General features: G+C 43.7%; 1 protein-coding gene across 2 annotated transcripts; it reads right to left on the minus strand.

Moving 5' to 3' along the window:
• Window positions 1–49,559: 49,559 nt before the first annotated feature.
• On the minus strand, window positions 49,560–449,478 carry AGXT2 (alanine--glyoxylate aminotransferase 2). 2 transcript variants are annotated; one of them, XM_078674933.1, is made up of 14 exons: window positions 449,311–449,473; window positions 382,501–382,586; window positions 357,876–358,060; window positions 341,856–341,979; window positions 288,530–288,624; window positions 272,916–273,009; window positions 271,606–271,703; window positions 258,642–258,738; window positions 210,398–210,490; window positions 196,774–196,906; window positions 174,691–174,779; window positions 153,408–153,557; window positions 130,413–130,511; window positions 49,560–50,023 (listed from the first exon to the last, which is right to left on the minus strand). In XM_078674933.1, exons 1-14 carry the CDS (start codon window positions 449,414–449,416, stop codon window positions 49,907–49,909), a joined length of 1,566 nt encoding a protein of 521 aa, XP_078531059.1. In that variant the 5' UTR covers window positions 449,417–449,473; the 3' UTR covers window positions 49,560–49,906. The 2 variants fall into 2 exon arrangements, with proteins under 2 accessions (XP_078531059.1, XP_078531060.1); XM_078674934.1 differs by having other exon boundaries at window positions 49,787–50,023; window positions 258,642–258,742; window positions 271,610–271,703; window positions 449,311–449,478.
• Window positions 449,479–576,716: the final 127,238 nt, after the last annotated feature.

The raw sequence follows: 576,716 nt of genomic DNA on the forward strand, positions 1-576,716 counted from the left end.
AACGAAAATATGCCTCCCTGCTATTATGGGCTCAGCACTTTAACTCCTTTGTCCTTGCTCCATCAGGGTAAAGCAGTTTGACATTATCATTACCTACCCACACAGTTATTTACTCAGATGTTATAAATTAGATTCTTAAACTATGAGAGAGAGCAACCAGCCTTGATGTGAGCTGTCTTTGAGCTTCTACAAGGTAGATTCTGAAACCTAAAAAGGAATGTGCTTTCTGTGTGGTATCTAGTTCATTATTAGTACCTTGGCTCAAGCAACAACATTTCCTTTAAAGAATGCATGTGGTACAGGTTCAACAGCTAACCAAAACGACAGTAGAGTTGGGTATAAACATATCCAAAGCAAAGGAAAAAGTCAACACATAAATGATACAAACTGAAAGTAGTACAATGCAGGGCTTGTAAACGTAAATTGACATACTTTTGGTAAAAACTCATTGGAGGGCAGCAGTACTTTCATTTTTGTCCCTGAACAGAAGCAATACCCCCCAAAGAGGGTAGTAAGTAAAAGCTTTTTGATATAAAGCACTTAAATTAAAATTGTGTTCATATCCTGAAGAACAGTTCCTCATATACCAGCCAGTGGTTCAAGGTTCAGAAGAACTCTTCACACCTCATAGTCGGGTCCACAACATAACTTTTGTTCCCCAACTGTTGGATTTCTCTGCTGCTGTGCCACTACTCATTGTCCACACCACCTTTTGTACTGTGCAAGCAGTGGGAGAAGATTGACAGGATTAGGCCAATTACATCTCCAGTTCTAACTATTCCACTAGTTTTTTTTTTTACACGCAGCCCATAGTTGGATCTGCTGTAGGACCACCTTTATTCTTCAAACACAAGGGAGAAGTTCCACAGAACCAAGCAGGCTCTACTGGTATCCCATTGACCCATGTACCATTGGGGGTCAATGAGATATACCACCAGCACCCAGTGCAGCTTTTTGGTCACCCTTTGATTCAAGACGGACTGGAGGCAACATCTCTACAGTCCTTTGTTAGGAATGTGAGTTTAAAAAAAAAAAAAAATTACATACACAAAGGAAGACTTCTTGCCCTCCTCTGTCCCCGTTAGCTCAACACTGGGAGTGGGTCAGACAAGGCATTTTAAAGTGTAAAACCAGTCATTATTTGGTGATTACCTCTAAGCGAATGGTACTGAAATTCCACAACTTTGTACCATGTTTTGCAGCAGTGAGCCCAATTCTGGTTCTAGGGATATTTTCTCAGGCAAACTCTTACCCATAAAGGACCACAGATTCCTAAAATATTTTTTTTTTCATAAGGTGGTCTCTCCATCTCAGGGTTGCCTAGTTACTCCTATTAAGCATCCAAGGGAATCTTCCCTTTCAAACCCCAATTTGCATCGGCCCCTATGTGGCATTTGGCTCTTATATTCTTGGGCTTGATTACGTGTTCAGAGAAAGAGTATGCTAGAAGGGTTATTCATGAGCTGATTTGGGCTTTGTGTTAACGTTAATGGCCATCTGCACATGTGAATATTATGTTTGAATTCCAAGAAATGTGCCAGGAATGTGATTTCCCTTTTGTTCAGAATGACAGCTGATCTTTAATGTTTTAAAAGGGGTTATAGCACCGTAGTGAGTTGGATTCTGGCCAGCCTAATAGTGTTTAATCATTCAAGAGACCTTTTCAAAAGTTACCAAATATGAATTTTGTATCCAGTTACTTTAGAAAGGGTTTCTGTAACATTGCTGAACAAACCTTGCACGTTATAATGTAGGTGTCACCCATTATCTGCACTTTGCACAGTAATGCAAAACTTTTCCAGCTATACAGTGACAAGCATGACAGCTCTCTCCTACAGTTGAAGCCGTGAACAGAGCATAACACAACACAACACTGTGCAACTATGTTGTCTCATTCCAAAACATAATTCATCCTAATAGCTGTTCAGTTCTTTAAGAATCCTTCCAGCCACAAACAAATCAGCATTGTATTCACATCAATGAAACTTCAAATCCGTCCAATTCCTACATAATCAACAAAAACAGTAACCTAAAAAGCCCCACTTTAGATATGATTGAACAAAGCTTCAACCAATTCTCCAGTATTGGATCTTTCAGAGGTTCACATGCTTGAATCATTTCCCGTTGTCTAAGAGGGAATTCCACGTTACCATAGTAAAACAGTATGTATCAGTATCATAGGCTATAATGGCAATGCAAAGTCAGTTGAATAGCTTATCTGTCATTTTGAAAAAAGGACCAATTTTTAAATATAACCATAACACTCCCAACAGACACTGAATCCTTCAGATTTTCTACTGCACGTCGTGGAAGGGAATCTCCCTGAACTCTGCTCAGTTTTTCCTTTTCATTGGAATATTTATCTACAACTGCTCAGTTTTTCCTTTACATTGAAAGATTTTTCTACAACTACGATATCTGAGACTTCTAAGAAGAGCCTCTTTAGATCCTGCAAGACCTGAGGGAAGAAAAGGCTACACACGGACTGTTTTTACTGCCTCTATCCTCAACACCAGGTAAATGAGTGCAAAATATGTTGCACTTTCTCTTCCAAAACCTTAAAGGATAGGGAGGGAAGGCTACTTTTGTGGCTACAGAAGTCTAAATCTCAGAAATCCACCACGTCTGAGGAGGACAGTGATACATCTGCGAGAACCTACGAAAGTTCTTCAGATCAAGGGGCTTCTGAGGAGAATAGAAAGGCCTTAAAACGCATCATAAAGACCTGAGAAAGGAGAAGCTAAAACTCAACAGAGGCAGCCTCCTCACAACCTTCTGCTCCATCTATGAAGAGACAGGAACATAAGCGTTCTACTTCATCTAAACTGTCGACATCAAGAAATCCTCTAAAAAGCCTGTCGATGACAACATCACCATTGACGACGACAGCCATCAAGACAGTCAATGGCGGGATTACTCCTGACGGCAGCACAGTCGACGGCAGCAACATCGACGAAGACACCATCAACAGAGACACCGTCGACAATGGCATCAATGACGAAGTTCCTACCGTAGACGCGTAAGTTTACATTCACATCGTCGATGACATCGTTGACTGGAGGGTTGACAATGATAACAAGCATTAGAAATGCAATCGGGCTCGGATTTATTTGAGTTTGAGCTAATGGCATTGTAAATGCCAATGTATTGTTGCTATGTGTTATGGAGTGTGTTCATGTGGTGTGTACTGCCAGTGATCTCCTTGTGAGTGTGAGAATATTGCACCGTTACTGCCTGTGATGTCCTTCTTGTGAGTGTGAGAAGCTTGCACCTCTGCTGCCTGTCGTCTCCTTGTGAGTGTAAGAAGATTGCACTGCTGCTGCCTGTGATGTCGTTCTTGTGAGTGGGAGAAGATTGCACCTCAGCTGCCTGTGGTCTCCTTGTGAGTGTAAGAAGCTTGCACAGCTGCTGCCTGTGATGTCCTACTCACTACTCTACTCTACTCACTACTCTAATCACTACTCTGCACTCACTACTCTACTCACTACTCTAATCACTACTCTGCACTCACTACTCTACTCACTACTCTACTCACTACTCTACACTCACTACTCTGCACTCACTACTCACTACTCTACTCACTACTCTGCACTCACTACTCTACTCACTACTCACTACTCTACTCACTACTCTACTCACTACTCACTACTCTACTCACTACTCACTACTCGGCACTCACTATTCACTACTCTGCACTCACTATGCACTCACTACTCTACTCACTACTCTCCACTCACTACTCTACTCACTACTCACTACTCTACTTTCTACTCACTACTCTACTCACTACTCTACTCACTACTCTACTCACTACTCACTACTCTACTCACTACTCACTTCTCTACTCTGCACTCACTACTTTACTCACTACTCTACTCTACTCACCTCACTACTCTACTCACTACTCACTACTCTGCACTCACTACTCACTACTCTGCACTCACTACTCACTACTCTGCACTCACTACTCCGCACTCACTACTCCGCACTCACTACTCCGCACTCACTACTCCGCACTCACTACTCTGCACTCACTACTCTCTACTCTGCACTCACTACTCACTACTCTGCACTCACTACTCACTACTCTGCTTGTCAAGGTAGTCTAGAGATGAACCCTGTATACAATTGTCAATGATTCTTAGCAGGTCCTGTTTCTAGCCGAGAGCCACCAAGCTTCATGGGCAAAGGAGTGGTGGTTATGTGACTTGGCAGGTTAAATAGGTTCTGCTGGCAAAGCTGAGATCTGTGTCCAGTGGGCTGAAGGATTATGGAAGGATACCCACGGCCAAATTGCAGAAATCCTATATTTTAAAAAGCGTGAGTTAATGAATAGGTTCATTGGCATGTGAAATTGGAGACAAGTTAGTACCTGCTAGTGGGCTGCTTGACTAGAAATAAAGCGAACAATGTGAGAGAGTGAAGTTTCAGTTAAGTGAAGGGCCTGGAAGCCGGGGTGGAAGGGCTTGGGAAAGTTGCTATAAGAATAGCATATCCTAAGTCAGTTGAAAACTAGGTGAATAATAATACCATGGGCTCATATTAGAGGGAGCCATAGATAGCAGCGCCTGTCTCCCGCTTTTCCTTTTTTACCCTGGCACTTCTCCTGCTGCTCCTGGTCTAGGTTCATAAAGGGTGTGACAGGAACAGAAAGTAAACAGAACGCATTCTTACTTTTGATATATCCACTCCTAGCTTTTCTCATACCCCCCAGGGGCTAATAGAAGGCTATTGAGGGGATAAATGTGAGAAAAGGGATTACATCTATTATGGTATTAGGAGTCAAGGGGTGTATATTGTCACTTATGCAAACCCTCATATTTTGGGTAATCCATGTCTATAAAGGGTAGTGTAGTAGCAGAAAAGACAACGTTCTCTTGAAAAGTGTCCTTTTGTGGCAAGTAGATTATGACTGTCATACGTTGGAAATTACTTCTATACATATTCCCTTTTTATTTATGACATTTTAATTGCGCATCCATACAGCTGAGGCATAAGCCCTCTCTTCACAAAAAACTATTTGTGGAGATGCTTAATGCTATGCATTCTCATATATGGCTTGATAGACACATCCTTTATTTTCATAGGTTAAGATGACCCACCCTTATACTACGGAATGCCACTTTATGGCTTAATGTGCATCGAGTCATTCCTTAACGAAGTAATCATTGGCAACATGAATGGAATCTGGTCACCTCCAATGGATAGGTTTGATTAGATGGCTATGCTACAGTGCTTAATTTGAGCCAGTAGTTTCTGGTGTTCGACACTGGCACTTAAGTGTCAGCACCGGTGCTTGTGGCAGTCTGCCACAAGGTGGCACTATCTGGGTAATTTAGAGATGACCGCAACAACAGGTAATTATTAATTCAATATACATTAAAAATGATTATTACCTGCTGCCCGAATCAGTTTTATAGCTTTGGAGGCCTGAAATAGTCAGAATTGTCACACTTGTTGGAGTGTGATAGTTAGTAGTTGTGTTGTTACTATCATTGGCAGCATAGCAGAGGTAATGTGTGGTACAAGATGCAGTGGCCTCCTTACGAGAGCCCTGGCACTTATGTTTTTTACAAATTAAGCACAGCTATGCTCTAATAATAATAATACCCATAATGAAATATGATTTAACTCTTAGAAAAAGGCGTAGTCAAAGCGTTAGAAAGAAACATTCAATTCTAGCATTACTGTAGTGAAAACCATGTCTGAGTGCATCATTCCAGATTGTGTTCTGTATGCAGTAAATTATCATCCCAGTGTAAAGAAGCAGATGAGAAATCTTTAACTAACAAACATTGGATAAGGCACTAGCTTTAGCGTACAATTTAGGTCCTGACTAAAACATTTTAAAAACAGCTACAGCGAAAAAAACAAAACTAATAAAAATACTAGTAAAAGTGAAACAAAAACAAAGAAATTATAGTTTTCTGTGTGCAATAGGTCTATGACATAAAGAATGTAATTTGTAATGACTAGGTACTTTTGAGATGAAATAAAGAAGATAATGTATGATGACTCTACTTTTGAGATGTAAAATAGTCCCTTGTGCATTGAAATGCAAATACTCCATATGAGAGGGAATGATACACCAAACAGTCAATGGCTTGAGGTGAAAGAGAGATACTCCCAAGTGGAGCAAAAGTCCACCCAATGTATATTTTAAAGAATTGGGAACAATGTGTCTTGCAGGCAGCTGTGCTGTCGGGCTAGACATGAACACTCTTTAATGAATTTGAGGTCATGCTTGAGAAATTGTAGATTTCCTGTTTAGCTTCTTCCTATAGCAATAGCTCCAGTAGTAGCGTTTTGCTTGGTATTCAGCTCCTGCATTTTCCTATGGCAGGCCCTTATTGAAGTTTGGTCTAATGTATTGTTGCAGGAATGGTTTATTTTTTAAGTTTGGTCTAAAGTATTGTTGCAGGAACTGTTTCTTTATGCTGTGGCAATAAGCTGTGATTTAAAATCGCACTGGGCCTTGAAGCTTACTTCAGTCCTTGCATTGTTTTGTGCTTTTAAATGGAATAAACAAACGAACAAGGAAGTGCTGAGCTTTCCCGACAGACTATTGACTCTGAAAGGTTATTAATTAGGAAATATTCAGTCAAGCATAAAGCGAACTTTTCTGCAATGAAGTTGAGATGTTTCCTGACAGGCCAGTGAGACTATGGGTGGGAGGCCTGCAGAAGAGTAAGTCACGTCCCCCTAGACCAGCATGCATGGAAAAGGGGAGCTTTCTTGACTGGCTAGTTATGGTGAAAATGTTGAGGCCTGTGTCTGATATGATAGTGACTCGGTCCCAGGCCAACTGCCCTTTTAGAGGCACCGGTGAGCGGAGAAATCCTTCTGTTTTCCTGCAGGTTTGCCAGTCTTTGATAACACTGTTTTTTTTGGGGTTGGAGGAAAAGGAAAAAAATAAGCGCATAGTTTAACAATGCAAGCAGACATACTGTTTTTATTGATTGCCTGGCTCAGACGAAGGCTTGAAACACAATTTGTAACACACCATCAAGACATCTGATATGGAGAAAATCTGAAGTTAGGAATTCCGGCAAGAAATGTCAAATATTTGATCTGTGTTTTCTTCCTGCCTTGGACCTTTGGTTCTCACCGCAAGTGTACGGGTGGTACAGGTTTTAAAACTGATATATGGATGTTGAATTTTTATTGTCACAGTGTTTGTTCGTATTCCTTTCAAACCCTCCGTTTATTTGTTTCTGAACCCTGGCTCTCTCCTATAAGTGTCACCATCCTGGTTGAACATTAAGCACCGTCCTTTTTCGCCCTTGGCTGTCGAGTAAATTCAGACCAGGTGCGCCCCTCATAATGGCGCCCCTTGATGTATGCTGATAATGAGCGGGAAAGCGGAAGCTGTCCGCTTTCAGTCGGCCGGTCGGAGAAATAGCAATTAGAGACATGTTAGCCACCCGGTACCAAAGTCAATCAAAGTCGCTTGGTCACAGAAAGCCTGGGGTCTTTCGGCCGTGCTTCTGCGCTGGTAGGCTCCGTGTTTCTTTTGGATGAAGTAACTAAATGGGATTTTCGCTCCGATTATATCTATAATATTATACATCGAGGGACCATACTGAGCTGTCAAATGGCCCTATTTTATCAGCAGCACTTTTATACGGTCCTGGAGGGGCAATTACTGAGTTGTCGCGGGGCTCCGGTGTACACTTGTGCTCAGCCTCACTTGATGAGCCGAGCAAAGACACCGTCTCCAGCGCGTGCGCGAGATGGCCATGCACTGCAACAATTGCATTATCTCCGCCGTGAACGTGGCACTCTGACAGCTCCTAATTAAAATGAACGGACTGCCGTGCGCGAAAGGTAAATGTTAAACGCGCGCATGATACATGCAATGCAATGGTGAACGCGCTCGCACCATCTGGATTGCATTACACGGGCACTCTGACAGCTCCTAATTAAGATTAATACGTCTGCCGTGCGCGAAACCGCCGAAAATATGCCAAATCGGGCACGCGTAAATTACATATAGCCTATCACGTCAACGCTACTAAATAGACAGCACAGCGAAGATGAATCACTAGGCAGATGCCATAAAAAACTAAGGAATGTGCCAGCTGGACCCCTTTCTGAATTCTTTTTTTTTTTTTGAACGCATAAGAGCTCGGAAGCTCTGCCCCCCACTTCGTGGTGGCGTAGGCCCGAGCCCTAAAAACCACCAAAATAACAAAAACAGTTTTAAAACCTCAATTGACATCCCCCATCAAGGTTTCACCTTTGCCACCAATTCACTTGTTGGAGTAGCGGCAGTGCACAGCCCATCAGTGCTGCAGGTAAAATTCCAGAAGGAAGATGATGATGAAGAAGAGAATTACTATCCTCCATATTGTGCCCCTCTGAAGCAGCATTATGAACATTACCAATACCATCCTCAGCCCAGGTATGATAACGTGCAAATGGCCATATTGCTACTCAGGATCTGTAGGCCATGCTGCAGAATTATAGAAGATTTCCTGACCCTCTATCCGGAGGCATTGGAATCTATTATCGAACAAAGATTTCTTGATGCCACCGCCTAGATTTGCGTTCAAACGTTCAGGCAATTTAAAGGACAGGCCTGTCCATACACGTGACCGAGCTCCCCGGGGAAATGAACCACCTACTACCATCCCGAATGGGCATTATCCCTGCGGGATGTGCTCGGTGTGTTCACTAACTAAGAAATGTAGTAGTGTCACTTTGGCAGCAGGAAGAGAATGGTTTCTGAATCATTTTAGCAACTGCAACACCACGAACGTGGTGTACAGATTGTTATGTAGCTGTGGTCTACAATACATTGGACTCACCACGAGGAAAATAAAAATACGTGTACAGGAACACCTTAGTACAATAAAAGCTGGAAAACTAACCACCAAACTGGTACAGCACTGTCGCCACGAGAAACATAATTTCACATGGACTGTCCTGGAGACAGTGAAGGGCAATCCGAATAACATCGAGGCGGTGCTACTGAGTAAGGAAGCAAGATGGATATTCAGAGAAAGGAGTGACACACAAGGCCTTAACGAGATCATTGAGTGGAACAGAGTTAAATAATAATCATCTACAGTGACCATTCTATTTAGATTTGCCCGAGTAGAGTATCTGATAAGTGGTGGTTACACTGGATAGGTGCCCTTAGTGTACATTTGGAGTAATAGGTTATACCCTGTTTTCCTCTATAATATATATATATATATATATATATATATATATATATATATATATATATATATATATATATATATATATATATATATATATATATATATATATATAGCTATATCCCGTAAAGGTGGGTGGGCCTGGTATCTGGTGGATGGTGGATACAAGCTGCAGGGGATACCACTCAATAAATAAGAGAAATTCCACGCCTCCAGAGTACAATCTTAATGATACCATGGAAATAATTAAGAGAATATCCTTGCGGCCACAGCACAATCTGAATAATACCACTGCCTTGCAATTTGCCTATTTGATAGGGAGCCTTGGTAGATGTTGGCGGCATAACAGTGGCCGTGTGCGTGATAACTGTACTTGACACAAAAATACTAAAAATACTATGTACATAACGATGAACACTTAATCACGCTCGTAGATAAAATTCTGTAATTTTCGGTAAAGGCATACGATGGAGTAATTTAGTTGAGAGCCGTGATGTTAACGAGTTCTGGGTTTTGTACGAGCACAAAATTGGGTAAATATAAAGCCACAACAAACATAGTAATGTATTTAAACATTCACCGTTCAAAGATGGCGCCCGAGAATCCCAGTAATCTGGAAGGTGTCCTTGGACCACGCCTACCGCGATCACGTGATCGGAACATGTAGGGGACCGGGAAAGCAGGAGCGCTTTAAAAGTCGGCTGCAAGGTTGCCGCGGCGTTCCTGGGATGATTTATGGTCCTGTTCCGTTATTTGTACGGTGAGGAGTGGGGGGCAGTCTGATTGTCTGGTCTCCGACGTGGCACTCGATAATGTTTGTAATTGTTTGCCTGGTGTACGAAAAGTTGCCTTACGAGCCTGCGCAGGGTGACGACGACATTTCTAAGTACAGAGATCGGGTCCATGTTGTGGGGTGAATCAGGGCAATTTGGATGGCGCATGGTTCGCTGGCTGCTCGGGATCGGGCTCATTTTGTGCTTTATGCTTACGCAATGCGATTGCTCCCTATGAGCTGTTTTTGCAGAGTGAGGCTGACGCTTTTCTCTGTGAGAGTGTGTGGAGATTGATGGTGACGCTATACAGACGTAGACATCAGGTACACTATGTGGGGCTAATGGGGCCAGTGAATACGCATGGCTATTAACATAGGTAATGAGAGGTCATAAGGAAAGTGAAAGGGGACTTCTCTATTACTGGATAAACATCGTTATCTGCCAGGCCACTTTACCAGCATGAGCTCGATGCTGAACAGGGTTCTGTTTACTTACAGATTGATACTACAATAGACATTAGACCTCCTGGCCAGCTGGTATGAGAGGAGTCGGCTGGTTATGGGTAATGGCACATACAGTTACATTTATTTTACAGCTGTTGAAAATAGATGATGAGTGTGGGGAGTATGGTGACGGGAGTGTTTGTGATGAGTTTTTAATTAGTGCTTCAACTTTTCAGAAAAAAGATGTCCAACACTGGTGCGGTGACCGATTGGTGAAACCCTGATGAAACTGCCATAAAGTCTACTCGGCAGTGAAACATGTCGGTTACAGGTAGTGGTATGCGATATTAAGCTACCAGCCTTTTTACTCCAACAGCTCACACCTGGTCTAGTAATAAAGGTGCACAATTGGTGTGGTTGTTGATTTTAATTACCTCTTTGTTTATCACATCAAGGAATATTTATTTCTTGTCTTGCACCCATTTTGTTTTACTTGTTTTGGACGCTTTTGTTCTTTTCTGAAAAAGGAAGTGCAACCGATGATGAGAAAGGGGCATAGTATTGGTAACATCTGCCAAGTTCCCCGAGGGTTGTTCGCCCGTGAGGTGCCTTCCTTTTCACCACACATTTTTTCAGTTTGGTTTATGGGTTAAATGTGTATGGATGTACTGTTTCAGTGAACAGACACCCCTGAAAGTGTCGAGTTGAACACTGCTTGGTATCTCCCCTTTGCAGTACACGACGAGTGTGTTATGGACAGATAGGCATTAGAGAAAATACACCCGACGTTAAATATAGAGGGGGTGAGTTTGGATTGAAACAGTTGTTCTTCCTACTATCAGTCTCATGCCCGTTTATAGAATATTCATCTATGTCCAGGGTACAGGGATGTTTTGGTATTGACTTCAATTGAGTGGAGGGCTATCCCTTTGGTACCCGTACTTCCCTCTCTGCTCCTTTTTGTATTACCTCTACAGGAGCAGCCAGTAACACCACCCCAGCCTTCCTTTCCTGCCAAGGCATATCCCTCCGCCTATAACGCCCCAAATTACACCTGCCTCCAACATAGGAGCACCACCTAGAGACGATCAAACGTCTTCAGAAGATGAAAGGGAGGAAGGCAAAATCCCTAACCCCCAAAATCCATGGAATGAGTGGGATGGGGTACCTTGTCCCTACTTTGTCACCACTACCACACTCTTCCGACTCTCGCCCTGGGGACATCAGGGCCTTTCATAACCTGATGAACCGGACTGCAACAAAATATCATCTCCCTCCCCCTGTTAAGTAGTCCGACTGTATTCTTTGATTTGAAGGAGCAAGCAAGGATATCTGTTAGGGCCATCTCCATCATGGACTATATGTGGGCGGGATTAAGATAATGAAGAACCCGGCAACAGTAGCAACAATACCATTTCGTCAGACAAGAAGTACAAGGCTTCAGAGGATTCCCCCGCTTGCCTCACGGGTCATCTCAAACCGGACTCTGTGATCTCATAAACGGTATAATGATGTTCCAAAAACCCTTCTCCACTCCACCAGACAGACGGTAGGTACTTGGGAAACATAGGGAAGAGATTCTCTCTCATGTCTGCATTCACAGTTCAGGTGGGCAACTCTCTAGCGATTCTGGGTTGCTATGACTGACAAATGTGGTCTAATGTCAACAGATGAGTCTACTTCGTGCCTGAAGACAAAAAAGGCTGAGCAGAAAAGATGCTCTGGAAGGGTGACCGTACCTTCTAAGAGATTATAGATTGTGCGATGGACCTCTTCTCCCCAGGTTTCCACCAATTAGCCAGAGCAGCAGTCTTGAGACACCAGGGATGGTTAAAGCTACATCCTTTAGGCTGAATGTCCAAAGATCTTGGACATGGCCTACGACAGCGAAACTTTGTTCAGAAAACATTGATGACACATTACTGGCGATAAAGGCTGACACTGACACTGCTAGAGGGAGTTACCAATGATTTCAACAATCCCAAACTAGGCCCGTGCCGGAAGCAACACGCCCCCGCCTGCCCCGCCCTGCAGGTCGTAAACAGTGACCTAGACCAGCTGGAACCAACTCGCTCTCTGCACCCCCCCCCCCCCCGCAGGGTTCAAATGCAGGTTGTAAACAGTGACCTAGACCAGTAACCGGCTACATCCACTCCTTCCCTTGCAAATATTTCCAACTACCTCCCTCAATGGTAAGAGATCAAGTCGGACAAATAAGTATTAGATTTAGTAAACTAGGGACATATCCTGGAGTTTGTGCAGAGATCACCAAACAACCACCCAAAAAGGGTGCACCCACCTAGTCTCAACTTATTGAGAAAAGAAACCCTAATAATGCTGGCCATGTGTGCAATAGAAAAGGTCCCTTGTTCTCGGAAAGGCATAGGATTCGACTCCCATTTTTTCCTTGTATGAAAGAAAACCGGAGAATGAAGACCCGTCCTAGACCTCAGGAAACTAAACAAATTCCTACTCAAAAAATCCTTTAAGTATGATTACTCTCTGACATCCTGCGCCTGTTAAACAACGGAGATTTCATGACCTCTTTAGGTTTGCAAGATGCGTATTTCCATATTCCCATACATCCCAAGCATTGCAAATATATCTGCTTCACCGTAGCCGGGCCCCATTAACAGTTCAGAGTCCCTATATTCGGCCTCAAGTCAGCTCCTGGGATATTCACCAAATGTCTCGCCCCTGTAGCAGCCTCATTCAGAAACCAAGGTTATCAGGTATTCCCCCTACCTAGATGACTGGCTGCTAAACACCTCAACACCACAGAAAGCTGCCGAAGCTCCCCAGGCTTGCCTCTCACTGTTTCACAGACTGGGCCTTATGTTTGAACTATCCAAAATCCTCGACTATCCCAAGAAGAACCATAATGTTTTTGAGAGCCAACCTGGATACTATAAAAACCAAAGCCTATCTATCGCAAGACAGGCAGCGAAGTTTGAGAAATTTAGCTCTAAAGATTTGCAAAAGAAAGTCCATTTCAGGGCGGCTGTACAAGTTGCTACTAGGCAGGATCTTTTCCGCAAAAAACCTGGTCCCTCTAGCACGGCTTAAGATGAGGCCACTGCAAGAGGTGCACCAAATGCAATGGATCTAATCAGCAGGTGTTAGACTTGGCATCCTTTGGCGTGTTTCCCCTGAGTTTATGCTTTCTGCTCTCCCGGTTTTGACTGTTATTGCTGGCGTAGTGTTTCTGCACACTTTTCTCACTACTGATCAGTGGTAAAGTGCAAGTGCTCTTGTGGTAAATTGTGTTATGGATTGGTGTTTCCAGGATTGGGTATTTGATTTACTTGTTAGTCCCTGGTAAAGTGCACTGAGTGTGCCAGTGCCTGTAAATCAAATGCTACTAGTGCGCCTGCAGTACTGATTGTGCCACCCATGTGAGTAGACCTAAAAAGGTAACACAGACCTGCCATTGCAGAGTCTGCGTGCAGTTTGTAACTGCCATGTCAACTTGGCGAGTGCACCCACTTGCCAGGTCCTAAACCTGCCCTTGTCTACATGTCAGTCACCCCTAAGGTAGGCCCAAGGTACCTCTGTGGGCAGGGTGCAGTGTATGTGAAAGGTAGGACATGCCCTGGTGTTTGTGGCATGTCCTGATCGTGAATTACAGCCCATTTCGTTTTTCACTATTGCAAGGCTACCTGTTCCCCATAGGACTGAATGGGAAGTTTGTTTATAACATCTTATAAACATAACTGGCCCTGGGAACTAGATGGGAAAACAGTTTAGTATGCCTGAACTCAGAATCCAATGATACATCTTTTAGTGAAGGGGATTTTAACATTCTGTGTTTGAAAATACCACTTTTAGAAAGTAGGTATTTTCTTGTGCAGTCATCCTGTGTGACTCTGCTGAAATGTGGATTGCCTGTCTGGGTTTTGGATGACAGAAGGCTGGAAAGCAGGAGTGGCCCCCACATAGTCTAGGTAGGGTCAGGAAATGGCTGAATAGACCTGGGAAGCAAAGGGGGAGGGGGAGGATTTCCTTGCACCTCAAAGGGCCTGGTCTGCCTCTGACAATGCCGTCTCCGCCTCCTGCCAGGAAATCACACCAGAGAAGGCAGCATTGGTTCTGGCTGGGCACAGACACTCTCTGCCTAAGAGATCAAAGGATTTTGGGATATAAATATTGGGGCCCAGGGCCCTAAACTTTAGAACTCTTTTGGATCAAGAAGACTGCCAAGAAGAAGAGCTGGAGAAGCTGTGAGAGGGACTACCACTTTGCTGTGTGCTTTGCTGTGTTGGCCTGCAGTGGCTGCTTCTGTCTTGGACAGTGAAAGGACTGGACTTAACTTTCTGCAATCTACTTTTGTGAGTTTCTCCAAGGGCTTGAGGTAGAGCTTGCACCCTGCTCAAGAAGTCTCAGGAACAGCAAAGACTTCACGCTTTCCTGCCCTCAGCACTGGGGACTGTGTGTTTTGTGCTGCTACAGAAGAAAAGCAACGCGATGACGTTGACAACGCCGCTGCCGACTGTGTCCTGAAGGCACCGGAGAGGGCATTGTGGCAACTCCGCACCACGACCCTGGTCTCACCGTCGCCGCCTGCTGATGCCGCACCCGAGCTGCAGCTCACACCACGACCTGTACTCTCCGCACTCTGCACTGCTTCGCTTCATGATGACGTCTTGGCACCGCTGCATGCGACCCTGGTCTCACTGCCGCCGCCGCCACTGCGCCGTTGCTCGCACCGCGACCTGTGGGCACCACACTCCGCACCGCCTTGCTTCACGGCGACGCCCAGGTATCCCTGACGACTCTGCTTCACGTCAAAATCGACACCTCTGCTAGCACCGTTGTTTGAGGGCACCTCTCGTACAGTTACACCATGCATCACCCTCATCCCACACCGCAGCCTTGACCTACCAACACCACCGCCATCGACTCCAGTTCGTCAGCCGACGACAACGCTTCAGCAATGACAATGCTGGTGCTTGCACCATGACCTGCCAGCACCATGACGAGCACCGCCTTCATCCCGCACCGCGACCCTGGTCTCACCTACCGCGCCATCTGACGCCGACACTGAGCCGCTGCTCACATTGCGATCTAAGGGCAACGCACGCCGCATCGCTGCACTTCGCACCTCAGCACACAACGCCTGCCGACGCCAGCGTTCCTGACTCCATCAGAGAGGAGATCGACCTGCAATGCGTGCGACTTCGAGGGACCCGACAACTCCTGCACGGACCACTGGAACTGACGCCTGTGGACGTCATGTTTTCAGAAGCTGAACAAGAGGTCATCGAAGCCCTGCATTTTGAAAAGGTACTGTTTGCGGATCTTCCCAACACCGTAGCGGTCAGCCAGAACTGTTTGGATTTGTTTGCTCACAACTCCGTGATAGCCCCGGACGGAGCTATCGACATCAAGGAACTCATTTTAAAGCATAATTGGATAAGTGAAGATTTTGAAGTACTGTATTGTGGATTTGTATCGTTCTTGGTCTTGTCTTAAGTATATAAAAATATTGGATATTTTTCTTAAGTGGTGTGGTGTCCTTTTGTAGTGCTTACACTGTATTACTGTTGGTTATGTGCAAATGCTTTACACACTGCCTCTAAGATAAGTTTGATTCCTCGTGTCAAGCTACCAAGGGAGTAAGCAGAGGTTAGGTTAGGAGTGTAACAGCCTTATCCTGACTAGGAAGAAGGGTCCCTATTTGGACAAAGATGCAAACCCTTGCCATATAGAGAATCCCATTTCTAACAGAAGGCTTCTTCGAAGACTTGATCAGCATTACCCCAAGAATGCTAGAAATGTTAGCATGGCAGGCTCAAATATCTCATCTGTCACAAGGCCCCACATTCTTGATTCTGTACCAGTTTTTGTCATCGCAGCCATTGCCTCCTTGGAGTGCTGAGACGGCCACTTGCAGGACCTTCAAATCCAAGGGAAGTGGCCAATACTTACAATGTGCTTCAATTGCCTGGTACTGAAAGTGGTATCCTCCAGTCTACAAGCTTTTCTGCTACAATAGCAGGAGCCTCTGTCCTGGTTCCTTACAGACAATATGACCAGCATTCATTACATTAACAAGCAAGGGGGTACAAAGTTGTCAGCTCTATCCAAGACCTGTGAAACGGGCTCACACCCCACAAAATATCTCTGAAAACCGAACAAGTGTCAGGAGTGAACAACACTTAGCGGACACTCTCAGCAGAACCAGAGACCGTTGCAATGAGTGGGAACTGGATCAGTTAGAGCTGGACAAAATATGTTCACGGTTGGGCAAGCCAGCATTGGATATCTGTGAAAGACCATGCCGAATGCAATTTCTACGCCAGTCGATACTTGCTCCCAGGGTCGTGGGGGAATGTCCTTTCAATGAGATAGTCCGGGATTTATGCATATGCCTTTTACCCCCTTCCTCTCATACCAATGTTTCTCAACAAGATGAAAATTGAGCAATGTTCTCATTCTAATAGCTTCCAAATGGCCCAGGCAATCTTGGTTTATTGAGATCCTGCAGCTGTCTGATTCCAATCTCATCTGGCTCCCAAAGATTAAAATTCTCTTGTAGAGGAACAGCAGCCAGATCCAACACGCAGAACCAGCCTCTCTCCAATTGCACACATGGTTCCTGAATTCAACGATTTCCGATAATTAGACATCTTTTAGGATTGTAGGGAGATTTTATCCAAAGCAAGAGTGCAAGCTACCAACAAGACGTATAAATTAAAATGGGAAGCGATTCTGTTCATGCTGTCAACAATCTAACCTGCATCCATTGGAAGCATCACTTGAACACATTCTACCCTACCTACTGTCGCTAGCAAGATCAGGATTGATACACATGTCTGTAAAGGGGTTCACTTATTTGCAATTTCAAGGTACAGACGCTTCGTTCTCTCCCTCTCTCCATCTTTCACTCTCACTACCTCTCTCTACCACTCCCTCTCAGCAGATCCATGAAGGGGTTGTTCAGAGCCTTTCCCCCAGTATGAGCTCATCCCCCAAAATGGCATCTCAATGTGGTGGTTCTCTCGCAGCTTATGAAGCCTCCATTCAAGCCCATTCACAGGAGATATCTGTATTTTCTCATGTGGAAGGTCGCTTTACTGTTGGCTCTCACTTGAACTAGAAGAGTCAGTGAAATTCAGACTTTCACAACACAGGAACCGTTCTTTCATTTCTCTGACGATTATGTGCTTCTCAGAACAAACCCAAGGTTCCATCGCAATGTCATCTCAATGAGCCTATCATACTTAGCACGTTTTTCCCAAATCCTCCACACCTTGGACATAAAATGTCTTAAATTCTAATTCTTTCGTACTAAACTATTCCAAACAACTGATGGTTTGTTAGTCTCTTACGGACACTCTTGTCCAGGTACAACAGTCACGAAAGCAACCATCGCAAGATGGATTTCTGCCACCATACAGTTTTGCCACTCCAAGGCTGGCAAGCCACTCTCAACAAGGGCAAAGGCACACTCAACAAGGGCAGTGTATACCTCGCTCTGTTCCGCTGGAAAAGATAGGTCGTGCTGTGATGTGGAAGAACACCCACACGTTCAAGCAGCACTACTGCCAAGAATAGGTGCAGAAAAGTGATACAGCCGTAGGACAGGCGGCTATATGGCATCTTTTTTAAGGTGAGCCTCTGTAACTGTAGGTGATGTTAATGTCTTTACTAAGCTACATGATAGCGTTGTATACGTTATAATATTAGTCTTTTCTTATATGGACTATTTACGGAAAATTATGCATACATGTACGTATTTATAAATATGCCTTAGGCTGTTACCTATCATCCTCAAGGGTGCTTCTATCTATCTATCTATATATATGCCTGGGGTGTTTTGGCGTGACTGCCAAACCAGGTTCTGAAGTTCTGTCATGTGTGTATATATGTGTGTGAATATATATATATATATATATATATATATATATATATATATATATATATATCCCTACAAAAACTGCTTGCTATTCTTATTCCAGCATTTAGAATACTGGAGAAGAAAAGAAGTAACTTACCTGTAACTGCAGTTCTCCAGTATTTGGTATCTTTCATAGATTCACATTTGACCCACCCTCCTCCCCTTTGAGGCTCCCCTCATAGATCAGGATTATTTATTCCCACTTGTGGTTGAAAACCTGAGGGATTCAGTCTGTGTTGGGAGTGTGCTGTCACCTGATTGGTTATAGTTAATTTGGTCTTTTTTTTTTAGGACATAGGTAGGCTATTAATCTGACTTTGCATTCCATTATAGCCTATGATACTAATACATACAGCTTTAATATGGCACCATGGGACTCCCACTTCGACGACGGCGAATGATTCAAGCATGTTAATCTATGAAAGATACCAATACTGGGGAACTGCAGTTACATGTAAGTAACTTATTTTCTTTTGCTCCATGCCCTGCCTGGACACAACTGCAGCACCCAATGTTAATGATACTTAATAGCTAACAGAACTTGCCAAACAATTCTATTCCTTTTGTTGTTTGGTAGTACGTCACCGATGCACATCGCCTAGGTCCTTCATACCCTGAAAACCTTCACAGCTACCACAGTCTATTCAAATCACCTTCTTCACTTTCCCATTCGTCTTCAGAAATGAACCCCCAAATAGAAAATGCCCCTGGACAACATCTATTTTCACAGATCAGGAGAGACAATTGGCTACCACATTCTTTGCACGTATCCCACAGAAAAATGATGTTTTTATATTGCTGTTCATCTAAGAATGCACAGAGTATCATGGGCAGATCTCATTCTTGATAGGCAGAAGGATCAGGGTCAACCTGAGTGTAAAATTCAATCCCACAAAATGCCATGTAGCCAAGCCACGCAACACACTACAGCCTCTAGCATGATCACAGAATAGCCTGCTTCAGCATACTCTAAAGCTCGAGTCAGTTCAATACTATTTTGAGGCAGGGTAATTATTACACAGTGTTGACATTCCTTGATGTTGTGCCACCTGATTTAGCTTCTCATAGGGCAAGGGAAAAATTATGGACAAGAGCCCCTGAAGGGTATCATGTTGCTGTACCCGAAGCTTGTGCATCATGTCATTCATGTTTAGTGCCCTTGTCAAGGTATAGAACATTTTACAAACAGTTAGAGCACAAGTATTAAAGCATCGGAAATCCTCATCTGATGCTACTATATTACAGTGAGTGTCAGATGTTACTTTGTATGCTGTTACATCAGGAATCATTATATCTTAGTAAGTACATCTAGAGTACCTTTATTTTAGGAGTTTTTACATCAGGAGTCCTTCGCATCATTGACTAAGTGTATTTTAAATATGTTTTTACATTTTATGTGTTGGTATTTCACATGTAATATTATAATCAATGCATATTTTCTTAATTATTTTAACAACTTAAATACGTATTATCAATAATTACATTAGTTTTCATTAAATGTTTTGGTAAATATTTTTTGTATCACTGCCAGAAATTTCGAAGCACTGAGCCCTTCATATTTTTACAGTACACTTTCCCAAAGCTGTGCATCAAGGGAGGTCACACACAACATTCTAATTTGATAAAAGTACATTTGCCATCTAGGAGCTTCCACCGACTAGTTCTCGATTGCAGCACTGTGTTTCATGATACAACTTTTAAGTGAATTAGAAAAAGGCACTGAAGGGCATATTTACAAGGGCTTTATCTCTGCTTCCTTGGCTTACAAAGCCAATAAAGCAGAGATAAAACCAGCGCCCTATTTACAAGAGGGTGCGAACATGCATAATGGCATGTTAGCACCCTTTTTGCCCAACACCTCCCTTTGCATCTCTAATGAGATGCAAAGTGGGCGTCACTTGGCGTACCCCAGATGGACTACTTTGTAAATATCGCTGATGTGTACATCACAATATTTACAAGGCAGCCCACATGATTTTAGCACACATTAGATTTTCGTTTTCGCCAAAATCTAATGTCTGCTAAAATCCTGACTTAGCCATCCCTAACATAGGGGTGGATTATGCTGATATGACCCTGTCGGTCGTATCAGCAAGGTTATCACCCTTTTGCAGGGAACATTGCTGGAAAACCAGCGATGTTCCCTGCAAAACAGTGATAACCTCGTTATCTCTGGAATTTTTATCGTCCTGGAGTAACGCATTGTTATTAACGTGCTACCAGGGCGATAAATGCCAGAGATAGCCTGCGATAATATAATTATCGCTAAGCACGACCAGCGATGATGATCGCTGGCCGTTGTTAATATGCTCCTAGGTTCCCGTCAGCCAACTTTGTCACTGGAAAACAAGTTTCATTTTCATTGGTCTCCCACGTGATACTAGGAACATGCCTTCGTGGCAAATTCATCTGGAGCATCCTGAGTTTAGAAACACTCACCAACTGTAAATATTGTTTTCAAGCTGGTAATTGCAATTTGTAACCCTAATTTTCTCTCATGGGTGGTAACCTGGGACCACGGCGCCATGCACAATTAACTGTTTGGGCTCTCTCCTGTCACTCTGCTTTTCCCAGGTCCCACCCGGCTACCCATAATCATGCAGGCCTCGCACATAAGCTATTTTTCCTCGGGACTCGCATTCGACATCTCTGCGATTCTTGCTCCTGGATTCTTCCTCCCACAAACTGCGTGCCAGTCTAAAGAAGCGGAAGCTTTTGCTTATCCTGGCCTGGAAAGCGAGTTACTGCCATATCAAGTACCAGAATAGGGCTGGAGACGAGCTACTCCTCTATCCTGTCATCTGACAGGATATCCGGATGAAGAGCGACAACCCCCTGAAGACTCATTAGCAGACATGCTGCACTTTATTTTGAAAACTGACAATCGTTTTCCTGCAAAGTGTAACATCATAACACCAAGTAATTTGAGACAAGGCAGGCCTGGGCCAGTTATTAGCGGGTCGATGCCCCTGCGCCCCCGATGGGCAAACCGCCACTGTTGACTAAAGAGAAACAGGGAAGACGTTTACAATTTTACTGGAAAGGAGATCGGCTTGAACAAGGGTGCTAACCCCCTTAAGATTACGCTTTGACAAAATGCTGTTTTCCCTTTGATTCACCTATATAAAAGGACCCCAGAAGCCACTAATGAAATCACCCACTTATTGAGAATATGTTAGAGCAAAGAATCTTGAAGGAAGTAATTGGAAGTCCATACAATTCACCAATATTGGCCTTACAAAAATCGAACAACAATTGGCTCTCTATGCCAGCATAAACAAGTCCCTACTCCGAAAACTCCAGATAATACAGAACACCGCCGCCAGACTCGTCCTCTGCATCCCCCGGCATGAACACATCAGCCAACACCTACGAAGACTCCACTGGCTCCCCGTGGAGAAAAAGGGTCACCTTCAAACAAAACCAGCACTTATCATTGTATAAAGTGCGGTTCACAAAATATATACTTTCTTAATGGTCGTCTTTATGAAGTATAGGAAACCTTGTACATATGTCACTATTTTTTTAGGTTATGTTTTTTAACTGGGACACCACCATCTAAAAACTAAATGTTTAATGTATTACCATGTATGCATGTTTGTTTCAAAGACTATATAAATAATTGTGTATGAAATACAAACTAAAGGTGTATTTGATTCCTTCTCTTTCTGACATCACCATAACCCATTGCATTGCCAATGTGCATTTATACATTGTGATTGTTTCACCAATTCTCCACAGGAGCCATTGCTTATTGATAACATTCTAGAACACAGCACATGGTAAATATCCACCTAACCCGCTATGAAATAATTATTTCGACAGTGGACATGTTTCCATCCAGAGTACACACTAAAATCAGCTTCTTTGTTGCTTATTCTGGAGGGAGAGTATGATCATGACTATGTTAATGTAACTGAATTATGCACAAAACCAAGACCAGATATACTGGATGTTCCTCTTACAAATCTTGACCATAATTCCTAGTATTGATGGTTCATGTCTAAGAGATCGGCGTTGTGAGAAAGTGGCTCTATATATACTGTACTAGAATGAAGTACAGCGTGTACAGAGTCCACCAACCCCAGAGGTATAACAGAGGTAAAAGTCAGAACTGACCTTACTCTCCAAAGTGGTAGAGCAGTAAGGCAGTACCAGAGGATAGTGTAAAGCATTTGTTGTACACAGTCAGCACAAGGTTTCACACACTCAAGGACTGAACTCCAGGCCAATTGTTTTTATATCCACAGATATAGTGGTTTCATTTTTAGAACCAACAGTTATAAAAATATACTTTTCTGGTTATGAGTACTCTCATGTAATTACTTTGCAAAGGAGCAATAAAGTTTGTGCACACAATTAATACAGTATTGACAGTAAGCAACACAGTCCTAAAACACACGATAGCAATGAGCGCAATGAGATTTCCACATGTAAGTACAGTTGATTACTATACAGATTACTTTAGTAGTCCCAGGACCAGATCCTAGATTCAGTCCTTGGGTCTAAGCTGAAACCAGATTAGCAAAAACTTTTAGTTACTGTAGTGAATTTTCATGAATATAAAGCTGTTTTAAAAGTTCACACTTAAAAACTTTTCAATGTAAATCTGACAATGTTATTCAATGGGAGAAAATTCAGGTTGCAGGTAAAGTACGATCGCATTACTTTTGTAATCCAGCACTGGTCTCCAGTGGCCAGCACTGGGGTCTTAACTTAAAACAGGTAGGTAATTGCGTTTCAGTATTTCGTATGATTTTTAAAGAATATTTCAAGTTTTCAAAAGTAGACACTTCGAAGAAATTTCATAGAAAAGCAGACAATGGGCTCCTATCGAGAAAATACAGATTACTAGTAAACCCAGTACGGATTACTTTTACGGTTCAGTATTGGGCTGAAAGATACATTACTGACTTCTCCCTGATCACGGATGAGTGTTTCGGAATTTGGCTGATTTTATATGAATATTTTCAGTTTTCAAAACTTCACACTTAGAAGAAATTTCATAGAAAAACAGTCAATCGTTTCCTATGGCAGAAATTTAGATTACTAGCAGACACGGTTGTGATTACTTTTGTGGTTCAGTACTGGGCTACAATGTACAGTACTAGCTTCTCTCCTGATTACAGGTGAGTACTTCGGATTTCGATATTCGACTGATTTTAGGTGAATATTTTACCATTTAAAAACTTCACACTTAGAAGAAATTTCACAGAAAAGCAGACAATGGTTTCCTATGGCAGAAATTTATATTACTAGCAAACACAGTTGTGATTACTTTTGCAGTCCAGTACTGGGCTACAAGGTACAGTACTGGCTTCTCTCCTGATCACAGGTGAGTAATTCGAAATTCGTTATTCGGCTGATTTTAGATGAATATTTTAAAGTTTTAAAGTTTCAAAACTTCACACTTAGAAGATTTTTCGGGTCAAACCCGTCAATGTTATCCAATGGCAGGAAAGTGAGTCATCGGTTTTCAGGTGAGTACTCGACTGGTGAAGTTAAGGTTCTGGGCTTAGACTCAGGGGTCCCCCAGGGTCAGGTAGGTACAGTTAGTACACCCTCAGCGGCACAGGGGCGGCCGGGTGCAGAGGTAGTTAGGCCCAATGTTATCCAATGAGAGGCAGGGGGCCTTCGGTTGGTGGCTTCTGGCTAGCAGGCCACGCGGCTGGGGGAGCTGGACTCCTGGTCACTTGCTCAGGGCAAATGGGGAAGTAGAATAGGGTACAGGTTGTACTGCCAGGGGCACTCGGGCAGCTGGGTGCAGGGTGCTTTTGAGCCGTCAGGCGCTCAATGTTATCCAATGAGGATCCTGAAAAGGGAACAAAGGCTGCAGGCTCTGGGACGGTGGATCTTCAGGAGCGACCAACACTTCGAGGGGTAAGTTGGGATCTTGGAGGATAGGTAGGCACCCAGGGGTTGGGCACAGGGGGCTGTGGGGCGCCGGGTGCAGGGGTGTCTTTTGAGGTCAGGAAATCTTACCCCCTGCTGGTCGCGGTCGTCGGGGTCCTTTGTCTTGAGGCTGCAGGCGTTGTCGAGGAGGGTCCTTGGGCACTGGATTCCGAGTCAGAATCGCCGGGGGGATGTCCTCAGGGTCTTGGTGCACTCCAGCACAGGCCAGGCTTGGCGGGTGCAGAGTGTGCAGGGTTCGCGGTTCCGGGCTGATGCCAGGGCTTGTTACTTGCTTTGAGCAGTACCACTGCTCGTGGGAGACCCAGGTAGTTAGAGTCACAAGGCAGTCAGGTCCTCTGGGGTTTTTGATGTTGCTGACCACTGGAGACGCCGTGGTTTAGCAGGAGCAGGTTCGAGGGTCGACCGGCCGGTAGGGCTGGGGCCAAATCAGTTGGTGTCTTCTTAGCAGCTGCACGGCAGGTCTTCTTGTTTCGGTATCTGGATCTGAGGAAGGAAGGTTCAGGGAGCCCCTAAATACTAAATTTAGGGGCGTTACAGGTAGGGCAAGGGCAGGGACCAATAGTTCCCTGTCCTGGTGTGAGTACACCCCCTAGCCTGCTCCTCTCCTGTGGGAGAGGGGCAGGAGCCTAGCTGGGATTGGGCAGGGCTCCCCATCTACAAGATGGCCGGAGCCCGGGGTCGTGCTTCACCTCACCTCCTCCACCTGAGGGATGGAGTTGGCAAGGGTTGGCACCCCCCCCCTTCCTGACGTAGTTTTTCCCGCCAGTCTTCCCACCAGAGTGGGGGTAGAACGGGTGAGGGCCAGTTGCTGGGTACAGCAAATAGTCTGGAGAAGCTCTCAGAGGCGGCATGCCTTTGAAGCTTCCCCCTGTAAATGTAAATGTAAATGTATAGGCATTTATATAGCGCACTACTTACCCGTAGGGTCCCAAGGCGCTTCGACCGCTGCGAAACCCTTCCTGGCTTCCCTGAGAGATGGTCCCTTAATGGGTATCTCCAGGGTGAGACCAGGCATCCCCGGCGGTCTGGTGGGGCCGTTGGTGAAGATGAGGCAAGCTAATGCCCAGAGTTGCCGAGTGTGAACGCTGATCAGAGTGGGCACCGAGGCGAGAGAATTATCGAGTCCGCTGACCCTGGTCCAGAAACCTGTCCATCCTGGGGGAGAAGACATAGCACCTCGTCCAGGATTTGCGTTGTTGCAGGCCCTGGAGAGGGGGGGGGCTCTCCACCCAGGGGTCCAGCAACATGTCTGCTGTGTGGTAGCCTCTACAGCCGCTCAGCCCAGATGCGGATTGTAGGTTAGGTTTTAGGGGGCATCCCTAAGATGCCCTCTGTAGTGCATTTTACATTAAATCCCACACTGGCATCAGTGTGGGTTTAATGTGCTGAGAAGTTTGATATCAAACTTGTCAGTGTTCAGTGTAGCCATTATGGTGCTGTGGAGTTCGTAATGACAACCTCCCAGCACCATATACTCTTAATGGCATCACTGTACTTACAATGCCCCGGAATGGCCCTGGGTACTGTAGGGGCACAGGGCTCATGCACCCATGCCCACACCATTGGCATAGGGCACCCAGCTAGAGGGGTGGCTGATGTATGCCAGGGCAGTGGGGTTGTGGGCATGGCACACAGGGATGTGTGCCATGTCGACTCTTTGTTTAGTTCTGCACCTAGACACTCAGCCTGCAAAAGCAGTGTGTGGGTGTCAAGGTACAGGGCCCCTAAGGGTGGTACAATAATGCTGCAGGCCTTAGGGGGTCTTCTCTGGTCACAATGCCCTGGGTACATTTACTAAGGGCTGATATGTGGCCAGAGATGCCAATTGGGTTTAGGCTTTAGTATAGTTTTTGGGAAAGAAGCACAGGCCCTCGGTACCTGATTGGCAGGGACCCAGGGCACACCTAGGAAAAGTGCATCCGGTATCAGGCAAAAAGTGGGGGGTATTGCAACAGGAACTCACTTGCATATGCCATATGTTTGTTGAGCGGAGTAGTAGAAGCTTCCTACTTGGGTCAAGTAACTTCTGACAAGTGGCGGAATTAATTGCCCAAACCAGAGCCTGCTGTACCTCAGAAGGTTCACGAGTCATCATTTACACTGACAGCCAGTTTGGATTTGTGCATGATTTTGGTCAGTTATTGTTACAAAGAGGATCTTCAACTTCTGTTGTCAGTCCTATCAAAAATGCACCGTATTTTTCAAACTTACTTAATGCTCAACAAATGCTAAAGGAATTTGCTGCTGTGAAATGTGCCGCCCACGAGCAGAAATGGTTTTGTCACAAGTGGCCTCCGATATGCAGATGAAGTTGCCCAATACGGCGCTCAAGTCCAGTACCTTTCATTCAGATGAACCATGTAATATAGGAGAATTTGTGACATATTTTAATGAATACTGTACACATTTTTAATAAATTGAAGGAACTTCAACACGCTGCCCCCGACATAAAAAAAGTCGAATGGGAAAGAACAGCATGCATAAAAGATGCTAGATATTTGGGTGCATAATGACGGAAAGCCTTAGTTACCAAATTCTCTTTTAGCAGCTATGGTGCAACATATGCATGGTCAGACTCATGTAGGGAGAGAGAATGATATTTATCTTTCAATTACACTGGTATGATCCTCAGTTCAGAATGATGGCAGAAGATTATTGTAGGAGGTGTATTTTCTGTCAAAAACAAAATATAGGCAAGAGAGTAGCAATAACAATGGGTCACATTGAAAAATCTGATGGTCCATTTAATTGCCTCCAAATAGATTTCCTGGAGATGCCTTGATGTGATAAGCTGAGGTATATCCTGGTCCTTGACTTTTTTCAAAATGAGTTGATACTTATCCCACCCGAAGATGTGAAAGTCTAACAATTGCCAAATTACTGTTGCTTGAGTTGATACTACGTTTCAGCCTACCAGCTCATCTTCAATCTGATCAAGGGATACACTTAAAAAACAAGATTATGCAGTTGATATGTTCAGCTTTATGGCTTGACCAAAGATTCCACTGTAGCTATAGACTGGAAGCATCTGGAGTGGTAGAACGACAGATTTGGGGGTATATTCACAAGAACGTGTGCTAAACCTCACCAACAAATGCTAACACACCTTTACACATTGCAGCTGATCGTGGGAAAATAACCCCGTGTTAACGTGGAATTCACAACAAGGTGGTAGCCTGCAATAGTCTGCCGAAACCACGGCCAATGTCCACGATCCAACCACCTCGACAGAGGTAAAAACAAACCACAACACACAAAAACGTGCGAAGAGCCCATTTGTGATGAGGAAAGCAGGGATAAGCACCGCCAGGCCTGCAACACACACGGCAGGTGGGAATAAGCACAACAAAAGCCTGAAAAAAAGTGACAATCCAATCAGAAAACAACAGCCAAGCACAATGGAGGCAACCTGAGCCAGTATACAACCCCGCAAGCCCCATTGGCAACAAAATATTGTGCATGTGAGGCCATTTTGGACAAGGTGAATGCAGCCTGAGAGCAGAAAAGGACAATGGAAGAAAACCAGAACATCCGGAATGATGCGAAACGCACAAACAATCAGAAGCACGCTGATAAGAAAAAGGCGGTATCAAAACAACAGTGGTCCTAGACCTATTAATTATACAGGTTAACTTAAATCAATAATTTCAACAATTTTTGGTAGAGCAACCACAGTCCATCTGCTCTATCGTACTAGAAAAAACTTTTTTTGTACCACACAAAAAAACTTAAACCACCAATCAGAGATTACTTTTAATTTATTAACTCATTCATCATATTTCTGAATATTTTTTGAGTTTTTTCAGTTCATATTATACACAATTACTTCATTTCATTTAAAAAATTGATAAAAACACATAGAGGTTGCCCGAGAAAAAGGTTAGTGCGAAAGAGGTGCTCAAGAGTGTGGACGCAAGTGAACGGAAAAGAAAACAAAATTAAAGAGTGTAGAAACAACTATTCACATTATTTACAAAGCAATAACAAACTTTCTGCTCAGTCATATTTGAACCCTGGCCAACTGGTTTGAAGTTTTTTTAGAGGTTTTTTTTTAAATTAGACGTATGTCTGAAAATTATTTGGCACTATATACAATTCTTAAGTTGGTCCAAGGGTAATGAGGGGTAATGTCGACGTTTCGACTCGTCTTATGCCCAACCGGTGATTTGAACCTTGGGATTGCGAGTCTTCATCAGGACTGGAGAATGTACGTGGGCAACCAAGGGATAATAGTGACCCTAAGGGAGATAAAATCGGGAATTACTAACTTAGGTGGATAGGTTTTTAAAGCTTATCATGGCCATAGCCAAAGTGAGGTATGTTCTTACCCTTCAATAGGATGAAAGACAAAGGACGTGGTCCTGAATTCCAACTTTCCTATCAATACTTCTTATTATGTGGATTCCATTGTTACCACATCTCGATGAGGTTTCAAAGTTTCATGCAGGCACCATGGTAAAAATTACCTGCAATTAATTATACCTGTGTAAGTATACTGAATTACAATAAGATCCATCAGTAACCAGGATTTTAATCCAAGAACAATTTACCTTAGAAAATTGGAGTAATTCGCACTTTCTAGAAAGCTCCAGTCGTTAAGTCAGGTAGCTTAAAAAAGAGACAAAGAATGGTCTCACTAATCATATTCATCATTGGAACAAAACATAATTTGACAAAAAATCGGGTGTCAAACCCCTTTACCTTATCAGCGCATAGGCGTGCCTATTCCTCGGTTCGAGATTCTACAATAGGGGAAGGGAGAGGCGCAGAGTTAGATATATCCCTAAACATTGTGGACAACCTGGGGGTTCAGGGGCTAAACAGACGTAGTCACAGCGACAACGTCTTACCTGTCTGCCAGTGATTGCAGCCGGTCAAACCTCGCCTGCTCCGTGGACGCCGTTACTGTCCCGGCGCATGCGTGTGTGATTAAGCCTCGCGCCTCTGCCAGTGCTGGACATAAAGAGCGGACTTAATGTTTAGAAACGTGTTACACGCTTAGCGTGCTGTCAGCGGTCATCCAATTGAACTAAAAATTAAATGTGCGCATAAAGCAAGTCACTGCCGAAATTAACAATTCAATAAATTGCTGGCAAATTTTTTTTTAAAAAACGACATTTTTTAGATTATAAATGCATCATATTCAAGAAATTATCAAGCTCCAAATGAATAAATTGAGTATTGTGGAATATTGTCCTAGGACGCCATGCTGTACAGGTCAGTTTTCAGTAAAGAGACAAACAAGGGACAAACCGCACATCATAGTCATTTCAGTAGACAGTGTACTGTGTCCAGTGCCAGTAATCAGATTAACAATGCCTAAAATCGATTGGTTAGGAAAAATCGTCTGGTGACACACATTATGGCTGGATTATCATAGTTATGCATACAATGAAACACATTTTTAAATGATTAACAACATGACTAGATACAGTCCGGCATGTTTCTCAAGGAGCAAGTGCATAGGTGCATATAGCTCAGGAAAGAATCGTCTGATGACACACAGTATGGCTAAATTATCATAGTTATGCATATAGTAAAACACACTTTTAAATGATTAACAACATGACTAGATCCATATACAGTCCGGCATGTTTCTCAAGGAACAAGTGCGTAGGTGCATATAGTGTACCTTGGGGAATAATGTATACATAGACACACTCCTAAACACATTGGTACTCATATCTCAAGCAGGGATACTTGTCTATTCATTTCCTCAAGTTCGTTGAGTCCCTTGTTGACAGTATTAAGCGAGTATATCCACTTACATTCCCTTCTGTTCAGGGTATTTTGTAGGTTGCCACCTCGTGGGTTTTGAGTTATTTTTTCTATGACCCACCACCTCAAGCTGTTTTCTGAATGTTCAAATCTGCTGAAGTGGTCTACCAGAGGGGCACCCTGAGTTTTACAACGTATTCGGCTCATGTGTTGCAAAATCCTGCATTTTATTTTTTGTGTTGTCTGACCAACGTACAGAAACCCACATGGGCACATAATTGCATAAATGAGCCATGAGGTGTTACAGTTAGTATGTTGTAGCAATTTATATGTGCGATCATTGTGGGTAAAACTCTTACCTTCTATTGTGAGGGGGCAGGCTTTGCAAGAGCCACACTTCCTGTGACCAGTTACCGTTTGTCCATCCCATAGTGTGGATTGGCTCATGATCTGTTTATTAGGTAACATGGACTGCACAAGGTGGTCACGGATGTTCATACCCTTGCGGAATGCGTGTAATGGTGGTGGAATTCCCCCTAGTTCAGCACTAATTAAATGCCAGTGACGGTTTACACATTTTTTAATCGCATTACTTTTTGTGTTAAACGTCGTCACACAAACCAGACGTTCCTCTTTGGGTTTAGGTTTCGTGCAGAGTAAGTGTTCCCGGTGGTTATGCCACGCCCTCTTTCTGGCTTTTTTGAGCAATCTAGTAGGGTAGCCACGTTCACTTAGTCTTGACATCAGAGTGGCTGATTCCTCAAAATAATCATCTTTCTTAAAACAGTTACGACGCAACCTTAGGAATTGCCCAAAGGGCAAGTTATCCCTCAGGTTGCGTGGATGGTGACTGGTATATCTAAGGAGGGTATTCCTTTCACTGGTCTTTCTGTGTAAGGTGGTGTACAATCTACCCTCCTCTGTCTTAATTTTAAGATCCAAGAAATTGATAGTCGACGCATTAGAGTCCAAGGTGAACTGTATCGCATCTGAACAATTATTCACCCAACTGTGGAATTCTGTGAGTTCTGACTGTTGTCCCTCCCAAATCAAAAGAACGTCATCAATATACCGTACCCACAATAAGATCTTACTGCGGTACGGATTATATTGATTGAGGATGTACTTACTTTCGTACTCACTCATATAGATGATGGCAAGATTCGGGGCAAAGCTAGCCCCCATTGCCACCCCATTAGTTTGAATGTAATAGTCATTTTGGAATACGAAGAAATTCTTCTTCATAGCAATTTCAAGAAGTTGGATAATGAATTCCGCTTCCCTACAAACGGTAACTGGTCACAGGAAGTGTGGCTCTTGCAAAGCCTGCCCCCTCACAATAGAAGGTAAGAGTTTTACCCACAATGATCGCACATATAAATTGCTACAACATACTAACTGTAACACCTCATGGCTCATTTATGCAATTATGTGCCCATGTGGGTTTCTGTACGTTGGTCAGACAACACAAAAAATAAAATGCAGGATTTTGCAACACATGAGCCGAATACGTTGTAAAACTCAGGGTGCCCCTCTGGTAGACCACTTCAGCAGATTTGAACATTCAGAAAACAGCTTGAGGTGGTGGGTCATAGAAAAAATAACTCAAAACCCACGAGGTGGCAACCTACAAAATACCCTGAACAGAAGGGAATGTAAGTGGATATACTCGCTTAATACTGTCAACAAGGGACTCAACGAACTTGAGGAAATGAATAGACAAGTATCCCTGCTTGAGATATGAGTACCAATGTGTTTAGGAGTGTGTCTATGTATACATTATTCCCCAAGGTACACTATATGCACCTACGCACTTGTTCCTTGAGAAACATGCCGGACTGTATATGGATCTAGTCATGTTGTTAATCATTTAAAAGTGTGTTTTACTATATGCATAACTATGATAATTTAGCCATACTGTGTGTCATCAGACGATTCTTTCCTGAGCTATATGCACCTATGCACTTGCTCCTTGAGAAACATGCCGGACTGTATCTAGTCATGTTGTTAATCATTTAAAAATGTGTTTCATTGTATGCATAACTATGATAATCCAGCCATAATGTGTGTCACCAGACGATTTTTCCTAACCAATCGATTTTAGGCATTGTTAATCTGATTACTGGCACTGGACACAGTACACTGTCTACTGAAATGACTATGATGTGCGGTTTGTCCCTTGTTTGTCTCTTTACTGAAAACTGACCTGTACAGCATGGCGTCCTAGGACAATATTCCACAATACTCAATTTATTCATTTGGAGCTTGATAATTTCTTGAATATGATGCATTTATAATCTAAAAAATGTCGTTTTTTTAAAAAAAATTTGCCAGCAATTTATTGAATTGTTAATTTCGGCAGTGACTTGCTTTATGCGCACATTTAATTTTTAGTTCAATTGGATGACCGCTGACAGCACGCTAAGCGTGTAACACGTTTCTAAACATTAAGTCCGCTCTTTATGTCCAGCACTGGCAGAGGCGCGAGGCTTAATCACACACGCATGCGCCGGGACAGTAACGGCGTCCACGGAGCAGGCGAGGTTTGACCGGCTGCAATCACTGGCAGACAGGTAAGACGTTGTCGCTGTGACTACGTCTGTTTAGCCCCTGAACCCCCAGGTTGTCCACAATGTTTAGGGAGATATCTAACTCTGCGCCTCTCCCTTCCCCTATTGTAGAATCTCGAACCGAGGAATAGGCACGCCTATGCACTGATAAGGTAAAGGGGTTTGACACCCGATTTTTTGTCAAATTATGTTTTGTTCCAATGATGAATATGATTAGTGAGACCATTCTTTGTCTCTTTTTTAAGCTACCTGACTTAACGACTGGAGCTTTCTAGAAAGTGCGAATTACTCCAATTTTCTAAGGTAAATTGTTCTTGGATTAAAATCCTGGTTACTGATGGATCTTATTGTAATTCAGTATACTTACACAGGTATAATTAATTGCAGGTAATTTTTACCATGGTGCCTGCATGAAACTTTGAAACCTCATCGAGATGTGGTAACAATGGAATCCACATAATAAGAAGTATTGATAGGAAAGTTGGAATTCAGGACCACGTCCTTTGTCTTTCATCCTATTGAAGGGTAAGAACATACCTCACTTTGGCTATGGCCATGATAAGCTTTAAAAACCTATCCACCTAAGTTAGTAATTCCCGATTTTATCTCCCTTAGGGTCACTATTATCCCTTGGTTGCCCACGTACATTCTCCAGTCCTGATGAAGACTCGCAATCCCAAGGTTCAAATCACCGGTTGGGCATAAGACGAGTCGAAACGTCGACATTACCCCTCATTACCCTTGGACCAACTTAAGAATTGTATATAGTGCCAAATAATTTTCAGACATACGTCTAATTTAAAAAAAACCCTCTAAAAAAACTTCAAACCAGTTGGCCAGGGTTCAAATATGACTGAGCAGAAAGTTTGTTATTGCTTTGTAAATAATGTGAATAGTTGTTTCTACACTCTTTAATTTTGTTTTCTTTTCCGTTCACTTGCGTCCACACTCTTGAGCACCTCTTTCGCACTAACCTTTTTCTCGGGCAACCTCTATGTGTTTTTATCAATTTTTGAAATGAAATGAAGTAATTGTGTATAATATGAACTGAAAAAACTCAAAAAATATTCAGAAATATGATGAATGAGTTAATAAATTAAAAGTAATCTCTGATTGGTGGTTTAGGTTTTTTTGTGTGGTACAAAAAAAGTTTTTTCTAGTACGATAGAGCAGATGGACTGTGGTTGCTCTACCAAAAATTGTTGAAATTATTGATTTAAGTTAACCTGTATAATTAATAGGTCTAGGACCACTGTTGTTTTGATACCGGTAAATGCCCAGGTCCATACCTTATGGGTTACCCCATTTTCTTAATGGATAAGAAAAAGGCAGCAATGCACACTGGATGTGGGAGTCCAACGCCACACCAGGAGCTGGATGACATGGTGGAAATGGTGTCCACCACATCAGTCTGGAGACAGTGGCAGGACTCGGGGACCAGAAACTGCCCAAAACAACAGACACAACAGCAACAGGGGGAGGAACCTGCAGGGACGGGGGAAGATGGGCACAATGGCACGCATGCACAATTAAGCACAGCACAACTGCAGACAAACCATGCCCAAGAGTAACAACACCAACCAAGAGCACAAGTCACACAACCCGGCAACAGCACACCACTGAACAAGCACAGAAGTTAAAACCACACTGTCTGAAAGGGAGAAGGGTGAGCCAAATCAGAGCTAAAGGGACATCTCACACACAAAGCAGCACACACACACCAACATTTCCACAACAGGACACCAGTGCACCCGCCTGGTGCCGGTAAACGCCCCTATGCTTCTGGCTAAGCACGAAAAAGGGACATGACAATGCACAAGTACAAACCAACAGTCCTGATGGGGTAGCAATGCACGTATTGCGGGGAGCCAGAGAGTCCGTGACACACACAATGGCATACAAATCAAGACACAACACAGTTGGAGACAAGTGAAAGAGCAGAAACTTTCTCAACAAGTGCGTGTCAGTACGGCCAAAAGAAGTGCCATGATATGCAGACCAATGCAGCAGCATGTCTGAATGAGCAACGTTGGGAAGCGCCCATTTCCACCTCAGGGGAGTCCATCACCAACACAAATCAATGCCAACCCGCGTCGATTGTCCGTGCATGGATCATGAGTCCAGGCCAATGCAACCATGTCCACTGTCGACTTGGGACATGTGACCAGATACACAACGTGCAACCAGGGGTCAGGACACGTGCAATGGGTAACATCCAGTTGTGGCTGCAGGTACCTTGTCACTCGTCCATGAACGCGAGTGCAGCTGCATAGGCCAACATCTCCAATGAGCGATCGTCGTCCACCACATCTGACATGTCGATGTAATCCATCAGCTGACCCTGACAGATGTGCTGCCTCCAACCACTGGCCCCAATGTGCACCTAAGCCCAATCGGATACTGGCCCAATGTGCTCACTGCACACGAGGACTCGTGCAATCTCCCAGGTCCAGTTTCCAGCCTGCATGCCAAACATCCATGCATGCCATAAACGGGCATCACGGTGACACTCCAGGTTGTGGGCCAACAGGGGGAGCACATACAACTGGTAAACCAGGTCAGCTACCGTAACGTTGGAGAGGCATCCATGAACCACTCGAATATGCAAGAGCGACAATGCAACATAGGCTGAACACAGGTGACGTCCGCAACGCGGAAGGTCAGCCGGTAACTGATCCGCAAGACGGCCAACGGCAGTGCCCCCAGTACATGCAGCAGACTTGCACGGTACAGGTCCAGGTGACTAGATTCAAGCATGTGTCCGGGATGGTCTGCCATTGCTTCAGTGGCTCTGTTAGAAGCAGCACTGGCTTGCCCTGTGCCAGTCCTGTGGATGAAATGGCACAGCTTGGTGAAATGAGCAGTGTCTGTGTGCAACGGCTGCATGCCTAGGTGGGAGTATGTGTGAAGGCCATTTCACCTATGCCAACTACGACCAAGGACTTCTGCATGTGGGATGTGTACACATTGATCTCACTTTGGGCAGTGTGTAGTGTGGGAGTCGCAAGCAAATGCTATTGTTTCTGTTAGGGAGTGCTGGCCATATGCCAGTTCCTGCTCGGAGCTGCAGATGTGCTACTGCCTGATAGTTCACACAAAGGACCTTTCATCCCTACAGTAACTTCACCATCTGCATTCATACATGAGATGTACAGAGGTCTCGTGTAGTGGGATGTCTGTGACCCTGGGAACACCGTGACGCTGGCCTTTGAAGGCGTGTGGCCACGTGAGTGTATGCCAATGGACCAGACGGGGGGGGGACACAGATGTACAACCCATGGCTGGCTGTGATTGCGCTGCAAATGAGGCCAGGCAACTTGCTCATGCATCCGCAGAGCTGGTACACATAACACTTGACATGCATGTGCCAAGACCCCGAGCGGTTTTGCGCTCCTACATGGCCCAGTACATGCGGGCCCGCCCTCCTGGTGCATGCTACATTGCAACATCCACTACTGTGGCCCTGGTGGAGACTACACCCCCACACAGAGACACTTACCGCACTTCCTGTCCAAGGCCCTGCTCCCCCTGCCGAATCAGCACACCCCTGCGCTGACCTGACGTACACCGGACCAACATATGCCGCTTGTGCATGCAGGGGGGTGCGTGCAAAGCTACATGTCCAGAGTCACTGCCAATGCTGAGGTGACATGGTAACGTCCTCTGAAGACTGCACATTGTGATGTTGCAGGGCCCGTACCCATCCTTCTGACACAATGACCACGCACACACACTTGTTCAGATGGTGTGAATGGCTATGGGCACATGCGCATGGCCACCTTTATTAGCAGGCACACATACCGAGTGATACCTGTGTTGGATGTGTGTGGGGTGTGTGCACACCAGCCGGCAAGGGCTGCCTGGTGCAGTCAGAAATCGACAACAGTGTACATCGCAAAGGACACAACCATAAAGGCCTCATGACTTGTGCTGCACAGAGTTAGTGGCCCCGGATGCACAATGCCCTGCACCGGCCTACCGCCACGGGACGCTGACTTGCAGGGCACTGGGACAGGGTCACGAGTGCAGAGCAGGTTTCCATGGATGTAGAAGGAGCTTGTCGCGGAGTGTCTTGTTGAACAGTGGAAGGTGCCTTCCCCCCCCTGGCATGATGCAGAGGGCAGGACAACGCTTAAACAGTCACTATGGTGGAGATGAATGGAACAGACACATGTCGGACACCAAGTCCAGTATAGCCAGATGAAGATGCAGGAAACCACCAGGCCAGGGACTCAGGCGCCACCAAGGTCCAACCAGATAGTGCCCATGACTCTGTGCACAGAGTTAGTGGCACAAGTGCTGTTAGGGGATACCGCCTTAGATGAGGCGTGTCCAATGGCGTGGACTCCTCCACATCTTACCCAAGACACAGTTCCACATGTGTGACCTACTGGACCGCAGTGGAGGCCTGAGGCAGTGGTCAGCACGGGCCATTTACAGAGTGTTGCCAGCTTAGGTTGGATGGCCCCACTGGCCTGCGTAGTTCAGGTTCATTGGCACCACGGACGCGGACTTGCGGTGAACAGGGTTGATGGCACCAGGTCAGTTGTTGATCGTGTTTGATCACCTCCGTGTCTCTGACCCGGCTTTCGTCCAGAGTGAGCCGTCTCTTTCTCCTACTCCTCTCCGTGCGTTCACTAGTGTGGACACTGCCATTCATGATTCGTGACTACTTGATGGATGTGGGACCTACTGGTCCGCAGGGTAGGCCTGAGCCTTCATCAACGTGTCCCTGGCTTGAGCTGAACAGGGTTAGTGGCACCACGTGTGGCCGGCTTGCGTTGAACAGGGTTAGTGGCACCACGTGTGGCCGGCTGGCATTGAACAGGGTTAGTTGCACCACGTGTCACAGGCTTGCCTTATGGAATTATGCCTCACTGATCGAAGGGAGTCTGGTGCTGTGGCCGCTGCCACAGACTGGGGGTCACTGCCATTCAGGACTCAGGACACAGTTCCACATGTGGGACCTACTGGGCCAAAGCAGAGGTCGCGGGACTGGTGCTTGGAGTTTACACCAGCATGTGGTGGGCCCTCTTTGACACACGCTCTGTAGGCAGGTGAGCGGAGACTCGTGACTACTTGATGGATGTAGGACCTACTGGTCCGCAGGGTAGGCCTGAGCCCTCATCCACGTGTCCCCGGCTTGCGCTGAACAGGGTTAGTGGCACCACGTGTGGCAGGCTTGCGTTGAACAGTGTTAGTGGCACCACGTGTGGCTGGCTGGCATTGAACAAGGTTAGTTGCATCATGTGTCACAGGCTTTCCTTATGGAATTATGCCTCACTGATCGAAGGGAGTCTGGTGCTGTGGCCGCTGCCACAGACTTGGGGTCACTGCCTTTTAGCACTCAGGACACAGTTCCACATGTGGGACCTACTGGGCCAAAGCAGAGGTCGCGGGACTGGTGCTTGGAGTTTGCACCAGCACGTGGTGGGCCCTCTTTGGCACACGCCGTGTAGGCAGGTGAGCGGGGCCTCATTGGTGCGCTGGGGCAGGCATGACAGGTCTGGGGACCAGTGGCCCAGGGTGCAGCAGGTGCTCAGGGACTCAGGCCTCGCCGCGCTCAGCCGGGCGGGCTGAGATGCGCTGCCCTGACAGACGCATGGTCCATTCCGAATGGGAACCACAACCAGTTCAATGGGCTTTTTGTTCATACCGCTACGCAGGCCTGGCGTGCGCAGGCCCAACCAACTCCGCATGCAGGGACGGACGTAACGTGCAACATTTTCACGTTCTGCCCCACAGCCTGTGGGGACATGGTAGTGTCCACTGGCCACTACACTCCATGCACCAGCAGTTGATCTCCACATGGCCATTTCTGTGGTTTGCACTCTGTGGTCTGTCCGGCACCTCCATGCCACACCTGGCATTGGGTAGGTTCACATTCCTTAGTCACTTGCCTCTCTTGCACATGCCTGCTCCATACCTCTCCTCACATACTGCTATTCTGTGTCTGTGGTGCCATGCCGTAGCTGGGCTGTGGGCATGGCAAGGCTGGATTCATAATGGAATTGTGTTGTCGGGTCTGGTCAGATGTTATGTTGTGTGTCATGTTGTATGTAGTTGTGCTGCATACCCATTGGCAGTGTCGTCAGTTGCATGACTGTGGGCGGCAGGTGCGTTTCAGATGGGTCCACTGTTTTTGTGTATGCTGCCTCTGTGGTGTTCCCGGGGGGGAGGGGGCAGCACGGGTCCAGGGGGTTGTGCCTGGCCTGGGGTGGTTGAGGTGGGTGTTGTGGCCCTCATGGATATCCACGGTGCATGATCATTGTCTCCATGGCATCAGTGGGTCTTCAGGTGTGGCTCTAGGCTGGGCTCCCTTTTATGCTGCAGGTAGTCGCCCTGCTTAACACCAGCAAAAGGCAGGTGTTAATTCCCTCCTGCTACTGCAGCTTATCGCCTGTTTTTGTTTCGCATCGCAGATCTGGCAGTTCATTGTGAAAGTGGTGTTGTGGTTGTTTCGTGTGTTTTTGCACGAGAACGCCTACTCTGCATCTCATTAGGGTTAGTTGGTGATGTCCACCATGGAGATAAATTCTGGGGCAGTTATCGCGGGAATAAAGGCAATGTCTGCAGCTTGCACCAGCTTGTGAATGGGGTGTTAAATCTATTTCCACTTTTGATGTGTTAAGGTGGGGAGAAATCGGAGTTAAGTCCTTGTGAATATCCCCCTTGGACTTTTAAAGCTAAGTTAGCAAAGGCTTGTTCTGCTACATCAAACTAATAGCCTGACGTTCACCCTTTAGTGCTCATGAGTAACCAAAATACTCCATGCAAAAGAACTGGATTACCTCTGCATGAAATACTGATGGGAAGAACTATACATATACCCTCTTTAGCAGTAAAGATCCTGTTGAATATCACAGATGATGTTCTCGAGTACTGCAAAGGATTGTCTGATGTGGTGCTATCTCCCTCCCATCTGGTTGACCTTGCAACACCAGCTGTACATGAGCCTCCAGAGAATGATTTGTACCCTGGCGATTGGATCCACATCAAGAAACATGTCCGGAAATCTTGCCTGAAAGAAAGGTGGCATGGACTCTACCAGATTCTGTCTGGTTATCAACACTGCTGTCAAGTGAACTGGTCTTCCGAGTTGGATACACGCCTCCCATACCAAGAGGGCAAGGTACGAAGGGGAAAAAGTAAAAGTCAACATCTGCCAATTCTCCTAGTGGTTTGAGCTGTCTGAGGCTGCAGAATAGGAGGAGGAAGACCACACTGGAAACTCACCCCCACCCTCAAATTAACAACCTGCTGAATCGGAGACTGATGTGGAAGTTGCAAACCCAGCTGTTTCTGTGATTTCAAACTCTGGACTGAGAATTCGCAAAGGCAATGAGAATATGAGGAAAGCTGAAGCTAATCTGCCACAACAAACTGCCTGAGAGACAGAGTCTGAAATTAACAAAAAGACTCCATTGAAAAGTGAGCAAGTTGAATCTGAATAAATCTCTAGCACTTTGAAAGTTGACCAAAAACAACAACTCTTAGAAAGAGACAATTGAGGCATAAGACCTGATCAGAGACATTTAGGATAGACAGTGAGTTAGAAGAACAAGCAGACATTCATGATTTTGTACCAATTGATATGAAAAGACCAAAAAAAGAGAAATGTGAACAGAAAGTGTGCTGGTCATGACTGGGCATATTATGCAAAAATCAAATTTGATTCTGATGACTGTATGACAGGTTGAAAAGAATCTCCTTGAAATAAATCAAATGAATACTAAAGGCTGTGAAGATTTGAAAACAGTCAACTGACAAATGTTAAACTATTAGAGAGAAAGGGTAACAGTTTCAGGATGGAAGCCCCATAAGGCATCCAGCTGATGCAGAATAAAATATCCTAATAGTTTTCAAGATAAGGTTGAAACATCATGTTAACTATTAGTGGACTAATTCTTGTTTAAATTAGAGTTTCCTTGATTAGCCCTAATCATGCTGCATAATTATAGTTGTAATGTATGGCAGTTGTTATTTTAGTTGCTATGTTTGGATGGCTGTTGGATGTTTATTTGCTGGGGGAGATAATATTTCCAATCAACATAATATCACTGTAACTTCTGGGACAAGCCCTCCATCTCATGAAAGAAAACTTTCACACCTCCCACTGCATGAGAATGTGTGTGTGAGCACATAAATCACATACAATGTTATAAGTGGCTCCACTTCAGATTTACTAAACTAACTTCCAATTTCAATGCCTCTTCGAGTCGATGTACCTTGCCACATATTAGAATGTAGCACAACCCAAACACATCTCTAAAATAAAAATTGTCTTCAACATTAGATGTTCAGTCAATAGCGAGAGTTTCATGACATTTTAAGTTTGTTTTTGATTTAAGAGATTAGTCAGTATTTTTGTCTTTTTATTCAGATTGGTCAAATAAATTAATTTACAGAAATGTAGAGAAAATTTGGTGTGAACAAGCACATAAAACAACAGCATGTACCAAAAGGAGTTAGTCCTTATCCTATTCTAAAGGACATGACCTACCCTAACAAGAACCCATAAAAAGTTCCTTTTGGAAAAGAGATAGTAAATGTTTATACCAAAAGTTTAATAGCCAAGAAAAAGGTCAAATTCCCCATAAAGAGTAGTTCTGGAAACTCAGTTGAGTTCCCTAACAGCTGCAGTAGCAAATGTTAGAACAGGCAAAGGAATTAATCACAGCAGTAGCTATGATCGGCATGAGATAGAATGTCTCCTCACAAATCATAAGGAAAACAAAGGAATCACCAGTAGCAGCAGCTTATGGCAATTCAGGTTAGCACAATAAAATGCTAAGGGACATGGCAGGATAGGGGTGAACAGAATGCCTTAACTCTCTAGCTAGGAACACTGACTATATAGAAAGCACACAATATTTTCAAAAACAGGTAATGTGATCTGCAGTCATTGAGGAAGGATCTTCCCATGGTCCCTTGTCCTCTGCTTTGATTCCCATGGGAAACGTCCATATCGATATCCAGGTATTTGAATGTGGCTACAACGTATTACAAAAAGATACAACTAGGAAGGTTCTCTTGAGAACCTTTTGCAAGCCTACTCTGTTAGCTGTTAAGTGTCCTATTGTGTAACATTGGTCTATTCTATGAAATGAAACATTCCTATCTAGCACATCCTAGTTAGCTCATGGAATTTAAACCTACAAAAAGCATTTTCATTAATATACTTGTTCAATATAAGCGTATGGCAGAGGAAACAATATAAATATAATGTAGTCATATGGTGGAAGGAATGAAATATATTTTGCAGCAAAACAGCACATTTCATGAAGATGCCAAGTTTTTCAGTTCAGTTAAAACGCATTCATTTTCTTAAAAGGACAGTAAAAAATCAAGAGCAATTGGGACCTAGTAGTGAAAGATCAAAATAAATGAGTTTTCTGCAGAAATAAGCAGCATTTTCATTCTTTGCACTTTTAATAAAAGCACATTTTCAAGCCATTATTTTAATAGGCATTTTCTATGGTACTGTTAAGGCACATTTCTACATTATCATAAGGTTATATTTCCGCAAGAAAACTTCAACTTCCATAATCCCCCGCCTGATGATTTTATTAATCATCACGTATCTATATTTCTCATGTGAGTGGTTCAGCATGTACTTTCGTCAGTTGAATCTCGTCTTTTTGTTTTCAAATCCCAAAATTTCAATGAGTTCATGTAGTCATTATTCATTGTACCCATCAAACCTAAATCCTCTCACACCATTTCGTTTCCAACCTTTCCTTTCTGTAGCAAAATATGTATCTACAGCCCAAGAATAGTGCATAAAGAAATATTAGACAAAGCCCCACTATTACTATTGGCATTAGACTAGCTTCAATATACCTTTTCTTGCTGTTGAAAACGAATTTCCAATTGTGACAATTCCTTTTCCAAAATTTGCAAACAAACTTGGTGTTTCCAATTCACAAAATTCAGGTTCTAAACCTGAGATGTTCTATGCAAAGTCCTCTATTTTCCTACTCTCACCAGGTATGTATGTACAGCAATTAGTTAATTTAAGCATCCGGCAGACTCCGCCTTTTTCTGCAAGTAAGATGTCTAAGGCAAGTCGTCCGGTAAAACCATTGACTGTATTACAATTAGTTCTGTATTAATTGTAACCAAGGGTCCAGATGTGCTAGTTGCCGTTTTTATGACAACTTTCTAATCTTTATGCCATTTAAGATGACGTCTACAGGTGGACTGACAGCTCCAAAAATATCTCCTACTAGTCCTGTACCTGTTTTAATATTGCATTTCTGTCTGTGTACGGATTTCAATGTTATTGTATCCAAGCACTTCACATGTACATTTTTGGAATTAGTAGGCCTAAATAATAGATTCCCTCCTAGTCAGCTGGCTATAGGTAGTACGCGTCTGTCCACAAATGTAATAACCCCTGGAATAGCGTCTGTCTTTGTACATTTCCTCCAGCATTGTCAGGCTTATATTGACATTTCCTCTTCTAATGTCCAACTCTATGAAAGATGTGACAAGCTGTAATCTTTTTCATAGCAGCAATATCTGATCTAGATCCTGTACCTACAGGAATACTGCTACCTCTTTCCTGTGACATATTCATCCCTCCTTGACTTCCCTGAAATACAGTTTGTGGCACATCAGCTCCCTGCATACTTCATTGATGCCCTAAAAAAGAAGGGTTCTGAAAACATTTCTGGGTTAGCTTCGTTTATGCTAACATGCAAATTACTGTAGCAACAAGTTATACGTGAAGCAGTAAAAGGATAAAATAAAAATTAATGTCTCAGGATTTCGTCAAGTGACTTATTTTGCCAACAGATCATCCTTTGGGTTATCCGTGAACAGATCTCTGGCTTCAGCCCTAAAACAAACTGGGATACAAAAATCCCAATATTCTTCTCATCAGGATTTTCATGTGCACCTTGCTGCTGAAACACCTGCAACAATCTCTCATAATGCACATGTACAGCCTCCTTCAGCTCCTAGATATTTTGTTTAATTTTAAGTCAATCCATATCTTTCGGAGGTACTCTGCCTTTCAAAAAGGTAATAACTGTCTCATACTTTTCCATCACCTTAGGAGACGGTGCATTTGTCCCAGCCACTCACAAGTGGCGTCTGGTAGGGAACAATGTCCGGAGTGGGTGTGGGGGGATGTTGTGGGGTAGAAAATGAAGAAAACGTACCTGTTGGTCAAGATGCCCCGGGCTCCTGGCCTCCCAAAGCCAATGACAACGCTGCAATGCAGCGTAATGATTGTTTTCCCTAAGTTCCCCATAGCCAATCACAATGCTGCACTGGTGGGGAACATGCAAAGTCAGCTTGAATGTTTAGCCGGCCCAAGACGACCGGTCAAAAATACAGGTGCACTTTGAGTGTGCTCACCACTCCTTCCCTGGCCCATGCTCAGGCCCAGGCCCAGGCCCAGGCCCAGGCCAGCCCCACCCATCACCGCACCTAAGTTCGGAAAAATAAAATGATAAAAATGTTTCGTTATTATCATTTTATTTTTCCTCTGCCTTGCTCTTAAAGCAGTGGAGCGACGCTCCTCTGCCTTTGCGGAGGAGCCACCCCTGCCAATTTTGCTAGTTCCTCACTAGGCCACTGTACCACAGTGTTACATTCAGCCCACAAATCAGCAGGTACTACAATGTCAAAAAACATATCTACAATACCTTTGAAATATTTATGCACCTTTCCACTTGTGCATACCACTGCACCAGCTTGTGTCTTTTAATTTGGGAAAATTGTTTGTGAATGTTGCCAGATTACCACAACTCCTAGGAACATGTACATACGTTCCTTCTGTGATTTCTCCAAGTGGGTAAACTGCCAATTCTCCCTCACTTCCTTCATCTAGCTTTCTTGTAATAGCTGCTTCTTTCTTTGTCTTCTCAAGTTTATTAGTCCATTTGGTTTCTAATTTTTCAGTTTCACTCCCTCTGCAAATGCACTTGACCAATTCTATAATGTGCAAACGCAGTCCTGTAATCCTCATATTCTCGAAAGCCAGGTCTTCCCTATAGCTTCTATGCAGATGCACATTTTGTGGAAGACCTTTTTCAGATTTTTGAGCCAGTTCAGGTAATTTGTCATGAACTAAGGCTGCCCTTCTCATAACCTCTTTGCACAGGGACATTATTTCTTTCTTTTGATACCGTTCTATGTGCTCAAATTCCAAACACCCCCTTATTGTTTTATGGAGTTTAACCTTCAATTTAAGGGCTTTTCTTTTTCAACCTCTTATCTCTCACATGTTCATGCATTCTCCGTCTTACTAGATTCTGCTGTTTCATCAAACCGGGTTGGTATACATCTCTCCTCAGCCCCCACCGATTCCTTCTGATGATTTTGGAGCTGCGAGTACTAACATACCTCCATCGATTAATGCTTCTGTTAGCGGTGGCATAAAGGCAACTAGCTGTGAGTACCGGGAAGTCGGGAAAATCCCGAAGTGGGTAACCCTCCGATAACTAGTTGAGTCTCAGTTCTTGTCTCTACAAGTGGAGGAGCACTTGCTATTACCATTAGTTACAGTTTAAGCATTAACAACAGGTCCTCGTGCTATAATTTGATTTGATTTAAAAATGTATAAAACGCAACAAATGCCCGGGAGCGTCTTGGCGCTGACACTAAAAAAATTGACGTCAGAGCAAATGCATGTGCGTTAAATATCTGTTTGAAAAAAACAGGTTTTTAAAGATTTTCTGAACATAATGAGGTTCGGACTACTTTTGATCGTGATGGGTAGGCTGTTCCAGAATTTGGTCACTCTTACCAAGAAACATCTGCCACCCCACCAAACTTGTTTGAATCTGGGTGCTTGCAGCAACTTGTGACTGACAGATCTAAGATTCCTAGCAGGAGCATAGTATTTTATTCTGGAGGTCCAATAGAGTGGACCTCTACCGTGAAGTGACACAAAAGGGGATGATGGACGGAGCGTTTGAGCAAATCAAACACTCACCCCCAGTCAACTGATCTGGATTTAATCCATCACCATTCTTTACCTCACTCGGCCACCCCAGTTCAGACATGGCTATATGCAATTCAGTCTGACCCTGTGCCTCATGGGAACAGTCCAGCCCGAACTGCCAAGCCATGTCTTCCCTGGACCGGAAACAAGCATCCGAGGACCGGTTTCGGATTCATAATCCTCATCAGCCAGGCTATCTTGAATCCAGTGGCCAAGTGAGCAAGGGACTCACGTCTGAGCATACCCTGCCACACTTAGGGTGAACAAAGCGACACAAAAGTGAAGTGCATTAAATGTGATGCATAATGCCTTGAAAGCTATTCTTTTCCGAACAGGCAGCTAGTGGAGTGCCACCAGTCGCTGAGCCACTGGTTCATGCCTGGGAATATTTAAGATTAGTCTGGCTGCCGCATTCTGCAGACGTTGAAGCTTGCTTAGATATTGCTTTTGGATTTCAAGATACAGTGCATTGCCATAGTCCAATTTGGATATTGCAAGGGCAATTACCACTGTTTTCAATGACTCTGGGGGAATAAAAGCTTGGCTCTTTCTGATCAACTTAAGAGTGGCCCAGAACCTGGCTGTAAGAGCATTGATCTGACTATTAAATGTTAGCCCGTCAAAAATCACCCCAAGATTTCTAACTTTGGAGACTGGTTGGGGACATTCATCCAGCTCAGAGGGCCACCATGTAGGCGACCCACCCAGAGGATTAGTTCCCAAAAGTAAGACCTCTGCCTTGCTACCATTTAATTTCAGACAGTTGGCTTGCATCCAGCTATTCACCTTTGACATACAAGTGTTAAAACGGGCTGCCACCTCGTTTTCGTTGTCGGTGATTGACACCACAATTTGTGTGTCGTCGGCATAGCGGATTACTTAAAAACCATACTGTCTGATTAAGGCCACTAGAGGGGCCACATATACATTGAAGAGCGTAGGGCTCAAGGAAGATCCCTGAGGCACTCCACAATGTAAATTAAACATTTGTGAGCTGGTACCTCCTACTTCTACTCTGAACGATCGTTCAGTCAAATAGGATAGAAGTAGCTCTAGTGACAAGATGTGCACACCCAGCTCAGACAGTCTAGAGATGAGGATATTGTGATTAACCGTATCGAAGGCCGCCGATAGGTCTATCAATATCAAGGCGGCCTTCCCACCTCCATCCAAAGACTGCCTGAGCTCCTCACTAGCAGTCACCAGGGACGATTCAGTCCCGTACCCTTCTCTGAATCCATTCTGAGAATGGTCCAGCAGATTGTTTGAGGAGATGAAGGTGGAAAGTTGGATATTAATTATTTTCTCCAGGATCTTTGCACAGAATGGAATTTTAGAGATTGGACGATAGTTGTTAGCATCGTCAGTGCTCAAGTGAGGTTTTTTTAACAGAGGAAGCACCGATGCTCCTTTCCATGCCATTGGAAACTTTACGAGCTGTATAATTCCCCTAAATATATCTTTTAGATGAGTACTAAGCTCTTCGGCACACAGTTGATAGATCTTGGGGGGACAAGGATCAGAGGGAGCTCCTGATTTAATTTCTTTAATGGTTTGAAAGATTTGGTCCCTACTGGGTGGGGTGAAAGAGAAATTCTGAGTTTCCATTATGGGGGAGGTGTTAGCATTGAGCTCAAAAGGAGTGTTGCAGAAAGTGTCATAAATTACTTGCACTTTATCAACAAAAGCTTGGCCTAAAATATTACAGAAATCAGCATTATTACTCGGAATCCCTTTCTCGGGGATTCTAGCAAATTTTTTGACCGTCTTAAAGAGTTCTTTACTCGAGTTGTTGGCTACTGCGATCTTGTCCGAGTAGTATCTACTTTTTTCCTCCTTAATTAATTTTTTATAAGAAGACAAAGACTGTGCATATTTCTTTTTTGATTCTATACTATAGTTCGATCTCCATTGTTTTTCTGTCCTTCAACACAGTTGTTTTTGGAGCCTTAGAGTCTCTGAAAACCAAGGTTCAGATGGTATTTTCCTTTTTGTCGAAGAGGTGAGAAGAGGTGCAGATTTGTTAGCCGCCTGGGTAATCCAATCGCCAAGTTTGTTGACCGCTAGGTCAATGTCTAGCCCCGGATTAGGTGCATTCTTTTGGAGGGCGGTGTAGAAGAGGTCCTGATCCATTTTATCCCAGTTCCGATAAGAAAAAGATGGAGACAACACAGATTCACTATGTGATTGGGCAGAGGTTTTAATTGAAAATATGATTTCTCTGTGGTCAGACCATACCACCGGAAGAATTTTGTCGATACTAATCATAGGATTGGACGTGAAAATACCATCCAAGATGTGTCCCGCATCGTGGGTACATTCTTTAACCAACTATTCCAAGCTCAACCCAGCCAGTGCCTCAACAAAGTCACCACTACTAGTACATAGGGAGCTCTCGAGATGGTAATTAAAATCCCCCAAAATAGTATAACTGGCATCATTTATGCTGGATTCTAAAAAAGGGGTGAGGATGTCAAGCAGCGGGCGCTGAGCTTTAGGAGGGCGATAGATTAGGAGGCCATTGAGGGAATCATTATGGTTCAATAGCACCTGAAACTCAAGCAATTCTCAATCCGATGAGGTACCCAGTGAGGAAGCTTTCACTGAGATATCATTTTTTGCAATATAATGGTAACTGCAGTTGTAGTAGTCACCATTGGAGCGGCAACTAAGGGTCTAGCTATTGCTGGTGAGGCAATCTGCAATATTTGTGGGGGTAGTTCAATCGGGGTTGCACCTTGCTGTGCAGCAGAAGTTGGTACTATCAAACTAGTACTAGTGCCTGAAACACTGCTTTGCAGAGGCTTCATGTGGTGGGGGTATCAAAGTCAACATCTGTTCCAATATTTCATCTCCTATTAGCTTTTCTCCATCTACACAATTTTCATTTCAAATGATCAAGAATCCTAGAGTTAAATTTCCCATATCTAGGAAAACTCAAAGCACCCTCCTCAGTGATCCTACTCCATTGGCAAAGCCAAAGACATGCTTTAACCATGCTCAGTAGCCGTAATGTATGCAGGCATACCCTCAGGAGGCACCTCTTCCCCTTTGTATACTGGAATAGTAACATCATCTCTTATTAAATTCTTAAAATCTTTAAAAAAATGTATAATGACAGGTAAATTTGAAACAACATGATTAAACTAAATGTTATGATTCTGTTCCATATATTCAATTCCCTGTCCAACCAATAGAATTCCATTGAGTTGAGCTGTGTACTCTGTACTGTCCAAGTACTGTTAGTGAACACTCTACAAATTTCCGATGTGGAGTTCGTTTGTTAGTTACGACCTGGTGAATGAAGGGTAGGCGGAGGTGCAGTGTCGGAGCCCCGAACTGCAGTGTGCCACCAGCCTATTCCATGCGGAGTTTCAGGGCAGGGTCGGTCCACCGATCCACTGCCGGGGTCCCAGACTCGGATACCGGGCGTGACTGCAACAAACTTACGAGACCTCACAGCCTCCCGACGGCCCCTGGATTTATTCGGCGGGGCTTTCAACTCTTTAATTAGGTACCTCTTCCGGGACGCCGGCAGTGGATTGGTGGACCCACTCTGCCCCCCAACTCCGCATGGAATATGCTGCTCCCAAATGTCTTCTCACCCTCTCTGCACCCCAAGTCCAGCATTGCTGTTGCCCTTAGTGACACATCCTCAGATTGATTTCTTGTTAGAATGTTCTGTATTTCTCTCCCACTCATCTCAATATCAAAGTGGCCTCAACCCAGTGTGTCTGACTTGAACATATCTTGCAGTCCGCTTTGTCACCTTTCACAACATACGTTAAAAATCCATATACCCTTTGGTGAAACATAACACATACAAGAACTTCCCGGAAGATTGTAAGGACTCGAGAGGTTCATGATTTTCAGCAACTTTGAAGATTTCATAGAGTTTTGATACTGGTAGCTCAAGAGGCCTGCCCATTTAGAGGTCGTAATGAGGTTTGCTATTGAAAGAAGTATGCACACCGTTCATGATGCATAGCATCATATCTGATCACGCGTTAATAAAATGTAAGATGTATCAAGATGCAACAGTTACGTAAGCCTGGGCAAGTTTCTCATAGCTATCTTCTGAAATTACAAGATAACGTGCATATCGAAATTAACACAATTTTGTTTTATGTATTCTTTATATTAATTAAATGATTACTGTAAACATATATTTTGTACCAAGCAAGCCATACTCAATACTGTGTAAGGGACCGTAAATTGACATAGATGCTTGAATTGTTCTCATCGGATAAACCATGTAACAGCCGACAATCAATCCAGGCATTAGGTTCACATATACAGATTGGAGTAAACTCAAACTTAGGATAATAAGGATCAGACTAAGGGTACTTTGCATGAATGCCATCTATTTTCTTTAGATGCTGGCTAATATATATTTTTTATCTTTAGGGAGTACAGGATTTGTTGACGAGAAGGTATATAAGACCCATAAGGCGTGTTTGTGCACTATCTCGAACTTGTTTTCCTCCTCTCCATGTGCCAGGCAAAGGCTTCTCGAAGCACTGCCACACCGAAGTCCACATCTTCAGTCGTGATACACATTGGTGGTTTGATGCGGAATACCTGAAAATGAGGATTGAGGGAAAATGGTCAAAGCACAGTGTAAGTATGCAGGGCTGATGCATAAAGGTGTGGAAGAGCACATGAAAGAGTATTCTGCTAGTTTTCTTTTACGTACTCTTACATTCCTTCAGAAGTGGGCCCAAAACATTGAAAATTGGAATACAATGGGAATATTCTGGTCATTTCCATATACAATTAGTACAAACAGAAAGGACTGTGCGCTCTTTTAACTTTTACTTGTAGGGAATTGGCTATTTCGTAAGAGTATATAAAACAGTAGTCCTGTAGTACTACTTCCTCTACTCATAAATGGGTTTGAAGATGGAAGCCTGTTATATAAATACTGGATCATAACATTAAATGTAGAATCTGAGCCCACGCCAATGTCATCTTTCTCTTGATACAGCACATTAGCCACATTAGGACCCCTCAAACGCTACAACACCAGAATCCACTATGACGCCAGCACCCTCCACGCACTGAACGCCGGCCGAAACCACACCTGCTTCCAGGCCTCCCCGAAACGGACCCACGGACCCTTCTCCTGCCACACCTGCAGCTTCACCTGCGACAGAACCACCAAACCTCCAAGGACTGAACCCAACCACCTCCGCTGCATACACCTCAACACCTGCTCCGCATGCAAACACACCGTCGAGCTCTGGGATCTGCTCGACACCTCCGCCCCAGACGTGGCCTTCCTGACCGAGACCTGGTGGAACACATCCTCGGCGCCCGACATCGCCATAGCCATCCCGGACGGCTACAAGATCACCAGCAGTGATCGCGCCAACGGAATCGGAGGAGGAATAGCCATCGTCCACAAGTCCACCCTCAAGGTCGCCACCCACGCAGACGACACCCTTAACACCGCCGAACACCTGCACTTCCGGATCCACACCAACCCCAACACCATCCTCAGAGGAACATTCATCTACAGACCCCCTGGACCCCAGGCTCAGTTCAGCGAGTCCATCGCCGACCTCGCCAGCACCCACGCACTCGCCTCCACGGACTACATTCTCCTCGGGGACCTAAACTTCCACCTCGAGAACAACAACGACACCAACTCCGCCAACCTCGGCCTCAGACAACTCGTCACCGCACCCACCCACGCCGCTGGCCACACGCTGGACCCCGTCTTCTCCACAGGCCCCCACATCGCCTTCGACCACACCACCGAACCGACCACTGCTGCATCCATTTTACCTTCTAGAAACCAACCACGCACCACCGCACCCAACAGGTGCCCCGCCGCTGCTGGAGCAAAGTCACCGAAGACCAGCTGATCACCTCCCTCGCCAAGAACCCACCCACCGACCCCACCAACCCAGATGCCGCAGCCTGCAACCTCAGACAGCGGATCGACGACTGCGCCAACACCCTCGCCCCGCTCAGGAAACCCTCCAACAGCCATGCCAACAAGAGAACCTCCTGGTTCACCAACGAGCTCCAGACCTCCAAACGCGCATGCCAGAAATTGGAGAAGACATGGCTCCATGAACGCACACCAGACAACCACGCAGCCCACAAGACATCACCACCTCATCAGATTAGCCAAGAGATCCTCTTTCAAAGACCGCTTGGATAACAATGCACACAACAGCGAAGAACTCTTCAGCATCGTAAAGAAAGGAACTCTCCAACCCCAGCGCCAATGACATAATAATAATAGTAAAATTTCAAAAGCACTTGGTTATGCCATCTCGGCGTGTCCCCGCTCTAGGTGAGTGGAAGAAGACAGGGGCGCCAGCAAGCTGACTATCGCTATACCACAAACAGGTGGGTTTTTAGCAGCTTTCTGAACTTGGTTTCCGAGCATTCTAGCCTCAACTGGAGTGGCAGTTTATTCCAGCTCTGAGCAGCTAGAAACCGGAAGGAACGACCACCCATTCTGGCCTTTTTTATCTTGGGGATTACCAGCTGACCCCTCCCGCTGGATCTGAGAGATCTGCTGGGAACATACTTGGTGACTAGGTCTCTTAGGTATGCCGGTCCCTTGCCATTGACAATACGGTGGCAGATAACAAACAGTACTCTTTGTTTAACAGGGAGCCAGTACAATGTGTCAAGCGCCTTTTTTGAAGCCGCCCTCCTAGGCTGCATAAGCGCCAGCCGAGCGGCAGCATTCTGTAGAACCTGTTGTCTACCAAGGCCATTCGCAGTGGCTCCCAAATAGAGCACGTTCCCATAGACAAGACGAGACGTGATTAGGGTGTGTATCAACGTCTTCCTAGCCTCTAATGGGAGAAGGTCCAGCGTTTTTTGTAGTTTTGTAAGTATGCCAAAACATTTACCCACAACTTGATGAATGTGACCATCGTACGATAGAGTGGGATTCACCCAAATCCCCAGGTTTTTTGCCTCAGGGCTCGGGTGGGGGGTCGGGCCCAGACTTGGAGGCCACCACTCCGAAGTCCAGCTAGAGTTGTTGCCTCCCACCACCACCACCTCCGTCTTGCTACCATTCAATTTCAGGCAGTTCGTATTCATCCAGGAGGCAAGCTCCTGCATGCAAGCTCTGAAATTGGAGGCAGCAAGACTAGGCACCTGGGATAGGGAAATCAATAGCTGGGTGTCATCAGCATACGATACCACCTCTACTCCGAAGCCCTGTACAATCTCTGCCAGAGGGGACATGTACAAGTTGAACAGGGAGGGGCTGAGGGCAGATCCCTGAGGAACTCCATGTTCCAACTTGGTATCCTCGGAGTAGTGTACACCCTGCCTAACCTGGAAACTACGACCAATTAGAAAAGATTTAAGCCATTTCAGCGCCGCACCTGTGACTCCACCCTTGTTTAGACACTGTAGCATCGTGTAGTGTGCCACAGTGTCAAATGCGGCACTTAGATCTAGCATAATCAATGCCATAGTGTGTCCCGCATCAGCCCCTTGTCTCAGGGTTTCCGTAGCACGAAGTAGTGCTGTTTCTGTCGAATGTCCCGCCCGGAACCCAGATTGGGACGGGTGGAGGAGAGAGGCAGCGTCCACATGGGCCATAAGTTGTATATTAACCACCTTCTCCACCACTTTGGCCAAATAGGGCAAGAGGGAAATGGGACGCAAATTTTCCAATATGTCCAGGCTAACGTTCGTTTTTCCCCCGATAGGGAGGACAATAGCTCGTTTGCAGCAGTCCGGCAGCGTATGCTGTGTAAACGAGGTTTCTAGCACGTGCCTGATGTACGGTTCAAGAGCATCCAAACTATCGCTCATCACTTTAGGCGGAGCAGGGTCTTTGGGGGAGCCAGATTTTACACTCAGACAGATGCTTTTTAAGGACTCAGGGGGAGGGACTACGAATACAGTCAATCTCAGCCCTCCTGGACTCTTATCCTGCATCAACGACATCCCGCCCTCACAAGAACTGTGCGACTCACTAGCCATCTTCTTCCACTGCTAAATCGCTGACATCCACGACAGCTTCAACACCATGACTGCCTGACCCAGACTACGCCAGACTTCACCTCCCCTGTGAACACCACTAGCACCAACCGCCTGACCTGCTGGTCCAATGTCAACGACGACGAGACACGCAAGGTCATGAACTCCATCCACTCAGGATCTCAGTCAGACCCGTGCCCTCACCACGTATTCAGCAAAGCAGACCCAGCCATCGCACCCCAACTATGGAAGGTCATCAACATATCCTTCGAAACAGCAACATTCCCGGAAAGCTGGAAGCATGCCGAAATCAACGCCCTCCTCAAGAAGCCCAAAGTGGACCCAAAGGACCGCAAGAACTTCCGGCCCATCTCCCTGCTCCCGTTCCTGGCAAAGATCATCAAGAAAATAGTCAACATACAACTGGCCCGCCACCTGGAAGACAACAACATCTTGGACCCGTCCCAGTCCGGATTCAGACGAAACCACAGCACAGAGACAGCCCTCATCGCCGCCACAGACTACATCAGGCGCCAACTAGACAACGGCGAAACATCAGCCCTCATCCTCCTGGACCTGTCAGCCGCCTTCGACACGGTCTGCCATTGCACCCTAAAGACACGCCTCCTACAAGCCGGAATCCAAGAGAAGGCCCTTGACTGGACCACGTCCTTCCTCTCCGGCAGAACACAGAGCATCCGCCTCCCACCCTTCCGATCCGAAGACACCAACATCATCTGTGGCGTCCCCCAGTTCTCATCCCTTAGCCAGACGCTGTTTAACGTCTACATGGCCCCCCTCGCACAAGTGGCCCGCCATCACGACCTCAACTTCATATCCTACGCCGACGACACCCAGCTCATCCTCTCCCTCACCAAGGACCCACACATCGCCAAAACCAACCTCCACGAGGGAATGAAGGCCGTCGCCGACTGGATGAGGAGCAGCCGTCTGAAGCTGAACTCGGACAAGACGGAGGTCCTCATCCTCGGACCCACCCCCTCAGCCTGGGACGACTCCTGGTGGCCGACCACACTGGGAACAGCACCAACACCCACCGACCATGCACGCAATCTAGGATTCATCCTCGACTCCTTCTTCTCCATGTCTAAACAGGTCAATGCCGTCTCCTCCTCCTGCTACAAAACCCTCCGCATGCTCTGCAGGATCTACAAGTTGATCCCGACCGAAACAAGAAGAAAGGTGACACAGGCCCTCGTCAGCAGCAGACTAGACTACGGCAACGCACTCTACGCAGGAATCCCAGGCAAACACCTACAACGACCACAACGCATCCAAAACGCCTCCACCCGACTGATCGTCAACGTCCCCCGTCGCAGCAACATCACCCCCCCACCTGAGAGACCTACTCTGGCTCCCCATCGACAAGAGGATCAACTTCAAGCTCCTCACCCACGCACACAAAGCACTCCACAACGCTGGACCAGCCTACCTGAACAGCAGACTCAGCTTCCACACCCCCACCCGCCAGCTCCGCCAGCCTCGCCCTCGCCGCTGTCCCCCGCATCCAACAAACAACCTCTGGCGGCAGATCTTTCTACTACCTCGCCGCCAAGACCTGGAACACCCTCCCTACCCACATACGGCAGACCCAAGACCGACTCGCCTTCAGAAGACTCCTCAAGACCTGGCTCTTCGAGCAATAGCAGCACCCCCCCCTCCCCTCAGCGCCTTGGGACCCTCACGGGTAAGTAGTGTGCTTTACAAGTACTCTGATTGACCACTCCCCCTTCTTGCTGAATTAACTTTTTTGACCACTTCTTTGGCAACCCGGAGCCCGGAGTGATAAAGATAAATATATCAATATGTAAATTATGCATTTAACCTTGATTTGGGAATTTGTCTTTCATTCCCTAACGATGGATCCACTCACTGCCAATATTTGTAATAAGGGCTGGACAAAGCTGCTGATCCTTACGTTTCTTGAAAAAAGGGGCGGCCCTTCGCCACACTATCTTTCCTCATAATGTGACAGGCTACAGGCGAATATCCCATAGATATGAGTGCATTTAGCACCTAAAAGAAATGGTCACACAAAACAGTTTCAAGTCTCATTTGTCGAATCAAAAATTATAGCCAGATCCTAAGGTTTACCAGGCATCAGAATTTAGTTGAAGTTAGCAAAACAGTCACTGCCAGAAGTGGGCTTCAATGACAGGAACTTTGAAACACTGGCAAAGCAGGATGGGGGTTTACAGAAAAAAGACTAAAGAGTGAATCAGAATCAGAAAAAAGTTTTATTTCGATTGTAACAGGAAAATTATAAAAAGCACAGATAAAAAACATTAATAGAATCAATGTAAAGTGCATCACATGTTCTTAAAAAACATATTAAAAGTCAATTAAAAAGAAGCATACATCCTGATTCTAGATAACAATACTCTCTGGTTAAAAATTATTTTAAAAAACATGGCTAGCCTCCAAGCAACGTGTTCATTGTCCAGGAGCTGAAGTTTCATAAAAGCAGGAAGACATTGTCTCAGCCCCCATTTCCATAGATTTAGTTAGATCCAGACCTTTCTAGTCTCCCCGTATAATTTGCAAAATAGAACAATGTGTATCGATGATTGGGGCGACCGGTTGTCACAAGGGCAGGGTTGTAACTTGTTAGCCCAATCATTCAATGTGGGAAAGGAGACAAGCCTATGTTTTGTACCTAGTCTGAATCTTGTTAATAGGAACCTGTCATAAATCCCCGACACAAAAGCTAAGTATGCCTGCAAGCTAAAAGTTGTGAGAACCAACTGATGCTGCATCACACTGGGTTTAGATATTTCCCTTGATAGTCTTTGGGTCTCCAGTTCTGAGAGTATTTTTTTTAAATTTATTTTAGAAGTTTTCTATAGCGCTGTCAAGACCCAAAGGTATCAGAGCGCTTTACAGTAGGAGCATAGTATATAATCAACAGAAACATGACAAGTGAGCGAGCCCAATCCCAGCATTGTTATATGCAGACGATGCTGTGATCTTGTCACATACTCAGAATGGCCTGCAGAAGACTTCACATAATTTAATGTTTTTGAGATAATTCTGAGGTCAAGATCCTTCATAAAATTATGGAAATTATTTAAAGTCTTCTGCAGGTCATTCTGAGTACGTGACAAGATCACAGCATCGTCCGTATATAACAATGCTGGGATTGGGCGAATGCCTATCTGTGGAAAATCATTGGCATCTTAAAGGAGAGCCTGTCCTAACCCGTTAATATAAAGATTAAAAAGGAAGGGGGCTAGGACACAGCCTTGCCTACCCCCCCTACCTATTGGGAAAGCAGCAGTACGTTCACCTCCCAATCCGAATCGCATGCTTGATTTGGCTCCATTATAAAGGAGACGTATAAAGTTAATATTTCTATCAATCCCCAGCTGTGACATGATCTCCCAGAGATTTGAGTGCCTCACACAGTCAAAAGCTGCTAAGAGATCTAAATGGCCAAATGTAGATTACCCTTTTTAGCCCTTGTATACTTTCCCATACATATCACTAGATTTAGGCTCTGTTCCCCGGTCCCTAGGCCTTCTTGGAAACCGTATTGAAGATCTGATAAATTTCGGTTTTCCTCTGCCCAGAGCTGCAGGCGCTCTAAGATGATGCGTCCCACGACCTTAGCCATCGAGTCCAATAAAGAAATGGGCCTATAACAGAGTGGATCCTGTCGATCCCCCTTTGCTAAATATGGGGACAATAATGGATTCCACCCAAGTTGGTGGAAAAGCGGCCTTACAACAGGCGTTGATTATTTAAGTAATTATTGGAACCCATAGAGTGACATTGGACTGGTACAGGTCCACAGGAATCCCATCTAGCCCAGTGGCCTTCCCACCTGTACTTGCGGAGAGAGCCCTACTCACTTCGTCAATATTAAAGTCTAGCTTGGAAAACTGATTAATCGGTCCTGAATTTTCTCTAACTTGACCAATACCAGTACTTGTCCAGTTGTATATTTTGGAAAAATGATCAATCCATTGACCCTCTGAGATAGAAACTTCGATAGTTGGGCCTCCAACCGGGGTCAACAACGGTGTTTTAACCGCTTTCCAGAATGCGGCACTATCTTTTAAGTGTGCAGCTTGGGATAGTTTCTCCCCTGCCTCTTTTCTAAGAGCACTCTTCCTTTCTTGGAGAGCCAGACTATAGTTCTTCCTCGCCTGTCTAATATTAATGATGTTCCTTGGTACATTGTGCAGTTCTTGTTTCAGATGGGAATGTGCGCGAGAGCAATTTAAATCAAACTATCACTGGATGGCAGGCTTTTACCCCCACGTTTGAACGTTATGTCCCGGACCACAGTTGCCAAGTTTTTAAATGAGGACAGTATGTTCTCGGGGGATGCTAATTCATTCAGACAGATGTCAATGTCCTTACTACACCTTGTGATTATTGTTTTATTAACTACCTCGGGGTCCATCATGTTCCAACGGAGTGTATAACCATTTGTTTTATCTAGTTTTTAGTGTACCATGGCATCATCTATCTCCTGGTTATTTCTTCCCTGGCCAGTCGCAACATGAGTCAACGTGATACATAGAGGGAAAAGATCACTCAGGGAAATGGTATCAACTTTAAAGGTAAGTAATCTAGGGGCAAAACAGTTCGACAACAAAATATAGTCTATTGTGGAACAGTGGCCTCCACCATTGTAGGTCTGTGGCATTGGGACAGATCTTATACATAGATCATTGGCAAAGCCTAAGTCTAGGTTGAAAACTAGTTCATTAAAAAGATCACCTCTACCATGATGGCAAAAGTGTGTATTATGTGTGCCTTCTAACTCATTAAGACCACATATCCTTTCGTCCTCAAAGGGGCACAGGGCACAGTTAAAGTACCCACATACAATGAGCATATTTTCAAGGCCCTTTGCATTACACATAGTATTTAACTCTTTACAGAGTGTGTGAACCACCTTGGGGGTACTATCAGGTAAAATATTATTATAAAAGTTGACCAGAGTTATTGAGTTGGAAGCAGATACGTACAAGGTTAAAAATTGGTAATAGGGGGACGCCAATTGAGAGTCTAAAGAGTGTAAAAGAGCAGGCCGAAGAGTTGTAAAGCAACGAGCCACTACCTGAGGTCTGCTTATATTAAAATGGATGCACTGGTCTACATACAAAGTGAAAATGGAATATAAGCTATGATACACCTGGTGGGGAGGCATCATCTATTGGGACTAACTACTTCTGCCCAGTGGCACATGGCATCCAACGACCCTGGGTGAAGCCCTACACCTACATCAATCCCACAATGTCAGTAGTCCACACATTACAAATGTTCTTACTGGGGACACAGGTGCTCAGTGTAGTGCTAAGATAAAACACATATTAAGATATAAAAACTGTCTCTCTGTCAAGCCATTTCTCCAAAGAATTAGGGCAATTCAAGTGACATGCACAGTATCGCCCGGTCCTTGGATACACAGTAACAAGATATTACTGCAAGCCAATTGAATTGCCTACTCTTTAGCCTTTGACTTTCAAAGAATAGTCCGGTCAAACAATTAGGCTTACTCTAACATGTTGATGGTGGTGAGAAGACCCATTTATTAATAAATATAGGCCCAGATTTATAAACACTTTGTGTCAGGTTTGAGTTATTATTTTAATGCAAACTCAACGCAAAGTGTTGTGGTGATATTTACAATCAATCGCGATTGCATTGTAACCAAAAGTAACACAAAATTCCTATCTACAAACAATTGTAGAGAGGGATTTGTGTCAAAATCCTGCACTTCCTCGAGATAGACATAACGAGGAGAAAAGCTTCCATTTCTCCTCGTTTTTCCCTGCAATCTACAGGCAAAGTAGGCAACGCCTTAAAGGAGCCCTTCTTCTTCAAAAACTATGCTTACCATAATGCAGACACCCTGTACTATGGCACAAGAGTGTCTGCGTTGAGGCATGTGCTGCCTTGCATTACTTTGCATGCATCAAGGGGGCGCTCCATGGGTAGTGCATGGGAGTTTCCATGCAACCACCTATGGGTTTTGACATGGGTCTCCAGCGTAATAACATACTAAATCAGTATGAAATGAGGAACAGGTTGTCACATGGATGCAATGCCAGAACTTCAGACCCTAAAGCCAAGATGAGTGCTAATTCAATACACCAAACTTTTCACAACATCAGTCTCTAAAATCTTCATCTTGCTGCTATAAGAGGGGTACAAGAAAATTAAATTGAGAAGGGCATTCATGTAATATTTAATTAAAACAATTAAAATATCCTCAACACATTTGAAGTAGGACATATAGGGCCTGGGCAGGACTCTCCTTAGTCAGCAAAGACTGTTCAAACCTTTGTAAAATACTGAAACACAACCAAACCAGCTTCCTTTTCTGTGATAGGACGAAGACGACCCTGTTTGATATCTATGACAACCTACAGGGAGTCATAGACAAAGGGCATTTTGCACTGCTAATTTTGTTTCATCTCTTGATGGCCTTTCACATCATGAACCAAACTCCTTTTGGTCCACCTACTCAGAGATAGTGCATGATCTTCAGCAGCCATGTTGGATGGTTTGCCTCATTCGGGTCAAAACAAATCCAACAAGTTAGACTGTCTTCCTTTACCTCTGGACCTTCAGAGTTGACATATCTGGCCCTTCAGGGATCTTCCCTCTCTCTGAGTTTTTTAACGAGTACATGAATTATCTTCAGGAGGGTTACACCTTAAAATGTCATTTTGCCATCCTATGCAGATAACATCCAGACCGTATTGAAAATCACAGGGCCTCCTTTCTCTGTATAGCCCTCTGATGTATGATTGGATGGTATTACAAGCCTTTTTGAGATCGACCTGACTACAGATGAATGGATACAGTTGTTTTCAAGATATTTGCTCCACAAAACGTTGTTGGTGTTCTTTATGCCTAGCATTACCATTAATTCACCAATCCATATACGAGGAAAATCCAGGGGTACATTGCTTAAAAAAAGTATAAATAACAGCAGCTATGGGGGGAAAACAAAGATCTTTATTGAATCCGTAAATCCAGGTGATCCTATTGGCTGACTGATTTAAAAATGTGTTTTGCAGCTGCCATTTTGCAATGCAAGGGAAGTGTAACGATCAATGACCCCATACCATAGAAGTGTTTAGGAAGAGATATAAAGTAAAGGAGAGACATACCCTGACACACAAGAAGAATAGATGGTGCCTAAGAAGACAGCTACGTCCCTCAGAAATAGCAAAAAATGGTTTTGTCCGTGAATCTGTTTGAAGGATACATGGCTAACATCTTCTTAAACACCCCATTTACATCTGTGTACCTGATGAAACACAAAACATGATGAGCAAGGTTCTGCCCCTTGAACCTGCAATGTGTTACTGACTGCTGTGCAGACTGTAGGCATGTGGGTAGGGAGCGCCTCCAATCGGTGCACACAGACAATCAACCGGTTTAGCCCAGATGTAATCTGCGCCCTGTTCAGTAGCTCCTTGCTGTAATTCCTGGGTACAATTACGTCCATAATGGGGAAAAGGCATTTATCATTTTGGCTTCTCTGCTGTGGAATCACCTCCCTGACGCTCTTTCAAGCCATTCCAGGTCATTCTCTTTCCCCCCAAAACATTACATTTATCTTATCTATTTGACTTGATAGATTTCGGATTTCTCCATACTTTTCTCTTAGGTTTCTTTCGTCTGCCCAAACTTCAGTAGTAGGCGAATGCTGCACTCAACAAATTCTCCTTTCATTCATTTATTCATTCATTCATTCACCAAGACAAACAAAGAATGCAGGAGTTCCTTGAATGTGCAAGTGACTACCACCTCACATCACCCACGCACACAAAGCACTTTACAACACCGGACCAGCCTACCTGAACAACAGACTCAACTTCTACACCCCCGCCCGCCAACTCCGCTCCGCTAGCCTCGCCCTTGCCGCCGTCCCACGCATCCAACGAACCACCTCCGGCGGTAGATCCTTCTCCTTCTTAGCCGCCAAGACGTGGAACATCCTCCCCACCCAACTGCGGCAGACCCAGGACCTGCTCACCTTCAGGAAGCTAATCGAACAACTGAATTGCAAGCTTATTTAGTGACGTTCTAGGCTTCTCTCTCGTTACAACAATGAGTTCATCTGCTTCTTTCTCCCACTTAATTGGCATGTCGTGCACTTTCTCTACGTTCTTCATCATTCTCTTGCCATTTGAGGAGTATGTGGCTCTGATCCCTCTGCTCCGTTGCAGCACTTTGGGAGGCCCCATGCACAGACGATTGTGTGGGCTGTGAGGTTGCTGTGATAATGCTGGTATTCAAGGGTGATTGTTCCTGGGGCATAGCAAATTCGAAGAGCTAGTCCTCAAGTCTACTAGTTATCCATTAGGGTTATTTACGCCACTTGAAAACCATGCTATCCATGAACTTTGTCTTAACAGCAAAGTACATGAAATTCCTATTCCACATGGGGCATGCCAAAAAGGGGCGAATACTCCACTCACTCTGGCAGCACACAGCTGTTTTTCACAGCACCAAGAATAAAAATATTGTGATACCAAAATATTGTTGGGAAAATACCAATTAAACAAAACAACATTGTAAAACCCCTATGCAACAAAAATAATATTGATATACACATTATCAACATACAAAATATTACTGTTAGATCTTGCATCCTTGCCGTGGTTTACCACCTAACTTTTTGCCTTCAACCTTCCTGTTTGCTGACTTCATTTTTGCTGGCTTAGGACTCTGCACACTTTACATTACTAAAGCAGTGCTTAAGTGTTTGTGCTCTCTCTTTAAAAACATAGTATAATTGGCTTATACCCAATTTCCATAATACATTTATTTGTAAATCCCTAGTAAAGTGGCACTACTTGTGCCCAGGGCTTGTACATTAAATGCAACTAGTGGGCCTGCCGCAATGATTGTGGCACCCATTTAAGTAGCACTTTATACATGAGTGCAGTTTTACAACTTTCAGTTCAGCCTGGCAAAATAAACCTTTTGCCAGGCCCAAACCCTCCTTTTTAGTACATATAAGTCACCCCTAAAGTTGGCCCTGGACAGCCCAGAGGGCAAGGTGCAATGTATTTAAAAAGAAGGGCATTTGCTATTAAGTTTTACATGTCCTGGTAGTTAACTTATTATATTTTAAAAGTTTAATTTCCAAATTAAAACAGGTAATCAGTTCAAGTTTGGTCTCTTTGGAATTGTAATGAAAAATCCTAAATTATGTTGAAGTCGGATGTTGAATTACAATTTTGAAAATGCCACTTTTAGATAGTTGGCAATTCCCTGCCTTAGCCATTTGATGGCTATCTCTGGGTCACATGACTGGGTGAAGTTTGCAGTCGGGCTTTGTGTATTCCTCTTAGACCACCACACACAATGGTGACCTACTTACACTTGAATATGCTGATTCCTGCCTCCGCACAAAGGCCTGCATAACCACTGTAGTTAGTCTGGAGCCAGGGCAGAGAAGGCAGGGTATCTATGCTCTGCACAGGTATGCCTCTAGAAACTTCTCCCCACTTCAAAGGCACAACTGGGTATAAATACTGGACCTCAAACACCAACTCTTCATTACACTCTAGGACCTGTGTACTCTGCCAGAAAGAGGAACATCTGTGCTACAGCAAGGGCTGCTACTCTTCTGCCCTGCTACTTTGCTGAACTTCTGCCCTAGCACCCTTCTTTCCTCTTACCTGGGAGAGCAGAACTGGACTTGCAACTTCATCTTGAATGCAGGGCTAGCAGAGTGACTCCAAGAACTAGTCTGCTGGCCTCCTGATTTGCACCTCAGAGACATAAAAGGCTCCCCAATAACCTGCACCAGCACTTGGACAGGCCTGACGTGAGTTCCTGACCCTCAAGTGGTGCTCTTCAGGTTCTGGATCTTGGTGTGGCTCACAGAGGTGTACTTAAGTTTTTGGGCTCTCCCTGACTGCGAACGGGCCCGTTCACACCAAGACCTTGCCACTCGCACCGCGATCCACCACAAAGCTCATCAGCTGCCTCTTCATGCTTCAACACTGACTTCTCACGGGGATACCATGCGAAGCTCCAGCAATACCCGTCCGTGATGCCTGGCCTACTCTTGGTGCTACACCGACACCCTCCTGCAATGCTGTTCCTGCTCCTCGCTGGCCCCTCCACTGCGAATGGGACTCTTGGCATGGATTTGAGAAGGTAAACTTTCAGTGGGACTAAGCTGCTGACTGTAGCCGATATGCACTCCATTGCAACTTTGTCCTGGTCCAGTGCGACCATATCTCCACAGTTGGTGCTTTGTGGTATTTGGAGCTGCTTACACTAAAACCTTTAAAAATTAGTGACTGCTTTTTCAAGGCAAAATCAAATGTTCAGTCAGGACAGTTTCATATTTCAAAAGAAGGCCGTGATTAGAGTCTCTGCGGCTCCCGGACCGCAGAGACTCTAATCACGGCCTTATTTTGAAATATGAAACTGTCCTGACTGAACATTTGATTTTGCCTTGAAAAAGCCCACGGCCTAAATAGGCCCTATGGGCGAAACACGTGTCGGCTGTCCTTCCATACAGAGGAAACATTAAATAAAACTTTAGCACGTTAAACTTTCAAAGAACGCCCGATTTTTCATATGTATTTCTGTTGACAATTGTGAGGGCACAATCTTCTACCTTTCTTTGCCCTTATTAACATATATAAGATGTACATATACACAGAAAAGCACAATAAACGAAAGCACCCATTGGAAATGTACAAAATACTACTCTATTAGGTGTTATGGTCATGCCACAATGGCAGAGGACAATATGGAAATTATTAAAGAGCACAACAACTCACGTTCAACGGCTGAAATTGAAATTAGGAATATAGTGTTAGCCTTGAGAGTCATTCACAATTTCCTTTACAACTACTGAGACAATAATTAAAGTCTATTACTCAAACATGGCACCACAGGTTGTAGGACAGATGAGTTCCATCCCAGAATTAAAGAGAACAATCAGCAGGAAACAGGAGCTGAGAGACAAGCTACACCTGCACCTAATGCATTGATATTACAAATCCCACCCTATCTGAGAGAAACAGACACACAATAATGGCAGAAGATTAATTATTTCCACATAATTAACAGCATAATTACCTTGACACAATGTACATTAAGCTAATGGATGGTACATTTAAGTCATGCCCACCATCCTTTATCTAAATATATACAATCCATAGTCCGAACCAAAATATATGGCCTCCTCCCTAGTAAACAAACTAACATTCATTTATATCTACAATACATACAATAGACAATTAAGCCTCTACAAAAACAGTACTATTGTAAAATCTTACACTGAATCCCAAATCCAAGGGTGTTACTTTCATTTCAACCAGGTACCAGGGCAAAAACCTTCAATAATTCACTCTAAACACAGACTATGGTAAACATTGCCAAATTGATTTTGAAATTGAAACAAATATTAATTATAGTCCTATGGTTTGTATCTCCTAATGAGGTAGATAGAAACTATGACATCCTATTTGACTCCCAATTTTACATAAATAATAAAGAAAAACTAAGCAACTTTCTGGACTATTTTGAAGACCCCTGGGTTTGGTGCATGCACTGGTCAGGGGACATGCATACCTCCAGTTCCACATACCATGGGGGAATGTCTTTGAAAGCACACTCCACCAAGAGGGAACATTAAAAATGTAGTAGAAGAATGGCATAGTAGGAGAGTGGCATTCTTCCTTCCAACATTGACTTGATTGGCACCAGCCTACCCCTTTACTAATTTATGGATTTTCTTAAAGGGAACATAAATACCAATATTTACCAGTAAATCAGTCTCCTGCTCTAAAGTTGCAGTCTGAAACCACAAAGCAAACCAAATACATGCATGAAATTACATTTCAGTTCAACTATTCCAAAACTTCCATTAATTTGATTACTTGGAATTAATAGCCTACTCCTTAATCTAACATACACTACAAGCCACAACAAAAACCAGCAACCTTACAAAACCAAACCTAGAAAGTCAAAATTGAGTTATGTAAATTAATGTAATTTCTTTCATTTCTTTCTGGGATTTGTTATATTGAAGTAAATGTTAGCTAAATGGTCATTTTCTAGATTGTTTTAGAACCACAGAGTTCTAAGCTGCTGGCACTAAGGACTCAATCAATGTGCCATCAGGAGACAGAATATATATTGGACCTGACAACTCCACAACCCATTGAGCATATTTGAGTGATGTGTTTCTGGTAATTATCAATCGCTGGGGAAATTTCAAGGATAGCTAATGGAACCCCAAACCATCTTTCATTAATTAATAAAAACATACATAAGAACACTGGAAAAGGAGGAAAATATTTTAAAGATTTATTTTAAAATTAAAAACCTAGAGTAGTGCACACAATATGAATTACAACCACAGACAAGTAAATGGCAGCAGCAACATTTACCAATAGTGTGAACAAGAGGCAATTCTCCAACATGATTGCTATTATACGTTTATACCAAATCTACACCATTCAGCTACTTCTAAACTGAGAACTAATTCTAGCAGAGCAAAAAAATAAAACTTTTTTCACGTGTCCGAGATGGTTCATACCAGCACACCTATATGAACAACCAGACTTGTGTTCAAAATAATGGCAAGGCATGCTATTCTTTTCATGCAAGGCCAGCAAAGAGACGAAGGCTAAGTGTGTCCCCATTAGGCTTCAATTAGAATCAGTAATAGGAGTCCGCATGACCTGAGCTGCTGTTGCCTGGCATGAAGGTCTCCTCTCTACTCCTCTCACTTTGTACTTGGCTTTCGTAACATTATTTGTTTTTTATATAAACTCTCAGAATAAGCTAATAGCAGAGAGTGGCATGATTCCCTTTCACTTATTTTCATTTTGCCAGTCTGTGGTCTTTTGAGCGACAACAGTGAACTAGACATATAGATATCAACCTTTTAGAAGCCGGTCAGAAATCATTAAACAATGCAAGACAGAACAGTCAGCACTTAGATTACATTGTGCAAATATATTCAAGCAATACTAGATTGCCACCTTGCAGAACATAATAACACAAGCTGAGTGTGCTTTCCATAAATCAAATACATTCAATTTGACATACTGAGACATGCAACTGACGCAGGATAATACCCAGGAGATATCCAGCATGCCACATTATATTCACTGGCACTTGTAATATATAGTAACCCGCCCTCTGAACTTTGAATCAGGCACATAATATTCATGACATCAGCATGAAATGAAATAAAATATTACATAAAAATTACCACATAATTAAATATAAAATATCATTACCACCAACACTTCAAACACATCATAAAAACAAACACATTTCCCTATACTTTCATTTAAATATTAAAATAAAATATTTAATCACAGGAGCATTCGAAATTAAATAAAATAACCAATACATAACATTTTAAAATATTTAAAATAAACTTACATCCTACAATAATAGCACATACACATTTAATATAAAATACTATTCCCCATTACCAATATAATTAACCAAAAGTATATAGATGAACCAACCCAATATCAATAACAACATGTACCCACAATTTTTAATGACAATCCCTAGAAATAATCTGTATCCAGTGAGGCCAGTGCAAAACAAATCCATCTGTAAAATGTCATGATAGATTCTCCAAAAATAAAAGTCATTAAAAGTAAAAAAATACCTTATCAATACAAAATATGAACTCTTGACTTTCACTCATAAACTTCAATTTACAATACATTGTTAGAAATGAGGATACAGGAAAAATTACTAAATAAAGGGATATTGGAAGTGGAATAATAAGAGGAAAGCAGTACATAAGAAATGTTCAACTGACCTTTTCTTCAGCAGTTTTGCTTAAGGAATGAGAGGCATCATGAAAGAATTATCAAGAGGTGTTTGTAGCAATGATTTCTTCAGAGCGTTGCTCTTGAGTTTTATCATACGACGCAAGTGTTTGGGCCTGTAAGTTTATTTTTGGTTCTTTTTCTCTTCTGTCAGGCACCGGCCCATAATTATTTTTATTATCTTGGGTATGTTACTGAGCAGGTAGAAAAAGATCTCTTCATCAGCCTCTAATCTTTACTTGGTTGCAATGTGCTTGATCTGATTTCGTCTGATTACTGCTTATTGAGAGCAAGTCAGCAGGATGTGGATAAAGCATTGAAGGAACTTGTCTCCATGCATAGTAGATCCAAATATGGCTCAGCCTGGGAGAACGAAGTCAGACATCTTGGGCTCATCCTTTTACGGGAAAATCCAAGCATGGCCATAATCACCAACAAAGGGATTAACCAAATTATATCTAAAACTCTCCTTAAACTCCATCTGGAGGACAGGAGCAAAGCACTGGAGAACTTCAAAGAGCCAGCCTCTCTGGCCTAATAATCACATCATCCCCCAACCATACTTGAAGACATTGACCAACTCAGGGAGAGGAGAGAATTCACCTTGGCAAGAAGTGGCACCCTCACAGTCTCTAACAAATGTATCTGTGGCTACACTTAAAAAGGAAACATACACTAACAAACCCTTAATAATCGATCAAATTACCTGCTGTGCAACCCCCTAAACTAACTGAAAAAGTGCACCCTCCTGACCCAACAGTACTTCAAATATATTAAGCAAAAGTTTCCTGCAATGGAGACTCAGCTACTCGCAACCACCAACCTTAAAGGCCGCTGCACAGAGCGACGAGCAGGGTCCGTCGGAGCTTTTTCAGCTGTTTCCAGGAGCCCCATCTTCCGGGAGAGATGTCTCTGCCTGCATAAACACGCTGGGTGTATTTTACGGTCTTTCTCCGTCCCTGACAGCTGGTGGAAGGATGTTTTTTTCCAGCTGGGTGCAATGCTCGGTATTTCCTAAGAGTGGCAGCCATCTTGCATTCCTGTGACGGAGATCGGAATTTCTCCTCCGCTGACAGCGCGCTTGTCATACAATTGACAGGAATACGTCGGAACAGATTCTGGTTGGTTATTTATGACTCTTTTCGTTCTTTTTACGATGTTTTTTCATCTGGCAATGACTTTTTACCTTTTCAATATTAAAGTGTGACAGCGCTTTATTTTACTACGCAGTGGCTTCTTTTGGAGGAGTTTTGCTATATCTTATTTTTTCCTCGCATATGTTTGGCAATATTTTTTGCTCGGCCCTGTTGGTTGTGAAGGCGTTTTACTATTATTTTTGACTGACAATTTATTCGCGTGTTGTGGGCTTCCTCCCATTCTCCTCACTCTCTGGCTGTTCTTGAACACCTGCAGTGTGTGTTGCTTTGTCGCTTTTTGGGACGTTACCTTTATGGCTGAGAGTATGGGTTTGCCCTCAAATGCCAAGGATACTAAGGCCTCTTTAAAGAGATTGAAACAACCATCTCCCACGCCTGAGTCTTCTCAGAAGGACACTGTGTCCACGCTAGAGACTATTCTGACGCGTTTGAATGATGTTCATGACATTGCTCAGTCAACCAAAACAAACATGGATATGCTGCAAGTTGAGGTGTCTGCCATCAGGAATGAATTTAAGGCTCTTTCCCTGCGTGTCTCCGCCACAGAGACACGTATTAGCGGTGCAGAAGATGTTGTGCAGAAACAATCTAGATCTATGGGCCAACTAGAGCGTTCAATGGCGGCATTGAGGAGAGACCTCACTGAGCAAGAGGATCGTAATCGTAGATCCAATCTACGCATTTTTGGCATTCCTGAGGAAGTTGAGAAAGAGGCTCTCTCTATGATTGATTTTATATCCAATTGGCTTCCTGCTACATTGCAAATTTCTTTCCTAAGAGACTTTGAGATAGAGCGAGCACATCGTGTCCCCACCTTCCGCTCCAAATCGGCCTCACAACCAAGGGCTATAATTTTTAAGCCACTGCGTCATCAGCACACGGAGCAAATTTTGGCGCACATGAGGAAGGTTAAGAATGTTTCCTGGAATGGCCATCGTATTTCCATTTCTCAAGACTTTGCCAGAGATACAGTGATAAGAAGGAAGGGCTTTCTTAACCTACGGAAGCGACTATCTGAGATGAATATCCCCTTTTCCTTCTCTGGTCCCTCAAAGTTTCGAATTACCTTCAAAGGCCGTTCCAGAGTTTTCGATGAGCCTGCTGACCTGGCATCTTTTTTGGACAATCAGATGGAGCTTCAGATGGAGCTTCAAATGGACGCTTCGCGTACTTCTAGTACTTCCGGCACTTGAGATAGATGTCCAGGCCTGTCATGTGTTTGTTCTTTCTCAGATCTCTTAAGTTTGTCTTTTTAGATCTGGGTGGTGGCATGATGGTCCACCGTTCTTACTGCTTCTCGGTGTTCTGATGTTTTCTGTTTGATGTTGTCAATTATATGTGCGATATGTTCTCTTTCTTCACTCTCACTCCTCTTCCTCCCTTTCTGCTGTTTCATTCGTTACCACGTTTGAGATATTCTCTCATTACTCTCTACCCTCTTATGTGGGTTGCTTGTTTTCTATACTGCCTCTATTGTGTTGATTACTCCTGTACCTCTCTTTTCTCTTGTTGCAGACAGTTCTGCAACTAGTGATGTCGTTTATACCTGCCGCCTCTGTGCCTGCAACAGTATATTTCCTTGGTGTAGTGGTGTCTGGGTACACGAATATTGTTCTGTTTTTAGTCACTTAGCTTATATACGATGTTTTAATTTCCTACGATGATGTGGTTCTTCTTCTTTTTCTTTGTTCTTTTCATACCTGTCCCCCTCTCCCTTTATGTTATAGGTTGTCCATGTCTCGGTGTACTCTCTTTGTGCCTTTTTCTATTCTTTTTGTGGTACTGCTTCACTTTCTAGGTTCCCTTTTAATTTGACTGTCCTGTTAATGTTTCTATGCCTTTCTTGTTTTTTTGGTTACCAGTGGTTTATTTCAGTTTTCTTTTTCTTTCTTATCTTCATTTATGTTTTTGGTTTATTCCTTCTCTGCAGTTGCCATGATATTTCTTTGTCTTCCTGTTTATAATTGGCCTTTCTTTCCCTTTGCTCCATCTATTATGAGTTGGATTGATATATTCTTGTGTGCCTTTTGCTGTTATGTATTTTGACTCTTCCATCATCTATTTCTTTCCGATACTGTCTTATGGATTGTTACTGGTATTGCTACAATGTTCCCTATTTTTTCCAGTTATGTTTTTAGTGCTATGCTTCTTATACTTGTCTAATTCACTTATTTATTTTCTGCTTGTTCACTAAATGAATGTTTATTTCTTTCCTTAATGTATAATTTTACTAGATTTAAGGATTAGGTCAATAGTACAGTTTACAGTTCTCTAATATTTCACTGAATATTCAGTTACACCTGCCATATTCTCACATGAATTCCTACATCTCTCATAACCAGCTTTACGTATCTTACGTCCATTGATTGATTAATTGTTTTCTCTTGCTTTTTGCATAGTGCGTATATGATATAACTCCTTCTATGTATTGTTCCCCGATAGATATATAGCTTCTTCTGGATGTGCTTTATTTACTCTTAAACATGTCTTTATACCTATCCATTATATTGTTACATGCATGTTATACGCAGGTTGTTCTCATAGTATTTCATGTTGATGTATCTTATAATCCTCTAATTTAACTTTATTCCATAGTCCTGTTTTCTCTCTTCCCTATTAATTATACTTCGTCCTGCTATATAATGGGGCTGTAGATTGCTGATTTCTATTATATTTGCTCCTTATGATGGCTCCCCTGGTTGTCGTCCCACGTTCCCCCCTAGTATGAATTTGGTCTTTTTCAGACCCTCTCTGCTGGCTCTTCTCTTTCTTCTTTCTTCTTCTTTCTTTTCTCTTTTCGGATTTCCCCAATGGTTTTTCCTTTTTGGACATTGTTGTTGAATGTTTGGACGGTTGTCTTCATGTGGGTTGCTTTCTGTCTATTATTTTTAACCTATGTTATTGTTTTCTATACTAGTCAATGTCTGGCTTTAATGTGTTATCCCTTAATGTTAAGGGCTTAAATCATCCTGTGAAACGATCCAAGATCTTGGATTATTGCAAATCTCTCTCTTCAGATTTAGTCCTATTTCAGGAAACAAAAATATCTACCAAAGAAGCATTATTCTTGAAGAAGGATTGGGTTTCAGATGTTGTTTGTTCTGATGCGTGTGGCAAAAGAAATGGGGTTGTCACTTTGATTTCCAGGAACTCAGGTTTGTCCATAGTTTCTTCTGATCACGATTCTGAAGGTCGTTGGTTATTAACTAGATTGTCTGATGGTTCTTCTGATCTTTATTTTATGAACATCTACGCCCCTAATAAGGATGATCCGGTCTTTTGGAAATCAGTTGCCAAAAAATTTAATGATACGCCTCACTCTGGTAACCTTGTTGTTGGGGGTGATTTTAATTTGGTAATGGATCCCATTCTTGATAGGAATTCAGCTTTTCAATTTCGTCCTCCAAAATCTCATAAACAAATGCTTAATATGTGCTCCCTTTCTCATCTGCAAGACATATGGCGTCTTCATAATCCTACTGGTAGTGATTTCTCCTTCTTCTCTTCACCTCATTCTACCTTCTCTCGTATTGATTACTTACTAGTTCATTCTTCCCTTGTTCCTGCTTCCTCCTCTCCGATTATTCATCCTATTCTGATTTCTGATCATGCCGCGGTTACTTTTAATCTCTTGTCCTTTGCTCCCAAATCGAAAGCTAGGTCTTGGAGGTTAAACACAGAACTTTTATATGACACTACCCAGGTTGATTAATTTTCTAGCGCGATTGACACTTTTTTTCTGGAGAATGAAGGTTCAGTTTCCTCCCCGATTGTTCTCTGGGACTCGTTCAAATGCACTTTCCGAGGCCAGGCTATTAAATGTATGGCTAAAAGGAATGCTGATATTAAAAAAGAACTTGCAGATATCGCTACCGACATGAAATCTCTGGAATCTTCCTTTCGTCACTCTAAAGATACATCTTGCCTACAGTCAATTAAGCTCCTAAAATACAAATACAACACCATAGTTACCAAGAGAGCCTATATTGGGGTTCAAGCTCAGAAATCCAAAAGGTTATTGTTAAAAAATAGAGCGGGCAAGATGCTCGCAGCTACGTTGAAATTCCAAGATTCTTCCTTTAAGTCTTCCCAAATCTCTTCTATTACTGATCATTTAGGTGTTAAAAAATTTCAGACCGGGGAAATTCTTGAGGTTTTTCGTGATTTTTACAATAACTTGTACTCACCTTCTGATCAGGCCTCATTTGAACAATGTCAAGAATTCTTAAAATCTGTTCCTATGAAATCGGTTTCTCTGGAAGATACTACTCTTTTGGGTGGCCCTATCACTCCTGATGAAATTACTTCCGCAATTAAGGCTACTCGTTCGGGGAAAGCTCCAGGGCCTGACGGTTACCCTATTCTTTTTTATAAAACCTTTCTTCCTGTAATTGTTCCCAAGCTTCAGTCTGTGTTTGATGCTTTTATTCAGAATGGATCTGTCTCTGGTACTGCGGCGGATGCTACGATTGTAGTTATCCCTAAAGAGGGAAAAGACCATTCAGATGCCAAAAATTTTCGCCCCATTTCCCTTTTGAATATGGAAGCTAAGATCTTTGCTAAGATTTTGGCCAAGAGATTAGAATCCTTCATTCCTACATTGGTACATTCCTCTCAAACTGGCTTTGTGAAAGGCCGTCTTGCACGTGACAATATTCGCACATTCTGTCACGTTCTTGGAGCTGCCAAACGTTCTACTCTCCCTGCTGCAGTCTTGGCGCTTGATGCGGAAAAGGCCTTTGATAAGGTTTCTTGGCCATTTCTGCGGGCCGTCTTATATGCACATAATCTTGGTGACTCCTTTATTAACATGGTTATGTCGTTATACGCCCAGCCCAGAGCTAATATACGTGTTAATGGTGCTACGTCTTCTTTTTTTAATCTTCGCCAGGGCACCAGACAGGGTTGTCCCTTATCCCCTCTTTTATTTTTGTTATCCATTGACCCTCTCCTTAGATTGATTGAGCTGAATCCGGATATTAAAGGTTTTTCGTTTGGTCCTCACTGCATCAAAACTGCTGCATATGCAGATGACGTCCTTATTTTTTCAGACGATATTTCCGTGGCTATACCTGCTATCTCAGATACGATTGCCCTTTTCTCAAAGGTTTCTGGATACACCTTAAATAAAGAGAAAACAGAGTTGTTTCCCTTGAATGCCTATTGCTTCCCCACACATATGGGTTCTGCTGGCTTCAAATGGCAGTCTAAACACTTAAAATACTTGGGTATTTATTTCTGTTCTACTTTATATGGCACAATTGCCTATAATGAAAACCAGACTATTCTTAAAGTGCGCCGTCTTTTAGATACCTGGTCACCGAAACACATTTCTTGGTGGGGTCGTCTTCAGACTCTTAAAATGATGATTACACCTATTGTTAACTTTGCATCCTCTATGCTCCCGCTGAAACTTTCGGATTCCTTTTTTCATGAAGTTGACGTTTTGACGTCTAAATTTTTATGGAATGATAAACGAGCGAGATTGGCTTATAAATTCTTACGAAAGCCCTATGATATGGGAGGGGTTAATCTGCCTGACTGGGATAAATACCAAACTGCCTTTTTGGCTTCCCAAGGCGCTCTTTGGTTTTCTTGTCCCGTTAGTCACGTGCCTTCCTGGCTGTTTATAGAACAGGAATTGGCTTCTCCATTACCGACTGCATCTTTTGGCACTGCGTCTACCTTATCTATCCCTTTTTCCCGCTCTATCATTTTAGACACTCTGTCTGCGGTTCGAAAAGTGGACAAGTTGGTAGCGTTTCCACTTCATAAATCTAGATGGTCGTCTATTTGGCGGAATTCTAAAATTAAAATTGATATTGATCCTTCCTTGATTTCCTACTGGGCGACTAAAGGGATATCGTTGGTTAAACATCTTTATGGTCCTAACTATGAGCCTCTACCCTTTTCCTCTTTAGCTCAACAATTCTCCTTAACTAATTTAGATTTTTATACTTTTCTTAAAATAAAGGTGGCACTTGCTAAAATACGTCTTCATCCTACTTCTTCTACGGTTACTCTCTTTCAAATTTGGTTAAAATCTGGTCATGTTGCCTCAAAAATTTATAAATTTTTATCTATGCCTTCATCTTCCCCTCATACGGTTGCTCAACATAAATGGTTACGTCATTTTGAACATAGTATCATTGAACATATTTCTTCAGATACCTGGCAGATGATTGGTAAACTTTCTCTTCGCAATAAAATCGCCCCATCGTTAATGCAATCTAAATTTTTCTCTATCAATCTTCTTCATTGGACACCCGTGCGCCTACATTCGCTCAATCTCAAAGAAGATAATCTATGCTGGAGTTGTGGCTTATCGCCAGGAGATTTTTCACATATGTTTTTTAACTGCTCTCTACTCCAACCCTTTTGGGACCTCATTCATAAGCATATTATACTCATCTTTGATATTAAATTCCAACTTTCTCTCCCATTAATTTTATTGGGCCCTCTTGCGGCTTCATCTCCTCTCCCCTTAGAGCCCATGGAGTTACAATTATTAGATCTTCTCTTGACCGTCGCTGTGAAAGTAATTCTTATGGAATGGAAATCCTTTTCCTCTGTTTCGTATCATACTTGGTGGGCTTGGGTTTCCTTCTTACGCAGTGCTCATACTTCGGTTGATCAAGCTCATCTCTCTCCGTCGATTGCTAGTGGGGTTTGGACCGCTCTAGACAACTACATGGATTTGTCCTCACAAGGGTTGGTTGACCAATATCCCTTTCGTATGTCTGGTTGAATGGCGTCTTGTTTATTCTGATTTATTCTTTATTTTTAAGGTTTATTCATTGGGAAATCCTTCTTTCCTTTTTCCCTTCTTCTCTGTATCCTCTTTTTTCCAGCTGCTCCCTCTTACTCTCGCTTTTCTTCCTTCTTTTTCTGCTTTTCTCTTCTTCTGATTATATCATCTGATAGTGATACATTTGTGAATGGTTTACATATATGCTAAGCTGCTTGGTCTTCATGAATGCCTATTTTTATTTCTAACAGACTACTTTTATTTATTATATATGGATGCATTTCATATGTCTTATTATTGGATTTCATCTTCTGATGGTCTGTTATATTGCTCTCAAGTGTATCACTTTATTTACATTCTGTATCTTCATTTGTTTATTTATAACAATAAAATCTTTTGAAATAAAAAAAAAAAAAAAAAGGCCGCTGCACAGTACCGAGGAAAGCAAAATTAACAATAGCAGCAAAATGGAAATAAAAATACCTACTTTAAATTGAACTCTATAGAAACAAGCATTTGAACATTCGGTAATTCTGGCCAACAGCTTAGTGTTTCTTTGATAAATGGGGATCTTTGTGTGCTTTGTGCATGTATAAGAGAATGAATCAACAATTGGAAGACTGGATATATAAGTCAATGGAAAATACTACCAGATGTTCATTCATTAATAGCACTTATGAGAGGCAGAGATGTGAAATTATGGCCAGAGTTGCCAATTTCAGATCTGGGGAATCAGACTTTAGTCCAAGCCATGATGGCTCAACAGGCTGTGATTCTGGACAAATCACTGAAACTCCCCGGACCTTAAAAAAGATTAAATAAATGTAATTTGACCTTATGTGAAAGTAATTTGACCTTATGTGAAAGTAATCTGGTTCTCATGTAAAGCATTCTAATACCCTTGGGCCAAGTTTGCGCTATATAAAACTGCAAAAAAACAACATGTTGTGCTACGTGGGATGACAGCTTCTGTTTGCCTATTGAAGGGTGTGCTTGTGTTTAGGAGTGGGTGGGATGTTGTCTCTGCATGCAAGTACAAGTCTTTATGTGTGTTTGATCATGTCATCCAAAATCCTACAGAGTCCTGGATTACCTTCAAGATCAGTTTGATATGAGAAGAATAAATTAGGCCACAGACTGAGACATGCTACTGTAAGCCAACAAGTGTGAGGCAGGTATCTCTCCAACAAGAGCAGTACACTAGCCTCACCAGACTCTTGTTGGTAGTCCTGGAGGAGGATCCCCTCTTCCTTTTCACTGAAGGAGAGACCAAAAGGGTATTAGTCAAAGTCAAAGTATGCTTTATTCGAGATTTCACTCCTAAAAGCAGAAACAATTAAAAAGTACAGTTTGATTATCTATTAATTACAATAATAAAATTAAAGCATACTATTTACAGTTCGTGACTCGATATACCAATCAGAATTTCAAATAGTCTTATATCAATACTTTCCCTTTAAAAGTTTAAAATGATCAACAAACACCCACATACAATCAGGTTTATAAAAAATAAAGCGTGGAACGATTATACGGGTAGTTTATCTAGACAGAGAATAGTCAAATGACTAGCAGTCTCTGTCTGTTTAACCATACAATTACCCCAGACATAGAATAGTCAGCTGACTAGCAGTCTCTGTCTAATCGACCAAGCCCATCCAAGGTATTTAGCAGTTGCTATTGTTATCCATATCTCACTACTGGTACATATAATATGCAGGGCAACAGCACTGCTAGCAATCCCTAAATTCTTGCACATAGGTTTTAACCATACACATCTCGGGTCCAAATAGGCTGTGCAAGAAAATAAAAAATGACCCATAGTTTCATTTGCGGAACCACAACCAGGGCAACTAGGATTCAGGCCCTCTTTCCATTTTGTAGTCAGAGGTCTCAGCGGCAAAGAACCTGCTCTTAATTGGAATAAAAGTTTTCGGTCACTCGGCCTGGTTATACAATCCCAATACGGTTCCAAATAGGGATACAACTTAGCCTCTAAAAATCCATCAGTCATGGTTCCTAGAATAGTGCTATTCCAGCCCCGCGAAACTACCTTTTCCCAATAAATTTCTTTTAAAATTCTTTTGGGAGGGAAGGTTGTTCCTGCTGGGTCTAGCCAGAGGGAGCTTAATCCCAAATCATTCAAAATTGCTTTCAGGGAGTTCAGCCATCTATTTTTATGAAACGTGTCCACTTTAATAATGTCTAAAAACCCCATGGCATAATGCGAAAGCTCAGGGGTAGTCCAGAGCCTTCTCCAATACAAAATTGGTCGGATCGTGGCCAAGTCTGTAACCATTTTTCTACCCAAATCATACCTGAGGGGCAGCAAGGGAGTGCTCTTTGGGACACCAGTTATAGACCGGAAGAACTTGTTTTCTGAGATTTGCAAGGCAACCACTTTTTTAAAGCCCCAAAGCTCCGCACCGTATAGTGCGGAGCCGAGGGCTTTTGCCTCGTAGTTCAAGTTCAAGTTCAAGTTCAGGAATTTGTATAGCACACTACTCACCCAGAGGGTCTCAAGGCGCTTGAGGGAGGGTGGTTGCATTACTTATCGAAAAGCCAGGTTTTTAGCTGTTTTCTGAAGGAGAGGTGGTTCTGTGTAAGGCGGAGGTGGGTGGGGAGAGAATTCCAGGTTTTGGCCGCTAAGTAGGAGAAGGATCTTCCTCCCATGGTGGATCTATGGATACGCGGAATTGCAGCGAGGGCTTGATTGGATGATCGTAGTTGGCGGGTGGGTGTGTAGAAGGACAGTCGTGTGTTGAGGCATTCGGGTCCTAGGTCGTAGAGGTCCTTGTGTGCATGGGTGAGGAGACGGTACGTTATTCTCTTGTTGACGGGAAGCCAGTGGAGGTCTTTCAGGTGACCGGAAATGTGAGCTTGACGGGGATGTCCAGTATGAGTCTGGCTGAGGCATTTTGGATGCGTTGAAGTTTTTTCTGTAGTTTGGCTGTGGTTCCGGCGTAAAGGGTATTTCCATAATCCAGACGGCTAGTGACCAGTGCGTGGGTGACTGTTTTTCTTGTTTCGGTGGGGATCCAGCGGAAGATTTTTTTGAGCATGCGTAGGATGTTAAAGCATGAAGATGAGACGGCATTGACTTGTCTGGTCATCGATAGGGAGGAGTCTAGGATGAAGCCTAGGTTACGTGCGTGATCTGTAGGTATGGGTGCTGTACCCAGGGCCGGTGGCCACCATGAGTCGTCCCAGGCAGAGGGGGATGATCCTAAGATGAGGACTTCTGTTTTGTCAGAGTTTAGTTTTAAACGGCTGTTCTTCATCCATTCGGCTACTTCTTTCATTCCTTCATGTAGATTGGTTTTGGCGGTGTTTGGATCTTTGGTGAGGGAGAGGATCAGCTGGGTGTCGTCTGCGTAGGAGATGATGTTGAGGTTGTGTTGTCGCGCGATGGATGCGAGGGGGCTCATGTATACGTTGAAGAGGGTGGGACTGAGTGATGATCCTTGTGGTACTCCGCAGATGACTTCGGTGGCCTCTGATTTGAATGGGGGGAGGCGGACTCTCTGGGTTCTTCCGGCGAGGAACGAGATGATCCAGTCCAAAGCTCTTCCTTGTATTCCGACGTTGCTGAGGCGTTGTATGAGGGTGCTGTGACAGACTGTGTCGAAGGCGGCGGAAAGGTCAAGTAGGATGAGGGCAGCTGTTTCTCCGTCGTGCAGTAGCGTTCGGATGTCGTCAGTAGCAGCGATGAGGGCGGTTTCGGTGCTGTGTTTGGCTCGGAAGCCGGACCGTGAGGGGTCGAGGGATTTGTTGGATTCGACTGTTGACGGCTTTCTCAATGACTTTGGCAGGGAATGGGAGGAGCGAGATGGGGCGGTAGTTCTTAAGTTCAGAGGGGTCTGCTGTGGGTTTCTTCAGAAGGGCGCTGAGTTCGGCATGTTTCCAGCATTCCGGGAAGGTAGCGGAGTTGAAGGAGCAGTTGATGACATCGCAGGGATGTGGTGCGATGATGGAGTCTGCTTTGTTGAAGATGTGATGGGGACATGGGTCGGTTGGGGAACCTGAGTGGATGGAGTTCATCAGGCGGATGGTGTCTTCAGTGGTGATTGGGTTCCAGGCGCAAAGGTTGTGAGAGTGCTGTTTTGGTTCGGGGGTGGGTGGAGTGGTCTGTTCTTCGGACTGGTTTTCAAAGCTGTTATGTATGTCAGCGATTTTGTTGTGGAAGAAAGAGGATAAAGAGTCGCAGAGGTCTTGGGAGGGAGTGATGTCGTTGGTGCCGGTGGAGGGGTTGGTAAATTCTTTGACGATGTTGAATAGTTCCTTGCTGTTGTGGGCGTTGTTGTCCAGTCGATCCTTGAATGCTGATTTCTTGGTGGATCGGATCAATTGGTGGTGTTTGCGGGTGGCGTCCTTGAAGTTGGTCAGGTTGTCAGAGGTTGGGTTTTTTCTCCAGGTTTTCTCGAGGTTACGACATAACTTCTTGGATTTCTTAAGGTCGTCGTTGAACCAGGGGGCCTTTTTGCTACCTAGTTTGATCTGGTGGTTTTTCAAGGGTGCTAGTTCGTCAGCGCTGTGGGTGATCCAATGTGTGAGTTTGGTGGCAGTTTGGTTTGGGTCCGATGATAGGGCAGGAGGGTTTTGGTTAAGCGATGTGAAAAGTTGGCCGGTGGTAATTTTGTTCCAGTTTCTTCGAGGGATAGGTTGAGGGGGGTTGTGTGTCGTGGTCTTTTTGTAGCTGAAGTGAACGCAGCTGTGGTCCGTCCAATGGAGAGCTGTGGTGTTATCGAAGGAGATGTGTTTGCTGGAGGTGAAGATAGGGTCGAGCGTGTGTCCGGCTAAGTGGGTGGGGGTGTTAACAAGTTGTTTGAGTCCGAGGTTGGCGAGGTTGTCCAGAAGGGTGTTGGTGTTGTTGTCGTTTTTCTTTTCCAGGTGGAAGTTGAGGTCTCCCAGTAGAATGTAGTTCTCAGATGTGAGGGCATGTGGGCCGATGAAGTCAGTGATGTCTTCGTTGAATTGTGTGCGGGTTCCTGGTGGTCTGTAGATGAGGGTGCCTCTGAGTGTGGTCCTGGGGTCGGTGTGGATCTGGAAGTGGAGGTGTTCGGCGGTCGCGAGGTTATCGTCGGAGCTTGTCGTGATTCGGATGGTGTTCTTATGGACGATGGCGATGCCTCCTCCTGTTTGGTTGAAGCGGTCCTTTCGGATGATCTTGTAAGCGTCCGGGATGCCTATGGCGATGTCGGGCGCTGATGAGGCGTTCATCCATGTTTCTGTAAGGAAGGCGATGTCCGGCGATGAAGTGTCGAGCAAGTCCCAGAGTTCAGTGGCGTGTTTGTGGACCGAGCGGGTGTTCAGCAGGATGCACTTCAGGTGGTTAGAGTCGGGGTTGTGTTTGGGGAGGTGGATTTGGTGTGGGTCCTGATGCTGGTGAACTTGCAGGAGTGGCAGGCGAATGGTCCATGGGTGTGTCCTGGGGTAGCTTCGCAGCATTGTGGTGTGCGACCGGGGTTAAGGTCAAAGAGGGTAGCGGCGTCATACGTTATGCGGGTGGAGTGGGTTTTGCGGGGACCAGGGGGTCTGGCGCTGGGCGCGGTCCAGGCGTGGTCGGGCATAGACGGGCTTACCTTTGGCGCACCTTCGGCGCGACCGCTGCGCGTGAACGCTGCTCGCAAATGCATCTGACATATGTGGATGGTGGAGGGGCGAGAGAGGGTCAGCTGGGAGGCGGGGGCGGGGTGGAGGTCCGGGCAGGGAGGTGCAACAACAAACCACAAAATGGCAGCAGACCAAAAACGAAACTGGATTGGGGCACAACCTGAAGACAACGTTATGCAATAATACAATGAAATAATTTAATCAAAAGGCACAATGCAATTCTACTGACTGCGCGCTTTTTAAATATAGCGATGCGGTAATTAAATTAACACGACAGCAGACAGGCACTAAAGCGCGTTTTCGAGGCGAAATTAATTGAATACTAAACAGGCAGCAATGAGATATGGCAATACGAGTAAAGGTTGACTAGCAATGCGAGTAAAGGCAGACTGGCAGTGAGGCGCTACGATACCACAATAGTCGGTGCGGGGAGCTGCGTGGGGAGCGACCGCTTCTGGAGGACTCAGGACGGTCACAGCGAAGATGCCGGACGGTAGGTCCTGTAGTATCAGTGGGAGGGAGGGTCAGCTAGGAGGCGGGGGCGGGGTGGAGGTCCGGGCAGGGAGGTGCAACAACAAACCACAAAATGGCAGCAGGCCAAAAACAAAACTGGATTGGGGCAAAACCTGAAGACAACGCTATGCAATAATGCAATGAAATATTTAATCAAAAGGCGCAATGCAATTCTACTGACTGCGCGCTTTTTAAATATAGCGATGCGGTAATTAAATTAACACGCAGCAGACAGGCACTAATGCGCGTTTTCGAGGTGAAATTAATTGAATACTAAACAGGCAGCAATGAGATATGGCAATACGAGTAAAGGCTGACTGGCAATGCGAGTAAAGGCAGACTGGCAGTGAGGCGCTACGATACCACAATAGTCGGTGCGGGGAGCTGCATGGGGAGCGACCGCTTCTGGAGGACTCAGGACGGTCACAGCGAAGATGCCGGAGGGTAGGTCCTGTAGTATCAGTGGGAGGGAGGGTCAGCTGGGAGGCGGGGGCGGGGTGGAGGTCCGGGCAGGGAGGTGCAACAACAAACCACAAAATGGCAGCAGGCCAAAACCGAAACTGGATTGGGGCACAACCTGAAGACAACGCTATGCAATAATGCAATGAAATAATTTAATCAAAAGGCACAATGCAATTCTACTGACTGCGCGCTTTTTAAATATAGCGATGCGGTAATTAAATTAACACGACAGCAGACAGGCACTAATGCGCGTTTTCGAGGCGAAATTAATTGAATACTAAACAGGCAGCAATGAGATATGGCAATACGAGTAAAGGCTGACTGGCAATGCGAGTAAAGGCAGACTGGCAGTGAGGCGCTACGATACCACAATAGTCTGTGCGGGGAGCTGCGTGGGGAGCGACCGCTTCTGGAGGACTCAGGACGGTCACCGTAGACCTGCAGAGCTGGTTTTATAGGTTTCGTAAGGGACTTCCTATGCTCAGCGCTAATAGCACCTGATAATTGCCTGTGCCTCAGCGTAGCTATCTCTATGTGTTTACTCCAACCGCTATTGTTTGAGATATGGATACCCAAGTAAGTAAAGATGTTCACCACTTCTAGAGGTCGACCGTTCATAATGATTTTAGATTTAAAACTCGGATGTGGATTAAAAATCATAAGTTTTGTTGTGGTCGCATTGACCTCTAGACCATGCTCACTGCAAAAAAGGTAAAAAATAGCCAATGCTCGCTGAAGGCCACTTGGCGTTTTTGATAAGATGAGGGTGTCGTCCGTGAACATTAAAATTGGTATTTTAATGCCCGCTAACGAAGGGGCGTCCAGCTCGGCCGATTGCAAGCGGGATACAACACCATTAATAAACAAAGTGAAAAGGGTAGGGGCCATTGAACAGCCTTTCCGAAAGCCCCGTTCCACCGGGAAGTCCGCTGTCTGCTGGCCCTGTCCCCCCACTGAATTCTGGCAAATGTTGATTAGTGAAGCCGCATTATCAAAGTTAGTAAATCCTCAGGAACACCTAGGTTCTTTAGGACAGACCACAGCTTTGTCCTTGGCACCAGGTCGAAAGCCGCCTGTAAGTCGACAAAAGCCGCATATAGGCTGCTGCCGCCCAGCACCACGGTCTTCCATTGCACTAGATTAAAGCGGAAAACCTGGTCCACAGTACTAGTGGACCTACGAAACCCCGCTTGGAACGGTGACAAAGCGTCATTGTCCTCAGCCCAGTCAAGAAGCCGATTCACAATTACACGTCCTATAATCTTTTGTATAGTGTCTATAAGGCTGATCGGCCTATAGTTGCTAGGCTGGGATCGGTCTCCCTTCTTATATACTGGGATGATTACAGCTCCCCTCCAAGATATCGGTACCTCAGCACCCCTAGCGATATTATTAATAAGGAGGCGGATGTACTTGCACCAGCGTTCCTTGTCATTAATGAAAATGTCAGCTGGTACACCATCCATGCCCGGGGCACGTCCACTGTTTGCAGAACTCAGGGCCGCCAGAATTTCGTGGTGACTAAAAAAGATTTCTTTAAAATGGGCATATTTTATGACTGGTATAGATAAAGCTTGGTTTGTCTTAGCATATTGGGATCTAAAAAAATGTACCCATTCTTCTTCCGGGAGAAATTGTTATTAGGAGGATCTGGTTTCCCGACTGCACCCCATTTAACAATGTTCCAGAACAATCTCGAGTCTTTCTTTTCACTGGCCCCTTTTAATTCGGTCCAGTGATGCTCATCCCAAGCTTTCTTTGCCTTGGTTATACTAGCCTTGTAAGCCTTTCTTGCAATTGGGATAGCCGTAATATGCCTCTCCTTTAATGCTAAACTTAGGGCCTTTCGTGCCTCCCTACAATCAACATTATACCATTTTTGAGAGCTCTCTCACCCCTGCCCTGGGAAGGCTTCAAAAAACGGTTCCTAATTAATGAAAAGAGGGTGTCATGGATTACGACCAAGTCTCCTAGCCCATCAGAGGGGGAGTTAATATTTTCCATTGCTATTATTGTTTTGTCAGCTTCGATTTTAATGTTATCCATAGCCGATTGGTTATTGACAACATTTATCCATCTCAGCCTACGCATATCATTAGAGGGAACAGTTAGAGGTGGAACAAGGGCTCTGTCGCAACTAGTCCTATCAGATAATGACCACCATTTATGCTTTGTACACAGAGGATTGTGGTCGCTCTCACCCCTCCACACAACCTCCATGTCATTTAACAGCGGCCATAATTGCAGGCTACAAAGTATATAATCTATTCGACTCCTGTGCCGCCCATTATCAAAAGTCATATTACCCTTTTTGTCACTTGTAGTCCTGCCATTTAGTGCTCTAAGACCTTTCTCAAAGCATAAGGCATTCATGCTAATCACATCCTCGGTCCAGCGGACAACTGGATCCAACTCTAATTTAGGGACCCCCCCTTGCCAGTCTTGTTCATCTCCCAGAAGAACATCTTCTGTGGCTAAGGGTTCAAAAGTTTGATTAAAGTCACCCGCAATGACAATGTGATTTTCTTGGGAGTTATTATCAAGTAGGCAATCCAGGGCAACCAAAACTTCTAACTTCCAACCCTTGGAGCTCCTCACATATACATTGTAGATGTCCAATGTTCCCATAGTGTCAGATTTCAATGTGATTAGTTGGATGTCTCTGTGGCTAGTTTCTTTTACCTTAACCTCTAATTTCAAAGACTGTCTTACCCAAATGGTTAACCCTCCCATCGGTCTTCCCCTAGGGCCTTTTAATGCTGGCACAGAATAATTCAAGTACCCCAGAGCAAACGATGGTCCACATAGCCAAGTTTCCTCAAATATGCATAGATCAAAGAAATTAACAAATCGAAGCCATTCACCCGAGGCTAATTTTGACCCCAGGCCTGCAATGTTCCATGAAAAAAATCGTCCCACATTATCCTCTGCGCCATCCCAGACCGTCAAAATAGGATTCTGCACATTTTCGCGAAATAGGTCCTGTTCAATACCATTCCACAAACCTTCAGGACTAATAACAACACTGCCATCTACTCTCACGGGGGTATTCTATGTGTTAGTGCCCATTATTGAGACAACGTCCCTTACTTCGATCCCATCCTTTGCTATATCGACCGAAAACAACTTACGTGTTTCCTTCATTTTGCTATTCGCCAAAGGGTTTGGGTTACCTATCAGTAATCCTTGGGTCCTGGAAGAATCGTCGAAATAACCGTCATCCTCAACACGTGCAGTGTAGATCATGTTTGTCTCAGTCAGTTCTTGGGCCGTGTCGCAGCCTACTCCTTTGAGTCAATCACAGTCATTCAAGTTTGACAAGGCCGCAAATCTATTTTCCACAATAATACCCCATTCGCTAGGTTGAGCAACCCTGCCCCCTTTATTTGTTACAGAATTCCATTTCGTTTTTAAAATACTTGAGTTCACTGACCACTCTCTCCTATAGAAAAAATCCAGCGTTAGAGGGACAATCTCAGTGCTCCTACGCTGTGGGGGAAGAATATATCTTAAAAGCTCTGGAAGCACATCTGGACTTAGGAAATGCAAGACTACACAGTCTCCTTTTAATTTCTACACGCTATTTCCTATCCAATCCACCCTTCTTGCCATGCTAATTTCCCCTGCTAACAGTTGTTTACCCCTTGCAGATATTAACATATTATTACATAACCAATGGTATGCTTTGTTAATCAAGGAGGGAGTAGATTCGGCCTGTCCTGGGTTTAGAGCGGGTACATTAGCCAGGACTAGAACAAGAGGAGAGGCCTCAACAATAAGTTGAACCGGGCCTTGCTCAACACCAGCCCCTGTAGAATTTTCCAGTGAAACATTATTGTGTATTACACTGTCTCCCGTGACTACTGTCTGTTTGATAAGATGCGTAACTGGTCTAGCATCCACAATACCCCCATTACCTTCCTTAGATGTATTTGACAATGGAACGACCCTATTTGAGGCTGCAATTGGTATAATACCCCCTTCCATCACTGGCTTATTTAACAAACCTCCTAGTCGGTTTACTTCAGCCGTTAAAAAATCAATCTTGGCAACCAGTGCTTTAATTATTGATTTCATCTTTAGGTCGACCATATTCGCTAACTTGTTAATTAATTCATCACCCAAAGTCACATTTGCACCTTCATCCCCGTTATCCTCTACGATTACTGCTGCTTTAGGTGGGGAGACTGTTCTTTTCCTACTAGAACGTAATCCACCCCTTTTACTCAGACCCTTCCTACATGTTCTAATGGGCCTAGCCACAGGCACAGACGCTGGGGAAGAAGGGTCATCTACAGTTTTACTTAACTCATTGCCAGGATCGTTATCTAAATTAACAACCAATGAGATATTCAAGTCGAAGTCAACATTAGGGCTTGTCTCCGTAGCTGATGTGTCACAATTATGTACCTGGGCCGGAACTTCAAACACGTTAAGATCTATAGAAGTATCCTGCACAGGAATAAAAGGCGGTGAGCTCAGACCCAACGATATACGTCTTGTACTATTTATTTTACTTATGACCTGTACCAAGTAATTATCTATAGTATTAGATGCAGATACAACCCTTTGTTTAGACATAGTGTAGCAAATTATTAATAATCGACCTTAAGTAACGCCCCAAAGTCAAGTACAGTATAATGTTCGTCTATCGAAAGGAAAGTTCCACAGGAGCTTCAACCAAAAATGGCGAAAATATTTCTTACAATATCTTACTTGAAGGATAGCAAGCGTTAGTAAACCTCAATAACAACAGACGACAGACAGGGTTCCAGGCCCAGCCCAGTACGGTCAGTCACGGACTGTCACAGACTGTCCGCCCTTTGTCCGGGCTTAGCCCCGTGCTAGATCCCGCGCGCGTCGGGAGTGTCAGTTAAGTAGAAAAAAAATGGAGATAGGGGCGGAGCCCGCCCGGGAAGAGGCACCAGCTGTTGGTGGAATGGAGAGCTGGTCCTCGCAGTCCCGGGCGGCCGCTCGGTCTCCTTGCAACCAAACTACCCAATTAAACTTCATGTGCTGCACAATGCAATGTTTTGTGCTGGAGTTCAAAGGGTCACTTCAGTCAGCTCATCTATATTTCGCTATTAGCTGTAATCCGTTGCATCAGTGCCACTTCCGTTTCTGATTTTTGCAATTAAAAACTTTTGCAATACGTGCTATCTTGCATGCTTTGCATACAATTCCATTGACCAATGCAAATGAGCTACTAAGTAATTCAAAAAGAGCCTGAAACTGAAAAGGACCAAAACCGAGGAGGATAAAAGGAAAGAATAAGTTATCAGAGGCACCTTGTTTCCCGATGCACCATGCCTGGATTAACTGAAACCTCCCAAACATCGACTATATCTGTTCTTTAAAAAAAAGGAAAAGAATGATCCCTTTGTTTTTTTGATGTAGAATGCTATCTTTAGTTGGGACGTCAACAATGATGGGTACCTCCTAAGCGGAACTGGGAAACCTTAAAAGAAACGAGGGTACCAGGCTAACCATTTCACCATGACAAGAGTTGGGAGGACACCTTCCAGATGATTTTGAACCCTTGAATATGATATGGCACAATTTTGTTCTTTCAATTTTAGGGGTGCATTATAATCAAGGTTAGTTTGTATCCACGTATAATCTGTTGTTGTATTAATATTCGGCTATTAGAACGTAAAATGTAATAACGTGTAAGTAAAGTGTTAGAGAGATTTTTCACGTAATTAAATAATTAACGTAGTAAATGTGCATGTTTAGATGAAATCAAATACGCGTAAAGTGTATTCATGATTAATGAATGTTTTCATATTAAGACTCATATGATGTGCATATTAATGGCTCATTCTAAACGCGTTACTGTTCTTATGTTAGCCAAACCTGGTAGGCCTAACTTTCCTGTTTCCTTGTTCGCTCTCGTGTTGAAGGTTGTCAAATAGAATTCATGTGCCTGTGGAATATTTTCTTTTCACATTTTTGTTGCAGGTGCAAGAATTTGTTCTCATTAGTTAATATAATGTTTTTGTTTTAGAAGTTAGACATATATAGGGAGGAGAGGTTGCCTTTGAACAAGAGGAGCTGATAACGTAGGAGGATGTCTTTCGTGTCTGGAAGGCCTGGGACCCAATGTCATCGAGCAAGAGCCTGTATACACCATTGCTTAATGGAAAGTTACCTACAAGGAAGTGTCCAACTGGATGAGGCGGTCACATGATGTGTTAGGGGATGTGATTTTCGACTTTTGTATTGGGATTAGGGACAGAGTCCAGGCACTTCTGCCTTACTTGGAGAGAGGAGAGCATCTTAGAATGAGCTCTGTAGCTTTACACTACTCAACCTATTCAACATGAGTGCGCATCTTAGGAAGTCTTCACGTGCTGACACCTTTCAGGGGACTTGCCTGGGAAAATGCTAGGTAGGAATATTACGTTAGAAGTAGTGTAGGGATCATTACAAATATCTGCACAGAACTAACATCTCACCCAAGTTGCTCGCGAGAATGGATCCTACTAAAACTCACATTTGCCCCAGGTATGCAATGGAGCTGGCCGATTTCGTGCATTTGGCATGGAGCTGCCCGTCCATACCAGAATGCAAGAGGTTTTTCGGTATCTTGCATTAATGACAGAGTCTGACTTGAGCCCCTCCCCATTACGCGCCCAATTGAGATACGTCATGTGAGAAGTTGGCCTGATATATGATGCTCACTAGTTTTAGTGATCACCTTGTATCAGTCCAAACAACCCTTATGGTGATTGGTTGTAAGTCAACCTTATAGACCAGCTATCCTAATGGTAGCATGGACAAAGCAGTCTTAGGCTAAACTCTTTTGGCATGTGAAGCCAGCTGTTTTACCACAATATAACCCCTTGAATACCAGATGAAAGGACACCACACAGGTTGTTATGAAAATAAACAGTCTATTTATTAATAACAACACCTCTGAACTCTTTATGAGGTCAGAGGGCTAAGCACATGACAATCTCTTACGAAAAATACGACAAGTTGCACAGAACTACAATGGTGCCCTAGGGGCACGACAAACCATATACTAAGTAAGTGGAATGTGAAAGTCGATAAAAGGAATGGAGCTGTCCAGAGGCTGTAGGATCGATGGGACCACGCTACACTAACTCTAGGTGAGTAATAGGAGGCCCACGGAACACGTGTGCAGAGTGTGAACTCACACACGAGATGCGTAACAACATCTATGGAGAGTACAGTTCAAGTAAAAGGTGAGTACGGACAATCCTGACTAGTTAGGACAACAACGACTGTGGAATTGGACACTAGGACAGTTAGACTACCCTTGAGCACCAAAATGCTTTCGTTACCTCACCCACGGGCTGCGGGTGCATAGGTGCCAAAGTGTGTCGGGTTCTCGCGTTGAAGTCAATGGAGCCTGAAAGAAAAGATGCTGCAGGCGACCAGGAGGAAGATGTCCGGTGCGATCCAAGGGTGGATCGGTGAAGAAGAGGACCTGAAAGCAGAGGGGACAGTGTTCAAAGTCACTAGCCAGTGACCGGTGTGGAACCAGGAAGGAACCAGATGCTGTCGTCGCGATCAGGTGAAGAGTGGACGCTTGACTCTGCAGCCACGTAGACCAGGAGGTGTCTTTGACGACCAGGATGGAGGCACAAGCTGTCCCACGCAGGCTTTCGCTGTCGGCGGTGTCAGATCCGGAATTGGAGACAACAGGCCTTGGCACAGGCAACCCACACGGTGAGTGGAAAAGACGTCTGATGCGGACTAGGAGAGTCCGGGGTGCCCCTCTTTTGGAAGGGAGCAAGGGCCAGTCTGGAGCAAGCAGACCAGCAGTGAAGATTAAAAGGTTCGTCGTCTAGGAGGCCACTATCCAGCCGTCAAGTGACCAGACAACGCGTCGAGCAGCAAACAAGCAGAAGGGCCCCACGCAGATCTCGTGGAAGCTGGAGGGCTGATCTTCGGTGCAGGGGCTGCTCGGGGCTGGGGCTTCTCAATCCCCAAAGCACTTGGTCGAGTTTACCTCGGGAGTCGTGCTGGAAGCGAAGTGCAGGTTCGTTCAAGATGGCCGGTCCCACGTGTCTCGTCGCACCCACGGGTCTCAGCTTTGCTGCAGATGTGAGTTGAGGTCGGAGAGGTCTGGGAATCCGGGTCTCGTCGGGCTCTGAAGTCTGGACCCTCGAGGGAAGACGACAAAGTGAAGCCGCTGGACGCTTGATGGTGCCGGCAGTTGCAGGGTGGACACTCCTTGTCCACAAGGGAGATTCTTCAGTCTTCTGGGGAGCAGAACGTCGAAGTCCGGAGTTTCTTCTTGTAGAATTGTTCAGGATAATCTAATTTGGAATGGGACCAGCTCCTACCTTTATCCTGCTAAAGGGGGCTGCACTACTGACTAGGTCCCTCCCCTGGGTGGGACCAGGAAGGGGGGTGGTTACACCCCCTATCCTTTGTCCGGTTTCCCGCCAGAGCTGGGGCTGGAGTGTCCCAGCAACTGGTTTGAACCGGTGTATGCACAGGGCACCTTGTGTGCCCCAGGCATGTCTCATTCCTTTCAGGCCTATCCTACCCAATACACAAAATCCTGTCTGGGGTGGTGCTAGCACCTCCCAAGGCAGGAAACCCTTTGTCCAAGCCCCCCTCACTGGAAGGACTCCCAGCAGCAGGAGGTCAGACTTGTGTCTGTGGTGGCAGCATCCATTTTGTGATGCCAAGGCTCGAGTTAACTTTAACCAGGGTTCTCAGTTACATACATGTCGTGCCCCTCTAGAAGGGTGGAATGCTACCCCTGTCGCCAGAATCGGCGAGGGGGTAGTATTCCAATTCGTATGACACCTTACCCGACATGTTTTGATAATGTTATACCAGAGTTAGCATTTAACCGCGAGGTTGATAATGCACATAAGAGTATATGGTATAGCGTTATCATGGAAACAGCTACAGGACTTGGTTCCGAAAGCTGTAGACAGGCTCAGCTCAGGCTAGAGCACCATCTCACATAATTCCAAGCACTCTGCCTTCAGGATTTATAAGGCCTGCCATAGGAGTGACTGATAGGAGGATATGTGTCCATTTTAGGGTTAGATATAGGCATACTATATCTACAGCAAAGGGTGTTTACACCATCTTGCCCCAGCTGTCGTGCAGCCAGTTGTGTCAGTTTTAGATGGCCAGCCAGGGGTGGCATAATACATGCTTCAGCCCCTGGTAGGCCCTGGGTACACCTATGCCCTGGATACCTAAGGTATACTGTACAGGGACTGATAAGGTGGCCCAGTACCAATTGGTAAATGCACCTAAGGTACATGGTTGTAAATTTAGAGAGAGAACAGCTAGGCTGTGGGTCTGATTAGCAGGCCCACAGCCAGGGAAAGTCGTAAACCAGTGAAGCAAAAAGCAAAAATCTGGGGTGACCATAGGATTGCAGACCCCACTCTCCTACATAACCCCCCCCCCCAAACTTAGGGACATTAAACTAACCTTGACCAGGTGAGTCTTCCTGTTCTAAGTGGAAATACCTGGAGAGACCATCTGCATTGCCATGGTCAGTCCCTGGTCTGTGCTCCACTGTAAAGTCCATCCCCTGTAGGGAAATGGACCACCTAAGAAGTTTGGGGTTTTCACCCTTCATCTGATTTAGCCATAAGAGGGGCTTATGGTCGGTCTGAATCTTGAAGTGAGTTCCAAACAAGTATGGCCTCAACGTCTTCAGGGCCCAAACCACAGCAAAGGCCTCCCTCTCAATAGCTGACCAACGTTTCTCTCTAGGGGTCAGCCTTCTGCTTATAAAAGCAATGGGCTGGTCATGACCATCAATATTCAGTTGAGATAGAACAGCTCCCACACCCAACTCAGATGCATCTGTTTGGACAATGAAGGTTTTGGAGTAGTCAGGACTCTTGAGAATAGGTGCAGTACAAATGGCCTGCTTTAGGTCATCAAATGCCTTCTGACAGCTAACTGTCCACTGAACTTTCTTTGGCATTTTCTTGCTTGTCAAGTCATTAAGTGGTGTCACAATGGACCCATAATTTTTGACAAACTTCCTATAGTAACCAGACAGGCCCAAGAAAGCTCTGACCTGTGTCTGGGTGGTTGGAGGAGCCCAGTCCTTCATGGTCTGTATCTTGCTCTCCAATGGTTGAACCTGGCCTCCACCCACAAGGTGGCCCTGCTACACAACCTGACTCTGCCCTATCTGGCACTTGGTGGCCTTGATAGTGAGGCCTCCCTTTTGCAGGGCCTCCAAAACTTTCCTCAGGAGGATCAGGTGATCCTCACAGGTGGAGCTAAAGACAGCAATATCATCTAGATATGCTGCACAGAAGTCATCCAACCCAGTGAGAACTTGGTTCACCAACCTTTGAAAAGTGGCAGGTGCATTTTTCAAACCAAAGGGCATCACCACAAATTGGTAATGACCTCCTGGGGTAGAAAATGCTGTTTTGGCCTTGGCATCCTCAGCTAACCTGATCTGCCAATAACCAGCTGTTAGGTCAAATGTACTTAAGAAAGTTGCAGAAGCCAACTTGTCTATCAGTTCATCTGCCCTAGGTATTGGATGGGCATCTGTCTTAGTGACAGCATTGAGACCCCTGTAGTCTACACAAAACCTCATCTCTCTCTTACCATCTTTGGTGTGAGGTTTTGGCACTAGAACTACAGGACTAGCCCAAGGGCTCTCTGAGGGTTCAATGACTCCCAATTCCAACATCTTTTAGACTTCTTTCTTTATGCAGTCCCTGACGTGGTCAGGTTGCCTGTAGATTTTACTCTTGACAGGCAGACTGCCACCAGTGTCCACCTCATGGGTGCACCAGTTTATCTGACTGGGGGTCAGTGAGAACATTTGCCTGAAGGATTGAAGAACCTGTTTACAATCCTCTTGTTGATGTTCAGAGAGGCAGTCAGAAAAGACTACACCATCTACTGACCCATCATCAGGGTTCTGAGTGAGCAGGTCTTGGAGAGGGTCACTCTCTTCCTCCTGTCCCTCATCTGTGGCCATGAGCAAGCCCATGTCCGCCCTGTTGACAAATGCCTTGAGCCTATTCACATGAAGCACCCTGTGGGGGCTCCTGGGAGTTCCCATGTCCACCAAGTAGGTGACTTCTCCCTTTTGCTCAATGATGGTATGGGGTCCAGACCATTTGTCTTGGAGTGCTGCTGGGGCCACTGGCTCCAACACCCACACCTTCTGTCCTGCATGATACACAGTTAGGACAGCCTTTTGGTCATGCCAAGCTTTTTGGAGTTCTTGGCTGGCCTCAAGGTTTTTGAATGCCTTCTCCATGTACTCTGCCATCCTGGAGCGGAGACCAAGTACATAGTCCACTATGTCAAGTTTAGGCTTTTTGAGAGATAAATCCCATCCTTCCTTCACAAGACATAGGGGTCCTCTTACAGGATGTCCAACCAGAAGCTCAAAAGGACTGTAACCAACCCCCTTCTGAGGGGCCTCTCTGTAAGCAAACAGGAGGCAGGGTAAAAGGATGTCCCATCTTCGCCTATGCTTTTCAGGTAACCCTTTTATCATCCCTTTGAGGGTCTTGTTGAATCTCTCAACAAGCCCATTGCACTGTGGGTGATAGGGTGTGGTAAATGTGTAATTTACTCTACACTCCTTCCACATAGCAGTCAAGTATCCTGACATGAAGTTTGCACCTCTGTTAGAGACAACCTCCTTAGGAAACCCCACTCTGGAGAAAACTCCAAGCAGGGCCCTGGCCACAACAGGAGCTGTAGCGGTCCTAAGGGGAATAGCTTCTGGATGCCTGGTGGCATGATCCACTACCACCAGTGTAAATCTGTGCCCAGATGCTGTTGGGGGGTCCATTGGTCCAACAATGTCTATCCCCACTCTTTCAAAGGGTACCCCCACCACAGGTAGTGGTATGAGGGGGCCTTAGTTGTGCCACCTGATTTGCCACTGGCTTGGCAGGTGACACATGAGCGGCAAAACTCGTTAGTGTCTTCAGACATATGAGGCCAGTGAAAGTGTGGGGCAAGCCTGTCCCAAGTCTTGTTCTGGCCTAAGTGACCTGCAAGGGGAATCTCATGGGCTAAGGTGAGAAGGGAACCTCTAAGAGACAAGGGGGTGGCCAGCCTCCTGGTAGCACCAGGTTTGGGGTCTCTTGCCTCAGAGTATAGGAGTCCATCTTCCCAATATACCTTATGGGCACCTGTAGCATTCCCTGCAGCCTCAGCAGCAGCCTGCTGTCTGAGGGGTTCAAGAGAGGAACAGTCTAATTGGACCTGCCTCAAGTCTGCCCTGGAAGGTCCCCCTGTCCCAAGAAACTCAACCTGATCAGGTTCAAGTTCTTCTAGGACAGTTCCTTCTGGGGTCTCTGGGTCAGCCTCCTGAGAGGGCTGATCCTCAACCTGAGGCAGGGGGGAAGGCTCTGCCTTAACCCTACCATTCCTTCTCTTGGGTAGTCTCTGGCCCATTCTTCCTGGATCCAGCACTTGTTCAGCTGGGCATTTCTTGGCCTGTGACCTAGTCACAGCAAGGACATGTGAGGAGAGACCTAGCATTTCTACATGAGTCCTGTACTCCACATCTGACCACAGTGAGGATTCCAAATCATTGCCCAAAAGACAATCTACTGGGAGGTCGTACTAACTACAACCCTTTTGAAGCCAGTTACCCCTCCCCAGGAGAAATTAACAACTGCCATACTGTGATTGGTAGTGACATTGCTAGCATTGGTCACTAGGTAGTCTGAACCTAGCATGATCTGGTCAGGGTCCACAAATGTTGGTGTCACCATGGTGACACTGGCACATGTGTCCCTGTAGGCCTGAGCCATCTTTCCATTAATTAAAGGCGTTTGTCTGTATTTGCCCAGAGTACTAGGACTTACAGAAGGGGTCATATCCATGTCCCCAGTACAAACAAGAACTGCCTGAGTAGGAATTCTGACTAAGTCAGAACCCACCTCAGTTCCCAGGGTTAACCCAACTATAGCCTTGGGAGGTACACTACCACTACTAACTGTACTAGGGGGTGCAGGTGTCTTAGGGACAGTAGTGGTAGGAGTTTGGCCTTTCTTGGTGCACTCACTAAACCAGTGAGTTTTACCTTTACAGTATTGGCACCATGGTTTCTTAGGACCATCATTCTTCTTCTTTTGGGAATTCTGGGACCCACCCTCCTTAGGTTGTTGGGGCCCTGTTGAAGACTTCTGGTCATTTTGCTTATTCTCATTACCCTTCTGGTCTGCTTTCTTCTGGCCACCACCCTGGTTCTGGTTCTGCTGCTTGACCCTTGTCCTGACCCATCTGTATGCATTCTTTCCCAATTCTTGGGGAGAGGTCAGATCTGAGTCAATCAAGTGCTGATGCAACAACTGGTTCTGACAATTATTTAAGATTTGCTCTCTCATAATTAGATTATACAATCCTGTGTAATCAGTAACTTTACTTCCCAGTAACCAGCCTTCCAAAGCCTTAGTGGCACAATCAACAAAGTCAGTCCAATCTTGAGCCTGAGTTTTCTGGGTATCCCTGAACATCAACCTGTACTGTTCAGTGGTTAAGCCAAACCCATCAATCAGTGCAGTTTTCAAGACTTGGTAATCATTAGCATCCTCATCTCTAACAGTGAGGAGCTTGTCTCTACCTTTACCTTCAAAGGAGAGCCACAATATAGCTGCCCACTGACTCTGGGGTACCGGCTGTACTTTGCAGGCTCTCTCCAAAGCAGTTATCCACTTGTGGATATCATCTCCTGTCTTATAGGAGGGCACTATTTTACTCAGGTGTCTATTATCAAAACGCCTGTCTCTACCCCTAGGGATATTGCTGCCACTACCCCACTTAACTGTTGCTCTCTAGCAAAGGCAAGCTTCTCTTTGGCAAGGGCAAGTTCTTCCCTTTGGATCCTCATATTAGCCTCCTTCATCTTTGCCTCATGCTCTCTCCTCTGAGGGGAAGTCATCCTCCTCTGAGCAGATGCATGAGAGGCACGAGAGTGCACAGATCTAATGGAGTTCCTAGGATCAGACCTATCTCTTCTAACTCCATAGTTAGGCCTGCTTAGGTTCAGCGCTGGGGGTCCCCCAGTTCCTTCCCTATGTAGGTCTAAGTTGGCCCTTGTGAGTCTGCTGACTATCACAGAACCTTTGTCTGCCTCATCCCCAGAGAGTTCCTCATCCTCCTCCTCCTCATCTACATCTTCTGTTTCAGGGAGATCTGGATCACCACGAGTACCTTCTAAGGCAGGCATGATCCTATCTGGATTAGAGGGGTCTGTGTTAGCAGCACTTCTGGCATCATATGTCTCTAAGCGACCTAACAGAAAAGGAGTGGTAGGGTTAGAACCCTGTTTCAATTTCCTGGAGGTACACAATTGTCTCATCTCCTGGAAACTGAGAGCTGCATATCTGGAAAGGACCTGTGGAGGGTCACTAACCACTAGGGGAGTCTCTGTAGTCTCTCCATGGGTAGACATGCTTTCTAGTGAGGTGTAAGTGATGCACCTACCTACACTATGGGTTTTCCTACAGATCCCTTGCTAAGAGTTGTAGTCAGGGTGTGCTAGGCCCTTTCTACTACAACAGCTGGTTCAGTAGAACTCAGAGTATTTCTAAGCTTGTTATATGTACCTAGAGTACCTTATGTGATCTTTCAAATTATATTTCAAGATTATATGTGGTAAAAACAACAGCAAGCTCAAATCCCAACCGCTGCACACCAATGTGAGAAGTTGGCCTGATATATGATGCTCACTAGTTCTAGTGATCACCTTGTATCAGTCCAAACAACCCTTATGGTGATTGGTTGTAAGTCAACCTTATAGACCAGCTATCCTAATGGTAGCATGGACAAAGCAGTCTTAGGCTAAACTCTTTTGGCATGTGAAGCCAGCTGTTTTACCACAATATAACCCCTTGAATACCAGATGAAAGGACACCACACAGGTTGTTATGAAAATAAACAGTATATTTATTAATAACAACACCTCTGAACTCTTTATGAGGTCAGAGGGCTAAGCACATGACAATCTCTTACGAAAAATACGACAAGTTACACAGAATTACAATGGTGCCCTAGGGGCACGACAAACCATATACTAAGTAAGTGGAATGTGAAAGTCAATAAAAGGAATGGAGCTGTCCAGAGGCTGTAGGATCGATGGGACCACGCTACACTAACTCTAGGTGAGTAATAGGAGGCCCAAGGAAAGCGTGTGCAGAGTGTGAACTCACACGCGAGATGCGTAACAACGTCTATGGACAGTACAGTTCAAGTAAAAGGTGAGTACGGACAATCCTGACTAGTTAGGACAACAATGACTGTGGAATTGGACACTAGGACAGTTAGACTACCCTTGAGCACCGAAATGCTTTCGTTACCTCACCCACGGGCTGCGGGTGCATAGGTGCCAAAGTGTGTCGGGTTCTCGCGTTGAAGTCAATGGAGCCTGAAAGAAAAGATGCTGCAGGCGACCAGGAGGAAGATGTCCGGTGCAATCCAAGGGTGGATCGGTGAAGAAGAGGACCTGAAAGCAGAGGGGACAGTGTTGAAAGTCACTAGCCAGTGACCGGTGTGGAACCAGGAAGGAACCAGATGCTGTCGTCGAGATCAGGTGAAGAGTGGACGCTTGACTCTGCAGCCATGTGGACCAGGAGGTGTCTTCGACGACCAGGATGGAGGCACGGGCTGTCCCACGCAGGCTCTCGCTGTCGGCGGTGTCGGATCCGGAATTGGAGTCAACAGGCCTTGGCACAGGCAACCCACGCGGTGAGTGGAAAAGACGTCTGATGCTGACTAGGAGAGTCCGGGATGCCCCTCTTTTGGAAGGGAGCAAGGGCCAGTCTGGAGCAACCAGACCAGCAGTGAAGATTCAAAGGTTCGTCGTCTAGGAGGCCACTAGCCAGCCGGCAAGTGACCAGACAACGCCTCGAGCAGCAAACAAGCAGAAGGGCCCCACGCAGATCTCGTGGAAGCTGGAGGGCTGATCTTCGGTGCAGGGGCTGCTCGGGGCTGGGGCTTCTCAATCCCAAAAGCACTTGGTCGAGTTTACCTCGGGAGTCGTGCTGGAAACGAAGTGCAGGTTCGTTCAAGATGGCCGGTCCCACGTGTCTCGTCGCACCCACGGGTCTCAGCTTTGCTGCAGATGTGAGTTGAGGTCGGAGAGGTCTGGGAATCCAGGTCTCGTCGGGCTCTGAAGTCTGGATCCTCGAGGGAAGATGACAAAGTGAAGCCGCTGGACGCTTGCTGGTGCCTGCAGTTGCAGGGTGGACACTCCTTGTCCACAAGGGAGATTCTTCAGTCTTCTGGGGAGCAGAACGTCGAAGTCCAGAGTTGTAGAATTGTTCAGGATAATCTAATTTGGAATGGGAACAGCTCCTACCTTTATTCTGCTAAAGGGGGCTGCACTACTGACTAGGTCCCTCCCCTGGGTGGGACCAGGAAGGGGGGTGGTTACACCCCCTATCCTTTGTCCGGTTTCCCGCCAGAGCTGGGGCTGGAGTGCCCCAGCAACTGGTTTGAACCGGTGTATGCACAGGGCACCTTGTGTGCGCCAGGCATGTCTCATTACTTTCAGGCCTATCCTACCCAATACACAAAATCCTGTCTGGGGTGGTGCTAACACCTCCCAAGGCAGGAAACCCTTTGTTCAAGCCCCCCTCGCTGGAAGGACTCCCAGCAGCAGGAGGTCAGACTTGTGTCTGTGGTGGCAGCATCCATTTTGTGATGCCAAGGCTCGAGTTAACTTTAACCCGGGTTCTCAGTTACATACATGTCGTGCCCCTCTAGAAGGGTGGAATGCTACCCCCGTCACCATAATTGGCGAGGGGGTAGTATTCCAATTTGTATGACACCTTACTCGACATGTTTTGATAATGTTATACCAGAATTAGCATTTAACCGCGAGGTTGATAATGCACTTAAGAGTATATAGTATAGCGTTATCATGGAAACAGCTACAGGACTTGGTTCCGAAAGCTGTAGACAGGCTCAGCTCAGGCTAGAGCATCATCTCACATAATTCCAAGCACTCTGCCTTCAGGATTGATAAGGCCTGCCATAGGAGTGACTGATAGGAGGATATGTGTCCATTTTAGGGTTAGATATAGGCATACTATATATACAGCAAAGGGTGTTTACACCACCTTGCCCCAGCTGTCGTGCAGCCAGTTGTGTCAGTTTTAGATGGCCAGCCAGGGGTGGCATAATACATGCTTCAGCCCCTGGTAGGCCCTGGGTACACCTATGCCCTGGATAACTAAGGTATACTGTACAGGGACTGATAAGGTGGCCCAGTACCAATTGGTAAATGCACCTAAAGTACATGGTGGTAAATTTAGAGAGAGAACAGCTAGGCTGTGGGTCTGATTAGCAGGCCCACAGCCAGGGAAAATCGTAAACCAGTGAAGCAAAAAGCAAAAATCTGGGGTGACCATAGGATTGCAGACCCCACTCTCCTACAGGTCAAACCACTGGGTAATGGGATTCGCCAATTTACCGCTATTGCCTTGCTCCTTGTCAGGAGACAAATTTCAAAACACTGGTATGTTCTCACGGTCCCCACAATTAAGGTGTGGCTATGGGACCTAATGTATTTTGAAACCACCAGTGACATGTATGCCACACTGCAACCACCCTCATCCACACCTAAAAATATCTGCAGCCACTCCGTACTTATTTGTTGTTACATCCAGAGGAGATGGAATAGGAGGTAATCAAGCTAAACTGAGATATGGGGAAGTATGTCCACCATACCGAGGAGAGTGGAGGAATGTGCACAGATCGGCGCAGTGCTACCTTCCTTATCCATGTCATTGTATCTTGCTATGCATCCTTTCTACATGTTTTCCTCATCTCCCGGAAGCTTTGGGGCCAAGACTAACCCCATCCCCCTCCCCCTTTTGAACTCACTAGTAAATCAGACATTTGATATCACAAACGATAATGTTGCTGAAGCTGAACTCTTGTCATGCCATTATCAGATGCTGCTGTATGAACCGTATACTATTCTGAACATACACATGATGTGATTTCTCCCACTGGTTATGTTTGTTTGTAATTGATGAAAAATTCAATAAAAGATGAAAAATTCAATAAAAAGAATAATAAAACTAGTAGTTTAGGGACAGATCAATACTTTTTCCTTACGAACCACCAATGAACGAGGCTTGCAATGTAGTCTCTATAATAATTTGTGTCCTGATTTGTTAATAATTTATACTATGCATGTTGAACTGTCTAAATTGTATTTGTGGGTTTGGTTTTGTAGAAGTTCCCATGCATCTTTGCACTCTCGTTTTGAGGTGTTTGTATGTTCAACTTTTCTTGGCCTTATAATAAATAGACTAACATTTCAAACAGGAGTCTGTGTTCCTTTAGCATCTTGGACAATGTCAATGTATAATAGGCTAATAATTATACCCCCCTCCACACTTACAAAGCAGGCAAAAAAGATCATCGGCCAGGAGTTCCAGAGTAAGTCTAGAACATGGAACCCAGCTCCATCAAATATCTCGGAGTCCTAAAAAGAAGTTTCACCGGTTCCTCAGGGAAGCACAGTGGTTCACTTCCCAAATAACTGGTAGTGATGCAAGGGCTGGTCTGATGGGTTCCAGACTGTACTTTGCTTCAGATGCCCCTCCTCTGAGAGGCATACTTGCTGCTGTACAGGCACCCTGCTTGAGCCTTGTATGGCAGCCCTGCTCCTGTTTTCAACACAGCACAATACAGCTGCTTGGGAATATAGACATTTTCGACATGTTTCAGGGGTCAGGGCACATGAGATAGGGCCTTGTTAGCAGAGGCTAGGACACAGAGTCAAAATAACCACCCTCTCTTTCTGTCCATTTCTCATTAATCAAGTAACAGAATGGCTCAAAGAAAGAGGCATGTATATGTTTATCGAGGTAGACACTTCAGCTCCTTCATTGTTTGTTTTCTGTCTGAGTTCTCCCCTTTTCCTGCTGAAACTGGTACTGTCTTGTAGATCACAACCCGAATACATGCTGACTGGATTTGTGCAGGAGTATGTTAGCAAGTTTGCCTATGTCTGCTGCAATACAACTGTTTAGTTGTTTAGTGGAGGGGTCTCCAACCTCTTCTATAATAAGAGCTACTTATGTTCAATGAAAATTATTCAGAGTCACTAATATTATTGGTGTTGTCATAATGACCACATCAGAGAAAATTACATTATTGGACCCCTCATGCAAGATTATCAGCAGCGATCACCTCAGTGCATGAGGTAGGGATGCAGCAGTAGTGTAAAAAAGGCTTTATCACTTTGGAATGCTTCTAAATGGATAATGCAGTCAGCCAAAGTTGCAATATACCAAGGCAATAAGTCTCCCCAAAGGTGCACAAGGGAACAAATATTAGCTTTAAATAGAACAGAACAAAAATATGTATTTGTAATGTGCACGTTCACCCTCAAGGGTAAATTGGTGGTGAAATAACAGATGATTGTTGTTACCCAAGCCAGTAGTTGGAATGGCTGAATGAGAAATTAAATCAGAAATGTAACCATTTTTCTCCAAACATCAGCTTATAAGTTCTGGTAATACACATTTCCTTTTCGAATGTACACTTTGCATTTTTGGTATACATATGTTAATTCAATTACGCACAATTTAGCAGTAGCTCCAGGTATACTCATTGGAGAAGACTGGTTTAGTGCACACATTTGTATTTGGTTCCACATTTGTTGCTATCCAGGGTCAGATTGGAGTGATGGCAACATGTTTACCTATGGTTTGTGCACAATTACAACAGTTACTGGTATGAAGTATCCGTCTCTGTTGAGGACCAATTATTGAATGAACATAAAAGTTGTTCTACAGGTTGAGCACATGACTAAATAACATCTTGCTGGATTAAGGCTGAAAGCTGTTGCCGAACAGGGCTCCACAAGGCTGAATAGCCTTTCTGCTACATTACGCTGAAACTGATTGATGCTACAGGAAATCTCAAAGCAACCTGAATCTTTTGCCCACCGACAATGTACCTTCATTGAACTGACTTGACATATTTGTCCCAGCCTTCTGGAGGTCTTTGGAGGCAGAATCTTTCTAAGTCTCTGGTTTCTCAGGATGTTAGGAGTATATTTGGATACAGCATTGGGTCCCACCACCACATAAACAGCACAGGGTCAAGACTCACCATAGCAGAAGTCAGCAGCAGGGTTCAGGACAGGTCCAGTTGGAACAGTCGGCAGGCCTCTTCAGGAAAAAGACTTCTAGCAACTATTGTGTCCCTACAGCTTCAAAAGATGTCAGCCAACTGACCCTTAGAGCCTACTTCTTTGTCCTGAGTATAAGCAGGTACAGAATTTTAGGACTCCGCACAGGTCACAACAGCAGGCGCAGGCTTCGTCTGTCTTCTACATATCTAGTAGTATTCTAAAAAGGGTGCCTGGGGATGGCATGTAAATGCTTGGAACTAGCCTGTGGGTGGGAGTAACTCCTGCCTACTCCCCCAAACCAATGGGGAGAAAGTTCCCTGGGTAACTCTAACTACTTTTGCAGCACTTCCTTTGTGCCCTACTGCAAACAATCCCACTGTGCACCTTTCAGCCTAAATCCAACACGTCAGAAATTGTATTTCCCTGTGCAGAGCACCAGGGACCATCCTAGAAGTGTGGTCTCGGAAATGAGCAATCCCGTCTGACCACTCAAAACTGGCTCTGGAGGCAGTTCCTTACCCATTGGGCCTGGTGCCTGTATAGCTAGGGGACAAAGAAAAGAGCAGTCCCAGGTGTTAGCTACATCTGCCGATGACAGGGAATGCCCCTAATTTAGCTAATTAAGTTCATGGGCACAACCCAGATGGTCAGCTTGCCTGATAAACAGAACACCTCCCTACACCGAAGGCCTTTGTCTCAGTTGTGGGAGCAATCTCATTAAGCAGCTACTCAGCTCCTGGGTGTCAATTGGAAACTAATGCAAAGGAGGCTTTAGGCAGATAAAAATTGACTTTTAAAAAAGTACTTAAAAAATATGTGGTGCAAATCAGATTTTACCAAGGCATTGGGTTTCTAATAAATATTTTAAAAACTCAAAGAACTACATTTTTAGCTGGTTCCTAGGTGGCGATAACTTTATCAACTTTAGTAATGTATCTCAATGCTTTCCCATGGAACAGCTAACCCTGCTACAGTGACAATAGCTTTCAGGGCCTTGTTTAACATAAAACCTTTACATGTCCTACCTTTATGGACCATGCACCCTGCCTGATGGACATTTAAGACCTACTTGTGACTGACATTAATATTTAACAAGCATTTGCAATGCAATCTGTCTCGCCCTTGGGACCTTATATGTATTTAGCTATGCAGCACATTAGCCTGGGTGCTGAAACATCTACTGTTCTTTAACATTGAGGAAAAGTAAGCACCAAACTGCGTGACATGCCAGGTATGGGAAAACATAGAGAGATATATAGCCTTTCAGCGGGAAATGGTATAATCCAAAGCTCTGTTTTTAATATAAAATCAGGGCCTTCAGTGGTCATATCACTGAAAACACAAGATTTGAAAAAAATATTATTGTCTACGGGTGCTTGTGGAAGACAATTTCTATGGACTGGAATCTAGAGGATGCTAAAGTGATTATGGTATTTTACTGGTTAAATAGAGGCAATTGAACAGAAAAAAGCCCCTAAGCGGAAGCAGACAAGTCCTAGGGCTGATCTCCAGAGCCCACAAAGTACATACACATATAACTATATACTAAAGTATACACAAGTGGTCTCAAATGCTCGACCTAAAAATGGGTTTAGGCCTGTCCAAAGGGGTTATTTTGACAGGTCAAAATTGCAGTTTTAAAAGTGAATAGACAGGTTAGAAGGCCTGCAGTCATATTTTGCACTGTCACTCTAGTGGTGGCCTAATGTGTGCTACAGTCCACTAGTGACGTTTCATTTACAGGCCCTGGGTACACAGCGTACAATATACTAGGAGCTTATAGGTAAGTTAAATATGCCAATTAGGAAACAGCCAATGTCAGTATATTTTAGGGGTCAGACCATATGCACTGGGGCCTAGTTAGCAGAGTCCCAGTGCAGATTTAAAAGAAAAAAAACAGACGCATCTATCCAAAACCATGTGGCCAATCATGTAAAAAGAGGCATTTTCCTACAGCATTTGTGTACTGTGGTCATGGCAACACAGATTAATTTGCCTGTATTTTTCAGAATGCGGGAGCAGCTATAGAGGGGCAATGTGCTGTTGCTCAATATTAAGGCACCAAATGGTTGAAAGGTATTGTCCTTCTGACCTCCACTGTATGCTGTGGAAGGCAGAAGGAAACATGACTGACAGATAAAAAGACCAATGGATGAAGAGGGCTGCCACCAAGCCATTCTATCTACGTACATTTGTATCAATTTATTTATGTTTTTTTCTCATCACCTGAGGCTGTCAAGACAGTTGAAGTAGTCTCTAGGCCAGATCCAAAAAAGTTATTTATTTGTTACAAAAATGTTTTTAAGTCTAGTGCTTTTACAATCAAACTATAGGTAGTACATTTATTTTTTAATATTTTAAAAATGCAGAATGTGTACTGTACAAAGTGTTATGAAGAACTTTGTTTTCTTAACATGCATTTCATGTTAATGCTATACTTTGTTTATAAAATATACATTTACCTTTTGTTGAGTGTTAATAAAATATATACTGTCAATATAAAGTATATGTTTTATTTATTTTAAGTAAATCTCTAATTTCCTAAAGTATACGTCATGTGCAAATTACATATACATTTTTATGCTATAGCTTAATTTATACATATGTTTCTTACTGTAAGTAAAAGTTTATAAGGAAATACAACGTTTTATTTTAATCTACTAAGATATTCTAGTTCTACATACTTTTATCAAGACTGTATGGTATCTGTGGGCAGTTGCATGGCGAGAAATTGCCTAATAGTGAATTAAGGCAAGACGGAAGTCATTATTTGGGAACGGCGCCAAGTTCTGGAACCAGACTGGTGGCCGTCTTCTATGGGCCCGGTCCCTGTACCCGTGAAAAGAATGAAAAAACCTGGGAGTAATAGTAGATGAGAGACTGAATTTTGGGGACCAAGTAAATGCAGTCTCCTCTTCAACAGGGTTTTTTCTTAAAACAGTGAATAAAATACTACTGTTTCTACCAGCTGGCAGCAGGCAAACAGTGGTCACTGCATTAGTCCTATCGAGACTGGATTATTGCAACAGTCTCTATTTAAACATCCAGGAACGTTTTATGAACAAACTCCAAAGGCTGAAAAATGCAGCTGCCAGGCTATTCGCGGGCACACCCAAGTTTGCCTCAATCTTCAAAGAAATAAAAAAAGCTACACTGGCTCCCGGTAAGGAATCGAGTGTGTTTTAAATCTCTTTGTACTGTTTTTAAAACACTCCAAGGAATAGGACCAGACTACCTACAAAAACTGTCTAAATGGTACATATCGAAAATAAATCTACGTTCATTAGGAGTCAAGCAGGTTACTGTCCCAGCCACAAAAAAAGCGATGTGGGGAGGCTGAAGCCTGGAATGATCTTCCAGTCCACCTTAGAAATGCCACAGGTCTTTTAGACTTCAGGAAGGGTTTGATAAACATGGCTTCACTGCTCTTGCCGAAAGGATAGGTAACTAGCGTCAGGACACCCTTGGGTAACCGCTCAATAAATATACATAACATAACAAACATAACATCAATGATATCTATAGTTAAAATGCCATTTATGCACGAATTTGGAAACATAATTTACTATTTTAGCTCCAGTCCCACAAACATCGGGGAATGTTCTTGTAGTTGCTAGGGGTCAGTTTTTCCATAGTAACTCCTGTCCCACAAATAGTGGAAAAAGTGCCATAATCAGGGAGGGGAGGATTTACTATTCTACTCTTGACCAAAACACTTGATAACATACATTTACTTGTGTACCTTCTGTCCTGCAAATTTTGTGGAAAATAGAAATAATTTGGGGCAGTGTTCTGATTTGCGTCAAAAAGCTTTGGGGGAAACCGGTCTATATGGGGAGAGAACACATTTACTATTTCAACTCCAGTCCCACATACACTGGGCAAAGTTACAGAAATATTAAAAAAGTGCATATATTTGGGGAGACACCAGATTTGCTATTCTAACTTCCATCCTATAAACACTGCGGAAAGTGAATATAATTGGAGGAGTGGGAGTCTGATTCAATATTATCTAACTCTAATCCCACAAACATTTAGAAAAATACGTATATTTTGGATTGCTATGGTTTGCAAAAAATTAGCAGTGCAGAAACAAAGATTTAGCACCCAGTGTAAATGCTGGTGTTTCTTTTGATATTTCTATTACCATGGTGATGGTCTCTTCCTCCATCTACGCATTCCTTTTCTAAAGTCTTCTACTTGTTTTGGTCCATTTGTGTAAGGCACCTGTGAGAATTATTTCACTCCAGTAAAAAACTGTGTTTGGGGACACACTCTCTAACCATAATCTTATTTGGTCAGAGGTTGGTTTGCACCTTTATCAATATGGCATGCATAATGGACCATAACAGAATGGATGCATTTCTTAACCAAAATTGTGGAGCACTGTTATTAATTTACTTTGCGGCGCTGGCTCTTGTTTCTGCTATTTTTTCATTTTATACATTCTCTGGGGTCTGACTGAAGGGACATGGTTGTTTAAAGTTCCCAACTCCAATACAATGGTTTAGCCCTCATGGAGGTCTCCACCTTTACTGACCCATTATTCTTTGCTGTTTGCAGTCTAGTTCATAGACGCGACAATGTAACACGCTGGAACGGCTTAAAATTGGCTTGCAGTGCCAGTGTTGACTTGGGGGTTACAAAGGTGGTTTGCCAGCATCAGCGGTGAGTGTATCAAAGGATATTTGGCCAGAGAAGGAGTCTTCTTGCTCCTGGTAGTTTGTCTGAAGTTTTGAGAATGGTGACCTGGTTTTTGTGAACCGCTAATGTGAGAGCTGTGGTTAAAGGCACAGTAGGCGGCGGTGATCGAATGATCTGGCTCTCTGCCTTGAAAAAGAGGTTTCTTGCTTCTGATATGCTACCCTGGAGCTACAGACATTTCATGTAGCAGTGAAGTGTAAGCAGTGTGTTTTGGGACACTTTAAAACTGTGGTGTACTTGCTATTTCGCATTTGGATTAAAACAGTAGTCGACACCCCTCTAGCAGTGAGGGTGTTTTTCCCCTTTGCAGCATGTCTTGAGGAATTTGCCAGTAAGTCTTTGTGTGGCAATGAAACATCTCAGCCAGTCACACTAAAATGGTCTAAACATGTGACTTTCTTTTAGGGCCATATGTATCATAGAAAATCGCATTCGCAAAGGCCGAAATTCTGCGAATTTCGGCCTTTGCGAATGCGAATTCGCAAAATGATATGTATGAAGGAAATCCCGATACAAAATAAGGAATTGCAAAATTTGCGATTCCTTATTTTGTGATTGCATGCATTTAAGGAATCGCAAATTTTGCGATTCCTTAAATGCAATGTAAGGCGGCAAAAAAATTTGCTAAATGGCCTTAAGGAATCGCAAATTACCACCAACTTCTACTTGGTGGTAAGTTGCGAATTCCTTGAAAAATGCAAATTTTTGCAATTTTCAAAGTGCCATGTGACGCACATACATGCCCTTATGGCATCTATGTGCACCACATGTACACCTATGCTTATTTCATAACAAAATGTCGTCCAAAAAGCAAATTCATGTCACCCTTAACTCATAAATCTTTAGATACCTTTGAACACCTAGTGAAAAAAGATTTGAAGCGGATCAACTACAGTCAACGCACGAGATCCAATTTGACATTCAAAGAACGACAAATTCTGAATACAATGAGACAGGACAAATCTATAACATTTCAACCGGCAGACAAGGGTGGAGCCCTTGTGGTTTTGGACACAGCATTTTACAATTTGAGTGTGGATACTCATGTAGGAGATGAAGATACCTATATGCAACTGGACACAGATCCGACAGAGGAATTTACCATTTTGTTAACTTCCATTGTATCTAAGGCAGTTGATGATAACATCATCGACGACAAAACTGGAAAATTTCTTATTAACCAGACTCCAAAAGTTCCGCATACATATATGCTTCCAAAGATGCATAAAGACAATCTTAAACCATCCTTCAGACCAATCGTAGCCGGATGCAACTCCATACATGAAGCCATAGGTCATTATGTGGATTACTACCTTCAACCACTAGTACAAACCTGGGAAACCTATATAAGAGACACTACCGACTGCTTGGCTAAACTTGACACTATTCGAGAAGAACTGAACAATGACATTCTTTTGTGTACTATAGATGTTGTGGCCCTATACACCTCGATAGCGCACAACGAAGGCTTAGAGGCAGTGGAATGGAGATTGGCCTAAACCACACCACCAGAACAAGCAATTTTTCTCTTGGAACTGTTACATTTCTCACTGTACCACAGTTACTTTATTTGGCAAAAGAAATTTTATTTACAGAAGACGGGTACATCCATGGGCTTTCCCGGAGCCCCTTCCTATGCAAATACCTTCATGGCGTATTATGAACACCAACACATTTTAACTAATCAGATTTGGAAAACCAATGCAGTTGCAATTTTCCGGTACATCGATGACTTCTTGGTCATATGGAAAGGCAACAAGACTCTGCTAGAAGATTCAATTAAAATACTCAACACTCACAACTCCAGAATTCAATTCACATACGACATTCAAGAAGAAAAAATACATTTTCTAGACATAGAAATTCAAAAAACCACTGAAGGTCTAATCACTTCAGTATACAGGAAACCTACGGACGTGAACAGTGCACTACATTTCACAAGTGCACATCCGTTTTCACTGAAAAAACATTTACCAACCTCTCAGTTTACAAGAATAAAAAGGATTACTTCCAACGAACAGTTATGTCAACAACACATTGAAGATCAGAAACGTAAATATCAAGCCAGAGGTTATCCACCTGAGATACTCACTCAAGCTCAACAAAAGACAGCGCAAAGGAGCAGGAAGGACTTATTAAAAGCCTCCGATAAAACTACATCTCAACGAGAAGTTTTTGTACTCAAATATTCTACCCAAGCGGCACAGATCAAAACCATAATTCGAAAACGTTGGGAAATTATTGAGAATGAACCAGACTTTAAGCATCTGTTCGCTGATCCTCCTTTGTTCGCTCACAATCGATCGAAGAATTTACGTGAACTACTAAAACCCAACACTAAAGAGTTAGTTACAACACTCAAGGGGATGACAAAATGCCACAATTGTGGCCAATGCAGTAACGTGATTTTGGGAAACATTTTCATGCATCCTCACACGGGCAACCCCATAAAATTAAGACACACGTCTGACTGTAACTCAGAGAAAGTAATATACGCCATCCAATGCCCTTGTGGCTTAGTTTACGTAGGTCGAACGAGCAGGAAAATAAAAACACGCATCATTGAACACAAGAGCCGAATTAGAATCAAAAACACCACTTCTCCACTGGCTTTACACTGGGAAACAGCAGGACATACTGTACCCCAGTTACGCTACACAGTTTTGGAAAAAATTAGCAGTAGTCCAGGCATTGACATTAATACAGCATTAGCACGCAGGGAAACCTACTGGATAAAAATCTTAGGAACAGTAGCCCCTGATGGGCTTAATGATCATTATGAAATGTTATGTTTTTTGTAACATAAGAACAAGAGAATAATGGTATCACTTTCCTGAATATGTAAAGGATTTGCACTGTGTTACTTTTTCTCATTAAGTTTTGTTGTCTTCTTTGTGACTCATTAACTCCTACACTTTTCCCTCATTAATATCACTCACTTTCTTTAATATATTGCATAAATACTCCTCCAGGGATTATTTCACGGTCGTGGTGTTTGTGATACACTCATTTAGTCATTGAAAGTCCCTGTCCACATAGCATGGACTAATAAAGTTTTCACCGGAGAGCGGTGTAAAACTTCTATCCTGCCCCTTTAAATTCACCTAGCATTGTGGGATACTTCACACGCGAGGAAGATTAACGTTCTACTCCCATCGGCGGCATTAATACGGAGAGACTATCAGATTACTTCAAAACTGGCAGTACGTACTGAGTGCAATACGCTCGGCACTCTTCAGCTCCGGTTAAGAGTCCGGTTATTTATTGATCTTTCACATTTCCTTAGGTTCCACAAAAGCTCACGTTTGGAGCATCGACGGGCGGCAGCATGCCACAGACTCAGGTGAGAGTCTCCATACCATTGTCCCAGCAGAATATTCTTGAACCGGATATAACGGATTGCCACTTCTTTACCCTGGTTGCCAGAACCCTGACTCTCCGATATTGTGGAAACATTTTCAGGCAAGCCGATATTTCATGTCTCCCTAAAACGCATTAGCTTAAGCTGGTCTCGCGGTGCTGAAGCATATCTATGCAGCATCTCTCATGCATGTAACACACAGGGGGTGAATAAATAAGAACATCGATTCCGACACATTTAATATTATGAGCACCTAGAGTTTTAGTTCACGAGTGTTCACTCTACTTTTGTTTCACAAGCACTACCTTCTGATTCCATTCACATAATTTCTCTATAAGCATTCTCACAGCCTTTACAGTGCAAATCCTAAGTGATTGGATGCAGTAAGTTTACTGCATTTGTTGTTGTTGTGTTGTAGATCACTGTGGAGCACTTCGACATTTGGAAGCCTACACCACCAATAGAATTGATTTCCCCTGAAGAAGGGTTCTGATCACAAACCCGAAATGCATTGGGACTTTTAAAAGACAAGAATGTCGTTACAAAGTTCACGTTTTCATGTATAACATTTTGCTTTTGATTGTACTATATGATGCAATATACATAGAATTCACACATGTTTACATATGTTTACTAGCATGCATTTAATGCTGATAGACATGGGTTTATGTTTGTTGTACAATGATGTTTTACATTTGATAAAACCTTCTTGCCATTGAGCGTTTGTATCACTTGTGTTTAAACAGACTAAAAAGTTTTTTTTGAGACACTTCTGTCTTATAGCTGTGCACTACCCTGACTGTGGGTGTCCCACGGTCCATTCTTGCATTTCAGGGGTGCAACATGATGTCCTTTGGACACCCCTGCACCCTTGAAATTATTCTCAATTTGCGATTAGCTAATTGCGAATCGCAAATTGAGAGAAAATTCCCATTCCTTCCTATGGGCCTCCTGGCCCATAGAAATGACTGGGAAAGTATTCCTTAATTGCGAATTCGCAATTTGCGAATTCGCAATAAAGGAATATCAAGAAATTGCTAAAAAATTGCATTTTTCTTGATACATACCATTTTGCAATTCTGAAATAGCGATTTCTTAAAAATGGCTATTACAGAATCGCAAAATGGTTCCTTGATACATATGGCCCTTAATCATGAGTATGGGCATAGAATAAAGACGTATGCTATATGCCATACCCAACTCATTTTAGTATATATTTTTTTGTTAGCAAGTTGGCGTAGCTATTTCTTCCTGAATTAGTTTTTATAGGAGGTTGATGTGTGATTTTTGCTTTAGAAAAAAAAGTTTACACAAGAAACACCTGTGCTTTAGACTATGTGTCGGTTCCTCCAGTTATTATTATAGGTAAGTTGCCAATGTTGAAAAAGCGAGCATGTTGGTGAATAACAACCAACTGACTCATGGTGGTCACTTATGCAAGGCACTTCCAATATTCATATACTTTTTATGAACTGTTTGATTTGTATCTCCTTTCTCACTGGGCCTGATAAAGCATCACACCTGGGGCATAGGGTCAGTCTCTGAATGAGTACTAGAGCTTGACCTTCCCCTAATACAGACTCGGGCACTAGGGGTTGCCCTTCAAGAAACATATAGTTTGTGTGACAAATATCAAGGGCTTTGTTGATATAAGAATCCCGGTGGACCAGTGGCAAATGGCCTGCTTCTATTCTTTGCTGTTAACCTCTTCCTGACATCGTGAGAGGGTCTAAGTACCTTACCCCATGGTAGTGGAGACCTTAGAAATGTACTCCTGTGGTTGTTTGGGCAGCAGAAGAAAGTTCAGAAGCTTTTGAAAACTTTTCCTCCAGAACTTCAGCAGAATCCACCAGAAAAAGCATCTGACAAGCAGTTCCAAAGAGACAGATTGGATGTCAGTTTTGTCCCACATGGATATACCTGTATCTTGAAAAAACTACTAGGTCCCATTGAGAGCTGGGACTAAACATTTTCTAAACAAAATCTCAAACGCCCCAGAGCGCTGGCATGTCCAATCTGCTCCAGGTGTTGGTTCCACAACAGTTTCAGTGGCCGCCCACACAGAGAGAAATTTTCTTCTCAAAAAGTGATATGGTCCCATTTTGCTTTGGGAATTAGAACACACACAAACATTTTTCTTTAAACAAAAACAGAGTTCCTTTTTGAAGTGGGGCTTGGAAACGTTTTGAACATTTTGCCTTCCAGATTTTCACTGAGATCAATGCAGTTGCTGTATTTGACCACGACTCCTTCATGATGGTCTGAAATCGCACCTTGTTCTCGGTCTAACATGACTGTTGACTTACATTGGGGCTTTATTTTTCTTGGCGCCTTTTCACTTTAATTGTTTAAAAATCAGTTTCTTCGGTTCCCATTATTGGATTTTTGTTGTTTTAGTCTTATTCTACTCATAATAGATAATTCTTTATTTTAAAATAGTTTTGGCTGTTTTTGTTACATTTTTGTTTTTACTGTTTATGCACTGCTTAAATACTATCGCATTTTATTTAAGCCTGACTGTTTTGTGGCACACTACTACAGATTAGTTTAAGGTTTATTTAATTTATTTTTCATTTAATTTGTGTGATGTCTAGCAGTGGACACTTGTCCACACCAAATTATAATCCACTTTTCTACAGGGGGGATGCATCATGTTTACTTTTTAAATCCAATACCACAAACAGTGGGTACCATACATATATTTGGTGAAATCAGAATAACTATTCTTACTCCATGGTCCATGTTTTGAGTGGTTCTTATTTATAGACCTCATTCCAATTCTTCAATCATTTATAAATACAAATACATCTAGTCATTGAAACATATGGGTCAAATTTAACAATAAACTCCTGTGTAACAAACATCAATGAAAATACCGTTAAGTGGTGAAAATGTATTATTTTCCCTTTATCAATGAGAAAAAGTAGTTTATTATCAATTATTTTAAATGAGTATACCAATACATATTTTATTATAAAGTATTCATTTTGAAATATAGTTATGTGGTCACTGGTGATTGTTTATTGAATATTTTAAAAGAACAGGACCCTCAAAGTTTAAAACCAATTTAAACTCCTATGGGGACCAACCTGTGTCTTCTGAAGCTTGCATGAGTGATGTAAATTCTCACCAGACCTCTCACCTTTTATCCCTGTCCACAGATTTATATTCTACCTGTCTGTGCTAAATCCTGCACGGGAAGGAGATGTTTTCTAGACAGGGGTCTCTACAAAAGTGGATTAGGGATCGTTGTGGTACATCTTTCTACAAGACTTGAAGTTTATGCTCTGCCACATGATTGCGACCATGTCCTGTGCTGAAGAGGATCAGGCAATTCTTTATCTGTTTTAACTGCTCACATTCACACTGGATCCCTGACTAGTGTGTTGCCTGCATGGCATAGTTCTTCAGTTCAAGTTGAATCCTTCATTTGTAGCTTTCCAACTACTAGATCCCCTGTGGCAGTTCTTTGAGTAATTACGTTGCTTTCTTTTCTACTAGTAGTAGGATTCTGAAATAAAATCAAAGCTTTCAGAAGAATTTCAAGTATTGATCTCAAGTTTTGTCTTTATCCCAGATTATTTTTTTGTTCTGGACTTTTGTCAATATTGCAACATTGTGTTCTGTTGATTCATTATCCAATATTTCCAATCCTTGATTTGTGTTTTAATTTACATTCCTTATTTATAAACATGCTTTTTTTATTCACAAATAAGTATGTCACAACTGGTTACTTCTTGAGTCTTTAAACAAGTGTGATGGATTACTATAAAGAGCCACTGACCTGATTATTTTCCCCTGTTTTTCCTGTCTTTACATTTTAATGGAATGCATCTGTCAGAAAAAAACTCTGAGTCGGCAGGAACACTGGATGAATGGGACTCAGTCAAATTCCAGGTATGTTGCCAAGGCATGACCTCCAAACCATTGATCGCTAGATAGCGAAAACTGTAGCTTAATGGTTGGGTGTGGTCAATGTGTCGCTATTATTGCCGGCTTGCCCAAAATGGCTGCTCATGATAAAATCTCGCAAAAGGTCCTCTGTGATTCTCTTCATTGAATTAGTATTCTCATGGGGTGTGGTGGGTCACCCTGGCTTATTGTGGGGTTCAGGAGGAGCATTGGTGGCTGATTGTTGATACCCCATGTCTTTTGGTGTCAGTTATACTTGTCTGTTTTGTTTTAGATAGTGCATCATCACTTTCTGGTCCTGGCTTCCCTGAGCTGTCATGGTTGGTGCCATCTCAGGCGTGACAGTCATGATAGTCATGATAGTTCCCATAATAATTTCATATCTATTACATACAATATTATTAGAAGCTTGACCAGTCATAATGTAAATTAAGCGCCCTCTCTGCCACTCCGCTTCACTGCTACATCTAGCACACACAGAATTGTTGTATGAGTTAGCATGGGAGTGGAAAGCTTACAACACCCTCCAGCCTTACACACATGGACAATCATAACAACTCTTTCAGCTAACTAAGAGACTCAGAACACTCAGTCCATGATTTGAAAGATAAGTCTCACTGAGTGTGTGCAGGGACTTATGACACAGCCAATGTCAAATGCCAATGGCGCAGTTGCAGAATTGGTATGGAGCCCTTAGGAGACAATATTTGTGTCCACACAGCGGAGCCAACTCTCAAAGCCCAGTTCCAATGACTAGCTCCTTGGATTCCCTTCTAACACATAGTACTTCCACTTCTTGGCTAAAAGCCAGCCTAACCACCCCTGCTACTGGCTCTCATCAGTCTTAGAAAACATCCAAGCGATGCCTCCACATTGTGTAGATTTATCTTCACAGAACATACTATCTACCTCCCCATGAGGTACAAAATAAGAGGGCTAGTAATGCAAACATGTACAAACACTGCAACAAATATCCATCTATTGCAGTGTAGTCACCTAATGTGTATGGGCTTAAGCCCTCTGGCAAAGAGCCCAGGCTTTTTTCTCAGTACCATTCTTAAAGATACATCTTTGAGTCCTTATGTCCCAGGAACCTACTCAAAATTGTAAGCAAACACACTCAGCTGTATGAGTATAATACACTGGGTCTTTATTTAATACAATTACTAGGAATTAACAACAGTGGTCGATCTCTGGTAGTCTCAGTAGCTTTCAGGAGGAAATTAATGTCAACTAGTAATTACCAACTCCCATATTTTGAGTAGCATTAATTCGAAGAAATGGTAAAGGAGGTAGAATTAGTGTTTGGGGTTTCCTTGAGATAGTTTCCTCAGGAGTTGGAACACTACCATCAAACTGGAAATGTATCAATTTCCTGCCATCAAGAGAACTTACGTGGTCTCCCATGGCTCACGCTTGTCGTCATGACTGTTTGGTATTTATATTTGTTCATTGTTGATTCTGATTCAACGAAGTGGACTGGCATATTAACCATTTGAAGATGACACCCATATTATAATTTTCTTAGATGTTGCCTGAATCAATTTGACACAATGGCCATCTGTCTCACTAACATTACGATTTGGATGAATGAACACTTGCTCTACAATAATCAACAAGATAAAACAGAGGTAGACATATCTTGTTTGTTACTGAAACACAGCTGAGTAATTATCGAGCAAAGTATAGTACACTGCAGTAGCTAGTTCAACATATTAAACCTAGTTTTAAATTTAAAATGCTAAACTACTGGGGGTTCTCATTGCTAAATCTCGGTCTGTGAAACCACAGATTAAATCAGTTTCTTCTCCATGAATGGTTAGCATCACCCTTAACTTTAGATTACACTACACCACCTTTCTGTATCTAGACATCAAAAAATCCCTTGTGCATATTGTTTTGTTATGTGTTTCCTGCATGGCCCATTGTAGTTTTCCCTATGGTAGCCAAATTGTGCATGTAGTAGGCCGCATTATCCTTTGCTCACGTAACTATATAAACACGCTTGTCTTTGTGCCACATCCTATTTTCCCACAGAACCTGCATATGTTTTCGTGTTTTGTTCTTTTCCTGGGATTTAGACTTCACACCCCAGACAAGGTCGAACAACAATGCCCCTTGTTATTTTCTCTGGTCAGGCACTAGTGACTGGATCACATAATACCAAAAGGCAGCTGTTGTTTATGCGCAAACATGTCTTGTCAAATAGGTGAGCACATAGGTCAAACAAATACACAAGGAGAGAGTTCAGAGACAAGAGGAGTGCATCAATCAAGATCAATCAATCAAGCAGCATTTGTAAGGCGCAGCACTGTCACCCCTAGAAGTATTTGGTCGCTGTGTCACCATCGAACAGCCAGGTATTGAGTCTCTTTCTGAACTCAGCCAGCGAGGGGACAGTATGGAGCTGGAGGGGAAGGTTGTTCCAGGTCTTGCCAGTAATGTAGAAGGAGCCACCGATGAGGCTGCGACGGATGCGTGGGGTGTGTGCGAGGTCGAGTAAAGAGGAGCACAGGTGTCTAGCGGGTTGGTGGAAGTTCAGTCGATGGTTGAGGGAGGCAGGTCCTAGGTTGTTTAGGGCTTTGTAGGTATGTGTGAGGATTTTGAACTGGCATCCCTTCTGGAGAGCCAGTGGAGGTCTCTAAGGTTGGGGCAATGTGAGTTCATATGGGGAGGTGCAGGATGAGTATCGGTGCGGTGTTCTGTGTGGTCTGGAGTTTTCTAAGGAGCAAGGTGGAGATACCGGTGTAGAGGGCGTTGCCGTAGTTGAGGCGGCTGGTGACAAGAGCCTGAGTGATGGTCTTTCTGGTGTTGGTTGGGATCCATCTGAAGATTCTGCAGAGCATGCGCAGTGTGTGGAAGCAGGAGGAGGCGACTGCGTTGACTTGTTGGTACTTGGTCAGTTGGCTGTCGAGGAGGATGCAGAGGTTGCAAGCACGGTCGGTCATTGTGGGTCCGAATTGTGCTGGCCTCCAGCTGTGGTCCCATGTGGAGGTGTTCTTCCTGAAGATCAGTATTTCAGTTTTGTTGGGGTTGAGTTAGAGGCAGTTGTCTCTCACCCATTTGGCTACATTGGTCATGGTGTTGCAGAAGTTGGTTTTGGTGTTGAATGGGTCTTCAGTGAGTGAGAGGATCAGTTGATTGTCGTCTGCATATGAGATTATGTTGAGTGATTGGGATCTGACGACGTCTGTGAGTGGGGTCATGTAGAGTTAAACAGGGTGGGAACTTTTGCCGATCCTGGGACAGATTGAACTCGGGCTTGTTGCCTACTACCTGTTTGCAGTGCACTCTTGCTGCAACACTACCCATCCACCGAAGTCACCTACCTGCCTCCCGCTGCCTCGCTAGTTCTTGCCATCATTCTAGCGCGGCCGCCGAGTGGAGTGCGGCCTGGGGACTACAATTCCCATCAGCCCATGCGACCCGCGCTTCAGCAAACCGCGCCAGGAGGCGCATAAAAACATCGTAAGCCCCACCTCGCGGGACGCCGGGCGAAGCCCGGGCAAAGGGCAGGCCGTCTGTGGCCGTCTGGGGCAGGAGGAGGCAGGGCTGGGGCCCCCCCTACATCTAGCAAAAAAAGGTACTGTACATTCATTTGTTGTCCAATAGTTTGTGGTCCTAAAGGTTTGGAACAATGGTGAAAAGGAAAATCCCGGAGGACCCTATTGACTCTGTTGGAGGGGCTACTAAGGGAGGAAAACGCGCTAAGAGACAGAAATGCAAGCCTGCTAGAAAGCGCCAGCTAAACGCAGGGGAAAATTGTGTTATGGACCGGATTGAAAGAATTGATGAACTGATCCTAGATTGTACTGACTTGCTACCAGCCACCCCATTCCAGGAGGAGATGCTGGCGAGATAGCTAGCTTAGGGGTAACAAAGGGTGGAAAGAGCAAAATAAGGGGGCCATCAGTTATACCTAGAATGTTTATGGGTAAACCACCTGCAGAGGCTAATCCACTAGCACCTAAGAATACAGAGGATAATCTAGATGTGTGTGGATCAAATGTAGATCAGATTACAGAAAGCTTCTTAAATCTACCCTGTACTAATAAGTTTACTGTTTTAGACCATATCGAAAATTCCCATCTTGATAGTGGGCTGGACTTGACAGGATCTGGTTTAAGTTCAGGAGAAAATATCCCTGAGATATTCCCAGAGGCAGCTGATCATCGTGATAAGCCTCTGTTCAACTTAGTAACTCATTTATGTGCCCTAATCAAGGGTATGCAAGTGAAGATTGATAATTTAACAGCTGTTGTAAACAATTTAAAGGTGGAACAAAATAAAGCTGCTGTAATACCTAAAGCCCCTAGCTCTAACCAGGTAAGCGCATCAACTCACGCAGGAAATGTTACCTCCCTGTTAAATAAAAAATCTAGACCAGATGCAGCTGCACCCAAAAGCTCTAGAACAAACGAGACTGTTAGACCAGGGAATATAGTGCCTTTGGAGAATCGGCAATCCAATGGGTACAACTTAATTCCAACAAGGGGTGCAACAAGGCAACCTGTGGATAATCGACCACCAAGACTAATTCAGGCTGGGTACAATCCCCCATCTAGCAGGCAGCAAATGGGCTATATAGGATCAAACAATGGTTTCACTACTCCAAATCTTAATCCCGCCAAATCACCACCAGTATACTTGATTAACATACCTAAGCTCCCTGTTGGCAGGGAACGCAAAACTCCCGATTCTTTGACCAACAAAGCTATCCATTGGATCAGGTATGTTAGGGGATGTAGATCAGTGATCAGGGAGGACATCCTGTGCGCAAGTAGGCTAACGTTCCAGGGTGATGCCTACGACTGCATAGAACTTATTTTAAAAAACCCAATGGTAGCTGGAGAACTATTAAATCTAGAATTTAGATCCTGTTCCCCAGATCATTCCAGGATCCAGATGAGAGCAACCCCCCGCCAGTCCTGGATGCCTATAAGAGGGAATCAGGACGATAGATCATATGGGGAAAGTTCAAGACTAGACTTGAACGATTGACCTCCATTCTTACCCCCAATTGAATTAGTAAGTGAAGTAGACAACAGGGAAACATCAGGAGAGGATCTTAGTTGTACTTTAGCTAATTCTCTTATATTTATTTAAAAACATTTTATTGTTGCATTTAAATACGTATATTCACAGGATTGTACACTGGTTGGTGTAGCCTCAACATTCAGCTGTCGCCAACCCTTAGTTCAACTGTTGTTTAAAAGAAAAAACTTACAACTCTAAGGTCTTTGAGTGGAAGCGCGTCCCTAATTAAGCATTTCACCCTTATCATCAGGATATGCAGTATAACGTTCAAGGCATCCGCGATACAATCTGCACATTCACTCATTCGGCACTACGCGCAGTAGGTCCCTGTGTCCCTTCTGACAGTGCTCCTTGCCCCCTTCCGTTCCCCCCCTACTCTGAATCATCCTCCTCCCCTGAGCTGTCCATGTCCTCCTCTTCTGGCAGTGGGTCACATAGATTCCCTCTATAGGTGTTCCATGGGGACCAGATTGTATTCCATTTGCGTGGGTTCATTCTTTGTTGATAGACCGCCCTTTCCACCATCATAAGCAAGTCCATGTTCCTACTCCACTGTGCCAGGGTCGGTGTTTCGTGTGCCCCCCACTTCTGTGCTATGTCTCTCTTTGCTAGCATCATGCCTATGATCACCCATTTCCTTCCATGCGGTGTCAAGTTGTTCGGGCCCCACACATTCAGCAAACATACCCTCGGGTCTGGTGTGAGTGGGATTTGTAAAGCTTGTGAGATCGTGCGTGTCACTCGCCGCCAGTAGTGCACCATGCTGGGGCAAGACCATAGGGTGTGGAACAGTGTGCCTTCCTCTCCGCAGTGTCTGAGGCAGTATGGGTTGTCTGCTCTTTGGATTTTGTGTAGAGTCGTGCGAGTGTAGTATACTCGGTGTAATATTTTAAATTGAACCAGCCTATATCTCGCTGAGATGCCAGCTTCTTTAGGTGATGCCAGGGCTGCATTCCAATTTGTCTCGTCTAACTCCCCCACCTCCTCCTCCCACTTTTCTTTCAGTTTTTGCAATGGGTCGGGTAGGTTGTTGATCAGTTTGCGGTAGGTGAGGGAGGTGGCACTGGCCTCCATGTAGTCTGTAAGTAGCCGGTCCTCTAGCGGAGCCGACTCCGGCACAGCAGTACCTGGCGCTATCGCCGTCAACAATGCGTGTCTAATCTGCAGATAGCGGTACGATTCAGTAAGGCCCATATCATATTGTTCCCTTAATGTTTCGAAGGGGACCACCCCACTGGTTGACCACATGTCTCCCACCGTAGAAATCCCGATCGTGTCCCACTGATCAAACCCTTTACTCTGCCTCAGTGTACCCAGAGCTTTGGCGTCCCATAAGGGTGTGAGTCGTGTAATCACTCCTTCCCATTTTAGTCGTGTTTGGGCTTTATGCCATATCATTACCGTGTGTTTGGTGGGTCCACTCAGTTTCGCCGTCAGGCCCTTGTTATATAGTGGGGCTAAAAGGGTGTTTGTGCCTAGCTGACGCCTGTCTGATAGATAAGCCGGGTCATCCTGCTGTCCATGTATCCATTGGTTGATCACCTTGAGGTGAGCCGCCCAATAGTATAGTTCCAGATTGGGGAGAGCTATCCCTCCACTATACCAGTCCCTGATCAGCTTCGCTGGGCGAACCTTGCCGGTTTATTGCCCCACAGTAGTCCCAACAGTTGGGCGGACACTTGCCGAAAAAATTTTGGTGGGACCACCGCTGGTGTATTCTCTAGGACATATAAGAAACGAGGCAATGCCAGCATCTTGAAAAGTGCCGCCCTGCCTAGCAACGTCAACGGGAGGGTTTTCCAATGACGCACGTCCGATTTCAACCTATCGAGAAGCGGCCTAAGGTTCAAGTCTTGGAATGTTGCGTGATCCCGTGTAATTTGGATCCCTAGGTATCTAAAGGAGGCGGTCTCCAGTATCAACGGGCAATCAGTACTCAGGGTCGGCGGCGCTCCGTGTATCATATAAAGTACTGATTTCGACCAATTAATCCTATATCCGGAGTACGTCCCATGCCTCTCACACAAAGCAAGCAACACCGGAATACCCGTTATTAGGTCCGTCAGGTAAATTAGCATGTCGTCGGCGTACAATGACACCCTATCTTCCCATCCCTCCCCCCACTGTATGCTCCGCAGCAACTGGGTAGATCGAATGATAGTGGCTAAGGGCTCCAGCACTAGGGCAAACAATAACGGCGAGAGTGGGCATCCTTGTCTCGTGCCTCTCGCTAAAGGAATTTCCCTCGAGAGGTGGCCGTTCGCCGCCACTCTTGCAATCGGCCGTGTGTACAAGAGCTTCACCCAATTCACGAATTTCGGGCCAAAACCTAGATGTACCAGCACCGCAAACAGGTAGCGCCACTCCACCAAGTCAAACGCCATTTTGGCGTCAAGCGAGAGTATCGCCGCAGGCTTTGACAACAGCGGTGCCCGTGCCAGCACCCCATGCAATCGCCTGAGATTCATCGCCGTACTCCTGTGGGGCATGAACCCCGACTGATCAGGATGAATTAGTTGTTGCAGATGGGGCAACAGTCTGTTGGCCAACAATTTCGCCAAGATTTTACTCTCCGCGTTAAGGAGGGAGATTGGGCGATATGACCCGCAGTCTTCCGGTGGTTTGCCGGGTTTTGGTATTGCTATTATGGTCGCCGCACGCTGGTCAGGTGGCAGCCGTCCCTGTTCCAGACAATCCTGAAACATGTGAAGTAGGGGCGTAGCGAGCGTCTCCGACATGGTCTTGTACCATTCGATTGGTATCCCGTTGGGGCCCAACGCTTTCCCCGAGCGCAGCGCCGCGATCGCCAACTGTAACTCCTCGACAGACAGGTCAGATTCCAACTCGTCACGGTTTTCTTGTGACAAGACGCGAGTGGGTACCCCCATGAGAGACGCTTCCGCCATCTCCCGTGTGACATCGATTTCTGGGGAGTATACTGTTTGAAAGTGATCCGCCAGGAGTTCAACTATCAGTGATGGACGGGATTGCAGTACACCCGTAGGATCTCTCAATTGCAATATGGCTCTTTGTCCCCCTCGTTTTTTATCCAACCAGGCCAGGAGCCGACCTGCCTTTTCCCCTACGTCGTATACTCTGTGTGCTGTCGTTGCTATGGAGTCTACCACCCCGCGGCGGATGTGATCGGCGTGGCGCTGTTGGTGCATCCGGAGCGTATGCAGCGTGTCTCTTGTCGGGTCAAGCTCATGGGCAGCATTGGCTCTGGCAAGTTTGTCTTCTAAGTCTGATAATTCCAATTTCTGCGTGTGTTTGTGGTGTGTGACCATGGAGACAGCCTGTCATCGAAGCACCGTTTTGTAGGCCTCCCATAGGATAGTGGGAGAGGCCACCGACCCTTCGTTTTCCGCGAAGTAGGACCTCGTACCCCTCTTTAGTGTTTTGGCCACTAGAGGCACTTTAAGGTATCCTGGGTGAATCGGGTAAATGCGTTTGTGGGTACGGTCCGGATTGGAAAGGACCAGTGTCACCGGGGAATGGTCTGATATACCCCTGGGTTTAATTTGTACATCTGATATCGTGAGACGTCCGTGCCCTAATGTTAGGAAATAATCGATCCGTGACAAACTATCATGGACCGCCGAGTGATATGTGTATTGTCGGTCGTCCGGGTGGAATTGCCTCCAAAGGTCTATCAAGCCCTGCACCTCTAAAAAGTCGTGCAGCCGGGAGGGACCAGGAGACTGGGCTCGCCTCGGGAATCTATCGTGTGTGTTGTGTACCACTGCATTGAGGTCCCCACCTAAGACGAGGTCCCCCTCTGGGAGTTCCAGAAGGAATTTCCCTAATTCCGGAAAAACGATTGTATGAAGCGCTGGCGGGATATACACTGAGACTACATTTAACTTTCTCCCTTCCCACTGCCCATGGGTCGCTGCAAAACGCCCCTGTGTGTCTGTCTTCGTGGACTGGACTATGAATCTGGAGGAGTGGTGCATTAAGATACCTGTACCACGGGACCCCTTGGTAAATTCCGAGTGGACTATCATCCGGTAACCCTTTCTGTCCAGGGCCTGCGTTGCTGTGCCTGTTAGGTGCGTCTCCTGTAGCAGGACTAGGGTCGGATTCGATCATTTTATACTCTGTAGTACCAAACCCCGTTTGACCTTGTCCCCCAGGCCCCTCACATTCCAAGTCATAAGGCTCAACGGAGGCACGTGGCTCAGCACGGAGTCCCCCCCCCCTGTGTCAGCTTGTGTGATGTGCGCCATAGTGTCTGTGAGCATCAATGTAACATAGCGACTGAGGTCTAATGCGTTGCCCTCTGCCTGTTATACTACGCTTGCGCGCCTTGTGATTCCGCTCTTGACCATTCAAACCGTGACTTAACTCACAAACCAACCAACCCCCAACACCCCCCCTCCCTGCCCCCCTGCTTAACGGACCTGAAACTGCCCACCCCCCCAACTTAGCAGAGTGCCTGATCCCAACCCAAAAACACAGTACTTGCTCGCTGGGGTGAAGGACTCTCCGGAGTCAGCGGCCCACTTTCTAGAGCACGGGGGCTCTCCACCCAGTGTCCATGGCGGCACTGCAGGTCAGCGTTACTTTTGGTCGGGAAGATCATCTCTGGACATTATTGCTCTTCGTTAACTTCCGTTTCTGGAATGTCGTGCAGCGGCGATTGCGGTCCATTGCCCCCGGTGGGTGATTGAGAGCACTGACGGGATCCGCCTGCGCGATTCGCGTTCGACCTGGCCGAGCGGCGAGGTCTGTCCACCGGCCTCCAACCCTCCAGCCATTCTGTCGCCATTTCTGGGTTGTCGAAGAACCATGTTTTGTTATCCGCCACTATTCGCAGCTTGGCCGGGAAGAGCATTGAGTAGGGAATTCCTCTCGCCCTGAGTTCTTTTTTAACTTCAAAGAAGGTTCTCCTCCTCCGTGCGACCTCCGCCGTATAGTCCGGGAAGAATGCCAGTGTGGAGTTTTGAACTCTAATAGGTGGAGAGTTCCTTGCTGCTTGGAGGATCGCATCCCTGTCCCTGAAATTGAAAAGTCTCGCTATAATTGGCCGTGGGTTAGCGCCTGTTTTTGGGCGGCCCCCGGGGACTCGGTGCGCCCTTTCCACTGTAAAGAAAGACGAGAGGCCCTTGGGCTGGAGGCGTTGCTTGATCAGTTCTTCCACATATAAGTCCATTGCTCTCGTGTCCTCCGATTCTGGAACCCCTATTATTCGGACGTTGTTGCGCCTCGAACGCCCTTCCTGGTCATCCAGTTTGTCGCGCAGTTCTTTATTTTCCTTTGTAATCCTTTCCATGTTCAATTGCAGCTTAGAAACATCTTCCACCAACGACTTTTTCCGTCATTTTATGGAAGTCCGCACGGATTAGCGTGATTTCCGCGGAGATCGACCCCACTGTTGCTTACACCTGGGTGAGGGCCCGCATCACATCGTCCAAGGTTGCTTTCTTTCCGCTCGTCGCATCCGTGGTCTTGCCCGTCTGCGCCTTCGCGTCTGGTGGGGAGGAAGTGTTCTGGCCATATGCGTATTTTTCTAGACGGGATTGTGCAGCTCCGCCTTTCGGTCCCTTGCCGGCCATCTCGGTGGCCCCGTCTGGTATGCCTCAAAGTGGTGTCTTGCCGTGTGGTATTGCACCAAAGGCGTGAAGGTCGTCGGGGAATAGCTCCTGTAGACACCGACCGGCACGCGCCGCAGGCCGGCTGATCCCAGTGTCTGTTGGGTGACTGAGTTCGTTGCCTGCTTAGCGTCCAGCCACCGGTGGGCACAATCCGCACCTCCCGCCTCTCCCAGCCGGTCGCCAATCCTCCGTCTAATGATAGTCGCCTATGATTCGGCTTGTCCTGGCTGCCCTGTTTATTCTGCTGCGCGGCGACCGCCGCGACAAGGGCCAGTGTGGGGCAGTCCCTCAAAGTCGTGTCCGCCGCGGCGTCACCAGCTCAATGGTGGCGGGCGTCGCCCGCGGGTGTGGCAGTGTTTATGCTGGCGGTCTACTGGTCTCGGCCGGGAGCCACCAAGGAGTCCGGTACAAGAGGCGTAAGCTTAGTGTGCCTCTAATGTCGTAGGTCGGGACCCCTGTACTGCGAGGCAGTTCCAAGGCGGGAGGCGCCACAGTCCTGTGCGGGAGTACGTGGCCCGTCTCCACACCCCTGCAGCTGATGGGGTGCGGTGTCTCGTGAAGCTGGGTCTGGGCTCGGGAGGCTGCGGGCAGTGATTCTGGACAGGTGCCGGTTTCCCCCTTCTTGCAGCCCAGCCCCCGGCCGCTGTGTGGCCTGTGACGCGCGCCCCTGCTCACCGGGTATTCAGCGGTCAATGCGACGACTCTCTTCGCCTTCCGCCGGTGTAAGCGGGCCCCTCGTCGGTCTCCACTGGGCACCCCCGACTCTCACCTCGGATGCGGGCGCACTCCTCTCCCAAAATGGCGGCTCCAGCCTCCGAGGTCGCTGGATCCTCCACCCCCGGACAGTGATCGGGTGTGTCCGCAAGGAGTCCGCAGGGAAGTCCGGGCCACCGATCCTCGGCCCCCTCCTTTCAACGTTGATTCTGGAGCGCCCAATCCTCCGTCGCTTCGAGCTCGCCTGTGGACGGGCACTTCCGGCGCTATCTCGCCCAGCCCGTCGCACTTCCGGTCTGTTCTCCTCTGCAGGCAACTCCCCGGCTTCAATACCTCCCGGCGGCCCAAGCTGGCCGCGCTCCGAACTGTGCTTCCCGACTTCGGATTTCTGTTCCGATGGTCCCCTTCTGTGCCGCCCGGTCCAGGGCGTCGGTGCCGTCCCACTACAGATGTTTGTGTGACGGATTAATGTACGGATTTCACCGGAGGCCGCTTCAACTGCGGAGCTCGCCTAGATTGCTGCCACCATCTTCGGCTGCCAGCCACGCCCCCCAGCTAATTCTCTTATAAATCAAATTCCACTGGCCTGTCCCACTGATGAATCTATCCTACCCCCTATTGAATTAGCCAGTAAAAAAGACAAAAATGAAACTACAGGAGAAGATCCTAGTTGTATCTTAGCAAATTCCCTTATAAATCAAACTCTAGGGACTTGTCCCACTGATGAACCTATCCCCCCCACTATTTACCAAGAGTCCTCAGGGAAGGCTTGTTCTGTGGCTTGTGTCAGTAACCATGGATCCGTTCTTTCATGGAACATAGCTGGCCTAAAGACTAAGCTAGAGTCACTTGATTGGGCATTATTTATCCGAGAGCATGAATTATGCCTATTCCAGGAAACATGGGCAATGGAGGAAGCAATGGAGGAAGTACATTTCCCTGGCTATTTAAATTATAGCATCCCTGCAGTGAAGGAAGGGAGGGGGAGACCATCTGGAGGGCTAACTATCTGGTTAAGACAGGACCTGGGGGTAGTAGTAAAAACTATTCCCACTAACCACAGAGATCTCCAGGTCCTAAGACTTAAGTTTCCAAATCTTGTACCAGTTTATGTCTACAACATGTATGTGAGAAGTACGGGGGCAGAAAATCAGAGATTCTTGTGCTCTTGTCTCAAGAGCCAAGCGTGCCTGGGATGAGAAACGATGGATTGACCTTAGGAAGCAGGTTCCTGTAAAGACACGCGTAGATTTTGGAATGTCTACAAGTGGGGTGTGGAGGGTAACCCGGATAAGCCACAGAATTGGGTCCCCCAAGAAAGGTGGGTAGAACACTTTTAGCCCCAATATGCCAAGGGTCAGGACACGCAATCAATAGTGGAAGTCCCTTCTGAGCCCCAAACTGAAGATCTTTTACTTTAAAGGATGCTCAGTGTGCACTAAGTCTAGTGGTCCCTGGTAAATCGCCAGGTATTGATGGTATACCCGCAGATCTTTTTTTGCAAGACCAGAATTCTTGGGGCTGTTATATACTTCTTCTGGCAAATATGGTTGCCAGGGGAGCCCCCATACCAAGCTCTTGGAACGGGGCTGAGATCATACCCGTTTTTAAAAAAGGAGATAAGTCGCAGCCAGGTAATTATCGCCCAATCAGCCTGATTGACACCTCCCAAAAAATATTTGGCAGGCTGGTTCTAAATAAAATTCTTGATTAGGAATGTAACAATAAGATCTTATCTCACTTGCAGGCAGGGTTTAGAACTTCAATCAGCACGGTCGACCAGGTGCTGCATTTTGCTATGCTGTACTGGAAGACCGTGCTGATTGGACATGGAAGTTTATATGCGGCTTTTATAGATTTAAGAGCGGCATTTGACCTGGTTCCTCGTTCTACCTTATGGAGTGTCCTTAGCGGCATGGGTTTGCCAGGGCCCCTCTTATCGTTGGTAAAAAAACTCCACGAGCAAAACTATGCGCAAATCAGGTGGGGGAGACCCGGGAATGTTACTCCGCAGTTCCCAGTGGAAACTGGAGTACGCCAGGGCTGCGTCCTGGCGCCAACACTATTTTCCTTATATATTAATGATGTGGCAAAGATTTTAATTGACTCCAATATTGATGCACCGATCCTTGCTGGAGCAAAAGTCCCTATTTTAATGTTTGCTGACGTTTGTCTTTTAGTTTCAAAAACTCCTAGTGGGCTTCAAAAAGGTTTGAAGCTTTTTGAAGATTTTTGTACCGCTCGGGGTTTAGAAGTAAACGTACAGAAATCAAAGTTTATGACTTTTAATGCTTCTAAATCTTTTAAGGGTACTGTGAACATGAATCAGGGTCCTCTGGAAAGGGTCCAAGCCTTTAACTATCTGGATGTTTGTATAGACCGCAATTTGTCTTGGAAACAACAAATTGAATTGGCCACCCTAAGAAATAGGCAGTTAACTGGAGCCTTGTGCCTTGAACACCAGAAGTCGCTTACTAAGCCAATAGCTCCGGTACTGGCGGTCTATAATGGTAAAGCAGTCAGCTCCGCCCTGTATGGGGTTGAAATGTGGGGATGTGAAAGCCTCAGGGGGATGTCAATCTCTGAAAATTCCTTTTTAAGGAACTTAATAAAATTACCACAGAGTACCCCTATGAATCCCCTCTATTATGATCTTGGGTTATCCCTAATAGCGCTCATAGCATCCTTTCGTCCAGTTTTATACTGGAGGAGGATCTGGATCACGCCGGAACTTGAGATTTTTGCAAGGGGCCTGCTTGACATTATTCGTAGTGACATCTTGCATAAGATCAAGTGGTTAGAGCACATCCGGGGCCTCTTGACTAACATGGGTTTACGGAATCTGTGGGAGGATCCTACAAACTCAAAGTTCCCGCCCAAAAAGATTCTAAAGACCCTATATTGGCAGTTTGTGGCCTCAGGGGCTTATAGGTCTATTGACCTTGGGTCTTTGACCGGAATGTTTTTGGATATTAAGGATGTCCCAAAATTGGAAGCCTTTTGGGATGCTATCTTGAAACCTCTTGATCGTAAATTATATTTCCAACTGAGGATTGGGAGCCTACCGGTAGGGGCATTTACTAGTAGGTGGTCTCCGGGGGCTAAGGCTGTTTGTCCATCTTGTTTAGCTCGCCCGGAAACCATTGGACACCTGCTATTCGAATGCCCAGTGTACATCGAGCCCCGGAGAATGTGGCTTCGCCCAATGTGCAGGTTAATGGGTACCGACCGGGGGTCGTGGCAGTTCGTATTATCCGTTCCTGTACTGATATGATAGTTTGTATAGCCGTGGCAAAATACTTGGGCTGGGCCTGGGTTATCAGAAGTAGAATGCTCAAAGATTAATATGTATTCACTGTACCGAAATCAAATTTTAATTCTGTATGTACTTATTTAATTCCATAGTTGTAATGGACTTAATTGCATAATGAATTTATGGGTTTTTATATGTAAATACTCACAATTTTTTAAATTTTTTTTTAAATTGTATTAATATGTCTAAACTCTATTTGTATGTACGGTTTGCTTTTATGACAATCGTCGAATAAAGCTTGTCTAACTGACTGGAAACAGGGTGGGACTGAGGGATGATCCTTGTGGTGTGCCGCATTTGATGTCTTTGAGTGTGGAGGTGAAACAAGGCAGTCGGATGCTCTGTGTGAGTCCTGTAAGGTAGGAGGCGATCCACTTGAGGGCATCTTGCTGCATGACTATGTTGTAGAGTCTGTTGATGAGGGTGTTGTGGGAGACTGTGTTGAACACCACGGAGAGGTCAAGGAGGATCAGGGCCAAGGTGTCTCTACAGTCGAGGAGTCTTGTGATGTTGTCTGTGGGGGCAGTCCGTGTGATCTCAGTGCTCAGTGCTGTGGTTGGCACAGAATCCTGATTGGGAGATGTCAGGTGGTTTTGTTCCTGAAATTCAGTGAGCTGTGCAGCTTGATGGCGTTCTCGAGTAATTTGTCTGGGAATGGGAGCAGGGAGATCGGACGATAATTTCCCAGACTGTTGAAGTTGGCAGAGGCTTTCTTTAGGAGGGGTCTGATGACTGTGTGTATCTATCTGTCCAGGAAGGTTGATGTGGAGATGGAAGTGTTTAGGATGCTGGTGATTTGCTTGCTGAGTGGGTTTGTTTCAAGGGAGGAAGGGGTCAGGGGGCATCCCATAGTGGATGGAAGACTTGATGGCTGAGGTGGTCAGGGCGGGGAGTGGAGACCAGGTGGTAATGGCTTGGCTGATGTTTGCTGGTTAGTTGAGGTCATTGGGGGTTGAGGGTGGTGGGATGGAGGTTAAAATTGTTGGGCCTTTCCTATTTTCTGTACCCTTCAAAAAGACTAACAACTAGATTCACAAGGTCATCTGTGCACTTAAGGGTCCATTTCTGAAAGGATGAAGAATTAAGGGTATTAACCAAATGTTGCCGCTATTTTCCCATTGTCTAAATGCTTAGTCCAATTAAGGGAAGGGAAAATCTGTTTTCATGGCAGGTATCAGAGTCAATATTCATAGACTTGTAGAAGAAGAGGTTTCCATAAAAAAAATTGTTCCCCATGAAGAAACAAAAAAAGGTTGAATGTCCAAATGCGCCTAACTACAATATTTTCTCGAAGGGCTGTGTAAAGGGTGACACATGCGAGAAATCCTAGGAATCTGCATCTTTCAGAAGAACTTCTGAAATCCTAAAGTCATAAAAATGATGTATGTTGTTTTGAATTTGACCTCCCAACAAGAACGACAAAAGATACAATTGACACATAAAAATGAAACGTTGATTACAGCAACAGCATAAATAATCTAAATAACTTAGCTAATTATCCCATTCCCGTTCATGATCTCCATTGGCCCAATTCAATACACTTACTGAACAAGTAAAAGGCACTGTAGCAATTGTTAGGATAGGAAGATCAGCCATTGTCATTGAGAGAGCCTTTTGGGCTTTTTTGTGAGTGTTCCGAAGAATCATTTGCCTCAGGTAAGGAAAGTGATAAGGGGAGGCAGACAAATAACATTTTTAGATACAGCATATTCGATTAACAAAGTAAGAAGATCCCTTAAAAACTCAAGGAAAGTCTAAAAATGTACTCAAAACACAGACCTAAGTCAAAGTGAGTATATTTTTTACTTTCAGTCAGGGAGTTTTGTTACTCAGGTCCATGAGCGTTTGAGAATTATTTCCGATATGAGAAAAACATTTCAGCTATAAAACATAACACAAATATAATTACGTGTTTATATGTATTAACAATTGCTGTACCTGGCCATAGAGTCCACCCTTGCCAATCAGTACTCCCATGTCCTTGATGTCTTCCCAGATTTGGCTCACTTCTTCAGGTGGAAGAGGTTGGCGACTTTCCTGGTACAGAAGAGGAGATTTTAGTTTAATGTAAATAAGAATGTGTGGTACATAACTATTTTCTAATTGCAATATTCCATTATCCTTAGTATTTTACAGTTCTAGGCATGCCATCCTATGGAAAGAAGCAAAAAAGATAGATTGATCCTACCTTTTGTACAAGAGTTTTTCTATGTAAGAATGAATTCACTGATAAAGCTGAGAAAACGAACATTGCCATTTAGACTTAGGCTGGCACCTGCGGTGTGATGGAGGACCTGCCACTGATGTCTTGGCGGGGGACTGCCTCCCATAATTAGATATCCCTGCTATGCCGACAAGGGTTGTTTTGCTGATGGCAATCCTGGCTATACAGTGGGACCCCCTTTTGTCAGAACTGAGATGCCTGCTGTTTGTCATGTCATGATGACTTGTTGGCATAATGTTTGAATTTCAAAAACATTGTTTCTATAGAAAGGAAACAATGGCCATTACATGCCTGTCCGTGGGGAAGGGGGGCGGGCATCAACAGGGGGGAAAGATAAGCGGGCCATAAATGTTTTATTTACTAATATCTTTGGTGCGGTTTGATAAAGCGGTATAAAAGTTTATAACTAAACCAGCTCGCTGGAATTCACAGTGGGAGGTTGGCGAGGCAATAAAGAAATATTGGAAGCACAACCATTTTAATCAATGCCACCCTGCATGTTACTCATAGTTTCTAAGACTGCCAAAAGTCCATGCTACCCTTATGATACACCAGAGCCTCACCTAAATTACCAAACATGAGAGCTTTCGCTGTGTGATATATCCTTACCCACACGTATCCTTAAGTTGTCAACGTCCCCAGGTCCCCCTGCATGGATTGGTCAATTGTTTACACAGGTTTTAGATCAATTGATGTGGATGCTAAACTGTCTGCACAATTCCTCCAGGTATCTAATCGTAGGCAGTAGCCCTTAACATCTACCATTGAAGAAGAGCACCATATCATCTGTGTTAAGCGGGATCACATGCATCCCACCTTTTAGTAGTATTCCGCTATCTTTTTTCAACTCATGGGAGCTCGGAACAGATCTCTATTGATAAGGCAAAGAGAATGGGGAGATTGGTCAACCCTTTATAGTTCCTCGATGGACTGAGTAGGTTGGTGAAATTAGTTTCACTCTTTTCAAGGAAGCCAGTATCTCAGTATTTTGAATGTCTTTGTTCGCCTTCTATTGACCCCGATAATACTCACAAATGGTTGTATTAATTCCAGTCTGGTTTTGTGTCATACGGCCCCAGGAAACACATATCTGAGTAATGGGTATACCTGTATTAGTCAGATCACCTAGGCCTGTAGGAGTCCAGGACTCTCAGCCTCTGCATGTGCTTGAGCCAAGTGGGCCACATAATCAAGGCATCTGAGTTTCTCCACTAAAAGCATCTCGCCCTCTGGTCAAGCAACTCCTTTTTTTCTGAAGGGCACAAATTACTTCTAATTGGAGTTTATGTAATTTTAAATCCATATCAGGCAGTGCTCTAGTCGTCAGCCAGTCAAAGCTTTATTCGAAATGTAAAAACAAATCATAAAAGCACGTGCAATACAATCACAGAAACAAAAAGATAAATTTCAATTTAAAAATTATATAAAAAATCATAAAAGCAACAACAGTACATAAATAAAGACAAATACATCAATACATTTCATTTTGTAAAAAGTAACATGTGTTAAAATAAGATTAAATCAATACGATGAATCAGCTGATCATTGAAGAGCGGGGGAGTAGGATAAATTGAGCGTGGAGATGTAGCGACCACTCGGTACACGACCAGTGATGCCCATCCAGTAGTTGTTCTGTTCTTTTTGGCAATGCGACAAGCCATATAATGTTCTAGGGTAGAATTCAGTTAGACTCCAGATAGATATAGGCCCATCTCCTGTTTGTGGCTGCCAAGATTGAAAGTATGGGACGACATGTTTATTCCTAAATTTAACAAGTACCAAATCGCCCGCAATATATTTTGGGAGAGGTCCTAACCAGCCCACCCTTCTAACGCTTAGTATGGTGCCATCAATGTTGGGTGGGAGAGGTCTATTTTTAGATAGCCAGAACACTACCTTGTTTCTTAGATCCTGGTGGCTTTCGTGTTTCCCCTTTGGGAGTTCTGGTACACCTGAGAGGACGCACACAATGGGGGCGGCCTCTGGTGGCAGATGTAGATGATTGGTTTTATGTGACATATTGTCATAATTGACCGTTATTCCCTTTTGAAATGACATTTCTTTGTTCGGCCCGTCTCTAGGGTAGGAACTCCGTAAAGTTGTGACTGCCTTCGAGGGGTTTATGTTTTTACTATGCGGGGTTACTGATTGATTACGGGTGGTCTTACTTTGTATGGTGGTATTGGGCATTTCTGTGGGGGCTGGACACTGTGCTTGAGAGGGTCCTGCCATAGTTCTTAAAAGTAGAGAATTAGCCTTAATTGCTTCCTCAACCCCCGAGAGCCTATCCCCTAAGCTAGTCATTTTATCAATCAACGGAGAAATTATTGACTTCATCATATTTTCAAGCGAGGCAAGTAAAGAGGCATGGGTAGATACTTTCAATGTTACAGTGCTGGGAGTGTTGGGCAGTGGGGAATTTGTATTTAGTTTTTGTTGCTTGGCCCGCCTCCCCGTTTGTTTGACCCCATCTCTCTTCCTTTTAGTAGAGGAGACCTGGGTAGCAACTGTGGATTGTGAGTTTACTATTGGGCGTGTTGCGAGGGGAGTACCCTGTAGGATTTGGGTAAGTTGAAGTGAACAACTAGACCTAGGACTAATCGTTGCTATGGGGGAAATAGGATTCAGAAAAGGGGGTGGTGGTGAACAGAGTGCCTGAATTAAGCAGACCACTCTTACCCAGTCCAAAGATCAGGGCTTGATCCATCACCGTCAGGATTCAAGCAAGTCGGGCCGACGACGCCTGAAATGGCAGAAACCGGTCCCCGGAAGCTTGTCTCCTTTCTGGTGAAGAATTGGCTTGGTAGTTTGGTCTGCCCTGTTCCCATGATGCACTGGGCCAGGGACAGTCTAATTTGCATATAGCCAGGTTCTGAGCTGGGATGGGGCAGTGAGCTAAATAACGGTGATGGATCAAGCCCTGATCTTTGGACTGGGTAAGAGTGGTGTGCTTAATTCAGACACTCTGTTCATCACCACCCCCTTTTCTGAATCATTTTGTCCACCATAAGCGTGGAAGGGTATACTCAGACATGAGTCCCTTGCTCACTGCTCCATCAGGATTCAAGCAAGCCGGGCCGACGACGCCTGAAATGGCAGAAACCGGTCCCCGGAAGCTTGTCTCCTTTCTGGTGAAGAATTGGCTTGGTAGTTTGGTCTGCCCTGTTCCCATGATGCACTGGGCCAGGGACAGACTAATTTGCATATAGCCAGGTTCTGAGCTGGGATGGGGCAGTGAGCTAAATAACGGTGATGGATCAAGCCCTGATCTTTGGACTGGGTAAGAGTGGTCTGCTTAATTCAGACACTCTGTTCATCACCACCCCCTTTTCTGAATCATTTTGTCCACCATAAGCGTGGAAGGGTATACTCAGACATGAGTCCCTTGCTCACTGCTCCATCAGGATTCAAGCAAGCCGGGCCGACGACGCCTGAAATGGCAGAAACCGGTCCCCGGAAGCTTGTCTCCTTTCTGGTGAAGAATTGGCTTGGTAGTTTGGTCTGCCCTGTTCCCATGATGCACTGGGCCAGGGACAGACTAATTTGCATATAGCCAGGTTCTGAGCTGGGATGGGGCAGTGAGCTAAATAACGGTGATGGATCAAGCCCTGATCTTTGGACTGGGTAAGAGTGGTCTGCTTAATTCAGACACTCTGTTCATCACCACCCCCTTTTCTGAATCATTTTGTCCACCATAAGCGTGGAAGGGTATACTCAGACATGAGTCCCTTGCTCACTGCTCCATCAGGATTCAAGCAAGCCGGGCCGACGATGCCTGAAATGGCAGAAACCGGTCCCCGGAAGCTTGTCTCCTTTCTGGTGAAGAATTGGCTTGGTAGTTTGGTCTGCCCTGTTCCCATGATGCACTGGGCCAGGGACAGACTCATTTGCATATAGCCAGGTTCTGAGCTGGGATGGGGCAGTGAGCTAAATAACGGTGATGGATCAAGCCCTGATCTTTGGACTGGGTAAGAGTGGTCTGCTTAATTCAGACACTCTGTTCATCACCACCCCCTTTTCTGAATCATTTTGTCCACCATAAGCGTGGAAGGGTATACTCAGACATGAGTCCCTTGCTCACTGCTCCATCAGGATTCAAGCAAGCCGGGCCGACGACGCCTGAAATGGCAGAAACCGGTCCCCGGAAGCTTGTCTCCTTTCTGGTGAAGAATTGGCTTGGTAGTTTGGTCTGCCCTGTTCCCATGATGCACTGGGCCAGGGACAGACTAATTTGCATATAGCCAGGTTCTGAGCTGGGATGGGGCAGTGAGCTAAATAACGGTGATGGATCAAGCCCTGATCTTTGGACTGGGTAAGAGTGGTCTGCTTAATTCAGACACTCTGTTCTTCACCACCCCCTTTTCTGAATCATTTTGTCCACCATAAGCGTGGAAGGGTATACTCAGACATGAGTCCCTTGCTCACTGCTCCATCAGGATTCAAGCAAGCCGGGCCGACGACGCCTGAAATGGCAGAAACCGGTCCCCGGAAGCTTGTCTCTTTCTGGTGAAGAATTGGCTTGGTAGTTTGGTCTGCCCTGTTCCCATGATGCACTGGGCCAGGGACAGACTAATTTGCATATAGCCAGGTTCTGAGCTGGGATGGGGCAGTGAGCTAAATAACGGTGATGGATCAAGCCCTGATCTTTGGACTGGGTAAGAGTGGTCTGCTTAATTCAGACACTCTGTTCATCACCACCCCCTTTTCTGAATCATTTTGTCCACCATAAGCGTGGAAGGGTATACTCAGACATGAGTCCCTTGCTCACTGCTCCATCAGGATTCAAGCAAGCCGGGCCGACGACGCCTGAAATGGCAGAAACCGGTCCCCGGAAGCCTGTCTCCTTTCTGGTGAAGAATTGGCTTGGTAGTTTGGTCTGCCCTGTTCCCATGATGCACTGGGCCAGGGACAGACTAATTTGCATATAGCCAGGTTCTGAGCTGGGATGGGGCAGTGAGCTAAATAACGGTGATGGATCAAGCCCTGATCTTTGGACTGGGTAAGAGTGGTCTGCTTAATTCAGACACTCTGTTCATCACCACCCCCTTTTCTGAATCATGGGGGAAATAGGAGCACTAGGTTGCAGGTCTCCTGCTTCCACAGGAGCGTACTTGGATTTACACACATTATTTAGTTCTTCCAGTAATGATATTGCTTGGGTTGCATCGGCAGACTGTGGAGAAGAACACATACTGGGGGAACTATCCATGGCTGGCGAACGCTCTATTCTCTCTAATTCACTGGCGATAGGGAGAATAGAACTCTTAATGTAATAATCCATCGTTCCCCTGAGCAAATTACTCTGGGTGGAAGATTTTCTAATGCCCCCCTTGCAAGTCATAGCAAACTAGCTTTTGGTAGTGGACACTGAATCAATATCACCTCCCCAATAAATAGTTCACCGGTTCCACTATGATGATGCTTGGGAGAGACCTGTATAGAAGTTGAGATAGTCAATGGGTATCTGTACCTTAAATCCTTTCCCTTCTTTTCTTAGTTCAGTTCCAAGAGGGGTGCCCCGACCCGGCCTCCTCTGGCCTTAGATGGTCCCGCCCTTGTCCCGGTCTTGTCCCGGCGCCGACCCGCGACGCGGGGGTAGCCTTGAATTTATGCGCATCCTGGCGCGGGTCAGAGCGGCTTCCTGCCCCAAAGGACGCTGGAGATTGCAGTTCCCTCGGGCCGGTCTCCCCTGACACTGCGGCCGAGCTCAGGTGTTGTAAATGTAAATGTACAGGAATTTATATAGCGCAAATCACCGAGCGGTTTCTAAGCGCTTGCTTAGGGAACCCATCCTGGTATTCCCCTGTGAGATAACCCCGGCAGGGTATTCGCAAGGTGAAAACCAGGCATCCCGCCGCGAGGGGCCGTTGTGTAGATTAAGCAAGCTATTGCCCAGAGTCGCAGAGTGTGAACCCGTAAATCGAGTAGGCACCGGAGCGAGAATTGTCGAGTCCATGGACATTTTAGGACTCAAGACCCCGCCGAGCCGGGAATCGAACCCTGGTCCCGGGCTGACCTCTGCTTCCAGGTCTGCCTCCTCTAACCAGTGAGCCACACTTCTCCACTTCTAGGGCTTCGGCGGCAGCAGGAGACCCCAGCCAACAGTGACAGGAAGGCAGTGCTTCACAAGGTCCAACCCCAACTTCCCCCAACAACGAGCAGGGCTCCGGGATGATGCGAGTAGGTCCTACGCCTCAGTATACCAAAAGGGTGCTTATAAACTTGTGCCTCTTTTATTAACACAGTCTTCCCAAGATAAAGACATAAAGTTCAAGCACAGTTCTCCCAAGATATAACACAGATACAGCACAGAGTTGAAGCAACCACACTAAAAAAGCACAGAGGGAGAAGCAAAAGTCAATCCTGCTTTCCGCTTACAGCTAAGCTGGATGTAGAGGTCGTTTTCTCTCTCCCCTAATCTGATCGAATTATTGGCATGAAATTCTTATAAATATAAATAGTCACTATCAATGTCGCTGATGGGCTCATAGCAGTGAGCACTGCTCTGCACTGCGCTGCGCTCGTCGCTGTGTGGCTTCAAGGGAAACATGTACTTGCAGATCAAAGCGGTCACCGCCGTCGCAGCCTCTTACTCCTTCCCCCTCACCTGCTGTGGGCTCTGAATCTGCCAGGAGAGTGCAGGTGCCGCAGACAAAATCGCTCGGGCATCTGAACAGAAGAAATTCACCGCAGAAGCCAAAGAGTGCTTCACCCCACTGCCTGGTCCAGAGTCCGGCCGCAGTTCAAAAAAGCACCGCCGCCGAGCCGTAATCACTCAGTAGGGCTCAGCAGAGCTCACAACTCTGGAAACGCCAGGACGCCAGGAATGATCCACCATTGCTGGGGGCGGGGCCAACCAGTGCTCTAGTCAATATTTGCCTTTTACTTACTATTGTGGCAAAGCAGTGTACCTGATGACTGTCCTGAATGCCTCCCTCTCCATTTCAGCGTTAGATGCTGTCCCCTGGTTCTCTATGAAGTCATTCCTTATCGCCTTGTCTTGGGAACACCGGAATGCTGGATCTTCTAAGGCAGCGCTTTGAAGTCACCATGTTGGTATTGGCATGAACAGTTTGCACCATCTAAATTTCATTACTAAAGGTTTATGGTCAGTATGGGATTTTCCCAGATATTTTGTCAGGAGCTCCAATGTGGGCACATGAAGGTACCCAATAATTCTATCAGGACGGACATGCAAGTCGTGCACAGGGGAATAAATGGAGTATTCCCTGCAAGGTGTTTTTCTTCCCCTTGAAGGAAAGTCAGTTAGGGAGGAAGCCAGGATGTCAGTAATTTGCAAATGGACCTGCATTTTCACAAGTAAATGTAAGGTGAGACCTAGAGAAAGCAACCCTTTATTGCCCCATTCATGTTGGTACCAACCCCAGTGGAGGGGAGCTATCCCCAGAACCAGTTCTGAGTGATAACAGAGGAGAAGACTACTCAGTTCTCAGGCCACACCCCTGGATGGCCACACAGGTTTGCACAAAGGGGGAAAGGCATTCCCCATGTTGGATTTGTGGGCATAGCGGCACTGCGGAATAGTTTGCAGTTGAGCAAACAGGAATGGCTGAAAATGTCCGTATGATTGCCAGTGGGAACCTTTACCCTGTTGGTTAAGGGGGAGCCAGGAGTCACCCTAAAAACTACTTAGCGCCAACGATAAATGTAGCACCACACGGCACCCTCCTCAGAACATTTCTTTGTGCTGTTTTAGATCTGTGAGGAGACTTAAAGGGTTTGATCTGCTCCCACTTTTATCCAGGACAAAGAAGTGGACTACAAGAGGCAGCTGTGTGGCCTCAGCTACAGGACACAATAGGCTGCAAGAGGCCTTTTCCTTAAAGTGCTCGGCTGATGAGGAGCAACAGCACTTGGACTGGACATGCTGGTGGCCCCTGCACGAATGACTCTTGACACCTAGTGCTGTCCCCGAGGTCCTGGCCCCTTGGCTGTGTCTAACTAGACTTCTCCAGACAACTCTGAAAAGGTGAGACTTAAAATGTGTTTGGAACTTCCGGACCTCCAGAGGACTGGGACTAATCTCCAAAGCCAATCCACCCAAGGTGCAACTTCACTGTGCTGAAGAAACATGTTTCTCCTGCTTGGCGCTTTTCCGCAGCAGTAAATCCATGTCAGCAGGCCCTCAGCAAGAAGGTATTTGGCCTTGTGGAACTCATAATCTGATACAACCTGTAAACTATCCCATTGGTGGGTTCTGAGCTCTGAAGAGAGACTAAGTTCAAACGTAGAAATCTTGACTGGGCCAAGGCGCCAAAAGTATCCGACCAACTTGACAACTTCCCTAGGCACGAAATTTTGATTTTCCTGCTTGGAACTTTTCCTACCAAACCCAATAACTTTATGAGGACCACATCCAATGGCTGCACAACTCTGAGTGGACTTTCTCTGATACAAGCTGCAACATTGCCGCGCTGGAAAACTTCTATTTCAGGGACTAAGTCCAAAGGTGAAATTTCCAACGTGGAAGAACAGGTTTGGTGTATCCTCCATTTTGGTAGTCCTGATATTGCTCCTTGGTCCCAGGCTACTGCGACCATAGATTACAATTGGTGGTTAGTGCTTTCTGGAACTATTTTTCCTTAAATCTTCCAAAATTCATCTCTCTTGTTCCCCTTATTGGATTTTTGTCATTTTGGTGTCATTTTGTTTATTAAATTATATCCTTTTTTTAAATTGGAGTGAGATTTTTATTGTGTTGTGCCCTTCAGTGGTCTTTATGGATCACCTCTTCTTTCACATGCCTTATAGCGCCATTAAAGCCAGAGTGACCTCCACCACAGTGTACCCCAAAGTCACGATCGGGCCTACACCTCTGACCGAGTCCCAAGTTCTAAGAGGTCGATGGGACTGAAATGTTCTTCTTCCGGAGTTCACCAGCTGTGCAAACGAGAACAGAGTCAGAGCCTCTTTGGTGCGCTCCAGTATTTGGAAGGGGCGTGTTAAGGGTGTCCCTTCCAAATACCGAATTCTACCAGTATGCATGAATGTTTTGTGACCGTGAATGTGCGATAACCCATTCACAAATGAGAGGGAGTCCCGAAGGACCCCTTCCCCTTTGTGAATGGTTGTAAAAGCATTTTTAAGAGCAGGCAGTGGTCCCACGGAACACTGCCGGGTCTTAAAAAATGAAAAAGAAACCTTTTTATTTCATTTTTTGAAAAGCATCTCGTTTTTCTTTAAGGAAAACTGGCTCCTTTACAAAACAAAGATTGCTTTATTTAAAAAACAATCACGGACATGGAGGTCTGCTGCGCTCAGCAGGGGACAATCCCTGTGATTTTTGCGATTCCTAGGGGGTTGCAAAGTGCGATCCACCTCATTAATATTAATGAGGTAGAGCAATGTGCGACCCCCTAGGAATTGCAATCAGAAACTCTAAGTTTCATGCATTGTAAATTGTGATTACCTAATTGCAATTCTCAGGAATTCGCAATTAGGTATTTGCAATTTACAATGTTGATGCATGTGCCCCTTAGTCTTTAACAGATCCTGCCCACCACCTCCTTCTTTCCGGCATTTGCTTGCACTTGTGACTGTGTTATGTTACAAGGATGCATTGCTGCTGATCCTGTATTCTAGACCTCTACTTAAGTGTGTTCTTGGAGTTACACCATTACTGTTATTCTGGAGGCTTCATAGCGCATCACAGTTCCATCAGTTGACACAACTTCTCCTCAAACTCCTGGAAGAATAGAAAGTCAATGGTCTACTGTTCTGAGACGTTTTGAATCCAACCTTGTCAGCCGTACACAAGTGAAAGTGTCAACCTCTCTATGCAGCCTCTTGTCTTTGCCACAAGGTTTTCCAGAAGGATCCATTTTCTTTCCAACCCCCTTTCCAACCCTATTTATACACAACATTTCTCAGTTCTCCTAAAACAATCGAAGATCGTTTTTTATCTATCAGCTGGTGACACTCAGTTGTACCCGAGAGTCTCCTCATCAGAATCTAGGAAATACGACAGAGGACCTGCAATCATGGCTGACAACACCATCTTGAAGTGAATTCCCTGAAAATAAAGCTCTTCATGTTCTGACCCCTCTCTGCGAAAGCCTGTAAATAAACTGCTCGAAAGCAAACCCACTATTGTCGAAATGCTGAAACACTGGACATCACCCTCAACAATGAACAGAAACTGCACAAAGACACCAACACACTAGCAAATAAAGGCAATCTAACAAATCAGACTCTTATAGTGAATTGTATCACTCCTACCAGTGGATGGCTTCAAAACAGCATTCTAAATACTATGGGGCAGATCTACAAGAAAGTGCCGCATAACAGCACCGCAAGCCCTTTGGCTGCGCCACGCTGCGGCACTTTCAGAGCACAGTAATGCGACATATCTTCAATGATATGTCGCATTCCAGTGCTCTCCCCTGCGCTGGCGCAAAAACAGCAGCCATGGTGCAAGGATGCCTGCGCCATGGGGAGATTGCTTTTGTGAAGGAAGGGGCACCTTCCTGCACAAAAGCAATCACTGCAGGCATTTTCCTCTTTCAATGCGTGCTGTAGAATGCAGCACGCATTGAAAGAGGAAAAAACGAGGAGAAATGAAAACATTTCTCCTCGTTTCGCTTGGCTACGCCACCCTTAGGGTAGCGTAGCAAACTGACGCATTTCCAGGTTTACAATTTCTCATAAATCAGGAAATGCATCAGTGGACATGGGTGTTGCGTGGAAACACCCACAGCAACACCCATGTTCCGCCCCTAACACGCAAAGTGTTGCGTGAACAGGGGTGATACTTACAATCACAGGTTAAGTGACGCAAGGTGACTTTACCTGTGCTTGTAAATATCCCTTAGTTGACTGCGCCACCGGTGCGTCACGGAACGTGATGCACCGGTGGCGCATGGGGCTTGTAAATATTCCCCCCACTTTTGAGTTTGGATTACGACAGCTCCTTGCTAACTAGCACTCCCAGGAATCCATCTGCCCCCTTTAATAGCTGCCATCAAAGCAGAGACTAGACTAATTTAAGGTACCCAAAAATCAAATCACATCAAGTTTGATCAACCTGCATGGCTTCTCATAGAATTCCGAAGCCTACAGTTGTATAATTGCTGTATAGTTCACAAGGTTTGCTTGTGGAGGGTGTAAATTAACCAACTCAGAAATTAACAATCTAAGAATATTCCTCATCACTCAGAAGCACAGACCTGCTCTGCGTGGAAACTCCCACGTTAAAAAACACACAAGAAGTCTGAAGCAAACTATTTTGAGAAATGCTCCAAAGATCCGGAACTCCATCCTTCTAGCTATCAGGCAAAAGCCATCGTATGTCAGCTTCAAGGATGCTAAAATGTAAGGTTGCTAAGATTTGGGATGATGAAAGATTTTCAGGGCTAAGTTGCTGCTAGCCAGTGGTGAAACTGGCAGCTATGATTTTATACTGCTTGAACACTTCGGCTGATTTATTATGTTTTAGCACAACACAGACCACCAACAAAAGTTGCAGCAAGTAGAAGAAATATATATTTATTAGCAAGCATTGGCTATGCTTATTGTTCTCCCTTTGCAGTTTAGGAAAGGAAAGGAATGGCTTGTGAATACAGAAGAGACTTGTTTGTTTCAGGTTTTTATCAGTAATAGTGCAGACCGTATGTAACTGTATATACACTGTATTCTTTTTAGTACATAAAGACGTTGAAGTTGTTTTAAATCTGTAACCTCTTGCGAAATTTTGTCTGGAGTTTTTTTATATGTGCAGTTGTTTACATCATTTACTTTCTTATTAAGTAGTTTAGAAGTGTGAAAAACAGCCTTATTCATTCCATTTATTAAAAAACTTACATTTCTGTTGTGTTTATTCTATTTCTCGTTCCCATGTAAGTATGGTTCAATATAGTTAAATGCCAGCCAATGTAAACCTTTATATCTATGATGGTCAACTTTCCATTATCACTTTGCAGGACACTTAGGACGTGTGAAGACATTTTGCAACGCGTTTATTGGGGAGCGGGGAGCTATGAGTCTAATCTATTCTATTAGCCGGATTTAGAGAGCGCGTGGCTACCCGACAAAGGGCTTTCCAGCACAGTCTGGTCTAGCTAGAGTGAGAATAACTGGGGTGACTAGTGCAAGAGATTGGTTTTTAGTTTCTCTCTAAAGCTAAGGAAGTTTTGGTCCATTATCAAGCTGATGGGCACAGAGTTCCAGAGTTTGGATGCGCCAAAAGAGAAGGATCAATGTCCACTTCTAGCTCTGCTGATTCTGGGAACAGTTAGAAGACCATTATTGTTGGACCTAAGAGCCCCGTTGGCCTGGTGAGGGGTAATCAACTGATGAAGGTCCTCTGGACCTCCTTTGTATTTCCGTCAATGTGAGATGCAAAGTGCCTTTAATTGTACTCTGCAATTTATGGGCAACCAATAAAGAGAATTTTTTATATAAACTGTTTTTATTCAACAAAATATTCTGGTCATCACTTACAATTAATTATTGGTTGCATCAGTATCACTCCTTAAAGTCGAATAAATACATGGCATTTGATGTTATACACAGCAGGGAAAAAAGCTCAATAGTCGTGCAAATTAAGGCAATAATGGTTTGTCTAGGGAGGGGACAAGAGGGGGTTCACAAATATTGCCACAATGTACATTCCAATTATTCCAGACAGCCATCCATTTCTGGGGGCAGCCATGTGCAACATACACAGTATTTTCCCTGATCATACTCCAGTCCATCTCTGCCTTCCAGGCACTCAGCGTTGGCGGCGCAGCTGCTCCTCATAGACGGGCAATATTTTGTTTGGCCACCATTTGGCCAAGGGTCGCCCAAAGTTTGCCCTTGCTGTTAAGGTCCGTGGGCTCCCACACATTCAGAAGGCACCTCTTGGCTTTGGGCCGAATTGCCACTCTCCAGACTGTACTCATACATTTGTGTACCTGTTTCCAATAGTCTTGACTCATCGCACATTCCCAGATAATATGCACAAAGGAGCCCTCTAATCTACACTATCTCTTACACAGCCCGTCGTCAACCCTACCCATTAGTACCAGCCTAGGACCGGAGATGTAGATTTGGTGTAAAATCTTTAATTGGACAAGTTTCAGTTTGGATGAGATAGCAACTTCCCTATGGGAGGACAGTGCTTCCTGCCATTCTTCATCATCTAGTTCGAGGCCGTCTTGCTCCCATCGCTCCCTTAATGATACCATGGTGTCCGGGGTCTGGTTGATGAGCTTTTTGTACGTGAGGGAAATGGCTTTGTCTGGCATATACCCATCTAGCAATCTGTCCTCCAAAGGAGAGGATTGCGGAGGGGAGGACCCAGTGAGGATGTTAGTTTGGAGTGAGTGTTGGACTTGTATGTATCTAAAATATTCTGTGTCTGCTACCTCGTGTGTCTGTTGGATTGAGGCGAATGAGACCACCCCGTTCACTCCCCAAAGATCCCCAATGCGGGAGCGCCCAATTAGATCCCATTTATCAAAGCCCCTTGTCCTCCCAAGTGAGCCCAAGCGCTCGGAGTCCCACAGAGGAGTGGCGAGTGTGAGCTTTTAGGCCCAGCCTAAGATATGGTTGACCATATCTCAGAATTGGACCGAGTGTTGTGTAGGTCCCGTTAGTGAGAAGTTGTTCAATGAAGAGATTTGAGTGCTGCTCATGCTCACTGAGTTTTAAGAATACAGTGTTTGGACAGTTGTGCACTGAATTTATGTACTGAATAACTTGGAGGTTTTTTTGTAACTGACATTGTACTGCACAAATAAAGTGAATTGCCATTGTCAAGACGGGAAAGGATCAATTCTTGAATCACAATTCTTCATGACTTCATCAGGATTAATTAGGCACTATTAGAATGCAAAAGTAATCATGGCCACCATTGATTCAGTGGAAGTCTGAGCCCAAACAGGGACTCTGGGGGAGGGGGTCGGTGTCATGCAGGGGGAAATAATGTTTTTTTTTTAAGAAGCTAAACTTACCTCGACGGGTCCGTGCCATCTCTGCTCCTGATCTCCTGCCTCCGACAGGAACAGGAATCCAGGCTCCCTTTCCTAAGGCAATCACAACGGTGCAATAGCAGCGTTGTGATTGGTCTGAGCGCCGTGACACGGCACTCGGCCAGGGTCTGGAGGGGTGGGCATGTTCTCCATGCAGGCTGTAATGCAGCCTGCATGGAGAACAAGGAAGTGTGCATGACTGGTTTAGGTGGCCCAAGAGGGCCGACCAAACAGACATTGCGCACTTTGGATTGAGTATATCACTTCTCCCCTGCCCTGCTCGGAGAGCAAAGCAGACCCATCCCGCCCCAAAGCAGCAGGACACGTCAGGAAGCATAAAATGATAATAACAAAGTTATTACCATTTTATATTTCTCTTCTTCACACAGTGGGGCGACGCTCCTCCGCCCCTTCCTTGTGGAGCCTAATGTGCTTCACAGTATTAACATTTATTGAATTTTGATGTTTAGACTCAGCTAGAAATTAAGAACCTGAATTCTTTTTTTTTTTTTTTTTTTTTTTTTTTATTAGAAATTTTTATTGATATACAAAGAAGGTCGTACAAAAATATATATATACAGTACAGATAGAGGTACACAGGCGTCGATCATATATATCCATTGTCTATTGTTCTCCCTCCATTGGAGAAGAAAAGAGAAAAGAGAGGGGGGGGGGGGTTGATTGTCCTTTATTGGGTCGTTCTCAGGAGCTCATCAAGCGGGTCCCACATGTGCAGCTTGGCTTTGTGTTCTTTCGAGAACGTGCCTGTGATGTTGTCAGCCCCCCTCAGGAAGGTAATCCAGTTGATCCATGTTTTAAAGTTTGCTTTGGCTGTGTTTTTCCAGTTCGTTAGGATCATTTTGAGGGCTGCTGTGAGGAGTAGGTCTAAGAGTTCTCTTTCTTCTTTACTTTTAAGGTCCGCTGTTAGGTGCTCAGTCGCCAGGCTGACGAAGCTGATCTCCAGATTTGTTTTGAGCATATCGTTCAGGAAGGTGTTGATTTGTGCCCAGAACTTCTTAACTTTCACGCAGGTGAAGACAAGGTGTTCGAGGGTCCCTTCCTCTTTCAGACAGTTCCAGCATTTGTCTGAGTCTGCTATGCCGACCTTGTGGAGTCTGGATGGTGTCCAGTATGCGTTGTGGAGCAGCCAGTATTTTGTTTGCGCTAGTTGTGGGGTGATTTTGTTTGTTGTCGCTGAACTCCACATTATTGCTCGCTCCTTTTCATTTAATTGCCTGCCCAGGCGCATCTCCCAAGTGTTGGTTGCTTTTTTGTTCTGCGCCATCTTAGATGGGCTGAGTAGTTTATAGATTTTTGCCGTTTGATGACCTGCTGAGTCGATGAGCTGCATATACTTGATGATCCCCGGCTCTCCTCCGCACAGGTTAGCCTTTGTTATCGCTGTCTTAATTTTTAAGAAGTTGTAGAACTCTTGGTTCGGGAGGTCATGTAGCTGCTGCACGTTTTGGAACGTCAGCGGTTTTTTCTTTGTTTCCAATTGGCTGGGCATGCTGATGCCTTCGCCAATCCACGTATCATTGTGCAGTATCGCCCCTTGGTAGGTCACTTTAGAGTTAAACCAGATGGATTCCCAAGCCGTGCCCTTCAGCTTCTGCGCCATGAGCCTGTCAACTTTCAGCAGGGCATCTCTGGTGTGTTTCAGTATGGCGCTTGTTTTCAGTGGGTGCCGGTTTGCTGTTAGGAGTGCTATTGGCTTGAGTCCTCCTAGGATGTCTTGTTCGACCTCCAGCCATACCGGCCTGTACGTTTGTGTGGCATCTACCCAGGCGATACCCTGCCTTGCCAGACAAGCCGTCTGGTATGTCTTGAAGTTCGCCAGGTTAAGGCCTCCAAGGTCTCTTGACAGTCTTAGTTTTTGTAGGCTTATCCTTGGCTTCTTGTTTTTCCACAGGAAGATGTTTATCAGCTGGTCCAATTTTTTGTGAAATGTCTCTGTCATTGGGAGTGGTAGCATTGATAGCGTGTAGTTTATTACCGGTGTTATCATCATTTTGATCGTTTCAATGCGTCCCCACCAGCTGATGAACTTTGGTGACCATAACTCCAGTCTCTCCTTAATCTTCTTCAGCGTGAGATCCTCGTTGTGTTGGAGAGTTGACGTGAGATCTCTCCCAAAGTGGAGCCCTAGGTACTTCAGAGGTTTCGTTTGCCATGCTAGGCCGGAATCGCCTAGGACTTCTCTTGTGGTGTGGACATTCATCGGTTTACACTCCGATTTCTCCTTATTGAGTTTGTAGCCTGAGGCTTCTGCGTATTCACCTATTGTGGCCATCAGAGCTTTTATCGACGTGGAGGGGTTCGCTGTTGTGATTAGGATGTCGTCGGCGTATGCCGCTAGTTTGACGGTCTTTCTCTTGAGCTTTACGCCTGTTATCTCGGTGTTGTCCCTGATTCGGGCTAGCAGGGGCTCTAGTGCGAGCAGGAATAGTCCGGGGGAGAGGGGGCATCCTTGTCTGGTGCCTCTGCCCAGCGTGAGTGTTTCGGATGCGCTCCCGTTTACCACTATTTTCGCCTTTGGTTTGTTGTAGAGGGCCATGACCATCGCCGTGTACTTCCTGCCTAGGCCAAATGCTCCCAGACAGTTACCCAGGAAGGGCCACGAGACTCTGTCAAACGCCTTCTCCGCATCCAGCGCTATCATGACTGCCTGCTCGTTGCTGCTTGCTGTGTGGTTGATCAGGTGGCACAGTAACCTTGTGTTGTCCTGCGACAGTCTGTTCTTTATATATCCCACTTGTGAGGGGTGGATGATGTTCGGCAGGATCCTGTTTAGTCTGTTGGCTAAGACTTTTGCGTAGATCTTGCAGTCGACGTTTATTAGGGATATTGGTCTGTAGTTCTGGGGGTATTGTGGGTCTTTCCCCTCCTTGGGGATTATGGTGATGTTGGCCTCGCACATGGACTCCGTCATCCTCCCTTTCTGGATGCATGTCGAGTATGTTTGTGCCATCAGTGTTTTGATGTGTTCGCTGAAGGTTTTATAGAATGTCGCCGAGTACCCATCTGGTCCTGGCGCCTTGTTCCGTTTCAACTGGCTAATGGCGCTTCCAATCTCTTCCTCCGAGATATCAGCTTCGAGCGATTCCCTCTCCGCCTCGTCTAGCTTCGGCAGATTGGTCTTACTGAGTAGGTCACGTCCTGCATCTTTGCTCAAGTTTTGATCCTCGGTGTACAGCTCTTGGTAAAATTGTCTGAAAACCTCTAGTATTCCTTTGTTCGTTGTTTGGGATTTGTTCGTGCGGTCTGTTATTGCTGCTATCGTGTGTTGCCTTTGTTTTGCCTTCAGATAGGACGCTAGCTGTTTCCCCGCTTTGTTTGCGGCACATAGGTTGACCGACTTGAACTTCGTCAGCCAGGAGCCCGCTCTTTCACTTAGGATCTTGTTCAGCTCGTATTTCTTTTTCGTGAGCAAAGTGAGCGTGTTTCTGTCCGTTATGTTGGCACAGTGACCTCTCTCCAGTGCTGTTATTTCCTCCTCGAGCTCCCGGAGTTTTTTGTTCCGCCCTCTGTTCATCCTGGCCTTGATGTTTATCAAAGTTCCCCTTATTGTCGCTTTGAGGGCATCCCATACAGTGTCTTTCCCTACCTCGCCATTGTCGTTGTGCTCGAGGTACTCTTTGATTGTGGCTTCAATTTCTCTGACGTTCTCTCTGTTCTGGAGGATGTCATCGTTCAGTCTCCACCTCCTCGTTGGGTTCTCATTGTGTTTCCCACTTAGAGTGAGTGTTATGTGAGCGTGGTCTGAGACGGTGATTGTGGCTATCTCCGTATCTTCTATGAGGTGCGTGTGTGTGTTGGACATCAGTATGTAGTCGATCCTGCTGTAAGAGTTGTGTGGGTGTGAGTAGAAGGTATATTCTCGCGCTGTCGGGTGTTGGAGCCTCCACGGGTCTGCCAGTTGATGTTTGGTGCATAGGTCTTTGAGGGTGTTGTTGTTGTTGTTGGAGTTATGACTCGGTCTGCTCGGGTGCCTGTCTGTTGCCTGGTCCATCGTCTTGTTCATGTCCCCCGCTGTGATCAGGAGGTCCTCTTGGGGGAGATCTGCTAGCTTGCTGTCTACTCCCAGCCAGAATTGCTTGTCTTCCGAGTTCGGACCGTAAATATTGACCATGTGGATTGTGTCGCTTCCTCTCTGGACGCTTGCTATGAGCGTGCGGCCATCATCATCAGTGTCTACTGCTAGTGTTGTCATGGTGGCCTTTTTGCTCAGGATGGTTATTACTCCTCTTTTTTTCCCTTTTGCCGGCGAGCAGAGTACCTCCCCTATCCATCTCGCCTTGAGTGAATTCGCCTCCTCTTTGGAGAGCTTGGTCTCTTGGAGCATGTACACATCTCCCTTTAGTTTGGACAAGTAGTCTAGGATTTTCCTACGTTTGACTGGGTGGTTCAGTCCTTTAACATTCATGGACACTACCTTCAGGTCAGTGGCCAGGCCCGCTCTAGTTGGGTTTGTCATGGTGGTTTGGGTTCGTCGCTTGTGCTTTGCGTTCTGCGGCCCCCCCCGGGGTGGTGGATGGGAAAAAAGAGATAGGAAAAGTATAGAATGCCTGTGGAGAAAGGCAAGATTCTAGGTCCTTTGTTCATGATGCGACTGGCGGCTCTGCCGTGTACCGTCATATTCGCCGACTTCACTCCCCCCCCCTGGCCCGACCCCCTCCCTCCCTCCCCCCTCCCCCCCGTCAGTAGTAAAACGGGTGTGCGGCAGCAAGGGTCCTCCCACTCCCCCCCCCCCCAAGTTCTTCCTAAGTCTTTTTGTCCTTAGCATGCTGGCCAAACCCAAAACGAGAAGAAAGAGATAAAAAAAACCTGAATTCTTTGGCCCTGAACATGCGCCTGAATTTGCGTGAAGCAAAGCGCTCCAACAGGACAATTTATCAAAGCTCACATGACATATTCATTAACGTAACCCAACACTATTGTGACTTGCACCTTATCCGGTTAAATAAATTCAAACTCTCCTGTAAAAGTAAAAACATGCAGACAACCTCAAATAACTTCACAGAAGAAGCACTCACAGAATAAGTTACACATTTGTTTTTGATTAGGTGATTTTCCAAGAATATGAAGATGTTGAGCCAAGACCCGAATTGAGCCTGGTTCCCCAGTGAGCTGCTTTAGTTGCAAGAGCATGGCTCCTCTCCTAGGAGAGGCTGAAAGAATGCAAGTGTTAAGAAGAGGCAGACAAAAGCAATAATCCTGTGGCCATGGCAACCAGAAAACGAATCGCGTGAAAAAAAGCAACTAAACACAGAGTCCTTGTGAGTTTAATCTTCGTCTGGAAAAGAGGGATCCCTTGAACCCCCACCAGGTCTGGCCTTGCACCTACAGCGCCCTGGGCACGAATCAAATTTGCTTGGCCTTCCTTGCCCGCATTTAGTCCTAGATGCGTCCTACAACTTGATATGTGAAGATATACAAATGCAATCCGATTCTTGCACTAACTTTTTAAATAATGCTGTTTTTGCATCCTGATACTTGTGGTTCTGCATTTACAGAGAGGACAAACACAACTACAAGTACTAGAATGCAAAGAGGCAATGAAGAGCTTCATAAAATACTACTAAACACAAAAAACTAATTTTGTATTCACAAAGGTTATATGTCAAGACAGACAGAAGATTTTCACGTTTAGAAAACAATAATCAGGGGTTCCGATGCTCCCAACTGAGACACTCCCTGTCTGGCTCTCCGCTGTCCTGTCCGACCAAGTCGTCTCTGCTCCTGAGTAAAATATGGCAGCGGGCATGGTGGAGGTTGTTGGGGGTGTGGGCGGTCGGTGGTTTGCATTCATTGGCTAGGCCTTGGCTGATCACACACACCCTTCCCCACTCCTCCCCCATCCTCATTTGAATCATCCCTCTCAGCTTATTCATGCAGATGCCAAATTATAGTTGAGGGGCAAAGAGGGCAGAGGCGTGAAGGAGGTGAGAGGGAAGGAAGATCCTAAACAAGTGTGCCTGCACCCTTTATAAGAAAAAAGTAAGTTTAATTGTAGTATGGCCTTAATGCTGGAGTCAGGTCAGTTGGAGAGTGCTGAATGATACGCGAGCAGACAACTCTACGTGTCTCTTGAAGTTCTGGCCCTGGGAGGGCGCCCAGCTCGCACATGATAAAACCGGCCCTGCTCCCCACCTCATGCCCCAGGGCCGAATGACTCACTTATTGTTACATCACAACAACTTGCACCTATAAAAGTAGCAGAAAAGAACATGAATGTACCATAGGAAAAAATACCGAAAGAGACAAAAACTAAAAATAGACGGGTATAGTGATATATTACACAGGTATGAGATGAAAATAATAACAATAATGTAAATATTGTGGATGGCTTACTAAATTGTCTGGGTGCTAAATCGCCGGAAACATAAGCAACACAGCACCACTTTGTCCAACCTATTCATAGAAGAGTCTTAGACAGAGAAAGAGCAGGAGAGAAACCAATAACAGTAGAAAGAGCAGAGAAGAAAGAGAATAAAGGGAGAAAGACAGAAAGTCCAGGAGTTGACACGCATAAATCAGTTTGGGAGAGTCAAATCTTGCATATAGGAGTCAAGCGAGGACCATAATTTCTGGGAGATTTAGGGTTACCTTCTATCAACATCTGCATCTGCATGGTGTGAGTACTCCTGAGATATGTGACCCAGGCCCACCAGGTGTAGAATGAAACAAGGTCATGGTTTTTCTAGTCCATCAGGATCACCATTATAGCTATAGTTAGCAAAAGGTCTAAAAGGGCTACATAGAAAGAAGGGACTACTGAGTGCATGGGGACCCAGTATAATCGTCATGAAATCTAGCTTAATATTCATATGGAGACTTTTGGATAATTGAGACCGAATTGATTCCGAAAATGTGGTAAGGCATGGGCATATGTTCAGGTTCACCTCGTCCTTTTTACTTACAAGACCAACATTTGTCAGCGTCTGAGACTTGTAATTTAAAAAAATTGTCAGGAGTCCAATAAAGATAAAGGGAAGCTAAATGTCTTGTTTGGGTAAGAGAGGGAATAAGTTTGTGGCAAAGAAGGTGAGAACAAATTTTGGTCCATGTCGCCGCGTCTGTGAGGACTGGAGGTCAATTAGAAGGGACTGAAGGTATTTAGGATATTTAGTTTGCATGGGAAAGATAGACTTTTGTGGAATGCGGAGTAGTTTGTAGAGCCTTGATGAAGTGCAGTGCGGGGGGGCCAAAAGCTGCAGGAGGCACCCTCAGCACTGTACTCACGCTGGAGACCTACGGATAAAATCCGGAGGGGGGCCCCTCTGTGTACCTTGCAGGGGGGCCACTTCAACTTTCATTACGCCACTGAGTAGCCTTCTCAAATGTCTTTTCTTCATCTATTGTGATGGCAGCCAGCATGCGACTGCGGGAGAGACGCCTTTTCAATAATATGACAAAAGTACGAATTTTATCACTAGCCAACCTGCCTTTTACAAAGCCTAACTGAGACGGATGAATCAGTTTAATGAGGTTCCAACCATCAAGTAAGTATCTTGGCATAGAACTTTGCTTCCTTGTTGATCAATGAGATAGGCCTGAAATTTTCAGGAGAAGAGAGGTCCTTCGCTTCTTTGGTGATGGTAACATTGGTTGCTTCAGCCACTAAACCAGAAACTGCGTCAGAAGAGGCAAAATTGGACACTACGACCTTCCGTGGGGTAATATAAATATAGCAAATATTTTATAGAAGATGATTGGAAAGCTGTCAGGCCCAGGTGCTTTACCATTGGGATGAGTTTGATAGCCTCTAGAATACATTTTTGGTAATGGGTTTCTCTAGTTGGAGTCTATCGACTTCTGTGAGTTGTTTTATAGGTAGGGAATTTAAAAACTCTAGACATGACTCTATAAATGCAGGATTAGATAGTGTGCAGAGGGATGCACGGAATTACCCAAAGGTTTTTAGAATGTCACATCGGAGATGCTGCTGCTACTCCCTCTTGTTCCCACCCAGAGTTGTGAAGTTTACAACAAATAGTGGTGAAGAAGGAAATTTGAGCAAATGTGGGCAGTGCAAAACATGTCTTAGATGTGACACTGAGACGGTATTTTGTGTTGCTTTGATGTATACCCTTTCTACCAGCTGAATTTGTCTGTAACATACATACTGTGTTTTCCTTACCGAGTGTATTTTGCTTTGTGTAAAATAAAGGTACTGGAGTCCAATAGTTGCTTGTGGCAGACACATGTAAAGTGTATGTAGAGCAAAATAACAAACACTGGTTTTAATACATGCCACTCTAAGTAAATGTATCCCAGTACATCATCGGGGGAAACCACAGACTGACACAAACTTAATCACATGTAGGGATCCCTGTAATTGTTCCATGCAAAACATCACTTAGTAAACAAATTCCAGGCATGCGTTCTGGACCACACACTATGCATATGTGCAAATGATTCAAGAATAAAACCCACGGTATTTCTTGTGTAAACAAAAGTACATAGGAACTATGCATTTATGTAAAAAGTAATGTTTCTTGTATGGAGCAGAGTAGCACAATATATGTGCTCTTGGGAAGACCCACCATTGTGATGACCTCATGGGGTGGAGTGCATGGTGAATCATGGCCACGTTTCAACCACTATCTTGTTAACTTGAAATTTTGTGGCTGCTAAGTCATCATGCCACTTGTTTAATGATATGTATATTAATGACTGTTGTGCCCTATGAAGTTTAAATTTAACGCTGCAAAACCATGCTTAGTGACTGACCTGATCTGTCACCATTTCGATTCCCACCATTAGGCCCTTTCCTCGGACATCTCCAACAATTTCAACCTCGTCACGCAACTTGGCCAACTCCAACAAGAGGTAGGTTCCAACCACGTCACTGTTCTTTTGTAAGCCGTCCTCCTCTATGGCCTGGTGAGATGGAAAGACATGGACAAGAGAGAACATGTTAAGTATGGCTGACTAACAAGGACCATACATAAGAATGGAACACGTGATAAACCCAATAAGGGTCAGAGGATATTCTTGCCATCACTTTCGTAATTATAGTTCATTTTAATTTACACAAAAAATTCAACTTACAAAATGGAAAAAACTAGAACATTGTAGAAATCATTACCCACTCTTTGATTATGTTATCCTGGAATGTTTGGCAAATGTAACAAATGACTAGCGTATAGATGTGGGCAAAAGAGCAAAACGATTTATTTAAAGAACAGACAGAGCGAAGCTGTTTAAGAAATAGAAATGAGACCAGAACATTTGGGGCCAGAAGTATGACCATTCCATTTTGCAGGCTGCAAATTACGATTGTTTGTGGCTCGCAATTTCCGACTCACAAAATGGAATGTACTAATGTGTCTCAGACACATTTAGCAATTCCCAATTGGGTCGCGAATTACTTTCCTCATCAATATTCATGATACAAGTCGCAATTTGCATTTGCAACCCATTGGGAATGGACAATAACACAGGGATGGTGGCCTGCTGGGGATAGCAGACTACCATGTCTATGTTTACTTTTATATAAAGCAACTTTGTTTTTTTTTCTTCCAACGCATCTCATTTTGCTTTAAGGAAAACGGGATGCGTTTAAAAGAAAACAATTGTACATCCCCTGCGACTTGCTATTAGGAAGGGACATCCTTGGCACGTCCCTTCCTAATTGAGACTCGGTATTAGGTTACCGGCTCTCAAAATAGGGTTACTACAAACTACAACCCTTTTTAGCGGTCAAAAACGGCAATATTTCCCGTTTGCAATAGTTAAAAATGATGGTATATCTGCTCCTTGGAGACTTAGGAATTTATTATAAGCACCACAGTATTCCTGATGGGGCTTGCAACGGTAATCAGCCCTTCCAGGATTATTAGCTTCCCGGGACCACTGCAGGTCCTGTTATTTCACTAAGACAATTACAAACATATATTCAGATCTATATTTTTTCTAGTTAGATCTGGAAAGCTTTTCTCGAGGTCAGAATCGGCTAGAAAAACTAAAACAATATGAACAAAATGTCAATAATCCTTTACCATTTAATTGAGTGACAGTTTGAGTGTAGACCTTTAACATTATTTTTGACGTTTTGAAATTGAATAGTGCATAGACCTCAGGAGGCCTATTCAGAGAAACACCCTTCTAGGTCCGGCATTAGCCAAAACTTTTTGCTTCACTAAAAATCCTAACTACATATATACATACATACATACAAAGCGAGCCTTTCAGCCAACTCTCATGCATTTGTCTGTTGTGGTGTCATTCACATTTTGCTTCCACCCACCACAGCATTCAGCAATGCGTCAGCCCACTTTACCCACTGGGTTGCATCCCTGTGAGTGACTGCAATTTTTCTGTGCACAGCCACCCAAAAAATATAATCAACTTAGGAGTCACGTTTTTTTATAGCAGTAACTTGTGTGTTAACATGATATATAATTTGGCTTTTAGTGCAAACAATGATGTCTCTGGAAAATTGATTAATCTCCTAAAGTTATGGCTCTGTTGTGTTTTTCCATGTCTACATTAGCACATGCCTCACATTTAGGGACCGGTTACGAGCTTGCGGTGTGGCAGCGGGACCACCACGCCGCTGCCCTGTTCACACACCACCAACCAGGTTAGGAATTTTACAGTCACTGGCGGGTGGTTCTTTGGCGGAACGTCAAAGGCAGTACCTGCAGGGCATGAACTGGTGCAGCCCATGTCGCGTAGATACTGGGGTGCATGCACACAGAGGGGCATAAGGGGTGCATGCACACAGAGGGGCATAACATGTACCCCACTGCATGCACACCATGGCCCAGAAGCAACCTGGGGCCCTTTAGGGCCTCCTTTGTTTACTTTCCGCCACGGTTTTCATGGTGTAGGAACCACCAAGAAAACTGTGGTGGAAAGAAAACTCGCAATCTGCTGGGTGGGACCTCGACAGTCCCTCCAAGCATACTGCAGCCTCAAGACGCAGATCCCTGGCGGTTGTGGCATTGCAATGGCGGTACGACCACCCAAGTTGTAATAGGGAGGTCGGACCGGAGGCTCCCACACCACCACTGCAGCTACGGTAGTAATCGTAATCAGGCCCATAGTCATTTAATTTACTAGCCTGCATTTATTGTGATTTATTTATCGGTTTATAAAATTATGCCAAAAGTAAATAAAGTTTGTGCAGAAGCAAAGGCTGCTGCTATTTCAGAAAGCATGCAAATAAACACTAAAAGCAACCTATATGAAATAGCATAACTCCCATTACCAGACTTTTTGTCTAGATTCCCTTCCTATTGATGACCTGCCGGTGTTAACATTTATGATCAATAACTTCAAAGACAATACTAATGACTAGGCTATTTGAGCTGTGAAGGCTCCAATTGTTCTACTTTGCTGACATTTAATGCATAAAACATTAAAATAACAGGGACATCTAACATAAACATAGTTTTTGTCTTCCCTCTCCCCTTGAGAGTACCAGCCTCTCCTTTTTATATTACATAAAAAGAGCTGGTATTTACAAGCAGCCACAGATAATAGAGTTTTTTTTAATTTGGAATGTGACAATAAGTACAGAAAACATTACATCCTTTTACAAAATAATGCAATCTCTTACTAATGGTCCTTAACAAATCATGTTGTATTAAAATATCTATATCAATCAGATATGGGACTGTATTGATGTCAGTGCGAGAGTTACAGTCTTATTTCATGATTTTCGCTTATTAGTTTAAAATGCTATTTTCCATTAAAGCAAATAAAGGTAGTAAATTGAATTCTATTTCAGCATGAACTGAAATGTTTTTTGGAGTGCACTTATGTTTACTTTTCTGAGAAAATGTTTTTTCCTTTTCCTGATGTCGTTCCCAGTTTAGCATTTGATGGTATCGCATGGAGGACCATTTTAGCTGAAATATGACTTTTGCATTTCTCTTGTTATTTGCTTCGCTGATTAGTGTTTCTGCTGCAGTCTAATTGCATGACAGGAATTCATCTAAGGTAGGAGTCTCCAAAGTCAGGCCATGACGGAACCGCTCCGTCATCAGCACAGCGCCACCGCGGCTGATGACGGAGCGGGTCCGTCATCAGCACGGAAAGGGTTAAAGCCAGAGATATTTGCTTTTCTAGCGATATTTCACAAAACATAAAAAGGTAATGGCAAAGCTGCATCATACACATTGCGTCAGCCTTTTACCAATGTGTATTGTACACCAAATGTTAACAGCTTGGGGCATTTTGGAGCTAAATATCGGTTTTATTGATATCAAACGTGTTACGTTGACCTCAGACAGCTGAATTGCTGAGTAGACATGCCAAGACAGACTTTAACAAAAAGCTACCCATGAGTATGAATGGATGTAACAAAAACATTTTCAAGAGGCTGCCAGCGTGTCTGCATGCACGTGGCCATCTTGGACAGCTTTTGCCATTCTTTACCATTTCAAGATGGCCGACACATTCTTCCAAATGTGCCAGTCATCTTGGCATGGTAAACTTATATTGCATTAAAGCAAAAGAAACAACCACTGGCAAAGCCAATAGAGCGGTAGCCAAGGCCAGGCCTATTGACTTTGCCAATGCTTGTTTATTTCAGTGATTTACACTTAAAGCTACTTACACACACAAAATAAAAGAGCGAAATATTCATCAAGTCTTTTGACAAATGCCTATTTACCCTGCTGCTCCTTAAAAGTATTTTTAAAGTTAGACTGCAACTGGTTGCTAAGCCCCATGTTTCTGGAATTGTGACTTGTTCACAACTAAGTTCTTTGTGTCTGATAACATAATAATTTTTTTGTAAATTAAGGGCTTTATTTAGAGTTTGCTCTGCCACAAACGTGGTGGAGTAACCTGTCCGCTTGCTCTATTTGAATTCGGGAACTGTCATGCTCCTGTCCAGTTGTGCCTCCTCTGGTGGAAACATCAAACAAATGGCCCACGGACACAGGGTTGTTGGTCTAGCCTATTTATGGCATACTTTTTGGTTTGCTTGTTCTGCACTGCCAGTGTAATTGTTTTTGTCTTTTACAAAAACAAACTCCGTCTTTGGGACTTAAAATTTGTAAAAAACAAAATCTTTGCTGTGCCGGCATGCTCACACAACGATGCTACTGTGCCTTCAGTGAGCTACCGTGGTGGTAACCCCTCTGAAGGCACGGAGACGTTCACCAGTCAACAGCCGCGGTGCTTCCATTGGGGCGGATGGGCGTAGCCCCACCGGCCACATGGACCCGCATCGCGGCCGGCCGCAATCGGACGGCATCCTTTAACAAAATTACTCTAGTCTGTACACAAGTGTATTACAAGTCAGCCGCCGGGCGATTTCGGAGGCGGAGCGAGGGGGGAAGGCCTGCTGCAGCTTGAGTGACAGTACACTCAGGCTGCAGCAGACAGACTGTAGTGCGCAAGTGCAAGTTGGGTTCCAACTGTCCCAAGCATGCGCACTACAGTTCCCCAGCGGGACCCAGGGGTACTTCTCAGCCTGCCGTAGCCCGGGTTTCCAAGGGGCGACAGGGCGAGCAGCACATGTGTCCCCCTAGCCAATCCTGGCACTGCATGCAGCGCCAGGATTGGCTGGTCCACCGCGCAGCATCCATCATTGGATGCCGCGCGTGGGGGTGGCACACACTGCCTCAGCACAACTTAATGGCCAATTAAGTTGGCCATTAAGACACAGTGAAGCCATGCAGTGATTGGCCATTTCACCAGGTGCTGTGACGTGGAGCTCAGCTCGTCTGCAGGGGAGAGGAGCTGTGTCCCCGAGGAATGGCCAGATAGGGGAGGCACAGAAAGTAGAGTCCTGGAGTCCCAAGAGAGGGGTCTGTGACCAGCGTGCTAGAGTGAGTGAGAGCGCCTCGGGTCAGCCAGCGACAAGCCACCTCCAGCAGGGACTGTAAGAGGCAGTCTAAGGAGACTAGGAGCCCTGGGAGAGACAGACGCACCACTGAGCTGAGGCCAAAGATCATGATGACTGGTTGTCAAGGGAAGAGGCCCTGATAAGGGGGCAGCAGAGCGGAGGAGCACAAAACACCATACGGACATTTCAGACAACTGCTGGTGCACAGGGAGAGAGGAAGGGTGGTTCTTGGTGTCCAGCTCGTGTGGGCCAGGAGTCGAACTCAACACAGTCCCGACCCCCGCGGTAGTTCAGGGCCTGGTACACAGAGCTCTGCTGGGAAGGAGGTGGCAGCAGAATGAGGTCGAGACGAGTCTCAAGGGCAAGAATCGCTGGGGCTGGTTCTGGGTCCGGGACCGCTCTGAATGAGACACACATTACAGGGCGGGGGTACTCGAGGCAGCCCCAGCGACGAGAGGGTTCGAAAGACGCACCTCTGAGGGGAGCAGGCTCGGGCAGGGACTTCGGCACCACAGTGGACAGTACCTGCCACAAACGAGGCGTGTGGACAGACAGACAGGTCTGGAGGACATTACTCGTTGTATACAGCTCGAGGCAGATAGAGCCCAGGACAGAGAGAACTATTGGGAATTCCCGGTCACAGAAACAGGGACCACTATAAAACTCAGGATATGTTAGGCGAAGCTCAAAGGCACGTACGTCATGGGGACTTGGGACAGACATCTCTGGTGAGACAGAGCCCAGAACAGACAACGGACAGGGAGAGGGAGAGACAGACAGGAAACCGTAAAATAGGTCTGGGACTTCAGGGCTCCCGGCTCGGTATATACAATCCTGGAAGAACAGGGCCCCAAAGAGGCTTTGGGAGACAAGGTTCAATCTATAAAATCTGGGAGGGGAGGCATGGGCAGTACAGTCAGGTCAAGGGAGACTGGCCCCAGTACAGACAGGAAAGGGGACTGACAGGTCAAGGTCAGGGGGGTACAGTCTGAGACAGACGTCTCTGGGGACATAGTGTTCAGAACAGTGGGTTCTGGTGGTCAGAGCCTGGTATAAATAGTCTCCTGTGACCTTACATAAGAGACCCATGCCTGCTCCAAAGAGGGATTTACAATCATTAAAGAACCTTGTTTGTATCCGAACATTGGGTGGCCGAAGCCCTCTCCAGGTATAGGCACAGACATTGGAGAGAAACGACTGGGGTCCACCCCTAGGACTGACTCTGTGCCTTTCAGAACACAGGGTGACCTCAACCTCCCCAAGGTGTGATACTGTGACCACCCGAGACCGGTTCTCTACACAGAGAGGTACCCCGCTGCACACTGGGAGGGGATGAAGCGTTGGACATGGAGGAGAGATGACCAGAGGCGGAGGTACATTCATGGCGCCCAGTTACTCTTTCTTTTATTGCATTCCCATATTATTGTTGCCAGTGCGTTGATCACACTCAGCTGTCCAGCTTGATGTCATTATTGTTCGACACAGTCATTAAAAGTTGACAGTACCGTATGTTCAAACAGTTTAACAGCATGTTTTCTTATCTGCGAGGTACTTGTCGAGGGAAGCCATGCATCTTGTATTAAATCATTGATGAGTCAACCTTTCCCGCCCAAAGTATAGAATTTTAGGAGTGCACCTGATGCTGTCCACATAGGTTTCGTTGTTCCTTTCAAAATTGTAACATTGGCACTCCAGTGATCATGTACATGTATTAAATTACGACACTTGAGGGGGTTTCCTCATCTCCAGCACATATTCTTTGCCCATTGGAGACATGATGCCAACAGAACCTCGAGCGGCAAGTAGCAACTACTAATTTGCTATTTTTGTGAGCCATTTTCTGCCACTACTGATTTGCACAGACCTTTCCCCAGACTATAATTGGAGGTGAGAGGCGTTCTGCTTCTTTCCTATGTTTTGAAACTTTGGGGACCATCACCCACTGTCAAACGTGAGGCTGCATGTGCTCCCATCTGATCTGGGTGTTTGGTACTTGATAGAAACTTCGGGTTTACAAAACCTACTTGACTCTCCGTGTAGATTAGTCGAGGCCCAGTTCATGGGAGGTGGTGTTAATGTGTCAGAAACCTTATTTAACGGTTAGTTATTACATACAATAAAGATAAGTGCCCAGTTACTACTTTTTCTTTGAAAAGGAATAATGGTTTAGGGAAACCTAAACACTTTCATGGTTAACAGTGCCGCTGAGTGAGTGCACGCTCTCTGTGTAATGTGAGTGCGTGGTCACACTATAGCAGCATACTCTGAGAATGAAAACCTGGTTAGTGTGAGAGGATCCTGCAGGAACACTGCAGGTGAGTGAGTGCGCGCTCACTGAAGGAAGACGGAGCATGTTCCTGCAGGAGGTCAGTGCAGGGATATTCTGAGCAGGTGAGTCCACGCTGTTTGTGGGATGAGTGCACGATAGCACTGTGCGTGTGAGTGCAGCTCTCTGTGAGAGGTGAGATCGTGGCTATCACCTATGTTATCACAATCTCGCCAGCGCAGCGATGCGCATTAGCACTAGTGTATTATTTGTGGAGTTTCGCCAGATGTATATACCAGTCCTACAGTAATTTAAAATGTGCTTCTTTGCCATAAAAGTGTGGAGTGCCTCGTTTGGTCCCACCTTAGGTGTGAATATTGTTGATCTGTAGGCGCCTCCCCTAACAATGCATTCAATCTATTTGTGTATGGGTATTAGTTTGATAGTGTCTCTACTAGTAGTAACTGGTATAGTTTGGAGATAATCCCTTTTGGTCTTTAGCTTGCCTAATACATTTCTCTAGATGTCAGGTCTCTGGAGACCGCGTCCTTGATAGTTGAGGGCAATACCCAAGCCTAAGCTGTGCATAGTGGAACCTTTCTGTGTCTGCAAGGTAAAGTTCTGTTTGCAATTATTACACACCTTGACATTTCCCATTACTATATAGGTCACTCACCATAAGAGAGTCGCCCTTCCTCCAGGCCTCAAAGGGCCCAGGACTAAATGCTTGTGTGAAGGACTGGCTGTATAAGGGAAGGTATATGTGGTTTATGCTAGTTTCATGAAATTCTTATAGTCTGAATTCAGCACCTGAGCATAATAGGACGGAATGTATGAAGCTCTGTGGTTATACTGAATAAGCAGCTACCTATGTTATGCCATCTATTAATGTAATAACTGCACTTTCACAATTGCTTTATTAACCTCCCTGCTTTCTCAAATTTGCTTGAAAATGCATGATTTTTCTTCTTTTTTGTCAAAATTTTCTTGGGGGGTAATCCCCCCAAACCCCTCTTTTGGGGTTCGGGATTGATCGCTACCCTCGCTCGCTACAGTGCAGTATGCTAATCACTTTGCGCCTCACCACTTTCAAATGTCACCCACCGCCCCTGCCAGTCAAACAAGAACCTCTAAATATTATGGGCTGCAGTCCACTACAGCGCCAGAGTACATAAATGAATGAAAGCAGTCCCTGACTAATGTTTCACTTTTATAAGGGGTCAGTAGAGAAGCATAGTTTTTTGAAGTTAGACACAAGGGAACACCTAGAACAAGCCAAAGCAATAACCTTTGAGGCTAAGAGTGATGCATAAATTATGCAAAAAATCTGCGGCGTCTCCTTCGTTAAAGCGCAGGAGCATAGCCCCACTGCTCTCTGATCAGTGTAAAAATAAATAATAAAGTGATAATAACACAATGTTATTATCCTTTATTTTTCATTACTGAGCCAGTTTAGGATGGGGAAAGGGGCTGTCTTCACGGAGCAGGGAGGAGTAGTAGTGGGCGCCATAAGTGCGTACGACTGTTTGGCCAGCCGTCTTATGACGGCCAAACCGACATGCACACTTAGCATTTCTCCACCCGCCTGTATTGCGCAGGCGAGTGGAGAACAGTCCCAGGAACTGTCTGAGGGACAAACCAGGCACTCAGACCAATCACAACGCTGCTGTCATGCTGGTAATACCATTACCAGCATAACAGCACCATCATGATTGGCTTAGGGGAGTCTGTGAGCCTGTGTGCTGCCAGGATTCAACAGGAACAGAAGTGATGGAGAAGAGGCGGCAGCTGGAAAGGTAAATTATCTTTATCTCGCTCCCCCAACTGCTGCCCTATTACTTCTGTCCCGTAGCATCTGCCACTGCAAAAAATGAAGTAGGGAACCATCATTATTTTAGGGCAGAGCTGGAATTGGGAAGCGTAGAAATTATAAAATGATGGGTAAACTGGGAGTGGAAAACCTCAGAGTTTTATAAAGATTTGGGTTTACTCATCAAAACCTACAGCTTCTCCAACTCCAAGAATTCCTGTGCCTGGAGAGGTAGAAGAAAAGATGTCTTCCATGCTTACTTCACAGAGGAATTCCTGCCTGCATGAATAGAAGTGATCTCCAGGCTCAGTTTTAAACATAAACTTCATATTTCTAATTCAGATTATGTAGTGCCAGTTTTCCTGCATTAAAATACAAGGGGGCATTTAGAACAATTTGTGGAAAACAGCCTGCATGTCACACGAATTGCTCCTTGAAGCATGGGCGCTAAGGAGCTAAGAGCACGTTTTGCTGCAGTGTACTTTCCTGCCTGGGAGGAACTTTCCCCGTGGAGTCAGAGTCCAGAGGGTGAGTTCAGTGGACCTAGCCCTGGAAAAGCAAACATTTAGACCGAGAATTGTTTCGAATCAATAAGGATAAAAGACTGTGCAAAGAGCCATGGCCAACCGTGGCCAAGAGTAGGAGAACATACAATGGCGCTAAAACTATTTTTAGAGTGGGGGTACTATCCAAAATCTGTACCTCACTAAAAGCCTAGGAACTATGTGGGAAAGAAATGCCAATAGAAAAAAATATTTGACTGGCTCCTTCATTGTTCATTATCCATCCAAACTTTCAAGCTTTATGGGGGTGCCTCCGCAACTCCCGCCTCCCTTGTACTAGTGCCACTGTGCACAAACTCGGAAGAATAGCTATAACATCACTTGGAGCCTCAAGTCAGCCAATTGAGTGGGGTGGCTCCACAAACATGCTTTGCCTTCACATTTCCCACAAAAATGCTTCCATTAAGAAAGATGCCTCCGTCTCTCATAGTCTAAGATCCTGATTCCCATCGTAACATTTATTCCGGGTCTGGTGGCTTAGCAGACTAATGCATCCACTGTAGGAGACTGTGTTTGACCTCATGGTCACAGGTTCCAATCCCAGCAGGTCCAGCCAGCCTTTCATCCTTCAGAGGTTGATAAAGTGGGCACCATTTAGTTGGGTAGCAATAAATATCTGCTATTCAGCACCAAGATACCCTTGGGTGAACGTGCGCTTTCCAAATATACTTGTTATGTTTAGGTTACATTTAGTAGATGCTGGTTGTGTTAGAGAACTCTGAACTGTGATTGGCTATGTTTGTGCGGTGTATTGGTGAAGCTTTGTGACATCATTTTCTCTATGCAATGGCCAAAATGATTGACATTTCCAATGCTAAAAATAAAACTATCTATCCTCGCTTCGCTCTTCCATGGTGTTAGTTTTTGGCACTGCTTCAGATCCTTGTAAATCTGGGGCAGTGTCAACAAGCACTGGATGTTCTGGTAGAACCCCCAAAGCAATACCCATTGCACGCCCCTTTCACACAGATGCCTGTGTGAAAGGGTACCATATTTACGAAGCGGCGTTAAGCCACACAAAGTGGCTTAATGCCACTTTGTAAATATGGAGCAGGGCATTGCACCACTGGAATGTCATTAAAAGTGATGCTCCTGTGGCGCAATGCCCTTGTAAATATGCCCCACTGTTCTCCCTGTAGTATTTCAGTAATCAACTTTGATTCTAGTGATAGCCTGGATGTGAGTATGCATGCCTACCTTATCCAGAAACTGTAGTGTAACTGCTGCTTATTCATTCACCTCTTCTATCAAAGAGGCCAATATATTTCCATTATTCAGAGCCGTCTACCAGCTTCAGGTGTCAGGGAGGATTGTGTTAAGCCACACAATCCTCTAAAGTCTCAGACTCTTTTAGTAGGCAACGTTTACAAAGTATTTCTCCATAAAATCTGCATTTTGTCATTAGCAGCCTTCTTAGTTCACAACAGAGGCAACCTTTATACCTAGGCCACAGTATTGTAGTAATTGTCACTAATTGTACCAATTTTAAGAATAGATGTCATATTGTGCAGCAGCTCCTGATGTGGCTGCTGTCCTACTTACCATTCTCCATGGACTTTACCATAGATGGACGGGATCCTTGTTTCTCTACATGGTGGGTGCCGGGAGACTTGGGGCATCATCAGTGGGTCGCCAAATTGAACTACATGACTTATCTGGCAGTGGCCGGACTGCCGGTGCTGTCTTCCATCGAAGTGCTCTTCTCTGTGGGGTGAGTCCAGTAGGCGACACGTGCAGCATCACAAACCAGAGTCCCTCAGTGAGGACTTCTAGGACGGTCATATTGGTGATAATCTAAGGTGGCTACCACCATGTTCGGTGTACTGAAAGGATTTCCCAAGCCAAGACGGAGGCACATCAATTCTGACCCACTTTTCTATTTTCTTGTCTTATATAAGGAGGGAACTTTTTCTACTTTTTGCATCACAACGGTTCGAGTAGCTTGTTCATCAGGTGCCACGCACCGGGCTTCTACAAGGAAATTCCTTTCTGGATTCATGCCAGCTCTGTTCTGTTTATCCCTTCAGCCCTGCTGTTGTGTTTTCCAGGTTCCCAGACTCCTTTGTTCCAGCCATCTGTAGCTCCAGATGGGGACTTCAGATTCCAGGATTTTGCCAAACAGCTTCTTTACCAAGCTCCTCTTGTTGGCATCCTCTGGTGTCAAGTCATCTCCAACTTAACCTAAAGTCTTCACTGGCACCCGCTGGAGGTCTTTGCAGTTTTGGGCTTTTTTGCTCCTTGGTGCTCCTTCTGGATAGCACTGCTAGGTACTGTGTGTGTTAGCAACACCGTGGCTACTGGAAGGGGCCCCCTGCACTCTGGCAGTCATGTCTGTGAAGACCAGATTGCGATTGCTGGGAAACAGCATAAGAGATACTACTAGGCATCAAGTCTCTGACAGTTTTTGAGACCCATCACCAAGTTTTGAGGTGGAAGAGATGGATCAAGCTTCAGCCCAAAAAGCTTCAACAAAAGACACAGGAGTTACAACATCTGCATTGACAAACACATGCCCCTACTTCAGGCCTTACTTCCCAAGGCTCTGATATTCCAGTGGTCTTTCCACCTACTTCATATTTTATTCTGGTGAACCAAATCAATTGAAATAGTTTATGGACTCCTTAACTGTTTTGTTTGCCTTCTGTTAAGCCCTGTTTTCATAGGATCGGGCTATAAACGGGACACTAATAATTGCCTTGCGCTAACCTTCGAGACCCCTTTGGTAACCACTGAAGAGCTGAGCCTTTCAAAGTATACCACCTTCCTGATGTCCTTTAAGCGAATGCCGAAAGGCCAGAACTTGAATTCTTGACTGAAGAGGCTGTTTGTGACATTCATCAAGACGGGCAAGACGTCTACCTTTATTACTTGTTTCCGCCAACTTACTGCTGAAACAACATAGGTAGAGCTACCTTAATGACCTTATTTCATAGAGGTCTGAGAGAGCACACTAACGATGAGATGGTTCACTCTGTTCGGCAGGTCACTTTCCCTGAATGAATGGACCTAGCCCTATTAATTAAGCATCCTCTAAGAGAATGCAGAACTGAGAGATGGAAGGTAACAGTTACCCCAGCAGTAGGAAGCTCCTGATTAGCACACACCAGAACAGAAGCTTCTCTCGAACAGCTGTCTACATCCTCTAGTGAAAAACCTACGAAGTATGGCATCAACCGTGGCTCCCTTTCAAGAAGAGATAGATCACATCATTGAAAACACAGTCTTTGCACATATTGTGGTTTCTCTGAATATCTTAACCTGTCCAATTCATATGCAAACACCGATGTCAAATGTCAGGTCCTGTCTCTTGTGAAAAGAGAAGGGATAGGACTACATCAGGTCCCTTCCGTTTGAGTAACTAGGGATGCCCATTTCTCACTTTTTCCTCTGCCCATCCAAATTGGGCTGCAGGAAGGAAGATTGACTAAAGTCTCAGCTCTTCTGTATTGTGGAGTCCGCAGGTTGTATTTAGATGAGAAATGTATCGATTTTTTAGTAAATTTCTGGATAAACTTGAAACTGGAAGGGAGAATTCTGTCATGCTGCTGCATTGGCTCCCGGTGAAGCCGCCATCCCACCTACAGCTTCAAGGGAGTGTGCCATAGGTGGGTGGGACATCTTTATTTCTCTGTACAGCAAATGCTGGGATATTCCAGTGGGTCGCCCCATTCAACGACATTACTTACCTGGTGGTGGCTGAACAGCTAGTGAGGTCCTCCCTTGCGGCACTCTTTTATTTATTTATTTAAGTTTTGTATAGCGCTAGCTAGACCCGAAGGTATCAGAGCGCTTCACAACGGATACAGATAAGTATCAACTTAACAGGTAGGTCGAGCAGGGTAGGGAAAGTATGGGAAAGCATAGTAGGAAGTAAATATCTATACATTGACAGCATGAAGGCGACATGGCGGAGAACAAGGGAGAGTCAGCAGGTTCTCACTGGGACAAAAGAGACAGTGAACTATTAAAGTCAGACGGTGATTCTCGTTACGATCCAGCTCGCTCAAGAAAGAAGGTTTTGAGTAGTGTCTTGAATTTTAGGAAGGAGGTTGTCATCCTGATGTGTGGGGGGATGGAGTTCCATATTTTAGGAGCATTTCCCGCAAAGGACCTGTTAGATCTTTTGCGTTTCTGTGATTTCAGAGGTATTAGTAGGAGCGTGTTGGAGCTTCTGAGGGTCCTGGACTGACCGGCTCTCTTGAGTTTATTGGCCAGATATTCCGGTTTACCTGTATGCAGGGCTTTGTGTGCGAGGCAAGCTGTGCGGAAGTTGGCTCAAAGATTAATAGGAAGCCATTTCAGGTCCTTGAGAGCCGGGGAGATGGGCTCATATTTCTTAGTTCCTGTGACCATTCTAGCTGCTGCATTCAGGGTAGCCGTCAGATGACCTAGGTGAGATTTGGCTGTTCCAGTCAGAGTAGCAATGCCATAGTCGATCCTGGAGAGTACCAGTGCCTGAGTGGCCTGTTTCAGGTCTTTCAAGGGGAGGAAGGGTTTAAGTTTGTAAAGAAGTTTCAGTTTAAGGAAAGCACTTTTGGCAGTTTTGGAGATGTGTTCTTTCATGTCCAGTTTTGAGTCCAGAGTGATCCCCAGTGATTTGACGGAGGTTGTAGGAACAAGAGGAACATTGAGGGCGTTTAAAGCTTTGAGCCATTCGAGTATTTGGGGATTTTCATTTTTGTTTGAGATGAGGAGCACTTCTGTCTTTTCTTCATTAAGTTTGAGGTGGTTGGATGAGAGCCAGTGTTGTACCTCTGTGAGAGTGTCATTTAGTCTGTGGATGTCTGCAATCGAATTGGTTTCCAGGTAGCGTTGTGTGTCGTCCGCATAGAGGTGAAAGGGGATGTTGGTGTTCCTTAGAATTGTAGTGAGGGGCTCCATGTCGATGTTGAAAAGTTGTGGAGAGAGTACTGACCCCTGTGGGACTCCTCTAGTAATGGGGAGGGGGTCAGAATTGTAGCTTTTAATTTTGATAGTTTGAGTGCGGTTGTTGAGAAAGGAGGCGAACCATTTGAGAACAGTTTTATCCAAACCCGCTCTCTTCTGAAGGACATTGAGTAGTAGGTTGTGATCCACTGTGTCGAACGCTGCCGAGAGGTCTAAGAGGATGAGGAGGCTACATTGGTTGGAGTCGAGAGACCTGTGCAGGTCATCCATCACATTGAGGATTGCGGTTTCTGTGCTGCAGCCCTTTCTGAACCCAGATTGGTGTGGGTCAAGAAGATTCAAGATCTCCAGGTGTTGTGTTAGCTGAGATAGCACACATTTTTCCAAGATTTTCGATAAGAGCGGCAGGTTTGACACTGGTCTGAAGTTGTTCAAGACCGTAGGGTCGAGGCCAGGTTTTTTCAGGAGTGGCGTGACTTGACCTAGTTTAAGGCAGTCAGGGATTGAACCATCGCTCAAGGAGCTGTTGATAATCTTGGCCCAGATAGGGGCTAGAGTGAGTTTCAAGTCTTTCGTCAGTCTCGAGGGCAGCTGATCGAAGGAGTGCGACGAGGGATTAGCGATGGCAATGAGATCGCTTCGGTTTGGATGGGTTGGAAGGAAGACCAGCGAATTGTTGCCGTTGAAGAACTTGGGTGGATAGAAGCAGTAGGGTGCAACTCTGATAGGGCGGAAAGATTGCTGCAAGATCGATCAATTGAGGCAATTTTTTCATTGAAGAAGTTAGCAAAGTCGTCGCACTGGGATTTGGACGCAGTTAAGCTGTCTGACATGGGTATGGAGGTTTGGTTTCTGATGATATTGAAGAGTTCTTTGGGGCGGTTTTTAGCCTCATCTAGAGCAGAGCAGAAGAAGGATGATTTTTTGTTCTTGATATGATTAAGGTAGGTTTTGCGGGCTGTTTTGAGTTGGTCCCGGTTGAGGGCAATGGGGTTGTTTCTCCAGGATCTTTCCGTGGCTCTTAGGAGTCTGCGTTCATCATTGATGTCAGTGGAGAACCAAGACCTGGAGGGAATCCTTCTTTTTTTTTTTAGTTTATTAGGTGCCAGCTGGTCCAGGACACACTCTAGGTTGGAGTGATAGAGCGAGGTAAGATCCATGGTTGAGAGGAGCTCTGTCGAGCTCGGGAGGAGAGAACTGATGGCATCTTGTAGCTTGTCTGGGGGGACTTTCGATAAGTTTCTGACCCACTTGGGGGAGGTTTGGGTGGGGGGGAGGAAAAGAGCCGGGAGGTTGATATGAAAGAGGATGGCATGGTGGTCGGACCAGTCCACGGGGATGATGTGGTCAATGGAGATTGTCTTTTTGTCCGCAATGATTGCATCAAGGATTGCTCCTCTATGGTGTGTTTCTTCTGAGCAGTGTTGGATCATATTGTGGTCTTGTAGAAGGGAGGTGAGAGATTGGATGAGCGGATTTTTGGTTGTGTTCCATCTTAGGTTGAGGTCGCCCAGAAGTATTTTGACATCACTGTTAAGAGCGGTTTGAGTGATCAGATCCGACAGCTGTTCGCCAAATACAGTAGCGTTGCCTGGAGGGTGGTAAAGGAGAAGGCATAGGAGTGGGCTGTGGTGGGGCGAATTGATGTTGACCGAGAGGCATTCAAAGGAGTTGTAGACGAGGGAGGAGGATTCAGTAATGGAGTGGTCACTTCTGTGGATAATTGCTATTCCGCCTCCTTTGCGTAAGGGTCTGTCTTTGTGGATGAGTGAGAAGCCGTGAGGCACAAGCGTGTCCAATATGGGAGGGGATAGGGTGTTCAGCCATGTTTCGGTGATGAAGGCTACATCTAGGTCATGAGAGAGGATAGTTTCGGCTAGTTCAGTCGCATGTTTGACGGCTGATCTGCAGTTGATGAGCATGCAATTGATGGGGGGGTTTGCATCCGGGTTTCGGTTGACCAGATTCGCTCTAGGTAGGGATGCGAGATGGGCTGGGGGTCTGGCGGTTTTGCGGTGGGGCGGGTCTCTTCTCATACCAGTGATGACTTGGATCGAAGAGAGGGAAGCGGGAGTATAGCTTGTGCAGGATGGTTGGGGGGGGTTTATGGGATGTGACTCGGTAGCTCACTTCGTGAGGGGAGGGAGAGGAAGAGGTTCTTCTGGGACAGTCAACTTGTGATTCAGTCCGGGGTTCAGTAAGAGAAGGCCGAGAGCCTGGGGGGGACAGGGGTCCGATCGGGGGGGGGCGTCATTCCTAATGGGAGGTTGCAGTAGGAGGCGAGGTGAGACGAGGTGGGGGGGTAGCTGGAGTTTCTCTAGGGAGGAAAGGGTTTCTTTTAGTCCGAGGATCAGCGTGGCGATCTGGGCTTCAAGAAGGTCCAAGCGATGTGACATCCTGAGAGCTGGGGGAGGGGTAGTGAGGGGGGGGCTGGGCCTTAGGTGAGAGGGGCGAAGGGGCAGGGCCTTCGTGGGGGGGGGAGAGGAGGTAGGAGGGATCGCTTTCTCAAAGTGGGAGGGAGGGAGTGAAGAGGGAGAGAAGTAGCGGGCGAGATGTTGTTAGGAGGGATAGTTGGGGAGGGAGGGACTGAGACAGTGTTGGGGTTCAGATGGGCGGGGGCCGGAGAGGGGGAAAGGGTTTGGGGTGGGATAGTGACTGGGGGGATCGCAGGGGTAAGGGGATTAGGTTCAGGTTTCGAGATCAAGTGGTCAGGGAAACGAGAGGGAGGAGGGTTGCAGCCCCTTTGTGAGAGGTGGTTATCTTCACTGAGTGGAATGGAGCACGTTAGAGTTCTGGGAGGTAGGGAGGAAAGGGGGGTGTCTGGGGGATTGGGAGATGGAAGGGAGGGAGGGGGGAGCAGAGTTCTGGGAGGTAGGGAGGGAGTGGAGGTGGCCGTGAGGTGAGGGGAATTGAGGGACGGGGCAGGGGAGACGAATGGCTGGTGATATGAGTAGGCATGGGCGGTGGTGCACGAAGAGGTGAAGGAAGCCTGCTTTGCGGCTTGGGAGATTGACTGGAGCCACTGGGGGGGGGAGGTGCGTGGCTGGTGAGGATAGAGAGCAGTAGCCGTCTTTAGAGTGGGGAAGAGGGAGTCGGAGAACTCTAGGTTTTCATCTTTCGCCTGTATAAGAATGGTGCCATTACGGAAGATGGTGATGTTGATGTCTCCGGAGAGAGACTGTTGGTTGAGGGGGGAGATAGTTAGTTTCCGGTTATGTTCTGAGAGGGTGGTTTTTGAGACAGGGAGGAGTGAGTTGAAGGTGGTAACCCATGAGTCCGATCTTAAGGTGTGGAAAATGAAGTCCATTTTTCTTTGCCCTCTTGATGAGCAGTGGTAGGTGTCCACAATGAGCGTTTCGGGATGTTGCCTAATAAGATTCTGTTTAAAGCGTTTTTTTGCTTTGAAGGAGAGTTTTTGTGGGAAAGTTATGGTGTAGGAGTTCTGACCAAGGGGGGAAAGGAGATTCTGAAACGGGCATGACTGCATGATTGAACTCATGGCCGGCGGCATCTTGGAGCAATTAGGGGGAATGGCTTGATGATCTCCTGGAGTGTTTATTTAAGGCGTGAAAGTTAGGTTGTGGCAGAGGCGAAGGGCGGTGTAACAGGGGTCCAGAGGCGTGTGTTTGGCTCCGAAGATCCTTTAATCTAAGGTGAGATCCCTATTAGTGATAGGCAGCTCTTAGCAGTGGAGCTGGACAGTCATACCCAAAGACTCCAGATGTCTTTTGTTTCGATTTCGAGTCGCTGTTTAGGGAGCTGGTAGGGGTTGCTTTTTGGTCAGTGGCTTGTTTGATTAGCAGTAATGTCCGAGGTGGCGGCCATCTAGAAGTCGATGACAGTCAAACCCAAAAGCTCCAAATGTCTTTTGTTACGGTGTCGAGTCGCTGTTTAGGGAGCCGGTAGGGGTGCTTTTTGGTCAGTGGCTTAATTGATTAGCAGTAATGTCCGAGGTGGTGGCCATCTTGAAGTCAGGCAACCATATATACGGGGGAACTGAGCTGGAGCTTGTATGCCAGGTGGGTATGCACCTGTTGAGGGGTAAGAGCACCTTATGATCTTGTCATCAGGTTCGGAAGTCCTTGCGTCATGCCTGTGAGGGCCTCCGTGGTGAGATTCACGATCAGACACAGCTAGGGTGTGTAGGGATGTCTGCCATGGTGGCCATCTTAGGTCCAGGCATCCCCGACGAGGGACGAGTAGGAATTCTCCTGGGGGTCGGGTAGATGTTTTTTTTTTTTTTTAAGTAGTAGATTAAGGAAGTCGAGTAACTGCGGCGTCAGGACGGAGTTTCTCGAATCCAGAGGAAGGGCAGCATGAATCGAGCCGCCAACTTGGGGACAGGCATCGACCGGAGAGCAGTCTCATGGAAAGAAATACCGGCGAGGTATCCAGCTCCTCGCCGTAAATGCCGCGGGGCTAAATGTGCTCCGATTGTGAGGCACTCTCATCAATCACCCCATCGAGCCCGAGATGTCTTCATATCATCCCAGGTGTGTGAGCGGCCAAACAGGGGGGGCGGGGGGAGGGGGGCCACCGCGTGAGGGGAGCGGAGTAGCAGATCGGGAGCAGGCGGGCGGGTATCTTCAGCCTCCGGTTCTGAAGCTGAACAGCCAGCGGAGAGAAGCGGAGCAGCAGATCGGGAGCGGCGGGCGAGTACCTTCAGCCTCCGGTTTTATAGCTGAGCAGCCAGCGGTCCTCGAGCCCTCTTCGTTCTGGGCTCGTTCTAGGGAGGCGTCCTGTTCTTTGGGGACAGTCGATCACTCCCGCTTTCGAGCCTTCCAGCGAGGGGGTTCCAGTGGGGTCGCTCCGGTCAGGGAAGAAACACCAAAAAGTGAAACTGACCGGAGCTTGTCCCAGTTAAACCTTACTCCTGGCGGCCATCTTGGTCTTCTCTGTGGGGTGATTCCAGCTAGTAACCTGTACAGTATTGCAAACCAGCTTGGCCTTTTCCTTCCCAGAGTTTCACAATGAGGACTTCTGGGAAGGTCATATTAGTCCCAATCCAAGATGGCTACCTCCCTGCACAGTTCACTGAATGGTTTTCTCAAGCCAAGATGGAGTCACATAAATTCTGACACACCTTCCTATTTTCTTGTCTGATACAAGGAGGGAACCTTTTCGACTCTCTGCATCACAACTGTTCGAGTAGCTTGTTTGTCATGGTCCACGCACCTGGCGTCTACCAGGAAATTCCTTTCTGGATCCATGCCAGCTTTGTTTCTTTTCCTTCTGCCCTCCTATTGTGTTCTCCAGGGTTTACAGCCTTACACCTTCCTGACATGTGTAGCTCCGTACTGTGACTTTGGAACTCAGCTTTGCACCTTCACCAAACTCCTCTTGTTGGTGTCAAGACATCTCTAACTATTCCGGAGCCTTTGCTAATACCATCTGGAATTGTTTGTCCTATTGGGCTTTTTTCCTTCTTAAAGCTCCTTCTGGAAGGCGCTAACTGCTAGGTGCTTCCTGCATCAGCAGGACTATGGTTATTGGTTACTCTCCCTTACCTCTGGCAGACCAAGTCTGTGAAGACCAGACCGCCATCAAGAAACATCAGTGATCCTACGAAGTGTCAAATCTGTGACAATAGATGCAGAATAGCAGAGAATGCTGACCATCACATGAAGCCTTAAAATACAGTTCATTAATAGCACTTGGTATTTTAAGGAAATAAAACATTAGACGTGAAGTAATTCTAATACATAAGGGCACTGAGCATACAGGCTAAACCTGAAACCAGTGTTTAGTCGATGTGGTGTTCGCAATTTAACAAAAGATATTCAGCACCTCACGTTCCCGCATCGGGAGCTGTAACAAAATCTGACTCAAGTGACTTAGCTCACTATCCCCTCTTCTCTGGTTTGCTTCCACTCCCAGCTTCCCTGCCAGCCGTTGTGTGAACCATTTGAACTGGGCCGCATGAAAGTACGCCTCGAAATCCGGCGCTGCCAGGCCCCCCTCCCGTCGCGGACGCATCATGGTCGGCAGAGCCACCCTCCTTCGTCCCGTACCCCACAAGAAGCTCGAAACCATGGAGTTGAGCTGGTTGAGCACTTTCCAGGTATCCATACCGGCAGTGTGACAAAGTAGTAAAGTAAGCGTGGGAGGGTTATCATTTTTAATAACGCCACCCGCCCAGCAACCGACAAGGGCAGGGAGGCCCAGATGGAGGGTGCAGAACACATTATGAGCATTACGCGCGCGGTTAGGGTAAGCAACATGTCTGAGGGGAGGATGGGGGTGGGGCTCGGTGGTAGGGGAGGGGGAGGGGGCGTTGGAGGGGGGGAATTAGGTTTGTTGTTAACCATACTGACCCACCAAGACTGCCAGGTCCTGAATAGGCTAAGAAAGACACAACTTAGGCCTGTAGAACTGTGTCATAAGACCTATGGGATGTACCTTCAACTACTAGAAAGACCTTACTTGGTATGTGGAACATTCAGATCGACTAACGCAGACTTAGCTGAGGGCGGCAACCATTCAGTGGGGATGTCATCATTGCTCAGATGGTGTAGGATCGAGGGAGTGAAATTGCATGCTTTGATGAACTGTATGACCTTGTTTTGAAAACTCAATAAAATGTGTTTTAAAAAAAAAAGAAAAAAAAAAGATATTCAAAGGTCCATTCAATCTTAAGGAGCCCTAAAATGTGTAAACTTCATGACGGATTACAATCTTACATCAAGAACAGCAGATCCAACAGCACAGGCTACAGGATTTCCCCCAAAGGTGTTGAAGTGCAGAGCTTGAGACAAAGAGCTTGCAATTTCTGAAAGAATCCAATAAGACATACATTAGCATCCAGAAGCATTTGGTGACATTCCCAGCATATTGTGAGCTGGTTATCCAACCCATATCCAAAGTTACTCTGTACTAGGCCCGGAGCAATTTTTATGCAGGTAAAAACTCATGAAATCAACAAAATTCTGGATTATGTGAATCTAACAACATTTTATAGATGTAAACGTTTGTGTGATTTTCACCTGAGGGAGTAAGGTTCAATCAGAAACTCTCGCAGGAACAATAAAATCAGAACCAAAAACATTTTCTCCTCAAAACAGTCTCCAGCCAGATCAATTTTGCCACAAGAGACCAGCAAGAACGTTTAGTGAAATTTTGCATATACTGCATACTTTGAGAAAGTGCAGTGTCTCACCACTTCCTACTGAATATCATCCTTATATCCATTCAATATTTTAGTCAAGATTGCATTTGGTTATCCTCGTTCCAGATAAATACATTTTATCAGCTTTTGCTTATTGTGCCCCCACTATCACTGTTATTTGTAATATCGAAGTATTGTTTTTCTTTTCGAACAAAAGGTTTCCATCAATTAAACAGTAGAGTGGAATGAATTTCATTGCATCCAACACATTACATCAGACATCTTTCATGTTTAAACCCACACCACTGGCGTCCCAGCCAGTATAAATGCCATGAGCCAGACTACAGAAGAAAGTCAGACCATATATTACTATGAAACATCTAACAATTCACCTGTTAGTTAGTCTCTCAATGTTCGAAGGCACCCTCTGTGGTTTACCTACGGTTACTCTCAGGAGTCTGGCATCCCACTAGACACCCTCGTAGCCTGCCCCTTCTTATAGTTTAAGCAGCACATCACAGCCTCCGCCCATGTGATAAGATCAGATCGCTAGCGAGGACTCTTGCCCATTGCTAGTGCTAGATCAATAAATTGACAGGTGTCTTTGTCCATCTTAGGTCAAGGCATGAGACCTTATATTCATGGGCTCCGTTTTTGGGTAGCCTGTCTGCCTGCCAATTACAATAATAACTCCACCACCTTTCCTAAAAAAAGGCAGTCATCAATCGGGATTTGTAGATCGCGGCTAATAACCCATGAGGGTATCCATGAGCTGGGATCCTGCTGTAATCAGTCTAACAGCCAGCTCTTGAGTTCCTCTCTGAATTCCATCAAACAGGATTCTGTTCAGAGGTGGAGGGGGAAGGTCATTCCAGGACTTGACGGCAGAGTAGAAGGAGCACCCTCTGCTGTAGCTTTGGCAGATGTGGGGGGTGTAAGCAAGGGTGAGGGAGGTGGAGTGAAGGTGTCTGGATGGTTGTTGGTAGTTCAGGCGGTGGTTAATGTATGCTGGTCCTTGGTCATGGAGGGCCTTGTAGGCGTGCATCAGCATCTTGAATTTGGAGGAGGATGATTGCATATGATAGAATGTTGCACACTCCCCTGTGCACATAGGCCACTTGTCTGCTACTACTGGGAATCTGGCATGTAGTCTGGCAAGTTCAATGTTGCACCCTCCTCTGTTCACATAGGGCACTTGTCTACTACTACTGGGTCTATACCATGGAGTCTGCCATGTTCAATGTACTTAATTCAATTGAAGTAATTTGTGCCAGGAATAACTGGCAATCTTCCAGATGTATCTAGGAGAGGTCCCCCATTCTCTGTCCTTGAGATCATCACCCTGATCCTCCTCCCAACTAGCTTTGAGGAACATACGATTCCTTTCTTGTTTCACATTGAGAGTATTGTACACATTTGTGACCAAGCATTTCCCCCTCCCATGTTAATGATTTTGTAACATTTGCTCTGGCTCAGTGTGTGCCTGTTTTCGTGTCTCAATTATGGCCTTGCCAAGAGCTGCATGTGTCAAGAACTGTCTGGGGTCCGGGGAAGTCCAAACTCATCTCTTACTTCCTCAAACATCCTTAAGATGCTTGAGTTGAACAGATGTCCCACCATTAAGAGTCCTGCCCTGCTCCATTGGACATGATTCACTGCCTGCTTCACTTTTTTAAAGGACGGCAAGGAACATAAAGGGATCTCCAAAGCATATGTCATGTGTTTCCTAGTCCATTATAGGTATCTGTGCCAGCAATTTCTAGTAATTTCAGAGAAGGGAGTAGCAGGGTGGAAGGGTTGATGTATGTTCTCTCAGTGCACCCTGCAGCAGTTAAGACTTTGGGGAGCCTTTAAGTCCAACCAATGGACCACTGATTAGATCAGATCTGTGCTGGCAGGTAGTATGTTTTGAAATAGGAAGCACTGAGCTCCTCTTCATCAGTTAAGATAAAGCTTGGTTATGGCCACTCTCCATCTACCTAACCCCCAGATCAGTTCAGTCAGAATCATATTCAGTTGTGAAAGTGGCTAGTGATGGTGCCTGGAAAGTAGGATAAAAGGTTTGGAGCAGGAATATTTTTTGGTAATGGCTACTCTACCAATCCCCCAGAAACTCGGTGATTTCCACGCACATGCAAGGGCTCTCATTATATTTTCTACCATAACATTCCCTATAAACACACACCCCAAGATAGTTGAATTAACAGAGCGTGCCTCCTAACCCAGATTTGTCACCAGTAGGGATAACTTTGAGTCCCTTCAGGCATCAACAAGAAGATACAAGATTTAAATATGTTGAGCCTGAACTCAGAGGCAGTGTACTACTCTTCAAGATTTAATATAACACATCTAAGCTATGAAAGTGGCATACAGTCATCTAGAAACTACGACGCTGCATGTGTATGGCCCTGCAGTACACTTCTACCCCATGTTCCTCCCCCAGTCTGCATGTATCTCTGGCAAATGGCTCCATTGCTAATTTAAATAAGAACAGAGAAGGGGCTAATTGAGAAGTGGGCGGACAAGACTATCAAGACTTGACCCTCGTTGTAGGGCCTACACGCTTCCTTAAACCTTGCAAACAGATCCACAACAATATCACCTTACCAAAGCCCATAGCCTTAAGAACATGAACAAGGGAGTTCCAGTTTAGAGTATCAAACACTTTTTCCGTGTTGATTGAGACCACAGCTATCTGGCTTTTGTGGGAATTGCATCTGTGACATGAAATAGTCTGCAAGGGTTGGACGCTGTGCTGCTCCCTCGCACAACTCCGCAATAGCCAATATGTACTAAGCTGTGAATAATCACACTATCCTATTTTACAGCAACTTGCCCAATATTTTACAATCTAAATAAGGATAGACATAGGAACAGTCTAATTAATGCCTCTCTGCCACGTTTAGGCAGCATGTAAAATAATTGCCTCCCGGGCAGTGGGCAGCAACGTACCTCTTTCTCTGGATGTTAGGTACGTGTCTAAGAGCCATTAGGGCAGTCGGTCTTTAACTGATATATACAATTTAATGGGTAGCCCGTCGCTACCCAAGACCTTCCCTATTGCCAGCTTACAGCGAGAACGTGGCATTTAGTGTCGGATAGCTGTAATCGTGGTATGTGGGGTCTCAGCTTGAATCAGCCAGGTCAAACTGCCTTTTTCCCTCCGATTGCCTCAATGCGATGTGTTCCTTATAATCGTGTGAGTCAGATGTTGGCGCAATTCAGCATAGAGCTGCCTCTTTTGCATCAAGTCTACATTTTCAGCCTCTGGTCCATGGCTCTGTGTCTCTAGGGTCCCGATGTCACTCAGGCTTATCAAGTTGTGTGTTTTCATAGCCTTACAATGTGTGTTGAAACTTTACAAGTCTCTGGTGACTGGAATTTATCTTTAAAAAGTCGCTTCACTTCCTCTGCCTCCTATTGTATTGTCAAGAGTGAGGAGTTTTGGTCTGAAAGTATTCTAGCTACTGTGCCCCTGTGCCAGACCCAGGAGGTGTGCTGTAGTGAAGACCAATCATGTGTAGCCTATTGTGTTGGGAGGGAAGAGAAGAAAAGTGAAAATACTTACTCCTCTCTGGATTTATAGCCCTCCACATTTAAATCCACATCTTTGTGAGATCTCATCTCAATGCCCAGTCCAACAGTCTCTCACTGTATTTACACGCCGGTGTCCTAGACAGTGGGGTAACTATGCCCCTGTTCAAGACACAGTGAAAGTCTCCCAATACTATGAGCATCTCTTCAAGGATCCTGGCCATCACCGGGGCAAGGCCATCAAGAAACATAGCCTGCTCAGAATTGAGGAGGTACACATCCAGTGAATGAAGCGCCCTCCCATCCAATCTCCCTCCCACATAGATGAACTCTCCCTCTGGGTTATCCTCCTGCACCTCAACTGTGAAAGGCACCCCAGACCCACTCACACAAGAACTCCCCTGGTGTATGCGAAAAAAGGAGGTGCTGAATACCTGACCCCTCCACCTATGTCTCAGCCGTCCCCTTCTGACTTGGTAAATCGAGTCTACTGTAAAGGACAAGTTGTGCACCCTGCCTTTTCAGAAAGGCATGAATCTGATATCTCTTCGTGGCATTTATGAGGCTTTCCAAGTGATTAGTGAGTATCTGCTGGCATTTCCCTTTTGTGCATGCATTGATAGAGAGAAAGATACATAGTCCGGGCTTCATGCCCACTATAATATGTGCTGTGATCATACCAAATGGCTACATTGGGCTTTCCTCCCTCATATGGGTCAGTGTACGTGGGTCATGTAAATTGCGTGGGATGCCAATATCCCCATGTTTTCCCTCTACAAATGAAAAACAAAAATAATCTCCAATTCAAACTTGCTTCCCTGGCCTGGGCTACCTCCTGCCCACAGAAAGTTAAATCTGCGGATAAACCTGGGGTTTTACACAGGGTGCCTATCTTGTTATTGAACCACTCCACTATGGAATCCAATAAACCTCTCGATTGCGAGGACTCATACTAGGTGCTTTTTCCTTCCTGCGATTCTAATGCCAACTAAGCATTCAATGTAGCACAACCATTACAGCAAATCGTCAGCTGTCTGCAGAGTCATAATGGGGATTCTTTAAGCACTTGAGCAAGCGGATGATTTTGTCAATGCGTAGTCTCCGCTTACTTCTTCTGTTCCCATTGTGTTGTCCACCATTGTATACAAATACAAATACAAATACATTGTCGTTCGGAGTGTTGCTGCTGTCTCCAAAGTGTCCTGCCTCACCTCCTGGACTTGCTGTGCAGTTGTGGTCAGCTTTCCTGCTCCAGTGTCTGCATGCCCAGGCCTCTGCCTCTTTCATCGCATTCCTATTTTGGGCTGTTCCCACTCAACTGAAGATCCTACTTATATACGATTTATGAATTATAGGGGAAGGAGCACTAAATGACAATTGATCTATCCTAAGGACATCCCCCAATCAAATTACAATAGCCCAACCATCAATGAGTAACCAAAACTCCAAAAAGTCCATAATAGAAAAGTATTTAAAAAATGAGCATCAATTGCAGCTGTGCCTTCATGTGCTGCAAAAATTAAAAGAAGCAATACAAAAAGCATATAAAGAATATACATGACAATTTGCTGCTCATTTTTGGGATACTTTTCTATTGTTGAATTGTTTGGAGTTTTGGTTACTCATTCATGGTTGGCTGTTGTAATTTGAATGGGGGATGTCATTATGATAGATCAATTGTCATTTAGTGCTCCTTCTCATATAATTCACAAATCGTATATTAGTGGGGTGTTCTAAATGGTTGACCCTCGGAGTAAGCACAGTACAATAGGGATTACACAGAGTGTGGGGATTGGTTGCAACAACTGTTTTTTGTTACTTTGATTTAAGATCTCACTTGTTGCATGGGGGTGCTGAGGCCTTACCCAATCCCAGTCCACCACAGATTCTCTGATGAATAAAGACTTCTGGCACTGAGTGATCTTAAGCCTAGATGGGAAGAGAAGTGCATATTTCAGCCCCATCTCTCGAAGTTTCCTTTTCACTCCCCTAAAAGAAGTGCTTTGACTTTCGGATGCAAGAGTGTAATCTGGAAAGATGAAGACCTTTCTGTACCCAAACACAAAGTGGTCTGCTTTTCTTGCTGAAGGCAAGATTATCTTGTGCGTCTTGGAGCCTCTCTGTTCGCCGTGCAGTGTGCTGGGATGCTTTGCACTCTTTCCAACAAAAAGATAGCTCATAACCTTTGATGAGCTGGACAGCCATCTTCCCTAGAAAGCTTCCATGTCCCTAGCGTCCCTACCATAAAGAAGGCCCACGACTCGGATATTACTTTATCATGCAATGCCCTGAGCACCTTCCACCACCCTTCCAGAAACCACACCTTATTTGTGTGGTCCCGTATGGTCTGTAATCTGTCAGCAGCTTGGGGGCTGAGTGGATTACATTCTCTGCTCAGCCTAGCCTCTGGGTTAGTTTTCTCTGATCCTCCTTACAGTGGTCCAAATCCAGTGCCACTTCTTCTATTTTGGCCTGAAAAGAGTCTCTGGTTGAGCTAATTTAATCATGTCCAATTTACTGTTTTTCATCGGGTCGCCAGTTCTGAGTCTGGTTTCTGTACCTCAGATCCCTCTTCAAGACCGGGCCCTGTGTTAGGCTGGACAAACATTGGCAACAAGGCCCTGCTATGGTCCCCATACACCTTGTCTATTACTGTGGTGTATGAAGTCCTAACAGATGTCAAGGGAATAGATTCCAATAAGAAGTAATTTCTTTCAGTGACCACATACAGAGTCCCCCTCAGTGTTGCAGGAGATCGGTCCAGCTTCAGGTCTCCCACCTGGAGGAGGGACCCGTCAGGGACCCAGAATGGGAGGAGGGTTGAACAGAGGCGTGAACAGTCATCCCTTTCCAAAGATGTAGCTCCTAGAAGTGCTCCTGTACAATGATGTCTATTTGATCACATGCTGTCCCTACCTTATTTCGGCTCTTGAGGTGGGACAGAAGTGGGAGCTGTCAAGAAATGCCCAATGTTCACCAGTATTCTGGACCGTTTAAACTGGGAGGAAAGTGGGGCACACCGCATGACCTGTGCCTTCTTGTCCCTTCTTGCAGCCACCCCCCTCAATGAACAAATGCCCTCCACCTGTGTAACTCATCACTTCGAACTTGCTGAGTTTATGCGGCACCCCAACTGCCTGCAACACCATTGCTCAGGCACACGTCATGGCCATTTACTTTGTTTTGCAGCTCTCTGTACTTCCTATAAAGGAGGTGGATTCTAAATTGCTGTGGCCGACCTCTCTGCTAGCTCCCCCACAGCCAGTCTCTCTTGGGGACTTTTGGCCCACATGGCATTCCTCTTATTTGAGGAATATGCTCCTCTGTCACCATGGGGTACATTTGCAAAGTGGTTATCGCAGAGGACGACAATCCAGAACCTGTGGGCCCGAGGGGGCCGCAGGCCTGGCTTCTCTACAAGTGCTCCATCGCCTTTGGCTTGCCTTCATACCGGGACGTAATATAGTTCAACTCCCCCATACTTGACCAATTAAGCCCAAGTGACCCACTGCCCTCACCATGCCATGCCACATTCTCACAGCCGCTCTCTTTCATGGAGGGGTCACGCTGTCCTCATGTTTTGGCCTGCAGAAGTAGTCTGTGGCCCTGGCTCACTTGTTAAGCAATCGCCGACTACTGGCTTTGTGCGGAGGGGGATTCTTGGCTAGCTCCCACTATCCTTGTCACCAGGGGTGGAGGCTCTAAGCATCGGATGTTGGATAATGTGCTATTTTGGGGCCTCGTGGCTGGAGTTGTGCTACTCTGCAGCCGCCATCTTCATAGCCCTAGCCACATGCCTCCATATCCTGCTATATAATGGATTCTGTTTCACACCTTCTTCTTTTACACTATGTCTCTCCAAGGAAGAACAATAACTGACTGAATAAAACTACTGAAAATAAATCAATTGGCTATGAAAAGTAAGCTAGTAAGCACTGAGAGAGCTATGAGGCATCAGAGTTCAATGCGGTACATGCAATAATGCTGTGCTCATAATCTAGTTACCCCGCTCGAGAAGATCCTTGTCAAACATAAGGCAAGTACTGCTTAATACTGTGTGTCTGGGAAAAGTGCACCTATATGCAAATCATGTGCTCTCTGAGAAAACATCCAACTAGCCTGCTTGTTGAAAATAGAATATGCCCTGGATAGTTGAAAAAATATTTTCAAAAAGCTGGTTCTAGTTTGAATGCCTAAACCCCACAGCTGTGGGCACCTGGAAGCCACTGCAGCTATTATTGATTTGGGTTGGATAGAAAGGCTGCACCATTTGAGGTTTAGAGGCACAGGACAGCCTTGATTCTGTAGCTGCATAGAGAGCAACAGTGCAATATGTTTGACAATGTGTTTGCATATCAATGGAAAGCAAAGGTATGTGCCTGAACATTGAGTCTTGTAATGAGGATCATTCAGCATGAAGACTGAAGGCTGTGGAATAAAAATACTAACTAGTAGTTGGCCTAACGGCTTGTGCGGCCGACCTCGAATCTGGGGACCTGGGTTCAAGTCTCGGCAGTGACGCTGAACATCCTGTGATTCTGGCCAAATCACCTAATCTCCCCGTGCCTAACAAAAATGAATGTGTCCTCATGTAATGCAACTGGAGCTATGTAAAGCGCTCTGATTCCAGATGCCTTAGGGTAAAGTTTGCGCTATGTAAAACTCCGTAAAAAAAACAAATAGTAAAAATCAAAAGTAGATATTGTAAGACAAAATTACAAAAAGAACAACAAATAATATCTGATGCTTAACACTTATCTTTAAGCAACTCTAGAGAATGTATATCTTAGTCTCATAGGGAAAAAAATATAGTATTATCCAATGGTCTTGGATGCTGCCTTAATTCCTGTCAGGCAAATTTACTTACGCCACTGGATCCTAGACTGTTTAGTGTGTGGAGGACATTAACTCTTCACCCCAATTTTTTTATTTTTATTGAAGTGCACAAATGCCTGGAGGCATCTTGGCGCTATGCCAAAGAGGGATAAACCATCAAGGTTCTGAAAATAAGTACTGTAGGGTCACTGGTTGAAAAGCCAGGTTTTATAGCTTCTTTAAAAAGTGAAGAAGCTATTTTCAGTTTCATTGTAGAGCCGTAGATCTTGAAAAAGCTTCTTCCACCCCAAAAGACACGTTTGAAAGTAGCAGCCTTTTTGAATCTAGCTGCACTGGAACAGAGGGTTCTACCACGTATATACCATTTCAGGTTTTTCTTAAAATAAGATGGAGCTTTCCAGTACAATGTCTTGTAGGCTAGGCAGAGCTAGTGGTCTTTAACCCTGTCACTATTGAGGGAATGGAAGAGGTGATATACAACATCAGAGTCTCAAAGGCTCAATATTTTTATGGGATGCTCATTTATCGCCCCCCTTGGACAAAGAGCAATATTTGCAGAAAAACCTAGTTATTGGAATCCCTTTTCCTTAAATCTGATTTTAGGGTTATCCGCGATTTTAATTTTAATTTGGAAAATCGCTCTGATGCTGAAACAGAACATTTATTAGACACCCTGTTAATAAGTCTCGCCATTACTCAAATAGTGAAGGGGCCCACACATCATGTAGGACCTTCATATAAAGTCTAGCTTTTTCCTCTTGCAGGTCGTGCTGAGCAGTTTCACATGTCTGTAGTTTTAAGAAGTGTTTGCAATTGCATCGAGTTCCAGCCCATCTGATCAAGAAAGTAAGAAAGCTGCAGCCCTCAAAAGCGTGGTCTGTGTGCTCAATGAGAAACCTGGATAATCCTACATAAGTGTTTAATGAGGAAGAAGATTCATCATTCCAGAAAACTGTATCCAGGTGAATTTTGAAAAACTTGGTTTCAGTAGAAATTTCCTGCAATCTTAGACCTTCCTACTACCGGTACAAGGGCCAGATCACTAGTCTACTACAGTTGAATGAGAAGAGAAGCTCACTTAACCGTTCTTATCTGTGGTGGTGAGATCTGGAAATACTCCTTTGAAACCTGCCATCAAAAGGAAGACCAATATTTTGATTCTAAGTCATATTAGTTTACTTTTAGAGACATGTGTACATTATTAGCAGATGTAGATTTTCAAATGGAATGACACTGCAATGTATTAAATAATCAATGGTACACAGCCAACTATTAATTCAATGAGGAAGTGATGCTTTTATGGAGGTTGGCATTTTAAGATCTAATCTCTTCACTACATCCATCACCGATGTACATTGGACCGAGAAATGTTCTGAGTCACGAAGATGATCTGCTTGCCTTTCGCATTAAGAACACGTATCTGGGGGCGTGGCTTGGACGCCGGAGCAGGATGGCGGATTTTGAGTGAGCTCCGCTCGGTAGCGGGTTACCTTCACCTCATTTGTGCCTCATACTGCAGATTTCCTGAGCGCATATTGTTGGCCTTTGTTTAATGTAGCGGCGGTGAGTCCAGCAACCATTCTCTCTATTCAATATCGGCATTTTTAGGCCTGGAGCCTGCGGCGGTGAAACCCTCCTCATTGAATCGCGAGCATCCGCCATTTTATATCGTGGTGCTCGCGTTCTGCTTTGTTTATTCATGCAAAGCCGCTTTTTCGATACAGCTTGTGTTTAAATGCTGCCGGTTCGCTGCTAATGTCCGCAAGTGAAATATTATTGTGCAGCTCTTCTTAACCCTGTTTTTCTTCATTGCCTTCATGTTTATGAGGAAACAGTCTGTGATGTAGAGACAGGGAGGATTTCTACAGTATCTTTGGATATTCTTATGTCAGCTGCAAGTTATGAAGTTCCTCGTGAGCCTGCATTACTATCAGCCTGTTACATGCTTTTCAATTTGTGGCAGACCTGCCTATCATGTATGAGGAGAAGCACCCTGTTGCCTTCGTTACCTGCTAAATGCTGTTCCCCCCATTTTTGTTTTTGAGTCTCAGGGGTGAATTAATTTTTCTCTCATGTCACCACATATCATATGCCATATTTTTGTGGATGCTGTTATTTCTTTATACTGAGGCAGTATTGTCAGTTTCTCTACTCTAGCTTCTTTATATACAGAGGGTTTCTACAGTGATTTTACTCAACGCTTTTGTCTTATTTTGGATGGTCTTCATTCCTACCTCCTCTCTCTTTAGTGTTTGGGTCGCATTCGTACGTTTTTATCTACCACTCATCAATAACTTCCTCATTTTAGGATGGCGAATGACCCTCACACCTCACCTAGATCATCCTCATCAGGTGCCAAACCAAAGAGCAAAAGAATGACCCACCTTCCCCCATACACTCCTCCCAAAATCGTGTTCTGGATTCTATTTTAGAGGAAGTCCGCGGTCTTCAACCTTTTATGGTCACTACTAATGAAAAGTTCAAATAAATTGAGGACCGCTGGATAGTCATGGAGGGCAAGGTATTGGAGCTTGAACAACGTGTTGGGGATCTTCATGATATTTCTCCTAAAATTCCATTGTTAGAACAAGAAATCCATAAACTCAAACTTCACACCGAAGATTTGGAAAATCGCAATCAAAGGGATAATATTTCGCCTTGATGGTCTGCCGGAAAATATTGAAGGTCCAGATATGTTGTCATTTCTAAAAAAGTTCTTGCCGGACCTTTTAGATCTTCAATTTTGATCTCCTCTCAACATACAATGGGTGCATCGTTTGGGTCATCTTCAACCTAACTCTAACAAACCTCGTGGTATCATAATGCTTTTCTTAGAATTCACTGAATTGATGCATGTCCTGAAAGCGATTAAATCCAAACGACTCCTTACATGGTCAGGTCATAATATTTTTATCTCACAAGATGTTCTAATGCAACGAATGCACGTTGAAAGGAGTTCTTGGCTCTGCATCCTCAGATGAGACACTTGAACACTCAATATGGCATACTTCATCCTTGTCTCTGTAAAGTTACTTATGAAGGAAGGTCACGTTCTTTTGATGATCCTGCTAAACTGAAACTTTTCCTCAATAATATTTCTTCTCGAAATATGGAAAACTAATGTTCTAGTATCCGCTTAGATTTTACTTGATAGTTGATCGTTGTTGTTTCTATGATTGGATTTCTACCTTTTTTTTCTTACTTGTTCTTCCTCTATATTATTTTTTGTATTTCCTCAATATATTACTTCTTATTTCCTCAAACCATTTCTTCTGCTTTTTGTTCCCTTTATTCTGTATTTCCTACTATGGCTAGTCTTTTACTTTTCACTGAGGCTTATTTTTATTTATTCACTCGTACCGCTATCCTTGTTTCTGTCGTAACCTTGTCCCTCTCATCTTGGTTGCTCGTTTACCCTCAGATCTGGATTTTATTCCTTGATCTGCTTTTTCTTCTAATTTTTCTGTTTTTCTCCTTTTATTCTCTTCTTTCTTTCGCTTTTTTTCCTAGTATGTCTTTATTTTTTCTCATGGTGCATTTTCAATATCAATTGAGTGTCTTTCATTATACTCTTTATGGTGCTTATTTTTCTTTAGTTTGTTCTTTGATGCTTGTGCCCATTGCAGTTAATTGTTGTACATTTCGCTTTCTGTATTCATCTAATATATGCTGTTTTTTCACTTTCAGTTGTTTTCCTGAAGTGTATCATCTCCATTCATGTTTTACCCCCCTTCCCTCCATTATGTGTAATGTTGTCACATGGAATGTTCGTGGCCTTCGAAACCCCGTCAAAAGACAAAAGGTACTTTCTCATTTGTCTAAATTGAATTCTCATGTCTCCTTTATTCAAGAACCGCATTGCATTGATGTAGAATCACTTACATTGAAAAGACAGTGGGTTGGTCAAGTGGTTTATTCTCCAGCTTCTAATCGAAAAGGTGGTGTAGCTATTTTATTTCATAAATCGATTTATGCACAAATTTTATCTACGCAATGTGATAGTGATGGACGGTGGGTAATGGCTAAGCTTGTTATACAAAATAAAGTACTTGTCTTGCTGAATATCTACGGCCCTGTTAAACCAGACCCAGTCTTCTGGAATAATATTAAGATCTATGGGGCATATGTATGAAAATCCCATTTTGCGATTCTCAAATAGCGATTTTTTGAGAATCGCTATTTGAGAATTGCAAAGTGGGATTTATGTAAAAAAATCACAATTTTTGTGTGATTTCTTAGTATTGCTTAACTGCGATTAGCAAATTGCGAAATCGCAATTAAGGAATACTTTCCCATTCATTTCTATGGGCCAGGAGGCCCATAGGAATGAATGGGAAGTCTTTCTCAATTTGCAATTCGCAATTTGAGAACCGCAAATTGAGAATAATTTCAAGGGTGCAAGGGTGTCATAAGGACACCCTGAGGCACCCCTGAAATGAACATGTGTGCGCATATGGCGCACATACATGCCCTTAGGGCATGTATGTGCGCCACATGGCACCTTCACAAATGTCAAAAAGTGCTTTTGTGTAAGAAATCGCAAATTAACATCAACTTTAAGTTGGTGGTAATTTGCGATTTCTTACGGAGAAATCGCAAAACTTGAAAGCTTGTTGCATAGCATTTAAGGAATCGCAAATTTTGCGATTCCTTAATTTTGCAATGAGATTTTCCCAATAAATCCCGTTTTCTGAATTTTTAGTCGCAAACGCTGTTTTGCGATTCGCAGCCTTTGCAACTAAAAATTCAGTTCATACATATACCCCTAACTATCTCCTATTGATGGTCCAAATATTATTGTTGCTGGGGATTTTAATCAATAGTTAGATCCATTTTCGGATAGACAATACAAATGCAAATTTAACCCCGATAAAACTCATAAATCATTTCAATCTGCCTTTGTCTCCCGTTCATTATAGGATGTTTGGAAGACCTGTAATCCTGACACCCTTGAGTTTACTTTTTTTTCTAACGTCCACCATACCTCTTCTAGAATTGATTATATTTTAGTTAGTAAACCCTTACTCCCATCTATTCAATCCTCTGAGATTGGATCTGTTTCCATTTCTGACCATGCCCCTGTTTTTTCCTCCCTAGATCTCTCTTTGAGTTGTCCAAAATTCGGTAGCTGGAAACTTAATAATTTTTTGTTGTCAGACGATACCTTCCTTACTGAAGCTACTACCTTTATTAATGATTTTTTTACTTTTAACAACCCTTTGCACACCTCCTTTTCTAATAACTGGGATGCCTTTAAGGCTTCCTTCCATGCTTTCGTTATTTCATACACAGCAAAAAAGAAGAAAACTGCTAAAGCCAAGTATGACATTTTATTACAACAACTTAAATGTAAATGTAAATGTAAATGTATTTCGATTTATATAGCGCACGAACCACCCAGGGGTCTCAAGGCGCTTGCTTAGGGAACCCGTCCTGGTATTCCCCTGTGAGATACCCCGGCAGGGTATTCACAAGGTGAAAGCCAGGCATCCCGCCGCGAGGGGCCGTAGTGGAGATTAAGCAAGCTATTGCCCAGAGTCGCAGAGTGTGACCCCATGAGTCGAGTAGGCACCGGAGCGAGAATTGTCAAGTCCGTGGAATTTTTGAGCCCGAGACCCGCCGAGGCGGGGAATCGAACCCTGGTCCACGGCTGATCTCAGCTTCCGGGTCTGCCGCCTCTAACCACTGAGCCACACTTCTCCACTTAAACTGTTGGAACATAATTACTTTTCCTCTAAATCTCCCTCTGCTCTTCATGAATTGATTAAAGCCAAATCTGCTCTCAACAAACTTGCCACGATTGATGCTTGTAATGTTCTTCTTAAAATTAAGTCTAAATACCATGGCGGTCAAAATAAAGCTGGTAAAATGCTTGCTAATTATTTAAAAATTAAATCTGAACGTAAAAATATAGGTCCTATTCTCAATGAATCCATTAATAATTTGGCATCTTCTAATGAAGATATTGCTTCTGCATTTCATGATATTACCAATCATTATATACTGATGATACGAGTCCCTCTGCTCAAAATTTCCATACCTTTTTTCAGGCCTCCCCAATCCTCTCTTCCTCCCAGATAAGTTTGAGTCATTAGAAAGTGAGATCACTCTTCAAGAGATAACAGAAGCCATCAAATACTTCAAAAAATCGAAAGCACCAGGTCCTGATGGTCTTTCTGTTGATTTTTTTTTCTACTTTTTCCTCTATTTTCATTCCCAAACTTCTGGACCTTTTTAATTCATTCATTGTTGACTCTAAAGCCTCTGGTCCGTTTATGGAGGCATTGATTGTCCTTATTCCCAAACCTGATAATGATCATTCCCACAGCAAAAACTATCGCCCCATTTCATTGATCAATTATGATTGTAAGATATTTGCTAAAAATCCTCGCCACTCGCCTTGAAAGTATAATCCCTCTACTGGTTGAAACTGGATAATGCTCATATATTTGCTAATGTTATCTCCTTCGGAAAAAAGTACAAGTCCCCACTTGCTACATTGTCTTTAGATGCTGAAAAGGCCTTTGAGCGCATAAACTGGCAATTCATGTTCAATGCTCTCAAATGGTTTGGTTTTGGTCAAAATTTTAAATCTTATGTCAAATTGTTATATTCTTATCCTCGTGCTAGTATTTTTGTTAATAATCATTTTTCGAAATCTTTCCCATTATATAGAGGCACTCACCAAGGTTGTCCCCTATCACCATTGTTATTTGTATTATGTCTCGACCTTTCCTTGAACGTATTCAAATTAATTGAGGTATTGCTGGCTTTTCGCATAATTCATAGAAACCAAACTATCAGCCTACGTTTATCATATCCTAGTATATATGCTTTACCCGAATTCCTCCCTCCCACCCTTTTTGGATGAAGTTCAGCTCTATTCTAGTGTGTCTGGATATAAATTGAACTTTTCAAAAACAGAAGTTTTACCCTTAAACTCTCTATGCTATCAGTATATATTTAATAATAATAATTTTACTTGGTGTCCCACAAAAATTATACCTTGGTATTTGGTTTTCCTCTACATTATCTACCACCATTAGTTGTACGTTTAATGTTCTCATTACCAAAATATAATCACTACTTCTTTCCTGGTCCCCCCTTTATTTGTCCTGGTGGGGTAGATTAGACACAATTAAAATGATGATTGTACCCCATGTCCTTTTTCCATTATCCATGCTACCCTTTCGAATTCCTGCTTCGTATTTTTCACAGAATAATTCTATTTGTACAAAGTTTTTATGGAATAATAAACACCCCGCATTGCTCTTATGAATCTTAAACGTCCCAAAACTGAAGGTGGTGTACGTTTTCCTGATTTTAAATCTAATCATTCTGCATTTTTAATTCGTTAATTTCTTTCTTTAACTCAGAATTTTGCTGATATCCCTATCCCTCGTTGGATTGTTTTTGACCGTTCCTGTGAGAACTGGGGGTCTCTAGTTGGCAGAGGTAGGTACCACTGTCCAAATAGGGACCCTTGCTTCTAGTCAGGGTAAGGAGGATACACTCTTTAGATAACCCCTGCTCACCCCATTGGTAGCTTGGCACAAGCAGTCAGGCTTATCAAAGGCAATGTGTAAAGTATTTGTACCAACACTCACAGTAACACAGTGAAAACACCACAAACTGACTCCACAACAGTTTAGAAAAATAAAGGTATTTAATCTAAACTAAACAAAACCAAAATGACAAAAATCCAACATACACAGTTCAAGAATATGGTTTCAAAAGAGTTCTTAAAGTTGCGATAATATAATCCACAGTTGAGTGAAAAGTTCACAATTGCGGCACGTTTAGCCAACAGTACCTTTAGATGCGACAAAGTTTCAAAAGAGAAGCTGGTGCGGTGGAAAACAAGCGATGCGTCACTCCTGAGACCCTGGGGAGGCGATGCGACAACCCCACTGGATGTAGCGGGTGTGTTGCGGTTACTCCGGTCTGTATGGGGAGGGAGGCGATACCTTGTATGGATTCCGGTGCGGAGGTTCCGTAGTGAAAAAGCTTGCAAAGGCACAATGCGATGATCTTTTGGGCTGAGACGATCTCCGGGGCGACAATGCGCGGTCCAGCGGCGATCTTCCTCTCGCAGCTCCTCGATGCGATGGCTCTGCGGCGATTATCATAGCTGAGGGTACCCCCAATATATATTTCTTTTAGGTCTAGAGGAGGGGCAAAGGGCGAAAGATACACTATAGGAAAACCTCTGGACTGACCTATCTAATTAGAAACTTGTAGAAAAATGTTTATCTTGAGTCATACCAATGTTGAAATTAGGTAGGTCAGTCCAGAGGTTCTCCTATAGTGTAATGGCTCTACGACGATGACACAGCACAAAGCAAAGTCCTTCCCCTCTCCTTGGCAGCAAAGCAACAGCAGGTCAGTCCAGCAGAGCAAAAGTAGGACAGTCTTCCTTCTTAAGTTTCAGCTTTCTCCTTGGCAGAGTTTCCTTCTTGATTCCAGGATGATCTAATTTTCTGTAGTCAGGGGTCCTGTACTTATACCCCTAAAGGTTTTTGATCCCTTTGTGCAGGAGGGCTCTGAGCCCGGTCTGAACCAGTTCTGGGTGTTCCTTGAGCCCTTTGTTTTCCTCGCCTCTTCTCTCCTTTCAGGGAGAGGGGCAGGGTCGTCAGCCGCCCAGCAGGAGGTGGAGCCAGCATTGTGGAAGGCAGGCACAGCCCTATTCAGGCCCATGTGCTATCCCCTCCCACTACTCTAGATGCAGATGGAGCTATTCTGCCATGGGATGGCCCACACAGACTCTGGGAGCCACCCAGCCCCTGCCCTTCACAAACCAGACAGTCAATTCACAAACAGGCCAAGGCACACAAAAGGGCAGACAAGAGAACAGCAACTTTCTAAAAGTGCTGTTCTCAAACACAGGATTTAAAAACCATCTTTCCTAAAATATGTGTTATTGAATTCTGAGTTCAGGGATACCAGACTTTTATGTCCTACCTTGCTCCTATGGGAAGATATTCTGGTAGCCACTGTAGCCAGCATTCCCCATGATTGCCTACGGGCAAGGTAGCCTTACAATAGTGAAAAACGAAAATGGCTGTAATTCACTACCAGAGCATGTCACCTGCACAAGTACATGATCTACCTTTCACATACACTGCACCCTGCCCAAGGGGGTACCTTGGGCCTTCCATAGGGGTGACCAATGTGTACAGAAAGGGAAGGGTTAGGTTTGGTCTGTGGGGACCCTGACCAGGAGGACATGGCAGTTCACAGACTGCACACAGGCACTGCGGTGGCAGGCCTGAGACGCCATTTTAGGGCTACTCATGTGGGTGGCACAATCAGTGCTGCATGCCCACTAGTAGCATTTGTTATCACCAGCCCTGTCACACTTAGTGTACTTTACTAGGGACTTCTTGGTGACACAAATATGCCAATCATGGATAACCAATCACAATAACAATTTACACAGGGAGCACTTGCACTTTGACATTGAACAGCAGTGGCAAAGTGCTCAAAGCATCTAAACCAGCAAAAACGAAATCCAGCAAAGCATCAAAAATACAGGCGGTAGAGGCAATAAGATAGAGGGACACAACGCCAAAGATGCCAGGTCTAACAGTTCCCTATTAAAATACTTTTTTTCGTGATATAATACATATGTCCAATTGCTCCTTCATATTAGATAATCCTATCTTAAAATATTCCCAACAAATATTATATAATATTTTTTCTCATGGTTTAGATTCATATCAATGTTTTTTGTCTTCCACTATTTGGTATAACAAATTGATCAAATACAAACGTAAATAATTTTATAACAAACACTGGAAGGAGAAGGGAATTCTTTTTATTCATCAATTAATCAAACATAATTCTGTTATTCCCTTCCATGAATTACAGTCACAATATAATTTACATGATTCATTTATTAATGACTACCTTTTAATATCAACAGCTTTACAGTCTTATTTATCTTCCAATAATTTCTCGTTAGCCTCTCCATCACTCACTTCACTCTCTAAAGAGCGTAAGCTAAGGCTGCTTCTATTTATAAGTTGTTGGCATCTCATGTTACTGAAAGACCTAAATTCCCTGTCGAATTACTCTGGGAAACTGACTTATCTATGACACTTCCTATTCCTTCTTGGGATAAATTATGGCTCAAGCTCTTTAAAACTTTTTCTTCCGCATGTATTACTCAATCTCTGTACTTCATTTATAGTAGAGCTGTTATTACACCTGTTCATATATCAACGTTTTCCCCTACTTCCTCTCCCCTTTGTTGGTCTTGCCTTGAATCTTCTGGGACTTTTCTTCATCAATTTTATATTTGTTCAAATGTTTTAAAGTTCTGGCAATCTATTTGGTCCAAATGTATGATAATATTTCAGTGTAATATTCCATTAACAATGCAAAATGTTTTTCTTGGTTCCTCCTCACCTGATTTTGATATTTCTGATCATATTACTTTTGTTTGATTTATTTATAGCTATAGCTTTTAAAGTGATTTTGTCCTGTTGGAAAGATAACTCTAAATTATCATTAACTTGGTGGAACTCTGTTTGCGATGAACACGGAATTGCTACTGTTTCTTCTCTTTCCCTCTCTCAGAAAATTAAATCCGATCTACTTTGGCTACCCTTTACATCCTATCTTTCTTCACATGACCCTGCATTTTAATTCTTTACTCTTTCTCAATCTCTAATTCTCTTTATTCTTCTTCTTTTTCTCTCTTCTCCTCTTTTGACTTTCTTGCTTATGTTTTTCTCTTTAATTAATTGTTGTACTTTATTCGTAATGTTTTCATTTGATTGTCATATGTCCTCTTTTTCTGAAAATGTAATAAAAATTATTAAACAAAAATAAAAGAACAAGTATCCAATTTAGCTATACACGGTGGGGGCTGGTTGTTGAGGAATGGAAGCAGATTTCTCCATCTCCCTCTTATCAACTAACAGTCTACTAGTACTAATTGTACTATTGCTTTATCGAGGACAATATTTCCTTGGTAGCTAAAGTTTGATCTAATTCAGCTTACAGCAATGTTAACGTCTTCGGTTTACTCCAAAGATGCTAGTAAAAAGACTACCCATAGTTTTTATCATCCCAAGTGCTCTTTGGTGTACGACAGAATTAAAAAGTGACAGAAAAAGTTTTTAAAACAGAACTCCTCTGGTGAATCAACTATTCCAACTGCTCAAAATTGATTATTTACTAGTGCTTAAACACTATGAAAAATTAAGGATGAATAGGCTCATTTGTACCAAAAATCCTTGCTGACAACTTCTAATACACTTCATCACAACACCACATTGCACAGTCTGGAAGAATTAAGTAAACATAAGTGCTACAAAACTAGACTCCTTTTCCATCTCACTAGAATTTATTAACATCTATGATTCTCAGCTTTATACTATGAAAGCCTGTGATGATCCACCACTATCGGACATCCTGATCCCAATATCAGAATAGCAAATCATGATCCTAACAAATAAGCAAAGCTGTCCACTATGAAATCAACAGTGCTTACTTAGGGCACGCGTTTCACAGCTGTAGCACACACTTTCAAAATACAGGATCACTTCTCTCCGTAATGAGGGCAGAAGCCCACAAGTGCCAGTAAGCTGAATTTTCTGAACAAGGTTGAAAAATCACTGAAGGAAAAAGAGAATCCTACAAGTGTGTGTTCATATGAGGCTTCTCATTAATATGCATGTTTGATGTGTCTCACTCCAATGCATATACACACACAGACAATACAAGCTGTGTAATACAGACTTCAGTTCACTTAAATTTACGATATACAACCTTAAGGCAAAACTTTTTTGAAGGTCATAAAGGGCCCAATTTGCAGAATAGGAAGTTTGCAACCGCGAAAAAGAATTTTTAAATGTACATAAGCCAAATTGTGATTGAGGTTTGCGATTCAGATTTTGGTAGGGTCGTACTTAAGGCCTCCCTTCCAAATACGGATTCATAGTGGTTAGTAGTGATGTATTGCAACCAAATTACAGAAACATCTTTTTACGAGCAGGCTGTGGTTCCACGGACCACTACCTAATTAAACCTTAAATGTTCATTTTTCTTTTAAATCGCATCCTGGGCTATATTTAAAAAAAAAAAAAGTTGCTTTCTTTAAAAACGATTACAGCATGGAGATCTGACCCCACCAGGCCACCATCCCTGTGATTGATGTGATTTCTAGTGGGTCCCAAATTGTGAACTACCTGATGGTGGATTTAATTGCGACCCCACTAGGAATCGCTATTTTAAAATACATTTCTTAGTACACTAGGAATTGTGATTTCCGAATTGCAAATCGGTAAGAATTGCAATTTCTAAATTCTGTACGCATGGTCCAAAGTTCGTCATTAGGTTTTCCTATTAATGACACATCACCTTCAGTGGCTTGTTGCAAAACCAAGATGCTACAACCCATAATGTTGCTATCAAAGACTTTGGGAGAACATGCAGCCAGATTCATCATAGTACAATCGGCTCGCAAAGGGCCAGATTCTGAGAATCTGGCCCTTTGCGAGCGCTATTTTTGCATTTGGGATTCATCATCCCAAATGAAAAAATCGCAAATCTAGAACTCGCTAAATTGCGATGAATTGCATTTAAGGAATCTCAATTTGCGATTCCTTAAATGCAATTCATGAACCATTTGAAAATTGCGAATTCGCAATCTGGGGCCGCTATTTACCGCGAAGTATAACTACGTGGTAAATAGTGAAAACTTAGAAAAATGCACTTTAGTGCATTTTTCTAAGTTGTATGTTACACACACACATGTCCTTTGGACATGTGTGTGCACAACATCAGTGTACATAATCATTTCAGGGGTGCTACAGGGTATCCTTTGGACACCCTGGCACCCTTGAAATCGCTTCCTTATTTGCGATTCGTAAATTGCTAATCGCAAATAAGGAATGACTCCCCATTCATTCCTATGGGCCTCTAGGCCCATAGGAATGAATGGGAAAGCCATTCCTTATTTGCGATTCGCAATTTGCGAATCGCAAATAAGGAAGCAGTAGAAATCGCAAAAAATATTGCGATTTCTACATGAATCCCGTTTTGCGAGTCTTTAATAGCGATTCCTTAATAATCGCTATTAAGGACTCGCAAAACATGACAATGATAAATCTGGGGGATGGTTAGTTAACTTGTGGACAGCATTTCATAAGCATAATGACAAGCATCAACTCTCATTTTGTAAATTGAACTAAATTACTATTATATACGCACTATGCAGGGCAGATATTTTGTACACGTTCTGTTGCTGCTTTGACTAGTTTAAGACATTGTTGATTACCTGTTGTTGTAATAACAGCTGCCATTGGAAATCCATTGCCGATTCCTTTTGCCATGGTAACGATGTCAGGGACCACGCCATGCCCTTCAAAGCCCCAGTAGTGGCTGCCTGTTCGGCCAAACCCGGTCTGGACCTTCCAAAATAAAACCAAGTCCGCGGATTACGTCAAGCAAGGTCTCATTGGTCAGATCATAATATAAGCTGGTGCCATATAGTGCCCCATGTTCTTTTCCATGATTTCTAGGTGCTATCCAAAGTTTGCAGCACCTCTACTGCAATAGGTATATCGTGAGTTGTTTTACCATTTTTTCTGACATCTTTAATTTACAGATTGGTGGAAAACGTGGCAGTCTCTTTTTATACGCTGCTGTTAATGTTTTTATCCTAAAAAAAAATCTGGCTGACTGTTCGTCCTTCTTGGGAATCTATTAGTAGAGACTACAATACTTCTTTTTGTTTTTCACTACTGCTGGTATCACTAAATCATATATAATTCTACAGTTCTCAGTCGTATGTCAGCCTTGGGCAGGGAGAAACTGTAAAGTGCACCGCTCATATCACAGTCAACGCATAAAGACAAACTGTGCACATAACTATGTCTGCGTGCTTCAATATGATGCATGTTTGCATTATACAAATGTGAAATTCTGCCGGATTTCAAGACTAAGAGCCCCTGCTCCAAAGAAAGGGTCAGTAAAATCTGATATACATAAAAAAAAAAGAAAAAAGACAAACAATGCAACAATCTATTGGGTCTTTGCAAACATCTGGTAAGTAAGTATGTAGGAAGGGGTATAAACTGTTACAGAAAATGTTACATTACGTCTGAAAACAGAGCTCTCAGAAATAAATAGAAATTTCTCAGTTTCCCAAAATCTAGAACATGCACACTGTGCGCATTCTCTCTGGTGTTTGGCGCTATACTAATCAAACCCGATAAAATCCAACATGACGGGGGGGTTACATTTATTAGGTGGAATGAACTATTAGAACTTTTTGGGGAAGAGTATGATGATTTTGGTGCTTGCAGCAACAAACTCTAAATGTTCCGGCAATTACCGGACATTTTCCCCCAATACATTTCGACCTGCTTGACTTGCTGCAATTTTCCTGGGGAAATTGTGGGATTGCCGGGTTACCCACAAAAAAATATTATATTTGCGGTAATAGTAGTTACTGCACATATCAGAATTAAACGGGTCACTTGTAACAACCCCTTTAGTGTGCATGCTAAAAAATGTACTGCATTCACTGTGATAAAAATACCTTACAATATTATTTTCTATTTGCAACTGATATTTTTACAGAGACTCCTTTTCTTTTTAGTCCATCTGGTACTTTAAAAACACAAATCCATCCATCCATCCGTCATGGCCCAGTAGACAGGTAATTGCTTTTTCAGGCTTTGGGACCTTTGTTGCTAAACAGATGAAATCAGACTGAGGAAACCAGACTGGAAACTCATAACTTCAAACACGGAAAACATATCTACCATGCATAAATACTTCTCATGGAAAATCCTGGCATGCACATGAACCCACTATCAAACACCTGCCCCCAAATATGCAAAAACCTAGTCTTATGATGAGTGAGAAGTAAGTGGGACTGATTTGAGGAATTTAAAACAGGCCATCATTTTAGTAGGGAGCACTGTTCCCAATAACCTGCGCGCGTGGGCGGGCGCGCACCTCTGTTTCATGAAGCGCGCAGTGCTGTGTGTGGATCGCGCACACACACAGCACATCAATCAACTACATTCACGCCGCTGCTTTTAAAAAGCGAGCAGCACGAAAATCAGGTATTTCTTTCATGTAGAGCCTGCCCGGATGCGGTGCCTACTGTGTGCTTTTGTTTAAAGTATTTATGTTAATTGCACCACCGTCACGAGCTGCAATTAACATGAACACTTTAAACAAAAGCACACAATGTGCCCATAACCCTGCAAGCTGGGCTGCGGGGTGATTGTGTGACTTGGTTAAAGTTTTCAGGTTAATTACAGCTCCAGACGGGCGCTGTGATTAACCTGAAATCTTTAACAAAGCCCCACAATCGCCCTGCAGCCCAGCTCTATTAAGAAAAGAAATGCAGCAACTCTACAAACACGGCGTGAAAAGCACACGTCGTGTTTGTAGACTTGCTGAATTTCTCTACTTAGTAGAGCACCGCAGTGCGGTGATTCATACCTTTCTGTGCTTGGCATAGTGTGCCACCCTACTTGTATTTTACTGTTTCTGTCATTGCTTCCAGATATATGATACAACAAGTAACATCATACCCAGGGCTTTAAGTGGAATGAAAAAACTTGGGGTCTCGCAAAGATGCATTGCCAGTGTAATTAAGGCCCTGGCTTAGGACACATAAGCTAAAAATCTGTACCGCCCGACTTGTATTTTGCTGTTTCTGTCATTGCATCCAGATATATGATACAACAAATAACATCATACCTACAAGTCAGGACTATTGGCTTTGTCAATGGTTGTTAGTTGCATAAGATAAATAAGCAGCAACTATGGCTTGTGTGTAATATTGAAAAGGCTTCAACTTAAAGCCCTGGTGACACCACGACAATGTTGCTGCTCCTGAGTTTCAAAAAGAGAAGGGAAACCCAGAGAGAAAATGACTCTCTTTAAAGGATTTCCCATCCCCTACGAGTAGGGTGACTAGAGCGAGCGACCCAAAAAACTGGACATTTCGCAGAAATAGAGGAAGGACCACAAATTTATATCAATAAAGTGGCAAATAATGACAGTCCTCATCCTCATAGAAACACAGATTAGCCACTAAGAAAATAAATAAAATGTAATTTTTAAAACCAGCATCATGCCTGTTAACCCCTTTTGCTGTGTGGGTAATTCCCCCACGGCGCGGGGAGGGGGGGTGCGTGGCACCGCGGTGCTCGTGACAAGACCAACTCGTCATGAGTCACAGTGGAGCTGTGCTCATGACGAGCTGGGCTCGTCACGACCCCGCCCACTGATTAATACGCCCGCACAGGCGGGGAATCAATCGCACGTGAGCGGACCGCGGCCTTTATGACGAGCCCAGCTCGTCTTGAGCACAACTCCACTGTGACTCATGATGAGCTGAGCTCGTCATGAGCATGGAAGAGGTTAATTAAACTGCTTACTAGCCCTGCTTTGGAACACCTAAAAACAAGCCTCTCACTGTTTTAGTTCACCCTCTCAAAAAACCGGGACATGAGCCACTTTTCCCGAAATCTGACAGGACAACTGTTGAAAAACCAGGACAGTCCAGACAAATCCAGGACTCCTGGCCACCCTACCTACAAGGCTCATCAGGCATGACGTCATGCCCGAACTTCTCTACTAGTGAGAATGAGCAGTGTGAGCACGCGCACATCGATGTGCCTGCTGTCACTGCAGTCTGGAAAAAAACAGACTACCTGTGCCAGGGCATAAAACAAAGCCCGATAGAGACCTGTTTCGAGGTCCCCTTAAAACAAGCATTGGCATAGCCAATAGGTCTCGCTTTTGGGACCTTATAAGTAGTTAGTTATGCAGCACAATATCCTTGGTGCAACAACATCAACTGTTGCATGGCTAAACACTTATAAGGCCCCAAAGGCAAGACCTAGTGGCTATGCCAATGCTTGTTTAAATGAGTTTTAGCCACACTGCAAAGCATTCACGTTTCTGCATAACAGGGATACAAAACATAGTCAAAGCTAATAGCCATCATAGGGGAGACCTATTGGCCTTTGCTAATGCTTGTTACATAAGCAGTCGCTGAGCCAATCTAGGTGACCAGCTGGGACGGATGGATATGGACACGTACCCAAGAAATAGAGAGAGGGTAAGAGCAAAAGAGAAATACAGAGAAAGACAATGAGAATGATAGAAATAAAAAAAATATAGACTGACAGAATAGATAGATGGATAGATAGATAGATAGACAGACAGACAGACAGATAAATTGGTGCATACACACTCTTGTTGGAGAGGACCATGCACTCATATGCAGGCAATATCTACATGAACAATGACAACAGGTGTATTTAGTGGTCGAATATAGAGCGTCAGCCCTTCCCCTTTCATCTGAGATGCAATACATAAGACATCTCAAATTACCATGATATTATAGCGCACACCTTACACTGTTGAATGGCCGGGTCTGAAACCTGATTGTTTTGGGTAGAGGATATTTTCTTTCAACAGGAAATCGTTGAGTTGTATGTTAGCCAGTTTTTCCACTAGTTTACTCAGCCATGGTAACAGTGAGATTGGTCTGAGGTTAGTAAGTGTGGCAGGATCCGCAATTTTCTTTTTTTGGAGGGGTTTTACTGCTGCAATCTTCCAATTGTCTGGTACATTGGAAGATTCAAAGGATGAATTGCTTATTTGATTAATGGGCGGATTGATAATGTCCACAAGTACCTAAAGTACGCTAGGAGGACAGGGATCAAAAGGGGAACCCGATTTGCAGGCAAGAATAGCTTGTCTCGACTGATCCATGCTAATCTCTTGGAAGCAGGAGAATATCCCTGTAGTCCTTAATGGAACATGCTGATTCATGTGAGGGCTGGTCTCAGGGAAGTCCTTCCTTAAATCAATGATTTTATTTTCAAAATATTCAGCAAATTTTTCACACAAATCCTGTGAGGGTATAATTTCTTGATCAAGTATTTTGGGTTTTGTGTACGTTTGAACAATATTGATAACATTTTTTTGGTTTTCTCCTGCTTGGTTAATTTGATTGGAATAGAATGTCATTTTTCCAATTTGATATTGAGATGGTACTGCCTAAGGGCTATTTTAAAAGGAATCAGATCAGCTGATTCATAACTTCTCCTCCAAATTTTTTCCAGTTTCCTACAATTACCTTGTAATTCCTTTAGTTGGGGGGAGAACCAAAGGGCTTTGTTTTTCTTCTCAGACTGGCCTTTTTTAGGGCGAACAATTGGTGCTAAGTTATCCGCCAGGGATGTCAGCCACTCATTGAGCTTGTCATTGTCAATAGAGGGGATGCCCGTAAAGGTGGGTTTGCTTGCTTCAGCCATTGTTAAGAGCTCGGGATGCTCCAGCATCCTATTCCACTTGCGGATTGCCTTGGGGTCCAGTAGACCTCGTGAATTCCCTGCTTGAGCTTTATCCAGATCTATTTTAAATGGGATAAATTTGTGGCCTGACCAGGTAATAGTGGTGGGAGAATCAATGGATAGACTGGTCATATTGAGGCTAGATGCTCCCTGGAGCGACAGTTGCGCGGTACAATTATCTGTTTACATTACATTACATTACATTACATATTGGTGCAGATGCCGTCAAGGGTATGTCCGGCGTCGTGCGTGGGACCCTCAATCATTTGTTTCAAACCCATGGTGCTAATAATATCACAGAACTGTCTAGAGTTGGGAGTGTCCTGAGCTTCAAGATGTATATTAAAATCTCCCAGAATGGTAAAACTAGAATATCTAATCACCAGGGGGCTGATGTTGTCCACTAGTGTGTCCAAAAATTTGAGGGTAGAGCCCGGGGTTCTATACAGAAGAACTGCAGTGAATGTAGAACTACTGTTTAATTGGAAGCAGAAAGGGAGGCTCTCAGCTTCTTTTAGTTCCATGGGGTTGATTGTTATAAATTTCAGGTCCTGCTTAAAAATGATTGCAAGGCCTCCTCCTCTTTGTCCACTTCTATCCTGTCTGGTCAATGTGTAGCCTTGTGGGAGAGCTTGTACAATATCTGGATTAGAGCACTCATTCATCCATGTTTCTGTGATGAATAGACAGTCTAGCTCCCCTGTGTTCAGGAGGTTGTGAATATGGAGTGTGTTTTTGCTTACAGATCGTGCATTTATTAGGCCACAATGTAGAGGTTTGTGTAAATTTTGTTTGTGTAAATTTGTGTAATTGTGTAATTTCTGTTTTTCTACATGGACTTGCCTAATACTTCTACTGGAGATGCAGAGGGTAGTTGTACAACCACAGCAGGTTAACAGGCCTTTCATAGCATCAATGTGAAGCTGAACATTGCATTTGGTCTCCTGACAGTTTAACTTCAATAGCGCACTACTAGTGTATTGGATTCTTGGGCAGGGACTGACAGCCTTTCTGGCCTTGGCCGTGTTATGGACGCAGACGGGTTTGCCTTCGGCGCGCCAGCGGCGCGCCCACTTCGCACGTCCGCTGCGCGTCTGGTGTGACATGTGACATTTATGCTAATCCGGAAGCCAACCACTAGTATTGCTACCTGCAGTGGCACTGGAAGTGAGTGGGAATGCCTCATTTGTGACAGCGTTTCTCCGCTCAAACGGCCCAAAAGGTTGCGGCGGACCGGAAACACTGTCCTACAAGTGCTGCGTGTAATAGTGCAATCACAAGAAACCAGGTACAATTTAAAAGTAAAAACTCTTGTGCAGTTTGAAAATAATGCTGTACTAATCAGTTTCCATTTCAATTCCTGACCTTCCTCTCCTGCGCTGTCAGATTCTCTGTCCTCTTCGCGTCCGGCGAGGAGGCAGTACTTATGCTAATCTGGAAGCCAACCACTAGTATTGCGACCTGCAGTGGCATCGGAAGTGAGTGGGAATGCCTCGTTTGTGACAGCGTTTCTCCGCTCAAACGCTCAAACATGGAAGCACATTTAGAATTTGGATCAGTGTGCCTCTACAGTGTCGGTGACCTGGCCAAAAAGGACATGAAAAAGCTGAAATTGGATCATAAATCCAAAGCTGTTCAAATCAGGGGCCCCGGAAATAAGTTTGGCCCTGGCACTCAAAATCCTTAAGATGAACACGAAAACCTTAACAAATGCACACAATCACCCCGCAGCCAAACCCTATTAAGAAAAGAAATGCAGCAACATAGCTGCCAAGGTTTCAAATTGCAATATGGGACATTTTCATAATTTAACTGTAATTATTAGTGCCATTTAAACAGGGCCAGATTTAGTGCTGGTGGCGCCTGCTGTGACAGTTTGTTGGCACCCCAATGACCACTTCCGCCACGGATACTCCCATTACCAACATTTCACAGTGACCCTCAAGTCTCCAAAACCCCTCTCTCTTTCATATTTATTTTGTTTAATAGCGCCAGTGTAAGGTGTTAAGCACTTTACATCGCATACACATTACACAGAGACACTGAATCATAGTGTGTAAATCAATGTATAGGAAATGTTATATCAGACAGAGGAATAACATTTCTCTTCTTAACAGAGCTGGGCTGCTAGGGTTTTACGCAAACGTTTGTAGTGATATTTGGCGCTGCACACACACGCGGTGTGGTACCTGGCGCACATAGCCACGGCTGAAGCGCACAGAGACCCTACACTGCCGCACACAGAGGAAAAAAACTAGAGGGAACATTGGACTAGGGAGAGCATATATTTTATTATTTTTGTAGTCTATTTTTTTCACCTGCTGGAGCAGGGAAAGCTTCTTATAACATTGCACATCCATTTCCTCTTTACTTCAGAACCAGAAAGGCAGGATATGCTATATACTCGGTAAGGGGTCACACCAAGCTCACTCTCGAAGCTTTCCACCACTAGGATTAAGTTCAAGGTTCTGTGCACCTTCAGCTAAGCATACAGGGGCACAACTGAAACATTTACACCGCACTGTATTCTGCAGGCAGATTTCTACATGTTCCAGGGCTGAGACTCTGGAGCGGTCTTAAACCCAGCCTGAGAGCTGAACAGAGTCACATGAAGTTGGGAGCGTCCTGAAAACTGCATTCACTGGAGATTGAGTTGGAAAGTGTAGTGTTGAGAATATTGAGCACGAGGCCTGCTGTACCAATCCCTGTTCACAAACCAGGATGTCTAAATTGGGCACAACCTGGCTTATAAATAGGGCTGCAATGTGCTAGGTAACCTATTTACAAAGAGGTCACATCACAAATTATTCGTTCAGAGTGGCATACTTAATGAATATTAATTAGGCCCCTCACTATTTCTGACCCACTATACATGTATGGGTGGTGTGGGGACCGCTGACCACTGGGGCATGGGGTCACTAACTGCGCGCGCCGCAGGCATGCACACAACGCACACGCACACCAGAGTGCTGGTCTGGACAGGAAGTGCCGTGCCACTTCAGTCCGTTTATTTATCTCTTTCTGGCCACGCCTGGCCAGAAAGTGTTACAATGTGTGGCAGTGCTTCCGGGGCTCAGGGGAGACCCTCGGAGCACTAGAGCGCTACATCCCTTCCCCACTTGGATTTGAAAACAATTGTGAATAACAGTTCAGCACATGAAGTCAGATAGTTTCTGGCTCGGCTTCGGGTTCGGCCTGAGGTCGTACCTCCACCTACCCCTGGTGGGTGCCTGCCCAGGTCCCAGGCCCGGTGATGGAGGAGTCGCTTCGTCTTGTCTTGTGGTGTTCGAGAGCGTGCTCGCCTCGCTGGATCTTCCTGTTCCTATCTCTGCCTCCTCTACTTCAGGCTCCTCTTGGCCAGGTAGATGCTGTCGCGTCGGTGGTATTTGTTTGAACCAGGAGACATTCCTGGTTACCTCTTCTCCGTTCTTGCAAACTGTGACAGCTGTGCCCCGTGTTTCTTTGACGATCCATGGTTCCGGTTCAAATGCTGTGTTGAATTTCCCTCCAGGTCTTCTGGTTCGGATCAGCACAGTTTCTCCTGGTTGTATATTCCTTGATTGAGCTCGTCTTTTGTGGCTCGCTTTCTCATTTGTTCTCCTGCGCCTTTCTTGGGTGCCCCCGGGAGAGTATGGCGCTGGTGCCCAGTTGTCGGCCATTGGGAGTAAGTCTCTTCTCGGCCCAGTGAGCATTAGCGCCCGCGGTGACTGCTGTGTAGTGCTGTGGGGTGTGCTCCTGTACTCCCGCAAGAAAACCTGCAGCGCTTCTTCTGGGTCTCTTCCTTCGGCCGTGGCAATCCGTAGGATCTTGTTGGTTGTCCTCATAAAACGTTCTACCTCGCCGTTTGCTTGGGGCCACTGAGGTGTGATCCGGTGGTGTCGGACGCCCAGGCTGTGTAGGAACTCCTTGAATTCGCTCCCCTGGAATGGGGGCCCATTGTCTTGATGACGAGAGGGACTCCAAACATGGCAAATCATTTGCTGAGGATGGGGCGAATGTTTGCGAAGCTGGTGGAGGTGGCTAGGTCTACAATTGGGTATTTAGTGTAACTGTCAATCAATACCACAGTGACTCTCCCATCTGGGAAGCTCCCAAAGTCCAAACTGAGCCAGGACCACGGTGACGGGGCATGTTCCTCCGTGATTATGGGCGCTGGGGCGTCAGATGAGCTGGTTATCTGGCATGCTCGGCATTGTCGCACCACGGTGTCAACAGTTTCTTCCAGGTTGGGGAACCAAACCTTTTCTCGCATTCTTGCCTTCATCCGGCGGGTGCCCTGGTGTCCTTCGTGCGCTAGGATTGTTGCCCTTTCTTGTAGAGTCTTGGGGATGACTACTCGGTGGCCTCTGAGAATGAGATCATTGCTTGCTCGGCTCAGGTCATGTCGCACTCTCCAGAACTGTGTCAGACGGGTCCGGTCCTCCTCGTTCCACCCGCTGACATTCCGTAGGAAGTTTTCCCAGGAGCTTGACTGTATGGAATCTGCTACTCGTTGGATGACCGCATCGTGTATGTATTCAGATATAATGGTGTCTGCCGTGAGAGCTCGGGGACATGATGCAGTTGACAACATGTTTACAAATGCTTCGGTTTGGTTCTCGTGTTCTGCCGGTCGACATTCCTCCGGGCCAGGATGTCTAGATAGAAAGTCTGCGGGGTTCTTGGCTCCTGGGCGGTATGTGAGGTCCATTTGGTACTGTTGCACTTGTATTGCCCACCGTTCTATCCTTGGTGGAGGGTGAGGAGCGGTGCCTCTGAACAAGGGTATTAGCGGCTGGTGGTCTGTCACCATGCGAAAAGGGTGTCCGGAGATGTACAGATGGAAGTGTGCACACGCCCATTTCACTGCTAGGGCTTCTCTCTCGATTTGCGAGTATCTCGATTCAGTCACAGTTAGTGCTTTGCTTGCAAATGCCAAGGGCGACCATATTCCTGGCTCGGTCTCTTGTGAGATTAGGGCTCCCAGGCCTACTGGGCTGGCATCTACTACTATCTCGGTGGGTTTGGTAGTGTTAAAGTATGCCATCGTGGTGCTGTCTAACAGGGCTGCTTTGATTTGGTCGAAGGCTTTGGCTTCAGTCTCTGTCCATTTCCATGAGTTCTCCTTCTTTGTTAGGTTTCTCAGTGGCTCCGCAATCGTGGCTAAGTTGGGGATGAACCTTGCACAATATTGCGCCATTCCTAGGAAACTTCGCACTTCCGACGCTGTAGTAGGTGCAGGGGCATTCTTGATGGCCAGCGACTTGCGGGGATCCACGGTGACTCCTTCTGACCCAAACACGTAGCCAAAGAACTCGATGGATTTCTTGAAAAATTGACATTTGTCTTTGTAAAGGGTCACACCATACTGTGCAAGTCTTTGCAGCGTCGCTTTTAGTCTGTTGTGATGTTCCTCACTTGTTTTGGCGTGTATTAAAATATCGTCGCTGACGTTCAGCACTCCTTGGAGCCCGGAGAGGATCTCTTTGATTGTGTTTTGGAAGATCTCGGCTGCCGACGAGATCCCAAAGTTTAGTCTCTTGTATCTTCTCAACCCCAGGTGCGTCGAGAAAGTTGTTATGTATCGGCTTTCTTCTGCTAGCCTTAGTTGGTGATACCCCGCATTGAGGTCTAATTTAGAAAACCATTGGGCGCCATTTAAGTCGGTCAGGATGTCGTCCACTGTAGGTGTGAGATGTCGTTCACGCCGAATGGCTTTGTTCGGGATCCTCATGTCAATACATATTCTGATTTTTCCTGGTTGTCTCGGCTTCTCGGCTATCACCATGGGGGGACACCCATGGTGTCGGTCCAGACACCTTTTCAATCACCCCTTGTGCTTCTAATTAGTTCAGTTCTTGCTCGACTGCAGCACGTAGGTGAAATGGCACTCTTCGGTGTCGTAGTGCGATTGGTTGTATGGCCGGGTCTATGTGCAACTTGATCGGAGGGTGCTTGATGGTTCCAAGGCCTGTGAACAGTTTGGGGAACAGGTGTAAAATGTCCTCTGTCTGCAGCGCCCTTACTGCGTTCGCGAAGGCAATGAGGCCTAGGTCTTCTGCTGTGTTGCTCCCCACCAAGAGGTCTGCCTCCTTGTCAATCACATGGAACGTGGTTAGCACCTCCTGGTCTTCGGCTCTGACCTGTACCACCATTTTCCCTCGCAGTGGGAGGGGCTCCTGACTGCCGTAGGTAAAGATCCTGGCTTTGGATGGGACTAATTTGGGTTTCGGGTTTAGTGCTTTGTAATGTTGAATGGCCATCACATTCACCGTGGCCCCTGTGTCGATGACTCCGATCGCTGGTGACCCGTGGATCTGTATCTGGCACTTGGGTTGTGGTCGTCGTCTTTTCTTCAGTTCGCTGACAAACGATACGAAATAGCATTCGTCTTCAACTTCCGTGGACGAGTCATCATAGTGTGGTGGTCTCTGTGACTTGGTTAATCGTGACGGCGTGGTTTCACCCAGCGAAAGTTGCTTGACTGCTCCAGTGGCCGTCTTCCTTCCTGAGACATTCCGTCCTCGAGAACCTCCTCTGCATACACTAGCAAAGTGGTTGGGGATGCCGCACTTTGAGCATGTCTTCCCCCGTGCTGGGCAGCCATCTTGGTTGTGCTCTTCCCTGCCGCAGTACCCACATGGGGTCCGGCGTTGTGTTCTGGTCGGCCCCCGTCCTCTGCCTCCTCGGCTTGAAGTGCGTACTGCGTCCACGCGTTCTGTCTTCATAACTGCTCCTGTGTCAGGTTGTGGATTGAGGGCCGCCTCCATCGCGGTAGCGCGGGCATCGGATAGTTCGTGCGACCTTGCAAGGATCAAGATTTCATCGAGGGATATCCGTGGCTGTCTCAGAATCAGGGTTCTCAGGTGTTTGTTGCGACAGCCCTGGATGAGTTGTGCTGTGACTTCCTTCTTTTCGTCGTCTTCAGTGCACGTGCTTATGAGGTCTCTTAGTCGCGCGTGGAACGCGTCCATCGTTTCCCCTTCTCGTTGTTTGGATTGTCGGAACTTGAATCTCTCATAGTGAGGATTTAGCTGGGGGTCGAAATGGGCATTTAGGGCGTTTACTGCTGCATCAAAGTCAGTGGCGGCTCCCGTATTAGGAAGGTGTCTGAAGAGCTTGTAAAGTTCCGTGCCCCCAAAGTGAAGTAGGAGTGATCGCTTTACTTCATTGTCTTTCTCCCTGGTGGCTATGAAATAATTATTGAGTTGCCCCAGCCACACGGCCCATCGTGGCGCTGCCGTTCCGGGGTCAATTAGTTCGCTGAAGGGCGGCAATGCCTGTAGTTGTGCATGTGCCGAAGGGGTTGGAAGCTGAGCTGCAGGGGCTGCTGTTGCTGGTGGCGTGCCTCCTGTGGCTCCTCCTTGAGTTTGGGACATGCTTGAATGTGTCAAATTCTCCCAGTCTTGTCTTATTATTGTATTTCGACTTGGCTTGGCTTGTGCTTTTTTTTCCCTCCTGAATTGGCTCGTGCTTGTTTTTTTTTCTTTTTTTTTCCTTTTCTCTCTGCCTTGCGCGCGTGTAGTATTCTTTATTTTCCTCGCATTCAGGGTCTGCTCTGCCCTTGCGCTGCCGGGCTGGCGCGCTGCTTCCTTCTTCTTCGCGTGCTCACGCGATGCTAGGCCTGGAAGGGGGCGTCGGCCACTCCCTTCTGCGCATGCGCGCACTGCTCGGCCTGCCGGCGGGGCCTTGCTCCGGCGCTGCGTGCTCTGCCGCCTGTGTGTTGCAGATACCGGTCCCTCATGCAGCTCCTTGCATACGCTGCTTACCGGTAGGCGATTTCTTTCTTCTTCCTTGTCGCTGGGCTGACCCGGTCGGCCTCCGGTGCTGGGTCTGTGTGGTTTTGCCGCTTCCGGCGCTCGGCGTCTCTGGCCTCCGTGTCAGCTGGTCTGCGCGTGGATCTAGGCAGATCCCATCCTCGTCGCCAGTGTGGGGACCGCTGACCACTGGGGCATGGGGTCACTAACTGCGCGCGCCGCAGGCATGCACACAACGCACACGCACACCAGAGTGCTGGTCTGGACAGGAAGTGCCGTGCCACTTCAGTCCGTTTATTTATCTCTTTCTGGCCACGCCTGGCCAGAAAGTGTTACAATGTGTGGCAGTGCTTCCGGGGCTCAGGGGAGACCCTCGGAGCACTGGAGCGCTACATCTGGGTACCTGGCAAGGGGCAGCAGACCTCTGTCTTCATCCCTATTCTCAAACAGGAATGTATACCTTGCCCCTTGAAGGGACACTTGATGTTCAGGAAGATATGGGGATGGCCAGGCAGTGGCTGCCTTACACATTTTTTTTTTAAAGAGAAGCAAGACTAGAAGTACTACAACTTGATATGAGCACAGAAGCAGGAACACATTACCATCTTTTTGCAGCTAACTTCAATCGTGTGCAAAAAGGTCTGCGAATCTGACCCAAAGAAACAACACAATGAAGGAATGAAATGTCATGTGATGGGGCTCGGTTACTCCTTGAACTGAAACCACAATTAGCTCCTGCTGGAAACCAGCGAAACATGGTTAGCACTCTCGGTGTTTCAAAGAGTGCAGTTTATAGGGTACCAATTCTATAATCCTATGGACAAAAACTCACCTCATCTGCAATGCAGACTCCTCCCCTCTCTCGTATAAGCTTGTAAGCCTCCTTTAAAAATCCTTTGGGATACTGAACTGTTCCGCTATTACCCTGAAAAAGAAAAACGAAGTGGTAACCAATCTGCAGGGATTACGCATTTTGCAGCTAAGAGGTTTGTAACAGTACAACAATTAATGTTACTCTATCTTCAGCCTCACTTTCTCTTCCAAACGTAAATCCATCCAACAATCGAAGTACAAGAAAATATCACTTTCCCGAGTGTCATACGGATCTTATAGTATGTCACAACTTTTTTATTAAAGATGTAGATGTATTCATGCATTATCAAACCTGATAAAACGTGTTCGCATTTATAGGGGAGGGGGGACTCCCTAAGGCAATTCACAAAGAAAGCAGTTCTAGGGTGATGCTTACGATTCTAAACATTGCTATTTTTTTGGGAGGTTCACAAAACCCCTAGCTGTAAGTACACCAACCTATGAACATTGTTGTCCATACCCATAATCATTTCCACAGGCAGAAATTCTGCTGATTTATTTCTGGGTAGGGATGAAAATACACCTCTACTTTAATTTTCTTTATGTATTGCCTTGTAAATCCCTATCAAACATGACAGTGTTTGGATCTTTTTACACCCAATTTGCACACTTCCGGCTTTTCATCAATAACGTTAAGTGCACAAATGAGTGCATAACAACATTTGGAATTTATGTGAATACCCAAAGAGTTCACCTTCCCAGTGGCCACCACACATCCTGGAGCACACCCATGTTCACACGCCTACCCTATAAATTTAAAGTTCATTTTCGAGCACAATTACTGTAATTATGATGTGCCATTGGTGTCCACAGATGGAACTCTTAGGGGGCCTCACGTGAAAACTTACCAGCAATCAGCAGACGCCGCGAATGCCGTGAGGGGAACGGCAGGCGAACTACGACTCCCGGCAGGCCTTGGGGCGGCGGCGCACACTCCTCACGCCAGCAGCGCGCCCGGAGGCGCTAGAAGAGGCCGGAACGCCTCTCGCATCGCGAGTCGCGCGCGGGAGAAGCCCGGGACAAGGGCGGGCCGTCAGGGGCCAGAAGAAGCCAGGCCGGGCCACGGACATTGGTGTTTTTTTTGCCCTCAGTTACTGTAACTGGATCAAGTTGAACTGTAAGACTGACCCATTTTATTCTATTTTACTAATTATGTTATTGTTATATGGCCCTATGTATCCTATGTTTTCTGACTGATTAAGCGTTATTTCCGTAGATTGAGTCACTGGCATTAACCTGTTCCAGTGCCCCTAACTCCTGATCAGAGCATTACAGCATGTCTAAGCCTAAGATAGCGAAGTTGGCTACCGATAATGAGACTAGGACCTTAGATAATTACCTAGTAAAGGTTGTTAGTAAAATAAACAAAGATAGGCGGTTATCATTAAATAAGACTAACCTAGAGGATTTAGGGCTACCTGCGCCAACCTGTTCTTTACCTGAGCCAGATATTAGTGCTAGTGGAGATAACCCCAACTTGAGTATTATCTGTGATGCTTCCACTATAACGATTATAGAAGATCACAAGATCTTAGATCCCATCACTTCCACACAGAGCCCACCATCATTACAATCACCAGCACCCTCGCCGGTACGGAGAGTGGTGCGGGCATGTAGGAAGGTTATCGCCAAGAAGACGGTAGGGCGAAAACCCAAGCAGACAGTTATCCCTTCTAACACTTTACTTAATGGCACAAGTAGCCTTAAACCTATTAATGGTGAAATGGTCAATATACTACACCCAGACCAACAAGAGCTATTGGCTTCTATCCTTGAATCTAAACTAGAAATCCTGGTCAGACCACTAATGGCTAAACTGGAGCTTGTCACTAAAGAGGTATCTAGGCTAGGGGGGCTTTTGGAATCCCATATGGCTAACTCTATTCCTGGTCCTTTTATTTTTACTGGAAATCAGGCAGCTGCGGTAATTGCCACTGCACCAAAGGCTAGGCCTGAAGATCCCACCAACACAACTGTCCTGGGTTCAGCAGATATAGTACAGATTCCCACTGAGAACCCTTTGGGGAACGCACCAGCCTCTCGATTAAATAAAACCACAACCAGCTCCACAATTTCAGGGAGATTTCCAACAGCTCAACCACAGGCCCAAGTCCCATTACAGCCTGTTAGACTACAAACCACTAGTCGAAAGAATGTAGATAGAGGAGAAAAGGGTGGAGTTAGTAGGCCAAGAAGGAACAACACGGTAAATTTACCTCCAGAGTGCGTCCCTTATACAGTGGTTTTAACAAATGTACCAGAGGTAGACTCCTGTTTGACTGATTCTAGGCTTGAAACACACACAGCCCTAAAAAATAAATCACTTGCCTGGTTAAATAGGAACTGTGGGTTCCCTCTTGCTTTCTCTAACGACATTATATCAACTCGTAGAGTGAGCTGGATTGGTAACAGAAGAAAGGGCTCGAAGGGAGACTGTATCATCATAAATTTTAAATATCCACAACATGTGGCTACAGTTCTCCTTAGAGCAGCCGCATTACCATTGGAGGAAAATTCTGTCTGTGCTAGACCCCTGGGCTTTTTTTATAACCACCTGGAAAGTGCGAAAGGCCAAACCTTGCCCCAACCTAGACACCCCGTAAATGGATATAGAGGGGAAGGGGCAGGTTGTGGCTTAAATGTTTCAAATGTTCCAAATGTCCCACATGTGTCAAATGTTTCAAATGTTTCAAATGTCTCACATGTGTCATTTACTCCTAATTTCCCTAATGCCCAACATAGCCATTACACTGGGGATAGGTACTGCTACCAGTTAGCAACCAGGCAATTTGATCATACTCTACCTTTACACAACCGTTATACAGCACTATCCTCTTTAGAAGAGAATGACTGACCATTAACTACGAGGAAGAGTATTGAACAAACATCTGTACCGCCTTTAAGAATTGCTACATGGAATGTTGCTGGGATCAAAAACAAAATGGGGAATGCTGATTGGATTAAAATCATGAAATCATTTGACATTATTGCACTACAAGAAACTTGGGACCAACAAAACAGTTTCTCCCTTGATGGTTACAGGCATTTTTTTTCCCCTGCAATTGCTAGTACTATAGGAAGAGCTAAGGGAGGCCTGCTGACCCTTTTTAAATTGGACATTAAAGGCCAACTAACGGAATGCCGCTCGGGCGATGAAAACTGCCTAATTGTTGAACTCACAACGCAGGATAAGGCCAAGATCCTTTTTGTGAATTTTTATAATGCTAACCCAAATGAATGTACTAGTTACAATTTGGATGTATTAGATAAATCTTTGTCAGCACACAGTGCTAATGGAAATACTTTTGAATTAATGCTATTAGGGGACTTTAATATTCACCCTTGTACCGCACCATGTTTGATTCAGGAGGATGAAGGTCCGTCCCTCTCCATACCAACACATATGGAACACTCCAGGAGAGGGGAGCTCCTTGAAATCTTCCTTGCTAGATGGAATCTTTATGAGTCAAGTTGTGGGAATGGTACAAAACGGTCCCCTACCTTTAAGTGTAATGATGACGGCACTATCATAGATTTTATTTTTATGTCTTCTTCTTTGTTGCATAGTGTGTTAATGTATTGTACAGAGGTCTCAGTATTTAGTGACCATAATCCTGTTTTACTTGAAGTGAAGCATACTAAACTCATTTCCCTGAGAACGGTGACACATAGGGGTGGAACTAATGTCGTTACCAGGATCAAAAACGTAGGCTGAAATGGACTAGAATAATCCCTGAGACATTTCTCCCAGATATCCTGTCTAGAGTGGAGGATGAAGTAGGCATCTGCTTAGCTAATCGAAACCAAAATAAAGAACTAATGGTTGCTTTTGATAATATCTGCTCAGAAATAAATCACAGCCTAGAGAGCAAATCAGGGCAGAGGTTATCAAAGGGCAAAAGATGGTTTAACAATAGCTGTACAAAGGCGCATGGAAATCTGCTAAAAGCACTAAAGGCCATACCAAAAAATTGCGCCATATAATCAATGCCAGGACTGCATATAAAAAAGCCATCCACGATAGAAAAAGGGATCTGAAAAATACAGCCTGGGACCAACTTCTTGATCCTGGCACACTTAAAAATAGTGGCATATTTTGGGAAATTATTAACCAGCCACTATTCTCTGAGGACGAGACTACTCCCCTGGAGGCTAATATCCCGGATGAGGCCTGGATTAACCACTTTGAACAGATCTATGCGGAAAGTAGCCGCTCTGTTGTCTCCATGGGTATACTGGAAATAGACGACATGGAGTTACAAACTGAAGAGACCCCTGGTATTAATTTTGATGCGGTTGAGGTTGAGAGGGCTATAGAGATGACAATAAAAAATAAGGCGCCAGGCCCTGACGGGGTTCCTGGAGATGTCTTTAAATATGCTCCGAAATTTTGGGCTAGAGTCCTGTGTAATGTCTTTAATGCTTTGAAACAGGATAGCTGCCCGGCCACATGGAAGAGGTCTATCATTATACCGGTCTTTAAAAAAGGTAACAGGCAAGACCCCTCCTGTTACAGACCGATATCCTTGATCGATGCCTCAGTGAAAATATTGGGCAGGGTGATCCTTTCCAAACTGAATGACTGGCTGGACGAAAAGGGGGTTTTATCTAATGTTCAGTATGGCTTCAGACCAAAGAGAAGCACGATAGATCAAGGATTGAATCTACATCTACTAATAGACAAGTATACTAGGGCAAAGGAGGGTTCCATGTACCTGGGGTTCATGGACCTCTCTTCTGCTTTTGACTTGGTAAACCGTACTAAATTGTGGCATATCTTAATCAAGATGGGCCTAGACAGAGCACTTGTCAAACTCTTAGCGGATCTACATACAGACCTCTTAGCATCAGTTAGAGTCACCTCAGAGGGACGATGCACAAGTCACTTTAAATCAGAAAGGGGGGTGAGGCAGGGGTGCATTTTGGCACCCCTCCTTTTTACCATCTATATAAACGGTCTAGAACCAGCCCTTTTGGAAGCAACACTTGACATCCCCCGTGTAGGAGGTCTGGGAATCCCAGTCCTTCTGTACGCGGACGATGCCGTGCTGCTTTCACGGACTGGTGTTGGACTTCAACGCCTCCTGGACTCCTTTGAAGACTTTATGGGACTTTTAGACCTAAAAATTAATGTAAGGAAGTCCCAAGTTATGATAATGGGCAAGGCAAGCAAGCATAAGACTTCAAAAACATTTACTTGTGGTGAGCAAGAATTATGTAGGGTAGCCACCTTTCCGTATTTAGGGATAACATTTGACGAAAGAGGAACTTGGGGCCCCCAACTTAAAAACAGAAATCTATCTCTCGCTAGATCAGCCTCTGCATTACATGGTTTTGCGAAGAAACTGGGAGCTAGGCCAATAGCAGCTTTGATAAAAATCTAAAAAGCAAAATGTCTTGCTGTGGCCACCTATGGGAGCCCAATCTGGGGATATTGCTCTCCTGTTAATATCCAGATTACGGAGAACAAATTCCTAAGAGCTGTTCTCTCAGTCCCTCAGTCCACTCCGACATATACAGTTCATAATGAACTAGGAGTGGGATACATCACGGATCAGATAAAAATGGCACCGGTCTTGACTTGGCTAAAAACTTGGCTGAATCAAGAAATTACTCTAAACCACAGTATCTTAAAAGACTGCCTGCAGTTAGACAGAGCTAACAAAATTCCTTGGTTAACCTACATAAAAGACAGCTTCGTAAAGCTGGGGCGTCCAGAGCTCTTTTCCTCACCGGACTCCATAACCACTAGGGACATTGGGTTGATAAAGGGAATGATGGGTGACCGGTTAAGACTGGAGAGGGAACAAATGGAACTTGAGAAACCTACGGTGAGGGCAAGCATTATTTTGTGCACACAGGCCGGCCCAGAGTTGTATTTAACAACGGTAAACAACTCTTATCACCGATTTCTTTTAACGCGTTTTCGCCTTAATTTAATCCACTTGACCCTTGGTCACTTTCCAACCTGGAGCACCCCAGATAACGCAGGGCCGTGTAGTTGTGATAATTTCTCGATCCAAAACACATTACCTTTCTTAATGTTCTGTGAACACTACACTGCAGCAAGAAGAACATATTTGATCCCTATTTTAAAGGAGGCAGGGTTCATTCAGGTTAAACCAGCACTTATGTTCCTACAGCTACTACAGACCCCAAGGACTATGTTCCACGTCGCTAATTTTTTAGTGGGTGCTGTTAGGATAAAAAAGAGGTTTCTGTTAAATAACCCAACTGTCATAGCATCATAATGAATGACTAAAGGCACCTACCTTCTGCATTGAAAATCTTATTTTATGATTCATCTGATGTTTTTTGTAAATATGAAAGGATTGTGTGACTGATAAAATAACCGCTTATGATATTTTATGAAATTTTCATCTTAAATCTTTTAACCATTTTTTAACATATAAAATATTTTTGTACTTATTGTGTAAATATATTGGATTGTTGATGATATGTGATTTTTAACTTGTATATAACAATTATGTTAGAAAGCACACTCTACTTTTTGTAATGTTTTTGTGGTGATCTATGTTTTGTGCAATTGTCTTTACATGATATTAATTTATCGAATAAAGTATTTGACTGACTGAACTCTTAGAGCACCCAAGTTGAAAATGGGTGTGCAAAATTGAGACACTGGCATTTATACATTTACTCCATTGATATCTTAGTTTGCGTTTACTGTTTTTATACTTAGACGAAACCGGACTGATTTGAGACCTACATTTACAGATGGACATCAAATGAATTAAAACGCCACAATGTAAAGTGAGAATATACTGGTACCAGCTCACCCGTTTCCTTCTCCGGAGCACCACTGCTCCTCGTGCTGATCATGGCCTCACATATGATAGGGGGACACCTTTCGCCATAGAGAATATATATATATATATATATATATATATATATATATATATATATATATATATATATATATATATATATATATATATATATATATATATATTACCCCTGCCAGTAGGTATATATAAGTAGGATTTTTTTGAATAGGGATTTCTGAAAATTCTATGTTGAATAACTTTGGCGTTGATGGACGGAATTGACTGACATTTTCAGGAAAATGGCACATTTCGTTTCTGAGCGTCCCCTGAAAGTTTGGGGGGGTTTCGTCAAGCGGGGGCCGAGAAAAAAGGGGGTCCCAAAACGTGTTTTTAACATTGAGTTTTCCATAGGGCGGTTGGACTCACTTTTAGCTGGAACGGCTGAATGGATTTCCACAAAACTTGGCAAAATTGTAGGGACTGGTAGCCCGATGTGCCTTTGCTATGTCTCAAGATATATGCTCCAGTGGTTTTTACGAAAATTAACTTTGAAAAATATATATTGGGCTACATTGGGCTATATATATGTTAGAGCCCAAATGTAGCCCAATGTAGCCCAAAGATGGCCACCAGAGACAAAAAAAAACAAATGTAGCCCAAATATCAGCCAGATGTAGCCCAACTATAGCCCAATGACAGAATGTCCCAGAGTGTTCTAAAGAACAACTAGAACGCTAACAGTCTTACTTATGACAAAAGTATGGCACACCTGAAGTCATCTTGATTGGAATAAAGTGGTAACACTTAATACATTTAATTTGAAAAGGAACAAAATGAGGGGTTTCATTTTGCCATAGAAATGTTATATATATATATATATATATATATATATATATATTACCTACTGGCAGTCGCCAGTAGGTATATATAGTTAGGATTTTTTTGAATAGGGATTTCTGAAAATTCTATGTTGAATAACTTTGGCGTTGATGGACGGAATTGGCTGAAATTTTCAGGAAAATGGCACATTTTGTTTCTGAGCGTCCCCTGAAAGTTTGGGGGGTGTCGTCAAGCGGGGGCCGAGAAAAAAGGGGGGTCCTCAAAACATGTTTTTAACATTGAGTTTTCCATAGGGCGGTTGGATTCACTTTTAGCTCGAACGGCTGAATGGATTTCCACAAAACATGGCAAAATTGTAGGGACTGGTAGCCCGATGTGCCTTTGCTATGTCTCAAGATATATGCTCCAGTGGTTTTTACGAAAATTTACTTTGAAAAATATATATTGGGCTACATTGGGCTATATATATGTTAGAGCCCAAATGTAGCCCAATGTAGCCCAATGTAGCCCAATGTAGCCCAAAGATGGCCACCAGAGACAAAAAAAAACCAAATGTAGTCCAAATATCAGCCAGATGTAACCCAACTATTTTATTTATTTATACGAAATTTATAACGCGCTCAGTTACCCATGAGCATCCCGGCGCGAGACAAACCTAAAAGGAAAGCAGGGCTTCACACATTACACTGGAAACAAGTGAGTCTTCAGAAGTTTCCTAAAGAGTAAGATCCTGGTCTCTGAACGGATCTTAAGGGGCAGGGAATTCCATAGCGTCGCCACTTGCATTGAGAAACGCCTGCCTCCAGAGCGGGCCTTCCTTACTCTGGTTGACTGCAGACGATGTCCTTGGTCCGAGCGCAGAGGACGTGTGGGTTTATAAGGACGTACCATAGTGGAGAGAATGGGAGGGCCCTTACCATGCAAAATTCTGTGGGCAGTGCATAACGCCTTAAATTTCACCCGCTCCTTGACAGGGAGCCAGTGCAGCGTTTTCAAAGCTGGAGCAGCTGAATGCCTTCTGGGGACATCCAACAACAGTCTGGCGGCTGCATTTTGCACTTGTTGAAGAGTTTTAAAAGTCGCTTCGGGAGCACCAAGAAACAATGCGTTCCCGTAGTCGAGCCTCGACAAGATTAGGCCACGGATCAGTAGCTTCCTTGCTGAATCAGGGAGCAGTGGCAGCACCTTGCGGGCTGACCGCAGCAGACCAAAACACGTCCCATCGGTCTTCCTGGCGTGGGTCCTAAAGGACAGATCTTCCTCCAACCAAACTCCCAAGGTCTTGATCTCCTTCTTGGGAGATGGTGGATCACCCAGAGACCGGGGCCAACAGCTAGCCATACTGAAAGGACTGGATTTACCCAGGAGCATCAGCTCAGTTTTTTCCCCATTGAGCTTTAAAGCAGAGTGGGACATCCAGCAATGGATCTTTGCAAGGCAGTCGTGAAGAACTTCAGGTTGTTCTGCCAGCTGGGTGAGACCTATCACCAGCTGAGTATCATCAGCATAACTGACAATCTTCACTCCCGAAGGGGCAACCACTCCTTCAAGCGGAGTCATGTATATATTAAATAAGGTAGGGCTCAAAGATGAGCCCTGCGGGACTCCACATTGAAGAGGGAACGGGGTCGACTGCTCAGCCGCTTCCCAGATTTGATAGACCCGATTGGCAAGAAAGGGTTCCAACCACTTAAGGGCCGTCCCAGACACACCCACCTCTGACAAGCGGTGGAGGAGTACCTGATGGCTTACGGTATCGAAGGCAGCACTCAAGTCCAGGATGATCACTGCCACTGACCCTCCTGTATCAAGAATGCTCCTAGCTTCCTCCACTACTGCCAGCAGGGCTGAGTCCGTCCACTGACCGGGACGGAAGCCAGTCTGGGAGTCTCCCAACAGATGATGAGACTCTAGGTGACAAGAGAGCTGACGGTTAACCAACTTCTCTGCAACCTTTGAGAAGCCGGGCAGCAGTGAGATTGGCCTAAAATTGGCCAGATTCGAAGAATCCAATCCTGGTTTTTTAAGAAGTGCTTTCACCACTGCCTTTTTCCATCTCTGGGGAACTATGCCCTGAGAGAGTGAAAGATTGATCAGGTCGGTGAGCGGATTGGCCAGAGTGTCTGCAACTAATTTAAGATATTTCATAGGGGCCGGATCACTAGGAGATCCACTCTTCATCTCTTTCAGAGCTATTGTAACCTCCTCCTCAGAAAAAGGGCCGAAGGAGGGGAGCTCCACAGGGCCAATTACAGGGCTGGCATCAAATTCAGGACTCAAAGGGGTCGCAGGCAATGAGGACAGGATCTTCTCTATTTTAGAATGAAAGAAATAGGCCAGTTCTTCACATTTCTCTTTAGGATTGTCATATACAACCGGCGGGACCGGGGCCTTTAGCAGTTCCTTAAAGATTTTAAAGGATTCTCCTGGTAAATTATTAGCACTCTCGATCCTATCACTAAAGAAGTTCCTTTTGGTATCCTTCAGCGCGTTTTTATACTTCCTCATCTCTCTCTTATAGTCTTCTAGCCTATCTTCCGACCGCTCTCTCCTCCATGCACGTTCCAATCTCTTGCATGAGGTTCTGAGGGCCCTAAGTTGGGGAGTATACCAGGGAGCGGAGCCAGTTCTTCTTTCCCTGACAGGCCTTCTCTTTTTCGGAATCAGCGAGTCCAAAGCAGCAGTCAGCCAGATTCCCATATGATGGTCAGCAGTAGTGGGATCAGCGGCCAGGGGAGGGCAAGTTCTTGCTAACTCTGCCGCCCAACTGTCCACTGGCAGCTTTGACCAAAGTCGCTCTACTGTGTACTGTCTGGGTACAGGATCTTTCCGCTTCCCTACCAGCCATCTTAACGGGACTAGATAGTGATCCGTCCAGGGGAGAGCTAACGGCTGGAACGCTTGCAAATTCTTTGAATTAGCGAAAGCGACATCGAGCTGATGACCCCTATTATGGGTGACACCAACGTTGGTAAGATATAAATCGAGTGCACCCAGCGTGGCTAGAAGATCTCTCGCCACTGCATCCTCGGGGTCATCAAAATGTAGGTTGGGATCACCGAGGATTACAAAATAGGAGGATGCGGCCGCCAGTGGAATCACTGCCTCGATGAAGGAGTCTACAAAGTTGCCCAGCGTTGTCGGAGGCCGGTACACCAGAAGGCCAGAGATGGAAACAGTAGAAGATATGCATAGGGAGAACTGACAGCCTTCAGCGTTGTTAATGCCGCAGTCTCCCGCTTTGCATACATATGTGTCTCTGTATACAATGGCCACTCCTCCCCCCCTCCCATCCGGTCTATCCTGATGAAATATAAGGTATCCCGAAGGGAGGGCTTGAGCGATATCCGGACCAGAGCAAGATGTCAGCCAAGTTTCCGTGAGGAACAAGGCATCCAAGCAGTGGTCCAAAAGGAGGGAGTTAATTTCCGTAACATGGCGGGGTAGTGACCTACAATTAAGCAGAGCCATAGAGAGCACAGTGCGGCCCCTATCAATACTGGAGGAACAACACACATTGCAAGATACAAGCAGAGTACCTTCCACCCAGCAATAGCTACAGCTGGGATGTTTGGGCACACGTATCGACAGCAGGGACTCCCTGGAGTATCGCAGAGTAGAATCTTTAAGTGCAACAGAGATGCGCAGAGTGTCAGGCCCTGAGCCCGGCTGGGCCCGGACGGGCACAGACGGGCTTGACTCTGGCGAAACTCCGGCGATAGTCCGGTGATGACGCTGCGGTCGCCAGTAGGTATATATAGTTAGGATTTTTTTGAATAGGGATTTCTGAAAATTCTATGTTGAATAACTTTGGCGTTGATGGACGGAATTGGCTGAAATTTTCAGGAAAATGGCACATTTTGTTTCTGAGCGTCCCCTGAAAGTTTGGGGGGTGTTGTCAAGCGGGGGCCGAGAAAAAAGGGGGGTCCCAAAACATGTTTTTAACATTGAGTTTTCCATAGGGCGGTTGGACTCACTTTTAGCTCGAACGGCTGAATGGATTTCTATGAAACTTGGCAAAATTGTAGAGACTGTTTGCCAGATGTGCCTTTGCTAGGTCTCAAGATATGTGCTCCAGTGGATTTTGAGAAATTAACGTTCAAAAAAATATATATATCTGTGACAGCGTCCCGGTTGTTGTGTTGTGTGGGTGATGTAAGTACCAACATGTAGGTACCAATGAAGAGTCTAAAATTCAATGTACACCGTCTCCTCTGTAGATATTTTGTATGTTCTAATATGGGTTATTTAAATGTAAATGTGTGGAAAAGCACTTCATGCTTTAAAGCAATTGTATTTTTGAACTGATTGTTCTTTCCTCTTAGTCCTCCTCTTTGGTTTTTTTCCCCCACACTCTTCTTCAGCATGATAGTTGATAAATTTGTTCCCTCAAAAAATTTATATACATAAAAAAATATATTAAATACATATAAAATATATTTTTCCTTTAAAAGAAGAATACATTTTACAGCTTTTGATATTTGCTATTAAAAAACCATTGAAATTCACTGAAAAAACCATAGGTTATAGACCATATATAGTTAGGAATTAGCATTTACAAAACCTTGAAAATTCACTGAAAAAACCATAGGTTATAGACCATATATAGTTAGGAATTAGCATTTACAAAACCTTATTTTACTCACACAAAACCATTGAATTTCGCATATATAGTTAGTTGCACTAACTATATATCGCGCATCCGCAATCCACTGCTGATCATGTCACATATTACATCATTCATGACATGGTCAGTGACATCACTGATGACATCACTGATGACATCACTGATGACAACATCCAGTGACTGTATGTTTCTGTAAAGTTAAAATATGTCTTACATATTGAAGAATGAGTGGATGTATAAGTGTCTGGATGAAGGATTTAGTAGGTGCATGACTGACTGTATGAGTGAGTGATTAAATGTGTCTCACTGAGTGCATGGGTTAGTGTAAACTGTCTTAATTTGTGCATCATTATGTCTGTTGTTCTGTAAACTGCTGCACGTGTTGATCAGTAGCTATATGAGTAACTATATGGGTTATTGATTGGTTGCCTAAGTATTTGTATGGGAGACTGAGTGTGTGTGTGGGTGGCTGGGAGGTGTATGACTCTGTGCATAGATGTGTGAGCAGTTGATTCACTAGATGTATGGGTTCAAAAGTGCATGTGGAAACAGCTGTATGGGCGGTGACTGTGTGCATGAGTGTATTGGTGAGTGAATGGATATCTCAGTGCTACATGTCAAAGTAAGTACATATGTAAAACACAGTACATGTGAGACTTGACATATATAAATAACTGTGCATAAGAGCCAGTGAATGTGTGAGTGGCTGTATGGATCATTGTGAACTTGTATCAGGGATTGTATAAGAGAGTAAATATGTGTTAGTATATGTTTGAATAAGTAAGGTGTGTATAACTGTATAGTTGAGGAAATGGAGGTGTGATTGATTCTTTGCATGACTGACTAGGTGTGTGAGTAACTCCATGGATGAGTGACAGTCTGTGAGTGTCTGTTTACACTGAGTGTATCTAAGGTTATATTAGAGTCTGAAGAGGTTCATCGTATTATCACATGAGTGATGTCATCAGTGATGTCATCAGTGATGTCATTTGAGATGTCATCAGTGATGTCATCAGTGATGTCATCAGTGATGTCATTTGAGATGTCATCAGTGATGTCATCAGTGATGTCACTGACCATGTCATGAATGATGTAATATGTGACATGATCAGCAGTGGATTGCGGGTGCGCGATATATAGTTAGTGCAACTAACTATATATGCGAATTTCAATGGTTTTGTGTGAGTAAAATAAGATTTTGTAAATGCTAATTCCTAACTATATATGGTCTATAACCTATGTTTTTTTCAGTGAATTTTCAAGGTTTTGTAAATGCTAATTCCTAACTATATATGGTCTATAACCTATGGTTTTTTCAGTGTATATATATATATATATATATATATATATATATATATATATATATATATATATATATATATTACCTACTGGCGGTCGCCAGTAGGTATATATAGTTAGGATTTTTTCTCTATGGGATTTTTGAAAATTCTATGTCTAATAACTTTGGCGTTTGTGGACGGAATTGGCTGAAATTTTCAGGAAAATGGAACATTTTGTTTCTGAGCAGCCCCTAAAAATTTGGGGGGGGTTCGTCAAGGGGGGGCCGAGAAAAAAGGGGGGTCCCAAAACGTGTTTTTAACATTGAGTTTTCCATAGGGCGGTTGGCCTCACTTTTAGCCCGAACGGCTGAATGGATTTGCACGAAACTTGGCAAAATTGTAGGGACTGGTAGCCCAATGTGCCTTTGCTAGGTCTCAATATATGTGCTCCAGTGGATTTTGAGAAATTAACGTTCAAAAAAAGATATATATCTGTAACAGCGGACCGGGCAGCGCTCCAGTTCACGTACTTTTCGCGTTACGGAGCTTTGTGAAGCGAAGCTGATTGGTTCTCCGGCGTCTGTAAACATTCCAAACAGTCCGTAGCGGCCGCCATCTTGTCTCTCGGTAGGATCGAGAGACAAGAGGAGGCCAAAGCGAAGGGGCAAATGACCATAAGGGGGCATAGTAGATCCTCCCTGACCCCCTAGGTTTGATGTGGAGGTTTTAAAAGGGCCCCTCGGGGCAAAAAAAAAAAAAATAATAATAATCGAACGGCTGAATGGATTTGCACGAAACTTGGCAAAATTGTAGGGACTGGTAGCCCGATGTGCCTTTGCTAGGTCTCAATATATGTGCTCCAGTGGATTTTGAGAAATTAACGTTCAAAAAAAGATATATATCTGTAACAGCGCTCCGCTTCGCGTACTTTTTGCGTTACGGAGCTTTGCGAAGCTGATTGGTTCTCCGGCGTCTGTAAACATTCCAAACAGTCCGTAGCGGCCGCCATCTTGTCTCTCGGTAGGATCGAGAGTCAAGAGGAGGCCAAAGCGAAGGGGCAAATGACCATAAGGGGGCATAGTAGATCCTCCTTGACCTCTTAGGTTTGATGTGGAGGTTTTAAAAGGGCCCCCCGCGGGGCAAAACAAAAAATAATAATAATAATCGAACGGCTGAATGGATTTGCACGAAACTTGGCAAAATTGTAGGGACTGGTAGCCCGATGTGCCTTTGCTAGGTCTCAATATATGTGCTCCAGTGGATTTTGAGAAATTAACGTTCAAAAAAAGATATATATCTTCTTGTTCTGAAAAAAAAAAAAAAAAGATATATATCTGTAACAGCGCTCCGCTTCGCGGAGATAAAATTATCTCCCTATTACCTAGCTGTTGCTAACACCAGTTAGCGACCGCTAGTAGGAGATAGCGACCATCTTGGGCTCCACTTTGCATGTCAGTGATATTTATCACTAATGACATGCAAAGTGGGCATGTCAAGATGTTAGCGACTGGAAACAGTCGCTAACATCGCTATCTCCTATTACCAACTTTTGGAGATATTCGCGCTAAGCGCGAATATCTCCAAAAAGTAACACCTGCCCTGAGCAGTTCTTAGCCATGTTATCCAATGGGAGGTGGATAACATGGCTAAGAGCATTAGCTCGGTAATGCATGAATATCGCTGACTTTTCAGCGATATTAATGCATTGCAGTCGTTTTTCATCGCATTTGCGATAAACCTTGATAATAGCAAGGTTTATCTGCGATAATTTCTGACGATGCTTAGCGGTAAAAAATTCGTTGCTAAGCATCGTTAGGGATAAATATCGCTTAACTTTGGTAATATGCCCGAACGTCTGTTAACGTTCGATTCGAAGGAAATCAGGAAGTGTTGAAAAACATTGTCTGCGCCATCTTGCCTTTTTTCAAATGCCACACTTTTGTCGTGCACGGCAGCCATTTTAGATGCCTTGACCAGACCCACTCTCTGTACGCTGTCGATCCTTAGCATGGCTCCCCACCCTCGCAAGCATCTCCCCCAGGCACTGGTCACCCCCGCTCTCTGTCTTATGCATGGGTAATAAACCTCCCCCCATCTGCGCTGCTCTTCCCTGAGAATCACACCCTGTGCCCGCCCGACACCTCCCTTTCGCCCTATTCACTACCGCACCCTCTGACACTCCTTTTCCTCTGTGTCCAATTGTCCAGGCCGGTCCTAGGCTATCAGCTAGCCCTGCAGATGTTGGTTAGGGCCCCAGCTGTAAAGAATCACCCCTCTTCAAAGGAGTTATAGTAGATCAAGGCCCACACCCGATGAGATCCGTCACAGCACACGCGTTCCTACTATCTGAAAACCATCCTGTATTGTGATTGGGGAGGGGACCGAGCCTGAAGCGGAAGATTCCAGGGATGACTCTTTGTATATCAAAGTTTTTACAATTATGTGTCACATTAAAAATATATAGCACTCCAACAAAGTAGTAAGATTATAAAACTTTAATAACTTAGAAATATATACAACAAAACGAAAACAGTAAAAACATTTAAACATTTTTAGGGAAAATGAAGGAAGTAGCGGTCGGCTGTGCGAATAGTCCCAACGTAGCACAACGTCCAGATTTCTGGACGGCACCCGGGTGATGTTGCCTGGGTGCCGCACTGATTTCGGTATCCGGCGTGGGGCGTCGCGGGGGGTGGGTCATCAGTAGCGGTCTGTTGTGCGAATAGTTCCAAGGCAGCAGAACGATGGCACCAAGGTGATGTCCAGTAAGTTGCCGCCCTCCGAATAACGGCGTGGGGCACCCCGGGGGGGGTGGGGGGGAGGCGGCGTGAACGGGCCTCTCCAGGTGGAGTTTCGTCTGCTGTAGTGGGGCGCCCCTTTACCGTTTCAGTTGCCATTCCGTCCGCTTTTGGTCCACTGTGTCAAAAGCCGCAATTCAGCTGAGTTGCGCCCACTCTTGCGGTGCAGCGATAGGCGGCTGTCACAGGACTCTCAAAATGGCGGCAGGCTCTTTCCTTTTTGGGCCTGGTCCACTGAAATGGCCCTGGGACACCTTGGAAATCGCACGCTTGTCTGCTAGGTCTTGGACCCCATTCTCGAAAGCGTCCCCTCCGCCTTGAGGATTCAACAAAAGTTTTGGGGGCCCCCGACTCCTGCAGGCTTCTGGTGGGGAGCGGCTGCCATGATTGCTCGCGGAATGACCACGACGGAGCCACGAGATGGTGGTGCTTTCATGTTGACGCCAGCTTCAGTCTGAAACATCCAGAAACAAGGTGGGGCTTTCATCGTTTGGGGAAAAAAAAAAGTTTTCATCCAAGGAAAAGTGTTGTTTTTAGGTCATATGATCAAGCCTTCCATCATTAGGAAACCAAAAGTAAAATGAACCAATGAAAAGTTTTATAAACAAGTCACATGACCGGTTATGTGGCATAGGGTATAAAATGCGGAGAAAATACGTTGGCACGTGAGGCGGCGTCAGTAGCGGAACGATGTGCGAATAGGCCGAAGGCAGCACAACGCGCCAAGATCCGGATGGTACCGAGGTGGTGTCTAGTAAGTTGCCGCACTGGTGTGGCCATCCTACAATGCTGAAAGTCGGCGTGGGGCGCCCCGTTGGCCTGTGAGATGGCGTCAGTAGCGGACCGATGTGCGAATGGGGCCAAAGGCAGCGCAACAATATTTTCTGAATAGAAGACACCACAAGGCGCTGAGATGCGAAGATCCGGATGGCACCGAGGTGGTGTCTAGTAAGTTGCCGCACTGGTGTGGCCATCCTACAATGGTAAAAGTCGGCGTGGGGCGCCCCGTTGGCCTGTGAGATGGCGTCAGTAGCGGACCGATGTGCGAATGGGGCCAAAGGCAGCGCAACAATATTTTCCGAATAGAAGACACCACTAGGCGCTGAGATGCCAAGATCCGGATGGCACCGAGTTAGTGTCTAGGTTGCCGCACTGGTGTGGCCATCCTACAATGCTGAAAGTCGGCGTGGGGCGCCCCGTTGGCCTGTGAGATGGTGTCAGTAGCGGACCGATGTGCGAATGGGGCCAAAGGCAGCGCAACAATATTTTCCGAATAGAAGACACCACTAGGCGCTGAGATGCCAAGATCCGGATGGCTCCGAGGTGGTGTCTAGTAAGTTGCCGCACTGGTGTGGCCATCCTACAATGCTGAAAGTCGGCGTGGGGCGCCCCGTTGGCCTGTGAGATGGCGTCAGTAGCGGACCGATGTGCGAATGGGGCCAAAGGCAGCGCAACAATATTTCCTGAATAGAAGACACCACAAGGCGCTGAGATGCCAAGATCCGGATGGCACCGAGGTGGTGTCTAGCAAGTTGCCGCACTGGTGTGGCCATCCTACAATGCTGAAAGTCGGCGTGGGGCGCCCCGTTGGCCTGTGAGGTGGCGTCAGTAGCGGACCGATGTGCGAATGGGGCCAAAGGCAGCGCAACAATATTTTTGGAATAGAAGACACCACAAGGCGCTGAGATTCGGTTAGCACCGAGGTGGTGTCTAGCAAGCTATGCAGCTGAGTTGCGTGCGCACTTGCGGCGAATAGGTCGAAGGCAGCACAACAATGTTTTCTGAATAGGAGACACCACAAGGCGCTGAGATTCGGTTACCACCGAGGTGGTGTCTAGCAAGTTGCTGCACTGGTGTGGCCATCCTACAATACTGCTCCGAATAACGGCGTGGGGTGCCCGAAGGGGGGGGGGGGAGGCGGCGTGAACGGGCCTTCCCAGGTGGAGGCTCGTCTGCTGTAGTGGGGCGCCCCTTTACCGTTTCAGTTGCCATTCAGCTGAGTTTCGGCCGCTCTTGATGCTACAGCGACAGGCGGCTGCAACAGGACTCTCAAAATGGCGGCCTGTTCTTTGGATTTGGGCCTGGTCCACTAAAATGGCCCTGGGGCACCTTAGAACTCGGACGCTTGAATTTTTTTTCCTTTCCTCTACATGCAAAAAAAGGTAAATGCCCGGTACGTTACACGCTTCATCTGCCACGATGTACTCTCCAGAGGAACCGAAAAAAAATATAGTTATGGTAACTATACCATGCATCGTCATATGGAGAGGTGGCACCGATTAATTATAGTGCTGCATAAAAGAGAGATTTGGAGAAGAACCCCCGACCTGCCAGTACATTCATCAAAGAAGTGGCACTGACAGCATCAGAGGCAAGGGAAACGGTCCCAAATATTTAGAAGAAGTTTGGAAAGATTAAAATTACATGTTTAGATTGTGGCAAATTAATTTCATGTGGACAGATGAGTGTTACTCTAATAAATACAGCATATGAACATCATCATAGTCGATGGTTGGTAGAGACATTTTGACTATATCCTGGACCTGCCCGTCCTCGCCCAAAATGGCGCCGGAATAAATGGGACTCGTAACTCCTTGTTGTGTACTTGTTGTAAAACTTTGATATCACGAGATACGTATGCAGTTTTGAAGCACATGGCGGGCGGGGACGAGAATAGATTGAATATTTCGACATCTCTATTGATATTAAGTTGTGATGTGTTATTGATTACTGTACTATTGAAAGTTCGAATTAACGTCACCCATGGTACTTGCCCGCAAATGTATATCTAGATAATTTTATTGTAACTGGCCCTGTCGTATTTTAATTATAAAATGTACGTCCACCGATTCCGTAACTGTTAGACACCTTAGTTCTTGCAACCTAATGGCCCGCCTGTAACGTTTCTCTACAGTGTAAATGTCTCCTCATCATATACGATTACAGTTTGCTCCGTGGCCGGCGCACGTGGTTATAGGCCCGTATTTGTATACTGACATTTTCACAATAAAGGTTTTTAAAAGAAAACATGGTAGTAGTATTTACATTGGTAAAGTTTTTAATAATAGTCACTGTTTTAGAATCAGTAAAAGGCAAGTGCAATAAAGCAGACCAATTACATGAAGGGTAAAAGGTATAATACGCAGGAACGCAGTAAAGATAAATGGTCAAGGGCTGTTGTGTTTTCTACTCCTGCAACATAAAGTGATCGATAAGAATCTCATATTCAAGCGTATCGGCGACTAAGACAGCAGGTCGACCCTCTTTTGCTCAACGGCTCCGTCATGGGACGAAGAAACGCCCTTTTTCTCGAAAAAAGAATATATTTTACTTGCAGGACAGTTGTAAATTTTCCGGGAAAGTACATTAGCCTGGAACATTATAACATATATGTTTAAGAAAAAATAATGTTCGGAAGTAATAAAAAGCGTAATTTTTAGGTCATATGACCAAGCCTTTCATCATTAGAATAAGAAAAGTAAAATGAACCAATGAAAAGTTTTATTAACAAGTCACATGACCTGTTATGCTTACGTTATGCGCTGCGCGTCGCGCCCCGGATCACTTCCGGATGCGCTAACGCGGCGCGTCATATGACGCATTACGCGACAACGCAGGTCCAGAATATAGTCGAAATGTCTCCACCAACCAGCGGTCGGAACACAACCCTTTTCAGCAGGCTAAATAGTTCTGTTAAATGACAACAGAAGGGACAGGCAACAAGAACCATCAGTCAAAGAGGGGAGGGCTAGTTCTTCTCTACCGGGTTACGTTGGGGCGCTACCGGAACTGATCGAATTGGTAGTCTACAGTGTTTCTGGATGTTTCAGACTGAAGCTGGGGTTAGCATGAGAGCACCACCATTTCGTAGCTCCGTCGTGGCCATTCCGCGAGCAATCATGGCAGCCGCTCTTTATCGTTATTTTGGGCGGGGTGGGTGGCCGAGTCGAGCTGTATTGCACCATCATGGTGTGGAGTTTAGTTCATCTCACTAGTTTCGTATTTGTCATGAGGGGTTGTTCCTAATGTTTCTATTTTAGCGAGGTCAAAAAGAGATCCCATTAGTGGCCTACTGATTTTGCTCGATTCCTTATGTTTTTTTACACGATTTTTCGTTATCTGCAAAGACTAAACAGAGTATTGCGACTCTGTGTTTGTTTGTAAATAGAGAATGAACCAAAGAGAACCAATTCTAAAACAGTAAATGCTTGGATAACAATCAATCAAATGGAGAGAGAAGCAGGCACGACGTATTACAACGGGGGCAAAGGCCTGCGTTAACTACCTTTCACTATCTGCAAAGAGAGAGTACTCCTAATAGAAATGAGGGGGGGGGGCAGCATTCAAAGCAGATCAGTGTGCATAAACACGAAAATGTTTTTACTTACCACGTATTTGACATTCGACAGCTTATGATATTTGCTATTAAAAAACCATTGAAATTCACTGAAAAAACCATAGGTTATAGACCATATATAGTTAGGAATTAGCATTTACAAAACCTTGAAAATTCACTGAAAAAACCATAGGTTATAGACCATATATAGTTAGGAATTAGCATTTAAAAAACCTTATTTTACTCACACAAAACCATTGAAATTCCATATATAGTTAGTTGCACTAACTATATATCGCGCACCCGCAATCCACTGCTGATGATGTCACATATTACATCATTCATGACATGGTCAGTGACATCACTGATGACATCACTGATGACATCTCAAATGACATCACTGATGACATCTCACTTGACATCAATGATCACATCACTGATGATATCATTCATGTGATAATACAATGCATCTCCTCACACTCTAATATAACCTCCGTTACACCCAGTGTTAAATAGAGAGTATAATTTTTGAAACCATTGACACACCAATACTAGTTACTACATACGCACTCACTGATTCCTATGTCTACACACACATTCACTCATACAATCATTCATACATACAATCACTCATCTTTACAACACTATCATATGCACTCATACACCTATACAGACACTCACACTCTGCCACTCATCCATGGAGTTACTCACACACCTAGTCAGTCCTGAAAAGAATCAATCACACTTCCATTTTCTCATCTATACAGTTAAACACAGAACACCTTACATTTTTGAAACATATACTAACACATACTTACTCTCTTATAGAATCACTGATACAAGTACACATTGATCTGCACAGAGTCACACACCTCCCAGCCAGCCATACACACACTCAGTCTCCCATACAAATACTTGTGCAACCAATCAATAACCCATATAGCTACTTATATAGCTACTGATCAACACATGCAGCAGCTTGCACAACAACAGACATACTGATGCACACTTTCAGACAGTTTAGTCACTAACCCGTGCATTTAGTAAGACGCATTTCATCACTCACTCATACAGTCAATCACGCACCTACTAAAACCTTCATTCAGACACTTATACATCCACTCATTCTTCAATATGTAAAACATATTTAAACTTTACAGAAACACATAATCACTGGATGTTGTCATCAGTGATGTCATCAGTGATGTCACTGACCATGTCATGAATGATGTAATATGTGACATCATCAGCAGTGGATTGCGGGTGCGCGATATATAGTTAGTGCAACTAACTATATATGGAATTTCAATGGTTTTGTGTGAGTAAAATAAGGTTTTTTAAATGCTAATTCCTAACTATATATGGTCTATAACCTATGGTTTTTTCAGTGAATTTTCAAGGTTTTGTAAATGCTAATTCCTAACTATATATGGTCTATAACCTATGGTTTTTTCAGTGAATATATATATATATATATATATATATATATATATATATATAACCTAGGTAGCTAAAGTTAGGACCTATTATCCATAGGAAATCCGCAACATTCTATTTGGAATAACTTTGGCGCCGGTTGACGAATCTTAGCGGTATTTTCAAAACTGGTGGAACGCTCCTATCCGCTCCTATCCTGAAAGTCTCGTGAAGCAGGAGCCATGAAAAAGGCGGGGCTCAAAACGTGTTTTCCCCCTGCAATTTTCTATAGGAACCATTCGTCGCGGCTACAGCCCGAACTGCTGAACGGAATTACACCAAATTTGGCAGAAAGGTAGACCTTGGTTCAGACTCGTGCCTTTTGCTTAAATTGTGTAAATCCATTCAGTAGTTCCTGAGAAAACCAAAATCAAAATCACATATATATCTATGGCAGTGCTGGATCCGCGCACCCTAAGCGCACCCTGCTGTGCACAAGCTGTATTCTAATTGGTTGTCAACACTCCAAATCAGGAAGTGTTGGCAGCCATTGTGTGCCTCAGTAGAACCGAGGCACAAGAAACCTAATTAAAAAAACACGCAAAACGCGAAAAGGGGCAGGGTAGAAACACCCTGACCCCCTAGGCCTGCTCAGGGGGTCCCACAAGGACCCCCAAGGCCCTAAAAATCGGCAAAATCCACGCTGGGTGCACGGATCCTCCCGACCCCATAAAAAAACAAAGCGCGGGCTCCTTCCCTTCAATGCAAATTAGCACCAGGGGGGACAAATCCCGGGGGCATTATCAAAAAAAGTGTGGGGAGCCCAATTCCCCCCCACACTGCCCCGGGGACCGCCACCCCCGGGGCTTTATCATAATATAGGCGGGGCTCATTGCCTCCCACAGCCCCGGGGACCGCCACCCCCAGGGCTTCTTTAAATTGGGTGGGGGGCTCTCAGGCCCCCCAAACCCAGGGACCGCCACCCGCCCCGGGGCTTCCTAAAATTAGGTGTGGGGGGGCTCTCAGGCCCCCCCAGCCCCAGGGACCACCACCACAGGGGTTTCCTAAAGTTAGGCGGAGGGCTCACAGCCCCCCTCAGCCCCGGGAACCGCCACCCCACGGGGCTTTGAAATTAGTTGCAGGGGGCTCACGGCCCCCTGCGGCCTCGGGGACCGCCACCCCTGGGGCTTTATTTTGTTAAAAAAATACCCTCTTTGGGGGGCTCAAGCCCCCCCCACATGCCCCAGGGACCGCCGACTCCCCAGGGCACTAAAGATTCAAATTGGGGGGTCCGTGACGGACCCCCCAGCCCCGGGGACCGCCATCGCCCAGGCCTTTGTAAAATATGGGAGGGGGGCCACGCGGCCCCCCCTCCTGGAGCCTTGTCGAGGCCCTGGGGACCACCATCCCCCAGGGCCGGCTCCTGCAGTGTCCCGTGGTGCCCACCCCCGGGACACTGTAGTTTGCAATGACAGGGCGGGAGCCTCGTGGCTCCCACCCTGTCATTGCAAACTGCTTTGCTATTTGGAAGAGAGAGCAGGAAATCTGCTCTCTCTTCCAAATAGCAAGCAGATTGCTTTTCCAATGGGGGAGCAGCATGTTAGCTGTAGCTCTGTAGCGCTTACTGGAGGTACCTACTGGGCTAGTTGGACCCTAGGGAGCCCTCAGCATTCAAGGGACTTAATCTCCCAACTTAAAACAGACACAGAGAGCGTTGACACAGGGACGAAGGGAGGTGACGGGGCCTGAGGTGACGTGTGCAATCACGCCCTATGGCGTGTTTTAAGTTGGGGAAATAATTCCCTTTCAATCCTGAGGGCCCCTGGAGGCTAACTAGCCCACCAGGTGCTTCCAGTAAGCGCCACTGCGCTGCGTTGCAGAGAGGTGGCCCAGGCCGTGCCCCTTTTTACATCTCTCTGCAACGCAGCTCTGTGGCGCTTACTGGAGGTAGCTAGTGGGCTACTTGGACCCCAGGGACGCTCAGGATTCAAGGGGACTTCATGTCCCAAATTAAAACGGACACAGGGCGCGTTTACACAGTGGTGAAGGAAGGGGATGGTGTAGGAAAGTGGCTCAATATATAGTGGACCAAAGTAAAATCAGCCGAACTACGAATTCCGATTTACTCACCTGTTATCACGAGAGACCTGAGTGCTGCATCTTTGAGCCCAGTACTGATTCTAAAAAGTAATTTTAACTGTACTTACCAGTATCTTGAATTTTCTTCCATAGGCTAACATTGACTGGTTTTACTTGGAAATTCTTTTAAGCGTGGAGTTTTGGAACTTACAAATATTCCTCTAAAATCAGCTGAACTACGAATTCCGATTTACTCACCTGTTATCACGAGAGACCTGAGTGCTGCATCTTTGAGCACAGTACTGATCCTGAAAAGTAGATCTAACCATACTTACCAGTAACTTGAATTTCCTTCCTTTGGCTAACATTGACTGGTTTCACTTGGAAATTCTTCTAAGTGTGGAGTTTTGGAAGTTTAAAATAGTTACCTAAAATCATTCGAACAACGAATTCCGATTTACTCACCTGTTAACAGGAGAGAACCCAGTGCTGCATCTTTTAGCCCAGCACTGACCCTGAAAAGTAATTCTAACCGTACTTACCAGTAACTTGTATTTCCTTCCATAGGAATCCATTGTCTGGTTTTCACCAGAAAAGTTTCTAAGTGTCGATTTTCACAAACTACAAATATTCCTTACAAATCGCCTGTATGACTTAAACACATTCTTCAACTGTTTACAGGAGATGCACAAGTGCTGTATCCAAGCTACACCACTGAGTAAGAAAAAGTAACGATAACACTACTTACCTGCTAAGTGAATTTCCTCCCATAGGATAACATTGGGGATTCTATGTGAAAATGTTTCTGTCAATTTTTAAAATACAATAATATTCCTTAAAAATCACTACTGTAAACAAAACGCTTTTACTCAACTGTTTACAGGAGATGTCCCAGGGTGAATCTAGGATCCAGTCCTGTGATTAGAAAGTATTCCATAAAGTAACTAATTGCATTTAACTAGAAATTCCCATTGAGCTCAATGTTGCATTGTGTTTGAAATTGTGCTGTCTATTGCAACACCTGTAACTACTGTACTTAAAAGTCTATTGCCAATTTGCAAAGTATTTAAACTAAAGTAATTCATTCTGAGAAAGTATATTTTGTAATGTGATGTATAATGTAATTATAATGTAATTTACAAAATAGAATATCTAAAAATAAATACTTTAAATGTAGTAAATCAGTATAAAAAAAATAAATATAACAATTAATACATTTAAAAAATGGTCATTTAAAAAAAACTTTGAAATTCACTGAGAAAACCATAGGTTTCAGACATGTTATAGTTAGGAATAGCATTTAAAAAACCTTAGAAATTCACTGAAATTGATGTGAATGATGTAATACGTGACATCCTCATCAGTGGATTGCGGGCCCACAAGTTATATTTAGTACAACTAACTATAACGGAGGAATTTCAATGGTTTTGTACGAGTGAAATGTCCAGCTAACTATAACACCCCTAAAACCTATGTTTTTTTCAGCGATAGATATAGATATATATATAAATATCAGTATCTATATATATTTCTATATATATTATATTTCTATATATATTTATATCTGATCTATATATTACCTACTGGCGGTCGCCAGTAAGTAGTTATAGTTAGGACCTATTTTCCATAGGAAATCCGCAACATTCTATTCCCAATAACTTTGGTGCCAGAAATTTACAAATCTTTTGGCCAGCTCCGGTCCGCTCCTATGCTGAAAGTCTGGGGTGATTAGTCAAGCGGGGGGCAGAGAAAAAAGGGGGTCCCAAAAAGTGTTTTCCCCATGCAATTTTCCATAGGAACCTTTAGGCGCAGTTACAGCCCGAACTGCTGAACGGAATTACACCAAATCTGGCAAAAAGGTAGCCCTTGGTTCAGAGTCGTGGTGTAAATCCGTTCAGTAGTTGCTGAGAAAATCAAAAGTAAAATCATATATATATCTATGGCCGCGGTGGATCTGGGCACCCTCAGGGCACCCTGCCGAGCACGAGCTGTATGCTAATTGGCTGTCAACACTCCAAATCAGGAAGTGTTGGCAACCATCTTGTGCCTCGGAAGAACCAAGGAACAAGGAAGCTTCTGGTGCATCAGTAACACCGAAGAAGGCAGATAACCGAAACGCATTTGTTGCTTGTTGCTGGAGAATAAAGTTCTTCAAACGCCCCAGCGAGTGCTGATTTTCTTTGAGCAAAGGAAATAGGAGGAAGGCAAAGGTGCCGAATTGCATTTGCTCTACTGAATAAACAAAATTCTCGAGAGTGCTTGGTGCCTGTTTTTGGAGCCGTTATTTCACCGTGATTCACCCACGTGTTTGAAGGAGGCAGCACCCGCCCCGAGTTCGGCGCAGATTGGGGGAACTGGTAGCGTGAATTGAATAACTGCCTGAACCACCGAGGACATAACGCTGCATTTCCTATCGACCAGAATGGTTGCCAATTATAGAATTGGTGTCTTGTTGCCATACAGACGACAAGCTGAGGGAATGCGTGCCTTTCAGATCCTCGGCAGTGGCGAGGGAAATGCGAAACCATTAAGATGGCATCAGTCCAAGGTTGGTGGGCAGGGGCTGTGCAAAGAACTATGAAATCAGTCCACATGTAAGGCACAGTAAAAAGACCGTAAATGTTTCATTTTCTAATGATGGATTGTCCATTAGAAACTTTAAGAACTGTTGAAATAATGAAACTTAAGCATCATCATTCATTATAGTGCCTGGCAGACATGGCGGCTAAAGAACAGTATTCACTACTAAGAACTGTGCTTGTCCTTTGTTGCTGCCTGTGATTTCATCCCACCAATGACAAGAACAGAGATGTAATTTAAAAACCTGCGAGACTAAAATCGTTTTTGTAATTGAGCACTGAGGAAGGCAAAGGTGCTGAAATGCATTTGCTCTACTGAATAAACAAATGTCCTGAGAGTGCTTGGTGCCTGTTTTTGGAGCCGTTATTTCACAGTGACTCACCCACGCGTTTGCAGGAGGCATCACCCTCCCCGAGTTCGGCAGATTGGGTGAACTGGTAGCGTGAGTATATATATATATATATATATATATATATATATATATATATATATATATATATATATATATATATATATATATATATATATATATATATATATATATATATATATATATTATTAGCTTTTAAAAAACCTTTGAAATTCACTCAAAAACTATAAGTTTTAGTGGTGTTATAGTTAGCTGGACATTTTACTCATACAAAACCATTGAAATTGCTCCTATATAGTTAGTTGTACTAACTATATTTTGCGCACCCGCAATCCACTGCTGATCATGTCACATATTAGATCATTCATGACATGGTCAGTGACATCACTGATGACATCTCAAATGACATCACTGATGACATCACAGATGACATCATCCAGTGAATGTGGTTTGCTTCGTTATTTAAATATGCATTATATATATAGCAATTTGCATTGAAGAATAAGTGGATATATATAAATAAATATTTGGATGGAGGATTTAGTAGCAGTGTCATTGACTGTTTACTTGACCAATTTATAATGTCTCACTAAATATAGTGGATAGTGACTAAACTGTGTGAATATCTGTATCACTTTGTCAGTTGTTGTGTAAACTGATTCTACAGTTGGTTACTAGCTATGTGAAAGTCTATATTAGTTATTGATTAGTTAACTGAGTATTTGTATGGGAGTGTGAAAGTGTGTGTGACTGTCCAAAGATGTGTGAATAGTTGACTCAGTAGATATATGAAGTTAAAACTACATGTTCTAACAGTTGTTTGGGTGAGTGAATATCTTTATGGGTGTGGTGATGAGCAAATATATTTCTTCATGGTACAGGTCCAACAAACTAGAAAAATAAAAGGCAGTGTATGTGTCAGTTGTTGTATATAAATAAGTATACATAAGACACAATGATTGTGTGAGTGACTGTATGGATAACTGTATACTTGTAATAATGATTTTATAATTCACTAAGTATGACTTACTATCTAAATGAATAGAAGAAGTGGTGTTTGTATAAGTGTTTTGCTAAGTAAATATGTAAGTATGATCCATTGTTTGCATAAGTGAGTAGGATGACTTCATATGTGAATAGGATGCGTGCTGTTGTTTAATGTCGATATAGATGTATAAGTATTTTTGATAGTGTTCTATTGTTCATTGACAGCATGTATGAGTGAATCCATAGGTAAGTGATTAGATGTGTGTATACATCTATGAATCACTGAGTGGATTTTTAGATACTTGTATTGCTGTGACAATGGATTTAAATATGATACTCTGTATTTTACAAAGAGTGATGAAAAATTGTAATAGTGTATGAAAAGGTGTATGTGATTGTCACGTGGATGATGTCATCAGTGATGTCATCCAGTGATGTCATTTGAGATGTCATCAGTGATGTCGCTGACCATGTCATGAATGATCTAATATGTGACATCATCAGCAGTGGATTGCGGGTGCGCGAAATATAGTTAGTACAACTAACTATATAGGAGCAATTTCAATGGTTTTGTATGAGTAAAATGTCCAGCTAACTATAACACCACTAAAACTTATAGTTTGTGAATTTCAAAGGTTTTTTAAAAGCTAATTCCTAACTATATAAGTCCTGAAACCTATGGTTTTTTCAGTGAATTTCAAAGGTTTTTTAAATGCTAATTCCTAACTATATAAGGCCTGAAACCTATGGTTTTTTCAGTGAATTTCAAAGGTTTTTTAAATGCTAATTCCTAACTATATAAGGCCTGAAACCTATGTTTTTTTCAGTGAATTTGCAAGGTTTTTTTTAAATGCTAATTCCTAACTATATAAGGCCTGAAACCTATGGTTTTTTCAGTGAATTTCAAAGGTTTTTTAAATGCTAATTCCTAACTATATAAGGCCTGAAACCTATGGTTTTTTCAGTGAATACGCAAGGTTTTTTAAATGCTAATTCCTAACTATATAAGGCCTGAAACCTATGGTTTTTTCATTGAATTCGCAAGGTTTTTTAAATGCTAATTCTATTAGCGGATAACGTTTTTAAATATTAAAACGTTTTTTAAATCTCAAATGCCTGCTTTGCTAACAGAGTTTTTAAGCACAGGCTCTTTTGTCTCTGGTGGCCATGTTGGGAGACTGCATATCAGAATTTTTTTAATGAAATATAAGAGGATTTGAGAAGTCACTCAAAATGTGCCCTAATTTTTCTTTCTTCAGCACTAATCATAATTTCTATGGCAAAATGAACCCCCTCATTTTGTTCCTTTGCAAATTAAATGTTTTAAGTGTTAACACTTTATTCCAATCAAGATGACTTCAGGTGTGCCATACTTTTGTCATAAGTAAGACTGTTAGCGCTCTAGTTGTTCTTTAGAACACTCTGGGACATTCTGTCATTGGGCTATAGTTGGGCTACATCTGGCTGATATTTGGGCTACATTTGTTTTTTTTTGTCTCTGGTGGCCATCTTTGGGCTACATTGGGCTACATTGGGCTACATTTGGGCTCCAACATATATATAGCCCAATGTAGCCCAATATATATTTTTTCAAAGTTAATTTTCGTAAAAACCACTGGAGCACATATCTTGAGACATAGCAAAGGCACATCGGGCTACCAGTCCCTACAATTTTGCCAAGTTTGGTGTAAAACCATTCAGCCGTTCGGGCTAAAAGTGAGTCCAACCGCCCTATGGAAATTAACATGGGAAAACACGTTTTGGGACCCCCCTTTTATCTCGGCCCCCGCTTGACGAATCCCCCCCAAACTTTCAGGGAAGGACCGGAGCAGCGCGAGGCAAAGTTAGGGGTAAATTTCAGGAAGATTCCTCAACCGGCGCCAAAGTTATTCCCAATAGAATGTTGCGATTTCCCTATGGAAAACAATCCTAACTATATATACCTACTGGCTATTGCCAGTAGGTAATATATACCGTTGTGGTCATGCTTTTCATTTTTAAAGTGACATAGTGCTACGTGATTGGTTCAAAATTGCACATGATCATGGACATAGTAAAATTACTTTCAAATTCATTTTGTCATAGCATGAATGCTTAAATGTAATTACCATACTGAAAAACGTGTAAATTAGTTTATAACATATGTAAAGTTGTTTTGCACAAACATCCACTTTGATAAATACATATATCCTTTCAATAATAAAAAATGTTCAATGTAATAAAATTGATAAACAGAACCAGTTCCCTTTAAAAACAACATGACTAATTTAGTTACATACTCATTTACTGTGGGGCATGGTCCTTCAATGTTATCAGGATAATCTATTGTTTCAGACGTTATTGACTGACATATTTATCTTTATATGAAGATGATATGCTTCTGTACTTGAGAGGGGATGATCTCAGGAGGGGAGTTGTGACAGCATTGTCAGACTTCAGCCGTTATTCCGGTCTAGAGGTCAACTTGGACAAGTTGTGTGTCTATCCCCTCACGAGGTGTGTGGGTCTGTTTCCCCGGGCCAACACTGCAGTGCGAATTACACACTATTCGATATTTGGGGGTAGCCATTTATCGTTCACAGGACTTGCTGTATGAAGGAAACTACAGATGTGCATTAGCCGCTCTGAGGTGTTCGGTGGCCTTCTGGACCACGCTACAACTGTCAGTGAGTCGCCGGGTGACTGGCACAAAAATGGTTGTACTGACCCGCCCCCTTTACTTGTTTGTGGCACTCCTGTTAGAATTGCCTCGGAAGTTCTTTTGAGATCTTGATGAAATACTATTGTTGTTGTACTGGGGCACTTTGTGATGACTTGTGGTGCTTTGAAAGTTGCACCAACCGGTGACAGAGGGTGGCCTGGTGGCACCCGATTCCAACTGTATTATTTAGTGGCACAGCTATAGGGAGTGGCCCGCAACAGATCATATCTGTGGGATGGCATGGGTCGGTGTGAGGGTAGTTCTTCAAACAAAGAGTTGTTAACTAGTGTCTTGATGAGGCCGGCCCTTACCTCTAGGGTGCATAATTTAAATGTATTGATTAGAACGGCATGCTTTGTTTGGGCCTGGGCTCTTCGGAGGACACATACCAAGATACTGTATATGTATTAGCTCCTGTACCTGGTGGCCCAGCCCTCAGAGCAACTGGGGGGATGCTTGGGGCTTCACAGGTGGATGGTGGCCTGGCAGGGGTCGCTGCACTGGGCAATTTATTTGTGGGGGGCGTACTGTGTCCCCTTCTCGGAACTCCGAGAGAATTATGACCTCCTTATGGGGCCATTTATTGCCCCATGTAGCCCAGACTCGTAGGATACGTGGGGTTTCAGAGTTGCAGAACCGCCTGAACATAGATGCTCATGCCATTCTTTTTCATTACACTGCTCTATATGGCTCTCCAGAAGGGGGTGCAGCCAGGCCTGATGTGTCTGGGAGGAAGGCTTAGGTATTCCTTTTACTGATTCAACTTGCAGGAAGGTCCTGGAATACCTGATTCAAACGTATCTGGTTTTACTATTTGCAGCAGGCTTATCCTACCCTCAGCACATACACACTGTGTTCCCAGCTGCAGCGTTGGATCATCCACGATGTTATGCAGGAGATGCAGGCTTTTCTCATGTGGTGTGGTCCTGCCCACTTTTACTACAAAACTGAACCATGGTCCTCCAGGTGGTTAATAGAGCCGGCAACCGGGACTTGGTGCTTAGCCCCCAGCTGCGCCTCTTGGGTCTGCATGAGCATGCTGAGGCTCAGACAGTTATGTACAGATTTATAGAGTTGGCCTTGATTCTTGCTTTCAGACAATTATGAGCTGGACATCATCTTGTGGTCTGGATGTGTATAGAAAGAGGTTGGAGCTGGTAAAATAGGTGGATTACTAGAGAGAAGCAATTCATAGAGAGGAGGCTAGGGGAGTACAGAAGGTGCCAATCCTGCCTGCATCGGGTGCCATATTGTTGTCTGTCCCCGATTGGATCATGGAGCTCATGTGGTTGTGGATGAGCCCCTCTTGAGTGTCCCCTCACCAGCTTCCACACTGCGTGCAACTGTCCCAACTTTGGGGGAATCTCCTTGAGTGCTCTTGGGTTTTGGAGTGTGACTGACCCAATGCTTCTGCATGTATCGGGGTCTGGCGTTGGATCAATGGGAGGAATGTAGAGCCATGGCTCCATTGTTGTAAAAGGTGCCTGTCCACAATCTGCTCATCACCAGCCCCTCCTTTCCTTCATGATATGCTAGACATGATGTTACTAGTCCCTCTAATCGACGTGTATATTGCTCTTGCCTTACACATTGCCTGTCAACTCCACTGTACTGTAACATGTTTAGTTGATTTAAAATGCTAACAAAAATAATTTTTCAAATATATATATATATATATATATATATATATATATATATATATATATATATATATATATATATATATATATATATATATATATATATATATATTACCTACTGGCGGTCGCCAGTAGGTATATATAGTTAGGATTTTTTCTCTATGGGTTTTTTGAAAATTCTATGTCTAATAACTTTGGCGTTTGTGGACGGAATTGGCTGAAATTTTCAGGAAAATGGCACATTTTGTTTCTGAGCAGCCCCTGAAAAGTTTGGGGGGGTTCGTCAAGGGGGGGCCGAGAAAAAAGGGGGGTCCCAAAACGTGTTTTTAACATTGAGTTTTCCATAGGGCGGTTGGCCTCACTTTTAGCCCGAACGGCTGAATGGATTTGCACGAAACTTGGCAAAATTGTAGGGACTGGTAGCCCGATGTGCCTTTTGTAGGTCTCAATATATGTGCTCCAGTGGATTTTGAGAAATTAACGTTTAAAAAAATATATATATCTGTAACAGCGGACCGGGCAGCGCTCTGGTTCGCGGACTTTTCGCGCAACGGAGCTTTGTGAAGCGAAGCTGATTGGTTCTCCGGCGTCTGTCAACATTCCAAACAGTCCGTAGCGGCCGCCATCTTGTCTCTCGGTAGGATCGAGAGACAAGAGGAGGCCGAAGCGAAGGGGCAAATGACCATAAGGGGGCATAGTACATTGTCGCTCACCCCCTAGGTTTGATGTGGAGGTTTTAAAAGGGCCCCGCGGGGCAAAAAAAAATAAAAATAATAATAATCGAACAGCTGAATGGATTTGCACTAAAGTTGGCAAAATTGTAGGGACTGGTAGCCCGATGTGCCTTTGCTAGATCTCAATATATGTGCTCCAGTGGATTTTGAGAAATTAACGTTCAAAAAAAGATATATATCTGTAACAGCGCACCGCTTCGCGTACTTTTCGCGTTACGGAGCTTTGCGAAGCGAAGCTGATTGGCTCTCCGGCGTCTGTAAACATTCCAAACAGTCCGTAGCGGCCGCCATCTTGTCTCTCGGTAGGATCAAGAGACAAGAGGAGGCCAAAGCGAAGGGGCAAATGACCATAAGGGGGAATAGTAGATCGTCGGTGACCCCCTACGTTTGATGTGGAGGTTTTAAAAGGGCACCGCGGGGCAAAAAAAATAATAATAATAATAATCGAACGGCTGAATGGATTTGCACGAAACTTGGCAAAATTGTAGGGACTGGTAGCCCGATGTGCCTTTGCTAGGTCTCAATATATGTGCTCTAGTGGATTTTGAGAAATTAACGTTAAAAAAAATATATATATATCTGTAACAGCGCTCCGCTTCTCGTACTTTTCGCGTTACGGAGGTTTGCGAAGCTGATTGGTTTTTCGGCGTCTGTAAACATTCCAAACAGTCCGTAGCGGCCGCCATCTTGTCTCTCGGTAGGATCGAGAGACAAGAGGAGGCCAAAGCGAAGGGGCAAATGACCATAAGGGGGCATAGTAGATCCTCCCTGACCCCCTAGGTTTGATGTGGAGGCTTTGAAAGGGTCTCGCAGGGCAAAAAAAAAATATACCGTTTTTTTAGTTTTTTTGCGTGGAGTGCGCCCGGTTCGCGAACCGGGAAGCGGTCTGGGGAGCGTACTTTCTTGAAAATTAGTGAAAAAAGTTAGAGTAAAATAATAATTGTGAGTGATCAGATGTAGGGTAGCTCTGAGAAGAGCTTTTGGGTTTATGGTACATTTAGGTACTTATAAGTAGGTACCAATGCACAGTCTTAAATTCAGAGTGAAAACTCTGTTGCCCTCATCTGAGAAGTGAACTCCATCTGCTCTGTAGATATCTTGCATGTAGTAACGCAAGTTATTGTTGTACAGGGAGCCCATTCCATGGTCTCTCATGTAAGCTGAAACAGATTTGTTTACATGCTTCCTCGATTTCTCAATTTGTGGACAAAATTGGTTCGACCACCTCCATTTCTGTCTTTGGCATATATTTGAATATACCAAGGCAGTCTGAGGAAAAAGTGCCATCAATTGCTCAAAGGTGTCCTTTAAAAGCATTTCCAGACCTACCCCAGTCAAAGTGCCCAAATCATTACCTCCACAGTGCACAATTAACAGGTCAGGTTTTGGCAAATGCATAAAGGTTTTCACCAATGGTATCAATTGGTGACATTTTAATCCTCTGTGGCCAAACCACTTAATTTCCACATCTTGTAAATTGAGGTTAGGTAAATTCCTGTTTTCAGCGTACCTTTGAGCCCAATAGATGTAGCTATGTCCAACAATCCAGACAGAAAACATGGCGAGAGAAGGTTCTCCTGCAGTCAGATGAAGTGTGGCAATGAAATGGCAGTTGAAAAAATGAGAGTGTAAAATGAAAAAAACTGAGGAGTTTCTGTGTTAATGAAGCAGTAAGAGTGATTGGTGGATTTTGATTGCTGAAAACAGAAAGTTAGTGTGCATGGATGAGTTCGTTGAAAGATGTATTTTGAGTGGCGAAGAAAAAATCATTAAATGAAAGAATGCTTTGGATATGCAGGTGCACTGAGAGTTCAGAGTTACAATTGCAACATTGTTGTGTGAGAGGTCTTGCAAGAGGTGGTTGCTATGAAGAAAAAGCAGAGAGGGGGCAGAGGGGGGAAGGGTTTTGCTTTGAAAAAAAGTGAGGGAAGAGTTTTGATTGGGTGACATGAGAGATCTGTGTGAGGAATTACAGCATTTCTGTGCTTTTGATAGCTGCAGACTCTGGAGTGCATACCTTTTGCTCTGCTGAAGACAAATTGGTGTGTTTCTGAGACTGTTTTGAAACTCAAAGTATTTGCTAAGGTGAGAAAAAATTTCTTTAATTTAGATAGAAAATAGTGTGCTTTAAGGAGAAAATTATGAAGAAAGTTGTGTTTTTCAAATGTTGCTTTGTCTCAAGTGTTTCACAAATAGATTTTGTTTCTTTGAGAAATTGTAATTGGAGAAAATGTGAAGTATTAGTACTGACAGGGCTTTTATGTGCATAGGAGCTGTGGAGTGTTTTCAAATTATGACTTGTAAATCGTTTTTGAGAAAAAGCAATGGTTTTAATATTGATGAGAAGGACATAATGGTGTCTGCTTCTTTATAAGGTAATTGAGAGTCTCTGATGTTATTTTTCCCATTTCAATGTAAGAAGTTTGTGTGTGGAGCAAATTGCTTGTAAATATGCTCCCACCTGTGCATGGCAAATTTAGATTTTGAATGTTTCCGTTACATAGGCATGTTAAAGGTGACTGAAACATGCTGCAAAGGCAATCAAAAAATGCTTTTATGTGTCTTAAGGACATTTTAAGTCATTTCCCCATGTGCAGTGTTTTCAAATTATGAGTTGAAAATCTTTTTTGAGGTAAAGGAATGTTTTCAAAATTTATGTGCGCCATATGACCCCAAATTTTTTTTTCAGGGGTGCAGCAGGGTGTTCTTGAGACACCCCTGCACCGTCGGAAAAATTCGTAATTTGCGATGAGGTAATTGCTAATCGCAAATTGCATCTTCATTCCTATGGGCCTCCTGCTGCATGGAAATGAATGGGTAATCTTGCTGAAATGCAAAGTCGAATCTGTATTTAAAAGGGTCTGCACCTCTGTACGGGTGTTCGCTATGTGAAGCACGAAAGTTTCACGGGCCGAACTCAAGGCCACCTCTCTCTGAGACAAAAGAGCTCTTATTCTTGCCATGCTGTTGAAATGTGCTCCCAAGGTTGGTATTTGTGGCCAGATTGAAAACTCCCTATGTTCATGTGTGGGAGGAAATAGAACATTTCTGCAGCAAATAACCCGTTCATTTACTGTTACGATAAAATGAATACTTTTAATTAACCCAGAACAATCTTCATTATTGAGCATCAAATAACTACCATTTTCCAAGAACTTGAACGTGGGGATGATAGCAGGAACTGGCGTGCCTTGCAACACGCAAGCCATATTTGGTCGGTGTTTGTTGCATGAACCGTGTAACTGTATGTGCCTACACATTAGTGAATGATCTGGCGTCTCAGTGCATTCCTCTCCATTCAGATAAAGGTCTTGATCATCTTTGAAAATCTGTATGTGTATGGAAGCGACCAGACCTCATGAAGAAAACCACTACCTAAAGGTTAATAACGACCTATTGGTATATATTTCATACAATTTGAAAACTTATATAAAGCAAAAGGCAGCGTTATTAAACCGTGGATAAGGCACGTTGCCAAAGCAGTGAACCTTTTGGATTTATACTGGAAATGTTAAAGGAAGAATTACGGAGTAGGGCCTGTAAATCTTTAATGGACAACGAGTAAAATTACTCCAACCATCATATTCCTCTAACTCCGGGATAGTAGGGGTGTTTAATTTTTTAGAAGTAGCCAATCCAAAGCATTTGGTCTGGGAAATTGTTTCATTCACAAACAACATATGATTTGGGATGAGACATGCACGGTGGAAAGCCTCAGTGCCTTGTACCTGCCAGGTTCGTGAACCCCAAACTGATGTAGATCCTGGATATTTTTACACTGTGTTACGTTAGCATGGGCTCATTACTGGTTTAAACGCCATTTTTCCTTTTTTGTAACTTCTGCACACGATACTTAGTTGTTGCTTTAGCTTTCAGCCTACCTGCGTCAAGATCTATGCCTGCTTCAAGCAGGCGCAGGGTTTTGATGTAGCTTTGTCCTATCTGATTGTAAATGCGGCACACCGTGGGTGGCAGAGCAGCGGTGCACGTTAACTGGTGCATCCCTGGGGATGTGCTAGTTAATATAAATCTGCCCCTTTACATTTAATTATGTGCAGGGGACACAGAGTAGGTGAGGTTTATCCAAGGTTAAGAAGAGATGAGTCCTGTTCAGTGAAAAATTGGAGATAGGCTTCAGTATATTATATACTTAAGTAGTGTGTTAAGTTTTTGATGACTGTTATTAATTTACTGTTGGGTAATAGTGGTTAATAACATTTTTTATTATATTTTACCACAGATTCAACTGCAGATTATTTCAAGATTTTAGGATGCCTAGCAAAGAAAGAGTAAGAAAGGCTGCAAAACGTCAAAGACAGCAGGACCATGGAAGAATGCAGCAGTCCTCTAACAAAAAGATTTGTCAAGTCACCAAGAAAGCACCGGGTAAGAGTCGAAAAACAGTCATAAGAAATATGTGTAGTAAAAAAAATATTACTACAGAAAATGTTTCACTCCAGAAAAGGAGACAGAATTCAAATGGTAAGGAAAGGCCAATGAGAAATGTTACTGCTAGAGTAAGAGATAACTCTATGCATGAAAGTAGAAGGAAACAAGAGTTTAGGGATATTCGTAAACGAATGTTCCGCAACAGGATAATTGGGAATTTGTTAAAAAATATTAAGAAAGGTCAGCAGAAAGTGGTTTTTTATAAGAGAAAAAAAATTGTTGAGAAAGTTATTGATCAGGCATTTGAAATTAAACGTAAGTTATTTATTTTGACAATCAATAGAATTCGGAAGCTAAACAAGGTAATTTATGATTTCAAAAGAAATAGTAGATGGAAGAGAATAGTTAATCGTAGTAATTTTTGTGAAGTTTTTTCTGGAGAATGGATGCATAGTTCCAGCTCTGAGGCATTTTTTAATGAGGAGAGTTATTTCCAGGATAATGATTTGGTGCATGCAGTTGACACCAGTGGTCGAGCTTATGAAGTGAAAGATGGTTGTCCAGTTGAAAAAGAAAAACTTGTGACAACAGAGATAGAAGAGGTGTTAGGTAATGAGGTTTTAGGGAGACGTCCTAAGGGTCCTGTGTACACCTGGAAGTGTAGTAGTATTTGCAGTGTACGACAGGATTCCATCAATTTGCTTTGTGATTTTATACGGTCATTTAGTAAGAACAGTTTGAAGCAGAAAATGAAGTTGTTGCAAGAATTAGATCCTTGCAGAGTGAGAGAAGTGATAGGTTTGCATGGTCATTCACTGGCTTGTCTTTCCAGGAGAGTATGCCAGAGTGTTTTTCATCATTTCAGGATGCTAGCAGTGCATCATAATAAAGTGAGGAAATTAGTTAGAATGTTGTATTATGCTAAGAGTCCAGAAATTATGCTTAAACAATTATGCGCTGCTCTTTTGCATGGTTCTGAAATAGATGTGAAGAATATATGTGAAGAAATTGAGTTTTGTTACTTTGGAAGTAAAGAGGAGAATGTTGAAATTGACCAAGAAGAAGAGAGTAATGTGGAAGATAGTGTACAGGTTTCCAGTACAGATAATTTCCAGAGGGAAATTGCGACGTTTGAGGTGAAATCAAGTGAGAGGCCAAATTTCACTTGTGTGTGTTGTCGACGCACTTATTATAAGAATCAGACTAAGTTAGTGGATTTATATGGAAAAAGTGAAAGGGAAAATAATAGTGAATGGAAGGATTTTACAACATACTTGATGGTAGAAAATTGTTTTGATTTGGGATTGGATCAACGTGTGTGTACTTATTGTTGTAACAAATTAAATCAAAACCAGATGCCTGCTAGAGCAGTTCATAATAATCTGGAATTGGTTGAGATTCCTTCTGAATTGAAGGATTTAAATACTTATGAATCTATTTTGATTCAAAGTATCCATCCCTTTCAGGCTATTGTAAGAATGGAGCCAAAGACAGGGAAATTGCCTCCATCAGATTTACAGAGAGGATTAAAGGGAAGAGTTGTTTATTTGCCTCTAGATTTGAAGAAAAACATTAACACAATTGGAGTAGAAAAAGTGGAAGAGGAACCTCTTGTTATCTTAGTTAATGGGGTTCCGACAAAGAATAAGAAAATATGGCAAGATTTAGTAGATGTTAGGAAAGTCAAAAGGGCAACATTGTATTTGAAAAAATATAATAAGTACTATAAAAATGTATATGTTGCAGAAGAGGAAGTAAGTGAGGAAGAGGATAGCGATTTGTGTGCTGGTCAAATTGAGAAAGTAGAACCCTGTACTAGTGAAGAAATATATGAACATTATAGTGTTCATCCTTTGCATTCCAAGGAAGTCATGGGGAATGCTATTGAGTTGTTTCAAATGAAACAAGCGAAAGGGAGTCCCATTAGTGTTTGGGAGGAAAGTTTGGAAGCTCGGTGTTTCCCACAGCTTTTTCCAACAGGTCAGGGAGGAAGATATGATGAGCGACCTCATCAAATTCCTGCTTCTGAATACCGGACTTTGCGATTGTATGCAGGAGATCCTAGGTTTCGACAATGCATTCCTTATTTGTTTCATCTCCTGTTTGAAAGCGATCTGTCTGGACTGTCATATGCAGTGAACCACATCTTGAAAAGTGGTATACACATGCAAAACATCTCGGCAAGTGACTTTATGGATAAAGTCAATGTCCAAGACAGTATTTTGGATTCTCACCTGATTAATCTCATGGCGTGTCAGCGTGGTACTAATGAGTACTGGTACCGTCGTCATGGTGATTTAAAATGTATGCTAAGGAACTTAGGAACTCCCACATGGTTCCTCACTTTGAGCTGTGCTGAGTATGGCTGGGAAGACTTACTTGAATTTCTACGAGAGGCAAATGCTAACGTAGAAAACATCGAATTCAAGACACCCGGAGAACTGTGCTCTTTGGATCCAGTCAATGTATGTAGGTACTTCAATCATAGATTTGAAGGTATGATGTCTTTCATCATGAATAAGAAGAATCCACCTCTTGGAGAGGTGTTGGATTTCTTCTGGAGGAAGGAGTACCAAGCAAGAGGTGCTCCTCATATACATATGTTGCTGTGGATCAAGGATGCACCTAAATTTGGAACGGATGCAGAAGACTCAGTGATGAGTTTCATAGAACAGTATTCTTTGTGTGCTGTTCCAAACGCAAAGGAGAAAAAAAGCCTACGAGAAAAAGTTCTACGTTTCCAAAGCCATCGATGTGGAAAGTACTGTCGTCGTAAATTCCGGAACAAAGACAAGTTCTACACCAAATGTCGTTTCGGCTTTCCACGACCGGTGATTTCTAAAGGAAGAGTGAACAGTTTGATGTCTTCGCTGCGACATAATGTGATGAAGAAATCACCTAAAAACACATACAATTTGAAGAGGAACGAAGAGTCTAAGTACATTAACGACTACAACCCGGTGATTTTGTCCATGTGGAATGCTAACATGGATATACAGTTTGTGGCTGATAACTGTATGGCTGTGGCTCGGTATGTGACATCTTACATCACCAAAAAAGAGAAGACAGAATTGAAGGATATGTGGGAGGACATTTCCCATGAAAAGAGCCTCAGCAAGAAGTTGTACAGTTTCAGTCTGAAGATGTTGTCGCATCGAGAAATCGGAGCTTACGAATGTTCTGACCGGTTGTCTTCAGCAAGTCTCTATGCCAAGTCCAGGAGTATCGTTTGGGCGAGTGTTGGTCTTGCTGCAACGCGTAATCGAGTTCTGAAACCTGTGCGGGAAATTGAGTATTTGGCGGAAAAGGAGCCAAACAGTACCGACATTTTGAAGAGCAACATGTTGGATACATATTATCCAAATCGAAGCAGTCACCTCGAGAATGTTTGTCTGTATGAGGTTCTGCAAAATTACATATTCAAGAGGAACATCAAAGAAGATACTGAGAAAGGAGTGTATGCTGTAATAGGAAGTGAGGGATGTCTGGTCAAGCAAAGAAAATGCCACTTGATAAACCATCGAAAATTGAGTGGCGAATCTCCTGAAAAAAAGGAGTTTTTCTATTTAGCACTTTTGCAACTTTTTAAGCCTTGGCGTGCAGAAGAGGAACTGCTTGGAGATTTCCTTTGTTACGAAGACTCATTCAATGCTGCCAAGGAGACCATAGAATGTCCTGCTTTTCCCAAATATGTAGAAATGTTGAATGTGGAAATTGAGCAGGAAGCAACGATTGCAGCCGAGATTGCCAGAGACAGTTCTCAGGACAGTCAGAGTTCTGCTTCATTGAGTCAGGATCCACTAGGAGGACCTCTTATCGAAAATGAAGCTGCCACTGCTATGAATGAAGTGGAAAGAGCCATGGCACATGCTCAGGAGGATGCGGTTAACTTAGAAGAGTTGGAAAGACAACTCAACGTTGAGCAGAGGAAAATATATGACGAACTTACCATGCAAATTGATCATGGATTAAGTCATGACAAGAAAGAGTGCTCATGTACGTCGTTGAAGCCTGTCCGACTGTACGTGAGTGGAGAAGCGGGAACTGGAAAAAGTTTCCTTATTAAAGCAATTTCATGTTATTTGCAGGAAAGGACAGAGTCATCGCTGTCTTGTGTTGTCACCGCTCCAACTGGACTGGCAGCACATAACATTAAAGGGATTACTTTACATCGTTTACTGATGCTGCCAGTGGAGCATGACAACAAATTAGAATATCACAAGCTATCTGGAGATGCTTGTTTTGAAGTTTCAAGAGTCTTGAGGAAAATGAAACTTCTTATCATTGACGAAGTAAGCATGGTTTCCAATGTCATGCTTGCCTTTGTGCATTTGAGAATGCAAGAAGTTCTCAAAACAGAGTATGATGTGTTATTTGGTGGCAAACACATCATTGTTTTCGGAGATCTTCTGCAGCTGACACCAGTGAAAGGGCAACCTGTGTTCAAAATGCTCACGCATGAAGATACCAGGAAGTGCTTAGGGAGTATTGGCAACGTCAATATATGGTTAAACTTCAATTATGCTGAACTGCATGAAAATATGCGTCAGGCAAAGGATGAAGTTTACAAGACTATTCTACAAGATGTTAGAATTGGAAAAGTGACCGAGCATGGGAAAGAAGCTTTACATGCACGATTACTGACAAATTTATATCCAGACGAAGATGTTGTGCCTGAGAATATTTTTCAGAAAGTTACTGAGAAAAAATCTGGAATATGTTTGATGCCAACTCTTGCAGAATGTGCCAAATTCAACAACAAAATGTTGCATTTAGAAAAGCAAGAGATTGTGAAATTGGAAGCTATTGACAGAGTAGAGCATATGGGATCAACAATTATTTTGTCTGAGAATCTGAAAACAAAATTGGATTCATTAGAGAAGAGTATATCTAAAACTGCGGGTTTTGAAAAGACTCTGAATGTGTGCTTGAACTGCCGTATAATTTTAAGAAGGAATTTACATGTTGAAAGAGGTCTGGTAAATGGATCAATGGGTAATGTTGTTGATTTTGTGAAATACAGAAATAGAGATGGAATTGAATTTTTAAAAATTAAATTTGATGGCATTGAGGAAGTACAGCTAATTGCTCGTTGTTCTGCTAGATTTTTGCTTGTAAAAGACTTATATGTTCGTCGTAAGCAGTTTCCTGTTTGCTTGGCATATGCGGTGACAATTCATAAATCGCAAGGTTTAAGTGTAGACTGTGCATTGGTGAATATTGGCAGTTCTGTGTTCAAGGAGGGTATGGCATATGTGGCATTGTCACGAGTTAGGACTTTATCGGGATTGTACTTGATTGAGTGTGATGTCACAAACATTTGTGCGGATCTAGATTGTGTTAAGGAATACAATAGGTTGAGAAGAGAGTATGCGCCACATTTGCCTCAGTATCCTTTGTTTGAGAAACGTGTGGTAGGCCGGAAACGAAGAAATGTGACCAATACTGGGGAGGTTGTAGCAAAAAGACGAAAAGTCGATGAACCTGAAATTACAAGCAGAAACAAAAAGGATTCTGTTGAAGATGTTGTTGGTTTTCAATTTGAAAACAGTTCTGGTGTCAACTGCTATGCTAATGTAGTAGTTAATGTTTTGTTTTCTCTAGAAAATGTAAAAGAAGAGATTGTGGTCAATTCTGATCAAAGATTTTGCAGTTTGTTAAATTCTGTGTTAGAGAAATGTAGCACTGATAGAACAAACATAGAAAGTGTGTCTGAAATTCGAAATCGGTTAGACAGATGTTCAGGCCAAACACAATTCTCTCAAAATAATCAGCAAGATTGTCAGGAGTTTTTAATGTACATGCTTGATGTATTGCATGATGAAGGTGTAGATGTAGATCACCTGTTTGGGCTTTCTTATCAATGGCAGCATGACTGCGAGAACTGTAGGGTATCAAGTACTACTAGTGTAGACTCAGAAAGATTTATATATTTAACTTTGCCAGACAGTAAATCAGTCTCTTTTAATAAGCTAGTAAAAGCAGCTGATCACAACATGGAGTGTAGCCAATGTAAATCTGAAATGATGTCCACATTATTTATACGAACATATGGCCAGTATGTCATTTTAATGTTCCAACGATGTAGGCCTGATGGAACAAAATTGACAACTTTAATTAAAAATTTTGTGGCTTCACAGTTGTCAATATCAGGAAGGACTTTTGTAACTGTAGCAATTATATATCATGATGGTCCTTCAATAACATCAGGACATTATACAGCTTATTTAAAGTGTAGAAATGGCTGGTCATTCTGCAATGATTCTGTTTTAATTTTCAAAAAAAAATTGCCGTTTGACCTTAAAAACTCTTACCTGGTGTTTTTAAAACCAAAATTTTAGGGAAAGAATCTCGGGATGTGCTCTGAGGAATTTCAAGAAGTTCTCATGGCTCCTACACGATTTGGCCTTGAGGATAAGTGTAGTACAGAGACATAACTTCTTACCATAACACTGGACTTTATGGAGAAATACGTGCACTTTGAATGAGTTCAGAAAAACTGTTTCTTTTTATAAGCTAATTGAAGCAGCCAATCAAAACATGGAGTAGAGGGAATGTAAGTCTGCAATGCTGTCTACTGTTTTACATTGCTTTGTGATTAAAAGTGATGTAGAGCATTAAATAATTGTACTAGTCATAAAGGTAGTGTAAGTCTGCTTCATAGTAAGCAGTATCAGTGTGATAGGAAATGTAGAACATGATTGAGGAAGAAGGGGAAGATATTACTAGTCCAGGATTGTGTAAATGATCTTCAACATTTTAATTCTGAAAGTTGTGGAAATGCGAAAAGACGGGATTGGCTAACAAGAAATCCAAGAGTTATACATGGCTCTGACAAGATTTGGCCTTGTGGAATCTTGTGGTAGAGAGCAAGAAGTCATTTATTGTATGTAACATGTTTTTGAAAACGATGGAGGTTTTCTTTCAGAAAGTGGCGGGTTGAAAGTAATAACAGCACAACAGAGTGTAAGCTGTTCATAGGACATCCTTGGCCGTCATGGAAAGTAAGTTAACTTTAAGGAGTTCTGAATTCTGATTTCTAATGTTGTATGGGTTTTTTAAACACAATCATTTTGATTGTGGTTTTTTTTCCCCGCTGTTATATGATGAATACCTTCAAGTCACTGTTTTAGTGAAATTTGATACATTCTGAGAACAGCAAAAATAAACCATTTAACATGTATAATTAATTCTGTTCTGTTTGCATTTATGATGTACATGTAGAACTGTGTAGGAGGCATGGAGAAGGTGAGGCTTCTGTAAGTGTCAAAGTTGTTGCATACAGTCCTCATATTCTACGTAGTCTTTTATATTTCATTACTTTCACTGTTTCTGACTGATCTAAAAAATTTTTTTTAAAAAGAACAGTAAGTATAAGGGAAGGAAACAGACAGTTATGTTAAAAGAAACACAGCTATAGGGAATAAACTAGGGATACTGTTACCCGCAATCCTCTGCTGATGATGTCACTGAGCATGTCATGAATGATGTAATATGTGACATCATCAGCAGTGGATTACGGGTAATAGTATCTCTAGTTTACTCCCTTATAGCTGTCTTTCTTTTAACATAAGTGTCTGTTTCCTTCCCTTATACTTACTGTTCTTTTTAAAAAAAAAAATTTTTGGGTTCGCTTCCGGTTCGCGTACCGGGGAGCGAACTGGGAAGCGAACTAAGAGAAATAGAGGTTGGCACAGTTGCAAATATTGTACCAATTTTTTAATAACGGGGAGGTAGTTCTGAAAAGAACTTTTTTTTAAATTGTTTTTGTTGTTTTATATTTTTTTTATTATTTTTCTGAACATTTTTTTACTTTTTTTGAATTTTTCTGAACAGTTTTATAATTTTTTTGTTTTTTTTTCGGAGGGGGCAACGAAAACGATTCATTGTAAAGGGCTCAACAGGAGCAAGAAAACAAAAAAAAAGAATTTATTGTTTGGGGAGTTTCGGACAAACATGAGCATGATTGTCAATAGCTCTGTTGATCAGAGTGATGCTACTTTCTGCGTAGCAAATGAATCCACTGCAATGTAGGCAGACTTGTTTTACTTCACGAAATCTCGTTTGTATATTTGGCACCATCTCCCTGCCCTCTGGTCCCGTTACTTCCGGTACAACAGATCTTCTGGCCATAATAGGGAGATTATCTAGGTCGTCCTGTTCCTCTTCTTCGTCTTCTTGCTGAATTATAACTTTAGCAGGTGGTCCACTCTTCCTTGGATGTGGTGGAGGTGGTGGGGAAGCACCAGCTGAAGCTAGTAAAGAAGCCATTGCTCACTGGTAACAAAGGGTCTTTCTCTCACAATGATGAAAGTCAGAGTGAGGAAAGAAGGAGGGATTTTCACCATTTGGGAAAAAAAATAGTTCTCAACCAATGAAAAGTGTTCATTTTAGATCATATGACCTAGTCTTACATCATTAGGAAACCGAAAGTGAAATGAACCAATGAAAAGTGTTATTACCAAGTCACATGACCTGCTGTGTGTATGTTACGCGCTTTGCAGGGCCTCCCGGTTTGCTTCCAGAAACCTGTGCTTTGCGACTCGGTAAGCGTACGAGTTCGCTAACGTAGCACGTCATATGACGTATCACGCGACAACGCGAAACGTCATGCGGACGGGAGGCGTCACGATGTTGTTTTCTAACGCGGCAGTTGCGGTAAAGAAACGTTTACCGGCTCGTGGTCTATTTCGCGGCATCAAGGTCAGCTAACGGGAAGCTTCCCGATTCGCGAAGCGGGAACGAAGAAAAAAAAATATTTAAAAAAAAAAAGTTATTAATAAACATATAAAATATATTTTTGGATTTAAAGAAGAATACATTTTACAGCTACAGATATTAGCTGTTAAAAAACCAATGAAATTCACTGAAAAAACCATAGGTTATAGACCATATATAGTTAGGAATTTGCATTTACAAAACCTTGAAAATTCACTGAAAAAACCATAGGTTAGAGACCATATATAGTTAGCTGGACATTTTATTGACATAAAACCAATGAAATTCCATATATAGTTAGTTGCACTAACTATATATCGTGCACCCGCAATCCACTGCTGATGATGTCACATATTACATCATTCATGACATGGTCAGTGACATCACTGATGACATCACTGATGACATCTCAAATGACATCACTGATGACATCACTGATGACATCTCAAATGACATCAATGATGACATCATGACACACCAATACCAGTTACTACATACGCACTCACTGATTCCTACGTCTACACACACATTCACTCATTCACCCATACAATCACTCATACATACAGTCACTCATTATTACAACACTATCATATGCACTCATACACCTATGCAGACACTCACACACTGCCACTCATCCATGGAGTTACTCACACACATAGTCAGTCCTGTAAAGAATCAATCACACTTCCATTTCCTCATCTATACAGTTAAACACAGAACACCATACTTCAGTGACATCACTGATGACATCACTGATGACATCTCAAATGACATCACTGATGACATCTCAAATGACATCACTGATGACATCATGAAACACCAATACCAGTTACTACATACGCACTCACTGATTCCTACGTCTACACACACATTCACTCATTCACCCATACAATCACTCATACATACAGTCACTCATTATTACAACACTATCATATGCACTCATACACCTAGTCAGTCCTGTGAAGAATCAATCACACTTCGATTTCCTCATCTATACAGTTAAACACAGACCACCATACTTTTTCACACATATACTAACACATACTTACTCTCTTATACAATCACTGATACAAGTACACATTGATATGCACAGAGTCACACACCTCCCAGCCAGCCACACACACACTCAGTCTTCCATACATCCACTCATTCTTCAATATGTAAAACATATTTAAACTTTACAAAAACACAGACACTAGATGATGTCATCAGTGATGTCATTTGAGATGTCATCAGTGATGTCATCAGTGATGTCATTTGAGATGTCATCAGTGATGTCATCAGTGATGTCACTGACCATGTCATGAATGATGTAATATGTGACATCATCAGCAGTGGATTGCGGGTGCACGATATATAGTTAGTGCAACTAACTATATATGGAATTTCATTGGTTTTATGTCAATAAAATGTCCAGCTAACTATATATGGTCTCTAACCTATGGTTTTTTCAGTGAATTTTCAAGGTTTTGTAAATGCAAATTCCTAACTATATATGGTCTATAACCTATGGTTTTTTCAGTGAATATATATATATATAAAAAAGGAGGGGTGAAGCCGTGCAGAGTGGGAGTTGTGCGGTGCAGTTTTGAGGAGCTGCTTTTGACAGTCGGACAGGAAGTGCTGGATTCATCCATGTCTTTGCTCCAGGTGAGATTTCACTCCTGTTCCCACTGCTCTGCCTTCTAAGGATGCTAGAGTGCTAATAGCCATATTACTGCAATAATTTACAGGCCCTCGCCTACGTCATGCATCAATAATCGTGGGTGCAGACAATTAACACCTGGTATTGCACACAACTGTGTGTAATACCGCATAGAAGATTGGATTCAGAATCATTTTAACAGCTATGAATTTCATATTTTAATAAGTCAATGCATCAGTCTTTTGTGTTATTATTTTGCCTGTAAAGCCTCTCACCTGAATTGGCTCAGCAATAAATCCAGCTATCCTTTTAGGCACACATGTATTTAAGGTCTCCTTTAACTGGTCGATATACTTGTCATTTGCTTGACAGCTACCTGCGTCGAGAAAGCAGAAACACAATAAACATCTCTTGATCGCCATGGCCTTATATTCCACAACATACTGAGCAATCTGTTTCACATTTATGGGCATTTGTTCATCAGGTCCTGATCCAAACACATTGGATATCAGCATTTTACACACACCACCATATTAGTAATCAATTACGTCATACTCAAAGACAGACCTAAAATGTACCTAGTGAACATGATGCGTAAATTACTCATTTATACAGAAATAAAATGAGAATACCAGTATATATCCCTCTTACCAAACAAAATGCAAGGAGGCAGGCCATACGGCAAGCCGATAGACCAGAATGGACAGCCCTACAGAAGGAGTTTATGGATCTTTAATGGTAGAGGAATAATGATATTGCCTTTGTCAAACATCTTATCCAGAACTGGGTATTTTTGGAGGAATTCCATCTTTAAAAAAATCATTGCACTGAAGAGAACGCTATTGAATGCCACCCATCCTCTATTAGCATGGCATGGTAGGCAATACACTACTTTGATTGACGTATTTAACTAAGATGGAATTGGGCAACAGTTGCATATTTCGTGGCGCCTGTTCAAAGAAAAAACAAGCTGGCAAAATCGGAGTACTCTCTTTAGGTCTAGCGTTAACCAGGAACTTTTGATATAGCTAAAATTATATGTATCAAACACCTTCTTATAAGGGGTTTCAGCTAGCCAACTCCATCCATTGGTCAATTATTGTGTTATTCACAATTTCTTCGCCAATTAGAGCATTCAGCATAGGATAATGGGTCTGCCCATTGCAGCCACTGCAAACCTCACTGAGTGAAAACATTCTGCCGTTTTACAAGGAGCACACCAACACACAAAGTGCCTGGGACTGCTACGGCAACGTATGCTTTTTAAGAAAAAAAAATATTTTTGTTTAGCCAGTGTTTTTTTTAATTGAATAGGCCTGTAATTTCTCTGTCTAACTTGTTTTGCAAAAAACATTACCAAACAAGCATTGGCCAAAGCCAAAAAGCTGGCAACCAATGCCAGACCTACTCGCTTTGACACTTCTCGTTTTAGGGCTAAGAACTTTTGATTTTTACAAATTTCTTTATGTGTATATAATATATAATGCTCTAACTAATAGGTTAATTCAGCTAGCTCACTTCATCAGTTGGTCTGTTGTTGTGTCAATCCCATTTTTGCTCCAACCACCACAGCACACTGAATGAGGCAGTGGCTCAGCCCGCTTCAGCCTTCAGCACTTCCTTATAGCACCGGAGGTTGCTACCCGGTTGTGCTTTCCTTCCAGATGGCAGTTTTTTATTTCAATGTGTTTGGAAAGATATCCATTTCTGTAGAGTCGGCGCTCTAGCTCACGTCAACCGCGTGATGACGCGGCACGCCCGCGGCCATTACAGGATGCGCGCGCATCCTAAGGAAAAGAGCGCGAGTGTCGGAGCCGGCAATATATGCGGCTCGGCACTCTCTGGTGCCTCATAAGCAAATTAAAAGCTTAAACACAATTACGGCTCCTGTCATCATTTCGGGGGTAAACGAGAATACTACAATGGCGACGAGGAGGTGATAATGAGAAAATAAGGGACAAGGAAAAAAAAAAAAACTAACCACAGGCATACTGACCACCGAGCCCCAGGGACAGGAGCACTTCCCAAACAACACGACGTGCTCGCCCAAATACCACTTGTAAGGAACAAGGACACCAGAGAGCGTGGCAGAGCCCACCCACGTGCAAAGGAGCCACATAGCCGCCACAGAAGGTGAGAGGGCCGAAATAAGGGGACAAGACAGAGTAGGACCCCACCGACCCCACACCCTAAGGAGGGAGAGCTGGCGACCTCAGGGAAAGGCGAAGGGGAAGACAACAAGAGCCCCCAGAGACACCCAAAGAAACAGGAGGAGGACGACTCGCCAGGCAGCCCCAAGAATCACAGTGGGACTAGCCCCCCAGTAAAGCGTGAGAGGATGTGCACCCAATCGTCTTCGGCCATGGCACCAGTGCCTTTCCTACCCAAACCAGGGGAACCCCTCATGCGGTGGGAAGATTGGAGAGAATATATAGACAACTTCATAGAAGTACTGGAGGATGAAAATGAGGAGAAATTCACAAGCCAGAGGAAGAGACACATTCTACTACTTCACCTAGGTCCGGAGGGACTCAGAGTTTTCAAGAACTTAGTACCCAGACAAAGGGTAAGCACGGACGACGACGTCTACGCTCATGCCATCGAGAAATTAAATGAACACTTTCGACCGGTGGTCTGCGTCTCAATCGACAGATACAATTTCCAACAAAGGAAACAAGAGGCAGGTGAATCAGTTGAAGAATACGTGGCGGCATTGAGGAAATTGGCCTCCACGTGCAACTACGCAGCGTTCCAGGATAAGTTCATCAAGGATCAGATTGTGATGCACACTACAAGAAAAGCGGTGCAGGAGAAACTATGGGCAAGCGGAGACACCACGCTGAAGGAAGTCATGGCGACGGTCAAGAAAGCGGAACTCGCAAAACGGTGTGCTGAAGCAGCGAAGAAAGAGCCGGTGGCCAGACCAATGGTGAACAGGATTGAGGATGAGGGATCCCGAAGGGAAGGCATGTACAGAGGTACAATGCAGAAGAATCCCAACAGGTGGCAAGGAAATCCAGAACCCCCAGGAAAACAGGCGGGAACCAGCAAGCGGAACTGTTACAGATGCTGGAGCATGGTGCATGAGGCTCACGACAGGAAGTGCCCGGCATTTCGCGCCAAATGCCTGTTCTGCGGGATCGTAGGGCACTATGAAAAGGTGTGCCGCAAGAAAGCGACCAAGTCCATGGTGAAGTTTGTAGAACAAGAGCAGGAAGATCAAGGAGAAGACAACTATGAGGAAGACGACACCGTGCTATGCATTTATGATCAGATACTCTGCGTCGACAACAAAAGGTCAACCAAGCCTGTGCTGGACATGACAATAGAAGGAGTACCAATCAGCATAGTGGCGGACACAGGCTCCCCATACACCATAGTCCAGAGGGCAGTATTGAACGAGACATTCAAGCCATCGCTGGGTCCGGAACTGGAGCGTCTAGACATTCGCCCAGTCACGTACAACGGAGACCGCATACCCATGGCAGGATTCAGACCGCTGAAGTTTGAATTTAGAGGGCGCACAGCTATCTGCAAGCTGTACGTCTCGGAGAAGGGACCCTCGGTCCTGGGCTGGTTGGATCAAGGGGACCTGGGTATGAAACTAGACCCGGGAGGAAAGGTCCAGATACTGCTCACTGAACCTGACAGTTGGCCGGATATGGATCAGTGGAAGAAGGAGTACCCCAAGGTATTCGGAGGCAAGGTGGGGAGACTGGAGAAGTTTACGCACAAGATAATACTCAAGGAAGGAGCGGTACCGGTATCGCACAAAGTGAGGAACATACCCCTGGCTGTAAGAGAGGCAGTCCAGGAAGAGCTACAAGATCTAGAGAACAAGGGCATAATCGAACCCATCACGTGCGCAGAATGGTTGGCACCACTGGTGGTGGTAATGAAGCCCAGTGGGAAGGTCAGGCTGTGTGTTGACCTCCGCGAACTCAACAAGAGCATCGTAGTGGAAAAATTTCCTTTGCCCCGCATTGAGGAGATGCTAGCAAAAACCCAGGGGATAAAGTGGTATTCCACAATAGACTTGACTGCTGCATACCACCAGATCGCACTACATTCGGATAGTAAGAGACTTACGTCCTTCATCACCCCCTTTGGGTGCTACCAGTTCTGCCGCATGCCGTTTGGACTGGCATCGGCTGCGACGGTGTTCCAAAAGCTGATGCATCAACTCTTCAGGAACATTGATGGCATCCAATATTTTCAGGACGATATCCTGGTGATGGGGCGAGACAGACTAGACCACGATGCCAAACTGACCAAGGTGCTGAGCGTTCTGGAAAAAAAGGGCCTGACAGCGGAATGGAAAAAATGCCGCCTGGGCATGGAATCAGTAACCTATCTAGGGCACTAGGGCACGAGATAGGAGTACAAGGCATTAAACCAAAAACTGAAAATGTGAGAGCGATTTGTGACGCACCGCCCCCCACCAACAGAGAGGATGTCAGATCCTTCTTGGGCATGGCGGAGTATTATAGCAAGTTTGTCCAACACTTCGCAACAAAGACCCACCATATGCGGCAATTGACAAGGGAGAAGACGCCATTCAACTGGACAGCAGAAACACAATAAGAGTTCGAGAGCATGAAGAAAGATGTGGTGAATGCAGTGCCCTTACAGGGATATGACCCTCAGAGCCAAACGGTACTCACGACGGACGCCAGCGACAAGGGGCTGGGCGCAGTGCTGATGCAGGATAGAGGCCAAGGAGTGGTGGAAACATTGAGCTTCGCATCACGCACACTGAGTGACACTGAAAAGAAGTTCAGCGTCATTGAAAAGAAGATGCTGGCAGTAGTATGGGCAATGGGAAGATTTCGACAATTCCTGTGGGGCACACGGTTCTAGTTGAAGACGGACCACAAACCGTTAGTAAAGGTATTAACCTCGAGTGGACATGCCAGTGCCACGCCCAGAATAGCCAAAATGACATTGAAGCTGCTGGAGTACAGATATGATGTGGAGTATATCCCAGGCAGCAGGAACAAAGTAGATGACTATCTGAGCAGAGCAGCAGCTATGGAGACAGAAGCAGAAGACGGAGAAATCGGAGCAGAAATCGGTGGCATTGACGGAGGATCAGGAAAGGGTCATCAGCAACCAAGAATGGCACGAAGCGTATAAGGAGGATGAAGACTTACAGAAGGTGAAGGAATGCATAATGAAGGGATGGCCGGAGAAAAGACACATGGATGAAAACCTGAGGAAGTTCTATGAAATCAGGGAAGAACTATCAGTCGGCGACAAGGGAATGTTCATATACAGAGGGGACAAGGTCATCCCCCCGGCAGGAATGGTTCCAAGATTACTAGAGATACTCCACGAGGGACACCTAGGAATTGGGAAGATGAAATTACGGAGCAAGCAAGGGTACTGGTGGCCGGGCGTGGATGCCCAAGCTGAACGGCACGTCAGGGAGTGTGCACAATGTCAAGAAGTGGACAAAACACTGAAACCCTTGAGACCAGCACTAGGGAAGTTCGAGTCCCCAAGGAACCTGTGGGAAGAACTGTCCATTGATATCCTAGGCCCAATTCTGGACGGACAAGGAACCCAGAAATATGTATGCGTCCTTATAGACAGGTACTCCAAGTGGCCAGAAATGAAGGTATCGGAAGCGATGGACACGGAGACAGTGGTAAAATTTCTGAGCGACACTTTTGTGGGAGAAGGCATTCCCAAAACCATACTAATTGACAATGGGCCGCAGTTCATGTCAGAGAAATGGGCCAACTTTATGAAGAGAAATGGAATTGTATCCAAGCACACGTCTATTTACCACCCGGCCTGGAATGGCTTAGTAGAACGTTTCAATAGGGTGGTAATGGGGTCGGTGCAGGCCGCCATCATGAGTGATAAAGATTGGGAGAAGGAAATATGGAAAATGATATGGGCCTACCGAATTACACCCACGGGAACAGGATATAGCCCTTTCCAGATACTGAGAGGTCGAGACCCATTCACGAGAGACAACAGAGCGTGGAAGGAAAAAACAGTGACCAGCCAATGGTCCCCAGCTGTAGTCCATGGCAACCTGGAGAAAGCGCAAGCAGTGTATGCCAAGCAGTATAACGCACGAAGGAACGTGAGAGACACTGGACTGGAGCAAGGTGAATGGGTGAGGGTCAAGCTGGCGACGTTACAAAGGAAAGGGGACAGCAAGTACAGCAAACCACTCCAAGTCAAGGAGATATATGACAGAGCAGCCTTATTGAGTGATGGCAATGTGTGGTCCCAAGATAGGATGGCGAGGTGCAACAGGATAGTGAGATGGGACACCGATGAGCACGACCAAGAAGGAACTGCGGAGAGTGGACTGGAAAGGGAATCTTCCAGTTGGGAAGAAGATGCAGAAACGGGAGGTTCGAATGAGGAACAAGGCAGCAGCATCGACCCTCGAGCAGAAGCAGAAAGGAGCACAAGGCGGTCAATGGAGAGCCCAGCTGAACTCCGCCAAGGTGAAGGCAGCGGAGCTAACCGGGAGAGAGGGGACACTGCGACCCCGGTAAGATACACCCGAGGGGGGAGAGCGGTGGTGAGACCGTCCAGGTTTCAGGACTATGATATGAGTGATGGACAATAGTTCCAGTTTTGTTATATTTGTAAAAAGGGGAGATATGTAGAGTCGGCGCTCTAGCTCACGTCAACCGCGTGATGACGCGGCATGCCCGCGGCCATTACAGGATGCGCACGCATCCTAAGAAAAAGAGCGCGAGTGTCGGAGCCGGCAATATATGCGGCTCGGCGCTCTCTGGTGCCTCATAAGCAAATTAAAAGCTTAAACACAATTACGGCTCCTGTCATCATTTCGGGGGTAAACGAGAACACTACAATTTCATGCTTGTATATTGATAATATATTAAAAACATACAAAAGCATGTTCAGGTGAATCAAGGAGGCAGGCAAAAGACAAGGATTCCCTAATTTGCAAATGAGGACATGCTTCTTAGGATTGTCCCAGTGCACATTACGTGCCGGCTCAATCTGTATTACAAAAGGGGTCATGCAAGTATCTGTAGGCCCTTGTGTATTACCAAGTGTCCCATTGCACAGATAACAAGTGAACACCAATTGTGCCCCTAGGCACTTTCTGTAATAGAGCATCTGGTGCCTAGAACCTGCAAATGTAATTCTACAGGTTTTATACACTACGGCTTAATACGAGTTTTGACTCAGTACGGATAAGATTAGAGTTTAGGATCAAAAGTCTCAATATGAGAGTGGTGAAGGCCTTAGTAAAATATACATACAGTGGGCAAGTTAGATGATAATGTACTGGGTGGAAGAGACGGGCGCCCTCAGCCCGTACCAGGCGGGCTTTAGGAAGGGAGTCTCCACAGTGGACCAGGTTTTTCGCCTGAACATCATCTATTGGAGGGTAGCGATATTCGAAGGTGGCAGCTTATACACAATATTTGTGGATTTGAGGGCCGCCTTCGACCTAGTGCCGAGATGGAAACTCTGGAGTGTTCTGGCCGAGATGGGGGTTCCCCCGGATATTCTGATAATTTTACAGAGACTGCACCATAACAACTATGCCCGGGTTAGGTGCAGGAAACTTGGGGAACTGACGGACAGATTCTCCGTTGACAGGGGGGTTAGGCAGGGTTGTGTACTGGCACCGACCCTGTTCTGCCTCTTTGTCAACGGGGTAATCGCCCATCTTAACGGCACTGAAAACACTGATGCCCCGAGGTTGGGCGGCAGCAGGGTGCCTGCAATCATGTTTGCTGATGACACCCTGCTGCTGTCCAAAACCCCCATGGGGATACAGAGGATCCTTGACTCTTTTGTGGCCTTCTGCACCGATAGGGGATTGGAAATCAATGCAGCAAAAACTAAGTTTATGGTTCTGAACCCAACCCCAAGATTACGCCCGAATCCCCTACTGGGATCATCACGTTTAGAGAGAGTCTCCACCTTTGAATACCTTGGTGTAACGTTGAATGAAACCATGTCCTGGGGAACACACCAGACCAGGGCTAATCTTAAATTAGTGCAGACCACAGGGGGCATTGCTCGGATGTTGAAAAGTTCCACATATCGTCCGTTGGGGCCACTTATTCAGATCTACAAGGCACAGGCCAGGGGGGCCATTATGTATGGGGCGGAACTGTGGGGTCACATATCCTCCCGCAGTTTGTCTGTCACTGAGAATAACTTCATTAGACAGATAGTTGCACTCCCTTCTAGTACTCCGCTCCTCCCTTTGAGGATGGATTTGGGACTGAGACCAATAGCAGATGAGCTGGGTCTCAGACCCATAGCCTTCTGGCGGAGGCTATGGAGTAGTGAAGAACTTTCTACTTACAGGGCGGAGCTGAGGGAGTTTTTAACCCACCCCAAAGCTTTGCAGATCCCGTGGATAAAATATATCCAAAAGTCTTGTATGAAACTAGGGATCCCCGATTTGTGGCTTGATCCAGCGAATGCTTCACTAAAGATCCCACGAAAAGCTCTGGCCACTGCTTATCATGAGCAGAAATTAGCTATGGCCTTGGACTCCCAGGGTGAGGGGTCATTAACATCTGCATTTACGCAATGCAAGGATTCATATAGGCTGGAGAGGGTACTGGATGCTATGTCCCCCGTGCAGGCCAGGAAGCTATTTCTCCAATGGAGATATGGCACATTACCTCTTCGATCCTATACTAGCTCCTGGTCAACACCGCCCTCTACCAAGCAATGCCCGGCATGTGCTTGTGAGGAGGAAAGTGATCTACATGTGGTCTTGTTCTGCCCAACTTACAAGGCCGCGAGGAAATATTGGCTCCTACCACTCATTAGAAACCTTGGTTGTCGGGAGTACCTCCCCATGTATAGAATTCTAAAAACTGATCTTTCGGGTCCAATTGTGTTTGCACTGGTTAAATTTCTTGTAAATGTTTGGCATACTCGCACCCGTATCTTAAAGTCGCAGGTTCCCATATAATTTTTAGTTCAAACAATTTTAAATGTATGGTCTTTTATCCGTTCTCACTCTAGTTGCATTTAATTTTTAGGGTGGAACGATTTTACTCTGTATAATATGCATTTGTTGTTTATTTCCGATGATTTTATAATGTTTCAAATGTGTACTTATTTTATATCTTTGATGGTCAAACTGGCCGAAATAAAGATTGAGAATGGGATAATGTAAAAATGTTAATTTATCTTTTTACTATTTAACATTTTTAATTTAATGTTGATGTACTATGCGTAATAATTTCATATAATGAAATGCACAAAGGAAGGATAACCTTTATTGTCAGATTCCTTTTATTGAAATATCATGTGACAGTAGAAGAATTGCCTGATAAGACAACACCTTATGAAAATATTCTCTCTTTTACTAGTCCTCTGCTGTAGGATTTCAGGATGAATATGATCCTCCAGTCCTTCAACACTGTACAACAGTGTTTCCCAAACTTTTTCGACCCGCTGCTCCCTTGACCCATTGGCCATTGCCCGTGGTACTCCACTTTTATTTTATTTGGATTGGGGGGCTGTCAGCCCAGCCTTGAGAATACTTGCATTTTTCTCCCTGAAAATAATTGGGAAGAAGCGGATGAAGGTATTATAATCATATATGCAGGGCGTTTCATATTACTATGGCAGCGCCTCTAATAAAGTATTCCTAGTTAAACTTCTTTGCCCATGCCTTTTTTAAAGTACCCTCTCAAACTTTTTTATCCCACTTACAGTGTTAGATAGCACTCCTATGCATGTAGGCCCCATTGCCTATGCTTGAAGAATATTTGCATGCACTTCCATTTCTACCCATGTCATACATGCCAACCCACATATCACTGCAGGATGACTCACGATTTTTTAAACCACATACAGCTTTATTTTTGCTGTCTCCTCCCTAAAACTGCCTCCAAATCAATGTAAGCCCAAAAGAATCCTCTGATTTGTTTTTTTAAACGTCCCTCTTGCTTGCTTCCAAATTTTGGCATTATGCCATATTTGGTGTTTTACTTCCCTGTGCTCAAAGAGAGAGCAAGTCTCTCTGGAAATGTGTGTTTACTGAAAGAAATATGTACTGAAGTACCTATGGTTCAAGTACAAGTGTCAATACTTAATGTGTTTAATACACAGGACATCTGTACTTTCCTGATAACTTGCATTGGTGTAAAATGCATTTCGCAAAAAAAACTATTAATGAGTCTAACAAAATAAATCAGGCATCTTCCGCTTACTCTGGGAGTGTTGGAGCATGGGGATTCGGTGAAATATGGAGGTCATCTCCCTCAACATGCCTTCAATTAAGCACTACGTTTACAGCTTTAGGCATGTCACTTACAAATCATTGACATCATGCGTTTAAGTCTAATTAGTTTAACTGAAGCCAACGGACTCTTCAACATTAAATACATTAAAATGCTTAGTGCATGGCTCCCCTGGCTATGTATGGCGGCTCCCCAGGGAGCCATGGCGCACAGTTTGGGAACCACTGCCGTACAAGTTTCAGTGAGACACCAACATTAAGCATGTAAAATATATCCACTTTGTCATTTGGTTGAAATGTTCTCTTCAAAAACCCTTCTGCAAAAAAGAGCTTTCATGGAGTACTGCATGCCAACTTCTAACTGCTTCAGAGAGCTAAGCAAATAACAGAAAAGGTAAATTAGGGTCCAATCTTTGAAGAAAGGGCTCAATTTAGTATTCCTGAATCTCTACCCTCATATATTTTGTGCTTAGTTGAATGCATGCAAAACCTGTTCAGTTTCAAGCACTTCCTGAAAGATTTGTAAATTGGTTGAATTTCTGTGACTTGGGTATAGAGAGTTTCAAATTTGAATTCCTGGACTTCCAGAAATCTTTCTCGACGTTTATTCCATCTGAAAGCTTGCTGGGAAAAAAATATTGCCATTGCAGAATGCAGGTTTTGGATGAGCATTTAGGGCCTCATGACGAGTGTGACATTCTGACAGCCCTTTGGCAGTCTGACCGCCCATACACCGAGGCCACCAGGAGACCGCAGTGCCTGAGGTCTTCCGGCATATTATGAGTTTCCACTCTGCCCGCGATGTGGCTGTGCAGATTTTGCAGGGGTGGTTATTACTTTTCCATATGTACCGATGCCTGTGTGAGCATTTTGACTGCATGTTTCGGATGCACAAATATGCATGATACATGTAGAAAAATACTACCTACCCATAGCCAGAGTTGGGCCTATATGTGGGCAGTACAGGCAATGGGTATATGGTACAAAGAAAGTACCACGTACAGGGTCGTAATTATTGGGGTGAAGATGCTGCTGAGAAAGGGGGGACCTGAAGAAGGGATCCATGTCGAACTCTGACCGAAAGAACAAGAAAGGGGTCAGTACCCACCCCAAATACTTTGTTTCCGCCGACTTGAAGCTAGCGGTCCCACCGCCGCGGTCAGCTCATGGAAAAGCCAACACCCGCTCTGGCTCTCCGGATGCGAGGGATTTTGGTCAGGAAAACCGTCTTGGGTGCGTAGAAGGAGATTCTTTCATTGAGGTATTGGGGTCCGATGTTGTGGAGGTATTTGTAGGCGTGGGTGAGGAGCTTGAAGGTCACTCTCTTTTCAACTGGGAGCCAGTGGAGTTCTCGTAGGTGTTGGGTGATGTGGTGTTGTCGTGGATGCCGAGGACAAGGCTAGCTGCGGCGTTCTGGATAGTCTGGAGTTTGAGGAGTAGAAATTTGTTTATTCTTCACAAATCCCTGATTGATTGATTGTAACACGCTCGACCTGGACACTAATAACAGCACCCTGGCAAAATTGCAGGTAGCACAGAATGCATTAGCCAGGGCTGTCCTTGACAGCCCCAAACGTCAGTTGGTCTCTACGGGGCTACGCGTGCTACACTGACTTCCTATTAAAAATGCATCATGTTTAAGGCTCTCTACATGATACACAGTCCCATTTGGGATCAGGAAGATGTCCCATCGGTACATTCTAGGCAGAAATCTTTGCTCAGCTCATCTTTAATTTGCTAATTTTGCCCAGAGTCCGAAAGAAGAGATAGGGTGGAAGATCTTTCCCAGTTCCGGCAGCCAGACTGTGGAACTCACATCCCCATTCTCTGACCTTGATCAAAGTGCATTTGCCTTTTAGAAAGGTCCAAAACACCTGACTGTTTACTTTATAGGGAGCCCCCTTAGCATTCTTGTACTGTGTCTAAGCCGCTTCTTGGCTGAATCGGACCTCTGTGACCACAGCGCCTTGACGTCTTTGGTCATTTGTCACGCTCTATCAATCTAAGTCAAATCAAATCAAGAAGCCATGCCAATATGAATATTTATGCATTGTAGAACAGGTATGAAATGGATGACCGCTGCTGTACATCTCAACACCTTCTGAGCTGAAGATTCCAAGGACCCATCTTAGATCAATTGCAGAAGTAATTAACCTGAAACACTCCCAAGTTTTAAAACTAAACTATGCTGTAGAAAACATACCACACTCTCTGTAAAGTGCATATTAGCACAGTGCCTTGATTACTTTTGCAGAACAATGGCACCCTTTCCTTGTCCAGCTCCTTCAGTCCCTTTCTTCCTCCATCACAATGTATGTAGATAATGGAGCACAATCTTAGATGTTTTCTAGTGCCGTGCTGCCAACATTTAGAAATATGACATTTTTCTTTGCGATATTTTGAAACGATTCAGGTTTATATGCATTGCGTTCGACCAATGTACTTTAGAAAATGTCTTTGGATAACCTGCATTATACGTTATTTATATCTCTTATAAAATCCATTTTATTGTGAGGGCCTCAGCATTCTGAAGCTGCTTTTGCATAAATAACGCATATGCATAAACTAATTTCAACACTGGCCTTGAATATTTTCTTAAGCTTGGCTGCACCTTAATTTCCCTCCACTCTTTATCCACATTCATTTTACAGACCTGCAGAACGAAGGTCTCAGAGGGATTGTAAGATGCCCATTTTAAGCAATAAAGTACCTAATGCCATAACCCAAAAGGATATTGTGAGTAAGCTTGGAGTTCAATGATTGGGTAAAGGTCTGGTTTCTCAATATAGTAAAAGAACCTCTCAGTAACTTGTTCTAGCTGTTTCGTGTAAGGTAGAGCTTACTTTATTTGATACATAATTGACACATGGTAATATGTTCCTGAATAAAGTACCTAAATGAGAATGATCCTAAATACTGTGGCGTAGGCTTTGGAAAGGCTAGGTGTGTGCTAATCAGTCTTGGTTAGTTTGATCTTAGCTACATTTAATATGTAAGAAGAGAATTTTGCACATCACCAACCTGGAGAACAGCTGCATTGCCTGGTTGTCTGCACTGGAGAATCTCTGCAGTGATTTCCTCCCCATGGACCACGAAAAACATCTGGACACATGGTCTATGATGGACGAAGTAAGATGTGATTACCAAAACAACGAATATATTGGATTGTTATTTCCAAAAGAGGCCAGGTCGACCAGGCCTCAAACCTCTTCATCATGGTCCCGATGAAGTTAAAAAAGAAGGAAATCTAACAAACCTTAGGGAAAGGAACAACTTTCCACACTAGGATTGATATTTTAAGTAATTCTTCTCTGGTTTCTAATTCATAAATTGGAAGCAATGCCATAAAAACTATACATTTTGAGCACCATTTGCAAACAATTGTGAAGATGTGCAAAATTCCTCCTATGCTTTCATATATTTCCACTTGGCAATGAATTCACAAACATTCCCATCAAAACCCTTGAAAATTGATTCAAACCATAGATTTTCATACCTCTCTTTTCCTCATCCATCTATTATCATTTCTGTACAGCAAGGTATATACTTGTGAAGAACAAGTATGTATTGGCATATCTTTCATGTTTTTCACCAATAATTTTCCAGGTGAAGACAAAATAACCCAGACAACGTAGGGGTGTTCCTTCCTCTTTTCTATCTTAGAAATACACTTAATTCCTTCTTCATGAGCAGTTTCTGTTTCTACAAAGGCCCAGCAATGCGGTTATCAATACCCACAAATAGATTTGTGGGTGCTTCATTTAGTTTGTATAGCCATCCTTATTATAACATATTTAGAACCCATCACCCTAAAGGTAGTTCCATGGACTTTCCATAGCACTAGTTGTGGGTATAGATATCCATTGATATGTGATTTCTGTAAATCAGGATGTCGGAATTGGTACTGGCTAATGATGGTTTTGCATCTAAGATGCAGCCAGTTGAGCAAAAACCTCTGCCAGGAGCCTAGCTAATTGTAGTGAGCGAGGCCGTGCCCGAGACTGGAAGGCAACACATTCTTATAAATTTCAAACATTCAGCGGCTGATATAACAAGATCTTTTTAGATGTTAGATTAGTAATAGAAATCATAATAATGATATATTATGTAGCAGTTACTCATTTGTGGTTTCAGTTAAATGAAAGCTAGACAGATCTAAAATTGCTTTTTAAACCATTCTGAACCAGAAACATAAAACAAATGTCTTCAATGATACAATCACTAAGATTAAAATAGGAAGGTGTAACAATGTAAAGCATTTACTTTAAATGCCTATAGGAACAGTTGAAATATCACTGTGGTTTTGACAAATTATGCAAAAACCTACTGTATGGCAGCCAAAGCCATTGGCAAGACCCTGCTTGAAGAATCCAACAGCTGTTAAACCCAACGTATAAGGGCTGGCACCGTGGTACCCTCCTCTGCATGAAAAGGGGAAATGGTTCTACATTAAAACGTAGAAATAAAACATAACACCATAAAGAAATTCGTCACATTCAAATAAAACCAGGTAAAAATAAACTCTTGATTTTTGTAGGTCTTTGTGGATATATTTTCCAGGGTCATCTCCAACCCATATGCAGAGGTTTGTGTGAGATGAGACTCAGAGCGCTTGTAATGTTATTACTCTAACCTTTCCTATCCTCTAAACAGTAGAGCATATTAAACACATGCTCAAACGGAGCAAAAAGTAGAATAAAAAAATCAGATGTCTTAGGGGCCCTGATTATGATGGTGGGTGGACCGCCTACGATAGTCCGTCGATGGCCGTCCGCCCTCCGATAGCCCCTCGGTCCAACCGCCGGATACAATACCGGTAGTCGGACCCACAGCAGTCAGGGCAAAAATTGCTGCCTCTGCCAGGATCAGTAATCCTGACGGGGTGGAGGTCAGATTCGCAATTCTGAATGGCGGCAGTGCCGTGGCAGGCACCACCGTCTGGAATATGATATCCCTTTCCAACAGCCTTTTCATGGCTGGAAGAGTGACATAAAAAGGCTGTTAAAAATGGAATTTGGAGGCCCCAAACAAGACCGCCACACTATAGTGGCCCTGGGGGCACTTGTAGCGCCCACACTTACCTCCATGCACCACATGGTGCATGGCACCCGGTCCATGAACGTGCATGAAATGCTTATTTTCATGGTGGCTTGGTCTGCAGACCTTTTCCTGGGCCACAGCACAAGCCACTGTAAAAAGGAGCACTTTGCGACCGGGAATGCGGCAGTTGGAACGTCGCCTGCAACCATAATCAGGCCCTTTGCTTTCATTTGTTAATTTTTGCTCTTAACATTTGAAGCATACAAAAATAAGTACATATATCTGAAAGTCGTTTCATTTTTTGTGCAGAGCCATACAAATCTGCCCTCTCTGTTATTTTGCCATGCCCATTTTTACTCTTATGTACTGGCATTGCTAGTGTTTTTGACCTCTGGAACAGTAAAAGCCTGAACATACAATCCCCTTAACTGCATGTGACTTTCCTTAGACATGGCAACTGTTTTGGTCCTAGAAATTATCATATTTGACTGTGTGTAAGTCAGCCATACTTGCGCTCATATTGTGGAGACTGCATAAAAATGAAATAGTTCATGTGGGCTGCAACAATTCTTTTGTCATCCACATGTGGGACCTAAAACTACAGGAAATGTGCTGAAAAGCAGCAATTTCACACCAGCAAATCTCCAGGGGTTAAATGTTATTCCAGGGATAAAGCATATCTATTTGCATGTTTAAAAGGAAAACATGAATTGGAAGTGCCAGGTTTTCAGTGAAACTGCAGCAGTAGCTACTGTGTAAGTCTGCACAGTTTCAAAATCCTACTTTTTTGGCACGTCTGGTTTGTAGGCTACTGGAAATGGCATTCGTTCCACTTCTTACTAAAGAATGAAAACAACATTTTTTTATTATAAAAGTCACAAAAATGACTTGTCAGGCTGCAAAGCTTTAAGTACCACTTACCACATGTTGCTGAGGGCCTTAAAGCAAAGATGAGCTTAGTGGTCATTACAGAGTGTGGGGTCTGACTGGATTCATGCTGCTCACATGGAGAAATGCACCACATGGTAGAGCTTCAGCAGCTAACTACATTTCCCAGTGGGCACAGGCAGTGAGATGGCAGCTATCTTCGATCTTTGAGTATAATGTCCCTTTTGATGCTTGGCATTCATGCTAGGCAAATATGCTACAATGTTGCTGAAGCTAGACCTCACTACACACATGTTGGTTTTCAAGGATCATGGCTTCTAGTTGTCTAACAATTAGAATATGGACATTATGGCCCTCAGACAATTAGAGGAAGGTGTTGGATACTAAAGGGGTGTAATGTATTATTACCAAACTAATCTAAAACAATTTGGGAATAGTGATGGACACTAAATGGGTGGCATTTACTATTCCCACTCAAATCTGTGTTGGACACTAAGAGGATGACATTTACGATTCCCACTCCAATCCAAGCCAATTAGGGGAACGTGTTGGACACTAAAGGGATGAAGTTTACTATTTCCACTAGAATGTAAAACATTTTATGCAAGATGCTGCAAACTAAACATTTTATAAATGCATTCATTACTCCATACTAACACAAAATTTAGGATATATAAAATAAACTAAATTTTACTTTAAGAAACACACTAACCAAAACTACAAACCTATATATCCATATTTAAACATTAAAATATAAAAGATGTTTTTAACACTATTAATAAATAATGTATTTTTTACATTAACGACCATTCCTAAACTTGCAACCAAAAACAGAACAAATAATTTCGAATTTTCAACATAAAAAATACTTTACTATCATAAATAAAAATGTTATATATCTTTTTAATACAACTTCATTATTTGTTTTATTATTTACAATAGAACATTTTTTAAATATATATTTAAGATATATTTTAATTAATAAAAAAATATTCATACAAATTAATATTGTAACAAAATAAATGTACAGATTTCAGAACATTAATTTGCATTTCAATAACATAATTAACATTAAATTTAATTTAAAAATATCAACTTTTTTCCCCTACCCTTCCCCCTAAAACCCACTATCCTACTGCTAAAAAAAATATATACTTTTTTATACATTAACACAACAACAAAAATCATTCATTTCATTATTAGCAAATCATCTAACTAAAAACACAAATAAAAAAAACACTACCCTTCAAAATATAACTACAACTACAATACATTCCATACAAAATAACACTTACAAACGATATTACATACAATATGTTTTCAATTGATATTTTTACACCTAAAACAACATTTTCACCTTTGATATTCCTATTGACAATATTTTTGACATCCCATATATGCTTCACACAATATTTTTGTGTCACAATATTTTTTCCAATATTTTGCCCCTACACCTGACAAGGACATTAGCTGCTGTCTTCTTTATTGAACACTGCTTCTATTCTTCAGAAAAGGTATGCGATGTTGATCATTTATGAAACTTGAGTAGGCCTCTTTTTTATGCTAAAATAAGTTTAACTATCCGAGGAAATGATTGGGATTATCCATGTAGAGAAACCCTAAAATCTCATCATACTACTACAATACTTTTTGTTGTTCTGCCTTTGACAAATGTGTTTATCTTGTTAAATGTCATTATAACTACTATTCATATTGTGCAATAGGATTGGATTTTAATAAATGTTGAACATATAGTTCTAGTGTTCTTGAGTGTGTCTATTCATAATGAAAGAGGGTTCGGATTCTGTTAACTAATCCCTTGAGTCTCAAAGGACTGATTGATACCTACATCTCATCCTACTCAAATAAGGTTCAGTGTGTTGAAAAAGGTTGCGGTCTACTGGGTTCTCTGTCTTACCTCAGCCCTCTTTAACCACGCAAAGGACAGGTATTCCTTAGTCCCTTTTTTCATTTATCCCATCCCCCCATTTCCCACTTTTACCATATGCTCTCATATTCTATAATTATGGACCACTGGTGGGACTGTGAGAGATGGAAAAGAACATTGTTTCTGCTGGATCTTGTGCACAAGATTAGTGCAAAAACTTACATGACTTTTCCAAGTATTGCTAACTTACTGTTTCTCAGAAACCCGTTGTTAACTATTATTTTTCTCACATCACAACTTCCCTCAGCTAGAAAAGTTGTAAATGGTCTGAAGATCTGAAGCCTCTACCAGAACCCGTTCCTGGAATCCATTCCCTCCTCTCATGTGACAGCTAGCAGCTAAGATAGAAGAATGATCATGAATGGAAAGGGCACACAAAACAGGCAGGTTGCCGCTGCTTCGTGAATGTGATAGAGGAATAAGGTACATATCAAGAAGTATACCACAGAAAGAGGAATCCTGTATTTTCTCTTGGGACTTACATGTCATGGGGGAGCAGATCAGTTGGTCCTCTTGAAATTATGGGCTCACATATACAGTCAGATCCTCACTCAGTGGAAGGGGTGGCATGGGGGTGGGGCTAGAAAGTAGTCATTCTACTTTAATCATAAAATGCTGGACAGCAGAGATGGACCTAGGTGTGCAATTAGGAAGCCAAGAGAGAGAATGACAGCCAAGAGTCGTAATCACCATCTAGAGAAACTGGGAAAAGTGGCATTGCTTTTGGCTTAAAGTTAGTGTTGGAAAGGAATTTTGGACTTTATATGGGATTTCCGCAAATCAATGCTGGGTTAGCAATATAAAATACTGCTTAGAACGCAGGACTTTTCCTGCTTTGTCTTGAATGTCTGACTAAATGCTGCTTTGGGGACAAAGAAAGCTGATCTATTGTTGATCTCACATAGGGAAAAGGGCTTCAGGACGTTTTCAAGAGTGGACTCATTTTTCCAAATCCTGAGAAGAGGAGAAGGTCAAGGAACAGAGTTGCTACACTGTCTTGGAGTAAACTAACAAGACACGTTTCAACTTAACTTTTGGCTGTGGCCTTGAAGGAACAGGAAGAGAAGCCTACCTTTTAAATAAAATTCAGGCTACTATAAAAAAGGTGGAATCTGATCTTAAGAAACCCCGTTGCAACCTGGCAATGCTAAACCGTTTTAAACTTGAAAAATGTTTCTAAGTGAGAAGTTTTTACTGTTGACTGGGATGACTTTACCCAACCTTCTCTCCACAGGCAGTTGAGCAGTAGAGGATATCTTATTATGAGTCTCCCATAAAACCTGACTGGACTGAGCAAAGAGCCTTATTTTGGTACATCACTAGCCAGCTCTGGAAGGTGCATAGGGACCTGGTTAACAACCCGCTTTCTAACATTGGATTTTTCCCATTATTGTTACCTAGGGAACGTTTGCTCAAAAATGTACCTTCCAAGCACCTTAAACAACATTTCTGTCCAGGTGCATTTTTAATCATTACATTTTAACTAATTTGGTTTGGGAATAATTGTATTTAATTTCTGAACAATAATGTTGTTTTGGGTACTTTTGCACAAAAAACTTTTTTTGGTAACTTTCATCCATAGCTATGAACTCAACTGTTCTGACCTTCACATATCTAGCTCCCCTCAGAGTGTGCACACACTCACCACTCATTCAATCTACTATATAGGTTCTTCAGTGCTGCAGAGATATCCTACCTCCAGGCTGCAACCTTTAATTAGTGTGGCAATGCACTGAACTGAACTTCTACTGCCAACCCATTGCCAAAAACTTTGTATCATTAGCTATGATCAGACAATACACTTACAGTTGAATTCAAATCATTTGTTCTCTGTGTCAACCTGTCAAATCTGCCCTACTCACCAAGCCCTCATAATAACCAGACTTAACAACTAATTAAAGCCAGACACTAAAAGCCATACATGCACATCCCTCCAAGTGCTTCTGATCCCAATATCCTGCAGAAAAACTTCTACCATACCTTCATCATGGACATAGTTGCTGTTTTTTGAACTAAAAAACACAAAGACGAACATTAAGGGGCCGATTACGATGTGGCTGATAAAGGATCCGCCGTTAAGATTACGATTACGGTTTCTGACATGGTTTCCATGCTGGCCTATCCGACATTGAAACTATGTCGGAAAGCGTCTTTGGGGGCTTCCAGCAGGGGCCCCTTGGGTGCACAGCCTCTGGTTAGAGGCCAGGGGGCACCTGTGGTGCCCCCATGTTGATCCCTGCACCTTGTGGCATGCACCTTGATGTGCCTTCCACGGGGTGCAGGGATGAACAGCACCACCCATTTCTTTATGGGAGCATGCATTATGGCTGGTTTATGGCCAGAATGCCTACTGCCCACGTGAAATGTAGGAATGCAACCAAACAATGTTCGGTGGCATCCTAAGGAGGCGGTCGGGACCGCTGACCGGGAATCAGTCAGACCCATGCCCGATACGGTGACGGGCGGAAGTGATTCCATCCAACATCGTAATGACCTCCATTATCTACCAAAAATGGTTTACCCATGATCTGAGTAAATGTTCAAGGCACAATCTAGAAAAACAATGGTAGGAAGTAACGTCAGACAAGTATACGACCCTCTGAAATAAGGCATAAGGGAAACCACCAGAATAAAAACCAAGATGGCCTCCCAATATATATCAAATATATCAAAGAGGTTACAAATTAAACTAGGAAGATTGTCAACATATACCAGGATATTACTCATAAAGAAGACTTGAAAATAAACCTTTTGTGTGCTAAACTCCTGCTCTTCTTTGAATTATATATTATCAAGTCCATGACTCCATTATCAGCAGAAATAAATATCACCTTATCCCCCAATGAGTCACATAGGATTCTTTGTTCTTTCACCTCCTTCCTCTGAATGACTAAGGACAATTTATCAAGGATGACCCAGATGACTAAATCATTTTACATTCCTAAAGCAGCAGCATGTCTGAAGCAGTTCATCCCATCTCACAAGCCAGATCTTCAATCCGTGAAAAACTCATATTTTCTGCATGGAGTCATACCAGAATCCTTGCAACATGTCATCAATGCTCAGCAAAAAAAACTGTCAGCCAATCCAAAAGTCTTGATTCTTCAAAGACAACCAGCCAATTTTCAGCTTACCTATTCTGATCTCCTTCTTTCCTCAGATTAATGCTGTGCAACTTTCCCTCCTCCGCAGAATACGTCTAACTAATTTGCATTCATTCTTTTTCATATTCATAGTACTTCTTAAGCGCATGGCTACCCAATGTGTTTCCCTGTGCTAATTGATCAGCCAGACTCATAATCATCATATTTTAAGAATAAAGATATGTTTTAAGCCGTTTCCTGAAACTAAGTTTGTTGTCATTCTTTCGGAGAGCTTGTGGTAAGGTATTACATAATTGGGGTGCTAGGTATGCAAACAAGCGCCCTCCAAACATTGCCTTTTTAGCCCTGGGAATAGAGAGCAGACCTAGATTCCCAGACTGTAGCAATCTTCTGGGAAAGTAGGGATGAATCAAATGTTGTAAGATTTGTACCCCCGTTATATGCACCACACGATTGGCCAAGCTTGGGCCATAAACTGTATTCTCTTTTGTATTGGTAGCCGATGTAATGTAGCTAGTGCGAATGAAACAGCCTGTTGCTTCAAGATTCCCATGATAGTCTGGGCCGCAGCATTTTGGATCACTTGACGTTTTTTGATCACTGATTGTGGGCTCACCAAATATAGGTAGTTCCCATAGTCTAGGTGTGATAGCACCAAGCCTTGTACTACCACTGTCCGTTCAGGGCTTGGCGGCCAGCCCAGCAGTTTCTTGAGGATCCTCTACAGGCAAAAACAACTTGAGGAGAACTTTCTAGCCTGAACCTCCATAGTGAGTTTATAGTCAGTTAAAACTGCCAGGCTTTTTACTTCTGACTTGGAGGACTGGTGATCTCTGAGGGACTTATGCCAGTAACGTCCATTCCAGATAGATGGATTATTGCCAACTACTAATACCTCTGTTTTGCTGCTGTTTAATTTGAGACAGCTGGCAGCGTTCTATTCTGCAACTTGCCTTAAGCAAGAATTAAGTTGGCATGACATTGCTCCTATGTTGGGTGTAAGTGAGGCAATCTGTGGTCGTCTGCGTATGACACCATTGAAAATCCATGGGAACATATGATATCGGAGAGAAGGTTAACAGAGATTAAAGAGTGTGGATTAAAGAGTGTGGGACTCAGTGGGGAGGCCTGGGGGATCCCACATTTTAAAAGATGAAAGGCGGAGTAGAAAGGCCCTTCACAGGCTTGGAAGTTTCTATTATTCAAGAAGGAGGCAAACCATTTTTGTGCTAGACTGGTGATACCAGCCTCTTCTAATCTCTGAAGTAGAACTGAATGAGAGACTGTAATAAATGCTGTACTCAGGTCAAGGAAGATGACAGCAACTGATCTACCTTGATCAAGGACCATTTTCAGCTCTAGTGTAGGATCCAGGGAAGGTTTCTTCAGCAGTGGTCTGATGGTAGCATGTTTCCAAGCATCTGGAACACTGTTGCTTTCCAGTGAGTGGTTATACATGTCAGTCAGCATTGGAAAAATTACGTCTCTTCCTTTCATCAAAACTTCAGGAGGTGTCGGATCAAAAGGGGAGCCTGATTTAACTGTTTTATCAAGATCTACAATGTCTTCCTTCATCAACGGCGTGATGGCGGATGGTTTATCTTTTACTAGACCGACTTGTGATGTGCAGTTAGCTATGCCCTTGAGTTCTATCTCGCCTATCAAAGTTGCATAGATACTGCTAACTTTCCCAAAAAAGTTGTTGGTTAGCATTGTTATGTGCCTGGACTAGTTTCATGTGGCAAAATTGCTAATTTCTTACATTGTCCTATTTTTCACAATAACATTTCTGTCGTAACCTTTTGCACATATCTGCGTGCACGATTATGTTGGAATAGTTTCTCTGAAACTACTTTGTTTACACATCTAGCTTTGCACAACATTATCACGATTCCTTGAACATCATGTATAAGGCCCTTCTATGCAGTATGTATCAATGTCGTTTCTATTTTCATCCACGGGGTGACAGGGCTATCTACATATCCATAACATCACTAATCTATCCGCACATCGCAAGGCTGCTTTCTATTATAAATAAAGAGCATCCCATAAGATTAGTGGAGGAGGCACTTCATCAGACAACAAAGGTCCCTGCATGTTGAGACTTCATCACACAGCGGTCTGACATCTTGTGAGGGGTGTCCAGTTCATGACCAAGAGGGGGTCTTTCATTCTCTCCCACCAAGTAGTGGGTTGGATCGTCCCTTGGGGGGATTTTTGGCTTCACACCTACTCACACTCTAGGTACACACAGAGTAGGGTGTGCATAGGGGGAGTATGCCTGATTGCTGCCTTGTTTATATCCTTGCATATATACAATGTTTTAGCACCATGGTAGAAATGTATCTATTTTTTACTCTTTTGGTACTTGTTATCACTTTCATCTGCTTTTGTCTACTGATAATCGCAGCACATGTATCCTGTACAAGAATAATGTTGGCTTAATAAATATATTGAAAATGTCCCACTGAGTATTCTGTATATTTCTCTGAGCACAAGTATATGTGAGTGACTGAGCCAAAGGTTTTGATTTGTTTCCACCATCCCCGAGGATTCAGGGTTGTCATGTTCAGTGGTTGCCAGAAACTATTCGCTCCCTGATAAGGTTACAGGGCCTATGGTGGCACTGTGAGCTAGCTGGTCTCTAGACCAACATATCTTTGCGGGGGTGCTTGGAATCAGTCTGGGCACCTCACCCGAAGTTTATGTTGTCCAACAAATGCACAGATCCTACGCATTAGTGGGAACTACACAACATCATGTTACAGCGGGTCTCAGAAGAGATGGACCACAGCCTGTACTGGCCAATTTCATAAAAGAGCCGTCTATTTTGTTTAACTCCTTAAGTGAGTTGGGTGAACTTGTGATACTAGAACTAACATTGTTAATACAAGCTTCTCTTATGGCATACATGTATTTTGTTTGTGCTTTTTTTATAGTTTAATTTGCTGATAGCAACACAGCTTTTCCTCTACTTTCTTTCCATTCTTTTCCATTATTTTTTTTAACTTCAATTAATTCCGCCAAGAAACAAGGGGCAGCACCTGTGGTTGGCTTAGCTTATGTGATCCCATGGGTACTCATTTATTCAGTGAGCCTTTTATCCATTCATTGAATTTGATATTTATCTCAGAAAGTTCTCCGCATAAGTGAGAAGTAGACGGAGTAGAGTGTTTTCCCAGCTGACTTTATTCAATTTTGTGACAGCTGCACAGGAGCTGCTTCCCTTTCTACTTTTGGAGACAGAACGGGCCAATATAGTGATGAGACCAGCAAACTGGGAGAGGGATTCTGATCTCATGCCACAAGGTAGAGCAGATGAGAGCCCTTGAGTCAGAATATATCATACTTATGTCCCTGCCTGCTCCGCAGCAGACATGGCGCTGAATTAAGAACTGTGCCTGCCGACTGAGGTGTGACGATATGCAGGGTCACAGCAGTATTTCCAGCCCTTTGTGGCTGGGGCATAACAAGAAGACTACTGGTTCTTAGCAACTTGGGGAACAAGGAGAGGTTGCAAGCCCCTAGCGTGAATGCAAGGTGGCACTAGGGATTTTCCATGCCTTAGTGACTGGGCCATGGAGTGTTAGAATACTCTGGAAACCCCCTTCACCTTTTAATACATATAAGTGCAAATGAAAAGACACAGGTGGCTGGCACAATTAGACCTGTTGTAGGGCTACACTGTCACTGTGTTCACTCACTCATTGCGTTTCCTGCACTTAGATTACATTTCACCTGGGATTCAGCGTGGTTAGTGTATTTCTAGAGATAATTTATGAACTACTTACAACAGTTATTTAAGGTCTACCACTTATTCACCACCACATCGCTTGTTCTTTTACCAGGGGTGTAGACTGATTCCTGGTGGTGATGAGGCTCATCAGCACACTTCTCTATAGAAAGGATGGTAGGACCATGATTGCTGTCTTGGTTAATCATCATTCACATGGTGTGTGTTGTTCCTATGATCACGTACACAATGTATTTTCTCAATACAGTATTATCTTATTTGCAGAAACCTATCAAGAAAGACCCTCTGTTGAAAGTATCCTGATGAATCCAAAACCCACCTGTACCTCAAACTCCTCATTCACCATTACCATTCCCCTGTTTTCCCCTATGAGACACCAAGTTAGTGTTCAATCATTGATAGGGTATTCATTGGTGGAAGATCTGGAACTAACAACTGGAATTCATATTGTGTTTCTTTTTATGGTTTCCAACTCCTTGTTCTTGCCAGATTACACTTCCGTGACATTGCTTACACTAGACCTCCACAGAAACTCATTGACAAGCTCCGATGGCTTCACAATCAAGCAGCCAAAATATGCCTTTACTTGCACCAGTACGACCATGTAAAACACGCCTTATAAAACACTCATCTGATTCCAAGTAGATGCAGGTAAAAGGTTTAAACCTTTGTGACCAGGTGTTAAGCTTATTGGGGCAGTTGCTCGGAATGGCAGAGGAGACTGACGCCCACTCTGTGCTCAACAGAAACCTCCGATGAGCAACAGCAAATCTTGCCTATCATTGAACCTTCAGATGGCATTAACATTGAGGCAAACTCAGGGACCTCGACTGTGGAACTGACTAAACATGACCTTCAGGATGAACTGAAAATAAATCGTCTTCAGAAGAAGCCTGTGGAATGAAGTGTTTGATGCATTCAGCTAAAATCCTCACTCTGAGGTTAATAACTGAAGAATATCAGCCCAGGACCCTTCATTCACTCACTGAACGCTAACTCCCCCTGTCTGCATCTCTCATTGAGATTTGAAGCAAATGGAAATAGGCTGACAGTGCTCTTCAAAAGCTGTAAACAAACAGTTTTTCAAAATGTCTCCAAGTAGGCCTTTGCTTCTCTTGTCAAACTACCAAGTTTAAGTTCTGGTTTATTTACATAAACCAGCGTTTACTTTTAGGAACTGGATTGGTTTGTCCTGGACCTCAGCCACAGCTCACAACATGACTAAATATTCTCTCTCCCCTAGCTCTTTATTCCGGATTTCTAAATAAAGCAATTAAAACTCTGTGCAAGAAAGACGGGTCAACCTCACTATTATTCCAACAATTGACATACAAGCAAAATAACTTTTTGAGCTAAAGGTATGCAATTCAGTAACTCGCATAGGCTGGGCAAATACTACTTCTGGGGTAAAAATGTCAATATCCCGATCCATGTGGGAGACTATTCAGATCTTGTATGCTCACAAAATAAAGGCTTCAATATTACAGTCATCAAAAGATTTACACCACTTAGAAAACATCAACTTTCGAAAATACTATACATGCTTTTCATGTCATAAATGTTCCTCTGAAAAGAGTAATTATTTAGTAGATCAGAACCATGGTCGCTACAGAATCAAGTTATCAAGACATCAATTTATCTTGGAATATGTTATAGATTAGGTTACGTATCTTTATTGCTATATGTATGTGCAGAGAAGTTTAAGTGCTCCTCCATGTGACCAGACATTCTGATTGCTTCGAATACAACCCAGTTGTGGTGCTGTAACTACTCCAGTATAGTTTCTATCCTGCATAATGGCGGGGAGAACAATAAACAATGAGCTTTACAAACTTCACTCTTCAACATCTAATAGACATCAAAGGACGCAGAGTAAGACCTCCCTTATAATCCTGACTTAGGCAAAAGTGAGAGAATGTTACTACACTACATCAACACTCTTCTCAATTATCTCCACCACAGAACAGGTAACATCAAAACTGTGATGAAGGTGATCAAGGAAAACATGGAGGCCATGTCTACAAAGAGCAGTGGGAGCAGCCAAGAACTGGGAAAACCTGCTGTTAGTATAATACGTTTAGAAGTCCATGACACAGAGATAGTGGGGGTGTTAAAGGAAGTAAAGTCCTTCAGGCAGAGTGAGTTAGAGAGCCCCTTGAAGCTTCACTTGAGACAAGAACTACTAAAAAATCTGAGAAAGGGTGCCAATCTTAGGATGTTGGGTAATCCTTCTTCAATCTTTGTGAACTTGCTTACTTCTAGGATGGAAGGCATATTGAAAGACTTGTTGGACTTGCAGTCCATGGCAGAGGTACAGCTGGTGCAAACGTCCTACAGAGTATCTTCATAGAATCATAGCATCTGTCAAGTGATGCCTCTATAAGTGGCACAGTGATTGTTGTACTGACATATTCGGACATCTTTGAAAACCTTCTTCAGGCAGCGATCCATGGAAACTCCGTGATGACGAGAGATAGGTAATTTATCTTCTTCCCAGACTTGCAAAGAAAAAGACTCCAATAAATATAGATACTGAGTTTTAGGGTTAAGTTGGGGTCGACTGGATTCCTGGTGAATCTGAAAGTAGATTATAGAGGATGCAAGTATGTGTGTCCACACAAGCTGAAGTGGCAAATCTTCCTATAATGTTTTAGGGACAACGGAGGAGTGAGGTTTTTGATTGATGAATTTTTCCCGAGTGCTTTGTTGGGATTTCTCGATGGACGGGGAGGAGAAAAAGGACCTGGGCTGGTTGAGTAAGAACAGCCTCCTCCATGGAACAGAGTACAGAAAGAATAAGACCATGGTCAAAATGCCTGTTCAATAATCCTCTCACATGCTTGTCTGAGTTTTGCTTTTCTGTTTGGCCAACCTGTTTCATCTCAAGACTTGCTTGGAGCCATTGATGTAATACTTTGCCTGTGAGGATGAACTGTGACACTCATATACTTAGCGGTTTTCACATAGGGGTGTCTATGGGGAAAGTGAAAGCAAAGAATATGTTCTCCTTCTTCTGAATGTTTTTTTTCTTGCAATATGGATATTGTTAAATAAACAGAGGAAAAAAAAAATCATTTTCTATCAAGATTTTTACAAATAATGTGAGCAACTTGCTTCAATATAATTAGGATTAAGAAATAGCTAACATTGACTTGAAATATCAAGATTTTATTTAAGACAATAATGCTTATATTATCCCTTCTTGTTCCATTTGTTTTTTCAGATAAAACATGTTACAACTTTGCAAAAGGAGCATATTTAATTATAATATCTGTATTTTGTCTTTACACAATTTACAATGTAGATGGCATGTTCATTATTGGTATGCTTAGAGTTTATGGAGCTGGTATTTTACAAGAAGTACAAATTGTCATTACTGCTGTTTTCATTCTCATAGTATTATTTAGGTCAGGATTAGACTTAGGAAGAAAATGTGCCTAATATCCTGATACTGTTTGCATGAATCTACATGATGAAAAAGAGAGGTTCTTGAGATTCACTATAATGTTGTCTGACATTTGTAAATTTTAATGACAAAGAAAAATACTTTTCTATCAGATTTCTATCGTGCTCTTTTTCTGAAAGATTGGTCAATTTAAGGCTCTATTTTCCTGAAACAATTTTGCTTGAGTTATATTTTAAGTAACGCGTTTATTTTCACGGCCACACAAACGTTTTGGTTTCGGGTTGTTAAGAGATTTTTTCCTTGAAGTATTTCTAACTTCTAATTTCTTTTGAGTTTGTATTGCTAGTGAAAGAGTGAATTTTAAAGGGACATGCTCAAAACAGGGTACTCCTTGTCTTTAATAAAATATGATTTTCTCATCAGTATTAGGTGAGAAAATCAATATTTTTCACAATACTGGTTTGCAGCACAGGCAGACGTTATCCGTGACTTCAAGTATTTCTAAGTTTCTCATTATGTTGGCTTGTGAAATAGTGGAATGATATGTAGGCAAAATGGAGGAAAATTGCTTGCCTCTGTTCTGGTCCTCTCAAGGATCAACTATTGATGATTCCTGCTTAGGTAGTCATTGCATTTGCCTCCATCTTTCATCCTTTACCTTTCTGTGTTCATCACTGCTGAATGTCAGAAGTGAACCTGAAGATCTCTCATGAGCTTGGCTGATGTGCGGCTTGATTTCTGTTGAAAAGTGTGTAATTTGAATATCAATCAAAACTGGCCTTTTCATCCCTACTGTATTCCAGTCTTCATGAAATGCCTTATGGTACATGAATAATAGGATTAAGGATGAAATGTTAACTCAGGTTTTAAATAGAAAGTTTTTCAAGCTGGTTTAACAATCCAGACCAGATCTATGACCATGATCTTCATAAAGTTGTACCTTAAACGTTCATGTAATCTACTTGAACATTTGGGCTTTTGGATTTTTTGAGGATTTCTTGGCCAGTAGAATGAAAACACTGTTTCACCCTTCCACACACACCCTCTTGTCCGTCAAAAAGGTATGTGGGGTTTATGACCACTGCTCACAAAGTGAACACGTGAAACTTTTCAAATGAAGCAATGGAAATTCAACAAAGAAGAATGCGCAGGATGTTCATCTTCTTGCTAAAGCCAGGGCAAGCAGAACATATAAACCATAGTGAACTCATACAAGTGTATGTTTTCTCCAAGTACACATTTGATTTTTGAAACCTTCGCGGTTTTTCCAGTTATAACCAAAAACCATAAAGAACACAGTGGTGTACCGAAGTTTGTGTGGGCACCCCTGCAAAGTACACAGAGAGCCCCCTTGCCTCCGGACCCAATCAGGAGCTCCCAGGGCAGTGGGCTCTCCTCCCGTTACAGTGCAGGAGGGGTAATCCTGTAGCCCCCGGCGGGGGCTATGGGTCAAAAGGAATGCCACAGAAAGAATACGGTGATGTACGAATCAAACAAAACCTGCTTTCTAAGTGATCACAGTCAGCATATCAACGTGCTTCAAATGTTTTCACACAGTACCCCATTGTCTAATGTTTAGTAAATTTGCTCCTACACCAAGAGTAGTTAAGTCTATTAGAACATTCCCTATGTGCTTGCTCTTTTCCTACGGTCCAGACTTAGCACAGCAGTGTTTTGAACAAACTAAGCAAGACAACAATATCAGTATTGCACCTCACTCTTTCATATGCCATGGGAAGTAAGGATGTTGTTGTATAGTAAAACAGGATAAGTGCATCAAGGCAACCACAGTCTAGATTACCGGAAGTTAATCATATCAAAGTTCTTGGTGTGAAGTCTTGCCATCATCATTGCAAGGTCATTTGCTTCAGAGCCGCTATTGGTCAGATAAACGACCTAGGAATGAGAAAGGAAAATGAAACATTATTAGCATCTTTTTTCAAAATACTGCTTAACCTATCAACTGACAGTCTTCAGCATAAACTGTTATAGAGGCTGTCACTTTTCGATTAAAATAATGCTGCTTTAAACTTGAATCTAATGAGAGTGAACTATCAAGACTATCGATTCAAATTCATATAATGCCTTACAACCAGTGGCATAGGAAGGGAGGTGTGGGTCGTCTCGGGTGTCATCACTGAGGGGGTGACAAAATGGCAAAAATATGTATTTTAAACTACAGCTGGGTACCATATGATCTTGCTACGCCACTGCTTACAACTAGGGGCTTAGGCACTGATTATCGGAAAAACATATGTTTATATTATTCCTTATGAGTTGCCGACCATTTAATTTGCCTTGCAGAACCTTATGAAATGCCTGTATTCAGGAATTAAATTGAAAATAATTATATTCAAACCATTTGAGCCAAGAATTAACAGCCATATTATGAAGTTAATGGCATATAAAATAAATTTTAAAAAAGAGTGACAGAGTTTAAACATCCAAATCCAGACTCGCTGCTTCATGGTCTTATTCTGGACAGGGATTTTGGGGGCAACCGAAGTCTTCTAGAGAGCACAAAGGATCCTATAGGATTTTGGAAAAGCAGATAATAGAGAACAAGCATTTGCAATGCAATAGGTCTCGCATTAGGAAAGTTTGATCTATTGGTATTGTAAATGACACATTTTTTATTTATGTGTTGGTTTTGAAAATAGCGAAATTAATAACTTTGTCATTTACAATGCCAATAGTTTTAACTTTCGCAAACGTGACACCTATAGCATTTGTAATGCAACATGTGTTGTATTTACATGACTTAGATGTATTATTAATTAATACTTAAATAAAAGTTATTGTAATTTATAATGGCAATAGCTTCAACTTTTGTAAATAACTTTTGGGAAGATTATGTTCAGTGTATTTTATTGTGATGAAAATCCAAGAACAGAAGTGAAATATTAACATCTTTTTGTGACATTTGTAATAAAGTTTTAAACATTGAGAGAACATATTAGAACCAGTTGTTGAATGGTTGCACAGAGTGATGCTGTGGTGTTCAGTGGTGCTGAGTGATGCTGTGGCCTTCAGTGGTGCTGAGTGATGCTGTGGACTTCAGTGGTGCTGAGTGATGCTGTGGCATTCAGTGGTGCTGAGCGATGCTGTGGCATTCAGTGGTGCTGAGTGATGCTGTGGCGTTGAGTGGTGCTGAGTGATGCTGTGGCATCGAGTGATGCTGTGGCATCCAGTGATGCTGTGGCATTGAGTAATGCTGTGTGCTGAGTGGTGCTGTGGCGTTGAGTGGTGCTGTGGCATTGAGTGGTGCTGTGGCGTTGAGTGGTGCTGTGGCGTTGAGTGGTGCTGTGGCGTTGAGTGGTGCTGTGGCATTGAGTGGAGCTGTGGCGTTGAGTGGAGCTGTGGCGTTGAGTGGTGCGTTGAGTGGTGCTGTGGCGTTGAGTGGTGCTGTGGCATTGAGGGGTGCTGTGGCATTGAGGGGTGCTGTGGCATTGAGGGGTGCTGTGGCGTTGAGGGGTGCTGTGGCATTGAGGGGTGCTATTGCTCAGCTCACTAATATTCATTATACAGTCCTTCAAAGCTCTAAGGGCCGAGCAAACCACGACTGAATTCCAACACGTGGAACCCAGATTGCACAGACAGCAAAATCAAGCTATTTATTTTCCCCATTTTACATGTTGATCATGGTGTGGCAGAGTGAATGTATCTTATTGGATTTTGTCATCTGCCTTAGTTTTTTTTAATCCATTCTTGATCAACTGACATCTTGGCGGCTATCATACTTTTATTTTAATAACACACAGACATCAGGTCTAAAAGAAGCGCTATGTGCTTGCTGGATGAGGAGCGCACTGAATAAGAAGCTCTTTTTAAACTTCCTACAGAGTGACTTAGAAGGGAGAGGAAACTGGGTGTCTATTAATGTGGTGTCAATCAGCTGCGGCGGCTTCCTTTCATCTACAGCCCTCCTCCTCCTCACCCCCTCCTCCTGGCAAACGGTGGGAAGGAGAGCCCCGCCGGGGTGGGTGGGGGGAGAGCTGGACTCACGGAGAGACAGACCAGCCAGAGGCGGGAGGCAGCCTAGAAGAAATGCTGGTATTACTGCTGCTGAGTCCACGGCCCAATCAGAGAGCCACAGTGGCTCGTGCTGTAGGCATGAAGGCAGCATGACGGCCTGGAAAGCAGATGCCTTTGGGAACTCTGCCTGAACCGTTCCATGACACACCTCGAGCTAGGGCTGAGTGAAAACAGATGCGCTTGTTTTGCTGTTTTGTGGGGGGGGGGAGGCGAGGGGTGGGCGGGGGAGCAGCAGCCTTTGATGTGCGAGCGAGTGGCCAAAGATTTATTTTATTGTGGTAATCGTACGAAAAGGGAAATCAGAAAAAGCTCCAAAGGCGTTTTGAAAAAAGATGTTTGTGTAAACCCGGAAGCCCACATTCCCCCAGAAGGCCAGTGATGGTTTGCCTGAGAGCAACAAAATATCTACATTAGGATAAAAAATAAAAGGAAGTGGTGTAGCTGATAGTTTGCACGATACTAAAAAATTTGGCGGAATAGTGAGGAAATGCTACTTTAACAAGCATTGGCAAAGCCAATAGGTTTGGTTTGCTTTAGATGCATGACAGTTATTGTGTGACAAATCTTTGATGAAAGCACACGGAGAGGTAACTAAATACTGCCTGAGTGGTACTATGGGAAGCACAGGAATTCACCTTGAATGTTTTAAGACACGCCCTCAATTGTACAGGTCACGACCCTTGATAAAGATTCCTTGCGACACGTCTTAGGTCACGCACTTTTTAGGCCCCATCCCCACACATTTTTTCATCCTAAACAAAGCAACGTTCAACAGAAGAGCATCTGCATAAAAATCACAGTACCTTCCAAAGCTTGCCTTCTGCCCATCACATTTTATACTTCATCAAATAACCTCATAACTTCACGTGACCTTGATAGACGTAAAACTCCGCCCGTTCCTTTATTTCAGTGGTGGAGTACGTGAATTCAGTGTACGTGGGTTAAAAATACATGATGTGGACACGGGCCACGATCTGGCTGATTATCAAGTGCATGGATGCTAAAACTAGTTTCGGCCCCTTTATTTGCAGTGAGAGCAGTGGTTTGTCTGATGCGAAATTGCTGGGCTCATCCCCTTTGTTGCAGCATGCATAACTTGTCATTCTTTCAGTTCGACTGCACTGTCAGTTTAAATAATGTCCTTAAAACTGCGGGTGTGCAGTACCCAAACGGCCTAAATCGGCTCGTACGTATGTGTTAAGCATCTCGCGCCCCTCGTGAGACACTTTTAAAACTGCTCATAAGATTTTCAACAGGGAGTTGTTTTCATGTTTTGGCATTTTTTCGTAATGCATTATAGCTGAATTTATATAGTGCTTCATTTTGTAACCGCACTGCAAAGCGCTGAAGAGCATCAGAGGACATAAAGTACCTGTGGCAAAGGTGATTAAGAATAAACGGGTAGAACTTCCAATTCGGTCCAAGATTTGGCAATACAATTAAATTTTAAAAAACAAAATAATATCTTGAATGGACACAATTGTTTAACATGATGCAACCTTGCGGATTATTGCTTTCATGTGCCTTCGTGTGCTTGATTGCAAATTCAGGAAACGAAAGCTAGAGGTACTTGCAGTCCAAACCGAGGAAGAGTACATAGCAACCGTTGACGTACACAGAGCCCTAGGCAAACGGGCAGTAAAGTACTGTGATGGTTTATCGTATTGTTTAAGCAACTGAATAGTGTACACAACATGTACTTCAGTGCACCAATGAGCCAAACAAGGCAAGAGGGAGGCCGTGGGCAGCAACAGCAGGGGTGAATAATTAGGGGGGAGGAGAAATGCGAGACACGGCCTGGCGTCTGTGAAAAGTGTGAAGCAGTGGGCGGGGAGCCCTTTGAAGTGAAGCTCTCAAAGGCAGGCGGCTCGGAGAGCAAATGGTAAAAAAGCGCGTGCATTTGCACATGCACTCGACGTAATCCGCGATGGTTTCAGAGCTTGGATGAGCCTCTATACTCTCATCCTATTATCGCTTGCATGATTAATAGGACGAGACCTAAAAACTCCATGGGGGATGGCACAACAAATTGCGCTTGGCAAAGCAAAAACATATTTGTCCAGATCATTATTGCCTCTAGATCATGGATGTACCCTTGAATCAACTACTTTGATGATTTCCAATACTTAGAATGTCTAAGGCTGCTGAAGCATAGATGAGAAAATTTACTAATTGGCCCATTTTATATTTTTTGTCTAAGAAAATTCCTTGAATGCAAATAAAGCCACAACTAGAAAATTAGAAATGAATGCCTCCCTTTTAGGCTGCCTTTACATGTTGCTTGGAGCAGTATCCTGCCAAAGTCTGAGTACTTTGGTGTTTCTAGACCTGAAATGTCCGGGTCCGGGAACACGAGACCTGGTTTTACCAGCCTGGAACCTGTCTGCCCTCTTCTGCGCTATGGGGGGAGTAGACAGTGCTCCTCCTAGAGAGGGCACAGCCTCCTCTGCACCCATATTGCAGTACCCCAACCTTCAGTGGTGCACCCTCAGATATTTTATATATTTGCATTGAACTCCCCATAACAGGGGATAACCTGCATAAATAACCTGTTCATTCTGAGTCCAGCAAAGTATTCCCCATTCAATGGACCTTCCCTCATTATTTCCAATAACTCAAAGGAAGTTACTGGGAATCGTTAATTTGGTCCTAGTATCTTCCCACTGAATGACCGGGGAAATCATGAGAGGGGACCTTAGTAATGAGTAATTTCCTGATTCAAACAATTTAGGGAGAAACCTGAATATCTGTAGCAAAACATGGAAGCAATCTAAAGAAAATCTTGAAAATGTTATAGTTTCAAATGGTTATTTATTTGTAACATTCAGAAAAGTTTTTTTTAAAACCCCAGTGGGTGTAGATGATAAACATGCTTGGTGGTCTCGTATGTGTGATATACACGTGTGACAAATGGTAATGAAAAGTTTGTATCTAAAACAACAAAAAAAACAAAAACAAAAAAAAGAAAAGAAAAGAGAACAGGACGGTCCGTTCATAAACAATCTAAATAGGGTCTGCAATCACAGTCGACGTTTCAGTCCCTTACAAGAATAGCAGGATCATCATCAGACTCTAAGCATAATTGAACAAACTGAAAAAAGAAAATCAAACTAGTCAGTAAGGAGACATAGCATACAGATAGAGTATGGTACAGGCAGTGCATAAAGGGTCACCGCAAGACAGTGTATAATTCGGAAATTTAGGGTTGTTACCCCTTTGGAGAATAATATACATGAAAACCGTGGCAAGCCAAAACAAAAATAAAAAATAAACCAGGTGGTATGCTAGACTCAGCTATAGCTCAGAGTGTATAGTCACCTGGAACGGGTATGTGGTGTAAAATTGCTTGAATTGTTCGCATCCCAGCAAAATAGAAGCATCTTTTTGGTGAGGGGTATGAGCATGTCTGATGGTGACTTTGAAGTGAGCATGCTCCAAAAATCCGACACTTACATTGCCGCAGTGGGAATGAAGCCTGAAAGAGGATACCCTTGTTTTTAAGAAACTTTTTCTGAATGTTACAAATAAATACCTATTTGATATAGAAACTCTATTGTTGATATTATATGTATAGGAGCCACTGTGTTGAAAGAAACAGTCCTTGTGAAAGGCAGCATGACGTAATTCATAGTGTAGTCAGCCGATGGCTGAGGTGGGTTGAAGAATTGTCCCTTGATGCATGCTAGAATCAGTGGAAGAAAAATGTGAATGACACAACCACAGACTAATGGGCAAAGTCTGGCTGAAAACCTCATTAAGTAACATAATTTTAGTAAAATAAAAAGGCCTCAGATAACACAAACCTAAAAAAGCTAATTGGTCTGGCATTGGCTGCCTGGCTCTTGCCTTGGGAGAGGGAGGAAGGAAGGGAGGGAGGGAGGGAGGGAGGGAGGGAGGGAGGAAGGAAGGAAGGATGGAAATGGTTGCAAAGATAGAGCACACTCATGAGCTTATAATTCAGAGATGTGTGAGCAGTAGTTTACATTACTGTTTTCTTTCAAAAGACTGTTCTCCATGGCTTGTTCAGACTAGTGAAATCGCAGCAGATAAACAAAGGCCACTCAAATGGATTTTACAACAGCACTGGCAGGAGACCGGGTCTGATAAAGCTGAAATGAGCCCTATTTTCACATCAAAAGCATCCTGCTATCACATTAGGCTCTAAACACAAACTCAACACTAAAGTAATTATAATGTAAAAACAAAAACACTAGCCATGAAGGGAACTACCTTGTATGCAAATGTGCTCATTGTGAGGGAACAAAATGCATTCACTCAGAGTTAACCAGTGACTGAAGTAGGCTGACCCATTGCCTCTATGCTGTAAGCTGTACTGGGCGGAAGCTAAATGTGAATGATACAAAAACAGGCCAATGGATGATGAGAGGTGGCTGACCGCACCTATTAGTAAGTATTAAACTTATAACTTTAGTACAATCAAAAGTTATTTAACTATTGTCAGACCTAATAATTTTAGTAAAATCGAAAGGTCTAGACCTAAGAAGCATGGCCATCAATTAGGGGTCATCAGGAGTCGCACCTGCTACCCCTGGCTTGCCCCTTGCTAAGCAAACATAAGGAGATGATGGACGGAGTGCTGTAACTTTTCAGACACTCACCCCAGTCACCGCTCTGGGTTAAATCCATCTTCGATCCTTAGCTAACTTTGCCACCTCAGTTTGGACCCAGCCATATGCAAATCAGTCTTGACCCTGTGCCTCATGGGAACAACCCAGTCTGAACTGCCAGGCCAGGTCTTCCCTGGACCGGAAACAGCTCCTGACAAACATCTACCATGTTAGCTTTCGGTTTGGTTTTTAGCCAGTGCTATTTTAAAAAAAAACTTTGTTTAATCAATTTTTTCAGATAAAACTCAGCAGAACAAGCAGTGCATGGCTCCAAGCATACATTAGGAGAAATACCACATTCACATCTTATGGCAGTTCAATACAAAACATATTTGAAAGCAACAAAAACATATTTGAAAGCAATCAAGTCAGCAAGGGACCTTGGGAGTAGACTCTTTTTAAACAACAGGGGTCCCTTACAAGCAAAAGAATAAAATTAAATAAATATAGACACAGTTGTTTCTATATTGGTGTGACATGTCCAGCCGGACAGAGGTCAAATATTTAGTTTAGAGTAGTAGTGACAAATTCATCAACAATTTACAAAGTGGGGCACAAGCCTGTCCCCCACTAAAACAAACACAAATAGTGAAACACAAAGGGCTTTTAGGCAAAAGCTTACGGTTCTGTAAATATCACAATTTCAATAGTAGAACAGAGATTTTCAGACACCTTTACATGTTAAATGACACATGGTACATAAATGTATAAGGTGCGCAATTAAGGTCGACGGCGTTTCGATCCCACTACATAGTTATGGGGATCATCATCAGGACATTTAGTAAATGCCTAAATGATACAAGCCTCATTTGCCGTGACTGAGCCAGTGTGGAGAGGGCTCATGAACCGGTGACTTGCAATGAACAAAGTTGTGGACGGAACCCAGAGTCGGAGTCCAATATGAAGCGTCAGTTCAATTAGTAAACAATACGAGTGATCACTTCAAATTTAAGCAAAATAGCCTAGATTTCCAAAGAGTGGACGCAGTCAACCTTAATTGCGCACCTTATACATTTATGTACCATGTGTCATTTATCATGTAAAGGTGTCTGAAATTCTCTGTTCTACTATTGAAATTGTGATATTTACAGAACCGTAAGCTTTTGCCTAAAAGCCCTTTGCGTTTCACTTTTTGTGTTTGTTTTAGTAGGGTACAGGCTTGTGCCCCACTTTGTAAATTGTTGATAAATTTGTTGCTACTACTCAATACTAAATAATTGACCTCTGTCCGGCTGGACATGTCACACCAATATAGAAACGACTGTGTCTATATTTATTTAATTTTATTCTTTTGCTTGTAAGGGACCACTGTTGTTTAAAAAGAGTTCAATACAAAACAGCATCAGACATGGAAGAATGTAGGTAGCAGACAAATGTCCAGTCAGGGGACAGTACTGTATCGATTCCAAGTCATCGAGCCAGGTGTACAGTAAGAGATATATAAATGTCTCACTTGGCTGCCACATCTTTTATACATTGGTACAGAGTTCCCAGAAATCACACCTCAACATCTGAGTCATCAGCCGAGCTAGAGTCACCGTCATCATAGAATTTATTGAGGAGGAGCCCCCACATCATAATCACTGCCAGGGCTTTTTTATTGGTACGGGTAAGGCGCATATGGGTCTCCACCGCCACTCCCAGTTTAAGCAGATTGCGCAGCAGCACCCTGGTGCCCACCCAACTAATAGCTATGCACCACTTGGCCAAAAAAAGTGCAAGCTGAGCAAGCTTGTGGAGAATCTACCACCCTCTGGGTCTCACCATCATTCCCAGGAGGCAGGCCATTGGGGTCCGAGGAACTGTTTTGTCCGTCGCGTTCACAATTGTAGGCACTGCTTCCCTACAGAACCCCTGAATCCTGATAAAGGCCCAAGCCAGGTACAAGAGGTTTTCCCCCAATTCCCCGCACTGTGCACATCTTGCCTCCCTTGAAGGGTCCATCTTATTCAACTGACTAGGGGTGACATATGTGCAATGCAGAAAATTAGAATGTAGTAATTTAAATCTGTGATTACAAGACACCATCCTTACAAACTTGCATGCGTGTGTCCAGTCCGCATCCATAATGTCCTTCTCTAGTTCTCCCTCCCAGGCCCTACGTGAAGCATAAGGGGTATTCACTATTTCCCCCCGGATTGCCCTATAGAATAAGGTAATCAGGTGCCTCCCTTCCCCCATCGAAGAAGGCCATCATGCACCCGAGAGGGCTGTGGTGCAGCAGGAAACCAAGTCCACACCTCCTGTTCAGTGCTTTCCAGCTTAGCGCAATGAAGGAAATGACCCAGTCCCACTTCAAAAGTCTCCTGCGCCGCTTGGAATGAGAGGAAGACCTCCTCGGGATATAAATCAACCACCATCTGACAGCTTCCCACCCTCCATTGTTCCATGGACATGTCCAGATCAATCACCCGGAACGGTGCAAGATCCTAGAGTCGGAAATCCCGGTCAAAGGGCACCCTACGCAGTATCCTCCCAACCACTGCCTCCCAAACCGCTGCTTTACCAAGTATGGGGCCGGGCGCTCAGACCGACTTCCCCACTTCAGCAAGCATGGCAGGGTATTATCTCCCAGCATATCTCTTTACAACCTCTTCTTCCAGTTGTCAGATGCGGCCAACCACCATGCGGCATGATTAAAATTGGCAGCGCAATAGGAGTGTCGCATATCAGGGACCATCTTCCATGTCTTGCTCGAGGATTGATAATGCCACCCTGCTACGCACCCCAGACCACTGAAATGAACAAGCTATCAAGTTTATGAAAGAATTGCGGCTTGAGGAGAAACATCGTATTTTGGACAAGGGAGATGCAGTGAGGAAGAAAGACCATTTGGCCACTGAGGCCCTACCTATTACAGACAAGGGGAGTCTGTTCCAGAATGCTATGAAGCCCTCTAGTCCCTCCATGACTCTATCTACATTTAAGCATTTATATACTGCCTCGGTGTGGGCAACCTGTACATCCAAGTATCTAAACCCTCCGTCTCCCAGAGGAGGCCAAACTCATGTAGTCAGACAGTAGGTGTCCCAATCAGACTCCCATGGGGAAACAAGAGTGACTTTCAAATATTAAACCGGAGCCCAGATACACTGGCAAAATCATTTAGTAATCCTATCAATATCGGCACTGATCTGCTGGGGGGGGTGTACATAAACCAGCGCGCCATCTGCATATAAGATGATGTATGGAGCCTCCTCACCCAAATTCCCCATGGCTCTAATTCTTTGTGCAACAGTAGGGCTTGGGGGTCAATCGTAAAAGCTAAGAGGGGACTGCCCTGTCTGGTTTCTCTCCAAATCGACCACACCTCCGAGAGGTCGCCCCCTATCTTGACGCGGACCATGGGCTTATGTATAATAGCTAGGGAGACCAGAGCCAGCTCGCCAGTGTTAAAGTGATGAAATGCAATGTTGCAAAAAGCAATGAACTAGCAAGTCACATGTTCAGTAAGGAAACAGTAATCTGGAGCTTGGCACTACAGGGCTGGGAATCTCAGTGTGTATGGTGAAACATGAGTGATACTGACCACAGCCCAATAGGTATTAAAAGTTGCTTGGCAATGCCAGATTAAGACTCCTGCTGCAAAAGACATATCAGATCTCAAGCAGGTCAGTCAACACGCTGTGTGCTTTTATGTTTGAAGCAATATAAAGTAACTCTTGAGGGTGGCCCTTAAGACAGGAATAAAGACAATTTACTTTCTGCTGAAATGAAGAGCTAAGCGTTTTTATGAAAATAGATCACCCTAAAAAATAACTTGAAGTCATACACAGTGGATATTTTGGGGCAGCTATTTTCAGCATTTTAAGGATTAACTGAGTAAAAATAGTATTACTCTGGGTGGTGCCTGGCACAAGGTGCATGAATGTTTAAAAATATGCCTTTTTCAAATGCAGCTGGTGCTGCAGCCCTTTCTGGGCCATAGCACAAACTGCAATTGAAAAATGCATATTTCCGACCGCCATGCTGGCGGTTGTATTGTAATATGGGGGTGGAACCGCTGACTACTAGTCACGCGGTACCCCTCCCGCTGTGATGTCTTTTTGACGCTCGTCATACCGGCATCGTTATGAGCACCTTTGTATGGAAATATCATGATTGTATTTGAGCATTAGATAGTTGTGCCTATGATGGCATGCTCCTTTGCTGCTCACTGTAGTATCCCGGGTATAGAATGCATTATTTTTTATAAATGTGTGAAAACATAAATAGTGTTATCTACTTTAGTGTCTTTTTTATTATTGTGGTAACTTGCTTTTATTGTAGGCCTTTCAAGTACAAGGATATCACTTCCTGGAAGGACAGTCAATGTTGACTGTCATGAGATCACTTCCTGCGATGTCATAAGGGGCATGTCAAAGTGGGTGATGTCACTTTCGCTACCCCAGGAATTTTACTGAATCAATATCCATGCTAAAATAGAAAATTCACCCCTAACTTCATACAAAAGAGAAAACTATGTGATCGACAAAAAAGATATTAAGCGGAAGAATAATCCCCTTCAGAATGCTTTTTTTCAGGGATATTTGCACTATGTAACAGAAAAAGCAACAGACTAACCCATACATAACATTTTGAGAATGCAGTTTTAAGAATCTTTAAAGGCTGCTGTGAGTGATTCTTGTGAACCTACCTGATCCTGTTTAAAAAGAGACATGACAGAGACTGCTCTGTGTCAGACAGGGCATAAGGAAAACACATTTTGAACTTGAAAGCCGCAATTCATAGCATACTAGAGTGCTGAACAGTGGGTTGACTCAAATGTAGCCTTGTCAAGTGTCACTCATCACTGTTAATAGTAAATGCAACTGCAGTCATTGCCTCTGCACTGTTGCACTGTGTTACATCTTTCATTTATTTCTCTACAATCATTACTGTCTTTTTAATTGCAGTGCATCTTTCATTATAATAGGAGTTCCATATAGAACTCAAGTGACTGCTAGGCACCAGATCAGTTGTACTGTTTCTGTCCGCAAAGCAGTTGCTACATGGTTGCTGTGCCACTTTTAATAAAAGGATTTCTTCAGATATTTACAGTTCCTGATTCATTCTCAACAAAATTTGGCGACAAAGGAAAACAGGATTTGTGATACCCTACCAACTTCAGAGTGGCACAGGTGTGGGGTGTTCATCTTATTTTATTGATTTTTGATTGTCGCACTTACTGAAGACAAGGACACAGTTTACCATCGTATCTAGAGTTGTACAAGAATTTATTGAAGAAAATCCGGTGAGCATTATTTTTAACAAAGCTTTAGATGGCCGAATTTTAAGTGCTGCAGAGGAGTTAATCCATGACCGGCAACGCACGGATCTCTCACGGTCATCCTCTACGGACTCTTCAAGGTATGACACTGTGTTTGATGGTAGTCCGGTGTGAGAATATGGAAGCAGCTTGAAACTAGTGATTTTTAAAGTTTTGGCTAATTTACAGAAGTGTTTATTTTTAAATACTACGCGCGCACAACTCTTACCGGTAGTGTTGAAGGAGCGAGCCAGCCACGGAACACGGAGCGAGCATTGGAATGTTTGTGTGAATGACAATACGAGCTTCAAGCATCGCGAGAGGAGAGTTTGAGGTCTCGAAGGCAATGTGATCTTCAAGAATTGTGAGACTGAGCCTACGAGTCTCGCGAGAGTTGTATGACGTGCCACTAGCTACTTCATCACGCTGCTACGTGGCGGCCATTTTACAGTGGTACATGTTTCTATAGCAACTCACTTACATCGGAAGAGCTTATTTCTACATGTTCAGAGCGACATGTGAGGTTTTTTTTAATTTTCAATTTTCGAAGGATATAAGGAATTCCATTTGTTTGGACACAAGTATTTTACTTTATTTTTGTGGAAGTAAGTGACAATTGTAAGACTTGGATTAATTGTTCTGGAAATAAGTCAACTGCAAATGTTGCACTCAGTTTGACAGTTTACATACAGTGCACTATAAAAAAAATTAATATATACTTAATAACTAGGGAAACAAAGTGTATATATATATACTACTAGTTTGGCAAAACTTTGTGGTTTCAAATTTTCTTTTTGTGGAAAAGTGTTTCATTTCATTATAGACTGTCTCACCATTGTCAAGGTATAGTTTATTATTCAGAATGCAATTTGATCCTCTAGAAATTTTTTTACAACACAAAGGGGACCCACCCTTACCATGGACACAATGGAAAGAGGAATTCATAAACTACATGAAAGCAATTGATGGAGAACGCATGGGTGCGGAGAGGAAGAAAAGCATTCTTTTACATTGCCTAGGATCAGAGGGACATACGGTATTCAGGGCTTTACCACAAATTCCACCTGCAGAAGGTGAAGGTGGTTATGTTTATAAAGAGGTGTTACTTAGGTTAGAAAAGAGATTTAAACCTGTTACTAACATTGCCCTCAACCGGTATAAGTTTTATACGCAGACACAACATGACACAGAGTCATTTGAAGATTTCATTACTGCTTTAAGATCCTTATCAATATATTGCAACTTTGGTAATATGTGTGATGAAATGTTGAGAGACCAAATAATTGTGCATGTAAAAAATAACAAAATGCAAAAACGGCTTTGGGAACTTGGAGATCCAAAATTATCTGAGGTAATTGCCATAGCTAAATCTTTAGAACAATCTGAGGAATGGATGCTTACTGCCAAGAAACACAATGAGCATAAACCTGAAACTAGCGATGAGGTTTGTCTGGTTAAACATACAGACGCAGTACAAAAGGGGGTGGTGATCTGACATGCCATCACCACCCCCTTTTGTACCGCTTTTGGCTGCCATAAGTGTGGCAGGGTATGCTCAGACGTGAGTCCCTTGCTCACTTTGCCACTGGATTCAAGCAAGCCGGGCTGAAGACGGCTGGAATGCCAGAAGCCGGTCCTCGGAGGCTTGTTTCCGGTCCAGGGAAGACATGGCTTGGCAGTTCGGGCTGGACTGTTCCCATGAGGCACAGGGTCAGACTGATTTGCATATAGCCATGTCTGAACTGGGGTGGCAGAGTGGGCTAAAGAACGGTGATGGATTAAACCCAGATCTTTTGACTGGGTGTGAGTGTTTGATTGATTCAGATGCTCCGTCCATCACCACCCCCTTTTGTACCGCTTTTGGCCACCATAAGTGTGGCAGGGTATGCTCAGACGTGAGTCCCTTGCTCACTTTGCCACTGGATTCAAGCGAGCCGGGCTGAAGACGGCTGGAATGCCAGAAGCCGGTCCTCGGAGGCTTGTTTCCGGTCCAGGGAAGACATGGCTTGGCAGTTCCGGCTGGACTGTTCCCATGAGGCACTGGGTCAGACTGATTTGCATATAGCCATGTCTGAACTGGGGTGGCAGAGTGGGCTAAAGAACGGTGATGGATTAAACCCAGATCTTTTGACTGGGTGTGAGTGTTTGATTGATTCAGATGCTCCGTCCGTTTTGTACCGCGTAAACATACAGACGGACAAGTCAATGATAATTTACATGCCACTCCCAACTCTGCCAGATTCAATAATTTTGGGCATTTTAAGAGGTCTGATAAATCGCTTATATGTTATAAATGTGGTAATAGGTCGCATGTGGCCTCATAAGCTGGATGTCCTGCAATTAATAAAGAATTCAGGAAGTGTGGGAGATTGGGGCATTTTTCCACAGTTTGTAAGGATGTAAGAAAATGTGTTCAAAGTGCTCGTGGTAAAGTAGCTGCTGTAACAGAGGAGACTACCAAGGTATGCAAGTGTGCTTGTGGGGGTGGAGGTGCATGTAATGAGGAAAAAAAAGGGTTTGTGGTTTACCTTACCGAAGGTGTTTCTAATGTCAATGATTCTTCTGAATGCCACTGCACGCAAAAACCCCTATGTGAGGTGGATGTTCTTGGAGTTAAATTGGAACTCATGGCCGACTCAGGGTCTCATTGGACAATTACTTCTAAAGAGTATTTTGATGAGTGCTTAGGCTCTTTATTGGATTTTTCTAATATCTTACCATCTGACATATGTGCAGTAAGTTTTGATGGATCAAAGATTGACATGTTGTGTTTTTTCAAAGTAGATCTAACGTTTAAAATTCGATGTGTGGCAGTCAAATTGTATGTAGCCGTCAAGGGTGTGAACGTGCTTGGTTGGAAGGATCAGTGGAAATTTGGGATTATACTTAATCCTCGTGCCCATGAACCTGTGATGTTGGATGAAACTGTATTTTTCAATAATATTTCTTCAGTTACAACTGAGGAAAAGAGTAATATCATCAAATCTGAGTTCAAGGATGTGTTTTCGGACAAGTTGGGCATGATTCACAACTACTCGCATAAAATAAAACTCAAATCTGGTGTTGTTCCTGTCAAGCAAAAGTTAAGCGGAGTGCCGATTAACGTCAGAGAACAACTTAAGAAAACCTTAGATGAGTTGGTTTCTGAGAAGATTATTGAACCTATAGATTCTGCAGAATGGGTTTCTCCCATTGTTTTGGTGAGAAAACCTGATAAACATTTAAGAATGTGTGTTGATCTCAGGGCCCTAAATTCTGCCATTATTGTTGATTGTCATCCCCTTCCCAACATAAATGAAGTAGTCTCTATGTTGGAGGGAGCCAAAGTGTTTTCCACGCTAGACCTAAGATCGGCCTATCATCAGATTCCCCTTACTGATGATTCTAAATGTCTCACAGCCTTTATTATTCCCCAAGGTTTGCATCAGTACACCAGAATGCCGTTTGGGCTAGCCTCGGCGGCATAGGTGTTTCAAAGAGTGATGGTTAATATTTTCAGAGAGGCAGACAAATTTGTTAAGTGCTTTCAAGATGATATTTTAATTTATTCTAGTACCAGTGAAGAGCATATGTTACATTTGCGCTGTGTTTGTGAGAAGTTAAGACAGAATGGTTTGACTTTAAAGTCAAGTAAATGTAAATTATTTCAGGACTCAGTTGAATATTTGGGTCATATGTTATCAGGTGATGGTGTGATACCGAAGAAGTCTAATGTTGACGGTATTAGCAATGCTCCTCCTCCCAGCAACAAAGAACAGTTACTCTCATTTGCAGGTATGTGCGAGTACTATAGTAAGTTTGTGTACAATTTTGCATCCAAAATGGAACCTCTTAGGAAACTTCTTAGGCACAATACCCTCTTTGAATGGCAAGAAGAACAGCAGTCTGCATTTGAGTAGATTAAAGCAGATATACTGCATGCCCCCACGCTCAGACCTTTTTGTTTGAATAAGATTTGCATAATTACGGTCGATGCCAGCATGTATGGTATTGGTTCAGTTTTGTCACAAAAATGTGGGAAAGAAGAATGGAATGTTTGTTTTGCTTCTCGCACCCTCAATGAAACTGAACGTTGATATGCAGTTATAGAAAAAGAGCTGTTAGCTTGCATTTGGGTAATTGAACATTTCAGGAACTATATTTGGGGCAGTAAGTTTGTTTTGAGAACGGATCATAAGCCTTTAGTTAACATCCTTTCTCCAGGTGGTGGTTTGAATTCAACTGCCCATATTGCCAGATTGACTTCTAGGTTACAGGAGTACTGTTTTACGCCAGTGTTTATTCCAGGCAAAAAGAATGTTGTTGCAGATTTTATGTCTCGACTTTCTTGTCAAACCTCCTGTAATGACAATTCGCATGATACTGATGTTGTCACTTGTTTACAGGATGTATTATTAGGCTCTTTTGAAGATATTTCTGATGAGTCTTGGAAACTTGCAGAAGGACAAGATCTTTCTTTGCAGACCATTAAAAAGTATATTTTAGAGGGTTTGACAGAAAATGTTATGCCAATGTATAATGTATATAATGAATTATAATTGGAAAATGATTTAATCTTTAAGGCAGGGAAATGTGTACCACCTTTTGGTATACAGAAAGTTATTTTGGAACTGGTACATAAGATGCATCCAGGCATGTCTGCTATGAAACGATTGATAAGGAATTTTTTTTGGTGGCCAGGTTTAGATCGGATGGTGGATCGTAAAGTACGAGAATGTGAAGTTTGTATGGGAAGTGAGAAAATGTTGAAAGTGAATGTTCCCCCATTGAAGAATACAACCTGGCCCACGGAACCTTGGAAAAAAATAGCAGTTGATATTTCCAGTCCTTTCATGTGTCTTTCAAATGATTCCCGTTATGCTTTTTTGCTTGTAGACTACAACTCTAAATGGCATGAGGTCAAATTTGTATCTTCTGCTTGCTTCAACCAACATGGTTATAGAATTCTTTAAAGAAGTTTTTTCAAGATAAGGTTGTCCCTCGACACTTGTCACTGACAACGGAGTACAATTTACCTCATTAGAAATGGAGGAATTTCTGAAAGGTCAAAACATTAAACACCAAACTGTGTCTGTATATGAACCTCATGAAAATGGTTTAGTAGAAAGATTCAATAGAGTGTTGAAAGGTTTTGTATCTGATGTAATCAAGTCTGGTGGAAATTGGAGAAATCTATTGAGAGAAAAACTTCGCTTTATCGATTCACACCACACTCAACAACTGAAGTTAGTCCTTTCCGTCTTTTAAAAGGGCGTGATCCTGCTTCCACAATTTGTCCGTGGTGGTTCAAGGATAAATGCTTAAACAAGATTTTTTCAGGGGATTTGGTAAGGGATGCTTCGCAAGAAGTTGAATGTAAACAAAAAAAAAAGTATGGTATGATAATAGATGGAAGGTCAAAACCCCTAATCTTTCTGTTGGTGACTGGGTGAGAATTAGGAGACCAGGTTTTCTCACTAAATGCACTAACAAGTTTGGTAAACCAATGAAAGTGGTTAAAGTTTTTAGTAACAGTGTGATCACTCAGGATGGCAAGCTGTGGAATATCAAACGTGTTGCCAAGTGTCCTGATGTTCATAATTTCACTGTACCGGATGTACATCTTGTACCACAAGAAACTGTAGCTTCTGGATTTAAGATGTCTGTTCGACCTAGAAGTTTTCCCAGAAAATTTGATGACTATGTCTCATGATTATTTTCTGTTTATATAATATTTACTTTGATCTGCAAAAAAGGGAAATGTGTTACATCTTTCATTTGTTTCTCTAAAATCATTACTGTCTTTTCAGTTGAAGTGCATCTTTCATTATAATATGAGTTCCATATAGAACTCAAGTGGCTGCTAGGCACCAGATCAGTTGTACTGTTTCTGTCTGCAAAGCAGTTGCTACATGGTTGCTGTGCCGCTTTTAATGAAAGGATTTCTTCAGATATTTACAGTTCCTGATTAATTTACAACACACTGATACACTGCTCATGCAAACCAGAGCTCCTGAGTGCATGGCCGCTAGCTATGAGCAAGATGTATAATGTTTGTCAGCAAGTGACTGCTGCTGTAGCAACATGAATTACCCGCGGTGGGGCCAAGGATTGGTAGTTGTCATGGTTACTCATCACTCACTGTGGCACGCCTACAATTAGGCTCTCAAGTTCGGATTTCGGCTCCATTACTGCCTCAGAAAGACAACATTGTGACGTACTGCAGGATAGTTCTCCAACCTCACACTCCACTCTGGGCACCCTGACGTCCCCAGCCCAGCAGGCCAGACACCAGTCCACAGCTGCAATCAGCAAACACTGACACCGGCTGAAGGGTGTATGAGACACTGCTCAGAGTACAGTGAACGCAGGCCTTTTTTAACTCTTGGGAGTCTTATACTGTAAGCATCATCTGGACAGTGGCAATATCCAGATGATCGGGGGGTGGATGGTGTCCAGGGCACAATAGCTCTTCAGATTTTGGCAGTCCTCTTGCCCGAACATCTTACCTAGTTTAAAAGTGGACTAAACAACCCAGACGTTCACATTAAACAAATAAATGAACTGTCCTGGCCACTTACCTACTTTTCTGCAAATCCTTTGCAGGACACATAGCTAACTAATGTCCCCAGTTCTTTAATTATTCTTGACGATTGAGAAGGCCTGCCAGTTTCACAAAAGAATTATAATTTTTCTTGTTGTTACTACTTCAGTTTCCCAATCCTATAGGGTGACACAGAAGCTCTGTTTGTGTAGAGGGTCAGGCCAAGTGTGATACCTTTAGCCAGTCCTATACTTTAACATTCTATTCTGAACCTTGCACTTTCTCTTTTAAGATGTAAAGTGAGGGCTCAAATGTCACAGCATGTAAAGTGATACTGGATAAAAAACCAGGACTAGGTGAAGATACCACTCATGCCATGTGGCCACCTTGCAGCATTGAAGTAGAGACAATGTCCAGAGGAACCTTCTGCAATTCTATTTGCGAGCTCTGCATCTGTGCTCCCTTGCTGGAAGTGTGAGTAAAGTCATGGTTCTGGGGAGGAGGTTAAGTAGGTCCAAAGGTAGTAGTGAACCCATTGCTGGATGTGTACCCAGAAAATGAGTAGCCCCCTTCTAATTGTCTATTTTATATTGAACACAAAGAGTGTGGTGGCGCACTCATTTCACAATTGTACCTGAATAAAATAAGGTAGATTTCAGCAGCAGGCTTCGTTAATTTCATCCATTTTATAGACATATTATAGTTCATGAGATACAATTCTATCTTTCCAATATGAAACCAGCATTGGCAATGCCAATAGGTCTACGTTATGAATACACCCTCAAGCCAGACCGAAATATTCATGTAGGTTAATGACTACCCTTCTCCCATATATGCTGCTGCCAGAGAAAAAACCCATAAATTAGCTAGTTATCTAAGGCACTTCAGTAGCAATACAGTGTCATGTGTGTGCCCCAGAAAATCCAGCTTCTGGCAGCTGGATAAATAAACAAAGTGATTCCAGCTGCGTAGACGGCAAGCACTTTTGTTGTGGAAGCACACAACGTCTGTCTAATTAAAACATGCACCCCTGGTTCCATGTGTGCCGAGCCAAAGCCCCTCTCCTGATGGTTTTGACCAATGTTCCCTCTAATTTTTTTCCTCTGTGTGCGGCAGAGTAAGGTCTCTGTGCGCTGCAGCCAAGGCAATGTGCGCCAAGAACCTGACTGTACGTGTATACCATGGCTTTATGTGGGATGATAAAATGAGGGGGGGTCTCTCGAAGTTGCGGGACCGATGCAATTTAGGGCGTGGCTTTAAAGCAATTAAGCTAAAAAAACTGTGCTTAGCATAGTGTGCCACCCGACTGACATTTTACTTCTTCTGTCATTGCATCCAAATACATATTACAAGTAACATTACACCTACAATAAGACAGGACGATTGACTTTGTCAATGGTTGTTTGTTGCATGTAATATTGAAAATGCTTCCGCTCTTGTGGTAGACGTTGTGGCTTAATGCTCGAGGTGCCGACTTATGAGATGGGTTTTGAGTATCGGGTCAGGCTTACATCCTGTGATTCTGGGGAAATTAATTAATCTCCCCAGGCATACCAAAAAAATAATCATGTAAAGGGCTCCAATACTTTTGGGTTGAGTTAACACTATATAAAACTTGCAGCATTTCTTTGCTAAATGCGGGACTGATGGTTTGCCTTTTGAAAGTATTTATGTTAAATGCAGCCCTTGACGGGCGCTGTGATTAACATAAATACTTTCAAAAGGCACACAATCAGCCCAACAGCCGTGCTCTAGTTAGAAAAGATAGGCATCAATTGCAGGAGCATTTTCTGCCTTTCGGCGGACAAACGTTCTCCCCGGATGTGCTGTGTGTGTGTGCTTCACACACAGCATTGCGTGCTCGGGAAGACAGAGGTGCGCGCACACCTTACAGGAAACAGTGGTTATTACTGTGGCACAGAGTCTTCTGGCCACTAGGAACAAAAGGCCTGCTGTTTGTAAATGTGACACTTTGAAATGGGAGAGAACTTTAATGAATATTTTACCATTAAGATTACTTTTAGCTGAGAGAAAATTAAAATGAAAAGTTATCAGAAACATCATTTTCTTCACAGCTCCAATACTAACAAGACTTTTATTTAAGACTTAAACACCTCAGTGCTTCCTTTGTTCACCTCTGTGCCCCAGCTGCAGCCTGGGTCATAAACCTGAATGAGAACTGCTTATTATCAGGCCCTGCTATCTGCAGCCTGATGATAATAGTGTAAAATAAATACAATAAATACATCGTACCTTAACTTTAAAAGGAAAATATTACCTTGTGCTTTTTTAAAAATGAACACAAGGCTGTGAGCTTGTCTGAAGGTGTCTGGGATATATGGGTAACTGATAAATTATATAATCAAGCGGAACCGCTTGCCCTCTGTGCACTGTTGCAAATCCAAGTTGGACATACAAAAATTCTTTTAAATGTGTCTCATGGTTTTGTAAAGAAACATGAACAAAAAACTATTCAGTCAATGCATTTTTTACTGAATTTTAGTTCATCAGAACATTATTTTTTGTCATAATATTCCTTAGTACTTGATATAACAATGTTTTTTCTGAAAGAGTTATTTCATTTTATCTCACAAGATACCCATGCCCAATGCATTTCGGGCCACACGGCCCTTCGTCAAGGGCTGTACCTGAAAAACATAAAAATACATACTTTCACCACATTGAAAGTCCTCCAGCTTCAAAGTTTATCAGTTTGCAACAGCAATATACTATTCTACCACATCATGCTCAAAAGTGTTTACCAAATAAACATTTAGGAAACTTAAAATTTCATCATCATAAGTACATCAAAAGCAAAAAAAGAACATTGTGTTTACATCATATTAAATAACACATTATCCATAGCATTAACTCACTTGTGTGGTTTAAAACGACCAGAAAAAATTAATGCAGAATCCTAAGGGTTCCCGAATGTGGATGGACTGGCGTAACGATATTCTAGAGACAAACATAACCACAGTTGACTAAGAATATCCTGTTTATGTGAGAAAACATTGCACGTGGTTCTAAGGGTCAACTCACTTTGAGATATAAGATAGTTCGCGATGACAATAAGAAACGGGTACAAGATCCTAATCCTTCTCAAACGGACCTGTTGTCGTTAAACCGATATTCTGGAAACAGAAAACATAATTAGCCACTCCCTTCCTAGCAAAACAGTGGAAAAACTATCGTGAGAAAAGATCACATGACTGACCTTAACTGAGATACGGCATCAAAATCAACACAATCTGAACTTGATGTTTTGTCGCGTTGAGTGTCTAAAAAACACAACAAATAACATGAGCCGCTTCGAAAAGTTAAAATAGGAAAACAATTACTCGAACCAAACTCGTTAAGCCCAAACAAACCTTCCGTGTTGATAATAGCCTAGTGCCTTGTTCCAAACGATCTGTATAAACACCACGATATTGCAGCTAGATCATCCATAGTATGCCTAAAAATAACGACATGGTCGTGTATCGTTAAACTCTAGATTTCACAATCTCTTCCTCACAAAGAGCTATAACCGATTTCCAACAGCACACCGTACCTTTTGTAAAGGGAATCCCAATGAAACACGCTGAAACGGCCCGTCGCGTTTAAGCACCCGATCCTAACGTCCGATGTGTTCAACAACCTTTAGTTCGCGCATGCGTATAAAAAGGAAAGCGATCGAAAACGGACTCGCCCCTGATAGATTGGGTAAAAAGACTGTGTGAATGTGTACGCCATTTTGGAACAGTAAAACATGATAGGATACCTGCAAACATACGATGTAAATCACAAAATGATAAAGGGTAATGTCTTACAAAATGACCAATGATCACAATATCATTCCTAAATAAGAAAAACAATGTAAATGAATATAAATGAAGAACCTGAGGTAAACACATGTTTTTATCATATCGTTATCAAAGTGAAAAAGAGCAATCTTCAGACCCTCATGCCTACACGTGTCGTGCCTGAATCACAGGTAGCACGCTAGATCTACTCTGTCATTGATCCCTTTCGGATCTTGTGTATCTAATCTTTTGATCCAAAATACTTCCCTCTGAACATAAGAGTACGATCCGCAACAAGAATACAAATAGTAGTTTGGCAGTACATTGGGAAGTGAATAGACATTCGATTGCCCAAGTTAAATTCCAGGTCCTTGAAGTGGTTACTTTCACACCCGGGAAAAGTTTAACCAAGACCTTATTGCAGAGGGAAGTATTTTGGATCAAAAGATTAGATACACAAGATCCGAAAGGGATCAATGACAGAGTAGATCTAGCGTGCTACCTGTGATTCAGGCACGACACGTGTAGGCATGAGGGTCTGAACATTGCTCTTTTTCACTTTGATAACGATATGATAAAAACATGTGTTTACCTCAGGTTCTTCATTTATATTCATTTACATTGTTTTTCTTATTTAGGAATGATATTGTGATCAATGGTCATTTTGTAAGACATTACCCTTTATCATTTTGTGATTTACATCGTATGTTTGCAGGTATCCTATCATGTTTTACTGTTCCAAAATGGCGTACACATTCACACAGTCTTTTTACCCAATCTATCGGGTGCGAGTCCGTTTTCGATCGCTTTCCTTTTTATACGCATGCGCGAACTAAAGGTTGTTGAACACATCGGACGTTAGGATCGGGTGCTTAAACGCGACGGGCCGTTTCAGCGTGTTTCATTGGGATTCCCTTTACAAAAGGTACGGTGTGCTGTTGGAAATTGGTTATAGCTCTTTGTGAGGAAGAGATTGTGAAATCTAGAGTTTAACGATACACGACCATGTCGTTATTTTTAGGCATACTATGGATGATCTAGCTGCAATATCGTGGTGTTTATACAGATCGTTTGGAACAAGGCACTAGGCTATTTTCAACACGGAAGGTTTGTTTGGGCTTAACGAGTTTGGTTCGAGTAATTGTTTTCCTATTTTAACTTTTCGAAGCGGCTCATGTTATTTGTTGTGTTTTTTAGACACTCAACGCGACAAAACATCAAGTTCAGATTGTGTTGATTTTGATGCCGTATCTCAGTTAAGGTCAGTCATGTGATCTTTTCTCACGATAGTTTTTCCACTGTTTTGCTAGGAAGGGAGTGGCTAATTATGTTTTCTGTTTCCAGAATATCGGTTTAACGACAACAGGTCCGTTTGAGAAGGATTAGGATCTTGTACCCGTTTCTTATTGTCATCGCGAACTATCTTATATCTCAAAGTGAGTTGACCCTTAGAACCACGTGCAATGTTTTCTCACATAAACAGGATATTCTTAGTCAACTGTGGTTATGTTTGTCTCTAGAATATCGTTACGCCAGTCCATCCACATTCGGGAACCCTTAGGATTCTGCATTAATTTTTTCTGGTCGTTTTAAACCACACAAGAGAGTTAATGCTATGGATAATGTGTTATTTAATATGATGTAAACACAATGTTCTTTTTTTGCTTTTGATGTACTTATGATGATGAAATTTTAAGTTTCCTAAATGTTTATTTGGTAAACACTTTTGAGCATGATGTGGTAGAATAGTATATTGCTGTTGCAAACTGATAAACTTTGAAGCTGGAGGACTTTCAATGTGGTGAAAGTATGTATTTTTATGTTTTTCAGGTACAGCCCCTGACGAAGGGCCGTGTGGCCCGAAATGCATTGGGCATGGGTATCTTGTGAGATAAAATGAAATAACTCTTTCAGAAAAAACATTGTTATATCAAGTACTAAGGAATATTATGACAAAAAATAATGTTCTGATGAACTAAAATTCTGTAAAAAATGCATTGACTGAATAGTTTTTTGTTCATGTTTCTTTACAAAACCATGAGACACATTTAAAAGAATTTTTGTATGTCCAACTTGGATTTGCAACAGTGCACAGAGGGCAAGCGGTTCCGCTTGATTATATAATTTATCAGTGACTGGCGCAGTCTGGGCATCGCGCCAACCTCCGTAGCACGCCTTGAGAAATAAACTTATATGTTTTCACTTAGATTTGACATATCGGTGTGCCTCTCCCACTAATAATTTTTATAATTTTTGATATATGGGTAACTCCCAATTGACTTGTTGGAGACACCTGGGGGTCGATTCCGAGTCGGGAAAAAAACACGTCCGTACGATTTGTATCCAGAGCCCTCTCCGTACGAATCGTACCCATCCGTCCGAGTCGCGAAGTACGATCCGTATTCCGTGAATCCGTCCGAATCGTCGGGATCCGTACGTATTGCAAGGCTGAAACCGTGAACCGTACGACTCGTACATATACCGTACGACTCGTACACATGCCGTATGACCCGATGAGTACGATCCGGACCGGGGTATGAGGACGCGATTCGTACGGTCCACGTCAGGTAAGGGCGAGTCGTACGGAAAAGCACACAAACACATACACACCGTACGGTCCGTACCCCCCATAATCGCATGGGTATGCACCGTACCCCTGCGATCATGGGGTGTATGAGCTGTACCCCATTGTACGATCGGTGTACGAGCCGTACCCCCATTGTACGATCGGTGTACGAGCCCTACCCCATGTACGATCGGTGTACGAGCCGTACCCCATGTACGATCGGTGTACGAGCTGTACACCCATCGTACAATGGAGGTACGGCTCGTACACCGATCGTACAATGGGGGTACGTCTCGTACACCGATTGTACAATGGGGGTACAGCTCGTACACCCCATGATCACAGTGGTACAGTGCGTACCCCTACGATCATGGGGGGTACGCACAGTACCCGGGGGGGCCGTTCGTACCTGTTTCGGCGCTAACTTTGCTTTTACGGCTGTTTTCAGCCCCTGTAGAAAAAGGGTTGTACGGTGCGTACCCGACACGTATCGTACTTGCTGGGTCGTAACACCAGCCGCGTACCATACAGATGTCGTGTACAGCGGGTTCCGAGGAAGAAACGTACGGAGATTAGAGTCGTACGGTGTCTTGTACGACTCGTACGGAGTACGGCTCCTGGTACGAATCGTACTTCGTCGTACGTATGGGACGTTTACAGGTACGATTCGTACGGGGAAAAAACCCTCCGTACGACAATTCGGAGCGCTTTTTACCGGATCAGAATCAACCCTCTGGTGTAGAGACTACAGAATGTAAATGAGCCACTATGAGACAGTTTACTTACACTTCCTGTCATTGCCTTCATAAACCATGGGAGCAGGAGCCACATAATTTCTGGACAAACGTTTTCAGGAAATATGCCTACCTCCTCACACCTTACAAGCCAGAACCCTGACTGTTGGCGTTCCACAGGGTTCAGCTCTTAGTCCCATCTTGTTTAATATAGATCTGAGGCCCTTGGCTACTCTTGCTGAGTCCCTGGGTGCAAAAGTCATCTCCTACCCAGATGACATGCAGCTTCTTTTCGCCTGTAAAAAGGGAAATGACTTAGATGGGAAGCTTATCTCTTTGTCTCGCCAGGGTGTTCCATTGGCTGGTAATGCACCATCTGAGGTGCAATCCGGATAAGAGCGAAATTGTGATTTTTGGCAATGTGCCTCCTAATTTAGTGGAAACCTGCTGGCCGAGCGATAAACCACACCCTGGCTCCCCCTAAAATTGTGTAAGAACTTAGAGATTAAAACCGACAGCTCTCTCCCCTTCCAACTGCAGGTTCAAGCCCTCGCTGGCTCTTACATCAGCATGCCCCTCATGCTAAAAAAAAATCTACCTCTTCTATCAGAGTGTGCTGGGGGAAAGGAAGTGCAGGCCGTGATTACTGTGGGAATGCCCCTTATCTTGGTCTCCCTGATTATCTCCTTAGCAGACTGTAGGTGATGCAGAACGCAGCGGCGAGACTGCTACTCAGACCCCACTGTCTCCCTATTAAAAAAGAGGGTTGCCTTCAAGGCTATTGTCCCATTGCATTAGGCCATGCATGGCACGGATGTGGTCTATCCCAGAGAGAGGATCAGCAAATATATTCCAGCATGCACCCTGCGCTTTTTTTCGGCGCACTTTGCAGGAGTACCCTGCATCAACTGCCTTAAAATAGGCGAGAGATCTTTTTCTAAATTGGATCCACTCAACTGGAAAAAACTTCCAGTCGACCTTCACTTAGTCGACAACCTGGACATCTTCAAGAGGAAGCTTAGGAACTGGCTCTTTAAATAGTCACCATATTGTGTGCCGTTTCCACCCGGCCGGCAATCCGACTGGCGGAAAAGCACCAGACGGTCTTTCCATCTGCTGCGGTACTCCTTGCCATACTAATGTGGCAGGTGGTGGCACAGGCACATTTGGCGGGTAGATCGCGGCCCGGCGGTGGCGATCCACCCGAGATCCTAATAGGCCCCTTAGTCTTGGTATAGATGGACCCCTAATAAATTGGTGACATGTGATCCTTGCAGCATAGATGACCCTTTCCCAAATTGTTTGTCGCTTGCTACACCTGCTCTTGGTTTCTTCATTGTTGTCATTTTGAAATGTGTGCCTTGGCCACAATCATAAATTTTTTTTTTACCATTTTGACACTTCTAGCAGCCAGAAATACAGATACAAATCTGTTTATTTATGTGTGCAGGGGGCAGAGTCTAGCATACAAGGGGTTATTTGTGTGTGATGTCTGGGCTCACCACGATTTGTATAACATAGAACCAGTGAGTCGGGGGCCTCGGTAATTGGCATCCGATCCAACTGTGCTTGAAATGGAAAAATAAAAGTGCAGGTACTCTGCAACAGAGTACCTGCTTGTTTCTGAGAAGTGCCGGTACTCTCCAATTAAAGACCCCAGGCTCACTGGTTCTATTTTATACAAACCGTGGTGAGCCCAGCCCCCTGTACACATAAATAAACAGATTTGTGTCTGTATTTCTGGTGGGCTTTTCAGGGGGTCTTTATACCTTTCCTCTTTCTCTATAGTACTCCTTTAATGAAGCGTGTTTCAATCCTACCTCCCCACCCTTCTCTTTTCTCATTGCCTCTTTTTCACCCTGCCTGCATTTGACAAACATCATTGGATGCCAGTGCTTTAACTGGCAGGGTGAAAAAGAGGCAATGAGAAAAAAGAGGAGTGGGGAAAGTAGGATTGAAACACGCTTGATTAAAGGACTACTATAGAGATAGAGGAAAGGTAGGAGGAAAGCGTGGTACGGGCAGATTGGGAGCTTTTGTTCAAGTATTCATGTTAATCACAGCCCCTTCATGAGCTTTGATTAACAAGACTACTTAAACAAAAGCCCACAATCTGCCCCTGCACTGCGCTTTACTAGCTAAAGAGTACAGTAAGTTTGAAAACACAGTGTGTACTCTCAGAAAGTACATGCTGTGATTTTGAACTTACTGTAGTCTTTAGTTAGTAAAGCGTGGTGCAGGGAAGATTGTGGGCTTTTGTTTAAGTATTCATGTTAATCACAGCTCGTGAAGGGGCTGTGATTAACATGAATACTTAAACAAAAGCCCACAATCTACCCCGCACCAGCAAGTGCCAACAGCCCCAAGCCCACAAGCATTACCTGCACTCCCGACGTAACACCGCATCCAGGAAGTGCCAGTTTTTCGCGCAGCTCGCTTTTTTAAAGCAGCGGCGTGACTCTCTCGTGGAATGTCCTGTGTGTGTGTGCGCTTAACACACAGCAGTGCACTCTCACTGTAAGAGAGGTGTGCAAGCGAGCATACCTTAAAGGGAACAGTGGTCCTGACATAATTGTCTGGTGACAGCTGCAGTGTCAAACCAGACCATAAAAGCAGTCCAGACACAACCAACATGTTTTGCTGCTTGATCAGTTGGTGGTGAGTGATTCACATATGAAAAGAGAAACTAAGTTGTCCTATGTTAGATTTAAGTAGCTCACATTACAATTCCCCTTACTTTCCGGTACTTTCAGTTATGCAATTATAACAGAGAAAGTCAAACTACAAGTTCCATATTACAAGTGATAAACAAGGCTTCATAAGCTTCTCTCATTTGCCAAGGAGTAAACAGAATGGGCTACAATGGTAGGGAACATAAAATTAAACAAAAATACATTTTCAAATTACCATTGGTATTTTTAAACCAAGATAGAAAATGAGAAATGTTTTATTTACAGTATCATCTGATGATCCAGAATGCACTGTAAGTGTTTGCTGACAAGAAGGCACAACTCATAACACAGCGGGTTGTGCCCTTGCTATGAGTTCAATACATCTTTTTCACATAAAAAAAAAATGCAGTTTCTTGGGAAGAAAGTAAATGGGACCTCATTAGAGACATGTTGTCACTTGTCAAGCGCCAGTTCATCTAACCCAGTGTTTTCCCCTTTGTTGGAAATTGGGTGCCTGGCTGAGGGGGGTGAAGCCCTACGCAAGCAGCAATCATAATCTCTGTCAGGGTGAAACACAGCAAACCTTAAAGTAACCTGTGCTTAACCCTCTGGTAGCTTGGCATAAAGCAGTTAGGCTTAACTTAGAGGCAATGTGTAAATTACGTATGCAGCACTTTCAACAGTAATACAGTGAAAACACAACATTAAAAGAATCCCACGCCAATTTAGAAAAATAGAGTTAATTTTAATAAATTATTTGAGCTCAAAACAAAACAAATCCAATCATTTTTAAATTATTAATTACTAATAGTGCCTAGAGTCCCTGCGCCAACTGTGGTTATCTGGTCGTGACAAACTGGGACAAAGCCACATGACCAGGTGACTGATGGAGCACGGGCTGGATTCAGGGACCTAGTTAGGCCCGCTGAACAAAGTACCTGAAATCCTAGTGTGCACTCTGCACACCGCTGTTTTTTGAGGCTCTGCATTGTCTGCCATTGGTTCCGATTATGCTATGCAGCGAGGCTTTTTGCCACTTTACATTGGTTCCAGTGATCTGTGTGGCAAAACTAGGCGGGGCTTTGCATCACTTTATGTCGGTCCCGATGAAGCTGGCAGCTGTGCGGCAATGCTTTGTGTGGCTTTACGTCGCTTAGCGTCTAATCCGATGAGACTGGCAGCTGTACAATAAGGCTGTGTGGGGCTTCGTGTTGGTTTCAATGGGACCACAGCTGGCCCGGCAGAGCACCGTCATGCCTGTTTTCAAGGGTCCAGGACTGGGGTGGCACCACTTGGGGGGCAGGCCTCACAGCAGGCAGAGTCCAGATGCAGGGTTCAAGGACGTTGGGGCCTTTTCTGTCTTTGAGGCTATGATCAGGGTCCTGCCAACTAGTACTTGAAGTCACTCTGGTGGTCCTGAGTTTGAGATGCAGGTCCAGTCCTTCTCACTCAGGCAGCAAGGCAGCAGAGTAGCAGGGCAGCACAGAAGAAGTTCTTCTTGCATCAGAGAAGCACAGCAGTCCTTCTGAATCTTCCGCAGGACCAGAGGTGTACTGAAGAGCAGGTCTGAGGGTCCTATTTTCATACCTGGTGCTTTTATTTGATGTAGGCGAAGTTTCTAGAAAATTCCCTTTTTAAGTCCTAGAAGTTATCTGCCTCCCTTGCCCTGGGTCCAAGCTGGCTGTATCTACAATGCAGTGGTAACAAGTCCTTCGTGTGAAGGCAGCCTATTGAATTGTAAGTGGGGCTGTGCCTAGCTCCACTTCCCCTCCTGCCAGTTAATGACCCATCCATGCACACCTAATAGCTATATTGTGGGGCTATCTGGGAGGAATCAACAACGTCCAATTGCCAACCACACACGGTCATGTGACCCATTGACAGGCTGCAGGCACCAAATAGTTAGGGCAGGGAAATGCTCTCCATGCTACTGGAGTCAAGCTATCCTGGCTGATGAGGGGTGAAACCCTGAAACTGGTCCTAGGATGCTTATTTCCAGTCAGGGAGGACCTGGCCTGGCCTGGCAGTTTGGGCTGGACTGTTCCCATTGGGCACAGGGTCAAGACTGATTTGCTTATGGCTGGGTTGAAACTGAAATGGCATGGGGAGCAAAAACATTATGGATTTAGGTCCAGATCTCTGTAATGGGGTGAATGTATGGCATTGATCTGCATTCTGTCCATCAATTGTTCTTTTTGCATTTGTCACCCCGAGTCCCGGGCTCCCCATGCCACTGGAGTCAAGCTCTCCTGGCTGATGAGGGGTGAATATCCCCAAAACCGGTCTTAGGATGCTTGTTTCCAATTCAGGGAGGACATGGCCTGGCAGTTCAGGCTGGACGGATTCCATTGGGCGCAGGGTCAAGACTGATTTGAATATGGCTAGGTTCAAACTGGAATGGGAGCAAAAAAACGATTGATTTAGGCCCAGTTCTCTGTACTGGGGTGAACGTATGACATTGGTCTGCATTCTGTCCATCAATTGTTCTTTTTGAACTTTCTAAAAGTGGCATTTGCTAAATTGTAGCTTAAAATTCAACTTTACCATTATAATTGATTTTTAATTACAATTACTCAGACACCAAACACGAAATGGTCACCAGTTCCCAATCAAAAGTTAGCACCTATTAAGTGTAACAAGGCAGCCCAATGTTATCCTATTCGAAAAGTGAAAAAAGATTTGAGTTGTTTTTCACAACCAGGACATGTCAAATTCAAAAGTACATGTCCAATGTTTGAATTACAATGCACCCTGCCCAATGGGCTACCTAGGGCTTACATCAGGGGTGACTTATATGTAATAAAAGGAGAGTTTATGGCTTGGCAAAGGGGATCATACTGATGAGTCGATTCAGCAGTTTAAAACTCCACACAAAAGCTGCAATGGCAGGCCTGAGACATATTCAAAGTGCTACTTTATTAGGGGGCACAATCAGTGCTGCAGGCGCGCAAGTAGCATTTAATTTATAGGACGTAAACATACGCAGTACTTACAAGAAAATTAAATGTGCCAATCGGGTGTAAGCAAATGTTAGCATGTTTAATGGGAGAGGGCACAAGCACTTTAGCACTGGTTAGCAGTGGTAATGTGCAGACTCCTAAAAGACAACAAAAATGGGTTAAGAAAACAGGAGTTTGCAGGCAACATTTTGGAGAAGACCCTGCAGAAAAGGCCAAGTCTAAATCCCTGGAAATCTGGTTCTTTCAATTCAATTATTTTCAGTATAAATTAGGGCCTGGAGAATGTCTTATTACCTTCACTTACCAAGTTGTTTAACTTCACCTCAGAGAAAGCAGACATATTTCCCAACTCAACCCCATGGCATAGTTAAATTCATTAATAAACAAAACAGGAGATTGGGGTCAAAGGGAATGGATTTTTCAAAGACCTACTACTGGTTCACTTCCCTAGTAACAACACATGAATAACAATCAAGAACCTAGGAGGTCTATGGGCCAAGCAAATTGCTGGCTGAGCTGGAAAGTATAACTTTATACCAGTCGGTGCTGCAGTCACCATGTAACAATATATATAGAGAAGAGAAAGCAAATGTGTAAGACACAAAGGAGTGGTGATGTCGAAGACTCAATTAGAAAAAAAACTGGTCAGACCGGATCCAGTACACATATTATTTGTGAATAACCATCAAAACAACCAAGTGATCAGTCCTATCATTTGGTCGTTCACACTGTGACCAGGCGGGTCCTTAGATCATCTAGACCTCATGCCACACAGTCATAGTGAGTACTCGGTATGGTCTACAGTCAGAATGGGAACTACCAATTGTTGGTCTGATTCTGATGGCTCATAAGAGTGGTGAAAATACAGTGCAACGCAACAGAAGAGTGGTGAAGTCTAAAATAGGGTGATATGTCTAAACAAATACTTTAATAGAACCTAGGCACATCCCCTAATTAAAAATAGGAACAGCGCAAACGACAGTATGGAACAATGACTGTCGCAAATCGGGCCAACATGTTTCTGCCTACCGGGCACTAAGTCCCTTGGCATTGTAGACCATACCCAGTACTCACTATGACTGTGTGGCATGAGGTCTAGATGATCTAAGGACCCGCCTGGTCACAGTGTGAACGACCAAATGATAGGACTGATCACTTGGTTGTTTTGATGGTTATTCACAAATAATATGTGTACTGGATCCGGTCTGACCAGTTTTTTTTCTAATTGAGTCTTCGACATCACCACTCCTTTGTGTCTTACACATTTGCTTTCTCTTCTCTATATATATTGTTACATGGTGACTGCAGCACCGACTGGTATAAAGTTATACTTTCCAGCTCAGCCAGCAATTTGCTTGGCCCATAGACCTCCTAGGTTCTTGATTGTTATTCACATAGTTAAATTCATCTCAAGGCGCTGCAAGGCAGGATTTCCGGCCAAAAAATGGTTGCGTGTGGCACACCTGCCACCGGAAATCTATGTGACTGACAGCAATTACTCCCCCCCCACCTTCCACACACAGGCATAATGTAGGAGGAGGGAAGATGGTAGCATGCTATGTGGATGGCAAAGGGGATGCAGCAGTTTGGAACAACTCGGGTGGTGATGCACAGTGCTATAAAGGGATGAGATGAACAGTGCAGGGGCAGGACTCTGGAATTTGCCCAGGAGTGGAAAGACCACATAACAGTCAATTCTCAAAACCTGCTGTTTTTATTTAGACTGAAAAGATTTTAGTATGCTAAAACTCCTCACTTGTCGCCGGCCTCTAGTGGGCCTAGCAATTTCCAAAGAAGAGCATTATGAATTAAGTAGCCCAAATCTCTCAACCTGCTCTCCCTTACCGGTAGTGTGCGATTTTAAACTCTGGCTAGACAGTCGACAAAAATGCACTAAGGCTGCTAATTATATGGAAGTACATATCTCACTTAATTTGAGTCAACGTATAAAGGGCCCACACATGTGAAAGACCCGATCTAAGATCAAATATGGTCTTCTGATGCAATAATTGATCTGGTCTAATACCTTGGACTTTGTCGATCGTACATCAACATGTCCTTCATAATGCCGAGCCCAACAGTTTCGCACCAAATGTGCCTCATGGTTTACACTGAAATTCAGGGAAGACAAAAACTAAGCTCCGAGGGTTAGAACGTTCATGGAGAATAAGTCATAATAATGAGGCAAAAAACAAAGAAACTAGGAATGAAAAATTATTTGTAGCAAATTTTCTAAAAGAAACAGATAAACAGCTAGATTCTTCAAAGAAAATTCGGCTCGCAAAGGGCCAGATTCTCAGAATCTGGCCCTTTGCGAGCGCTATTTTTGCATTTGGGATTCATCATCCCAAATGCAAAAATCGCTATTTGCGAATTCGCATATTTGCGAGGAATTACATTTAAGGAATCTCTATTTGAGATTCCTTAAATGCAATTCATCATCCATTTTCAATTTGCGAAATCGCAATTTCTGGCCGCTATTTACCACGAAGTCAGACTTCGTGGTAAATAGCTAATACTCAGAAAAATGCACTTTAGTGCATTTTTCTGAGTGGTATGTTACACACACACATGTCCTTTGGACATGTGTGTGTGCAACATTTGGCTACATTTGCTTTTCAGGGGTGCTACAGGGTGTCCTTTGGACACCCCTGGCACCCTTGAAATCGCATCCTTATTTGCGATTAGCAAATTGCTAATCGCAACTCCCCATTCATTCGGAATGAGCAATTTGCTAATCGCAAATAAGGAAGATGTAGGAATCGCAATATTTTTTGCAATTCCTACATGAATCCCGTTTTGCAAGTCCTTAATAGCGATTCCTTATGAATCGCTATTAAGGACTCGCAAAACTGGATAATGATGAATCTAGCTGATAGTTCTCTAGTAAAATTTACAATCAAGTTTTAGCACAGCCAACAGTGCTAAAACTGAACAGTAGTCCATGTTTTTTGCCAGTTTCTTTTTTTTTTTTTGCAGAGTTTTATATAGCGCGAACTAGACCCGAACCGAATACATATTTTCCAGTTACGTTACATGAGGACGCACATTGATTTTAGGCACGGGGAGATTAAGTGATTTGCCCAGAATCACAGGAGGTTTTAGCGTCGTTACCGAGACTCGAACCCATATCCCCAATCACAGGAGGTTTTAGCGTCGTTACCGAGACTCGAACCCATATCCCCAGCTCCGAGGTCGAGCGCCCTAGCCGTTAGGCCAACTCATCTCCCCAATTTCATAGGCCACAAACCTGGTCTGGAGGCATTTGAGCGCTTTACGAGCACCATAATGTTATACTTTTTTTAGGCATGGGGAAATCAACATTAATGGAAGTGCAGTCCAATGGCTTCAATTCTTTGTTTGCGACTGGTTCCAAGCTGTAAAGCTAGGTAATCTCATATTTGAAAAAATACTTCAGTTACATTTGTGGTACCTCCTTATCTCCCCACCTGCTTAACTTATATGTTACGCCTTTAGTGACACTAGAGCGAGGTGTGAAATCATACATGTATGCTGATGACACACAGCATTTACTCCTCCTTGATAACACTCTAGCTTCCTCTAGTAAATTTCAACAAACAATGTGCATCATATGACAGTGGATGGGAAGTAACAAACTCAAATTAAATGTTAATGCAACTGGAGTGTTTATAGTAAATGCTCAAAGTGGCCTATGACTTGATTCTAATTGGCCTAATAAACTGAGACAGCCTGCTTATGCCATTGGTTGGTAGAAGTGTCATTCACACTCTGCTTCCATGCATACAGCATGGAGAAATGGGTCAGTCCCTTGAGCCATTGGCTAAATTGCCCTCGGTGTTTTGGCATTTTGCCTGATCACATTGCACTTCAGTGCCAGGGCTGTATGCCTGTCCTTTAGTCTTCTCCTTTTATAGGTCCCTGTTCAATTCTTTCCTTTTACTTAAAAATTTTTTTTTTTTTAGAAATGAAATGATTTTTTCGGTGTATGCTGTAGCTCCCTTGACAGAGCTATTGGTTCATGCGTTTGCCATGATAGTATGTGGCCTAGCAGCCAGAGCTGCCAACTCTGGAGCTTGGGATCCAGGTTCGAGTCTCGGTGTCGGCTCAACATCCAATACCTTAATCTCCCTGTGCCAAAGAACAGTGCTTCGATACCATCAGGGGTGATAAGCTGCTCTATAAAAACCGTGTTTCATTTAATTTCATCTGCAGTGGAAAGAATCCCAGGCGACAACTGCTTCTAACTCAGATTTTCATCTTGGTACAGAATTATCCATATTGCATCGTTGTTTAACCATTGCACGATGGCCAACGTGTTGCCTCTAAATGCCATTGCCATGTTTAAGGGTTTAAGAAAAATGATACACTGCATACACCTCTGCAAGATGTACGAATGCTGCTAGGCTTAACTTTACTTTGTATTACAAGCATACGCCTGCCATATTTAGGCAGAGGCACATTTTCTTTTTACATTTATATTGCATATGCTTGTTGAGATTGTTTGTGAATTTTATTGTGGATGAGCGCTGAAATGCAAGAAGGGGTCAGAGGATAAATGAATGGATACACAAGAACACAGATGAGTGACAGTGTGTAAGCATGGCTGGTTACTGAATGCCTAAAATTGCCAGTGACTGAATAGGTACTTTCAGTTCTAGACCAGACCTATGGGCATGCACCATGCTCGTTTTAAACATGCATTTTTAAAATCTTGTATGGTTAAAAAAAAAATCAAAATTATGACGTACTTTTATAATATTTCAGGTACCTTAATGAACTACAATAACACTGGAGATCTATGCAATGCAGCAGTTTTCGTTTTGAAATGCTCACAATAATGTCATTTAAATGTCAGACAGTCAAGCAAACATTACATTGATGCACAATGCAAACATAGAAATGCCACAAGTATGCATATGGAAAACCTGGCAGGTAAATAAACAAAAAGAGGGTAAATACTAAGCTGTTGGAGTCCAGAGCAAAACGTTCTTTGTAGGGAGTTTCAAGGGAGCTCTTGATCTTTCTTTCTTTGGGCGATGCTGAAAACAATCACTTTAAGAAACACAATTCTGAGTGTGCCCATAAACCAGTATTCTAACTTACTGGATTTGATTGGACACAAGTGATGCTGTTCCACTGAAAATCAGTCCTTACATTGCACATATCATGTTCCATATGGTACACCTGACTTGATTATAGTTAGAACCCAATGGTCAAGGCTGTTGGCCTGAACACTTCATTATGAAAAGTAATATCAGATGCCATAGGTTTGATTTGTTCATTATGAAGGGTTATGACAGGCAATGCACCTGAATTCTTTATTGTGAAAACAATATGTAAAAGACGCTATGCTTTATGGGTAGATTATTATTGCAATGTTAAAACCTGTCGAAAGGTATATTATAACACGGAGTACCACAGATTACCATAGTATGCAAGGAATATAATTACTTCCTTTGACAAGCCCTGTTTAGGTCGAGCTTAGGCAGCGTGCATGCGCTGTCTGAAAGACCTGCTGTAATTACTACACAGCATGTATTCCTGCCTGCTGCTTGCCATTGGTTCACTCCTGCGGCGTTCTTCTTTGCTGGCTCCTCATAGGTTGGCGCTCCTGATACATCACTTCCGTTTTTCACCGAGGAGGGTCAACTACAGTTTCCTTACACTGTAGGTGTTTGTGTTCCTTTGGAGACTACTTGTTTAATTTCCTGTTCGTGTTACACTGTGGGTGCCTGTTTGTAGTCCTGTGCTCCATTTATTTCATTATCATGGCGCCCGCTTCACGGCATCTGCCCGCATATCTTTTATGTACTCGGGTGCTGCGTTTCATGTTTCAGCACGGCGCTCGCCTATATGTTTCTTGTTTATCATTACCAGTGCTTTTCATGCATGAGCCAGCCTCCTACATGCTTCAGGCCACAGTCTCAATGTAATCAAGCACTTTGAATGCCCTGTTTGTAATTTATACACACGTTTATGCTTTTTGGGGAAACTGCGTTTCGCGGGAGTCTTAATTTATGCTTAGCGGCACCGATTCACTCACTCTCCTCCTCGTATGCCGTGTTCATGGGTGCAGCTGCTTACTCGCATGCGCCATTGTTTGCCCCACCATGCACTTCGTGTTGCTTGTATCTATCTCACTATACAGGTTAAGGAAGAGCCTTGTGCATGTCAGCTGCCCCACGTTATTTGTCTCAGCTTCCGGTAATGTGTCGTCCGCATGTCCACCAGCTCGTTCACCGCAATTACCCTAATACTCTTAAAGGGAGCGCAGACATATTTGCCCTGTAAAGCACTCATGTTATCGGAGCGCCTTTTTTGAAGCCTCAGACAACGTAGGGCTCAACAAAGGTGCTTTTCTGCCCGCTAGCACTACTAGCTAGGATATAACAGTCCCTGGGGCTCTGTGTTGCTCCCCCTTCCCCACAGCATCGGTCCGTGCAGGGTGGGGTGGTGGGGTGGGGTGGGGCAAGGGGCACGTTGACAAAATAGGACTGCTTCCCCAGTTCGTCCAGTGGTCCCCGGTGTTCTTTTAATTGCACTTTTACAATTGTTTCATGCACGTCCCCTAATCGTGAAATTTTCACATTTTTATTAGTGTCATGCACGGATCTGCAGCTTCTGTCTCTTAGAACCTATACTTTTTTCTTGTATTTTAATGGTATGTTCCCACTGTCACACTCAGCATTACGAATTCATGATGCTTCATTTCAGACTCAACATGGGCGGCCGATTTAAACTTTCTTCCTGGCATGTTTTTTATGTGCAAGAAAACGTGCAAGAAAAATGAGCTGATCTTGGTGGTGAAAACAACAAACTGAAAATGCCTGGCCACAGGAGCCTCAGCAGAGGCAGCCACACGCAAGGTGAGTTGATTGATGGAACTACAATTGTTAAATTAGATAGAACTATGTTCACAATGTATTTTCCAAGGCAGTATTGTTGCTTTCATTGGATCAGATCTATTTACTATTACTTTAACTGGCATAGTCCAATGACATGACAGCCCTAAATTTGCCTGGAAGGCAAACATGCACCACTGCTGACATGGAAGTGTTGAGTGTGATCTCGCTGACATTATAGACCATTCTTCTTTCTCCGCCATATTGTTTCCTAACCGGCTTCCATATTGCTTCCCCCACCTATGCCTTCCATGTTGATTGTTCCCTCTGCCAGTATCGTCAACCAGTCTGCTGTGTCAAATATTATAGCAATGCTGCTACATCTTGCAAGATCTCCAAATATAGCTTTGGAGAGTATATCACCCTGGCATCAACACATAAGTCTAAACACGCTGATTCTTTTTACAGTACTGCATTAAAAGACACAGTTTCTTTACCATAACTGTTCAAAAAATCCAAACCTCAAACACGCACCCTCCTCCTCTTCTTCTGGTGTCCTCTGCATACACAAACATAATCTCTTTATGCATTCATAAACTTCTCTCACCTTCTTTATCTCTTTCTCACACACTATTTCTCCTACTTTATCTAGGATTTATTCACCACTTTACACACACAAAAAGACCTATCCTCTCAATATTCCTTTCTATTTTATACAGGTCTCACCCCTATCTGTTCACCACACCACATAATTTCACTACACAAATACACTATACACCTTACAATTCCACCCCACACACTTCCACAACTAACAATTTCAATAACAAAACCATATAAGTGAACTTGAAACAACATACATCCACTCTATTGCAAATAAAAAGTAAAAATACAATTTACAACTCCAATAGCTCCAACTTTCAAAAATGCGAGACTGATTGCATTGCAAATGCTTGTTCTGTAATTGCATTTGTTTTTCGGCCAGGTTTGACAGCATATCTTTCGGCAAGGGCTTATGTGATCACCAAAAAAAGAACTGCGAGTGGTAATACTAAGAAAGAGGATGTAGCTATGCAATCTAGTTGGGTTTGTTCTTTTTGACTAGAAATGAGTTTTGTTAGTCCTCTAAGAAGTAACAATGTTGCCCATAACTGATCAGGTCAAAAACAGTAGGAAACATCTTCTACAGGAAGACCAATCATGTTTCAGACAACACCGCAGTGCTGAGACAATCACACTTCAAGTAGACAAGGACACCGTCATTCTCAGTGACAAAAGCAACCCTTGTTTCATGGCCCTACTTTACATCACTTCTGCCTTTGACGCCGTCAACCATCCTGCTCCGCTTAACATCCTGAAAACACGTATAGGAATGGAGGAGTGGTTCACATCCTACCCATCAGCCAGCTCATGTAAATAGGTTCCACAAGATGCTAGACTGAGGACGGACTAGCACATGGCTCCATTCTCTCTCCCATTATTTATAACCTCTATACAGTACCCTTCAGGTCCCTTCTTGCAGACAGCAGCATAAAGATCCATCAATATGCAGAAGATATTCAACTGTACCTAAAAGTATCATCATAAAACAGCATGCCAAGACTTAGTGAATTAGAAAGCTAAAAAAGTGGACCACATTTGGAAATCAGTACAGTTTTGAACTTGTAAAGACACACTGTATAAGTGTTTTTCAAGGCATGGAAGACTGCGTGGATTTGAGCTTGCTGCAGGCAATGTGCGTTTTAATATCAGGGAAATCAATAGTAAAAACCAGCACAACAGACCATAAAACAAGCCCATATGGAGCCAAAAAACTGACACACACACTGACCTATTCGATCAGCCTGAACACCCAATAGGCCAATCGACCCTTTTTTCCGTGACATGTGGAAAAGGGAACAACCTTGTCTTCCAAAGTCACTGTGCCCTGAAGAGAACACCTGAGGTACATGACCTACTGACATTCAATAGTCAACAGGTTTCCTCACAGTCTTTTGCAAAGTTATCCTAGCAAGCACTGCAGGTCCCTTAAAAAAAAAAAAAGAATTACAACATTAAACAAGCATTTGCAATGCAATAGGTCTCCCATTTTAGAAACGTTGACCTACTGGTATTGTAAATGACAATGCCTTTTATTTATGGGTTGTTTTTTAAACACATAAATAAAAGGCATTGTCATTTACAATGCCAATAGCTCAAAATCTCGCAATTGCGAGACCTATTGCATTGAAAATGCTTATTATGTCACGCCATACAGCCTTTAAATGGTTGAGAATCAAATATGGCAAAGTAAGAGCACGCCACCCATGGGACACTGTATTTTTCTGCACACTAGGTACGCTTTATTGACAAGTTAGATTCACTGGGGATCCTTTAACCACTGCAAGGCACATCTTCATTTCCACATAGCTAGTTTGATGTTTTCCATGATACCATGATAAAAAGCATGCGCTAAAACCGGCAAGAGACCACATCTTTTCAGACTTAGACACCGGGTACACACACTTGTATGCAATCAAATATCACAATATGTGTATGTATTTCTCGCGTTTATCACAGCTCAAGATGGGCATTGTCTTTAAGCAACATGACCATTTTTTAACCGCATGTATGGAAATTTGATTAACGAGCACGCTTCGGAACAAGTAAGATAAAATGTTTGTTTAGATCCACACAACACACACCGCTGTTGGAAACCATGAGCAGGCACTCATTGCTATTGATATTGGACTATAGATAGCAATTTTAACTTATTTGGATAAATATGTACATTGGTAGTTGGGCTGCCATTTCAACTGAAATCTGCATGTCAACGTTGTTAAACATTTGGATTAACATGCTACAGGCTCTGGTGTTATTTGTCTTGGTTGCACTTCACAATTTGGGGGTTACATGTATGCGCAAACATATTCTTTTAACAGGGTATAGCCTATCATTGTTTTAGCATTGTTTTACTGGATTCAGAATCACTTGCGATATTGAACACATTCTTACAGGATCACAACACTTACTGTTTCAACACTTACTGAGACATGATGCCAGACTCGGCCGTCGCACTGAATAGTTTTTTTTTTAACTTTATTGACCATTTTGGTACATCATAGCAAAACAATTATAGTTTTTCACCGTCTTTGACATTACAATTGAAGAAAGTAAGATGGAGCGTAATGTAGCAGAACAACATTTGTCACAACATGTAGCAATAAGGAGAAGAGTAGCAGCCAGGCTAAGAAATACATTCTCAATGGCCTATCCCTCGTTCCTGAGAACAACTTTCCGCTGACCAGCAGCGGGTGCACAAACTCTCCCACACCCAACAGTCACAGGTGAGGCCATATAATCAAAGAGACCTGATCATTATGGGGCACAGCAGCACAATGGGTAACAAGCATTGGAAGATAACGAAACAGATTACCCCACCCCGGCAGGGACTATGCCCCGCTCCAGCTGTGAGTCAGAGGCTTGTCAAGCGGTTTCCACATAGGCCCTGTAGGGTCCCCAAATATCCTTGAGGCGGGAGGAGCCAGGCAGGATGCTGGAATTATCTTTGCTATTGGTGTTACAATAAGCCAGACTATTCACCCAACTCTGCAAAGTGGGAACTGTTCTACGGCCCCAGTGAATAGCAATTTCTCTTTTGGCCAGCAGCAAACTGAGGGATACCAATTTCCTATCGCTTTTGGGGAAGTTTACTCCATAACCCAGGAGTGCCACTTCAGGTGTGAGGCTGAGGGACAGCTCTGTCATGTTACCTAGTGTTTTGTGCACCTTCTCCCAATATGGCTGTATTTTCCAACAAGTCCAGGTGAGGTGTGCAAAATCAGCATGTGGGGCATCGCATTTACGGCAGGTGTGGGGTCTAGCCGGGTCCAGTCTATGGGCTCTGGCAGGTGTGATGTATGATCTACGCAAGAACTTAAAATGTAGTAGTTTATGCCTGTTGTTTAGTGAAACTTATTTTGTGACTGCACAGCATTTAGCCCATTGATCGTCCGTGATGGGGCGGCCCAAGTCACCCTCCCAATCCCCGCAAATCTTGTCATTGTCAACCGGAAGCACCCCTGTACAAACCTTATAGAGTTTAGAAATTAGGTGAACCCCACTCTCGGTCTCAATGATGAGCGAGAGTGGAGTGAACGAGTCTGGTTCAATGGGGAACCCAGGAAGCGTGGCACGCAAAGCCGAACGGATCCGCCCCAAGATAAAGCTATCCATAAATGAAGCTTCGTAAAAGCGGAGAAGTTGAGAACACAAGAGGCAAAAGGAATGCCAGCTGGAGAAACAGAGGGTACCAATGATGACAAGAGAATAGAAAGAGCAAACGTCCCTTTTCCTACTGTTATAAGTGGGAAAGATCGGTATCCTCCAAACCACTGGTCTATCCAACATGCATTATCTCATGAACAAACTGGTACAGGATATAGTCTAGCCAGGTTACCAAATTTACATTGACATTTCTATACAGTGCCCCTAAGTTAAAAACAAAATAAGTCCAAAGGAATGTGCTATTTGTCTATTTTGTTTGTCAGTAGATTATTTTTATCATCAGGATTAACACAAAACATTAAAAACATTTCATCATCAATTTTTTTAATGATTCAAGGCCTCTTAAAGAAAGGAGAAGAAGAGCTATCAGGTCATTCGACCTTTTTAGTAGATTGTGTTGAAATTATTTTTAAAATAATAATATTTTTTTGTTCATGGAGGATTTCTACAGGCAAACAAAGGGGACCAGCATGGAAGCAACGTGTGCTCCCAGTCTGGCTTGTTTGTATGTATTGGCCTTTGAGGAAAAACATTTTCAACGAACTGGCCCCATACTATGAAAACGTGAGTAAGTGGTCACGATTTATAGATGATGTATTTTATATCTGGCAGGGCAGCGAAGAAGATTTATTATTATTTATTCAATGGATTAACCAAGGAGATGAAAATCTGCGATTCACATCATCTTACAGAAATGTGTGAATTTCTAGATATAAAAATCAAGAGCAGAGAGGTAAGTCTGACCGTGGAACTATTTACAAAACCAACGGAACGCAACACCATGTTGCATTTTGATGCACCCTGCAAGTCAGAAAATAACATTCTCTTTGGACAGTTTCTAAGGGACAGAAGAAATTGTACTAATATGCGAGACTTTGAACAGCATGCCAAAGTTTTAACTAGAAAGTTTACAGATAGAGGTTACCCGAGGCAAATGGTAAAAAAAGCATATAAACGTGCAAAATGTTATAATGTATGCACCTCATCAGCATTAACAGATTGAGATGATCAAAAACAACTCATTTAAAGATGGCCGCCGTAATACAAACGTGTGATAGAAAGGCAGAGTTGTAAGATTTAAATGCAGGATTTATCTCTAAACAAAAGGATATTAGATATTTAAAGATGGAAGAAAATCATCCTTGAAAATGTAAAAGTCCAGAAGCACATGCTAAACAATAAAACTGATTTGAAATCGGCATTCAGCATTAAAAGATCGTGATGATCAGAAACGTCCCACTTTAAGATGGCCGCCGTAACATGGGATAGAAAGGCAGTGATGTAAGATCAGAATTCGGGATCGAGTTCTAAACTAAAAGATATTAGAAATTTAAATATACAATAAAAACATCCTTGATAAATGTCAAAATGCAAGAGCGCTTGATATAAAGTAAAATCGACTTCAAATCGACTTGATAATGACAATCAAGTATGAAAATTTATAAAAAGTAATAAAGCAATTCTTGGTACAAAAAAAAATTAACAATATAATGATATCTAAAAACTACAAGGTTTGGACTTTAGAACGCAAAACAATACAATATTGTGAGAACTGGGGTCACTAATTCCACGGGGTAGCTTGGCGCGAGCGGGAAGGCACCCAAAAGCTTAGGTGTAAAGTGACCATGCAGCACACACTCCCACTGAGACAGGAAACGCATGCAATAATTGACACTACTCCAGCTGGTCAGTTAAAATCAATATAATTTTTTTCTAGATCAAATTCAGGGTTGGCAAATCATTCTTGGCAAGCAATTAATCAATTCAGCATTAACTCAATAGCACATTTCATTGTCAAAGCACGGATATCAGTAGAACTATTCCTTCAAAGATCAACCAACATTTCATTGCATGAGCAGAATCATCACATGGGGACTCAGGCACCTTACACTATAGGCACATGTAACCCCTTTTTCATAAGGGCACAGGTAAGGAATTCATTAAGGGAGAACTCAATCAATATTTCATTAAACAGGTCTCAATAACAGGTACCACAATAACCTCTGTGGCGTAACCTCTGACTGGGCCTAAGCGAGGCCAATAAAACAGCATCACATCAGCATTAACCAACCCCCTAGTCAGGGGTGAACTTAACTCTCTAGCAGTCACCAGGGGCCTAAATAGTGTTCTGGCCCGGGTTAGGGGGGCTCTCAGCCTCCTCCTAGCGGTCCTTCAGGTCACCTTAATACAGTGGGGGCCAACGGGGCCCAATCACAGTTTCCAACAAAGGGGGGGGCAGTCCCAGGCCTTCCTTCCAACCCACCTGGAGTGTTACCTCTTTCTTCGGCCTTCCCAGGGCCCTTGCGACAGGGTATAGTGGTGCAGGGGAAGGCGGGGGGCCCGTGCTCTCTTCAGAGCCCCCGCGCTGGTATGGCAGGCCTCCGTGATGTCTCCCGCCCCAGGCAGCCCCTTGCGCTCTTCCCGGTCGCGGTCTTGGCCTCCTTCGGCCTCCGGGGCCCAGGACCAATCCAGTAAGGCCGTTGACAGGGCGCGGGCGCCAATGGCAACACGGCCTGCGGGGGCATGGTTGCAGGGTCCAATAGGAGTGCGGCGCTGGCAGGTGCGAAGTCCGTGACGACGTCCCCATCACGTGACACAGGTGGTGGCTTCAGAGGTCTGATGTGGCCTAATCGAGTGCGGCGGCGGCCCTCTCCTGGTTCTGGGGGCCACCGCGAGGATGCAGGCTGCAGCGGGTTAACACCAGGGGGGCGCCTCAGGGCGTTGCACACAGCTCCTGGCGAAGGAGGTGAGGTCAGCCCCGAGTTAGCGCTTCACCGCACAGCACTTCGGGGGGGGGGGGGAGTATAGCAGCGCTCCAGGGCCACGAGGCAGTCCAGCGCTTCCCCGGGCTCCTCACCACGGAGCAGGTAACGGGCAACGGCGGTGCAGGGCAGCAGAGATTAATTAGCATAGCGCTGGAAACCGGGCAGGGCTCCACGGGGCAACAGCGTCCTCCCAGGCAAGGTGGAGCTCGGCAATTCTACCGCACACGGTTTCCCGGCGCTTTGGGGGGCCCAGCAGTCTCTAGAGTCACAGCGCTTTTTTCAGGGGCGCTCGCTGCAGGGAATAGCAGTTTAGACAGCTTAGGCAGGACAGGCCACACAACTGTGGCAGCACAACACTGGGGGCACCGGTCAAGCAGGGGAGCGCATGGAGGGTACAGCGCCAGTACCTGGTTGATTGCCAGTAGTCCCTCTTGCAGTCAGGTGTTCTTCTTGCACTTGATGGCTTCTGCGCCCTTTCCAGGTGGTTCCTTGGGGGGGGTTAAGTTGGTGGCTTGAGGACAGGCTGGTTACTGTAGATCACTGCAGATGGTTCCTGGGTTCCCCCTACCCTGGGCCAGATCAGTGGGTTTGGTAGAGACCCTTACACAGCTTAGAAGGCAGTGCCTAGGCCCAGTCACTTCCAGTAGTATAGGTTCCTCCCCTAGGACCTACCACCTAAGACTCCTGCGTAGGTTCCACCAGGTCAGTGATGCCCCAACTGACTAAAAGGTTTCCCTCCTTTCCTTAAATAATCCTAAGTCAGGTGACCACTCTCTAAGGTGGCAAAAGAAGACCCCTCCCCTATTCCGGAAGGGTCCAGGAGCTTCCCCAGTCTAGCTATGGGCAGAAAAGGCGGGCTGGTGTTGCTACAGTATCTTATAGTCCCAGCCAGCTCCTGGCTACTAGGCTGCTACTAAAAAGACCACCCCGCAGTAGCAGGGGCCTGTGGCAGCCATGTTGGTAGGAGGGAGCACCTGCACCTTAGTACTGGTTAGCAGTGGTAAGGTGCCCAGATACCTAGGTCCAACGAAAAAGAGGGTGGAAAAAAACAAGGCAAGGGCAAAAAAAACGGAGAAAGACCACCCTAGGGCTGACAAATATAAATCTGCGATATAATGAAAATAAAGCATTCTCTACATCCTTAACACATTTAAAGATGGCCGCCAAGAAAAAAGCAAGACTCTAGAAGACGATAGTAGTTAATGCTAATAATTAGTGACAATTAGGCAATTAAGAACCAATTAGGACAGGAATAAAAGGGCAGCAGAAAGCAGCTAACCATCAGATGCAGATTGAAAGGCAAGCAAGACGGATGCTCGGTCGAGACACTCTTCTCCCTCCGGTGAATCTTTGAAAGGCAGGAACACTAGGGGTAATCAACCTTGTGTAAAAGCAAGAGGGAGGATTTAATTCTAAAACTAAGTACTGTTTTATTCATAGTTTATGGTCCAGCAAGTAAGAATATATACCACAATTTAAAAAAAGCGGGAGAAAGGACAAGATAAGAACCTTTTGTGAGGTAAGAAATGACCAATGTAGATACCTGGCTAAAACAGTAAAATAAGATGAATTAAAACTGCAAAAATTATATAAAGAGTATTTCTTGATCTAAAATCTTTTTAGTTCAAGAAAGGGAAGAAAGAGGAGAAGTTGTGTAAGAACTATCAGTGGAGCCAGTCTTGCACTATGATATCTACACTATAAAATATTAAGGTGAGAGGTGAAGAAGAAAACATGTAAATTCAAAGAGGATATAACATTTAAGTCTGCAAGTATACCTTTCTTATGGTAAAACAATTTTTCTTGGCAGTACATCAGATTTGATTGATGGCACAAGCAAGAAAGCTGTAAAGAAACAAGATAGCGATACAATAGACAAAATCATTGAAAACGTATTAAAATGTATATTCTTTTGATGTTAAAATTAAGGATTACATTAGAGATATTCCTTGAGAATACATTAAAAAAGCTTCTATAAATTTTGATAAAAAGAAAGATTCAATATAAAGTAAAAACTGCTTTTCTCCCTTTCAGTACTGAACTATATTTTTATCCTGATTGTACTGAAGGATCTAATCGACATTTAAAGCCCATTGACTAAGTCTCACGATAGTACTGATTCAGGTATATGATGATACTTCTTGATAAATAATTGGACAAATGACCAGGGGATCAATGATTAAATAGATTAGATAGTTGTAATACTACTCAAAGGAATGGCCTAGGGGTGTTTGTCTACAGGTTACCAAATAAGAGTATTGGAAATGTAAAAGAAACAGTACGTGTCAGATGATATTTGTGTATACCTTACAGATATATTTAGCATGAAAGGAACAATAAGAAAAGGTGGCAATATTACTGTTTTGTAAAAATGTAAGATAAATACAGTATATGTACCACCAACTGTGAATATGTTCTTTTTCTCTTTGTAATATAAAACTGGTGGGGACATATGTACGATAAAAATATTTTGGAAATGATGGAAAAACCTTGAAACAATTACTTTACAGTAGAGCATGCAAAGGAATGTAACTATAATACTGCTAGTTTTTAATACAGTGTTTATATTTTGTCTAGATGTTTTTAAACTCTTGAAAGTGTTGTCCTGAAGAAGGTGACGATCATTTTTAACACCGAAACGCCGCGTCGACAGTCTTTTTCAAAAAGTTTAATTATACAATGTAGAGTGTATAAAAGATTGTTTTTATTAAAATGGATGATGAATTGTTTTTAATGTTTTGTGTTAATCATGATGATGAAAATAATCTACTGACAAATAAAATAGGCAAATAACACATTCCTTTGGACTTGTTTTGTTTTTAACTTAGGGGCACTGTATAGAAATGGCAATGTAAATTTGGTAACCTGGCTAGACTATATCCTGTACCAGTTTGTCTATGAGATAATGCATGTTGGATAGACCAGTGGTTTGGAAGATACCAATCTTTCCAACTTATAACAGTAGGAAAAGGGAAGTTTGCTCTTTGTATTCTCTTATACCCATCCCTTTTCCAAAAGAAGGGTACCTCCCATATTGCCTTTTGACCAATGATGACAAGGCCAGTTTGGGGCTACCAGGATTACCTCCTACGGGTTGGAAATGATATTCTGCAAAACTTGGCTCAACATGGCAAATTGGATCATAGCATAATGAAGACCCCTCGGCCAAGGAAAGCTCATTGCATTGCATTGAAAGAGCCTAAAGATGTGCTTTAAAATTTAGCTTCACTAATGGCAAAACTGCATTTAAAAGAAGTGACAAGTCAGCATTTGTGCTAGAAAGTGCAAACATGAGCTTTGAGATTCATATGTTTTAGTCAGATGCTTTCCACTTAGCAATTCATGTACAGCATTTCACAATTAATTCATAGCTTGACTTAGATGTGTTTAGTTAGATTTTGTTCTCACTATGAAAATGTGACTCTAATTTGTGAAAACTGTTAAATGTGCATTAGTAGAAAATAACTTGTAGAAAACAGAAACAACTTGTGATTCAGGTCTTACTCTGTTTCTTTTGACCTTCGAGATAAGCAAAAAAATGTTCTCTCTCCGTCTGAAGAGAATAGTGGCATAATTTACAGCTGTGACCTCGGTTGGAGCTTTATCTCTGTACTTGTTGGAAATTTTTGAACAAAGCCTCATTTAATTCTTTGCTTTAGTGAGAAAATAAAACAAGTATTTTAAAAGTGCATTACCATGTTTAATGTTTCTTCCTTAATTAAAAAGGTTATTTTGCAGCTCATGTTATGTGTTCAGTTAGAAATAAAATGTGTTTTTATTAGAAGATTAGGAGATGAAACTGTATTAAATAAGATGCAGAGTATGCCGTGGGAAGGATCTTTGCCTGTCTGAGAGATGACGTATGAATCTGCCGATGGGTGGAGGCATCCTTTTGGCGAATGCCGGATTCCAGTTGGTGGAAGAAACGTCACGCTACATACTTTGTAACATTATTCTTTGATAAATGCGTTCCTAGTTAGGAGTGTTAGGAGACCACTTTTCAGAACACAGGCAGGAACTCTTTCGGAGCCCTTTGAGAGAAACAGACAGAAAGATTTAGAGACGCAAGGCTGTAGACGAGTTTCAGACTCTGACGCAGAAATGAAGGGAAGAGAATAGATGTGATTTGTACATGCAGGGAAGAAGGAGAGGGCAGACCTTGATAGAGAACAGAATGGAGTGCAGGCATAGGCAGATTAGATGTAGGTTTAGTTCCATTCTGACTTTTGCTTTGACTAACTGGCTTTGCCAAGGCTTATTTGCTCTATGCTTGATTTCTCTTCATGGGAGATTCTGCAATTATTAGTGATTGATTTAGCTTAATTGCTGAACTCACTCTTGCTTCTCCAACTCTTCAGGAGTTTTGACTGACCTCATTTGTGCCTCACTGTCCTAGACAGGGAGTGTTTCTTTATGGAATGCTTGTTTGCAAGTGATGATGCTTGTACTAACTTAATTTTTCTGTTATCAATTCTGTAACCTGATTGATACCTGACTACTGAATGAAGAGTCAAAGATTCTTATATTTTGATTGGAAAATAAATACCTTTAAAAAGGCTCACAACTCTCTTGGGCGCTCATGGTTATGTAGGAGCTCCCTGGTCATAAACAGTGGCAAAGATCCATCGAACTTAAGCAGAAACCAGGGTAACGGTAATCAGTGGTAATGATGCCACATTTCCTGGATTTTACAAAGTGAGATTACTGTGGGATTGCCGCTCCAACAGCATCTACCGCCCACACCCCTACCGTTGGAAGGAGAGAGCAGTAGTTCATGAGACGGAAATTCTCCTGAGATGCTTAAAGATCCAACCACAAAAACCCTAGAACCTCCTACAGGAAAAGAAATGACTGGTGAAACAGAGACATCTCCATCGAAGATGGAAATAGCCGACTCAGATTGCCGGCAGGCCAATTGTCCGTGCACCGAATTTAGCACGCAGAGAGAGATCAAAGACTGAGATCTGGCCATGTGCCTATTTCCTCTGCCAAAAAATCCAAGTAGAAGACACTGGGTACCCCTACATGGTTGTTTGAGGACCTGGTTAATTCATTGTCCATTCGAACCAGGACCGATTTATTCTGCAATGGGTAGAGAGAGCTAGAAGGGTCTTGCAGACTTCTCCTAGCTCCTTCCAATTAGACGTGTTCAGTGGTCCGCTTGAGCTCTAACCCCTTGAACAGAAAGATTGACAGGGGTCTGCCCCCCACTCCCCACACCCAGCTGCTGACATCAGAGGTCAAAATCAAAGGAGGAGCAGAATAAAGAGATAGTTAAAATTGTCCGTAATCAGCCACCATTGCAGCATTTTGAGTTATGTCTGAGTCATAAAATAAAATATGCCCCCAAATGTTGCAGCGTATGCTTGTAATAAAAACATTAAATAAAACAAGTCTTTGAGTTGTGTCATGCATTTCATTATTGTTATAATTTGTGAAGGAGATATGAATAAATCACCACCTAACTGAGCACTCAAATGGCAGGCAGCTACAGTGTTACAATGTCAAAAACACTTTATAACATACTAGCAGCCCGTCCCGACGTTGTCCGGGAATGAATTGCTGCCGGCCAGTAGTATATTGTTTTGTAAGATTTCGTTTTGATAGCATTTATTATCTGTGACAGGCCTGTGAAACGCTCCGATTCACAGTGCACTGCTGATGCACTTAAGAGTGCGCGTTCAGTAGTGTGTGAACTCGAGTTTCCCTACTTTATTTTTCCTTGCAATATTATATAGCGCGAACTCGACAACATGGCATGAGCACAATTTACATTACAGAAGAACACATTCATTTGTGGTAGGCACGGGGAGACAAAGAGATTTGCCTGGAATCACAGGATGTTGAGCTGATGCCGAGATTCGAACGTAGCTCCCCAGCTCTAAAGTTCGCAATTCTAGAACTTGTGGCGAGAGGTGTGTCTAAAAGTGTATGTCGGTGCTGGCCATCAATGAGAGAGACCCGTGCATTTTTCAAATGGGTGGTGAAAAAATATGAGTATGTTGCTGGAGATGTGGGCCGCCGTGCCACCAATGTACTTACCGGTGGAGGGTAAACACCCTTTATTACGCAACTTTCTTTCCGCATACCATCATACCATCACTCCGCATACTTTCATTAAGAAAGTACCATGGCTCCGCAATGCCATTATAACGCTTGGCATTACATATTATATGCTTTTACCACGCATACATTTACAACGAAATTCGTTGTAAATGCATGAATGGTAAAAGCATGTTTTTAATGTTTGGATAAGGTAAGTATGGGTATAGGGGTATATGTTTTGGGGTACTGAGGTATATGTTTTGGGGTGTTTGGGTATTTTAAGGGTTCAGATATAGTTTTGGGTTATGGGGTACAGGGGTAGTTTTAGGGTTTAGGGATAGGTATGGGTTTTGGGGTATAGGGGTATTTTTAGGGTACAGGGGTAGGTTTGGGTTTTGGGGTACAGGGGTATTTTTAGGGTTCAGGGCTAGGTTTGGGTTTTGGGGTACAGGGGTATTTTAGGGTTCAGGGGTAGGTTTGGGTTTTGGGGTACAAGGTTATTTTTAGGGTTCAGGGCTAGGTTTGGGTTTTGGGGTACAGGGATATTTTTAGGGTTCAGGGGTAGGTTTGGGTTTTGGGGTACAGGGGTATTTTAAGGGTTCAAGGCTAGGTTTGGGTTTTGGGGTAAGGGGTATTTTAGGGTTCAGGGGTGGTTTTGGGGTACAGTGGTATTTTTAGGGTTCAGGGCTAGGTTTGGGTTTTGGGGTACAGGGGTATTTTTAGGTTTCAGGGCTAGGTTTGGGTTTTGAGGTACAGGGGTATTTTTAGGGTTCAGGGGTAGGTTTGGGTTTTGAGGTACAGGGGTATTTATAGGGTTCAGGGCTGGTTTTGGGGTGCGGGGTATTTTTAGGGTTTAGGGATAGGTTTGGGTTTTGGGGTACAGTGTATATTTATAGGGTTAAGATGGGTTAGTGTTTAAGGGTGTTGGGGTATTTTAAGGAGTAAGAGTGGGTTATGATTATTGGATGCAGGGGTATTTAAAGGAAGCAGGGTGGGACTAGCACACGATATGAGACATGGCATGAAGGGCGGAACGTACCACATGCCCCCAGCATTTGTCACGCCCCCAGCACAACGCAGACACACCCACAAGGGACTACTTTGCTGGCACGGTTCTTTTACCTTTTAAATGTATATGGTGGGCGTCTGCATAGCCTATGTCCTTCGGCTGCAACTGCCCTTTCCAACGCTGTATTGGGTGTTGTGATTGGTGCTGTGGTTCCTGAGATTACCCGCCTCAAAGGTTTGGGCTCTGTCTTTATTATATTAGTATAGATATTTAATAAGACAACAGGCAAAATAAATTGCCGGTATTTAAAGTTAAGATAAATGAATAAATAAATCCAATTGAAAAAACACAGTTTGAATAAGATTTGAAACTGAAGATAATGTAAATATTTTAAGAGGATGTGAATAATGTGCACAGGCATTTGCAGTTACTTAAGGTGAATGCAGCCAATGGGTAAAGTGGGCTTTTTCTCTGCTCAATGCTCTGTTCTGTGTTCAGGAGGCGAAAAATGTGAATGTCCATTTAGCAGTCCAATGAGCTGACCAAAATCCACTCTATTTATAGCTACTCTGTATGATTCATTTGTAATATATATTATAGCCTGACAAAGCAGCTAAAGTTGCCTTATAGGCCAAACCTAAAAAGGGTCCTCTCCAGTATTCCCTTGAAGGATACAACTCATCTAGCCAGAACACTCTGAGACCAGAATGCTCATGGGCGTGACAAACACATGAATAAGGAGGAAAGAATGGAATCAGAAGCAGATAACTGGGAAAGACAATAAATCCTACCAATCATGTACAAGCAACTAACACAAAGCTCACTTTAAGTGTATGTTATGTATGGACACTGTAGGTCTTACCAACATCCGCTAAAGCTGTCTGTGGCCAAGACCTAAAATAGAGCTCTGTTATGCCAAGAGATAAGTATGGATAGTTCTTATTAAATTTGAAACAGAAAGAAGGAAATATCATTTTTTTTAAAGAACTGAAAATACATGATTAAATTGAATATGTGGCTTACTTCCTTCAATAATCCACAGAAATCTTTACAATGTTGTGCCCAAATACCTTAAGATGATCAGGAAGATGTGCTGTCAGCTTTTCAGCATATTCGTGGATGTTTGGATGCAAATAAATGTTGGTTGTGTGCCACAGACGAGCAAGTTGCTTTTGTGCCGCTACTGTTACCTTCCTAGATTTAAAAAAAAGGATACAATTCAAAGGTATGCTTATGACTGAGAAGCATTTGTAAAAACATAATTGTAATTCCCATGAATGAGAGATTTGTAGTTAGACACTTTCTCATGCTGGATTTTCATAGCATGAAGTGTGGCAACTTCTGCTTCCTGCGTTGCCATGCTTCACCCTTCCCCTTGTTAGTGATACTGTATCCACTGTCTGATATCATTACTTCATAGTGTTTCATCATTTTGTGCATTCCTAATAATATGTTTGTGGAGTGATATGCTAGGCCACATTCAAACAGCATGGTGTCGACCCATTTCACTGCCAGATTTAGACTATACGGTGATAATTGATTTCATGCGTTGAGTTCCCCTTGACTTGGCGCGACCGGGAGGTGAGCGAAGCTCGGGGGCACACCATACTGGCCAGCTGGGGTGATCCTGGGGTTCCACACAAGCGGTGTCTTGCCCTGGGAGGGAAAATGGGGCTGAGATAACACCCAGCATTTGGCTGTGCTAGATAGGAGCTACCAAGATGGCTTGGGCCTCACTGCGGGTACTTGAGCCATACGGTAGACCTGACTTCGTGGCACAGTTCCGCCTGCCCTTGAGCTCCCTCCTCTATCCACAAGATGGAGCTCAGCATGACCTCAAGATCAGCCTGGGGATCCAGCATGCTGCTTCCCCCACCACCATCCGGCCTTCTACCCCTATGGACATCTTCAACTCGGGGATCTCTGCAGACTCAAGACCACCACCCTTGAGTGCAACACCACCTGAACACCTGGCTGAACAATGGCAAGAATTTCCTGCTCTGTAAATATGTAATATATAATTGTCTAACCCTAAACGCTGTTAAAATGTAATCCTGAGTGAATTTGCAATTTGTATATATATTCATCTCTAACCACTAGTATATGTAGTAGACCTTTGTACTTACTACCATTCCGATGTGATTTTAGAGTTTATCTGTTTGTAGCTCTTCCTTGAGTGACTTTACAACTTGTACATTTGCAATTTTTCCCTCCTTTCGCTCCACTTGTACAGTTACAATTTTTTTTCCCTGTTTGTATCTCTTATGTAACTCATGTAATCCAAAGTCCTTATGTAACGCAACTGGTTCTTTTGTAAAGCACTCTGACACCTTCAGGTAATGTTCGCGCTATATAAAATCTCATTAAATAAATAAATAAGATCCCTGCAAAAATAAAACAATTTGGAACCAGCATTGCAAACACGAGAACAAAGAACGAGATAGTAAAAAGTAAAGTAAAGTTGTTGCTATCACTCACACAGCAATATTAACAGTGAACACTGCTGGTTATTTACTAACTGAGAAAACTATTAACATGAACACGTTATGTCCCTGAATCTGGATCAAACTAGAAGTACTCTTGTTATGTTACCATATTAAATCTAACATCTGCTAACAAATCATTTGCTTATCGTATCATGCAACCTTAATGCAAATGTTTTCATCATTCAGACCCAGATCATGGATAGCACCCAAATAAACAAGTGCCTTTAAGTTCTGGACCAGATCAATCTATCACGGGGAGTTTACGCTTGTGGTCAGTTACTGTATCAGGTTTTCCACTTGTAGGGCTATGGCATGCTCCATGGGCAATTCAATCGGGGTAGCCCTGCCCAATAACTCTGCATGGTTGAAGTGTTGTTCTTAATTACAAAACAACAACAAGAGCAGACCAGGTCTTGGAATAGTGTGTCACTATGCCACTAACTCTGAAACAGTAAGCTGCGCATGTGTATAAATGTTGTTGGAAGTTGTTAGACACACAAGGCTAGGAAGAAGTCCCATCAGACCACCCTGTCGGTGGATTTTACGTCATGTGGGACTTGCTGATCAGTCATTCCCACACTCAGCCATATAGTGCTGTAGTGGAAAAGAATGTCAGCGATCCAGCCATGATAGTTTGTCATGAAGTGGACTGAGTAAAGTGCAGTGCTCTAAGATATTATGGTGAATTAAAAATGGCTACGCTGGCCCAGAGAGAAGGTGCATGCTGGAGTCAGTGTGTCAATAGTTAAAAACACGCCAGGTAGGAAAATTGTACTACCCTGTGGCGTTTGTGAAAATCGGTCGACATGTTTCTGCTTAAGGGGCAATTCCCCAGCTTTCTTCAGGACCTCAGTTTTATATTCGCTACTGCCACTGTAACCACAAGTGATGTTTAGTGATTAACACTTTAAATAAGTTTCCTAGTAGACAGGACAAATACATATCTACCAGGAACTAGAACGCTTAGACGTCCACTGGCGGAGGAAAAGTATATCTTCTTCCTATCAAAACAGAAAAGAATTTTCGTTGTTGCACAACAACATTAAATAGCAGACACACAACTGCCTGAATACAGGGTATGCGCATAGAACAACACAAGCATGAATTAATTTTGCATTCTGCATACATAGACTAGAGCATACTAGCTCAATCACTCGGAGGCATTTCCTCCCGGTGATACTCACCCAGCTTTGTGTGGGTGAAGGCCTCACCTCACCCGGCAAACGCTCGGGAGCATGAGGCCCCGCTCTGCAGTGTAGAAAAAAGATAAAGTGAGTACACAACTCTACTGTATCTTAGCCAATTGCTACTACACTATTAACCCAACGAACGTGTGATAGGTGCCCACATGCCAAACACAAGCCCACACACATCCACCCCAATATACCTTTACACAATGCACATGCTGCAAAATACATAATAACACATAACCCAATGTGGACCCTTAAAAAACACCCCTAGGCATTTCAGAGTTGGTTTATGGGTTCCATAGTAAAACAAGGCTTAGTATAAATGCTGGTTTGTGACCTCACTGAATGCTTAGTTAAATGCGTATTTAAAAGCTTATTTAAAACCTCTATTCTAGATTTAAACATGGGGAACTGATTTTGGCCCCCAAGGGACCAAACCGGTAGCCCAAATATACCGGTTCCCATGGTGGCAGAAATTGGTTTCCTAACCTATTGCTCATAGGTAGTTAGGAAATAAACCAGAGAAATACATATGAGGAAGGTATAGACTCAAACTTCTTGCTTGTTTCAGAAAAACCAACTGAGATGTGGGTGGTTTGGAAGGACGCTCACCTGTCCGTCGGTACCCCTGTCAAGACACCGAGCGGATGTGGAGGTGCTGCTAGGCGCGTCTTAAGCCTTTAAGTAACCACCGACGAGTGGTGATTAACACGGAAAAGAACAGGGAACAGAACAGGGCATGCGCGTACAAGGAAACACTGTACCGGGGCGCGTGCGCAGACAGGTCCCGAACTGCCGGAGAATGTTAGTTAAACATTAATTACATCGTACATATTCCTCTCTGAGATCTAGTGGAAACAAGTAGATGTATTGGAAATGATGACTCCCGTACGCATCAAGCACCCTACAAAAATGATGAGTGACTCCTAATAACCTCATTCTTCTTTTTTAGTCTACTCCGATCTTGACTCTTGTAATTGAGCCACTGATACATTCAGGGCTCTCCCACTTTGAGCACCTGGATGCATTGGGTCTCTGGATAAGATGCCCATTGTACATTAAATTAGAGTGCAGATATTGTTGATCTCCTCGATCTAGTGCGCACCTCTTCACGATGACAAGAAATCAAATTAGATATATTATACCATTCGGATCACTTGACTGAAGATGTGTCCCATGGCTGGTCATACACGCCAGATACATCTTTTATATTCAAACCACTCACAGAGCCCATTCTTATGTTTTCGGTATTGAGCGCATGACACAGGGAATAGTGTTCCCCGCTCTGGCTATGCGCGGTAACTTCGAGCCAGACATTAGATTGTGCGCATCATTTTTGTAGGGTGCTTGATGCGTACGGGAGTCATCATTTCCAATACATCTACTTGTTTCCACTAGATCTCAGAGAGGAATATGTACGATGTAATTAATGTTTAACTAACATTCTCCGGCAGTTCGGGACCTGTCTGCGCACGCGCCCCGGTACAGTGTTTCCTTGTACGCGCATGCCCTGTTCTGTTCCCTGTTCTTTTCCGTGTTAATCACCACTCGTCGGTGGTTACTTAAAGGCTTAAGACGCGCCTAGCAGCACCTCCACATCCGCTCGGTGTCTTGACAGGGGTACCGACGGACAGGTGAGCGTCCTTCCAAACCACCCACATCTCAGTTGGTTTTTCTGAAACAAGCAAGAAGTTTGAGTCTATACCTTCCTCATATGTATTTCTCTGGTTTATTTCCTAACTACCTATGAGCAATAGGTTAGGAAACCAATTTCTGCCACCATGGGAACCGGTATATTTGGGCTACCGGTTTGGTCCCTTGTGGGCCAAAATCAGTTCCCCATGTTTAAATCTAGAATAGAGGTTTTAAATAAGCTTTTAAATAAGCATTTAACTAAGCATTCAGTGAGGTCACAAACCAGCATTTATACTAAGCCTTGTTTTACTATGGAACCCATAAACCAACTCTGAAATGCCTAGGGGTGTTTTTTAAGGGTCCACATTGGGTTATGTGTTATTATGTATTTTGCAGCATGTGCATTGTGTAAAGGTACATTGGGGTGGATGTGTGTGGGCTTGTGTTTGGCATGTGGGCACCTATCACACGTTCGTTGGGTTAATAGTGTAGTAGCAATTGGCTAAGATACAGTAGAGTTGTGTACTCACTTTATCTTTTTTCTACACTGCAGAGCGGGGCCTCATGCTCCCGAGCGTTTGCCGGGTGAGGTGAGGCCTTCACCCACACAAAGCTGGGTGAGTATCACCGGGAGGAAATGCCTCCGAGTGATTGAGCTAGTATGCTCTAGTCTATGTATGCAGAATGCAAAATTAATTCATGCTTGTGTTGTTCTATGCGCATACCCTGTATTCAGGCAGTTGTGTGTCTGCTATTTAATGTTGTTGTGCAACAACGAAAATTCTTTTCTGTTTTGATAGGAAGAAGATATACTTTTCCTCCGCCAGTGGACGTCTAAGCGTTCTAGTTCCTGGTAGATATGTATTTGTCCTGTCTACTAGGAAACTTATTTAAAGTCACTAAACATCACTTGTGGTTACAGTGGCAGTAGCGAATATAAAACTGAGGTCCTGAAGAAAGCTGGGGAATTGCCCCTTAAGCAGAAACATGTCGACCGATTTTCACAAACGCCACAGGGTAGTACAATTTTCCTACCTGGCGTGTTTTTAACTATTGACACACTGACTCCAGCATGCACCTTCTCTCTGGGCCAGCGTAGCCATTTTTAATTCACCATAATATCTTAGAGCACTGCACTTTACTCAGTCCACTTCATGACAAACTATCATGGCTGGATCGCTGACATTCTTTTCCACTACAGCACTATATGGCTGAGTGTGGGAATGACTGATCAGCAAGTCCTACATGACGTAAAATCCACTGACAGGGTGGTCTGATGGGACTTCTTCCTAGCCTTGTGTGTCTAACAACTTCCAACAACATTTATACACATGCGCAGCTTACTGTTTCAGAGTTAGTGGCATAGTGACACACTATTCCAAGACCTGGTCTGCTCTTGTTGTTGTTTTGTACTTGACCAAGGGAATGAGCAGACAGGTCTATAAATATTCCCTTTGACCCTCCCCCCAACTGTGTTTTTTGATTGTTCTTAATTACAACTTGGTCCATGCTTCTGCTTTTTCATCCGGTCATTGTCTTCATATTATTATCAGAAGACAGTGATTATCATCCACAAACCCCCAGCTTTACTTAATCTATGTAAGTTGCACCTAATTTAATTAGCTATTTTATTCTCAAACAAATTAAGGAATGTTAGGTTATGTTACAGTAAGTTTATAAAGCACGCCTTCCCAAAAGGTCTCTTGGCGCTGTGATACTGCTGTGTTTGGAAGGTCGTGCTACTCCGTTATAAATCGTAAGCCTGTTTAAACAGCCATGTCTTCAGACATTTTCTGAAGAGATTAAAATCTGTGGCCTGGTGAATTTTTATAGGCAGAGAGTCCCAGATGGTGAGTGCCAACACTATGAAACTACTGTCTCCAGACTTACTCTTCAGGTATTTAGGAACAATCAGTTTGTTTGCATGAACAGATCTTAGGTTGCGTGAAGGAATATATTTGTTTATCGATATAAATGAACTATCATCACTATTAATAAAATACCCATCCCGGATCCCAGATCCCCACACCTACCTCAACATGCAAGTATGTAGTCTAGGCAGGCCCTTTGACCTAGGCCCAAGATCCCGGATTGATGGGTCACAGGTGGGAGGGTGTATAGCAGGCGGGCAAACACATGGTAGGAAATTCTTCCTCGATCCCACAGATAGGTGTAGCAACATCACAATGGTGAGGGAAGATTGCACCCAAAGAAGTAAACATAGCCGGAAGGTGTACGCACGCATCAAAAAAACCCATAAAGTCTTATGCCACTCGAGTTAGGAACACATAGCCAATCAGGACCTAGCACACGTAGAGATCACGTGCTCCCCATGCCAAACAACTGGACACATTCACCACTGGCCACACTGTGTCCAAGAAAGGTTGAGTCCCACCTGTAGTAACCATTTGACCATTAATATATGGCTCTAAGGCAGCAACCAACATTCCTTACCATATATAGTGAACAGGATACGTTTATAGCTTGATGTAAAAATTTATAAAAGACTAACATGAACGCAATGTAAATTGAAACAGTCCTTAGACCTCGTGCCTGTAATTGTTCTCCTGGACCCTTCTTGTGTTCTGTTTTGTAAGGAATTCAACACTGAGCAACATATAAGTTGGATGCTAGCCCAATTTCTATTTTGACAGATGGGATATTCCATCACAACCATAACGGATATCTCATTTTCCATATTACAAGTGTCGTAGACTATAATGCACTTGTAGTGTGGCGGACGGGATATCAGAGTATCCCATCCGCTGACATTTAAATCAGGCCCTAAATCAGTACTCAGATGTACACATTTCATGTTTAATTGTTTAGATAATCTATGGTGTGACCTGCTACAAGGGACATTGGCCCATATTCTGCAATTCTTAAGAGTGCGAACTGCAATTTCAGGACCTTAGGAATTGGAAAATGCGATCTTGGTATGTACAAAAGGCATTCCCGAAGGTGCAAAATGTGATTTCAAAATAGTTGAGATCACATTTTAGAAATCTCAAATAGGGATTTTCAAATTACGAATCGCTAATTGCATGTACAAAGGATTTCCTAATTGTGACTAGTCACAAAATGGCCATTGAGGAAAGGCAATTACCATCAATTCGGATGAGGTGGTAACCAGGTGCAAACTATGAAAAGGCACCCAAAATACATCTCGCTCTTTCACAATGGAGTCCCTGTATGCTCTGGCAAGGAGGATGAGGATTTTGTCTGGTAGGCAGAGAAGGAGGGGGAGACAGGAAAGGATATTTAGGGTGAGGGTTACCATGTTTGATCAGACAAAGAAGGAGATTTTTGAGAATTACATGTACAGGTATTGTGTTAGCCTCTGGCAGTTACCAAGGGGTCACAGCAGTGGCAGGGGCTGTCACAAATTGCCTTTTCGAGGTTCTTTCACAAGTTTCTGGACATCATGGTTAGCAAAGAAAAACCAATACATAGAATTCCCAAAAAGCCCTCAATCATTGCAACAGACCAAATTAATGTTTTACCGGGTAGCACAGTTCCCCAATGCCATTGGCTGTGTTAATTTCACACATATTGCCATATATTCCCCCTCAGCTAATGAATTTATACACAGAAACAGGAAAAGCAAACACTCACTCAATGTGCGGATAGTATGTGTTGCCTCTTGTATCTTAACACACCTTGTGGCCAGATTCCCAAGTAGCACCCATGACTCTTTCACGTTTGCCACAGTGGAATACAAAACTAACTGTCACAGGGTGAATTTGGGGCTGGTTTGTACTAGGTAAATGAATTGCGCACTCAATGAATACAGTCCCCAGAACTGGTTGGGTAATGTGACCTAATGGTTTTCTTTCTCATGCTCTTAACGAGGCATTGCATATGCCTTGCGTCCCTGGATACTCACCACATACCTGACTCTAAGGACAAGAAGTGAAAGGCAGTACAACATGGCACACAGGACAACATGATCCATCACTGATAGGACCTTTGGGATACTGAAGTGCCAGTTCTGCTAGAGCCACAAGAGCAGCTGAGCACTACTGTACAGACCTGAGAACTGCTATAAGATCATCGCCACATGTGCCATCCCGCACAATAAAACAATGAGGACGAACCTGACTCGTTTTTTGTTTTTTTATAATTCTTTTTATTGGTTTTCCACAATCAAAAACAAATTAACATAAAGCAGCGGTGCATTTTCAATTATTGGTCTTCGTATGAAATCTCTGGCTGTATATCCCCTTACACCCCTTCCCCCACCCTCCCCTCACCACCGGTGTGCCTGAAGTGCCCGCAGCAAATACATTAAAGGAACATCTGAGTCTCCCAAATTGGAAAATTCAATAACAGTAGCGCAGTACAGGAAAAACACTCTCAATGGGTGTCCCACAGTGCATACCCAGATCTATTCTGCCTGTGCTATGGAGTCCGTTGCCCCCTCTTGATCTGCTAAGGTCGATCCCTCCTCCGAACCAGTCTCAGGTGTCTGTAGCAGCGCAAATAATGCTTCCCATGCCCTCGCTACCTCCAACGCCTAGTTTGCAGTGTCTGTTGTAGACGAAGCGTACCTTCGGCCAATGCCAATTTGAGAAATGCCACCCTCCAACTCCTTGGTGGGTCCCCTCGCTGATTTCCAGTCCCCTGTTATCTCTCTCTTAGCCAATACGAGGCCCAAGTCCATAAATGTTCTCGTCACTTTAGTTTCAGAGGTGTGCAGGAACCAGTGTAATAAAAAAACACCCTGATCCAATTCTACGTTACGATCAGTTTTTCCACTCAACAAATCTAGCACTTCCTCCCAATATGTTCCCAAACGAGTACATCCCCACATCATATGCTGAAAGTCGGCCCCCTCCAAACCACACCTCAGGCACTGAGCGGCGGCCGCACTAAAATATTGATTAATCTTAGCTGGTGTTAAGTACGCTCTATACAGTACATAAAATTGCACCAATTGAAATCCTCGTACATCTCCATGTCTTCTTGGGGATTTCCCTGCCTAGGTCTGCTTCCCATTTCCCTTGCAACGCGCGCAGCGGGTCCAGCGCTTCAGTCGACATGCGCCTATAAAGGCACGTGATAACCTTAAAGGTTCCTGTAGCCATTACCACATATTGGCATGCCATGGAGGTCTGTGGTTCCGCCAATCCCGTCTTCCAGTGTTGTTGCATTGCTGAGACTAGTGCCGAATGCAACAAGCAATCCTCCCGAGGCAGAGCATACCTATCCTGCCGAGCTTGAAAGGAGAAAAGGGTTCAGTTTTCATAGAGGTCTCCCAGCACCTGAATTCCCAATACCTCCCATTCAGCTAATGTCGTTCAGTCCCAGTCATGCGGGAGGGCCGTACAAAAACCCAGCGGAATCTTCAGGGCGTATGGGTGAGCAACCCCAGCTCGACGCTAGCTCCGATTCCAGCACAACCTCAACGTCCGCTCTTCAGACGAGCCTGACTCAGATGATGAATTACCACCACCACACCTGTAGCATGACAGGACATTGCAGTACAGGGTGATGCATGATGTACAGAGATTACCAACAACTTTTCTTGAGGTAAGAGTGAGCAGAACACATAAGAAATGGACATCACACATGATGGTAATGCATGGTGCATAATTTTAAGATCACCTTTTATTCAGGTTGTGACAACAATGTATCTTTCCTAAAATACAGGATCCACTGCAGGTTTTACATTGTGAAAATGAGGCAACAAAGAATGTAATTACAAATAAACAATCTGTAGACTCATGACTGAGTGTTCAGTGGATTCACTTCCTCTAGGGTTTGGTGCCTTGTCAGAAACAGTATATAAGAAAGGGTTGACCCAAACTTAGTCAAAAGGACCTGGGTAGTTGAGCGTTAGAGATAAAGGGGTCCCAGACTGGGAAAAGAATTAGAATCATCAAAAGTTCACCTTTAAATTAATCCTTATACAAGAAATGAATCTCAATAGTATGGTTGTTTATTCACAACATACCAAAACCTACAATTGGTTATAACAGTGTTAAATCTAAAACAATCATTAGATTATTGTACCATAGTTGTGCCCACACGCGCAAAAGGGAAAGGGGAGTGGGGAAGTGCTGGAGTTGTGCAAGAAATCTGTGATTAGTGCAGGAAAACATTCATTGGTCAAGAAATAGAATTGCATTTCATTCTATATACAATCACAAATTATTCCAAATGGCTCCCCCTCCAGGGGCCACAGTAAGCTGCTTAAGCAAGTCACTCGGGACACCGGAGCAGGACGATAGGTCGCAGGAGCACGCTGATCGGCAATTCCGGTCTTCTCTCCCTGCCAGGTGACCCAGGAGGCTGTAACAGCAAATAGCAAGTTACGGCAGAGGGTATCCCCCTCTAAACACGTATAGCACCTTAGCGAGTGCGACACTTTTTTACGATACACCAGCCACTTAATATAGTTTTCTTTTTTCACCCACACATACTCATTGGTCCTGAGGAAAGCCAGTTTTAACAAAAGGCCTGGCTGAAACATGTAGACCGCACAGGACGTAGGAGCTCATAATTCACTCCATAACGTCCGCAAGCCTTTTATTTGCTAGCAGGGGCCCAGGCATTAAAATTATCCTTATACCCTCGGGAACTGGGACCACCTGCATAGCTTTTAAACATCATGTTCACACCCACATATCACAGCACACTCAGTAAGTATACCAGCTCCTCAGTAATCTGGAGTCGCAGCACACCCGGGACACATTCGGTGTCACTGTAGTGGGCCCGACGATGAAGCATGCCACCAACTAGGTTGGTGGGTGAGGGCTTCATGACCAAACCTAATGGTTTGCCCACAGACGTACCTTCTGAGTCTCACCTTCTGAGTCTCGCCAAAAACGCAACTTAGCTAGTCCTTTTTTGATATTACTTCATATAATCCAGGGGATCCGGAATAGCTTACCTAGTCCTCTCTCTCTATTTTGATTTGCTAATACTAAAGTTCTTCTTGCCAGGATTGTTGTTGCCAATGCTAATTTGTAAATGGGACGAGTTGAAGCGTGCCAAGCACTGCTTGTGCTTCTATCTCTGCACACTGTGTTCTCTTCCATTGGCAGCAATCCACCTGTCTTGCATTTGCATGGACATGGAGCTTGACATTCTTAGCAGATGTCTACTGACAGTCATGTTTTGTTTGGTGTGCAAGAACTGCAAGGAAATGATGGTCTACTTCAGCCCACCAAACAGAGGAGAACTCTCTGCCATGTCATCTGACACATCTTCATTGTGGACTGTTGCCGTCTATGCTGTCTATATATATTGCCCACATGTGTTGTTGTGTCCTTGCTTACATTTATTCACTTAAAGAGTTTTGTATAGTGCTAACAAGACCCAGGGGTATCAGGGCATTTTACAGATACAGATAAAGACGAAAGACAAGGCCGAGTTGGAGAGCATACGTTTTACAGTATAGTCTCTGTGAGGGTCCGAATTCCAGTCGTTTGTGGAAGAGAAGCAGGTGATAAGCGGAAAGGAGTTCAGGGGTGGGTTAGGTGTTGGAGTCGGAGGGGTTGAAATGTCGATTGAGGAGAAGATCTTTTAATTGTCTTTTGAAGCTCATCAAGGAGGGGTTCATCATTGGGAGGGAATTCAAGATTTTGGGTGCATTCCCTGAGAAGGAGCCCATGAGGGCCTTTTGTGTTTTTTTAGTGGGATGAGAAGCAGAATGTTGGTGCTTCTTAGAATTATTGTCTGGACTGCCTTTGAGAATTTGGATGCAAGTGAAATTGGTGCCCCGGTGTGGAGGACTTTGTGGGTGAGGCAGGCTGTTTTAAAGCAGCATCGGGCTTCGATCTGGAGCCATTTAAGACTTTTCAGGGAGGGGGCGATGTGGTTGTGTCTTTTTTTCTCCAGTGACCACCCTTGCTGCTTTTTTTAGTGTCTCTTTTAAGGGGGCTAGGTGCAATGTTGTGGAGTCAGTTAGGGTGGCAATCCTGTAGTCTAATTTTGACAGTACTATCCCTTGCATGGAGGTTTTTAGATCATTCAGGGGAGGAAGGTTTTCATTTTGTGAAGTAGTGTCAGGCTGCAGAATGCACTATTAGCTGAATTCTTTATGTGTTGGCTCATGCTCAGGCTTAGGTCAAGGAAGATCCCCAAAGACTTGATGGTTTTGGAAACCGTCAGTCAGCAGGTCAGAGCGTCAGTGGAGTTTATCCACTCTTGGACCTTGGGTTCAGTCCATTGTTGGATAGGAGTAGGATTTTCATCTTATCTTGGTTGAGTTTCAGGTAGGTGTGTAAGAGCCAGTTGTGTACTTTTATTAGAGTGGAGTTAATTCGTCATACGTCTTCCAGTGAGGATATTTTTAGGTAGATCTGGGTGTCGTCCGCATAGAGGTGGTAGAGGATGTTCGCTTGTATAGGAGAGAGGACTGAGCCTTGTGGGACTTCTGTGGTTATGGTGGAACTGCCAGAGGTCGAGTTGTTGATTTTTATTATTTGGAAGCGGTTATGGAGATAGGAGGTGAACCATTTTAGGACCAGGTCTGACTCCAATCCATTTAAACAGTGAATCTAGATGCAGCTTGTGATCGCCCAGGTCGAAGGTCACTGATAGGTCTAGGAGATGAGTAGGCAGCATCTATCAGTGTACAGCAACTTGTGTATGTCATCAGCTATGTTTAGTAGGGTTGTTCCGTTCTATATCCTTTTCTAAAGCCTGATTGTAGCGGGTTGAGAAGATTGTTGGAATCAGTGTGTTGAGATGAGTAGGGAGAGGATGCAGGAAGGGAATGTTGGAGATGTGTCTGAGGTTGATGAGGTCATCTGGATCTGCATATGGTTTCTTTAGCAAGGGAGTGACTGGTCCTGGTTTGAGGCAGTCAGGCATCAGTCCATTACTCAGGGAGCTGTTTATTATTTTGGTCCAGAGAGATGCCAAGGAATGGTTGAGGCTTTTCGCCAGGGAGGCCAGAAGAGGAACTGCAAGGTAAGAGGAGGGCTTGGAATTCGCAATCATCTTAGAGATGTTGTCCTCCGAGAGAGTTGAAATTCCTCCTTTTGAGAGTTGAGGGGGGTCCTGGGTTTAAATTACATCTAGAAGGCTCAGGGTGACTGGCCACCCACTTATCACCGTCCACAAAATCAGGTAGTGGTGTAATGGTTGTTCAAAAAGCAGTTGAAGTTGGACTAATAGGCACAGGGGTTGCTGATATACTGGTCTCCATTTCGACGTGTATGTCAGTAGCTCCTTTCACCACAATTGTTTCTGACATGTTCAGGGTGTAATCTGTGGAATTGCATATATATATATAGTTAGTGTAAATGGGTAATGTCTGTTCACAATATTCTTGTAACAGCGCTTCATGTGTGTGACAAGTTGTTGATGTACAGCTGTGTAGTGTAGTCCTCATCCCACAGTTCAGCATGCAACTATTGTGTACTACAACTCCCTTGATGCATTGCCAAGGTAATGCAAGCTTCTCAATGACAGTCAGATTTGCTGTGATGTTTTATTTCAGTAATTAAAAACATTATGTTATATTAAGTAACTAAAAGGGAATTGACTAACCCTGGGTAGTGCCTGCAGCATTAGAGGTGTCAATGTCAGACACTCCCACCACACTTTCCAGTTCCAGTGTCCCCTCGAGTGTATTCATGGGAGTGGGATTTTTTTGTTTTTGTTTTGAGGGTCCACCACCTGAGCCACGACTCTTTTCCATCTTGCTGACCACCTTCTCCTTTGTGCGGGATCTCAGCTCATACCACTGTTTGTGGATTTCTGGGATGGTCCTCATGGTACGCAAAGGGGATTCACCTTCTCCAAGATGCTGTTTTATATCTTGGTCTTCTGGCTTTGAGGAACAGTGAGAGAGGCCTTTTCGCATAGCTGGTCCATATTGGCCACACATTCCTCTGTTAGGAGCTCCAGCTCCTTCTTGGATAACTTCACCTTCCGCTTCCTGCTCCCAGATTCCTTGTCCTATTTTCATTGGACATGGTGCAGTCAAGGGTATTCCCTTGCCGGTACTCAAATAGATGCACTCCTCCCTTCCAGCACCTTCTTAGACCTCTGGGTTGTGGCCACACCTTGCATTTGTAAACTTCCTGGTCTGACATTTTTCCTAATTTGTGATTTCCTAATAGGAACTCGCAATTTTGCGATTTACTAAATTGCGATTTTCTATATGCAAATGTAAATCCATAGGAATCGCTATTGGTGAAATGCGCGGTTAAGTACATCTAATTTTGCGATTCCCTAATAATGACTCCTACAGATTTGCTATTTGGAAATCGTAAATCCAAATTTTTTGTCACTAAGGCCCTTTGAGCCCTCTGAAATCAAAACAATCTTATGAACATATATACCATGACGAAATAAGGACAGACTACTTACTTTTATTAAAAGTAAGTCATCCCAACACTGCCACAATCATGACTCAAAGTAAACAAAATTCAAGAAGTAAATGCCAAGCATAATTAGTAGGAAATTTTTGTTTGAAAAAAATCGCATTATAGGAAATCTCTAATGTTTCCGCAAAAGAGTGATCAATCAGAGACATTATATCCAAGAGTAAGTAAGAGGCTTCGGGGGTGAAAAGAATGTAATTGGAACAGAACGGGCCCATGCTGTGAGGCCATGAAAAGAAATGAAAAGAGCATTTTTGAGTGTTTTAGGGCATGGAACTAGCCTTTACAAAGTGCGAACAGATTATCACATCAACTTTTGTATATGGCAACTGTACATCTTTGACTTGTATTACAGCAAGTGTGATGAAAATGGTGCAATTTATAGTGGAATAATTTGGCTCTAAAAGTAAAAAGTTTGTGGTAATTATAAACAAGCTCACGCCAGTCTTGCAGACCCCAAGGCCCCAATAGTCTTCCCATTGAAATCTTAAATAAGGTTCAGACCAAGAGGGCATCTCTGTTGCCTCCCTTGTTTATTAATATTGATAAACAATGTGTTATCCTTTCCTCTTTGCAAAACTGCATTTCACAGCTGATTGATATGGGAGGGCCTTTGGGTAAACCTAAAAGATACCACATTATAGCTCTCCTAAATGCAGATCAAAAGATTTTTGCACGACTTTTGTTAAATAAAGTGGAATCCTGACAAATTAGCAAGAAACTGATCCATTTTATTCAAACTAGTTTTAGGAAAGAAGTTTTCAACAGTTGATGATCTACTCACTAGAACCATGTCAACTAAGGCTAGATTAAGACACCCCCAACTATGCCTGTTACATAGATTTTTCATCCAGGTGGTAGAAGAAATGGTTGAGCACATTTTGTGCTCTTGTACCAAGTTGCACGGCCTTCCGTGTCATGATTTAAATCCAATACCCGCGGAGAGAGGCTGTCATACATTACAAGCAGCTATTAGAATATCCTTCCCAGGTGCCTCTAAGAGGCGTCCTGGCTGTGTTACACAATTCATGTTGGCGCCACTTTGCTGCTCGCCAAGAAAAGGATATCCTGACAGTAAAATATAGATTTTATGTTGCGCTAGCAGTTTTTTCTCCAGCACATCGACGGCACTGAATCTCCCGTGTGCCGCCACATGTCACCCACCTTGGTAGGGAGGCTCTGTGACGTTGCATCAGTAATAGTCCACATCACACACGGACCTTGGGGTTCGTGGTATCATTCTGTTCAGCGCAGTCTCAACTTAGTGCACAGAATTTGGTGCATGAAAATGCTTGTGTGATCATGGAGCAGCCATCTTGATTGTGACCAAGCTCCGCCCCCTGGTAAAGACTTTAGGAATCAAGGCAATGAAATAATGTTATGCACCTGCTTACAACCGGCTTCATAGAACACACTGACCTTCCACAGATACTTACGGGTGGCAGTGACCAACACTGACAGTGACAATCCCAGCAATGAGGTCCAGGTAGCGGCGCCCCTCCCAGTCAAACAGCCACTGCATGTGCCCTTGGTGAATGAGCACTGGCTTTTTGTAGTAGGTGAGAACTGCTGGCGAAATATTCTGTTTGCGAATTTCCATCATTTTGTCATAAGGATAAGACTGCAATAAAGAATAAAACAATTGAAGGAGATGCCTCATGGTATTAATCCAAAACATGAAAAAAAGCCAATACATGAGCAGTAGTTTGTAAGAGAATAAGCACTACCAGGTAGTTATTGAATGGAGTGGATTTAGAGGATTTGTGGTGAAGCGGAGTGGATATCTCTGTCTGCAGCTGCCACTACTTGGCAGTGCCAAATGTTGCCTTTGTGTAAAATTGCTACAGTAAATTAGACCCTTGAAAAGGTAGGTGTAAGTCCCAACTTTTTTTAAGCCATGTTTCTCAAGGGTACTACAACATATGCAAGGTGACAAGGATTGCCGAGAAAGAAAGTTGCTTTATGATTGCTTCGATCTGGCCTCCCTCACTCAATGGGTGTCTTCCCCTACCCACACTGGTGGACATATTTTAGACGTTGTATGCACTAACTTCCCACTGATGGTTGAGGCCCCTCAAGCAGTTACATGGACTGACCATCAGCTTATTAGATTCTCATGGGCTGCCTTGAGAGATCCTCCCAAGTCTGTTAAAACAATGGGCCCCCCAAAAATCAACGTGGGTAATCTTATGACCTATCTTGATTTGAACAGACCCATCTTAGGGGCAGAATTGGACTCTGCGTTACAGGCTTATGACAGATGGATGAAAGAAGCGGTGTCCTCCTCTTCGAAGAGGGCTGATTCAGGCAGAAATAGGATGACCCCTTCTCATCCCTGGTATTCGCCCCATCTCCGTACACTCAAACTAGCTTGCAAGAAACTGGAGCGAGTATGGAGATTAGCTTACTGCCCACAGGCTAAAGCAGTGTTTTGCTCAGCTCAGCGAGATTACTATACCAGCATTAAACATGCTAAAACGGAGTTTTTCTCTAGAAGAATTGAGAGAGCTAACAACAATAGTCGTGAAATCTTTTCGATAGTTAAGAGCTTTCTCTCTCCCTGTGCTGAGCAGGTGTCTATGAGGCCTTCTACCGAATGGTGTGAAAATCACTCCTCCTTCTTCCTAACTAAAATTGCCAATATTCAACAAAGTCTGAGAACAGTTGGAGGAGGGAATGAGATGATGGATAATAATGAAATTAAGGTTTCACCCATCATCACCATGGAGAGATTTATCCCCCCTTCGGTCGATGATACCCTGGCAGCAATTAAATCACTAAAATCTGGGGCTCCTGGGGATGTCTGCCCGGCCCGGGTGCTGGCCGAAGCAGCTGAAATAGTGGCTTCTGAAGTCTCTCAAATAATAGGACTATCATTTATTACTGCAACTGTCCCCAAAGAATGGAAACAGGCTAAGCTTTTGCCACTGATTAAGAAAACAGGAGCGGACCCAGCTGTGCCGAGCAACTACAGACCCATCTCTCTTCTGCCAGCTATGGCAAAAATTGGTGAGAAGCTGGCATTTTCCCAGCTTAATGCCTTTGTTGAATCTTCAGGGGCGTTACATCCAGCCCAATCTGGCTTCCGTGCAGCCTATAGCACGGAGACAGCGCTGGTAGAGGTTACAGAAGCGATCAGGGGGTGCTTAGACAGTGGCGGCAGAGCGGTTCTGATTCTATTGGACCTCTCTGCCGCGTTTGACACTGTTCCGCATGCACTACTCCTAGCACGTCTGGCAGACATCGGCATAGTGGGTTCAGCACTGGAATGGGTGAAATCTTTTTTATCAGATAGGTCTCAGCAGGTCTGGATCCCTCCCTATTCATCCTCGATTAAACCCCTCACTACAGGAGTGCCCCAGGGTTCTACATTGAGCCCCCTCCTTTTTAATGTATATCTCACCCCTCTTATTGTGCTAGCTGAACAAATGGGAGCAAAAATAATAGCGTATGCGGATGATACGCAACTTCTGTTTACGTGGCCAGATGCAAATATTAACACACAGGTCGTTCGTTCATGCCTCTCTGCTGTGTTCAACTGGTTAGCAGCAGCACAGTTGAAGTGCAATGAAGATAAAACGGAAATCTTGTTGTACGGTCAGTTCTCGCCCAACTTCAGAGAAACTCTGTGGCCTTCCGATTTTCCCCAGCCAGGCTCCGTTAATATCCCTGCTAAAAACTTGGGAGTCTGGTTTGGAGAGGATTTGCGATTTGAAGCACACATAAAAAGACTCACTGGGGTATGCTTCGGATCCCTAAAAGCCATGAGGAAGATTTTTCCTTATCTGCCGTCCTCAGCTAGAGAGTCGGTTGCGAGGGCCCTTATTTTATCTCGGCTCGATTATGCCAACTCTCTGCTGTGTGGCTCCCCGGCTTTTTTAATCGCAAGGCTTCAGATTATCCAGAATGCGACTGCACGCCTACTGTGTAATGTGCCGTGTAGAGAAAGCATTCGGACTCACATGAAGGAACTACACTGGCTGCCAGTAGCGCAGAGGATAACTTTTAAAATTCTTACCATAGCTTTTAAAGCAGTTCATGACATTGGCCCTTCCTATCTGAGGGAAAGATTTACTCGCTATGTCCCTACTCGGGCATTGCGCTCAGCTGACTGTAACTTTTTAAGAGTACCCCGATTTCAGCGAGTTCGTTTGGGAGGCCAATCACTTGCTGTCACCGCGGCTAGGACTTGGAATACCCTCCCTCTCTCCCTGAGATTAACTGAAAATTTTGTACAATTTAAGAAGGCACTAAAAACTTATCTTTTCAGAACGGCTTATTAAACTGCTAATAGTAAAAAGAAAATTTAGATCTCTACCTTTTCCTTTGGCCACTTGCCTGTTTTTTTTCTCTTTACGCGCCAGGACACTCTGGTAGTAACTGAGCGCGCTATAAAACAGCTAAAATAAACATGCAGAACACACTTGTAGCATTGTTAGTCATGCACTGAAGGAAACACAGACAATGGAATGCGTGGGGTTCAAAATAAACGTTCTATTGGGAGGCATTGTTGTAGATACTATTTGTGTGGGTTCCAAAAGGCAGACATTCATTATACGAAAAAAACGAAGGAGCTTCACTTGTAAACTCAGCCGGAACAAATAGAGGTCTGTCAAGTTGTCACAGACGTGTACTTAAATAAAAAGATACTCAATTGATGGACGGAATGTAGAACAAATCAACATTCACCCCCAGTCAAGAGATCTGGGTGAAATCCATCATTCTCTTGCTCACCATGCCACCCCAGTTTAGACCTGACCATATGCAAATCAGTCTTGACCCTGTGCCTCATAGGAACAGTGCAGTCCGAACTGCCAAGCCAGGTCCTCCCTGGACCGGAAACAAGCATCCTAAGACCGGTTTCGGGGTTTCACCCCTCTTCAGCCAGGATAGCTTGATTCCAGTGGCATAGTGAGCCCAGGACTCAGGACCCACTTCTGGGCATACCTGGCGCACTTAGGGTAAGAATACAAAAGACACACAATTGATGGACGGAATGCAGAACAAATCAAAACATTCACCCGAGTCAAGAGATCTGGGTGAAATCCATCATTCTTTTGCTCACCATGCCATCCCAGTTTAGACCTGGCCATGTGCAAATCAGTCTTGACCCTGTGCCTCATGGGAACAGTCCAGCCCGAACTGCCAAGCCAGGTCCTCCCTGGACCAGAAACAAGCATGTATGCCCAGACGTGGGTTGCGTGCTCTCCATGCCACTGGAGTCAAGCTATCCTGGCTGATGAGGACTGAAAGCCTGATACCAGTCCTAGGATGCTTGTTTCCAGTCGTCCAGGGAGGACCTGGCCTGGCAGCAGGGGTTGGACTGTTCCCATTGGGCGCAGGGTCAAGACTGATTTGCATATGTCTGGGTCCAAACTGGAATGGCATGGTGAGCAAATAAAACGATGGATTTTGGCCCAGATCTCTGTACTGGGGTGAATGTATGACATGGTTCTGCATTCTGTCCATCAATTGTTCTTTTTGAATTTGTCACCCCGAGTAGTACGGGTATGCCCAGACATGGGTCCGGTGCTTTCCATGCCACTGGAGTCAAGCTATCCTGGCTGATGAGGGCTGATAGCCTGAAACCGGTCCTAGGATGCTTGTATCCAGTCCAGGGAGGACCTGGCCTGGCAGTTCGGGATGGACTGTCCCCATTCGGCGCAGGGTCAAGACTGATTTGCATATGGCTGGGTCCAAACTGGAATGGCATGGTGAGGGGAAAAAAACAATGGATATAGGCCCAGATCTCTGGACTGGGGTGACTGTGTGACATTGTTCTGCATTCTGTCCATCAATTGTTCTTTTTGCAAGTGTACCTAAATAAGGCATAAAACTATATAAATGAAGCATACTGCTATGTAGTTTATAACTGCCGTGGGGGATATATTTATGTAGGTAATGTGTTTGTTGTGCACATGCAAAGAGCACTTTAGTCACAGCAGGGGAGCGCGATAGTGGTTGCTGAAGGAGGCAGAATCAAAATGTTAATGACACCTCTGCAGACCAATGGATGCCCTTCTATGTATGCATGTAAATGTCATTTTTTCTTTTTGTATGTGGGGTGGGGAGACTAAAGGTGTGGGATAATGCCAGACCTAACAAGAGAAAGAATGGTGATTTCAAAACATAACGAGCATTTTTCCCAGTGAAAAGGCTTCCTTGTCTTACAATGAAGTCGGTAACTTTCACAACGCTTACGTTTTTAGGAACATATGAAGAGATGTAAATACATGACACGAAAATGATTGATGTAGCAGAATGTTAACATAAAAACCCATGCAACTCAAAGTAGCAAAACAAAAACATTAATAGTTAAATCTGCGAAGTGATTGTTTTTAAAGCCTGCTAGTTTAGACAGGCAGCAATATATAGTGAGTTCCGTGCTCATATCAGTAAGCTCTTACTATCCTGGACGGAGGGTTTCTCCAGCCTTTTTCTGGAGTACATCTCCAGTCACTTCCAGTGTGTGAAGGATTTGAATTGGAGTTTGGTCATGCCAATTAATTACATGCTTGTGGGCATTCCAAAATGTTACTCCCACCTCTTAAGTGGGATTTACTATTGCAAATATTTTTATGCTCATGGCGATGAAATCTGAAGCAGTAAATGCATTTCAGCCCACCAGGAATCGCTTTGTAAATTCAGAGATGGTATAAATAGGGCATTTTCAGTCCAATCAAAAAAGACTTTATTCGGATTTCACTTGAATACATGAACGTACATAACTCATAAAACAATTCATATATTACTTTAAATTTTTTTGGGGTATAACAAAATGTTAAATATTTCACACTGCATTGTGTGGAGTATCCTATAGCAGCAAAATTCATACATATCTTGAACATTGACAAGATTGCTACTATTGTGAAAATTTGGCAAGTTTGCAAAATGTATGAGGATTCTAAAATAAATAAATAAATAAATAATCACCGATATAAAATTTCAGTCACATTATCTATGGACAAAATAACGTGCATGACAGCATATTTGAAATATTCAACTGTTAATTACGATTATTAGTATCAAAATTAAGTATTTCATAATTCATATTGTCTCGATATGCAAGGGGTTTCCTTCTTTTCATAGCTTGAAATATATATGCAGAAACAGTTCCGCAAACAATATGATTCTAAAGTTTGCATGAATAGTTCAGTGCATCTTTATAAAACAAATTTCTGGCGTAAAAAGAATATACAAACAAGATAAAAATGAGTTGTTGATTGTGTGGCTTTCCCATCGCACGCACATTTAGGAATGCTTTTCGTTCATACCTCCTTTTAGGAAAAACAACTCAAAGATGTAAAATCCCCATCCGCAGTCTCATCAAATAAAATCTATCTTGTACAGCCATATACCTTGCAAACCCTAAATCTTCTCCTTTCTCTTTCTTCCCTATCGGTCTCTCGTTTCCCAAAACATGTTTGTCGCAACTCTTTTTTTCCAAATTGTTGTTATGAATTAGCCACTCTTATGGTCGGGTACTTGATGATAACCATCAACCATCACCATCTTAAACTGACTTTAGGGTGTTATTTTATTCTAGCCTTAATGTAGAACCTTAGGGATATATACCTGTCTAGTGAGAACAATTATGTAGAATAGAACCTTTTGATATTGACTTTGACATGGTTTCATGTCAATCTTGCTCTTTAACGTTATCTTGCTTCATGGCAGTGCTTTCTATTGGCTTTGACATGACCTCATGTCACCTTGCTTACTAATTTAGCTCTGCTTTAAGTGTCTTTATGTGCATGACAGCGCTTGCATAACTGACTCCATTTACTCGACTGTCGCCATTTTCTGTGCTTCACAAGGTGGGGAGGGCATGTTTTGCTCATCACTTGTTTTTTGCACCTCACTGACTGGAGCGAACTGGATATTATCTGTGGAATGTACAAACTCCGCCTTGAAGCCAAAATACAGAGGCTTGGGCAGCCACTGTCTTGACCTTGACGCGTTCTGGTATGAGCCAGCCCGGTTTTCCAATGAGAAAGGGGTGAGGCTTTCTAGAAGCTTTGTTCCACGTTAGAAATGGTATTAAAGCGAGGGGCCTCCGCGGGCCAGAAGGAAGTTCACCACAGAATAGACGTATTGCTGCGGACAGCAAGGAATTTGTGTCCTGAGTGAACCCCTGTCGAGGCTACAGAAAAGGACTACCCTCAGCTTGGGCTGGCAGGATAGTGCAGAATCAGTTGGTGAGGTGTTCCTAAGCCAAAACTTTTTCTTATTTCTTTCTATTCTTTGCCACTCTTTTCTTATTCTTTTCCATTCATTGTTACATATATTTATAATGCATTCTATTTTGACCGTTTATTCCAAGTATCCAATTACTTGGGAGTCTGCCATGACTAATGCATTCGGCCTGCCTTTGTTGAAGTAGTCTATATAAATAAAAATTTAAATGTTCGTTTGTTCAAAATCGCAAATCTCCAAAAGTTCTTCACCGATTGCTTTGAAATTTTGACACAAAGTTGGATTTGAATAGGGGAGTGTTTTTATATACACAATGTTGGATTCCAATACACGCGTGTTTTTAATCGAAAGCCCGAACAGACACATAAAAATGTCAATATTCCTTTGTTCAAAATCTTAAATCTACAAAAGTTCTTCACCGATTGATTTGAAATTTTGACACAATGTTGGATTCGATTAAGCACGTTTATATATACACAACGTGGGATTAGAATACGCATGTGTCCAATACACGCGTGTTGTTAATCGAAAGGCCGAACAGACCCTATCGATTTGGTTGCTGCGCAAAAACTACAAGAGACGTATAGAGACAATAGTCTACATATATTAGGATGGACAGTTGGTGTCAGGATGGCAGACCGGGAAGTGGGTGGAGGGAGGGGGGAGGAGTTGGTTCACTTTGTAACTTTAAGAAAGGACGCATAGAGACAATAGTCTACATATATTAGGATGAACAGTTGGTGTCAGGATGGCAGACCGGGAAGTGGGTGGAGGGAACCGGGAGGAGTTGGTTCACTTTGTAACATTAGCGCGTGTTTATATACACACAAAGTGACAATAGTCACAAAAACATATTGTGTACCCACAAGCATTGTGAAATGTAACATATTAGAAACGTGCGCTTACTCTTTTCTTTCTCTTCCATTTAACCAGACTGAGAAACAGCAACGCGTGGCAGGGTACAGCTAGTGTATTAATACATTTACACGTGCTATATTCTATACATTTGGATTGGTGCTATTACTTCGCCTTGGGGAAGTGCTGGGTTTAGCCTTGGCCCAAGGAAGGGTTGTGGTTAGGATCTGTCCTTATTACGAAAAGCAGATTCACAACAATTGTAAAATACTTACTGGATTCTTAACTATTAAAATATTTTTGATCTCTTTTAATAGTTTATCTATATACATTAGCCATGGGACCTTATGATAATACTCTAAAGTAAGACAATCTTTAATAATTTCCCTGCTACAAGTTTTATACCAACTTGTTATTGCGCTAACACAAATGGTATCTTCTAGATACGGTCTACTTATTTTCTTAAGCGTAATATATGTAGGTATAGAACTGAGTACAGACACGAGTCTTCAGAGAAAGGAATTTTCATGTAATTGTAGTGTAGAAAGCTCAGCCACACCCCATACAGTAGCCCTGTAGGAGACAGTTGGAACACATTTGCTCTCATACAGTTGCACCATTTCACCTATAGGCTTATTACTTATCTTCCCAGTAAACCTAAACAGTGCCTCAACAGATCTAATAAACTTCAAGTTTTGCCATATCGAAGTGGGGACACCAGAACTATTGTAGAAGAAATGTATACCCAAATAGCTGAAACTCTTAATTTCTTCTAATTTAGGGTCTCTCACATAATGGATCTTTTTCTTGGCTTTCCCCCCCAAGCACAAGTCATCACAAACGTTTTAGTCAGGTTGAGTTTTAGATCTTTCTACTCCATATATGTGATGAATAGGTAAGTAAAGTAAAAATGGTATTGTTTAGTTATTTAAAACCATTACAATTTTCTTCCCTGTTAATAGCAGCCAAGAATTAACAAGATTTAAAATCATTCAACTGTCAGTTGCACCAAAAAGTGTCTCGCAGATTAAAATCACTGTTAAATCGTAACTACATTCTAAAATTCGATGAAATAATGCCTGTACTTAACAGATGTTAAATGTTAGTCCCTTCAGTACCAGCAATAAGTCAATATGAATATAAGTAGTTGTCTCTGCAGGCCAATGGACCAGACCACTTGCTCCCTCCTTGTGATGTCGCTATAAAAAAATGATCTGGTAATACTAGCATTAAGCTTTCTGTGAGCGACCCTCTCATTGTTGTGTAGACTTTACTGCTTGATTGTGTATGCGCAGGAACTTAATCAATTTACAGTTCCTCTGGAGATCAGATGGATCAAGCCCTCTCATTATAGCCTCCCGACATGTTCGTATTCCTCTATCCATAAAAAGCTTTTCTTAGGAAGGTCCTTCGTGCAGGCTGAAGTTTCTTACAAATGCATATTAAGTAGATGAGGTGTTCTGTAGGGCTATGGGATGAATAGATTGATAAGTTATTGAAGACCATTGGTGGTTCTAGATATCAATACTGTATCATCTGCATATAGGAGCAGAGGGGTCAGACGAGATCCGACTTTTGGGGCATTAGCATCACCCGTTGTAATGATCTATCCACCCCGTTGATATATAATGAGAACAGAAAAAGAGCAAGAACACAGTCTTGCCTGATGCTAATGGTGATCTCTGTACACTTCTCTTTTAACCAATATCTCATCCGTGCTTTCAATGAAGAATACATTTGTGATAAATGTGATACAATGTTTCTGGGGCCCCCATATCTTTCATCAGCTTCTATAAATTTGAATGATTAAAGCGCTGCTCAATATATTTGCCAACAAGAAGATTAAGATTAATGGACTGTTCCACCGTCCCAATATCTCTCCTAAATCCATTTTGGGAGTCTGTTAACACATGATTATCAGTTGCCCTGATATCCAACCCATCAAACACGATCCTCCCCATTATCTTGCAGATGCATCCAGTAGAAATACGGGATGGTAACATTTAGCGTTGCCCCGTCCTGCTTTTTAAATATTGGGAATTTTTTGTATCCCTCCTGCCCATGTGGGTGGAATAAATCATTGGGCTGCTACATTGCAAACAATTGTCAACAAAGGAACGCATAGGATTGCAGTAGATTTAAATGCATCCACTAGAACTCCATCGGGGTCAGGGGCTTTTCCACTAGCAGATTTCTCAATGGCACATATGACCTCTTTAAAGCTGACGAGTGATATAGGAGTTTTATTATTGTCAGTAATGGTTAAATTTTCTTTTCTTGGATTAAGTAGATCACCAAAGTGAATTATCCAGTCTGTCAGAAGAACTACTGTTCTTACCTTTAGATCTGAATTGTCTTTCATTAAAGATGAGTTAATTATCTTCCAAAATAATGTGGAATTGCGTGTTCCTGCTGCCCTATCCAGACTTATCCAGGCCTGTTCTTGTAACTCTCTTTCTCAACCCTAATGTCTATTTATATATGTATCTAAGATGTTTAACTTCATCCTTATCCCTAATACCTGTTTGTAGGGTCTTTCTTAGGTTTTGATTAGCCTGTGTACATTGGTGATCAAACCAGCCTTTATTCAGTTTCATATTCCCTTTATTTGTCACTTTTAGATTAGTTGATATGGCTGATGTAATCTTGCCAAAAGCAACCACTATGGTCTCTGGGGGGACCCTCAGGATCAGTACATATCAGGAATGTTTCTTTGTTGGCTTTAACCACCTTTTCCAGTACTAAGAATGAATCTATTCATGTCCATCTGAGGCTAATAGCATTATTCATGGCTATGGCTAGGGATTAGACGCTTGATGTTTAATTTGTAAATGCTCTGTGCTTGACATGTTTTAATTAGGCTGCAACTCATTCGAATGCTGTCTTGTGTGTGAATCTTGCTTGTCTTTTTAGCTTTTAATAAATACCTGACCCACACTGTCTTCCTGTAGATATTCATGTTTCTGCACTGTGAACACTGCCGAATATTGCTTTTGACATTTTAAAAACGCTTGCGTCCGTAATTGCCATATCTTTTAGATTTTGTGTGTTGCACTCACCGCTGTTGCTTTGCCATTTCCCCGCCTTGTTGAGCTGCTTTCCGGTACACCACAGCGTGTGCTGATTGTGTGGAGAAAGCTTTGGCTCACTTCCGCTTACTCATGGTCAGCGATCTAGTCTCTGCTCCCCCTTGCACTATAAAATCAATGCTGCGACGGACGCGCAGCGGATTAGACGCTGGATGTTTTCTTTGTAAATGCTTTGTGCTTGACATGTTTTAATTAAGCTGCAACTCATTCGGATGCTGTCTTGTGTGCGAATCTTGCTTGTCTTTTTAGTTTATAATAAATACCTGACCCACACGGTCTTCCTGTAGATATTCATGTTTCTGCACTGTGAACACTGCCGAATATTGCTTTTGACATTTTAAAAACGCTTGGGCCGTAATTCCCATAACTTTGTGATCTTGTGTGTTGCACTCACCGCATTTGCTTCACGATTTCCGCGCCTTGTTGAGCCACTTTCCGGTCCACCACAGCGTGTGGAGAAAGCTTTGGCTCACTTCTGCTCACTCACGGTCAGCGGTCTAGTCTCTGCTCCCCCTCGCACTATAAATCAATGCTGTGACGGACGCGCCGCGAGCGTGCTGAAGGCGTGCCTAAGGCAAGCCCGTCTGCGCCCGACCGGTGCCAGGGGCCAGGACCTCTGGCCAAAAAGCACATAACTCCAAGGAAGACTTGCTCAATTTGAAACACCTGTCCCTCGGAACTGCCCTCCCTGTCTCAGCTGGTAAGTTGTTGCTTGCTGAGAATCTTCTCTTGGCAGATCCTTCAGGTGGGCTCATCCTCGCGGAACGGGCGTTTCCCCGCCCTGGAAGACGACTCGACATATCTACCAGGATTGGAATTCCCGATCTAATCTCTGTTTGGACTTAACTCCTCTGAGGGATTTCCTGTTTATCGCAAGAGGAGCCACCAGCATACAGAGCTATTTGAACGCCGATATAGGAAGACCTACCAGATGGTCATCCAATCGCCCTCGAAGGCCCTCGATTGATCCTTCTGAACGTCCCGCCTGTTGTAGCCCCGCTCGATATATCCTCCTACTGATTACGATCGCAGAAAACAGCCAAACAGAGCAGAAGGTCCTCCTCTTTAAGACCGGCCCGATTTTTTCCCCCCGTGCAAAGAACATTTCCTTCCCCCCAGAGAGGATAGCGCCTCCACTCAGGCTAAAAAATATTCAGTCCCCCCCTTCATGGTTCATCGTCGCCCTGATGAAGGTGTGACCCGGATGGGTCTGTACACCGAAACGCACGTCGGCGTGGTTCCTGTGGGCAATTGGATAGATTAATGTATTTCCATCCCTTTTTCTGTGTATTGCTCCAATACCTTTGTCTACAATGAATTATATCACATGTGCATTAATCGATGTGATGGCGACTATGTATTAGTTGGAGTGTGCCTGTTTGTGATTTGAAAGAATGGTTGGATGAGTGTCTACAGAGTATGAGGAAGTATGAGTATGAGAGTGAGTTTGAATTGTGTGGGACTGTATATTTGATATTGAACTGGTTTTACCTATGAAAAATGAATGTATGTTCATCTATATATTTTTGTAGCATTTTTTATGAAACTGTGAATCAACTTCAAAATGAATAATACATTTTTATAAAAAATTGACATGATTGATTTTTCTGGTATCCGGCCTTGGTGGTTGTGGCTGATATTGTAGGATCCCTCTATGGGACCTGTTTAAAGTGTAAAGGCAGGGTTTTGTTCTGATTTTTGTGGTTCTTCTTCCCCCGTTTACCTGCCTATATCCTCTTCCGTTGGGGGACCTCCTTCTATTTTGTTGACGAGACGTAGGGCCTGACTTAGTGGCTTCTCTCCCTCCTGAGTTTACCGCCTGGACTTGCAATCGCCAAGGCAACAAAAGAGGTGGAGGGATTGTACTTTTCAGCCATAGGACACTGGCTTCAGAGAGAATAGTGGAGGAAAGCCTAGATGGGGCAGAAGTCCTGGGGATCAAACTCAGACTCACTGCCTCATGTTTGATAGTGGTAGTGGTGTATCGCCCCCCCCCGGCCCTCCCCCATATTCAATGATTTGTTTTTTGAAGTAATGAGCGATTTTCGCTTGAGATATCTACACGTTTTGGTCCTTGGTGACTTTAATTATCATTGGGAGCTGACCCAGAAATAGGATGCGGCCTGTAAATTTGACAATGTTATGACCACCCTAGGGCTATGTCAAATCGTGGAGTCCTCCACTCTTGAGAAGTGTCACATCTTGGACTTTATCTGGACCACGTCCACGGTTAATCTTCAGGTCAACTGTACGCTGTGCAGCTGGTCGGATCATTCATTGATCAGTCTCCTCCTTCCGATTTACAGTCGCCTCAAGCAGGTGGCGGCGAGGTGGAAGGTACTACGGAACTGGCGTAAATTAGAGGCTACTAATTTGAGGGAAGCTTTGGGCTGGTCATTTACCCCTAGACCTGGGTCCATGGACCTAGATTCAGAACTTGAAGCACTTTCACATCGATTAAGGATATCCATTGATGAAGTTACCCCCGTTCAGAGGGTTAGGATCATGCATGGCGCTATAGGGGCCCCATGGTACACGCACGAGCTGAGAGGGGAAAAGCAAGCTCGCTCCCTCAAGCCGAGCGTTCATGGTGGAAATCTCTTGACCCAGAAGCCAAGGAGAGTTTTAAAGCTAAATTGGCTCGTTACAAGGCCTTCCTTATTAGAACTAAGTCTGCCCACTATGAAGCTAGGATTAGTGAGGCAAGTGATATGCAAAAAGAGACATTCACCGTACTCAGAGAGCTGAGTAGGCCGACGGAGCAAAAACCAGTCACCACTCAAGTTGACTGTTATAACATACAGAGCTTCTTTCAAACTAAAGTAGAAGACATTGTCACGGCTATTAAAAATACGCATATTACCCCCTGCTTATTCTTGACGGAGGGGGAGCCCTCTAACTCTCTGGCTTCTCTCTGTCTCAGTTTCCTGTGCTCTAATCACACGACCTCTAGAGACTAAAGTGAAATCTGGGTCACCTGAGGACCTGTGTCTGCCAAAGACCTAGAGACTTTTGCTTTGCTCCTGAGGCGGAAGTCGGGAGCTAGATCTAGCATGCATGAACTGTTTTTAAATATATATCGTCTTATTGCCACTGCACTGTTTTATTAAATTGTGATTTTCCCCCACCTTGCGTGCACCCCCTTTACTTTGGAGCGCGTAGGCTCACCGTTTACTTGCGCCACATTAGGGACCTGATCGCTCATCTCTTCAGCCGATTAGGAGCTGAATTTATTGCGGGGCTTGGAGGGGCAGACTACTTTTGCTGGCCATCTTGGGGAGGAGCAAGTTGCTGCTCTAGTGGTTGGGAGGAAGCGCTTGAAACGACGTGCTAAAGCGCTTAAATTGAGACGGTCCACCTACGCGCAGCTGTAGCGGACGTGCCTTATCGCGCCGAAGAAGCGCCTAAGGAAAGTCCGTCTGTGCCCGTCCGTGCCAGCCCGGGCTAGGACGTGGTCAGGGATGCTGTTAATGGGACCCCCTGGCTTGGAAACATTATGCTATAGTGGGGATCAGCTACGGGCATTGAGAGGCAGCTCGTCCGTCTGCTGTCCCAGCTGGACTCCTTTAGAGGAGGTAAGGATCTCATGTCCATGTTGTAATCCTACAGGGCCAGCGAATTATAAAACAAAATCGTACTCATTTGCCCTAATAAATTGCCGGCCCCTCCCTAGGCACGCGGTGGAAATTCGCCTGCTTGTGGAGGAGCGGGACCTAGACGCCCTTTTTCTGACAGAGACGTGGCTAACGGAGGCATCGGCCCGGATATAGTTAGGGCTCTACCGCTTGGCTATTCAATTTGTAGGCATGACCGCCAAATAGGCCGAGGAGGAGGAGTGGCTATCATCTTTAAGAATACTTTTGTTTGTCGAACTTCCGAGAGCCCACTCTCGGACTGTGAGAGCTTAGGATTTTCCATAGCCTTCTCTCCTACCTGCACCTTCTCTGGTATTCTTGTATATAGGCCACCGGGAAAACCCAACGGCTTTTGCAACAATCTCCTTGACAAGATCACCCTCTCTATCAGTAGTTCGGCCAATTTTTCCATCCTGGGCGATCTCAATATACATCTTGATAACGCAGAGGCCTCTTCATCGCAATATTTACTGGACACCTTGGGGGTAGTTCAACAGGAACAAATTGTGTCAGGATCTACGCACGTAGCAGGTCATCTATTAGATAATTTCTTTACTAATCTGGGTAATATCAGCTCTGACCAGCCCATTTTCGTCCCTTGCTAATTAAACAAAAGAGGATGCCACGGTATTTTCTTCAAGGTGATTATTTATCAAGACAAACACTACTAATTATCTGTCTCATCAAAACATAAATTGTATAGTATCTATCTGTCATCAAATATAACGTTCATTTAATGGTTATTACCAATAACTTAAAAGAAAGGAAAAAACACAACAAAAAATCTGATTTGTAATTTTCTTTTAAAGATCCTTTTTCATTTTCTACATCATAAGTACAAATCAGCAAAACACGCAATATTTAATCTTGTGTGAAAATACTTTTCAAAATCCAAAAGACAAATTATCTTATTCAAGATCCACGAGGTAAAATTTCTTATTGTTGTGGACCCTTAATCCAAGGGTTGTGTAAGAAGCCCAATAGTTTATTTACAAGGAAAATACTGGCAATGTCTTTTCTTGGCCTAATTTTCTTTTTGAACACCAAAATAACACGGAGCATAAGAAGCAAAAACAATGTCTTTGTAGCTTCTAATCACAATAATGCTCCTGGGGATTATATCCAAGCAATATCCAAATCAAAAAAGGTGTCGAAATTAGTGATAACTGTCGACGCGTTTCGGCCTGTCAAACAGTTTCAGGCCTCATCAGGACATAGGGCAACAAAAATCATACAAGTGATCCAAATGGTAATTTTGCAAATATTCAAGCCGCTTCCAGCTAGGGTGGTCAAGGGTTGCAGGTGTAATTCCGAAATTTAATGACTAAAGCCAGGAAGAAATCCCTTTACTGTGCACACCTGTACTTATCCGATTTTCGTTTAACTCTCCATCAATGTAATCCAATCACCTGCATCCGCAAGATGATTTGACCAACACCATTACTCCGAAAACGCGCCAGAGTCTTTTAATACTCTGCGCTTTTTCGGAGTAATGGTGTTGGTCAAATCATCTTGCGGTTGCAGGTGATTGGATTACATTGATGGAGAGTTAAACGAGTTAAACGAAAATTGGATAAGCACAGGTGTTCACAGTAAAGGGATTTCTTCCTGGCTTTAGTCATTAAATTCCGGAATTACACCTGCAACCCTTGACCACCCTAGCTGGAAGCGGCTTGTATATTTGCAAAATTACCATTTGGATCACTTGTATGATTTTTGTTGCCCTATGTCCTGATGAGGCCTGAAACTGTTTGACGGGCCGAAACGCGTCGACAGTTATCACTAATTTCGACACCTTTTTTGATTTGGCTATTGCTTGGATATAATCCCCAGGAGCATTATTGTGATTAGAAGCTACAAAGACATTGTTTTTGCTTCTTATACTCCGTGTTATTTTGGTGTTTGAAAAGGAAATTAGGCCAAGAAAAGACATTGCCAGTATTTTCCTTGTAAATAAACTATTGGGCTTCTTACACAACCCTTGGATTAAGGGTCCACAACAATAAGAAATTTTACCTCGTGGATCTTGAATAAGATAATTTGTCTTTTGGATTTTGAAAAGTAATTTCACACAAGATTAAATATTGCGTGTTTTGCTGATTTGTACTTATGATGTAGAAAATGAAAAAGGATCTTTAAAAGAAAATTACAAATCAGATTTTTTGTTGTGTTTTTTCCTTTCTTTTAAGTTATTGGTAATAACCATTAGATGAACGTTATATTTGATGACAGATAGATACTATACAATTTATGTTTTGATGAGACAGATAATTAGTAGTGTTTGTCTTGATAAATAATCATCTTGAAGAAAATACAGTGGCATCCTCTTTTCTTTAATTAGCTATATTCACCCAGATGCCGCTTGGTTTACCGGGTACCCCCTGTTGTTAATAAAAATTTTCGTCCCTTGGTCAGACCATGCCCTACTTTCTTTTGTTTGGTCTCCATCTGACAAAAATCACATAGTTAGTCTATCTAAGAAATTGAGCCGGACATGGTTGAAGCTATCGGCGGAAGAGTGGGATGCCGCCTTGAAGAGGTCCCCCCCGGTTCCTCACGATAACCCAGTCATCGCCAATGCGGCCTTCAATAAATAGTTAGACACTACATTAGATTCCAACTTGCCCAAGAAAGTGGTGTGCCATCGGGCAGGCCCAAATAAAAAACCGTGGTATTCTGGGGAACTAAAGGAGCTCAAACAGTGCTGTAAACGGGCAGAAAGGAAATGGAGGAAAGATTTCTCAGCCGCAAAAAACGAATACAGGTTAGCGCTTAGAACTTACAAAAACCAACTAAAAACTGCGCAATCTGTGTACTTTCTGGAAAGAATCTCGGAAGCAGCTAATATGCCCAGGGACATTTTTTAAATATTTCAATCTTTGGTCACCCCCGTTCCCGGGCCATTAGTGCCGCCCCTGATCCCCAGAAACGCTGTGACGACATGGCCGCTTTTTTTGCTGCCAAGGTAACTAACATCTATTCCAGCTTTGTGCCAAGTGTCCAGGTCCCTGGCCTGACTGACAGTGAGGACGGGATCCCCGATGCGGTCATCCCAGATTCTCTCGGAACTCTCGACTCTTTCCCGTTGCTCGATCTGGCCTCAGTGGAAAAACTCCTTGGTAACCTCAAATCGGGCTCCCCTTTGGATGCTGCGCCACCTTCGGCTCTTAAACAGGTGTCAGGGACTGTGTGTCACGTTATAATGCATGTTATAAACTCCTCTCTGAAGACAGGGGTGGTGCCCCCTACCTGGAAGTTGGCAAAAGTGAAGGCCCTTCTAAAAAAAACAACAGGGACCCGAAGACCTAGCCAATTACAGGCCCATTTCGCTGTTACCTGGGCTTAGTAAAATAACCGAAAAACATGTCAACCAGGTACTATCCTCTTTTGTAGAGACCACGGGAGCCCTCCACTCCTCTCAGATGGGATTTAGAGCTAAGCAGGGGACGGAGACTGCTCTGGTAGCGGTGGTGGAAGCGACCAGGGGTATCGTGGATGCCGGAGGCTGCGCTGCGGTAGTCCTCTTGGACCTCAGCGCGGCCTTCGACACCGTCAATCACCCCCTCCTGCTACATCGTCTCCGCCGTGTAGGAGTCTCGGGAATGGCCCTCAAATGGCTCCAGTCTTTTCTATTGGAGAGATGTTTCTCCATCTTTGAGGAGGAGGTGTCATCTGACCAACTTCCACTGCATCACAGCGTTCCCCAGGGATCTTCACTCAGCCCTACCATGTTTAACATCTACATGAGACCATTGGCTGATGTGGTGCTTCCCTGGGGAATTCAGCTTGTCACCTACGCTGATGACACGCAGTTGGTCGTCTCCCTGGCAAGGGATGATGCGAGAGACCAGGGGATTAACAACTTGACCCCGTGCCTTACTAAAGTCCTAGATTGGATGACCTCCTAATTACTTAAATTTAATGGGTTCAAAACTGACATCTTGCTTTTGGGCTACAAAGCTCCTATTAATCTTGACCCATGGTGGCCAAACTGTGTGGGCTCTCCTCCCACCCCAAAGAATCAAATAAAGAGCCTGGGGGTGTGGCTTGACTCCACTCTGGGATTTCAAGTTCAGGCCAAAAAAGTTGCTGCAACCTGCTATGGTCTGCTTAGGGTCCTCAGGAAGGTCTTACCTCTTCTTCCGTTCGAGGCCAGACGCGTGCTGGTCCAGGCGTTGAGACTTTCGTGGCTGGACTATGCAAATGCTGTCTATCTTGGGGCCCCTGTAGGTTGCATTCAAATGTTGCAAGCCGTGCAGAACTGTGCAGCCCGGCTACTCATGAATATACCCAGACGCAGCTCGGCAAAGGCCTCAGTGCAGTCTCTCCACTGGCTGCCGATACAGGAAAGGATCCTGTTTAAAACTATGTGCATGGTGCACAAATCCATCACTAATATCGGCCCTAATATTCTCCGCCCCCTGTTTCGACGACATCAGTTTCTTAGATCTCTGAGATCCAACCAGCATAATCTGCTGGTAGTTCCAAGGGTGAAGCGAGCTCGCATGGGTGGCCGCCAGCTCTCCTTCCAAGCAGACAAGTGCTGGAACAGACTCCCTGATAACATCAGGCGTGAAACTAATCATCTGGCCTTCAGGAAGCTATTGAAGACATTCCTGTTTCATTGAGTGTATCCGCCCGTCTTCTGGTCTTACAGCGCTGGGATGCTTCTGGGTAGCTGTGCACTATAGAAGAGAGTATTCATTCATTCATTCATTCATTCATTCAAAGGTGCTATAAACGATCATTCCCTTGGTTGAGGCTGATGTGCTGTCTGTCCTGAATCTATCTTGGACTTCAGGAACAGTACCTCAGAAATTTAAGGAAGCTATAGTACTTACACTGTTGAAGAAAGTGGGGGCAGACACTAGGAATCTGAAAAATTATCGCCCCAGCTCTCAACTTTCGTTCCTGGCCAAGGTACTTGAACAGCATGTCCTGAGAGCCCTTGCGTTATATAAGGAACACCACCACCTGCTGCATCATCGGCAAGCTGGGTTCCGTGCGCATAACAGCACAGAGTTAGTCATGCTTTCAGTCTTGGAAGATCTACCACTGGCAGCAGACAAGAAGATCCGCTCGGCCTTAATCCTACTTGATCTCTCAGCCGCCTTTGATATGGTGAATCATGGGCAGCTACTAGCTCTTAGGCGGCGGCTGGGAGTCACTGGGACGGCCCTTCAGTGGTTCATTTCATTCTTGGAGGATCGCCGGCAGAAGGTCCAATTAGGAGACCTCATGTCTAAGCAGGGCAACCTTCATTGGGGGATCCCACAGGGCTCGGCCTTGTCACCCCTGCTTTTCAACATCTATCTCCAACCTCTGATTGAGGCTCTGGCAAAGGCAGACTGCTAGGTGTTTAACTAGGCAAGCGATAACCAGCTAAAAGTCCGCGTCGACAACTCCTGTGACTCACAGCGGAATGTCCAGAACATTCTCCGGTTCACCATGAATTGGATGACCTCCAATTCATTAAAGGTGAACCCTGATAAGACTGAAGTTCTGGTACTCGCCCTGGTCTCCGCCCCATGGTCCAGCCTTTCTTGGCCCCAAGAGCTTGGCACTACATCAACGCCAGTGCCAGCTGTGAAAGGTTTGGGTATTAGACTGGACACCGGATTGACCATGAAGACCCAGGTGTCTGCTGTCGTGGGAAGCTGTATCGGGCTGTTGCGCCAACTCCGGTAACTATCGACCCTGCTGTCTTCCACCACTATGCAGGAGGTGGTGACTGCTTTATAACTATCTTGTTTACATTATGGCAATACAGTCTACATTGGCCCTCCTGGTACTCTCTTGAGGAAACTCCAGGTGGTCATGAATGACGCAGCTAGGCTAATATTTAAACTGCCCCGTAGAAAACACATGCTAGCCCCTTGCTGCGTCAACTGCACTGGTTTCCTATTAAACATAGGGGAAGCTTCAAGGGCTTGTGCATTGCACATAAATCGCTGTTTGGCGAAGCCCCCAAATATATCAAGGACCGTTTGAAGCTCCATGCACCCGCCCGCTACCTTCGCTCATCACAGGCCAGTCTTCTTGCCTGCTCTCGTGTCAGTATGGCGACATTTGGAGGCAGGGCCTTTTCGGTCTGTGTTCCCCAGATGTGGAATAAACTACCAGATGACATGCGCAAGGAAGATAGACTGCTCCCATTTCGTAAAGGGCTCAAGATAATACTGTTCATAGAGGCATTTGATCAGGCCTATTAGGATTAATGTCAGGCTTAGAGGGGCAATGGAATTCGGACTGTCGTTCTATGATGCAGCGCTTAGAGACCTCTGGTGATTAGTGCTTTATAAATGTAATTTAACATTAACATTAACATTAGCGCAATACTAGGTACTAGGGTTCACCCTTATATTTCTTGATTTTATTTTTCAGAGATAAGGGAAGACAAATATGATCATTAAAACTGGCATGTTCTACAACAAAGGAACCAATTGCCTTAATACCATTCGTAGACATTAGAATATGGTCAATGCAAGATGAGCTCACATTCCCTTGAAAGGTGGGTAATGGTACACAGTTTTTAGCGACATCTTGTTCCAATAATTCTAAGTAATATTTACATAACAGTTCATTTATATTTGCTCCATAGCTATCATGTTGAAAATGAGCCAGGTTGGTCCCCTGAACATTAGTATATCCACAAGTACTCTTCATTGAATGCAAGTACAATCAGCCGCCCGTCCCTTAATAAATGTAGCAATTTCTATATCAAGGTCCTCCATGACTCTGTACATAGTATTAGTGAAAACGTTATTATAAATATTTATCAGTAAAATAAAAAATAAAAATATTTCGTCCAACTGCAAGAGGACCAATTGAAAATAAGAGGATTTGGTGTATGCTCTTTTTAGAGTTACCTGGCCGTAGTAGCCATTAGGTTTCGCCAAGCCTCCCTTAGCCTGTCCATGTGATGAAGATATTGCTGGGGTGATTATTGCTGCAAAACCATCAATGGTAAATTTTTGTGTTTGCCAGGTTTCCTGCAGACACATATATTGTGCAGTATTTATATAATTGTTATTGTTAGTTGTTTCTTTACATCCCTGCAACATTCTAGGTTCTGATTTTTAACATATAATCTAACAGGGCTTCTCTTATCCTCTGCCTGCATTCCACCGTCATAGGAGTGGTATTTCTCAGGCCTCTAGACTCATCCTTTTCCCCTCGGCCACCCCCATGTCAGTCCTGTTCGCTAAGACTTGAGAGGTGGGCAAATCTATTTATACATGGAACCGATATGCCCATCTTATAATGTTTATGTTGTCTAGGTGTCATTGCCTGGGGTTTATAAAAATAACCAAGGGCAACAGCAATCATGCTCTCCTCTGAGTCAATACGAAATTGTTGTTTATCCTGAAAGTTGGATAAGATTGTTTTCCCCACAATAGGGTGTCAAAACTTAACAATAATGCTATCACCAAGGACTATTTTCCCTGTCGGCCCAACCCAGTTTACCCTTCTGACCATGATTATTTCTTGGCAAAGTACACTGGTTTTGGGAAAAATAGTCGACAGAAAATGAGTAATCTCGTTTCTTAAATCTGTCTAGTTCTCCTTAAGATGCACATCTAATTTTATTACACACTTCCGGACAACAACATACAGAGTTTCTTCAGGGGGTAGATGCAGGGTGTCGATAATAAACACCCCTGCTCCATCCCCTTCTTTCCTTTGTCGACTATAACAGTTATATTCCTTTCCTGGAGTAGATACCAGAGGTGGACCCTTTATGTAAGCTATTTCACTGTTGGATGGTCGCTGAGATGCCAATGGATGTGGTAATTGAGTAGGATTTATTTGTGCTGTTTGTTCAGTCTTGATGGGCTTAGTTCCATCAATCTTCCTTTGTTCTGTATAATGGATATCATCATTCGGGGTTATCCTCATGTTATTTTTAACTTAGCTTTCAAGTGCAGCTACCCTTTTTTTGACTCCATTAAGTTCCTTAAGAACATTCTGTTCCATATTATTCATTTTTGAATTGAGTATTCAAAGCAATGTCTCCAAATTTCTTGTTGCTGCCAGGTCTTGTATCTTTGCTCTCCCTATTTAGATTATCCTCTTCTTGACTGAACTAGCATAGCGGGCCTTGGGGTTTTTCTTTGGGGGTTGTCTCTGAAGTTTCCCCATATGTTTATTTCTTTTAGTTGGGGTGAATTCAATTCCTGTAAAGGGGAAAGTTCGATTGATTCCAAAGCCGGAGTCGAAACACAAGTGGCATTTTTGACATTAAATGTAGGTGTGGTGAAAGAGTCCCTAACACTGTACTCCACTGGTATTAAGGTAGTTTCTCCTACAGTTTTTACATTGGCACAACTCAGGGCCTCGAAGGCAGCATGCCTAGTAGCAGCAAGCCTTTCCTCCACATTCATTATTTCGTTGTCTGTTAACCCCATGGCGTCCAGTAAATAGTTAGCAATCATGTTGGTAGTTTTCTTCTGGCTCTTCCATACGGGACCTTTAGCTAGTTTCCATTTCACCATGATTATATATTTCCCAGAACTTTTTGCAAAATGGGGGACTGCCTCAGATGTTCACAATGGTCCACTGTTATTAATACATATTTAGTAAACACTAGGGGGTAACAGTTCCTAGGTTACCGCTAGTGTTTACTGCATTAACTTTGGGAGCACGGTAACTGGGCCTCGCTTTTCCTCAAGCTCCCGGTCCCTCCCCTTTTGTGATTTGTGAATTAATACATATTTCTCAGTTGGGACAGTCGCTTACAGACAGACCCCCGAGTCTTCCAGGGCCAGCTATCATCTAGGCTAGCAGTGCCTTTGGCTGTACGGAATACTCTGAGCAGGGGACTAATAGGTACAATGTATCCACACACTCTTTACAATAATGGCTATGCAATCCAGCATGTGGTTAAGTTAATATCTACTCACACTTTTTTTGGGTGTCAAAATCAAGGAGGGGAGGCCCTGCCCTGGTTCTTCCTGGCAATGACGGACGATACGGGAGCTCAGTACTCCTTAAATACAGGTAATGACGCTCAGGTGCTGAAAAGAAGGGGATTGTGGGACGTGTAGTCCGTCCCCAGTAGCAGGTAAAACGTACTGCAATTTCCCCCAACAAGATGTAAACATGCAATGTCCTTTGAAGAAGCTGTGCAGAACAGGTCTTGTCCAGTCCCCCAGGGTGCAGACCGGCAGTATTATTGCTCACGCTCAGACAGGATACGAACAAATACAGCCTCAATGTAGCTTTACAGCCGAAAATACCTTTGTGAATAGGGATGAAGCACACTACACTTCACTGAATAAGCTGGGGTGCTTATGTTTGTACACCTTACTCAAGTTTTGATATCACTTAAATCTGTTCACTTAAATCTGTTCAGGAAAAGAGCACAGGTTATGCACAACTAATGTAAGCAGATGTTCCTTTCTCGACACTTACACCCGTGTACACTCTTTGGTCAACTGAGTAAAAAGTCTAGCCCAATCATCTGAAGACGGGGAGCTGGAAAAGCAAACCCAACGCTCACTGTGGGCAGCAGAACAAGTCCAGCAGACAGTGGTACAGAAGGGACTGCGCCATTTACGAATGTAGAGAATAACACCCCCTTCTGCCAGTCTGAAAGATGCGCAAAGGGACAGATGATCAGGGAGCTAGGCCATCGAGCTCAGATGGAGGTTGTAACGAGTCTGTCAAGACAGATATTAAACTTAAATCCCAGATCCGTTATTTCAAGTAACATGGGTTAGGCAACCCTTCGGAAACATTGCAATAAAAAAATAAAGAAAGAAATAAGCACTCCTACATGAAATGAGTGTATTAACTAAACTAAAATCTATATATATTATTTTTAATAGCAGACTAATGTTGGGAGGGGAGGAAGAGCGAGAAAGAGAAAGAGAGAGAGAGAGAGAGAGAGAGAGAGAGAGAGAGAGAGGGAGAGAGAGAGAGAGAGAGAGCGAGAGAGAGGGAGAGAGGGAGAGAGAGAGAGAGAGGGAGAGAGAGAGAGAGAGAGACGTCCTTTTATGAAATAAAACTCCTTCCTCTATCAATAGTATATGGCTCAAATTCCCACTAATTGGAAGCTCATAAGGAAACTGTTAAATCTTGTTGATTGCCCTGCTTTTATTTCTACGTTGTTGAAGGGGTGTTTTTCTCTCCACAAACTCATCCCCAACAAGGTCTTAGAAAATACTGATTTCAGGACATGGAAAGTCATTAATTAAATTTTGTCTATCATATCAGCATCTAAATCTTTATACATTGAATTTAAATTCACATACACTGCAAGCAGATAAGAGTAATCATTTTACCTCATAGGTGAGTGGAGAAAAATCGCAAGGTGGCATTTTAACCCGATCAGGAAATGGCTTATCTTCTTTAAAATGCATCAGGGATCCTAGAGAAACAATAATCGGGGTTGTTACCAAATTATACGGCGCTATATGTATGAAATAAAGAATTAAACATAAAACAGTAACTGGAATAGGATAGGTGCATCTAGACATTAATGCACCTACCCATCAATCAAAGGGGGAATGGGGTTGCACGTATACATACATGCACATGTTTCCAAACAGTTCCTCAAAGTTTATATCCTTGTGTTATTCTCTTGGGTGTGATTTAGAAGTCATTCAGGACTATAGCGCTTCTGTATCAAGGCATTTACCCACAGAGACAGAATGGGTAAAACCCGTTCCCACATCAGCCTTAAATCACACCAGCTCACAAACAGTTCGATTGGAATTGGGCCCCAAGCAGTGCTTAATTTGTAAAATATGAAGTGCAGGTGCTGAAATGTTTGTCGGAGGCGACACCCACTTTTTCTGGCTCCACTCACTCCCTCCACTGGCTCCACCCACTTCCTCTATTAGCTCCACCCACATCTTCAAGTGGCACTGCTAAAAGTCAAATATAATACCTGATCTTAATTTCAGAAAGGGAGCCTTCGTAAGGTTTTGAATGGAGGTTCCCCGTGAACCATTTTGAAAAAGATTAAAGCAAATGTGCATTTAAAGCACAAGTTTTGAATAAATTAGCTAAAACCACTAATACATTGAAAAGGGACAATGTCAGTGCTCTGTGTGCTGATTTGGGGAAAGGACAATACTGGGAGGGTAGGGCATGCAATTTTTAACAGAGTGTATGATTTCAAAGGTACAAAGGGATGGGAGGAGTTCCTGCTTACTGGAAAAGTAAGTACCAACTTTTGGGATGCTAGAGGAGGGAGGGATGAGGTTAGAAGGGTGGCGAATGTGGTGAGTGATGCACAGGAAGAAACAGTAGGCAGTTTGTTCTGCAAGTCCAATGTTTTGTTAAGGCCATCTAACCATGCTTAATTCTCTCTGAATAGCTACCCTTAATGTTAAGGGTCTACATACATGACAAAAACAATACAAAATCAAAGGGAAGCTTGCAAACGTAAAACCCAGTATTGCTGGTACCCAAAACACTAGAGTTCAGTATAAAGACTGCACTTTTTCAAGCCTGGAGTGGAGACTAAATCATTTTATGTTACCTCTCAAAATCCAACAGGAGCAGCTTCTCTTAGAATCTCAATGGCTATTTGTAGGTATTCAAACAGACAAAGGAGAATTACACATGTGATCCTTATACAATTCTAACAAAGATCCTCCTCTACAATACACTGAGTTCAAAGTAAACTGCAAATCACCTCTGGCAGTTCATTATAGTGGGAAATTTTAACAGCATCATGCGTTTTTTGGAGACACAACCAAAACACACTGGGGCACATGGGTTGCAAGGTTCTGACAGACAATTTCAGTATTAATGTACTCATTAGATATAATTTACCCATCGCGATTAAGACACCAGCAGAAAAGCGCTTTCTAGTCTTCAGTCCATCACCAATATTTAATGATAGATTTCTTTTTAATTAGCCACGCCCTGACAGAATGATCAAAGGCCATCTATCACTTAACCTGAGTTTCGTGCCACGTTCCGGTTACATTCGAATTAGGAGCACTGAGAAGTGAAGAAGAGCTGGCACAATGGACATTTCATTATGCCCTACTGAGACGAAGTATATATTATAAAAATTTAGATTTCTATAAGGAAATTCTTCAATATCTTCATTCATTCAACAGCTGATAGCATGAAATGCGATGAAATGTGGTAATCAGAGTTTTTCTCTGTAGTAAACCTCCCAACAACGCCACACAGAACATAAAGATGAGTCACTACTGAGGAGCAAGGTGGAAGATGCTGAAAAAAAGAATATTCTAGCAATACAATCTAAGCATCAATAACACAAAGTTATCTGATGTGATCTGGCTCCTATTCCATTCTGACTCCATTCTTAAAACACAACACAGCAGCTTCAAACCTCCAGATATTTCCACTTTAAATAGGGGAACACAGCAGGATTATTTCATGCTACCCAGGCCAGGGATAGTGCATCTTGATACACTTATTTAGAGATTATGGAACATTACAGGACACACTGCTCTACGCCTACTAAGACCATTGCTGCTTTTTCCCCTTTTTGTACAAAACTCACACTGCCTCATTAGGTAGACATATTGGAAAGTATGCCTGCAAGCCTTTCCTTTTTTTAAAGTATTTTTATTACAATTTTAAGCATATAAAAAGATTAGTGTCAGAACCCACCTGACAGTTTCATTATATTACTCTTTACAGATTTCAATCCCAGATTCGGGACATCTCGTTCATAAAAATGCTTCTAGTCTCTTCTCAGTAATGCCTCACTCCTTAAGGAAATGCATAAGTTCTTCTTTTGCGCCTACTCAATTCAAGGACAGGTGGTCTGTTATTCGGAGGGTCAGATATTTTCATCAGCATATCCATTTATTTGGCCAGGTCCTCCGTCATCTTGTCATCTGTTCAAGATAACGTCATATGGCGTTTGTCTGCTAGGGGCAATTCAAATACATTATTTTTCCACCTCGCTAACCCTGAGGCCCTGGAGAGACCAAATGTTTAGTGATGTGCCTTTTCACCAAGACCATTTCTAATGCTCACATTAACGGGAAACATCATTTTCAACGAAGGCTTTTCTACGCGTGACGTTTACTACGAGGCACTTACCTCGCAAACGTCTTTTCCACGCGTATGCCTTCAACGACAGTCTTTACCACGCATATACGTTCTGGCTAGGGGGAGGCGTGGAATTCCTTCCAGTCGTTCAGCGTGGGATTGGGGGGTTGGCGGGGGTCGGCTGGGGGAGGGGCTGGGGGGGCCTGGGGGGGTCTCCCCCCCAAAAATAAACAAAGGAGCGGGTTAATTAAATTTAAAAAAAACGCACTTCAGTACCACCGAGGTAAAAGGAAAGTGCCTCCCCCAAAGACGTGCCGTTACGTCAAAATAGTAGTCCTTTTTTAATTTTGGCAGACGTGTTTTGACGCTTGTTTCGATGGTGGATGGAAGTACGGGCTGCTCGTGAAAGACGGGAAGGTGTCAGGTAAGAAAATATTCTTTATTATTTGTGTTTAAACGAAGGTTAAAATGCGTGGTATAAACCTTCGTTGCAAATTCCAGCGTGGTAAAGCCACTTGCGAACTAAAATTCGCGTGGTATTGCCATGCGTGGAACTTGTATTCGTGGTAACATCATATATTCCACATTAACGGCATCATTTTGCAATGTTTTAGTTTCAGTCTAGCAAACTCGTTTTACAGACTTATCCATAACCATGCCTGTCACTATGTTCATAAGTTGCTACATCACTCCAGAAGCACTCCGCTCTTCGACACACCCTTGTCATATGCAAGAAGTCGGCCTTCGGGGCACTATATCTACCATACAGGGATGACATCTCCGGATAAATCAGAGCCAATTTACGGGTTAACCAATGAACTCCATGCTGCGGTTTCGCTGCTACTACAATATATCAGAGTGGCCTAAACCGAACGCCCCTCCACCCAAGGGAGTTGATGACTCTCCCCGGCTGCCTGCACCGTAACCTTATGCTCTCGGCTCGGTGTCTGTGTCTCGATGGTGACGGCATTCGGCATAAATTGGCTGCAGTGCGGCATCCCTAGTTAGCTCAGCTGGCTTCGCTTACCTAGTTAGTTAGTACACATACAATTTAAATTACAATTATTTCAATTACTGCTGCAGACCTTAACTAAACTTTAGGTGCTTAACTCAATTTCTATATCTTCACTTCTTACCGTTATTCGTGGTAGGCCGGTCGGCAGGACACACACTGCGGGCTAGCGCTGCTGCACTGTCTCACTGCACTGACTGCTCACGTAACGCTCAGTGGTACTTCTGCGTGTCATGCTGCCTGCTTGCTACCAGGCCGCCACCGCAGTCTGCAGTGCCAGACCGTCCTGACCAGAGGGAGGCTGGCTGTGTGACACTGGTGTAGACACTAGGCTGCCTGGCTGCCACACCAAGCAAACTGCCACCACCAGACCAGTAGTTACAGCCAGGACAGCCCAGGCAGCACTCGTCGTAGTTGTTGGTCACGTCAGGCCAGGGCCACACCAGCTAACTTAATGTGCACTGCAGGATGACTCGTGGCGTGGGCCGTCCGTCCGTGGCATGGGTAGCTGCCGCACGATTTACCGAATGTAACTGCGTAGTTTATGCTGGGGCGTGGCAACTGGCCAAAGTGAAAAAAAATCACAGCCCCTGCCTACCCCCATCAGTCAACAGAACCTCCAGCCCGCCCAAATACATTTGTGCGCGTTCTGAACTTCCGCGGCCCGCCCACCCTCTGACAAACTCAAACAGAAACAGAAACTGTCAACAAGTTGTGTCTGTCATGATGAAACGAAACTTGGCTGCTGCCTGGCACATATTTTATATTTATATTATCAGGAGTACTAATACTTACTATTTTTCCACTCTCTTAGCCTGGGCAGGGGCAGCAGGGCGCTAGTGCTACTACTACCTCACGTGCAGAAGAAATGTGAGTAGCGGCGGCGGACGGGGGGGGGGCAGGGGCACTCACTCGACTCGCGCAACTAAACTCGTCTTGCACTCGCAAAACCGAAAACACCCTGACGTGACGCCGGTGATGACAGACTCACTCACACTGCTATGATGACATGAAAAAACACGCTGCGCCGCCGGCCGGGCCTGGGGCTGCACTGCTGCAGATAGAACAAGTACATTAGAGAATAAAGTTATATACCGATACCATATATTTATTTTTACAAAACCTAATTAACTATGTGGGTGTGCACGCAGTAGACCCGGCCCTGACATTTAAGTGCCGGTGCTAAGCACCGGAAAGCACCGGCACAAATTAAGCACTGGCCCCAAGGCAAACACAGCAGCAAGCGAGAACAAAGTGCACATGGCAGAGATTTTTATATTCACCGCATGAAGAACGTATCGTGCCCTAGTGTAAAGGTCCTGCTGGGGTTTGCGGATTTGGTCTGCTAACGAGTAGAACAAGTGCAGATTGAAGGTAATATAAAATAAATGGCACAAAGATTTATTGCATCCATATATTTTTATTACATGGGTTGTGCTCAAATATTTGGTAACTCCCCATGCTTAATAAATCACAGAGACAACTTTATGCAGAAGCATATATTTCTGAAAATGTAAAGTGGTCGGCCTTTTGTAACACCACTAGGAAATATCAAAACAAATCACGCCACTGAAAACCAGACAAAGCACAAATGTAAGCAACAAAATGGTGGCAACCTGCTCCTCATCAATCCACAATGGAATGCAGATGTGTGCACCACTAAGTGATGTTGACAGCATGTTGTAAGAGATGCTGGTCTCGTGCAGGGGCATCCTTACTCACAGTCCACGTAGATTCTCTGACAAGCACTACTATCCATTCTTCGCTGAGTCTGTTAGATGTTCCTGTTAGTGTAATGTAAGCGCCTCTGTGCTACATAAAAACCATGGGCTCTGCGCATGTGGTACACTGATACCACGACATCTCAGTATGGGTGTTTGCACAAATATTTTTCTATGTAGTTTTGTTTATTTCAGCATATTTTTAGGAAAATAGTGTTATCAAGAAATATCATGTCCTAAATATGGTTTAAAAAAATATCACCCAATTGAGCGTAGATTTTTTATTACCAACTCACATGGGGTGATAGTTTTGTAAACAATATTTAGCACACACTATTTTTGTTCAGACAGTATTTTGTTATGTTATGTTATTGATTTTTATTATGCGCACAGCTGCTCCAGCGAAGGAGCGTCCTGGCGCAGTGACAAGGTAGAGCACAACATAACAGAAACTAAACATTAAGACCACTGGAGAACATTTTAAAACAAGAAAGTCTTGATAGCTTTCCGGAAAAGCATAAGGTCCTCCAACAGGCAGATTTCAACCGGGAGGGAATTCCAGAGGGTTGCATCTTTAACACTAAAAGAGCGTCCGCCCGCCCGACAGAGCCTGAATCTGGGGACTACAGCAAGAGCCTGACCTTGAGAACGAAGAGTACGTGTAGGTACATAAAAAGACAGGAAGCTAGACATGATTTGAGGGCCTATGCCTTTCAGAATTTTAAAGGCCAGACACAAGATTTTAAAATAAATTCGCTTCCTCACTGGAAGCCAGTGCAAGGAGCGGAGGACGTTTGACACAGGACAAAATCTGGGCAGGCCTACAATTGCACTGGCCACGGCATTTTGTACCCGTTGTAAACGGGTAATTTCTGCCAGGTTAGCCCCTACCAGGAGAGAGCTGGCATAATCCAGGCGCGAGATGACAGTAGCCTGGATTACCAGCTGCCTGGTTGGGGCATCAAAAAACTTAAGGGCAGGTCTTAAACCCCTAAGAAGTCCGAAACAGCATGCTGCTGTTTTCTTAGTGTGGCCCACAAAAGTAAGACCGGCATCCAGCCAAACTCCCAGATTTTTCAATTCCGATACAGGAATTGGAGCAGATCCCAACTCAGCCGGCCACCATTGATCGCCCCATAATTCCACTCTCTTTCCGATGATCATCACCTCAGTCTTGGTGGCATTAAGCTGGAGACAGTTCCCTGTCAATCAGGTAGCCACCGCCTTCAGTCCGTTCTGAAACCTGGGGGCATCATATTCCGCGTCCCCGCTGAGAGTAACCGCCAGCTGAGTGTCGTCGGCATATGAGACCAGGGTTAGGCCCCACTGCCTAACGACTTCAGCCAGCGGTCTCACGTATAGGTTGAATAACGTGGGGCTCAGCGAGGATCCCTGCGGAACCCCCATGGCCAGCGGCTGAAAATTGGACTTGAAGGGAGGGGTGGCCACACAGAAGGAACGACCATCAAGAAAGGAGCGGAACCACTGCAGAGCCTGGTATGATTTTCTGTTACAGCACCACTTCAGAAAATAAACCCTTAATGAGATGCTAAACGTGCGCGTCATAGTCACCGCAATGTATGAAATGTTATGAACGAGACCCGGATTGAAGTGATAATACCTGCAGGCAGAAGGTGCAATGTAAAGGTGCAATTTGTCCTAAGAAATGCGTTTTAGGCGATGGAAATCAACAGTGTTTGTCAAATGAACAGATCCTAAACCCACAAAGCAACAAAGTGTAGGACAATTCCCTTGGCTCATCAGTACACTTGGCCTCACTAAAGGATATTGTCAGCTTCCTTTGAGACCAGAGGACGAGCACAAGGCACGATGTTCCACACCTCCAGGACTTTTAAAATGTTGAGTACTTTCCTGTTGTCCACACCACAAGGTCTCTTCGGGATACCTAGATGACACCATTCTGTTGAATCCTTCATGCAAAACACATCAGGAGCAGGATCCCACTACTCTTCGCACTGCAGGGCTCACAGTTAAACCCGCCACGTGTACCCGAACTGCGAAGCAGGCGCAGTACTTGGGTCACATTCTAGAGAATGGCGCCATCATCCCTCTAATAAACAGAGACCTTAAAAAGATCCCTAAACTAATCAGTATGAAGGATGCCAGGTTATCTCTTGGTGTATAGTATATTAGAGATTTATCAAAGATTTCTCAGTTATGGACAATCAACTTACATGCAAGTTAGAGAAAACTGACCCAAAAAGGGCACCCTGGGGGCCCAATGAAGATGTGTCCTTTATACGTCTCTGTTCTTGTCTGCCTGCCAAACTACTTCTAAGAAGCCATGATTTCACCAAGACCATCATTCTACAAATAGACTGCTCCGGCGGAGAGGGGAGCTTGGGCGCGGCCCCCCCACAGGAATTTGAGGATGAGGATCATTCGCTGCTGTCTATTAGCATCCAACTACTGGCTCATAAAACTGTGCATGCTACATTGGACAAAGAAGGCCTCACTATTTGTTAGGTGTGGGGGCTCTCAGATACTACTAACTGGGGCGACACCGCGTCACTTCCATTTCTAAACACATCGTGCTGCACTCCCATGGTTAGCTCCCCACAAGGAGTCGAACCATAGGGTTTGCCATTGGTTCTTAGTGTTACCATTCTTTTTTTTTTACTGTTCATTTCCCAATCATGGAATGCTGATTTTGTTTATTGAGATACCCAGTGGGTCCATGAACAATCATCAAGGTCTTAACCCATGAGTATGTGACAAGATAACACATCTGCATTAGCCAAGTGAGGAATTGCAGTGCAGATGTCACGGCTGCAGCAGAACGGCTCTCAGATGCTTCGCTGTTGTTCCACAAAGGGCACCGGTAAATAGCTGTCATTCAGTCCCAAGCAGGACTAACCTGGTTACAGACCTTGGAGGAACGCAGCCAGAGAACCGGCAAGACCCCAACATGAAGGGATGGGGGCCCAATTTCTGAAGGGAACTTTGCTCCCTGGAGCAAGACCTGAATGCCATTGGTACCTTCTGGAGAAAGGGCGGGACTAAGAAGAAGAAAAGTAATTCCTGTGAAAGGGAATCCAGAAAGAAGTGAGCATAGCTGCTACCAACCCTATTTAAAGGATTGTAAAAGCAGAAAAGAGAGTCACTACAGCAGTAAGGACAGTTTTCTGAAGAGCATTGGTTCTCTTCACAAGGCAAGTAGGATCAGGGGAAGGGGCTTCCAGGCCACAGAGAGGGGAGAGAAACAGTACAAAGGATGGCTCAATGTTGCTCAGTTTCTTTTCAACAAAAGCCAGACTTCTATCTGCCTGATCGCTCAACCCAGAGTTTTCTGGAACTACAGTTGGATCAATGTATGTCTGATTGGAAAAGATCAGGAAAGCCAGATCAGGACCATATACAAAGACTGTGTTGTTTACATGAAGCTGGAAGGAACTCATGATGGGATTATAGAATATGCAGCAATATCCTAGAGCTTTTAACTTTTAGCAACGTTACTGTGCATGAGGAAATGTCCAGATCCTGTGTCTGTGCAACAAATGGAATTATGAAATATTTATAGGCTGGGTATCATCGTGAATCTGTTTCCACGGCATTGCTTTCTTTTAGTGTAAGGGAGTGTGTTTGTAACAGTGTTTATTGCGTTTTGAGCTTGTCTCCAAGTTAAAAAGTCATCATCAAGACGGAATGAATAGTAAAACAGTCTATCACTGGGCAGGCAGACTCGAGACCTTCTGATGGAGGAGTAAGTATAGCGTTATTTAAATCAAACAGCACAAGAACTGCTTCATCGTGCTTTTACCAAATGCACTGGCAGTGAGCATGCCCAAACCATAGCATGCAGAGAGCCCACAGCTTAGGAAAAATAGTGGGACCCCAGGTTTCCAAACTGCCTCTTTCTTTTCAGGATGGAATGCGTACAAAAACAGTGCACCAAAGTATTTCTCACTCTAAAAGAGGTGGACAGCCTTCAGGAACATGGGCGATCAGTCATCTGATGCCACAGTCAGAAAAATCTTGTATCACTAATATATCTCCCCCATGCAGAAGCATGTAGACACATTTATTTTACCGCTGCAATGTGCTCTCACCACCACACCAGCTAGACTCCTCCAGAAACCTACAGTGAGGCACTGAGGATGCTGTATTGACCAGAAATCAAGGCCGGACTGAACTTTTTAGGTTTCACCTGCACAGCACTTGCGCTGTGCTTGTGAAATATCTTGTAAATAAAAAAAATCTTAAAAGAGGCTTAGAGCCCATCCATTACTTACCTTTACTTACCATTGGTTGGCTCTCATGTCACTGACCTTTTGTTGCTTCCTATTGGCCAGCTGCTCGCCCTAGCCTCCAGCTTCCTCATGGGCTTCCAGTCTTCATCCATGACGAGGACCTTGCACCAAGCACTCCTTCTGGTGGCCAGTTTCCTTCATGTCATATCAATATCAAACAGCATTTGTAAAGCTCACACTGTCACCCCTAGGGGTATCTGGGCACTGTATCTTTGTTGAAGAGTCAGGTCTTGAGTTTCTTTCTGAAGTCTGCCAGTGAGGGGCTGTCCGGAGTTGGAGTGAAAGGTCGTTCCAGGTCTTGGCGGTGATGTAGGAGAAGAAGCGGCCACTGCTGTGGCTGCGAAGGATGCAGGGGATGTGCGCAAAGGCGAGTGAGGAAAAGTGCAGGTGTCTAGAGGGTTGGTGGAAGTTGCCGTAGTCAAGGCAGCTGGTGACGAGGGCCTGAGTGACGATCTTTCTGTTGTTGGTTGTAAGCCATCTGAAGATTCTGTGGAGCATGCGAAGTGTGAGAAAGCAGAAGGAGATGACTGCGTTAACTTGTCTATTCATGGCCAGTTGGCTGTTGAGGATGATGCCTAGGTTGGGTGCATGGTCGGTAGGTGTGAGTGTAGGTCTGAGTTCTTCAGGCCACCAGCTGTGGTCCTATGTGGTGGTGTTCTTCCAGAAGATAAATACTTCAATTTTGTCAGTACAGAGTTGGAGGCAGTTGTCTTTCAAGCTTGTGTAAGGCCACCTGCTCACCCAGTACGGTAACAAATAGGATCTTTCTTCCAATAGGTTTTTTATATATTCTGACTCGGAGGGTGTTCTATCAAAAATAAACAGTCAAAACGTTATTTCTATCATGATCTGTTTTAAAATAGTCACCGCTTCACCAAGTTAAGCAAGGTCATGTATCTTTATGCAGTTTAAACATTTTTCAGAAATATGCAGGCAGGTAAACTGGTTTGGGGAGGCTTCCTATCCAAGTACCTCTCTAGGCAGTTCTTTAGAGACAGCCATTGTGTGGGGGTGATGCTCCTCATACCAGGGTAGTCTACAGAACTATTAGCCCTTGGATTTGAACAGTGACAAAGACAGTGATCAGTGAAGAGAGAAAAGGATGGGTTTTCCTAAAGGTCCTTCTACGCGCTGAATAACAGACTGCAGCTCCGTTCACCACCCCCCCCCAGGAAGGACTTAATTAAATTTCTATAAGAGCCCTGTCTCCTTTGTCCCACTTCTCTGCCTGCGTCTCCTCCCTTCTCCATCTCTCTTGATACATTTCTATTATCTGGGAAAACAACATCACCCCCACTTGAGCACAGGAACAGGCCTGTGACATCACAAATAGAACCCAACGGCCTTCATCTCTCTGATTTGCTTGTACATACAATAAATATACTACTATAGCCACATACAAAAAAATACACATGGGTAGGATTAACTGACAAAACAGGGTATAAAACTATAAATCTGACTGTGCACTGGCGAGACACCCGCATTTTTAGTGAGTGAATAAAAAAAACGTTATTTACAGAATAGTCAGGGAAGATCTTTACATGAGACCTTACTTTTTTCTGCTCCAAATTCTGTTTTGCAGCGTACAGACCCTGCGCCAAGGTTAGGATACTCCAGAGTATGCTTCAAAGAGCTGTCACAGGCTTGAAATACAGCAGACTCTCGAAGTTTCAATGATGTGTACACTCGGAAGCACATGTTTAAGCCCCAGATATTGTGCACTATGTATAGGCTGTTTTCAGTTTCTACTTTTGGTAAATTCTGGTGGTGTTTTTTCAGTGATTTCAATACCTTTAAAAAACAGTGGTTATCAGTGGTTAAACATTTTCGTGATATTAAAAAATCAGAAACAGTGTTTTTTTGAACTTTTATTATTGCTTGCTTTCTGCACTGATAGTGCATGGTACATAGATAGTGTACGTACAGTGTATATGAGGTTCAAATGCATTTTTACAAATCAAACTTATCGTAGTACACCATACAATACTTCTTCAGTGAGTCTTTGGTCATGCATGCTCGCTCTTTCCTTCTCATGTAAATTTTATCTGTGAAAAGACCCTCTCAACATTGGCACTTGAGACAGGCAACGCCAAAATAGCCAGTACACAATTTGCTAACTCTGGCCACTGACTTAGCTTTTCATGCCAATACTGGTGCTCTTGAAGATTGCGATTCTCTGCGACAGGTACAGCAACATATGCATTGAACTGGGCACATATGCCCTCAGAGTTATTGAAGCGATCAAAAATTACTTTTGAAACTCTGGAGAAAAATTCCCTTTATGGAATGGATCTATCACTTGTGTAGAGTACCACAGTGAGGCTCCATTGACTTCAAATGCCATGGTTGGTTAAGGGCTATTTCTCATACATTGTAAAATAAAAGTTCCTGAATTGCTCCTCGACATTTCTTTGCTTACTAAGTGGCAAGCATTCTAACGTGGGAAATGTTGCAGAGCCAAAGTCACTAAAAGTGTCACCCAGCTTACTCTCAAAGAGATCTTTCACATCTACACGAATTATGCTGAACACTTGACTGACACAGGTGTTTTCAGACTCTATTTCTTTTATTATGCCCACTACAGCATCATTCTTTCCAGTAAAAATCCAAGAATGCAATATGTGACCAAAGATCCTCACATTTCTTGCCGTTTGCCTCATCATTCAGCAAAAGTTCTGTAAACGGTTGCCACATGGATAATATAGCATTCATGGCCTCTAGGACTGAGAACCACCAGCTAAGTGACACAGTTGGGATGACTCTTTCTTTGATGCCATACAAAGCACAAAATGAGAAATATTTGTGTTTTAGTTCCCACGCATAACAGAACAGTTCACCAGAATGGACTAAAAAGTCAATAGTATTCTTCATTAACTCTGAAAATTGTAAGGGTTCAGCATACCATCGAACAAGTGGCAAGGATCTCTTACAGGGAAGCACTTCATCTCAGGTATCGATTTTGACAGGTCATCACACAACTTTTTTATATATGTAGCTGAATCACTGTAAATACAAACAATACCACTCTAATCTTTGTTGAACTGGGTAAGAACTTTTTGCAGCAGCATTTCAAGTAACACTGCATTCCAGGTTTTCCAAAAGTCTGGTGTCATGTTTTCACCAGTATCACAGATACTTTGTGACTGCACTCTTCACATATACCTGTCACTATACTTGCATTGAACGTTTAAAACCTGGGGTGTTTGGCAATTCACCTACTATCAATACTGACTCACTAGAAAATGGGCTGATGTATCAAGGGTTTTTACCTATTCTCTGTGAGTAAATGTGATGGTACATATTGGGAAAGATTCTTATGAAACCTAAATTTTTCCTCTCAGTGAAAGACTCAAACGTAGCCAAAAAATCTAACATAATTTAGATATTTCTTGATTCTCTACTGTTTATAAAATAAATAAAAACACATAAAACATGCTTCTAACCTCTTTATCTTTAGACCAAAGACCACACAACTGAAAAAAGGATGAAGAAACAATATTTTAGTGACATCCCTAAACAACAAAACTCAAGCAGAATAATGTTAGCCCACTCTTTCTCATTGCTACCTTATATAGCAACGTTACATTGTATTGGCCCATTCACGAAGAAATAAAAATGACTTTCACTCTCCTTTTCCTTTCTTTGAATGGCATTTAGTTTGTTGTTGTGCAGGGTTTGTTCAGTGTTTATATGTTTACACTGGTGAGGGCTAGTTCCCTTCCAGTGGGGTTTTATCAATTATAGGTTTAAACCTAAAACCGGACAGCCTCAATTTGTTTAATGCTGTTTCTTTCTACAGTTTACGTTCTCTGATTGCTTGCTGTATCAGGAAGACTTCCCCACTAGACTCCTAAAACCATGCATGAAAAGTCGACCTGGACATACATTCCTTCTTCAGTGACCTTCTTCTTACCTTCCATCCTCTCCATGCTCTCTATTTGTGACCATGGTCTTGTCTCAGTTTTATGCCTGTCTGCCTCAATCCTTCTCATTGTAATTCTTCCATTGGATGATACCGCATTTCATAGATCAGAACCTCTACTCTTTAAAACCCTATCTCTGTAATCTAGTACTGCCTAATCTCCACCAGACTTTCTGTCTCACCAGCCATTGACCCGAAACCACACAGCTTCCACTAATGATCACACCTACCTAGTATGTCACAAAGTAACTGGAGTCAATCCATGCAATTGTATCTTGAGTGCTCATGACATCTAAATAACCAACTCTAACCACTAGATTAACCACTTACTTACCTTGGGTTCTGGAGTAGCGCGCTACTCACCGTAAAGCACTTCAACGCCTGTCAGGGGTAGAAAGCTTTAGATAAATACAATTGCAATGTTGCTCAGCATGTTTAACTTTCCTTAAACCAAAAAATGCCCTATGACACGGTCAATGCTGGCTGTGCCATAAAACTTTTTTTTTTACATTAAGCCATGTTGCACAGCAGTTCACAGTGCTCTGCAACATGTTATAAGCCTGAACAAATTAAGACTAGATACGAAACTTGGAGGACTAAACTTGGCAGATTTCAGAACATTCCAGACTGCCTTTATAGCGAGACAGGGAGTCTACTGGATCCTGCCTAACCAGGTTTACACGCCGGTCTAGCTCAGGATGGAGAAAGCCATACTCAACAATCTGGACCCAATAACACTCCTTGCCACAAACATACAGACACAAAACGCTAGCCCTATTTTTAAAGACACTAGATACGCCCTGCTTAGGGTAGACCAAAAACTGGAGCACAGTGTTAAAAATTCTAACTGGGAATCTCTGTGGGTAAACTCAAAGAAAAAATATAGCCCAACTGGAAGAAGGAGGTAGCCCCTACACCTTCAACATGCTAAAAAAACAGCATAACCTACCAGATGTAGAACTCTACAACTTCCTTAAAATCAGAACAGCCCTAGCCAAATCAAAGATAACAAGACACAAACCCTCAATTATCCAGTATATGGAGAATCTGAACAAGGTAGGCCACCAGGTTTCCCACATCTACAGACTTCTCAATCCCAGTTCCTCCAAGTTTAACAATAAAACAACCAGATACGGGGAGACACATCTAGGTACCACACTTAGCGAGAACAAAAGACACACCCTCTGGATGTCCCCATCGAAAAATATGATCTCCCTGGTGTTAGCTCTGACAAAATTCTGGCTTTAGCACAAGACCTACTGGACCTCGGTTCGCTTAGCGTCCATGGGTCTGAGGGAAAACAACAGCTGCTGGAATTGTGACAGAGAGCAGGGGGACCTGGCACACCTCATCTTCCACTGCACAAAGATCAAAAAAATTTGGAACAGGATACTCACCTTCATAAACAAAGCTTTAGGGTGTACACTTAAAGAAGAATTTACCACACTCACCACCGCATTTTTATCATTTGAACTTGACACGCAACATGACAGAGATCTCCTAGATCTCCTGCTAACAGCAGCAGTCAAAATAGTACTCACCAAATGGAAGGACACCTCCAAAGCCACCTTCAAGGGGTGGCTCAACTGGGTGACATACCTGAGAGGAGCCGACATCACAGCCTTACGAAACACACCATGGAGAAAACCCAACAGGGGTATGTGGGCATCCTTGGACAAGTTCCTAGACCCATATGAACCCCCATGAATGTGCTAGTCAGAAACACTCAACGAGTCCAACACCACACCACCCACTAGAGCAGGACACCCTCCCCCCAAACTCTTCCCTCTTCCGGTCAAGCATATACTTTGATGCAACCCGACCAGTCTGACTGATACCCCCTGCACAAAGCGCCAAAGATTATATGTTATATGTGTTAAAGTTATGTTATGTTATGTTAATATGTATTTATTAAGCGCACGTACGCCCGGGGGCTTCATGGCGCTATAGAAGGGAACACAGCACAGCAATTTAAAATTAAAGCAAAAAGATCTCAGCAATAGGCCTGCGAAAACAACCAAGTCTTAAGAGAGTGTCTAAAATTAAGAAGGTTGCCACTCAATTTCAACTCCAGAGGAAGGGAATTCCAAAAGGTGGCCGCCAGATGGTAGTAGTAATGCAGGGACGGACAATCTTATTTGAATTAAGGGTAAACTGTACTACCAGCAGCTAAGCCACGTGGGCTCTCACCCCTGTATTGAAAAAAGCGATGACGATAATATAGGTTATATGATGTAAGTGTAAAAACCAATAAAAATATTAAAAAAAATATATACTTTGACAAAGCCAATAGATATTGCATAGGCAAAACCTTTCGACTTTGCCAATGCTTGTTATTATTTGGGCATTTCCTGATGTGCTGGAGCCAAGGGAGCCTTGTTTAAAAGCCCAGCAGTGCTGCTGGTACTTCTGTCACTTTTCCCAGCTCGCGAGGTTAATTACAGCAGACATGAGACAAGAGAGAGAGCGAGGAAGGGAGCTGTAGAGAGAAGATCACAGAGTAACAGGAAATGAAGGAGAGAGAGAGAATGAATGAATGGATGGAAAGAGAGAGGAAGAGGGAGGAGAGAAAGGGAGCAGGCTTGTTTGAGCATTTTTACGAAGACTCTTTTTGATTGTCCAGTCAGGCCCTACCAGAAATGAAAATTGTTTGAGCGCAGGATAGCCAACATCCGACACTGTCTGGAAAAAATGCACCTTGCGAGATATGATCATTGAATCAATGGGGTTAACCCAATTAGTCACAGGACCTGGGTAGCAATTTGTATATCGAAAATGGTCCCGGATTTCAATCAAGACACAATAAATGTACAACCTGCAGTTATTTGTAGCAAATTCAATCTTAGGCAAAATCAATTTGCCCCATAGGAGATGTGATACTTTCAACTAGCAATATTCAATGCATTAAACCCAACACATACATTTTCAAAAAACAAAATTGTTATATATCACAAATTTATTTACATACTAAAAGGAATTTTTAGAGATCCAGAACAATTATAAATGACAATGAATAAGTGATAGATTCAAAAGGGGGTGCTCAAGTGAAATGAAACGAGACAGTTGAAAGAATAAATGCAAAATAGATTGATACAATCAAAAAAAACAAAATTCAAGAAAGCCTACCCATACATTATTATATACACAATTTACAATTGAAAAACAGTGGGTATAGGCTGGGATGGGGGGGGTAGTCGTCGACGTTTCGACCCTAACGCAATACGGGCGATTTCTAGGCCTCTGCTACGGGTCTTCTTCAGGACAAAGGATAAGGGGCAGATAGGACTGGATCGATGACCTATAATTTAATAATACAGATTCGTGTAAATAGTTATAAGTATGTATGGTAACAATTGGTCATATATAAGGTTGGGTTCATATTACCATGGACGGTTAATAACGCACGTCCGGCCAAGGTTGGAGACCTAAACAAATTAGGAGAGACGTCTGGCCAATGTTGGAAACCTAAACCAATTAGGAGAAACAAAAAACAGACTCAGTGCCCATCTCCAATAAGCACTGAAACTGCTATCCAAACTAGTGTGAGTAGTTATTTAATTTTTTGAAAATTGACTCACCAATAATCAATGCTTCATGTGTTCCCAAATACTAGAGTATATACTTCTGATGCCTTCAGAGATAGTCTAAATGCGAAGAAAAGGAACCGAGATTCAGTAAGGTAACGAAACCCATGAGGTCATTTGGCTTAATGAGATTGATTAAAAGTCCACTCACCCCCACTTGGAGAATGAGACGTCTGGACAAGGGTATTAATCACCTACAGATGAACGTGGGAGGTTGACCAAAATTAATTTCGTCAATGCTGGCAAACCTGTACAAGGTGGGAAATAGCGCCGGTCAGTAAACAGCTGATCTATGAATCGTATTATCAATATAGTTAACTCCAAAATTAAAAACACAGAGGTACCTCAGCTTTTCACTGAATAGGAAAGATGTCTTGCGAATCCAATTCAGGGCAGGGGAGGTGCTACTCTGTTGGATGACAAGACGGTGAAAAAACTAGTCAGAACAGGGAAAGGACGGCCCACTGACTAGATTGGCACCACAGATAAGGGGCCTGGTTATCCGTACAATTCGTAATTACCTTAGTCGAAGTGCGAGCCCGCCTAACATCCACGTTTGGCAAAAAAGAGCCGCGTCTCAGCCGGGTAGGCAAACAAACCCGGAAGTTTGTATCCTGAATTGCACGCAGCGTCGCCGAGGACGTGCGGTCACGTGATAGGAACAAAGAAGGGACTTCTAAAGATAGCCCCGTCATAGAGAAAAAGAGGGCTCAGTTATTGGATTACGTTCGGCTATTGTTTACAGACGATACCAATGAGTGCGGGGATATACAGATACCTTCCATATTTCTTTTCATGGTTCGTTTGCATTTCGTAATTGACTTAACAGTGTTAAGACTAAAAGGTCCCAGATTGTAAACGGCTTTTGTTTACTGATGCCACACACAAAACCAATGAGTGCAGAGATATAAAAAAATTTTTGCAGAGATATAAAAAAAAAAAAAAAAAAAATAAATTTTCTCTACATGCATAGATTTCTATTTTGTAAATAACAATCTGAGATTATAAAAATTTTTTTTGCATGCATAGATTTACATTTTGTAGTTAACAATGTGAGATTATATGACAATGTTAGGGCTAAAGAGTCCCAAATAGATTAGCATACATTGTGTAACAAAAACCACATAATTCGAGTTGACAAACAATACATACAGTGTTTTGTGGAGATAAATATATACGTATCCCTATTTGCCGCCAGAGCCCTGGCCCATTGATGCACTATGCATCAACACCATTCTGAATCAGAACAGATACATATATTCAATAAATCTCAAGACAAAGAGAATACAGCTCAAATTAATCATAGGCTTAGCTATCAGCCATTCGGAATTAGTGCCATCTGCCTACTATATTCCTCATGCTCATTCAAGCCCCTGTTCACAGTATCAAAGAAGTGCATCCATCTACATTCTCTTGTGCTCAGGACATTTGAAAAGTTACCCCCTCGTGGGTTTTGTGTTACCTTCTCAATTATCCACCACTTAAAGCTTTCAGGATGGTGGTCAAATTTAGTGAAGTGATCTACTAAAGGGGCTCCCTGTACTTTACATCGGATCCTGCTACAATGCTGCAGGATACGGTTTTTTGCCCTCTGGGTGGTTTGGCCTATGTACATAAAACCACAGGGGCAAAGGATGGCGTAAACTACCCCCATGGTATTGCAGTTAGTGTGGTGTCTTAATATGTGTGTATAGTTGTTATATGTACACTCCTTTATTTCAACAACCATCGAGCAGGCCTTGCAGGCTCCACATTTATAATGTCCTAACACAGGGGGCAGATTCCACAATACTGACTGTGTTTGTACCTCTTGCTTTTTTAGCATGGAGTGTACCACAAAATCTCTCACACTTCTTCCTTTCCGGAAAGCATGCATAGGAGGATCTGGCATGCCAGTGTCTTCTGCTACCAGATGCCAATGGTTGTTTATAATTCTCTTGATCTCCGTACTTCTTGTATTAAAAGGTAGTTACACACACCATCCTCTTTTCATCATTATCCTTTTTCATTCTAGGTTCTAAAAGTCCATCCCTATTACAGAACCAAGCCCTCTTACGTGCCTTCCTTACAAGGCTTCTGGGGTAACCCCTCTCCAGAAGTCTCGTCATCAAGATGGATGATTCTGAGAAATAATCAGCCTTGTGGCTGCAGTTCCTACGCAACCTCAGGAACTGACCATATGGTAAATTGTCCCTGAGGTTGCGTGGATGGTGACTGGAATACCTAAGGAGGGTATTTTTCTCAGTTGCTTTTCGGAACAAGGTGGTATGTAAATGCCCATCTTCTTCCTTTATTGTAATATCTAGAAAGTTTATCTCCCGATTGCTATGTTCCATGGTGAATTGGATGTTGTTATCCTTTCCATTCAGCCAAGTGTGGAATGCCAGTAACTCCTCCTCTGGACCCTTCCACACTAAGAGCACGTCATCTATATAGCGACGCCACAACCCAATATGATGTTTATATGGGTTATTCTCACTCAAAATAAAGTGATGTTCATACTGATCCATATAGATTATGGCCAAATTGGGGGCAAAGCTGGCCCCCATAGCCACGCCCTTTGTCTGTACAAAATATTCACCATCAAAGACAAAGTAATTTTTCTTCATGGCAATCTCTAGGAGGTCAATTATAAAAGCCGTGGGCACTCTATGTGGTCTTATTCTGTTATCTAATACCTCTCTAATGACCTCAAGGGCAGCTTGCTGTGGAATATTGGTATATAACGAAGTTATATCCATGGTGGCCATTAATTCCTGTGTCCCATCAAATGCTTTATCCTCCACTAATTGTATTACTTGCATTGTATCCCTCAGGTAGCAAGCAGTGTTCTCTGCTATTGGTTTAATGAATACGTCAATAAATTTACACAGTGGCTCGAGAATCGAGCCACACCCCGAAATGATCGGTCTGCCAGGTGGATCATTAAGCCGCTTATGGACTTTCGGTAAGGTATAGATTGTCGGCAGCCGAGGATAAATATTATTGAGATATTCATATTCGTGTTTAGTTAGAAAGCCCTCTTTTAGTGCATTATCAGTCACTCCACGAATAGTGATAGCAATTTCTTTAGTAGGGTCAGATGTTAATTTCCTGTAGTTGCCAACTACGGATAATTGGTTGGTGATTTCTGTCCTGTATGTATCCCTATCCTGGATAACTATCGCCCCGCCTTTGTCGGCTGGCTTGATCACTATATTTTGATTTTTACTCAGATTTTCCAAGGCTGTACGTTCCTGTTTGGAGATGTTATATTTTACATATTTTCTTTCATTCAGTAATTTATTGACATCCCCCATTACCATTTGTTCATATGCCAACAATCTATGTGGCATCATTTGAGCCGATGGTGTAAAGGTCGATGGAGGTCTCAGACCAGTACTGCTAAAGACTGGCTGGTATGTTGTTTTGTTGAAATAGTGCTTCAACCGCACTTTACGAAAGAACTGGTGAAGCTCCAATTTCAAGTTGAAGCTATTAGGCAGATTTGTGGGTACAAATGATAAGCCCTTTTCTAAAACCTTCTGTTCGTCATCACTTAAGATGTGATTCGATAAGTTAATCAAAGGGCTTACTCCATGGGTCAAAGTTAAAGGGGTTACCACCTGTAGTGACGATTGCGAGTTTGAATCTCGCCGTGGGATTCCTGCCTGAACTGGACCTGTTTCCCTGGTCTGTCCCTCCCCTGGTTCCAATTGGACTGTCCTCTGCCCTGATTCCAATTGTTTTGGCCCCGACCCCTGGGTCGACCCCAGGGGCGGCCCCTGCCGCGCTGTCCTGACCATTGGTCTTGCTCTAAAAAATTAGTCTGGAAATCCTGTTGAGCGGCTTCACTAGTGGATGGCTGTTCAGATTCAGAGCCACTGCTTACCGAGGAGTTGGAGAAAGTGTGGTATCTCCTCTGTCCTCCTCTGCCCCTAGTGGTATATCTACCTTGTGACTCCTGATTATAATAGCCTTCAGATAAATAGGGATATACCACTTTTTTATCGAAGAATTTGATATCTCTAGACAATTTATCCAATTTAGTAGACTGTGTAAAAACATCAAAATCCTTCAGTGTCTTCTCCAATCGCTCAAGAGCTTCTTTCGCATTAATTAGGGCTGAGTCTTCATTAATTTCCTTCCTCAATTCTCCTATTTCTTTTATCAAACGTTCTACTTCTTCCAGAGCAGTCTCCACCCCAAGCACCATCCAATGCCTTGAACAGTTGTTTGAGATGAAGCTGAATTTACCCTTAAACTTAGGGTTGTCTACAAAAATCGCCGGCTCATTGCGAACCTGTAGACCTACTGGGATGACATTTGCCTGCAAATATTGAGTAAGGGCATGCCCATGCAGGCGGGTCCTAATTAATTTTTTCTCTAGTCTCTCTAATTTATTGACTTTTTCATTGTATCAATAGGAGTTGTGATTCGGCCCAGGAAACTGCCACTTCCCTGAACTTCAATTAGGTTTTTTATATAATCCTCACTATAAGTGAGTGTTTCATTCTCTGACATATCCCTATGTATTCACAACTATAGACACCAAAAAAGAACTTACAATGATACAAACAGACAATGATACACAGTCAACAAAAACTTAACAAAATAACATAAACCCTCGCAGGAATCCCTGCACAAGAGACCATTGAATCAATGGGGTTAACCCAATTAGTCACAGGACCTGGGTAGCAATTTGTATATCGAAAATGGTCCCGGATTTCAATCAAGACACAATAAATGTACAACCTGCAGTTATTTGTAGCAAATTCAATCTTAGGCAAAATCAATTTGCCCCATAGGAGATGTGATACTTTCAACTAGCAATATTCAATGCATTAAACCCAACACATACATTTTCAAAAAACAAAATTGTTATATATCACAAATGCCCCCTGTGTTAGGACATTATAAATGTGGAGCCTGCAAGGCCTGCTCGATGGTTGTTGAAATAAAGGAGTGTACATATAACAACTATACACACATATTAAGACACCATACTAACTGCAATACCATGGGGGTAGTTTACGCCATCCTTTGCCCCTGTGGTTTTATGTACATAGGCCAAACCACCCAGAGGGCAAAAAACCGTATCCTGCAGCATTGTAGCAGGATCCGATGTAAAGTACAGGGAGCCCCTTTAGTAGATCACTTCACTAAATTTGACCACCATCCTGAAAGCTTTAAGTGGTGGATAATTGAGAAGGTAACACAAAACCCACGAGGGGGTAACTTTTCAAATGTCCTGAGCACAAGAGAATGTAGATGGATGCACTTCTTTGATACTGTGAACAGGGGCTTGAATGAGCATGAGGAATATAGTAGGCAGATGGCACTAATTCCGAATGGCTGATAGCTAAGCCTATGATTAATTTGAGCTGTATTCTCTTTGTCTTGAGATTTATTGAATATATGTATCTGTTCTGATTCAGAATGGTGTTGATGCATAGTGCATCAATGGGCCAGGGCTCTGGCGGCAAATAGGGATACGTATATATTTATCTCCACAAAACACTGTATGTATTGTTTGTCAACTCAAATTATGTGGTTTTTGTTACACAATGTATGCTAATCTATTTGGGACTCTTTAGCCCTAACATTGTCATATAATCTCACATTGTTAATTACAAAATGTAAATCTATGCATGCAGAAATTTTTTTTTTATAATCTCAGATTGTTATTTACAAAATAGAAATCTATGCATGTAGAGAAAATTTTTTTTTTTTTTTTTTTTTTTTATATCTCTGCAAAAATTTTTTTATATCTCTGCACTCATTGGTTTTGTGTGTGGCATCAGTAAACAAAAGCCGTTTACAATCTGGGACCTTTTAGTCTTAACACTGTTAAGTCAATTACGAAATGCAAACGAACCATGAAAAGAAATATGGAAGGTATCTGTATATCCCCGCACTCATTGGTATCGTCTGTAAACAATAGCCGAACGTAATCCAATAACTGAGCCCTCTTTTTCTCTATGACGGGGCTATCTTTAGAAGTCCCTTCTTTGTTCCTATGATTCAATCACGTGACCGCACGTCCTCGGCGACGCTGAGTGCAATTCAGGATACAAACTTCCGGGTTTGTTTGCCTACCCGGCTGAGACGCGGCTCTTTTTTGCCAAACGTGGATGTTAGGCGGGCTCGCACTTCGACTAAGGTAATTACGAATTGTACGGATAACCAGGCCCCTTATCTGTGGTGCCAATCCAGTCAGTGGGCCGTCCTTTCCCTGTTCTGACTAGTTTTTTCACCGTCTTGTCATCCAACAGAGTAGCACCTCCCCTGCCCTGAATTGGATTCGCAAGACATCTTTCCTATTCAGTGAAAAGCTGAGGTACCTCTGTGTTTTTAATTTTGGAGTTAACTATATTGATAATACGATTCATAGATCAGCTGTTTACTGACCGGCGCTATTTCCCACCTTGTACAGGTTTGCCAGCATTGACGAAATTAATTTTGGTCAACCTCCCACGTTCATCTGTAGGTGATTAATACCCTTGTCCAGACGTCTCATTCTCCAAGTGGGGGTGAGTGGACTTTTAATCAATCTCATTAAGCCAAATGACCTCATGGGTTTCGTTACCTTACTGAATCTCGGTTCCTTTTCTTCGCATTTAGACTATCTCTGAAGGCATCAGAAGTATATACTCTAGTATTTGGGAACACATGAAGCATTGATTATTGGTGAGTCAATTTTCAAAAAATTAAATAACTACTCACACTAGTTTGGATAGCAGTTTCAGTGCTTATTGGAGATGGGCACTGAGTCTGTTTTTTGTTTCTCCTAATTGGTTTAGGTTTCCAACATTGGCCAGACGTCTCTCCTAATTTGTTTAGGTCTCCAACCTTGGCCGGACGTGCGTTATTAACCGTCCATGGTAATATGAACCCAACCTTATATATGACCAATTGTTACCATACATACTTATAACTATTTACACGAATCTGTATTATTAAATTATAGGTCATCGATCCAGTCCTATCTGCCCCTTATCCTTTGTCCTGAAGAAGACCCGTAGCAGAGGCCTAGAAATCGCCCGTATTGCGTTAGGGTCGAAACGTCGACGACTACCCCCCCCATCCCAGCCTATACCCACTGTTTTTCAATTGTAAATTGTGTATATAATAATGTATGGGTAGGCTTTCTTGAATTTTGTTTTTTTGATTGTATCAATCTTTTTTTAGCATTTATTCTTTCAACTGTCTCGTTTCATTTCACTTGAGCACCCCCTTTTGAATCTATCACTTATTCATTGTCATTTATAATTGTTCTGGATCTCTAAAAATTCCTTTTAGTATGTAAATAAATTTGTGATATATAACAATTTTGTTTTTTGAAAATGTATGTGTTGGGTTTAATGCATTGAATATTGCTAGTTGAAAGTATCACATCTCCTATGGGGCAAATTGATTTTGCCTAAGATTGAATTTGCTACAAATAACTGCAGGTTGTACATTTATTGTGTCTTGATTGAAATCCGGGACCATTTTCGATATACAAATTGCTACCCAGGTCCTGTGACTAATTGGGTTAACCCCATTGATTCAATGGTCTCTTGTGCAGGGATTCCTGCGAGGGTTTATGTTATTTTGTTAAGTTTTTGTTGACTGTGTATCATTGTCTGTTTGTATCATTGTAAGTTCTTTTTTGGTGTCTATAGTTGTGAATACATAGGGATATGTCAGAGAATGAAACACTCACTTATAGTGAGGATTATATAAAAAACCTAATTGAAGTTCAGGGAAGTGGCAGTTTCCTGGGCCGAATCACAACTCCTATTGATACAACTCTAAATGAAAAAGTCAATAAATTAGAGAGACTAGAGAAAAAATTAATTAGGACCCGCCTGCATGGGCATGCCCTTACTCAATATTTGCAGGCAAATGTCATCCCAGTAGGTCTACAGGTTCGCAATGAGCCGGCGATTTTTGTAGACAACCCTAAGTTTAAGGGCAAATTCAGCTTCATCTCAAACAACTGTTCAAGGCATTGGATGGTGCTTGGGGTGGAGACTGCTCTGGAAGAAGTAGAACGTTTGATAAAAGAAATAGGAGAATTGAGGAAGGAAATTAATGAAGACTCAGCCCTAATTAATGCGAAAGAAGCTCTTGAGCGATTGGAGAAGACACTGAAGGATTTTGATGTTTTTACACAGTCTACTAAATTGGATAAATTGTCTAGAGATATCAAATTCTTCGATAAAAAAGTGGTATATCCCTATTTATCTGAAGGCTATTATAATCAGGAGTCACAAGGTAGATATACCACTAGGGGCAGAGGAGGACAGAGGAGATACCACACTTTCTCCAACTCCTCGGTAAGCAGTGGCTCTGAATCTGAACAGCCATCCACTAGTGAAGCCGCTCAACAGGATTTCCAGACTAATTTTTTAGAGCAAGACCAATGGTCAGGACAGCGCGGCAGGGGCCGCCCCTGGGGTCGACCCAGGGGTCGGGGCCAAAACAATTGGAATCAGGGCAGAGGACAGTCCAATTGGAACCAGGGGAGGGACAGACCAGGGAAACAGGTCCAGTTCAGGCAGGAATCCCACGGCGAGATTCAAACTCGCAATCGTCACTACAGGTGGTAACCCCTTTAACTTTGACCCATGGAGTAAGCCCTTTGATTAACTTATCGAATCACATCTTAAGTGATGACGAACAGAAGGTTTTAGAAAAGGGCTTATCATTTGTACCCACAAATCTGCCTAATAGCTTCAACTTGAAATTGGAGCTTCACCAGTTCTTTCGTAAAGTGCGGTTGAAGCACTATTTCAACAAAACAACATACCAGCCAGTCTTTAGCAGTACTGGTCTGAGACCTCCATCGACCTTTACACCATCGGCTCAAATGATGCCACATAGATTGTTGGCATATGAACAAATGGTAATGGGGGATGTCAATAAATTACTGAATGAAAGAAAATATGTAAAATATAACATCTCCAAACAGGAACGTACAGCCTTGGAAAATCTGAGTAAAAATCAAAATATAGTGATCAAGCCAGCCGACAAAGGCGGGGCGATAGTTATCCAGGATAGGGATACATACAGGACAGAAATCACCAACCAATTATCCGTAGTTGGCAACTACAGGAAATTAACATCTGACCCTACTAAAGAAATTGCTATCACTATTCGTGGAGTGACTGATAATGCACTAAAAGAGGGCTTTCTAACTAAACACGAATATGAATATCTCAATAATATTTATCCTCGGCTGCCGACAATCTATACCTTACCGAAAGTCCATAAGCGGCTTAATGATCCACCTGGCAGACCGATAATTTCGGGGTGTGGCTCGATTCTCGAGCCACTGTGTAAATTTATTGACGTATTCATTAAACCAATAGCAGAGAACACTGCTTGCTACCTGAGGGATACAATGCAAGTAATACAATTAGTGGAGGATAAAGCATTTGATGGGACACAGGAATTAATGGCCACCATGGATATAACTTCGTTATATACCAATATTCCACAGCAAGCTGCCCTTGAGGTCATTAGAGAGGTATTAGATAACAGAATAAGACCACATAGAGTGCCCACGGCTTTTATAATTGACCTCCTAGAGATTGCCATGAAGAAAAATTACTTTGTCTTTGATGGTGAATATTTTGTACAGACAAAGGGCGTGGCTATGGGGGCCAGCTTTGCCCCCAATTTGGCCATAATCTATATGGATCAGTATGAACATCACTTTATTTTGAGTGAGAATAACCCATATAAACATCATATTGGGTTGTGGCGTCGCTATATAGATGACGTGCTCTTAGTGTGGAAGGGTCCAGAGGAGGAGTTACTGGCATTCCACACTTGGCTGAATGGAAAGGATAACAACATCCAATTCACCATGGAACATAGCAATCGGGAGATAAACTTTCTAGATATTACAATAAAGGAAGAAGATGGGCATTTACATACCACCTTGTTCCGAAAAGCAACTGAGAAAAATACCCTCCTTAGGTATTCCAGTCACCATCCACGCAACCTCAGGGACAATTTACCATATGGTCAGTTCCTGAGGTTGCGTAGGAACTGCAGCCACAAGGCTGATTATTTCTCAGAATCATCCATCTTGATGACGAGACTTCTGGAGAGGGGTTACCCCAGAAGCCTTGTAAGGAAGGCACGTAAGAGGGCTTGGTTCTGTAATAGGGATGGACTTTTAGAACCTAGAATGAAAAAGGATAATGATGAAAAGAGGATGGTGTGTGTAACTACCTTTAATACAAGAAGTACGGAGATCAAGAGAATTATAAACAACCATTGGCATCTGGTAGCAGAAGACACTGGCATGCCAGATCCTCCTATGCATGCTTTCCGGAAAGGAAGAAGTGTGAGAGATTTTGTGGTACACTCCATGCTAAAAAAGCAAGAGGTACAAACACAGTCAGTATTGTGGAATCTGCCCCCTGTGTTAGGACATTATAAATGTGGAGCCTGCAAGGCCTGCTCGATGGTTGTTGAAATAAAGGAGTGTACATATAACAACTATACACACATATTAAGACACCATACTAACTGCAATACCATGGGGGTAGTTTACGCCATCCTTTGCCCCTGTGGTTTTATGTACATAGGCCAAACCACCCAGAGGGCAAAAAAACGTATCCTGCAGCATTGTAGCAGGATCCGATGTAAAGTACAGGGAGCCCCTTTAGTAGATCACTTCACTAAATTTGACCACCATCCTGAAAGCTTTAAGTGGTGGATAATTGAGAAGGTAACACAAAACCCACGAGGGGGTAACTTTTCAAATGTCCTGAGCACAAGAGAATGTAGATGGATGCACTTCTTTGATACTGTGAACAGGGGCTTGAATGAGCATGAGGAATATAGTAGGCAGATGGCACTAATTCCGAATGGCTGATAGCTAAGCCTATGATTAATTTGAGCTGTATTCTCTTTGTCTTGAGATTTATTGAATATATGTATCTGTTCTGATTCAGAATGGTGTTGATGCATAGTGCATCAATGGGCCAGGGCTCTGGCGGCAAATAGGGATACGTATATATTTATCTCCACAAAACACTGTATGTATTGTTTGTCAACTCGAATTATGTGGTTTTTGTTACACAATGTATGCTAATCTATTTGGGACTCTTTAGCCCTAACATTGTCATATAATCTCACATTGTTAATTACAAAATGTAAATCTATGCATGCAGAAATTTTTTTTTTATAATCTCAGATTGTTATTTACAAAATAGAAATCTATGCATGTAGAGAAAATTTTTTTTTTTTTTTTTATATCTCTGCAAATTTTTTTTTATATCTCTGCACTCATTGGTTTTGTGTGTGGCATCAGTAAACAAAAGCCGTTTACAATCTGGGACCTTTTAGTCTTAACACTGTTAAGTCAATTACGAAATGCAAACGAACCATGAAAAGAAATATGGAAGGTATCTGTATATCCCCGCACTCATTGGTATCGTCTGTAAACAATAGCCGAACGTAATCCAATAACTGAGCCCTCTTTTTCTCTATGACGGGGCTATCTTTAGAAGTCCCTTCTTTGTTCCTATGATTCAATCACGTGACCGCACGTCCTCGGCGACGCTGCGTGCAATTCAGGATACAAACTTCCGGGTTTGTTTGCCTACCCGGCTGAGACGCGGCTCTTTTTTGCCAAACGTGGATGTTAGGCGGGCTCGCACTTCGACTAAGGTAATTACGAATTGTACGGATAACCAGGCCCCTTATCTGTGGTGCCAATCTAGTCAGTGGGCCGTCCTTTCCCTGTTCTGACTAGTTTTTTCACCGTCTTGTCATCCAACAGAGTAGCACCTCCCCTGCCCTGAATTGGATTCGCAAGACATCTTTCCTATTCAGTGAAAAGCTGAGGTACCTCTGTGTTTTTAATTTTGGAGTTAACTATATTGATAATACGATTCATAGATCAGCTGTTTACTGACCGGCGCTATTTCCCACCTTGTACAGGTTTGCCAGCATTGACGAAATTAATTTTGGTCAACCTCCCACGTTCATCTGTAGGTGATTAATACCCTTGTCCAGACGTCTCATTCTCCAAGTGGGGGTGAGTGGACTTTTAATCAATCTCATTAAGCCAAATGACCTCATGGGTTTCGTTACCTTACTGAATCTCGGTTCCTTTTCTTCGCATTTAGACTATCTCTGAAGGCATCAGAAGTATATACTCTAGTATTTGGGAACACATGAAGCATTGATTATTGGTGAGTCAATTTTCAAAAAATTAAATAACTACTCACACTAGTTTGGATAGCAGTTTCAGTGCTTATTGGAGATGGGCACTGAGTCTGTTTTTTGTTTCTCCTAATTGGTTTAGGTTTCCAACATTGGCCAGACGTCTCTCCTAATTTGTTTAGGTCTCCAACCTTGGCCGGACGTGCGTTATTAACCGTCCATGGTAATATGAACCCAACCTTATATATGACCAATTGTTACCATACAAACTTATAACTATTTACACGAATCTGTATTATTAAATTATAGGTCATCGATCCAGTCCTATCTGCCCCTTATCCTTTGTCCTGAAGAAGACCCGTAGCAGAGGCCTAGAAATCGCCCGTATTGCGTTAGGGTCGAAACGTCGACGACTACCCCCCCCATCCCAGCCTATACCCACTGTTTTTCAATTGTAAATTGTGTATATAATAATGTATGGGTAGGCTTTCTTGAATTTTGTTTTTTTGATTGTATCAATCTATTTTGCATTTATTCTTTCAACTGTCTCGTTTCATTTCACTCGAGCACCCCCTTTTGAATCTATCACTTATTCATTGTCATTTATAATTGTTCTGGATCTCTAAAAATTCCTTTTAGTATGTAAATAAATTTGTGATATATAACAATTTTGTTTTTTGAAAATGTATGTGTTGGGTTTAATGCATTGAATATTGCTAGTTGAAAGTATCACATCTCCTATGGGGCAAATTGATTTTGCCTAAGATTGAATTTGCTACAAATAACTGCAGGTTGTACATTTATTGTGTCTTGATTGAAATCCGGGACCATTTTCGATATACACCTTGCGAGATATGAGCAGCTGCTTGGTCTCACACTTAACAACAAATCCAGCAGTTTAAGGATAAGTCAGCCAGTTTTGCCTATTTGTATACTTAGTACTGCTATCTTTCACTTTTCAGTACTGCAGTACCTTTGAAGTTTGTCCCACCCCTTTCAAATCCTGCCCTTCTATCTAAGTCACACTGAAGCCTGTTTCTCTGTCTGCTACAGGTTTACAGCACAATGTCATTTCGCAGCTAGCTTCATTTCTGAACACACATTGTTTATTTTCCCAAGGGCAGTCTGTTATCTGTCAAAGTTATTCTACCAACGCTACACTTCTTTCAAATGAGAGGTTTTTTTTCAACAACATTTAACTTTCTTACATCCTATTGTTTAGGTTGAGTGTGAGCCAGCGCGCAGGCGCTGCTCTGCGAAGAGCTGTGGTAGTTAAGCACGGAGAGAAGATTCGCCCACTCCCCCCGCCCTTATTTTTCATTGGCTTGTGCATTTTTTTACTTTGTAAATGCTGGCTTCTAGTTCATTATGAGAGGCTTGTTAGTCCCTCCTTAGTACAACCATGTTGCCATTTGTATCCTCCCATGGCAACTGGCCCCTTTACTTGGCTGTTAAACTGGGTAAGTACCATTTCCTTCGTGCACACGTAGCTTCACACAACTTTATCAGTTCCTTCTCCTCTCCTCCGCCCCCTTGCCTGCCCTCCCGTTGTCCGTGCCTTCTCCCTCCCATTGTCCATGATGCCAAGTTGCCAACCATTTGCAATGCAATAGGTCTTGCACAAATTGGAGACCTATTGCATTGCAAAGGCTTGTTTTACATTGTGATTAGCAGTAGCCTGTTTTCTTCTCAGTACAGACGGTGCCAACAGTGTATTTAATGCTCAAGCAAGCCACGGCATTCACAGGGCCTACTGGTCAGAGATAGCGGTAGGCACAATGCTCCGGGTTGGGTTATTAGCGCGTGTATCCTTTCGGCCTGGCTGGCAGTATTTACAGTCAGTGTTTCGAAGCCTGTCTATGGCGTTAAGTGACATTAAACTCAGGGTGTTTTGAAACTCGTTCATCATTTTATCACACATACTTCCGCCATTCCCCAGCTGGATTAAAAACCACAGGCTGTTCTTCGGCAATAGTGTTACGTTACAGACTGGGGGAGGGGCATGGAGAATCAAAGTGTGGGTGATGCAGGGTCTTGATTGGCGAGTAAGAACCAAAAGCTGCTGGGTGTGGAAGTGACATAAGTGCACAGGTGCAGTATGCACTATGATTAATAAAATAGTACTTGTTAACTCACATGAATCAACATTCTATCCTTAAACTGCCAGGCGAGCTTGATCACACATAGCATCAGGGATGGTATGATCTTTTTAGCAAGTTTATTGTAAAGTGTGCGCTCTAGCCCTGCATGTGTGTTACTTCGGTGTAATATATTTGTTTTCTTCTATATAAAGGGTCATAGAATCAATCTTTGAACAGGAGGATTATTTCATGAATTCCCTAATTTTAAAAGAATTTGACCTCAGATTATTTGGGCGGGGCTGAAAAACAGCTTTATTAAATGCATTATGTGAACAATATGTCGTTAGAGCATGTTGAGCTAGCTGCCTTCTTAACGCCTTTGTCTGACATATTTTAGCAAAAAAATATTAGACCGTTCTTAGGTATATTTCGTTGGATTGCTGACATTTGACCTAGAGACCACCGCTAACTTAACAAAAGTTGTGTAATTGGGCAAAGAATCACTGAAATTGCAAAATGTTTTATGTAGCAATGCAAAGTAAAAAAGAAACTTTGTTGCAAATATTGCACAACTCTTGCCTCATGTACAGAGTTGTATCTGCCCCTTGTTTTCCAACACGGCGGGGAACATGCTTAATGAACCTGAATAAAATATTTATTAGCGTCAGATGAAGACCTCGAGGCCCACTGGTGTTCAGTCAGCTCATTGGGTGCATCTCACTTCAAGTCCGTTTCATAGAGTGGCACATTCACTGGTTAGCTTTTTCAAACTTACGTTTTCATAGGCTATGTGGGGGCAAAAATAAATAAATAAATAAATAAATAAAACGGGATTCAATATTAAATATTATAAAATATATATATATATATATATATATATATATATATATATATATATATATATATTACCTATTGGCGGTCGCCAGTAGGTAGTTATAGTTAGGATTGTTTTCCATAGGAAATCCGCAACATTCTATTGAGAATAACTTTGGCGCCGGTGGGCGAATCTTTGCAAATTTCTCAAAGAAGATGGCCCGCTCCGCTCTGCTCCTTCCCTGAAAGTTTGGGGGGGGATTCATCAAGCGGGGGCCGAGATATTTGGGGGGTCCCAAAACGTGTTTTCCCCTTGTTAATTTCCATAGGGCGGTTGGACTCACTTTTAGCCCGAACGGCTGAATGGATTTCCACCAAACTTGGCAAAATTGTAGGGACTGGTAGCCCGATGTGCCTTTGCTATGTCTCAAGATATGTGCTCCAGTGGATTTTGAGTAATTTAGGTTAAAAAAAATATATATATCTATAAGCGCACCCCGGTACGCGCACCGGGGAGCACACGTAACGCGAGTTTGCGAGCGGAAAGCTGATTGGCTCTCGGGTGTCTGTCAACATTCCAAACAGTCCGGTGCGGCCGCCATCTTGTGTCTCGGTAGGAGCGAGACACAAGAGGTGGCAAAAACAAAGGGGGAAATGACTAAAAGGGGGTAGGGTAGACCCCCCCCGATCCCCTAGGTTTGATGTGGGGGCCATAAAAGGGCCCCGTGGGGCAAAAAAAAAAAAAGAAAATTCGAATTTCGCGGGGGGGAGCGCCCGGTAGGCGCACCGGGGAGCGTACCGGCGAGCGTACCATGGGGAAAACCAAGTGAAACAGTAAAAAATAATTTAAAGTGCTTAGAGGTAGGGTAGCTCTGAATAGAGTTGTTGTGTTGTGTGGGTGATTTAAGTACCAACATGTAGGTACCAATGCAGAGTCTTAAATTCAATGTACACCTTCTTTTCTGTAGATATCTTGCATGTTGTTACAGAAGTTATTGTGGTATATGGAATCCATACCATAGTCTGTCAGGAAAGCAGAAACAGATCCTTTAAGGACTCCCTGAGAAGGCCTAGGGGATCATGGAAAGTCTACCCTGCTCCCTTATGATCTTTTAAAATTGCACAGTATACTGTAAGTCTCACTTTATATTATAATCATTATGGTACTACTTCATGAATTACATATAAAAATGAATAATGTCTAAAAAAAAATTTATTATTAAATACAAATTTATTGGTTAGAATTTTCATAGTTTAATAAAACTTCCAGCATCAGATGATCTGGAATCTCCTCAAAATTGCATGATTCATTATCTTGTAAACCGTCAATAAATTGTTGGTCCATAGACTCATCCATAAAGTCCTCGTCAAAAAAATATTCTTGAACAATCTCCTCATCGGTAATTTCGAAAGAAATATTGATGATTTCTTATTCTCCTTCCATTTTCTTGCTGTAAATTGCATAAAAAATAACTATATCAGTAGAGTTAGGGCACTGTTGGGTTTAAGTTCAGAGAGGTACTTCTGAGTTTTTAACAGTGAAGTTATCTTTGGGCAGTCTATGGTATCAGGCAGGAAGTAGAAATATAAAAAAGTGTATGTGAGGAAGCCTAAGTAAATTCATAATTATACCGGAGAAGCCTAACTTAATCTATAAGTATAACAGAGAAGCCTATCTTAATTTATAAGTATAACAGAGGGACAGTAAATAACTATCAGAAAACGTTTTTACAAATTAACTTAAAGTGCCCCTTACAAATTAACAACTTACCTTATATAAAGGTGATGAAGATAAATGAGAAAATCCTTTAAAGATGTACCTCAGGCAGTTGTAGTCAAAATGGCTGTGTTTCCCTCTCATTTTTCATTTATATTCATGTACATAACCAATCAAATGTCAGGAAATAAAAGTAGAAAATGAAAGTAACATTTTAATTGGTTGTAAATTCTAACACTTCATATGTGTTTTTGTCATGTAATTTACCTCAGGATATTTAGACAGGGCTACAGCCCAAATGGCTCAATGGAATTCCACCAAATTTGGGAAAATGGTAGGGACTTGTATGTAGTAGGGCCTATTCTATATTTGGTGAAAGTCTCTCCAGTGGTTTTTATGTAAATTAGCTTTCAAAATTTTTTGGGAGTGCTTACCGGTGCGCGCCCCGGTACGCGTACCGGCAGCGCTACGGGAGTCCTCCATCTTGTGTTTTGGTAGATTTGAGACACAAGATGGAGGACAAACAACGTTCGGAATGGGTAAAAGGGGGCACGGTAGACACCCCTTGACCACCTAGGTTTTCTGTGGGGGGCTTAGGAGGCCCATATAGGTGAAAAAAAATAATTTAATTTTTCGCGGGGGGAGCGCCCGGTACGCGTACCGGGGAGCGTACTTTGGTGAAAAACAGTGAAAAAAGTTAGAGTAAAGTAATCATTTTGAGTGATGAGAGGTAGGGTAGCCCTGAAAAGAGCTTTTGGGTTCTGTGGCTGATTTAGGTACCTACAAGTAGGTTCCAATGCACAGTCTTAAATTGAGGAGGAATATTCTATTCCCCTCATCTGAGAAGTGCATACCATCTCCTCTGTAGATATCTTGCATGTTGTAACGCAAGTTATTGTTGTATATTGAACCAATTCCATAGTCTCTCATGTAAGCAGAAACAGATTTATTCACATGTTTCCGTGCTTTCTCAAATTGTGGACAAAATTGGTTGGACCACTTCCATTTCTGTCTTTGGCATATATTGGAATATACCAAGGCAGTTTGTGGAAAAAGTGTCATCAATTGCCCAAAGGTGTCCTTTAAAACCATTTCCAGACCTACCCCAGTCAAAGTGCCTAGGTCATTTCCACCACAGTGCAAAATTATGAGGTCAGGGTGTGGCAGATGGTAAAAGGTTTTCACCAATGGTATCAATTGATGACATCTCAATCCTCTTTGGCCAATCCACTTGATATCTACATTTGGTAAATCAAGGTTGTGAACATTTCTGATAGGTGCATACCTTTGAGCCCAGTGGATGTAGCTATGTCCAATAATCCAGACAGAATACCTGGTGAGAGGAGGTTCTGGTGCAGTCAGATGAAGTGTGGGAATGAAATGGCAGTTGGAACAGTAGGAGTTTGCAAAATAAAAACTGTGGAGTTTCAGTGCTCTTGAATCACAAGCAATGATTGGTGGATTCAGATAGTTGAAAACTGAAAGTTAGGGTGCATGGTTCTGTTCTGTGGAAGAACAAATTTGAATGGTTAAGAAAAAGTCATTTAAAGAAACATTGCACCGGATAAGCTGGTGTATTGAGAGGTCAAACATCCTTGCTGAGTTCATTTGCAACATTGTAGAATAAACATTTAAACCTGAGAGGTCAGTGAGGAGGGAGTTGCTATGGTAACAGGTAGAAAGGGCTGAGGGGGGGGAAGGGTGTTGGTTTGAAAATAGAGAGGGAAGAGTTTTAATTGGTTAACATGAGGGATATGTGTGTAGAATTAGAGGTTTTCTGTGCCATTCATGGTTGCAGTGCCTGGAGTACATACCTTTTGCTCTGCTAAAGAAATATTGGTGTGTGTGTCTGACACTGTTCTCAATCTCCCAAAGCATTTGTAAAGGTGAGTAATGATTCATTTAATATAGATAGAGACTTGTATACTCTATGGAGAAGATTTGGAATGTGGTTTTTTAATGTGACTTTTTTCATGTTTTTTGAACATGCTTGATAAAAAGTTGTTGCTGGAAAGAGGAATTGTATTTTGTAAAAATGTGAAGTTTCAGTAGTGACAAGGAATGCTTGTACATATGACCTGCGCTTTGTTTCTAAAATGTTATTTAAAAAACGATTTTGGGGCAAATGAATGGCTTTTACATTTTTGAGAAGGAATAAATAGTGTCTGCATGATTAAATAAATATATTTGAACCTTTCATAATCATGTCACATGTGTTACCTCAGATTAGGAAGCACATTGAGCTTCTTTGCTGTTGGTTTGTGTCATGTTTTTTGATCATGCTTGGTAACAACATTTGCAAGATAGAGGATTTGTATTTTGTGAAATAGTGAGGTTTCAGTAGTGAAATTGAATGCTTGTACATAGGACCTGCGCTCTGTTTCTAAAATGTTATTTAAAAAAGGATTTTGGGGCAAATAAATGAATTTTACATTTTTGAGAAGGAATACATAGTGTCTGTATGATTAAATAAATATATTTGAATCTTTCACAATGATGTCACCTGTGTTACCTCAGATTAGGAAGCACATTGAGCTTCTTTGGTGGTGGAATGCTTGGTAAGATCATTTGCAAGATAGAGGATTTGTATTTTTTAAAATAGTGAGGTTTCAGTAGTGAAATTGAATGCTTGTAGATAGGACCTGCGCTCTGTTTCTAAAATGTTATTTAAAAAACGATTTTGGGGCAAATCAATGGTTTTTACATTTTTGAAAAGGAATAAATAGTGTCTGCATGATTAAAGAAATATACTTGAACCTTTCACAATGATGTCACCTCTGTTATCCCAAATTAGGAAGCAGATTGAGCATTTTTCTTGTTGAATTGTGTCATGGTTTTCGATGATGCTTGGTAGCAATGTTTGCAAGAGAGAGGAAATGTATTTTGTAAAATAGTGAGGTTTCAGTAGTGAAATGGAATGCTTGTACATAGGACATGCGCTCTGTTTCTAAAATCTTATTTGAAAAACGATTTTTGGGCAAATGAATAGCTTTTACATTTTTGACGAGGAATAAATAGTGTGTGCATGATTAAATACATATATTTGCAGATTTCACAATCATGTCAATTGTGTTACTCTAGATTAGGGAGCAGATTGAGCTTTATTCTTGCTGCATTTTGTTAAGTTTAATGATAATGTTTGGTATCAACATTTCCTAGATAGAAGAATTGTATTTTGAAAAATAGTGAGGTTTCAGTAGTGAAATGGAATGCTTGTACATAGGAGCTGCGCTCTGTTTCGTAAATGTTATTTAAAAAACGATTTTGCAGCTAATGAATGGCTTCTATATTTTTGAGAAGGAATAAATAGTGTCTGCAAGATTAAATAAATACATTTGAACCTTTTACAATTATGTCACCTGTGTTTCCTCAGATTAGGAAGTAGATTGTGCAGATAAGGTGAGGCATGTCCAGGGGTGCAAAGGATTTGAGGCCTGTGTCCATGAGTGCAGTGGAGAGGACTCACCTCCTCTGACCCTTGGACAAGCCTTACCTCATCTGTGCCCCTTAGACAGGCCTCAATATATTGGGTATAATTGATGGTAACAGGGTGCAGATGAGATGAGGCGTGTCCAGGGGTGTAGATGAGCTGAGACCTGTCTAGGGGTGGAGATGAGTTGAGGTCTATTCAGGGTTGCAGATGAGGTGAGGATTGTGCAGGGGTGCAGAGGAGGTGATGCCTGTGTTGAAGAGTGTAGTGCAAGAGAGGTCTGTCCAGCGGTGCAAAGGAGGTGAGGGTTGTGTCTAAGAGTGCAGTGGGGGATAGGCTTCATGAAGTCCAGTCCAGTGCACTCTTAGACACAGGCCTCACCACCTATGCTCCCCAGGAGAGGCCTCTCTCCCACTACAGTCTTGAACACAGGTGTCACCTCCTCTGTACCTCTGGACAATCCTTAACTCATCTGCAACCCTAAATCGTTTTTTAAAGAGGCCTAAAGGTGACATCATTGTGAAAGGTTCAAAAATATTTATTTAATCATGCAGACACTATTTATTCCTTCTAAAAAATGTAAAAGCCATTCATTTTGCCCTTTAATCGTTTTTATATTAACATTAAGAAAACTGAGTACAGGTTATATGTACAAGCATTCCATTTCACTACTGAAACTTCAGTTTTTTATAAAATACAATTCCTGTATGCAGCAGAAAATTTTAACGAAGCATTAAGAAACAAAATAACAGAAAGCAACAATAAAAAAACACAATGTGATTCCTAATATGAGGAAACACACCTGACATGATTGCAAAAGGTGCAGAGGAGGTGAGGAAAGTCGAAATGGCTTTCATGATTGTGAAATTTGCTGAGGAGATGAGGCCTGTGTGTAAGAGTGCAGTGGGGGAGAGGCTTTATTAAGTCCTGTCCACTGCACTCTTGGACACAGGCCTCACCTCCTGTGCTCCCCTGGACAGGCCTCACCTCATCTGCACTCCTGGTTAGGCCTCACCTTATGTGCATCCTGTTACCATCAATTATATCCAATACATTGAGGCCTGTCCAGGGCGCACGGAGGAGGTGAGGCTTGTCAGAGGAGGTGAGTCCTGTCCATTGCACTCTTGGACACAGGCCTCACCTCCTCTGCACCCCTGGACATGCCTCACATCATGTGCACAATGTACTTACTAATCTGAGAAAACACAGGTGACATGATTGTGAAATGTGCTAATATATTTTTTAAATAATGTAGATACCATCTAATCCTTGTCAATAATGTAAAACTATTTCATGTGCCTGAAATCTTTTTTTAGAATAACATTTAAAAAACAGAGAAAAGGTCATATGTATAAGCATTTCATTACAGTACTGAAACCTCGCTCATTTACAAAATACAATTCCTTTATGCACCAACATTTCTTTACTAAGTATTATCAAGAATGTACAAGTCTCTCTTATATTCTCTTCCTGACTTACTGTATTTTTTCACCTGTCCCCTTCTAACACCCTCTTTCTGACTTATTCCTTTTTACATCCTGACTCTGTGGTACACTCTCTCTTTGACTTATTTTCTCTTACACCTGTGTTTGATTTATTCCCTCTCTCTCATTACTCCTTGTTACATCCTCTCTCTGATTTAGTTCCTCTTACACCCTCTCTCAAACTTAGTCTCTCTCTCTACCTTTTACAGCCTCTCTCTGTTTTAGTCTCTTTTACATCCTCTCCCCTTCTAACACCCTCTCTCTGTCTTACATCCTCTTACACCCTCTCTCTCTGTCTTACACCCTGTTATATCCTTTTTCTGACTTATTCCCTGTGTCCCTTTCTTTGACTGACACCCTCTCCTTATTACATCCTTTTTCTGTCTTACAACATATTATACACTCTTTCTGTCTTACTCCTTCTCTATGTTTTACTCCCTCTACCTGTTTCTTTGTCTGACTCTCTCTGTCTTTTTGTGTTAGTTTCTCTAGCTCTTTTTCTCTGTCTTACTCCTAGTTACATAGTTGCTGTGATATAAACTTAGATATGTTGTAAAGTAGTGTTTATATCGTTTGCTTATTGTCATTGCTTTGTTGTTTGATAATAGTGGTCTAAAATGTGTTATTTTTTTCTTTAACACAGATTGAAATCAAGATTTGAATAGTAAGGAAATATGCCCTCAAGGCAGAGGAGAAGAAAAGATGCCAAGCGGAAAAAAAAACAGCAACGGAATTAAAGCACTCCTCTACAACAAATACTTCAAAAGACAGGAGAAAAGCTCCTGGTAAGACAACTAAGTCTTTCTTTCGGAACATATGTAGATCAAAACAAAATGTTGATGAGAATTTGAATAAACAGATGGAGAGAGCAAATTTGAAGAGGAAGGAGAGGCCCCCCAAAAATGTTACTACTGCAGCAGGAGAGAATAATATGTATAGGAATAGAAGGCAAAACCAATTTAGGGACATTCGTAAACGAATGTTTTGCAATAGGGTGGTTTTAAATTTGTTAAAAAATATTAAAAAAGGTAAATAGAGAGCTGCTTTTTATAAGAAAAAGAAAAGTGTAGAGAAGATTGTTGATCAGGCTTTTGAACTTGAGAAAAAATTATTTATTTTAGTAATCAATAGAATTAGGACACTTAACAAGACAATTGATGTTTTCAAATCAAAGAGTAGATGCAAAAGAGTAATTAATCAGACTAATTTTTGTAACGTTTTTTCTGGAGAATGGATGCATAGTTCAAGTTGTGAGCCATTTTTTAATGAGGAGAGTTACTTCCAGGAGAATGATTTGGTGCATGCAGTTGACACCAGTGGTCGAGCATATGAGGTGAAAGACGGTTGTCCGATTGAAAAAGAGAAACTTGTGTCTAGAAATGCAGAAGAGGTGTTAACTGATGAAGTTTTAGGGAGACGTACTAAGGGTCCAGTGTACACTTGGAAGTGTAGTATTATTTGTAGTGTGCGACAGGATTCAATCGATTTGCTTCGTAATTTCTTACGTACATATAGTAAGAAAAGTCTAAAACAGAAAATGAAGATGTTGCAAGACTTAGATCCTTGCAGAGTGTGAGAAAACACAGTTTGCAAGGGCATTCACTGGCTTGTCTTTCTAGAAAAGTATGTCAGAGTGTTTTTCATCATTTTAGGATGTTAGTAGTGCATCATAACAAAATGAGGAAATTAGTGAGAATGTTGTATTATGCAAAAAGTCCAGCACTTAAGCTTAAACAGTTAAACAGTGCTCTTTTACATGGAACTGAATTAGATGTGAAGAAGATTTGTGAAGATATTGAGATTTGTTACTTTGGTGAAAAAGAGGACAGTGTAGAAATTGACACAGTAATAGAAGGTAATGTGGAAGACAATGTACAGATTTTAAGTACAGAAAAGTTTGACCAGGAAATTACCAAGTTTAAGGTGAAATCAAGTGAAAGGCCTAATTTTACTTGTGTGTGTTGTCGACGGACTCATTATAAGATTCAGACTAGGTTAGTTGATTTATATGCAGAAAGTGAAATGGAAAATAATACTGAATGGAAGAATTTTGCAACTTTTTTGTTGGTGGAGAATTCTTTTGATTTGAGTTCTGATCAGCGTATTTGTAAATATTGTTATAATAAATTAAATGAAAACAGAATGCCTGCTAGAGCTGTTCATAATAATCTGGAGTTGGTAGACATTCCTCCTGAATTGATGGATTTAAATACATATGAATCTATTTTGATTCAATGTGTCCATCCTTTTCAGGCTATTGTTCGCATGGAGCCTAAGATAGGGAAATTGCCTCCTTCGGATTTACAGAGAGGATTAAAGGGAAGAGTTGTTTATTTGCCTCTAGATTTCAAGAAAAATATTGATACAATTGGTGTAGAGAAAGTGGAAGAGGAACCTCTGGTTATTCTAGTTAATGGGGTTCCGACAAAGAGTAAGAAAATCTGGCAAGATTTGGTGGATGTTAGTTAAGTCAAAAAGGCAACGTTGTATTTGGTCAAAAACAATGTGTACTACAAAGATGTATGTGTTGGAGCAGAGGAAACAGCTGCAGAAGAAGACAGTGATTGTTCAGCAGGCCAAATTGAAAAAGTTGATGTGTCTAGAAGTGAAGAAATATATGAACATTATACTGTTCATCCTTTGCATTCCAAAGAAGTAATGGGGAATGCAATTGACTTGTTTCAAATGAAAGCAGCAAAAGGAAGTCCCATTAGTGTATGGGAAGAAAGTTTGGAAGCTCGTTGTTTTCCACAGCTATTTCCAACAGGTCGAGGTGGACGATATGACGATCGACCACTTCAAATTCCAGCATCTGAATACCGGACTTTAAGATTATATGCTGAAGATCCAAGGTTTCGTCAATGCATCCCATATTTGTTTCATCTACTGTATGAAAGTGACTTGTCTGGGCTTTCTTATGCAGTAAACCATATACTGAAAAGTGGAGCACATCTGCAAGATGTTTTGGCGAGGGACTTTATGGAGAAAGTCAATCTGCAAGACAATATTTTGAAATCTCATCTAATCAATCTCATGGCATGTCAGCGTGGTACAAACGAGTATTGGTACCGTCGTCATGGGGAATTGAAATGTATGCTAAGAAACTTAGGAACTCCTACATGGTTCCTCACTCTTAGCTGTGCTGAGTATGCATGGGACGACTTACTTCAATTTCTACGAGAGGCAAATGCAAACATACAAAATATAGAATTCAAAACACCTGGAGAACTGTGTTCTTTGGATCCAGTGAATGTATGCAGATATTTCAATCATAGATTTGAAGCTATGATGTCTTTCATTACCAACAAAAGAAATCCTCCCCTTGGAGAGGTTTTGGATTTCTTTTGGAGAAAGGAGTATCAAGCGAGAGGTGCTCCTCACATACATATGTTGTTATGGATTAAAGATGCACGCAAATTTGGAACAGATTCGGATGACACAGTGATGAGTTTCATTGAAGAGTATTCAACATGTGCTGTTCCGAAAACTTCCGAAGAAAACAGTTTAAGGCAACAAGTTTTACGCTTTCAATCCCATCGTTGTGGAAAGTACTGTCGTCGAAAATTCAGAAACAAGGACAAGTTCTACACAAAATGTCGTTTCGGATTTCCACGACCAGTGATTTCAAAAGGAAGAGTAAATAATTTGATGTCTTCTCTGCGACATACTGTGACGAGGAAATCACCAAAAAATACATACAATTTAAAAAGAAACGAAGAGTCCAAGTACATCAACGACTACAACCCAGTGATTTTGTCCATGTGGAATGCTAACATGGATATTCAGTTTGTTGCTGACAACTCTATTGCTGTGGCTCGATATGTGACGTCTTACATCACAAAAAAAGAAAAGACAGAACTGAAGGAAATGTGGGAGGACATTTCACATGAAAAGAGTATAAGTAAAAAATTATACAGTTTCAGTTTGAAGATGTTGTCGCATCGAGAAATTGGAGCATATGAATGTTCTGATCGGTTATCATCAGCAAGTCTCTACGCCAAGTCTAGAACAATTATTTGGGTGAGTCTAGGTCTTGCTGCAACACGAAACCGAGTTTTGAAATCTGTACAAGAAATTGAGTATTTGGCGGAGAAAGAACCAAACAGTACAGATATTTTGAAGACAAACATGTTGGATACATACTATCCAAATAGAAGTATTCATCTTGAGAACAGTTGTTTGTATGAAGTTCTGCAAAACTATATGTATAAGAGGACCATCAGAGAAGATATCAATAATGGAATATATGCTATCATTGGGTGTGAAGGATGTCTAGTGAAGCAGAGAAAAGGCCATTTGATTAATCATCAAAAATTGAGTTGGGAAAATCCAGAGAAAAGGGAATTTTTACTATTTAGCTCTTTTGCAACTCTTTAAGCCATGGCGTACAGAAGAGGAACTACTTGGAGATTTTCTCTGTTACGAAGATTCTTTTAATGCAACCAAGGATACCATAGAATGTCCTGATTTTCCAAATTATCTGCAAATGTTGAACGAAGAAATAGAGCAAGAAGCCACAATTGCTGTAGAGATTGCTAGAGACAGTTCTCAAGACAGTCAGAGTTCTGCTTCATTGAGTCAGGATCCACTAGGAGGACCAATTATCCAAAATGAAGCTGCCACTGCCATGCATGAGGTGGAAAGAGCTATGGAACAAGCTCAAGATGATGTAGTTAACTTAGAAGATTTGGTGAAACAACTAAACCTTGAGCAGAAACAGATATATGACGAAGTCACAGAACAGGTTGAACATGGATTCAGTCATGAGAAAAAAGAGTGCTCATGTACATCATTTAAGCCTGTCCGACTGTACGTGAGTGGAGAAGCGGGAACTGGAAAAAGCTTTCTGATTAAAGCAATTGCAACTTATCTGCAGAAAAGGACTGAATCACCGCTGTCTTGTGTTGTTACCGCTCCAACTGGGCTGGCAGCACATAACATTAAAGGGATTACTTTACATCGTTTACTGATGCTACCAGTGGAGCATGATAACAAATTACAATACCACAAGCTATCTGGAGATGCTTGCTCTGAAGTTTCCAGAGTCCTGAAGAAAATGAAACTTCTTATCATTGATGAAGTAAGCATGGTCTCAAATCTAATGCTTGCTTTTGTGCATTTGAGAATGCAAGAAATTCTTAGAACAGACTATGATGTCTTATTCGGAGGAAAACATATTATTGTTTTTGGAGATCTACTGCAGTTGACTCCAGTGAAAGGACAACCAGTGTTTAAAATGCTCACACATGAAGATACCAGGAAGTGCCTAGGAAGCATTGGAAACGTTAATATATGGTTACATTTCAAATATGCAGAACTGCTTCAAAATATGCGACAGGCAAAGGATGAAGATTATAAAAATATTCTACAAGATGTAAGAATCGGAAAAGTAAGTGAGCATGCGAAAGAAGCATTACATGCACGATTAATTTCAAATTTGTATCCAAATGAAAACATTCTTCCAGAGAATATTTTTAAGAAAATTACTGAGAACAAATCTGGGATATGTTTGATGCTAACTCTGCAAGAATGTTCCATCTTCAACAACAAAATGTTAAAGTTAGAAAATGAAGAGATTGTGAAACTGGAAGCAATAGATAAAATAGAGCATATGGGAGCAACAATTATTTTGTCAGAAAATTTGAAATCAAAATTGGATTCATTAGAGAAGAGTATATCTAAAACTGCTGGTTTTGAAAAGACTCTGAATGTGTGTTTAAATTGTCGTATCATTTTGAGAAGGAATTTAAATGTTGAAAGAGGTCTGGTAAATGGAGCAATGGGTCAGGTTGTTGATTTTGTGAATTACAAAAATAGAGATGGAATTGAAATTTTAAAAATTAAATTTGATGGCATTGACGAAATAGAACAAATTTGTCGTTGTTCAGCTAGATTTTTGCTTGTGAAAGACTTATATGTTCGCCGAAAACAGTTTCCTGTTTGTTTGGCATATGCGGTGACAATTCATAAATCTCAAGGTTTAAGTGTAGATAGTGCTTTGGTGAACATTGGGAGTTCTGTGTTTAAAGAGGGTATGGCATATGTGACATTATCATGAGTCAGAACTTTATCAGGATTGTACTTGATTGAGTGTGATGAAACAAAGATTTGTGCAGATCTAGATTGTGTTAAAGAATACAATAGGTTAAGAAGAGTGTATGCTCCACATTTGCCTCAATATCCTCTGTTTGAAAAACATGTGATAGGCCGAAAAAGAAGAAATGAGAATAATTGCAGTGAGGTAGTAGCAAAAAGACAAAAAGTAGATGAAACTGTAATTGTAAGCAGAAAGAAAAAGGATTCTGTTGAAGATGTTGTTGGATTTCAGTTTGAAAACAGTTCTGGTGTCAACTGCTATGCTAATGTAGTGGTTAATGTTGTTTTTTTTCTTCAAAATTTACAAGAACAGATTGTTCAAAATCAGGATCAAACATTCTGCTGTTTATTGAATTCTGTGTTTGAGAAATGTAGCAGTGATAGAGCAAAAATAGAAAGTGTTTCAGAAATTCAAAATCTTTTAGATATATGTTCTGGTCAAAATCAATTTTCACAGAATATTCAGCAGGATTGTCAGGAATTTTTAATGTATATGTTTGATGTATTGGAAGATGAAGGTGTAGATATAAAAAATCTTTTTAGCCTTTCTTATCAATGGCAGCATGACTGCGACAACTGTAGTTTATCAAGTAGTACTACAATAGACACCGAAAGATTTATATATTTGACTTTACCAGACTGCAAATCAGTGCCTTTTAATAATCTAGTTAAAGCAGCTGATCACAATATGGTGTGTACCCAATGTAAGTCTGCAATGCTGTCCACATTATTTATACAAAATTATGGTCAGTATGTCATTTTAATGTTCCAACGATGTAGACCTGATGGAACTAAATTGACAACTTCTATTAAAAATGTCGTGGCTTCTCAGTTATCAATTTCAGGAAGAACTTTTGCAACTGTAGCTATTATTTATCATGATGGTCCTTCAACAACATCAGGGCATTACACATGCTATTTAAAATGTCGAAAAGGTTGGACTAACTGTAATGATACTCATTTGACTTTCAAACAACGTTTGCCTTTTGACTTAAAAAATTCATACCTATTGTTTTTACAACCAAAATTTAAGTAAAGGTAATTGGCCTATGAAGACGGGAGCAGTTAATAAAAGTTAGTCTGCTGTTTAAAATTATATTGTGAGTAAAAGTGATGAAGATAATATAAAAATTATAGTTCTCATAAAGGTACGGTAAGTGGATCGCATAGTAAGTGATATCAGTATTATAGGAAATATTCAACATGAGAGAGCCAGAGATGGAATTATGAATATTTAAGTATTGTGAAAATGTTGTTTGAGCCTTTCTTTCAGAACGTTGGAAAAACGGTAATTTAAGAGTTTGTTTAAGTAATTTGAAAATATAATGATACATCTGACACTATTTGGCCTTAAGGAAAGGTGAAGGAATGAGGAAAGAGTCATGACTGAAACCAAGGAGTATATGAAAACATTGAAACATATTTCAGATGTTCTTGGAGCTTTTCTTCTAGAAAGTCGATGAAATGGAATTTTTAGAGAACAGCAGAGTACCTTCCAACGAAAAGGACCTTCATGATGTACTATTTGGCCTAAAGGAAAAGTAAGTGAATCAAAGATTAGTGTACATATGTCATTTTGTAAGTTTATATGTTTATATGTTATATGTTTGTTTTTTTTAAACACAATCTGTTTGATTGTGGGTTTTTTTCCGCTGTCATATGAAGAATAGTTTGAACTCACTGTTTTTAGTGAAATTCAATATGTTCTGAGAACAGCAAAAATAAACTATCTAACATGTTGTACAAATTATTCTATAGTTTGTATTGTGTAATTTATATTGTATTCCCATTGTCTCACACTCACTTTCCTTTTTCCTCTCTCTTTCAGCTCTCTTTACTCACTCACACTGCCTTTCTCCCACTCTGTTTCACACCCATTCGTTTACTGCACTTCTTTCACAACCCCTCATTTCCATTTCAACTGTCTGCATCCCCTCTCTCCCTTGCACCACTTTTCAGCTTTCAGTCTCTCTGCTTTACTTCCCTTTTCCGTCTTTTCCTCCTTTGCTCTTTTAGTAATTCCTCTTTACTCACTCACCAGTATTGTCGCACTCTGTCACTATTACTCACCCACTCTCCCTCGCTTATCTTTGTTTGCTCCTTTCTTTTGGCCTCTTCTCTCTATTTTTCGTTCACTACCTCTATGTCCTCAGTCCCTCACTCTCCTTGTGTTATGTTCACTTGTGTTTATCTACCTTCTATCATTTCTCTTACAATAACTTCACTGCTCCTCTCTCATCGTTCTTCACCCCATTTCTTTTAGTCCGGTTCCATTACTACCCCTCATTTCCTATCTTTCAATGTCCTTCTCTTTACTTTCATCACCGAATCACTTTCTCTAAGTACCACTGCTTTAGTCCTCTTCTCCTCTCTTTTCTTCTTTTGCTCCCTTACTCATTTTCCTTTCCTCACTCATTGTACTCCACTTCACTCAGTTTTTCCCTTAGTCTCTCTGTCTACAAACATCCTCACTCTTTTTCCCTCAATCCTTCTATATTATCCTCTCTCCCTTCATCCCTTCACTCTATGACTCTCCTTCACTTACTCTCAGTTATCTTCCATTCCTCATTCTTCTAAATGCATCCTCAATCAGACTCCTTTCCCTCTCAGTCATTCTCTTTTTACTTACTCCTGTTTCCTGATTTAGTTTTGCTAACTCACATTCTTTCTTACCTTCAGTTCATTTTTCTCTTCTTCTCTTCCTCTCTGTCAGTGAATCTATATGCCTTTCTCTTAGTAATTTGCTCTCCTTCTATTCCTTTTACCCTCTTTTTGTCCTTCTACAATACTTTATTTCCCTCTCTGTGTCTTTCACTCGTACTTTATTTCTTAATACACTGTTATGATTTTTAACCTCTTCATTTGTATCTTTTATTTTAAAATATATATTTTACTAATTATAACTTATTTTTTCTTCTCTCTTTCACAGATACAAAGTGTAGTAAAACAATGTAATTAAAGTTACATTAATTATATGGCAAGTGTGACTAAAAAAATGTAGTTTGTCATCACCCTTTGCCTTAACCTCACTAGTATTTTCCTCACCCTACCTCACTCCTGTTTCCTTACTCTGCTTCCCTCACTTATTCTTATCCTCCATGTTTACTCCCCTTTCCCTAACTCCCCTCACTCATTCCCTTTCCCTTACTCATATACTTCACTCCTCTCACTCCTTCTCTCAGTCCGTCTGTCCTCACAGTTCCTCACTTCCGTTCCCTCACTCTGTCTCTCTTACCGTCGCTGTCTCTGTCCCTACTCTTTCGTCATGCTCACTCCCTACAACTCACCCACACTCCCTCACTTACCTTTCTTTGCTGCTTCACTCACTCCCTTTCAGTCACTCCTTCCTTTACTCTCTCTCTCTCCTTTCTCTCTGTCACTCCCCATGTCTTACCCTTATTCACTTTTATCCACCCTCTTTCACCCCTCTTTACTTACAGTCACTGCTCTTTTCTAACCCTCCCTCACCGTTGTTCCTTTACTCCAGTTCCGTCACTACCCCTCATTCCCCATCCTTTACTGTCCTTCCCTTTACTTTCAATACCCACTCACATTCTCCCAGTACCTCTGCTTTAGTTTTCTTCCTCTCTCTTCCCTTGTTTTGCTCCCTTATTCATTTTCCTTTTCTCACTTACACCCTATTTACACCTTCTCTCTGTCTTACTATCTAATACACAGTCCCTCTGTGTTGCTCCCTCTAGCTCTCTTTCTCTTAACATCACTCTCTCTGTGTCCTTCCCTCATGCTCACTCTTATTTTTTTTTATTTTTTTTTTGGTGCGCGCCCCGGTACGCGCAACGGGGAGCGTACCGGTACGCGTACCCTGGAGAAAAAAGAATGACAGAGTTTTCAAAAAATTTAGCATTTTTTTATAAATTAGAGGTAGTTCTAAAAAGAACTGCTTTTTTATTCTTTTTGTTGTTTTATATTTTTTTTATTGTTATTCTGAACATTTTTTACTTTTTTTGGCTTTTATGAAGAATTTTATATTTTTTTGTATTTTTTATTGGGACAAACAAAAAACAGGGAATTGTAAACGGCTCAACTGGAGCAAAAAAAACAGGAAAAAATTAAGGCTTCTTTCGGCACTGGTGGTTGTCACCAGCAAGGTTGATGAGATTAATACTTTTCTCACCATAGGTAATTGTTTTGCCACAAACAATGCAAACGATTTTGTACCCACCAAACTTGGTTTGTATGTTTGGCACCATCTCCCTTGCCTCTGGACCCGATGGAGTGGGTTCTTTGGTTGTTGAGGTTCGGGAAGACGATTGGGGAAGGTTTCTGCACAGTTCTCTCACCTCTGCTGCAGAATAGTTATTGGGATGCAATTGTTGCATGTGGCGAATCATTGTGCGATTGCCAAATGAATATTTTTTGGCAGGGTTCCCTCTGGATAGTACAGCGCCACAGATGAGACAGGTCACCTTTGCAGCGTTTACTTTTTTGGAACCCCTTGGGATTTTATAAAACTCCCATATAAAGTGCTCCCTAGGTTTGTATGGGGGATTGTCTTCTGGCAGGAACTGCCTTCTCTCTTCCTCCTCTTCCTCCTCCTCCTCTTCTTCTTGACCACCAATGTGATGTTCTGGTGGTCCTTGTGGTGGTGGTGGTGGTGGGGCAGATGCTCCAGCTGCTGATAGTACTGTAGCCATATCTCTATGAAAAAAGCAGGTCTTCCTCACTCAAAGAACAAAGTGAGAATGAGGAAAAAAGGTGGCGGCTTTCATCATTTGGAAAACAAAACTGTTCTGAACCAATGAAAAGTGTTATTTTCAAGTCACATGATCCGGGCTTTCATCATTTAGAAACTAAAACTGATCTGAACCAATAAAAAGTGTTATTTTTAGGTCACATGACCCGACGCGCTTACGCTACGCGCTCCGGTGCGTGCCCGGGGGCGCGCCCGGCGGCGCTTACGTTGCGCGATCATATGCGCTCGGGCGCTTCCGGGTGCGCTTACGCAGTGCGTCATAAGACGCATCACGCGGCTACGCGATACGTCACGATGTTGTTTTCGTTCGCGGCAATGGCGCTAACGGGACGCTCACTGGTATGCGCACCGGGGCGCGCCATAACACTGCGCTTACCCGTGCGTTCTCCGGTACACGCACCGGGAGCGCACCAAGGCAAAAAAATTTAAAAAAAGGAAAAATATACATAAAAAAATAGTATGTCACACATACTCACACATGCAAATAAACTATTGAACATCCATTTATTTGCATATACAGCTATACACACACTACCATCTTACTTCTAAGGAAACTTACACATACTTACTCTCTTAAATAATCACTTATAGAAACACATACTTATTTAAACAGGACCTCTTACAATCCCTCACTCTCACATATACTCACTTATATACATCAATATTCACATATACTACATTAAAACATATGTAGTTACTGATGAAGACACTAGTGAGACAGTCATTCACTCACTAACACACATATACACACTCATCCACCCATACAGTCCTGCACAAATGCTGTCTTCATAACACATACAAAGAGAGAGTCAGTCATTCATGCATCTATGTGCTAAGTAATACTCCCACTAAACAATACAAACACTCATACTGATACTAAGAAAAACATCTAATAACCCATATACATACACATGTAGCTACTCACCAACCCATGCAGCCACTTATACACAAAGTGAAACACTAATACACATATTTAAATATTTAAACATTACTCACTAATATATGTATTCACTAAGATACAGTTAACTAATCAAATTTTTTTTTTAAATCCATGTAAACACTTATTTAAACATTTATTCTTCCATCAACTTTTACATATACATATATAACACATTTATTTTTCAGAAAGACACACATTCACTGGATGGTGTCATCATTGATGTCATGAGTGATGTCACTGACCATGTCATGAGTGATGTAATATGTGACGTCATCAGCAGTGCATTGCACGCGCAAGTTATAGTGAGTCCAACTAACTATAACGTGGGAATTTCAATGGTTTTATGTGAGTAAAATTTCCAGCTAACTATAACTGGTGTGAAACCTATGGTTTTTTCAGTGAATATATATATATATATATATATATATATATATATATATATATATATATATATATAGCTCAGCCTCAGAAGTAATCCAACTCCAAAGAACTGCACTCGTGGAACCAAACAGCTTAGCAGTGCTCACGCCAAAATTTAATCACAAATCGTTAACAGACGCGTTTCAGCTTACGCCTTCCTCAGTGTCAGGCACTGAGGAAGGCGTAAGCTGAAACGCGTCTGTTAACGATTTGTGATTAAATTTTGGCGTGAGCACTGCTAAGCTGTTTGGTTCCACGAGTGCAGTTCTTTGGAGTTGGATTACTTCTGAGGCTGAGCTTTATGTGAATGCGGGTACCCATTACCGCATACTGCACCCGCCCGCGAGTGCCCCGACTTTCCAGTGGGACAGGGAGCGCCATATATATATATATATATATATATATATATATATATATATATTATATTACATTTTAAACGCCTAACACGACCGCCCCTCTCCCACTGAAAGTATCGATCTATTGTATAAATACTAAGAGCAGTGCTAAATAGTAATGGCCTTTGTGAAAGTGATGTTAGTTGTGTACCTAAATTGTTTTCTTGATTGGTGGCCTTACCATAAAACAGCGAAATCTGCTGTTATTGCATAAAATTGTTACTTACTTTCTCATGGTAGAAATTGAGATCCATAATTTGGCAATCATTTTCTGGTTTAAAAGTGGGGGAAATTAATCCTGCCCCTTCGTACTACATTTCCAGTGTCAACGTTCTCAGACCAGATCTCACAGTTTACTTTCTCAGAGCCATCATTAGATGGAGAGTTGAGCACTAGAGCTTCAGTATTATAAAGCTGAGGACAAACAATGTTGGGTCCCGGTCTCCTGTCTACAAGTTGTGTTTGATGGCCAAAGGTGCATGAAGGAGTCTGTCTGAAGTACTTACATGCAGTGGTAATGGTACTATTCAATTTTTCAATTCAACAATCTTTGTTCGATATATACAGATCATAAAAGACAACTACGCATAAAAATCAATATTATTATTAAAAAACACTGTGTAACAGTGACAATGCTATAAATTGAATTGAAGTAATGGTAGTTGTTAGACCTGGCATCATTGACGTGGTTTCCCCCTATCTTTTTGCCTCTACCTCCTGTATTTTTGATGCTGTGCTGGATTTAGTTTTTGCTGGTTTAGATGCTTTGGGCACTTTGCCACTTCTGTTCAGTGTCAAAGTGCAAGTGCTCCCTGTGTAAATTGTTATTGAGATTGGTTATCCATGATTGGCATATTTGTGTCACCAAGAAGTCCCTAGTAAAGTGCACTGCGTGTGCCAGGGCTGGTGATAACGAATGCTACCAGTGGGCCTGCAGTACTGGTTGTGCCACCCACATGAGTAGCCCTAAAATGGTGTCTCAGGCCTGCCACCGCAGTACCTGTGTGCAGTCTGTGGCTGGACTGTTCCCATGAGGCACAGGGTCAGACTGATTTGCATATGGCCATGTCTGAACTGGGGTGGCAGAGTGGGCTAAAGAACGGGGATGGATTAAACCCAGATCAGTTGACTGGGGGTGAGTGCTTGTATTGTCAACGCTCCGTCCATCATTTCCTTTGGTTTTTCTTTGTTCGCCATAAGTTGGCAGGGTATGCTCAGACGTGAGTCCCTTGCTCACTTTGCCACTGGATTCAAGCAAGCCGGGCTGAAGACGGCTGAAATGCCAGAAACCGGTCCTCGGTAACTTGTTTCCGGTCCAGGGAAGGCATGGCTTGGCAGTTCGGGCTGGACTGTTCCCATGAGGCACAGGGTCAGACTGATTTGCATATGGCCATGTCTGAACTGGGGTGGCAGAGTGGGCTAAAGAACGGTGATGGATTAAACCCAGATCAGTTGACTCAGGGTGAGTGCTTGGGTGAGTTATAGTGACAGAGTGCGACAATACTGGTGAGTGAGTAAAGAGGAATTACTAAAAGAGCAAAGGAGGAAAAGACGGAAAAGGGAAGTAAAGCAGAGAGGCTGAAAGCTGAAAAGTGGTGCAAGGGAGAGAGGGGATGCAGACAGTTGAAATGGAAATGAGGGGTTGTGAAAGAAGTGCAGTGCTTGTATTGTCAACGCTCCGTCCATCATTTCCTTTGGTTTTTCTGCAGTCTGTGAACTGCCATGTCCTCCTGGTCAGTATCCCCACTGGCCAGGCCTAACCCTCCCCTTTCTGTACACATTAGTCACCCCTATGGAAGGCCCAAGGTACCTCCTTGGGCAGGGTGCAGTGTATGGGAAAGGTAGAGCATGTACTTATGCATGTGACATGCTCTAGTAGTGAATTACAGCCATTTTCGTTTTTCACTATTGTAAGGCTATTTTGCCCCATAGGCTATCATTGGGGATGCTGGCTACAGTGCTACCAGCATATCTTCCCATAGGAGCAAGATAGGACATAAAAGTCTGGTTTCCCTGAACTCAGAATTTAATAACACATCTTTTAGGAAAGGTTGTTTTTAAATCCTGTGTTTGAGAACAGCACTTTTAGAAAGTTGCTGTTCTCTTGTCTGACCTTTCTGTGTGCCTTGGCCTGTTTGTAAATTGACTGTCTGGTTTGTGAGTGACAGGGTCTGGGTGGCTCCCAGAGTCTGAGTGGGCCATCCCTGGGCTGAATAGCTCCATCTGATCTATAGTGGAGCGAGGGGGTAGCACCTGGGCCTGAATAGGGCTGTGCCTGCCTTCCACAATGCTGGCTCCACCTCCTGCTGGGCGGCTGACGACCCTGCCCCTCTCTCTGAAAGGAAAGGAGAGGCCAGGAAAACAAAGTGCTCAAGGAACACCCAGAACTGGTTCAGACTGGGCTCAGAGCCTTCCTGCACAAAGGGATCAAAGACTTTTAGGGGTATTAGTACAGGACTCCTGACTACAGAAAATTAGATAATCCTGGAATCAAGAAGGTACCTCTGCCAAGGAGAAAGCTGAAACTGAAGACTGTCCTGCTGTTGCTCTGCTGGACTGACATGCTGTTGCTTTGCTACCAAGGAGAGGTGGAAGGACTTTGCTTTTGGTGCTGTGTCCCCTTGCTTGAAGGAATCTCCAAGGGCCTGATAAGAGCTGGCTCCCTGTTAAGAAGTCCCCGGAACAAAAGGACTTCACCCACAGCTTCCCTGAACTCTGCTGAGAGAGTTCTGTCCTTCCTAGAGGGCTTAGGCCAGTTGTGGTGCCTCTGGAAGTTGTACCTGTGTTGGGAAGCTGGAAATCAAGCTTTTAAAGACTTTCTGCAAGTTTTGTCGCATCGCTCGCTTGCGGAGCGCATCCCCAACAGTGCGAGGAAATTCCCGCTGCTACGAAGGCTGAGATCGTCGCAGCGCCTGTTGCTGCTGCCAGAGTCGTCGCATCCTTCGTTGCGGGACACACCAGGCCGGTGCGGGAAGATTACCATCACTGCGAGTGTCGTCGCTGAGCCTGTCGAAGCTGGGTGAGATCGTTGCACCGCTTGCTTGCGGACCGCATCACCTCACTGCGAGTGTCATCGCAGAGCCATCGCATCGAGGAGCTGCGAGAGGAAGATCACTGCTGGTCCTGCGCATTGTCGCCCTAGAGATCGTTGCAACTCCAAAGATCATCACATCGTGCCTTTGCAAGCTTTTTCACTATGGAACCTCCGCACCGGAATCCATATAAGGTATCGCATCGCCTCTCAAAGGTCTCAGGAGTGACGCATCACTTGTTTTTCACCGCACCAGTTTCTGTTTGGAACTTTGTCGCATTTAAAGGTACTGTTGGCCAAACGTGACGCAACTGTGAACTTTTCACGTAACTGTGGATTATTTTATTGCAACCTTAAGAACACTTTTGAAACCATATTCTTGAACTGTGTATGTTGGATTTTTGTCGTTTTGGGTCTTGTGCAGTTTAGATTTAAATACCTTTATTTTTCTAAACTGTTGTGGAGTCAGTTTGTGGTGTTTTCACTGTGTTACTGTGAGTTTTGGTACAAATACTTTACAAATTGCCTTTGATAAGCCTTGACTGCTCGTGCCAAGCTACCCAGGGGGTGAGTAGGGGTTATCTAAAGAGTGTATCCTCCTTACCCTTACTAGAAGCAAGGGTCCCTATTTGGACAGTGGTACCTACCTCTGCCAACTAGAGACCCCCAGTTCTAACAGTAGTATTGTGAGCACTACTTGTAGAAGTACTTGATTTGGCAGTACTGTCACTAATAGGGGAAGGTGTAACACCAGTAGTAATAATGATTAATATACTGGTAATACTAGTGGCAGCAGTAGTACTTTACTTTTACTAATTGAATTAGGGGTGCAAGCTTTACCAAAAGTAATTGCTGTGTGGTTGATAGTGGTGTTTTGGGACTTTTAAATTAACTCTTCAGGTTTAAGACAAAAGGGAGTAGATAAAATGGACTGAGTTTAGAGCAGATTAATTGTTGTTCATTGAGAATTTTTCCTAATTTAGTCAACTACTGTAATTAAGATAACTATTCTCTCAGCAGTTCAAATTAGAGTATAGAATACAAGCTCCGTCCACTCTCTGTCCATATTTGTCATTGGCTTGTGCCATTGTCCTTCATAAATGCTGGCTTCTGATTTGTTACTGGGCTTGTTAGTCCCTCTCTTGTCGTCATTGGCACCCTCCCATGAGGACTGGCCTTTTTACTTCAGTTGTTACACAGTGAGTCTTCTTTAGTCTGTGAGCACTATTTTCTTTAATTAGTTTTTCCTACTGCAAGCATGACATGCTTTCCTGCAACATTCAGCGCGCCGCTTCTTTACATAGGTCTCGCATTTACAAGAGTTTGAGCTAATGGCATTGTACATGACAATGCATTTTATTTATGTGTTAATTATCAAAACATATAAATAAAAGTCATTGTCATTTACAATGCCAATAGCTTAAACTCTCACAAATGCGAGACCTATTGCATTGCAAATGCTTGTTTAAGTTTCATGTTTTCTGATCATTGCTGGAGGTTTATTCTGGAGTAGTTTCAAACTTGTTTCCATACTTGTGTATCCTGAAAAGGTGCTTAGTTCCAGAAATGATAACTCGGTGTTATGGTATTCCCCATTTCTCTATGTGACTCTGCTCTGCTCACTTAAAACGATTCTACTTCCTGTCTTACTTCCCCCTCGGCCTGGCCAGCATCTCAATAGAGCAGATGTGGTCAGTGGCTACGTGCAGAATAGAAGAAATTGAATTATGAGGTAAAATTGTGTTACTTCCTTTTTTACTCTAATTACGCTTGTCGATCTGGCTCATGGATGATGCTCAATGGATTTGTTTCAATCCTTCAGAAATGGAAGTTTCCCTGTGTTCTTGTTTTACTTCTTTCTTCGTCTCCAGTCGAAAATAGATCAATCTGCAGCGGTAATAGATGCTATTTTTTGCCATTTACCTAAAAGATGGTTTACATTAATGAATGCACATCTTCCTTTTAGAATAGGATGCAAATTCGAGCTTGGGAGCTATCCACTGAAAATAATTCCAAAATGTAATGTATCATTTCCCGCAACAGCTAGTAGTCATTGGAAGTCTTGTTTGTGGTTGTAGTTATGAATGTGCGCTGCCTGGTTACTGTTGCTGGGCGATGAATGCCTCACTCCTGCTCTCAGCACCATACTTTGTCATAGAGACGGAGCTGGAGCTGGAGGGCTGCCGGGAATCCATCTTGGTCTCTATACACCACTCCAAATCTAATTCTCATTAGCACAAAACCTGGGTGAACAAGGACACTTGGGATAAGAGTGACCAACTGGCATGGGTGCAAATTCAGGGCGGTACGTGTACAAATTCAGGATAAAGGGTCAAAAATCAGGACAAAAATTCAGGACAGAAGGACAAAATTTGGGACAAAACTTCGGGACAAAAGGGACGTTTTACAGACACATCAGAGGATGGTGCGCGATAGTATAAAAGTAAGTAAATAGACAACCACTTAAGTACAAGTCAAAATAAGTTTATATTAGGTTGAGACAATCATGCACTTCACAGTTTTTCGGTGTGCGTGCAGCTTTGCGCAACTATGAAATTAAATGAAATACCAGTATTTGTAAAGCGCACAGCTACCTCTGAAGTGGTGTCCCGGCGCTGGGGGCCCTCGGGAAGATTAAGCAAGCTATTGCCCAGAGTCACATGGTGCTGGGCTGACCTGCCGCCGGTGCTGGGAATCGAACCGTGAGCCCACTGTCCAGCGTCAGTCGCCCTGGCCGCTGCGCCACACCTCTTCCACTATGCAGGTCTTTTGTGGTATTTCATATGCTAATAATTTATATGGTTACTACACTGGGTTGTCCAATCTGATATTTTATTTACAACTCATGTTCCTGATCAGGCATGTTTGGTGAGAGAAGTTGCCAGGAAGATCTGCTTGGATAGACTTTACTAGCATCTCATCGCTGAGTGCCATTGTAAGATGCAAAGCAGCACGCATAGGTGAACTAAAGGGAGGAATGCTGCGATTAACCCACTATAGGGAACACATTATGGGTGTTTCAACAAGTGGAACTTAAAATATGGAATCTGACTTTGCTTATGGGGGCTTCGCAGAGAGTTGCATTCGCTGACAGAAGCCACAAAGGTGCATTTCCCTGAAGCTTTCTTAAAGAAGGCACTGTCAGTACACTATTACATAGTTTATTTTTGTTTCCTTGCCTTTTGCTACAAACACAATATACATTTCAAGCACAGCTCATGGCACTATGAGGCTCTCCCGAAAACCTTACACCTAAAACAAAACATGCAAACATTTACAATTACTAGTGTTACATTTAATCAGTAGTTGGGTGGCACTCAATTTTAATTTCAATTTAATTATTTATTTTGTTTTGTAACTCCTACGGAGTTCCACTAAAACACGCCAACAATTAAAAGGACAAACATTACATACAATACAAAATTCCTTCCTTATACATTGCTGTAAAATTATATCAGACATACTGAAAAATGTCTAAATAAGGCTATAATACATAAAACAATCACATAACCGACCGATAAAAATTCTTATATCGAACATACTAAGAAATGTGCAAATAGTGCTATGAATACATGAAACAATCGGATAGCCAAACAATTGGTATTAAATCGAAACCAGAGTACTACTGTTGGACAATGTTCTAATAAGTAGGCAAAAATGTTCTAAAAAATTGGTATATCTTAAAACAAACCATTTCATTCGGAGGGGACATGACCAAAGAACGTGCGTCCTGAGCAGAGTGAATATTAAATCTGATAAATACTGGTTTTAAAAACACTCGCCTTGCACTTTGCAGCTTTGAACATACAAATAGGACATGATTTAGATCTTGGATTTGCAACTGGCACAATTCACAAATTCTTTTCTCTCTAGGTGTTTTATCCCAGATGCTACTAACATCTCTTAAGGGCAGCAGATTGAGTCTCAGTAGGAGTATCAGCCTTCTAAGTCCATGAGGGATATTCCAAGTTAAATAAGGCTGTGGTTTATTCCCCTGAGCGCTCCCACTGACTGCCACGTTACTGGGCCTGGATTTGCTTAAAGCATTGTCTCTCGCCAAACTGATAGGGGATCTAAACTTCTTTAAGAACTGTTTCAAACCAGATATAGACATAGGAGAAGCGGGAATTAAACTAAGACTGAAAATATCATTTGCACATAAAAAAAAATGTTGATTGTTCTTTTAGTGTGCCAAAGATTTCTATTCTGAGGGCTGCCCTAAGTGTACCCTCTTCCCCCAAAAAGAGAGAGTTACCCCACCTGAGAACTGCTGCCTGGGCTAAGATGAAGGACGAGACTAATCCATATTCAAGGCGCAGAACATATGAGGCAGCCAAAGAGTTTAAACTGCAAATTTGGCACATAATTCGTCCTTCGACCTTATCAAACGAGAGCCAATAATTCATGTCCAACCCTTCAGCAGCATATATTAGCAAGGGTGGGATTTTGACCTTAAAAACCGATAAGACTTGGCTAAAATGGCGTCTCCCGCAAGTTTTTATAAAATCTGTTTAATGCACTTGCCTGGGAGACAGCTTTACTAACACAATGTTTAGTATGCTCCAAGTCAACCTGTGTGTCACTCAAAATGTCAGATGCATAGATCCCACACATAAGCACACATCGAATATAGAATAGTAACACATAGGCAAGGGAGCAGCCAGAAAATGTAAATACCTCCCACTTTGAACTAAAGCTATTATGGCACCAAGAAAGCAAAGTAAGTCATCACAACCCTCCCCAGAAGAGCTCCCGTGTCCAAGGATCTAGCCATTCATCCTTCCATCAAACCCCCGATATCCACCATTCCAAATTTACATTCTGTCTTATATTAATTCTTTCGTTCATCATTCAGTCTTTCACCATTCATTCTGTCCTTCCATCTTTGTGCCCATCCATATCCAAACCTTTTCAACCATTTGCAAACCTATCCATCGTCTATTCTTCCATCCCTCATTTCACTCATATATCCCTCCATCCACCCTTTCACTCATCCATCCATCCACCCTTTCACCCAATGCATCCTTTCACTCATCCATCCACTCTTCCACCCATCCATCCACTCATCCATCCAACCATTTACCCTTTCACCCATCCAGCCATCCTTTCACTAACGCATCCATCCACCCAGTCACTCACCTGTCCACCCATTCAACTTTTTACTCAGCCATCCTTTCTTCCAGCTCTCCGCCCTCCCTTTCATTCATGTATGCATTCTTTTACCCATCCATCTTTACATTCTTCTTTTCACTCATCCAGGCACCCATTTGCCCATCCATTCTGCCAATCATTCATCCATGCTTTCACTCATCCATCCATCCATTTATCCTCCCTTTCTCTCTCCATTCCCCTTTCACTTAGCCACCCATCCTTCCATCCACCATTCACTCATCCACCCACTCATCCATATACTCATCTACTCATGAATCCATCCATTGACCACATCACTCATCCATCCTTTCACTCATCCATCCACTCATCTATCCATACTTTTGTCCATCTACCCTCACTTTCACTCACTCATCTATCCACTCTTCCACCCATCCATCCATTCACTCATCCATCTAACCTTTTACCCTTCCACCCACCCATCCATCCATCCACGTACTCATCCATCCACCCAGTCACTCATCCGTCCACCCGTTAAACCTTTCATTCATCCATCCATCCATCCTTCCAGCTCTCCATCCTCCCTTTCACTCATCCATTCATTCCTTCACTAATCCATCCAGCCATTTACCTATTTCTTCACTTATTCACTCACCCACTATGTTCACATTAAATATGAGCTGATCCTTTGTCTACTGAGTTGCAGACAGAAGAGGCCTATAAAGAACTTCATCCTTGCACAAAACAAATGTACAAAAACGCCCATGCTGCAATGTGCCATTAGGCTCAGCATATTTTTTTTAGCTTAGTTGCTGAGCATAATGTGCCGCCCAACTGGAAGTTTGCTGTTTCTGTCATTGCATCCAGTAACATTAGACCTAGAACAAGCCATGACTATTGGCTTAGTCAATGGATGTTAGTTGCATAAAATAAATATAAAAGCAGAACTATGGCTTAGTTGTATATAATATTTAAATGCTTCAGCTCTGAAACGATGAGACTGTGTAAGAACTATAAGCTCTTCTTTTGAACTTCTTTCGCCAGCTTCTTTTCAAGAACTGGCACATAGCAGCATGGGCGTTTTTGTACAATTGGTTTGTACTTTTCTTCCATCTAACCCTAACAGTATGCCCTGCCCCAGACCGTGGCAGGAGGAGTCCGCCACATGCTGTAACAGCTCAAACTGGGCCATTGTAATTCTGTATGTGACAGTCAGCCAGCATGCAGAATGACAATGGTGGGTGGGCTACTCTTGTGCACCGAGGATGAGTGCGAAGCAGCCCTGTCAGGGCCTAGCAGGGAGCTGATGCTCCCTGCTAGGCCCAAAATGACTGACAAAAGGCGTCTGTAAAAGGGATCCTCACAGACTACGGACGGTAGGTCCAAATTACAGACGGTCCGTGAAATTTATGGGCAGTTGGCCACCCTACATGGGATCGAGGGTGTGGTGAAAGAAGATTAAGTTCCAGTGTGTCTCTGTCAGAAGATGTTCGAATATTTCTCTTCTTCCTAATATCTCTATATTCCAGGATAGGTTGCAGGTGCACTTTAGAAATGTGCGAATAAATAAATAAATAAAAAAGTTTTGAGAATTAAGTTGGACCCTTCGGAAGACATCCATCCATCTCCATCCATCTCCATCTCTCTCTCTCTCCATCTCTCTCCCTCTCTCTCTCTCCATCTCTCTCTCTCTTCCTCTTCCTCTTCCCCTCCCCTACCCTCCCCTCCACTCCCCCCTCCCCTTCCCTCCTCCCATGGCATGTGGAACGTTGAATTTATTATTGGAATCTAAAGGGGCAATGTTAAATGTACCCAAGTCTTACCCACAATAATGTACTTCAAGATAAACTGATTTTATTGGAGATTTTCAGTAAGAGAACTCATCTCTACACAAAAACGAATTCGCACCTACAAGAACGATGATGATAATGCTAGGCACCACAGAAGAGCTTCAAGTGCCTCTGCACAAGTAAAGGAACATCAAAGGCCTTTGCTAAATCATCCGGGGTGGACTCTAGGTCACCAAGAGCAGATTTTTCTGGTTCAAAATGCAGCTGTGATCTGCACCGAGATACTGCTTTTAGGGAGTGCTGTGGATATCTGCAATGCAGTATTTCTTTCACACTATATTAAGACAGGGATCATTAACTGCAAATGAAAGTCGGTGTAAAGTGTGCCCAAGCACTACATAGCAATCCTTGGGAAAGGATTTTCTCAATCATTCATTTGCTCCTTCTTGCTTATGGGATCCACCTGCCACATACAATAAAATAACCTGGAGTGGCTGGGCATACCTTTCCCTTGGTTCCCTTACCTTTGATTTCGAGTCGCAGGCTGAACTAGATAGGTTTGGGTTGATATGTTGTCTGAGTACTTGTGAGCATTGTAAGCAGAAAACAGACGTCAGATTCTATACTCTGATGACAATCCACATGACATGTGTGCCAAAATGATTGAGGACCAGTTTAGAGTAATGGCAAATGCTTAGATTTCTGCAATAAAAGAAATCCCTGTAGGAGAATCGACTGGTAGTATTTCCTCTATCACAGTATCCCAGTGATGTGGGATTTTCCACAGGTGAATTCTCCTCCAGATTCAGCACTTCACCAACTCAAAACCACTCCCTAAATTTCAAAATGATTTGCCTTAAGTTGTTGCACATTGAAGATCCTACAACATGAGGTACTTACTACCCTAGAGAGAAGATAAAAGAATGCTACATTTTCAAGTTAATCAATGGTGTCCTGTCTAAGGAAAGAAAGGTCTTGTCAGCTTGGATTTAGATAGAGAGGGGCACTGTAGGATAGTTTACACTAAAACACACAAAAAGTGCTGTAAAAGTGGGTAGGGTCACCTCTGAGAAATATTACCTCATCGGCTAGATACGGTCAGTGATTGCCCCCTCCCACAGACTGGCACTGGGCATAAGTGTAGCATCCACGGGCCAGTACCCTTCTCAGAACACTTCTGGACCAGAGAAACGTCAGAAGAAGGACTACCCCGGTCTGAAGAACCTGAAGAAAGACTGGGCCTGCTTGCCTTGAACCCAGGACCCCAGAAGTCACTCCAAGGGTCAGTTTGCTGACTTTCTGTTCGATCTATAGGGCAAAAACAAGCTTCCAGAGGCCTTGCCCTGCTTCCCAGCTTACCAGACCCAACTGGACCTGACCATATCCCCTTTACTGGCCAGTGTGTGAATGAGTCCTAACCCCCAAATACTGTCCCTAAGGTCCTGGACACTTGGTGAGAATGCATTCCTCCCTGCCTAACTGGAAGCTTCACCAAACTGGACACCAACAATCTCCACCGCTTCACCAGATTCGATGCTGAGCAGCACCTGATCGATGGTTTCCCCAGACCCAATGCCGATCAGAATCCAAAATCTCGTACAGTGACTTCTTTCAGTCATTGTTGAGGAGACCTGCCTTATATCCAATTGGCTGCCTGACCCCACTGAAGACTTTCTACCTCCATAAAAGTTGCTATGAAAGAAGGTAACTTTGTGACCACGATGGACCTGGTCCTGGTATCCCACCCGCACTCCATCACAGTCAGTCTTACATCTTACCCTTGTCCTGGTACCGTGCTACCAGTTACCCACAGTTTGGCCCTTTGTGCTTTTTGATGCTAATTTTAAATACAAACTTTAAAATTCATAACTCCATTTCTACTTTTTAGATTTCTGTCATTTTGATATTATGTTATTTACTCAAATATTCTCTATTTTGGTTTGAGATTTTGCTTGTGATGTGTTTGGACTTTATTAATGTTTGAGTACTACATAAAAACTTTACACATTGCCTCTATGTTAAGCCCGTCTTCTCTGTGCTATAGTTACTAGGGGGTTGAGCACTGGTTAATTTAGTAACTTTAAAGGTTCACCCTGACAAGGAATGTGATTAATGTTTCGAGGTGGGAACTTACCCTCCTCAACTAATAGCCCAATTTCTTACACAGCCACCTTGTGGCTTTATATCTCTAAGGCTCAAACAAAAAAAAGTGCTGTTGTCTTTTTAGACAACAGTTTTGGTATGGTGAGATTGCAAATGTATACTTACAATATTAGAAATAAAACTCCGAGTCCTGTAATTAATGTACTGTTGGGTAAAATGCCATGACTAGATCAAGGTGTCACATGTCATATGTCTACTTGACAGGTATGTGTAAGCATGTCTAAGCTAAGCATGCTTAAACAAAACTTTGATCTGCATCCATTTTAATTCGTCTTGTGAAGGTTTACCTGTACCGATCCCATTCTACCATTGCCGTAAATATGCAGGAAATCTTTCTGGTGTTCCCTTCGATTCGACTGATAAAGGCACTTTAGAAGGTCCTGCAACTCGGTGCCTCATGTCTTGCACAACAATGAATGACAGTCCTGGCTTCATATCCGACCGCACTTTGCGTGCGGGGACTTGCTTCACTTTTTCTCTTTAAAACAAGAGTTCTCAAGGTTCATGGGGGAGTAGCCTGTCATTTCTAAGTTTCTGCTTTGAATTCTGGATCTGTAGTATATTTTCACCACTGTATACAGTAGGCACTGAAGAGTCTGGAGAGGGCTTGGCCAGAGAGCGGTGCCCCCGCTCTATCTTTCCGGCCCCCTCTTTGAGTCCCAGCGCCACCGCTGTTGAATGTGCCAGGGTGCGATCCGGACGGCCTGACCTTGGCATGTTGCTCCGCACGTGACTGAACCTCACGGTCACTCGGGCCTGCCTCCCAATTATGCAATGGTGCGACTTTACATCTGGACTGGCCGTTTTGTATGCATAAAAAGGCTGTCCTCGAACAAAGGCCGCAGGCACTAATGTGATTTATTCGAAAGGACAGCAAACTCGGCAAAACGTCAGGGGCTGCGCATGCTGATCTGTCACGCTGGGCTGTGAAGGACGGCAGGAGCCCGCAACGCGTCAGGCCCAAGACGGTTTACCGAGTTTGCGGTCTGTTGAAATAAGTCACATTAGTACCTGCGCGGGAGCACGTCTTTGTTCAAGGACAAGATATATATACATACAGGGCTTTAAGTGGGCCAGGTTCCGCCGGTGCTCAGCACCTGCGGTTCTAAAAAGCAGGTGCGTAAACGGGTCCCTATCGGGCTCTCCATTTTTGCCCTCACGCTCTGGGTAAAAAAACATCTTAACTCGTCAGCAGTGCCTCCCTTCACTGACTTTGGGGTAACTTCGAAGTGACTCGTAAAGTTCTTTCACAGTCTCATTTCAGAACGGAAGGATTGTCATATTCGACGAAGTCATAGTTGTTGCTTATGCAACTAACAACCATTGACAAAGCCAACAGCTCTGGGTTGCTGTAGGTGTAATGTGACTTGGTGTGATATATATCTGGATGCAAAGACAGAGGCAGCAAAATACCGGTCGAGTGGCACACTACGCTAAGTACAGATTTTCCGCTTACTGTGTTTTAAGCCACGCCCTTAATTATATTGGCCACGCCCCTTTGAGACACCCAGTTTTTTTGTTCCACTTAAAGCCATATATCACACACTTCGTCAGATTTAAACAATAAGCAAATATATAAATATATATGTACACACACACTGTACCTTTGTAGGTGGCTCATCAGGTGTATCTGTGGCCCTTGCTCAAACTAAGGCGGTGGCAACCTATGGGGCCGGAGTGAGGGGAATGGCCCAAATTGATCAACTGCAGATAGTGGAAGACACCTTTTTTTAAGGCCAGGGTCTCGTTACCACCGTCCACATCTAATTACATTCTGCACCTCGAATTGAGCCTCCCATATCTGTCTGACTTTAACAGAATGGCACCCTAAACAGAAATTAATTAACCTTTTCTTGCTGAAGGCCAACCTTGACCGCTGGGAAAAGAACAGGCATTCCCAGGCGCTTGCAGTCTATGATCAAATTCCACAAAGATCAGAGGAAGGCTACTGTTACCTTTCTTCCGTAACAGCAGCCCAACACAAATTTATTCTGCTGCGCTTCCGCCTGAATTTAATTCCATTGATGTTGGGGTTTCCAGAGAAGAGGTACAAGTACGCAGATCTAGGGCCCTGTCCCTGTGATAACTGTTCACCACAGTCTGACCTACATTTGGTCTTTTTTTGTAAGTTTTATCTTAACGAAAGAAAAAGGTTCCTCCTACCAATTCTAAGGCAGAAACTTTTCTTGCAATGCAGAGTGGCACTGCATTTTCTGAAAGCTCTCTCGAACCCTCATGTCTGCTGTCTTGTAGCCTCCATTTTATGGGCCTGCTGGAGGAATAGAAGGTCCAAGGGTTTACTATGATGAATTAAGACTCATAATCTTTACAAATTAAATTGTACAGCCGATTTTGGTTTTAATAACAAATTTTAAAAGTTTAATAGGGTTTTAAAAATGATTCATGCTTTTTTACTAAATGAGTTTTAATGTGATTTAATCGATGAATTTGTGCTTTTATGATCTGTCTGTACATAGATCGAATAAGATTTAAAAGAAAAAAGAAAGTATCTGTGGCCCAATGTGTGCCTTCCTAGCTCTCCCCCTTATGAAACAATTCTATATACGCCACTGAAAATCAGCACTACGAGTCCCAGAATGCAAGGTTTAAACTATGTAAAGAGTGTGCTGCTCACACACGAACCTGAGAAATGTGAGAGCTCTGGAAAGCGGGGCTGTCAGGTCCGGAATGGGAACTTCCGTCGGCCCCCATGCCAGGACTACCTGAGAGGAATCCCAACTCGGATGTAGTGACTGAGTAGGTATGAGTACATTACTGACTCAGCTTCTTAAGGCAGTGTGGCGCTCTGCAGGAGGTGGACGCGCAGCTGCACACATGGCTTCCTCCCTTCTATACTTAACCGAGGGGGCGGTGAGACCGTGCAGCCCGTCTCCACCAAGCTGTATTGCACTTGAGCTTGAGAGTGAAAGAAGAAATTCTCTCGAATACCAAAGCTGCGCCTTCACAAAGCACATCTAAGCGTCGCTTTACCAAATGCACCATTGGCGACTTCGGGGACCCTTCGGCCTTCGCCGTTTGTGACATCACCCTGCTATCAAAGGTCAGCCATGTTTACCTGAACTACGCAAGTCTGACGTGTTATTTGACAAGAGGAATATCATTTACATTCCATAAAAGAACAACTATTTTCGCCTGGGGCTAGTAGCGCAAACAGATTCTTTTTTTTTCAATCCGAAAGTACCAGCCACTCACAGCAGAAAAGAAGAAAATATGTGTTTCCCTCCAGGGCCAATACGTACCCCTCAACAGGTGAAACTTGGCAACCACCGAGGCGGCGAGCCATGCCCGGCAGCGGCCCCCCTTGCCCGGGTGGGAGAGCGCTTTCGAGCCGACAGACAGCAGCATCTTCACCAACAAAGTGCACCGACTCCGAACGAGCACGGGAGGATGTGGGGCCGGCCCGGGGGAGGGGTTGCTGCCGCTGCGCACTTTGACACCGAGAGGAGGCAGCTGAGCGCAGTCCTCCCTGGCAGCGAAAGGGTGGGTGTGCAGGAGTACTAAATGCAGCACACAGTCAGTCAGTAACACTAACCCTCAGGAGCTGAAAGTCAGTTTCTCAAATGAGCATCTAAATCCCGCTAACTTGTCGACACTGATGGCTCCTTTAATTGGGGGAAAAAGAAGTGTAGGTTCTATGGAATCTGTTTTTTTAATTGTAGAGTTTAATGTAGTAAACATCGAACTTACGCTCACATAAACCGGTTTATGGTTTTTTTTCATTTCGAATGTTACATGTAATACAAGCTTTCCCAGTCACACTGAACAATTACATTATCCCAGTCTAGAACGACTGAATCTTCTGTAGTAGTATTATGAGGGAATTTTCGAAAGTATAGTGCAGTAAAATGTTTCTTCTTGCTTGTTCCCCATTGGTGCATATCCTGAGAACCCTGTGCTTATGTAGTGAAAGCAGGGCTTTAAGTGGGCTGGGTCTCACCGCGTCTGATCACTGGCAGTTTTTAGCTCTCGCCTACACAGCGCACATGCGCTGCTTAGGAAAAAGACTTTTAGTAATGGATTCAGTTTTGGCCCCAAAAACGTGCACGCGTTGCATTGCTTTCAATGGCAACTCATGCACGATTGGCGTTTCCTTTGCGAGAGTGAGCTTTGGAACCATCTGTTTGTAATTAACAGATGGTTACAAAGCTCAGTCCCGCAAAGGAAAGAGGCGCAGGCCCCCTCCTCTCTCCCCTCCCCCTGCTGCCTCCTCCTCTCCTCGTCAGCGCAAGGCGCACATGCTTGTTTGACTCTGAGGTCTTCAAGAGACTCGGAAGCAGCATTTGCTGTGGATTCGCGACTTTGACAAGCTCCGTGGGAAATCTAAAGTTACCTTTAAGAAACTTCCCTTTGTTGGAAGATAAGCTATCAGATGAAAAAGCCTTGACACCCGGGGCCAGTTTGGACATTTGAGCCTAGTTTTCAAATGTGAGAAAATGCGAGGCTGCAAAAATAGATAAGTGTAAGAAAGTGGCTATATATACACTGGACCATAGTAAGGTACAGTGTGTCTAGAGTCCCCAGTCTCCAGAGGTATAACAGAGGTTAAAGTCAGATATTACCTTACTCTCTAAAGTGGTAGCTTGGTCGAGCAGTAACAGTATCAGAGGACAGTGTAAAGCATTTGTTGTACCCACTCAGTCAGCGAAAAACAGTCAATGGTTTCCTGTGGAAGAAAATGCAGGTAACTGGTAAGTACAGTTAACCCCTTCCCCGCTCATGACGAGCTCAGCTCGTCATGAGTTGTGCCGCTCGCACGCTCATGACGAGCTGAGCTCGTCATGTAACGCGGCTTTTTTAAAAATGCCGCGCAGCGCGAAAAAAGCCGCCGCACGCATGCGGTTAAGATAACTTTTGCGGTTCAATACTAGCCTAAAAGGTACAGTACTGGCTTCTCTCCTGATCACAGGTGAGTATTTCAGAATTCGTTATTCATCTGATTTTAGATGAATATTTTAAAGTTTCAAAACTCCACACTGAAGAAATTTCAGTGAAAACTAGTCAATGTTAGCCTATGGAAGGAAAGTGAGTTATCGGCTTTTAGGTAAGTACTCGGCTGGGGGAGTTAAGGTTCTGGGCATAGACACGGGTATCTCCCAGGGTCGGAAAGGTACAGTAGTTACACCCTAAGCGGCACAGGGGCAGCCAGGTGCAGTGAGAGTAGGTTCATTGCAATCCAATGGAGGGTAGGGCTCCATCGGTTGGTGGCTGCAAGCAAACAGGCCACGTGGTTGTGGGAGCTGAGCTCCTGCTCACTTACTCAGGACAAGTGGGGAAGTAGAGTAGGGTGGCTGGGTGCAGGGTGCAGGGTGCAGGGTGCTCTTGAGCCGTCAGGCACTCAATGTTATCCAACGGGAAAGTTAAAAAGTGAACAAAGGCTGCAGGCTCGGGGACGGAGATTCTTCAGGTGCGACCACCACTTCGAGAGGTAAGTTGGGATCTTGGAAAAGAGGTAGGTACCCCAAAGGAAGGTGCAGACGACCGAAGGGGGCCAGGTGCAGGGGTGTCTTTTGGTGTCGGGAAATCTTACCCTCGGCTGGCCGCAGTTGGAGGGGTCGCTGGTTTTGAGGCTGCAGGCGTCGTCTGGTTCATCTAGGAGGGTCTTTGGGCACTGGACTTTGGATCCCAGTCACCGGGGGATGTCTCGAGGTCTTGGGTCACTCAGGCACAGGCCGGGCCTGGCAGGTGCAAAGTGGGATGGATTTGTGGTACCTGGTTGGCACTAGGGGTATTTTTGTTGGAGCAGAACCACTGCTCATGGGAGTCCCAGTCTTTTGGAAGGTTCAAGGCAGGCAGGTCCTCCGGAGTTGTCGAGGTTGCTGTCCGCAGGAGACGCCGGAGTTTCACAGGAGCAGGTTCAAGGGTCAACAGGCCTGTAGGGTCCTGGGCCAAGTCAGTGGGCGTTGTCCTTTTGTTAGCAGCTGCGTGGCAGGTCTTCTTGGTTCTTGGTCTTCTTTTTGTTGCAATCGGGATCTAAGGAAGGAAGGTTCAGGGTGCCCCTAAATACTACATTTACGGGCGTTACAGGTAGGGCAAGGGCAGGGACCAATGGGTCCCTGTCCTGGGGTGGGTACACCCCCTAGCCTGCACCTCTCCTGTGGGAGGGGGGCAGGAGCCTAGCTGTGATTGGGCAGGGCTCCCCATCTTCAAGATGGCCGGAGCCAGGGGCCGTGCTTCACCTCGACTCTCCCACCTGAGGGGTGGAGTTGGCACAGGCTGGAACACCCCCCTTCCTGACATAGGGTTTCCCGCCAGTCTTCCCTCCAGAGAGGGGGTCAGAACTGGTGGGGGCCAGTTGCTGAGTACAGCAAATGATCTGTAGAAGCTCACAAAGGCGGAATGCCTTTGAAGCTTCCCCTGCCCATCCTGGGGGAGGAGGCTTGGCACCTCATCACAGGATGTGCATTGTTGCAGGCCCAGGAGAGCGAGGGCTCCCCACCAAGGGGTCCACCAACATGTCTGCTGAGGGGCAGCCTAAGCAGCCTCTCGGACAAGACGTGGATTGTAGGTTAGGTTTCAGGGGGCATCTCTATGATGCCCTCTGTAGTGCATTTTACATTAACTCCTCTCATGCTCATTACGAGCTCAGCTCGTCATGAGCCACAGTGGCCGTGTGCTCATGACGAGCTGAGCTCGTCATAACGGCCGCAACGCTCGAACGCGAGGCTAATTCCCACGATGTGCTGAGCGTTCTAAAGAAACGGGTGTGGGCGTGACGAGCTGAGCTCGTCATGAGCACACGGCCACTGTGGCTCATGACGAGCTGAGCTCGTAATGAGCATGAGAGGAGTTAATGGGTGCTTTGCGCGCCCCCAGCAAAGTGGGGGAATTAGCCCTGCAGGCAAGGGGTTAAATCCAACACTGGCATTAGTGTGGGTTTAATGTGCTGAGAAGTTTGATATCAAACTTGTCAGTCTTCAGTGTAGCCATTATGGTGCTGTGGAGTTCGTAATGACAACCTCCCAGCACCATGTACTCTTGATGGCATCACTGCACTTACAGTGACCAGGAATGGCTCTGGGTACTGTAGGGGCATAGGGCTCATGCACCTGTGCCCACACCACTGGCATAGGGCAGCCAGCTGGAGGGGTGGCTGATGTATGTCAGGGCAGTGGGTTTGTGGGCATGACACACAGGGTTGTGTGCCATGTCGACTCTCTGTTTAGTTCTGTACTTAGACACTCAGCCTGCCTAGGCAGTGTGTGGGTGCCTAAAGGTGGCACAATAAGTGTTGCAGCCCCTAGGGGTTTCCTCTGGTCACCAGGCCCTGGGTACCGATGGTACCATTTACTAGGGGCTGACAGGTGGCCAGAGATGCCAATTGGGTTTTAGTTTCAACAAAGCTTTAGGGAAGGAACACAGGCCCTGGGCACCTGGTTGGCAGGAGCCCAGGGCACACTCAGTCAAAGTAAATCAGCAATTCATCAAAAAGTGGGTGCATACCAATGCAAGAAAGATGGCACTTTCTCACAATAAGAATACAGCACTTAGCCAAGCGCTGGCTGTCTCCCTTACCAGGGTTAGGAATCCTGGTTATTAATTACTTCCATCCCCATAACAAGATGAACTCATGTAGCAGCCCTGCCTCTCCCAAGGATGAAGAACAAAACTCGTGCAAGTGCCTCGCGGGCGCAGGCTGCCATTATTGCTGGAAACCTTCACTCGGGCCTTTCAGGCACGCATCCAGGGCTGCTCCTCACACAATCACAAAAGATCAGAAGTGCTTACAGCAAAAACACAAGAAAGAGATGGTGGTTTTTCATCTAAAGTGCTTCTGTCAGGCTGCATGTTTGCTTTTGTATTTTTTTCTCAGGGGGAACATTGTGTATTGAAGAGCTTTGAACATGAACAGATATTCTGTGAATGGCACTTGAGGCTGCGTTCCAGGCTACAAAGCACATGCTGCTTGTGTCAGGCTCTGCAGAAATAGGCCCACCAGATAATAATGCCTTTTTGTGCCTCAGTTAGTTTCAGAAGGAAATCAGCACCAAGATACCCTCCTGGGTGAACGTGGGCTTTACAAATGCACATCTATTGTTATGTTATGCTATGTTTTGTTATTTTGCAGGGCACCCTAACATGTAGCCAGTCCCAGCAACCATCCGAAGCGCTTGCCTGTCACAAAAAATCTCCAGATTTCCTTGTGGGCCAATACTCCTGTGCCATAACAGGCCTCCTGGTGTGATTAACTCTACCCCAGCTCTATTGGCCATTCAGAAGCACCCTGCTGTCAGAGGATGTTTAGATACTAAAAGATTAATGGGTTCTAGCTACATATATTTATTCGGCAAGATGGTTTAGAATAAACAGGACAGAAGTAGGAGCAAAAGGCCACTTTATTAGGACAGGTATGCCTCAAGACTTTAATAACATTACAAACATTGTGACAACAAGCCCACCTCACTAATACAATAAATTGACCTGTCTCCCATCCCATCAACTCCACCCCCCCCCAATCTGCAAAACCTAATCAAAAGCTCCCAGCAGTCAACCCGCTCCCCCTTTCATTCCATTCAACGTCCTTTCACACCTAACTCCAGTTGCACTCTCCTGTCCTGCCAAATGTTCCCCCAGCAAGGCCGCAACCTTTCCAACATACTGGGTGAGTCGTCTGCAGCAACTAGTCCAAAGTGACAACTAAAAGGTTCAGCCTCTACCTGTGTAACCAACAACGCAGCCATATCTAGCTATAACAAAAGTTGTGAACAGCTAAAAAATTGGGAGGGAGAGTGCCCAAGAAAAACGTATGCTCTCTTACCCACAGGACCACAGCACAAATGGTCTGGAGAAGCTCACAAAGGCGGAATGCCTTTGAAGCTTCCCCTGCCCATCCTGGGGGAGGAGGCTTGGCACCTCGTCACAGGATGTGCATTGTTGCAGGCCCAGGAGAGCGAGGGCTCCCCACCCAGGGGTCCAGCAACATGTCTGCTGAGGGGCAGTCTAAGCAGCCTCTCAGACAAGACGTGGATTGTAGGTTAGGTTTCAGGGGGCATCTCTAGGATGCCCTCTGTAGTGCATTTTACATTAACTCCTCCCATGCTCATTACGAGCTCAGCTCGTCATTAGCCACGGTGGCCATGTGCTCATGACGAGCTGAGCTGAGCTCGTCATAACGTCCGCAACGCTCGCACGCGGGGCTAATTCCCACGCTGTGCTGAGTGTTCTAAAGAAACGGGTGCGGCCGTGACGAGCTCAGCTCGTCATGAGCACACGGCCACTGTGGCTCATGACAAGTTGAGCACGTCATGAGCACCGGGGCACTGTGCGCGCCCCCCGTCCCCCAGCAAAGCGGGGGAATTAGCCCTGTAGGCAAGGGGTTAAATCCCACACTGGCATTATTGTGGGTTTAATGTGCTGAGAAGTTGATCTCAAACTTGTCAGTCTTCAGTGTAGCCATTATGGTGCTGTGGAGTTCGTAATGACAACCTCCCAGCACCATGTACTCTTAATGGCATCACTGCACTTACAGTGCCCAGGAATGGCCCTGGGTACTGTAGGGGCATAGGGCTCATGCACCTGTGCCCACACCATGGCATTGGGCAGCCAGCTAGAGGGGTGGCTGATGTATGTCAGGGCAGTGGGTTTGTGGGCATGGCACACAGGGATGTGTGCCATGTCGACTCTCTGTTTAGTTCTGTACTTTGACACTCAGCCTGCCTAGGCAGTGCGTGGGTGCCTAAAGGTGGCACAATAAGTGTTGCAGCCCTTAGGGGTCTCCTCTGGTCACCAGGCCCTGGGTACCTAGGGTACCATTTACTAGGGGCTGACAGGTGGCCAGAGATGCCAATTGGGTTTTAGTTTCAACAAAGTTTTAGGGAAGGAACACAGGCCCAGGGCACCTGGTTGGCAGGATCCCAGGGCACACTCAGTCAAAGTACATCAGCAATTCAGCAAAAATTGGGGGCATACCAATGCAAGAAAGATGGCACTTTCTCACAATAAGAATACAGCACTTAGCACAAGCGCTGGCTGTCTCCCTTACCAGGGTTAGGAATCCTGGTTATTAATTACTTCCATCTCCATAACAAGATGAACTCATGCAGCAGCCCTGCCTCTCCTAAGGATGAAGAACAAAACTTGTGCAAGTGCCTCGCGGGCGCAGGCTGCCATGATTGCTGGAAACCTTCACTCGGGCTTTTCATGCACGCATCCAGGGCTTCTGCTCACACAATCACAAAAGATCAGAGGTGCTTACAGCAAAAACACAAGAAAGAGATGGTGGTTATTCATCTAAAGTGCTTCTGTCAGGCTGCATGTTTGCTTTTGTATTTTTTTCTCAGGGGGAACATTGTGTATTGAAGAGCTTTGAACATGAACAGATATTCTGTGAATGGCACTTGAGGCTGCGTTCGAGGCTACAAGGCACATGCTGCTTTTGTCAGGCTCTTCAGAAATAGGCCCACCTGATAATAATGCCTTTTTGTGCCTCAGTTAGTTTCAGAAGGAAATCAGCACCAAGATACCCTCCTGGGTGAACGTGGGCTTTACAAATGCACATCTTATGTTATGTTATGCTATGTTTTGTTATTTCGCAGGGCACCCTAACACGTAGCCAGGCCCAGCAACCAACCGAAGCGCTTGCCTGTCACAAAAAATCTCCAGATTTCCTTGTGGGCCAATACTCCTGTGCCATAACAGGCCTCCTGGTGTGATTAACTCTACCCCAGCTCTATTGGCAGTTCAGAAGCAAGCTGCTGTCAGAGGATGTTTAGATACTAAAAGATTAATGGGTTCTAGCTACATATATTTATTCGGCAAGATGGTTTAGAATAAACAGGACAGAGGTAAGAGCAAAAGGCCACTTTATTAGGACAGGTATGCCTCAAGACTTTAATAACATTACAAACATTGTGACAACAAGCCCACCTTACTAATACAATAAATTGACCTGTCTTCCATCCCATCAACTCCACCCCCCCAATCTGCAAAAGCTCCCAGCAGTCAACCCGCTCCCCCTTTCATTCCATTCAACGCCCTTTCACACCTAACTCCAGTTGCACTCTCCTGTCCTGCCAAATGTTCCCCCAGCAAGGCCGCAACCTTTCCAGCATACTGGGTGAGTCGTCTGCAGCAACTATTCCAAAGTGACAACTAAAAGGTTCAGCCTCTACCTGTGTAACCAACAACGCAGCCATATCTAGCTATAACAAAAGTTGTGAACAGCTAAAAAATTGGGAGGGAGAGTGCCCAAGAAAAACGTATGATCTCTTACCCGCAGGACCACAGCGCAAAAATAACAAGCATTGGCATAGCCAATAGGTCTCGCATTTGGGACCTTATTAGTGTTTCGTTATCCAGCACAATATCCTTGGTGCAACAACATCAACTGTTGCATGCCTAGACACTTATAAGGTCCCAAAGGCGAGACCTAATGGCTACACCAATGTTTGTTTAAAGGGGGCCTCGAAACTGGTCTCTATCGGGCTCTGTTTTGTGCATGGCACAGGCGGTCCGTTTTTTTCCAGACTGCAGTGACAGGGTGCACATCATGTGCACGTGCTCACACTGCTCACTTCTCACTAATGGAGTTATGGCATGACGGCATGCCAGGTAAGCGTTGTAGGGGAATGGAAATCCTTGAAAGAGAGTCATTTTCTCTCTAGATTTTCCTTCTCTTTTTGAAACTCAGAAGCAGCAACATTGTCGTGGTGTCACCAGGACTTTAAGTAGAAGCTTTTTCAATATTAAATACAACAAGCCAGAGTTGCTGCTTATTTATCATATGCAACTAACAACCATTGACAAAGCCAACAGTCCTGACTTGTTGTAGGTATGATGTTGCTTGTATCATACATCTTGATGCCATGACAGACGCAGCAAAATACAAGTTGGGCAGCACACTATGCTAAGCACAGATTTCTAGCTTGTGTTTTTAAGCCACACCCTTAATTGCATTGGCAACGCCCCTTTAGGAGACGCCCCCAGTTTTTATGCCCCAGTTAACGGCCTGAGTGAAAGTATGAAATGCTTTGTCTAAAGCAGTGTGTGGCATCTGCTTGCACCTGTGTCATCTATGCTGTAGTCATGGTTAACCATAGAATGCATAATGCCATTGCTGCAGCTTGCCTTATATTAGTTGGAATGTTACCTTTTGAAATGTAACTTGAGAACTGATGGTCTTGTTGCCCTGCATGAATGGGATCTTCTTCCTCTACAATAAACCTACAACTTATTTCTTCAAACCTGCCTTGTGTGATCCTTCTGTCTGGCAGTCAGGATCTTACACTGGCGTAGTCGGCAGCTTCTATCTTGAAAGAAGATCCCAACAAACTCCTTCATCTACAAGCAAGCATATTTACTTTGGTCTTGAAGCTCTTTATCTTCCAGCTACAAGGTACTGTTTTTGCTTTACTTTTAAGAAGGGTTTTATAACCTCTTCCCACGTCTCACATCTTGTGAGGAAACTTTCACTTGATGTTTTCACACTCAACGTGATTTTCATCAGTCTTGAATTTCACGTTATTTATTTTGAGAACTGTTTCTGTGCCCTGGACCTGCCTTAGTGTACAACGCTGCATGGCAGAGAAATTGTTATTCTATCCACGTTTTCACCAAACCCTAGAAGCGAGGACATTACTCCTCTGAGGCTTGAGCCGGGAGAATTCTAGGCACGGCAATATTTTGCACATGGAAAGATTATAATTCTTTTTAATTGCTTTTTAGATTGCTGAAATTTTAGCTGCTTAGCGTGACTACATAATATTTTTGCACATCTTGTAAGTGGTGCTTACTTTTAAAAAATTGGAGTTTTATTAAATGGTATTACCTTCCTGTGGTATTCATATATTGGTTACCCTGCCTATTCTCCCCATTGCCTACCATCTGTGTCCTTCCACCTGTTTGTGGAATGCCCTGCACAAGGAGCTCTAGAATGTAAAGCTCTTCTTGCTGCCTAGCTACAATGTATTGGAGTGAGTTGCTACTGTGTTACCTGTAGGTAGGACGCTGTTACTTCTCTAGCTTGTGAAACCAATAAGGGTTACCTTCAACTGTTTCCTGGCTTCGTACTTCTTCACACTGGCGACGAGGGAAGAAGAAAGGACCCTGCTACTCTAACGCATCACCCTGATAGAGTTTCCTGCTTTTGATGACTCCAGCACAGCGTCCTAACACAGCTAAGTTCTTTGGATACAAGAACTTGAAGGTACTTTGCGCACTTGTTTATAGCGTCCCGAACTTGAAGGTACTTTGCGCACTTGTTTATAGTGTCCCAAATATTTTACTATCAATGAGACTTCTCTGTTTCCCGTTTTAAACGCTCTGCACCTCAGCTTCACTTTCCGTGTGTTCCCTGCGCTTATCAACTAACCAAACTGCAAGCTGTCACCTTTGAATCTCTCTCTTGCTTCGTTTGCGAGATTCATCGACACTTCACTTTGAGGCCTCAACTGGTGACACTGGGATTTCTCTCAAGTGCATCTTTCAAAAACCTGCTCGTGTAGTGCGACCGCCATGCTTCCGTTGTCACCTAGCAACGAGTTTCTCCTTTGGTCATCTGCGTCACACTCCTCACCTTCTGCATCCTCATTGTTTCTGAACGTGCAGCTCACCGCAGCTTGACGTCATACGCAGCACTCTACGTGTCACTCTGTTGCATTCCCTAGCAACGAGCTTCGCCTCCTGTCATCTCTTTTACCGACTACGCGCTGACACGCACAGCTATTTCTTTTCTTTTGCTCTCAGAGCAACTTCACGCTGATACGCACAGCCTTCTTAATTATGCAAGGGTGTGTGGTATATCCTTAAGTTCTGAAAGAAAATCTGCACTATTACTACATTGCCTAGGCTCTGAGGGCCAAGACGTATTTGAACACCTTCCTGACCTGACAGATTCTGAATCCGACAATATCAATGAATTTGAAATTTGCCTAAAAAAGTTAGATAAGCACTACCTTCCAAAACTTAGCACTATTCTTGTACGCTATCACGTTGGTAGCACATACAAAACCTGATGAGTCAGTTGAAACTTACATCACAGCTCTACGTAAACTTGGTGCAACTTTCAAATTCGAGGGATCACTTGAGGAATGCATATGTGATCAGTTCATGCTTGGTTGCAACGTCGAGAAAATAATAGATGTACTGTGGCAAAAAGACGATCCTAAACTCAACAAAGTCATTGTTTTAGCTAAAAGAATCAAATATTCCTTAGCTTGTGTAGAGGTGATCAAAAAAGGGAATGGGGCTTCTGAGGAAAAGGTTCATGCTGTCTCAAAAAAATCTACAAGACCCATTTGGAAGCAATGTGAATCTGTCTGGAAATCACACAAAGCCAATAAAGCTCCTTTTGATTCTAGGTCCAAAAACAATACTGGAATAAAGTGCTACCAATGTGACCTCTTTGGCCATCTTGCCAATGAAAAATCATGCCCTGCTCTCAATTCTAAGTGCCGCAACTGTGGTAAAGTTGGACACGTTGCTAAAGCTTGCAGGGCTAAGAAAACCAAGTCTAAACGTGTCAAAGAACTGGTCTTGGAAAGCGAAAGTGATTCTGACTATGATTACAATGATTTACATTGAGGTGAGATTGTCACACCCACTGAAAGAAACAAATGCAAAGGTCCAGTTGATGCCTTTTTAGTTAATGATTGCTACATTAGAATGCTCTTCGACTCTGATGTGAAGATCTCTATTATTCCCAAAGAATTCTTCGACTTGAAATTACAAGGGAAAGTAAAATTATACAAACCTGACATCAAACCGTTAGCCTATGGGGGCAACCCATAAAACTATTTGGTTATTTCCTTGGCAACATCGAATACAAAGAGAGGTTTACAGCTGGTAAAATGTATGTATCTTGCAGAGGCGACCGCATAATCAGCTGGTTTCACCAGGCTGATTTGGGTGTGTCATTGGTTCTCGGTGCAGACCCCTGCATCATTCTGAGAGACATTTCACTGCATCTCCTTCTTTTGAATATTACTCTGAACAATAGAGATTCACATGCTGTCTCCTGTGTGACTGACTCGACTTCCACATTACGATCTGAGTTTAAGGAAGTTTTTATTGAAAGGTTGAGTTGCCTTTCTGGTTATGTTAAAAAAATTACTCTCAAATCCAATGCATTCCCTGTCACTTGTAAGGTACGCAATGTTCCCTTGGCCATGAAAGAGTCTATGTGTGCAGAACTTGAGAAATTAAAAAGTGAGGGAATCATTATTGAGACTGAGGCAGTGGCTCGCACCAGTTGTCCTTGCACGCAAGGCCTCTGGCGAGGTATGTCTATGTGTGGACTTGCGTTCTATCAACCGTGCTGTTGTTGCAGACAGATATCCTCTCCCAAACATCACTAAGATGCTCGCACAGTTGAGAGACGCACATATTTTTTCCACTCTTGATCTACGTGCAGCATACCACCAGGTTAAGACAGATGAAGACTCCATGGACCTGACTGCGCTCATCCCCCCTTTTGGAACCTACAAGTTCGCACTTCCATTCGGCTTAATTTTGGCAGCCTCTGTATTTCAGAGGGTGATGGACGCCGTTCTAAAGGGGGTGGGTGGAGTCAAAGTCTGTCAGGATGATGTGTTGATTCATGCCACCTCACAAGTTGAACATAATGCAAGGCTGAGTTGTGTGCATGAACGCTTTCGGTCTAGGGGTCTGACACTCTGTGAGAATAAGTGCAAGTTTAATCTCTCTGAAATAGATTACCTGGGTCATCGTTTGACCTGTGACAGGGTGAGACCTAAAGAACGCCTAGATGAATTTCCTGTACATCAATCCAGAGATGAGCTTGTTACTTTCTTGGGCATGGCGTAATACTATAATAAGATCTTACCATGTTTTGCCTCACGTGCTCATGACCTGAGGTCACTTCTAAAGATAGGTGTGAAGTTTTCCTGGTCGCCTCAGTGTCAGTTGGAGTTTGAGGGGGTCAAGAAAGCTCTTCGTGCTGCTCCCTCTTTACAGTGTTTCGACACCTCCTGGAGCTCCACACTTGTCACTGATGCAAGTTTAAAAGGTTTAGGGGCTGTTCTTAAACAAACGACGGTAGAAGGCAGACGCCGGGAGGCTGACCGCGACCAGGGACCACACTTCCCAGCGGCCCCTGAGGCAGGCAGCGCGCTCGTGACGCGCCGAGAGCGCCCGGAGGCGCCAGTAAAAGGCTGACCCCCCGGGAGCCAGTGGGGGAACACCAGTGACTCACCTGTTAAACCGCCATCGGGCTGTGGTAAATAAATAATTTATTACCGGATCTATTTTTCAGAATAATCAATAAACAGGTAGCTCAATAAATAAGAGTCAAGATTCGAGGTAGCTGGAGTTTACAGGCTTTAATCAGGCATAAAGGACAGGAACAGGACAGCCTGTACGGGAATAGGATGGCAGCTGCCGGGGGCAGGAATAGGCTAACTTTTAATAACAGTGCACAGTATATATACTTAAACAAATACATTACATTCAATACAGTAGGCGTAGCAGTAGGCGTGGTTCGTAACAGTCGCGAAAGATAAGGGCAAAATGATGTAACAAGAAGGCGTGTACAGGGCGTATACATAGACATGTGATGCAAACGTAACAGAATATGTCATAAATGGGGCGGAAACATGGAGGGGGCTACCTGAGCAGCTGGGACCTCTAACCTAGTGGTGCGCGCAAACGGGCAATGACGTGTTACCAGGGAGAACTGGGGGCTATGACTTCTGCGCTAGAAGAGGAGACTAAAGTCTGGAGTGTCAGAGCGACATGTACCCAGGCATATCTAGTATCTGTTGTTTAGAGTACATGTTGATAGAATCCAAAAGTTATCAGGGCAAAGGCTACTTGATACTAAGACTGGTGCATGCATTATTCTACATGTAGTGCAGTGCTAGTGATATTCTATGAATATTAATACAGTATTTCTCTTACATGGAGTCATAAAGGCTAGAGCATGACGGAAACTATTGATGCGATTCAGTAGCTTAGGAATGCAGAGAAGGAAGGGCTGAACTGATAACTGGAAACATAACATATTCTTGGCAGACTGGGAGGCAGAGCCAGGCCGGGCCGGGCACTGCGAGGAATGAAGTAAGCTAAGGGTCAGGGATACAGGTGGGGGCTGTATTGCTCCTCGGAGAGGGTTCAGGAGACAGGAGCTGAATCTGAGTCCGGGCCCTTTTGAGGCCTAGAAACGGGGACAATTCAATGAATTAACGTGCACACTGTAAACTGTGGCAACGTAGGTTTACATAGGCCTGACATTCGTTGCTTTCACGAAGACTGGAAACTGGCATACTAGAGATGGACACAACTGTAATTGCGTCTTTAATCAATCAGAGGGGAATACATGCATATCGATCATGCACATATAACAAAATATGGGGAACACGTAGGCACATATAACATGGCAAAATTTACTTTTCCACATTCCCTCCTTGTGCCCTACGTTTCTATCAGGAAACATCAATATTCATGTTACCATCTATCATTTCATATAGCATCATTTGCTCGTCTCGAATTGTCTTGGAACGGGATTTAGGACTAGGAATACAAGAGGTAGCACAAATGCCGCAAATCGCAGGGCCACATTGTATACAGAGGCAGCAACTGAATATGATCATTACTGCAATACCTAGGAATGACAATACTTTCCATCCCCAGGCAGATATAATACTCCAGAGCCAACCGGACCATGTCCAGGTGCCTGGATTCTGGTGTAACTGATGGGCAATTTTATGAAGTCTGGTTATAGCTGAATAAACAGACGGCGCGTTATTAGGAATGAAAATGCAGCAACTAGATCCGATGACTCTACATGCTCCTCCTCTATCGGCCAATATGACGTCAAGAACGAGACGATTTTGGAGCACGACAAATCTCATAGCAGATTGCTCTTCGGTTAAGTTACCTAGAGCAGAAGTAGTCTCATTCACTACTGCTTCAAGGGTTCTGGTTAACCTACGTATTAACTTACTATTCTGGACAGGTCCTATAAAAAAGAAGAAACCTTTATTGAAGTCTTGATACTGTTCTAGAGTAGTTTCAGTTTGATCGACAATTGGGGACTCAATCTCCCTTCTATGTCTGACGTGTACTAGATGTGTGTTTCTGTGATAATCAGATGGGGCTAGAAAAACTGGTGGCAGTAGGAAGGCAATGTAACATGTTCCATCCCAATCGAGGGGCAGACGAACATATGCGGTCTGACCACATACAAAATATGAATGACGTGAGGCTTTGAAAATAGATTTCCCACTGTCACTATACTCGACAATAGTAGTACAATCACTATGTCCTACATGTGCGGAACCATTCTTTCTGACACATAATTCGCCTTTGACTGGTAGTACTGAAATAGCAGGTAAATCTGGAGTAGTATCAGACTGAACATTCAGGATCATAAAATTCGAAGAATAATTACCCAAATCATATACTTCATTTTCTAGATCTAACCCTGTTCTATGGGAGAGACCTTGCTTGTCTGGGAAACATGTTCTGTTCAGAAGGGACATATCATTGGAGGATGACGTTAAAGTGGACCATGCTCCACACGAACCATTATGTGAAAACGGATAAGGAAAGAGTGGCAGAACTCCCTTCGGTGTCTGGAAAGGGGGGAGTCGACCACACACCCAACAATTAGTGGCATTGCTGGTCTGGTGTGAATAGTGTAACATTCTGATAAATGTGTTATTGCGCATAGCAAGACGATAGGATAGCTCGTGAGGAGGCATATCACTAAATGTGTGCTCTACTGTAGCATTAGAAAACTTGTTTACATGGGAAACTGGAAAACATAAATGTAATGCATAACTTGTGCAGGTAACCATAAGACTTAGAAACAATATAAAACTTAGAAAAACGATACATCTTATAGAGTTTTGACTAACTCTCTCACTATGGGGGTCTATCTCATACATGTCAGAAACCTGTCTAACCGTTTCACCCGAGAGGGACTTAGACAATTAAACTGGCTGACTTATTTTACTAGACCTTAATTTCTTTTTATACTCCTGTTGCGGAGTTTCCTCTAACAGGGGAGGCTTGAGTTCAGAGTCTGTTTTTAGGCAGTCTTTAGTAACGGAACAGTCCTTTGCAAAAGATTTTTCACGAAGTCCATGGAATTTTTTGACGTGGGACAGGTGGACCCATCCTTTCCTGCCCTCTAACTTCACTGCTGTCCTTGTAGTTAATAAGACTAGGCGAGGCTCCTTCCAACGGGGTTCCAGCGGACTTGAACGATCAAAGTTCCTGACCAACACGAGGCTTCCTGGAATGACTTCATGCGGTTTCACCTCGGTGTTGTCTGGAAATGCGGCGGCAACCTGTGAACGACAAGAGTGTAGGGCAGACATCAAGGAAGCTAGGTAATCTGTCAGCATATTACTGGAAACATCTGTAATACTGCGGGGTCTAGGTGTACCCCACATGTTTGGGGGGCGGCCGAATACGACCTCATACGGGGACAGACCTGAACTGGAATGTGCAACCATCCGCATATAGAATAAGGCTACTGGCAGGGCAACTAGCCAGTCTACACCTTTCTCTTTGCATACTTTCACAATGCGAATTTTCAGGGTCTGATTATGTCTCTCTACGAGACCAGCTGCTTCAGGATGGCGCACACAATGGAACTTCCACTGGTACCCTAACAGAAGGGAAACATGTTTCATAAGCTCAGATGAGAATGGCTGGCCGTTATCAGAATACACGACCCTAGGGAGTCCATAGCGGGGAAAGAATTCACGAACCAACTGCTTGGCAGTGGTCGCTGCTGTGTAATCTGGAACGGGATATGCTTCTGTCCACCTGGACAAAGCGCATACAACTACGAGAACATACTTGAAACCTCGACATCGCTCCATCTGAATATAATCCATCTGGAGGACTTCAAAAGGGTGGTCAGGGGGTTGGAATCCACCTTGTTCCACCGGGACACTTTTACCTGGATTGAATTGGCAACATATCATACAGGTACGGACTTTCTGCTTGGCTGCAGCTCGTAAATGCTTGTTGAACCATAGATTCTGAATACTGTCTAACATAGCTTTCTCTCCTAGATGTGCTGGACTATGTGCGGTATTAATAATGACTTGAACCATAGAGTCGGGGAGAAACCATGTGGCTTTTCCCTTCGTCACCCATCCTTGATCTGTCTGGACCCCTCCTTGTTCGGACCATTTCTTGATTTCTTCGGGAGTAGCATGTAACTGTATGTCTATGACATCTTGTGTAGGGTCCTTAACTGTCATACAAGTAGTCTGATCTAGAGTGAGTGTCTGTGTCGTGTTAACTGGAATGTCTGGAGTCTGAGCTGTAAGCTTGGCTGTTCGATCTGCTAGATCGTTACCTTGGGAAATGATGTCAGTAACTTTCGTATGTGCCTTGCACTTCATGATAGCGATAGCTGTCGGTAAATGTATTGCATCTAACAGAGCTTGAATGAGGAGACCATGCTGAATCTTGGTTCCATGAGAAGTCATGAAACCTCTCTCCTGCCAGAGCACTCCGAAGTCATGTACGACTCCGAATGCATAACGTGAATCTGTATATATATTTACTATATACACGTATGCAGGCTTGGGTCAGAGCAACTAGCTCAGCTGCTTGAGCAGACAGGGTGTCAATACGATGTGTTTCTATAACTTCAGTTTCAGTAGTCACTGCATACGCGGCTACTAGTTCTCCTGTACTTGTTCTCATACATGAACCATCCACATAAAGTGTCAGGTCGGGGTTAGGTAATGCAATGTCTGTCAGGTCTTGTCTTGGCTTTGTCATAGTGTTAACAACTTCCACACAGTCATGTGTGGCAGGATTTGAAGTAACTGACGGTAACAGTGTAGCGGGATTTAAAATGTTGCAGCGTCTGATTTCTATGTGTGGCTGGAACAGTGTCAGTTCATAACCTGTTAAACGTGCAATTGTCAAGTGCTGAGTCTGTGTTCGGTTTAAAAGAACTTCCACGGAGTGTGGAACTTGTACTGTCAGGGAGTGTCCTAACACTATGGAATCACTTTTTCTGATTGCTAGAGCTGTGGCTGCAACTGACTTGAGGCACGCAGGCAGAGCCTGGGCTACTGGATCTAATGTGCTCGAAAAATAAGCACAGGGCTTGTATTGTCCTGCTTGATCTTGTGTGAGAACAGATAATGCAGTACCATCACGTTCTGTGACAAAAAGTGTAAAAGGCTTACTGTAGTTCGGTGTTGCTAGAACAGGTGCTTGACATAAGGCTTTCTTTAATTCATTGAAAACAAGTGTATGTTCCTGGGTCCAAGGGAGGACAGTCGATACGGCTGCCTCCTGTGTCGTTAACTGTATCAGTGGCTTGGCTAGAAATGCGTACTGAGGAATCCATTGTCTGCAATAAGAAGTGAGGCCAATAAAAGCTCGTACCTCCTTCTGTGTCTTGGGCTGTGGAAGACTCGCTATTAACTGGATACGGTCTGGTGTCAACTGCCTACCCCACTTGGACAGTAAGTGGCCTAAGTAGATCACTTGCTGGACACAGAATTGAAGCTTGGAAGGGGACACCTTGTGCCCCTGCTCGGCCAGAAAATACAGAACTGTAAGTGACGCGCGCTCGCAGTCACGTTCAGAACGGGCTGTGATCAGTAGATCATCGACATACTGGAGCAGGGCAGTGTCAGTTGGCATGTGAACATTGTCTAGTTGTCTTTTAAGTGCTTGACTGTAAATACTAGGACTTTCTGTGAAACCTTGAGGAGCTCGTGTGAATTTATAGCTCCTTCCATTTAAACAAAAACCAAAAAGGTACTGGCTGTCTGGATGAATGGGAACACTGAAAAATGCATTCTTGAGGTCGATAACAGTAAAAAATGAAGCTTCAGAATCAATGGCTGTCAATAGGGAAGAAATATCGGGGACTACTGGATACTGGGGTATGATACATTTATTAAGTTCTCGAAGGTCAATCACTAATCGATATACTGGAGGTGCATTTGGATCAGTACGTTTCAGGACCGGAATGATAGGAGAATTACATACATTGGAGTCAGTTTCTACAACCACTCCTTGAGCAATGAGCTCGTCAATAATTTTGGATAAGGCTGCTACAGCCTCAGGTGGCAATCTGTACTGTCTGATTCGTGGCAAAACTATACCTTGTTTGAGAGTCACACGATGGGGTGTGATGTGCATACATCCTACATCAGTTGGACCTTGCGCCCATAAATGCTGCGGTACATTCAATAATCTGGGATCAAAATCGCGTAATACATAGTGACCTTTAAAGTCTCTCAAAAACAATCGGACTCCTTCTGGGGAGCAGCAAATTACTGCACCTAATTCTTTCAGTGTTTTAATACCTAACAAATGTTCTGGACATGACTTCGTAAGTAACAAATCAGTAGTTCGGGACAATGGACCAACTTCTAGGGAAACTGGTGTTGAAATTTCATTAACAATTGGCTTTCCTGAAAATCCAAGGGAAACATTTTTAGAGCCTGAGAGCGGAGCCCCTGGAACCTCGTCATGACTGATAGTAGTCCTACTTGCCCCTGTATCAATCAGAAACTTTCTGTCTTTCCCTAATACTTGACTGTGTACATAGGGACCCTCTTGATCTACAGGTATCTCGATGAGAGGCAAGCCTACCTCCCTCTCTAGGCTGTTTCATGAGTACTGTTGATACTCTGGATACTCTGTCTGGGCATACTGGTACATTTGCTGTGTAACATGCTGTGTTGCAGCGATGGGCTGCGGTGCTGGAACTGTCTGTTGTGCGTTCTGCGGTGACTGAGAAGTCTGTGAAACTTGTTCTTGTCTAGGCGGACGTGGTCTTTCTTTAGTCCTACCAGTAGCTATGTTGTGTTTCAGAACTGCACACTCGTTTATAAAATGACCTGGCTGTTTACAATAATTGCAAGTCCCTTTAACGGGAGCTGCAGGATGACTGGCTTGATTCGGACCCCTCTTCTGACTGTCTTGTGGAACAGATTGTGCAACTAATACTTTTATTTTAGTGTCTTTCATACGTCTCTTTTCGTGTTCTTGCTCTTCCCTGATTCTATTCTGGTGATACTGGAGCATCTGGAGCATTTGTGACGGAGTATTAGCTTGCCAACTACTTTCGACTTTCAAAACTCGATTTTTAACTTGTGGACTTGAATTCTCGACTAGTTTGGTAACAAAAAGATGAGGGTATGACTCGCTACTCGTCTTCAAACCACTGTTAATAATAAAACATTTTTCAAATCTAGAATAAAAATCACTAGTGTCTTCATCCTGTTTCTGTTTACATGCTGAGATTGCATCCCAATCTTCCTTTTTCGTGGCTAGTAACCTTGGCAAAACTTGAATCAATAACTCGGGCAATTCTTTACATTTGTCCCCAAGACCGGTACCTGGTACTCGTATTTTATCTTCAGCTTCTAGAGCTGTCCAATCAATCTTTTTCTCTCCCACCTCCCATTCTTTTTCCTTGAGTTTTTCATATACCCCTGCGGGCAACAGGACCTTTAACATTTTAATGATATCTGGATACGTGTATTCTCCCATACGGAGCATGTCTTTTAATTCTCGATGGAACCCTGCTGGATCTTTGTCATGACAGGGAATTAACTTTTTCATCTCTAAGAGTTCCATCTTGGTGATAGGGGTGTAAACAAACACTCGTTGCATTTCACCACCCGCTGTCCTAACTGGGTGTACTTCTCGTAACGGATGCTGTCTATCTATGTAAAATGATTTACTTTCTGGAGGTGAGACATGAACAAAATGCGGATTCAGAAACGTTCGATATTTGTGGCGCTGTTCTAGAATGATACTAATTAAATCGGTACCAAGACCTCTCCATCTATACTGGAGTAACTCGTTCAGAACATCATGTAACGGACCTGGATCAGAATGCTGTCCCTCATACTGTGTAATGAGGTGCTGGATCATATACATACCCACCAGTCGCTGCTCGGCTGGGGGAAGTTTCAGAAACATTTGTGCCACTATTTCGTCTGGAAAAGTGGTAGAATCAGTAGTCCATCGGACCGCTGATCGGGCTAGTTCTTGTTCATGCATAGTACTAAGTTCACTATAACCGATTCGTGATTTCAGAATGTGATCGGTAGCTTGAAATACTTGCTCAAGAGAACCTTGTTCTGGTGCTGGAGAAAGGAAAACGTTCTTGTGTTCTAGGCGTGAATGTCGGTCGGGAAGTCTAGTTTTACCTACATACGCTATTCTGGTGGGATTCTCGTCGTCTACCTCTTCAGTAGAAGAGTTGTCTTCTTTCTCGCTTACTTGTACTGCTTTCCGTTTCTCGTGTAACTTTATTATTTCCCTACGGATTTTCTTGTACATACTGTCTATACAGGTCTGGGTCTTGTGTCTTCCCTCGGCTATGTGGTCACTCCACCTGGTCAGGACCTTCATTTCTTCCGGATCTTTATCTGGATAATCTTGTTCCCTTATTAAACAATTAATTAGAAACTTCAAAAGCATGAGCTGAATCTCGACTTTTCTTTGAACCATGGCGTCGCCAATACTTCCTGGATCTACTCCTGTACGGATAAAACGATATATTCTGTCTAGATATTCTTTCATATTCGGTAGGGTGTCCAAGTACTCGGTCACCCGTCTTACACGCAATGAATATATAACCATATTATCATCGCCTGGGACTGGATCATAACGGCATTCTGTAAGGGCTCGCTTGATATCTGCAACGGACTGATGTTTGGGCGAACGCTGTAACGCTCGGGCATGTAACTCGATTAATGTCAGACGTTTGTGTTGGGGCGGGGTTCCAGGAGGACTTCCCCCCGAGGCCCCTAAACTAGAATCGTTGACGGGTATCGTACGGGCTGGCAGAGTGACTGATGTAGCGGGTACTTGTACTGTGGGCTGGACCGGGGGTACTGTAACAGGTGCTGTAACGGGTGCCCCGGTGGCTGGAGGAACAGGAATTACATTATTTACGGGAGCTGGTGGAACAGGATTTGCATATTCTGGGACTGTGTCGTCCAAATAGGACGAGAGAAAAATATCAGCTGCGGTTGGTTTGTGACGTAGCTTAATCGGAACTAATGGCGGCGGAAAATTACATGGTGCTTCCGGGGTTGCTTTTGGCAAGCCCTCGGCAAGAAGAGGATACATACCCTTAATAAGGGCATTTCTCTGTCTGTCTGACTGTTCGGTTTTAACTCGTTCACCTATTTCGATTAATTCCCTTTCTTGGGCTCTTTCTGAAGATTCCCTACTTAATTCTGTCTTTCTGATTTCTTTTTCTGTTCTTCTATGAGATTCTTTGCGCCATAACTCGATGGCATCTTTCTGGGACTGTCTGGATTTCTTTTTCCATAATGCTTCTTCTACTCGCATGATGCACTCGGCATCCCATGTACCTGACACGGGCCATCTATATTTCTCTTCTAATTCCTTGGTGTACTCCACCCATAAGTCTAGATATAATATGGCACTTATGCCATGTTTATGATACATAAAATGACCTGGACTGTCCCTAGGCGGGACAGGAACTGCTTCCTCGAGCAGACCTTTTCTAGTTCTTAACTGACGTAATTTCGAGAACAAAGGCATAATTTAGGCTGGAGTCTGGACACAATACAATACACGATAAACACAATAATAACTGAAAAACGAATCACTCATACCACGACATTGAAAACACATGGAATAACATTTATAATAACAGTTAGGACAGAATACTGAATTTTCTCGAGAAACAGAACTTACTGGAACAGAAACTTACTAGAATGACTAGATGCACTGCTAAAACAGTACGAAACTTACCGGTCCCATAAAGAGACACGTCAGGACCCGCGTCCACCTAGATGAACACTTCGTGTTGGATCTGTGTACCCAAACCCACGGACCAGAGACAAATTAATTGACCCTGTCTAGATACTACCCCAGCAACGGTACTCACCGGGCAGCAAGGACGGAAGGCCTCGGACTGGACTGGACTGCTACAACGACGGACTACGAACTTCGGACTTCAGTTACAGGTGGGCCTCTGGATACCTCGGACCTTGGACTCTCGGCTTGGGCTCTGGTCGGGACTCGCCGCGTTCCTCCACCGCCTCGTCTGGACGCTGGACCGCAACCTCCGTCTCCTCCGTGGGCCTGAGGGATACTTGAAGCAGAAATATCTGCACGTGCACGGTATGGTTCCGTCACAGCTGCAGAGGATCAGGGGGCCTGCGTGGCTTCTCCGGCGCGTGGGGAAAGGGCAAGTGCCTATTCGGGCGCCATTATGTGGTAAATAAATAATTTATTACCGGATCTATTTTTCAGAATAATCAATAAACAGGTAGCTCAATAAATAAGAGTCAAGATTCGAGGTAGCTGGAGTTTACAGGCTTTAATCAGGCATAAAGGACAGGAACAGGACAGCCTGTACGGGAATAGGATGGCAGCTGCCGGGGGCAGGAATAGGCTAACTTTTAATAACAGTGCACAGTCTATATACTTAAACAAATACATTACATTCAATACAGTAGGCGTAGCAGTAGGCGTGGTTCGTAACAGTCGCGAAAGATAAGGGCAAAATGATGTAACAAGAAGGCGTGTACAGGGCGTATACATAGACATGTGATGCAAACGTAACAGAATATGTCATAAATGGGGCGGAAACATGGAGGGGGCTACCTGAGCAGCTGGGACCTCTAACCTAGTGGTGCGCGCAAACGGACAATGACGTGTTACCAGGGAGAACTGGGGGCTATGACTTCTGCGCTAGAAGAGGAGACTAAAGTCTGGAGTGTCAGAGCGACATGTACCCAGGCATATCTAGTATCTGTTGTTTAGAGTACATGTTGATAGAATCCAAAAGTTATCAGGGCAAAGGCTACTTGATACTAAGACTGGTGCATGCATTATTCTACATGTAGTGCAGTGCTAGTGATATTCTATGAATATTAATACAGTATTTCTCTTACATGGAGACATAAAGGCTAGACCATGACGGAAACTATTGATGCGATTCAGTAGCTTAGGAATGCAGAGAAGGAAGGGCTGAACTGATAACTGGAAACATAACATATTCTTGGCAGACTGGAAGGCAGAGCCAGGCCGGGCCGGGCACTGCGAGGAATGAAGTAAGCTAAGGGTCAGGGATACAGGTGGGGGCTGTATTGCTCCTCGGAGAGGGTTCAGGAGACAGGAGCTGAATCTGAGTCCGGGCCCTTTTGAGGCCTAGAAACGGGGACAATTCAATGAATTAACGTGCACACTGTAAACTGTGGCAACGTAGGTTTACATAGGCCTGACATTCGTTGCTTTCAGGAAGACTGGAAACTGGCATACTAGAGATGGACACAACTGTAATTGCGTCTTTAATCGATCAGAGGGGAATACATGCATATCGATCATGCACATATAACAAAATATGGGGAACACGTAGGCACATATAACATGGCAAAATTTACTTTTCCACAGGGCGGAGCCGTGAGGGGAACGGCGGTAGAAGGCAGACGCCGGGAGGCTGACCGCGACCAGGGACCACACTTCCCAGCGGCCCCTGAGGCAGGCAGCGCGCTCGTGACGTGCCGAGAGCGCCCGGAGGCGCCAGTAAAAGGCTGACCCCCCGGGAGCCAGTGGGGGAACACCAGTGACTCACCTGTTAAACCGCCATCGGGCGGAGCCGTGAAGGGAACGGCGGTAGAAGGCAGACGCCGGGAGGCTGACCGCGACCAGGGACCACACTTCCCAGCGGCCCCTGAGGCAGGCAGCGCGCTCGTGACGCGCCGAGAGCGCCCGGAGGCGCCAGTAAAAGGCTGACCCCCCGGGAGCCAGTGGGGGAACACCAGTGACTCACCTGTTGAACCGCCATCGGGCGGAGCCGTGAGGGGAACGGCGGTAGAAGGCAGACGCCGGGAGGCTGACCGCGACCAGGGACCACACTTCCCAGCGGCCACTGAGGCAGGCAGCGCGCTCGTGACGCGCCGAGAGAGCCCGGAGGCGCCAGTAAAAGGCTGACACCCCCTCTCGCCCCGCGAGTCGCTCGCGGGAGCGCCCGGGGCCAAGCCCGGGCAAAGGGCGGGCCCTCTGTGGCCCTCTAGAGGCCGAAGGAGGACGGGACGGGTGCAGCCCTCTTACGTTCCCATTTTAAGGTATCTGACTATATATTTAGACTCTGTGTGTGGTAAATTGCACTAAGGACTAAGGAGTAAACTGCTAACACCTGGATTGGGAGAAAGAACATAACAAATATTACTTACCTGGTGTGACTTGTTTTACCGACCACGTGGCCATGTATAATATGTCCTAGGTATCCGGGTACTTGTATAATTGATTGATTTTTGAAGTGCCTAACAGGTTTCTATTTCCTACTACGTGACTGCATCAGTTTACTACTACTTATTGTCAGCATGTCTCCAAGGGGGAGTCGTAGTAGAACAGCAGCTGCTGGGGGAAGTTGCAAAACTGGCCCTATCGATAACTTTATAATTAAGGCCAATGATGCTATAAACCAGGGTATATCTCTTCTAGAACGCAGGGTTTCACAAGATCTTGCCCATGCCAAACGTTCTTCCCTGGGACTTATTGATTCCGCAACTACCCCTATCCAGGTTTTGCCCTCTAACATTAGACCGTTATTAAATACGTGTGTCGATATTCATACCATCCCAAATGAAGTAAATCTATCTGCTTCTATTCCCCTCATAGATTCCGACACAGACATCAGTATGGATCTAGGGAAGACCCCTGATTTACATATGACCCCTTCCCCTGAAATTATATCAGTAGAAAATACTAGGGAAATAAGGGGCAGACGAGAGGGTGCTATTAGAAAACAACAACAAAAACAATATGCACCTAACTGTAAATCTTCAAAGACTAGTAAACATGTCCCGCCCCAAAATCAAACGGGGGAAGATGCTAACCTTAACTCATATCCGAATATAAGTAGGACTGAGGAGACTACCAAGGATTATGAGGACAAAGAAAGAGAAGAGGAGCAGCAGGGTGGGAAAGTAGAAAAGGATGGTAAAACAAATGACCGCATCGAAATAGCAAACGATTACATGCTGGCAAAACTGGGTGAACTTCTTGGTATTTATCTATCGCCCATTGAAAGCAGGCTCACCCGGATAGAAAAGCAAATAGCTGAACTAATCACCCCCATTCAGAATTTATCTAAAATATATGCTGCAAATGATGCAAATAAATCTATTTCCACCAAAACAGTAGGTCCTGATTCCAATACCTCCCAAGCACTATCTACAAATGTAGCTATCTTACCCAAACCAGCCCCAGTTCTACCGAAGGGGATAAGTGCTAGCCAACCAACAACTAACTGCAATAATAATGCAGCCTCATCTATAAGGAAGGACCAGACTACCAAACAGACAACCGTGCCTATGGCGGGCCAGCCTCCCAATTCCATAGGTGGCTCTACTCTGGCCCAACTACCACAAAAAACAAATAGACAGGCCCCTTCCCGCATTAATTTACCACCAGAATGCGGGGCTTATGTCCTTGTTTTAGTTAATGTTCCCAAATTAAGGAAGGACCAAGAGGAGACTCTTCCATCCCTCAAAAATAAAACCCTTCACTGGTTAAATGCAAATTGCAATTTCCCCATAGAAGGAGCCAGGGAGATTATTAATACTCAGAGGGTGGGATGGATAGGCCCACTCAGAAAAAAGTTTGAGGGGGATTGTGTTACAATCAACTTTAAGAACCCTAAATGGGCAGAGAAAACACTAGCTAGTGCCCCATCACCCTCAACTTGGGGAATTTAACACCACACTCCTTCCACTAGGCTATTTTTATAGACATTTGATACCCCAAAAACAAGTCATGGTGAGCCACCCCACTACCTCTTTTCAAGATTCGAATTTTGGTGCAAGGATCAAATCACCGCTTTTCTTACAAAACCAGGATTATGGCCATCTGAACGGCCATAATAATTGGCGGAACCAGATCCCAATGTCAGCAGTACCCCTTCTTACCCCCTGCAACATTTTCAATTCTCAAACATGCACCAACACAACTATAGAGATGGGTCTTATCCTGCTTCTGACCCTTATCAGTTTCAACCGATAACCGAAGTAAGGTCAACATTTAACATTCCTACGTACAATCGTTTTGAATATTTTTCCAACCTAGATGACCAGGATTGACTGGATTCAATTCCCAACATAGACATCCACAGCCAAGTCTCAGTCAGTACACAAGAGGGATATTCAGCATTAGCTGTAGACTGTCAGGCTTTGAATGGCACATTGGAAACCATGGAATTGATGCCCGTTCATAGTAATGTCCCTGTTGTTGTTAATACTACTTTTGAAAAAGCAGGGAGCATTAGGGTAAGTCCTGGTAACCAACGTAATATTCATGGGTTATCAATTTTAAGCTGGAATGTTGCAGGACTGGAATCCAAACTATCGGATCCTGCATGGATCGAGATAATTAATGATGCAGATATTCCTATGTTTCAGGAAACATGGGCTGTTGACAACCTGAATATAGAGGGCTATCACTGTTTCAGCCTAACATCGCCTAAACCGAGTTTTGGCCGAGCAGTGGGTGGCCTCTTTGTTGGAATTAAGATTCTCGCAGGCGGTACAATTAGAAACCTGCAGAACGACGGTCCTGGTAATTCCAATATTCAGATTCTTGAATATAAGTTGAAGTCAAAGACCACAGTTTATATAATTAACTTTTATATTATTATGATTTTTATCATGTACCGAATAAGAATTTTTTGGCATTATCCAAGGTTTTAAGTAAATTGGAATGCTCCATTTCAGTAGACAAAAAGTCAGGTATTTTAATAGGGGGTGATTTCAATGCAAAATTAGCAGTGAGTGTAGGATCTGCTAATCAGATTTATTCTGATCTAGCTGAGCGTAGAGGTTCGGAATTGTCCAAATTACTCATTGAATTTGATTTAGATGATGCTCTGAGAATAGGACATAAATCTGATTCCCCTTATGCTCCAACATTTATTGGTAGAGATAGTAGTTCTACCATTGACTATGTATTCACATCACCACTGTTAACAGATTGTATAGTAAAAACTTCTGTGGTACAAACACCCCTTAGTGACCATAATCCATTGGTTGTAATTTTGGATCTTGCTCCAAGTGCGATTTTTGCGAAGTTAAATGGTGCAAGGGACATTACCCCATCAATTGATGGCCTTCGGTTAAAATGGAGGGGAGTAGATTGTGAGGCTATTTTAGCCAGTGTGCAAACGCTATACCCACATCTGATTGACTCTTGTTTGTCTCCAAGTGATAATTATGACCAAATAATTGCCAATTTTGAAGTTTTGTGCTCAACTATCAAAACTCTTTTGTCTGTCCCATTACCCAGGGAAGGTAAAGAGCCAAGGTGGTTAGATTCATCATGTTCCCTGGCAAACAGAGAATTAAGAAAGGCTCTTTCTATAAAACCAAGGTGTAAAGCCACCGTCCAATTAGCCAGGAAAAACTACAAACTCAAAACAACAGAACGGAAGGCTAACCTACTTTCTGATCAATGGGACTCTTTGGTAATCAGTGCAAACTTGGGTGGCAGCGGTCCCTTTTGGTCGGCTGTCAGAAAGACAAGGGAAATGGGAAAGAAACTTACCCAAATTAGTTGTAATATAACAAGTGCAGCATGGGAGGCCCATTTCTCTGGTATTTATGCAGCCCCCTTAGAGGAGCATCCTCCTCTTCCTACCTTTGGCCAATCAGGTGGTCTATTAATCCTAGATCATGAAGTTAAAACAGCTATAAAAGAGAGTCTGGGAAACAAGGCACCCGGACCCGATGGTCTCCCCATTGATATTATTAAATATGACGCTGATTTGTGGACACCCATATTTCTCAATATTTTTAATAGTCTCCCAAAAACAGCCATGCCGACTACATGGGCTACTAGTATTATTGTCCCAATTTATAAAAAGGGAGATAGGTCTGACCCTGCGAATTATCGCCCTATCTCCCTTTTGGACAATACTTTAAAAGTATTGGGTCGTATAATTTTCCATAGAATACTGGAATGGGCAACTGACATTGACTTTTTAGATCCATGTCAGATGGGGTTCCGTAGTGGGATAGGAACAGCGGAGCAATGCTTAAACTTAAAACTGATAATTGATAAATATAGTATTGCCCGCTCGTCCCCCACTTATCTCGCGTTTATGGACCTTTCATCCGCTTTTGATCTTGTTAATAGATCGAAGCTCTGGTCCATCCTTTCAACCAATGGCCTTGATATCACTCTTGTAAATTTTTTAGCCTATCTACATACTGACCTGAAAGCACGGGTACGTATTGGGATGGGCGGTGAGGTATCAGGAGCCATTGATATTGGAAGGGGGGTGAGGCAGGGGTGCGTTTTAGCACCCCTGCTATTCATCATTTATATTAACGGTTTATCCACCTGCCTGAAAAAAGTTACCACAGATGTCCCAATCATTTTAGGGAAACCACTTCCAGTGCTCCTATATGCAGACGATGCGGTGCTTATGGCCCGCACTCCTAACGCTCTTCGTCTGCTTGTACATAGTTTTGTTAAGTTCATGGAGGATCTGGACTTGAGGGTCAATTTAAAAAAATCTTTTATCATGTCCTGCGGCCCTGGCAAAAGGAAACTCAACACTATACAGTTAGGTACAGACAAATTGGAATCTGTCCCTATATTTCCGTATTTAGGTTTGGTCTTCGCTGCAAACGGCTCGTGGAGTGGGCATTTGGCCCACGCCACGAGCAAGTTCTCGAAGGCCAACAACTCTGTTTTGAGTCTCCCCCGCCCAAAGAAAATAGGTGCCACTAAGGCTATTTTAAAGATTTTTATATTACAGTGCTCACCTGTTGCCACGTATGGAGCAGAGGTATGGGGATCGAGAAACAGCCTCTGCATCCAAAGGGAGGAAAATCGCTTTTGTAGGAAAGTGTTGGGTGCACCGATCTCCTCATCCAATTTTATCTGTCATAGTGAATTAAATCTTCCACATATAAGCGATTTTATTAGAGCAAGACCTGCACTTTTCTGGATTAGAATCTGGAGGAATGATGCTGCTGCTCTTACTCAAAATATTATAAAGGACTGCTTAAGTAGTGATCACGGAATGAGGATCCCATGGCTGTCCGAAGTTTCTAAATCACTAAATGAAGTTGACAGAGGCACTTTGTTTAGCGATCCCATGACTATAGAATTAAAGGATAAAATTGAGGTCAGTAACGCACTATATGCACTTTACAATAGTGAAAGGTTAAGAAGTGAATCGCAAAAATCAACTGTAATGAAATTTATAGGGAATGGACTGTGTAGACAGATTTTGCCACCCTATCTCTCCCTGCCTATGACCAGCTGGGAGAGATCATTATTGTTTCGTTTAAGGGCAGGCACTGTAAAATTTATGTTGTCCTTTCCATTAGGTTACTGTCACAGTATTGACTCTATCTTATGTCCCTGTGATGGTGTGAGTATTCAGGATGATTTGCACTTTTTATTTTTTTGTAAATTTTATCTTAAATTTATTAAATGGTTTTTAACTCCGTATTTTAAAAAATCCAGACCACTGACTCTCAAAGACTCATATAGTATGTTGATTGCTCTGGATAGTGATGAATTAATTTTTCGCACCAGTTCTTTTTTAAGATTGGCCATACGAGCACGCAAGTCGATGGAAAATCCCTGAACATAGTAATCAGTTTTAATTGTGTTATTATGGAAATGTAGCATATTGTTCTGAAATATATTGTATTGTCACTGTATGGAATGTAATGTCATGTTTTATTTTTACTAATCATTTGTATGTATATATATTATCATGATTTGTTGATGTTATGATCGGTACTTTTATGAATTTTAAGAAATTCGAATAAAGGTCTTTTGAACTTGAACTTGAACTAAACAAACGAATAATGGTAAAGAAGACACTATCATGTTTTTGTTAAGAGCTCTTGTTGGTCCTGAGCTCCAATACTCAGTAATTGAAAAAGAGGCGTTTTGCATGTTTTGGTCCATCAAGAAGCTAAAGAAGTTTTTCTGGGGAAGTTCCTTTGTTGTGCATTCAGACCACAAGCCTCTTCAAGATTTGTTTTGCAAAAATGGGCTAGATGCTGTCTTGTCTAGAATTTGCAAGTGGATTATAGCACTTCAAGACTTTGAATTCGTAGTAAAGTACATCCCGGGGGTAGACAATAAGGTTGCAGATTGTCTCTCTCGCTTGGTACCCAAACCGTTGGATGATCTTGAATCTGAAGACACATGCAAGATTGATGATTTCAATGTGTGTGAGGGTGTTGAAGGTGTTGTATCTGAAGCAGAATGGAGGGATTCCTTGCAAAGTGATTCTGTCTTGCATGAGGTCTGTAAACTTGTTTCTCATGGGTGGACAGGCATTAAAACTCAGTCTGAAGGGGCACGGAAGTTCTGGAATGTAAGGGATGAACTTTCACTCTGTAATGATCTGTTGTGGAGAGGAACACGCCTTGTTCCGCCAAAAATAAAGGAGCGAGTTCCCTTACATTTTTGGTGGCCCGGTGTTGATATTGTGGTTGAGCGGTTGGTTAGGGACTGTGCTGAGTGTGGAACTTGCGATAAAATGTGTAAAACACGGACACAACCTATGATAATACGTGAATCTTCTACACGGTGTTAGCAACATGTGGCCCTAGATCTCTTAGGGCCAGTCTATTTCAAGGCAGGGCAACATTATGTTTTGGTTTTGATAGATATGTACTCTAGGTGGCCTGAGGTGAAGGTCACCCAAACTGTCGAAACCAAGGATGTGTTAAAATGTTTAGAGGACGTCTTATGTAGGGAAGGCCTTCCTGAATCTCTCTTGACAGACAATGGTGTACAACTAGTGTCAAGAGAGATGGAACAGTTTCTAGCTAAAAAAAGGGATTGCACATAAACTTTGCTCTCCCTATCACTCAGAATGCAATGGAATGGTTGAGAGATTCAATCGTGTTCTGAAAAAACCTATCCAGCTAGCTAAAGAGCAAGGACATGACTGGAGAGCTGCAATATTTGAAAGAGTGAAAGCTTACCGTTTGACTCCCCACTCCACCACTGAGAGAGTCCCTTTTGAGCTATTTAGAGGGCTCACATTTAACACCCTTTTGTTTCAGTCATGGATGAGAGGTAAAGGTGCCGACATTGAGATTCCCGAGGATCCTCGATGGAGGGCTCTTCAGAATCTCAAGTCAGCAAAAATTAAAGCTAACTTTGATGTGAGGTATGCCGTTGCTCACACCTCAGTTAACATAGGTGATTTTGTGATGGTACGTTTTTCACAGAAGTCTGGAGGTACCAAGTTCTCTACCCCTTGTAAGGTTGTCAAGCTTCTCCTTAATGCTGTAAAACTTGAACAACATAATTGTGGGATTCGCCAATTTGGGCTACAAATTTAATTTCAAGAAATCCTTTATTGATTGCGCTCCTTTTCAAAGTCGCCCCTTTCTGTAAAACCATAATAAGGTGGTCAGTCAGCCGAGAGGCCGAGACCCCATCAGAGGCGGCCATGTGGAGCATGGCGGTGAGGGGAGCCACTGTGCTGTGTTTGAAGTCTGCAGGGCAGCACCAGATGTGGGACTGAGGGGTGTTTACATTAAAGCTGATATCAAACATCCCAACCTCAAGAGGTAGTGCGCATGGTAGAGCACTTCCTCACATGTTGTGTCTAGCCAGGCGGAGCTGACAAAGCTGAGACAGCCAAGTGGAGGTGACAGAGCTGAGAGAGCCGATTGTAGGTAAACCAGTGGCGAGGAAGATGTGTAGGTAAACTGGTAGCAAGGGAGAGAAAGATGCTAGATGGTGAGCTAAAACCACAAAACTCTGAAAATACGCACCCTGAAGGCCGTTCTCAGCGTGGATAAGCCTACTTACCTTCTCCTTCGCTGAGCAGGAAATAAAAGAAGTACCTACAAAAATATTAAAGCACCTTCAGTGTAATGAAACTGTAGTTCGCCAGTGCTCCCGAACAGCAAGTATTTGCAATGCAATAGGTCTCACATTCACAAGAGTTTGAGCTATTGGCATTGTAAATGGCAATGCCTTTTATTTATGTTTTGGGTTTTAAAACACAAATAAGCGGCATTGTCATTTACAATACTAATAGCTTAAACTCTTGCAAATGCAAGACCTATTGCATTGTAATAAAGGGCCTTCTCAACCGATTGTTAGCTTGTTAGATTGTAAATATCAGAGGAAGAGACCGACCTGAGACACCTTCAAAGCAGTGATAAATAGTGCAGTGAAGAAGATGTGTAAGTGTTACAAACTACACAGACACAAAGTGTGAAGTGAGAGTTACCTATGATCCAAGCTATAAACACTAACAAAGTGCTCCAATACCTTTTGCTCTGTGGTTACAATGTCGTGGCTCATGAGACAGAGCGGAGGGGGGCTTTTTCCTGTTCTCTCCATGATTTGGGTGTACAGTGTGGCATTGCGTAACGTCATTGCTATCTTTGGCCTAATAAACAAAACTTCCGATGTATTAGGGCCCTGGCTTCACCTTCTGGTACAGGGTGGGCGGGAGGGATGGTCTCAGTTGCAGCTCTTGCATAGTACAGTGCCCCCGCTATTACTAGTGAGCGAGAGGCACTGAGGTGGTGGTATTGGTGGTGGTGGTATTGGTGGCGCTGGTATTGGTGGTGCTGGTATTGGTGGAGGTGGTGGTTTTGGTGGTGGCGGTATTGGTATTGGTGGTGGTGGTGGTATTCATGGTGGTTGTACTGATATTGGTGGTGTGGTGTTATTGATGGTGGCAGTATTGATGGTGACAGTGTTGGTATTGGTGGTGGTGGTGGTATTTGTAGTGGTATTGGTGGTGGTGGTACTGGTGGTGGCATTGGTATTGTATTGGTGGTGGTGGTATTGGTATTGGTACTGTTGGCGGTGGTATTGATGGTGGTGGTGGTATTGATGCTGGTGGTATTGGTGGTGGTGGTGGTATCGATGGTGGTATTGGTGGTGGTGGTATTGGCGGAGGTGGTGGCTGGTATTGATGGTGGTGGTATTTGTGATGGTGTTGTTGTTAATAAAACAGGCTTTTGAAAACAACCCGTCAGGTGGCTTTAGTACAGATGATGTGTAACACAGATATGCTAGTGTCTGCTACAACCGATTAACACAGGATTATGTCCTACCTGCAATTCACATGACTTAATGCGCTAATCGTTTCTAAATCCATTTTACTTGAGGGGTTGAAACCGACACAAGATAATGCTGGGTTAAAGTGATTGAAAGTAGGCGCCCCTGTTACGGGGCGGCCGTTCTGCACAAAAAAACACAAGCGGATTCATGTCCGGCCTGTAGAGAGAGAAACTCAATAAAGGAAATAGTGCTTACAGACTAAATAACAGGTCCTGTGTAACAACTGAAGTAAAAGGACCAGTCACCATGGGAGGGTACAAATGAAGACAAGGCCGTACTAAGGAGGGACTAACAAGCCTATTAAAGGATCCGAAGTCAGCAGTTACGAAAGACAATGACACAAGCTAATTACAAATATGGGAGGATAGTGGGCTCGGCTTCTCTCCCATACTCTACTTCAGCAGTCTCGCAGTGCAAGCAGCATATGCTCACTGCCGCTAGGCTCGACCTAAAAAGCTGCAGCAACAAACACTCTAAAATCATTTATTTTAGTGGAAAGAATCAAGACAAAAAGTGCAACAGTTTCTTCTGCAGTAGCAGTTACCAGCACAACATATAATAAATGGTTGAACTGTAGCAAAGACTCTTTAACTGCATGTAAGGAGGATTGACTTTATTGGAAATCTTGCTTTGAAGATGAAGAATTCCGTAAACCTCTTAAAAAGTTGGGGCATAGCGAAAATTGTGAAGGTAGGTGATATATGAAGTTATACCTCATCACTTTTTCCTGAATATTCGAAAAATAAATACAAATTGCCATCCTGGTAGAAGAACAAATAGAGGGATCTTCATATTTTTAACACATTCGTTTCTTGCTGACAAATTGAATTATGAAAGGAATAAAAGGTTTGCCACAAACTAAAATATTAAAGACCCTTCACTTCAGCAAATGTTTTCATAGCAATGTGGGCATAATTAGAGTTGTCTGATTGACCAAATTAGACCCTGGAATGCCCTGTCACAGGTTTGTATAGCTCTGTTGCAGAAAGCAAACTGGATTTAACACAGTGGTGTCCACAGCAGAACATTGGCTTGAGGACTCGATTGGACACCAGTCTATGAGGAGGTCAGTGTAGGAAGCCCTGTATGGCCAGTCTCACTGCAAGTTTGATGTGCGGGAAGCCATAGCTGCATGCCTCGCGGGTTAAGTGCAATGAATATTGTAAGTACCAATAGCAAGAGGTGATGGTAAATGGGCACCTACATGCCTCCAGGAGGCAAAGAGCTCAATCTTTCATTGACTGCGCGTTTTTTTATGTTTTGGCCTGGATAGCAGAGATATACTAAGTGTGTACCAATGGGCAGCGGCATGGGACAGGGCCAGGACAAGGTGAGAGACATAGTGTGGAGCATTGAGGAGAGAGAGGGAGGACAACGTGACCCCATTCCATGCCTGAAACTCTCAACAAATTCCTGACTTTCCAGCCAACTAACAAATGCATGGTGAGATTTAGAAGCCTGTTATGTTTTTACAACGAGCAAAGCAGAACTACAAGTTTCTGAATGCAAAGAGCGGATGAAATAGTCAGACCTGCCTGAAGGTGTCCCGTGTGACACTGAACCACGTGACAGCGACATGCAGGGAAGCCAGGGGAGTACTGAGAAGGGAGCTCGATAACTGGAGCAAATGGAGCTACACATTCACTCTTTGGTCTTCTCTGGGGTGAGATCGGAGCTGATTCAGAACGCTGCTCACGCGCTGGCTTCTCTGATGCAATCGCATCTAAGGGGTGAGCGAGGGGAGGCAATGAGTCTGATGGTGCAAGTCACCTTTCGTGACGTCACTCCCTGTCTTGGCGTCAGCGTCCCCCCACTTCTTTTTTAGGTCTCGGCTGGCGTGGGCTGCGCACATTACCTTGCACAGTCTCACTGGCGAGATTTAATGATTTAGTGGGCTTTCAGTAAAGGGCTTTAAGCCCCGCCCCTCTATCCCGTTGGCCGGCGTCACCGTTTATTCTAAACGGTGGCCAGCCATTGGGAAAGACCTTTTAGTGATGTGGACTTTTCTCTTTTACAGACGGCCCACTTGGACAGGCTCGTCTGCCTTCCTTCTGCCTTGAAAGGTTTCTTATCTTTATGGGGCCATCTGTTTCAAACACATGGCCCCATAAAGAAAAGAAATTGGTTTGTGACGCTCGGAAGTGAAAGCGGACCGTGCTTGTTTTACCTTTCAGCATGCAGTCTCTCTCCTTCACCCCTGCAATTCTCTGTGGTGGCATCACCACCACCTCCTCCCTCTCGCCCCATTGTTTCCCAGCCCTTCTCCCCTCGTTTTGTTAATCCCTTCCAAATCGATTGAACCGTTTTTTTATTTTATATTTTTATATGCTGCAGAGCTGAGGGGGCTGCTGTGTCACATGGCTTGGAGGGGGGGAGCTCTATGACACGGTCAATACTGACCACAGCGTAGTGCTTTTGTTTTTTCTTTAGATTTCTTTGTTTTTACTACACAACAACTGTTCCTTAGTTTCAATACAACCATGGTCTGTGCTGCACCCTACAAAGTGACCTTTAGTCTGCAGCTGCTTGGAAACACACGAAGGCTGTTGTGCTCAGTGCTCTGAGGGAAAACAAATCTTGTGGAAATTAGTGCTGTAGGTGCGTCAGACTTAAATGGCTGTCCAACTAGACGCAGTACAGATCCATACCTCCTTTATTTGGTAGACTTATACAACGCGAACTTGGCAAATCAACAGAGCACATTAATGATGACTAGATGTTTTCCATGAATGGCAGGCGTTACACATTTGTAATGCATCAGAAGTATGTGATTTCAGAATCACAGGGTGTTGAGCCGACGCCGAGACTCGAATCTGCTTTCTCGGTTGCAACGCGGCAGCTTTGGCCGTTTTATCTCCTCCGCGACGGCGCACGTCACACTTAACTTCGCACACAACAAGGTAAGACCATGACTTGCACAATGGAGTTTATGATCAATTTTACAGAGCAGATGTAAAGAGACTATCTTTATGAATGAAAAGCTGAGCATGAGTTGAATCAGGCCCAGACATATCGATTTACACCGCACTCGAGCCAATACCGCCCGATACAACCAAGCACCAGACTCGTGTAGCCTTAGTCAGCAGGAAATGCTGGCGATTCTGTATGTGAGGAACACCCCATGAAACTCTATTGTAGTGGGGGAGCACGTTCAAACAGGAAAGTCCTAGAGCGTAATGTAACATCGGGCAAAGCGGTGAGATGGCATTGCAGACTTTCTTTTAGTTTTCACCAGGAGGTTTGGGGTGGGAGAATTCACCTTGCCATCTTATCTACCCTGCAGCTCGTTTCTCAAAGCCTTGACTCGAACAATGGTAAAATTCAAATAAAACTTCACTTAGTTTTATCTACTGTCAAGAGATGACCCGCTGCCCCCTCTATTTACAAAAACAACAGTTGATGGACAGAATGCAGAACAATGTCATACATTCACCCCAGTACAGAGATCTGCGCCTAAATCCATCGTTTTTTGCACTCCACACCACCCCAGTTCAGGCATGGCCATATGCAAATCAGCCTTGACCCTGTGCCTCATGGGAACAGTCCAGCCCGAACTGCCAAGCCATGTATTCCCTGAACCAGAGTCTAGCATCCTAGGACTGGTTTCTGGCTATCAGCCATCATCAGCCAGGATAGCTTGACTCCAGTGGTGTTGAGAGCATGGGACTCACGTCTGAGCATACCCGTCACAATCGGGGTGACAAATGCAAAAACAACAGTTGATGGACAAAATGCAGAACAATGTCATACATTCACCCCAGTACAGAGATCTGGGCCTAAATCCATTGTTTTTTTGCACTCCACACCACCCCAGTTCAGACATGACCATATGCAAATCAGACTTGACCCTGTGCCTCATGGAACAGTCCAGCCCGAACTGCCAAGCCATGTCTTCCCTGGACCGGAATCAAGCATCCTAGGACCGGTTTCTGGCTGTCAGTCATCATCAGCCAGGATAGCTTGACTCCAGTGGTGTGGAGAGCACAGGACTCACGTCTGAGCATACCCGTCCAAATCGTGGTGAAAAATGCAAAAACAACAGTTGATGGACAGAATGTAGAGCAATGTCATACATTCACCCCAGTACAGAGATCTGGGCCTAAATCCATCGTTTTTTTTTTGCACTCCACACCACCCCAGTTCAGACGTGGCCATATGCAAATCAGCCTTGACCCTGTGCCTCATGGGAACAGTCCAGCCCGAACTGCTAAGCCATGTCTTCCCTGGACTGGAATCAAGCATCCTAGGACCGGTTTCTGGCTATCAGCCAGGATAGCTTGACTCTATTGGTGTGGAGAGCACGGGACTCATGTCTGAGCATGTCCGTCCCAATCGGGGTGACAAATGCAAAAACAACTGTTGATGGACAGAATGCAGAACGATGTCATACATTCACCCCAGTACAGAGATCTGGGCCTAAACCCATCGTTTTTTTGCACTCTACACCGCCCCAGTTCAGACATGGCCATATGCAAATCAGCCTTGACCCTGTGCCTCATGGGAACAGTTCAGCCCGAACTTCCAATCCATGTCTTCCCGAGACTCGAATTTACTTCCCCGGTTCCAACGCGGCAGCTTTGGCCATTTTATCTCCTCCGTGTCTGCGCACGTCACACTTAACTTCGCACACAACACGGTAAGACCATGACTTACACAATGGAGTTCATGATAAATTTTACAGAGCGGATGTAAAGAGACTATCTTTATGAATGAAAAGCTGAGCATGAGTTGAAGCAGGCCCAGACATATCGATTTACACCGCACTCGAACCAATACTGCCCAATACAACCAAGCACCAGACTCGTGTAGCCTTAGTCAGCAGGAAATGAGGGCGATTCTGTATGTGAGGAACACCCCATGAAACTCTATTGTAGTGGGGGAGCACGTTCAAACAGGAAATTCCTAGAGCTTAATGTAACATCGGGCAAAGTGGAGAGATGGCAATGCAGACTTTCTTTTAGTTTTCACTAGGAGGTTTGGGGTGGGAGAATTCACCATGCCATCTTATCTACCCTGCAGCTCGTTTTTCAAAGCCTTGACCCGAACAATGCTAACATTCAAATAAAACTTAACTTAGTGTTATCTACTGTCAAGAGATGACCTGCTGCCCCCTCTACTTACAGCATGGGCAATCAAACCCGCCCCTTATCCCTTAACCAAGCACAAAGATTTCTGAAGCCTCAATAGTTCCATTCATTTGGTTACATGTCATTAAAAAAACACTGCCAAAGCCAATAGATTATACAAAGGAGCACCCTATTGGTGTTGCTAATGTTTGTTTAATATCTTTATTGAGCTGACTGGTATAGTTACAGCACACCTATGAGTACAACAACACTCTTTAAGATGATGATTTGACCATGTTTCTTGCATGCTGTCCAAAATTTCCCGCAGCGAATCCTTCACAAATGGTTCTCGGATATCCAGGCTGTGATGCATTTCTTTCTATGGGCGGGTAGGCCATCGGGCATAGCCTTTGGCAGGTGTACACAATCAGCATATGACAAGGGCATGTCCACAGCTGTTGTCGACTCTAATACTGGGCATCACAGCTGATTGCCTTTAACGCCTCGCTGTACAGAGGTGGGACAGACCCAGTGATTAGGAGCGGTCAGTGAGTAGGATTGGGTGGCTGTTGTGGACATGCTGTATGGCGCCCCTATCCCCGGTCTTTTTCCCAAATTATTGAGGGTGGGCCTATCGGTATGGAGAGCGGCGATATGCTGGACAGGATGGAATGTCAAACTCTCTCAAGAAACCCCACTCCTGAGAGGGCAATGGCTGCATGAGATGACCTCCCTACAGGGGTTTGGTAAATGGGATCTGTTTGGAATTTCTGAGCTGGGGCATGTCTGGGGAGGATTCTAAATGAAATCCTTTCAAGACTTACAGAGTTAGGACTCCACTGCTCGCAGTTCTTCCAATTCCTTTAGCTCCACCATGAGCTTGAGTCTAATAGGGACTCTCTGGAGGAAGTTCCTGAGTTCAGTCCCATGTAGGCATAGGTGCTAAGGGGGCCACTGGGGGAAAAGGGGATATCCTGCATTCACAAGTCAGTGGTCATTAGGTATTCAATTCTCTCAATCAACAAAAGAGTGCCACTAATGTAAAATAATTAACATGATAACCAAGGGTGGGGCAAGTGTACAGAAAAAACCCTCTGTTTTATAAAAGAACCCTCAATCACCAACCTAGTTGGTGACATGCTTCATCATTGGGTTCCTACCAGGGAGACCAAGTGCCTCACTGCAGCCCAACACTAACATTGTTAATAACGCTGCAGACAAGGGGGGTGGGATTGTCATACAGGATGCAGTAGCCTACAATGCTGAGTGTATACGCCTCCAGAATAACCAGACAAACTATGTCAGTCTCGCTTCTGATCCCTCACCCCAGCTCCACAATGACATTCTAGATCCAGTGGCTGATGCTGAAGTCAATGGTCACATCACGAAGCAGGAGGCTGACTTCTTTGTTGATTGAGAGTATTATTCAGGGGAAGAAGAGTGATTTCCTCTCCCTTTCTCTCTTGTTGTTTGTATATATTCAGCAGCACACAGCTGCGAGAAAATTACCTGTTTTGGTTTATTCTTTCATACGTGCAATTCCCTCACCACTAGCATGGAAGCTTCTCGGTCTCTCATATTCAAAGGAGGAGGTTGACGCCCTTGTAGCAGACCACTACTTGTTTTCAGACACCTCTATTACCCAAATTATATCTCAGACAACAGAATGGGAAAAACTTACGGAGCAAAGAAGAAACCGTATCCGTACCATTTTACATGACAGCATACTTAAGGAATATTTAAAAAACAATGTTGCACCAAAAGGCCTTTTGGTGACTAATGCTCCAAGAATCTTCTTAGAAAATGCATTGTTCAGAAAAGAATGGGCTCAGATCGCGTGGCATTGTACCCGCGACTGGCTAGTGCTTATTATAAAAACAGCCCTCCGTCTCTCAGAAACACTTTTGGTAGAAATTCAACTCACTGAGACCCATTTTAGAACCACTCTTCCTGGATATAAGAAGAGACTGGACGCATTAAATTAAGAGTTAAATGAACACAAAGACACTAGATTTGAAATGGTGGTCATACACAAATACGTATCCGTCTGCCAACCCTTACTATACACCACCAGATAGAATTGACTACAATACTGATGGTTCTAATGATGATGGTGCCACCACAAGTGGGGATGGTTTAAGACAAAAACAACGAGGGAGAGGTAGAAACAGAAGACAACAAACTCTTCAACCATGGCACTCCTTCCCACAGATGGGGGGCGGTGCCTTTCATCAACCCTTCCAGCAACCACCATTCCAGCAAATGATGGGTTGGAATCCTGCATTCATACCACACCCTCACTTCCAACAGAACATGTACCACCCACCTTTTTTAGAGAGGGGCCGGAGAGGGCGCGGCTGGAGAAGAGGGGCCAGTCAGGTTAATTGGGAAAAGGACGAGACAGTAGGCAACAACATGAGGAGCAAGACCCAGGACCAGCGAGCAGGCCCAAGCAACCTGAGAGCCTGATTTCTAATCTCTCATCAGTGGTCCTTACCAACGAAGAAAAAGCAGTCCTAGAGAAGGGACTGGGCTTCATACCCACTGCTCATTTGGATCACTTCAAATTGCATTGTGAACTCTCCGAGTTCTTTTGCAAATTGAGACTGAACAGTTTCTTCAAAAAACAGACCATGGAGGGGTCCCAATCTACACCAAGTGATACAGGACTAAGGCTGAAGTCCACCTTTACTCCTCCTCCACATACCATACCCTCAGAAATTACAGCTTTCGAACAAGCTATTTGTAATGATGTAGAATCATTTGAAGTATCTTCAACCTTTAAAAATATGAGGGCCACTGAGTTCCAGGCACTACAAGCTCTGCGGACCAACACTAACATTGTTATTAAGGCTGCAGACAAGGGGGTGGGATTGTCATACAGGATGCAGTAGCCTACAATGCTGAGTGTAGACGCCTCCTGAGTAACCAGACAATCTATGTCCGTCTCGCTCCTGATCCCTCACCCCAGCTCCACAATGACATTCTAGATATAGTGGCTGATGCTGAAGCCAATGGTCACATCACGAAGCAAGAGGCTGACTTCTTGACAACCACTTAGGGCAAAATACCGTACTTTTACACACTGCCCAAAACTCATAAGAACAGAGTTCCACCTCCGTTCCGGCCTATTGTTTCAGGCATTGGTTCTTTACTTGAACCATTGTCGAAATTTTGCGACTGCTTTTTTAAATCACTGGTTCAGGCAACCAGCACATACATCAAGGATACCAAGAGCCTGCTCTCGATACTACCGGAAATTGAGTTTCCCAATGAACCATCATTCCTGGTGTCTCTAGATATCGAAAGCCTGTACACCTGCATCCCACAAGATGACACCATCAGGGAAATTAAAGAGACCCTAGAGACAGCATCGTGGGATTTCAAGACACCCAAGGATTTTGTAGTCGCATGTGCAACTCTTGCACTTAAGAACATTTTTTTTTAGTACAAAGGCGAGATCTACCTACAGTCAACGGGCACTTCAATGGGCAGCACATTTGCCCCTAGTGTAGCTGGACTGTACGTGTATGACTTTGAATGTAAATATATCCTGTCGGCACTCAACCCCTTTGCATCGAATTTGCGAAAGCCGCAGCAACTTCAGGTGTCGCAAAAACACACCCAGACTGACTGATCATTTTTTGCAACTGAACCACACCCCTAATGATCTCAGGTGGACAATCATTGAGCAACCACAACTTAGCCCTGGGGCACAACATGTGCTCTTTGAGAAGGAGCAACAATGGATATATCGTCTGCCCACACATCAAACCGGGTTAAATGATAACCTACCTTGGGGCTCAGTGATGCGACGCTAGTTTAATCTAAATAACACTTACTTCCTGAATAATGCATTGATTAGACCTTTAGGCATATGTTACACTATGACCCACCGCAACCATTTGACATTTTGTACAGTGAACTAGGTCTCATTAGAAGCCCAAACCGGCATTCATTCCGTCTTGTTAAAAAACCAGGTCTCCCCACAAGCATTTTGTTTATTGGCCCACTGATAGTACACACTCAGCAGACTGTTTATTTATTTATCAGCCATACACTAAGTCACAGGGACAGATAGTAATACACATTTTATGCCACCTCTCTGGGTGCCTTTTTGACTGCGGGGTCTTAATATCCTTACCCCTTTTCTTTCCTTTCAAATTTTGGGATTCCCTTTCGAACCTACCACCTTAGTTTTGCAAAACTATACGTACTATCTTCCCCGGATACCATCCAAACGCCAGGCCTCTTTAATTGTGGGTTAAGTACCATTTGTAGAATCCTGAGTGCTAGGCCTCTACCGACCCTGGCAAAGGTGGCACGCTTGCGCGGGGGCAGATCGCACACAGCGCAAACACTCAGGCTGACACCGGTGTCTGTGTCGGAAGTGACGTGCCCGAGCGCCCGTCCCTCTTTTATTTAGCCCCGCAGGCCATGCCTGGCTTGTGGATGTGGGGATGCGTGTACGTGCGGCAACTAGACCGCTGGCAGCATTACATCCCTATCCAACCATACAAATTTTTCAACAGCAACTGAAAATTAGTTCTTATCTTGGCAAGTAGGTCAAACAAAAAGTCTCAGTACTTGCATGTCCCTTGATGACAGCTTCAGGGTCTCAGCAAGCAGGCATAGTCCTTTAGCTTCTGACTCGGTGGTGGATTAGGCCGCAGATTGTACCTCCGGGTGTTGCCCCGGCTACTTTCACTACCTTGATAGGCATCTCCGATTGCATCAGACGGCGTTTGAGATACCAACGCCGGATCAGGTCTTTCTGTCTGGCTCTCTGGGGGTATGTTATCTTCTTCTCCGGGTGTTGCGGGTGTGTGTGGTTCGTTGTCCTCTTCCACTGTTTCCACGCATTGTCTGGGCTCTAGTGGGACCGCCTTGAACCAGGAGATATTTCGTGACACTTCCTCTTCACCTTTCCTTGCGGTGACCATGGTGCCTTTTGTGGACGTTACTGTCCATATGCCCGGCTCGTACCGAGTTTGGAATTTCCCTCCAGGACGTCTGTTTCGTACGATCACCTGGGTCCCCTGGCTTAAGTGTCTTGGAGCAGCTCTCCGGCATCGGCTAGCTCGCTGATTCCTTTGTCGCCTCCGTTCCTGTGCTTCATTTGTGTTGGTCAAGTCCGGTGTCCGTTCCGGGATAGAGGGAAGGAGGTCTCTTCGTTGTCCTTGGAACATGAGGGTCCATGGGCTCTGTTGTGTGGTGCAGTGAGGAGTGCCCCGGTATTCCCGTAGAAATTTGTGTAGTCTCTGTTCGGGATCGGCTTGCTCCACCACCGCTATCCGGAATACCTTATTGAGGGTCCGCATAAATCTTTCAGCGTCCCCATTGGCCTGGGGCCATTGAGGCGTGATGCGACGATGTAGGATGCCCCTTGTTTTGAGAAATGTGGAAAATTCGGCCCCGTGGAATGGCGGTCCATTGTCACTCCGTATTTCAGTTGGGTATCCAAACATGGAGAATATTTTTTCCAACGCCGGTCCTACGTGTGTGAATGCAGTGGAGACAACCCTCTCCACTAGCGGGTATTTTGAATAGGAGTCAATGGCCATGAGCGTGTGTCCTTCCCCCGGGAAGCTTCCAAAGTCTATGCTGACATTGGTCCAGGGAGATGTGCAGGCTTCTTCCGTGATTATTGGTGCGGGTTTCTCAGGATCGCTCGTCAGTTGGCAGGACATGCAGTTTCTCACGTATTCTTCTACCATGGCTTCCAGCTCCGGGAACCACACCTTTTCCCTCATACGTGCCTTCATTTTCGTCACGCCTTGGTGACCCCCATGGGCGAGTTGTGTTGCCCGGTGCCTTAGGTTCTGTGGTATCACCAGCCGTGGCCCTCTTAGTAACACTCCTTCGTCCGTGGTGCTTAGCTCATGCCGGACCCGCCAGATCTTCGTAAGTGCCTCTTTATCCTCCACGGTCCATGAGTTGGGTGGGTGTAGGTAGTCGGCCCACGAGCATTCTTGAACTGCCTGAAGCGACCTCATGTAGATATTGTCGGCGGCAGCTGCTTCCTTGATCTCTTCTATCGTCATGCACTGTGGACATGAGGTGAGGGCCACCCACTGGGCGTATTCCTCGCAGTCATCGTCGACTGATTCTGGTGCCTGTTGTGAGGGATGGCGCGACAGATAGTCTGCAGGATTTTTGGCCCCTGGGCGGTATACCACCTCCATCTCGTATGGCTGTAGCTGGATCACCCATCGTTCAATGCGAGGCGGTGGGTGTGGGGCCGTTCCCTTGAAGAGGGGCACTAGGGGTTGGTGGTCAGTGACCATAACAAAGGAATGACCTTGGAGATATAAGTGGAAATGACTACAGGCCCATTTGATAGCAAGAGCCTCCCTCTCGATCTGTGCGTACCTTGTTTCATTCGGAGTTAAGGCCTTACTGGCAAAAGCTAAGGCCGTCCACTGTCCGGGTTCATGCTCTTGGGTCAGGACAGCTCAGAGACCAACCGGACTGGCATCGACGATCACCTCCGTACGCTTCGTGGGGTCGAAGTAGGAGAGGGTGGCTTTCTCCAGGAGGGCATTCTTGATTCCCTGGAAGGCTTCATCTTCCTTCGGGCCCCACTGCCACGTGGCATTCGTCTTGGTCAGTGCTCGCAGTGGTTCGCTTCGAGTTGCGAGGCCCGGTATGAATCGGCCACAGTAGGTGGCCATTCCGAGAAAGCTTCTCACGTCCGTCGGGGACTTCGGCGCTAGGGTCTCCTTTATGGCCTTGGACTTCCTCGGGTCAATCTGGATTCCCTCCTGGTTGAATACATAACCAAAGAACTCGATGGTGGGTTGAAAAAACTGACATTTTTCTCTGTGGAGTGTTGCTCCATAGGTGCTCAATCTTTTCAGGACATCTCGAAGGTGCTTGTGATGGTCCGACGCGGTGGCAGAATGTATCAAAATGTCGTCGCTGACATTTATTACCCCCGGCAAACCAGATAGGAGTTCTCTGATAGTGTTTTGGAACACTTCTGCCGCCGATGAGATGCCGAAGTTTAACCGCTTGTAGCGCCGGAGGCCAAGATGGGTACTGAAAGTGGTGATGAATCGGCTTTCCTCCGCTAGTGGTAGTTGATGGTATCCAGCGTTGAGGTCGATTTTCGAAAACCACTTTGATCCGTTTACGTCGGCCACGATGTCATCCATAGTGGGGGTCAGATGTCTCTCCCTCCGGATCGCTGCATTCGGTAGCCGCATGTCGATACATAGGCGAATTTCACCCGGTTGCTTAGGCTTTTCTACAATGACCATTGGTGAGACCCACGGGGTGGGCCCCTCCAGTTTCTCGAGTTCCTTTTCCACCAGTGGGCGAAGGTGAAAGGGTATCCTGCGGTGACGCAGGGCGGTAGGAGCAACAGACTTGTCGATGTGAAGTTTGATCGGCTCACATTTTATAGAACCCAGGCCTCTGAATAGTTCAGGGAACCGTCCTAACAGTTCCTCCACTTGATGTGCTCTAATGCGATTGGCAAATGCTATTAGTTTTAGGTCCTCAGCTGTGTGACTACTTAGTAGGGTGTCTGCTTCTCGGTTGATGATGTGAACCGTCGCCATTACCTCTGACTCGTCGGCCTGAATAGGTATTGTGATTTTTCCCTTGAGAGGCAGTGGTGTGTCCGCTCCATAGGCGAATATCCTTGTCTTGGATGGTAGTACCTGGGGCCGTGGGCGTAGTTTGTTGAATTGTTGCAGGCCCATCACATTGACGGTGGCGCCAGTGTCAATAATGGCCTTGACCTCGTTTCCTCCTATCTGCACAATGCACATTGGTTGTGGCCGCCGTCGTTGCTTGAGCTCCCGTGCGAATGAGACAATGTAGGCCTCTTCATCCTCCGATTCCGAATCGTCGTACACCGTGGGTAGGTGTCTCTCTGTCTTCGCTGACGGTGGGTCAGCCAGCGACAGCTGACGAATGGCCTTGGTAGGCGTCCATGATTTCTTGAAGCTCTTGGATGTGTTCTTTCTGCGGCAAACCGATGCGAAGTGGTTTGGGATTCCACAATTTGCACATGTCTTACCCTGGGCCGGGCAGTCCTTGGCCACGTGGGGCTCGTGGCCGCAGTACCCACACCGGGTTTGGGGCAGGTCTCTCCGATATTCCTTCTGTGTTGGTCCACGTGGTTGAGATCGTACTGCGTCAGCCCGTTCAACCTTGATCGTTTCAGTTTTGATCTGGGGTTTGTGTAGTGCCTGTTCCATGGCGGTGGCTCTGACGTTCGAGAGTTCATCAGATCTGGGCAAGATAAGGATATCTTCCAATGAGATCCCTGGTTTGCGCAGAATCGACCCTCTCAATGTCTTGTCTCGACACCCTTGGATAATCTGCCTCCTTATGGCTCTTGGTTGGTCCTCGTCGGTGGAGCTGGCTAGCTCCCTGACGCGAGTGTGGAATTGGTCTATCGTCTCGCCCTCCCGCTGACGTGCCTGTCCCAATTAAAACACCTCGAAGTCCACGTTTAGTTAGGGGTCGAAATGGCCGTTGAGAGCAGCAACCGCCGCGTCATAGCTGTCTGTTGCTCCCGTATTAGGTAGATGTTTGAACAGTCTGAATATCTCATCCCCTGCATAGTGTAGTAGGAGTGACCTTTTTACAGCATTGTCAGTTTCTCTCGTGACCACAAAGTAATTTTCCAGTCTCTCAAGCCATATTTTCCACCTTGGGGAGGCGGTGGAAGGGTCTTCCGCTTCACTGAACGGCGGTAGCACTCCCACTGCGGCGTGCTGAAACGGGATGTTGATGGTGGGTGCTGGTGGGTCTTCGTCCCCCATGGTGGCAGAGCGACTGTGCTCGTGTAGAGTGGTCTGGGCGTTCCTCTAGTCTCCCTCTTGCGTGGGGACGACGTGTGGTCCTGCCGGCTATCCTTCCCGACAGCGCGGGTTGTCGACGCCATGTGGCAGATGCACGGCTCACCTCGGTTTTCCGCGTGTCCAGTAGGCCTCCGAGGCGTGGGGGAGTCGCGGTGCTATTCGGCGTCCTCCACCAACACCAGGTCGCCGTCCGTTTCCCTCCTGGACGCAGCAGGGAGTCCCCTGTGCGCTCTCCACGATGCACGCGCAATGCGTGAGCAACTGCAGGGCGTTTTCCGCGTCTCACGCGCATTGCGTGAGCATTGGCAGGGTGGTGTACCGGCCCGCGACTCACGCGAGATGCGTGAGGAAATGCATTCGGTTGCGTCAGCGGGCCAGCCGTGACAGCCACAACGTCGCTGGTCCCTCCGGCAGAGGCAGGAAAGTGTCCCGAGGCCCAGGCGGGGAATCCAGGGAGGCAGGAAGAGGTCTGCAGGCCCGGGGCAGGCAAAACGCCGCAGCCGGCGAGCACGCGGCAGGCACCGCGGAAGGGAGCGCACAGCTCCGGGCAGGCTTCAGGTGCACGGGCGAGGGTTGGGCCCCCTCCGCTCGTCGCCAATGTAAAATCCCGAGTGCTAGGCCTCCACCGACCCTGGCAAAGGTGGCACGCTTGCGCGGGGGCAGATCGCGCACAGCGCAAACACTCAGGCTGACACCGGTGTCTGTGTCGGAAGTGACGTGCCCGAGCGCCCGTCCCTCTTTTATTTAGCCCCGTAGGCCACGCCTGGCCTGCGGATGTGGGGATGCGTGTACGTGCGGCAACTAGACCGCTGGCAGCATTACATCATTCACAACTTTTATACAATTTCGTGCTTTCTTTGTCTGCTCCATAAATACTAATAAAGTTACCTCGGATTAACACATTCTAGTTTTCTTTTCAGTAGCTTGTACGTCATGTCTTACGTTCGTTGCGTTGTAATCATGTGACTCCAGAATGGTTTTTCAAGCACTATCGGCGTCCACACGGCAACATTCGGGCCGCGGACGACCGTAATGCAGGTCAAAGAGAGGGATTGCTCCATAAAACGAGTAAGTGTTTGTATGCCTGGGAGAGTGTAATGGAGCCGTCACATCAAAAGACGGTGTCCTACTAGAACAACAGAGCCTTTTTTAACTTAATCTTTCTTGTTTAAGAAGCTACATGGCAAACAAACCTCCGCCGCTAAACCCATGGCGTGAAGCCATTGCACTCTTCACGTAAGCCTATGATTGTCCTAAATCTTCCTTGCTGCAGTATACACCTTTTTTCTGAAAGTGTATAAAGTTAAGATGACGTTACCTAACTAAATCTTTTTAAACGAGGGAGTAACACAAATGAGCACAGACTACGTGAATGGAGTACAAGTTGAGCCTCTGCTCTCGCTAATGGTGAGCCTGCACTTGTGTAGAACCGGAATACACTTACTGAATACACAGTGTCGGCTTGTAAAGAACCTCTGCATGACTAAGTAACAGAGGTTATCCACTAATGTGTGAAAAATACGAGCACTGGTGGGGGCACTGGTTGATCCACGGCACATAGTCACTGCAGAAAATTTACCTCAATAATCATCAGAGAAAATGTATAACAATGGATACTTTTATGCTTTTTCTCTTGTTTGTTTCTTCTTTCAGAATAGGGTTCTTGGAAATCCCAGGAGCTCTCGTTCGGTAAAACCGTGTGTTTTACTGCACACACACTCCCTAGGTTAGGGTACGCCTTAGCGTGCATATACCGCCGGGGAGGTCTTGGTCCTGATGAAAGCTTAGCTGAATTAGCATTTAGAAGCAGAAAAATGTTGACCACATATTCACTTTAAACCTAGGATATGGTTGGCTCACACTAAAAGCCAGCACGTGTCCGCCTAACTTGTTATTAATGATTGTAGGCTGCCCTGTTAATAAATTATTTCTGGGGATAGCTTGCCATCTTTTAAATTTGCACCACCCTTTGCACTGACACACTGCCCAACAAAAATCCCGCTCCGCTGTAGTTCAGGCTTCGTAGAACACCAGGGAGGCACTCGGTCTCCCTTGTGGTAACCCACTGATGAAGCATGTCACCAACTAGGTTGGTGAGTGAGGGTTCTTTTATATAACAGAGGTTTTTTTCCCGTACACTTCCCTCACCCTTGGTTATCATGTTAATTCTTTTACATTAGTTGTCACTCTTTTGTTGATTGAGAGTATTATTCAGGGGAAGAAGAGTGATTTCCTCTCCCTTTCTCTCTTGTGTGTTATACATTTAGTCTTCAAGAAACTGAGAACCAGATTGGAAGGATGGGTGGACACACTCGAGGACTGACAGGTGGCCTTTATAGCACCAAGAGAGCTAGCAAGTTCATATATGCTCCGCCTAATTCAATGAAAGTACCTGCACACCACATATCTGATGCTGACCAGGCTGTGGAAGGCTCGCCTATGTGCATCCTCAGATTGCGCATGATGCAGAGAGGAAGGAGCAGGCTTCTTCCACATGATGTCTGGCTGTACAGTGATCTCTTAGTACTGGAGGGCTGTGTTGCACACCCTATCTCATGTGTTGGAGAATCCCATTGAAGTTTGCCCGCAGGTGGCACTATTGGATTTACTTGAAGACGTTTAGGGATCCAGAGGGTAGAGAGCGCTTGTGAGCCTGGGTACTCTCATGGACAAACAAGACCTTGTCTGTGACTAACTGCGGCTTGAAGACCCAGTGTATGTGGCCCGAGGCTGCCCTCACAAGCAAGAGAACATTGGGGACAATGGTGGGTGCACTATGGAATGAGTGTAATTGTTGTTTGGATTCGTGCGGCTCTTGACGTTAACTGCACTGACTATTTGATATGGTTGGCTTTTTGGATTCTTTGTGTTGGCAATACAAATAAACATTTTTGTTATTAAAAAAAATAGGGAATGAACACCCACATCAGTTAAGTGTGTGGGTTTAAAATTCCAAGCTGTGGAAAACTATGAGTAGGTTTGTTTTTAATTTCAATATGTTTTATTAATATTATCTGCAGGTAAGGTACACAACATAACAGGTACAAATGGGGATTCTACCCTTTGAAAAGCTGTAATAACAATTTCATAGTACAGTAGATCTGGATGGTTGTTTGGTTAACATTGTGGTTCATAGATAATGTATCTTAATATAAAGATGGAACCTAAATAGGTAGCATTTGAAATCTGATAGCTGAGGTCGGTGACCATTGGATATGTGGATTAACAACCTATTGAGTTTCTGCTTATAATCCTGCTATAGCACCCCAAAAAGACAAAAAAGACGGAGAGAAGAGAACAAGGAGAATGTAACATGTTATAGAAGCAGGGGCATGTGGATTGAGAGAAGGTATGGGCATGGGGCATTGATAGACACGCCAAGCCTATTACAGATGTGTGAGTGGAAATCCTGCTATAGGTGAGTCGCTACTTCATTAAATGTATCCAATAGATACCACATAGTGCTTGTTGCTGCCTGTGTGATGAGTTATGCCTGCCCCAGATATAAAACCCATGCCCACCAGGTGCGCAATGCATACATTCCAACCCTCCCGATTCAGACGGGAGACTACCAATTGCAGTGGTTGTGTCTCGCCTCTTGATTCCTGCATGAAAAAACCTGATTCCTCGGCGGGCTTCAGATGGCAGGGGCTGGACTTGTGTGACTCTGATTTTGAAATGCCAGTAATCTGTTCCTGCAAGGAAGTGCACAACATTTTTGGCGCGCTTTCTTTGCCTGCCATAGCAATTTCTCCCTGCTCCTGACAGGTATGAGAAAAAAACATATATTCGAATTTCTGATACCTGATCCTGCAGCAGCATAAGTACAAGTCCCATCCACGCAAATAGATCCGATGTAGGACGCAGTAGAGGTCAATAAATGGAAGAAATACATTCTCCCGATTATGTTTTTAAAATCTTCCACTTTCCTCTTCCAAAGTGTTGCCACGTATGGAAATGAGGCATGATTAGCAAGTTTCCAGTAAGTTAAAATCTGTTTAACTTCAGTCGTTATTAGACATCAAGCAGTGCCTACTACACGCGGTTGAGTCAAAGAGGGGCGTGGGCACCAATGGGCCTAGACTCACTGTGGAGAAGTCTAGTGCAATGTGTTGTTTAAATATTCTATATAGTCATTATGGCCCTTTCTCCTAGTAGGGTTTTATTAGTCTGCCACTGAAGAACATGTGTGTAAAGTCCTCTGGCTCTTCTTTTCAAGTTCCATCAAGGGTTTGATTCAACTAATTTGACTTTGGACAGTCTGCTTGGGATCCAGTACTCCAAATGAAGTGGAAATAACGTCGATTTTGTAAAGGAGGGTATAAGCTCTTTAGTGGATATGGTTTCCCAGGTTACTTCGTTAGGAGGTTCACTGCCTTATTTTCGAAAAAAGAAATCCCATTTGGGTGGGAGCAGAGATAGGGATTTGTTAATGTGGGAGTTCAATAGTTTGAAGATCTGAAGCGGTGTGTCCTGCTGATTGCATTTTTGTGAGTAAAGTGATTATGTCGGTGTCTTGTACAGTTCCAGTTTTTGAGATCTTCGGGGCATATCATCGAGGAAGAGCGGTAAACATCGCTAAGGGCACTTAGCGTGATTCTGTTTATTGCCGTCTAACGCTGAATTGCATCGCCTAGTTAGCAGCATATTATCAAGGCTTTGTGAACTGGCGATGAAATTCCAAGGATGGACTGCGAGAAACAGAAACATCGCCTGGAATCCAGCGATGATAATGGAGATGCTTGCTGATAGGGGAGTGTGGCCGTAAGATGGCGATCCACCTCCCACTATCAGCATAGCTAAGTCGAAGTAAAAGCAGACGTAAAATTCATGCGATAACAGCGGTTAGTGCGGTTTTTACATCTCTAGGGCCGCATTGTTAATAGTGCAAAGGTCTATTTGCGACCTAAATCATGCAGACATTGTGAGGAACGCCCATTTTGCATGTCATTAGCCATAATAATCGCTGACATGCAAAATGGAGAAAAACAGCTACTGCATCAAAGAAACACGCGTTAGCATGTCCTTGAAAGTAGAGAGATGTTTATTTCGCCGCTTTTCGGCCAAAATCAGCTGCTAAAGCGGCGAAAATTGGCTCTTTATTTTTAAAAAGGTATAGCGGTCCAAATTGGATAGAGTTTTGGTTTGTTGCAGTTCAGCAAATAACAATGGCCTTGGGGTAGAATCTAGATCTTTGATCGGTGATACACATTTTTCTGCTCAGTAGCGACCATTTATGTTGGTCAGTTAAATCAGTGTTCTTCAGTCTGTGGGGCGCGCCCCCCTGGGGGGGCGCTACACCATCCCAGGGGGCGCGCGCACCCACTCCAATCTGACCTTTGTTCCCTGAGTCCGTGCAAGTCTTCTTGGAGGACTCCGGTATGTGAAAGGGGTAGGGAGGGGAGATCAATGAGGCACGACGTGCCCGTTCTTTTGTCTTGCAAACTCTCCCAGGAGGGGGTTAATTCACAGAGCTGACAGCTTCAGCTGCAGTGGAAGGCAAGGAGGCTCGTCTTCTAAAACCCAAAGCAAACAGACAGACACGCTTTCGGTTTTAGAAGACGAGACTCCTTGCCTACCAATACAGCTGAAGCTGTCAGCTGTGTGAATTAACCCCCTCCTGGGAGAGTTAGCTCTTCCCAGAACTGAAACAAAGTCTCCAGAGAAGGCGGTTTAAGGCATGGACAAAGTGGGCTCTGGCCCAGGGCCCCAGTAGTTGGCTGAGTATGCATCTTCAGGTAAATTAAATTGCTGTGTACCATGTGTTAACTTATGTGCGCACTCGTGCATGCACAATATATTCAAACACTTAGGGCAGGATTCACAAAGCTGCAGCTGGGTCTAATTCTTGTTTTTGGTGTTCTTCGGCATGTTTTCTTATGTGTTGGAGGAGATGGACATAAGAAGCTACAAAATGCCTTCTTTGTGTTTATTTATTTATTTATCGCAATTTTTAAAGCGCATCAAATACCCGTACGGGTGTCTCGGCGCTGTTGAAATAACCCCGCTTGTGTATCGCAGCCCTCTCTTTGCTGTCCTCTTCACTGTTTAATTAAGAAAACATTGATTCAAGTTGCAGCTGGCAGCCGCATTATTTGGCCTTTTGGTGTTGTGCCCACCTCTTCCAACCCCCTTGGTACCGCCACCATTGCAGGGGGTGAGGAGTAGGCCCTTTCATTATCCGGGGAGCGAAGTGGCACGGGGAGTTGATTATTACATTGCTCCTTAGTCCTTTTCGGTGTCATACCTCGAACTCACTTCCATATTAATCCCCCGCTTCTGGCTGCCACAATGAAAGGAAATGCTTTTGCTGGCGACAACATCGGTTTGCATGATTGGCTGGCTAGATTGAGACTCAACAGACAGTGGTAAGATTGAATATTTATTGGCAGCAGGTTTCTGTCATTACTTGTTTTTAATGTATCAAATGTAGTTTTTTTCACTAAGTTTGCTTTTTTTGTTTTGGGCGAAGTTTGTCCGGACTTTTCATCAGGGCTGGAGTTTGAACAATGTATTTGCCACATGGATTATAAACAAAATGCTGAAACTACTCTTAATAATGTCTCTGAAAGCCTTCATCAATTAAATGTGAACTTTTAAGAGAGAGCATTTTTTTTAAAGACAGTTTCTCAAACGTTTGAACCGTAGCAGAAAACATAGGCAAAGAAACCCTGCAAAGTAATACGTTTGTTAATGTCAGGAGTGCACAGACTTTTATAATGCCAATAACCTTTTGACTGCAAATAAACAGCTTGCAAATTGCTAAATATGGTTATAAATAAGAAGTATGTATTCATTTGTAATGCTTATGAGCTCCCGGTCCCCCCTTCTTTTTGTTGATTCATTTGTAATGTGACTTTTCTACCTTTGTTCTCTTTTATTATCAGTCATGGATCATTCATGCAGCTCTAGAAAAAAATTAAAAGTTCTTTCTATTTATATTTGCTGTTCAAAGTATGCACAGACAAGTGCTGAAAATACAGCTTTAGGTGACTGCTTACTTTTATACCATCTGTGACATCAAAATAATGAGCTGGCAACCCTAATCATAAGACTGGAAGTTTGTTGAGGGATCAGCACATTATTTATTTCTTCCACCCTGATCCCTGGTTACTGCCATAATAGCAATAGTTTAACACATTTGAAGCCCTACGCTGCCGTCAATAACATGCTGAGTTACTTCAAGTGTCTGGGAATGCACCCTGCATTCAGACCACTCACTCCTCATTCTCGCCCTTCACTTTCACTCTCAACCAGCACTCACACTGATCCCGATTCACTCACACCATTCACCCACTTACCCTCAACTCACAGTGATCACTCTGTACTCACAGCGATCACAATGCGCTCACACTGATCACCATGCACACACATCATTCTCCCGCTCACCCTGCACTCACACTGATCACCATGCACTCACACCATTCACCCGCTCACCCTGCATTCACAGTGATCACTCTGCACTCACAATGCACTTGCGCTGTTCATCCTGTACCTCACCCTGCAGTCACACTACTCAACCTGCACCTGTGACACTTCACTCACCTTTCCCCCTCACTGTTCAATCTGCAATCTCACTCCAATAATCCCACCACTAACCATACATGTCTTCGTCTCACTCTGCACTGACATGCGCGCCCAAATTCATATGGTCGCCTCACTCACCCCTGTACACAAGTATGGCAAGTCGCGCCCCATTAAGGTTTTCGTCCTAAATTACAAAAGGAGACATTTAAATGCACTACAATCCATCCTTCCAGGGCCCCCTTGATAGAGACAGTTCTGTTTTTGCCCTGATGGACTGGAATAATTCCTCAACAGATTCTTGCAAATACCGTTTTGTTTAATTTCTTTTTAATGTAATTGATGTGAGGGAGTCTTTTACTATTTGCAGAGAAATGTGTTTGTTTCATGCAACAACCATAAAAAAGTTAGATCCAAGCGGGTCCTCACATATGAGAAATTGGAGGATATCACAGATATTATTCACCGTAAAATTAGAGGGCAGCTGCTTTGTTACAACAGTGAAAACACATCACTATCTCTGGATATTAGCTGTAAACGCTTTTAGAATTTTGACTACAGTGCCTGTGCACCGTTAGTAGCCTGGCTAAATAGGGTACAGCAGAGCTGAAAATAAATCATTTAAACTCAAACCTGTACTGAACAGGGGCCCCCAAAATAGTTTTCGCCCAGGGCACCCAAAATCCTTACCATGTCCCTGCCATCACAAAGTCTATCAGACAACATTACTCTGAGGTAAACTAGACAATATCATTAATTTATTATTAGTTCTATTTTTTTTTAAACATAAGCCTGACGTGTCCCAAACCCCCACTTCTTCAGGCAAGCAACTTATCATACCACTAAGGAATTCTCAATGAGGTGTTTGTTCAGCGCATTCTCTGTGGACTTTCAACTGTCTTCGGATCCATAACTGGTTGGTGGGCAATTATCCCATTATAATGCTGCCTAAAATGTTTGTTAATGATATCTAGAGAAGATTTGTTTCTCGTGTACCAGCTCTGAGCTAGGAAGTGCTCGAAACATCTGACAACACTGTCTCCCTTACAGTCCCTGTCTTGGCTGAAAATGTCTGCAGAATATTCAGCTTTGGGAGAAACTGCTATGAAAACTCTCTTGCCTTTCAGCTCGTCCTATTTATGTGAGATTGCGTACTCAGCACTTGCGGTATTAAAGACTAAGTACCTTTCAAGACTGGATGTGGAGCAAAACCTGAGGATGGCAGTAGCAAAAATCCATCCACAGATTGACCGTCTCTGAAAAACAGGCACACTTGTCACATTTATGTTGGTGGTGTTATTATCAATCCATGTCATGTGTAAAACAAAGCATCCTAGTAAAAACAATTTGCACACATTTTATCTTGGAAAGTGGTGTTTTGAGATGTGTAATAAGCCTCTGTCATTTCAACACACCCACTCACAAACCTGCAGTTTACTAAACACTCTTATTGTATTGAATGGTATTCGCTGAATATACCCGGAATGTGCGCGTGGCGGTCGAGTCCAGAAATTTCTGTCAGTGGTGGGGTGGCCCAACATCTAAAAAAAATGCAGCTGGGGGGGCTCAACCTACAAAAGTTTGAAGACCTCTGAGGTAAACAGTCGTTTTTTTTTGCAGTTCCAAAGGTTGGAATTCGAAAAGGGCATAGGCATTTTTTGTCGGAGAGCTGGATAGCTTTGGCTCTGTCTGTTTGAATTTGTTTTGAATGTAGGGTTTCATAACAGGGTATCTTTCTAATCAAAATAATATGGTAGTGTGAGACACGTTCTAGTTAAATGTGGAGCCAGTGATGTTGCGCTGGAGGGTTTTCCAAAAAACACCATGCTCCTTGACCGGCAAAGTAGGCAGTTTGGTAATTGACTATCAAATCTACAAGTATTCCCTTTGGCAACTAACTCTACCACAGGTTACATTCACTCGAGTTTCAGGGTGACATACACTCTGAAAATCAGTCCCAATTCATACCTCATACACACAAACCCCAAAAAGAAAATGTATGGTGCCAAATAATCATTACAACAAAGAGTAAGTGAAACTGCACACCTATCTTTCTCAATATAAACCTTATTATGTTCCAATAAACTTAACTTTATGTTTGTGTGCGTGCTACCGCTATGTTGAGTGATTAGACCCCTATCACTCTGGGTATGTAAAGCATAAAGAAGGCTCTGGATCACCACAGCCTGAAAACGGTGCACAGCCTGATGGACAACAGTGGAGTCGTCTCAGCACTTGTAAAGATCAATTAGATGTGTTAACTTTCAACAAAGTTCACAAGAAATTAGCATATATGAGCTTATTCTTTTATGTAGACATTTTAGATAAAAAAATTCAACACGTGTCTTGTATGCTGTAATCACAAAACAATTACATATCAATTTTATGCTGTCATAAATACTTGTTTCACAAAAGCATTTCAATCAATATCTGGAAAACTAAAATTAGAACAAAAATAATAATAAAGGAAAATCCCAATGCATTTCGGGTTCTAACACATGAACCCTTCTTCAGGGGATAAACAAGTGTGATTCTGAATCCAGCAATGTGTTCAATGATTTAGTCCACAGGAAAACCAATCAGCACGATTGGTGAATCGATATCGAGGGAGTCCCTCTGCAATGATGTCAAGGTGCTAAAATGTCATCCCGGTAAAATTAATCGTGGAGCTAAAGCTGGTTCGTACTCGCTTCTAGACGATGTGAAGCTCGCCCTCGGTATCAAAATGTATCCGAATAAACCCCCACGCGTAGTTGGTGCTCGTTAGTTGAAACGTCTAAGATTGAAGTGAGCCACCATCCATGTGTCTCCCGGTTATCCTCTCTCTATTCAGTATCTGCTGCGTCGACTGGCCAGTCAACGCGGCAGCCTACACAACTTTTAAAAAAAACATATTTTTGAGTGCGACGGTCTCGCGCTTATTTTTTAACAACTGTAGCTGGCAATGCCTGCTAGAGCTCCTAAGAGATTTTCAAAAATACTCTTTCTTTCTTGTCATTTTTCCTGCATTTCATAGACTTTCCGGAAAATCGCACGTGCAGAAGATTATAAATGTGCAATGCTGTTCCTTTGTACTTTGTGTACAATTTTCAATATTTTGTTACCCTAAACAAAACATGGGTTGCTACTCAATTTTTTTTACAAACCTACGTAAATACTTTCATGAGGTTCCATATTACAAGGACCTCTCTTCCTATAAAGTATTTCCCCATTCTTCTTTTTCAAAAAACGCAATTATTTTGGTAATCTGACACGGTCACTGATTCTTCATGTTGTACTTTTTTTTCTGCAATATTCAGCAGTCTTTCTCCTGTTCAATTTAATTATTCATTGGGAACCTGTCGTTTTGTTGTGCAGAGATTAGTGTGTTTTAGAAACTACTTGTATTCTGCTTACGTTCCATGTTTTACCACTCTTGGTCCCAGCTTTCCTCTCTGTAGCATTGGCATAGCCAATAGGTCTCGCCTTTGGGACCTTATAAGTGTTTAGCCATGCAACTGTTGTTGTTGCACCAAGTAGACCTATTGGCTATGCCAATGCTTGTTATACTATAAGGCCCGCCTTCCAATGCAAAATAATATGCGGAGACCAAGCTTAAAACTTTACATATATTGGCAGGGCAGAACTGGGGGAATCAAAAGCAGCCCGGGAAAAAATGTCCAAACCAGCCCAGCTCGCTTCACTACCTCGTGCAATCTGTCTCTTTCCATGCATCCATCCATCAATCCAACCGTCAGTCCATCCATCTATACATACGTCCATTCATCTATCCTTCCCTCCATCCATCCGTCCCTCCGTCCCTCCATCCATCTATAACTCCATCCATCCATTCATCCATACGTCCTTTCATCCATCCACCCATCTCTCTCCTCTCCCTCTTTAACGCCCCTCCTACCTCTCTCATCTCTCTCTACCATCCCCCTCCTCCTTCTCTCTCTTTCCACCATCTCTATCTCCCCTTCTCTCCTCCCGCTCTACCCTTCCCCCCGAAGCTCCCTGCCTGATTCAGTTACCCCCCAGGATCTGGAAGAGACAGCCTCCTAGGGCTCCGGCCGGGCCCCTGGACTGCCCTGCATGTTGGATGTGTGCTATACAGTTCAGCAGACAAACAATGAGAGAAAAAAAAGAAATTCAAACATCTCTTCTTGTTATGCCTGATTTAAACTCTTCGACATCGTGAAAGAGCTCTCCAACCCCAACGCCGCTAACAACGACATCACCCCGTCGCAAGACCTCTGCAACTCCCTCGCGTCCTACTTCCACAACAAGATCGCGGACATACACAACAGCTTCAGCAACCAACCAACGGAAGCCACAACCGCAACAACGCCACCCACCACCACCCTCCGCACCTGGACGCCGATCAGCACCGAAGACACCATCCGCACAATGAACTCCATCCACTCCGGATCTCCGACCGACCCCTGCCCTCACCACGTCTTCAACAAGGCCGACGCTGTCATCGCACCCCACCTGCGGGACATCATCAACACCTCCTTCGACACCGCCACCTTCCCTGAGAGCTGGAAGCACGCCGAACTCAGCGCCCTTCTCAAGAAACCCACAGCAGACCCCACCGACCTCAAGAACTACCGACCCATCTCGCTCCTCCCGTTCCCGGCCAAAGTCATCGAGAAGACCGTCAACAAACAACTGGCCGCCTTCCTCGAGACGAATGGATCCCTCGACCCCTCACAGTCTGGCTTCAGAGCGAACCACAGCACCGAGACCGCCCTCATCGCTGCCACCGATGACATACGAACTCTGATGGACAACGGAGAAACAGCGGCCCTCATCCTCCTGGACCTCTCCGCGGCCTTCGACACTGTCTGCCACCGCACCCTTGTACAGCGCCTCAGCAACATCGGAATCCAGGAGAAGGCACTGGAATGGATCACCTCCTTCCTCGACGGCAGAACGCAGAGAGTCCGTCTACCACCGTACAAGTCAGAGGCCACCGAAGTCATCTGCGGCGTACCCCAAGGATCCTCGCTGAGCCCCACCCTCTTCAACGTCTACATGAGCCCCCTCGCGACCATCGCACGCCAACACAACCTGAACATCATCTCCTACGCCGATGACACCCAGCTGATCCTCTCCCTGACCAACGACCCCGACGCCGCCAGAGCCAACCTGCACGAAGGGATGAGAGAGGTAGCCGAATGGATGTCGACCAGCCGCCTGAAGCTGAACTCGGACAAGACGGAAGTCCTCATCCTGGGCTCCACGCCCTCCGCCTGGGACGACTCCTGGTGGCCCCCCGCCCTGGGCACCGCACCCAAGCCGACGGACCACGCGCGCAACCTGGGCTTCATCCTGGACTCCTCCCTCTCCATGACCAGACAAGTCAACGCCGTCTCCTCGTCATGCTTCAACATCCTGCGCATGCTACGGAAGATCTTCCGGTGGATCCCCACCGAGACGAGGAAGACGGTCACCCAGGCCCTCGTCACCAGCCGACTGGACTACGGCAACGCCCTCTACGCCGGAACCACCGCCAAGCTCCAGAAAAGACTCCAGCGGATCCAGAACGCCTCAGCAAGACTCATCCTCGACATCCCCCGACACAGCCACATCTCCGGACACTTGAGAGACCTGCACTGGCTCCCGGTCAACAAGAGAATCACCTTCCGCCTCCTCACCCACGCGCACAAAGCCCTACACGACCAAGGCCCGAGCTACCTCAACAACCGGATCAACTTCTACACTCCCACGCGCCTCCTCAGATCAACCAGCCACGCCCTCGCCGCCGTCCCCCGCATCCGAAGAGCGACAACAGGAGGAAGATCCTTCTCCTACCTGGCTGCCAAGACCTGGAACTCACTCCCGTCCGACCTGCGCATGACCCAAGACCACCTCTCCTTCAGGAAGAAGCTCAAGACCTGGCTGTTCGAGCAGTAACGGCACCCCCCCCCCCTCCCAGCGCCTTGAGACCCTACGGGTGAGTAGTGCGCTCTATAAATGTCTTGATTGATTGATTGATTGATTGAAAGAGCCATTATTTTGTTTGGTGACAAGCCATGTCTACTAAGCATGGGCGGATTTTGCGAATTGGCAATCCGCGAACTTGCGTATTTACGGATTTGCAATCCGCAAAATCCGCGAACTCTCGCGAATTTGCGGATTGTTTTTTTTTGGTGTTCGCAAGGGTTTCTGCCAGTTCGCGAGGGTTGTGTACCAGTTCGCAATTGCGAACTTACTTGTCGGCTCGCAACGGCCGCGACTATGTTGTTTCTACGTCTGGTTCATCATCACAGGTTCACAGCACCCTCTGTTTCACCACTGCCACCCTCTGGTACACCCATGCCACCCTCTGGTACATCAATGCCACCCTCTGGTTGGTTTATCACTGTAGATTATGGGGGTGAAAAAAAGCAAGCACACCTGCCCTGCTTCAACTGACATGAATTAATTTGGGGTTGATTAATGTGTCACTGAATTTAAACTTCCAGTCTGGCTGGCACCTGCTTCCTTATCTGTAATTTGCTTTCTGTTGCAGTGCAATTTTTTTTCACAGGACCTTTGTGGCCTACTTGTAGCTATTCTCTGAGCCTGCTGTGAGGGTCAGAGCAGGGTCATAGAATAGTTGCAAGTAAGCAACTGAACTCTGAAGGGGCCCCTCAGGAAGCACTACAGGGAATGGTTACTAATGATAAGATTGAACTTTTGCACCTGCTGAGTGCTTTCAGTTTTGTCTGTAATTGCTTTCTGTTGCAGTGTAATTTTTTTAACAGGACCTTTGTTGTATACTTGTAGCTATTCTCTGAGCCTGCTGTGAGGGTCAGAGCAGGGTCATAGAATAGTTGCAAGTAGGCAAATGAACTCTAAAGGGGCCCCTCAGGAAGCACTACAGAGAAAGGTTACTAATGATAAGATTGAACTTTTGCTGAGTGCTTTCAGTTTTGCAAAAATCCAAATATCCAGCAGCATCCACAAAAAGTAACCCTTCTAGGTCAAGATCCAAATCAAAGTGACCAGCACATGAAGAAAGCACTGGGAGGAGCCTGCTGGACAGGAACAGGAAGTTGGAGACTGTGGGGCACTTCCTTCCTCCCACCCCCGCGCCCCCAAAATGGACTCCTTGCAAAGAAAAAGTGCAGGCAAATGTCAACCTGAGGAGTTATTCTGATCATAATTTTCAAGGTTTATGCTGCCTGCTGGTGGATTTCTTGTGCGAAATTGCAAATTTTGCAATCTCGCAATGACGAGATTGTCGCTGCCCGCCGCATCTACGTGTTCGCAAGTGTTTACTCCAGCGAAATTGTATAGTATTCTAGTTGGCAAGTGCGACCAAGCAAAAAATCCGCTTCACACGGATTTTACGAATTTTCGGCAAGTTTGCGAGAGTTCGCGGATTGCGAATTTGCCGAAAATCCGCAAAATCCGCGAGCGGAACGGATTTTACGCCCACGCTTAATGTCTACTAATGTCCGTAGATAAGGTTTTGCATCAAGAATCATAAGCGGTAGAGTGGGAGCACCGTGTGGGGTGCCCCCTCAGCGCAAAGTAGTGATAAGTAGTGATAAGAGCTATTTGTGTTACTTTACATGCTAGCTTCCGGGGCAAATAAAGTTTTGTGATTAGTTATCAACACTGTGCTTCGGTTTGTGTCACTTTTTGTGACTCTGAACTGGGGTAAAGTGTTAATTAATCAGTCACCACATATGAAAGCAGCAGCTGTAGAATGCGCTGCGCCATCATGCTGTTTGTCGTTTCATGGAAATCAAATGAGACGTGTGGTGTTAATCAACAACCAATAACAAAACAAAACAATGTATCCACTATGTTCATGCAAAACAGGATAAGGATAGGGAGGGATGAGAGAGGGCGCGAGCGAGGCTCCCAGGCACGTATTCATGTTTACCTTCGTTCCTACATAGAAGTCACCCCTGAACTCCAGCTGGAAGTATGTATGTGTGTCGATTTCTCCCGGCATCACCAGTTTGCCAGTGGCGTCAATCACCCTCACCCCTTCGTTGGTACCAGGCTGGCTCCGACCGCATTCACGAGGCCTACGCCAATGTAGACATCCACAAACAACAAGCTTTCAGTGTTCACTACTCTCTTGCCTCGGATTAAAATCCTGTCCTGGGCAGCCATTGCTGGGCCTCCTGTGGCTTGTGGTTGGTGAATAATCCCGCTGCAGAGGGAGAGTCTCTGAAGACCCACGCGCAAGCTCAGGATCCCCTTGACAGGGGCGTAGGAGACACTAAAATTCTGGGGGGGACAGGGACAACCTTGTGGACTTCCCAGTGACCCTATACAAATCACCGCCCGTTAAACAAATACAATTGCATACTTTCGAAGTGAAATTTTGAGAAAAGCTGGCATGTTGTCACAGTTTGCATGTATGCATGTTTGTTATTGCATATAGTAATCAGACTAAATGTTAAAAAAACATGTATATGAATTTTGCATCTTCATACACCAAGCAAACAAAGGTCGCGGACTTAGGGTGGGAACGTCGTGTTTGCAAGTGCATTATGGTTTGAAAAATACCTGCTGCTGCATTCCTGGTCTCCAGCAATTTTCAGGCAACAATAAAAATGTGAAGATAACTTTGGTGATTAATAACCTTTATTGAGAGAGATCAGAGGTTTGTCTAGTGGAAGTTTTGACTATTGGTAAGGTAGCCACAGTGGGGTAATATGCCTGCAGCACAAACGTGTACCACGCAGATCACAAAATGCATATCATGTAAATAGGTCCGTGAGTTACTACTTTTGTCTGAGAGATTATTTTGGTATTTGCAGTTTATAAGTTAAAATTCTAACATAGAAGAGTGAGCTATTAACCATCATCAAAGAACTGCATAAAAACTTCAAGGTATAGATTAGAACGTTATGATTTTTCCCCAGTCTTTCCCTATCCTACTGTTGGAAAATGGGTTCATTAGGATAGAAATCAATTCTGATTATTAAAGAGAACCCCACAACCACGGTGTTATGATTTAAATTCTGAGTTTTTGCTTCTTTAGTGTTGCAAAGCCATCCTCTGCCCTGGGCACTCCCCAACGTTTTGCTGACTGGTACTGGTGGTACCTGACCCTGGCCTTTGCCTGAACAGGCACAGGGCCAGTGTTATTCCTAAAGAGACACCTAAAGATACTGTGAAAACACGTACATAATAATAATAATAATAAAACCACTTTTAGAGCGCCTGGTTACACCTAGGACAGTGTGTCCCCGCGCTAAGAAATGCTACTACTCCCTGAAGAGGCCGAGTCCGGAACTAGTCAGGATCCAAGGCTACATCGAGGCACTTATTTGCTTGGGAACATACACTAGCGTGCACTATGGGTTAGGGTACCCCTATGATTGGCATGACCTCTCCTATAAGGCCCTAGTTCATAATAGGGCAGGGAGATTAGAACTACCTTTAAGTCCCTAGAATATATTAGAGCATGGCAGTTTAGAGGCCAGCAGCCCTTTCTGCGTTTGCATGTGTGCTCTGCTGAAGCCTGCAGTCAGTTTAAAAATAGCCCTGTGTTGTAGGAGTGCTTTTAAAATGCAAATTGTGCCCAAACTCGAATTTTGGGTTTGGGGAACTTGCAAATTGATCAACTACAATGCTGGGGCAAAATTAAGTTAAGTGGAAAAAATGTTTCCACTTAACTATGGCTGTATCATATTTGCAAGTAAACAGTAAGATTCTATCAATGTGTAGAGGTGTAAAAAAATATTTTTTATTTTAGGTTTAAGTGAAGTAGTGGGCCCTCTCTTAGAGATGGAAAGATGAGAGCGCATGTGCTTGTTAAAATACCCCTCACACACTAAAAAAATCCAATAGTGTCATGCTTCATCATAGGGGTCTTCCCGTCCCTATAACGGGGCGGGGCGTGCTACGACCAGACGGACTACGAGGGAGCACTATAAATGTGACAGGGCTATGTGTGGGTGTAATAGTGTCAGTGAAGTGTAGGGACCTAACTAGTGGGTGCACAAAAAATACAAAAAATTGGACGGAGCGTTGACAATACAAACACTCACCCCCAGTCCCTTGCTCACTTTGCCACTGGAGTCAAGCAAGCCCGGCTGAAGACGGCTGTAATGCCAGAAACCGGTCCTGGGAAGCTTGATTCCGGTCCAGGGAAGACATGGCTTGGCAGTTCGGGCTGGACTGTTCCCATGAGGCACAGGGTCAGACTGATTTGCATATGGCCATGTCTGAACTGGGGTGGCGAAGTGAGCTAAAGAACGGTGATGGATTAAACCCAGATCAGTTGACTGGGGGTGAGTGTTTGTATTGTCAACGCTCCGTCCATCACCACCTTTGGTTTTTGTTTGTTCGCCCTAAGTTGGCAGGGTATGCTCAGACGTGAGTCCCTTGCTCACTTTGCCACTGGAGTCAAGCAAGCCCGGCTGAACACGGCTGTAATGCCAGAAACCGGTCCTGGGAAGCTTTATTCCGGTCCAGGGAAGACATGGCTTGGCAGTTCGGGCTGGACTGTTCCCATGAGGCACAGGGTCAGACTGATTTGCAAATGGCCATGTCTGAACTGGGGTGGCGCAGTGAGCTAAAGAACGGTGATGGATTAAACCCAGATCAGTTTACTGGGGGTGAGTGTTTGTATTGTCAACGCTCCGTCCATCACCACCTTTGGTTTTTGTTTGTTCGCCCTAAGTTGGCAGGGTATGCTCAGACGTGAGTCCCTTGCTCACTTTGCCACTGGAGTCAAGCAAGCCCGGCTGAAGACGGCTGTAATGCCAGAAACCGGTCCTGGGAAGCTTGATTCCGGTCCAGGGAAGACATGGCTTGGCAGTTCGGGCTGGACTGTTCCCATGAGGCACAGGGTCAAACTGATTTGCATATGGCCATGTCTGAACTGGGGTGGCGAAGTGAGCTAAAGAACGGCGATGGATTAAACCCAGATCAGTTGACTGGGGGTGAGTGTTTGTATTGTCAACGCTCCGTCCATCACAACCTTTGGTTTTTGTATCTTTTACATAGCAGCAGGGACTGCTGGCTGCATCATCTGCCGCAATGTAAACAAGCATTTGCAATGCAATAGGTCTCGCAATATTAAAGTTTGAGCTATTGGCATTGCTAATAATAATGCAACACTAATAGCTAAAACTTTAATAATGCAAGACCTATTGCATTGCAAATGCTTGTTGGTATGGTCCACAAGAGGCTTTGGCCTTCAGACAGCAAATTGCTGTATGTGAGGCCTAAAAACAGAGGTAGAAGTATCAGCTGCGAAATCTTTGCAGCTTGAAGACACAAATAAGGTACCATTGGGTAACGTGGCAGCTACAGAAATCTATGTCCTACCTGCAGGTCACCGGCCAGTTACCCAGAGACTGACTTAGTTTTTCATCCTCCCAGGAACTATAAATGATGTACTAGTTAACGGGATAGTTGCAGCAACTAATATTTAAAGAACCATGCATGCACGAATCATCGGACAATGGCAGCGAACATAATATCAACTAGATACAAAGATAAACAAGGTGATGAATGAATGGCCGAGAGATGGATGGGCGGAATAAAGTGATATATGAATGGATGCAGTAGGGTGATGGGTGGATGAATGTAAGAAGGCGATGGATGAATGGGTGCCTGGCGGATAGATGAAACAAGTGGACGAATGGAATAAGATGGATGGATGGGTGGATGAGTGGGGATGGATGGATGGAATAAAGTGATATAAGAATTGATTCAATATGGTGATGGTTAGATGAATGGAGCTGGCTATGAATAAATGGGTGTCTGATGGATAGATGAAATGTGATGATGTGTGGACGAATGGAATAAGATGGATGTGTGGGTGGGTGTTTGGGTTGGAGGAAGGAAGGGTGGGTGGATGGGGATGGATGGATGGGTGGACAGGTAGATGGATGGATGGTGGGTGGGTGGATGGATGGATGGGTGGGTGGATGGATGGGAGGATGCGTGGAAGGGTGGGTGGATGAATGAATGGTGGGTGGATGGATGGACAGGTGGGCGGGTGCGTGGGTGAGTGTATGGATGGGTGAATGGATGGGAGGATGGACACATGGGTGGATGAATGGATGGTTGGATGAATGGATGGTGTGTGGATGGATGGACAGGTGGGCGGATAGTTGGGTGGGTGGATAGATGGATGGATAGACAGGTGGGCGGATGGACGATGGAGGGTGGATATATGGATGGATGAATGGAGCAAGTGTCTGTCGCACACCGTGAGCTGGGTGCATATTCTCTTACCTTGCATTTCAGGGCCGCCTCTTCCAGGGGTACCGCCTAGTGGGACCGGTGCTCCTTGGCCTCTCTGCAAACCACACAGATGGCAGTCTCCTCCTTCCTACAGAAGAGCCGCAGCTTCTCGCAGTGCCGGGTACACTCCCCCTCCACCCTCATCTGCGCCACCTGCTAGCACAAGTCCTTGGCGATCTGCACAATGTGTGTGCATGCAAATCCTTCATTGCTGATCCCTAAGTTTGGTATGCATGCAAATCCTTTATTGCCGATCCCTGGTGAGTTGCACCACTACTGCTGAAAAAGGCCAATGGAGGTACTAATGGGTGCGGTGGACTGTACTCAAGGATCTTGTGACCTCAGTGACAGTCACTGTCGATGGTTGTCTAGGGTGTGCTTCTTTGTATGCCTGCTCGCAAGACTGGAGGTGAACTGCAGTATGGATTGTGGTGGACAGGCCTTCAAGGTTAACTCACACTTTCCGCCATTAGGGTCCACCTACGGGTGCTAAGAAACCAGGGCTTCTAAGGTCTATCGGGCCTTCTAAGGTGTAGCATCGGAATGAGGTCTGTCAGGAGTGTGGTCTGGTGGACTGGTCATGAAGGCTGAAAATGGTGCTCAAGTTACAAATTCAGCATCTCTGGCCAGAGTGCCACATCCTCTCCCACACTGAACACCATACTGCCCCACTGAGAGAAACTTGCACTGCCTTCAGCTACATCTCAATTGGGCTGCGACTAAATTCAAATTATGCTCTAGACAACAGTAAAATGCTGCCTGAAAAAAACGAATAACACCCTGGAAAAAGCAAACACTCATAAGGAATGCAAGAGTAAGCAAAGCATGTGAAATGTATTCAGGAACAACATGGTTACCTTAGCAGTTTTAAACTCATTATTCAGAAATCAGTAAGTGATTTTTCCTGTAAAATTCAGGACATGGCTACAGGACCAGGCAGGAAGGGACCTGTTTCAATGTCCATTGCTTACATCCTTTGAAAATGTAAGCAGTTTGGTTTAAAAACACTGCATCCCCGAACACAGAGCCGCAGTACACATTTTATAAGCTAAAATAATTAAAACAGTTGAAAACGATCATATTAAATGTTTCTACTCCACTCAACCAGGTATTGCAGTCCCTTTAGGAATGTAGGACTTCCCCACCCTGGAAAAACAATGTTGTTCAAAGAAAGAAGAAAAAAAGAAAGTAGCGCTTTCACTGGCAAACTCTGTAAAGTGGTGCTAATGTGTGTGGGTGTAAATAACAATCTGGCCTGTCTGCTGACCACTCTGTATTGCTTTATTTAGGTATTCAATAATGTTTTCTCTCCGTCCCGAGGTTTTTCTTTGGAATTATAAAATGATCAGCAAATGAGGACATTTCCAGTCAAAGTGTTCTTCCTATTTTGGATCCATTTCACAAGGAAACAAATAAAGACAAGGAGAGGCAAGAGAGAGAACATAAGAGCTGTCTCTTGAAATCAGAACTTAACTAGGAGGGAGACAGAGACAGAACGAGATAGAGGAAAAAGAAAGAGAGAGGGGGAGGAGGGCCGCTGCCTGTGGCAGATCAGGAGAAGTTGACACTGTGCTTGCCTTCTCTGGGCATGAAGGAAAAGAGACAGAGTTGTTTTCCTTCTCTGCCCTTAGGAAGCCGAGCATTCTTGCAGCATAACAAAGAGCAGAGGGCGGGTGGCCTCTTTGACTCCTGGCAGGTAAGTGCAGGGCCATTAGGTAGCACTTTCGCGCGCTAATGGCCCGGTGAATGGCCCGGTGAATAAAAGACGGGTGAGGGGAAATTCTTTTATGCCCTCGTCCTCCCCATGCTTGTCCCCCGTGTCCCCCCCACTTTAAAATCTGGGGGGGATATATCCCCCGCGTCCCCCACACTTCCTACGCCCATGGCCCTTGATCTTAAGAAGCACGGTAGACAAATAACAGAACACAGGTTATACTCTTTCTTTTAGTTCCAGGTCACTCTGCAAAGAAACAAAGTTTGTGCCGGGCTAGCAGGTCCATAGTAACGGAGGGTGTCCTTGTCCCCGCTGGTGCAGCTCCTCTATGACAGAGGTGGCCGTCTCTGGACCTTGCTCCTGTGCTTCACCAAGAATGTTTATGTGAGACACTTAATTTGCTCGGCCCTCTTTAATGATTAGCAAGAGACACACATGCCAGGTGCATCATGCCATGTGCTCCCCTCGCTCGTTCCACAGACCACGCCGTGTCTCACAGCCTTGAACAGAGCAGAGACTCTCTAAATAGTGGCCATTCCACTCACCACATAAATCAAAATAAAAGATGGCTGACTGACGAGGCAACATTAGTTTCCCAGCAGCTTCACAAGCACTAGCGAAGCAGATGTTGTCAGGCTATCCAGTTGATGGGACAGTAAAGTACTCGTAGCAAATGTTTGAGATTGCCCTGTTAGTGACCTCATTCCAGACTGTCTCACCCAAGAGTAAGATTACTAAATGACTCCATGACATCAGGGGCACGATTTTCCAGTCTGGGCTGTCCATTGCTGACTGACAGCATCTTGGGGTTTGTATTTCTTGTTCACGCCAACTAAAACAACGGGACAAACAGCACACCTAAAACAAGCATTTGCAATGCAATAGGACTAGCATTTACGCGAGACCTATTGCGGTATACACTCAAAATATCGAGTTTGTATTATCGAGTTACATTAATATCGAGTTAAAAATATAGAATGGACACTATCGAATGGACAGAATATAGAATACAAAAATATCAAATAGAATAGCATTAATATCGAATCAAAAATATAGAATGGACAAAATATCGAATGGACAGAATATAGATAACAAAAATATAGAATGACACAATATAGACAACAAAAATATAGAATGGACAGAATATAGACCACAAAAATATTGAATTTGAGGTAAGTAAATTAATATTAATTTCTTAAAGTATTTTTCATGTTAGTATATGTGTGAAAAGTGTATATTTATTTTATAATTTATTTTAATTAATTCATTTTATGGTACTTAATATTTGCGTAATATAATTCTGTAGGGGGTTGTGGGTTTATAGGGAATAGGGTGGGAAGTAATTTTAATTATTAATTTATTTATTGGTATTTATTTTGAATTATTTGTTAATTAATAATTAAAATATAATTGGTAATTATTTTAATTAATTGATTAGTTGATAAATATGTTTATTGTATTAATGTATTTTCTGTAGCATAGGGGAATAGGGTGGAAAGTAATTTAAATATAATTATTAACATTTTAAAATTTATTTATTGGTATTTATTTTGAATTAATTGATATTTAAATCTTTAATTGGTAATTAATTAAAATATAATTGGTAATTAATTTTAATTAATTGATAATTATGTAAATGTTATTAATGTATTTTCTGTAGCGGGTTGTGGGTTTATAGGGGAATAGGGTGGGAAGTAATTTAATTGTAAATAATTAAATATTATTATTTATTTATTGGTTTTGTTGTAATTTTTAATAATTGTTAATTGGTAAATAATGTGTATTAATTGGTAATTATTTGTAATAATTATTTTTATTTTGTATTTTTAATTGATTAATTATTATATTATATAAAATTATTAATTACCTTTAATTATTTGTATTTGGGATTAATATTTAAAAAATTTTTTTTCATATATGAAGTATTTACTTTCCCTACTGTTGCACTCTCTGGAGTGTGAATAGTAATTTTTACCCCTACGCTATCCAACGCTTTCCCTACTGTTACACTCACTGGAGTGGGAATAGTAAATTTTACCTCTACGCTATCCAATGCTTACCCTACTGTTGCACTCTTTGGAGTGGGAATAGTCATTTTTACCTCTACGCTATCCAACACTTTCCCTACTGTTGCACTCTTTTGAGTGGGAATAGTAATTTTTACCCCTACGCTATCCAACGCTTTCCCTACTGTTGCACTCACTGGAGTGGGAATAGTAATTTTTACCCCTATGCTATCCAATGCTTTCCCTACTGTTGCACTCTTTGGAGTGGGAATAGTAATTTTAACTCTCCCGCTATCCAATGCTTTCCCTACTGTTGCACTCTCTGGAGTGGGAATAGTAATTTTTACCCCTACGCTATCCAACGCTTTCTCTGCTGTTGCACTCACTGGAGTGGGAATAGTAATTTTTACTCCTACGCTATCCAAAACTTTCCGTACTGTTGCACTCTCTGGAGTGGGAATAGTAATTTTAATTCTCCCGCTATCCAACGCTTCCCCTACTGTTGCACTCTCTGGAGTGGGAATAGTAATTTTTACCCTTCCTCTATCCAAAGTTTTCTCTATTTCAATATTTCAATATTGCTTTATTTCGATTTTGGTTGCAAATCATAAAAGCATACCAAAATAAACATACGTATATGCATAAATATATACAGTCAAATAACCATATATTGTACAATTTTAAAAATACAATATTTACAGATTAAAATATAAGACGATTGGCAACCATCAGAATGAATTCATTTAAAATTTAGCATTGCTTATTACAGTGTTAGAATTCAGACTTCGCTGTTGTGCAATGTGAGCTCATACGATGTCGAACAAGACATTTAAGAAAGCTAACAACTAAAAGTACCAACTGCTCACCTTTTAACAGTTGCAAAAAAAGCAAGGCTGGACGACATTGTCTAAAACCTGTGCTCCTTAAGAGAGGTATAAGCCATTTTTTCCTGAGTTCACAGTAAAGTTTGCAGAAAAGAATGGTGGGCAAAGTAGATTGGGAAGAGGTACCATCACAAGGACAGGGCAACAGCACTTTGGCCCAGTTGTTTCTGGTAGGAAATGCAACCAATCTGTAAAAAGAATTCATCCTGAACCTTACCAGAAGATAACGCTCATAACTCGTGGTGTTATAGGTGAGATACGGCTGTATAGTGGGTACTGCTTGTATGAGCAAAGTGTGAATAACGGAAGGTTTAGTGATCTCGCTCATCAGTCTCAGAGCCTCAAGATGAGCCAGGCATTTCTTTTTTAAAACCTTTCTCGGTACCTCGCGAATTGTGGAGGGGTTTGAATAATATTGGTCCCATCCTAAATCATGAGAAAACCTCGCTATATACCGCAGCCACCTAGAGTTATTAGCGTTATCCATTTTTAAACAGTCAGAAAGAATAGATTGGGTAAAGGTTGCCTTGTCTGAGGTCCAAATCCTGTGCAATAATAACAGAGGTTCAGTTTTTGCTAAGTCCGCCGCATATGCGACGCCCAACTCAGGGTGGCAAGCAAAAGTACCCGTGCTACCAGGCACTGCGAGAAGGAACCTCAAAAAAGAGTTTTCTACCCTCTGGATACTGTCTGTGGCCACAAAACCCCACAGACCAGCCCCATACAAAGCCACAGATAGACATTTGGCTTTATATATCGTGATACTTTTTGGGGGAGCTCTCTTTCCCAACTTTCTGGTAAAATTAATCAGGGCTGCTGTGGTTCTTAAAAAAAGCAGTTTGCGTGTTTCCACAGCTGGTGTCCATGAGAGTTTGTGGTCTATTGTTATACCCAGGTATGAGTATTTATCTGTGATCGCTATTTTTTCCTTGTTAAGGTACATCCCCCTCATTTTATTTTTGCGACCTGAACCTGCCCTCATAACAAAGGTTTTGCTGATATTTATTTTCAGGTCCAGACCTGCCATAAACGTGGAGTATCTGTCCAGGTTCTTTTGGAGTTCAAGGGGGGTACGGGCTAGTATGACTGTATCGTCAGCATAAAGGAGTGCGGGAATTGAGCAATTGTTCACCATTGGAAGGTCCTGGCACCCCTTCAACATCTCTCATTCCAGCCCATTCGTATAAAGTGTAAAGAGAAAGGGTGCCAGGACACACCCTTGCCTCACCCCTCTTTCTACTGGAAACTCTGCCGTCAGCTCCCCCCCCCATAGCGGACTTTTGCTGTGGCGTTTGAGTAAAGTTCTCTCAGGATTTTTACTTCATTCAATGGTGCCCCCATGTCGATCAATAGGGACCAAAGTTTGGAGTGGGAGACACAATCGAATGCGGACGATAGGTCCACATAGACCAAAGTTTTCTCTACTATTGCACTCACTGGAGTGGGAATAGTAATTTTTACTCCTACGATATCCAACACTTTCCCTACTGTTGCACTCTCTGGAGTGGGAATAGTAATTGTAACCCTCCTGCTATCCAACGCTTTCCCTACTGTTGCACTCTCTGGAGTGGGAATAGTAATTTTACCCCTACGCTATCCAACGCTTTCCCTACTGTTGCACTCACTGGAGTGGGAATAGTAATTTTTTACCCCTACGCTATCCAGCGCTTTCCCTACTGTTGCATTCTCTGGAGTGGGAATAGTAGTTTTTACCCCTACGCTATCCAATGTTTTCCCTACTGTTGCACTCTCTGGAGTGGAAATAGTAATTTTTACCCCTATGCTATCTGACGCTTTCCCTACTGTTGCACTCCCTGGAGTTGGAATAGTAATTTTTACCCCTACGCTATCCAACGCTTTCCCTACTGTTGCACTTACTGGAGTGGTAATAGTAAATGTTACCCTTTCCGCTATCCTACGGTAAAAATATTGTAAATTGTTTCTTAATATTACGTTTATATATATATATGTATTAACAAATCAATTTGTATTTTTTTTTACTTACATTAATTATTTATTAATTTTAAGATTATTTAAGTATTTTAAGTATGTTTAAGTTAATTATATTTATTATTTCATTAATTTTTAACTAATTGAAAGCATTTTAAAAAATTCGATATTTTGACTAACTATATTTTTTACATCAATATTTTTGTACTTACCTGGTTGGAGATAGGAGGTCGATATTTTGGTATTCTATATTTTTATCTCGATATTTTTGGAACTCGATATTCTTGACATCGATATTGTTTCAGTGATCCACCTATTGCATATTGCATCAGGGACAATGGGCGGGAGGGTGGGGGCATGGGCAAGGACAACGGAAGTACCGGCGGGGGGAGAAAGGGGCACAAAGGAGTGCTCACAGTCCACACACGGTATAACACTTGAAGTAAAGGGGCCAGTAGCCATGAGAGGTGACAAATAACGACGTAGCCATCATAAGGAGGGACTAATAAGCCTCAAAATGAATCAATAGACAGAATTTACAGAGGACAAAGACACAAGCCAATGTGCGGAGAGTGGGCGGAGCTTCCACGAAGCTTCCACTCCGTAAAGCGAGCAGCGCATGCACACTGCCACTATAGGCTCGACCTAAAAAACAGAAGTGATGTATCGGGAGCACCGACCAATGAGGAGCCAGCTAACAACACTGACATAGGAGTGAACCGTTTGCCTGAGCAGCAGGCAGGATTACATGCTGATTAAATGCGGATAACAAATACAACAGGTCTTGCAGACAGCGCATGCGCTCAAATGCTCGACATAAAAATCAGGGTTTTCTATTGACGAGCTACCACAAATGGATTCTCTGACTCCCAAATATCCTGCAGAAAAGGACCACCTACTCTGTTAACACATCAATATTACCATTCAAATTCCTGGACTTACCTTAAGTAACTGCTTATCAAAGTCCATTATTTTGGGCCCGAAAGCAAGCAACAGGATGAACATCAAAATGCTAAAAAAAATATATAAAACAAAGAGTTAAGAACACTTGGAAAGACAGGCAATCGTATTCCAAAATGAGGAAAAAAACAGTCCCAAAATAAAATCTTACCTTATTAGTATTAAATTGTTAAAAGTCAACAGTATTGGATACCTTAACTTAGTTTTTTTGTTTTGCTCAACTTTATTCTCAACTATGTACCAGAAAGTATTATTAAAGGTATGGTAAAGGCAAACCAAGGGCGTGCTAGAAAAGGAGGGTTGTCAACACCCTCTGTTGCCATTTTGATTAACTTCATAACACACATTACTGAACAGAACTTTTTTCTTTGCACTGGGCTGTATTGCCAAAGCAGAGAGGGAATACACAGTCATCTGACTCGTGATGGGCAGATGAAAAGCGAGGTGAGCGGCCCAGTCTTCCGATTTACTTTTGCCTGGCCTAAATACTTCTGCTTGATGGAGAAGGCAATAAGTCTCCTTCTGTTGAATTGACATGCTATTTAGCACAGGCAGTGGAAGGGTGTAGGACTCATTTGAAAACCTAAATAACTATGACCGCATCGCAGTTCACTAGTTTGACCATATGCAGATCCCATTCTCCCTATCTGGCTCTTATACCCAAACATATTGGGAACCCAAGAAAGAGAAAATATGGTTCAGGGGCACATCCAACATTGACACAGAAGCCATGGCCAACCTTCTCACCCTGATTTTGATTACACCTCATCTTGATATTAACGAGGCCACCAACAAGTGCAACTCCTGCATGGAACACCTTATTGACAAATGTGCACCTCTGACATGCAAATCATCCAGACCAAAATCCTCTAGGCTCTGGTTCTTAACAGAACTTTACAGAGAAAGAAAGCTTATCAGAAAATGTGGTTAAGAACTGAGACAAGCACCATCTAAACTGAGTATGACTAAGCTTCGCAAAGTGAGAAAACAATACAAATTACGAATTCTCAGAACCAAATCCTCCCATATCAGAGCCCTCATTAATTCTGCAAAGTATAGAGTGGGAGTTCATTCAAAGTCATTGCACAGACAAACCCCTCCACCACTTGAGCTCTTAAGCCATCCATGGCCCACTAGAACTACTGAGTGGATTTCTTTGATAAAAAAGACATCCACATCTTGCTACCTACCAACAATGCCCTAGAAATGTTAAGATTCTACCATGCAGGGTGTGACAATCATGGTCATCTTTCTCTCCAATTTCAGAACAGGACCTACAACAAACATTCTCCAAAGTAAAACCCTCAAACCACCTTTAGGATATCATTCCAGGTTCTATCCGCAAGTCTCTTGGCACATACCTGCTCCCCATATGGACCACCGTGGTCAACTCCTCTCTTGAACAGGGCTTTTTGCAGAACAACTAAGAGTGGGTCAAATCTTTCCTCTCTTGATAAAACAACCTCTTGATCCAGAGAACTTGAACATCTACCGCCCATTTTTAGGCAAAGTTATCGGGAGTTGTGCAGCGTTCCAACTCACTTTGCACATTCAAACAAACAACCCCTCCTAGACCCTCTCTCTAATCAGGGTTCTGCCAGAGTCACAGTACAGAAACTGTGATCCTCGAAATAGTGGATGACTTCCTTAGAATCCTCAACTTTAGTAACTGTGCACTAGAGTTTCAACACCATGCAGCTGTCATTCAGGGATTGGACGGAGTGGGATGTGCAAAACCATACCAGGACTCTGTATGGAGTTACCTAAAAGCTCTGCTGTGCAAGAGTTAGCTGCAGAGAAGAGAGGGGATCGGAGGAGGGGCATTCACTGTGCGCTGTAGCACTTAAGATAAAATCATTCCTGCAGGGGCCCCCAGCTCTAGAGATCCCAACAGGTACACCTCAAACGGCTGTAGGAGCCAGTTTAGATACGGTTATTTATCAGTCAGTACAGTGTTTACTGCCAGAGCCCGGCATGCTTCTAGTGGCTGCAGATGGTGACCGCATACTGTGTATTTCATTCCTCACAGCAGGGCATCTTCTGACAACTTGTAGCTTAAAATACGAACATGTCTATCTTGGTTACTACGCCTCTTTTACTGCCAGTCTTGTTGGTATTGTTAGTTAATCAATTTAAGAAAGTTCCGAAAACTTTTTCTGTTTTGAAATTGAACCTTCTGCTGTTTTTTGTTTATAGCGCTTGGTTACCTCTGATTATTAAGTGCTATAGAAGTGATGATGATATATTTTCTGACGCAGAGGCAGTGGCATCCTTAGAATTCATTTTTTTGAGGGGTGGGGACGCACAGATAAAGCTGGTGGGGCTTCTTCCAAATAGCAACCATCAATAGTGTGAACACATTTATAAGTGTATACACACACTCTCTCTTCCTCTCACATGTTTAAATCTGTATGAATGTGCAGAGAGCATACGCCTGTATTTTCTGCATAGGAAAGCCAGGCCTAGCTCTCCCAGCCTCATTTCTGACACTGGCTGTGAGCTACAGGTCACCATCTCGACTCACAGCTTGGCCGTCTCAGCCTTCACTTCTTCCGAGGATGAACCATTAAACTGGACATTAATACCACCTACTATTTAAACCGCTTAGAAAATGTAGCAGTTGGGCATGAATTTACAGATTTTAAAGTGAAATATCACCTATACGTTTTTAATGAGGAGGGCTAGGGCGAAACCCAAAATGGTTCATTTACTTATTTTAGTTTATATACAGCTGATCTTCCCTCCGTGTCATCATAGCGATTTACATAGTATAGTCCGTTTAGGAGCTATTAACGGACCTGTAACTAAACAGTACCAGGAGCGTCCATGAATCGGAGATCACACTTTCTTTGTTCACACCCTCATGTACAATCACAAGCACACAGGGGGTTTCAGCCATGAGGAAGGCACTCTGAGGGAAGAGTGGCAGTGCTTGTGTTCAGGCCTAAATTAAAGTAGTACCGTTGTGAGCTGCTTGTTGTGATACACTTAATCTACAACTGACAACTTTTCGACAGTAGCAACAACTTTTTTTTCTTACCACTGTTTCGAGGCGCAGTAATTAGGAGGTGGTGCCAATTTTTTATTTGATGCTACCCAATTGCCCAATTTATGAAGGAGGAAGAGCTGAGGTGGCCTTGGTCGGACTCCTACTCATACGGTGCGGGCAATACAGATGTCATTTATTTATTTATAAAGTTTTATATAGCGCGAACAAGATCCCGAAGGATATCAGAGCGCTTTACAAAGGATGGAAGGCAGGACATAAATCTAAAAACAACATCAAGTAAGCATACACCACAAGAATAATAGCATAATTCCCTGACATATGATTTAAGGTGAGTAATACAAAAAACAGGTATTGTTACTACTCCTAATCATGGTACCGACATTGTCCCATTTAGACTCAATAGGGTATCAAGTGGAATGGAATGGATCAGACCCAGCTTCTGCATCATATTTGCATTAAGGGTCACAACTGTATCATGTGTTATCTTTAAGACGTAGTTACCCCTATCAGATACCCTTTAACTATACTGGCATTAACACTACAATTGATGCCCATTAAAACTGGCCCCACTAAACGTAAAGGCTGGTTCGACCATGCATGTACCACTCTCACTATGGACTTGAAACTGGCTCTCTGTAAAGGACCCAGAGACAACCTATTGATCAAATCCCTTAGATGTATACACATAGAGGTACTATTAGTTAGAAAAAAAGGAATTGCAAAATGAAACATGGTTAAAACTGTCCCAAGCAGCTGCAAAGGAGATTGCAAACTTTTATCGGAAACTGTTAATTCTCCTTTTTTAAAGGATGACTCTTTTCCAAAATTGCTGTCACATGTCACTTGCAACGCATGGGTTGCCCATTTTATTTTTAGCCCACACAAGGGTCTAAGGGTACTCTTGTACCCTTAGACATCAAGCTACAAGAAGTGTCATGGGCCTTGAAAGAAGTTCTGGATGTGGTCCCAGTGGATGTTTTTAAGAATAAAGCTGAGTTATGGATGCCAATTTAAACAATAGTTTTTAACACGGCTGCAGAGACAATGAGCCCGCTGACATGAAGCACATCCATTATAGTGCCAATTTTTAAGAAAGGGCGACAAATCAGACCCCGAAATGAACGGCCTATGTCACTTCTTGATTCATTGGTGAAAGTGATGAGTAAAGTCTTGCTAAAAAGACTAGAATAATGGGCCTGGGACCACTCATTACTTTCAACCATCCAGTTCGGTTTTAGGAAAGGCCTGGGGACCATAGACCAATGTGTGAACCTTGATCTACTTATAGGCAAGTACACCTGTGCCAAAGGCAGCAGATTATATCTCTGTTTTGATGATTTGAGCAGAGCCTTTGACTTAGTAGATCATTCCATCCTTTTGTTCACTTTGCTTGCTATGGGGGCCTAATAATCTATTTTCTGGCCAGATTATATGAAGATCTGCCGAGTAAAGTCCGTTATGGTCCCGGGGGGGAATGCACCAATACTTTTTCAGTTAAGAGAGGCATTCTGCAAGGCTGTTTTAATAGTGCCTCTGTTATTTTCTTTGTTTATTAATGGGGTAGACGAGACCTTACAAGCAGTACATGCCGATGCCCCCCAAGTGGCTGGGTGCACCATACCTGTACTTTTGCATGCAGACAACGCTGTCCTGCTGGCCAGGTCTCCAGTGGGGCTGTAACGTTTAATGCACGATTTTGGTGATTTTATTGCCGCTAGGAAATTGGTTATCAATAAACGTAAAACCTATACTATGGTCTGTGGGTCACGGGACAAACCAAGAAGAACATTTTTTATGGATGAATTACCTGTGACCTTGGTTGATACGTTCTGTTACCTGGGCATTACATTTTCAGGCAAAGAGCCGTGGACTCGTGAAAATACTAATGTCAAGAGCAAAAGGGTCAGAAGCACCCATGGTATTTTTAGATTTTAAGCAAAGCTGGGCTCTAGGCCAGTCAAGGAGATGACAGCAATCTATAGGTCGAGGGTTTTATTTATTGCAACATATGGGGCTGGTGTCTGGGGTTACCACAATAGTTCTGCATTGTAGATGGAGGAAAAAGTTTCCTCAAACTTCTCCTCAGCCTACCCACTTCGGCTTATTCAGAGATCATACATGAAGAAGTGGGGTTCCAGTATCTTATGGATATAGTTGCATCTCACCCATTACTGCTCTGGCACTTCATTTGGACTAAGAAGGAAAACAGTTTTACAAAATCTACCATTTTAGACTGTTTTACTTTGGATAATGCCAAGAAGAGTCCATGGCTAAGTTACATCAGTTCCCTATACAGTAAATTATTCAAGATGTCAGTACGGACGAGTCCTCTCCAGGTATCAATACGTAGTAAGCTGTCTATTATAGAAATGTATGTGAATCTAGGGAGGGAAGTTTGGCTTGATTGGGAATGCAGGAAACCGCGTATGCAGTACATATAAAATGCCTGATTTATGATCTTGCCTATGGGAATCATACCTACATTAGCAAATCAACCAACGCGGAAAAGCACCTGTCCCATATCTTTTACACTTTGTAAAGGGAAAAAAGAGGACTCCATCCACTGGGTCTGCATCTGTCTCAAACTTCGTGACCTATGCTCACAATGGCTAAAAAGAAGCTTAATGATAGAGGCATCATTACATGCAGGGAATCAATGATAGCATGCCTCAATCCGGGGGACCCGCAGATAAACTGTAAATGTATTACATTTTTGGCCATGGTCCCAATCCACAACCCAGGATCAAAAAGTAGACCTGCATACCAGACTTCAAAATCCTGTGTTGATCTACGTTGATTAATTTTTAGAGCAACACTGCATTAGTTATGATTGGACCTAGTGCACTTGCTTATTTCAGGCTCGCACTTGGTATTGCGAATTTGAACTTACATGGCATTAGTTTGAACAAACACATCAGTACAAAGTTTATTCTAATGTCTATGATAAGTGGGCTAACTGAACTCCAGCCTGAGCGTAACTTCTCTCTGCTACTGGTAATTTGCACATATATTGCTGATTTCTCCTGTTAAGTGAAACTGCAGGCTGGCCACAATATTACACTGTCGCTGTGCTTTTTTTCACAAGCAAGGCATAAATATTGCACTATTTTAATAAACTGACCTGGTTTTCAAGACATATTGTAATTAGAAATGATAGGCATATTTTATACTGATGTTATAAAATGTACTACTTATATTTCCTCTTGAAATTAGCATTCCAAATTGTTCAGGCTGTGAGCCTGTGTTACCTATTTGTTATGCAGTCTACCAAGAAGCAAGTCCTTTTAATTGGTATCAGAAGGAGGACAATTGTGTCCTCTATCTGTTATGTATGTGTCCCAAATAGTAATTCAGTTATATTGAAAATTGAATGACTCCTCTGCAGGATGGCGACGCCTTTCGGCCCGTACAATTTTGGGCCTCAGGATTTATAGAAGAAAGATGTACCTACCAATAAAACATTACATATTTTAAAGCCAAATATTGTGCTAGATGAATGTATCTAGAAGTCTACACCTATCACTTAAAAACAGGTACCAGAGCCTTGAAAATGGTCCATCAAAGCCAAAAGGTAAATAGTTTTGTGGTGTTCTTTACCAACATCTCCGTCATGAAAGACATGAAAATCATGCATTTGTTGTGCTCACGATCACCCCAACTGCGTGTGTCATACCTAAAGCTGTCCGGGGGCAAAAAAGTTAACTGAGTTTTCATCACCACTCAGACCCATATGCACCCTGTTTGTCACCCTGTGCCTATAGAGGGGACATGCAAAAATACGACTTTTATGCTAAAATAGTGATAAATGAAATTCATCTTATACACATAGTAGCTGATTGTTGTCAGTAAGCTCACAGTCTGGATAACGCGTTTTATCCTTGGAGGGGAAACAGTTGCTAATAGCTGTAACCTCACAAAAGCACGTGAGGGCCAAAACCAAAATGCTCACAATAATTAGCACTATTCTAAATTTGCATCATAAGAACCCTCATGAGATAATCAGGGTTGATTATGAAAGTGGCAACATTCTTCATCCGCTGAGGCTGGAGCGATAAGCACAAGGACACTGCTGTTCCTGTTATCCGGCAGCAAACCTGCCAGACAGAAATTGAGAGGAAAGAAATATACAGTGGTTGGCGTAAATGAAATTATTATTATTATTGCAACAACCCCTCAAGCACTAGCAGGCATTAGTGAAAGGGATGGTATTACATGCAACACACACTCATTACTAACAAGCCTAACTTCAAAAAGCTGGGTGACCGATGCCTCTATCCTTGTAATTCCGAAGCACGGTAGCCAGCTTGTAAGGGGCGCAGAAAACTCTGGCATTCCCCACTCTCCTCCATGGCCTCTGAGACCTCTAATTCAGCCTGCCATCAACCGATGTCTTGAATCTAGAATTACAAGTGCAGACGCATCAGTGACAACCAGGGTGCACATGGGTTTGAGCGGTGATGAAGACAAATGGCTCTCAGTTAACTCTCGTACCCCCGGGCTGGCTTTAAGTATGACACAGATGAGGTGATTGTGAGTGCAGAATATGCATAACTTTTATGTCCTTCATGATGGAGAAGTTGGCAAAAAACATTACAAAACGATTTACCTTTCAGCTCTGATTGACAGTTTTCTAGGCACTGCTACCTGGTTTGAAGTAATAGGTATACTGTTCCAGATACATTATTCTAGTTACAGTATTTGGCTTTTAAATATATAATGTTTTATTGGTTGGTACTTCTATCTTCCAGAATTGTATGGGGTGAAATGCATTGACACCATACATTAGAGGAGACATTACATTTTTGATATAACCAAATTACTATTTGGGATAGATAAAAAAGAGCTAGAGAATGTGCTTGTCCTCCATATGATACCAATTCGAAGGGCTACCTCCTTGGTGGACTGCATAACAAATAATGAGCGCAGCCATACAGCCTAAACAATTTGGAAGATGGAGGCAGGATTTGATTTGTAATACATCTTTAGGTTGAGCGTGAGCCAGTGCGCAAGCGCTGCTCTGCAAAGTTCTGTGGTAGTTGAGTATCGTTGAGTATCAAAAGAAGCTTTCCCCACTCCCCCACCCTTATTTTTCATTGGCTTGGGTGTTTGTCCTTTGTAAATGCTGGCTTCTGATTCATTATGAGTCTTGTTAGTCCCTCCTAAGTATAGCCATGTCTTCATTTGTATCCTCCCATGGCTACTGGCCTCTTTACTTGGTTGTTACACAGGGCATGTACTATTTATTTTATTAAGTTTCTCCATCTCGTAATGCGGAAAATTTACTGCTTGAACCTCCCACCTTCAAGAAGGCCCAATCCTTTTCAGGCAATGCAGTGAGAAACTGGAACTCACTTCCACCTCAGCTTCCGGACCATCACCTCCTCCCAGGCCTTCAAAACCGACCTCAAAGTTCTCCTCTTTCAAAGACACTTCCAAATTTAATTCACACCCTCTCTATTATCTGAAGGAAGAACTTCCATTATAGAAAATTCTATTGTCCTTGATTATGAAAGTGCCTTCCCAGTGTGTTTTTGCGGTTTGAGTGTCTGACTTTTATTGCAGTATTATCCTTCTACCTGTGTTTGGTACTCTTTTGTAACATGCACACGTCACTTTTCTCTTGTAACATACTGGTTGCTACCTCTTAAATTTTGTTTGCTTTAGACACTTGCACAAGTGCCACCATTGCCTACGTAATGTTTGTTCTTGTTCTTGAGTGTCTGCCATTTTTTGCGGTATTATACCTCTACTTGTACTATGTACGCTTTTGTAACTTGCGCACATGCCACTTTTTCCTCCTGTAATGTACCATTTGCTACCTCTTGTATTTTGTTTGCTCACAATTGTCACTTTTGCCTCATGTAACTTAACGTTTGCTTTTGTGTAATTTGTTCTTATGTAATTCTCTCCTCATGTATCATTACTGTTCCTATTGTGAAGCGCTCCGACACCTTCGGGTAAAGTCCTCGCTATATAAAAACGCATACAATAAAATGAAATAAATAAAAAATTCATGCAGCTTTCTCCCTCCTCCCCTCCCCCTTACCTCCCTCCCCCCAACCTCGCCTTGTCCATGCCTTCGAACCACCCTCCCCAACCCTCCCTGCCATCCTCCCACCCGTTGTCTGTGATGGAAAGTTGTCAAGCATTTGAAATGCAATAGGTCTCACGTAAATTGGAGACCTATTGCATTGCAAATGCTTGTTTAAATTACTTAAATATATTAGGCTTCCTGGTTTGTTCCCCCTCCCTCCCCCATCTATGCCCTTCGTGTGGTTTTGTTCTTTTAACTGGAGCATCGCGCTATCACTTTTAAATGCGTTCCGTACCTCCCCTCCCGACCCTATTCCACTCGAGTCCACGCCACAAGGCGGGCGCAGTCTTAAATAAAGACATCTGATCACATTAAGTACTTAATAATGGCGGCCGCTGCTTTAGTTTGTCCACTTTTTGAACTGTTTTACGCATGTGCGGCATACAGCGCAGTGAATAAATACCGTAGATTATTGTGCTTCAGGAACAAACCAGCCTTCTAATCAGGCAGTAGACGAGCCACCAAATTCCACTCTGAATACCTTTCTCATCTACCTTAAAAAAGGCTGTTCTGAATCAAAATAATGCTTGCTGTCTAGTTTGAAAGACATTGCGTTTCTGACACACGAAAACCAGCCCAGGTGGGGTGGGAGGGCAGGGTGCCCTCCTCACCACCTTCTGTCTACTATCAAGCCCGCTCTGAGCATATACAACCTGTGCTGTTAACATTCCCTCTCCAAATCGAAGGGCAAACGTGAACCTGTTTACCAGACGCATGGGAGGTTCGAGCAGCTCTTCAGTGCTGTTATATTAGAATGTAGAGTATTATTCATGTGAAGTGGAAGAACAAACACCTCCGTTGTCACTTGTGTGAAGGCTGCATTGAAGCTGCAGGCAACAGGACGCGATGTGTGCTTTCCCTGCAGCCACTGACTAGGCTAGACATGATTGCTGAAAGGTCAGTGTAAATGCGTGCACACACCCGGTGAAGTTGACCCCCGCAAACTCTTAAAGTAAATCTTGTAGGACAGAATGGCTTAAAGGAGGCACATTAGCCTGTACACAGTGGCCGATTCGACTAGAATACCCAGACATAATCCACAGCCCTTTCATTTTCAAACCGAGAGTACGTCCAAAAGGTCTGAGCTGTGAGTAGTAGTAGTTCAACCTTTCTTGGCTCCCTTTTTAGGTCGAGCAATTTATTGCTCGAAACCTATTACATGTGACCAAACTCTCTTGAACAAGCCGGATTTCCTACAATGCATGTTGTGTACTGGAGCGTAAAAGCTTCCCCAGGCGCGCGCTTGGCCTCACTCACACCCCATATGCCTGCTCCCCCTCCCCCGCCCCCCACGCCTCGCACCAGACTCCCCCGCCGCTCGCCATATGCTCGTTCCCTCCCACTGGCAGCCTGTGGCCAATGATCACAGTAAAGGCTTTGATCTATCTCACACCCCTCTCCCACTCCCTCCTCCCACTTGCTCCTACTGACCATGTAAAGGGGACGACACTGGAACAATGGCTGCCTCGCCAGGAATGGCCTTCTGTCGGCCCCTTCTTACATCCTCCAGACATGGCTGAGGCAGCTTCTTCCTGCAGTTTGTTCTTAGGTCCATGCACACTACAACTTCGCCTTGCTTTGTTGTATTTTTGCATTGTTAATGTTCATATTTGTTTGCAATTCGCCATGTGCCTTTCGTTTCTGTCTCACTCTCTCCTACCCCTTCACTGTCTTGGCCTCTCCACTCTTCCTCTATTTCTGTCTCACTCTCTCCTGCCCCTTCACTGTCTTGGCCTCTCCACTCTTCCTCTATTTCTGTCTCACTCTCTCCTGCCCCTTCACTGTCTTGGCCTCTCCACTCTTAGTCTATTTCTGTCTCACTCCTGCCCCTTCCCTGTTTTGGCCTCTCCACTATTCCTTTGTTTCCGTCTCACTCTCTCCTGCCCCTTCACTGTCTTGGCCTCTCCACTCTTCCTCTATTTCTGTCTCACTCTCTCCTGCCCCTTCACTGTCTTGGCCTCTCCACTCTTCCTCTATTTCTGTCTCATTCTATGCTGCCCCTTCCCTGTCATGGCCTCTCTACTCTTTTCGTCTCACTCTCTCCCGCCCCTTCATTGTCCTGGCATTTCCACTCTTCCTCAACTTTGTTTTTCTTCACTTTTAGCAATTTGTATGAAGTAATACTGATGGTCCAATATCTATCACTCCAACGTGCATTATTGTTTATCCCTCTGCATAATGTACTGAATTATTGATATTTTGCTATATATCATAGACCACTGTAACTTGTATTTCCTATTTCTGTATTCTGTTTCAATTTACGTTAAAAACAGAAAAAAAACAACCAATAAAAATCCTTTGGAAAAAGAAAATGGTGGACCACTATAAGTTGTTTAGATTGTGAATATGCCACACTCAGCTATTGTTACTTTTTACAATTACTTTCTGTACAATATATAATGAACCCATTTTCTAACCATCTAAAGGGTTTCTTACCACCCAAATATTATGCGACTTTAATAAAGTTCTGATACATTTCTATACTATGCTGGGTCCATACATTGATGCCTTCAGCCTCATGTTTGCACTACACTAAGATTAATTTCTTTGGGAGCTGAAATGCTTTATTCTCAAGGCTGTTTGCGCTGCCAATATCATTCATATGTCATCTTCGATGCAGATGCAAGTTCACCGACTAGGACAATATTTACTGTCTGAATTTTTATGTAAAGCAAACATTTTGATGAACATCATCGAATATTTGTATATGAATTCACTGTAAAGACATGCATCAACATAACAGGTAGCCATACTATTCCTTAATAGCCACGACCATGTACTATACATGTATTAATATCTTGTAATAATACTTTTCTATGTGATATCTTATAAAAAACCTTTACAACTTTCCCTCTAGGAATCCACCATGAATCTTATATAATTCACTAGGAAAAGCTATGGGTGAATCCGGTGCTCCTTGAAGAGAGATGACTAACCGAGTGTTGACACTGCACTGGCTGTTAGGCTCAGGAGGCATGAGAGCTGATAAGTGCAGCTGTCGGCCTCCTGAGTGCAGAAGGCAGATACATGGCCAGGCCATGTGTCTGAGTGGGCACCTGTGACACACTCTTCTATATACTTTCTGGATTGCTGCAGCCCTGTGTTCTTTCACCTTCCCACCATCACCATTTGACTATCAGGCTCAGTGGGATTTAAGGACTGTGAACCTGCACCCAGACCATGTGAATTAGCATATGTATCACATGGCCATGCTGCATCATTAATCTATTCTTTCAGTCAAAAGAATACAATTTTGTCTTCAATTCTCAAGCATGTGCGAATACGTGTAAGCTTAAGTCCCAATTTTGCAACAACCTCAAAGAAAGAGCAATTGTCATATACACCTGTAACGTGTTTTGTTTTCATGTCAATAAAAGTCCAGAAGTCCCTTATTTGCAACGTCTAATAAACGGACTGGTAAAAAGTTATACATATGCAGTGTGAGCCTGAAAGTGGGCGACATTGAGAAATCTAATAGAAGGTTGCTGAGGGCGATACCAGTTGTTAAAGGTATGTTGTCTCGGGCTTTTAGAAACCAGAATTGTGCAAGCCAGAAAGGCTATAATGCGATTAGAACATTCTGATCAATGAGGTTAGAATGTTCTAAATGAAAAAGGGAGAAACAAAAAGACAAACATTAGAATTTCGGAATAGGGGAGGTATTACCAGCCATTATTGGCCCTGTGCCACATCATTGTCTTCAATGGAGCTCTAAACATTCCAATGTTCTAATATAATTTTTTGAACAACAAGTCTGAATATAGGAGCTGTTAATGGTGACTCAATATCTATAAGACCCATTGCTTGCAAAGCTATTAATTGTGATGTAAGAAGAGACGCCAAATACAGCTGGAACACTTTCTCTTTACCTTTTGGCCTTCAGGGCAAACATTGGACCGTTGTGTAATCTTTAACCCATTTAAGTAAAAATTGAACAAATCCACTAAGCGTGGGCCAACCTCTGGTAATGTTCAGTGATCTCAGTGGAGCTAAGGGCACAAGAGTAAGGGTGAGGTCACTATGCTGTGTTTGTCTGAATAAAACCTTAGAAATAAATGCATGGTATATTTGGATATACGTTTGAGTGCAATAGTCAGCTAGTTAGTAAGGCCCTCATTCTACACACTGAACACATTCACTTACAGAACTACTGTGAAGTAGGCAACAATAAAAACTTGATTCAGTTGCCAGCTCTTGTGGTTCTCAGGGCTGGACTGGGAACACAAAGAAGCCCAGGCAAACTTTATCAGACTAGCATTTGTACTGTGCGTAGCTAGCGAGCACAGTGAGCAAGCCTGACCACTACAATGGGACTTTACGGGTGTTCTCCCAAATAGAACATTTTGAAAAAATGGTAGAAATGGTGCATTCTATAGCGCACATTTTTCATTTTATATTGAATTGTATTAGCTTTTAAAGCATATTAAATGATGATCTTACAGTGCACTGGGATACAAAAATCTGTGTTGGTGCCCTCCAATTATTCCCTCACCATCAACTTCCAACAGTTCCCCTCAGCATAACTTCTCTCACACATGTATTTAATTTGATTTATATTCTAGTCCCTCTCATTCCAGTGTAGGGTGGTGTAGCACTTTACATCAAACACATATACAGAGAAAATAATTCACACATGTGTAATTAAGTGTATAAAAAATATTACATAAGACAAAGGTAACTACAAGGTGAAGGATTCAAATGTCATCCATACTGGTAGGTATCATTTAAGAGTAGTTGGACTGAAGAAGCACAAACTCAGAATTCCCATTTTAGCAACATCCGTGGTCAATTTGTAGAACAATAAGTGCCAGTGCCCTCACCGGGAGGACACACCAGCTTGCACCATCCATTGCCCCTGCCTGATGAGCTGCCAATTACAGTATCAACTACTAACCATCACACTCCTACAAGTGTGACAATTCATACTATTCAAGGCCCCCAAAGCTCTAAGAATGGGATGGATGGCATGTATTAGTGATGTTAATGTAATTTAAATTAACAAACAGTTCTTGTTGTGCTCATACTCAAATCTGGGAGACAGTCACAAGCAACGGTGCTAAGAATTAACTGCTGTCGCCCAGCACCGGTAGCCACTGGCTGAAATTAAGTACTGAGCTGCATTAGGAAAATAAAAGACTAAGGAAAAACAGAACTTTTGAGCCTGTACCAATCAATCAATCAGGGGTTTGTTAAAGCGCGACTACTCACCCGTAAGGGTCTCAAGGCGCTAGGGGGGGGGGGTGCAGGTTCCATTCCATCAAGGAGGGGGTCTGTCGAAGAGCCAGGTTTTGAGGTTTCTTGCGAAGATGGGGAGCGATGTTGTCTGTCTGAGGTGGAGCGGAAGGGCGTTCCATGCTTTGGCCGAGAGGAAGGAGAAGGAGCGGCCTCCCGATCTGGTCTTTCTGGTGCGGGGGACCACGGCGTAGGAGAGCTGGGCTGATCGTAGGGTCCTTTGGGGTGCGTGGAATTTGAGTCGGCTGTTCAGGTATGCTGGTCCGGTGGCGTGGAGGGCCTTGTGTGCGTGGGTGAGCATCTTAAAGGTGATTCTCGCCTCGACGGGGAGCCAGTGGAATGTGCGCAGGTGCTGGGAGATGTGGCAGTGTTTTGGCAGGTTGAGGACCAGTCTTGCGGCGGCGTTCTGGATGTTCTGTAGCTTGCGGATGAGGTTTTTGTTTATTCCGGCGTAGAGTGCGTTGCCGTAGTCGAGTCTGCTGGTGACCAGGGCATGAGTGACTGTCTTTCGGTGTTCGAGGGGGATCCATTTGAAGGTCTTACGAAGGAGGCGGAGGGTGTGGAAGCAGGAAGATGAGACAGAGTTGATCTGGCGGTCCATTTTGAGCTCGGAGTCCAGGATGATTCCCAGGTTGCGTGCGTGGTCTGTGGGGGTTGGCGGGTTTCCGAGGGCGGTGGGCCACCAGGTGTCGCTCCAGGCATCGGGGTTTGGGCCCATGATGAGTACTTCTGTTTTGTTGGTGTTTAGTTGTAGGCAGCTGTTTTTCATCCATTTGGTGACGGCTTCCATGCCTTCTCGAAAGCTGCATCTGGCGCTGTTGGGCTCGTTGGATAGGGAGAGGATGAGCTGGATGTCGTCTGCGTATGACACGATGTTGAGTCCGTAGGTTCTAACGATGGGGGCAAGTGGAGCCATGTAGACGTTGAAGAGCGTCAGGCTGAGGGAGGAGCCCTGGGGGACTCCGCAGGTGGTAGGTGTGGGGTCCGAGAGGAAAGGGAGGAGTCTGACCCGCTGCGTCCTGCCGGAGAGGAAGGAGCAGATCCAGTTGAGGGCCTTGTCCTGGATTCCTGCGTTGTAGAGTCTGCATATTAGGGTGCGGTGGGAGACTGTGTCGAACGCCGCTGATAGGTCGAGGAGGATGAGGGCTACTGTTTCTCCTTTGTCCAGTAGGGTGCGGATGTCGTCTGTTGCGGCGAGGAGGGCGGTTTCCGTACTGTGGTTTTTTCTGAAGCCGGATTGGGAGGAGTCGAGGATGTTGTGTTCTTCAATAAATGTGGCGTGTTGGCTGTTGATGGCTTTCTCAATGACTTTCGCTGGGAACGGGAGCAGGGAGATGGGTCTGTAGTTTTTGAGGTCGGTGGGGTTTGCTGAGGGTTTCTTTAGGAGGGGGTTCACCTCGGCGTTTTTCCAGTCGTCGGGGAACGAGGCGGTCACCAGGGAGCGGTTGATGGTGTGGCGGAGCATGGGTGCGATGGTGTCGGCGGCTCTGTTGAAGATGTGGTGGGGGCAGGGGTCCGTGGGGGCCCCTGAGTGGATTGACTTCATTGTATTCAGTGTGTCTTCGGTGGTGAGGGCTGTCCAGTCATCAATCGCTGGTTTTCGGGTGTCGGGGTGGTTGGTGAGGGTTCAGTGTGTTCGTTGTCTTCGTCGAAGTTGTCGTAGATGCTCTTGATTTTGTGGTGGAAAAAGGTGCTGAGTTTGTCGCAGAGGTCTTGTGAGGGAGGGATGTCGGTAGACTCGCTGGTGGGTTGGGCGAACTCCTTGATAATGCTGAAGAGTTCCTTGCTGTTGTGTGCGTGGGTGGAGATTCTGTCTTCAATCGCTTTTTTCCTCGTTTCTCTGATGAGTTGATGGTGGGCCTTGGTGGCGGCTCTGAAGTTGTTGTGGGCTTCTGTGGATTTGGTGTTTCTCCAGGCCTTTTCGAGGCGGCGGCATATGAGCCTGGATTCTCGAAGTTCGGTGGTAAACCATCTGGCTTTCTTGGCACGGGTATTGTTGTTTTTCTTGAGGGGGGCTATGGTGGTGGTGCTGTCCGAGATCCATCTATGCAGGGTTCGGGCTGCGGTGTTGGGGTCGTCGTTTTCCGCGATGGTTGGGGTGGAGTTGTTGAGTGAGGAGGTGAGCTGGTCGTCGGTGATTTTGGTCCAGTTTCTTTGTGGAAGCAGGTGCTGGTGTCTGTGGATGGTGGGTGTTCTGAAGGTGAAGTGGACGCAACGATGGTCGGTCCATGGGAGTTCGGTGGTGTGGCTGAAGGTGATGGAGTTTCCTGTAGTGAAGAGGGGGTCGAGGGTGTGTCCTGCTGAGTGCGTGGGCTCGGTCACGATCTGGCGGAGTCCAATGTTGTGGAGGTTGTCCAGGAGGCATGTGGTGTTGGGGTCCAGTTGATTGTAGAGGTGGAAGTTGAGGTCTCCCAGCAGGGTGTAGTTGGTGGATGCGATGGCCTGCGGGGAGATATTGTCCGTGATGGAGTTGGCGAAGGGTCCGCGGGGTCAGTAGATGAGGGTTCCTCGGAGGGCGGCGGTGGGGCTGGCCAGTATCTTGAAGTGAAGGTGTTCCATCAGTTCTGTGGACTCGGCAGGGAGTGTGCTCAGACGGAGGCTGGATTTGTGGACGATGGCGATTCCTCCTCCTGGGTGGGTGGGGCGGTCCTTCCTGGAGATCTTGTATCCTTGGGGGATGGCGATGGCGATGTCCGGTCCCGAGGTGGTGTTGGTCCAGGTTTCAGTGAAGAATGCTACGTCCGGGGTGGTGCTGTCGAGGAGGTCCCAGATTTCTGTGGCGTGTTTGTGGAGGGATCGGACGTTGAGGAGGATGCATTGCAGGGTCTTCGGTTCGGTTGTGTTCTTGTGGGCGGCTTGTGCTGTATCCGTGTTCTTGGCGGTGCTGCAGGTGTGCCGGCAGCGGTGACAGCTGAAGGGTCCATGGGTGTCGGCTGGTGATGCTAGCTTGCAGTTGTTGTTGCAGCCTGGGTTGAGTGCGTGGAGTGCTGCTGGGTCGTAGCGTTGGTGGGGCGGAGGTCCAGGGTTCCTGGTGCTGGTCGCGGACGGGTCGCAGACGGGCGCAGACGTGCTTGCCTTTGACACGCCTTTGGTGCACCAGCGGCGCGCCCTCGGCCTTAGTGGCAGCCATTAAGTAGGGGTCGGGGAGGGCTGGACAGCTGGGAGGCGGGAGCGGGGAGGTGAGCTGGATTGGGCCGGTCGCGCTGGGGGGGAGGGGCCGCAGGGGCAGCAGCGGCGGGGAAAGGTAAAGGGAGGAAAGAAGGAATAAAGAAAAAAGGGAAGATAAGCAGAAATAAGGCACAAAAGAGCAGAGATGCAGAAAGGTGAAAGATAGAAAGGGTAGAAAAACGAGTGAAAACGAGTGAAGGAGCAGAGGGAGAGAAAGGGAAAATGGGCAGAAATAAGGCACAAAAGAGCAGAGGTGCAGAAAGGTGAAAGATAGAAAGGGTAGAAAAACGAGTGAAGGAGCAGAGGGAGAGAAAGGGAAAATGGGCAGAAATAAGGCACAAAAGAGCAGAGATGCAGAAAGGTGCAGAAAGGTGAAAGATAGAAAGGGTAGAAAAACGAGTGAAGGAGCAGAGTGAGAGAAAGGAGACAGAGGTCCACTGGACCAACAGGGATGAGGTGCAGGGAAACCTGCGGGTGGAGGAGGGCCTCGATCACCAACACTCAAGAGTGCAGGGGTAGGGGCACCTCACTTAATGGTGGAGCTGCGAGGGTGGGAGAGCAATTTCACTGACAATGAGTCAGTGGTCTTGCTCGCCTGTCCCCGCAGTGGCCGCCATTAAGTAGGGGTCGGGGAGGGCTGGACAGCTGGGAGGCGGGAGCGGGGAGGGGAGCTGGATTGGGCCGGTCGCGCTGGGGGGGAGGGGCCGCGGGGGCAGCAGCGGCGGGGAAAGGTAAAGGGAGGAAAGAAGGGATAAAGAAAAAAGGGAAGATAAGCAGAAATAAGGCACAAAAGAGCAGAGATGCAGAAAAGAGCAGAAAGGTGAAAGATAGATCACCAGGGATGAGGCGCAGGGAAACCTGCGGGTGGAGGAGGGCCTCGATCACCAACACTCAAGAGTGCAGGGGCAGGGGCACCTCACTTAATGGTGGAGCTGCGAGGGTGGGAGAGCAATTTCACTGACAATGAGTCAGTGGTCTTGCTCGCAGTGGCTTGCAGTTTGCATGCAGCTCTCTGATGGCAGTTCATAGCTCACTATGCTAGAATACTATTGTAAGTTATGAGCTACAAGTAACAAAAGCTGTAACCCATTGAATTAGGCACATAAAATATATTTCTGTGATCTGCATGGTATGGACCTGTCAACTTCAGAACTAATAGGCCATGTGAGGAGGGGGCCTGGCTTTGGAGGGGCGGGGCTTTATGCCATATTCCTCTGCCCCCATCGACCTCCTCTTTTCACCAAAATCAACGCGATCCAGAGGTTGTTGATGCTTCTGGTGATGTCCTGGGGTGTTTTCACACTCCTTAATGAATATTGCCTACTTGCAGCCTCAAAACGACGAGCTGAAAATCCACTCTCTGCAGTGGTTTCCCGCTTGCTTTGGCTGACACCTTGTGATTTTGGCTCCTCACTATGTGACCGTGTAAAGGGAGCAGAAACTGTGTGAAACACAGTGGCACCATGTGAGTTGGCTAGTTTGATAGTACATATCCTTTGCAGCAGGCATATTAACCCCACTGTGTTAATTTAGGCGAGTCAAAACTGCCAATAGACAAAACTCTGATCTTTCTCAAGCAGGAATGTTAATCACCAGAAATATCAATCTTGACATTTTTTTGCAGTGGCAGCTGTAATGTATCGGGGATGACGGGGTGGTGGGTTGTGTGTGTGTAAATTAATATAATAAAAAACAAAACACTTACCTTCAGACCGGCCACCGTCGGCCAAACAGTTATGCGCACTTTAGAGTGGGAAACCACTCTTCCTCTTGACACCTGCCCCGGAAGTCCAGCCCCACCCACACCAGGAAAACGGAAAACTAAAATCATAATAACGCTGGTTATTATCATTTTACTTTTCCTTTAACTACTGCTCGCAGAGCAGTGGGGCGATGCTCCTCCACCTTAACAGAGGAGCCACTCCTGTGTCTGAAAACTGCTGGATATACAGGGAACTGCAGCAAGAGTGAACAGTGAATGATTAGGCTGGCTGGGCCTGCTGAGTTTGTTACTGTGGGCCAGTATTACAGCACTGCTGCTAAACCAGCCCCCACCCCTCTAGCCTCCCAGGGAAATGCCCAATGCCCAGTATGGCCAGTACAGCCTTGGTTGGATTGCACAAGGTGCAGACTAGCAATGTTTCTGAGTTTTCTTGTGAATGATAAAAAAACCTCTAATTATATGTGTCTGTTTATTGAAAACAATAGCCATTTGTGTCCCGTTATATAAATGTGTGCATAGTTTGCACCTGCTGCATACAAATGAACACCGCCTGCCAGCGTGTGTGTTCATGTTAGTGTGTCTGTGTGCATTTAGTGGCAGGAAGATGGATCTAACCTCCCTAGGTGCGCTGACCATCTCGTAGGCAGCTACTGCTCGGTGGACCCAGTGGACAGCTGCTTCTGTAAACCGAATGTCGCGGTCAGTGGATCACTGACAAAATATTGATGTGAAGAATATCGACCTACCAAAATATCAAGGATCAGAATATCGACTTTCTATATACAAACCTGTAAGAGCAAAAATATGAATCCAAAATCTTGATGTTAAAAATATAGTTTGCAAAAAAAATCGATTTTTTTTAAATGTCTTAAAAGTAATATAACATTAATTAAATAATAAATATAATTAAGTAAAACATACTTAAAATTATTATTATTTTTTAATTAATAAATAATAAATGAAATGTAAAAAACACATACATTATAATTTTGTATATATATTAGTTTAATAATCTCAAAACATTATTAATATTTTTAATTATGAAATGTTAAAAACATAACTTAAAATATAATTACATATATATAAAAATAAACCTATAATATACAGTTCAAAATAAATTATATATAATAAGTTAAAACATTAAAATAAATATTATTAAAAAAATAATATTTTACACTACATTAAATATATCAATATTGAAAATGATGCATTAAAGTACTATTCCCACTCCAGCGAGTGGAACAGTAGGGAAAATGTTGAATAGCGGGTGGGTAAAAATTACTATTCCCACTCCAACGAGTGGAACAGTAGTGAAAATGTTGGATAGCGGTGGGTAAAAATTACTATTCCCACTCCATCGAGTGAAACAGTAGAGAAAATGTTGGAAAGCGGGTATATAAAAATTACTATTCCCACTCCAGTGAGTGCAACAGTAGGGAAAGTGTTGGATAGCGGGTAGGTAAAAATTACTAATCCCACTCCAGCGAGTGGAACAGTAGGGAATTCGTTGGATAGCGGGTATATAAAAATTACTATTCCCACTCCAGTGAGTGCAACAGTAGGGCCAGTGTTGGATAGCGAGAGTGTAAACATTACTATTCCCACTCCAGTGAGTGCAACACTAGGGAAAGTGTTAGATAGTGGGTGGGTACAATATACTATTCCCACTCCAGCGAGTGCAACAGTGGAGAAAGTGTTGGATAGCGGGTGGGTAAAAATTACTATTCCCACTCCAGCGAGTGCAACAGTAGGGAAAATGTTGGATAGCAGGTATATAAAAATTACTATTCCCACTCCAGTGAGTGCAACAGTAGGGTTAGTGTTGGATAGAGGGTGGGTAAAAATTACTATTCCCACTCCAGCGAGTGGAACAGTAGGGAAAGTGTTGGATAGCGGGTATATACAAATTAATATTCCCACTCCAGTGAGTGCAACAGTAGGGAAAGTGTTGGATAGCAGGAGTGTAAAATTTACTATTCCCTCTCGAGTGAGTGCAACACTAGGGAAAGTGTTGGATAGCGGGTGGGTAAAAATGACTATTCCCACTCCACCGAGTTCAACACTAGGGAAACTGTTGGATAGTGGCTGGGTAAAAATTACTATTCCCACTCCAGTGAGTGCAAAAGTAAGGAAAGTGTAGAATAGTGTAGGGGTAAAAATTTCTATTCAGACTCCAAAGAATGCAACAGTAGGGAAAGTGTTGGATAGCGTAGGGGTTAAAAATAGCATACTTACAAATTTAATATTTTATATAATTAAATAAATAATTATTAATAAATTAACAATACATTATATAAAAATACCAATAAATAAAAATTAATAATTACTTTAATAACATTAAATTACTCCCCACCCTATTCCTCAATAAACACACAACACACTCCAATAATAATTAATACAATTAATATAATTATCAATTAATCACGTAATAAAAATGAATGATCAATTAATAATTAGCAGTAAACTAATTATCAATACCAATAAATTAAATGTATTAATAACTTAATTACAATTGAATTACTTCCCACCCTATTCCCCTATTAACCCCCAACCCACTCCTAAAAAAAGTACATTAACATATTAATTATTATTCATTAATATCAAATTAATAAATAATTAATATATTTTTTACACATTAAATGTAATTACCAAATAAATGTATAATTAATTTATAAATAAATTAAATTAAGAACAATCTAAATTATTAACTACTAATTTATTAATTAATACAATAATTAAGTAATTTCAATTACATTATTTCCCACACTATTTCCCTATAAACCCACAACGCGCTACAGATTTAAATTACGCAGAAAGTAATTAACATATAGGTAATTAATTCTAAATAATTCTTAATTGATATATTATAATTAAATTACTACCCACCCTATTCCCCTATAAACCCACAACACGCTACAGAACTAAAATACTCAAAAATAATTTAACATAAAATTCATTACTTAAAAGAAATTCCAACATACATTACAAAAATAATATATACCTTTTAACACATATACTAACACTAAAAACTGTAAAAAAAAATTGATATTCTTAACAACGATTTTATAACTTAAGATATTACTTACTTTGATATTATTGAAAACGATATTTCTTACCTGCATGTCGAAATTCTGCTCCACTATATTTTTGATGGTCGATATTCTGTCACTCGATATTAAATACTCGATATTTTGTTATATTGATATAAGAAATTCAATATTTTGACTGTTCACCGCAGTCAGTGCCTGCAGGCTGCAGCGGAGTGGCTCCTCTACTCCAAAGAAGATGCTGACTGCTGGGCGAAGGGCTGGCCACCCATCAAGCTTATGGAGGATGCACAACTGCAGAACAAGTCGGGTCTTTGCATTTGCCGAGTCTCTGGGCGGCAAGGAGGGCTTGGCACCAAAAGTCTGCAGCAGTCTTCAGTTCTTGCAGTTTTGGCTCTTCAGTGTCATCTTCTTCTTTGTAGTCAGTGGAATCAAGGAAGTCAGATCCAGCTTCCTGCCAAGCCTGAAGGCGGCAGGACCTCCACAAGCTCTCCTGAACAAATACCTGGGGTGCTAGACCCTTGCCACGACCAAAGCTTGTTGAACATTCAGCCCGGACTTCAACTACACCACCAAAGACCATCTGCCGAGGGAGATCAGCACCACAGAGGCCAGCACCATGAGTGGCCCATCTATCCTGTTTTTGTCCCTTTTGCTGGTCCTAACAGTCAAGCATGAGCACCTTGACGCACACGAGTCGTCCGACCACAAACCAGAGCCTAAAGAAACCAACTGCTTCCCTATGCTCCCAGGACCCACACAAGCCGAGCTCCCCATTGGAACTTGTCCCCATGTCCTCCCTTGCAGCCTGTTTCCAGATGGCCCCTTTCTCTTAAACCGTGTAGCATGCAAGGCTACCAACCCGCCCAGCACCTCTGCACCCGGACTTACCAGGGCAGATACGACCAATCTGCTGGTAGAACTTTGGTCCGCGTCCCTCTACCAGCTCACGACCAAAAGGGGTCCCACTAAAAAGCATTGCAAGTTTATGTCTGCAGTAAATGTTCTTCCTTCCATAGGGAAGCAGTTCGTGTAAAAACACGCTGTTGGTTAACAATGCTAAAACTGTAAAAAGTCTATTAAGAAAAAGTACTAACCTGATAACAGGGTTCTTGGGTTCAAAAAATATATGTAGATACCTGTTATTTTTCTAAATTAGTGTGGATCTCCTTTTTGAGTGTGTGCATCATTTATTGACTATGTGTATGCAACAAATGTCTAACACTCCTCTCTGATAAGCCTAAGGCTGCTTGACCACACTCCCCTAGGTAGAACACCTTGAGATTGCTAGAGCAAGCCCTTGTCCACTCATAAGGGATATTTACACAGCATACGTCTTTTTGATATTTTATATAAAGAGCCAGCTTCCCACACTGTTCTACAAGATTTAATCTGATAGCAGATAGTAGCTCGTTGAGAGACGAAGACAAATCATAAAGCGTGGACTACTCTTTTAAAATAGACTGTAAGGACATGCTAGTAGATTTTCAGGTCTCTGGTATATGCACGCACAGCATACCAATCAATGTTCAATTTTGTATCATTCCTGGTTAGGATGTACAAAAATGTCAGCAGTCGAGTCATTTAGTAGATACAGTTGATTCTTTACTTTTACCAAGCTGAGCTATGGGCACATCCTTTGGGGCTGGAGAAGCTAGAAAGAGTACTTCACATTAGCATAAAATTCGGAATGACATTGCGGTGTACATTCTGACTGCGAACATCATAATTGGGAGGAGGGAATGTGAACCGACCGAGTCAGTCAGAAGGGCTCTGATGCAGTTGAGGAGATTCCGACTGTCGGGAGGAGACTTTCCGCCCGACAAAGTAATGAGACCGTTAGTGTTGTGCTTGGATGGTTACAAGTTGTTTTTCTTTGAAGAAGAGGTTTTTGCTTTGCGGGAACTCATGGTGCATCTATCTGAAGAAACCAACAATGCACCAAGATAAAAGACTCTTCCGTAGATTGTGATTTTCCCCATTGGGTGAGTACTAGAGTGGGTGTGCGAAGCAGTTGGATGTCTGTTGGATGGCATGTGTATTGTTTGCATTGTCCTGTATTGTTTATGATACTGGAACAGGCATGTGTGTAACACAGTCTTCAGGTGTTTTACATGGTTTTAAAATATGGCGTTCATAACTGCACTCAATTTTTCTGTGTGACAAGGCTGAGTTTCAGTAACTCGTACATATCGTGCTACTTCATACGCATTAATTCCACGCACTGTGTTGGTTAAAAATCATGTAACTGTAGGACTGGCTAACAGATCACATTGCATCGATTTGCCCTATGGGCCTGATTACAAGTTTGGCAGATAGGTTACTCCATCACAAACGTGACAGATATTTTGTCTGCCTTATTACTAATTCCATTGTATCAAATGGAACATAATCAAACTCACAATATGGTGGACAATATATCCGTCCGGTTTGTGATAGAGCAACCCGTCCTCCAAACTCACAATCAGGCCCTTAGTCTGGTGGTCACTGTCAGTGTCTGCAGAAGGTGTTCAAGGTGTGAAAAGTATTGAAGAATCACTTGGCTTCAAAGGCTTTTTCAGCCCAGATGGAGTTTAAGTCTCCTCTTAGCCTTGAGTATCTTGCAGCTGGACTTGGGAAGGGTTGTCGATGTCAACCAAAAATCATCTGCATGGCTGGTGCAGACGGTCAATGCTCTTTTAAGGGTGGTTCCTCAAGCAAGTCATGGTGCTCTCAATACTGCTCCTTGGTTTTGAGCACAGACTTGGTATGAGGTCAATCCTTGATATCTTTTGGTGCCAACTACACCCTATGGCAAAGATATTCCATGGCTTCTGTGTCTGAATTGTAAACCTGAGGTGTGGTCTTAGTCACTGGTGCACATTCGTGGAACCACCATGGTTATTTGTCTTTGGAATTGGAGCTCTGTAAGGAGACGTATGTGGTACACCACTCCCTTATGAATTCCGGGCTACTGCAGGCACATTCCAATTTATTAGCAAAATGAATCCTTCACGCCCTTGGCCGTCACTGTGGAGGGAGACTCAGCAGTCTTGTCACTGCATTTCAGTGTAATGCATAATCCTACAGCTGTGTCAGTGCTGCATTGTCTGGTTGGAATGAAAGGTTTTACTGGTGGATCATCTTGGCCCCTAAGTAGACAGAGGCTACAGACCCTTTGTTGGTCTGACTGCGTTCTTTTGATTACAGGACAGGTAGAATTTAACTGGTGAGTTCCCCATACCCTCATTCTATTCGAGTAATTTTTGTAAGACCTTCTGATGATTCAGCACTGGAGCGGTTGATGGATGTGCAACGTACTTGCTGGTAAATTTCTTCAGCTATTGGCAGTTGATTCTGTGATGGCTAGTTCTTTGGTATGTTCTTCAATGATGTCCTAGCGTACCAGGATCCAATGTTGTATCCTTCCTTGAGCAGCTGAATGCAACTATCAAGAACAAGTCTGAATCCAATGGTGGTAAAAAGCCTGAGGAAGAGTGTGTTTCATGGTACAATGTGAGTTTTAGGGAGACGTCCCATGAGTCAACTTGAAACTTAAATCTTTTCTCAAAGAAAAACAATTGGTAATGATCCAAACCCATTAGTAGATGGCAGGAATGTGCAAAGCTTGTGGTCTCAAGCTAAACATGTTTCAAACTTCTGGTATTTAAACATTCTCCCTGCGGGTCCATCAAAAATGTGTTTAAGAGACAATAGTGTGCAAAATAGAGGAGCTTGCAATGTCATAGATCATAGTATATCTGCTGCTTAGACAAACACATTTTGGAATCTGGTCTACCTATGCAATCACAAATAAAGAAATCACCTACAACATAGCTGGGCAAATCCAGAGCAATTCATTTTTTTACAATGATACTGATTTCTTAACTATTAACTATAAAATTAACTATAAATCCACAAATTTGGGATCAGACGTTGTACTCCCTAGCTCATTGGTTGCATTCACAATGATAATATACATCAGCCAGATTGACGTGTGCTTTTTATCTAAAAACATGAGTTGGGACTAGATGTTTTGTAGTCTGGACATTCAGAGTAAGTGGTTTTTCGAAAGTAAAAAGATCAGATAAAAAGAAAGTGAATATTTTTGCAGCGATTGATTCACCAACACAGTGTTTGTCCTCTATCTACATGAAGATATAAAAAATTATTACAGGAATTCCTGCGACCTTGACTTCAGGTAGGTCGCTCCCCCACACCGCACAGCACCACCTGTGTGACCGTGTCCCCCTGCTCTCTGCCACCGCCGTAGGCTCACTGTAATTGCTCTGCTCTTGCTGATTGTTGTCTCCCCATTTACTCCTTTTGTCCCCCTTCCCTTTCCTTCTTGCCCCTCACCTTGCCCTTTCTCTCCTTGCCCTGTGAGTTGTGTTCATTGCACCTCTCCGTTCCCCTGTTTTTCACCTGTTTTTTCCCGTCGCTGCGTCCCCTGAGGCCCCACCCCCAGCTTGCCCATTCGTCCTCCCGCTACCGCCTCCCAACTGCTCCTCCCTCCCACCTCCCCTTATAACGGCGGCCGCGCGCAGCGCTGAAGGCGTGCCTAAGGCAAGCCTGTCTGCGCTTGTCCGCGCCTGGACCGCGCTCAGCGCCAGACCCCCTGGTCCCTGTGACACCTGACGCCGCTACGACGCCAGCAGCCTCCACGCTCTCTACACCAGCCGATCTCACACCTGCTTACAAGCCAACCCGAAGCGGACCCATGGACCCTTCTCCTGCTGGAACTGCCGCTACACCAGCCTCCTAACCACCACCACACCCACCGAGGTAGGTTGCAACAGCCTCCGATGCCTTCTACTCAACACCCGCTCCACCGGCAAACACGCCATCGAACTCTGGGACCTTCTCGACACCCGACATCGCCATAGCCATCCCAGACGGCTACAAGATCACCCACTGGGACCGCACCAACAGAACAGGAGGAGGAATCGCCATCATCCACAGAAACACCCTCAGAATCTCGACCAGCACTGACGACACGCTTATCACCGCTGAACACCTGCACTTCCAGATCCCCACCGACCCCAACACCACCCTCAAAGGAACGCTTATCTACAGACCACCAGGTCCCTGGCCACAGTACAGCGATTCCATTGCCAACTTCATCAGCGTGCATGTCCTTGCGTCCACGCATCCTCCTCGGAGACCTGAACTTCCACCTCGAGAACACCAACAACAGCAACTCCACCACCCTGCTAGAAAACCTTCCCAACCTCGGACTCAAACAGATCGTCAAGACTCCCACCCACTCCGCTGGACATACGCTCGACCTCATCTTCTCAGCCAACAACCACGTCACCTTCAGCCACACCACCAAACTCCACTGGACCGACCACCGTTGCGTCCACTTCACCTTCGAAGCCGACAACACATCACTGCACACAACGGGCCCCCCACCGCAGCTGGAGCAAAGTCACCTAAGACCAGCTAGTCAGCACCCTTGTCCAAAACCCACCAACGGACACTACAGACACCGACTCCGCCACCCTCAACCTCAGGCAATGGATCGACGACTGCACCAACACTCTTGCCCCGATCAAGAAACCCTCGAACAGATGCCCCGACAGAAAAGCCATCTGGTTCACCGCTGACCTCCAGGTATCCAAGTAGGCCTGCCGTAGTCTCGAGAAGAAGTAGCACCACAAACAGACACCAGACAACAACACAGCCTACAAGAACGCTATCCGCAGACACCACCAACTCATCCGTACCGCCAAAAGGACATCCTTCAAAGAGCGCATTGACAACAATGTACACAACAGCAACGAGCTCTTCAACATCGTGAAGGAATGCTCCAACCCCAGCTCCGACTCCAACGGCATCCCACCATCACAGTACCTCTGCGACTCCCTAGTCACCTTCTTCCATCGCAAGATCGCACACATCCACAACAGCTTCAGCAACCAAGCCTCCCCGACTGACACAGACACCTCAGACTCTGCGTCTGACTCAACGCTGCGCTGAGTCAGACGCAGACGTTCTCGCTGCCTTCTCGCAAGTGATCGCTACGGCAGCACCCCCCCAGAGGCTCCCCTGTTTTCACGGTGCAGGTGATCGCTACGGCGGTACCCCCCAGATATACACACCGGCTGGTGTTTGGGACAGAGCATTAAAAAGAATAAAGGAACCATCCCCTGCAAGAATACCTCTCGAGACTCTTGGCTGACATTCTCACCCCCCCTCCTTGAAGGACCCACTCAAGAAAGTATATACCCATTCAGGCTGTCCTACCTCCCCCGTTTTTGAGTCCTGATGAAGACCCGCCACAGATGCATTCAACTCTGCACTAACACATAGGGTCGAAACGTCGACGTTCTTTACGTGTATCTGTCCACACAAAGGGGCACATTAGGATGGCGGGCGGATCGCTCTTGCCACCGCCGGCCTGGCGGGGCGATCTGCCCGCCATCCGTGCCGGAACGACCCCCCACCATATTAGTATGGCTGGGGGGTCCGCGGCGGACGGAAAAACCGTCCGCCGCTTTTCCACCCCGGTCGCCTTGCGACCGGGTGGAAACGGGTTCTGTATGGTGGCTGTGTCTATCAGACACCGGCAGCCATATTAGGATGGGCATCTTGCAATGCATGCGGAGTCTGCTTTGGGGGCCCGTTGCGGGCCCCCAAGGACTCCGGGGGAGTATGGGGGTGCACATGGGGGGTACCTATGGTACCCCCCTGCAGTTCCATGTACAACATGGCACCGCCCGCCACAATGGTAGCGCCCAACACTGTGGCAGGTGCATCCTAATGCCACCAACGGGACCCCCGCCCTTATGGCGGGCAGTCCCTTTTTGCAATGGAATGGCAGGCGGACAAAGTCCGCCCGTCATCCTAATGGGCCCCAAAGTCTCAATGCAAACAAAGGAATAATTCTGACAGTTGTAACAATTGTACTCTAAAGTGAACACTTATAATTTAATGTTTTGTCTATTTGTATGATTATGTGTCATTTGTTTCAGTTTTTGTATACCACCTTGTCACAAGTCACGACTTGATCACTAAATTTATATAGAGTCTATATGTTTCCTTGTTTTGGACAGCTATTTCCCCCAAAAACTGTGGATTTTTTTTCCCCCAACCAAGGTTCATACTAAAAAGATTTACTTTTTGAACCATATCCTGTAGCGTGAGTCTCCTTATATCCTTCACAGGATTTAGTCTTTGCTTGTGTATTAATTACAAGTTGTTCAAATTATTTGCTTGTGTATGAATTACAGGTTGTTCAAATTATTTGTGATCCCCAACAGAAACATTGTTGTTGTTTCGTTCACTGGCTCCCCATCAACAAGAGGATCACCTTCAAGCTCCTCACCCACGCACACAAAGCTCTCCACAACTCCGGACCAGCGTACCTCAGACTCACCTTCTACACCCCAAACTGTCAGCTTCGCTCCTCCGACCTCACCCTCGCCACACTCTACAAATGTACTGATTGATTGATTGATCTATTAATTAAATGCATGTAAAGAAGAATGCCCCCAATGGAAGATACAGATGTGTAATTACCAGTATTTTGTCTCCGAGTTGCTCCTATAGCTTTTATTTTTAGACCAAGCCTGAGGGCCCTAAATGCCACTGGACAACATACTTCAGATGCAGTACTCCACAGGGTCACTCTTAGTGCTCCTAGGATGCTGGAAACCCTACACTGGTGTCACCTTCAACTCTATACCAAGTTGCTAGCTTGGGTAAGGTTTTTTATATAGTTGGGGTGGAGAAGATGCATCTCAACAGGACAAGGAATCCTGCAATGTGAAAGGAGCACATCAAGAAACCCTATGTACCCCTCAGCATTCACCAACTACAGAAGGGATGCCCAATACTAACCTTCAAGTGCAGGTGACCTAAGTGATGTCTTTGCCTGATTAGCACACCCCAACCATGTGCCCACAATTGTCTACTCACTTTAGTGAGCTCCCACTTTGTTCTTTATCAGTAGCATCCTGCCTTTGTCTGAACTGAGCACAATCAGAGAGTGGTCTGAGTGCTGGAAGACGTATGCCTGAGCCACACCTGGTGGTCCCCTTAGGGTCCAGCGTTTGGCTGATGTGGGCTCTAGCCTGATCCAGAAGCTTGGACAAGCATGGCCCTTTGGGTGCCGTTTGTGCCGGTGTGGTGACGCACAGTGATGATGTGCTTGTGTGATGAAATTTCGCTTGAGGATCAAACATCCATCTACCACTTCAGTAGGTCTCTCATTGATGGGGATCCTGTGACCTACTGTCACTATCACTGTTGTCTCACAGGTTATCCAACTTTACAGGTTCTGTCCAACATTAACGCTCATCCTGGAGACAAAGCTGACTTACCCAGTGAATGACTCTATATTGTGAACACTGTACTAGAAATTGCTTTATTGCCTACAGGTTGCAGACATTATAATGTTTGGTTTGTGGACTTTTCTTGGAAATTGCAGTCCCCATGTGATTATGAACAGTATATTAGAAGGTTCTATTTTTCAAGGGGGATTGTGATCCTTAATGCTCTCTCTTTTTTTTAAAATATTTTATTAACATGAGAGATACATTCAAATCATATATGTAACAGAGTGAAAAAAAAAGAGGAAAGGGAAAGCAAGTAGAACATCAGAACAAATAATTGGTTTTCCCAAACAAGATCAGTCAATTGCAAATCAGAAGTAGCAGATACAAAAAATACAGAAATAAAATCTTAAATAAAAGTACCCCAGATTTTATCCAATTTCGTTAGTGAACGTGCTCCTCTTATTTTAGCTAATGAGGATTCCATATCATATGTTTCTCTGACCAGAGACAACCATTCCATAGCGTGGGGTGGGTTCCGTGATATCCACACCGAGCAATAGTCAATCTAGCACATGCAAGTAAGATAATTATAAGGTCTTTCTGTGAACTGTTCAGAGTCTGTACACCTAGCAGTACCATTGATGCATTGAGAGAAAGAGGTCTAGCAAGTTTATGATTCAGAACCTGTTCAACTCTTAACCAAAATTCGGCCAATTCATGGCATGAGAATAGCATATGTTCTAGATAGGCCGCTATTAAATCGCATTTGGGGCATTTAGACCGATCACTGATTGGGCTGTTTAGGGACCATTTTGATATTCTAGCTGGTGTATAATACAGACAGCATATTGTTTTGTGTTGTTGTAGCCTCATACAGAAGACTGTACTAATCTATTGATACTGCAAAGAGCTGCAGAGATCCGATTAGCAGTAATGTTTGTACCCAGTTGTATACTCCATTTCTCTGCCAGTTTCACACAGTCATCAGTTTTATGGAAATTGAGACATCTGTAGCCCTCACTAATTAATGATTTGATCTTAGCCGAGTAAAAACAATTCCAAATATCTGAATCTGAGATCTTCCTCAAATTCATACTGCGTATAAAATAATCTCGAATTTGTAAATATTTAAACCGCATAGCTTCAGTCAAATTATAAAGGACCTTTAATATCTCAAAATCCATAAAACCATTGTTACCATAAAGGTCCCCCAAGGTTTTTATTCCAGAAATAGCCCAGATATTGCAAGCCCCATCGTGAAAAATTTCAGGAAGTCCTGGATGGCCCCACAAAGGAAGTTTAGGATGAAAAAGCGTGGTCCTACATATAGTGAGGATCGAAAACCAAATTTTGACACTCTCTCTTGCGGTCCTAAATTTGACCCTTTTAAAGTAATTGGGGTCATTCACTTTAGCTAAGAGCATATTGGAGTCATCTCCTCTCCTAAAAATAATACTGGTTATTTGAATTACGTAAGCTATGGAGACGACCAAGGAAAGCTGCAAAAAAATATAACCTGAAATCCGGAAAGTTAAGCCCCCCCTGCTTTAATGGAAGCTTGAGCAGACCAATTGATCGACGGGCTTTTTTATACCCCCAAATATAGGTACTACAGATCCTGTCTAACTTTTTGAAAAAAGGATTGTTAACACGTAATGGGATGGATCTGAATAAATAAATAAATTTAGGGAGTACCTTCATTTTAATTAGATTAATCCGTCCAATAATATTAAGCGGCACCTTATGCCATTTTTTTTAGCATAACGACTGTTTCTTTAAGTAAGATCTCATAATTGAGTGCAACTATTTCACTTATTTTAGGAGAGATATTAACACCTAAGTATGTAGCCGTTCTACATACCCCTTGTACTGGGGCCTGGGATTTATAATTAGGGCTCCCGGTTTTCCGTTTAAACGGATTTTTACATATAAATATAGACGGAAAACAATGTTTCCTTTGTCTGTATTTATATGTAAAAACGGCAAAATACTAGCAAATTTTGCCGGGCTCGAATACAGAGTTATCTCGCCACGCCCCCTGGGAGGTCGATGGGGGAGTGGCTGGAGTAAACAAACACCACACACCAGACATGCACTCCAGCGTCCTCTACGCCACCTCTGCCATGACGCCTGAACCACTACTACAGCTGAGCAACCCCCATGCCACAGCTACACTAACAACATCCCCACCCGCTGTACCAACTACACCGTCGGTGCTGTCTGGCCGGCTTGTTGTCTCACCTTCTGCGTGGCGGGTCCCGTGGCACGATCTGCTCAGAGCTTTCTACCTCTCGGGCCCTCCTTAGTGCACATGTTTAACAAGTCTGGTCTGTTCCGGCCTCTCGGTTGCATAGTGTGGGAATGCCACCCCCATGAAGTGGGCCGAAATGGAAAGAGCAAGAATGGTCCCCAGTTCGTCAGAGCATGTCTATTTGATTTACAAAGGTAGTGTGCTATACATGGAGAATTTAGCTTTGGAGAAAAGGTGTTTGCATACGATTTAGAAATATTGGAATTTCGCCTTTTTACTGTACTCCCCAGGCGCGCAACAAGCATTGGGTTCAAAGGGCTTCAGCCCATCCTCCCGTCCCCCCCCACCTTTGTGAGTGTCAACCTGACGGACACAGCTCACACACAGCCGTATCGAGTACTTCACAGGTCTTTAAAAGACCATTTACTTGTTAACGTGGATTTGTTTTTTCTTTCATCCCTTCTTTCTTAGAGCCCCTGCATCTTCACTCTGCCAATTGCTGGACCCCCGAAATTTTGATTAGCCCCTCCTGAAATTTTACTCTAGTTGCGCCTCTGGTACTCCCCATGGGATAAATTAATGCTTTGACTGCTGAGTTGATTTTAGAGGTATTGTCTATATTGGTATCAAAAGAAATTGGAAAATAAAGATGATAATAAATGAGAACACTGGTACCAATACATATCAACATTATACTAATATTCTTGGGCACAGTATTTTCCCATTCTATCATTTTCATTGGCCTTCGTTGCTCGTGGTCAGCACCCTAGTTCCAGACCCCACGAAATCTTCTGCATGCCCATTCATCCCTGTGGCCTCTTACTTACCCTGCAGTCAAACAGCAATTTGAAATGTTGCCTTACTTTAATCTTTCATGGGCCCCCTGATCGAGCCAGCTCTGTTCTGGAGTCTTGCCCTAATGACCATGAATATATTTTTAAAAGAGTGCTTAACTACAGTTTTCGTGTAATTTCTTTTTAATATGGAGCCAGCATGAGTTTCAGCTTTTTGTGTCCTCTTTTGCAAGGTCATTATGTTATGTTATGTTAAAGTTTATTTCTATAGCGCACGGCTACTCAATAAGAGTGTCCCGGCGCTTTATTTAGGCAGCTCGATATAAAAAACATAACACCTTAAAACAGAGACAAACAGGGAAAAGAAAGACATCCTAAAGGTTAAAAAGCCAGGTCTTGAGGCTCTTCCTGAACAGGAGCAGATTAGATGTGCGCCGCAAGGCCAGAGGCAAGGTGTTCCACAACTGGGGGGCCCTCAAACTAAAGGAGCGCCCCCCGGTACGGGCCTTCCTCACTCGGGGAACCACGGCCAGAAACAGAGATTCCGACCGCAGAGAACGAACCGGGCGATAAAAGACGAGCCTGCGCTGTAAGTACCTTGCTCCAGTGCCAAAGAGCGCTTTGTGAGCCAGGGTCAGCGCTTTAAACATAACCCGCTTCCGGATGGGCAGCCAATGAAGCGACTGCACCGACCCGGACGCTCTCGCTCGCCTATGAAGGCCGAAAATGGCACGAGCCACAGAGTTCTGCACAACCTGCAGCCGCTGAACAAGATAGTCCGGAAGGCCTAAATAGAGGACGTTAGCATAGTCCAGTCTGGAGCCAATTAAGGCTTGCACAGTGATCTTTCTATGCTCTTCTGTGAGCAAAGGCAGGAACTTCCGGAGCATCTTAAGAATGCCAAAGCAAGTGCCCGTCAGACCAAGGATATGTGATCTCAGCGTCATTAGAGCGCACAGGAACACTCCTTCAAATTCTAAATGTATTTACATCTATTATTCTGGGATAGTGAAGTGTGTTTCCAATATTTTTGTAACACAGCAGCATTTATTTATATGTAAATAATCATGCATTGTCAATTTAAATAAATGTGGAAAAATACTAGCTGTAGCGTTGTCTTTTGCTTGTGGCAAACATAAATGTGGATAAATACAGAAAAAATGCCCTAAAAAAAAAAAGGATAAATACAGACGGAAATGGCAAAAAAGTAAATACCATAAAACCGGGATCCCTATTTATAATTCATTAATATCTGTGTTTTATTGATGTTTAATTTGTATCCGGACACCGCCCCAAACCTGTTGGCGTCCTCGGTTCTTCCATGTAGAGCTTCTACCACGTCCGTAGAATATATAGCAATATCATTAGCATCAGCTGTGATTTTTAAAGAGTTCAGGCCAAAATCAAAAGGGGCTATTCAAGATTGAGTCTGTAAGGCAAAAAGAAACGGTTCCATAGACAGTGCAAACAGCAAGGGTGACAGAGGGCACCCTTGCCGAGTACCCTGAGATAATATAAAACTAGAAGATGTCGTCCCTGCATAGCTAATTTTAGCAGTTGGATGATCATATAGAGCTTGTATCCAACTTAAATATTGGTCTTTAAAACCAAGGGCTGTCAATGTTGCCCAGAGATAGTCCCACCCCACTTGGTCGAAAACTTTTTCAGCATCCAACAATATCATACCGAGTGGGGTCGAATTTACCTCCGCAACGTCGAATGCTGTTATAGCCATATTTACATGAGCTGTTGTGTCTCTGCCCATGACAAAGCCGTGCTGTTGAGGGTTTACCAAATGTGGGATAAATGGCGCCAGCCGTGTGGCTAAAACTTTAGCATACACTTTTGCGTCAGAATTTATGAGTGAGATGGGTCTGTATGACCCACACTCGTCAGCTGGCTTATTTCTTTTTAGAAAAAATACAATCTTTGTAGTGTTCCACAAATTAGGGGCTTTTCTGCCTACGCCAATTGAGCTAATTACTTGACTAAAAAGTGGGAGTAATTCGTCAGTACAAAGTTTGTATAGTTCTAATTGTAGCGTGTCTTGTCCAGCAGCTTTGCCCGATGGCAATGCAGCAATTGCAGATCTAATCTCAGCTGTGGTTATATTCTCTGTCAGAAAGTCAAATCCCTCTATTTCTCTATTATTTATTATATTAGCATCCAAATATCTTTGTATGTTCTTTATAGTAGGATGGCTTTCTGGAGTATACAGGGCGCTGTAATAATTGACAAATTGCTCCAATATCTGTATAGGTTGACTATATACCAGATTATTAGGTCCCTTAATTTTCTTTATCAGTGTTTTAGCATTGTCGACCGCGACTTTATATGCTAAAATTTTACCAATTTTATCCCCGCTCTCGTACTGAGATAGATGATATTTATGCAATTTTAAACTGCTTTTTTCTCTAAATATGGCTTTCAGAGCAGATTTAGAATTCACCAACTTATAACCCAATTCAACTGCATTTTCTAGACCCTGACATAAAGCCTCCGATAATTGATTTTCCAGTGACACTATATTAGTGATCATTATTTCGGTTGCTTTCTTACATGCTAGATTTTGACTCCAGACAAACTGTTGCGTATACCCCCTTATACTGGCTTTACGGGCGTCCCAAACCATAGTAGGTAGAACAGAATTGATAATTATTTCGATGTTTCTTAAGTTGTAAGATTAACTCTTGGTTTGATAATAGATATCTAGGGAATGAAAATAGCCTTGGGCCCTGCCTTTTTTGTGAGATGTTAAAGGAGATAAGAATTGGGTTGTGGTCAGAAGTGACCCATGGGCATATCTTCATGCTGCTGGTTTCTAAGATCTTATCTGAAACCCAAGCCATGTTGATGCGTGTACACAGCTTATGTGGTGCAGAATAATAAGAATACCCTGCTACATTAGGATGTATTATGCGCTGAGGAAAATGATATTTTGCCTGACCAAATATGACCAAATATGTCCACTACATATACCCTATGTTACATGTCATGTGCATGTCACCCATGCATATTTCCCTTAGTGGCCTGAATCACTAGGCCTCTGCAAACATGTCCTGCAAGTCAAGTCATCAAGTCTCCCAAACGTTAAGCTAAAATGAAGGCCCATGTATTTGCATTTTGCATTGTGCTCTTTTAAATAAATATCGTACTGGTTGAGCCTGAAACCACTTTCTGAATTAATGTTTACATGACTCCTGACACACTGAAGCTGCAGTTACGTCCCTCCGACCTCGCAAGAGGCCTGCCAAGAAAGTATTATTTATGAATAACAGTTATCTGAGGAAAAGTACACAGAACCCGTCCGAGGGAGATAGGCCTAGCCATTCTGTCTCCATATAAGTAAATCACAGTGCTTGCACCCATAGAAAGCTCATGCAATGAATAAATATGCCCTCTCTGTCTTTTAGTGACGAACAACCTTTGCTTCTTTTGCTTGCTGACTCTAGATATCAGTTGTACTAGATGTGCTGGTCGCCTTGACATAAAAGATCTCTCTGCTAGGTTGGAAGTCAGCCTCCACCCAGTTACACGTCAATTGCACGTCATGCTCAAAGTTGCACAATTAGGGCACAGTTCGAGCTGGTCATGCCAACTCCTCCTCTAAGTACCCACCCACCTATGACACCTACCTATCACCTCGCTATGACTCATCAAAGTACACACCCTCATGTACACCCACATGCTCTTATCTCATTTTCTGTCTTGCGCCTGCTCCTATGTACAAGGAGTGAAAAGTATATAATATAATGTTTTGTTATTAAATGTTAGAAGACTCTTCCTGAACCTCTGTGGTGATGGAACATATTCTCCCTTTGACTCGAGTTATTGGAATAAAGCCCATTTTAACTCAGATACCACGGACTCTGCTTCTCACTTGATGCATGCTAATTGTTAATGCCTAGAAATTCAGCCAGGGTAATATTTTATTTACCACATAATTTGGCGCCCTTTCAGGGACATATCCCTTTCCCCACTCGCCGGAGTTGTGGGTCTAGTCTTTTCCCCCTTCTACAGCCGTGACGGACTTCAAAGCGCACCAGCAGGTCTTCCTGCCACTCCCTCAGGCCCACGGAGGAGGACGGACTGCGACCAGGCATCCTTGTGAGGCGGTGAGGAAAGCGGATCGTCTCAACCAGAGGCCCAGCCCGTGAGAGAGCAAGGTCCGAGGTCTCCAGAGGTCCACCTGTTCCAAGGCGCAAGCGTAGTCAAGTCAAGTTTCCGAGGCCTTCAAGTTTCAAGTTCTGCTTTCCCGGTGAGTACCACTATGGGGATTGCATCTAGTTTCAAGACGGGCTCATTTTAAATGAGAACGGTAAAGACGTGTCCACGGTTAAGTTAAACGTGGGCCCGGTAAAGACGTGTCTCAATTTTTTGGGACCGGTATGGTTGTACTGTATTTTCAGTGCACAAACTGTTTTTCAAGTACATGTTTAACTCTCTGTATCAGTTTAGGTTGTATCTGTTTTAGTGTTTCAATGTTATGTTGTTTTAGTGTGAATGATTGTTGATTGTTGCAGTCTATTTTTGTGTATTGTGTTTCCATTGTATTGGTTTCTGTTTTCAAGATTACGTCAGATAGGGACCAGAAAGGGTATACTAGAATAGACAGTTAAAATACGGCCTAGAGACACACCTGGTCATTTTATGTATAATAAGCATGGGCTAAACGCCATTTGGAAAAAGAAGTCAAGACCCTCTCAGAAAGACGCCATTGAGTTATGGCGCAAAGAGTGACACAGGAGAACAGAGAAAGAATTCAATAAAGCAGAGAGAACTAAACAAGCCAAGAAATGCCGTTGTTAACTGGAATTTATCCCGTTCTGTCAGAAAAACTAGCTAAAGTGACCACCTCAGAAAGACCCAGTAGGTAGAGAACGCCACCACCTGTACCCTTTAGAGTATGTAGAATTAAAGCCAACAACATCTGAAGAGTTCATTTCCTTGTATCTAGACAAGTCCCTTCTGGACTGCGAAAGTGCCTTGTGAGTAACTAGTTGGTTTATTTGTGAATTGCGCTTTGTGCTTAAGACTTGTGAATAGTATGTTACATCCATGTGTGTAACGCCTTGTGAATGGCTTGTAGTTGCTTGTGAATAGCGACTTGAGATTAAGACTTGTGAGTAGTTTGTTGAATTTTCTTAAGTATAGCTCCTTGTAAATATGCCTTGTGAATAGCGTGTCATTTTTGTGACTTGTTGAGTTTCTTGTAAATATGGCTTGTAAATAGCGCCATGTAGTTATGGCTTGTGCAGAGCATGTTATCATCAGGTCCCTAGCCATTACGTTAGGCAGGAGAGAGCTGGATCTCTTTCAAGTGCTTAGAGAAAATGTTTTGAAGATGTGCGTATGTGTTCTGTGATACCGTGGAGAGATGAGTTCATGACTTTCCCATGTACTGCAGTCATTGGGGAATGATTGTGCTTCGGCTGCCAAAGAGTTAATATCTTTTATTGAGAAGGCAGTATTTGTTTTAACAAGGTGTTGAGGGATTCTGGCGGTTTTTTTTTGTGGTGTTTGCGGGGGGGGCGTGTTTTTGAGCGGAAATTCGTACCCGTTCCAGTGGAGGGATTTGGTTGCTTTTTAGTGAGGATTTAGGGAATAGCTTGAACTACTGTGATGCAAAATTTGAAAAGGATCTGAGCTGTGGAAGTGGTGGAAAAAGCATGTTTTGTGCGGGGTGCGATTTGCCATGTTATCCAATGGGCGTATTCAGTTTGCAGATTGAATGGTAAAATGTTGCATGGAGGGTAAAGGAGTGTTTTTGTGAAGGGTTTTGTCTTGGAATACTTGATTTAATGTGTTTAGCTCAGAGGACGGTAAAGTTGTAAATAAACCAGTCGGATTGAGATAAGGGTTTTGCACGGAGGGTGCTTAGATGTTTTCAGGGTTGACAAGAAAATATAAATCAGATCCTTCATAGAATGCGTTTTTATTAGTGTAATAGAACAGTGTGTTTTTTAAATAGGAATGTTTCTACAGAATATTTTTCCCAATGCAAGCTGCCCTTTAGAATAGCGTGTGAATGTTATCCACTTAATTAGGAAAGTGGCTATTTGTGAAATTAATGAACGTGGCCCTTTTTGATAGCTATAATACACTACCATCTTAATGCATTGCTATGTGTCCCCTACATTAGTTTAATTTGCATTTAGTTTCAAGACTGACCTATGTACTTTGACAGGCTGCTTCAATTGATATGTGCAGAGAACAGTCCCCACTTAAATTAGAAAACATGGCCTTTTGAAAAAGTATGAATCTGGCCCTTTTAATAGGTAGAATAGAAAAGCTGACACACTTGCTTATGAAAATATTGGTTATGCAATGCAGAATTAAGAAGTTCGACATGTTATTTTCAACAAAAAAAAAAGTAAAATATGGTGTGTTTCCATGCCATGATTGTTTTGTTCTGTTTATTGTTTCCCTTGCAGCTAGTAGCAGTACAGAATTATTTTAAAATGCTAGCATGTCACTTAGTTACAAAAAAATATATATGTCTTTATTAATTTACTTTTTACCACGTTTTAAAGTTTGCTTCAGTTAAAGTTAGAAAAGCTCTGGCCTGGGAAGAGATATGTTATGACGTACAAGGAATGTGTTTTTTAACCTTGAGACAGTCCGTCCGAGACAGAGATGGCCTGGTTCCCAGTAAATGTTTATGTAAAGGGAGGGCTACTCCCTCTTGGAGCGAGCAGTGCCTGTCTTATTGGCCATCCTCCAATTCTTTTCCGCGGACAATTATTGGCTGTCCTCCAGCTGAGTCAGGCTCTTCCTTGCAGCCAGCTTCATTGACTTCAGATAATGTCACGCTTGCAAATGGATAGTTATTCCCCCAGTAGTGTAAACAGAATAATTGGCAGGAGTCTTGCTCTTGCAATGAGTTCAGCATCTGGCAGTCATTCAATTTTAGATCTCAGTGTAGCCCGGCTTGGAATTGATTCAAAACTCCGAGCGCGAACATAATTCTAGAGGGAGGGGCTGTTTCTCACAGAGGCTCCAGCCTTCTGTCTATGACAAGATTACTTTGGTTTTATTCAAATACATTTAGAGAACATATTGTAGGTAGTATGGTCATACTATTACCAGGATTTAGAGTAGGATTTATTGTAAAACTGCAGAGGTTTTGGATAGAGGTTCCCCAATATAAAATAGTGCTTTTGAATTGAGGATTCATTTTTATTTGTTTATTTATTTTTATATAATTATTTTTGCTAGATTGATGACAGTGAGCCCTAGCATTTACAGTCAGACACTAAAGACAGCTAGACAGTATTCACATGCCTGCCAACACATAAACGACATTCTAATTACAGCAAGATCAGATCCAGACTGTGGCATTGCATCTCTGACAGTCTTGCACTTTCTGTGTAAAGCAAGTGGTGTACAACACTTGCTTTCCAAGGAGGGTACACACGGTAGACAGCTAACACAAGAATCATACAGCTCATTACTAAACTTTCACAGCCCAGGACACAAAAGGAAGTACGTGCCTTTATTGGCCTCACTTCTTACTGTAGGCAATGGATTCCCCAGTATGCATATCTAGCCACACCACTCATACAGTTAACTACACAGAAGGCAGCCATTTTGACTGTTCTCCCTAGGACACAAGAACACACCTTGGCATTTGAGGAATTAAAAAGAGCATTATGTCACGCGCCAGCTTTAGCGACTCCATGTCACAGTAAACATTTTATGCTTTTTTATTTTTATTTATTTTTACATTGACTGTAGCGAGACTGACAGGATATGAACTGACATTATTTCAACCACACATAGAGATCAGACGTTGTAACATTCTGAATCCTGCAACGCTTTTGCCCTCAAGTACAGTACATGCATCACCACATGACTATGTGGACGTAATGAATAAACCAAGACAAGACCTGACAGATATTGCACTTCTAAACCCAGACCTGACACTCTATGTAGATGGATCATGCATGAGAACAAGTACAGGAGAATTAGTAGCAGCGTATGCCGTGACCACAGAAGTCATAGAGACACAGAATATAGACACCCTGTCAGCACAAGCAGCAGAGCTCATTGCTCTGACACAAGCCTGCATAAGAGCAAAGCACTTCAAAGTAAACATTTATACGGAATCACAATATGCCTATGGCGTTGTTCATGATTTCGGGGTCCTGAGGAGGAAGAGAGAGGTTTCTTGACCTCTCATGGTGCCAAGATTCAGCATGAGCCAGCTTATTCAAGCCCTGTTAGAAGCCATACATTTACCTACAGCCATTTCTATCCTGAAATATAAAGCTCATACCAAAGTTACAGACACCATTACCCAGGGTAATGGCTCAGACAGCACAGACACCACCAGACACGACAAGGACAGAGGTACCATTACTGACATAAAGCATGACAGTCAGGGATCCCACTCAAGATGTACTCGACATACAGACACATGCCACAACAGATGAGATAAAGAAATGGACTTTACAAGGAGGGGTCCAGACTAACCAAGGTTAGATGACTAGGGGAAAAGGTACAGTGTTTTCTTCTCAGCACATAGTCCAACACACTTGGGAGAGAAGGCAATGCTAGACAGCTTACAGAATATTTGGTTTAACAAGCACCTACGTGCAGCAGTGAAACAGAAAGTGCGAACATGTATGATCTACGAACATGTATGATCTGTTGTCAGTTCAATCCAGGTAAAGGCATTCCGGTGGAACTAGGCGGATTTCATCCTCCTGACCACCCTTTTGAGGTTCTCCAGATGAATTATATCCAAATGGACAGATGTAGAGGATCAAGGGTTCAACAAATATGTCTTAGTAGTTGTGCACTGTCTAGATGGACAGAAGCATATCCAGTTCCAGATTATACTGCTGTTACAACAGCCAGACAATTAGTGCACAGTACTTCCCCAGCTATGAATCACCTCATGTGATTTACCTCATGTGATCTATTCAGATAACGATCAGCCATTCTCCTCTGAATTAATGAAACAAGTGTCACTTCTGTTAGGAAAGAAGTTCCATTGTGTCAGACACCCAGAAGCAGTAGGCCTTGTAGAAAGACATAATCAGACCCTCAAGACAAAAAATTGCTAAGATCTGTACAGAAATAGGCGTGGATTGGATGGTTGCCTTGCCGGTTGCCCTCTTTTACATGCGTATGGTAGCTCATTCCAGAACAGGCCTATCTCCTTATGAACTTATGAACTATATGTGGGGTACGCCTATGCCTAAAAATGAAAAACTAACTGATGTTGACAGTAACATGCTGACAGATTACCTGGCTTCCTTGATTTCTGCACTACTCTCTTTTCATTCACAGGTTGCTGCCGCCTTCCCTGACAAACACCCAGGTCAAGGAACATGCCATAGCACCAGGAGAATTTGGACTCCTCAGGATCTTTGATCGTTTAAGTCCCCTTGAGCCACGTTGGAAGACGCCGAAGTTGGTGGAAGGACGTAAAGGCCGAACTCACCTTCATCACTATTTGGAACTTTGGAATTTCGAAACTTTAAAAAAAAAAAAAGAACACTGACCTTTGCTAGAAAATACCCCTCAGCAAGAGTATAGGTCTAGAGTAAGATCTAGTAAGTCAGACGTAGTTTAATTGTTTAAGCCCACCCGGTGGTGAATCAGTTAGACTCGATTCTGACATGCATAAGATCACAAACAAGAATAGTAAAAACGAGAATAGTAGGAAGAGAGATAAGAAGGAAAAATACTGCAAGAGATTACGCAGTAGATGTATAGTTACCTTAATCATTCTTTTTATTCTGTGCATTGTTATAATTGGTGTTAGTTTATTGCTACATGTTTTCTTTCCCATTTCCTCACATATACACTCTTCCAGTAACAGCACCGCAGAGCACACATTTAGTGACCTGCCTCCCCATGAATTGTCATATCGACTAGCACTACGTAACAATACATTTATTCGAATGTTACACCATTCTCACCAGACCAGCAATGCGACAAATTGCTGGGTATGTGGCCAACTGCCTCCTTATCAAGAAACGAAGGGAGTTTTGCCCTTCTACCCTTTACCGTTCTCACACAATGGTTCGTGTGGAGCATGGTTTGCTCTAATGACCTCAATAGATAGAAAGTACATAGCTTATTCAGGTGGCTGGATATATGGAAACCTGAATAAAGTAATGAATGAAGCATGCTTTCCAGACAAAGACGGATTCCCCCAAAGAAAGGGATCCGATTTAGAGAATGAAGAGTACGAACAGGGAAATGCATCTGTTAATTTTATAATGTTAAATGTTCAGCCCAAGCAAAACACAGGTCCACCGTTTATATCAGTCCTGCCAGCAAAGGGTGATTTATGTGTTAGTAAGAAAGGCTCAGTACATATGGGACACAGCGAGTGTAACACTGTAGTAGAGTTTGATGATAACGGACTATCTTCTTTCAAAACATCACGCCATACCTATTTCATTTGTGGTCAGACAGCCTATGTACATCTGCCCTTAGACTGGGGTGGGACTTGTTATATAGCATTCTTATTGCCACCCGTTTTACTAGCCCCCTCAAATTATCATAGAGATTCACAACTAGAACATGTTAGACAAAAGAGAGAGACAGATTCTGCAGGGATTGATCAGACTGAAACAGCTTGGGAGCAATATACAGATTTCAACAGAGGATTCTTTTTCTTCATAGGTCCCGTCCAAAACAGTAAACTGATACGCAGGTTAACAAGGACTCTTGAAACAGTTGTAAATATAACTGCATCTGCCCTGGCGAACTTAACCCAGGAACAGTCTGCTATTAGACTTGTCGTTCCTCAAAACCGCCTCGTTCTAGACGTCATCTTGGCGGATAGGGGCGGAGCCTGTAGAGTCATCCGATCTAGTTGTTGCGTTTTCATCCCAGATAATGCACCATCTGTGTACGAAGCAATAACAAGACTCCACAAGATTGCTAATGCCATAAATCAAGATCCAGGCACATGGACTTGGTCCAGTTGGTTCTGGGGTGTAATATCTTCATGGGGATGGAAAGTTATGTCCTTCCTAGGAATGGCCCTACTTATGGTATTTGGTTGCTGTCTCTGTCTGCAGTGCGGCCCGGCGATTTGCAGCCTGTGTGCTACTGCCTGTATTCCCAATCCACGTAAACAAAGAGTTAAAGATGAACAAATGATTCTGTATGATGAACTATACGGTCTCATGAATATAGATGTATCCTAAAGGGTTATGTAGGGAACAAGGAGGGAATGAGGAAAATGATATTTTGCCTGACCAAATATGACCAAATATGTCCACTACATATACCCTATGTTACATGTCATGTGCATGTCACCCATGCATATTTCCCGTAGTGGCCTGAATCACTAGGCCTCTGCAAACATGTCCTGCAAGTCAAGTCATCAAGTCTCCCAAACGTTAAGCTAAAATGAAGGCCCATGTATTTGCATTTTGCATTGTGCACTTTTAAATAAATATCGTACTGGTTGAGCCTGAAACCACTTTCTGAATTAATGTTTACATGACTCCTGACACACTGAAGCTGCAGTTACGTCCCTCCGACCTCGCAAGAGGCCTGCCAAGACAGTATTATTTATGAATAACAGTTATCTGAGGAAAAGTACACAGAACCCGTCCGAGGGAGATAGGCCTAGCCATTCTGTCTCCATATAAGTAAATCACAGTGCTTGCACCCATAGAAAGCTCATGCAACGAATAAATATGCCCTCTCTGTCTTTTAGTGACGAACAACCTTTGCTTCTTTTGCTTGCTGACTCTAGATATCAGTTGTACTAGATGTGCTGGTCGCCTTGACATAAAAGATCTCTCTGCTAGGTTGGAAGTCAGCCTCCACCCAGTTACACGTCAATTGCACGTCATGCTCAAAGTTGTACAATTAGGGCACAGTTCGAGCTGGTCATGCCAACTCCTCCTCTAAGTACCCACCCACCTATGACACCTACCTATCACCTCGCTATGACTCATCAAAGTACACACCCTCATGTACACCCACATGCTCTTATCTCATTTTCTGTCTTGCGCCTGCTCCTATGTACAAGGAGTGAAAAGTATATAATATAATGTTTTGTTATTAAATGTTACAAGACTCTTCCTGAACCTCTGTGGTGATGGAACATATTCTCCCTTTGACTCGAGTTATTGGAATAAAGCCCATTTTAACTCAGATACCACGGACTCTGCTTCTCACTTGATGCATGCTAATTGTTAATGCCTAGAAATTCAGCCAGGGTAATATTTTATTTACCACAGCGCCATGCATCCTTTATGATATGTATGCGTCCCAATTCTATAATGGTGGCTCGTGTCCTGCGCATCCGTTGAAAAGCTCCCCGTCTAGTGGTATCTATATTATAATTCATTATGCAAATAAAATCCCCCATAATTATGCGTTCTCCTTCCCATTCCAACAATTCCATGTTCAACTGATCAATAATAGAAGGATCATCTGTATTCGTCCATAAATTACACAAAATACATTGTTACGATTTTCCAATCCAAAACTAGTTGAGTGATAGCCTATCTTCCCCCGTTATCAACGGCAGTTTTGACAACTTCTGCTCTAAATTGTTTCTGTTTCAAAATAACAACCCCTCGTATGAGACATTCAGTGCTTAGCAAACTATTACATCATAGCCTAATTGCCCCAGTAGCTTTCGGTATTTATGGGAAATGTGAGTCTCAGATAGTAGAGCTATTTGAGGGTTATACATTCTTAGCTCCTCATAGACTAGTCGTCTCTTATTTCTACTATTAAGACCTGCTACATTCCATGCCAGACATCTCAGTCGATACATCCCATTGATGTGTTATCCCCTTCCATTCTAACCATACATATAACTGTCTCCCTATTACCAAGTTTTACAAATCTCATTCTCATGCTGTTAGTTTTAAAGTTTTTTTCCCCCTCGGAAAGCCAACCCGCCCTGCACCCATCCACCCCATACCCCACTCCCTTGGGGGAGGATACCCCTCTATACCCTGCTGCCGCTGACTAGGCAGCACTGCATAGTAACAGCATCGGAGGTCACCCCTGCATCCCGACATAAATGCAAGAAGGAAGAAGAAAAGAAAGAAAAAAGGAGAGAAAAATAATTTGTCTGAGTATTATTCATTTAATTTATAGTTTATTGTGATTATACACAGCTAAAAAAGAAATACCATATTAACTACGAAAGAACCTGACCTAAAAGTCTCAGAGTAGTAGAAAAAAAGGGTGAGAATAGAAAAAATCAGATCCTATTAGATAAGCCCTTCATAAAGTTGCCTGTATTAACATTGAGTTGCGAAGTACTTAATCTCAAACAAGCTGAGCAGATATCTTTACCACCCCACCAAGACTTCAAGATGTTAATTTAGAGAGTGCCTGCTCCGCTTCCTTGTCATCCGTTCAAAAATATGTATGGCCGCCATTTATTACTTTTAGACACGCGGGTTCTTGAAGGAAGGCTTGGCCCCCCCAAAGACTTAAACGGGTCTATAAGCTGACGCAGCTTCCAACTTCTTTCCATCGTTGCTTTACTCAAATCAGATCGCACAAAAAAGGAGACAGATACTATTGTAACAGGGGAATTAGGTCTAGCTTTCAGTGAGACTGCCTGTCTCAATAAAAAATTCCCAAAATAAATCAAAAACGGGTGAGGAGATTGCCCCCCCCCCTTGTTTCTCTGATTAAGCGGTAGTCTATGGACCCTTTGGAGTTGTGAGTCCCAGTCCCAATCAGACAAATCCGGGAAGGCCTTCTGGAACAGTTGGACTACATATGCCCTTGGATCTGCCCCTTCAGAGCCTTCTGGTATTCCAAAGAGTCTAAGGTTATGTCTCCTTTGCCGGTTCCCCATATCCTCCAGCTTAATTTGTAAGCTCCCAATCTGTGCCTGATTTGTATTTGCCAAAGTCTCAGTGCGGGCAGACATCTCCTCAACCCCCACCACCCTTTGTTGCAGTTCTTCAATCTCCTGGGTTATTCCACCCAGTTTGCCAGCCATCTCCTGTAAGGAATTTTGCATTTTACTGTTATCTTCCCTCAGCTGCAAGAAGTGTTGTTGCACTTCTTGTCGATGGTCAGTCAGTGTCTGTAATATCAGACTATGAGGGAAACGGGTATCTACTAAATCATCAGGAGCAATAGCACTGGCTGTACTGGTTATAGGCGAGATTATAAGGGGGTGGCCACTTGGGTTGAATCAGAAATTGAGCTATAGTTATTTACCCCTAGTGTAGTTGCAGCTGCTACTATTACTGCTGTCATAGTCCTAGATACAACTATAGATTGATTCCCCTCTGACAAAACCAATTTTGTACCTACATGCACGATAGGTGGAAAAGTTACAGAAGGTACAGAAGGTAGACGAGGTATGTTAGAGCCATTAGGTAAGGGGAGGCCTTTCAAATAGTCTCCCTCCGTAGGACTAGTGCCGGAGAGGCGTAGTGCCATGTTCTTGACCCCACCTTTTGCTTGGATCCATTCACGAAGAGGACTTTTATCGACAATACGTTTCCCTCATAATGTTGAGGTAGAGATATAGTTATTAACAATGTTGGGATTATTTTTCCCTTTCTTTAATTAGTTCTTCGCTTTGATCTTCCCCTTCTCACAGCCGGAGGACCTAGCTGCATCTCCCGGGGAGGTAGGCAAATCTTCCACCTCTTCAGTAAATTCCTCATAATCATCATTAAAACATACCTCGCCCCCTTCACCAGTAGCATTAATCATCTCACCTGTAGCCGTGGTTACTCTCTCTGCCGTTGAATGCACTCCTGAATTATCACCCTCAGCCTCAGTGAGGGATAGCATGGGAGGGCACTCCAGATTTAGGGCCCGATTACGATTGCGATGAATCCGCATCCTCCAGGCCGGCGGAAGCCACCGCCGGCCCGGAGGATGCGGATTCACTGCTGCATTCAGAGAAATGTGGTAGTGCAGTATCAGCTTGATGTTGTTCAGAACTGGTCGGCTCCTCACTTTGGGACTCATCTGTGGGATAAGCATACTTGATTTTATCATTCGATGAGGATGGTGGCAGGACAGGCAAAAGATCAATAGTGGTGTCCATCTAATCCTAATTCGGCGGGGGGGTCATCTACGGACGGCAAGACCGTCCGCCGCTTTTCCGCCGCGAGACCGCGGCGGAAAAGCTTTAATATGGTGGCAGTGTCTATCAGACACCGCCAGCCATATTAGGATTTGCATTTTTATATGCCTTTCCGCGGCGGCAATGCCGCCACGAAAAGGCATACAGTCTTTTCTTTGGAGCCCGTTGCGAGCCCCCAGGGTGAAGGGGGGGGGTGGGGGTGCACATGGGGGGTACCTATGGTACCCACTTGCATTTGCATGCACGAAGCGGCAGGCACCGCGCGTTGCCTGCCGCTTTGTGCATGCAAATGCACTGCTTGCATTTTTAACATTGCGGCAGGTGCTGCTTCAAGCAGCACCCGCCGTAATGTTAAACATACAGGATGTGACCGCCAGGGTGGCGGTCACATCCTAATTTGCACGGACGGACCGCCGCTGCCCCTGCGGACGGTCACTCCACCTCTGGGATGGCGGACGGACGCAGGTCCGTCCGCCATCCTAATAGGGCCCTAGATGTTTTTAAAGTCTCGGTCTGATCTGTTTCCAGAGGAGTTTCCGATAGTGACTTATCTGACTTGTCTAATGGCTCTGTACATTTCAGTTCAGTGACTCCCAAGTCAGTAATATTCATTTTTTCAGAAATCTCTGAGTTTCCGAGTTCTTTCTGACCCCTCAAGCTTACATCCCCCGCCTATGGTGAACTTCAAAGTATTAGGCGCTTCTGAATGCTTAGCTAATGGAATACTAGGATTAGGGCTATTACTTGTAAACTGAGCCGGGGTAGCAACACTGTTGCAAATCTTCACAGGGGTGATGACTACATTTACAGAATCATCAAAGTGTTTATTAACAGAAACATTGTTTTTTGCAGTGAACTTTCCACCATTGGCAGCCAAAGAGTTATTTGAAGCAAGAAATAACGAAGCGTGGATCAGCTGCTTACCAGAATGCTGGTCGGTTTTCCCCAGAGGTGGTGGTACCGTTCCTGCCTTTACCGTCGTTGTCGTTGCCGTGATGTCCGCTCCTTCAATAGCAGACGCTGGGTCAGCTGTAACGGCATTTCTCCCTGCTCGAATCCCCCTGGAAGCATTCTTGGGTGCCATCCTAGTTCGTGGAGCTGGAGACACTGGAGACAGTGGGGTCGTATCAGAAAACGTTGCCAGCATTGCCAAAGCTGTTGGAGCTGCTGGGGAGACAGACTAGACCTGGCCAGCCAAGCCCCAGCTAATCGAGCAACCGCGGGATCGACAAATGAGCAGTCTGCAGCAGCCACTCGAGTCGCCCTCCATGGAAGTGTAGCATCCGCCGTAAGAGCACAGACACACATGGCGAAAGTAAGTATTTCTGTTTTCTTCCTTTTTTTCCTTTGAGAGTTTAAATTGCGGTTATGAATGTAGAGCCGTCGCTAGAAAATCCTGTCTCCACATCTCTCAAGGGAGCGCGGGACCTCCGACCAGCTGCAGCTCTGCGGCGATTCAACCTGCCATCTTGCTCTTCCCCTCGAACTCGTGACGTGATCCTTAATGCTCTCAAAGAATTCTGTAAATAAAATAAAACAGTTTTGTATTTGTGAGCTACCAGTGATCGCAAACAGTATGGTTGGAATGTAACTTAGTCTGTGATGCTACTGCAGTTTCTTTGTATTATGTTGTTATTTCACTCAACTGAGTCAGTGACAGTGTTACTATTTATAGATCTATGAATATTGGATGTTGATCTTTTGTCTGGCTGGGGTATCTATAAAACACTTTATCTAGGCTCAACCTTCAACGCACCTGCTTTGAACTAAACCTTCACTGCTCGATGAAGCTACTCCGAGGAGTCATGGCGGCTTGTGTGGCCAACTCTTCATTTCAGAGTAAGTACCTTGTATACTAGTTTGTAGGATTAGAGAAAGTCATAAGTGTGGCACAAGGAAGGGCTATTCTCAAAGCGGTCCTCCAACATCTGCTATTGGGCAAGTCATTATACTGTACAACCAAAGGATTTGATATTCTTAGTCGCATGGCATGAGGGAGGTGTGTCTTACTCCTTACCCCTCTGTTTTGTACAGCAGGCTGTAGTTAGTTGGAAGACCCCCATCTGAACCTGGTTGCCACCAGCGGGATAATGTTTATTTCGTTGGAAATCGGCACATGATGTTAACAGGCTTTCCAGGAAGTGATTCTCCTGTTGAAAAAAAATGTATTTAGCGATTTAATTATACATATTTATTATAAGGTACATCTTCAAATGATTGGCTAGAAAGTGGCTTTCTCTACACAGATGAGCCTTATAGAGAATAAGTGTTTTGGCTGTGCTTGGTAGATACCTTCACAACTGCATTGACATTAATAAACATATCTCATGAATGTAAAAATATATTCACTCAAAACATAACAAATAGTATAGTTCCATCAACATTACATTGTCGTCCATTCCAAACCAAAAGGTGAGTGATAAATATTCTCCTCTATAAAGTATTAGCACTGTGCCGGGGACCGAGTGTGACTACAGTATGGTGAGATCCCCGATGGATGTTCAGGATGCTGGTTGGCATGAAAATAAAGTTTCTGCAACTATATAATGAAAGGAGTTTCTATGCCCTCTAAAATGTGTTACATTTATTGATTTCAGAGACAGATCTCAAGAGCAAATGCTGAAGTCACAGACCAATCTTCTTAGGACAACTGTATTTCTGACATCAGCTCCTCCGTCTTGAAGCAGTTTTCTTGAAGGAACACAATCCCCATCTTTACTCCACATCAATTTCCCCTCAAATTATTTTCCTCCATGTGCAGCAGTGAAGGGTCTCTGTGCATTGTAGTCATGGATATTGTTAGAAATGGGATCCCTGGTTGACCGAGGCTTGAGCCAAGGCCAGGCAGAAATCCCCATTTCCAGTTAGGGTAGGGAAGTCACCCGCCAAGACAACCCCTGCTCACCCCCTTGGTAGCTTGGCACGAGCAGTCAGGCCTATCTCGGAGGTCATGTGTAACGCATTTGCGCACGCACCCCCAGCAACAACCTTCCGGGCCCCCCACAAAAGGACTCCACACAAGATATATATGAAAATAGCTTTTGTATTAAAAAGGACACATAGGAACACATACCTTACAGGGTGCCAGAGGCACGGGCAGGATTTACAAGGGGAAATATACAGGACAGGGCCATGGGACCACTGCCAGGGATATGCACATGATGGAGTTGGCATTTAGAACATATAACAACTGGGAGTTTCCTCGAACTAGGACTAGAACGCATAATCACCAGGAGCTTAGCATTAGAATACGTCACGCCCCGGGGTTACATAGGACTAGCAATAGAACTCACTCTAACCAGTATCAACATACATGAGGCAAGGTTATACAGGAGGGAAGGAATGGCACGGTACATAACACCACAGGCACAGCCCCTCCCTCACATCAGCATGTTAATCTCTCCATTCCCAACCGGGGCAGACCCACACAGACTCCTGGAGTCAGGCTCCCCAGCTGGCTTCAGCCCATCACGCGCCAGCATACTTACTGCACACACACACCGATGTCTGGAAGTGGCACTTCCCTTCTAGACACACACAGGCCGCATACATCATCTTGTAGCATTCAATCACACGAGTCCATACATACCAGACTCGAGCCTGTACCCCTCACGCACCAGGAACTTTCAGGGACACACACATTCCCCATGCATTCCTATGGGAGGGCAGTCCTCACCCATTTACACGCACTCAGAGTGGGAATCACCATCCCCAGGTCACATTTAACAAGCAAATCTTCAGGGGTGGACCGTCCAGAAGGGCCCAGTCCAACACGGCCCCCTTCCAGCCAAAACGCAGGGTAGGCCAATCACCACCGTGATGGACTTGCCTGCTTTGGGCGAAAAAAACCATGGACGCGGGCCTGC

The sequence above is a fragment of the Lissotriton helveticus genome, chromosome 2_1 (assembly GCF_964261635.1).
Source record: "Lissotriton helveticus chromosome 2_1, aLisHel1.1, whole genome shotgun sequence".
NCBI lineage: Eukaryota > Metazoa > Chordata > Amphibia > Caudata > Salamandridae > Lissotriton > Lissotriton helveticus.

What these genes read in the sequence shown, in the direction of transcription:
- AGXT2 (XM_078674933.1), bottom strand. Translation starts at nt 449,416, where the DNA reads ATGCTGCTGTCTGTCGGCTCGAAAGCGCTCTCCCACCCGGGCAAGGGG. An exon ending in TGCAGCTGTTCTCCAGGTTG is followed by an intron (nt 258,739 to 271,605) that starts GTGATGTGCAAA and finishes CGACGCAGGTAG; the next exon opens with CTGTCAAGCAAATGACAAGT. An exon ending in AGGGTGGACTCTATGGCCAG is followed by an intron (nt 50,024 to 130,412) that starts GTACAGCAATTG and finishes CCTCATTTTCAG; the next exon opens with GTATTCCGCATCAAACCACC.